This window comes from Erpetoichthys calabaricus, chromosome 6 (genome assembly GCF_900747795.2).
Source record: "Erpetoichthys calabaricus chromosome 6, fErpCal1.3, whole genome shotgun sequence".
Taxonomy (NCBI): Eukaryota; Metazoa; Chordata; class Cladistia; order Polypteriformes; family Polypteridae; genus Erpetoichthys; species Erpetoichthys calabaricus.
The window spans coordinates 201,065,203-201,641,918 of record NC_041399.2 but is presented as its reverse complement, the minus strand read 5'-3'; the positions used below and the strand labels follow the sequence as shown (position 1 = coordinate 201,641,918).

The window sequence follows — 576,716 nt, the reverse complement described above, 5'->3', positions numbered from 1 at the left end:
AGTGGTTCTGTATTGTTTTAATGTTCGTTTATTACGATTGTTATAGTTATTGTGTAGGTATTTGAGACTCACTTTTCTGTTCAGGTACCCATTTCCTTTATGTAATCCGCGGATTCTCCGCTATTTTTTGTTCGTTTATTACGATTATAGTTATTTATTGATTCCCTTCTTTAGCTGACTTCCTGTTCATATAAGGCGCTCTGCTGTTTTTTTGTGAAGCAACCTTTACACAGCTTCTCCGCTGTTTTATAAACGAACACCATATAAGGCCATCCTTTTTCCTTGCTTCGCCAAGGAAGCAGCCTTTTTATTTAATCCACGGGTTCTCCTCTGTTTTATTGTTCGTTTATTACGATTGTTATACAGTAATCCCTTGCTACTTCATGGTTCACTTTTCGCGGATTCACGACTTCGCGGATTTTATATGTAAGCATATCTAAATATATAACGCGGAATTTTCGCTGCTTCACGGGTTTCTGAGGACAATGGGTCTTTTTACTTCTGGTACTTGCTTCCTCAGTTGGTTTGCCCAGTTGATTTCATACAAGAGATGCTATTGGCGGATGGCTGAGAAGCTACCCAATCAGAGCATGCAGTTAAGTTCCTGTGTGCTGCTAATTGGCTCAGCGACGGAGTGCTGCATTAACCAGGTAGTCTCATCTCACTCATTCAGCATTAACGTGCTCCTGCTACTGCTTCAGGGGCCGTGTCCAAGCGCCAACTGAAGATGCAAATGATTGCAGAAAAGGTAAAAGTTTTGGATATGTTGAAGGAAGGGAACAGCTACACCGCTGCAGGACACCATTACAGCATCAATGAGTCCACAATTCTTTTTATTTAAAAAGGAGGAAAAGCATATAAGATCTACGGCCGCAGTGTCCTTTAACCAGGGCGCAAAACGAGTTACAAGTGGACGTGATAAGGCAGTAGTCTGGATGGAATCTGCTTTAGGAATCTTTGCAACAAGGTTGACGACGTCATGACCGCCTACAAGCTGCTCTTCGACCGGAAAAAGAAGCAGCGGCAGCAACTGCCGATCACAATATTTTTGCAGCCTCGCAAAAAAGAGCCAGTTCCTACTACTACTACTACTACTACTACGGATACACCTTCGGAAACCGTGGAGGAGGTGCCCCAGGAAATGGCACCGCCGTCTGAAGAGACGTTAAATACAGTCATCGGCTGCGCAGTAAAAGTCATCATCACCTTCATCGTCATCATTTTTACTGCGCAGCATATTCATCACCATCATCACGTCATATATAGCTACGTGTACTTCGCTATACAGTAAGTGTAAACTTATCTACCGATTTCATATTGCTTAGCAGTTGACAATATACTGTATAAAAGTTTATCAACAGATTAACAGAATTCAAAGGATTCTGAGAGCCCAAGGAAAAAGATTCTCTGGTCTGATGAGACAAAAATCACCCCCTTTACAGAGCTCCAAGCACTACTGTATATCTAGCAAGGACCCTGCACCGCTCATCCCCTACCTAATTCCATCGCTATGGTGAAGCATACTGGTGGCAGCATCATGCTATGGTGGTACTTCTTTGTGATAGGGACAAGGAGACTGGTCAGAACTGAATGAAGGATGAATGCAGCCAAGTTCACAGAGGTCTCAAGAGTTCACTCGGCACTCACACCAGGGTGATGATTCACCTTTCAGCATGAAGCAAACAGTCAAGAGTGGCTTTGGGACGAGTCTCTCACTGTCCTTGACTGTCCCCATTGAATATGTGCAAAGGCACCTGAAGATGGCAGTTTACTGACACTTCCCATCCATTTTAACGGAGCTTGAGAGGATCTGCCAGAAAGAATGAACTGCACAAATCCAGGTGTGTAAAACTTGTAGACTCAAAGCCAGAATTGCTGCCAAAATTGGCTTCTGCAAAGTACTGAATTAAGGGTCTATGAAGGAGGGGTGTCAGTTATTGATTTTGAATACATTTGCAAACCTTTCTGGAAACGTGTTCAGTTTGCCATTATGGGTTATTGTGGTTAAACTCGAGCAAAAACGGCACTTTTATCCATTTCCAAAGGAAATTATGTAATCCAGCAGACCCCCGTGACCCTGTGTTCGGATGCGGGTTGGAAAATGGATGGATGGATGGTGTTATATTACAATATTATTACAAAATAATATTACAATACTATTATAACATTATTATAATCATATTATTATTACAGTGTTATATTACAATATTATTACATAATAATATTACAGTACTATTAAAATATTATTATAATATTATTATTACAGTCTATTACACCAATATTATTATTACAGTGTTATATTAAAATATTATTACATAACAATATTACAATACTATTACAATATTATTATTATAATATTATTATTACAATGTATTACACCAATATTAAAGAAGAACAGCAGTGTATTACACCGCTATTATTACAATGTTATATTGAAATATTATTACATAATAAAATTACAGTACTATTACAATATTATTATAATATTATTATTACAGTGTATTACACCAATATAATTATTACAGTCTTATATTACTATATTACTATATTATTACATAATAATATTACAATACTATTACAATATTATTATTATAATATTATTGATACAATGTACTACACCAATATTAAAGAAGAACAGCAGTGTAATACACCAATGTTATTACAATGTTATATTGAAATATTATTTCATAATAAAATTACAGTACAATTACAATATTATTATATTATTATTATTACAGTGTATTACACCAATATCATTATTACAGTGTTATATTACAGTATTATTACATAATAATATTACAATATTATTATTATAATATTATTATTACAGTAAAGTCAACTCAATAAAGTACAGAAAGTGAAGGGGTCTGAATACTCTCTGAATCTACTGTAAATACACTTAATATCAGATATTTTCAAACTTCTTTTTGAATAGTTTCCTCACTGACAAAGAATCCAATAAAGTGTGTCTATTTTTACCCAAGTGGAGCTGTTGGGCACTTTGCATTTTGTGTAACTCTGCATTACTACAGTAGGCAGTGGAAGTCGCTGCCAAGCATGTGCTGCGTTTCACACATTTAAAGATATTCCAAGTCTCTAACACGCACCTTCTCTCGCTACAAGGCTGAATAATCTGATCAGAAACAATCAACGTATTTAAACATTTTCAAGAGAAACCCTCCTGCCTGGGTTAATGAGCAGTGCGGCGATGTGCACACTTAACTTTATGGTGAAATGGTGCGGGCGACTTCCGCAGCCGGACATTTAGCAGGCCTGGCAGGGCCTCAGTTAGCTGCTGTGTGACCTACCAAGTGCTGCTCATTTCAGTTGATGCACACATTCAAGTGCATTTATCGAGCTTTCTTGATATCCCATCCACATAGCTTGTACTGTATATAACTTTCTAGACATTTTTATGTTCTATAATTGTGGATGGTGATGGCTCCATTATGACTCAGAAAAACTTGCAAAAGTTAAGCCTCATGCAGAGTAACAAGATACAGTGGTAACGCTAATCCCCACTACAACCCCTTATGACAGTACAAACAAGATCTTTATCTCTCTTAATTATCTGCAATTTACAGCATCAGTATTTTAAAGCGTAATTAAAATGGCATTACAAAGCAGGCTTTATTGTACGTCACCATTCTGCTATGAGGGTTTGACATGTGATAATAATAATCGCCATCCCTTTGGCAGCGAATTTGCTTCCAGAGTGTTATACACAATGATCTGCAATAACAAATCTCACATTACAAGAATGAGAAACACTTGTGCTGATTTGAGCTGAAGAAAAAAAAAAGGAAGGAACGAGGAGAGGAAAGCACAGCCAGAGGGGGAAAGCGAAAAAGCCATATGTCAAAATCGGACTCCTTCCAATGAGTCATAATGGAAAACTTTTGTTTTCAAAATGCGAGTTATGCTAACATGAACTAACATCGTGTCGCAGGGAAAAAAAATAATAAGTGATACTCTCAGCAGATACTTCAAAATCTTAGCGTATCACTTATTGGCACCGACGTTGATCCTTCAACCTTCACAGATCCCCCTTGTGGGGTAAAGTTGAGAGCACAGATCTGGTGATCAAGTACAGCATCCGTTCATCTTCCTTCAAGACTCTTGTGTCTTGCTTGTGTTTTTAAAACACCCGCTATATCCAAACTACAGGGTCACGGGGGTCTGCTGGAGCCAATCTCAGCCAACACAGGGCACAAGGCAGGAAACAAACCCCGAGGTTGATCTTGCCAGCCCACCACAGGGTACACACACATACAATTTAGAATCACCAATGCACCTAACCTGCATGTCTTTGGACTGTGGGAGGAAACCGGAGAGCCCAGAAGAAAACCCACACAGACATGGAGAGAACATGCAAACTCCACACAGGATGGACCCGGGAAGTGAACCCAGGTCTCCTTACTGCGAGGCAGCAGTGCTACCACTTTGCCACCGTGCCGCCCTTAGCAGGCTCTGTGTCGACAAACCCCAACTGTTTCATTTAATGTTACAACATTAAGCAATGGACAGAAGGAATTAAAAGAGCCAAGAAAATGTTAGGTTACAGTATATCATAAAAACAGTTCAATTTAAGTCAAGGGATGTTAGGCTCAAATTATATACAGTAATGCACCGGTGTGACGACATCTGGAGTATCATTATTATCATACTAACCGTGTAAGCCCGTGCTTTTATATCTCAGGCTCCTAGAAACTATTGAAATTGTCAGAAAAAAAAACTGAAATGCAGAGCCGGCGGTTTCGTTTTGCCCCCCTGGTCTATCAGCGGCTAAGTGAGTTTCTCTCTCATTTGTGCTTCCTCGGAGTCGCTTTCTCTCAGCTTCATGCTGTAGCCTCGCACTTCTTTCTTCTTCTGACTCGTTCACTTGGGGCCACCTTGCCGGCTGTTTGAGCTTCACACTTCCGGGCCGGACAGACAGACACACTCACTCACTTCCATGCGTAGACGTTTATATGCACAAAGGCACACTTTGAAAACACATCACATCTCAATGGGAAAAAAAAAAATCCTGCTGGCTGTCTCTGCTGCTTTGGACTGATATGGTGATGTGTTAGGAACGAAAAGATGGCACATTGTTTGATGGAAATGAAAATGATCAACCTACAGAGGGATGAATTCAAAGACATCCTGAAAATCAAAGTGAGAAAATGATGTGGCAGGCGGGCAGGCTCGTTTATTTTGCCGACATTTCATCGCAGCACTCCAAACTGTACTCAGTTGTTTGTATGGCCCCCATGTGTTTGTATGCATGCCTGACAACGTCCTAATGAGACGACGAATAGTGTCCTGAGGGATCTCCTCCCAGATCTGGACCAGGGCATCACTGAGCTCCTGGACAGTCTGAGGAGTCGGATGGACCGAAACATAATGTCCCACCCAGAGGTGTTCTATTGGATTGAGGTCAGGTGAGTGAGCATGGGGGCCAGTCAATGGCATCAATTCCTTCATCCTCCAGGAACCACCTGCATCATTTCGCCACATGAGGCCGGGCATTGTTGTGCACCAGGAGGAACCCAGGAGCCACTGCACCAGCATAGAGTCTGACAATGGGTCCAAGGATTTCATCCCTATACCTAATGGCAGTCAAGGTGCTGCTGTCTAGCCTGTAGAGGTCTGTGCGTCCCTCCATGGATATGCCTCCCCAGACCATCAATGACCCACCACCAAAGCAGCAATGCTGAACGATGTTACAGGCAGCATAACGTTCTCCACGGCTTCTCCAGACCCTTTCACGGGTGAACCTGCTCTCATCTGTGAAAAGCACAGGGCGCCAGTGGTGGACCTGCAAATTCTGGTATTCTCTGGCAAATGGCAGTCGAGCTCCAACGGTGCCGGGTGGGCAGTGAGCACAAGGCCCAGTAGAGAACATTGGGCCCTCAGGCCACCCTCATGAAGTTTGTTTCTGATTGTTTGGTCATAGGCATTCACACCAGTGGCCTGCCTGCCTGCTGAAGGTCATTTTGTAGGCTCTGGTAGTGCTCATCCTGTTCCTCCTTGCCCGAAGGAGCAGATACCAGTCAATCCTGCTGATGGGTTAAGGACCTTCTACGAGGGGCCCTGTCCAGCTCTCCTAGAGTAACTGCCTGTCTCCTGGAATCTCCTCCATGCCCTTGAGATTGTGCTAGCAGACACAGCAAACCTTCTGGTAATGGGAGGCACGTATCGATGTGCCATCCTGGAGAAGTTGGACAACCTGTGCAACCAACCTCTGTAGGGTCCAGGTATGGCCTCATGCTACCAGTAGTGACAATGAATGTAGCCAAATGCAAAATGAGTGACAAAACAAATGAGGAGGGAAAAATGTCAGTTGCCTCCACCTATTGAATCATTCATTCCTGTTTTGGGGGTCGTCTCATTATTGTCCCCCTAGTGCACCAAAGCAGCTGAAACTGATGAACAAGCCCCTCTGCTACTTAACTGACCAGATCAATAGCCCACAAGTTTCATTGACTTGATGATATACTCTCATTAAAAAGTGTGCCTTTAATTTCTTTGAGCAGTGCATACAGTGGCATGCAACAGTTTGGGCCCCTTTGCTTAAGAGGTAAGTGAGCACAAGATGAACTGCTCACCAAAAGGCATAACGTTAAAGAGGACACATTTCATTTCAGAATTTTATCCAAGATTAGTGTATTGTTTGTTTAGTACAGTTGTAAAGTGAATAAAGGAAAGGAGCGCCATGCACAAGTTTGGGCCCCCCAAGATAATTGGAGGTCTCTGATAACTTTTCCCAAGGTGGTCTTAGACCCTCATTAGCTCATTATGGCTATGATTTGTTCACAGTCACCATTAGGAAACCCCAGGTGATGCAAATTACAAAACTGTATAAATTCTCAGACTCCTCAAACCTTCCCAACAATCAGCAGCCATGGGCTCCTCTAAGCAGCTGCCCTGCACTCTGAAAAATAAAAGAATTGATGTTCACAAAGAAGGTGGAGGCTACAGAAAGATAGCAAAGTGTTTTCAGGTTGCTGTTTTACCAATACGTGATGTTATTAAGAAATGGCAGTTAACAGGAATGGTGGAGGTCAAGTTGAGGTCTGGAAGACCAAGAAAAATTTCTGAAAGAACTGCTCTCCTTGGATTGCTAGAAAGGCAAATCAAGACCCCCGTTGGACTGCAAAAGACCCTCAGGGAGATTCAGCAGACTCTGGAGAGGTGGTGCTCTGTTCTTCTGTGCAGTGACACCTCAACAAATGTGACCTTCAGGGTCGAGTCAGCAGAAGAAAACCTTTCCTGTGTCCTCACCACAAAATTCAGCACCTGAAGTTGAACATCTAAACAAGTCTGACACATTCTGGAAACAAGTCCTGTGGATTGATGAAGTCAAAATAGAATTTTTTGGCCACAATGTGCAAAGGTATGTTTGGAGAAACAAGGGGACCGAATGGCAGGACAAGAACAGGTCTCCATCTATTAAGCATGGCGGTGGACTGATCAGACTTTGGGTTTGTGCTGCAATACCAGGAGGACAGCCTTTACCACCAGCCTGGAGAAGTTCATCCCAGATACCTCAAATCCCTGCAGCCTTCCCTAACCGCTCAGCTCTTTCACCACTTGTGCAATCTCAGTGACACTGAAGAAGGGGCCTGAGTTGCTTTAATAGCTTGCACATTGTAATCTTTTGAGTTAGCCAATAAAAGATGTTATTTTGCTTGACTTCTCACTATGGCCAACTAGACCTTAAAGTAAGCAGGCTGTTAACATCCACAGCACACAGTGAACGGTTATTCGCTTAAATATTAATAGTCACTGCTCTGCTGCTACAAAGTTCATGTAGGTTCAGCGTCTTGAGACAGAGAAGAAAAGGGACTGATCAGACAATAACGGTCAGGCAAATCAATGACTAATGGAACATTAGGAGGCCATGTCGTCAAGTGGCAAGTCAAGTCAAGTCAAGTTGTGGAGCATGCACTGGTACAGCACGTTGCCACACCCACTACACGACGAAACAGCTTGGGATTCCGGTTGGAAACCCCCCAAGCAGACACGAGGTCCAGTCCCACCATCCGGAAATGACCCTCTATCTGCCACAGCCAGGTGTTACGTAGGCGACCCCCTGGCCTGGTCCAGCCACTCAGGTCCCCAACAATGAGGATCTTATGAGCCGGATCACCCTCGGGGAAACGCACCACATGGCCGTAGTGCCGTAACTGACGCTCCCTCACAATGCAGGTAATGTGCCTCATTCGGGACTCCATGAGCAACACAAAGTCAAACCAGTGGTACCCAAGGAGTCCAGTGTTCATCTCAGGTCACAGGATAGCGTCCATGTCTTGCAACCATATAGCAAGACAGGGAGCACCAGGACTCTAAAGACTTGGACCTTAGTCCTTTTGCATTGATATCGGGAGCGCCATACACCCCTTTCCAGTGACCTCATGCCCCCCCCCCCCCATGCTCCCCCAATCCGTCTACTGACTTCATAGGAAGAGTCTCCTATGTCCTGTCACTACCAAGGTAAGTAAACCTCTCCACATGGTCGACACTCTCTCCACAAACAGACACACTACTTATGGCTGTGTCCACATCGGTTAATTAAAGAATTCTGCTTTAGATGATCAGGATGAGGTTGCTACATGAGGAGCTGCAGGATGGTGTCATAAGATATAAATCCTGTCACAGCTGCAACAAAGGCTGGTCAGAATTGAAGAAAAGACGAATGTGGTGAAAAACCGAGAGGTCCTTGAAGACAACCTGCTCCAGTGGGCACAACTCCTCTGACTTGGGTGACGGCTCACCTTTCAGCACGACAATGACTTGAAGCATACAGCCAAGACAACGCCGGAGGGGCTTCAGAAGACATCTCTGAGTGTCCTTGAGTGGCCCAGACTTGCCCTCCATCGAACATACGTGGAGAGACCTGACGATGGCAGCTTGCAGACGCATCTCATTCAGCCTACTGGAGCTGGCGAGGATCTGAATGGGATAAACTGCTCAAATCCAGGTGTGCCAAGCTTGTGGAGACTTACTTAAGAAGACTCGAAGATGGAATTTCTGCCAAATGGGTTCCTCCAAAATATTGAATTAAGGGTCTGGATATTTATATAAATGAGAGATTTCAGCTTTTGATTAAAATAAAAAATTCTGAAAACGCATTATGGGTTATTGAGTGTAGACTGAGAAGCAAAAATGGAAAATTTATCCTTTCTAAATTTAAATTGTGGACATCGGGGGTGTGCTTCAACTCTGCAAACACCTGATACAAACAGGCATGGGCACAAGTTTAAAAGACACAAAGAGTCTTTAATTGTGGGAAACTCTCCCAAGTAAGCATTTCCCACCACCCCAGCCACAAGTACAATTAAGCACAATAAGAACACACTCTTTGTCTTACTTTCTCTCTGAGTCTTTCACTGGTCGCTGCCTCCTCCACCTTCCACCCGACTCTGGCTTGATCATCTGAGGCGGGCAGTTCCTTTAATATGCCACCTGGAAGTTCAGTACGCGTGGTCCAAAAGCACTTCCGGGTGAGGCATTAGCCCCATGCAGTAGTGTAGCAGTGCTACTGGGGATTGAAACTTCAAGTCCCAGCAGTCCCTGCAATGGATGTTATTGGTCATCTTCTGAGGGAGTAGGGGCTGTTGGGTACAAGGAAGCCAGTGATACCAAAAAGAGAAAGTCTTTTGTGTTTTGTGTCTAGCGTGGCCTGTCTGTCTGCCTTCCATTTTGATACCTGTGGATTCTTGTTTTGTCCTGGATCGTCTCTTGTTTTGGGCTATGGTCTGCCTGTTGTCTTCCTGCACATGAGGACTGTCTGAGGGTTTGTTGTCATCCTGTGAAGAAAGGAGCGCTCCTGATTCCATTTATCTGTCTTCATTTCATCAGGAAATACCAGTAGGACTATCTTTACTATCTTTATCTATCTCTGGACTGTCCACCTCCATTTTTGCATTCCAACCGTTGGTGTTTTCCATGGACTTTATAGTGAGTGTATGTTGTTGTGCTTCGTTTTCGTGTTCATTGTACATCGCCGTAAAGGGACCGAGGTGGGATTATTTAGCGTATAGTTATATTTCATTTGTTAGTGTTTAATATATTCTTTAATTGTTTTATCACCTGTTGTGAGTGTCTTGTGAATCTTAGTGGCACCAGACCACTACAGTAGGGCTCCCCAGTCCCTGCAGCACACCCAACAGTGTTGAGCCAACAAACTCCAATTCCCATGATGCCCTGTGGAAATCCGTGACGCTGCTGCAACCCAGCGGGGGGCTGCCATCTAATGTTCTGGGGGAAACAATGTCCTGTGCATGCTGTCTCCCCCTGTCCTTCCATCTTCAGAGTGTCCCTCACAAAATCTTCAGAACAATAAAGTATACAGAAAGTGAAAGGGGGACTTTTGAATCCTTTGTAAAGGTTAAAAAAACAAAGAAGAGAAGAATGTAATTGAGTGCACTGCAACTAATTCATCATCCATTTTGTGACTCTTTTTATTTCAATTGCATGGGCGGGCCTGAAGGAGGACACCTTGGATGAGTCTCTGGCCCCGCATGCATAGGCTCAATATCCACACCAGCATCCTTAGCTGACCACCATAACAGACAGCATGCAGGGACTGACATCCCAGCCAGGGGTGACCAAGAAGCCTTGCCTTCTTGGTGGGGCGTGAGGATTGCTGATTATTCTCTCCCCCAATACACTAGGTGTCAGCCTCCCTGATTTAGGATTCCCTCATGGATGCCTGCAGGGCATGCTGGGACCTGTAGTCCCCCAGGACAGCCCTGTTGGGTTCCATGGGGGCCACCAGGGGGAGCTGAAGGGATTCACAACCTCTACAATTAACCCCTTGTAGACGATTGTTGCAAAATCATTTCAAACCGCTTCTGGCCTGAATGCAGCTGAGGTGGCCTATGTATCCCTCCAATGCCAGTTGATGCGTATTTGATACGTACCAAGGATCGTATTGGAAGCACAGGTCATGCCATCTAGCAGTCGTGGTGGAAACTACACCCGCTTGATGGAAGCGAAGTGTTGCCATGGCCGTGCACATGGATTTTGGCTACTAATTTTGGGAAACTGTCTAAATTTGAGGTAAGTTGTAAAAATACCAGCTTATTGTTTGCTTGTGTGCTATATTCAAATTAACAATCTCCACTTACTTTCAACAAAGTGTACTTGCAGACCGCAGCATCTATGAGGTCAGTCATTTAATGCCCCAATATCATGAAACGCCTTCAATGTCAGTCTTGTAACACCCATCACATTAGACTATGATTAGCATTAGGGCCCCGTTACGCTACGGTTAAGAGTAGGGTTGTAGGAGGGTTATCTCAGTCAAAGGGCATTTGTGACTGATATTGTGGGCATTACCTGACCTATGTCATAGGTTTTGCAGGCTGCAGCTAGACCCTTCTTCTTAATTTACCATCTGCTTGACAGCAAAAACACAAATAATTTCTTTCTTTACATACAGTTAGGTCCATAAATATTTGGACAGAGACCAACTTTTTTCTAATTTTGGGTCTGTATATTACCACAATTTTAAATGAAACAACTCAGATGCAGTTGAAGTGCAGACTTTCAGCTTTAATTCAGTGGGGTGAACAAAACGATTGCATAAAAATGTGAGGCAACTGAAGCATTTTTTGAACACAATCCCTTCATTTCAGGGGCTCAAAAGTAATTGGACAAATTAAATAACTGGAAATTAAATGTTCATTTCTAATCCTTGGTTGAAAACCCTTTGCTGGCAATGACAGTCTGAAGTCTTGAACTCCTGGACATCACCAGATGTTGGGTTTCCTCCTTTTTAATGCTCTGCCAGGCCTTTACTGCAGCGGCTTTCAGTTGCTGTTTGCTTGTGGGCCTTTCTGTCTGAAGTTTAGTCTTCAACAAGTGAAATGCCTGCTCAGTTGGGTTAAGATCAGGTGACTGACTTGGCCATTCAAGAATTTTCCACTTCTTTGCTTTAATAAACTCCTGGGTTGCTTTGGCTGTATGTTTTGGGTCATTGTCCATCTGTATCATGAAACGCCGCCCAATCAATTTGACTGCTGTATTTAGCTGGATTTGAGCAGACAGTATGTCTCTGAACACCTCAGAATTCATTTGGCTGCTTCTGTCCTGTGTCACATCATCAATAAACACTAGTGTCCCAGTGCCACTGGCAGCCATGCACGCCCAAGCCATCACACTGTCTCCACCGTGTTTTACAGATGATGTGCTATGCTTTGGATAATGAGCTGTTCCACACCTTCTCCGTACTTTTTTCTTGCCATCATTCTGGTAGAGGTTGATCTTGGTTTCATCTGTCCAAAGAATGTTTTTCCAGAACTGTGCTGGCTTTTTAGATGTTCTTTAGCAAAGTCCAATCTAGCCTTTCTATTTTTGAGGCTTATGAGTGGCTTGCACCTTGCAGTGCACCCTCTGTATTTACTTTCATGCAGTCTTCTCTTTATGGTAGACTTGGATATCGATACGCCTACCCCCTGGAGAGTGTTGTTCACTTGGTGGGCTGTTGTGAAGGGGTTTCTCTTCACCATGGAAATGATTCTGCGATCATCCACCACTGTTGTCTTCCGTGGACGTCCAGGTCTTTTTGCGTTGCTGAGTTCACCAGTGTTTGCTTTCTTTCTCAGGATGGACCAAACTGTAGATTTTGCCACTCGTAATATTGTATCTATTTCTCGGATGGGTTTTTTCTGTTTTTGCAGCTTAAGGATGGCTTCTTTCACCTGCATGGAGAGCTCCTTTGACCGCATGTTGTCTGTTCACAGCAAAATCTTCCACATGCAAGCACCACACCTCAAATCAACTCCAGGCCTTTTACCTGCTTAATTGATAATGACATAACGACGGGCTTGCCCACACCTGCCCATGAAATAGCCTTTGAGTCAATTGTCCAATTACTTTTGAGCCCCTGAAATGAAGGGATTGTGTTATAAAATGCTTTAGTTGCCTCACATTTTTATGCAATCGTTTTGTTCACCCCACTGAATTAAAGCTGAAAGTCTGCACTTCAACTACATCTGAGTTGTTTCATTGTACAGAACCAAAATTAGAAAAATGTTGTCTCTGTCCAAATATTTATGGACTTAACTGTAATTGTAAATAAATTTAGGCAACAAGGGGTTAACCTTGAAGTACTTCAATTGGGCTATGGCCTGGAATGGGAAGTACTCCTGGGTCCAAGAAAAAAGGAGCCACTCGACCTCATCCAGAGAGTCAGAACCAGGTGGAAGAGGACAAAGCTTGCCTAGAGGAGTGGAAGGAGAGAAAGAGAGAAGAACAATTGTGTCGCGTTTGGTTTATGTCCTTTTTGAAGCCTTTGTGCAAGACATTTGGAAGAAAAATCCTTTTTATTGAAACTTGTGTCTGTGAGGTTGTGTCTGGGGTTTGGGGTGCTGCAACGCCCCCTAGTGGTCACACCACCTTTATAACTCAATAGCACAACTTTACTGAAAATGTTAAAGTTAGCAGTGCTACCCCGTTAGGATGTTGTGCTTTCACAAGGAATATTTGACACCGTATGGAAAATAATAAGTAAAAAAAAAAAGTTTGCCGAGTACCACATTTCACTTGATGCATGAAAGCAATGACGTTTGGTGACTCGTATTTCCAAATGAAATGTCCTACAGTATAAATCTTGGTGTTCGAAGCTTTGACAACATCCAGATCACTCTATTAATCAAACTTTAGTTTAAAGTGCGCCTGTTATGTTGACCACCATGGCTAAATACTTAATATCATGGTAAATTAGCATGACAGTGAGCAGCCGGCCAGGCTGTTTGCAACAACAGATGGAAAAATACCGCCGAGTGACGGCAGGGCGCCTGCTTTATTTGCTGTGTTATGATTAGCGAGCTAAAACAGATGCATATTGTACAATACAATACAGCCTACACATCACAAAAGTATGAAAGCACAAATAAAGAGCATTCAATGGTCAAGCCTTAAGGATCTGATGTCTTGCCATAATCATTATGCCCACTCCTGTATTTTATTTATTTGTACAATCTATACATTTGATGGTTGAGTTCGTGTTTGCTGTATTTTGGTCTCTCTGTTAAGAAAAAAAGCAGATGAATCAAATTTTTCTTTTGGAATGGTAAACGTGAATTGAATTGAAATGAATGCAGCTGTTCTGAAGGTGAAGTTACCTCTAGGGGGCGATGTGGCTGTTGACTTCCGCTTTGGCCAATTTCTGTACCAGCTTAGAAAGAGACAGCAAGAATTTGTAATGAAAAGAGTCAGAGGATGAGACTATAATGACAGCATGGGAGCAGCAGTAGAATCAGGAGATGGAGCAGAATAGTCATAACAAGCTAAGGTCGGAACCCGAAGGATGAGATCTAAATTAATAACGGCCAGTGTCGTAAAATCAGAAACACACTCCAGATGCACATGTTCCGTTAACTCCCCCACATACATTAACATGACGTAACAAAGCCAAGGGCGGCTACGGGTACTGAGAAGTTACATTAAGAAGAGGTTAATCAAATAAAACTCATCACGCTGGCATTCATTACTTAAATGAGCGGGTACAGTGCCAGCTCCAGGGGTTCCTTTAAAAATGGCAAGTCGGCCAAAGCTGGATAGGAATTCTAGTAAGTATGGCAACAGCAAGCAGACCTGCTGAGGACACCGAGTTACCAAAAAGAGCCATGAAAACAGCAAGAGTCCATGTGGTGGGCAACTGCTGTCACACACGGTAACAACACTCCTTTCATTTAGGCAGGTTGCTGTGGCGTAGTAATGGATTGTGCAGGTTGTGCAAAGCCCAAGGGTCTACGAGCTTGGGAGTCCCACTCAGGGCTGTATAGATTTTTTTTAAAAAATCAAATAACTTAAATCACTTGCACAGTTCATTGTTAATAATTCACAGTTTTGGTGGCACCATCACCAGGCAAGTCCAATCCAATCTATGATGATACTACGTATTCGACAGGCCTACAGTTTACACGAATTTAGACTTCAGGAGTTCGGAGGCTCGGAGCCACAACATGTCCTAGTCCGCCTTACAGAGAAGTGCACTTTTCCAAAATTTGGTGACCTTGGCGTGCCAGAACGGACGTGAACGGAAGAAGTTTTGAAGGACGTCACACGAATAGTGTAAAAATACATTATTATCGTAAATAATTGTTATTTTTGTAATTTGATTTGATGTCAACAGTTTTCGAAATTCAGACTCGTAAACGGTAAATCATAGCAATTCTCTTGTTAGGTTATGGGCCCCGTTATTCGGCAAATGCTGAATATTTGAACAATTTGACGCTTTTTATACTCAGGTCAGCCAGTAGCAACTCAAATTCGAGGACTTAAGACACCATTTCTGCAATATATAAAATTTTATTAGAGTCCCTTCCTTTTAAAGATCCAAGAGGACAATGGGAAAAAGATCTCTTAATTAATATACCAGAAAAGGAGTGGAAGGTAGCAATGCAGAGAATTCACTTGAGCTCCATATGCGCACAGCATAGATTTATTCAACTAAAAATTATATATTGAGCTCATCTGTCTCACTTAAAACTGTCCAAAATGTTTCCAGGGCAAGATCCAACCTGCAAACGCTGCAATCCAGCTTCTGCCTCACTGGGTCACATGTTCTGGGCCTGCACCAAACTAACATCATTCTGGACCAAAATTTTGAAGTGCCTTTCAGACAGCCTTGGTGTCACAATCCCTCCTAACCCATTAACAGCTGTGTTCGGTGTTCTTCCAGACGGATTTGAAGTGGAGAAGGACAAGAAAACGGTGATTGCATTCACTACATTTTTGGCACGCAGACTGATTTTGTTAAATTGGAAGAATCCTAACTCTCCTCTGATAAGTCAGTGGGAAACCAATGTTTTATATTATTTGAAATTGGAAAAAATCAAATTCTCAGTTAGGGGAGCTGTACAGAATTTTTTCAAAACCTGGCAGGATTTAATCAATAATACTTTAGAATAAGAAGAAATAATTATTTCCGCATTTCTTTTCCTTCTCCATTTATCTTTTTTTGCCCTATTAAACTCAATAATTTAGGCATGTTTACAAGCCTTAAGTATTACTTCTTTGGCAATGCTCTCCTTCTCAGGGGTGGGGTTTGATTTGCTTTCAATCTTATTTTTCATAAAAATTGATCTATATGTACAGAATGATTACAATAAAATTAATAAAAAAAAATTTAAAAAATACATCATTATCATAAATAATTGTTACTTTTGTACTTTGATTTGATGTCAACAGTTTTCAAAATTTGAACTCGTAAACGGTAAATCATAGCAATTCTGTGGTTAGGTTATGGGCCCCGTTATTCGGCAAATGCTGAATATTTGAACAATTTGACGCTTTTTATACTCTCGTCAAACAACGCCAGGTCGGCCAGTAGCAAACATTATAAGAGTGGTGGTGCTAAACGTAAGGCACGCCTGCAATAGGAATTGACAAACACTAAGCTTACCAAGAATTCTAACTTTCTCAAAACTGAGCGAGGGCCAGCAGTAGGAACTGAGAATGCTGATGCTGGTGAATTGTCACAATGGTCGCAAGCAGGTTATGCAGACAGTGCAGTAAGGGAAATGATTGCAACTACCAAGTCTGGAAGTAGCGATACAACGGCTTCAGATCAGGTGCTATCTGCTGAAACCGTTAAAAATGGAGAAACTAGTAAAGACAAACAAACAATATATATGACCAAGCAATTTCCTACCAACAAAGCAAATTTCTTGGAACTATTGACACCTGACTTTATGATGTCCATTTTCTCAGAACTTGTGTGAAACAGGTTGATTGTGTAGTTGTATCCTGTCAGCCGGTGTCGTCATTTTAATTTATTACAAATTGATATGGCTTCATTTTATAGCAAAGAACAGTTTCTACTTTCTAGCTTACGTGACATTTTAATCATCTTCCTTCACAAAGTTGTCTTGGAAAAGTAAGCGAGTCCACATCTTACATAAATGTATGTACTACTACTACTACCCACACCTCCCACGTTCCATTCCCACAATTCATTTTATTTTTGCTAACTTAGAGCTGCTGTAATAAAGAGATCAAAAAAAGTTATTACAAATTCCATTTGGAGGGCCGGTTTGTTTGTCACCAGCGTGTGATCTGATAGTGACGCGGTCGCTCGCCACTGCCCAGCCAGCCCCTAGGATCTAGTTGTGAATAAATTACTAAGAGTTATGCTGGAGAGGAGGGGACCACCTGAGGACGCTGCACAGGGGCCTTCAGCAAGCTGGCTACGCCACTGGCAGCTTGTGCTCTAACCACCTCATGTCTTTTAACCAATCAAAGTATGAAATGTAGGCATTGACTGACACTGCATGTAAATACAATAGTTTATAAGATCAACCTCTATCTGACCACTCATACTGCGTAAGAATGCTCCCTGTCCAGACATTAGCTGAAGAGTAATGAATGAACAGAATGAATAGCTTCTCTCCTGCCTGATTACTGACTCAAAAAGGTTTTATCAGACTTGTCTTGTTAGAGGATAAGTTTCTTTCTTGAATTAAGATTTTGATTTCTACCACAGGGCGACACGGTGGCGCAGTGGGTAGCGCTGCTGCCTTGCAGTTGGGAGATCAGGGGACCTGGGTTCACTTCCCGGGTCCTCCCTGCGTGGAGTTTGCATGTTCTCCCCGTGTCTGCGTGGGTTTCCTCTGGGTGCTCCGGTTTCCTCCCACAGTCCAAAGACATGCAGGTTAGGTGGATTGGCGATTCTAAATTGGCCCTAGTGTGTGCTTGGTGTGTGGGTGTGTTTGTGTATGTCCTGCGGTGGGTTGGCACCCTGCCCAGGATTGGTTCCTGCCTTGTGCCCTGTGTTGGCTGGGATTGGCTCCAGCAGACCCCCGTGACCCTGTGTTCGGATTCAGCGGGTTGGAAAATGGATGGATGGATGGATTTCTACCACAACTTTAAAATTGTAGCAGAGAAGGACAGAAAACCCACACAATCCTATCGCTACTACTCTAATACACGTCACAGAGTCAGATCTCTTCCATCACTTAAACTTGGAGGCCTGGTACAAGTAAAATTGGATAAGGACAAAGGATGGCATACTACAGCAGTAGTGAAACGTCATTTCATGCCAGAGAGATCTTTGTCAACAATGAGGCGCAAGTGTCAAGTTCTGAGTCGGTCACAAACTCGCACAGTCAAGGAGTGTATGATGCTGACCTGTATACCGTATACAGTAATCCCTCGCTATATTGCGCTTCGCCTTTCGCGGCTTCACTCTATCGCGGATTTTATATGTAAGCATATTTAAATATATATCGCGGATTTTTTGCTGGTTCGCGGATTTCTGAGGACAATGGGTCTTTTAATTTCTGGTACATGCTTCCTCAGTTGGTTTGCCCAGTTGATTTCATACAAGGGACGCTATTGGCAGATGGCTGAGAAGCTACCCAACTTACTTTTCTCTCTCTCTCTCTCTTGCGCGGACTTTCTCTGATCCTGACGTAGGGGGATTGAGCAGGGGGGCTGTTCGCACACCTAGACGATACGGACGCTCGTCTAAAAATGCTGAAAGATTATCTTCACGTTGCTACCTTCTGTGTAGCTGCTTCATGAAGCGACATGCTGCACGGTGCTTCGCATACTTAAAAGCTCGAAGGGCACGTATTGATTTTTGATTGCTTGTTTTTCTCTGTCTCTCTCTTTCTCTCTTTCTCTGCTCCTGACGGAGGGGGTGTGAGCTGCCGCCTTCAACAGCTTTGTGCCGTGGTGCTTCGCATACTTAAAAGCCAAACAGCCCTATTGATTTGTTTGCTTTTCTCTATCTCTCTGACATTATCTGCTCCTGACTTGCACTCCTTTGAAGAGGAAGATATGTTTGCATTCTTTTAATTGTGAGACGGAACTGTCATCTCTGTCTTGTCATGGAGCACAGTTTAAACTTTTGAAAAAGAGACAAATGTTTGTTTGCAGTGTTTGAATAACGTTTCTGTCTCTCTACAACCTCCTGTGTTTCTGCGCAAATCTGTGACCCAAGCATGACAATATAAAAATAACCATATAAACATATGGTTTCTACTTCGCGGATTTTCTTATTTCGCGGGTGGCTCTGGAACGCAACCCCCGCGATGGAGGAGGGATTACTGTATACTCGCAGGGACGTTCTTAAGCATACGCAAACTACGCATCCGCATAGGGCCCCGACCGTGATGGGGGGCCCCAGCCCGGCCCCGACTTACAATTTTTTTTTTACCAGATCCAAAACAAAATCAATACTTTACTACTCTGCATACACACAAGCGTACATGTAGGCCTACTGGTCATCTAAGGCCTTTTCCAGACGTTTTATTAGAACACTTTCCTGAGCTCCGGGGGGGGGTCCGCCCCCCCCCAGACCCCCCCCCCCTCCCATCCAGGGCCTGCACATCCAGGGCCTGCACATTTCTGAACCGCGTAGGGCCCCCCAAACTGCTAAGATACTCGCATATAAGTTGGGTCTTGAAACCTGAAAAATCGATTATAAAATCAGACCCCGACTTGTACGCCCATTCAAAAATATGACACTTAAATTTATTTTTTTTTTTTTCATCTTCTTCGCTCCTCCAATCTCTCAGCAGTTTCTCAGACGCATCAAATTTTGTTGCAGCAGCACAGTTACCAATTCCTTTTGCCACTTCAACGACTTTTAATTTAAAACCAGCTTCATATTCATTCATTCGTCCATGCCTTTGTCTCCTCCAGGCTGGATTACTGTAATGCGCTCCTCATCGGGATTCCTGGCAAGAGTATTCAGAGACTCCAGTATATTCAGAATAGCGCTGCCAGGATCCTGATGAGGGTGCGAAAGCATGACCATATCACCCCAATCCTGAAAACCCTTCACTGGCTCCCTGTCCCACTCAGAATAGAGTACAAAGTCGTTCTCCTCACCCATCAGTGCATTTATGGACATGCCCCCCTTTACTTACAGGAACTCCTTACCCCTCATACCTCCTCACGCACCCTCCGCTCTGTACACACTAACACTCTCCAAGTCCCTAGAACCAAGCTTCGCAGTATGGTTGATAGGGCTTTTTCATCTGTGGCACCGAGACTGTGGAACGCCCTCCCTGACTACCTGAGAGCCCCACAGTCGACTGATGTTTTTAAACGGAATCTAAAAACTCATCTTTTTAGAAAGATATTTTGTTAAAGTTGTGATGGATTGCCGGCTTCATATTCTGGCCCTCACCCCCAGGCCGCCAGGAGGAGCTCTCCCAACAGCATGTGCGTGCCCCGAATTCCAGCAGGGCCTCATGGACTATGTAGTTTTTATACACAGCCCTGCTGGATACCTTGGGGACCACTGGGAGTCGCTGTCGGGAGGTCCGTGGACTCATATGTGCCCTATAACCTGGAAGGACGTCCTGGTCACATGAACAGGAGAGATGATGTACTTCCAGGTTGAAGAAAAGGACTTCTACCCTGACCCGGAAGGAATAAGGACTTGTGGGTAATGGAACAGGAACACCTCCGGGTCAGGGGATATAAAGGACTCTGGGAAAGCCCAGTACACTGAGCTGAGCTGGGAGGTAGGGTGGCTAAGTGTCTGGGAGTGGAGGATTGTGATTGAGTATTGGTTTTGTAGTTATATGAATAGTGTGGAGTGGAGGGTGCTTTATGCACGTAATTATAGTACAATAAATAATACTTGTACTTTTACCTGGTGTTTGGAGTGGTACCTGAGGGTTCAAGAGGTCGATAAATACCTCTACTGCTACAAAGTATAAATAGATTTTCTTGTTTTATTATTTTATTTTTACTCTGTAGCACTTTGAGATTGCTAAAATATAAAGCGCAATATAAATAAAATTTATTATTATTATTCATATTTTCTTCTGATCGAACGCTCCATCCTAGATAAAGGATGCTCTTACGATATCAATGTATGAAGGTGTAAGATACAAAAAACACAAAACAGTGCAAACGTCGCTTCAGAATAGTTTGGGTCTTACCTTGTGGTCACGTAGGCACAATACATAAGAAAAAAAGTCAGTAATCTCTTTGACCAATAGCGTGAGTTTTCCACATTCAACTTATATGAGCGACAATATACGGTTTAAATCAAGCCCCGTCTTATCCACAGGAGAACTTAAACACGAGTATATACAGTATGTGAGATTCCCGTATGTCTTGCCTAACAGTATCCTGCTATCTTGCATCGCACACAGCAAATAACAAGATGGCGCCTCAGAAAGATGTATTTTAAAATTAACATCTTTAAAACATGAATGCTTTTCCAACCAGACAGCCTCTCCTAAACCATTCTGCTCTTCATTACTGATAAAGGCAAAGAGCTCTTCCTCTTTCTCGGTTCTTTTTATAATCACTTGGGATTACATAAACTGAAATGGAAAATCCTCTTTCTCGTTTACCAATTTTCTTACATTTACATTTACATCATTTAGCAGACGCTCTTATCCAGAGCGACTTACAACAGTGTTTGTTAGTTTTTTCGCATACCCCTTGGGGTCAGAGCGCAGGGTCAGCCATTGCACAGCGCCCCCTGGAGCAATTACAGGTTAAGGGCCTTGCTCAAGGGCCCAGCAGAGTAGGATCTCTTTTGGCAGTGACAGGGATTCGAACCGGCAACCTTCGGGATACCAGCGCAGATCCTTAGCCTCAGAGCCACCACTCCGCCTATGTGGTGGCTAGGTTCCCAGGGACTTTCAATGGACCCTAAGGACCTGTCCACATGGACATCTGAACTGAGATAACCCACTGGTCAAATGCAGGTCATTCGTCTGTTCTTGGTGTTGGTGAGTCCTCTTGTGTTTTTCAGATTATTATTCTTAAACATTACATTACTGGATTTCTGACCTCTGTTTTATTTTTGACCCCTCTCATTGGATTCTGTATTGGGACTGTGTTTGCTGTCAGATTGTCTTCAGGCATATCCATTTGCAGTTACTGTGATCTTGAGTATTTGGGAATTTCAGAGCTTTTTGAAAATAATCCTTTTTTTATTTTTATTAAGATCCTTCGTCTTCTCCTTTCTGTATAGCCAGAGGTTTATGGTTACCCTCCCTCTGTCAGGGCATTTGCTAATGTGTTTTGTGGCCAGTTTTTGAGGGCCTGCCACGTCTGAAGCTGGCTGGTCTCCCCTGGGAATTGGCTGAGTCAAGTGTACCTCTGCTGGGTACACCAATGAAGATACTGGCTTGCTCCTCAGCCAGCATGGAGGCCCATGTGAAGATTGTGGTGAAGAAATCCCTTGCATCATAACACTGTCTCTCTCCACAATCCACTGAAGGCTACTATCCATTTAACCAATGCTTTGAGATTCTCCACCTGCCTTTTTGAGCATTCTCTGGCTTGTAAAGTGTATCGTGAATATTCCTGGTTCTTACGGAATGAAGCTGAGTGTACCTGTGTGACAGGTCAGTGTCAATCATTCATCCAGTATGTCAAAGATGTGACAATAGAGTCACACAAAGGTTTGGGGCAGCCACCCGTATAATTTTTCCCGGCTGCGAAAGAGTTAAATTGGGAGTACATTGTGTACAGACACGAGTCCAAAACAGAACTGACTTAAGGAGGCACAGATGGCGGTTTTAAGGGAGAGCAGAGGAAGTGAGGTCATCAGGGGTTCGGAGGCGGAAGTGAGGTCATCAGGGCCAGAAACAGAAGTGAGGTCATTGAACCCAGGAAGAATTTTTCGTAATCAGTCTGCAGTGGAAAGAGAGAAAGGATCAGTACACTCCGCCACCCCCTGGTCTGTCATGGAATTACCCTCATTCAGGACCTTTAGCTGCCTCCCAAACGCACGTTTGTGACAAGATTCACCCATCTTCAGGGTAAGCAGCTTGGCTATGTGACGATGCAGGTTCTGCTCCACGCTCCCACTTCCCTTTAGGGAGCCTCTTGAACCTAACACCACTGGCAATGTAACCGGATGAGCTGGACAATGAGGACACCAAAACGAAAGCAAGGGGAAAGGTGCAAAGTGCAGAAGTGCTTTTATTTAAAAACATCAAACCCAAGAACGAAGTGTTCAAATAAAATGCAGTGCTCCAAGACGTCATTAAATAAATAATCCATTAAAACCAGGATGAAACAGTGGATGTTAAAGTCCAATAAATTGTTTCATTAAAAGCGAGGTTAAAACAATAGTTGGAAGCAGCCCTTTAAAAGCAAAATCTTCTTCAACTGGTGGCTCCCCTTCTTCTCCCATCCGGGCTATGCACCAGGGGAGTCGCCCTACCTGCAGCTGACTTCTACTACTGGTCTGGTCGCCTTTTGGTCCCTGGCTCCATAGGGCTCCACCAGACCGAGACTTGGGTTCCCCAGCGACCAGGGCACTCACGCTGGGGCTTCCACCTCCCAAGCCTCTGACTCCCGCGGCCTACTACAGCAAGCCGTCCTCGATCGGCAGGAATGACCCAATCCGTCTGCCCCCGGGTGCCAACCAAACACCCCGCTAGGGCTCACTTCCCAACTGCCTTCCTTTTTACAGCAAGCCTGCACTCGCTCACTAACTCGCTTGCTCACACCCATACCAGCTGTCATCTTCCAACTTTCCTTTCTTCCTCCTCTAACCTCCGTTCTTTCGACCTTTTTTCTTCTTTCCCCTCGAGCATTCGAGCGTCTCCTATTTATAATGGGGTGGTGATCAGCAGCTCCCGGCATCAATTACGGATACGGACGATTCCTCACCTGTCCACTTAAGCGAGGAAACGCCTGCACCACTTTGCATCCAAGTACCACTCCGGCCACACTACCACACGCCCTCTTTACTTAAAAACTGGCCTTTTCTTCTAAGCAGTGGACCTGCTATACCACAGGCTACTACACTAAAGTTTAGATTTTGACAATTCAGCTTGGAATCGGCAAAAACAGACAGGAGCCTGTGACGATGCGGGTTCTGCTCCATGCTCCCATCCGCTGTTCGGGAGCCCTCGAAACCAACACCGTCGGTAATGTTACCGAGATGAGCTAGACAGTGAGGCAATAACAATGGAGCAAGGGGATGGTACAAAGGTGCAAAAGTGCTTTTATTAAAATAAATCAAAACAAAGTGTTCAAATAAAGTGCAACAGTGCAGTGTCCAAAGTTCAATAAATAATCCATAAAAGAAATGTGGAGGTTTAAAAACAATGCAAAAACAGTCCTTTAAAACCGAAGTTAAAACGTTATGCAGGAAGCAGTCTTTTAAAAAACCAATGACAAGTCTGGTGCTTCTTTTCCATTAGCGTCTCACCTGCTTCTGCCATGCGGGCCCTGCAACAGGCGAGACGCTCTCTCTGCAGCTGACCTTCTCTGTGCCTGCTTCTACTACTGTCAGTCGCCTTACCGATCCTTGGCTCCGGTCGGCCCCTTCTGACAGTGACTTGGGACTCCCCTAACGACAAAGGCTCTCACGCTGGGGACACCATATCCCAAGTCTCGACTCCCACTGCCTTCCGCGGCCTCACGCGGAGAGTCTCCCACCTTCCGGTCACTTCCGCCCTTCAAAGTAAACTCTACGGTAGCGACCACATCTACGACTCCCCCGGGTGTCGGCCAAACACCCAGGCAGCCTGCTCAGCTGCTACGAGCCTGGCTTTGTCTCTCTCCTCACTCGCTCACTGCTTCCTCCTGCCACCTCCGTTTCTTTCTCTTTTCTTTTTCTTTTGTTCTTGTTCTTTTTTTCTTAACCGTCTCGGGCTTCTCTATCTAATGGACGTGGCAGCTGTGGCAATCAACAGTTCCCAGAAACAATTACGCTGCACACTGTCCCTCACCTGTGCACTTAGGTGAGAAACGCCCGCAGCACGAATCCACCCGGAAACTGCTTCAGCCACACTACCATTTAAAATAATATATTTAAAAACTGGCCTTTGCTGAGGGAGCTGTTGGACCCACAACACCACAGAGCCAAAGAGAGATCTGTAATATCTTCCCTCGCACTTATCTTGTCACAGAGTCTTTTCTCTCGATTTCAGGCTATCATACAATAAGAGTTGAGACCAGCGGAGGCTTCATATTTTGCTGAGGTGTCTTGTTTCTTCTCGTATTTACCCCTTGGCCTTACAAGAGGCTAAATCTTTATGTTGATGTACAGGAACCAAAGGCATCCCATGGGTTCTGTCAGAAAGTTTTTTAGGCAGGGAAGTTCCGCAGCTGCCAGACATCTCCTGACTTCCTGTGCTGAAACGGCTGACTTTCCTGGAAAAGCCCCCTTGCAGAATTTGGCAGAAGACCACTTTCCAGCGTGTCTTCATGATGTCAGAGATAAGCTGCAGGCGATCCGGTCGAGATGCTGCCCTTTGTATTCAGTCACATTCAGCAACTCTCTAATCACTAATATTAAAACACGAGGGTTTAGCTAGGCAGGCAGTGTGGCCTAGTGGCTAAATCACAGGATGATGAACCACCGGGATACAAAGTCATTTGTTGATACCTTAGGAGACAGTAAAAGAAGAAATAACGTTACAATAAATCTATATTTTGTGCTCACTTTGAGGCATACCTGAATCCAAAGGATGCCAAGGAGCCACTGAAATAAATAAAACATCAATAGGCCTTGACATCAAAAGAGCTTTGGGGCAGCAGCCACCCGTATACTTGATTCAGGCTGCAAAAATGAGGTTTTGGTTGCACAGAAGTGTACAGATGGAGTCCACAACAGAACTGATTGCAAAGAGGTGGTTGGGTTTCTCTTATGGCTTGTCTGCGGAAGTGATGTCATCTGAAGCAAGAACCAGAAGTGACGTTCTTGGGGCCGAAACCGGAAGTGGTATCATCAGGGTCGGGATAGGAAGTGACGTCATCAGGTTGGTACCGGAAGTGACATCATCGAAATCAGGCAGAGTTTCCCGTGTCCAGTCCATAGAGATAAAAGAAAAAGGTTTACTGCACCCCGCCATCCCCTGGCCTGGCATGGAATTACCTTAATTCTTTTGGTCCTTTAAGCTACCTCCCATGTTCACGTGTGTGACAATTCATACTTACATAAATGAGTAAGAACAGGTTATTGGGAGGCAAGAATGAGCAAAGGAAGCCCTCCATTCATTCTTAGCCTTCCTCTCCTGGGTTCCATGCCCTGTCTATTAGGTCGGGTGGATGGCACCTTAACTGGGGTCTCCTTCTACTTTTCCCAGTCTACTTCCCCTCCACTTTCTGTCTTCTCATGCTTCAGACAATGACTTGATCATCCTCCTAATACCACACTCAGCTAGGTTCTGCCTCAAAGGGGCTTTAAAAACCTGGCTGGTAACTACCCCACAGGTGATTGTCTAAGCTAACCTAGAGGTCAGGAGTGGACTTGGGAACTCCTGTCTCTCTAGAACTATCCCTGGTAGCCCAACCTATATGCAGATCATGCACTGCACATGGGGCCCATGATTGGAGGACTGATGTGGTCAGATCCATTGGGGGTTCACAGACCTCTGTGAGTGAGGAGCTCCACTGGATAGCCAATTGGATTGCAGGTTTATGTCGCTCCTCCCACAATCTTAATCTTAACCATATACAGAATCCGGATGTATGGAGTAACATCTCTGACGTGTAATAGAAGGTAACAGCCTCCTCAACGAAGCGGAGCTCTGGAGGTCAGCAGCTTAACGCTATTGGGGTTACATGAATTGTCAAATTAACGTCATCGGCAGTCACCCGCTATGATCATTTTTATTAACGAGCAGAGAAATGGCTTCAAGTCAACACCAGTGAGGAGCACAGAAACCAAAAAACCGAAAGCGTGAAGAAGAAGCTCGTGTCGCACTTGCAGGTGTGTTTTAGAAATCTAAATAAGTCCAACTTCCAGTAAGCCAGCTAACTTTACATCAGCTGTCACTACACTAAAGTTAGCGGTTTACTGGGGTAACAATGGAGTAGCATTATGGTTGTAATAGTTTTTATATTGTGTGTTCAACAGATATTATCTAATGTTACAGTAGCCAGCTGTATTATTTATTATTATTTTTATTGGGTGGCACGGTGGCGCAGTGGGTAGCGCTGCTGCCTCGCAGTTGGGAGACCTGGGGACCTGGGTTCACTTCCTGGGTCCTCCCTGCGTCCAAAGACATGCAGGTTAGGTGGATTGGCGATTCTAAATTGGCCCTAGTGTGTGCTTGGTGTGTGGGTGTGTTTGTGTGTGTCCTGCGGTGGGTTGGCACCCTGCCCAGGATTGGTTCCTGCCTTGTGTCCTGTGTTGGCTGGGATTGGCTCCAGCAGACCCCCCGTGACCCTGTGTTTGGATTCAGCGGGTTGGAAAATGGATGGATGGATTATTTTTATTATTATTATTATCATTTCTTCTTATATAATATGCTACCGTGGCTGTCCATTTGTCTGTCCAGGATTTTAAATCGCCTGTAGCTCGCAAACCGTTTAACCGATTGACCTGAAATTTGGCACACAAATACTACGTGACATCTACTATCTGTTTTCATGGTGATGATTGACCTCCAAGATTATTTCTCTTTTAATTTTAATTTTATTTTATTGTAGAATCAACTCTCGGCAGTGGCCAGTAGGGCAGTTGTGCGGTGCAAGCATACGGGCGCCGTTCTCATTCCCTACCACCTTTGCCGTCACTTCCACTACCTCTTCATATCTTAAATCATTCTTGAGGCTGATTGAAGACTTAAGTGCCAGCTTATGTGAAAAATTAAAAAAAAACGTACTAAGTAATTGAAGCACAAACACTGACTTAATCAGTTTTAACGCGAAAAGATGCCAACGAAAGAAGAGAAGAAGCAGGCCGCTAGGGTGGAGAAAAGAAGATCTGCTCAGGAAGCAGCAAGAACATCAACCTCTGAGCAAACGAATGGTAAACGTACAGAGAAAGAGGATGAGAAATGTAAGTCAAGTGTATTCACTGCATGTTATCGTGCAGTACGCCATTACTGTTATTATATATTATCGCCATGTAGACTTCAGGATCTCTACACGTTGTTAAAAGCTGCTGACATTAGTCAACATATGGGGTGCCCCAAGTTTTGCCCCATGTACTGAGGAGATGTTTGTTAATGTCACCAACACACAAGTGGCTCTCCTGTTTGCTCGTCAGTTACCAGCTGAAATGTGGAAAAGCATCAGACAAGCAACTTTGACGTCATGGTTCAAAGCGGCAATGAGAATACTGGCAGAGCCTTCATCCATTCATCTTGTTTGAGCAGGTGTTGAGTCAGGGACGGGTGACAGTGTGGCCTCCTCGTTCAGTGAGAAAACATAATTTTCTGCAAGTGCACTGCATTCTAAATGAGGATTGTTGAAATAGTGTGTTAATATATAAATATTCCAAATTATGTAAAGAAATTATTTTAAAATAAGAATAGATTATGTAACTATACCCTGAAGTGACATTGCCTTTCAAAACGTATTTCTTTAAATCTAGTGTGTAATAGTGCACATATGAGAAAACTGTGAAAATTCGAGAGTGTAAATGTAAACTACTTCAAATTAAAACAGTTATTTAAATACCAGTGTAAGAATAAATCACAGAAACAGATAAAGAGTTGGGGGCGCCATGGTGAACCCCATATAACTGGCAGATTTGAAAGTGAAAACAAAAAACAATAAACTGTCTTTTCAGACACAAGTCTCCATTTGACTGACTCCAAGATGGCAGTGGAGCCGGTTTTCACTCTGAAGGACAGGGACAAGGGGCGGGTCCAGTTGTTTGGGATCCGGAAATGACATCATTGGTCTCGAGACTGTCAATCACTGCATCTGCAGTGGGAGGAAGAGGAAAGTCATTACGCAACAGCGCCATCCTCTGGTTGGGAGTCTATTCACATTTATAGGAATGCACGTGTGTGACAACACAAAGGATTGAAAAATCAAAAAAGAGATCTCCTTAATATATTAATATATTTGCTTTTTCAGTCCTATAGGTTGTCACACACGTGCGCTTGGGGGACAACTTCAAGGCTCATATAAATGTGATTACACTCCCAACCAGGGGAGGGCGCTGTTGCCTAATGCCTTTTCTCTTCCTCCACTCTGCAGATGCAGTGATTGACAGCCTCCAGACCAATGACGTCATTTGCAGTTCCCAAACACCTGAACCCGCCTCTTCCTGCCCTCCAGAGTGAAAACCTGCTCCACCGCCATCTTGGAGTCAGAGATCTCTTTTTGGATTTTTTTTATTTTTTTATTTTATTGATTTAATTGTAATCATTCCATACAAATAGAAGAAGTTTTACAAAAAAATAGGATTGAAAACAAATCAACCCCCACCCCTGAGAAAGAGAGCATGGCCAACAGAGTAAAACTTAAAGCTAGTAAAAATAAGTAAATTGATGAGTTTAATAAGCGGTGTCACACACGTGCGCATGGGAGGCAGCTAAAGGGCTCGAGGGAAGGAAGTTCTGAGGCATGCCGGGATGTGGCAGAGTGCACTGATTCTTTTTTTCCCTTGCCTGTAGACCATTCCCGGGAGATCTCACCTGGCTCTCATGACGTCACTTCCGGGACCGAGCCAATGGAAGAAGACCTTACCGGCTCCAGCCCCTGTGATGTCACCTCCGGGCTTGAACCAATGACCGATGATCCTGAGCCAGACCCATACGACCTCACTTCCTGTCTTCCCCTTTAAAAGTCTAACCGTTTCCCCTATGTGTCAGTCTTGTTTTGGACTCTGTATTATGCACAACTGTGTTCTTTATTTGAAGAAACAACTTAGCAGCCAGGATACCATATTATACGGGTGGCTGCCCCAACCCTTTATCAGTGTGATGTCTCATTATCGTGACAGCGGCTAAAGATAAATGGAGAAGAAAAAGAAATGGGAAGAGAATCTGCTTCCTCAGTGCTTTAAGAGTTTCATCTAAGATGTTATTGATTAGATCCTGCCAGGTTTTGAAAAAGTTCTGCTCAGATCCTCTAAGTGAGAATTTGTTTTTTTCCAATTTCAAATAGTATACAACATCAGTTACCCACTGACTTAAAAGAGGAGAGTTAGGATTCTTCCAGTTGAGCAAGATAAGTCTATGTGCCAATAGTATAGTGAAGGCAATTACAGTTTGTTTGTCCTTCTCCACTTCAAGCCCATCTGGGAGCCCACCAAACACAGCTGTTAATGGGTTAGAAGAGATTGGAACACCAAGGCTATCTGAAAGGCATTTAAAGATTTTGGTCCAGAATGATGTTAATTTGGTGCAGGCCCAAAACATGTGGCCCAGTGAGGCTGGAGCTCGATTGCAGCGTTCGCAGGTTGGATCTTGCCCTGTAAACATTTTGGACAATTTTAAACGAGACGGATGTGCTCAATATATAATTTTAAGTTGAATAATTGCATGCTTTGCGTATATGGAGCTCGAGTGAATTCTCTGCATTGCTACCTTCCACTCCTTTTCTGATATATTGAGTGAGAGATCCTTTTCCAACTGTCCTCTTGGATTTTTGAAAGGAAGGGACTGTAAAATGGTTTTATATATTGGAGAAATGCTGTCTGAGTCCTCAAAACTGGGCAATATTTTTTCCAGCATAGAGGAAGGTGGGAGATGAGGAAAATCGGGCAGGTTCTGTTTAACTAAAGTTTCTAATTTGAAGATAGTGAAAGAAATGTGTTGCTGGAAAGTTACATTTGGAATGTAATTGTTCATAGGATGTATAGACGTTGTCGATGTAAAGATGGATTTTTCATTCCTGGGGGTCACCAGTGTGTTCTGAAGCTTGAGTGTATCCTCCTTTGACTTGCACTCTGGTTACTTTTTGATTGGGTTTTCTTCAGGACTCTTACCACGTCATGTTAAATTCATTCTTTTCTCTAAGCTGGTCGAGGGTGCCCTGTGTTCAACTCGCTTTCTGCTCTCAGTTTGCTCCTGCTGGCACAGGTTCCAGTCCCTTCACAATCATGTCATGGAAAAAGCCAGATGTGTGGTTGATGTCTTTATTGGCTGATGGCTTTGTGCTCAGTTGACCGTGCAGCATTTCTGAGTCAATCCTCTGTGATGGGAACTGCTTAAAAAAATAGAATGTTTGCTGCCTTGATGCCTGCACACCATTTTTGATTCTCTTTGTGTTTTGAAACATTTATCCCCAGAGGACATGACAAATGCATCGTTCAACCATTTACAGTAATAAAACGTGAAAAGTGATATACACAGCATGTGCTTGCTGGGGAGAAATTCTTTTCTATAACTAAGCACATATTTGCCATTGTAGCTTTTTGAGTCTTCTAACAGAAAATTGTTTAATGTAGAACAAACAAACTGGCCGTTTTTCCAGTAAACAGATGTCTATCACTGGTTAAAACACTTTTAGGTGGTTTTAGAGGCCTGGCAGTGCAGAGAGCACTCCGTCTTTTGAGGAAAGAAACATGAAGACCCAAGGAAGACTTTGCCACAGGGCCTTTCAGTTTATATTGGAATATCTGGTGAGAGGTTACGGCGTCTCCCAGCGCCACACCTCGGGCGGCGGGGCTAAGTGGCGTAAGCGTTTTCTCTGATTTCCTGTTTTTGATAATTACATATTGTCGTCATGCTGCCCTCTCACTGAGTGTTGTTGTGGTACAGTGGTTAGTGTTCTTGTATCAAATTTTCCTTTTATAGTAAACTCCTAGTATAACAATTACTGATGTGCAAAATCATTCTTTTTAGAGATACGATTCATGTCGTTCAGTTCCCCAAAATGGTTTGAAAATTTGAGTCACTGATTCGTTCCCTTCAAAAGCAACAACAAGCTATATTCTAGTTTAAAATCTAGAACAGTATCATAACCGTGTAACAACTTTAACCACCAAACAATATCAAAATCCATCCATCCATCCATTTCCCAACCCGCTGAATCCGAACACAGGGTCACGGGGGTCTGCTGGAGCCAATCCCAGCCAACACAGGGCACAAGGCAGGAACCAATCCTGGGCAGGGTGCCAACCCACCGCAGAATATCAAAATCAAGCAACAAAATAATTAATTCACATATAATAATAATCATAATAATCTTATATATAAACGTCAACGTGTGGAAATATGTGTGTCTGTCTGTCCAGCCCAGGTGGTGGCAAGGTGCTCCCAAGTTAATGAGTCGGAAGAAGAAAGAAGGACGAGGCTACAGCATGACGCTGAAAGAAAGCGAGTCTGTCGCCAAAGTGAAACCGCAGAGGAAAAAGAAACTCGCTTAGCTGCTAATACACAAGCAAGGCGAGCACATCGGCAAAACGAAACCTCTGAGGAGAAAGAAACTCGCTTAGCCGCTGATAGACAAGCGAGCCGTGCACATCGACAAAACGAAACCTCTGAGGAGAGAGAAACTCGCTTAGCCGCTGATAGACAAGCGAGGCGAGCGCATCAGCAAAACGAAATCTCTGAGGAGAGAGAAACTCGCTTAGCCGCTGATAGACAAGTGAGCTGTGCACATCGTCAAAACGAAACCTCTGAGGAGAGAGAAACTTGCTTAGCCACTGGTAGACAAGTGAGCCGTGCACATCGGCAAAACGAAACATCTGAGGAGAGAGAAACTCGCTTAGCCACTGGTAGACAAGTTAGCCGTGCACATCGGCAAAACGAAACCTCTGAGGAGAGAGAAACTCGCTTAGCCGCTGATAGACAAGTGAGCCGTGCACATCGGCAAAACGAAACCTCTGAGGAGAGAGAAACTCGCTTAGCCACTGGTAGACAAGTGAACTGTGCACATCGGCAAAACGAAACCTCTGAGGAGAGAGAAACTCGCTTAGCCGCTGGTAGACAAGTGAACTGTGCACATCGGCAAAACGAAACCTCTGAGGAGAGAGAAACTCGCTTAGCCGCTGATAGACAAGCGAGCCATGCACATCGGCAAAACTAAACCTCTGAGGAGAGAGAAACTCGCTTAGCCGCTGATAGACAAGTGAGCCGTGCACATCGGCAAAACAAAACCTCTGAGGAGAGAGAAACTTGCTTAGCTGCTGATAAACAAAGAGGCGAGCGCATCGGCAAAACGAAACCTCTGAGGAGAGAGAAACTCGCTTAGCCACTGGTAGACAAGTGAACCGTGCACATCGGCAAAACGAAACCTCTGAGGAGAGAGAAACTCGCTTAGCCGCTGATAGACAAGTGAGCTGTGCACATCGGCAAAACTAAACCTCTGAGGAGAGAGAAACTCGCTTAGCCGCTGATAGACAAGCGAGCCATGCACATCGGCAAAACTAAACCTCTGAGGAGAGAGAAACTCGCTTAGCCGCTGATAGACAAGCGAGGCGAGCGCATCGGCAAAACGAAACCTCTGAGGAGAGAGAAACTCGCTTAGCCGCTGATAGACAAGCGAGGCGAGCACATCGGCAAAACGAAACCTCTGAGAAGAGAGAAACTCGCTTAGTCGCTGATAGACAAGCGAGGCAAGCGCATCGGCAAAACGAAACCTCTGAGGAGAGAGAAACTCGCTTAGCCGCTGATAGACAAGCGAGCCGTGCACATCGGCAAAACAAAACCTCTGAGGAGAGAGAAACTTGCTTAGCCGCTGATAGACAAGCGAGGCAAGCGCATTGGCAAAACGAAACCTCTGAGGAGAGAGAAACTCGCTTAGCCGCTGATAGACAAGTGAGGCGAGCGCATCGGCAAAACGAAACCTCTGATGAGAGAGAAACTCGCTTAGCCACTGATAGAAAAGGGGGGGCAAGCACATCCACAAAACGAAAATGGCGACTCTGCATTTCAAGTTTTTTCCTGACAATTTCAATAGTTTGGACAGCTAATAATAACAATAATGATAACAATAATAACACTGGTCTACAAAAAATATTTTTTGTTTGTTACTAGGAACATCAGACCGGCTCTTTATTAAGTTCTTTACGTTGATTTCATATATGAATTAAGCTGGCACGTTAGGTTTTTGAGATACACATCATTGACATTTTTAATATAATGTATCAACACAATAATTGGAGTTTGAACTACGTCCCACCAAAATTGTTTTGGCTGAAAATAAACTATGAGGCAATACCAGAGATACGTGAAAATATGTTTATGTCAATTTACCTCGATATAAAAGCGAGGTCCATATGCTCCAAAACATTTTGAGACCCTTGCTTTTGTGCTTGTACTGCACATCCGTCTCTCTTTGCAAGAACCAACAGTAGTCACCCATCATACTCAGAGAACTGATATCAGTTCTCCATCACCTTTATATCTTGTTGAAATTTTTCCCACTGGTCATTGCTGACATCGCCCGGATTTGGTGGAAAAAAGTCGAGATGAGAATGTAAAAAAGTGAATCGTCAGTGACATTCTTGCTCCCATGAGCTGATATGCTTTCAGCAAGTTCTCCACAAACTCAACATCATTCTCTGCTCTGTGACTGCCAAGAAATTTCTGGACAACCTGCACGAATGCTTCCCATCCTGCTGATTCAGTTGGCTGCTTCAGTTTCCTTTTGAACTCGTCATCAAACATCAGTTTGTGGTTTTCAGGAACAACAAAAACAAGTCAAGTCAAGTCAAGTTGGGGAGCATGCACTGGTACAGTGCGTTGCCACACCCACTACATTACGAAACAACAAGTGAGACCAGCTATGTTATATGGGTTGGAGACGGTGGCACTGACCAGAAAGCAGGAGACAGAGCTAGAGGTGGCAGAAGATTTTAAGATTTGCATTGTGTGTGACGAGGATGGACAGGATTACAAATGAGGACATTAGAGGGTCAGCACAGGTTGGACGGTTGGGAGACAAAGTCAGAGAGGTGAGATTGCGTTGGTTTGGACATGTGCAGAGGAGAGATGCTGGGTATATTGGGAGAAGGATGCTAAGGATAGAGCTTCCAGGCAAGAGAAAAAGAGGAAGGCCTAAGAGAAGGTTTACTGATGTGGTGAGAGAGGACATGGAGGTGATGGGTGTGACAGAGCAAGATGCAGAGGACAGAAAGATATGGAAGAAGATGATCAGCTTTGGCAACCCCTAATGAGAGCAGCCAAAAGAAGAAAAACAAGAAGACAAATAGAACCTTAGAATAGTGCACACATCTCGATAAAATTGTGAGAACATGGAAATACAGTATGACTAAATAAAATTATTTTCAATATATGATTAATGTCTCAAAATTTCCTTCTTCTATATCCCGTCCTTTCTGATGCAATCTGCCATACATACAGTTAGGTCCATAAAAATTTGGACAGAGACAACTTTTTTCTAATTTTGGTTCTGTACATTACCACAATGAATTTTAAATAGAAACAACTCCGATGCAGTTGAAGTGCAGACTTTCAGTTTTAATTCAGTGGGGTGAACAAAACGATTGCATAAAAATGTGAGGCAACTAAAGCATTTTTTGAACACAATCCCTTCATTTCAGGGGCTCAAAAGTAATCGGACAATTGACTCAAAGGCTATTTCATGGGCAGGTGTGTTCAAGTCCGTCGTTATGTCATTATCAATTAAGCAGATAAAAGGCCTGGAGTTGATTTGAGGTGTGGTGCTTGCATGTGGAAGATTTTGCTGTGAACAGACAACATGCGGTCAGAGGAGCTCTCCATGCAGGTGAAAGAAGCCATCTTTAAGCTGCGAAAACAGAAAAAACCCATCTCACAGGAGACTTGGGTTCGCTTCCCGGGTCCTCCCTGTGTGGAGTTTGCATGTTCTCCCCATGTCTGCTTGGGTTTCCTCCTGGTGCTCTGGTGTCCTCCCACAGTCCAAAGACATGCAGGTTAGGTGCATTGGCGATTCAAAATTGTCCCTAGTGTGTGCTTGGTGTGTGGGTGTGTTTGTGTGTGTCCTGCGGTGGGTTGGCGCCCTGCCCGGGGTTTGTTTCCTGCCTTGCGCCCTGTGTTGGCTGGAATTGGCTCCAGCAGACCCCCATTACCCCTGTAGTTAGAATATAGCGGGTTCGATAATGGATGGATGGATGAATCATCCTCAAAATACTCTTCCTGAGATGCAATACTCTTGTCCCAACGCTTTTTCCATTGTTCAAAACTGTTCTGAAACTCTTACAAACTGCCTCTGTCGTTTGCTTCTTGACCTCCTCTTCATCCTGAAAACGCTGTCCTTTAAGGTCCCTCTTCATTCTAGGAAATAAGAAAGAAATCACAGGGTGCAAGCGTTGTTGTGATGCAGAAGCCACTCGCCTGATTGCCACAATTTGGGTCACTTTCTCCACACAGCAGCACACAATTGCTTTAACACTTTAAGGACACCGCTTGGCCAAATGATGCAGAGGGCAGTCTAGTACACGCACCTAACGTCCCTCCAGCCTCCAGAAAAATATTCTCATTGTTTTTGGGTTCCCCCTCCCCACCCATACACATTTCAGTGCACCATAATGTTTAGGGCGTCCCAGATGTTTGTGATTACTCCGGTGGGTTTCATGGCTTCGTCAGATACCTCAGCTTATTTCTACCCTTTGGAATCTGTAGTTGTAATTGTTCAACATGAGGGCAAGAGCTGTGCCAATGAAAGTCTAAAACGCCATTATGAGAATGAAGAACAACAAAAAAACAATTTGAGACATCGACAAAACCTTTGGATGACCAAAATCAACTGTCTGGAATATCATGAAGAAGAAAGAACACACTGGTGGGCTCAGTAATCACAAAGGGACTGGTAGGCCAAGGAAGACCTCCACTATTGATGACTGACAATTCCTCACTCTAGTAAAGCAAAAGCCCCCAACGCCTGTCTGACAGATCAGAAACAGTCTTCAGGAGTCACACGTGTTGCTAAATAAGATATACAGATTGAGATGGCAGCCAGGAGAAACTGGCAGAAGGAAGGTCTAGTGGCAGAGCTCCAGGCTGTTTATAACAGGAAACCAAAAAAGGGAAAATAAAATTATATACTGTACACAAATCTATCTCGACTGAGTCACAGCTGGTGAATTTTGAACGGCTCTTCCTTGTCAGTGTAGCTCTTCTCTGGGTGCCGAGTGTGAAGATTATGCTTCTGGCTGACTCTAAGTCAGCTCACTTTAGTTGTGATTCAGCAGGCCCTGGCATCCCATTCACAATTGGCGCCTGCTTTGCACCCAGTGCTGCCAACACTGGTTGTGGTTCCAAATAATTCTTTGAGCTTCCAAAAATGAATACCTTCTGCCATTGGAAGTGTTCCTGAGCCCATGCAGCGATTTCCATGACAGAATCAGGCCTGTGTTTAATGCAGTGCCCCCTGAGGGCCTGAAGATCACGGGCATCCAATATTGATTTTCGGCCTTGTCCCTTGTGCAAAGATTTCTCCAGATTATCGAATATTTTGATAAAATTATGTACTGTAGATGATGAGATTTTCAAAGTCTTCGCCATTTTACATTCAGGAACATTATTCTGAAATTGTTCCACAATTTGTAGATGCAGTTTCTTTGCAGATTGGTGAACCTCTGCCTAACCTTTACTTCTGAGAGACTCTAAGATGCTCTTTTTATACCCAATCGTGTGTTGCCAATTGTTCCTCCAGCTGTTTCTTGTTACTACCACTTACCTTCTCAACCTTTTGTTGCCCCCATCTCAACTTCTTGGAAACGTGTTACTGCCATCAAGTTCAAAATGAGCTAAAATTGTTTTAAACGTTTTTTAAAACATCTCACTTTCAACATTTGATATGTTTTCTGTGTTCTATTGTGAGTAAAACCCGGGTTTATGAGATCTGCAAATCATTGTATTCTGTTTTTATTTCCATTTTACATGGCCTTTTTGGAATTAGGGTTGTATAATACAGTGGTTCTCAATCTCTGGGGTGGGCCCCCCTAGGGGGGCATGAAGTAACAAAAAGGGGGCCACGAAGATGTGAAAAAAAGAAAACAAGAATCAAAAATATGAAAAATCTGTTGAAACCAAAACAAATTAACTTAAACTACATTCTGATACTAGAAAAATAAATATAGAGTTAGATAAATGTTGATAAAAGTTCAGTAGGTATAATAAAATATGCATCTATGATACAGTGCATCCAGAAAGTATTCACAGCTCATCACTTTTTCCACATTTTGTTATGTTACAGCCTTATTTCAAAATGGGTTAAATTCATTTTTTTCCTCAGAATTCTACCTACAACACCCCATAATGACAACGTGAAGGTTTTTGCAAATTTATTAAAAATAAAACAACTGAGAAATCCCATGTACATAAGTATTCACAGCCTTTGCTCAATACTTTGTTGATGCACCTTTGGCAGCAATTACAGCTTCAAGTCTTTTTGAATACGATGCCACAAGCTTGGCACATCTATCCTTGGCCAGTTTTGACCATTCCTCTTGGCAGCACCTCTCAAGCTCCATCAGGTTGGATGGGAAGCGTCGGTGCACAGCCATTTTAAGATCTCTCCAGAGATGTTCAATCAGATTCAAGTCTGGGCTCTGGCTGGGCCACTCAAGGACATTCACAGAGTTGTCCTGATGCCACTCCTTTGATATCTTGGCTGTGTGCTTAGGGTCGTTGTCCTGCTGAAAGATGAACTGTCACCCCAGTCTGAGGTCAAGAGCGCTCTGGAGCAGGTTTTCATCCAGGATGTCTCTGTACATTGCTGCAGTCATCTTTCCCTTTATCCTGACATCTCCCAGTTCCTGCCGCTGAAAAACATCCCCACAGCATGATGCTGCCACCACCATGCTTCACTGTAGGGATGGTGCCAGGTTTCCTCCAAACGTGATGCCTGGCATTCACACCAAAGAGTTCAATCTGTCTCATCAGACCAGAGAATTTTCTTTCTCATGGTCTGAGAGTCCTTCAGGTGCCTTTTGGCAAACTCCAGGTGGGCTGCCATGTGCCTTTTACTAAGGAGTGGCTTCTGTCTGGCCACTCTACCATACAGACCTGATTGGTGGATTGCTGCAGAGATGGTTGTCCTTCTGGAAGGTTCTCCTCTCTCCACAGAGGACCTCTGGAGCTCTGAAAGAGTGACCATCGGGTTCTTGGTCACCTCCCTGACTAAGGCCCTTCTCCCCCAATCTCTCAGTTTAGATGCCAGCCAGCTCTAGGAAGAGTCCTGGTGGTTTCGAACTTCTTCCACTTATGAATGATGGAGGCCACTGTGCTCATTGGGACCTTCAAAGCAGCAGAAATTTTTCTGTAACCTTCCCCAGATTTGTGCCTCAAGACAATCCTGCCTCGGAGGTCTACAGACAATTCCTTTGACTTCATGCTTGGTTTGTGCTCTGACATGAACTGTCAACTGTGGAACCTTCTATAGACAGGTGTGTGCCTTTCCAAATCATGTCCAGTCAACTGAATTTACCACAGGTGGACTCCAATGAAGCTGCGGAAACATCTCAAGGATGATCAGGGGAAACAGGATGCACCTGAGCTCAATTCTGAGCTTCATGGCAAAGGCTGTGAATACTTATGTACATGTGCTTTCTCAATTTTTTTATTTTTAATAAATTTGCAAAAATCTCAAGTAAACGTTTTTCACGTTGTCATTATGGGGTGTTGTGTGTAGAATTCTGAGGGAAAAAAATGAATTTAATCCATTTTGGAATAAGGCTGTAACATAACAAAATGTGGAAAAAGTGATGCGCTGTGAATACTTTCCGGATGCACTGTAAACCATATTAAGAAACTTTCTTACTTCCACCTGTGTCACATTTCTTATGTTTGCTCATTCCTCTCCTTTTCTAATGCTGAGAAACTTGTCCCTGCTTTTATCACATCCCACACTGATTATTGTAAGTCACTACTACTTCACTGCTCCCTGTGTCTTATAGGATTGAATATCAAATTCTGTTCTTGACCTGCCCACTAAGGTCCTCTCATTCTGTGCCCCCCACTAACCTGCACTCTGTAGGTGACAGCAGGGCATTCAGCTGTATAGCGCCCTGACTGTGGAATGACGTCCCAAAATTAATGACATCAGCTGACACCATTCATTTGTTTTAACTCATTTGTTTAGGATGACATTAAACAGACCTAAAATTCTGCCCCTTCTTTCAGTTTACCCCCTCTATCTGTCCAGGTACTCAGGGTATTGAATTTTTATCACAATTTGTTATTCGTTCAAGATTTTTTTGTAGTATTATATGTTGTATTTTAGTCTGCATTATTGTCTTTTATTCTATTTGAATGTTTTGTATATCCTGTATTTATCTTTATTTAGTGAAGATATTATTTGTAGCCAATGTTATATAGGTCCTGTTGTTGTTTTTGAATTTTGGGCAGGGTGCTATATAAATAAATTGTGTTCTAATTAGTATTTTTATTTTTTTTCTTTTGATGGCCCATTGTTTATAATAATAAGTGACAAAAACTAGAGCAGTTCTATATAAGGCAATTAATATATTGCATATTTCAGTGTAGAATATTAGATTGGCTTAAATGTTTATTCTAAATTGGTTTAGAACAATATTGCACAAATGCATAGTACATTTTAAAAAATGTAATCACTTTTATTATTAACATTTTACTAAACTCTGAAGTGGTGTAAACATTATAATTATATTGTATAGTTCGTTTCATGAATGTAAACGAAAAACTATTTTCAATTAACACAGATCTTGATGATTTTCATTTTGTCGACATGTTAAATGGTTCCCACAGACCCGAACACAATGTAAATGTTAATAGTGTATTTCACAGAAACAATCCGTATTGTTTAGTTTGATGTATGACGCGACGTGATGACAGAAACCCTCTGAACTTCACAATGATGAGTATTATTTGGTTTCTAAATGGGTTTTTGACCCGACGTTACTTTCCGGGTTTTGCTGAGACCTGACGAAACCTTCCAAAAGTAATTTTACGAAGTCAGTCCTGAAACGACTGAAACGTCACTTCCGGGTCTATAACTGCGGGTCTACAACTGCGGGTTTGAAACTGCGGTGACATATGGTGCTTGCAGCCAGACCCTTTTGCTGCAGGTGGATACTATTGGCTTCTCTGGGAGTGAATGGAGCAGTGGGCGGGCCAGGACGCTGGGCTGCTGCATGATGATTGGAGGAGCTGTTTAAAGGGCGGAACCCCTTTTTTGATTGACAGCATTTGAAAGTGTGCTGAAAAGTTATGGCCATTTCTTTGACTCAGGGAGACTGAGATCTGAACTTCAAGTACTATATTCAGATCATGACTTACAGGGGAGCAGGGGTAAGCTGTGTGATTTCTTGGTGTTTTTTAAAGACATGGAGTTGGATAGTGCAATGCCTCAGCTATACAAGCTGTTGTCGTTAGTGGCAACAATTGGCGCTACATCAGCAGGTGTGGAGAGGAGCTTCTCCTGTTTAAAACAGGTCAATTCATACACCCGCAACACGATGGGCCAAGATCGTTTGAGCAACCTTGCCCTCCTGGCCATTGAGAGGAAATTGGTTAAGTCCCTGGAAAAGACGGCCAATTGGTACGACAGGGTCACAGACCATTTTCTGCAAAAGGAACGGAGGGCAGAATTTACGTACAAATAACATAATGAATTTTATGATGAAGGCCTAATATGAGCTTCCCCTGTTTCAAAAGCTAGCAGCCGCCACTGATTGGCACGATGTAATTCTAAACATGGAATTAAAATTGAATGTGATATTGATGAAAAGGTAAAAGCGAAAAGAGATTGAATATATGGACACAGGTGATATGACTGAAGTGTGCCGTACAGGATGCAGATGCAGCTGATCGAGCAAATAGAAGGTAAAAAATATGTACATTTGTTTCCCACTGTATCACCGTTTAAGAAGGTGTTTCAGTGGAGTGACCGCCTCTCCTTGGGGTGTGTTCAGACCCCAAGGCAGAGACGGGGGGTTGGCGAACAAAGGCAAGCAGGGGGCAGAGCTCCCTAGTTATTAATAAAAATAAGAAAAGGTCACGATGACACACATTCTTTGTTAAGGACAAGTCTCTTGAATCAGTGCTTTCTCTGGGTTGCACGTTCTTTATTTTATCTCTCTCTTATCATTTGCCATCACGGTCAGGTCTGAAATGAGACGCCACCTTCCGGGAGTGTCTGTTTTGTACCGAGCAGGCCAGAAGGCGTGGGGCTTCTATGGCTTTGTTGCCCTCAAGGGTTGATTTCCCAAGGCTGTGAGGGACAAGGGAGACTATTAGTGACAGCGCCCCCTCTCGTCCCAGGGTGGTAACACATACCTCAGGTGAGCCTAAAAGGCCCTGTTTGGTGTGCATGTGTGACAGCAGGTTACAGAAATGTATTAAAAAGGCTGCTTGCCTTTGATCCGAGTGGTCTGCTGCCTCTACCGCTTTTAGGAGGGGAGAGTCTTTAATCCATCATCCTGTTTTTAACAACAAAGATTATCAAGAACAGGGTAAAATGCAAAAGATAAAAATATCCAACAGCTCACCCTGCTGCTCAGTACTCCATCCAGACGGTGCAGGCAGGCCTCCTCTCTGACTGACTGACTGACTGACCAACTGGCTCGTAATCCTTACGCCGTTTCTTTTCGCCCTCATCCCGACAAGCATACGTGACAGTAATGACTCTTTATTACACCTTAGTGCTGAAGTCACCAAAGCCATAATGGCCTTCTTTAAGTTTGTCAAGACCAATTAATTCTCTCTTATTCTTCTCTCATTCTCTCTTATTCTTCTCTCATTCTGTGCCCCCCACTAACCTGCACTCTGTAGGTGACAGCAGGGCATTCAGCTGTATAGCGCCCTGACTGTGGAATGACGTCCCAAAATTAATGACATCAGCTGACACCATTCATTTGTTTTAACTCATTTGTTAAGCCAGGTTCTGTTAATGACATTAATGAATCAAGTCTCTGGAATTTGAACAAGCGATTGTTTTGGCTTTGTGCCTGACTTGCCAAAGAGTTTGATGGATTTCTTAAGTTTGCCAAATCTAATTAAAATTCCTGTGTACAGTAAAATTGTGCTTCTCAAAAAGTGATTTAGGGCCTCCTTTGCTCTTAGCCTGCCTTCACCTGAAAGATTAAAGAGTGGGTTAAAGGAATACCCCGCCCAAAAATATTGTTTTTTTTATGTTACTTACCCTATGTGTTTTGTATTGGTGCCGGAGAAACATTTTTAACATCACATTGTAACAGAGGATGAAGGCTAAAAATGTTTATAAGATATAATACAAGTCAATGGTGATCAATGATGTAAAATTAAAATCTCATGTTACTTGTGTTGCACAATCCAAATGTCAGTTTTTGACATGTGCGCAGGGTGGACCCTTAAAGTGATGGACAGCTGGCCATACCCCTTGGGATCCACCCACACAATACAAGAATTGAAAGAGAACTTCAAAACACACATAGATACTGCATAATAACTAAACAGAATAAAATGAACAGTTAAAACATAATCAGACAAATGATACATGAACACAATAATATAATACAAAAGGGAAAATAACAATGAACATCCATCCATTTTCCAACCCGCTGAAGCCGAACACAGGGTCACAGGGGTCTGCTGGAGCCAATCCCAGCCAACACAGGGCACAAAGCAGGAACCAATCCCGGGCAGGGTGCCAACCCACCACAGGACACACCAAGCACACACTAGGGCCAATTTAGAATCACCTAACCTGCATGTCTTTGGACTGTGGGAGGAAACCCACGCAGACACGGGGAGAACAAGCAAACTCCACACAGGGAGGACCCGGGAAGCAAACCCAGGTCTCCTAACTGCGAGGCAGCAGTGCTACCACTGTGCCACCCTTTGTTGGAATTATACAGAGTTTTTTGTCTTGTTGGCACCAAAAGTGTTTGGCGTTTGTCCTTCTTCTTCATCATTCACCCCGTTACACTGCAACAATCACAACAGAGATCAGGATAGGAAATAAAAAAGCCTGACTTGCTTTTGGAGCCTTATTCTGATGCCATTTCCAGCGGAAGTGCAATATCATTAATTTTTTTATAGTTTTCTTGATATAAAAATTGCTTTCTTAAGATTTTATTGTTTCCTGAGAACAAAATAATTTTTATTGTTTTTTTTGAGAAATTTTCTGGAGTTCTTGAGAAAACAAAACTTAACCTCCTGGCGAACCTGCTAACACATTACACCAACTGATAACTCAAGGGATAGGTACAGAGATATCAGCCTATCTGCATCCTGCATTTCTGCTAATCATGTGTGATCATTTGTTGCACGTCTACTTTGCATTGCTTTGTGTCAAACTGCAATGGCCAACGTAGGCACGGTTTCTGAGATCCGATCGGATTATTTTTGGGCAAACCCATTGTGAGTTTCTCATAGCTGTCCATGTGCCAGAAGTAATTTGGTTCCCTTTGTTTGGAGTCTCCTGCTGTGTCTTTGCAGAACACCTTCTTGGTCCAAACATGATCTTTAGTGACCTAAAACCCAGTCCTCCTACGTTATCCAATAAGCTAAATGTTAAGATATGTGCTTTGGGAAACTGCCTCGCAGTAAGGAGACCTGGGTTCGCTCCCTGCGTGGAGTTTGCATGTTCTCCCCATGTCTGTGTAGGTTTCCTCCCACAGTCCAAAGACATGCAGGTTAGGTGGATTGGCGATTCTAAATTTGTCCCTAGTGTGTGGGTGTGCTTGTGTGTGCGCGCGCTGCAGTGGGCTGGCGCCCTTCCTGGGGTTTGTTCCTGCCTTGCACCCTGTGTTGGCTGGAATTGGCTCCAGCAGACCCCCATGACCCTGTGTTAGGATATAGCAGGTTGGACAATGACTGATGACTGGCTTTGGGAAACATTTCATTTTCTTAAGTTCACAAGAAAATCATTCTCTCTCAGGAAACCAAAGTTATATTTTTTTGAGATCTCGAGAAAATGATTCTGTTATCTCGAGAAAACAAAAAAAAAATTGGATGTGGGCGTCAGAACCAAGTTACCCAAACTATTCTCTAACATCTGTGTAATTGTTTGCCACTCTGATGCTGGTTATTGTGATAATAAAATAGGTCATAAAATTGACGAGAAGAATTCCTAATTAATTGCAGAATTACGGTACTTGAGGGTTCCTCTAGAGCGCCTCTTTCTCTTGCACGATTTCGCTCAAAGACTAGTCAGCACATCGTCTCATAACAGGCTTACATTTCGAGTTTGGTATTTTCCCATCCAGCCATTTTAGCTCTAGACCGTCCTCAATAAACTGTGACACACAGACAGACAGACACACACAGACATCGAGGTATCAATGGTTTCAGTATCAGGGACCGTAAAACGTCGAGATCCGTTAAAAACTGAAGATTGAAATTTTTGACGAATCTAAAGCTTTCGTTCCTCCTCCATAGATGACAGGTTATGGTGAGGGAGGGCGCAAAGCAAAAAGACTAATGATATTGTACTTCATTGATAAAATCATTCTGATCTCGAGAAAACAGTTTTGTTTACTTAAGATCTCAAGAAAATTATTTTGTTATCTAGAGAAAACCATAAGAATGCAAATTATTTTGCACTTTCTCAAGGAAATGATTCTGTTATCTCGAGAAAATGGTAAGAAAAGACTAATGGTATTGCACTTAATCAAGAAAATCATTCTGTTATTTTGAGAAAACAAAGTTAAATTAAATTTTAATACAATTTTAAAGCCTCAGGAAAGACCCAAAAAATAAATATAAACATGAACTGAAACAGACAAGAAAGAAGTGAAGAAAAAGCATAAGTTAGAAGAGGAGCAAGAAAAATAGGTTGATGGTGTCATCTTAGGTAGAAAAGAAAGGCATGCAGGGAAAACAGTGTCATGTTGATACAAATCTGATTGATTCAGAGGACAAGAAGAATCCACAGCTTTCCCATTACGGTAAATTGATGGATGAAGTGAAGAAAACAAAGACTCCTTTAGAGTACTGATCTTGGGCTACGGCTGATGACTATGAGTTTTGGTTTCTGTTTGTACTTAAGTGAAAGACAGGACCGACTCTGGTTTTGAATTTTGGCTTGAATTATTGATTACAGTTCATCTTTTGGTTCCTGTACAATCCCACCTGCCTTCCGGCTGTTTCTAGGCTGGACATCAAGAAAACCCAGAAAATAATAAGCTCAGAATAAAAAAAAGGTGTGTTGTGGGTGGAGCTCCAAGAGGTGGGGCTATGCTGACCTCACTCATTTTGAGCCGGCCCCCTGGCTATTTAAGGTCAGAGCTGAGAAAGCTAATATCAGGAGAGCATTCTGCTGTGAAGGAGTTTTTGTGAGTATTGCTGTCTCTTTGTTATTGATGGTTCTTCAGTCTTTTTGCTCTGGTTATTCGATTCAGTTTTCCAGATTTGCGGATTGGGATTTGCTTGCCTTGGATCGTCCTTTTGACTGTTTCCACTCTTTTGAGCATTTTTTTTGTATTTTTCTAAATAATCAAATCAGATTGCATTTGTCACATACAAATTAAGCATGCAATACAATATGCAGTGAAATGCATAGTTGGTCAACTACCGTGACTGTGCCTTGTGTTGAACATAAAGGAACAATAATAATACATAACCTTATAAATTCAAAAATCATTAATAGAATTATAAATATGTTATCTTCTTATATAATACGTTACCGTGACTGTCTGTTTGTCTGTCCAGGATTTTAAATCACTTGTAGCTCACAAACCGTTTGACCTGTTGACCTGAAATTTGGTACCCATATATTACGTGACCTCTACTGCCAACTTTCAGGGTCCTCTTCCACTTATCCGAGATCGGGTGGCGGGGGCAGCAGCCTGAGCAGAGATGCCCAGACTTCCCTCTTCCCGGCCACTTCTTCTAGGTCTTCCGGGAGAATCCCGAGGCGTTCACAGGCCAGCCGGGAGACATGGTCCCTCCAGCGTGTCCTGGGTCTTCCCCGGGGCCTCCTCCCAGTTAGACGTGCCCGGAACACCTCACCAGGGAGGCGTCCAGGAGGCATCCTGATCAGATGCCCCAGCCACCTCATCTGACTCCTCTCGATGCGGAGGAGCAGCGGCTCTACTCTGAGCCCCTCCCGGATGACTGAGCTTCTCACCCTGTCTTTAAGGGAGAGCCCAGACACCCTGCGGAGGAAACCCATTTCATTGGGAGTTCCTCCCAATCACGGCCTTCCAGGTCTCACTGTCATTGCCCACGTGAGCATTGAAGTCTCCCAGCAGAACGAGAGAGTGCCCAGAAGGTATGCCCTCTAGCACCCCCTCCAGGGACTCCAAAAAGGATGGGTGGGTACTCCAGACTGCTGTTTGGTGCATACGTACAATCAACGGTTAGGACCCGTCCCCCCCCACCTAAAGCCGGAGGGAGGGGTCAATAAGTATGCCCACACCCGCTCTGCGCCTCTCACCGGGGGCAACTCCAGAGTGGTAGAGAGTCCAGCCCCTCTCAAGGAGATTGGTTCCAGAGTCCAAGCTGTGCGTCGAGGTGAGCCCGACTATATCTAGCCGGAACATCTCGACCTCGTGCACTAGCTCAGGCTCCTTCCCCTTCAGAGAGGTGACACTCCACGTCCCAAGAGCCAGCTTCTGTAGCCGAGGATCAGACCGCCAAGGTCCAGAGTGATGATTTTTATTCCTCTTATTATTTTTATTTTATTTTATTGTAGAATCAACTACCTGTATAGGCAGCGGGCAGCAGGGTGGCTGTGAAGCACATGCGTACGGGCGCCGTTCTCATTCCCTACCACCATCGCCATCACTTCCTCTACCTCTTCATATCTTAAATCATTCTTGAGGCAGATTGAAGACTTAAGTGCCAGCTTAAGTGAAAAATTAAGGAAAACGTACTAAGTAATTGCAACACAAACACTGACTTAATCAGTTTTAATGACAAAAGATGCCGGCGAAAGAAGAGAAGAAGCGGGCTACTAGGGTGGAGAAAAGAAGAACTGCTCAGGAAGCAGCAAGCGGATCAACCTCTGAGCAAACGAATGGTAAACGTACAGAGAAAGAAGATGAAAACTGTAAGTCGAGTGTATTCACTGCACATTATTGTGCAGTCCGCTGTTACTGGCAAATAATAATAACACAAAATATTACATGGTGACTAGATGACTTAAATAACTTAATGTGAGAGAGTTAACAACGGAGTATAATTATAGACACTTTTTTTCATACAGATGGACTGTAGGAAAAAGTTCCTTCTCAATTTCTATATTTATAAAGATTTCTTCTGCGGTGGGTTGGCACCCTGCCCAGGATTGGTTCCCTGCCTTGTGCCCTGTGTTGGCTGGGATTGGCTCCAGCAGACCCCCGTGACCCTGTGTTCGGATTCAGCGGGTTGGAAAATGGATGGATGGATAAAGATTTCTTGTTTGCCCTGTTCATACCATTAGAACATCAGAACAATCAAGGCGAGAACAGACCATTCAGCCCAACAAAGCTCGCCAGTCCTGTCCACTTAATTCTTCCAAAAAAACATCAAGTCGAGTTTTAAAAGTCTTTACAGTCTTACTGTCCACCACACTACTTGATCACTTATTCCAAGTGTCTGTGGTTCTTTGTGTGAAGAAAAACTTCCTAATATTTGTGTGAAATTTCCCCTTAACAAGTTTCCAACTGTGTCCCCGTGTTCTTGATGAACTCATTTTAAAGTCACCGTCTCGATCCACTGGACTAATTCCCTTCATAAGTTTAAACACTTCAGTCAGGACTTCTCTGAATCTTCTTTTGTTTAAACTGTAAAGGCTCAGCTCTTTTAATCTTTCCTCACAGCTCATCCCCTGTAGACCCACAATCACCCTAGTTGCTTTTCTCTGGACTTTTTCCAGTGCTTCTATTTTCCTTTTCATAGCCTGGAGACCAAAAAACTACCAGTTGAAGGTTTGCGTTTATCCTTTTTCTGGAGGGACTATTGCTATATTTAGGGACATTTCTAATTATTTTGCCAGCTCCCCATTTCCTCAGTTAGCAGTTTTGAGGATCACTGGATTTGGGGTGAATCTCCTTGGGCACACTGGTTAAGTTAAGGCCCTGCCTTTATGGTCCTGTTTGGAAGCTTTGCACCCATTTTGGTGTGTTTGGGACTCCTAATCACAAACACGAATGTATTGTTAATTCAAGAAAGAATCTGTGATAAAATGTAGAACTTCCAGGTGTGAGCATGGGTCCGCACACCATCAGACAGACACCAACACTTTATAAAACACACGTTTATTTTGAATAAAGTCCTCCCAACACACAGTGCTCCCACACCAATCACCCTCCACAGGCCTCTCTTCTTGTGCTCGTGGGCCACCTTTCCTCTCCTCATGGGAGCTTCGTCCTGCTCCCACTCCCGGCTCTAGCTCCCTGATTGTAGGAAGGTGGCCCCTTTTATTTCCACCCGGATGTGCTCCACGTGCCTGATGACACTCTTCCGGCAGCACTTCCTGGTGTGACGGAAGTGCTGCCCTTGCACCTTCAAGGTCCTTCCTCCATCTTCCCAGTCGTGGCGGAAGTGTCGATCTCCCGGACTCCATGACGCATGGGGGCGCCCCATGGCTGTGGCCATGGGCCCCCAGTGGGTTTGAGCATCCTTGCTCCTTCCTCGTGGTTAGCTCAACATCCAGGGCGGTTGCCCCATCGTGGTCCGGGGATGTATAAACCACCTCCCGGTCCTTCCAGGCGTCCCAGCTGCGTCTGGCTCTCAGCCTCCTGTAACACAGGTTATTCTGGTTGTCACAAGCATGTCTCAGAAATGCCGAAAGCACTTTTTCCAAAAACAAAACCTGCTGCTTCAAGGTGATAAGTTAAGTATTGTCAAGAGGTTTACTTACCTTGGCAGTGACATTCATGTGTCTGGTGAATCTTCCTATGAAGTCAGTGGACGGATTGGGAGAGCATGGGAGGTCATGAGGTCGCTGGAAAGGGGTGTGTGGCACTCCTGATATCTATGCAAAAGGACGAAGGTCCAAGTCTTTAGAGTCCTGGTGCTTCCTGATTTGCTATATGGTTGCGAGACATGGGTGCCATCAAGTGACCTGAGACAACGACTGGACGCCTTCAGTACTGTGTCTCTCCGGAAAATCCTTGGGTACCATTGGTTTGACTTTGTGTCAAATGAGCGGTTGCTCATGGAGTCCCAAATGAGGCACATGACCTGCATTGTGAGGGAGCGTCAGTTACGGCACTACGGCCATGTGGCGCATTTCCATTGAGAGTGATCCGGATCACAGGAGGGGACCTTAGTGGCTGAACCAGGCTAAGGCATTGCCCACATAACGCCTAGCTGCGGCAGATAGATGGTCATTTTCGGATGGTGGGACTGGGCCGCGTGTCTGCCTGGGGGGTTGCCAACCAGGATCCCGAGCTGTTGCGTCGTGTGGTGGGTGCAGCAACTCACTGTACCAGTGCATGCTCCCCAACTTGACTGACTTGACTTGTATTGATTTTCACGTCAGAAACTGGTACCCGTCACCTTCATTATAAAGCACAGAAACAGGCTAGATTTTTTTTAATTTATTAAAGATGCTTCAATTTATAACACAATTTCACATGGAAAATTAACCCTTTTGGGGTCGATTTTGACTTTTGTCGACACACGTGGTAGAGGGAAGATATCAACTAATGTCGACACCCAGAGGCAGAGGGCGATAAATCTGTAAATGTCGATAAAACTCACCGCTACATTATAGGTAGACCCTCTTTGCTAGGAAGACTGTTAGACTTGTTGACTTGACGTTGAATCCCTGCATGTGTGTGAGTAGCACAGAGTGAACAATGTCTAGAATGGCATCGACATCAGGCCAGAGAACAAAGTGAATGCGCAAAGCAAAATACTCCGTGCACTTTATTTATTTATTTATTTAGTATTCTTGCTGAAACAGACTCTTACTTATCAAACTCTGATTTGGATGTAACTGATCTGGAGATCGAAAAACAAAAATCAGGTAGCTGCATCAGCTGATCGGTCCCCAGCTGTTCGCGGCAGTGTTCACTTAAGAGGACTCCTCAGACACTTAATGAATTCCGATTTCATTGTAGATGATCTGGACATTGAAAACAAAAGTCAGGTACCTGCGTCAACTGAATGGTCCCCAGCTGATCATAGTGCTGAACACGCTCATGTACAGTTAGGTCCATAAATATTTGGACAGAGACAACTTTTTTCTCATTTTGGTTCTGTTCATTACCACAATGAGTTTTAAATGAAACAACTCCGATGCAGTTGAAGTGCAGACTTTCAGCTTTAATTCAGTGGGGTGAACAAAACGATTGCATAAAAATGTGAGGCAACTAAAGCATTTTTTGAACACAATCCCTTCATTTCAGGGGCTCAAAAGTAATTGGACAAATTAAATAACTGGAAATAAAATGTTAATTTCTAATACTTGGTTGAAAACCCTTTGCTGGCAATGACAGCCTGAAGTCTTGAACTCCTGGACATCACCAGATGCTGGGTTTCCTCCTTTTTAATGCTCTGCCAGGCCTTAACTGCAGCGACTTTCAGTTGCTGTTTGTTTGTGGGCCTTTCTGTCTGAAGTTTAGTCTTCAACAAGTGAAATGCCTGCTCAATTGGGTTAAGATCAGGTGACTGACTTGGCTATTCAAGAATTTTCCACTTCTTTGCTTTAATAAACTCCTGGGTTGCTTTGGCTGTATGTTTTGGGTCATTGTCCATCTATATCATGAAATGCCACCTAGTGCTGGGCGGTATACTGGTTCATACCGAAAACCGTTTTTTATTTTTGTTATGATATGGATTTTTCTTATACCGCAACACCGGTTTAAATTGCCTAAACGACGTTCGGAACGTGACACAGCGGGAAACTGTTCACGTGGGGACCTTTTTCACTGCTACACCACTAATCACAGAGGTGTTGCACGGGGGCTCTTTTTTACTGCTACACTGCTAAATAGGTAGTGGTAGTGTAGGTATTGCACTCTGAAATGGACAGAGAACATTCCGAAACTGAAACTGTAGCAGACGATAAAGTTGAACATGATGACACAGAATAACTTTTGCCGAAAAAAAGGAGTCGCGTCCGTTATCTGGAGATACTTTGGTTTTAAAAGGTCAGATGTGGACCATTATGTTCAAATGTGTAAATACTGTTTCTATACTACTGGATAATACTGCAAGCCAAGTTGTACTTGTTTTATTTGTTTTCAATACTGTGTAATGTACCTGGGTACTGTGTAATAGTGTGACGACATGTTGACTTTATTCTCGACATTTCTACTTTATTCTCGCCGTTTATGTCAAGATTAAAGTCGACATGTTGACTTTATTCTCGTAATTTGCCATTAAAGTAGAACATCGTAAAATGAATATTTAATTTACTAGATTTTCTCAAACCCAGTCATAAGTTATATAGCACATTAAATGCTTTGTGTTAAGTGTTCCCCGAGCGATGTTAAATCGGTACATGCTTCTTAAACTGACTTCCTCTTGTACTGAGGAGGCACCCGCAGCGATCGCCGCACAGAATACATTCACTTCATGATATTCCTGCTCTCAGAACATTTAGAATGCTAAGATAAATACTTGATATCATTTTCATGATGAAATGCATTAAAGCATGTATTAATCATGTGGGGGCACGGCGGCGTGGAGGTTGCACTGCTGCCTTGCATCAAGGGTGTCTCGGGTGTACCCTGCCTTGAATTTGCATGTTTATCTGGTGGGTTTACTCGGCGTGCTTCAGTTTCCTTTCAAAGTCATGTAGGATGTGGGGTTTTGTTCTGCTATATTGACCCTGCTAGTGTATGTGTTGCTCGTATTCACCCTGCGATGTGCTGGCGACTCGTTCAGGATTTTCTCCTGCCTTGCACAGAATGCTTCCTGGGATGGGTGCAACCCTGAATAGTTGGCATAATTAAACATGTATAACGAAGATATTTTTAAAGTTCTGAACACTCCGTCGGCTAAGTTTATAACTAGTTTTAATTTCACAAAGACGTTTATCGTGTGCTGATTGGTTATGTGGAGAAAGTAAAAGGAAGGATAGGAACTGAGGTTTTGGTACGTCAGGCAGACAGCACGCGTGCAATAAAGAAAGCCCGCCCAGAAGAACATCCTTTGAATTCTGTGTTCGTGTCTCCGACCACCAGATCACAAACCTAACATTTACACAATATTTAAGTTAATCCTGTGCGATACCCATTCATACATCCAGTTTTTTGGAGCCTCGTAACACCTGCCATAAAGGTCTCTACACTGAACATACACCTGTGGACCCCTTACTGCCAGGGAGCAGCACTACCGCCTCACTACCGTGCTTGTTTAATACCTGCTTTAATGCATTTCATCATGAAAATGATATCAAGTATTTATCTTAGCATTCTAAATTTTTAGAGAGCAGGAATATCATAAAGTGAATGGATTCTGTGCGGTGATTGCTGCCTCCTTTTAGTGCGGAGGAAGTCCGTTTAAGAAGCGTAGTGATTAACAACTGGGTCGGGGAACACAACACAAAGCATTTAATGTGCTACATTAATTTATGACGGGGTTTGAGAAAATCTAGTAAATTAAACATTGATTTTAGGATGAAGTTTAGTTTACGACATTCTACTTTAATTATAAAATAAACTATGAGAATAAAGTGGAAATGTTGACTTTAATCTTGACATATACCGGTAGTTTGTTTTTTTTCTTCCCTGTGTCTGTATTTTTTTTTCTTCACCGTGGCCCTAATGCACTTCCGTAGGGCTATACCACAAATAGCATTATATAGTAAATGCAAGTTGCAGTTTAATTATTTATGTATATAGCTTAGCTTGAAGCAAGGTCCATATTAATACAGTTTGCCTAAATGATGGTATAGTTGGTAAGGATGTCATCACAAAGTTGCACTTGTTTTATTTTATTTTATTTTATTTTAATTTGGTGAATACTGTGTAATGCACCTGGGCTTGAAGTCTTGAAGTAATAGTGCAGCTATCAGTAATGATACTATTATTTATTTTATTGTTATTATTTATTAGTTTAAATATTATGCAGTTTATTGATGGTAAAGTTGTTGAAATAGTCACTTTAACGTGTTAGTGGACAGAGATGGTTAACATTAACAGAAAGTGTAGTTGGTTCACAAAAAATATTTAACTATTTATTCCTTTTCTAAGACATGTTCAGTGCAATACAACTTTTGAAAAGCACCTCTGGATATTTTACTAAGTCTAAATGCCTCTTTGGATGGTTGAAAATATGTTGTCAAAATCATAGTTTAAGTTTTTGCAAAATTTGTTCAATGAAAAGGTTCTATATTTTGACTGCAACTGTCATGCAATGTGATACCTTCTCTTTAGTGCCACCCCCTTGAAAACTATCACTTTGTGGGGCCATACAAACCTGGATTAATACTTGTGTGCACATTAAAATGTTTTTTGTACAATGTACAATTCTCATAACAGTGGAATAGGTTATTCTTAGCCAGTCTACTGCAGTAATTGCAGTGGAAAATGTGGTTAACATCCACTCATGCATGGGAAAAAAAATACAGTTGAATACCGCGAAACCGGGATAATTTAGAAAAATACCGTGATATAGAATTTTTATCATACTGCCCAGCCCTAAATTGCCACCCAATCAATCTGACTGCATTTAGCTGGATTTGAGCAGACAGTATGTCTCTGAACACCTCAGAATTCATTCGGCTGCTTCTGTCCTGTGTCACATCATCAATAAACACGAGTGTCCCAGTGCCACTGGCAGCTATGCACGCCCAAGCCATCACACTGCCTCCACCGTGTTTTACAGATGATGTGGTATGCTTTGGATAATGAGCTGTTCCACGCCTGCTCCATACTTTTTTCTTGCCATCATTCTGGTAGAGGTTGATCTTGGTTTCATCTGTCCAAAGAATGTTTTTCCAGAACTGTGCTGGCTTTTTTAGATGTTCTTTAGCAAAGTCCAATCTAGCCTTTCTGTTCTTGAGGCTTATGAGTGGCTTGCACCTTGCAGTGCACCCTCTGTATTTACTTTCATGCAGTCTTCTCTTTATGGTAGACTTGGATATCGATACGCCTACCCCCTGGAGAGTGTTGTTCACTTGGTTGGCTGTTGTGAAGGGGTTTCTCTTCACCATGGAAAGGATTCTGAGATCATCCACCACTGTTGTCTTCCGTGGACGTCCAGGTCTTTTTGCGTTGTTGAGTTCACCAGTGCTTGCTTTCTTTCTCAGGATGGACCAAACTGTAGATTTTGCCACTCGTAATATTGTAGCAATTTCTCGGATGGGTTTTTTCTGTTTTCGCAGCTTAAGGATGGCTTCTTTCACCTGCATGGAGAGCTCCTTTGACCACATGTTGTCTGTTCACAGCAAAATCTTCCACATGCAAGCACCACACCTCAAATCAACTCCAGACCTTTTATCTACTTAATTGATAAGGACATAACGATGGACTTGCCCACACCTGCTCATGAAATAGCCTTTGGGTCAATTTGTCCAATTACTTTTGAGCCCCTGAAATGAAGGGATTGTGTTCAAAAAATGCTTTAGTTGCCTCACATTTTTATGCAATCATTTTGTTCACCCCACTGAATTAAAGCTGAAAGTCTGCACTTCAACTGCATCGGAGTTGTTTCATTTAAAATTCATTGTGGTAATGTACAGAACCAAAATTAGAAAAAAGTTGTCTCTGTCCAAATAGTTATGGACCTAACTGTAGCTGACACACATACAGCAGCGTTTGTCATGGGAGGACTACACAGACATAGATCTGTGAGAGGCAAACTGGCAACTGGACATCATCAAATGACACAACGCTCCAGTGAACACTACAGATTACCAGCCACTCAACTCCTTCAAGCTGTTTTTTATTTTTCCAGAAAGTGCCTTTCACCTTATGAGTGATGAGACAAATGGCTATGTAGTAAGTGTGTGAATTTACACGCTGTAGAGGCTTGTGGAACATAAATCAGATTGATAATGGTCATAAATAAGTATTTTATGTTGATTTATGTAGGAAACCATTGCTTTGTGTGCTTTTCAGGAAACTGAATTTTTTGGAAAAATGTTCAGCCCTGGGACAAAAGGGGAAAAAAATAATCAGCCGTAAAAGAACTATGATTGCAAATAAATATTTTTGACATGAAATATCCTTTAATTCATGAGTTTTCCAAATAAACTAACTTGGACTTCACCATTCTTCCAGTTAAAATGGCCAAGAAAATGTTACCGTTGAATGTATGCTTCGGTTTTCATTTGCCCCATGAACAGAGAAGCATCAACCCCTGCTACCTTTAACTTTGCACATTTCGAGAGTTCTTAATATTTTTATGGAGTCTGCGTTCTCATAGTTTAATGAAGCTAAATGTACTGTAGACATGTGTATCTTTACCTTCACAACCACCGCAGACATCACAGCGTGGATTTCAGCATTTTCCATGGTTCACAGGGTCGTTTCTGAGTATCTGGAGCTGAAAGCAGAGAATCATGCAAGCTTTACAGCTGACACGGTGTTAAGATTGATCCCTCAGTCCCACCATTGGCATTTATTGCGATGTCTGAGGAACAGGCTGTCCACATAGCTCATTCTCATGTTTCCTGCCTTTGGATCCTCTTTAAGCTATCATTGTTTCTGGCACTCACAGTAAGTTCAGACACCCATAAAGTAACCTGAGGCTCAACTGACGGCGAGGCATGCTGGGGGTTTGATGAGGACAGGACACCATTACCTCGTCATCGCACTGTGTGATAATCACCTTTGAATGAAAGTGCACTTACTTCAGTTCAGTTTATTTTTAATTAATCATCATGGTGGAGTAGTGCTGAGCACTGTTGCATCATCACTCCTGGAAAATGAACCCTGAGCTGGCGATTTTATGTGTAGAATGTGTTTGTTCTGCATGTGCTGAATGTGCTGAGTTTTCAACCAAATCCCAAAAGACCATTAAGTTAATTGACAGCACTAACTGGTTTTGTATGAGTACATGTGTGTGTGACCTGCAGTAGACTAGTGCTGTCTAAATGACTAATTCCTGCCTTGTACCTGATGCTACTGGAGTAGGCTCCAGCCTTTTTTATCCAATACTTAGCACAGATGATTTCTTAATTCAATTTTTAGTACTTCTGAGCATTCTGAACAATATACAGTGCATTGACAAAATATTCAGACCCCTTCACGTTTTTCACATTTTCTTATGTTTCAGCCTTGTCCACCTTAATGAAAACATAAGTGTCTGTATGTCTGTCTGTGTGTCTGCCCGGTTGCTACATCTCTGTCATTCCCAAAGATGGCATATCACAAACATTTGTAGTACTTAAATGCATTGCATTTTCATTCCAACAAATGGTGCAGCACAACACTGCTTTTACAAATCCCATTCCAAATAGCTTATAACTGAGACACATGATCTGCATGGTGCACTGCAAACATTAAATTTGAGGACTGTGTTGACTACTTAGACTTCAACCTATCTGAGACGGCTGTACAGATGATATGCAGTAATAAAATGCATTGCATTTTTCATTTCAACAGATGTCATAAATATTAACACTGCTTGTACAAATCCAATACCAAATGGTATATAACAGAGACATATGCATTGCATGGTGCACTGCAGAAGTTAATGCTGAAGTCGATGCTGATTAATTAGATTTCAGCCCATCTTAGATGGGTAGCACAGCTAGTTTGCAGTAATGAAGTTCGTTGTATTTGTTATTCCAACACATGGCACACCACAAACATTAACATGAATCCCATGCCAAATGCCATTTAACAGGAGGGGTAGGATGGGATAGCAGGCTGCTTGCTGCTTGTGCTGATCGACACATTTACAAAACAAAAGACGCTGATGGAGAGGTGCGAAGGAATTTAAGGTGGGTTGAGATTATGAGTTTTTTCATAGGCTTCAGGGATTCTAGTGTTAAATGAAGAAAATAACATTTGCCCCCTGCTCGCTTCACTCGCCAACCCCTGTGCTTGTGCTGCACACTAGCCTCTTTGCGGTAGCCGCTCGCGTATACATATGCATAATAGAACTACTGTAAATATTTTTCATTACAGCGAATAATTAACCATATTTAAAAAATATTAAAATGTAATAATTTGAATGTAAATTATATTTCATAGATAGATAGATACTTTATTAATCCCAGGGGGAAATTCACATACTCCAGCAGCAAAAAATATTAAATTAAAGAGTAATAAAAAATGCAGGTAAAAAAACAGACAATAACTTGAATAATGTTCAACGTTTACCCCCTCTGGTGGAATTGAAGAGTCGCATAGTTTGGGGGAGGAATGATCTTCTCAGTCTGTCAGTGGAGCAGGACAGTGACAGCAGTCTGTCGCTGAAACTGCTCCTCTGTCTGGAGATGACACTGTTTAATGGATGTAGTGGATTCTCCATAATTGATAGGAGCCTGCTGAGTGCCCGTTGCTCTGCTACGGATGTCAAACCGTCCAGCTCTATGCCAACAATAGAGCCTGCCTTCCTCACCAGTTTGTCCAGGCATGAGGCATCCTTCTTCTTAATGCTGCCTCCCCAGCACACCACTGCGTAGAAGAGGGCACTCGCCACAACCATCTGATTGAACATCTGCAGCATCTTACTGCAAATGTTGAAGGATGCCAGTCTTCTAAGGAAGTACAGGCGGCTCTGTCCTTTCTTGCACAGCGCATCAGTATTGGCAGTCCAGTCCAATTTATCGTCCAGCTGTACTCCCAGGTATTTATAGGTCTGCACCCTCTGCACACAGTCACCTCTGATGATCACGGGGTCCATGAGGGGCCTGGGCCTCCTAAAATCCACCACCAGTTCCTTGGTTTTGCTGGTGTTCAGTTGTAGGTGGTTTAAGTCGCACCATTTAACAAAGTCATTGATTAGTTCCCTATACTCCTCCTCCTGCCCACTCCTGATGCAGCCCACGATAGCAGTGTCGTCAGCAAACTTTTGCACGTGGCAGGACTCCGAGTTGTATTGGAAGTCCGATGTATATAGGCTGAACAGGACCGGAGAAAGTACAGTCCCCTGCGGCGCTCCTGTGTTGCTGACCACAATGTCAGATCTGCAATTCCCGAGACGCACATACTGAGGTCTGTTTGTAAGATAGTCCACGATCCATGCCACCAGGTATGAATCTATTCCCATCTCTGTCAGCTTGTCCCTAAGGAGCAGAGGTTGGATGGTGTTGAAGGCGCTAGAGAAGTCTAGAAACATAATTCTTACAGCGCCACTGCCTCTGTCCAATTGGGAGAGGGATCGGTGTAGCATATAGATGATGGCATCTTCCGCTCCCACCTTCTCCTGGTATGCGAACTGCAGAGGGCCGAGGGCGTGTTGGACCTGTGGCCTCAGGTGGTGAAGCAGCAGCCGCTCCATGGTCTTCATCACATGTGATGTTAGAGCGACAGGCCGGAAGTCATTCAGCTCACCAGGACGTGATACCTTTGGGACTGGGGTGATACAAGATGTTTTCCAAAGCCTCGGGACTTTCCCCTGTTCCAGGCTCAGGTTGAAGATGCGCTGTAGAGGACCCCCCAGCTCTGATGCACAGACCTTCAGCAGTCGTGGCGATACTCCATCTGGACCTGCTGCTTTGCTGGCACGAAGTTTCCTCAGCTCTCTGCTCACTTGCGCTGCTGTAATTGTGGGTGGGGATGTCTCTCCTATGTTGGTATCAGCAGAAGGATGTGTAGAGAGTGCAGTACTCCGAGGTGAGAGTGGGTTAGGGTGGTCAAACCTGTTAAAGAAGATGTTCATTTGGTTTGCTCTCTTCACGTCTCTCTCGATGGTGGTACCCCGCTTCGAGCTGCAGCCAGTGATGATCTTCATCCCATCCCACACTTCCTTCATGCTGCTGTTCTGCAACTTCTGCTCCAGCTTTCCCCTGTACTGCTCTTTCGCCGCCCTGAGTTGGACTCGGAGTTCCTTCTGCACGCACTTGAGCTCATGCTGATCACCATCTTTAAAGGCCCTTTTCTTCTGGTTCAAAAGGCCCTTGATGTCACTTGTAATCCATGGCTTGTTGTTAGCATAGCAGCGTACAGTTCTTACTGGAACTACAATGTCCATACAGAAGTTGATGTAGTCAGTAGTGCAGTCAACAACCTCCTCAATGTTCTCACTATGTGATCCCTGCAGGATATCCCAGTCTGTAGTTCCAAAACATTCTTTCAGAGTATTCTCAGCCTCCGGAGTCCACTTCCTGAATGATCGTGTGGTTGTAGGTAGGACTCTCACTTTTGGTTTGTAGTGAGGCTGAAGCAGAACCAGGTTATGATCTCCTTTCCCAAGCGCAGGCAGCGGGGTGGCGCTGTATGCGTCTTTAACGTTTGCATACAGTAAATCAATAGTCTTATTTCCCCGGGTGTTGCAGTCCACATACTGGGAGAATGCAGGTAATGTTTTGTCCAGCGTCACATGGTTAAAGTCTCCAGCGATTAGCACAAGTGCCTCGGGGTGCTGCGTTTGTAACTTAGCAACAGCAGAATGGATGATGTCACTTGCTATCTCCACGTCCGCCCGAGGAGGAATATACACGATGACAACAATGACGTGTCCAAAACTCTCTGGGCAAGTAATAGGGACGTAAACTTACGGCCAACAGCTCGATGTCCCTGCAGCAAGTGGAGATTTTGACTTTAACATGTCCAGAGTTACACCACCGTGTATTAACATAGAGAGCGAGTCCTCCTCCTTTGTGCTTACCACAGGTACTTGCGTCTCTGTCCGCTCTAACTGTGCTAAACCCGGGTAGCTCCACATTAGCATCTGGGATGGTGTTAGTTAGCCACGTTTCGCAGAAACACAACAAACTGCATTCTCTGTAGGTTCATGTTGTGTTAAGAGTTATTTGTTGCATAATACGATTTCGTTTTGTTTGGCTTTGAAATTAACATGCAAAAAACTTTTTATACGTACACTTTTACCATAATACTTCAGTAAAAACAATTTTTTGAATTACATTTTCGTCAATATCACATTGAATTGTGATTCTGTGTTTGGACTTTTACCGTGACAACGCATCGTATAACTGCCCGTGAGTGAATACCGTTTCTTTCTCTGTAATAAATAAAACAACTTTTTTGAAAGTTTGGCTCTGAGATTTGTTAATTGTCTTTGCAAAAGCTATTCTAGGGGGAAACTGTTAACATTTTAATATGAATGGCATATCAAGATATCCTTTGTTGTGTAATGTTATCCCCTGAAGATGTACTACATTAACTTTCTTGGATACATCCTACTTTCTATGGTAATTCATTTGGAGGAAGACCAGACGGTGTTAATAGTTGTAGATATTCTTCGGAATATTGTAAGTTGATGTTCTCATCTTCTGCACGATCACCACCAACTGTTTCAGCATAGTCTTTTGATACGCATTTAACCAATTTGATGTGTAACTGAGCATCATTTTTGCCATTAATTCATTTGACTTCATCGTTTCTCGGTGCTAGGATTGCAGTGTACTCATCTTTACTGTTGATAACCCTTCGTGATGAAATAGTTCTTGCTCCGATGAGACAAAACGTGTCTGTCAAAAGCATTCACATGAACGAGAGGTGAGAGTGCCATGTGTGTGTGGTTTTCTATGGTTGAGAGGAGGATGTGACTTGAAAACATCTCATGGCCAAAGTCACCACTCGCGGGACTTGAATAAAGCTTCCAAAAAGTCTCATCTTCTAAAAAATCTTGTCTCAAGGCAGGACTTTTTTACTATAATAGAAATATATATATATATATATATATATATATATATATATATATATATACAGTATATCTGCGGTGGGCTGGCACCCTGCCCAGGGTTTGTTCCTGCCTTGCGCCCGGTGTTGGCTGGGATTGGCTCCAGCAGACGCCGTAGTTAGGATATAGCAGGTTGGATAATGGATGGATATATATTGTATATCTTATATATAAACGTCTATGTGTGGAAGTGTGTATGTCTGCCTGTAAGGCTACAGCATGAAGCTGAAAGAAAGAGACTCCATCGCCAAAGTGAAACTGCTGAGGAAAGACAAACGAGAGAGAAACTCACTTAGCCGCTGCAGGGAGGCTCAAGGACTTATACGTGCCCTATAACCTGGAAGCACGTCATAATAATATGACCAGAGGGAACAACGTGTTTCCGGGTTGAAAAGAAGAACTTTTTATCTGACCCGGAAGGGATAAGAAATCACATGGACTGTAAGATGGGAAACCCTTCCGGGTCAGGGAATATAAAAGGACAATGGGAAATCCCAGACGTTGAGCTGAGCTGGGTGGAAGGGTGGCAACGCGTCTGGGAGTGGAGGATTGGTTATTGTTTATTGGAATTATTATTGGAGTATTGTGGAGTGGAGGGTGCTTTGTGCACCTTTATTATTATTATTATTAATAATAAACTATTATTTGGACTTTTATCTGGTGTCTGACGTCTAGTCTGAGGGTTCAAGAGGTCACGGAGACCTTAAATCTGTCACAATATATATATATATATATATATATATATATTGTCACACGTGCGCTTTGGAGACAGTTTATGGGCTCAAATAGATGCAGTTACCCGCCGAACTGGGGGTTGGCACTGCCCTCTAACTCTTTCCTCTCTCCCAGCAGAACTGAAGAAACCACCCAATACCATCACTTCTGCTTCCAACCCTCGAGGTCACACCTCTTCCTACACATCACTTCCTGCAGACCCACCTATATGTAATACCCTCATTTTCTTTTGTGCCAGTTCCTTTTTTGAACTGTCTGTAAAGACGTCATTTATTTTCTGTGCGACAGTATATGGGGAATTCCCTTTGACAGTGTTTCTGTGCTTATTTTACTATACATATACAGTATATATATATATATATATATATATATATATATATATATATATATATATATATATATACAATAATAAATAGTAATAATGCAGGTTAATGATATATATTAATCTTGGGAATACAACACAATGAGAATCTGGTAACTTCCACACGGTCCACTGAGGCTCCCGTGAATGTTCTTGTCTCGGTCATGTCGGCTGTCACGTTCAGTTGCCCATTGAGAGTGAGTCCAGCTCATATATTTGGGGGCACCAACATCTTTTAAGTGCTTAGGGCCTCTAAAGGTCTTAATTCAGCCCTGATTGAAAAAAAAACACAGAATAGCATAAAGAGTTAAGGCACCTGCAGGCAAATCCCATATAACTGAAAATAAATGCGGTGTATAAACACGTTGAAAAATGGAAAAAAGACATTTTCATAGATGCAAGTCTCAAAGTGACTGCTCCAAGACGGCGACACTTCTGACATCTTTTGTGCTGTCTTTTTTTTTTTTTTGCAACTTCACAACAGCAACATAATGTACAGCGCTGTATTAAATTAAATTAAGGACATGATGAAAACGTGTATTTTGTGATTAAAGTGGAAATTTCGGTTCCACTTAACCTCGTAGTTTACTTTATCATTAAAGCAGACCGTCATAAACGTCATCCCAGTTTTTAATTGCTACGAGCTTCTTGGACTTGACAGCAGTGGCAAGCAGCAATAGATCACCACACAGAGCACATTAAATGTATGATATTCCAACTCTCTGCACATTTAGAATCTTTAGATTTATACTTGATATCACTTTCATGATGAAATGCATTAAAGTATGTATGTTACATTTTACATTAATTTCGTTTAAATAATGAATACTCTTAATAATTACACACATGGGGGTGACACGGTGGTGGAGTGGTAGGACTTCTGTCTCGCAGGGAGTCACATTGCTGGTATTCCCTGCCTGGAGTTTACATGTTTTCCTGCTGGGTTTCCACAGTTTGCTCTGGTTTCCTTCCAAAGATACGCAGATTTGGGGATTTGGTGCTGCTAAAATGACTCCAGTGTATGTGTGTGCTTGTATTCACCTTGCGTTGAGCTGATGCCCCGTATAGGGACTGTTTCTGCCTCGTGCCCAATGTGTGCTGGAATGGACACATCCCTGGATTGATGGATTTAATCTAGAGTTTCTCAACCTTTAAGTATTTGCGACCCGAGTTTTCATAACAGTTTTAATCACACCCCCCTAATGTTTTTTGAAACCATAAAAAATTTATTCCTATATTATGTACCGCTACAAGTTTTAAATTTCCCTACAAATAGCGAAATTACGCCACATATGGCAACATTCACGCCCCCTTTTGTGTTACTTGCCCCACAGTTTGAGAACCGCTGATGTAATCATTAAACATCCTTTTCAGAGATATTGCGGTACGGTGTCATCAGAATTTAATGGGTGTTCCAGTAGCACTAGGGTGTTGTACCATGTTAGCCATTATGAATGTACTGTAGTGAAAAGTCGAGCAAAATGACCCCTTTTATTGGCTAACTAAACAGATTACAATATGCAAACTTTCGAGGCAACTCAAGCCCCTTCTTCAGGCGAGATGGCAATGGGTGTTCCAGGCAATTCATAACAGTGATGGGTCGTTCTTGAACGATTCGTTCATTTTGAACGAATCTTTAATGTGACTCAGGATAAACGAGTCGTCTCGTGGGAGTGATCCTCAAGAAACAGTAACAAAATCATAGTGACAGAAATTGACAGACCTTTTTTATTTATAAGAAAATGCGTTTTAGATATTTTTGATAATTTTATGATAATTTGTAAATATGATCCAACATACAACAAATGGAATTTTACGTTAGTATTTGATTGAGGTACTGAGCCGGTAAGTGGCCACGTGACAAAAGAACGAACGACTCGAAAGACTCGAGGAATGAACTACAGTAATCAATTCTCTTTCCGGCTCAGACTGCATTGGTTAAGCTTATGGGGCTGTCACGTGATGAACGAACGACTCGAACCCGAAGACTCGAGAGATGAACTAATCAATTCTTTTTCCGGCTCAGACTGCCTTGGTTAGCTAATTGGGCTGTCACGTGATGAACGAACGACTCAAACCCGAAAACTTGTCAGATAAGAGGCGAGGTGAGCAAATCATAGACTAAAGACCCAGGTAAACAATGAATTAATATTTTCTGTTTCTTATAGCATTATAGTTTTGTCTTGTTTGTAGTGTGATCAACATTTGTGTAAGCAGTAGATGTGTTAGGGAGGTAACAGGTAACATTTTAATTATATTTTGCTGAAATGAACGAAATGACTCGAAAAAGGATTTGTTCATTTTGCTGAACGAGACTCAAAGGTCCGAGTCAGTAAAATGATCTGAACTTCCCATCACTAATTCATAACACAGAGAAGCCGAACCTGTTCTCACCGTGATAATATCTCGCACTGCCACCTGCTGGATTCCTCCAGATTTATGCGCGCAAGTATAAACAGTAAAACGCTTGCGTAGAAGGAGCATCCACTGCAGCATTCGTTGTGTCGCGTGAACCCGGCCTTAGAGCAGGGGTGTTGAACTCCGGTCCTGGAGGGCCACAATGGCTGCAGGTTTTCATTCTAATCACCTTCTTAATTAGTGACCTGTTTTTTGCTGCTAATTAACTTCTTTTGCCTTCGTTTTAATGAACTCGACTCAGACCCCTTGGTTCTTTCTTTTTCCTTAATTAGCAGCCAAACAATAATGAGACACAAAACAAGCAAACAGGTGACCAGCTAACCACATTATCTGAACATAAAGAAAGGTGAGGGTCTCAGTAAGGTTATTATTACGCATTATCCAACCCGCTATATCCTAACAACAGGGTCACGGGGGTCTGCTGGAGCCAATCCCAGCCAACACAGGGCACAAGGAAAGGTTGATCTCTCAGGTCAATAATGAGAAACAGAAAATCAAAATGTTCAGCCTATATACATCGGACTTCCAACACAACTCGGAGTCCTGCCACATGCAAAAGTTCGCTGATGACACTGCTATCGTGGGCTGGAGGAGGAGTATAGGGACCTAATCAAGGACTTTGTTAAATGGTGCGACTCAAACCACCTACACCTGAACACCAGCAAAACCAAGGAGCTGGTGGTGGATTTTAGGAGGCCCAGACCCCTCATAGACCCAGTGATCATCAGAGGTGACTGTGTGCAGAGGGTGCAGACCTATAAATACCTGGGAGTGCAGCTGGACGATAAATTAGACTGGACTGCCAATACTGATGCTCTGTGTAAGAAAGGACAGAGCCGATTATACTTCCTTAGAAGGCTGGCATCCTTCAACATCTGCAATAAGATGCTGCAGATGTTCTATCAGATGGTTGTGGCGAGCGCCCTCTTCTACGCAGTGGTGTGCTGGGGTGACAGCATTAAGAAGAAAGACGCCTCACGCCTGGACAAACTGGTGAGGAAGGCAGGCTCTATTGTAGGCATGGAGCTGGACAGTTTAACATCTGTGGCAGAGCGACGGGCGCTGAGCAGACTCCTATCAATCATAGAGAATCCACTGCATCCACTAAACAGGATCATCTCCAGGCAGAGGAGCAGCTTCAGCGACAGACTGCTGTCACCGTCCTGCTCCACTGACAGACTGAGGAGATCGTTCCTCCCCCAAACTACGCGACTCTTCAATTCCACCCAGGGGGGTAAACGTTAACATTATATAAAGTTATTGTCTGTTTTTACCTGCATTATTATCAATCTTTAATTTAATATTGTTTTTTGTATCAGTAAGGTGCTGCTGGAGTATGTGAATTTCCCCCTGGGATTAATAAAGTATCTATCTATCTATCTATCTATCTATCTATCTATCTATCTATCTATCTATCTATCTATCTATCTATCTATCTATCTATCTATCTATCTATCTATCTATCTATCTATCTATCTATCTGTCTGTCTGTCTGTCTGTCTGTCTGTCTGTCTGTCTGGGAAATGTCTGCTGTAGCAGAATGAGAGCAGCAGCAAGCTATGGAATTACGAAACGGGTTTAATTAACAACAAGATTTGGCTTCTCATTAAGGAACTGGTTGGAGTTTGAAGCCCCAGTTTAGCTGGTCATCTGTCGGCTCGTTTGACGTCTCATTTCTGTTTGGCTGCCATTTAATGAAGTAAAGAATCGATTCAGATGAGTGAAGCTTAAAAACAGGGCTATTAAAATGAAGGGAAAAGGAGTTCATTAGCAGTGAAAACTGATCACTGATTAGGAAAAGGGTTAGAATGAAGACCTACAGCCACTGCGGACCACCAGGACTGGAGTTCGACACCCGTGTCTAAGAGAGCGAAGCCTTGTCAAAAACATTAAAGCCCATTGGCACATTCATTGTGTGATTTTGGGTAATACAAAAATAAAATGGTTGTGGTTCTTGTTACAAGTTCCGCGATAAGGGAAGAAGTCCCAGGGTAAGAAGTTCTGGGGGTAAGTCCTCTGATTTATTAGGGAGGCGGAGGCAAGAACGTGGAAAGTTTGAACAAAGCAGCTTCTATCGGGAATCACATAAGTCTGCTTGTATTCTTATGACAATTCTCTGGAAGGGAAAGAAGGTGCGGCCCCCTGATTGAAGTCCTCTGACAGCTCTGAGAACAGAGGTAGAGTGGTGAACTGGCGGCGTGACGTGAGCTACTGTAGTCTTAACCTGAGGAGGAGCTCACTGAAGTCTGTTTGCCTGGAGCAGTAACTGCACTTTACGTTTTTCTTCGTGTCGATCCCAACTTGCAGGGAAATCTCAGGGGTTGGGGGCAGCATTGGCACTCCAGCCACCATAAAAAAAACTTCACACTGTTCAGTGTGCTGCTGAAGTGCCACCCATTGCACGACTGCCCTTGGATCTCAATCCGGGTGGTTTGCCATTTGGTGGGTGCAGCAGCGCACTGTAATCAGCGCATGCTCCCAACAACAATACACAAATACTGGTTTTATTAAAAATGCATTGCATGGCACAAGACTGTGACTCACCATTCGTAGGATAAACAGCTTTAGTATTTTTTCTAAAGACGCTAGTGTGTGTGTCTCTCTGTCTTCTCTATCTGCGACCACAGTTGCCCAAAGTCCGATCTCTCCTGTGTCTAAGGTGCCGCTGCGCAGGGCTTCACTCTCCCGTCCTGTGCGTCCAGTGCTACTGAAATTAAAAAGAAGGGAGTTCAGGAATTTGTTTCCTCCCACAGTCCAAAGACATGCAGGTTCGGTGCATTGACGATTCTAAATTATCCCTAGTGTGTGCTTGGTGTGTAGGTGTGTGTGTGCGCGCCCTGCGGTGGGCTGGCGCGCTGCCCGGGGTTTGTTTCCTGCCTTGCGCCCTGTGTTGGCTGGGATTGGCTCCAGCAGACCCCCGTGACCCTGTAGTTAGGATAATGGATGGATGGAGTTCAGGAACTTGATGTATGGCTGGACAACGGTAATAAAGACCGAGATCCAATCAGCTCAAGGATGTTAGTAGCGAGTGTGATCTTCTGCTGTAATGTGCTTTAAAGGTTATCAGTGCGCTTTGATCATTGGGTGCGGTGACTCCATCTCCTGTGACTGGTGTGCTGGTATTTCTAGTGACCTTTCAGCTCAACAGGAAATCTGTTGGGTCAGTAATTGAAAAGTCATCAGCCGTGGATGCTACAGCAACTCATTCTCATTCCTGTGACATTTCTTTGTGCTGCACGGTCTCTTCATATGATCCAGCAATGGCGATATCATTAATGCAAATGTTCTATCAGGGAGTGACGCACTGGCGGTGTATGCGGTATATTGTCGTTACGAAATAAAAAGCGCATGACAAACTTTGCAAAGAGAAATGTTCCCAGTTCATTCAACATGCTAACTAGATAAAAGATGAAAAATGGCTAATTTACTAGAACAAAATGCAATAATATTATTATTGTTATTGTATTAGAGAAAACTATATTGTGTATATTTCTAAAGATACTGAGATGATAATTGAATACAAAGTCTAGTAGCTTCCTGTAAACTGCACTGCACATAAGAATAAATCCAATTTAGAAACAGTAAAAATTAATTATCAATGTATATTACAGTTTATATAAAGAGGGACTTTGTCCTTCTTCTAATGTGGATTGTGAAAGGCGCTAAATAAGTTTCACTTATTCACTTTTGCCAAGCCTTTGCTTTTCAGTATGGTATCATTTGCCAAGCATGACCATACTTTTCCATGATTTCAGTGTTTAAATTATAAGTATGTATCACAACCTCGAGCCATTTTCTGAAAATATTTATAAAAGAAGTCTCTCAAAACAAGAATTCACCTTAATAAAAGGATAAGTGGCCAAGTGTCCATCTGGTTGCAGTGTCTCTGTCATTCCAAAGACAGTGCATCACAAACATTTTTAGTACTATAATGCATTGCATTTGTCATTCCAACAGATGGCGCATTGCAAACATTAACACTGCTTTTACAAATCCCATTACAAATATGGCCTATACAGAAACGTACTGTATCCATTGCGTTTGTTATTCCAACAGATGGTGCATCGCAAGCATTTACACTGCTTTTACAAATCCCATTACAAACATGGCATATGCAGGAACGTACTGTGTGCATTGCATTTGTTATTCCAACAGATGGTGCATTGCAAACATTAACACTGCTTTTACAAATCACATTACAAGCATGGCATATGCAGAGACGTACTGTGTGCATTGCATTTGTTATTCCAACAGATGGTGCATTGCAAACATTAACACTGCTTTTACAAATCCCATTACAAATATGGCCTATACAGAAACGTACTGTATCCATTGCGTTTGTTATTCCAACAGATGGTGCATCGCAAGCATTTACACTGCTTTTACAAATCCCATTACAAACACGTACTGTGTGCATTGCATTTGTTATTCCAACAGATGGTGCATCGCAAGCATTTACACTGCTTTTACAAATCCCATTACAAACATGGCATATGCAGGAACGTACTGTGTGCATTGCATTTGTTATTCCAACAGATGGTGCATTGCAAACATTAACACTGCTTTTACAAATCACATTACAAGCATGGCATATGCAGAGACGTACTGTGTGCATTGCATTTGTTATTCCAACAGATGGTGCATTGCAAACATTAACACTGCTTTTACAAATCACATTACAAGCATGGCATATGCAGTACAGAAACATATTGTGTGCATTCCATTTGCTATTCTAACAGATGGCGCATCGCAAACATTAACACTGCTTTTACAAATCCCATTACAAACATGGCATGTACAGAAACATACTGTGTGCATTGCATTTGTTATTCCAACAGTTGGCGCATCGCAAACAGTAACACTGCATTTACAAATCACATTACAAGCATGGCATATGCAGAAACGTACTGTGTGCATTGCATTTGTTATTCCAGCAGATGGTGCATCGCAAGCATTTACACTGCTTTTACAAATCCCATTACAAGCATGGCATATGCAGAAACATTGTGTGCATTGCATTTATTATTCCAACAGATGGTGCATTGCAAGTATTTACACTGCTTTTACAAATCCCATTACAAGCATGGCATATGCAGAAACATACTGTGTGCATTGCATTTGCTATTCTAACAGATGGCGCATCGCAAACATTAACACTGCTTTTACAAATCACATTACAAGCATGGCATATGCAGAAACATACTGTGTGCATTGCATTTGTTATTCCAACAGATGGTGCATCGCAAGCATTTACACTGCTTTTACAAATCCTATTACAAACATGGCGTATACTGTACAGAAACATATTATGTGCATTTCATTTGTTATTCCAACAGATGGAGCACTGCAAACATTAACACTGCTTTGTGCATATTCTTTAATGGCCAAGTCAATCAATTGATCTCAACCAAACTGGACATGCATCTCACTTACTGAAGACAAAACTGAAGGCAGAAAGTCCAACGATCAAGCAGCATCTGAATTTATCTGAGTAGAGGCCTGGAAAAGCATCAGTAGGGTGGAATCCCAGCACTTGGAGATGGCCGTGGGTTCAGACTGCAAGGGACTTTCAACCAAGTACTGAAAATGATCATTATATATATGATTATATTAGTTTGTCCAAATACTTTTGAGCCCTTTAAAATGGGGGGGGGGGCATGTATAACAATGTCTGTCTTTTCTAAACCCCCTCCTACAATGTTTTTGTTAAACCCCTAAAGATGCAAGTCTACATCTCAACCACATCCTAATTTCTTCATTTCAAATCCATTGGGGTGGCACACAGAGCCAAAATTGTGACAATTGTGTGTGTGTCCAAATACTTATAGACCTAACTGTAAATAAATAAAGGTTCTTTCTAGAATCGCATTTGTCAACCTATGGGCCACAGCAGCATTGCAGGTGGGCTGTGGCCAAACCTGGACAAAAATCCTCCCCCCCTATAACTCCACCAATCGTGCTGGAGTCAGAGCTGCAGGCTGGATCTCAGCTGATCCTGGACGACCTCTTGAACCCCTGCTCTGACAATTGTACTCTTATTCACCGAGGAGAAAGCGACTGACAATCTCATTTGATTCATCTGACGCTCTGGTGATCGCGCGGGATACAAACCTGCTTTGACAATCGGGCACCGAGGTAAACCAGCCAAACACACTGGCATGTGAAAAAGTGGGCCATGACATCCCAAAGGTTGGGAAACATTGTCCTAGAACCTTCTTGTGGCGGGTTCTTTTGGTTACCAAAACTGGCTGTCCTATGGCATTGCTCTGAAGAACCACTTTAGCACTTTTATTGTTAACAGTGCGGGTGCAAACATGACAATATAACATCTCACTGAGAAAGGAAATCATTTACAGGGAGGACTTTAACTCTGATTAAGAGAATCGACTCCATCAAATCCTGCATCCTTTCCATAATTCAGCCTGTACTCAATTGCTTTTATTTACTTCCAAAAGATAGCGCATCACAAACATTTTTAGTAATACAATGCATTGCATTTGTCATTCCAACAGATGGCGCATCACAAACATTGTTTGTATGTTGAGTCATTTTGAAGTCAGAATACCACAATGGAAAAGAAATGCCACTAAAACACTGAATCAGTGAGAGGGTCTTGTGTGGCACACTTGCCAGCTTTGGATGTCTTCCATAACTGTGAACCACTCTGGTAACTGCGCCTGCTGGCCATTCCTTGGCACTTCAGGGACCGCTGGGCAGAGGCTGTTAGAATACTCTGCATGCCACATTAAAAATACACCCAGGATGATGAAACACGCAAAGGCACTCTGGAAGAGGACCAGTGTGGCGCTCCTTCATAGCACGAACTCTGCGTCTCTGAGGACCACTAAGTATGTGTGTGGCTGCAGCACCACCACAGAGTCCAGTTTAACCCTTAAAAAGTGTCAGCTGTTTATGCGAAGCCCCCCATAACCCTGTAATAATAAATAGCTCAACAGGGGAGGCACAGCACATACCCTTTAGAGAGATGGAAACTTTTGTATTATTTTAACCTCCTTAGTGTTATGATTACCACTGCAAAAATGAACCAGAAACGTAAAATTTTTTTCAACAAGAAAACCTTTTTTTATGTGTAACAGAAACGCTTAAGCACTAAAACGTCAATACAAATACAGTAGGAAAGGTATGCTTGGGGTCCACTGCTGTATAGGTGCAGATTAAGCACACGTCGTTTGCGCATGACACGTTTTGAAACCGTCACCAACGTCACAATCGGGGTGTCTTTCTTTACACACTTTTCTCGTAATGTGTTTTCTGTTGCTTGCACATGAGAGGGTAGAATGCCAAAGCCTGGCTCACCCGATCGACGTGCCCCCTTTGTGTTATTGTAGGCTGCCACAGCACAAGGCGTAGTGACTTCCACATGTCCCTGAACACACATATTGACAGCTGCTGCATTAAAAAAACACTGCTTAGGGGGACAGCATCTTCTTTGTCCTTCTACTTGATTGCAATCGTTTCTCCTTTATCGCCAGGAAGCTTCATGGGAGTGAATTCACCAGGCATGTCATGGCAGTTCATTCGCACAGTGCCATAGGCAGCAGTTTCACTATCTGTGTGAAGGAGCAGAACAGGCGTCCCAGCTAGCAAGGAAGACAGTGTCTTACCCGGGTGGGAGGCCAAAACAGAAGGACAGATGGATTGGCCAGCTGAACGAAGTAATAACTTTGTGCCCGGCCAGACTAATAGGTGGCCTGGACCAGCGGAAGCTGGAAGTTGGGAGCAATTCCTTTCCCCATACAATTGGTGACAGTGGTCCTCTTGTGGCAGCCCAGTCGGGACTGGGGCACCATTATGGTGAATTAGGCATTCACCCAGGGTGCAGATCATAAGGGGGTAGCTGCACAGGTTAGCGACTGAACAGACGGTTGGCACACTAACAAGTGCACAAAATATCCCAGCACTGGCACTGCCTGAAGGGGTAGTTGGGAGATGAAGTCTGGAAGTACAACCCTGTTGGGGTCCCTGGGTGCCTATACAAGGCGCTGTTGGGGGGTTGGGAGTGGGGGATGCCCAGCTGCATGGGTTAGCGACTGAACAAACGGTGGGCACACTAAAAAGCTTGGTCTAGGGTGCATAATATCCCAGCACTGGCACTGCCTGCAGGGGTAGCTGGGAGATGGAGTCTGGAAGTACAATCCTGTTGGGGTCCCTGGGTGCCTATACAAGGAGCTGTTGGGGGGTTGGGAGAGGGGGATGCCCAGCTGCATGGGTTAGCGACTGAACAGATGGTGGGCACACTAACAAGCTTGGTCTAGGGCGCAAAATATCCCAGCACTGGCACTGTCTGCAGGGGTAGCTGGGAGATGGAGTCTGGAAGTACAACCCTGTTGGGGTCCCTGGGTGCCTATAGAAGGTGCTGTTGAGGGTTGTGGGGGGCTCCTTACTTTCTATATGACCCGGAAGTACTTCCAGGAAAACACGCCTTGGCGCTGGAAGCACGCCAGGATCCAGCCTGAAAAACTGACTCACATCAGTTGAGTCAGAGTCACAAGGAAAGGGGCCAACACTCAATGGGAGGAAGGAAGGAGGAAGACCTTGTTTGATTTGGTGTATATTAAGACTGGTCTTGGGAAGAGTGATTTTTGGAATGGTGTTTGATGTAACAACTATCTTTTATTTAACCTACAAGTATGCTGGACTTTACTGTGTCTGAGCTTTGGGGCTCAGTGGCGCCCCCTACTGCAAAAAATGCATCTGCAAATTTACTTGCCAAGATTTCTTAAAGTAAGCTAAATACTCATTTTTTGATAAGGTCATAATTCAAGTGCAAGATTTATTATCGAGATGTAAACACTTTTCACTTGTTTAGATTTCATTTTTTGCAGGGCCTGGGGGGGTTACAGTGCCCATTTCTGTTGACCAACACGCATTAGTCAACAGAATTACTCAATTCAACTAATGGCTCAGTTTCAGTTTGTTTTAAAATTGACTTTTACAGCTGCTCATTTGACGGCCCCACCCCCCTCATGAATATTGATGAGTTACCATCCAATGACAAAACACACCGAGCGATTCAGGATTTCTTTGCAGCATGAGGCTGTTTCATCCACTAGATGGCGGTAGAACACTGTCCTGAGACTTGCTTGGGCTTTGCACTGTAAAGCGGTTCATTACACGTCACCTCGAGTCTGACTCGGGCTTCACCGTAATTATACATAGTCGCACTCAGAGTTAAAGAAACTGTTCTTTACAATTAAATAACATGCAAGAAATATTTTCTCACATGGAAACAATTACTGGCATTTCTACAAAGGCTTTCCCATTTCAAATACAAAACCTGAAACATCTTTAATTCTCCTTGAAATTCATTATTATTTTATAAGTAAAGTCCACCGTTAGTTTGTTATGAATAAGAACTTTAGACAATAACAAAGTTTAGTGCCTTAGTGCTTAGTGCCTCCTACAAAATCTTCAGCAGAAAGTTACCAACTAGACACTTTGTTTTATTTTTTTCTAGAGATGTCTATCCTAAAAAGAGCTGTGATTCCTGAAAATACAATCTCAAGTTTCCAAAACCATACATGAATAGCACTGTGCAATGTAGAGAATCATGAAAATCTGCTCGTTCGCATCTGAGCTCGTTCCTGTACTGTCTCGAAAGAAGCAGAGGAAATGTTTTACGTAAAGAGATGTGGTCAAAGGTTAGTGCCAAGGCCATTATGTCGCTATCTAAACATCAAAGTCTGAGCTCAGGTCAGAATAACCAGAAAAGCATCAAAACAAAATGAGTCACACGTAAGCTATTTTAAACTAAACAGTTTTAGCTCCATCGTACTGATAATGTCAGACACCGTACACTCGCCGAGGATTATGGGAACATTGCTGCAGCATGTGCTAGGGACATTGTGAGCACCTGACTGGATGACTTCATGTGTGGATTATGCATAACAATTACAACCAGAAGGGGCATAGCAGCACCCCAAACCAACAGACACACTACACAACACAGCCCTGGGACCAATCAAAAGGTATTTTTTTTATTTTACAATACTCCCTAATCCTTTCCACAACAATATAATATGAAATACTCTTTCCACACCTTCCACTTAGTCTCATCCGCTCTCCTCCCGACTCTGACTACTCACGCAGGAAACTTGGCTTCTGATGCCACAGCACTGCACACTGGAAGCACTTTGGGGTCAGGAGGAAGCCCTTCAAAGAGGGTATAATGATCTCCTGCAGCTCCCCTGGTGACACCCAAGATCCCAAAAAAGGGCTTTTCCATAGGACTACAATTCCCAGCCTGCAGGTATCCATGTGGGAGTATCAGCAGTGGGATGCTACCTTCCAGGGTAAAACATAACTCCTAGTATGCAGTCACCTTCTGTCCTTCCAATACAGCCTCCCACCCTGGAAAGGAACCTGCCTCCATCCTGGTCAGGATGCCAGTCCATCCGAAATAGAGCTTGTGAGATTTTTTATACATGTTACTTATATTGCTTCTCGTTGTCCTATGTCAGTCAGCATGGAACTTTCTTATATCAGAAACTTTGTTATCTCTGGCCTAGGAAGGTAAATAGATAATGAAAGGCACCATATAATAGATAGATAGATAGATATGTGAAAGGCACTATATAACAGATAGATAGATAGATATGTGAAAGGCACTATATAATAGATAGATAGATAGATATGTGAAAGGCACTATATAATAGATAGATAGATATGTGAAAGGCACTATATGATAGATAGATAAATAGATATGTGAAAGGCACTATATAACAGATAGATAGATAGATAGATATGTGAAAGGCACTATATAATAGATAGATAGATATGTGAAAGGCACTATATGATAGATAAATAGATATGTGAAAGGCACTATATAACAGATAAATAGATAGATATGTGAAAGGCACTATATAATAGATAGATAGATATGTGAAAGGCACTATATAATAGATAGATAGATAGATATGTGAAAGGCACTATATAACAGATAGATAGATATATATGTGAAAGGCACTATATAATAGATAGATATGTGAAAGGCACTATATGATAGATAGATAAATAGATAGATATGTGAAAGGCACTATATAATAGATAGATAGATAGATAGATAGATAGATAGATAGATAGATAGATAGATAGATAGATAGATAGATATGTGAAAGGCACTATATAATAGATAGATAGATAGATATGTGAAAGGCACTATATAATAGATAGATAGATAAATAGATAGATATGTGAAAGGCACTATATGATAGATATAGATATGTGAAAGGCACTATATGATAGATAGATAAATATATATGTGAAAGGCACTATATAATAGATAGATATGTGAAAGGCACTATATGATAGATAGATAAATAGATAGATATGTGAAAGGCACTATATAACAGATAGATAGATAGATAGATAGATAGATAGATAGATAGATATGTGAAAGGCACTATATAATAGATAGATAGATATGTGAAAGGCACTATATACAGTGGTGTGAAAAACTATTTGCCCCCTTCCTGATTTCTTATTCTTTTGCATGTTTGTCACACAAAATGTTTCTGATCATCAAACACATTTAACCATTAGTCAAATATAACACAAGTAAACACAAAATGCAGTTTGTAAATGGTGGTTTTAATTATTTAGGGAGAAAAAAAATCCAAACCTACATGGCCCTGTGTGAAAAAGTAATTGCCCCCTGAACCTAATAACTGGTTGGGCCACCCTTAGCAGCAATAATTGCAATCAAGCGTTTGCGATAACTTGCAATGAGTCTTTTAAAGCGCTCTGGAGGAATTTTGGCCCACTCATCTTTGCAAAATTGTTGTAATTCAGCTTTATTTGAGGGTTTTCTAGCATGAACCTCCTTTTTAAGGTCATGCCATAGCATCTCAATTGGATTCAGGTCAGGACTTTGACTAGGCCACTCCAAAGTCTTCATTTTGTTTTTCTTCAGCCATTCAGAGGTGGATTTGCTGGTGTGTTTTGGGTCATTGTCCTGTTGCAGCACCCAAGATCGCTTCAGCTTGAGTTGACGAACAGATGGTCGGACATTCTCCTTCAGGATTTTTTGGTAGACAGTAGAATTCATGGTTCCATCTATCACAGCAAGCCTTCCAGGTCCTGAAGCAGCAAAACAACCCCAGACCATCACACTACCACCACCATATTTTACTGTTGGTATGATGTTCTTTTTCTGAAATGCTGTGTTCCTTTTACGCCAGATGTAACGGGACATTTGCCTTCCAAAAAGTTCAACTTTTGACTCATCAGTCCACAAGGTATTTTCCCAAAAGTCTTGGCAATCATTGAGATGTTTCTTAGCAAAATTGAGACGAGCCCTAATGTTCTTTTTGCTTAACAGTGGTTTGCGTCTTGGAAATCTGCCATGCAGGCCGTTTTTGCCCAGTCTCTTTCTTATGGTGGAGTCGTGAACACTGACCTTAATTGAGGTAAGTGAGGCCTGCAGTTCTTTAGACGTTGTCCTGGGGTCTTTTGTGACCTCTCGGATGAGTCGTCTCTGCGCTCTTGGGATAATTTTGGTCGGCCGGCCACTCCTGGGAAGGTTCACCACTGTTCCATGTTTTTGCCATTTGTGGATAATGGCTCTCACTGTGGTTCGCTGGAGTCCCAAAGCTTTAGAAATGGCTTTATAACCTTTACCAGACTGATAGATCTCAATTACTTCTGTTCTCATTTGGATTTCTTTGGATCTTGGCATGACGTCTAGCTTTTGAGGTGCTTTTGGCCTACTTCTCTGTGTCAGGCAGCTCCTATTTAAGTGATTTCTTGATTGAAACAGGTGTGGCAGTAATCAGGCCTGGGGGTGGCTACGGAAATTGAACTCAGGTGTGATACACCACAGTTAGGTTATTTTTTAACAAGGGGGCAATTACTTTTTCACACAGGGCCATGTAGGTTTGGATTTTTTTTCTCCCTAAATAATAAAAACCATCATTTAAAAACTGCATTTTGTGTTTACTTGTGTTATATTTGACTAATGGTTAAATGTGTTTGATGATCAGAAACATTTTGTGTGACAAACATGCAAAAGAATAAGAAATCAGGAAGGGGGCAAATAGTTTTTCACACCACTGTAATAGATAGATAGATATGTGAAAGGCACTATATAACAGATAGATAGATAGATATGTGAAAGGCACTATATAATAGATAGATAGATAGAAACTGTAGATAGAAGTCTGTGTCTCCAGGAGGAATTTGGCTTTATACAGAAGCTCTTTAAATAAATAAATACATAAATAGATAAAAAGATGAGTAAATATACACGCACTATGGTATGAACACACAGCAGAATGACTGAAAAGGAAGAAAAAAAGTCTGACTTGCCAGTCCTAGTGAGGCATTATGCAGACATACGGCTGCTGCTATAAAGCAGCCCCCATAGCGTTTCCTGACGCACTTTTGTTGGCTGAAAGTCCTCAGTGTTGTTGTGTCAGAGAGAGGATGTGCACTGTTGTTCATAATGGCACTCAGTTTTGTTTTCATTCTCTACTCCTCTGCTACCTCCAGTGGGTCCAGAGTGTATCCTATTACTGTGCCAATCCTTTTAATTAGCTTACTGATTCGGTGGGCCTCTCCTGAAGTGATGTTAACAGATCAGAACAACACAACGTAGATTATCCCACTGACCATCACAGAGGTGTATAAGATGTGAAGGATGTCACTTCTCACATTAAAGGCACACAGTCACCTAAGCAAAAAAGAGCCCACTCTGTCCTTTGTCCTCTAGCTCCTCTGTGTTCTGAGACTAGTCCTGTATATTGATTTGGCAAAATTTTACACCAGATGCCCTTCCAGACGTAACCCTCCCAATTTATCCAGGCTTGGGACCGGCACGAAGAAACACACTGGTTTGTGCATCCCCTGTGGCTGAGTTTTTTTTTGAGACTAGTCCAACGCGTCATTATACCCAAGTACTCGTAGACATGGACTACCTTTGCATCCACTCCTTAACAAAGAGGCTCTTTGGTGCATTGAAAGTCAAGAGTCAGTTTTTGCTGATGTTAAGTTGCAGACAATTCTCAAAGTCCTTCAGCTGACTCCTCTCCTTTGTCTCATCCCCTTTATCAATACGTCCCCCATAAGTGCAGAATTATCTGAGAATTTCTGCCAGTGACATGAGCTGGAGGGGTGGTACGGTGATGCACTGGTAACACTGCTGTCTCACAGTACTGTAAAGAGGCTAGGGTTCACATCCTGGGTCCTCCATGTGTGGAGTTTGCATGTTCTCCCCATGTCTGTCTGTGTTTCCTCCTTTCATCCAAAGACATGCAGGTTAGGTAGATGGACAATCCTAAATTGGCCCTTAATGTGTGTTTGGGATGTGTGTGCATGTGTATTATGGACTGGTGCCCTGTCCGGGGTGTCTTGTCCTGCCTGGCGCCTTATGCTAGCTGGGATAGGCTCCAGCACCCCCCATGGCACTGTTCAGTAATAAGTGGCTTGGAAAATGACATGAGCTGCTCGTATATTTACAGTCAGAGGCGTAAAACACACAGGCCTGTTCCTTGGGCATGCCCAGTAGGGGCCGGGTGGTCTCGTGGCCTTTGAACCCCTGCAGATTTTGTTTTATTCTCCAGCCCTCTGGAGTTTTTTATTTTGTTTTTTTTTTTCAGTCCTCACGGCCATCGGACCTTACTTTATTCTTTGTTAATTAGAATTGCCTAATTTTATTTTTATATTTTTTCTATCTTCATCTTGTAAAGCACTTTGAGCTACATCATTTATATGAAAATATGCTATAGAAATAAATGTTGTTGTTGTTGTACCCTGGGGTGCTGCAGTGTTGCTCACATCCTTATCAGAAAAGCAGTCTTTGAGTCTCACAGAGTTTCACCAATGCCTTCAAATTAGGGTGCAGTACACAGAGAAGGGTCTTCATCCCCTGCCCCGAGTAATTCTTTACAAGTGTCTGACTCCTCTGCAATGCACAACTCTAGAATAAGCACGGATTATTAACTGGCGACTGTATCCTGGAACACGGAGAACTACGATCATCCTTGAGTCCCCTCACCTGGCGTTCATCATCTTCATAAAATGTGAGGTCAGGAGAGTTTGCCAGAGCCGCATGCACAGTGCAGGATGGATCTGGACAGGTGGGGGATACTAGAAGAGGACCCAGAGGACCTGGCAGCTCCTGCCCTAATGTTTGTTGTGGTTCCCTTGTAGCAAAGCAAACACAGCTGATGCAGTCTGCAATTAAATTCAAGCCCACGTGTCCGTCTCTTCCAGGAACGGCAGCAGAGTGCACTGGAGTGCGTCCCAAATGGCGACCTGCCTTCCCATCGAGTGCTGCTTTCTTGATTTGTGCCAGGATTGGGTTCTTTACAGACACAGAGTGCCCCGGCCATACTTAAAGAACTGTGGACCATTTCTTTGCCCTGTTTAGTACAGTTTTAATGAAGGCGGATTTCTTTAACGGGAAGAAAGTGCTCCATGCGGTTTTTAGGGGGTGACGGGGGTCATCCTTCTCAATTTTCAACTGATACCTTATTTTTATGGGCACCTCAGCAAATGATCTTTGGAGAACAGACTGCCAATGGCCACATGTTCACACCAGAAAGCAAAGACAAGTGAAATATGTTGGAGTCTCATCAACTATCTTACTGTCTGGAAGCCTAAGAGGTTCAAATCCACCGCGGCCCTGAACATTTATAGTGCCTGGAACAAGTGTTCACCCAAGCCCCCACCTCACCTCATCTTGGAAGTTTTCATAATTTAGGATCTTACAACATGGAATCCCAGTGGATTTAATTTGGCTTTTTTGACACACTGATTAACAGAAAAGACTTTAATAGATAGATAGATAGATAGATAGATAGATAGATAGATAGATAGATAGATAGATAGATAGATAGATAGATAGATAGATAGATAGATAGATAGATAGATAGATAGATAGATAGATAGATAGATAGATAGATAGATAGATAGATAGATAGATAGATAGATAGATAGATAGATAGATACTTTATTAATCCCAAGGGGAAATTCACATACTAATAGAGAAAATATTAAATTAAAGAGTGATAACAATGCAGGTATACAGACAGACAATAACTTTGTATAATGTTAACGTTTACTCCCCCCCCCATGATGGAATTGAAGAGTCGCATAGTGTGGAGGAGGAACGATCTCCTCAGTCTGTCAGTGGAGCAGGACGGTGACAGCAGTCTGTCACTGAAGCTGCTCCTCTGTCTGGAGATGATCCTGTTTAGTGGATGCAGTGGATTCTCCATAATTGATAGGAGCCTGCTCAGCGCCCGTCGCTCTGCCACAGATGTCAAACTGTCCAGCTCCATGCCAACAATACAGCCTGCCTTCCTCACCAGTTTGTCCAGGCGTGAGGTGTCCCTCTTCTTAATGCTGCCTCCCCAGCACACCACCGCGTAGAAGAGGGCACTCACTACAACCGTCTGATAGAACATCTGCAGCATCTTATTGCAGATGTTGAAGGACGCCAGTCTTCTAAGGAAGTATAGTATCATGCCTAATCTGGAGACCTTTTTACACCACCTGCTCATATCTTTTTATCTAAAATTAAGAGCTCTTTTAATTTTGACAAACATTTATATTCTTATGCACATTAATATTAATCATCTCATCCTTTCAAACAACACCACATGTTTCGACACAAACACTCTTAAACCTGTTTAACATTCACTCACAGGGATCCCTTTAATACACTATATAACATACATAAAATCACCCAAACCATTTTAACACACTCAACCTTACCCCAGTATTTATTACTTAATATTTATTATTGCAAGCTATATTTGGAAACAGAAAGAAATGGACTGTGAAGAAGAGCAAGTTCCACTCTCACTTAATGTTTCTAATCAGGACAAACAAACATAAAACAGCCTCTCGTGACGCTAGCTGGTTGTTAAACCTAGGAAACACAACACAATCCTACTCAGCTGTAACCGGCGCTGGTTTCTAGATCAAGGAAACTCCGTTGGCGAAATGAGTCCGCGACAACAAGGAAAAGCTTCCGTGGCGATCCATTCCTGCAACAACAAGGACAAATCCAACTATCGAGAAATTACGCGGTACTATACCATAGTAAGACAGCAATCCCAGAAAAGGCTACACAGTCACAGAGAATATTAACTCAAAACAAATAACATGTAAGCTTGAATCTTAGCATGCATGCTAACCACTGCGCCACCACACACTCCACGGTAATAACCCCCATAATGCACAACCTCACATGCACACATCACAAGACAAAAGAAAAGGACAGAAGAAATTGAAAGAAATTGTCTCCCTTGTATGTTAAAGTTAGCAAAAGAACATTTTTCCTTAAGACTTGATCAGATAGATAGATAGATACTTTATTAATCCCAAGGAGAAATTCACATACTCCAGCAGCAGCATACTGATAAAGAACAATATTAAATTAAAGAGTGATAACAATGCCAATAACAATACAGGTATACAGACAGACAATAACTTTGTATAATTTTAACGTTTACCCCCCCGGATGGAATTGAAGAGTCACATAGTGTGTCCTCAGTCTGTCAGTGGAGCAGGATGGTGACAGCAGTCTGTCGCTGAAGCTGCTCTTCTGTCTGGAGATGATCCTGTTTAGTGGATGCAGTGGATTCTCCATAATTGATAAGAGTCTGCTCAGCACCCGTCGCTCTGCCACAGATGTCAAACTGTCCAGCTCCATGCTTACAATAGAGCCTGCCTTCCTCACCAGTTTGTCCAGGTGTGAGGCGTCCCTCTTCTTTATGCTGCCTCCCCAGCACACCACCGCATAGAAGAGGGCGCTCGCCACAACCGTCTGATAGAACATCTGCAGCATCTTATTGCAGATGTTGAAGGACGCCAGCCTTCTTAGAAAGTATAGTCGGCTCTGTCCTCTCTTGCACAAAGCATCAGTATTGGCAGTCCAGTCCAGTTTATCATCCAGCTGCACTCCCAGGTATTTATAGGTCTGCATCATCTGCACACAGTCACCTCCGATAATCACAGGGTCCGTGAGGGGCCTGGTCCTCCTAAAATCCACCACCAGCTCCTTGGTTTTGCTGGTGTTCAGGTGTAGGTGGTTTGAGTCGCACCATTTAACAAAGTCCTTGATTAGGTCCCTATACTCCTCCTCCTGCCCACTCCTGATGCAGCCCACGATAGCAGTGTCGTCAGCGAACTTTTGCACGTGGCAGGACTCCGAGTTGTATTGGAAGTCCGATGTATATAGGCTGAACAGGACCGGAGAAAGTACAGTCCCCTGCGGCGCTCCTGTGTTGCTGACCACAATGTCAGACCTGCAGTTCTATGCGTGAGAGATTTCAGTTTTTCTTTTTTAATACATTTTAAGACCTTTCTGAAAACATATTTCTGCTTTGTCGCTAGGTGTTATTGCATGTAAATGCAAAAAATAGCAAACGTATCCATTTAAAATGAAATCAGCAACACGATAAAGTGTGCAGAAAGTGAAGGCGTCTGAAGACTTTCTCAAGCCGCTACCCTAAATCAGGCGGACTGTATGGTAAACTGGTGCGATACGAACTATCTCACTCTGAATGTCGAATAAAAATTATAAAAACAGGATTCTTAAGTGGATGGCACGGTGGCGCAGTGGGTAGCGCTGCTGCCTCGCAGTTAGGAGGCCTGGGGACCTGGGTTCGCCTCCCAGGTGCTCCCTGCGTGGAGTTTGCATGTTCTCCCCGTGTCTGCGTGGGTTTCCTCCGGGTGCTCCGGTTTCCTCCCACAGTCCAAAGACATGCAGGTTAGGTGGATTGGCGACTCTAAATTGGCCCTAGTGTGTGCTTGGTGTGTGGGTGTGTTTGTGTGTGCCCTGCGGTGGGTTGGTGCCCTGCCCGGGATTGGTTCCTGCCTTGTGCCCTGTGTTGGCTGGGATTGGCTCCAGCAGACCCCCGTGACCCTGTGTTTGGATTGAGCGGGTTGGAAAATGGATGGATTTTTAAGTGACATGATTTTATTCAAGAATGCACTAAAAAGTAATAAATACATTTTTTTTCTTATATTAAGATTTTGTTTTCATTTGTGACTGAAAAGAAAATCAAAAGAATTAATTTAATTCAATTAAAATGCAGTCAATCAGCAGCTACACCAGTCACAATAAACAATAATAATAATAATAATAATAATAATAATAAATTAGTAATAATATAGGTTAATGATATATATTGTGACCACATGGGGGCGCCAAAGAGCCCCAAACCACAGACACAGTAAAGTGCCACGCAGGCTTTTATTCTTCCAAAGCACCTCTTCCTAATCTTCCCAATAATAATCCACAGTTATACAACAGATGAGCCCAATAAACAGCCAATTCTTCCTCTTTTCGCTGTCCTCCTCCTAACTGAGGAAGCATGCTTCTTTTAAGGTGAACCCAGGAGTGACATTACATGTCCAATTGGAAGTACTTCCGGACTACAAGTAAGCCAGGGAGATCCTCCCCTGGCAGCGCCCTCTACTGTCCCCCCAGAAACCCTACAGGGCTGCACTTCCGGACTCCAACTCCCATGCAACCCTGTGGGTATCCAGACTGGGATCCTACCTGAGGGACACTGCCACCTAAAATGGTGGGGGATGAATTGCTCCCCTGCTGGTTCCTGACGTCTTTAGGCATCCCAATCAGGACGGGAATCCTAAGGTATCCAAGCTTGGTATATCCCCCACTTATTCCATCGTTCCATTATGGCATCTCAGCTGGGTTATGGAATTCGTCTCCACCCGCTCGTCCTTGGTGCATCTTATATATAAACGTTGTAAGAAAGACGCTATATAGCGCCCGACCCGACACAGATTGAACACAGGAGGCACGTGTAAAATAAACAAACTTTTATTTTTTCTTCGTCTGTGGGCTACGCCTTCCCTAAACCCACAGACACAACACAGTCCTAAGCAATAAGCACACAAGTAAAGCAAAGCACTTCTCTTTCCTCTCTGTTACCACCACTCCTCTCAAGCAACCTTGTCCTCCTCCACCCGACTCTGTCCGCTGAGTGGTGGTCGCTGGCTCCTTTTATAGTTCACCCTTAAGTGTTTCAGGTGCTTGATCACCGAGTTCCAGCTGCACTTCCGGGTGTGATATATATGCTGCCCACACGGGCTCAGGAGTCCCAAAACACAGCACCCCATGGCAGTGCCTGTGGAACCCAACAGGGCTGCACCCAACTCCAATTCCCATGGAGCCCTGTGGGCAACCGAGGGACTGCTCCAACCCAGGGGGGGCGACCGTCTAGCGTCCAGGGGGAGGTATTGCACTGTCCAGGGCTGCTCCCCCATCAGGCTCAGCGGCACGTCCCCTGCCACGTGGAAGTTTGTGTGTCTGTCCGGGAGTGAGAGGTGGAGTCGGAGTAAGGGCTCCACCTCAACGGAAACAAAAAACTTGCTCAGCCGCTAATAACACAAGCGAGACGAGCACGTCGGGAAAACAAAACCTCAGAAGAAAGACAAAGTCGCTTAGCCACTAACATCAGCAAAACGGTATCCCACCGCTAAGGCACAAGCGAGGCGAGCACCTCGGCAAAATGAAACCTCCTAGGAGAGAGACGTCCAGAGTGGTTCTTTTCAATTACCTGACATCTCTACATTTCAATTTTTTTTCCTGACAATTTCAATAGTTTCTAGGACCCCGGGTTTTTTACAGTACGGGCTTACACAGCTAGTCTATAATATTAATCTTGGGAATTACAAAAAAATTAGAATCTGGTAAGTGCCACACAGTCCACCGAGGCTCACGTGATCATTCTTGTCTTGGTCATGACATATTGGCTGTCCTGTTCAGTGGTCCACTGAGAGTGAGTGCAGCACATATAATATGGGGGCACCACCAAAAAGGGCCTCTAAAGGTCTTAATCTGACCCTGCTTGTCACTGTGGGATCACCAGCCACAATGTAGCCCCGGTGGGCTGGCATTTCCTGGCACGTGAGTCAATAACGGGACACACCCCATCTAATTCAAACTGGGTCATTTTAACTAAATCCAATACGTACATCTTTAAGATAGAAGAATGGCTGAAGGAAATCGACACAGACAGAGCCCAGAGACAGTGCCTGAGCTGAGAGACAACAGGACTTTAACAATACGGTAATTCTTGAAAATCAGTAATCCACAAATGGCCGTAACTCATAAGTGGAGTTTGATTTAATTGATTTCAGTGCTGCATGCTTCCTGTGCTGCAGCCATTATGTCGGAGTTTATTTCCAGCAACATTAATATCATGTTGGTCCACTTCCTAGGGAGCTAAAATTGGTGAGGTCATTTATTTTATCTTCTACTCTGAACAGCTCATTATGATCCTGAAATAATAAGAATTCAGCTTCTTGCCATACAATACCTTTAAAAAATATCTAATGAAGAAACATGCGGTTTAGAAAACACGTCACGAGGATCTGAAAGCCTGCTCTGGAAATGGGGGGGGGGCACACCGTGGGGTCTGTTGTCTTTTTAATAGCCAGCTGAATGTTCACTTTAAATAGCCGGACCATTAAAAGCAAACAACAAATGAAACAACCACAAGGCAGGAAAGAGCCTGAGGGTGACGTGCGACACGAAGTGAAGGACGTCATTCAGTCGATGCACCTGTGGTGTGCTGCTTAAAACACAAAAGGCACAGTCAGGAGGGCAAAGGGACACTGCGGTGACACTGATTCTGACAGTTACTTCTCTTATGTATGGAGAATAAATAAAGAATCAGAATAAATATAAGAAACCTGTTTAGTATGTTAATGTTTTTAACAACTTCCTCTTTCTAAAGGTGTTCTTTTTGATACTGGCTTTAGTAAATACAGATATTGGGCTGTATAATGTCTCCCTCCATACATGGACAGAGTTTGACATAATAATATAATAATAATAATCTACTCTATATATATAAAATCCTAAGCCTAAAAGCGCAACGATTTTATGTGTCGTTTTTATGTCACACTTTAAATCTGGCTTATTTTAAATCCTGCATATATACAGTGCATCAGAAAGTATTCCCAGCACATCACATTTTCCACATTTTGTTATGTTACAGCCTTATTCCAAAATGGTTTAAATTCATTTTTTTCCTCAGAATTCTACACACAACACCCCATAATGACAACGTGAAAAAAGTTTACTTGAGGTTTTTGCAAATTTATTAAAAATAAAAAAATTGAGAAAGCCATATAGTACATAAGTATTCACAGCTTTTGCCGTGAAGCTCAAAATTGAGCTCAGGTGCATCCTGTTTCCCCTGATCATCCTTGAGATGTTTCTGCAGCTTCATTGGAGTCCACCTGTGGTAAATTCAGTTGACTGGACATGATTTGGAAAGGCACACACCTGTCTATATAAGGTCCCACAGTTGAGAGTTCATGTCCGAGCACAAACCAAGCATGAAGTCAAAGGAATTATTGTCTGTAGACCTCCGAGACAGGATTGTCTCGAGGCACAAATCTGGGGAAGGTTACAGAAAAATTTCTGCTGCTTTGAAGGTCCCAATGAGCACAGTGGCCTCCATCATCCGTAAGTGGAAGAAGTTCGAAACCACCAGGGCTCTTCCTAGAGCTGGCCGGCCATCTAAACTGAGCGATCTGGGGAGAAGGGCCTTAGTCAGGGAGGTGACCAAGAACCCAATGGTCACTCTGTCAGAGCTCCAGAGGTCCTCTGTGGAGAGAGGAGAACCTTCCAGAAGGACAACCATCTCTGCAGCAATCCACCAATCAGGCCTGTATGGTAGAGTGGCCAGACGGAAGTCACTCCTTAGTAAAAGGCACATGGCAGCCCGCCTGGAGTTTGCCAAAAGGCACCTGAAGGACTCTCAGACCATGAGAAAGAAAATTCTCTGGTCTGATGAGACAAAGATTGAACTCTTTGGTGTGAATGCCAGGCGTCACGTTTGGAGGAAACCAGGCACCGCTCATCACCAGGCCAATACCATCCCTACAGTGAAGCATGGTGGTGGCAGCATCATGCTGTGGGGATGTTTTTCAGTGGCAGGGACTGGGAGACTAGTCAGGATAAAGAGAAAGATGACTGCAGCAATGTACAGAGACATCCTGGATGAAAACCTGCTCCAGAGCGCTCTTGACCTCAGACTGGGGCGACGGTTCATCTTTCAGCAGGACAAAGACCCTAAGCACACAGCCAAGATATCAAAGGAGTGGCTTCAGGACAACTCTATGAATGTCCTCGAGTGGCCCAGCCAGAGCCCAGACTTGAATCCGATTGAACATCTCTGGAGAGATCTTAAAATGGCTGTGCACCGACGCTTCCCATCCAACCTGATGGAGCTTGAGACGTGCTGTAAAGAGGAATGGGCGAAACTGGCCAAGGATAGGTGTGCCAAGCTTGTGGCATCATATTCAACAAGACTTGAGACTGTAATTGCTGCCAAAGGTGCATCGACAAAGTATTGAGCAAAGGCTGTGAATACTTATGTACATGGGATTTCTCAGTTTTTTTTATTTTTAATAAATTTGCAAAAATCTCAAGTAAACTTTTTTCACGTTGTCATTATGGGGTGTTGTGTGTAGAATTCTGAGGAAAAAAATGAATTTAATCCATTTTGGAATAAGGCTGTAACATAACAAAATGTGGAAAAAGTGATGCACTGTGAATACTTTCCAGATGCACTGTATGTTTGGTATCATTCCTTGCAGAATTTATCGAACTTTAGTGTGATGTTGTTAGATTTTCAGATTCTTATTCTGTTTTTAAGTTATAAACTAAAAAATATCAGGAACTCATGTCCCACAAGACTTTATGCCAACAGATTTAACCACGCCCGGGACCGGAAATAAAAGACAAAGAGTAGGAAAGCTGTTGTACAGGCTGTTAAATGTTCGATGCGCCACGTGAGATGTAGATCACACGGCACGGCAGCAGCAGCAAGCCAGCAATTGATCGAGCAAAGAGGAGGTAAAACAAAAACTATTTGTTCACGATTGTATCACCGTTTTAAGAGGGGGTTTCAGAGGAGCAACCACATCTCCTGGGAGTGGGAGAGATGCAAAGTGGCTGATGCATAACGCAGGCCGGGGGGGGGGGGTTGGCGAGCAAAGCGAGCAGGGGGGAACCCCCTAGTAACATGTAATAATAATAATAATAATAATACTAATGGGCAGTTGACCCATTAAACATACAGTCCCCTCCAAAATGGTTGGGACAAAGACACATTTCTCCTCGATTTACCCCTCCGCTCCACAGTTTCAAATTACAAATCAGACATGTCAGACATTGTGATTAAAGTTCACATCACAGACTTTCATTTAAGGTAATTTGCATGTGTTTTGGTTGCTCCATTTAGAAATCCATCCATTCATCCATTATCCAACCCGCTATATCCGAACTACTGGGTCACGGGGGTCTGCTGGAGCCAATCCCAGCCAACACAGAGTGCAAGGCAGGAACAAATCCCGGGCAGACACACACACACCGAGGACAATTTAGGATCACCAATGCACCTATCCTGCATGTCTTTGGACTGTGGGAGGAAACCAGAGCACCCAGAGGAAACCCACTCAGACAAGGGGAGAACATGCAAACTCCACGCAGGGAGGACGAGCATGCACGCGGGAAGTGAACCCAGGTCTCCTAACTGCGAGGCAGTTTCCCAAAGCACATATCTTAATATTTATCTTATTGGATAACGTATGAGGACTGGGTTGTAGGTCACTAAAGATCATGTTTGTGTTCTGCAACGATTATTTGCAATGGTGACGGACAGGTTGACAGACGAGATTAGACAAGAGTTTACGTGGACTGTGATGTTTGCTGATGACATTGTGATCTGTAGGGTGCAGGGTGAGGAGACCCTGGAGAGGTAGAGATATGCTCTAGAGAGGAGAGGAATGAAGATCAGTAGGAACAAGACAGAATACATGGGTGAATGGTGAGGATGGAAGGAGTAGAGCTGGCAAAGGTGGATGAGTTTAAATACTTGGGATCAACAGTACAGAGTAATGGGGATTGTGGAAGAGAGGTGAAGAAGAGAGTGCAGGCATTGTGGAATGGGTGGAGAAGAGTGTCAGGAGTGATTTGTGACAGACGGATATCAGCAAGAGTGAACGGGAAGGTCTACAGGACGGTAGTGAGACCAGCTATGTTATATGGGTTGGAAACGGTGGCACTGACCAGAAAGCAGGAGACAGAGCTGGAGATGGCAGAGTTAAAGATGACAAGATTTGCATTGGGTGTGACGAGGATGGACAGGATTAGAAATGAGGACATTAGAGGGTCAGCTCAAGTTGGACGGTTGGGAGACAAAGTCAGAGAGGCGAGAATGCGTTGGTTTGGACATGTGCAATGGAGAGATGCTGGGTATATTGGGAGAAGGATGTTAAGGATAGAGCTGCCAGGGAAGAGGAAAAGAGGAAGGCCTAAGAGAAGGTTTATGGATGTGGTGAAAGAGGACATAATAATAATAATAATAATAATAATAATAATAATAATACATTTTATTTATACAAGGCGCCTTTCAGGGAACTCAAGGACACCGAACAACAATAAATAAATAAATAGATAAATAATTAAATAAAAGACACAATTATAAAAAACTTAAAACATCAGAAAATCTAGAAATTAAAACCAAACAAAACCATTATAATCAGGAGGAAAAGAAAAAGCCATTTTAAACAGATGCGTTTTAAGTTTACATTTGAAGGATGAATATGATTTGATATTTCGGAGATCCGCAGGCAATGAATTCCAGAGCTTGGGAGCAGAACGGCTGAAAGCTCTGCTCCCCATGGTGGTTAGACGGGCGGGAGGAACAGTCAGATGGGTGGAGGAAGAGGATCTAAGGTTACGGGATGGAATGGCAACATGAAGAAGGTCAGACAGATATGGAGGGGCGAGGTTATGGATGGCCTTAAATGTTAATAGTTGAATCTTAAAATCAATACGAAACTTAATCGGGAGCCAATGAAGCTGCTGCAAGACCGGAGTAATATGGTGAATAGATGGGATTTGAGTGATGATACGTGCTGCAGGTGATGAGTGTGACAGAGCAAGATGACGAGGACAGAAAGATATGGAAGAAGATGATCCGCTGTGGCAACCCATAACGGGACACGGACTACTTGTTTCCTGTTTTCTGTGTTGTATTTACCCCATTTTTTGACACCCCTTGCATGGCCAACCTAACCGGAGAGTTTTTTTTTTCTTGTCTTCTTGGGGAGTCAAGGCTGTGGGGGGGGAGTGTCTGTCAAAAAATAGGGCCTTATAATACCCATTGTGACATTCCTTGTGTGATTTTGAGGCTATACAAGAAATCAATTGTAGTTGCTGTTGAATCATGATATACACCCACCCTTACACCACAAAAAACTTCTTTTTCTTTGCTTTCAATACAATATGGTAGTAAATGTTAAAATTCTGTGAAAGGTGTCATCAACCCCAAATCCAAACTAAATGAGTGCTTCTTATTCTTTCATTATTTGTGTTGATATGTCATAAATGGCTCTTTGAGTGTTTATTACACCCAATTCTTTCATTTGTTTTGCTGCTATTGAAGTAATCTATGGGTTAACTAATTAAATTTCATCATGTTCCAATAAAAGACATTAAATATATTTAGTGAGCACATCATACTATTCTAACAAAAATTGACTTAATTTATTTAAATGGAGAACCGAGACATCCATCCATCAATCCATCCATTTTCCAACCCGCTGAATCCGAACACAGGGTCACGGGGGTCTGCTGGAGCCAATCCCAGCCAACACAGGGCACAAGGAAGGAACCAATCCTGGGCAGGGTGCCAGCCCACCGCAGGAACTGAGACATAAAAAATATAATTAAATCCCAGAATGTATTTTACTGAGTGAGTTGCAAAACTCGGAAAACTCGGATAATTGAGCCGATAGTACTGTTACGCCAACTGGCAATTATAAATTTGTGGGTTTGCATGAAAAAAAAAATGTGCAACCACTTACCTGAAAAATAATTAATCTGCAATGTCAAGGGTCTGTTTTGCTGATAGGGGAGGTAGCTGACACGTAAAAGAGGAAAATATTACAAGGTAAAGTGACCTCTGTCAAGCTAAATTTGAATCAGTAAGTTGTAAGATTTCTAAACTCTTTTGGGACTCCCCCCAACGGGACGACATGCCGATGAGGGTCCCGAAGCGTCCTGAAGCACGATCGTCGTGCCTGTTGAAGACATCTTAGCAGTTGCCAGGGCAACCATAGGCTCACAGCGCTGCAGCGGCTTGTCGCGAAAGCAAATTCGAGCCGATCGCGGTCACGCTATAAGCGCCTGTCGTTAATGGGTGATGCAAGGAACCTTATAAATGCAGGGAACAGGATTAGTTGGCCCCGACCCTGCTTGACTGCGCTGTCTGTATATAGAAGAGTGGTAGATCCCACTGCAATAAATAACCGTGCTGTTCCTGTTTCAAGCTCAATAAAAGCTGGTTTTGCTAAAGTGCTGAGACAGTCTAATCTAAGTTGTCTACAGCTCTGGGTCTTGCCTTTATTTAACACCTCTATCCTGCTCCAGAGTGCCCATGACCTCCCACCTTTCAGTACGACAATAACAATGACGCATACAGCCAAGACAGTTCTGGAGTGGCTTTGGGACAAGTTGTGACAGTCCTTGAGTAGCCCAGTCAAAGACCTGATTTCACCCTGAAGATGGCAGTTTGCTGACACTTCCCATCCAGTCTAATGGAGCTTGAAGGGGATCTGTCAGGAAGAATAGGAGAAACTGCCCAAACCCAGGGGTGCAAAGCTTATAAGTGTGCTTTAGATAAAAGCATCTACTAAATAAATGTGAATGTAATGTAGTGCTTGACATCTGTCTGTCTGTAATATAGTGCCTTTCACATGTTATCTATCACCCTATCTACAGTGGATACAGAAAGTATTTGAACGCCTTCATTTTCTGCACACTTTACTGTGTTGTAGGTTCGATTTAAAGTGGATACATTTGACATTTTTGCCCATCCATCTTCACTCAGTAACCCATAATGACAAAGTGAAAACACGTGTTCAGAAAGGTTTGCAAATTCATTAAAAATCAAAACTGAAATCTCTCATTCAAAGAAGTATTCAGACCTTTAATTCAGTACTTTGTAGAAGCCTCTCTGGCAGCAGTCCCAGCTTTGAATCTTCTTGGGTTAAGTCTCTACAAGCTTTGCCCACCTGGATCTGGACAATTTATCCTACTCACTACTTTGAAACTGCAGCCCTGTTTTAGAAGGTTTTTATTCTACTAACCAGAGGAATTTAAAGAGGGAACAGAAGAAGAAATAAAAAACCGTCAAAACAATGAGCCAAATTCATAACCGAAGAATCACTTTGCTCTTTTGCCAAACCCAAAACCCTAAGCTGTAGTTGCAATTCAAGCCAATGATTCTTTATACTGTGCGAGCAAACCAAAAACAAAACACACTTGTTATTATCACAAAGTTTCCCTAAATCTCAGCTACCCTGGTAATATGCGAGACTGAACTGAACTGGCCACTGGTACATGGACATCACATGCTATGTGTCACCAATCAAATCCCTGCACACAAAGCAGGGGTGTCACACATGCAGGCCTGCAGTACCACCCCGGGACAAGAGTGGGCACTGATGCTAATAGATATGATAGATAGATAGGAAAAGCACTATATGATAGATAGATAGATAGATAGATAGATAGATAGATAGATAGATAGATAGATAGATAGATAGATAGATAGATAGATAGATAGATAGATAGATAGATAGATAGATAGATAGATAGATAAGGCACTATATGATAGATAGATAGATAGATAGATAGATAGATAGATAGATAGATAGATAGATAGATAGATAGATAGATAGATAGATAGATAGATAGATAGATAGATAAGGCACTATATGATAGATAGATAGGAAAGGCACTATACAATAGACAGATAGATAGATAGATAGATAGATAGATAGATAGATAGATAGATAGATAGATAGATAGATAGATAGATAGATAGATAGATAGATAGATATGTGAAAGGCACTATATGATAGATAGATAGATAGTTTACTTCACATTATCTATCTATCTATCTATCTATCTATCTATTGTATACTGTAGTGCCTTTCCTATCTATCTATCTATCTATCTATCTATCTATCTATCTATCTATTTATCTATCTATCTATCTATCTATCTATCTATCTATTGTATAGTGCCTTTCCTATCTATCTATCTATCTATCTATCTATCTATCTATCTATTGTATAGTGCCTTTCCTATCTATCTATCTATCTATCTATCTATCTATCTATCTATCTATCTATTGTATAGTGCCTTTCCTATGTATCTATCTGTCTATCTATCTATTGTATAGTGCCTTTCCTATGTATCTATCTATCTATTGTATAGTGCCTTTCCTATCTATCTATCTATCTATTATATAGTGCCTTATCTATCTATCTATCTATCTATCTATCTATCTATCTATCTATCTATCTATCTATCTATCTATCTATTGTATACTGTAGTGCCTTTCCTATCTATCTATCTATCTATCTATCTATCTATCTATCTATCTATCTATCTATCTATTGTATAGTGCCTTTCCTATCTATCTATCTATCTATCTATCTATCTATCTATCTATCTATCTATCTATCTATCTATCTATCTATCTATTGTATAGTGCCTTTCCTATGTATCTATCTATCTATCTATTGTATAGTGCCTTTCCTATGTATCTATCTATCTATCTATTGTATAGTGCCTTTCCTATCTATCTATCTATCTATCTATCTATTATATAGTGCCTTATCTATCTATCTATCTATCTATCTATCTATCTATCTATTGTATAGTGCCTTTCCTATCTATCTATCTATCTATCTATCTATCTATCTATCTATCTATCTATCTATCTATCTATCTATTGTATAGTGCCTTTCCTCTGTATCTATCTATCTATCTATTGTATAGTGCCTTTCCTATCTATCTATCTATCTATCTATCTATCTATCTATCTATCTATCTATCTATCTATCTATCTATCTATCTATTGTATAGTGCCTTTCCTATCTATCTATCTATCTATCTATCTATCTATCTATCTATCTATCTATCTATCTATCTATCTATCTATCTATCTATCTATTGTATAGTGCCTTTCCTATCTATCTATCTATCTATCTATCTATCTATCTATCTATCTATCTATCTATCTATCTATCTATCTATCTTTCAGTAGATTGTACCATTTATTTTGTATTTTCCTGGATATTTACTTGTTTACAGAGAATAATAGCTCCATAATATCGTCATGCATTTTGTAGAAAAGACAATCCCGCCAGGTTGGATGGTCAGATTATAATGTGTCTCAAGGACCACCCTACATGTAAACATGCGTGCTGAGATTCTTAAGTGTGAGGGGGCATGCACCTGTGGCCCCTTCACCATTTTAAACACAACTGGTACTCTCAGGTGAAGCGCACAGGTATCTTATGGTATAGTAAGTAGGATGCAGCCATTGTTCTTGTATCTTTTCTCTTTTGAGCCTTTAACAAAGCTGCTGTCTTTTTTGTTCAAGTGAATGGAGGTTAAGCAGACAACTCTCTTATTTTCCGCTCCTTGATCTCTCTCTGAAGTGACCAGGACAAAGTGAAAGCCTTCCTTTCAGTAGCGTCTCTCAGAGGTTATATTTATGTGTGAAGTCATGACAGGCCACTGTTTTAGACAGCTGCTATTTTACTGAGGCACTCTGATAATGGAAGTGGTTTGTTTGCCCCCCCAACCGAGAGGCCCCCTAGCAACAGGCATCTGCTCCCATTCCAGCCTTGACCAAGATTAGAGACATTATTCGTTAGTTAGCAGTGGATTTCTCTGTCTATAATACCCTCGAGAGCAATGTCTGATTTATCTGCGGCAGGTGTTTGTGTCGGACATTCCGGCAGCCTGTAGGAGTGAAAGAGTGTGGTGGCGACAGTAAATGCTAGTGATTCCAAAAGGCCAGTGTGGTCCTGAAATGTTTATTCATCGATTATAAAAGATTAATAAGTCCTCGGACCGCACGCTTGGCAAATGGCTATTAAAATGACAGCAACAAAAGAAAACAAAAACTACAGGGGGTACAATTAAAATGAGTTCATACCCAGGCATCATGCCATGAAGTTGTGTCCATCTATCAGCAGTGTTGTTCTTGGACTCATTTATTCAACAAGCTCATTGTTCTAACAATGGTGATCTTAACGTAACGTATTTGCAAGTGAAGAACTTGAACGTGAATGAGCTAGTTGAGTTTTTCGTGACATTCTGGATCTGGTTTAGGTCCAGATTAAACGTTTTACCTTTACCCTATAATGTAGGGGTGGAGCCGAATCCAAATACGGTGTTCAGATAAGCACAAATAGTGGATTTTTTACGTATACTAGGGGGCTCTACCCCCTACTCGCTTCAACTCGCCAATTCCCGGGTGGGCGCTATGCGCTAGCCACTTTGCTGGTCTGCCACTCGCGTATGGGGAAGCGGATTGCAGATTGTTATTTTCATGGGAATTGTTACCTATGCATAATAGAATTAACTATTTTTACATTACAGCGAGTAATTAACCATAGTAAAAAATAGTAAAACGTAATAAATTGAATGAAAATTATGTTTCATGTTGCGTTAGGGGTATCGTTGCGTTATACGTTTTCTTTCTTTTTGGCTTTGAAATTAACACGCAAGTACTTTTTAAACTTACACTTTTACTGTAAAACTTCAGTAAAAACTGTTTTTTAATTAACTTTTCATCAATATCGCATTGAATTTTGATTCTGTGTTTGGACTTACATCGTGACAGTGCAACATATAACTGGCCGTGAGTGGATTTCGTTTCTTTCTCTGTAATAAATAAAACGACTTTTTCAAATGTTTATCCCTGTGATTTGTTAATTGTCTTTGCAAAAGCTGTTCTAACGGGAAACTAAATGTTTTAATACCAATGGCATATCAAGATCTCCTTTGGTGTCTAATGTTATCCATGGAAGATGTGCTACATTACCTTTCTTGTCACCTGTTAAAATTTTACATGTCATTGCAATGTAACCGATCGACAATTCGCACATTAATTTGTTTGACTTCATCGTTTCTCTGTGCTAGGATTGCCCGTGTACTCATTTCTTCTGTTGATAACCCCTCAGGATGAAATTCATCAATAAGATTTGGACATAATAAGTCTTTTTTTATTGGGAGCTTAAAGTGAGGAAAACGTAAAAATGTATAAGAGCTAAGAGTGCAGGAAGCGTGTCTGACAAAAGCATTCACACGAATGAGAGGTGAGTGGCCCGTAAAGCGTGGTTTTAAATGGTTGAGAGGAGGGCGGAATTTCACAAAATCTCACGGAAAAAGTCTTGTCTCAAGATTTTCTTTGATAATAGAGAGATTTATTTCGGACAAATATTTTGCCATTCGGAAAAAATAACGTAAAATTAAATCGGCACTGCCTGTGTCTGCCTGCTTGTGCTTAAGTTGCACCCTCGCTGACACGAGCAGGCGGTGAAGCTCCGCTTTCGCTTTTAGGTAAACGTTGTACTTCGTGAGGCCACTTTATATTTTTCCCCGTTGGACATGCAATATGTGACACAAATTTTGACCGGCAGCGTAATTTGTTAGTTCACCTACACAGTCACCATTTGTGTCACATGGTTGGAACTGAAGCGGTAATTTATATGTATACTTCCATCCATCCATTATCCAACCCGCTATATCCTAATTACAGGGTTACGGGGGTCTGCTGGAGCCAATCCCAGCCAACACAGGGTGCAAGGCAGGAAACAAACCCTGGGCAGGGTGCCAGCCCACCGCAGGGTGCACACACACACACAGACACACACACCAGGCACACACTAGGGACAATTTAGAATCGCCAATGCACCTAACCTGCATGTCTTGCATCTATTTAATTTCTTTTTGACCGGGAGGATATTAGCATATATGGTGTGGGGAACAGCCCGGACACAGACAGGTAGACATGATTTAAGCACCACAACACGTTTATTTACACTATTTACAGAGACACAACCCAGTGCCGCAGCACCAATCACCCCAAAGTCCAGGCCCTCAATACAATGCCTTTCTCTTCTGGTCCGCCTTCACTCCTCTCCTCTCCTCTGAGCTCTGTCCTCTTCCACCCGACTCCAGCCATCGAATGGAGGGAGGCGGCCCCTTTTATTCCCACCTGGATGTGCTCCAGGTGCCTCCCGATTGGCTTCCGCCGGCACTCCGGGTGTCCCTGATCTTCTTTCCCCCAGCATTTCCGGGTGTGGAGGAAGAGCTTAGGGCCAGGGCTCCTCAGGCATTGGGGCGCCCCCTGGTGGTGACCATGGGCCTCTATAGGGTTGAGCTTCCAAGCTCAGTTCCCGTGGTCCCAAAGCAACCAGGGCGGTTGCCCACTCATGGTATGGAGGAGCCGTAAGCCCTCCTCCAGTCCTTCCGGGCATCCCGGCTGGGTGCCACAATGGTTATACATGTTTGTTTCTCGGTATGACTCAATAAAGTGTATTTAAATAAAAAACAACAACAACATTTATTTATATAGCACATGTTCATACAAAAAGTAGCTCAAAGTGCTTTTCATAATGAAGAAAAGAAAAATAAAGGACAAAATAAGAAATTAAAATTAAAATAAGACAACATTAGTTAACATAGAAAAGGAGTAAGGTCCGATGGCCATGGTGGACAGACAAAAAAGTCTTCATAATTATTGTATTTTATTCAAGAACACTGCAATACCCTAATATAAGGCATACAAAATTGGAAAAAGTAAATGGGTCATTTATTCTCACTCCTTAAAAAATACACAACAAACTGAACATGAACGAGTTCAAAACTGAAATGGTGAACTATGAACGTGAATTTATTCATTTTAATCTGCGTGAACTGAACTTTGAGCTTGTTCTTGTGAGGTGTGAACTTGCACAACATTGTCTATCAGTCTATTCAAACCACTTATTTCATTTCAAGGATGTGAGTAGCCAGGATCTACAGCAGCAGAATGAGGAACTAATCCTGGATGGGAAACCCGTAGCTTAGACAATTTAAAGTCGACATTACAACATTAGAAAACTTTTAATGAGAAATTCCCAACAGACCTCGCCAATCCTATTCACCGAATTTCTGCAAAATAACATCAAGTCGGGTTTTGAAGGTTCCTAAAGTCCTACTCCCCACCATACTACTTGGTAAATAATCCCACATCTCTATGGTTCTTTGTGTGAAGAAAAAACTTTCTAACGTTTGGGCAGAGTCTGTCCTGAATAAGTTTCCACCCATGTCACCATGTTCTTATTGCTGAAGTTACAGCCCGGATCCACTGCTCTGTTTCCTTTCATACTTTAAACACTTCGATCATGTCCCTTCTTAATCTTCATTTCAGCTGTGGTAGAAATTAAATTGGAAAATATATTAATAGAAGGAAAGACTAGGACTTCTTTGAGTCAGGATCCAGGCAGGAGGAAGCTTGTCCATTGTGTTCTTTATTACTCTTCAGCAAATGCTTGAAGAGGGAGCGTCCCTGTTACAGCAGGCTTAAGGGACAATGCCCGGGGCAGGTGATCCAATAATAAGAGCAGAGGTTAATATTTATAAACAACTGAATTTGCATAGACGTGCTGAATTAATGTGTACACATCACCAGACATTTACTGTGATTAGGTCGTTGGCTTACACGCCCATCATCTGATTGTTTGGTTTGCTTACATGCCCAAATAACATATCTAAACAAAAGTCTCATTTCCTCTATATTCTTGATCTTCTCATTATCTCTCAGGTTCAGCTCTTATTCTTGTTTTCTGTGTACGTGACAACTCTCCAGTATTGCTGGGTGCAGGACGTCTGATTTCTTAATCCTTCTAGAACATCCTGCATATGACATCAACCATCTCCTAGCACATTCTTGTTGTTCACTTGACCTTTATCTGGTTTCCTGATATTCTTCAACAGGTTTCTGACATCTTTTAACCCTTTAATACTCCTTCTAAGATAGATACTGTATTATAGAGTGGAATGCATACACAATACCTATACTACCCCTAAATGACTATGTGACCCCCTAAGTCTCATTTTTCTTCCACACAACTGTAAACATTCAACTCCTTCAGAGTTCACACCCCTCAGTCCTGGAACCATCCTACTCTCTACCAGTACAGTCGATCAGTGAAGATGGAATACCAGTATTGCCCGACTCATTTTTTTTAAAAAAGAGATGTACTCTTGTGTTTTTTAATTCTCCACTTTGCCATAGGTTGACAGTTCTAATCCCATAAATGTCAGAAGTGACTGAACCATGTTGGGCCCTTGAGCGAGGCTCTTAACCTGCAATGGCTCCATTCTGGGTATTACGTTAATCTGCATCCAGCCCTGCAAGCAGGTCCTCCAATTTACAGGAAAAATTTTGGAGTTAGTGATGGATTGCAACTCCACCCACCATAAAAATAACCTCACACTCTCCCATTGTGGTGCCGAGGTGCCCCCTGCTGCACTCGAGTCCCAATCCAGATGGTTCATCGTGTGGTAGGTGTGTGGCAACGCGCTATCAGCACATGCTCCCAACCTCCTTCTCCTCCTCCTCCTCCTACTCCAGCTTGCCATCAACAATTGAATGGATCTTTCCACCTAGACCTTCCAAACCTTCCACTTTCTTATTTTAATCAACTTATTTGCAATGGTGATGAACAGGTTGACAGACAGGAGTCCCCGTGGACTATGATGTTTGCTGATGACACTGTGACCTGTAGCAATAGTAGAGAGCAGGTTGAGGAGACCCTGGAGAGATGGAGATATGCTCTGGAGAGGAATGAAGGTCAGTAGGAACAACAGAATACATGTGTGTGAATGAGAGGGAGGTAGAGGAATGGTGAGGATGCATGGAGTAGAGTTGGTGAAGGTGGATGAGCTTAAATAATTGGGATCAACAGTACAAAGTAACGGAGATTATGGAAGAGACGTGAAGAAGAGAGTTCAGGCAGGGTGGAGTGGTTGGAGAAGAGTGTCAGGAGTGATTTGTGACAGAGTGAAAGGGAAGGTCTACAGGATGGTAGTGACACCAACTATGTTAGACAGAGCTGAAGGTGGCAAAGTTAAAGATGTTAAAGTTTGCATTGAGTGTGATGAGGATGGACAGGATTAGGAATGAGGACATTAGAGGGTCAGCTCCACTTGGACGGTTTGGAGACAAAGCTAGAGAGGCGAGATTGCGTTGGTTTGTACATGTGCAGAGGAGAGATGCTGAGTATATTGGGAGAAGGATTTTAAGGATAGAGCTGCCAGGCAAGAGGAAAAGAGGAAGGCCTAAGAGAAGGTTTATGGATGTGGTGAGAGAGGACATGCAGGTGATGGGTGTGACAGAGCAAGATGACGAGGACATGAAGATGTGGAAGAAGATGATCCACTGTGGCAACACCTAATGGGAGGAGACAAAAGAAGAAGAAGATGAAGAATATGCACAGTTTTCTCCAGAAGCATCTCCCCGTGTAGGCACAACCATCCAGCATGTCGGCATAAAACATTCATCAGGATAGAAGCTTCAGCCACCGTTGAAAGAACCACAGGGCTCCTTAGTAGTCCCTTAGATTAGCATTTGAAAGTTGACTTGGTGAGGCAGCTCAGATTTCCAGAATCCATTATAATGGTCACAGTGAGACCAGGCAGGTGGTGACAATGGATTGGACAGACCATTGGTGGAAAACTGCCACAGTAAGGCATGCCAGGCATACTGCCAGCTTCATGAAGTGGCCTAAAGATGGGTTGCTGAGGAGTACCTCTGTATTAAGCCGCCAGGGCATTACTGGTGCATACAAAAGGAAAACCATCAGAGTAATGGCAGGAGTAAGGCAGCAGAGAGGGCCTAATGGTGGTGATGGATTAAGAGGACAATATGAGCTACAAAGATTCATGTCAGGGCGTGATCAACCCAGACTGGGTGAGAGTATCTGATGATGAAAGTACCAAAGCTTCCACTGACCCCAGGTAGCATCTGTGATTTAGTGATGAGCAAACCCCACGGTGTCGGCTTTAATTTGAGTTTGGCAGAATCTCTGAAATGTCCGAGAGCTTCTCTGAACTCCACCAAATGTACTGAAGTTAATGGAGAAGGAGGAAATGAACTAGTTTTGAGTGAATTATAATGGTGCAACTGTCTTTTAAGTGTCCCAGAGGTCCATGGAAGCGTTTGCCAACTATGCTGGATTTATTATTTTTGCCAAAAATGTGATCAGTGCTGTGAGGCAGCAGTGCTAACCACTGAGCCTCAAACAAAAAGAAGATGCAGATGGAATGATCACCACAAAGAAAATATAACAAATAGTCATAAACTAGAAATAAGTAAAAAAAATTTGGACGTGAGCATCAGTAAGCTTTGCATTCTAAGAGAGAAGTTACCCGAACTATTCTAGAACATTTCAGTAATTATATTTACTGCTCTGATGCTGATCTTTCTGATCATAAAATAGGTCATTATTTTAGCAATTGACGAGAAGAATTCATAATCCATCCATCCATCCATTATCCAACCCACTATATCCTAACTATAGGGTCAAGGGGGTCTGCTGGAGCCAATCTCAGCCAACACAGGGCACAAGGCAGGAAACCAACCATGGGCAGGGCGCCAGCCCACTGCAGAGAATTCATAATTCATTGCAGATTTACTGTATTTGACAGTTCCCCTAGAGTGTTTCTTTCTGTTGCTCAATTTGGCTCAAAAACTAATTGGCATATCGTCATCTCATAACAGGATTAAGTTTCGAGTTTGGTATTTCTCCGTCCAGCCATTTTAGTTCGAGACCATCCTCAACAAACTGTGTCACACAGTCACACACCCATCATCGAGATATTGTTTTCAGGGGACCCTAAAACGTCGAGATCCGTCCAAAATAGGAGATGGAAATTTTTGATGAGCTTTCCCTCCTCCTGTGTCTCTTGTGGATGTGGGAAGGAAATCAGAGAATTTGGAGAAAAACCTCATGCAAGTAAAAGGGAGAACATTCAAACTCAGCACAGTTATCTGGCCAGGATGGGCACCCAGGACCCTGTAGCTGTGAGAGGGCCGTGATCAGCCATTAGGGCATTCAGTATAGAATAAGCCTAAGTATAAAGCAGTATGTGATTCAGGCCTATCCAGAATGCCACAGCTTGTCGTGACCTTCGGTCTGAGTAGCCCATCACTCTTACAGACGCTCTGTCAGTAATCTGCTCCAAATTTCTTCACTGGCTTTGTATCATCACTGGCACCTCACATCTCCTAAGTGCCTTTCAACAACGTTCCTCTCTCCAACGTCTTCTGCTTGAGTGCTCCAATCTCCACCTTTCCTGTAAACAGAGATCCACACAGACCGAAAATAAACTCTGTGGCTTCTCTTGTGCCTGCTTGTTCTCCTCCTACTTCTATTGCTTTGTCTACCATTTTCTTTCAGTTTAGAGTGACTGGAGCCTCAAATTTGGTATGGTGTCTGTAAGGATGCACTGCCCTGGGCTGACATCCCATCAAATTCTTGATCTCTGATTTGCACTTCTTGCTTCCATAATTTCCTGCATCTTTATACTTTTTAAGTTACTCAGATGGTCAGGGATTTTCAGAGGCACGGCATCATCATAATAGCACAGTGCAGAGGACATTCTTCACTTTAAATTTGTTAGCAGGGTCTTTTTTCTTTGGTGTTTCTCTGTCCTGTGTCAATTAACAAAAATGGAAGTAGCCACAGTTTAAGTAATTGCCACCTTAAATTAATACCTTGTGGGAATATGGAATATGACCCTTGAACCTGCAGACAACATGCCCAAACACCAGGTAAAAGTCCCAATATTAAATTTATTATAATAATAATGTGCACAAAGCACCTCCACTTCCACAATACTCAATAATAAATCAATACAATCAGTTATAAACACAATCCTCCACTCCACCCAGCAGCTCTGTCGCACTCCCTCCCAACTCCGGCTCTCCCTGCTGGGGTTTCCCATAATCCTTTTATATTCCTTGACCCGGAAGTGCTTCTGTCCCTCAGTCCATGTGATTTCATAGCACTTCTGGGTCAGATGAAAACTTCTTCTTTTCTTCATCCCGGAAGTACTTCATTCCTTCCATCTCAGTCATTACGGAGTACTTCTGGGTTATAATAAAAACCATTGTGCCTCCCTGCAGCGTCCCCTGGCGGCCCCCACGGTATCCAGCAGGGCTGTGCAGTAAAACTCCATTGTCCATGATACCCTGCTGGAATTCGGGGGCACCTCCATGTTTCAGGGAGGACTCCATCTAGCGGTGTGGGGGTATTGGCTGGGATAAACTGCCGACCATATATCACAACCTAATAATAATCTATATATATAATTCACTAAGCCGCCGACAAGTAGCCACCCATGGAAAGCACGCAAGACAGCCATGCCCACCAACTCTAAGACCATTGGATACGACAACAACTCGCAGAGCCACGCCCCACCAACTCGGACGCGACGCCTCAGAAAACACGCCGTCATTTCTGTTCATCTGTGCTACAGTCCACATGCACCTCTGAGCCATGTTGACTTTTCGGTTACGACGCACGACCACGTGCACCATCGCAAACTGTTTTACACGTTACATACAGCAATTCGCATCCGTGACAAACATGCGTCTTCTTAGATGGTCCTGCAGGAAGACGGAAAACGTTTCCCCGCCCACCAACACTCCTTATTCCCCGGCCCGCGTCCACCCTTGCTCTCTAGGCATTCACACTGCCTGCTCATGTGCCCGGATGCTACAACTCACCGACCATCCCGTAAGTCGCTTTCGTCTGTGCTGGGAGTCCACATGCACCTCTGAGTCACGTTAACTTTTCATTATTCTTTTCGGTTACAACACCCGACCGCGTCCATCATCAAAAACCATGGGAAGGGAACAACGAAGCCTCGCCCAGAAACTCTACCCCTCCTCCCACATGATAGGGAACGCACCTCAGAGCACTGCCCGCCAACTCGAACAGCTCATCAAACACGTACTCACTCGCTTTGGTCTGTGCTGCGGTCCAAATCCAGCTGTGAGCCACGTTGACTGTTCATTAGCCCTCCATGGCTACCGCTTCAAATGTTTTTCATGGAAACAACACTTCTTTCAATGTTATACAGATTCCTGCATCAGGTAACTGCACGCGCGCTACACTGAATGGATCAACGTGTGCCTACCTGGCGCAGAGAGGCGTGAGTAAGCCGTTGAACCCCATTCGTGCTGGAAACCGGGGCTTGCAATTGTTCCCCACGAAAGAGGAATTCCCAGTAAGTGCGGGTCAAACGCTCGCACTGATTATGTCTCTGCCCTTTGTACACCCCCCCCCAAAACCCCCTCGCTACTACCATGGTCAGGTGACTTGGTGGATTATATATAGAAAAGCAGCCAGAACCGCAAAGAACAATGAAAAGTCTACGTGGCGCAGAGGTGCATTTGGACTGTACCAGAGACAAAAGCGACTGAGGCGGTGTTTGGAAAATGAACAGTCAACGTGACTCACAGGTGCATGTAGACTGTGCAAAGACGAAAACGACTCAGGTGACGAGTTGGGGGTGGGCACATGAGCAGGCAGTGCATACTGAACGAGAAATCAGCAGACTAGCATGACGGAGGGGGCGGAATGGGCGTCCTTCCCCTCTCCTCCCGTTCCGTCCTCCGTGCCCTATGAGCCCGAGTGGGAGGAGAAGTCGTGACGGCGGTCCTCCAGTTTTCAGTCACGGACAATTGTATGTTGGTTTGTAGCGTGCATTGTTACAATGTTACTTTTCTTGGTGGTTTATTAAATTACGGATTTTTCAAATGTTAATTTTTTTCCTGTGCTTAAAAATCATTACAAAAGCGGCGTGATTATGCGGCGTGGCTAGTAATTATAATAATTTATTTTATTTATAGGCGCCTTTCAAGGCACACAAGGACACCTTACAGAGCACATTAATAACAACAGTCACAACATAAAATTAATAAAATATTACAGTACAATAAAACCAGGATAAATACAATAATAAAACTGAATTTAAATGTATCAGCTAAAATGATCAGACAGACTAAGCCATCTTAAAAAGATGTGTTTTAAAATGAGATATAAAGGTATGAAGAGAGTCGATATTAAGAATGTCTTGTGGGACAGAGTTCCAGAGGCAAGGAGCCACTCGACTGAAAGCAGTTATGTAGCCTTGTTACATCTTGATAAACAACAAGCACATATGAAGGCGGCACGTAAATCGCTTTCTACTTCACCTGCTTTATACGCACGTGTTCAGCTCGCTCTGTCACCGCAAATGCTGTGTGAACACCCGGCCCTCAATCACCAGCTGCGGTTCACTGGAGGAATATATGGGGGGAGCTCGTGGTGGAGTACTTTCTGTTTTAAAGTTAAAAGTTACAAGGATTAAAGACTAATGGCAAAAAATATTCATTCAAAAATTAAAACTAAAAATATGTTTAGTATATTATTATTTTATTTCATTTAGTCTTTCCAGCTACTTTAATAGTTTAGTTTAGTTTTAGTTTTTCATTTTGGTTTTGTTAATTATTTTATTTCAGATTATGAAAATGTTTTTTTAAAAATAGCTTTGGTTTTGATTTTAGTTTTCGTTAACTATAATAACCTTGATACAGTGTAATTAAGTTTATTATATTTTCTACTGGGCGGCACGGTGGCGCAGTGGTAGCGCTGCTGCCTCGCAGTTAGGAGACCTGGGTTCACTTCCCGGGTCCTCCCTGTGTGGAGTTTGCATGTTCTCCCCGTGTCTGCGTGGGTTTCCTCCGAGCGCTCCAGTTTCCTCCCAAAGACATGCAGGTTAGGTGGATTGGTGATTCTAAGTTGGCCCTAGTGTGTGCTTGGTGTGTGGGTGTGTTTGTGTGTGTCCTGCGGTGGGTTGGCACCCTGCCCGGGATTGGTTCCTGCCTTGTGCCCTGTGTTGGCTGGGATTGGCTCCAGCAGACTCCTGTGTTCGGATTCAGCATGTTGGAAAATGGATGGATGGATATTTTCTACTTTCCTGGTCGGTGAAGATTTTCTTTTCTACCAGTCTTCAAGTCAAAAAGTTCAATAAATCGCTGTAATAAACTATAAACAAACATAAAAAATATTAAAACATTACATAATAACCCACACAAATCGCTCCAGAAACTCCTTTCTTCCTAGTGCCATACGACTTTTGAATAAGAAATATCGGAGATAATGTTTAAGGTTTTGATATATATCCTGTTACCTTTTTTTTTTGGTATAAATATGTTTTATCTAACTGCCTTACCTTAACCTTTCTTATTTCTATTTGTCTGTTTTATTTCATTCTGTCTGTTACCTGTTATTAGATGCAACTGAGAAGGCAAATTTCATGTTTTCCTGTGTAAATATGACTAAATAGAGAAACCTAACCTAACCTAACCTAACCTAATAACAAAACTCCATGACCTGAAATAATTCAGCACCCTAGGAGCCGAGCAGGGCTACATATTGAAACTACAACTCCCATAAAGCCCTGTTGGTGTCCATGAGGGAGTTACACTAGAGAGCCTATCAGGGAGCGCATGGCCCCAGGAGACAGTCCTCCACTGTCCTTCCCTTAATAATAATAATAAATAATAACATTTATTTGTATAGCACATTTTCATACAAAAAAGTAGCTCAAAGTGCTTTACATAATGAAGAACAGTGAATAAAAAAAATATAACAACATAAGAAATTAAAAATAAGACAATATTAGTTAACATAAAAAAAAGAATATGGTCCGATGGCCAGGGTGGACAGAAAAAAAAAAAAAAAACTCCAGATGGCTGGAAGAAAAAAATAAAATGTGCAGGGGTCTCAGGCCACGAGACGGCCCAGTCCCCTCTGGGCATTCTACCTAACATAAATGAAATAGTCCTCTTGTGTCTAGGGTTCTCACGGAAGGACTTGATGATTATGGTCATGCAGACTTCTGGCTTTTAATTCTTCACTGTTGGAACATCACGGTGCTTTGAGTAGATGGTGGTGGCAAAAGACACCACCAAAAGGACACCGGAAAAAGAAACAGAAGAGAGAATAGGGGTTAGTTATTCTGTCTTTCAAACAGGAAAGGGAACACCGATGATCCCCATGCCAGGACACCCCTCCATCCACATCCATTCATTAGGAGGGCCTCCCAATCGGGTATTAAGCACCAACCTTCCCTGCCAGGATGCCAGCCCATCCATGTCTTCCCAGTTCTTTCTGTTAATACTCTACATTTGCACACTGTGAGCCTCTCCTCAGAGACAAGCGCTTATTTTCCCAATAAAAAGAGTAATGGACAGAGGACTTGGTTATTCTAAGGAATTATAACAAATACATGTAAGCACGAATGTCAGCTCTGCTCGTCCTCCAGGAGCATCTTGGTGTAAAAGTGATATCTCGACCAGCCAGGGCATTTCTGTCAAAGCTGTTAGGCTGCAAGTCTGTTTCAGAAAAGAAAAAGAAAACAGAAAAGTTACTTGGTGTTCGAGAGAAGGGGTCAAGCTGCAGAACGTCTTTCTTTTTTTCACTTTAAATTAACTGGAACTTCTCTGTTTAAACACAATGTTGCTGCTCTGTTTATTTTCATAAGGCAAAGAATGCCAGAAGAAACCAAGAGCATTTCATCACTTAAATAATTATATCTGGGGAATGTAAAAAAGTAATTCTTTGGCAATATCTGAATAAATTACTGAAAGGTCATGTGCCACATTGATTGAATCCTGCTCAAGGCTTTCAGGCTTGGCACCTTCCATGGGAATTCTCAAAATATTAAAACAAGGCACCTTTCAAAAATGGGATGTCCTCAAATGGCTTTGTCACCGCAGCTTTGTTTTGAGTGTGCCTGGTAAAGTGACTGTGTCTTGAACTTTTACAAAAATAAAAAACAAAACAATGCAATGCTGAGCATCTTAGGTGTTGAATGTGACTATCAATCCATCAGAAAGCAGGCCTGTTCTGTAATGCACTGGAGCCTTCTCACATTTCCGCAGTCATTCATGTGATAATTGATAGTCACTCATACACAGACATTTCATCCATGTCATCTTAGACTTGGACCAGGAGCAGTGACAATTAAATGTTATGCAGAAGTTACGCCTTTCTAGGTCCCTGTGTGCCATCCTGTACAGTTAAAAAAAATAGAATAGATAGATATGAAAGGCACTATTAGATAGATAGATAGATAGATAGATAGATAGATAGATAGATAGATAGATAGATAGATAGATAGATAGATAGATAGATAGATAGATAGATAGATAGATAGATAGATAGATAGATAGATAGATAGATAGATAGATAGATAGATAGATAGATGGATGGCTGGGACCTTTGCCCAGCCAGGACGCCTCCACGCTGGAAGGACAGGGAGAGCCAACCTATCCAGAATGTTACCTTCCCCAGACCAGTAGATGGCAGCTCCCATGGGTTGCAGTGGTGTCTCGGACTCCCGCAGGGCTTCATGGGAGTTGGAGTTGGTTACAGTCCTGTTGGGATCCAGGGGTGCCGCCAGGGGGTGCTGTAACAGCTGCTCGGCCTTCTTGGGTGGTTCTTCCGGCACACCTGGAAGTGCTGCCAGAAGTAGGTCAACGAGCACCTGGAGCACTTTGGGGCACGTTATAAAAGGAGCCAGAGTTGTGAAGCAGAGAACAGAGCTTGTGAGGGGAGGAGTGGAGGCGGTGGAAGAGTAAGAAGAACAAGAAGAACGAGAGAAAGAAATATAGGACTGAGTTTGTTGGTTTGTTTGGGATTGTGCATTGTGTGCTGTGAAGAAGGAAGAGCAAAATAAACGTGTGTGATTTTGGACTTCTGTGGTCTGTCTGTCTGTAGCTGGGCTGATCTCCACAAAATAATTTTTATTCCCCTGCCTGTTAGAGACCAGGAAGGCCCATCTGGGATGCCATTGTGGAGATCAGCCATGATAGACATGAAAGGCACTATATAATAGATAGATAGATAGATGTGAAAGGCACTATATGATAGATAGATAGATAGATAGATAGATAGATAGATAGATAGATAGATAGATAGATAGATAGATAGATAGATAGATAGATAGATAGATAGAAGTGAAAGGCACTATATGATAGATAGATAGATAGATAGATAGATAGATAGATAGATAGATAGATAGATAGATAGATAGATAGATAGATAGATAGATAGATAGATAGATAGATGTGAAAGGCACTATATGATAGATAGATAGATAGATAGATAGATAGATAGATAGATAGATAGATAGATAGATAGATAGATAGATAGATAGATAGATAGATAGATAGATAGATGTGAAAGGCACTATATGATAGATAGATAGATAGATAGATAGATAGATAGATAGATAGATAGATAGATAGATAGATAGATAGATAGATAGATAGATAGATAGATAGATAGATAGATAGATAGATAGATAGATAGATGTGAAAGGCACTATATAATAGATAGACTGACTGTGCTCATTTTCTCTTCTTCTTTTTCTCTGCAGCACTGAGAAGACGCCCAATGAGGGCACTTGACTCCATCCCTTCCGGCCTCCTGCCTTTACAACCTGCTCCTGCTAGAAGGAGGCAGTCAGTTCTGAACCGTTTGTCAGTAAAACCATCATTTGAGTGAATTGGACTTAAATAAAAGAGGTTCTTCAGTAAAAATTACTTTAACCAGAAGCAGAAGTGGAAATAAAAAAACCCACTGTTACTCCTGGCTGTGCAAGCTGAATAAAGGGGAATAGGGTATTTCCTTGGAGGGCCAAAGGCACACTAATAGTTACAATCCATATTACTAACCGAGAATGCTAAACCGGATGATGGACGCAGGCACATCCGGCAATGGGCCGTAGCTGCAAAAAGACGTACTGCGCAGGCGCAAAAAGAGTCCGCGAGAGTCGGCTAAGGAGCCGAGAAAGGCGGACAAAAGAGGGCGAGAGAGGCGGATGAGGGGCCGCGAGAGGCGGACAAGACCACAGAAAAAAGGAGTGAGCACAGGAAAAATGGAGAAATGAGGCGCAACGAGCACCGAAAAAAGGAAAAGGCACATAAAAAAGTAGTCAAATGCAGGCAAAGCACGAAACACATTGCACACGAAACTAGTCCCAAAAAAAAAAAAAAAAGAGGCTCGCGCACAACAGCAAGGCACCCTAACCCCCCCCCCCCCCCCCCCCCTACAGGCACCGGACGGGACACACACCAAGAGGGGGATTCAACAAGCCCATGGAACACAAAAAAAAGAACACAAAACCACCCCACAGACCCTACAAGCAAGGGACGGGACACACACAAAGAGGGAGATTCAACAAGACACAGGAACACAAAAAGAAAGAAGACGCTCGCGCGACAACAATCCTCATCCCCCCCCCCCCCACACACACACACACACACACATCCATAAGAAGTGACACCCAAAGCCACATATTCTAAAGTGAACATCAACACCTTCACACTAGACAGCATAGGTGTCAGCATTGGTGGATCTCCTTACAATAAAGCACTATTAACCGTTCAACTGCAGAAAAGGAAATATATTAACAGTGACTGCGATCCTCCTTATTACTTATCCATATTTCGCATGCTGAGAAAGAAACAAGTCATGAATACACGGTCACGGGTACAAAACGAAAAGGAAAGGATAACAGGAACAAACACACGAACACGAAAGAAACAACAAAATAGACGGCTATACAGCATAGGTGGATCTCATTACAATAAGGCACTATTAACCGTTCAACCGCAGAAAAGGCTCCATATTAACAGTGAGTGCAATACTCCTTATTACTTATCCATATTTCTAAAAGAAAAAATGTCTGGACTCCAAAAACGCAAAGCTCAACTGAAGCTTCTAACTAACGATGTACCTAAAAGTGAAAACTTTATGAACTGCATTAGATCCTACAATAGTTCATTTGCTTTTGCATATACCAGAGTAAATATCAGGCCACCAAAAGGCAATGGCCCATACTGCTTTCGCATATGTGCACAAATACTGCATCGCATTGGAACAGTGCACCCTGAAACAAATCAACAACGCAAATATGCACAAATCTACATCCTAGATCCACATGATGCAAACTATCAATCAAAGTGCTGCATCGCAACAGGCACGGATTCAAAACGAAACACCTCCCGTCTCAGACATACGTTAATGGCAGCGATGCACACCGTAAACTACAACGGGCTTCTCACACAGCACAGGCAAATCGATTACAGCTCCATAACAACACGTCCCAAATACTACACATGCAACAACGCGCCTCTCAAACGGCACAAGGAAAACATACACCAGGAAAATTCATTCGGATTAATGAATGTCATTTGCAATCATTGTCATTCAGTTCACTTCCCTGAAGAAACAACTGGCAATACAAGTTATACATTTACACGTTGTTGTCAAAAGGGTCAAATTAGACTGCCTTCTTTACATTCATATACTGAATATCTACAGAAGCTTATAACTGACGATGTACCTGAAAATGAAATCTTTATCAACTGCATTAGATCCTACAAATCGGTATCCACTATGAACATTAACGGTGGCACTGCACGTGACATCCGTCTTGAAAAAATGTTGTTTATTGATGAATGTTCAATGGCATGAAGTCACTTACTCAACACCATTCATAAACTTCTACAAACGTTTATGAATAATAATATTCGATTTGGAGGAAAGGTACTTTTATGAGGAGGAGATTTTAGACAGTACTTAGCTATTCTTCCAGATGACATGCACTCAGCTATTGTTCAGTGCACCTTAAAATACGCAGACAATTGGCATTGCTTTCAAAAGATACAGTTAGTAAAAAAGATACGATGTCCAGAACCAGATCATAACAATTGCTTATTACAACTGAGAGATGGTACACTCACCAATACAGATGGACTTCAGCCACATATTATTACAATTCCTCAAGCCTTTATCTGCGCCGACTTAGTTACAGACAGATTTGGAACAGCAATCTCATTAGACCAAATGCCCCTTTTAACACAACGCACTATATTATGTCCAAAAAATATTAATGTGGAAAACATAAATACCCAAGTCATTCCATTACTTCCTGGAGAGACACAACTCTTTCTAATCTCTGACAAACTTGACTCTGATCACAACAATAACCATCTTAAATGACCTTACAAGTTCTGAGCTGGAATTACCTTTTACACTTAAACGGCGTGTACAAAGAAATTTTCCAATAAACCTTTACACTGTGCCACACACTTTATTGTTTGCTTTCTATTTGCATCATCTACACTGTCACACTATTCTATATCTCATTCATACATCACCCTCTTTGTCATTCACAACACCAGGGGTTGGCGAGCGAAGCGAGCAGGGGGCGGAGCCCCCTAGTATATATCTAAACACATGGGGATTTTCCTTGGAGGTGCAAATGGACATTGTAAGAGAAAAGAGATGACAATGATAAAGAGCTGGGGTACCAGCCTGGTAACCCTGTGTAACTAAATTGCAAAACAAAAGAAAGAAACACACAATAATTGCGGAGACATCTTTTCAGACACAAATTCAAGATAAACTGGCAAAGGTGTCAGAGCTTCTGGTTTTAAGTCTTTCCGACAGGAAAGGCAGGTCCAGGTGGAAGGACACCAGAAGTGACGTTAGAGGTGTTATAGCCATCAATCATCTGGTCTGCAGAGGCAGGACAAGAAAAAGGCATTAGGACACAGCGCCAGCCCCTGGAGCAGCGGCAGAATTACAGTCACTAGAGCACTTCAGCCAATGCACATGAAAAACATATCATTGATAAAAACCAGTGTTGCTAATGTGATGGTATGAACTGGTATGCACACATTAACTACTGGTACTCATAAGGTAAGACTAGGGAAGTGCTGGTACGAAGTACCAGTGCATGCCAGCCAAACGTCAGGCACTGACTTTACCCCACCACCTGGTATAAAACTAACCCCATTCAAATAGGGCTTTGGTCCATGTAATTGTTGTTTTTGGGGCCAAGATTTTTCTTCCTGGGTAATTTATTTAGTGACAGCACCTGCATTTATTCTGTCCTGGGCAGCACCAGGTACATCTGCTAGATTCAAATATAAAATAGCTGGGCAATACCAGTATACTCATCGGGGCTCATGGCACTAGGCCCCCACAAAGTAATGAAACCCAAATGCCATACTGCTTCAGTGTCTAACTTGTCCTATAATGAACCTTAGACCTAAGGGTGCCATCGAAGTACTAAAGAAAGGAAACAACAGCGAGAAATAGTAATGTACATCTATCACTGAAGGAGCACACAGTTCTTGCTTCACTTACCAGCCATTTTGGAGAATGGCCACTTTCTGAGAAATTATATCATTATTTAAAAAAGAGTTCTCTGATTTTTCCACAGTTTCTTTATTCTTGTCTCTTGTCTTCATTCCTCCTAAGTTCTCCAAGACTTATCGCACATGAAACATCAATCACGTCTTGAAGAGGTCTTCTCAAATCCTGTTTTGTTGCTTTGCGACAACTCACTCGCGCTTCACCGATTTTTATTTACCAGCTCATTAAATTCCCATTGAGCCAATTCAGAGATGTAAATTTATTGGAGCCTTTGAAAAGGCCCCTATGAGTCAAAGCCTGTGTTCTGATTGAAAGGCTATTGCTTGTTAATTTGAGCCGCATTATTTGGTGTCATTTGTCTTCAAAGCCTTGCCTGCGGTTTCGATTTATTATCCAACAAAAATGCCCACCGTGATGACGTGGCACAAAAGCACAGAGGTTAACCCTGCTGTCTCATGGATCCCTGGCTTGGAATGCTCTGCTCAGTTGTTGTATGTGTGGAATATGCCCGTCAGCATTGTGATGTTACAGCCAGGGTTGTCGCCCTGCATTGTACTGTTGCTTTTGTTAACGATGAATTATTATTTTCCATGTTTTGATGTTTTTTCTATTAAATGTGAACATTATTTTTCATTTGTATTCTCTCCCTTTAAATGTGAATCCATTACCTGCACTTTGTGGGTGGTGCCCCAGGAGGCGGGGCCACCGTGACATCACTGTTGCTGACTGCTCCTTCTGGTTTTGTTTTCCCAGGCAGACTCAGCAGTGGTGCATTGAGTTTGATCATTTGTTTTGTAATTCTTGAATATCATTTGGATTTGCTACTTTTCTGATTTATTTTGCCTACTGACTTTGGTTTTGCTTGTGAATTATAGAATTTGGAATTGTGTGACAAATTCTTTTTTTTTTTTTGCTTTGTTGAGAATTTGCTGTATATTTTTCAGGTGCGTTCGCATATAACGTGCAAAGCTCCAATTGTGAAAGGTCATGTCTGACTTTCTCTCTGTCTGTCTGTCTGTATTTCCGCACGAAACAACATACAGCATGGAGGACTGACAGTGGGGGTATGATTGACGCTGAAAGGGGGGCCGGGGGTGGGGAGGGCAGACCCGGACCTGGAAGCAGTGTTGGGGCTCTCGAGAGGGAGAGTGTTCAAGAAAGGAAGGTGTTGTTGCTTTATGAATTTGACGGGTTTTTTTTGGTTTTCTTTAATGGCACCTCACCGGGCCAGAACAATGAGAAATTTATAGGCAATTATAAATAGTTCAAGTTCAGAGACGTTCATTTTTGCTGTTACAATCCTGTGGGTTTTTTTTTTTACTGTTCCAGTAAACTGTTCTATGATCCCTACATTGTCCTTCTTTTCAAACCTAACGTGGAGTTCGCTACACTATTAATAAACTAGCTCTCCCCCTTTGGTTCCACCCACGGAGTAGTGAAACAGGACAAACTTTAAAAATCAATCAAAAAATTAAAAAAAATGCAATTTGTATAGAGAAGAATTTATATTGATAGCTTTCGTATCCGAGGGCTTCTTAATATACAATATTATTGGTTTTGCTATCAGGGGCGAGGACATATAGGTTTCTTAGGGAATCAACGTGGGAGAAAGCTGACCATGCGAGAAGCCTGGTGAGCTGAGATTAACGCCTGCCAACTCGAGTGTCTGTCCCTGGTTCTTGTTAACTGACATTGCAAAGCAAAGCTTCACCAGGAACTGTAATCTCTTGAATTGAAAGGGCATGTCTGTCACGATTAGAGGAATGCGAGGAATTAAAACCGTCTCGCCAATGCCACATCAGACCGACACGAACGGAGGCTGGCGCATGAGTGAGGAAGGCTCCGCCCATTACCCCCTCCCCTCCCCTCGGCCAGCAGCCTCTGTCTTGGATTCATGTGAATAAATCGCTGCCACAAGCGAACTATGAGTGAAGTCGCAAAATCAACTGGAATGTTCAAGCAAGTTATAGAAAAAAACCCCAATCTAAATACGAAAAGTGGACAGACACATACACAGACAGACAGATGTCGGATTTCTATATTATAAATAATAATCTATATATATAATTCACTAAAGCAGCTGACCATGGGCAGGCAAGACGCAAGACAGAGCCCCGCCCGCCAACTCACCGAGCCCTGCCCACCAACAATTCACTAAGCAACCGACCATGGGATACGCACGACAGAGCCACACCCATGGCAGGCAAGATGCAAGACAGAGCCACGCCCATAATTCACTAAGGCAGCCCAATCAGCCGACCATGGGCAGGCAGAGAGAGAGAGACACACACACAGGAGCGCGAGAGAGAGACACACACACGCACGAGAGAGAGACGCATATGGCAGAGAAGGCAGTTAAAGAATGCACCAGGCTTGATTTTGTTTTCACTTCTGTTTACAGCAATCAGTTCGTAGTGTGCATTGTTGCAATGTTACTTTTCTTGGTGGTTTATTAAATTACGGATTTTTCAAATGTTCATTTTTCCCTGTGCTTAAAACTCATTTAAAAAGTGTTTGCTATAGCGTGAACTCTTGCAGTGTTAAGTTTTCTCTGTTGTTCAAGGTTTTCTCAGTGTTATTCAATGTTTTTACATTTAGTTTACTATTACGCTGTGCATTCTATGGCATACTCTTCTATCTATATACAGTATATAATTCACTAAGGCAGCCGACCATGGCAGGCAAGACGCAAGACAGAGCCAGTTTTCAGTCACCGACAATTGTATGTTGCTCTCTCCAGAGTTCCATCCTTTCATTCACTCACAGTCGTATCCTCAAACCCACCCCATTTGGACAACTGTGTCTTTCAGGAAGTCTTCACACATCAATACATAATTATGCGGTGTATGCTACACCGCGGGTTGGCTAGTATATATTATTTATATATTGCTTGATATATATAGTTCAAGCAAATTACAGAAAAAAACCTCTGATCTACATCCGTTAAGTAACTCTCTCGTTCACTAGCAAAGCAGATGTAAGGTGCGCCCCGAGGCTGGAGCGTGAGTGAGGAGTGGCCCTGTATATTTTTTAATGTCTAAGTGTTGTGACCAGTAGGGGGCATTGCAGCACCCCAAACACAACTACACAGACACAAGTTCCGGGTGCAAACAAACATATTCATTATACAAAAATACCTTAAAAAGGCTTTCACAAAGGCACAACAGTAACGGAGTTCTTCTCTCCCTTTCTCCACATCTCCCAGGTGGGCTTTGTCTTCTTTGCACCTGATTCCAGCTTGCCTGGATGAGGTCGAGGGGCTTCTTTTATGCCAGACCTGGGAGTACTTGTGGTGTTAGGGCATGGCCCGATGGCAGATTGACTTCTGGGTCAATTGGAAGTCCCAACAAGTCGGGCTTGTGAATCCCTTCTGCTCCCTCGGGCAACCCCCTGCAGAACCCAACAGGGCTACCTCATGGGGCTACAGGTTCCAGCATGCATCCATGTGAGGCACTATAAGGTCGATAGATAGATAGATAGATAGATAGATAGATAGATAGATAGATAGATAGATAGATAGATAGATAGATAGATAGATAGATAGATAGATAGATAGATAGATAGATAGATAGATAGATAGATAGATAGATAGATAGATAGGAAAGGCATTATATGATAGATACTGTAGTGTAGAAAGACACAAGGCACAGATAAAGGGTCTGGGACACCTGAAGGCTAACCCTGTATATTAAAGAATGCAGAAGGCGTGAAATAAAATCTGTGGTGCTACGCCAAGGTTGAGTATTTGTTTTTCTCAGGATGTTCTGTCCCCTGCAATAGGAATCCTGGGAGGAAGGAGTGGGTCCAGGTGGTCTGATGTCAGAGTTGGAGCATTGTCAATCTTCCTTTGTGCAGAGGGAGAGGGAGAATAGAGAGTGTAATTAGACAATGTCCCCTCGTGTCTCAGCAGTAAATCACACTGGCAGGCGGGCAGGCAGATAGATAGATAGATAGATAGATAGATAGATAGATAGATAGATAGATAGATAGATAGATAGATAGATAGATAGATAGATAGATAGATAGATAGATAGATAGATAGGCAGGCAGGCAGGCAGGCAGGCAGGCAGGCAGGCAGACAGACAGACAGACAGACAGACAGACAGACAGACAGACAGACAGACAGACAGACAGACAGACAGATAGATAGATAGATAGATAGATAGATAGATAGATAGATAGATAGATAGATAGATAGATAGATAGATAGATAGATAGATAATTCCATCGGTACTGTACTTTAGGCCAAGGTTTAACTTGTACCCTTTTTGAGGGACGTCTCTTGCCATTTGTTCTAGGTGGCTTTCACCAGACTGAGAGCTGCAGTTTCCAATCACCATTCCGTTACCTTCAGGTGTCTAACGTTTATTTATAGACGTTTTCATTGGATGACACTGCCATCCTGAAATATAAAACCTTGACCTATTTGCTGTGTTTCAAAAATAAGGAGAAATTTATTACAATGATCATTCTGGAAGGATGCATCAGATTCCTCCTAAAGACCTAACTGACTAATATAATTTACTTCTGTCTATATGTGCTTAATATCTGTCATAGCCCCTGCAACCACAAGGGGGTGCCACTGAGCCCCAAACCACAGACACAAGAAATCCAGTAAAGGATTTTATTTAACAGAAGCCCCTTCTTCATAAGAACACCAGCAAAATACATCAATTCACAAATCTCTTTCCACCTCCAAGAGAGAACTCACCCCTGCCTCCCAACACTGACTCATTTAAGTGAGGCGGTGGGCTCTCTCTTAACATCAGCCCATGAACTTTTGGCTTGTGTAGAAACCAGGGAAGTCCTCCCCCCGGCAGACACCCTCTGGTGGATCCCAAGGGCCCCAACAGGGGCTGCAATTCTGGACTCCAACTCCCATGCCACCCTGTGGGTGTCCTAATCGGGTTCAGCCCTGAGGAACATTGCCACCTGTCGTGTGGTGGAATAAACTGCTCCTGGTAAGCCCATTCGCCCAGTTCATCCATTATTGCCTCCAGGCTGGGCAAGAATCCTTCCTTTATTCCGGCCAGGATGCCTATCCTTCATTCCTGATACCTACATATTAATAATAATCACTCATATAAATAATAATAATAATAATAAATATCAACAACAATAATAATAATATCAATAATAATTATATCAACAATAATAATAATGATATCAATAATAATAATAATTCTTTATATTATTATATAGCGCTTTTCTCACTACTCAAAGCTTTCTCCACACAGGGAGGACCCTGGAAGCGACTCATAATCTCCATATTGCAAAGCAGCACCAGCTACCAATTTTCAATCTAAAAGTTAAATTATAAAGCATACGTACAAATCAGCCTTTTTCATCCTTGGTGCTTGCGACTAAGGTGGGCACATAGGGTGAAAGTGACACACACACACTATAAAGCAGAGCAAGTATTAGAAAAAATGAAAGAATATTCACCTCGCCGCCTGGGGATACCCGTCACACGGTAGGGAAGTCCATCTTCTGGAGCTTGGAGTTCACTTGGCCTACTTATCTCAGTGAGCACAAAGTGTTTTCTCTTCTTTACATGTGTCTTTAGGTGTTGGATATTTTATTTTTGTGTGTTTCATCCATATGTTTAGCCTCAAGCTGGGAGATCAGTGATGCAGACATCAGGCTGCTTATAATCCAGGGGGTCTTTTTCTCAACCTGACACAATAATAATCCTGAATTACCTACACCTCGATTACCCATTGTCATAGTGTTTATTCAATATTAAGACTGGTATTAACAAATAAAGTAATTTATATGTTGCCTCCCCTACAGCCCTAAATTGGATTGCATGGGTTCAAGAACTCACATTTATATGATGTTTTACCCGCCTAGAAAATCCGTTGATCAGGAGCGCAGAATAAACAATGTCCGCAGTCTATTTGTATTGTACGGTTTGAGTTTTTACTGTTAGAAGGCTGTAACGTGACGGAGGTACCCCACCCACAGCCAGTCACAGTGTGCCTGCCATCCATGGCTTTACCACTCGGCTTCCCCCACACTACCAGAATGAATGTCACTGCTGTGCTACTCATGAAAAATTCAGCAGCCATTCTTTACTTTCTGGAATGAAACACGAAACTTCAGAGTGGCATTGTTTAACGCAGCTTTGGGAATTCTGCAAAGTCCTGCTTTGGTGCTTGCTGCCGCTTTTATATTTTTAGCAGCAAACATTGTTTCCTATTTGCGATATACGCAGCACTGCGACATTGATTATTATTTAGTGCTAATACAGGCTCTGGGGTATCTTAATAATAATTCTTTGCATTTATGTAGCACTTTTCTCACTACTCAAAGCGCTTAGCAATTGCAGGTTAAGGGCCCAACAGAGCAGAGTCCCTTTTGGCATTTTACGGGATTCGAACCTGCAACCTTCCGATTGCCAGTGCAGATCCCTAACCAACAGAGCCACCACTCCGCCCAGTTTGCACGCTTTGTTTTAAATGTTTCTTGTCTAAAGACCTCTGCTGTACTCTGGTGTATAGCGATTTCAATCAGCACTGTGGGTGTTACCCTGCAATAGACTGGCACTTCAACTGGCATCCCTGATATCACCTGAAGGCTCCCCTGGAGTGTTCTGCCAGGACGTGAACTAAAGCCACTCTAGCCATGAAACTCTGACGGGTGAAGCTCTCGGGTTACTGATGTTGTCTTTCACAGTCTCTCCAATTTAAACCACTGTAGCTTGTAACTCCTTTAGAGCTCTCAGGGGTCTCTTAGTGGTCTCCCTCAATGGTCGTCTTGTGGCACGATCACTCAATTCTTGCAGATTTCCAGGTGCGCATTTACCCCTGCTGTTTCTTCATGGTTGATTTAATGGGATATTCAGTGACTTGGATATTTTCTCGTCTCTGTTTGCTGACTTGTGCTTTTCAATCACCTGTTCATGGCTCGGGGTGTTCCTGTGTCTTCATTGTGTAGGTTAGCCCACCATATTGACTCACCACACATTGGCCCTTCCACATCCAGGGGTATTTATACTGCAATTAAGGGAAACAACAGACTGGTGGTCTCTACTGAACTAACTCTGTGACTTTTTAAAGCCAGTTGGCTGCACCAGTGATGGTTTAGGGATGTCATATTAATACTTATGAATACTTATGCAAACAGTTTTATTTTTGTACTTAATTTAGGCAACTCTGCAAAGATCTATTTACAGTTTGACATTATAGAGTCATCATTTGTTGATCAGTGGAAAAAAGAGCCAAATTAAATTCTCTGTAATTCAATGTTACATAATAATAAAATGTGAAAACTTCCAGGCATTGTATACGGTGTAATAATGATGAGACACAGACATCATAAAGATTTGGGGCAGCCACCCGTATATTATTCCATGGCTGCAAAATAGGTTCTAAATTGAACAGAGATGTACACTGTTTTGAGTACAAGACAGAACTGACTATGAGGAGGTAAGATGGCAGCTTTAAAGGCTGGTGGAGGAAGTGATGTCATTGATGCCGGATCCGGAAATGGCATCTTCAGAGGGCCCGGGACCGGAAGTGACGTCATCACACACGACAGTACTGGAAGTAACAACTTCAGAGGCACCGGAACCCGGTGGGATTTCCCAAGAATGGTCTGCAAGGACCTGAAAAAGAGAGACAGTCAGCGCACCTCGCCACCCCCTGGTCTGGTATAGAATTACAATTACTCAAGCCCTTTATCTGCCTCTTACGCACATGTGTGTGACAACAGCAAGCAAGGGTCATGACCAAAGCGCTAAATAAAAAGCATAGACAAAGGAATTATTTCAAAAGGTCCAAACACCACAAAGCTGTCACTAACACACACCAACGCTTTCTAAGAAATTATCCTCAATATTGGACAACCTGTCGTCCATGACACCATCCCTTATATGGCTGAAATGTTAATGTCACTTGACTTGCCTTGTGGTGCCACGCCCCTACCAATAGAACATTACTACATGGCAGGGGTTCCCAAAAATTGTGCTGTTTAAAATAACAGTTGCAAAATGGCACAATAGGTGACCAGGTCTCAAAAAAATGAGCAAAAACCTCAAGTAGGACCCCACTACTGTGCCCTAGAAATGAAATGACCACCGCAAGAAATGACAGGCTGCAAGGCCTACACAGGCCCAAAATGAGGCTCAGGTCTTTTTTTTTTTTTTTTACAGAATACTCAAAAAATGTCCAGTAAGGGAAAGGATAACAATAAACCCCTGGCTGAAGGACAAAAAAACAAGACAATGTTCTTTAAATTCTAAACGGTCCACGTTAATCAAAGGATATATGTCTGTTGCGTGTCTGTCCAGTTGCTATGTCCCTCTTATTCCAAAAGATGGCGCATCTGTTGGGGCTCTTGAGCAAAGCCCTTAACCTGACAACTGCTCCAAAAGTGTTGTCCCCAAAAGGTCATGTGAAAAGACAATTTCCCCTTGTGGATTAATAAAATATATGAAACCAAATCAAAGCACAACATTTTTTAATAATAAAATGCATTGTATGTGTCATTCCAGTAGGTGGTGCATAACCAGAATTTGTAGTAATGCATTTTATTACTACACCAGTAACGGCGCACTGCACGATAACGTGACGTGAATACACCTGACTTGAGCATTCCTAGTTTTTATCCTCTTCCTCCGTACGTTTATCACTGAGAGGTTGATGCACTTGCTGTTTCCTGAGCAGCTCTTCTTTTCTCCATCCTAGCGGCCCGCTTCTTCTCTTCTTTTGTCGGCATCTTTTCTCGTTAAAACTGATTAAGTCAGTGTTTGTGTTGCAATTACTTAGTACGTTTTCCTTAATTTTTCACTTAAGCCTTCAATCTTCCTCAAGAATGATTTAAGATGAGAAGTGTTAGGGGAAGTGACGGCGAAGGTGGTAGGGAATGAGAACGGCAACCCGCCGTACAACCGCCCTGCTGGCCGCTCCTGAGAGTTGATTTTACAATAAAATTAGATAAAAATAAAAAGAGGAATATCCTTGGAGGTCAATCATCACCCAGAAAGCGGATAGCAGAGGTCACGTAGTATATGTGTACCAAATTTCAGGTCAATAGTTCAAATGGTTTGCGAGCTACAGGTGATTAGACAGACAAACGGACAGCCTATAAGCCTAGCTTATTAGAGAAGAAGATGCATTGCAAAAACATTCAAATAGATGGTGCACTGCAAACCTTAATGCTGAGGTCCACATCTTACATGGGTAGCGCAACTAGGGTCAGGCAGGACTTCCAGCCTGTAGTGTGGTAACACTGGAAAGGGGCTGGGATATTAAAAAAAGCCACGCAACCTCATGGGAGAGTGGAAGGAGAGAAAGAAACAATGAAAGGAAGAGAGAATAGTGTGGCACAATGGTTAGGGTTTGTACCTTAAACCCTGAGGTTGCTACTTTTACCCAGAGGGGCTGGGCGGTCTCATGGTCTGGTACCCATCCATCCATCCATTATCCAACCCGCTGAATCCGAACACAGGGTCACGGGGGTCTGCTGGAGCCAATCCCAGCCAACACAGGGCACAAGGCAGGAACTAATCCCGGGCAGGGTGCCAGCCCACTGCAGGACACACACCCACACACCAAGCACACACTAGGGCCAATATAGAATCCTCAATCCACCTAACCTGCATGTCTTTGGACTGTGGGAGGAAACCCACGCAGACACGGGGAGAACATGCAAACTCCACGCAGAGAGGACCCGGGAAGTGAACCCAGGTCTCCTAACTGCAAGGCAGCAGCGCTACCACTGCGCCACCGTGCCGCCCAGTAGAAAATATAATAAACTTAATTACACTGTATCAAGGTTATTATAGTTAACGAAAACTAAAATCAAAAGCAAAGCTATTGTTAAAAAAACATTTTTATACTTGCAGATTTTTTTTTTCTCCAGCTGTCTGGAGTTTTTTTGTTTTTTCTGTCCTCCCTGGCCATCGGACTTTACTCTTATTCTATGTTAATTAGTGTTGTCTTATTTTAATTCTTACTTTGTCTTTTTTTTCTCTTTTCTTCATCATGTAAAGCACTTTGAGCTACATTATTTGTATGAAAATGTGCTCTAGAAATAAATGTTGTTGTTGTTGTTACTTCAATTCCCACTACTGAAACTGTGTGACCACGAGCACGTCACTTGACCTGTCTGGCTTCCAATTGGAAAAACAAAAAGAAATCTAACCAATGATAAGTCACCTTGGAGGAAGGTGTCAGCCATATGAGTAAATGTAAAGCTAGTCAGTGTATTAAATCAACAAAAAAGGCACAACAATGGCAAGGAAAAATCTTATTTGCCTAAAAAAGCAAACAGATCCAAGCGAGTGAGGGAAGAATGGAGCAGGAGGTCGACAGACGGATCGGTGCAGCATCCGCAGTAATGAGGGCTCTGCAACGGTCCATCGTGGTGAAGAGAGAGCTGAGCCAAGAGGTAAGGTGACCATCCGTCCCCGTTTTCCAGGGAAAGTCCCCTTTTTTGGACAACTGTCCCCACTCAGAAACATGTCCCCGTTTTGTCCCCGGTTTAAGATTTCATCCCCGGTTTCAGCTGGTTCACTTTTTTGAATGTATCTCATCACCACGATAATTTGAACTCGGCACGCGTACGCGGTGTTTTGACGGAGGTTATGCTTTACCGCATCCGGTGAGAAATCAAAGTTTCCTTGGCCCCGGATTGGCCCAAAAAATTCTGGTCACCTGACAAAAGGCAAGGTTGCCGATTTACCAATCGATCTACATTACTACCCTCACCTATGGCCACGAACTTTGGGTAGTGACCGAAAGAGCAAGATTGCGGATACAAGCGGCCGAAATGAGTTTTCTCCGCAGGGTGGCTGGACTTTCCCTTAGAGATAGGGTGAGGAGTTCAGTTATCCGGGAGAGACTCAGAGTAAAGTCGCTGCTCCTCCGCATTGAGAGGAGTCAGTTGAGGTGGTTCGGGCATCTGGTTAGGGTGCCCCCTGGATGCCTCCCCGGTTTGGGTTTGAGAAGGCCACGGGGCAGACCCAGGACACGCTGGAGGGATTATATCCTTGGAACGCCTCGGGGAGATGGAGGAGGTGACCGGGGAGAGGGAGGTCTGGGCTTCCTTGCTTAGGCTGCTGCCCCCGTGACCTGACCTCAGATAAGCGGTGGATAATGGATGGATGCATGGATCCAAGCCACAATTCATCCATCCATTATCCAACGCTCTAAATCCTAACACAGGGTCACAGGGCGCAAGGCAGGAACAAATCCCAGGCAGACACACACACACACACATACCAAGGACAATTTAGGATCGCCAATGCACCTAACCTGCATGTCTTTGGACTGTGGGAGGAAGCCCACACAGACATGGGGAGAACATGCAAACTCCACACAGGGAGGACCTGGGAAGCGAAGCCTGGTCTCCTTACTGTGAGGCAGCAGCACTACCACTGCGCCACTGTACTGCCTCTCCAATCTGCAGTCAAAACCCACCAAAAAGTAGCAAAAAAACTATTAAAGAACTTGACACCAAAACAGTGGAGTGACACTCTGAGGGACCCAACCTCTCAGCCTGAATATAAATGTGGAGGGTGGTGCCTCAGCAGTGACATCACAGTGGCCCCGCCTCTTGGGGTTTCACTCAAACAACTTAAAACAAGGATCATAGTCAAAAGCATAAATTCATACTAATTAGTATTTAAATTTAAATGATACAATTACAAACAAAACAATTCAATTGAATTTATAAATGAAGGAGGAAGCCAGAGGTCCTTACTGCACCATCAGTCCCTACTTCCATTTCCCTACTGCCTTTATCACACTATACAGTTATGAGCAGCCTGGGCTTATTCTGGAGCCTTCCCTGCCTGAGAGGCCAGTCCATTGCAGAGCTCATTCACTTAAACACCTAGAGGTTCTCAAACTGCTTGGCCAAACTGGTTAGACTTTGAGATGCAGAAGGAAAGCACAATATCCGGAAAACTGGAATGTGAACACAAGGAGAACATGCAAACTCCACAGAGCTCCCATTAGCTACTTCATCATCTGTGCTGCCTGCTTTATACTAAAATATACTGAAAAAAAAACAGTGCTTTGGTTTGTATATGTTGTGACCTGTAGGGGGCATTGCAGCACGTTAAACTCCAAACACAGCTGCACAGTGTAACCAATTGGGGGTGCCACTGAGCCCCCAAACTGCAGAGAGATCCAATGAGACCCAACACAGTTACAGGTTCAAATAATGGATTTTTGTTCATCCAACAAGTAACAAAATAATGAAACACGGCCCAAAAGCCAGACAAACAATAAAGTTTTCTCCTCTCCTTCTGCCTCCTGTTGAGTGTTGTCCGCTGCTTCCTGACTCTGACTCCCCGAGGGAAGGCAGAGGGCTCCTTTTATACTGAACCCAGAAGAGCTCCTGGTGACCTGGCATGACTTGTGGGGAGTACTTCCAGGTTATTTGAGAGCGAGGGTGGTCTTACCCCAACATGGTTGCACTTCCGGACTCCAGTTCCCATGAAGCCCTGCGGGAGTCCAAGCTGGGATGCCACCAGTGGACCACGGTCACCTAACATATAAGGGATGGAAAAGCTCCTGGAACTCCTCCAGCTTCTGCTTGTCCATCCCCAGAACCTCCCATCTCATCCCAAAGTCATGCCGTCGTCCAGCTGGGATGCCTGCCTGTCCCCCTGTGGCACTCACAACAGGCAGTCCCGGGTTCAAATCAAAGGTTTATTATAATAAATTAGCTTAACCAAGGCTTCTTTTTAGTATAATGATATTCAGACAAGCACAATCACAATCCTTTTTTCTTCGTCCTTCCTCCTCCACACCTCCCAGGTGAGCTTTGTTCTTCTTCCACCCGACTTCAAGGTGAGGCAGAGCAACTCCTTTAATCCAAGACCTGGAAGTCCTTCCAGGTCAAGCAGAATTCCCGGAAAGTAGAGAGCATAAATCCACACAGCACTCCCCCTGGTGGCACCCATGGAAACCCACAGGGTTGATCTGTGGCATTACAATTCCCAGCATGCCCTGTGAGTATCTGTTTTAGGTACTGAGATCCAGGGATGCTGCCATCTCAGGAATGGAGTTCTTTCTGATTGCTCGAGATGAGTCCTGCTGCAGACCTCCACAGCTCTGCGATTCGGTAGCTTCTCAGGACAGCCAATTGGATTGCAGGTTTTTGTCACCTGGTTTACTCGACTTGAGTCAGATAGGAGGAAGAGGTTGTGGGGGCATGCGCTGATTAGGGCGTGCTGCCACACGCACCAAACAACGAACCACCCAGATTGAGAGCCATGCAATGGGTGTACTGAACAGTGTGAGCTTTTTGACAGTGGCTGGAATGCCACAAGTTTTCCCTTTAAGTAGGAGGACCTGTTTGCAGGGCTGGATGCAGATTAACATCATACCCAAGCTGAAGCAATTGTAGGTTAAGGGCCTTGCTCAGGGGCTCAACAGAGTAGAGTCACTTCTGGGATTCGAACTGTCAACCTTCCAATTGCCAGCGCAGATCCCTAGCCTTGGAGCAACCACTCCGCCCATTGAGTCAGATCACTGTCCCAAAACTCTAACCAGGTGTTATCACTGTCGTATAATATGAAGCGACAAACCTCCTCAATGGAGTGGAGCTCTGGGGGTCCGTAGACAGAGTCTGTTTCATTGCACCATGATGTTGTCCATTCCGGCCAGGTAAGTGTCCTTTGTCCACCCCTGCCGTGATGATGACACACTCACTCCACAAATTGTTGGCACCTCCTGCCAATTTCATGGCAAAGACAGGGCATCTCCTACCTTTTCTTTCTCCTGGCCTCTCAGTCAGGTAATGGACCAGAACCCATCCTAGCAGGGATGCCAGACCAGGCGTGCCCTCCATGACAGTGTTACACAAATAACCCAATGGCTATTGTCCCAGTCCCTGTGATCCTTAATTGGATTAAGCCGGTCTGAAAATGGATGAATGGCTGTTGTTACTTTTTAAGTAGGTACTGCATTTTCTGTATGGCACAATTGAGATGAAACACCTTGACCTCAGTACCAAGGCTTCTCAGTCAGCTGTTTGAAGAAGATACTTAATTACATGTTTTGTGGCTGAATCTAAATTAAATAAAAACAAACACAAAGACAACAGACGGATAAAATTAATTACCCCTCACAACTCAAGAAACGAATGGATGGCTTAATGCTATCATCAGACTGTTTTTGAGCAGTCTAGACACCCGTTCAGTAATTAAAACGCATCACTTTTAACTTTCTGAAATCAAGTAAACAGTAGGCATGTACTGTACAACCAGAGAAGGTGACAATTTGTTGGATAGATTATGAAAGAGTTAAGAAAAAATTGGAAAGAGTTCATGTGAATAATGAAGCACGTCAAGAATAAAAATGATCAAAGATGTCTTCTTGGTAAACACCAGTTCAAAGAAAAGAGGAAAGAAGAAGGAAGAAGAGTGTTTGTACCTGGAATGTGACAAGTCCGTCTCAATTTTATCAAATGCGTAGATGAAAAGATCTCAGAAGCTACAAGCAGGGAAATAAATATGGAGAGGGGTTAGATTTAGCCGAGTCTCCGAGAAACAATTGATTTAGAAGTGAAAAGGTGAGGTGCCCGAAAAACAACTGCCTGATCATTTGGGCCAAATATAAATGGGTGCTTTCACAATTTGTTTTCCTTCTAACACCCATCTGCCTACCCCTGAGCGTGCTCAGTCCGGTTCAAATCAGGGGGAGGTGGAGCTTAGCCCTGTGGCATTGGGTGCCAGGCAGAGAACACCTTTAGATGGGGTGCCAGTCCATGGCAGGGCCCATGCAAACTCTGGCAAGGAGGGTAAATTGAGAGTCACCAATTCACAAAAGCAGGGCATCTTTGGGAGGTGGTGTTGACAGTCCAGGTTGGCTCCACGCTCCCTGGCTATCCAACCTGAAACCATCGACAGGTCATAGATCGAGATGAGCTGGGCAGATGAGGATGCACACTTCCAGCAAGGGGTAGGTGTAAAGGGTCAAGTGCTTTTATTAAAATCAATACAAAAAAGCAGTGTTCAAAAGTGTAAGATTAATAAATGATCCAATAAAAACGAGTGAAGTGGAGGTTAAAACAGTTCAAAAATTATTCAATAAAATTGCAGATAGGACACTGTCCCATAACTATAACTCAGTCCCCAGTGCATCCTTTCTAAAACTGACATCTTCTCTGCTTACCCCAGTATGGGTTCTTACAGCAGAGGAGATGCCCAACCGACAGGCACAGCCAACGTTTCCTCACAGGCTCGGGCCCCCTGCTGCCATCATAGGCACCACACTGAGCCAAGCCGAGCTCCTTCGTCTCCCACTGCCATTCTTCAGTCTTATACAGGAGCCGCCTATGAGACTCGGGACACTCCAGCTACCCTAAAAAATGCTCAGCTGGAGTGACCCTCTACAGCCCCCAAGTATCGGCTCCTTCTCCCGGCTGCCTGCCTCCTGTCCTTCGCACCCTGGCGTCTCCCAATCCTATTTTACTTTCATTTTCTATTTTAACCTCCATCTTTGCTCTGGGGCTGCCAGGTCAAAGTTCGCTCTTTCAGTCTATTTGGGCAGAAATGCCCAGTCGTGGTTTAGATTGACATATTTGTGTGCTCTTGTCGTTGTCCAGACATCAATACAATACAATACAGTTTACTTTTAATCACTGCTGCAATGGACTTTAACAGTCCTTTTGACAGCCCCCCCTAACAAGACAAGGAAAAACTCCCAATAAACCCTTATTGGGGAAAAAAATGGAAGAAACCTCAGGAAAGGCAGTTCAAAGAGAGACCCCTTTCCACGTAGGTTGGGCGTGCAGTGGGTGTCAGAAAGGGGGTTAATACAATACAATAAGTAATCCTCACTACGATATAGAAATATTACAAGTACACAGCAGAATTTAACGGTAGATGATATCACGTAATATGGTTTGGATTTGTTCAGAGTCCTGGAGACCTCGGCCATCAAGCTGCCTTCCCCCTGTTGGCCATTCCACAGCTGAATCAGTGCCGGGCCAGCCAATCCAATGAAATGATCCCTCTACCCGATGATTCCTGCGATCCTCATCTAACATGATGCGAACATCACTAACCTGGATGAAGAACGCTGACCCTGACAGAGGTATATGATTATTAAAGAACCACCTGTTCATTTGTATTGATATTCTCAAACTGGATGCACACAACTGTGTGACCTGTGGGATATCTGGATAGTGTAACAGTCACCACTGGCAGTTTTTATCCTCATAATATTCCAACTGGAATATCTTACAGACAGGAAAGTCAAAACAGCAAATATCTTGCCAAAACAGTACTTTTAATATATAATGAATTCCATCCATCCATCCATTATCCAACCCGCTATCTCCTAACTACAGGGTCACAGGGGTCTGCTGGAGCCAATCCCAGCCAACATAGGGTGCAAGGCAGAAAACAAACCCCTGGGCAGGGCGCCAGCCCACCGCAGGACACACACATGCCAAGCACACACTAGGGACAATTTTGAATCGCCAATGCACCTAACCTGCATGCCTTTGGACTGTGGGAGGAAACCCACGCAGACACGGGGAGAACCTGCAAACTCCATTCAGGGAGGACCCGGGAAGCAAACCCGGGTCTCCTAACTGCAAGGCAGCAGTGCTACCCACTGCGCCACCATGCCGCCCTCATAATGAATTCGTTATATCAATGATTCCTGCCTTACACCCTGTGTTGGTCAAAACTCAAAATCCATAAACAGCAAAATTTTAACCAAGCAAACAGGTAAACTGAAATTAACTATAAAAAAATACGAGAGAAATCAATGCCAAAACAATAAGCCACCAATATAAATATCAAATATTCAACAGAAAGGTAAGTTCAAAAGGAGGCCTAAGCCATCTAATGCCACAGCAAAGTGGCTCTGACAGCAAGTGTCTGTAAAGAGCTCTCAGATAACTAATGGCTGCAGCAGCCAAGGGCTGTAAATTAAATTAGAGGCTCTGCCCCTGTAATCAAGGAACAAAACAAAGGGCAAGTGGGAAGGGGGGGCACAAAATAAAACATAAAAAAGAAGAACGACAAGAACGGGAAGAGAAAAGAACAAAAACACAAAGAAAAACGTAAAGAGGGATGAGGCACTGCAGCATTCTTTTCAATGATTATGTGGTTTTATTTTTTGGATTTTGTGTCTTTGTTCATGTTCTGATTTTTTTGGAGGTTTCTAAACATTTCTGTTTGTTTTCACAAAGTTTATATTGTAATTCACCTCGTTCCGTTCTTTTGTTTATGGAGCACGGGAGACATGACACGTGACCACAATCGGCCCATTTGTGATGTGAGCGGTAGTTACGCTCTAAATATGGTGGCAGTTCTGCGTTTCGGTATGCCTCAGGTGGTTATTGTGTCACACAAGTCTGTCTAGTGCTAGGTTTTGTTTTCAGTCCGGGATCTCCTTTTCGACTTTCGTTTTGCCCCTGTGCTGTGTTACTTTTCGATTTTCCAGTTTTGACTTGACCCGGCCCGGCCCGTACTACGATTCTCTGTTCTCGTGTTGTTATCACTCGACCGTTCCATGTGCCTCACAATAATCCCTTGAGACACTGTCTCATAGCATTATTAAATAAGTCCAATTTCTGCTAATTTAATAATATGTATTATAATAGACATCCTACTTTTTGATATATTATGACTTCCTAGGATTTAACATTCTGGGAATTCTGTTCTCATAATTTGTTTCATTCCATTCTTTTGTTTATGGGGCACGGGAGACATGACACGTGACCACAATCGGCCCATTTGTGATGTGAGCGGCAGTTACACTCTAAATATGGTGGCAGTTCTGCGTTTCAGTATGCCTCAGGTGGTTATTGTGTCACACAAGTCTGTCTAGTGCTAGGTTTTGTTTTCAGTCCGGGATCTCCTTTTCGACTTTCGTCTTGCCCCTGTGCTGTGTTTCTTTTCGATTTTCCAGTTTTGACTTGACCTGGCCCGGCCCGTACTACGATTCTCTGTTCTCGTTGTTATCACTCGACCGTTCCATGTCTCTCACAATAATCCCTTGAGACACTGTCTCATAGCATTATTAAATAAGTCCAATTTCTGCTAATTTAATAATATGCATTATAATAGACACCCTACTTTTGATATATTATGACATCCTAGGATTTAACATTATGGGAATTCTGTTCTCGTAATTCGTTTCATTTCATTCTTTTGTTTATGGGGCATGGGAGACATGACACATGACCACAATCGGCCCATTTGTGATGTGAGCGGTAGTTACGCTCTAAATATGGTGGCAGTTCTGCTTTTTGGTATCTCCCTTGGCTGGGAAAGTGATGGTTATTGTGTCACACAAGTCCACCTAGTGCTAGGTTTCATTTCCATCTGTGATCTCCTTTTCGACTTTGATTTTCATCTTGCCCCTGTGCTGTGTTTCTTTGATTTTCCAGTTTTGACTTGACCTGGCCCGGCCCATACTACGATTCTCTGTTCTCGTGTTGTTATCACTCGACTGTTCCATGTCTCTCACAATAATCCCTTGAGACACTGTCTCATAGCATTATTAAATAAGTCCAATTTCTGCTAATTTAATTATATGTATTATAATAGACCCCCTACTTTTTGATATATTATGACTTCCTAGGATTTAACATTCTATTCTCGTCTTGCAGTGTAACAGAACTGGCCGAGCGGGTTTCCTGGAATAATTCTACAGAGGCAGTCTGACCCTAACAGCAGATAGATGTCTGTGAACTGTCCTCCCTTAGTGCTGATTTGAATTTTTACATCCCTAGACTCATATGATCAGCAAGGGCTGACTTCTTCTTTTCCTTCCGGTCATATGGAGTCAGGCCATTTCTTTGGGTCATCTGGTGGTCTTCCGCTTGCACTCCTGGGCTCCTCCAGAAAAAAATAAAAGGATGTTTAAGAACCTGGAGTGCTTGGTGTCTTTTCTAGTGGCCATCCCTGGACTCATTTTACAAGGTGAGGTGAATTGTGGGAAATGTATAATGGTATCCTGTTTAGACAGCCTGCCCCTCTCCCGTCCAGGGTGGGCTTATACCTTACATCCGATCCTGCTGGGAGGATAGGCAGCAGCTCTTGCAACCCTCAAATGGATTAGAGAACATGTTAAGTTATGTAACAGATACAGTGTTGTCTGAAAGTACTCGGACCCTTTCACATTTTTCACATGTTGTTACGTCGCACTTATATTCTAAAATGATTTTAATTCATTTTTTTCCCACATCAACCAACATCCAAAACCCCAATATGACAAAGCGAAAACTGGATTTTTAGAAAACTACTTAAAAACAAATAGAAACAACACATTGAGACCAGTATTGAGACCCTTTACTCAGTACTTCGCTGAAGCCCCTTTGGCAGCAGTACCAGCCTGGAGTATTCCTGGGACTGCTTTTCAAGCTTTACATGCCAGGATTTAGGGAACATTCTGCTGTTCTTCTCTTCAGATCCTCTCAAGCTCAGTCAGGGTGGATGAAGACCATCAGTAGAAAGATATGCTGAAGTCTCCTCAGAGATGTTTGATTTGGGATCAAGTCTGGGACTCCGGCTGGGCCATTCAAGAACATTCCCAGAGCTGACCCTAAGCCACATCTGTGTTGTGTTTGCTTTGTGCCAGGGCCGTCTTAATGTATGGGCACAATAGGCACTGGATAGCATAGCACAGGGACCCATGATGTTTCTGATGCCGATGTATGTTTCTGTTTTCCTTTCAAAACTGGGGTCCCAGCACACTGCTTTGCCCAGGGGTCTGTGGTGCTGTTAAGGTAGCTCTGCAGTTTGTGTTTAGGGCCATTGTCCCGTTGGAAATTGAACCTCGGGTCAGTTTGAGGTCTACAGCATGGTGGAGCAGATTTTCATTATGGATATCTCTGTACTTTGCTGCATTCGGCTTTTCCTCAATCCCATTTAGCCTCCCAGTCCCTGCCAGTGAAACCCAACCCCATAACACGGTGCTGGCACCATCATGCTTCTTCCCCACAGGAATGCAAAGGTGATGAGCAGTGCCTAGTTTCTTCCAGACACGATGCTTCTCTTGGTTTCATCAGACCAGAGAGTCTTATTTTTCACAGTCTGAGAATCCTTTAGGTGGCTTTTTCCAAACGCCAAGTGGGTTTTCATGTGTCTTTGAGTGAGAGAAGTCTTTTTCTAGTAAAGTAAAATTCTAGAGAAGGCAGTCATTATGCAGTTAAATGAGCACCTCAATAAACATGCTATTCTTGATAAATTTCAGTCAGGTTTTAGAACAAATCACAGCACAGAAACTGCACTCGTTAAAGTAGTAAATGACTTGCGGGTAAATGCAGACAGAGGCCATTTATCTGTTCTCATCCTCTTAGATTTGAGTGCCGCATTTGACACTATTGATCATAATATTCTTAAGAATCGCCTTAGTCAATGGGTGGGCCTCTCTGGCAGTGTCTTAAACTGGTTTGAATCCTACCTGGCAGGGAGAAAATTCTTTGTTAGTTGTGGTAATTATAACTCAAAGACACATGATATTCTATATGGTGTTCCACAAGGCTCTATCCTGGGTCCGCTGCTCTTCTCAATCTACATTCTTCCATTAGGTCAGATTATCTCGGGACATAACGTGAGCTACCACAGCTATGCTGATGACACACAGCTGTATTTATCAATAGCACCTGATGACCCCAAATCTCTTGATTCGCTAACACAATGTCTAACCTGTATCTCAGAATGGATGAATAGTAACTTTCTCAAATTAAATAAAGAAAAAACCGAAATCTTAGTGATTGGCAATAATGGATACAATGAGGCTATTAGAAATAAACTGGATGCATTAGGATTAAAAGTCAAATCGGAGGTAAAAAGCTTAGGGGTAACCGTTGATTGTAATCTGAATTTTAAATCGCATATTAATAAAATCACTAGGACAGCATTTTTTCACCTAAGGAACATAGCAAAAGTTAGACCTCTTATATCATCGAAAGATGCAGAGAAATTAGTTCATGCGTTTGTCTTTAGTCGGCTAGATTACTGTAATGCACTCCTCTCAGGACTACCCAAAAAAGACATCAATCGTTTGCAGTTAGTGCAGAATGCAGCTGCTAGAATCCTTACCAGGAAAAGAAAATCCGAACACATTTCTCCAGTTTTGATGTCACTACACTGGTTACCTGTGTCATTCAGAATTGACTTTAAAATTCTGCTTATGGTTTATAAAGCTTTAAATAATCTCGCCCCGTCTTATATATCGGAATGTCTGACACCTTATATTCCAAATCGCAACCTCAGATCCTCAACTGAGTGTCTCCTTAGAATTCCAAGAGCAAAACTTAAAAGAAGTGGTGAGGCGGCTTTCTGCTGTTATGCACCTAAAATCTGGAATAGCCTGCCAGTAGGAATTCGCCAGGCTAATACAGTGGAGCACTTTAAAAAACTACTGAAAACACATTACTTTAACATGGCCTTCTCATAACTTCACTGTAATTTAATCCTGACACTCTGTATATCCAATTCATTATAATAACTATTCATTCAAAATTTGTACTAACCCCTACTCTCTCTTCTGTTTCCTTTTCCGGTGTCCTATTGGTGGTGGCTTGTGCCACCACCATCTACCCAAAGCACCATGATGTTCCAACAATGATGGATGGATTAAAAGCCAGAAGTCTGTATAACCATCAGCATCAAGTGACTCCGTGAGAACCCTAACTACAAAGAGGACTATTTCATTTATGTTAGGTAGAATGCCCAGAGGGGACTGGGCGGTCTCGTGGCCTGGAACCCCTACAGATTTTATTTTTTTCTCCAGCCTTCTGGAGTTTTTTTTTGTTTTTTCTGTCCACCCTGGCCATCGGACCTTACTCCTTTTTATGTTAACTAAGGTTGTCTTATTTTAATTTCTTATTTGTCTTTTATTCTTCTTTTCTTCATTATGTAAAGCACTTTGAGCTACTTTTTGTATGAAAATGTGCTATATAAATAAATGTTGTTGTTGTTGTTGTTTTCTGGTTACTCTTCCATAAAGCCCTGATTAGAGGAGTGTTGCAGTAGTTGTTATCTTTCTAGAACTTTCTACCATTACCACACAGATTCTCTGTAGCTCTAGAATGTCCATCGGCCTCTTACCAAGGCCTTTCCCACCTGATTTCTCAGTTTGTCTGGGTGGCCAGCTCTAAGAAGAGTCGTGGCTGTTCCAAACTTGTTGCATTTATGACTTATGGAGACCACCATGCTCTTGGGAACCTTCAGTTCTGAAGAACAATCCTGGCTCTAAGCACTGAAGACAATGCCTTTGACCACATGGCTTGGTTTTGGCTCAACTGTGGGACCTTCTCCAGACAGGTGTGTGTGTGCGAGGAGTTCCTGATCCTGTCTAGTCAATTGAATTGACTCCAAATAAGGTGTAGAAACATCTCAATCATTATCAAAAGACTAGGACGAGTCCTGAGCCGAACTTTAAGTGTCATACAGTAGCAAAGGATCCGAATACTTTTATCTATGTGATTTTTCCCTTTTGTTATATTTTAATAAAATTGCTAAACTCCTAAAATCTTCCTTTTGCTTTGTCAATCGGGGTTATTGAGGGTTATATGATGAGTGGAAAAAAAGAATTTAAACGATTTAAACATAAGGTTGCAACATAGCAAAATGTGAAAAAGTGAAAGTGTCTGAAAAGTTTCTGAAGGCCCCGTATCATCAGATATCAGCGCCCTCACTACCCTTACTGCACGTATCCTCCTTCAGCTCTTCTTGTTATGTCTCTTGTTTGTCTGTACATATCGGGCACAAGATAAGATGGCAAATAACCTTTGGTGGGACATTGACCCATGGCCCACTCTCTGGCTCCCCCTGACTTCATCCCAAGGCCCCTGATAGCAGGACTTACAATATGTATTTGATGGATGGATAGATTTGGTCCTGAAAAGGTTAAAGACCAATTTCACTTTCTCTTCCAGTCAAACTGATCTCCAGGAGGGGAGATGATAAGATGGTTCACTTTAGCAAAGATTAGAGCCCAGCAAAATTCTGATTGAATGTTTTACTTTGTTAGACTGCCAACAAGCGTGTGGGCTCAGGGCCAAAACCTGGCAACTCGTTCTTTGGTTAGAATGTGACCGAGTGGCAGATGGATAGATAGCATTTGTGTGTGCAACATATTGTTTTGTTTTGGACTAAAGCTGCTCTGGGTTCATTTTTATTAGTCAGATTAATGAATGCCATATGGAATTTCACTCTGCATGCATCGATCCATTTCCTGAGCTTGAATTTGCCAATGCAGGGCTTCATGGACAAGATGACAGTCTTTCACAAACCAGTGTATTGTTACTTGTTATGTCATATATTTATGCATCATTAATGTGTTTATTTGGAACAGATACTTAGTTATTTATTGCTTAGTAATTTCTGTAATGTGCTGTTCTGCCCTGTACTGCGTTGTCACTGCATGTTCCTGCGACTTCCTACACTGTGGTGTGCTGGGCTGGTAACGTCACTTCAAGAGTGGCTAGGCAGGCTCAGCTATGGGACGCATTCTGGACCCCCTGGAGGTCTTAGAGAAGGAGAGAATTAAAACACAACTGAGTGCCATTAAGGACAAAGATCTCTATCCTCTTTTATATCTACTGTATATACTGTATCTATCTATCATATAGTGCCTTTCATATCTATCTATCTATCTATCTATCTATCTATCTATCTATCTATCTATCTATCTATCTATCTATCTATCAATCATATAGTGCCTTTCATATCTATCTATCTATCTATCTATCTATCTATCTATCTATCTATCTATCTATCTATCTATCTATCTATTATATAGTGCCTTTCACATCTATCTATCTATCTATTATATAGTGCCTTTCACATCTATCTATCTATCTATCTATCTATCTATCTATCTATCTATCTATCTATCTATCTATCTATCTATCTATCTATCTATCATATAGTGCCTTTCATATCTATCTATCTAACTATCTATCTATTATATAGTGCCTTTCACATCTATCTATCTATCTATCTATCTATCTATCTATCTATCTATCTATCTATCTATCTATCTATTATATAGTGCCTTTCCTATCTATCTATCTATCTATCTATCTATCTATCTATCTATCTATCTATCATATAGTGCCTTTCATATCTATCTATCTATCTATCTATCTATCTATCTATCTATCTATCTATCTATCTATCTATTATATAGTGCCTTTCACATCTATCTATCAATCTATCTATCATATAGTGCCTTTCATATCTATCTATCTATCTATCTATCTATCTATCTATCTATCTATCTATCTATCTATCTATCTATCTATCTATCTATCATATAGTGCCTTTCATATCTATCTATCTATCTATCTATCTATCTATCTATCTATCTATCTATCTATCTATCTATCTATCTATCATATAGTGCCTTTCATATCTATCTATCTATCTATCTATCTATCTATCTATCTATCTATCTATCTATCTATCTATCTATCATATAGTGCCTTTCACATCTATCTATCTATCTATCTATCTATCTATCTATCTATCTATCTATCTATCTATCTATCTATCTATCTATCTATCTATTATATAGTGCCTTTCACATCTATCTATCTATCTATCTATCTATCTATCTATCTATCTATCTATCTATCTATCTATCTATCTATCTATTATATAGTGCCTTTCACATCTATCTATCTATCTATCTATCTATCTATCTATCTATCTATCTATCTATCTATCTATCTATCTATCTATCTATCTATCTATCATATAGTGCCTTTCATATCTATCTATCTATCTATCTATCTATCTATCTATCTATCTATCTATCTATTATATAGTGCCTTTCACATCTATCTATCAATCTATCTATCATATAGTGCCTTTCATATCTATCTATCTATCTATCTATCTATCTATCTATCTATCTATCTATCTATCTATCTATCATATAGTGCCTTTCATATCTATCTATCTATCTATCTATCTATCTATCTATCTATCTATCTATCTATCTATCTATCTATCTATCTATCTATCTATCTATCATATAGTGCCTTTCATATCTATCTATCTATCTATCTATCTATCTATCTATCTATCTATCTATCTATCTATCTATCTATCATATAGTGCCTTTCACATCTATCTATCTATCTATCTATCTATCTATCTATCTATCATATAGTGCCTTTCATATCTATCTATCTATCTATCTATCTATCTATCTATCTATCTATCTATCTATCTATTATATAGTGCCTTTCACATCTATCTATCAATCTATCTATCATATAGTGCCTTTCATATATATCTATCTATCTATCTATCTATCTATCTATCTATCTATCTATCTATCTATCTATCTATCTATCATATAGTGCCTTTCATATCTATCTATCTATCTATCTATCTATCTATCTATCTATCTATCTATCTATCATATAGTGCCTTTCATATCTATCTATCTATCTATCTATCTATCTATCTATCTATCTATCTATCTATCTATCTATCTCTCTTGCTGTCTGTGTGTTGCTCGATTAGTGCTGTCTGGGGTGGGCGTGTTCGAGTCGTGGGAAGCCGACGGGCGTCGAGGTCTCTGTGTAAGTCTTTTACTTTTTCTCCTTTTTTCTTTCTCTTAGTTGTTTTTTCTGTTTTTTGTTTTGTCTTAGAATTGTTTTTTTTTGTTAGCTTTTACTGTTTAAGACGCGGCTTTGGCGGGTATCGCCATGGCCGTGTCCAAAGGCAGGGCTCCTGGTTTGTTACCAAAGGCATTTGAAAATCTTTCACGCCGTCATGGCGCAAAGGTCCTGGTGGACCCCCAGGTTTCTGCCGAAGCATGTGTGGTGGGAGTAGGAAAAGTTGTCGGTTATAAAAATGTCCTATCCGCCTCCAGAATGAACAAGGCTGTGGTTGTTTTTTTAAACGACGAGTCTCTTGTAAATACACTCGTTGAAGAAGGGGTTGTTATCAATGGCGCATTAGTTCCTGTCCTGCCGTTATCAGCACCTGCGAAGAAAGTTATTGTTTCTAATGTTCCACCTTTCTTAAAAAATGATATTTTACTAAGGGAATTGAAACGTTATGGGCAGATAATGTCTGATATAGTATTGATCCCACTTGGCTGCAAGATGCAGGAATTAAAACATGTGGTCTCCTTTCAGAGACAAGTTTATATGATTTTAAATAACATGAATGAGGAAATAAACGTGGCCCTCAGGTTTAAGGTAGAGGGCGATGATTATGTAGTATTTGTCACTTCAGATACAATGAAATGCTTTAACTGTGGCAGAGCTGGACACAAGGCGGCACAGTGCAAACATGAACCTGGGGTGCTGCCGGGCGGCTCCGCTCCGATTAAGGAGAACAATGACGGGGTTAACGATGAAAACTGTGAGTCTGAGTATGAAAGTGAGGTGGACAATATGGAGGATGATGGGTCTGTGTGTAATGATCGGTTGGAGGGTGCGGGTGTTGTGTGTGATCGGCCTGCAAGCTTTCTGTCTGTAGACGCTCCAGAGAAGAGCGCGCTTCTTGTTGCCAATGAAATGCCGGCTGAAGCCGACAGTGCAGTGTGTAAAGTAAGCACAGAGCCTGAGACCAGTAGCAGTGAGGGGACGACATTGAACGCTCTTTCCGAAGGAGTTGCGCCAGTCGCCACTGCTGTGAACGAGTCTCAGGTAACCGATGAAACTGCACAAGTTCAGGCCGCTGAGAACGCACTGCTGACGAAGCAGAGCTCGGCGCAAGTCGTGGAAAGGCAGCTGAGTGAGAGGCCGATGGACGAGGTGTGTGGGAGTGCAAGTGTGAGCGAGAGGGATGAGAGTTTCAAAGTGCCCCGTCATAAGCGAAAGAATAAATCGGAGAATACGAAGTCTGCAAAGAAAAGCCTCGTGTCCAGCGAGCCATCCAGTGAACGCAGCCACTTGTTTAAAAGTTACAGTGACTGTGATGTGGGTGACAGGGAGGATGAGGGCAGTGACACTGACGCCTCCGTGTGAAGCGAGTCCTCATCAAGGTATACACTCGGAGGCGGATACAGCACCGCAAGTATTCGGTATTTCTTGGAATTTATTGAGGGCAAGAGAGGAGTTAAAGTGGAGGAGCACTTCCCAGATGTTCAGCTCTTCCTGGTGTCAGCACAGAGGGTGATGCGCAATGCCGTACAGCTTGGTATGGACCAGAAAGAGTCCGTGAGATTAAAGAATCTGATCAGTAGGGTTAGGAAATCACTGCTTTAATCATGATGGAGGTAGTTCTACGTTGCTTTTATTCGTTTGTGTTGTGTAATTTATTGGTCACTCCCTTGTGTTTTGTATTAATGGATTCTTTACATATTGGGAGTCTAAATGTGAATGGGTGTAGGGGAGACGCAAAAAGGGCTGCGGTTTTTGATTATTTAGGGCAAAAAGGCCTTCACATCGCACTACTTCAGGAAACACACACCGATATTAGGAATCAGTCGGACTGGCTACGTGAATGGGGGGGTCAGGCTGTGCTTAGTCACGGATCCCATGTCAGTGCTGGGGTTGCTGTGCTGATTTCCAAAACTGTAAATTTACAGATCACTAATATTAGTGAGGTGGTGGCTGGGCGCCTGCTGGTGGTGCAGATTAAAGATGGCGATCAGGACCTCGTGTTCATTAATTCCTATGCACCAACAAATGGTCGAGAGAGGATCTGTTTCTTTGATTCATTGAGAAAGGTGGTGGAATCGTATATTAATGGGGAAATTCTTCTACTAGGAGGGGATTTTAATTGTACAGAAAATGCTCAACTGGATCGAAATGGTACTGAGCCTCATCCAGCTTCTGTCAGAGTATTACATACTTTATTACAGCAATCAGATCTGGTGGATGTATGGCGGAATAATTTTCCTACAGATAGACAATACACCTGGGTAAAAGGGGGGGGTGGCCGCATTTCAATGGCACGATTAGACAGGTTTTACTGTTCAAGGCATCTTCTGAATACAATCACCACTACTTATATCTGTCCTTTCGGTCTTTCTGATCACTCGCTAGTAGCATTAAAGCTCACCTTTTCTAAAAAACTTTTATTCAAGTCTTTCTGGCAATTCAATGTTTCCCTGTTGGATGATTCGAACTTCCTTCAGTGCTTTGAATTTTTCTGGCAGCAATGGACCCTCACTAAATCCAAATTCACTTCCCTCAAACAATGGTGGGATGTCTCAAAAGTACAGATCAAAGCTTTTTGCCAACAATACACCAAGCAAGTGACGAAGAGGAGTGTGGATCATATGAAAAGCCTGGAGGAGGACATCACTGAACTACAGGCTACTCTTCAAAAAACTTTTGATAAGGATACCTTTGAAATTTTAACAGCAAAAAAACATTCACTGTCTCAGCTTCTGGAGTTGCAGGCTCAGGGAGCTTTAGTGAGGTCTCGCTTCCAGAATCTGAATCACCTGGACGCACCCACAAGGTTTTTTTTTAGTCTTGAAAAGAAGGAAGCACAGAGCAAGACAATCCATATGCTCCGTGACACCAACGGTCAAGAACTGTGTACTATAGGGGAGATAAGAGACTTTGCTGTATCATTTTACAAGAATTTATTCAAGGAGGAAAGCATCGATGAGGCTGCAATGTCTGAGTTTTTGGATGGTGTGCCAACAATTTCGGAAAAGTTAAAATTACATCTGGACACCGAGATTACTCTGCAGGAACTCTCCGACTCGCTGTCTAATTTAAATGTTGGAAAGACTCCGGGGATTGACGGGATTCCAACAGAATTCTATAAGCAGTTTTGGCATCTGTTGGGACCAGACATGATTACAGTGTTTCTGGAGAGTATTAAGGTTGGTGAATTACCACTGAGCTGCAGAAGAGCTGTCATAGTTCTGCTACCAAAAACAGGGGACTTGTGTCAAATCAAAAACTGGCGTCCTGTGAGCCTATTGTGTACAGACTACAAAATCTTTTCAAGGGCCTTGGCCAACCGCCTGAGGAATGTAATGGACTCTATAATTCACCCGTGTCAATCATACTGTGTGCCAGACCGGTCAATACGTGACAATATTTTTGTATTGCGGGATGTTATCTCAGCATGTAATCTGTGTGGGGTTGATTTGGGGATTCTGTCCCTAGACCAGGAAAAGGCTTTCAATCGAGTAGATCACCGATATTTGTTTAATACATTGAAAAGTTTTGGTTTTGGGGACAGTTTTATAAATATGATAAGGCTATTATATACTAATATTTTTGGAGTTTTAAAAGTCAACGGTTCGTTGAGTGCCCCATTCTCAGTAAACAGAGGAATTCGACAGGGCTGTGCTTTATCTGGAATGCTATATGCTTTATCAATTGAACCATTTTTACGTCAGATAAGTCGCAGACTGCAGGGTGTGGGTTTTCCTATGTGCCCAACTGTTAATTTTAAATATTTGGCCTATGCTGATGATGTTGTCATCTTTGTCACATCAAACGATGACATTAAAATGTTAATTTCATGTCAACAAGTATTTGAGAAAATATCGTCAGCAAGAATCAACTGGGCCAAAAGTACCGCTTTTTTGATTGGCTCCTGGACAGCATGTTCACCACCAGATCTGCCCTTAGAAATGAGGTGGGACAGAAGGTGTTTTCGATATCTCGGGGTGGTGATGGGTGCTGAGGGGGTGGACAACAGTAATTGGGAAGGATTTTTAGATAAAGTAACTATGAGACTGAACAAATGGAAGTGGATTGTGTCTAAGCTGTCTTACAGGGGACGTGTGATTGTAATTAACAATTTGATAGCCTCTATGCTCTGGCACAAACTTGTGAGTGGGGACCCTCCTCCTGGGCTTTTACACAGAATCCAGAAAGTTCTGGTTGATTTTTTTTGGGTGGGCCTACACTGGATTAAACAAAGTGTACTGTTTTTACCTTTGGAAGAGGGTGGTCAGGGGCTCATTGATGTTGTCTCTAAAGTTGCACAATTTCGACTTCAGGTTCTGCAGAAGGTTTTTTTTGTTTCTCACCTTCTGAGTTGGAGAGAGATGGCGATGGGTTTCTTCCGCCGAGTGGGAGGCTTCGGTTTTGATAAACAACTTCTGGTGATGAACATTCACAAAATGGACCTGTCCAGCCTACCCCATTTTTACAAGGGAGTCTTATTAACGTGGCACTTTGTCTTTAAAAGAAACTTTGCTACATCTGGTTGGTTGGCTGATGAGCCTTTCGTTTTCAACTCTGTTTTTTCATGTCCTCTGTTGTTAAGTGATAGTTTTGTTAAAACACTCATCACACATCAAATACTTACACTGTCCCAAATTTATGATGACAGCAAGAAGTCCTTTATTGACCCAGCAGTGCTATCTTCAATACTGGGGGTCAAGTCAGTCAGAATGCTTCAGAGTTTTTTATCATTCATGGCCAAAGATTATCATCGGCTGAACAACTCGATCAGAGCAGCGAACACGGAGATGGAGGTCTGCCCTGCTGTTGATCTGTCCTCACTCACCGATAATACGATCATGACATTCCATAAAGGGGAAGTCGTGAGTTTTAAGTCTCTGTCAAAGGGGGACCTTTATAAATATTGTGTAAAAACTGTACACTTTGCAGCACTAAAAACAGCATCTGACACACCATGGAGAGAATATCTGGGGGTGGAAGGTGGGAGTGCACCTGCTTGGAGGGAGATATATAAGCCCCCGAATAAGAAAAGAACAGCAGACTTACAATGGAGAATTCTGCATGGGATTGTTGCTACCAATTCCTTTTTAAAAATAATTGAGCAGAAAGAGGATGATACTTGTGTATTTTGTGGACAAAAAGAAACTATATTCCACTTATTCTTGCAATGTATGAGACTTAGTTTTTTTTTTCATTTTTTTTAGTGAAATATGTAGAAGGTTAATGGGGAAATTTAACAATATCATGTTCATTTATGGAACAAAATATAATAAGGAAAATCGTCAAAAAGTTCAGCTATTAAACTATTTATTGGGTGAAGCAAAATTAGCAATTTTAAAGAGTAGAAATAATAAACAATCTGGGACAGGGGCTACTGATGCTGTGATGATTTTCAAGATAAATGTACGCTCCAGAATAATAATGGAATATACGTATTATAAATTGATGAATACATTAGATTTGTTTAAAAATGTGTGGGGGATTAAAGGGTTGCTTTGCTCAATTGATGATGGAGAACTAAAAATGAATGTATAAGACATTATTGAAGTTCTCCTTTTTGTGTTTTCTTATAATGATGTAAAATAGATGAGCTAATCGAATGGTGTAACATCATAATGTTTCTGTTGAAGTTTTGATTTGGGACTTTTAAGTGCTTGTTTGATACGGGCTCAGGGGGTTTAAATTGTAAATTAGAAGAATGGAAAAGTTTTTTTGGGTCATTTCAAATTAATATAAGAAATAGTATATCAAATACGGACTGCAAGGGAATTGATTCTCATTTGATGCAGCAGCCTGTAAAATTTGGTTATATGTTACCTGTTATATATTAATTTGATTTATTGCTATTTGATCAATAAAGGTCTTTTAAAAATAAAAAAAAAATATCTATCTATCTATCTATCTATCTATCATATAGTGCCTTTCACATCTATCTATCTATCTATCTATCTATCTATCTATCTATCTATCTATCTATCTATCTATCATATAGTGCCTTTCATATCTATCTATCTATCTATCTATCTATCTATCTATCTATCTATCTATCTATCTATCATATAGTGCCTTTCACATCCATCTATCTATCTATCTATCTATCTATCTATCTATCTATCTATCTATCTATCTATCATATAGTGCCTTTCATATCTATCTATCTATCTATCTATCTATCTATCTATCTATCTATCTATCTATCTATCTATCTATTATATAGTGCCTTTCATATCTATCTATCCTATCTATCTATCTATCTATCTATCTATCATATAGTGCCTTTCATATCTATCTATCTATCTATCTATCTATCTATCTATCTATCTATCTATCTATCTATCTATCTATCTATCATATAGTGCCTTTCATATCTATCTATCTATCTATCTATCTATCTATCTATCTATCTATCTATCTATCTATCTATCTATCTATCTATTATATAGTGCCTTTCATATCTATCTATCTATCTATCTATCTATCTATCTATCTATCTATCTATCTATCTATCTATCTATCTATCTATCATATAGTGCCTTTCATATCTATCTATCTATCTATCTATCTATCTATCTATCTATCTATCTATCTATCTATCTATCTATTATATAGTGCCTTTCATATCTATCTATCTATCTATCTATCTATCTATCTATCTATCTATCTATCTATCTATCTATCTATCTATCTATCTATCTATCTATCTATCTATCATGGAGGTCAGCCATCACTCTGCTGTTTGGTATCATTGTGTGTCCCACACTGAACATGGACCAGAGAAAACAAAGCGGAGAGTTTTCTGAGGAGATCAGAAAGAAAATGATAGACAAGCATGTTAAAGTCAAAAGTTAAAATGCCATCTCCAAGCAGCTTCAAATTGACACCACTGGAGCAGTTCACTTAAGAAAAGTGGGCCAAACAACCTGTGGACAGGAGCACAAGTCTAATGGAGAGCTCCAGAAACTGCTTGTGTGCAGTGATGGCAGGCTCTAAAGGTTGTGCCACCAAATATTAGAGTTAAGGGTCCCATCATTTTTGTCCATGACATTTTCATTGATGTTCTTATTTGAAATATTCTGTTAAATCAAAACTCTAAAGCAATGTCTGATTTTTTGTTAAATATGGAATAAATAATGATGGGTGCCAAGATACATTTATAGGCTCTTCTCTTTTCAAGGAGTGGAATCAACAAATTTGTCCATGTCTGTGTCTAATGAGTTTCTGTAAAAAGCCAATTTTCCTCCGGGGGACAAATAAAGTCCTATGTATCTAACAGTAGGACAGGCAGCAATTGTAATGTCAGTTATGTACTGTATATCTCAGGTGTCCATCACCTGATTTTCGAGAGCCCCCCCAGCCCCATCACATGATCTTAACTGTCCAGCACCTGATATTTGACAGCCCCCCCCCACCCCACCCTGTGTGATAATCTGAGGCATCCAGCATCTGATGTTTAACCCCTTCATCCCCCATCCCATGATCTCAAGTGTCCAGTCCCTGAACATTGAGAGTCCAGCCCCACCTGCTTCCCATTCTGCATTCTGACATACATGGGCGACTACACAAAAACCCATGGACCCATTCCACCTTCTTGATAAAATTCGGGGTCCCCCCCCCCGCTCTTTGACTGTGGTAACCCCTCCCTTTGCTTTTCCATCTAATAACATACTTGTAGGACTTATGGCTTTATCAGATGGGGGACTAAGCTCCTAATAAGTACTAAAGCTATCAATGGCCTTGTTCCAGGTAATAGCAGATTGGGATGATAAATAATGATCTGTTACTGTCAAATACTGGATGGAGTTTGATTTGTTTTCAATTTTTCTTTTTTTTTTGTTATAAATTGGTCTATTTGTATGGAATGATTACAATAAAATTAATAAATAAAATTTAAAAAAAAAATGCTGCATGGAGGTCGTCAGTTAACATATTTTACTTACATTTCTAGAATTTATTATATATTTCTGTAGTTCTTAGATACTTAGTAAGTAATTTAGGTTATTTTTCTTTTTCAGGATAATGACAGACTGGGATGATAGGTAATGTGATACATTACTGACAACTATTGGATGGAGGTTCTAAGTTTGTTAACCTATTTTACTTTATTCTTCTACACATTATCATACATTGCTGTATCTTTTAGAAACCTAGCAACTCAATAAGGTTCTTCTTCCAGATAATGGCCGGCTGGGGTCATAAATAATCATCCATTACTGGCGACTATTTGAATGGAGGTTCAAAGTCTGTTAACCTATTTTACTTTTAATTACTTACTCTTCCAGAATGCATTACACATTTCTGTATTTCATGTACAGTACATACTTAGTATATTCAATGAGGTTCCTTCCCTTTGCAGGTGTCTTTTATACCGAAAGTGGAAAATTCCAGGTTTGCGGAACTCGCACACTTCATTTGCATATAATGCAGCGTTTGTGATCATTTTCACTTTTCAATGGCTTGTCCTTCCTGCAACTCTCAGACCAATATTTTTATAATAATATTGCAAAAGTTTATGTACAGAATGATTGTCAAAATGGATAGACCGACGATTTTAGCCAGCAGAGTATTGTCACTTATCGATCCAGCGGGATCAGGTGGTGAAGTGGATTTTTGGGACTTGGGGGATCATCAGTTTGAATAGACAGGATAGATGGTGTCAATAAAGAGCGACAGCTGAGTGCAAGGGCATCAGTGCCCTTTGGAGACGCTGCCCCTTTAAGAGGTGGCCGGAGAGTCCCGGAAGCTCCAGATCTGTTCGCGGGGTAACCGCCGAGAAGTTTGAGGGCAGCAGACTAGTGACTGGCGGCCACGTACGTGGGGTGGATTGCAGTCATGCGGCTGCGTTCACTTTAAATTCACCAACAGCCCCCTAGTATGTTTTTTTTTTTTTTTTTAATTTCTCCTCCACCTTCTTCTGCTGCTGCTGCTGCTTTGATGACTCGCCTCACCAGGAGTAACTCGCGCACCTAATTAGCTGCCCTGCAAGCAATCAAGAAAGGGAGCGAAGCAGCAAGAAAGACCCAAAAGAGAGAGAGAGAGAGAGTGTGGAGTGGGAGGGACGGACGGACGGACAGTCACTCACTCACTCACAGGGGGCTTCTTTGTGCGCACGGAGCCGGACTCTGTTCTTCTACTACATTGAGGAGCTGCTTTCGGAAATTGCATTTGCAGCGTTTACTAATTTCTTTGTCAAGTCCATCTGCCAGTCTAACTGGCGCTCGAAAAAGAGGTGAATACCCTGACTAGAGGATTTGTTTTTTCTCCTACGGATCCTTCGCACCAGTTTAAGGTACGCTTATTTAGAAAATGTGAACTTTTTTTTTTTTTTTTTTTTTTTTTTACCCCCCCCTTCGAATGTCATTGCCTGCCTGCCTGCCTTCCTTCCTTCCTTGCTTGCTTGCAGTCGTATCGTTTCTGTCCTTCCCAGTTTTCTCAAAATATAATTTCAACCTAATAATTTTGGTTTCTTGTTCCGTTATATAGAAGAAACGGACATCACGCCTCCAGTATAATTATTTTTTTTTCCTTTTTCGTTTAATTGTCTTTGGAGGTGTTCGCAAACTTTGTATGTGACGGGGTCGAATCAGGTGCGTTGCGGCTGTGGGGGGTCTGGGGTCTCCCCGCCCGCTACTTTCTTAAAGTCGTCTTCCTTTTTGGTGTTGTGTAATTTGTTTATTTTGCTCCAATGTTTCGTTTTAAATAGCACAGTGGAGTGGGTGGGCTTGTGTTCCGCTCGGTAACTTGTATTCCGAAGCTGTCGGGGAGAGAGCAGCTGTGCGGCAATCGCGGACACGCCCCTCTGTATTCAACTGGGGGGGTCTATGGTGGGTTAATTTTAACTGTAATCATTAGGATGACAATGAAACGCCTGTCCCAGGTGCTAGGATGCTCCAGATCTAGCCGCCTTTTAGTTCACCGTATTTTCAGATACTCGTTCACTCTCCGTGAGGAGCGCTTCCCGTTTCAGGCATATGCAGGCACGGAGCTGTGTGGTGTTCTCGTGGGTTCCGCTTATTTAAAAAGTTTATTTATGCTTCGTTTTGAAATTGGGTGCTCGATTTTTTTTTTTTTTCACGTGCGTTACTGTAAGGTCAAGTCTATACGACAAGCTTTTATAAGGGGGCGCCTAGAAAGGCAGATCTTCCATTCGTGTTCTGAGCTTGCTTTAACCAGCAGGGTAGCGCTTACAGTACATACGCTGACCCAATTTAATGTGGGCAGGCAAGCTAAACCTACTTAAGTTATTCCTTTATCGTTTTGACGATATTGTGCTGCGTTATGTTTTCACGTACGTGGCTAGAAACGTTTTTAAAATGTCGTTCTTCTCTTTTTGCGTGACTTCAACTTTTAGTCTTAAAAGCACGAAAAGGTAGTTGGAAATCGGGACCTCATTTTAATTTAAATTCTTAGTTTTTCACTTGTGCCGAGTTCTGATCAAAACTCTGACCCAAAGAAGTCTTTTGTGGAGTTCCCTTAGTCCTACAGCAGCACCAGACGGGCGAACTCCAGTCTCTCCTACGCTCAGCAGGCACTTCACGTAACTTCTTTCTAATAGATGCCTTATGAGCGCACCATAAATTTAACAACATATATGGTGAAGTTCTTTTTTTCTTTCCAAATCTCCCCGAGCAATAAAACTCTTTAAAAAGATACCTACTGGTTATAAGTTACTATTGCATGATACAGGCCAGCCTCCAGGGGCTCATTGTATTGCACTGTTGAATATTCCAGGCTTTCTCAAACTTTTTGGTGTTCCACCTTTTCATATACGATTGCCTTTACTGTCCACCAGTTCCCCCCCCCCGGTTCATTCGAGTGCAATCATCGGAACAAATGGAGGTTCGCCTTCCTTAATTTTGTGCGATCATCACAGCAGTGCAGGAGTAATTGGGTTCCCCCCCTTAGTTAGGGTTACCAGATACCCAAAAGAGGACACCAAAGGTCATAAAGGAGAATGAGTAATTTGCTGGTAACGTCTTTCTAAATCAGTGGTGCACTTGTTTGCAATGGACATGTAAGAATCGCAAACCAAACACCTTTCTATGTTAATTAATGTTATCTTATTTTAATTTCTTATTTTGTCTTTTATTTTTTTCTCTTCATTATGTAAAGCACTTTGAGCTACTTTTTGTATGAAAATGTGCTATATAAATAAATGTTGTTGTTGTTGTTTATGGCGCGTCCTTCACCAAAGCACAGATGCTTCGTTTTCGTGTTGTCCGAGAATTTGGATTTTCCTCTTGTTAGTTTGCTTGCTGCCTGTCCTGGGTAAGATGTTTATCTGCAGCCAGCCCTGCAAGCAGGTCCTCCAACTTATAGGGAAAACTTGGGGGTTGGTGTCAAGATTGGCACTCCAGCCACTGTGAAAACCTCCCACTGTTCCCAATCCAGGTAGTGCATTCCCAAACCATCGGTGCATGCTCTCAACCCCTCTCCTCCTCTTCCCCTCTTGTTAGCGTTACTGCCGGACGACATTTTTAGGTAAGACTACTGCATATTCGTATAGCAAGTACGGACAACACAAAATGGCGAAGTGGGTGTAGCCGTGTTTTGTTTTCGATCAAACCGATGATTTTATGTAAAACACAGATATGATCGCGTGCGGTTTCATCCAATAACACGGTCAAGTCAGTGATTGATTGAGAGCCAGACATTCACCTTTTCTGGTACTGCCTGCCGGATGAGGGACACAACGCTGAAAAGGAGGACATGTCTTCCTTCAGCCTGACATCTGGTAACCCTGCCCTCAGTGGATTTTGTGTGACCATCAGTGCAGGTGTTACCCTTGTTGAATTTTTGCGTGATTGATCATTGTAGTGGGGTCTCATTCTGTTTGGTCAATCGAGTGGTTATCCGAGTTTCCTCTTTTGTTGTCAGTTAAGTTGTTAAATGGGCACAGTCCTCCAGAGTGGGTTGGGCAAGCGAATCGCCAGTGTCAACCCACCACAAATTACCATTATAAAGAACAGCAACTCGTGACTCGCCAGCAGCAGCAGCCTGTGGTAGAGAAACCTTGGGGTGGTCGGTTACTTCTTGGATTTTTGGGAGTTTGTCATATCCTGGCCCACCTTGTATTTCAGATGCCACCTTTTACCATTTTGCTCGGGCTGTTGGAATGCATAAAAGATGGCCTCTTATGTTTTGGGGGTGTATGGAGAGGTAAAGGTTACTGCACTGCTGAAAAGTAAAGATTAAAAAAATGCAACGTTACGGTCGTGTAGCCCTCATTAGGCGTGTAATTGAACAGAGAGAGAGCAGATGATAACGTGGAGGAGGGAAGAGAGCCAGTGTAGATGAAGTGAGAAGAGGTGACGGTTGAGGAGGAGAAGCTGATGTTTGACAAGTAGAATGGAGGGCTCAAAGATAGTAAGTCGATCATTAAGACCTGGAGAAATATGAGATTCCCAAACTGAGAATGAGCCAAGCGTCTTCTGATTTGTTTTAAAAGTGTCTTTGAATGTCTGTGAAAGAACACAGTCGGAGAGATCAGTGTGGCTGCGATCAAAGGATGTGACGTGTTCCACAACAGGCTCATATCTTTATACGAAAAACATTTTATATGTTACTTATATAAGAGCCACACTGAATTTTATTATCTTCCTACAGCATAAAGTCACAAGTAGACCGCAGGGCATCCACAACAGGCTATGTGAGGTCTTTGATTTTTGGCAGCTCAGATGTGGCTCCTGAAACGTTCTGCTAGTTGTCTCCCTGTTTTAGTTCTGTAAATGGCTGGACACCCCCTGCAAGAAATGCAGTAGAGGAGATTTTTAGACTGGCAGGAGGTCCGTTGGTCAATATTGAGGGACCAGAGATACAAGGGCATTGTTGGTGACACATCTGCAAGTGACACAACGGCTCCTGTTATATCTCAAAGTGTCATGGTGAGAAATGTGGTTCTCCTCTGTGAAGTGCGCCGTGGATGATGTTTCCATAAGTTAGGTTAGTCTGCAAAATGGAGACATTGTGGGAGAAATGGAGTGTTCATTTACAATGGAAGGAGCAGCAGGATGTGGGTTTCACTATTGGGCTGCTTCTTAAAGTGGATGTCACAAGGTCAGCTCATGACTTGATTGAGGACCCCATCCACAATGTGTAAAGGGCATCCTCTGTCAAAGAAGAAACTTCACATTCTTAGGTCGTCATTAGAGGTATGGTCTTCATCACTGCAGCGGTCCAGGTCTATTGTGAGTTTATAAAAAGTAGTGGTGGGACGTGTTTCAAATGTGTGAGAGAAGTCCTAGGGTAAGATGCTAGGCCCACCCGTTTTCATGGTAATTACGAAAGGTGCATCACCAGTACGTCAATGTGAGCGAATGTATGTTTTACTTTATTCACTTTTGGTAATGCATGGTGTAATTCTGTATAAGTAAACTAGAATAAAGAGTTGGGGGACCTACTGGAGAACATGTCCTTATCGTTGGTGCCCCCCAACCGTTCATTAAACATCTCTGGTTCTTGCAAGCTTCATTTCCCATTAGGCTGCTCAGTTGCAGAGTTCTTAACATTAAGAAGATCCAGTGCCTTTACTGTTTAACCTCCTTAGTGTTCGGGCTGTAAAAACGGTGCTAAAAGCGTTAGCCCCGAGTGTCACTCATCCATCGGTGTAGACGCGTCTCATGTAAGTGTTAAGGATTACTCGGACCTTAAAAGTGCCAACCACATTGAAGCCGAGGTTTTTGCTCTGGAAGTGATACATGTGTGTCTTGCGTTAAGTATCGGGCCCGAGTGTTACCCATGCCGCATCTCCTAGCCTCATAATGGTGTCTCAGATAAAATGCAGCCCAGGTGTGGCCCGATCTTGACAGTGATATGAGCAGTGATGACGAGGTGAATGTCAAATTGAAAGGGATTCCGATGAATCCGAAAGGGATGCTCGTGTTAATCGCACATGTGCAATGTCCTTTTCAAAAACTGGAATCACGCTACTATTGTCCTGACTGTGACGTTGGATTGTGTATTTCACCGTGCGTCAGGATATACCACACAGATGACACGTTGACTGTATACAGTTAGGTCCATAAATATTTGGACAGAGACAACTTTTTACTAATTTTGGTTCTGTACATTACCACAATGAATTTTAAATGAAACGACTCCGATGCAGTTGAAGTGCAGACTTTCAGCTTTTAATTCAGTGGGGTGAATAGATAGATACTTTATTAATCCCAAGGGGAAATTCACAAAACGATTGCATAAAAATGTGAGGTAACTAAAGCATTTTTTTTAACACAATCCCTTCATTTCAGGGGCTCAAAAGTAATTGGACAAATTAAATAACTGGAAATAAAATGTTCATTTCTAATACTTGGTTGAAAACCCTTTGCTGGCAATGACAGCCTGAAGTCTTGAACTCCTGGACATCACCAGATGCTGGGTTTCCTCCTTTTTAATGCTCTGCCAGGCCTTTACTGCAGCGACTTTCAGTTGCTGTTTGTTTGTGGGCCTTTCTGTCTGAAGTTTAGTCTTCAACAAGTGAAGTGCCTGCTCAGTTGAGTTAAGATCAGGTGACTGACTTGGCCATTGAAGAATTTTCCACTTCTTTGCTTTAATAAACTCCAGGGTTGCTTTGGCTGAATGTTTTGGGTCATTGTCCATCTGTATCATGAAACGCCACCCAATCAATTTGAAGTCATTTAGCTGGATTTGATCAGACAGTATGTCTCTGAACAGCTCAGAATTCATTCGGCTGCTTCTGTCCTGTGTCACATCAGCAATAAACACTAGTGTCCCAGTGCCACTGGCAGCCATGCACGCCCAAGCCATCACACTGCCTCCACCGTGTTTTACAGATGATGTGCTATGCTTTGGATAATGAGCTGTTCCACGCCTGCTCCATACTTTTTTCTTGCCATCATTCTGGTAGAGGTTGATCTTGGTTTCATCTGTCCAAAGAATGTTTTTCCAGAACTGTGCTGGCTTTTTTAGATGTTCTTTAGCAAAGTCCAATCGAGCCTTTCTATTCTTGAGGCTTATGAGTGTCTTGCACCTTGCAGTGCACCCTCTGTATTTACTTTCATGCAGTCTTCTCTTTATGGTAGACTTGGATATCGATACGCCTACCCCCTGGAGAGTGTTGTTCACTTGGTTGGCTGTTGTGAAGGGGTTTCTCTTCACCATGGAAATGATTCTGCGATCATCCACCACTGTTGTCTTCTGTGGATGTCCAGGTCTTTTTGCGTTGCTGAGTTCACCAGTGTTTGTTTTCTTTCTCAGGATGGACCAAACTGTAGATTTTGCCACACGTAATATTGTAGCAATTTCTCTGATGGGTTTTTCTGTTTTCGCAGCTTAAGGATGGCTTCTTTCACCTGCATGGAGAGCTCCTTTGACCGCATGTTGTCTGTTCACAGCAAAATCTTCCACATGCAAGCACCACACCTCAAATCAACTCCAGGCCTTTTACCTGCTTAATTGATAATGACATAACGACGGACTTGCCCACACCTGCCCATGAAATAGCCTTTGAGTCAATTGTCCAATTACTTTTGAGCCCCTGAAATGAAGGGATTGTTGGCACAGTACCCATTGGGCAAGAATGTCACGTTTTGACGATGAGATGCTCCGAGAGGGCTTGAGCTGTTAAAGGTGATGTTCTGAGGTGGTGAACTGCTAAGGGTCTCCTACTGCATTTGGATGTTTCAGAAAATTGAAGAGGCTTGTAATCAAACTTGATGTTGTTTTTGGTGAAGGATGAACTTGTTGGTTTGAATGGCCTGTTCTTGTTGTGTTGCTTTCAGAACAATTGTGCGTTCAAAGCTTAGGTCTGTAGATTGCACAACTAGCTCAAGAACAGTGTTTTGGTGTGAGGAACCTTGTCGGAATTAGGTGGTGTTTAAATATGGTGTCCCCCGGGGCTCCGTGCCTAGGCCATGTGTGTACATGTACAACATTTGAAAATCATTGTGGTAAAAATACAAATAAGCTAGTTAAGATTGCAGGTAATGGTATACGGGGTGTAATGGCAGACATTCTCAAATCAATCCATGCAGAAGATAGACCTGGACACAATTTAGATCTGATCAAATAAAATTTAATGTACTGTATATACTTGCTGTAAAAGAGGAATGTCAGGGACCTCTGGAAATGCGCTAACTCGCAGGGTTTAGCTAACAGAAAGCCAAGTGCAGGAGTCACAGTCAGATGACTGCCGATATGAGACTGTTGAATTCCAGTATTTTATATTTATTTAATGTAAAAAAACAACTGATACAATAAACAAACAAACATGCTGAAGATAAACCAATATGGCGGAAATGAAAGTCTGTCATGAACAGGCAACCACATCCGGTTGAGGGCGTGACCTCATTAAACTTTACACTCGCGTATAAGTCGGGTCTTGAAACCTGAAAAATTGATCGTAACATCAGACCCCGACTTATATGCCTATTCAAAAATACGACAATTTATTTTTGTAACATCTTCTTGCTTCCTCCAATCCAGTTTCTCAGACTCATCGAATTTTCTTGCAGCAGCGCAGTTACCAGTTTTTTTCGCTACTTCAACGACATTTAATTTAAAACCAGCTTCATATTTTCTTCTGATTGAATGCTCCATCGTAGATAAGGGATGCTCTTACAATAAAGGGGTATGAGGGTGTGAGATACACAAATCAGTTCAAACGTCGCTTTGGAATAGTTCAGGTATTACCGTGTGGTCACGTAGGCACAATACGTAGAAAAGAAAAAGGCCATGGGCTCCGTGGTTAACGTTCTCAGGTGGGCGTTAGCATATCATAATCTCTTGGACCAATAGCGTGAGTTTTCCGCATTCGACTTCAACGACCGACATTATAAAATACCAGACATTATACGGTAAAATCAAGTCCCGACTTATCCGCGGGAGAAGTTAAACGCGAGTATATACGGTAAATAAGTGGGGTTCCCCCTGTGATGGAGTAACGCTCTGTCCATTATTCCTGCCTGCTGGAATAGGGTCCAGGTACCCCATGACCCTTCTCAGGATAAGAGTTTGAAAAATGGGCAGATGGATGGATGCATAAGTGAAATATTGTATATTACACAAGAAGTAAACATTTTAGATTTGACTGCACAATGAGGCGAGTCTGAAAGCAGGTCTTTATGAGAAGGACCTAGGAGCCATAGTGGACTCCTCGCCGTTTTCATCTGGTCAGCGTACATGAGAGCTTAAGAAGGCTAATAGGATGTTGGGTTCCATAGCACGATGTGTGGAGTACAAGTCTAGACTGGCTATGCTTCATTTGGATCTCTGTGTGCTAGAAGGCTCGACCAGGGGAGGGCAACGTCGGTCCTGGAGGGCTACAGGTTTTAGTTAATTAGAAGCCAATCCTTGCCAGTCTCGGATCCTCCTTTCATTTTTGTTTTAGTCTGCAATGTTGGGTTCGTATATCGTAGATTTTTGTTTCTAAGGATATCATCCAAATGATTTGAAGCCTAAAACGGATGATTTTTCAGTCTCATTCTTCTCAAATATTTTATTAAACCAAATGGTGCATGATGAACAAGAGAATCACACACTCGATCAATGCAGCATGATGCTACTCGGTGAACTTATTAACAAGACTGTAAGCATACAATACCCACTGTAGCAGCATAGCCGCTGCAATGGGCCATTAGGACCCACACACGCACTCCCAGATGGTGTCACCAACAACTCTGCCAGCAGCAACTCCCAAGCTTTTCCCTAGGTCACGGGTGGGCAACGTCGGTCCTGCAGGGCTGCAGGTTTTCATTAATTAGAAGCCAATCCTTGCCAGTCTTGGATCTTCTTTAATTTTATGGCTTGTTAGTCTGCAATGTCAGGTTCCTCTATTGTAGATTTTTGGTACTCATGTGTTATAACCCTGACACTCAACCCAGATAGTGCTTCGCTCAACGGCGATAGCCCTTTCGATGTGATACTTAACGACATTAGAAACTTTGTGACAGAAGTGATGTTTCAAAAGTAATTAAAAATCAAATTTTATGTATTCATGTTTTTGTTTTGTAAATAAACGAATGTAAAAAAGATGTTTTTCTGCTGCGTGCGGCGGGGTTCTAACACGAGTACCATTTTTTCCCCCCTTTTCCAAGGAAATCCTCCAAGTGATTTGAACCGTATAACGGATAATTTTCAATCTCACATTTTTGTGTTATTAAACCAGATAGTACCTGACGAATCTACACAGAGGTATAAATGGAGACAAGTGAGATGAAGACCTGCTGGCTCCTTTGTCATTTCCATCTTATTGCTAACAAGGAGCCATTAAAACGGTGCATGCAGCTGTTTTAAGACTGAAATAAGCACAGAAGGGTGGGAACCTTAACAAGTGAGACCACCAGAATGTCACTTGAGCAATAAGTGCTTCATCCACAAGAATTGACTTCTCATTAACCTTTTTCTGAAAGGCGCACAGAGCGGTGGTTTCACATACAAGACGCCTGCTGCATGCTGTGGTTGGTGTCCGTGCCTGTTCATCTCTGGCAGGGGAGGCTTGATGGCCAGCAGGAATGCATGGCGGGCCAGCTGCCTGCCTGTCTTCGGCGCAAATGGCAACGTGACACAATCTGGTTTGTACCTCATCATCGTTCTTGGTGGTCCTCCAAGGTGAATGTTGCCATAGGCACATCACCTACGTGTTCAGCACCACGAATCAGCTGAGCCTGGTACCTCACTTTTTTTTGTTTTCGATCTCCATCTTCAAATCACTTGCGTCAAAATCCGAGTCTTATAAGTGAGAGTCTGATTCAGCCGTAATACGCAAAGTGTCGTCCGCAGAGTATTTCACTTTGGTCTCTCGCCAGACGTCTGCCATTTTAGAGGTTGTTTGCTCTTTGCTACTCACGCACGCTCAGGTAATCGAGGTCTAACCAACTACGCTAACTTTCCTTCTCGCAAAGAGAGTCGAACTAAAACGTAACGGTGATTTTTGTCAATTTTTGTCTGTCCTCTACCCCTGACTTTTGACAAAAATCTACATCTGCCCTGAAAGAGTTAAACTGGGTGGGATCAAAAACCTGCAGCCACTGCAACCCCCCATCAAGACCCACTCTGCCCACCCCTGGTCTGGACCGATTTCCAGTACTGCACTATATGAGCCGTCATGAAAGCTTGAAAGAGTTGAAGCTTCTCGATTTTAAGCAAATAGAAATTAAGGGGAGACCTGGCGGAATGCTTTAAAGCTGGGGTGCACAACATTGGTCCTGGGGGGCCACGGTAGCTGCAGTTTTTTGTTCCAATCCAATTTCTTAATTAGAATCCAGTCCTTCCCAATAACAGATTTTATTTAATTTCGTGGCTTATTAGTGTTTTAATTCTGCAATGTCAGGTCAGAATGTTTTCAAGGATATCATCCAAATAATTTAAAGCCTAAAGCAGACGATTCATTCTCGTTCCTTCATCTTTTTCTTTTCAGTTTCCTTTTTAGATATTTTTATTAAACAGATCTTCACAATGAACAGCCACAGGGATGAAGGGAAACCAGTTAGATGGAGAGCTGCTGGCTCCTTTGTCACTTGTGTCTTATGGCTGATCAGGAGCTATTAAAATAGTGAATGCAGTTGTTCTAAAATAATCGGTTAAGGGTGGGGAAGTTTTAACAAGTGAGACCACTTGAGCAATAAGTGCTTCATCGGCAAGAATTGACTTCTCATTAAGAAATTGGGTTGGTACTAAAAAACCTTGAGGCCCTTCACAGCTACACTGGAGACTGGTTGGAGTGAAAACGCTGGACAGTTTGAGACCCCTGAATTAGCGGGGCCTCTATCAGCTCAGTTTGTAGCTCTTTATTGTTAAGGACGAACACAGTTAAGTAAGGCATAAGTGGCAGCTTTAACTGGTTAGTCATTAAGAAGGTGGAAGCCACTGCAGACCCCTAGGGTTGGAGTTGGACACCCCTGATTCAAAAGAATGAAGGGAATGGTGACAGTGGCTACTGGCTTAGATAGAGAGAGTGTGGCGGCTGGCAGGGACGCCCCTTCTACATATGTTCTGGAGGAGCAACCATGGGGGTCTTGGTACCTCCCCCAGGATGCTTGGTGACAGCCTTCCTGGCTGACGATGGTGCCTCAGTTTCCCGCAGGGCTTCATGGGAGATGGAGTTCTCCACAGCCGTGTTAGGATCTGGGGTGGCCGCCAGGGGGTGCTGCATGGGTCCCTGAGCCGGCGTGGATGACTCTGCAGCCCCGCCCGGAAGTGCAATCGGAAACGGGTGATCAAGCACCTGGAGCACTTCCGGGTGGGCTATAAAAGGGGCCAGCAACCACCACTCGGGAGCCAGAGATGGGCGGAGTGGTGGTGCCAGGAGGAAAGGGTTGTGATTTGTGTGCTTGCTTGGACTGTGTTGTGCCTGTGGGGTTCACGGGGAAGACGTGCCCCACAGATGAAGAAAAATAAAGTCTTTGTTGTGCATTACACGTGCCTCAGTGTGAGTCTGTGCCGGGTCGGGTGCAATATAGCGCCTTGTATCATGATATATACTGTATATATTCTGGTTGAGGAACTCCTTGGAGAGAACAGAGAGACGGATGGAAACTTAAGGTCAAGATTTCAGACAAGTGTTGAGGTTTTTCTTCACACAGACACCTGGAATAAATTAGCAAGTAGCATTTGCAGAGAACAGGACTGTGGGGAGCTTCAGACTTGGCTCGATGTTGGAGGAATTAGGGGGAGTATGGCTGGTGTGCGATGCCGGGCCAAGTGGCCTGTACTCGTCCAAACTGTTAAATTGTAATGAACGGGAATCTTCTGTTAGCCGGGGAAGTCACGTGGGCATCTGACGTCATGACTGGCATCGTTACAACCCTATCAGGCCTGATTTTTTTTTTTTTTTTTTTTTTTTGCCCCCCCACATCAGTTGCAAGTCTGTTTCTATGAATATTTATATGTCTATTACTGGAGTGTTGTACCATGTTAGCCATTGTGAATGTAGTGAGTAGTCAAGCAAAATGACCCCCTTTAATTGGCTAACAAGAGATTACAATTTGCAAGCTTTTAAGGCAACTCAGGCCCCTTTTTTTTACCTGCTTCGACCATAACTGTGTGTGTTTATTTTTATATATATATATATATATATATATATATATATATATATATATATATATATATATATATATATATATATATATATATATATATATAATATATATATATAAAAAATCATGTGAAAATGTAAGTGCACCCTATGGAAATTATTGACCTCTTCAATATATTCGAACATGCAAGCAGTGCCTACAGATTAAAGGTGATATAGTTGAATAGAAACACAAAAGATGCCTTTTCAATCATTTTGTTCAAGAAAAATATATAAATAAATTTAAGGGTCTACTGGAGAAAAATTCGGATATGAGCGTCTGTAGGCTTTTTCACCCTAGGGATCAAGTTACCCAAACTGTGCTGTCTTAACATTTCAGTAATTATTTACCTCTCTGATGCTGATCTTTCTGATCATAAAATAAATAGGTCATTACGAGAGCAACTGACGAGAAGAATTCATAATTTAATTGCAGTATTATGGTATTTGAGGTTTCTTCTGGAGTGCCTCTCTTTCTCTTGTACAGATTTGGCCCAAAAACTAATTGGCACATCATCGATCATAACAGGCTTAAGTTTTGAGTTTTAGCTTTAGATCAGTGGTCTCAAACTCCAGTCCTGGAAGGCCGCAGTGGCTGCAGGTTTTCATTCTAACCCGTTTCTTAATTGGTGACCTGTTTTTGCTGCTAATTATTTTCATTGATTTGCTCTTAAAGACTCGGACCCCTTAATTGTTGTTTTCCTTAATTAGCAGCCAAACAATAATGAGACACAAAATGAGCCAAAACGGGACCAGCAAACTGTGACCGTCATACAATATCTGAAAATAAAGAAAGGCGAAGGTCTCAGGAATGTTCTACTCAGGTCCCCAAAACATCTTAACGGAGCTTTTAGAAAAGAGAAAATCAGAAATTTCAGAAATGTCTGCTATTGCATAAAGAGAGCAGCAACAAGCCATGGAATTAAAGAACGAGTTTAATTAACGACAAGATTCTGCGCCTGATGAAGCAACTGGTTGGAGTTTGAGGCCCCGAGTTAGTTGGTCTTCTGTTGGCTCACTCACTTCACATTTAATTTCTGTTTAAGGAAAGAAATGAAGAAATTCAGGGGAACAAATGTTAAGTCAATGAAAATCAATTTAAAAGAAGTTAATTATCACAATTCTTCCAAGCCATTTGTTACAGTAAGTGAAACCTGTAGTTGTGTGTGTGGCCTGCAATGGACTACCATCCCATCCAGGTTTGTTTCCTACTTTGTGCCCAAAATAGATATTATAACTTAAATTAAGATAAATGAAATTTCAACATAACGCAGCTGAAGAATGGCTGTTTGCATGGTCCCGAAGTTTGTCGCACCTTCAAACGATATCAGAGTGAAATTTAAACTTTCTGACTACAATGGCCCCATTTTTGGCACATGTGCCTCTTTTGACATGTTGTTTCCTTCTCTGTGGCCACCGTGTGTGTGTGTGTGTGTGTGTGTGTGTGTGTGTATACTGTGTGCATTTTTACTTCACTCTCCATGTACTTGAGTCTCGCAGTGCTGCTGCTTTGCATTGTGTTAACAACGGTGAGGATGAGGAGCCCCGCTGAGGACATCCAATGACATTCTTTGCCCATTTTAATGTAAATTGGGGTTGCCTAAGGTAGGGAGCAACTCTGGACTCGGTGCCAGTATATTAGAGCCCCTTGTGGTGCTGATACAGAATGATGATAATTCTTTTAGTTTTTAGTATGTTTTTAAAATGAATTCTTGTGTACCCCCCAGGTCTAGAAGCATTGCTTGAGTGACTCCTGGGTGCTTGCATTCTGAGTAATGGGGGACTGATTCTCCAACCCTGTGTGCTACGGTTCTGTGTCTTTAAACACATTACTCCACACTGTCGGCACACCCATAGCGGTCTCTTGATAAGCATTTTGTAACGTCGCGGTTGTGATAATGCAGTGTTTGAGGGTGATGTCAGCCTCGGCGGGGATTGCTTCACAGATGCGATTTCTTTTAGATTCAGGAATATATAAAGTGATAATAGGATTTGCTTGACTTTTAATAATCTGAATCTCTGACCTGCCTAACTCAGTTTGGCTTGCTGGAGCCAATGCCTGCAACCCTGGACCCAAGGCAGGACTTGGCCCTGGCTAGTAGAGCAGCACATCGTGGAGCTCATTCATACTCCGTCCATGTGCGTCTGTAGCCTCCTTAGCAGGGCTGTGGAGTCGGAGTCTGGTGCTCTTATTGGGCTGCGGGCATCGGTAAAAATGTACCGACTGAGTAATATGTTTAAAATTTCCAATTTTACTTATACCGATTTTAAACTTTTTTTTTTCCTTTCTCTAACCCCCAGGACTTTTTAAAATCAAAAGTTTTAAGTTCTGTATGTTTACACTCTTATGTTTAGTTTTACATCTGTAAGCTGCAGCAGCATTGCTACAGCCTTTAACATGTTCGGGTGCTGAAAAGTAGCCTGATTGGCAGCCGTGTGTCTTGTGTGCTTTCAATCGGTGTAGTACAGGTGTGTCGAACTCCCGTCCTGGAGGGCCACAGTGGCTGCAGGTTTTCATTCTAACCATCTCCTTAATTAGTGATCAGTTTTTGCTGCTAATTCACTTTTTGTCTTTGTTTTAATTGACGTGACTCGGACCCCTTAGTTCTTTCTTTTGTCCTTAATTAGCAGCCAAACAATAATGAGACACAAAACAAGCAGCCACATGACCAGCTCCCCTGTGCCCATCACACAATAGCTGAAAATAAAGAAAGGTTGACGGTCTTAGTAAAACAGACAATTGACAGTTTTGGAAATGTCTGCTGTGGCAGAACGAGAGCAGCAACAAGCCATGGAATTAAATGACGGGTTCAATTAACAGCAAGAATCAGCATCTCATTAAGAAACTGGTTGGAGTTTGAATCCCCAGTTTAATTGATAATCTGTTGGCTCCTTTCACATCTAATTTTTGTTTGGCTGTCATTTAATAAAGAAAATCAATTCAGGGAACTGAATCTTTAAAACAGGGCTAAAGAAAAGAAGTTAATTGGCAGTGAAAACCGGTCGCTTATTATGAAAAAGGTTAGAATGAAAACCTGCAGCCACTGTGGCCCACCAGGCCTGGAGTTTGACACCAGTGGTGTAGTAAATATACACTTTATTAGGTACACTTTTTTCCAGTACTGGGTTGGACCCCCTTTTTGCTTGCACTACTATAATTCTTCGTGGCACAGACTCAACAAGGTGCTGGAAACACGTCTCGTGGATTTTGGTCCATGTTGACATGAGCACATCATGCAGTTGCTGCAGATTTGTCGGCTACACATCCATGATATGAATCTCCTGTTCTACCTCCTCCTGAAGTTGCTCTACTGGATTGAGATCTGGTGACTGTGGAGGCCATTTGAGTCCAGTGAGCTCATCGTCATCATGTTCAAGACACCAGTTTGGGATGATTGGAGCTTTGTGACATGCTGGAAGTAGCCAGCAGAAGATGGGGACACTGTGGTCATTAAGGGATGGACATGGTCCGCAACAATACTCGGGTAGGCAGTGGCATTGAAACGATGCTCAGTTGGTATGAAGGGGCCCAAAGTGTGCCAAGAAAATATCCCCCACACTATTACACCACCAGCCTGTTGATACAAGGCAGGATTTCATGTCATTGATGACAAATTCTGATCCTACCATGTGAATGTTACAGCTTAAATCAGACCCGGCAACATTTTTCCAGTCTTTCATTGTTCAATTTTGTTGGGTCTCCTGCTGCTGTAGCCCACCTTCTTCAAGGTGTGACGTGTTGTGTGCTCAGAGATGCTCTTCTGCACACCTCGGTTGTAACATGTGCTTTTTTGAGTTGCTGTTCCCTTTGTCAGCTCAGACCAGTCTGGCCATTCTCCTCTGACCTTTAAGAACTGCCGCTCACTGATATTTTCCCTTTTTCAGACCATTCTCTGTAAACCTTACAGATGGCTGTGTGTGAAAATCCCAGTAGATCAGCAGTTTCTGAAATATTCACACCAGCCCATCTGGCACCAACCACCATGCCACGTTCAAAGTCACTTCAGTTCCCTTTCTTCCCCATTCTGATTCTCAGTTTGAACTTCGGCAGGTCGTCTTGACAATGTCTGCAGGCCAAAATGCTTCAAGTTGCTGCCGTGTGATTGGCTGATGTAGGTATTTACATGAACAAGCAGTTGAACAGCTGTACCTAATAATAAAGTGGCCGGTGAGTGTATGAGGTGAATTACAAATTGAGGAGCTGCAGGTTTTGTGTCCCGACTCCATAGCCCTGCTCCATCGTGTTACTGCATTCTTACCACTGGGAAAATGAGCACATTTTTTCAACTTAATGTTGTTTAACTATATACAGTGCATCTGGAAAGTATTCACAGCGCATCACTTTTTCCACATTTTGTTATGTTACGGCCTTATTCCAAAATGGATTAAATTCATTTTTTTCCTCAGAATTCTACACACAACACCCCATAATGACAACGTTAAAAAAGTTTACTTGAGATTTTTACAAATTTATTAAAAATAAAAATAAATTGAGAAAGCACATGTACATAAGTTCACAGCCTTTGCCATGAAGCTCAAAATTGAGCTCAGGTGCATCCTGTTTCCCCTGATCTTCCTTGAGATGTTTCTGCAGCTTCATTGGAGTCCACCTGTGGTAAATTCAGTTCTCTGGACATGATTTGGAAAGGCACACACCTGTGTATATAAGGTCCCACAGCTGACAGTTCATGTCAGAGCACAAACCAAGCATGAAGTCAGAGGAATTGTCTGTAGACCTCCGAGACAGGATTGTCTCGAGGCACAAATCTGGGGAAGGTTACAGAAAAATTTCTGATACTTTGAAGGTCCCAATGAGCACAGTGGCCTCCATCATCCATAAGTGGAAGAAGTTCAAAGCCACCAGGACTCTTCCTAGAGCTGGCCGGACATCTAAACTGAGCGATCAGGAGAGAAGGGCCTTAGTCAGGGAGCTGACCAAGAACCCGATGGTCATTCTGTCAGAGCTCCAGAGTTCCTCTGTGGAGAGAGGAGAACCTTCCAGAAGGGCAACCATCTCTGCAGCAATCCACCAATCAGGCCTGTATGGTAGAGTGGCCAGACGGAAGCCACTCTTAGTAAAAGGCACATGGCAGCCCACCTGGAGTTTGCCAAAAGGCACCTGAAGGACTCTGACCATGAGAAAGAAAATTCTCTGGTCTGATGAGACAAAGATTGAACTCTTTGGTGTGATTGCCAGGTGTCCCGTTTGGAGGAAACCTGGCACCATCCCTACAGTGAAGCATGGTGGTGGCAGCATCAAGCTGTGGGGATGTTTTTCAGCAGCAGGAACTGGGAGACTAGTCAGGATAAAGGGAAAGATGACTGCAGCAATGTACAGAGACATCCTGGATGAAAACCTGCTCCAGAGCGCTCTTGACCTCAGACTGGGGCGACGGTTCATCTTTCAGCAGGACAACGACCCTAAGCACACAGCCAAGATATCAAAGGAGTGGCTTCAGGACAACTCTGTGAATGTCCTCGAGTGGCCCAGCCAGAGCCCAGACTTGAATCCGATTGAACATCTCTGGAGAGATCTTAAAATGGCTGTGCACCGACGCTTCCCATCCAACCTGATGGAGCTTGAGAGGTGCTGCAAAGAGGAATGGGCGAAACTGGCCAAGGATAGGTGTGCCAAGCTTGTGGCATCATATTCAAAAAGACTTGAGGCTGGAATTGCTGCCAAAGGTGCATCGACAAAGTATTGAGCAAAGGCTGTGAATGCTTATGTACATGGGATTTCTCAGTTTTTTTATTTTTAATAAATTTGCAAAAACCTCAAACTTTTTTCACGTTGTCATTATGGGGTGTTGTGTGCAGAATTCTGAGGGGAAAAAAATGAATTTAATCCATTTTGGAATAAGGCTGTAACATAACAAAATGTGGAGAAAGTGATGTGCTGTGAATACTTTCCAGATGCACTGTATATCTTGGCTGTGTCTGTGTATAGGAGAGCGGTAGATCCCGCTACAATAAATTACCGTGCTGTTCCTGTTTCAAGCTGAATGAAGTTGGCTTCGCTAAAGTACGGAGCCTCAGCTTCGTGTGGTGTTTTTTTTTTTCTTTTCTTTTCGTGGTGCAAGACAGGCACTCGCGCGTCATAAGCTTGGTCCCTGGATCTGTGAAGCAGAACTGCCAGCCGCTGTGCCACCACTCCTAAAATGCCCAGCTTTTCCTTCTTATCGTAACGGCTTACCAGTGCAAAGTCATGGCTGTAGGGTCTACAGCTTGAGGAGTACGTTTCTAATGGACTCTTTGTCATGAAGGAAGGAGGGTTTAGTCCCCCAATGTTTAGGATTTGAGGAGTGCTGTTGCCGCTTGTCTTCCCAGGACCTCCGTTCATTTGCAGTACCCGCATTGCTTGTGTTACTTTACCTCAATCTTTCTGTGCAAGTTTAATTCAGTTACTTTGGTTATTTTTGGGGGGGGGGGGGGTGGTAGTGTCACCTGATGTGCAGTTGGGAACTTTACTGGACATATAGCTGCACTTACTCTAAGGGCTCGTTTATACTTAAAGCTCAGAACGCTCAGGCGTTCCCAGCGTTCATTTGATGTGTCCTCTGAGCAGGTCCTCAGCAATTAACGCGAAGCGTGCGCGAGTTGCAGTCCCAGCAAATAGTCGAGTTGGCGCATGTCCAAAATAACATCAAGTTGAATGTTGGAGGTCCCTAAAGTGCTACTGTCCACCACACTATTTGCTCGCTTATTCCAAGTGTCTATCGTTCTTTGTGTAAAGAAAAACTTCCTAATGTTTGAGCGTAATTTTACCCTTAAGTTCCCAACTGTGTCCCCGTGTTCTTGATGAACTCATTTTAAAGTCACCGTCTCCATCCACTGGACTAATTCCCTTCATAATTTTAAACTCTTCAGTCCGGTCTCCTCTAAATCCCCTTCTCCTTAAACTGTAAAGGCTCAGCTCTTTTAATCTTTCCTCATAACTCGTTTTTGCCCGACGAGAGCTCCATAGGTGGACTCGCTCATGTAAATGGAGGTGTTACTGGAACTGGTTTTGTGTGTGCACATGCATGTCCGTGTGCCCTGTGACAGACTGGCACCATGCCCAGCATTGATCTTGTCTTAACAGAAGCGAGCATTACAAGAGGACAGATTTATTTTTTGGGGTGGGGGGGGGGTTTGGTGGTATGAAGATCGGCGTTGCTGCTTTAGTGGTTTTTTGGTTTCACTATCTCCACAGCGTCTTGTTTTGGTGTCTGTGGTTACGCAATGTCCCTGTAACTTAGTCAGGGAACCAATGTGCCTTAATTGGCTCTGCTTATCTTCTCGTAAGCGATAAGATTAGAAATTCACCTTCTACAGCGCAGTAAGTTTTTATAACGCTTGAAGCTGCCTGATGGTGTGCGTGCCTGGAGTTTTTGAAAGCCATTTTTTGTTTGACTGGTTGTTAGAGTGACACGCTTCAAGCCATATGGCAGCTTGCTGTTGTATGTGCATGTGTTAAATATTAGCAGCTGTTAGTATGTGGCGCTGCTGTAATCTGATATCCTAAAGAAAGGTGATTGGGACTCGACACTCTAAGTCTTGGTAACAGCTGCTACTACAATGGTCCCGGAGTAAAGGCTCGGCTGAAAGACTGCACAGACCTTACTTGTTTGTCCCGCCGCTGATGAGCAGCTGCTGCTGCCATTAATGCCCTGTGCTTGAATTGACAGTTTCAGTTTTTCAGATCAAGACTGCAATTGTTGCAATGGACTGGCCTTCTGCCCAGGGCTCTGTTACTGCCGTGTGACAAGTGCTTTAGGTGTAGGCTCCGGCCCACCATGACCCTCAATTGCATTAAGTGTATTTGAGAATGTGGTCACGTGTGTGTGTTGTCACAATAAGACACAGGAAACATCAAAGGTTTGGGGCAGACACCCGTGTAATATCCCTGGCTGTAAAATGGGTAATTTTTGATGAGTTGTGAATGGTACAATATCCAAAACAGAACTGATTTGATAGCGAGAACATGGCAGCTTTAAAGGCCAGTACAGGAAGTGACGTCATCGGGTCTGGGACTGGAAGTGGAGTCTAATGGCGCCAGGACCGGATGTGATGTCATCAATGGAGCTGGAACCTAATGGGATTTTCTATGGATGGTCTGCAGAGGAGAGAGAGAGAGAGTGTGTGTGTGTGTGTGTGTGTTAGTGTGGCTCACCACCCCTTGGTCTGGTGTGGTACTAAGATTATTCAGGGCCTCTAGCCACCTCCTATTCGTGTGTGTATATATCTCTATCCAATTAAAAAATACTAGCCATCCCCCATGGCTCCACCCACCCACAGGACGGTGAGGAGGCCCCGCCCCGCTCTCTACTCCTGACTTCCCCTCAGCAGCCTCTCTCTCGGATTAGCGCGAATATATCGCTCCTGCAAGCGAACTATGATTCTTAGAGCGTTGAGCAAAGTTGCAAAATCAACCAGAAACCAGATTTCAATCCGAAAAGTAGTTCTCTCATGAAAAGCAGACAGACATACAAACGGGTCTAAAAAAACTATAAGGAATTTTGCACTTGGACCATGAAATTTTTTTAAACCATTTCTTAGCAAGCACCTATGGGCCAAGGGTCACCTCCATTCCAAATTTCAAGTCCCAAGTCCTCATGGGTCAGGAGATTTTGTGATGAGTGAGTCAGTGGTATTTGGCTTACTGTGTGTCTGTCTGTCTGTCTGTAATATAAATAATATATAAATACTCATACAGTGCCTTGATAAAGTATTCAGACCCATAATTTTTTTCACACTTTGCTTCCTTTTTGTGTAACCCCCCCCCCCCCCCCCCCCCCCCCCCCCCCCCCCAAACCTCGCTCAAGCAACACTCAAAACTCCTAAGATGACAAAGTGAAAACAGTCAGTCATCCAACCCTCTGCATCCTAACACAGGGTCACGGGGGTCCGCTGCAGCCAATCCAAGCCAGCACAGGGCGCACGACAGGAAACAGACCCTGAGCGGGGTGCCAACCCACCGCAGGGCACGCACACACACTAGGGACAATTTAGGATCACCAATCCACCTAACCTGCATGTCTTTGGACTGTGGGAGGAAACCCACGCAGACATGGGGAGAAAATGCAAACTCCATGTAGGGAGGGCCTGGGAAGCAAACCCGGGTCTCCTTACTGTGAGGCAGCAGCACTACCCACTGCACCACCATGCCACCCAAAGTGAAAACAGAATTTAAAAAATTTTTGCAAATATTTAAAAAATAAACTGAATATGCCATTGACACCATTACTCCGATTCTTTGCTCAGTACTTTGTTTGACAGCAGTTCCAGCCTGACAAGCTTGACGCTCCTGGATTTGGGGATTTTTCTGCCGTTCTTCTGAGCAGATCCTCTCAGGCTCTGTTGTGCTGGATGGTGACTGTTTATCAGACGGCTGTTTTTCAGGTCTCGCCAGAACTTTTTTTTAATTGGGTTCAGTAATGGTGATTGAAAGTTTATGCAAGGACAAGTTTGACATTTTAACAGGCAAAAAGTTTTCCATCCTTCCAGAATGAATGCTTGTATAATAATAAGCTTCACTTGGCAGGCCTCAGTGTCTGAGGTGCGTGGATCTGTCTAAGGCTAAAAACTGCCCTTGCTTCAGCTGTGTACTTCTCAGGAAGGTGGGCACTGTGCACAGTTCATGATATTTCTTTTCACCTGTTTATTTCTGTTCATTGCTTCAAACATCCAATAACTTGCATGGGCCCCTTGAAGGTGCAGCCTGTAAACCTCATTTCTGTTAGTAAATAAGTGGAAGTGAAACTCAATTCAGTGTTGGAATGCAGCTGTCAAGTTGGGTCTTTCGGTTTAAAGCCATATTTCAAAATAATTAATGCTACAAGCACTGCTAACCAGTGTGCCAGGTGAACATACAGACAGGCATCAAGTAAAGCACAGCTGGGCTACTATTGAAGTTAACACTAGGGGTCACTCTAAGATGAGAAAATCCTGCGATGCTGCGTGGAAACCAAAAGTACCTGTGGAAGGGCTTGAAAGCTCACCGGGAGTTTCCTTGTTTCGGATTTTGCAGAGCTGCAGACTACAAGCGAGTCCTATTAATTCATGCTCTTTCATTTTATCTATTCTCCAAGCACCACAAAGCTTAAAATAAAATAAGACCAGAAGTTTTTAATGTTTCTGAAAGTTCTGTTTTTACTTTCGTCATAAAGACCACATTCCAATAAGCACCATAGTCCATTTAAAAATACAATGAATACATTTCCAAAAATGAGACATTAAATCCTCATCAAAACTTCTATCCACTTCAGTTAGCCAAAGCCCTCTTAGAAACTAACGTGTTTTCAGGAAGTATTTGAATCCCCTTCACTTTCTGCACATTTTTTTTTATTGTGGTGTTTAAAATTAAATCTACAAAATTTGAAACTTTTGCTCATCAATCTGCACTCAATAACCAATTAGGTGTCTAAAATTTATTAATCAAAAACTGAGCTCTCATTTGTTTAATTATGTGGAAGCCCTTTGGGCAGCAATTCCAGATTTGAGTCTCCTTGGGCAAGTCTCTCTACAAGTTTTGCACACCTGAATTTGTGCAGTCTCTCCCATTCTTTCCTGGCAGATCATCTCAGGCTCTGTTAGATTGGATGGGAAGTGTCTGTAAACTGCCATCTTTGGGTCTCTCCTGATGTTCTGTGGGGTTTGGGCTTTGTCTGGGCAGCTCATGGACACTCTGCTTGTCCTGAAGCCACTCATGCTTTGGGTCATTGTTGTCACCCCAGTCTGAAATTGCATGCACTCTGCAGCAGGTCCCCTCTGCATTTTTATTCATTCATCCCTCCCTTAGTTCTTACTAGTCTCCCACTCCCTACCACTGAAAAGCATTTGCATGATGTTGGCACCGCCATGCTTCACTGTAGGGATGGTATTAGGCAGTGGTGAGCAGTGCCTGTTCTTGACTGCACATGGTGCTTGGAGCTCTGCCCAAGAGTTCTGTTTTTGTCCCATCAGACCAGAGAATTCAAACCTGCCGACTCTCGACGTTTTAGACCTCCACTTTTTGGAATTGTGTGCGTGTGTAAACACGATAACTTGAGTACGCTTTCACTTGGGTCAACCAAATTTTGCATACAAGTATTAGGTACAAAACTTTAGATTTCTATCAACTTCATTTTGTGCTATTTCTGCTAACCGGAAATGGTACTTTACCTTTTGTTCATGTAGCTGCACAATCCAATTTATTCAACTTTACTTTTATAATGTTCAATGTATTATTAATTGGATTTGTTATGTACATTAAAGAATCATCATTGTCTTGTAGTTTACTCCTCAAATATCCATCCCCATACCCGAGTATATGAGAAAGTCAATGGGAGATCACTCCCTATTTATTTATTTTTCTTTAATTCTCTTCTTGTCTCTCCTCCTGGCAAGCTTCATAGTCTTCCTCCCAACTCTGGCTTCCCGAATGGAGTGAGGCGTCTCCTTCTATAGTCTACAAGACACCTGGAGCACTTCCAGGTAATCTGCTTCTGGCAAAGTGCTGCAATAAAGGGTTCAGCCATTCCTGCAGCACCCCCTGGTGGTGTCTACAGAACCCAACAGGGCTGTGCCAAACGCCAACTCCAATGTTGCCCCGTGGGGAGTCTGAGGCACCACTGCAACCTGGGGAGCTGCCATCTAGCGCTCTGTGCATGTCGCCTCCCACCGGTTCTTGCATTATTTATATACACTGTGTGTGTGTGTATGTATATATATGTGTATATATATGTATATGTATATATATATGTATGTATATGTATATGTACATATACACAAAGATATATATATATATATATATTTAATATGTCATATGAAAAAGTTTGGGAACCCCTCTTAATTCTTTGGATTTTGTTTATCATTGGCTGAGCTTTCAAAGTAGCAACTTCCTTTTAATATCTGACATGCCTTATAGAAACGGTAGCATTTCAGCAGTGACATTAAGTTTATTGGATTAACAGAAAATATGCAATATGCATCATAACAAAATTAGATAGGTGCATAAATGTGGGCACCCCAACAGAGATATGACATCAATACTCAGTTGAGCCTCCTTTTGCTAATCTAACAGCCTCTAGACGCCTCCTATAGCCTTTGATTAGTGTCTGGATTCTGGATGGAGGTATTGTTGACCATTCTTCCATACAAAATCTCTCCAGTTCAGTTCAATTTGATGGTTGCCAAGCATGGACAGCCTGCTTCAAATCATCCCATAGATTTTCGATGATATTCAAGTCAGGGGACTGTGACGGCCATTCCAGAACATTGTACTTCTCCCTCTCATGAATGCCTTTGTAGATTTCAAACTGTGTTTGGGGTCATTGTCTCGTTGGAATATCCAACCCCTGCGTAACTTCAACTTTGTGACTGATGCTTGAACATTATCCTGAGGAATTTGCTGATATTGGGTTGAATTCATCCGACCCTCGACTTTAACAAGGGCCCCAGTCCCTGAACTGGCCACACAGCCCCACAGCATGATGGAACCTCCACTAAATTTGACAGTAGGTAGCAGGTGTTTTTCTTGGGATGCGGTGTTCTTGTTCTGCCATGCAAAGCGCTTTTTGTTATGACCAAAAAATTCAATTTTTGTCACATCAGTCCAAAGCACTTTGTACCAGAATGAATCTGGCTTGTCTAAATGAGCATTGGCATACAACCAGCGATTCTGTTTGTGGCGTGAGTGCAGAAAGGGCTTCTTTCTCGTCACCCTGCCATACAGATGTTCTTTGTGCAAATTGTGCTGAATTGTAGAACGATGTACAGATACACCATCTGCAGTAAGATGTTCTTGCAGGTCTTTGGAGGTGATCTGTGGGTTGTCTGTAACCATTCTCACAATCCTGTGCATATGCCGCTCCTGTATTTTTCTTGGCCTGCCAGACCTGCTGGGTTTAACAGTAACTGTGCCTGTGGCCTTCCATTTCCTGATTCCATTCCTTACAGTTGAAACTGACAGTTTAAACCTCTGAGAGAGCTTTTTGTAGCCTTCCCCTAAACCAGGAGACTGAACAATCTTTGTTTTCAGATTTTTTGAGTGTTGCTTTGAGGATCCCATGCTGTGCTTCCCTTTGACTCTCCTCTGAAGGGAAGCACAACTTGCAGTTGACCACCTTAAATACCTTTATATCTCATGACTGGACACACCTGTCTATGAAGTTCAAGACTTAACGCGCTCATCCAACCAATTTGGTGTTGTAAGTAATCAGCAAAATTACAAGGGGACCCACTTTTGTGCACAGCCAGTTTTTTTTCACATTTGATTTAATTTCATACAACTAAATTCTGCTTCACTAAAAATCTTTGTTTGGAAAACACGGCAGTACTCGGATGATTCTAGAAAATGAAAGACATACCACTGTTATCTTTTTCGTTGAAAGGAGAGTCAATTATTACACAGGCTGAGAGGAGTTCACAAACTTTTTCATATGACTGCATATATAGGCCTCCCAGCCCTGCCCATCCGCCATTGCCTTTCTAAATCAAGTCTGGTCAATTCAGTTTGTCACAGTTGGATTCCAAGTTCTAGAAACATCTTGGGAGTAATTAAAGCAAATGGGGAGGACCTGAGCACAATTTGGAGTGCCACAACAAAGGGTCTGAGCATTTATATGGATGACAGATTTCAGTTTTTGCTTTTTAATAATTTTTTGCAGGCCTTGCTGAAAGCCTGTTTTCACTTTTTCGTTTTGGGCTGTCTAGTGTGGATTGTCAAGCAGAAATGCCCAATTTATCCATTTTTAAAATTAAAATCGACAACCCAATATGAGCAGAAACTGCTGGGGTTTGACTTTACCACGTCGTTTCTGGAATCTGTTACTGGACTTTCTCTGGTGTGGTGGTTGGTGTTTGTCGTGTAACGCTGGACACCCAGAGATCCATTGCAGTGACCTCCCTTGACTTGTATTAGACACAGTAATGGATGCCATATAACCCAGCAGTAATCTTATTAGCAGCTTCTGGATGTGGTCGGCGAGTCCAGCGTGACTCAGTTTGAAACCCCACTCTAACCGTATCTAATTTTTTAAAAACTCCTTATTTTTTAATGAAAATATGACAATCGCCTTCCCCTTCTGAAGTTTGGCATTTTGCAATCGGATTTAGGATGTGGAGTGACGCTGATACAGGTGCATCTCAGATGATTAGATGATATTCTAATTTATTATCAAGTTAATTTATTTCGGTAATTCAATTCAAAAAGTGAAACACTTTTTTTTTTTTTTTTTTTTATATAGATTCATTACACACAGTGATATTTCAAGTATTTATTTCTTTTTTCATTTTGCCGATTTATGGTGCTTAGTTAATGAAAACCCAAAATTCAGTATCTCAGAAAATTAGAATATTGTGAAAAGCTGCATATTGTAGACTCCTGGTGTCCCACCCCACTTAGCTAATTAACCCAAAACACCTGCAAAGGGGTCCTGAGCCTCTCAGTGGTCTCTGTCTGGTTCAGTAGGCCACACAATCAGACTGCTGACGTGACAGTTGTCCAGAGGATGGTCATTGGCACTGTCCCTCCACAAGGAGGCTAAGCCACAAAAGGTCATTGCTGAAGAAGCTGGCTGTTCAGAGTGCCGTATCCAAGCGCATTAATGGAAGGTTGAGTGGAAGGAAAAAATTTTGACAGCAGAAAATGGTGCACAAGCAACGGGGATAACCGCAGCCTTGAGAGGATTGTGAAGCGCAGCCATTCAAGAATTTTGGGGATTCCCAAGGGGTGGACTGCGGCTAGAGTCGGTGCTTCAAGAGCCGCCACACACAGACATGTGTATCGGAGACCTGGGCTACAACTGTCACAGCATTCCTTGTGCCAAGCCACTCCTGAACCAGAGAGAACCTCGGAAGTGTCTTACCTGGGCTAAGGAGAAAACGGACTGGACTGTTACCAGCTCAGTGGTCCAAAGTCCCCTTTTTTCCAGAGGAAATTTCATTTGGAAATCAAGGTCCCAGAGTCTGGAGGAAGAGTGGAGAGGCACAGAATCCCAAGTTGCTTGAGGCCCAGTGTGACGTTTCTACAGTCTGGGGAGTCATCTGCTGGTGTTGGTCCACTGTGTTCTATCAAGTCCAAAGTCAGCGTAGTAGTGTCTACCAGGAGATTTTCAAGCACTTCGTTTCCCTCTGCTGATGAGCTTTACGGAGATGCTGATTTCATTTTCCAGCAGGACTTGGCACCTGCCCACAATGCCAAAAGTACCAGTACCTGGTTTGATGACCCTGGTGTCACTGTGCTTGGTTGGCCAGCAAACTCGCCTGACCTAAACCCCATAGAGAATCTATGGAAGATGAGATACCAGAGCCAGCAGTGCAAACGAGCTGAAGGCCGCGAACAAAACATCCTGGGCGTCCATAACACCTCAGCAGTACCACAGGCCGGTCGCCTTCATGCCACCCACATTTAATGCAGTCATTCATGCAAAAGGAGCCCCAACCAAGTATTGAGTGCGTTCATGGACATACTTTTCATTAGGCCAACGTTTCTGGATTAAAAATTTTTTTTTTTGTTTTTTATGTAATATTCAAATTTTATGAGATACTTAATTTGGAGTTTTCATTACCTGTAGGCCATCCATCCATCCATCCATTTTCCAACCCGCTGAATCCGAACACAGGGTCACGGGGGGTCTGCTGGAGCCAATCCCAGCCAACACAGGGCACAAGGCAGGAACCAATCCTGGGCAGGGTGCCAACCCACTGCAGGACACACACCCACACACCAAGCATACACTAGGACCAATTTAGAATCGCCAGTCCACCTTACCTGCATGTCTTTGGACTGTGGGAGGAAACCCACGCAGACACGGGGAGAACATGCAAACTCCACGCAGGGAGGACCCAGGAAGCGAACCCAGGTCCCCAGATCTCTCAACTGCGAGGCAGCAGCGCTACCCACTGCGCCACCGTGCCGCCCGCCCTGTAGGCCATAATCTGCAAAATGAAAAGAAATGAACGGTTGAAATATCACTGTGTGTAATGAATCGGTATAATATAGGAGTTTCACTTTCTGATTTGAATTACTGAAATAAACTAAATTTTATTCTGCGTTGGGCTGGCGACCTGTCCGGGGTTTGTTTCCTGCCTTGTGCCCTGTGTTGGCTGCGATTGGCTCCAGCAGACCCCCTGTGACCCTGTAAGGTTATAACGGGATGGATGGATGGAACTAACTTTTTTGATGGCATTCTAATTTTATTGAGATGTACCCGTCTATTAACTCCATTTAGAAATTTTAGTTATGCTGTGAATAGATAAGCAAACGTGTAAATAAGCAGCGAGGGCGTTCTCTCGGTCGGCCCAAGCTTCGTTTCTGAACTTGTCGCATGGTTACCACCAAGGAAATCTTCTTCTGCATTCCTGTTATCAATTCCAGAAGGAATAAACCTTGTAAAGGTGGACTTATTTAAGATGGTCTCCTTTTAGGTAGGATGGTGGGGTGTATTAAATGTCCTCTTTTTTTAGTTTCTGGACGCCCTCTGAGTGAAAGAAGCACATCTACGGTGATCTTTTACCTGGTGGCCCTCACTTCAAAGGTGATGTACCAATAATTAGGCGTCTGCGGGGTGTGTTTGTGTGCTTATCTGGGTCACGCTGACGCTTCCTTTAATGCTGTTGATACTGTGAGGCTTAGAATAGAAGACTAAGCTGCTTTTGAAGTTGCAGTTTTATTTTTTTTCAGTGACTGCCCCGTATGGAGCTGCAGTTTGACTTGCTTGTGTCTTAAAGTATTTTCTTTTAGTTATGCACTTTGCAACAGGTATGATATAAAAATAGGTTTTAAATGTTCATTGTGTTGCTCATGGAGTCCCGAATGAGGCACATTACCTGCATTGTGAGGGAGCGTCATGGCCATGTGGCACAATTACCCGAGGGTGATCCAGCTCACGGGATCCTTCTTGTTGAGGCCAAGGGGACAACCCAAGTAACACCTGGCTGTGGCAGATAGAGGGTCATTTCTGGGAATGGTGGGACTGGACCACATGTCTGCCTGAGGGGTGGCCAACTAGGATTCTGAGCTGTTTCATCGTGTGGTGGGTGCGGCAGCACGCTGTACCAGTGCATGCCCCATTTGACCTGACCTGTAGGTAGTCAGCAGAGCTGTCCCTTCCTATGTGCAGATCATGCAGTGTGTGGGCCTGTGATCAGAGTAGCGATGTACGGGTGTTCTGCTCCGGTTCGTTTCTTGCTCCCTGTCACGTTCGAGAGCCTCCTGAACCCAAACCATCGATTTTTAAGTTGGTCCAAGAAGAGCCGGGCAAATGAGGATACACACTTGGAGAAAGGGGTACATGTAGAAAGCATTTTATTACAAATAATCCCACAAATTAGTGTTTGGAAAGTGCACTGCATCAAAATCTTCAATAAATAAATCTATAGAACTGTGGAACAATCCATAAATATCCTTAAAATCCACGGCAGGGAACTGTTCTTTAAAAATGGTATAATATAAGCCCTGGTGCCTCCTTCTAAAAACCGACGTCTCCCTGGCTTACCCTGTTTGGATTCAGCAGCGTGAGGGGACATCCTGCTGACAGACACGGCCAAACCTCTTAATCCAGGCTTGGTTATCTGCTGCCATTTTTTTAAGGCCCCCAGCAAGGTGTCACGCAAAGCTCCCCTGCTGCAACTCCTGCCACTGTTATTCCGCCTCATGTGGCAGTCCAGTTTGAGTAACTGGTCACCCCAACTCCCTAAAGACACTCCGCCGGAATGCCCCTCTTCAGCCTTCTTGAGCGTCGGCTGTACGTTCCTCCATCTCTGGGCTCTTCACCCGACTGCCTGCCTCTGCTCTACTGCATACTGGCTTTTCCACCTCCTGTCTCTCCTTCTCTGTCCCCTTCTCTTCTGTGCAGGCTCCTCTTTTATATGGGCTTGTCTAATTGGGCCCAGATGTGACCCACCGCCCACTCGGATGTGTGAATGCAGCACCTGACTGACCCACTCACTTTTGCACATGAGTGTGCGATCAGCTGAGCACCGTAATTAACCCTGGAGCAGCACCATGGGGGGCAAAACTGTGCCCGTGCTGAGCCTGCACACTCTCTGGACCGGGTTTTAAAATCTGCTCAGTGCCATGGACCGCTTGGCACAGAGGCCTGTTGGGAGTTCTCCAACCTCTGCAGTTGATAGTGAGGAAAGGCATCACTTCATATATAGTCAGATCCTGCAGCATTCATGGGCCTTTGATCAGAGGACTGATGTGGTGGGTCATGTTGGAGCTCCTGAACGGCAGAGTTCTGCAAAACTCCATCAGTAGTGAGCAGAGCCATCCCTTTCTATACGCAGATCATGCAGCGTTCATTGGGCCATCATTAGCGGGCCAATGTGGGTGGAGCCTGTTGGGTGTTGGCAGACCTCTGTGGTTTCAGAGCTCCACTGGTAGTGAGGAGGGCCATCCCTTCCTATTGGCTAATCGCACACTGTCTAGGGAGGGGCCCGTGATCGGAGGACTGATGTGGGGCGGGTCATGTTGGAGATTTGCAGACCTCTGCTGTTCAGGAGCTCCACTGGTAGTGAGGAGCACCATCACTTCCTATACGCAGGTCCTTCAGTGTGCATGGGGCTATGATTAGAGGTCCAATGGGGGCGGAGCCTGTTGTGAGTTGGCAGACCTCTATGGTTCAGGAGCTCCGCTGGTAGTGAGCAGAGCTTTCCCTTCCTATTGGCTGATCAAGTACTGTGTAGGGAGGGGCCTGTGATCAGAGGACCAATGTGGTGGTTCCCATTGGAGATTTGCAGACCTCTGCGGTTCAGGAGCTGTATCAGTAGCGAGCAGAGCCGTCCCTTCCTATACGCAGATCATGCAACGTTCATGGGGCCATGATTAGAGGGCCAATGTGGGTGGAGACTGTTGGGGGACAGCAGACTTCTGTGGTTTAGGAGCTCCGCTGGTAGTGAGCAGAGTCGTCCCTTCCTATTGGCTGATCACACACTGTGTGGGGAGGTGCCGTGATCAGAGGACTGATGTGGTGGGTTCTGTTGGAGGTTTGCAAACCTCCATGGTTCAGGAGCTCCTGCTGGACGGCCAATTGGATTGCACTTTTTTGTCGCTTGGTTTACTTGAGTTGGATGACTCCTCTCACAACCCTAATCTTAGCCATCGTATAACCGGGTGTCTTTCATAGCATCACTGAAGTATAAAGTACAGTCGACCTTTGATATACGACCGGCCTGACATGTGAACAACTTGGTTTACGACCAAAATTTTTGTTTTGAATTACGACCAACATCTTGCGTTACGACCCGAATGCGGTCACGTGTATCCACTTGTGCGATTGTAAACAAACAGCCGAGAGCGTTTGTAAGCGTCAGTCGGAGCCCAAATACATGCGTGTGTTGACGTAATTTCGGTCAGTGCAGTGATTTTATATAATTCGATAATTGCAAAGGAAGGAAGAGAAGGTAACGAAGGTAAAGAAAGCGATCACAATCAACGAAGAAGGAAATTGTGTGGAAACATGAGTGGCGTTCGTGTGACCGATCTCGCTAATATGTACAGCATGTCGAAATCCACCATCTTGAAAATTTTACAAAGGGAAGATTTGTATAAGGAAACTCCTTCCAAACAATAACCACCTTCCATTTCATTCTCCTTCCTTCCTTCCTTCCTGCAAACCAAAAATGTCAACTTAAATGGTGAGTACAGTATGAAATTGTTGTTTCTGGTAGGCTAGGCACTTTTTATAACTTTTTGGTTAGTACGTTAAAAAAATTATTGGTGTTTTTGGTAAATTATACACACTATACAACCCATTAAAAAAAGTTAAGTGTTGCTGTAGGAGGTTCGGAACACATTAAGGGCATTTCCATTATTTCTTATGGGGAAAAATAGTCTTGACTTACAACCAACTTGAGTTACAACCTGCCCTCGCGAACGAATGGAGTTCGTAAGTCAAGGGTCCACTGTAAAGCGAAAACCTCCTCAATGCAGCAGAGCTCTAGAGGTCCACAACTTGACTGTTCTGGTAAGCGCAGTTTTATGAATCGTCAAATTTAACATCGTTGACCGTCACTAGCGGAGAGGTGGCTACAAGTCAACACTAGTCAGAAATGCAGAAAAGGCAAAAAGAAGCCAGCAACAAAACCACAAAGAAGCTCGTGCTGCACTTGCAGGCATTATTAGAAATCTAAATTTGTCCAGTTTCCAGTAAGCTGATGTGGTGGTCGAGAGAAGGGTCGACAAAGTCAGGAATCGTTTGCGGTGTCAACACAGCCCTTCCTGTTTTAGTTCTTGACCAAGCACGATGCTCGATGGCGTGAAAACGATAACCAAAACAAATGCCACCTGGCCAAGTGGACTCGATTTTGTTACGTTCTTCCATTGAGTTCTTCTCTAGCAAGGAGCTCCTCTCACAAGATTGTCTCCTTGGTCAATGATGCCTCCTTCTGGGCGGCTGTCCTTTGGAGCCTCGGGGCAGGGTCGGTTGCTCTCATTGGGTGGTTTCTACAGGTTGTGGAGGAAGAACAGTTCAAGGCTGTTAGTTGCAGCGCCACCTCTTGGCTTGGGGTGGTACTGCATACCTTGGAAGAGCTTGAATGGTGAACCTCAGACATGAGACACCAGCTAACGTTTGCTAAAGCAAGTGGAGTAATGGAGTTTCAATGTGTGTAACAGTTTTGATAGCGAGTGTTTAACAGATGTTATCTGATGCTACAGTACCAAGTCGATATGTGGTTAAGAGTTATTACCGCCATGTGGACCTCAGGACCTGCACATTGTTAAAGGCTATTAACGTTGGTCCCCATTTGAAATTTCTGCCCCAATTTGGTTTGGGGTGACACTGGTAGTGAGTGAAAACTCATTAGCTATATTTTAGTCTACTGTGGCTTCAGCAGTATCACCTAGTAGTAGTTAAAATAAAAAAATTGAGCAAACTGGGCTGGGGTCTGTTAGTGAGTGGGGCATCATGGTAGAGAAGGTGGGGGATAAGGCAGAAATGACGAGGTTTGGAGCTTGGAGGTGATAGTGGGTGACACACGGTGAACAGGTAGTGCCCCATATTATCAACCAGCCAGCATTCGTAAAAAACCAAGAAAATGCCTTTGTGTCGGTGAAACTTTCGGTGGACTGGCGTCTTCTTCCCCAGTGGTTTTCAGCGATCGACAATGAGGACCTGGATAAGCAGGTTATAAAAGGGATGGCAGAATATTTTAGTGTGATTTTTATTTTGGATGTTAATGCAAACTGAAAGCAGATTCCATCCAGACTACTGCCTTATCATGTCCACTTGTAACTCGTTTTGCGCCCTGGTTAAAGGACACTGCGGCCGTAGATATTATATGCTTTTCCTCCTTTTTAAATAAAAAGAATCGTGGACTCATTGATGCTGTGATGGTGTCTTGCAGCGGTGTAGCTGTTCCCTTCCTTCAACATACCTTTTCTGCAATCATTTGCATCTTCTGTTGGCGCTTGGACATGGCCCCTGAAGCAGTAGCACGTTAATGCTGAATGAGTGAGATGAGACTTCCTGGTTAATGTAGCACTCCGTCGCTGAGCCAATCAGCAGCACACAGGAACTTAACTGCGTGCTCTGATTGGGTAGCTTCTCAGCCATCCGCCAATAGCATCACTTGTATGAAATCAACTGGGCAAACCAACTTAGGAAGCAAGTACCAGAAGTAAAAAGACCCATTGTCCGCAGAAACCCGCGAAGCAGCGAAAAATCCGCGTTAAGCACAGGGGAAAAAAAGGAACATTTGAACAAGTCCGAACTTTATTTAAAAGCCAACCAAGAAAGTAACATTACAGGAGTTCAAACTAATAGCATTACAACCCGATCGCTCCAAACACACTTTTTAAAGGAGTTTTAATTTTAAGCACAGGGAAAAAATGAACATTTGAAAAAAGAGAAAAGTAACATTGCAACACTTCCCATAATTAAGTCTCAATAATTCTTACCACTCCTCACTTGCTTAGAAGCCATGGTTAACTGCAAAAGCACACGAAATACTGTAGAACACAGAGTTCACAGGTAAAGCACGCATGTCTGATTGAGAACAATGAACAGGGAGAGGCTGAACACGTGCTTAAATACAGTAATTGGCGCGTATGAACCGGAAGGGAAATGAAATGGAGCACAAAGAGTTCACAGCAGAAAGCAGGCATGCACGGAGAACAATGCAACACGTGCGGCGCACAAACCGAAAGGGAAACTGGCTTGTTCGTATACCGAGTGTGTGGTCGTGAACCGAGGCAAAAGTTTGGCGTACTTTTTGGTCGTAAACCGAGTTGTACGTGTACCGAGACGTTTGTGAACCGAGGTTCCACTGTACTGGCTGGGCTCGGATATGGATGGGCTCTTCTGAAGTACGGGTGGTATGGCCCACTAATGGGTAATGGGTCTAGAAAATTTTTTTTAGTTGCAGGACTGCTTCTAAACTGTCAATCTTATTTGATTTTCCTTTTGTATTAAAGTTTTCTTACTGAAGGCTGTTCAGGTTGTCCACTTTCATGTTGCTCTGTTCATCCCTTTTTGCCCTCTCTCTGCTGTCTTTAAGCTTACTGCTGATTTCCTCTCTTGATACCATAATTTACGTTGTATTCTTGCCAATAAAAGGAGATTCTGGTTTGTGAAACCTTGCAGACAAATCCTCACTTGTATGAAGTTACTTGAATTCTGCTCTGCCAGAGCGATGCGTCTGAGTGGGGTGGGGTGGGGTGGGGGGGGGGGGGGGAGAGAGACAGAGGATGTCGGAGATAGGAAACGCTGATATTGGAGCCAGATGACGGCCGTCCCTCCTGGCGGGCACGAGCTGAGCTCATGTTAAAATGATCCCATGAGTAACATCACAGGACACACACAAACACGCTCTGAAAAGACACTGATGGGGGGGGTCTCTTGGCGCGGCTGAATGTGTGTTTAAATGAGAGAAACAGTGGCAGGAGGAACCGAACCCCGAGAAAGAAAAAGGGGTAGGGGAGCGTCTTATCGAGTGGGTGAAGTGAGTGCTGTGGAAGTCTCTGGAAAGACTGGAGGCATTGAAAACTTGTCGGTCACTTCACATGCTGCTGACTTTTTCTTTCACCCTTTTATTAAATGGGTGGCCGATTCCTGCGTGAAGGTCCTAAATTGTGGTTATGACTGCTTAGTGTCGGTGTGGTAGCTCGGAATGACGCAAGTTGGTTTCTGTAGAAATATTTTTATGAAGGATACTTAATGCTTGTTAATGAAGGCTCTTAATGATAAGCACACATGCAAAAGGCACGGAACTATTCTGGCTGCCTCTGATGCTCCCTGCATACCATGACCGAATTTCGAGTGTGTTCCTCATCCAGGTCTCGTCCCTGTGTTCCACCGAAGTCTGCTGTTTCCTAGCAGACTTATGAATCTGGCTGGCACAAAAACTTGAAGCCACAGTGACCCCTCAGGACTGAGTTGTGCCTACCCACAACTCTCAAACTAGATGGACAGATACGTAAATACTTTATCCACCCCTTCTGAGAAAACTGGGCGTCCAGCAGCTGAAACTGGTCAGGTCAGGTTGGGGAAGCAGGCACTGGTACAGTGCATTGCATCACCCACCACACAACGAAACACCTCTGGATCCCGGTTGGCAACCTCCCCAAGGTAGACACGCAGTCCAGTCCCACCCTTCGGAAATGATCCTCTATCTGCCACAGCCAGGTGTCCCCTTTGCCTTAACAATGAGGATCCCGTGAGCCTCTACCTTGGGGAATCGCGCCACATAACTATAGTGCCGCAACTGACGCTCCCTCACAATGCAGGTCATGTGCCTCATTTGGGACTCTGTGAGCAACACAAAGTCAAACCAGCAGGTACCGAAGGATTCTGTGAAGACACAGTACTGAAGGAGTCCAGTCATCATCTCCGGTCACTGGGTAGCATCCATGTCTCGCAACCGTATAGCAAAACACGTCAGTAAAATTGTTATAAAAGCAAGGAGAACAAAGTATGTACAAATGGGCCATTTTGTTACAGTATTGGAGGGTAGAGGGATGACCACAGCATGTAATAGGTAGTCGGACCCTTCTAAAGCAGGGGTTCTCAAAGTCCGTCTTGGGGGTCCACTGTGGCTTCAGGTTTTTTGTTCCAACCAGATTCATAATCGGCTACAATAACTGGTAACACTGATGTCCATTAATTACTGCTATTTTTTTTCTCTACTGTTGTTCTACATTCAGAAAAGCACAGCAGCAGGATTTTTACATTGATAAGACATTTAAAAGCTATAGATTTAAATGCTTAAGTTTCGTTTGTTGGTTTCATTCTATTTTGCCCTTTTCTCTGCAGTTTTCTCCCTTCATTGTATTCAATATTATTGACCCCCTTTTTCTTTTTGACACCCACTGCACACCCAACCTACCTGGACAGGGGTCTCTCTCTGAACTGCCTTTCCTGAGGTTTCTTCCATTTTTTCCCTACAAGGGTTTTTTTGGGAGTTTTTCCTTGTCGTCTTTGAGAGTCAGGGCTGTCAAGAGGCAGGGCCCGTTAAAGCCCATTTCGGCACTTCTTGTGTGATTTTTTTTTTTTTTTTTTGGGCCATACAAAAATACAATTAACAATACACTTTTTATCTTAATAATGACAATTAAAAACGAGCAGACCCCCAGGCAAACATGGAATCATGAAAGACACCAATTTAGTAAATAATGAATCAATTAAACAATTAGAACACCTGGAAAAAAAGAATGAAAAATCAAGATGAAAATGTTGTTACAAAAAAAAAAAAAAAAAAAAAAGATTCCCATATATTGCTTTATTTTATATTTATTTTACCAAACTTAGTTTTCTAATTTTGTTCCCAAAACACAAAATCTGGGAAATAACAGTTTACTTAATTAGCCCAGGAGTCTATTTTAAAACCAGAAGCTGGTTATTACAAAAACCTGCAGCCACAGGGGGTCCCCAGGACCGACTTTGAGAACCCCTGGTCTAAAGCGTTCTGTTCCACAGTGCAGTGAGAGAAGACGCCTGCTGCGTTTTTACTTCACTGAGCTGCCATAATGTTATGGAGAGGGTGACTGCTGTTGTCCAAGACGGCTGGCCTGTACCTTCCTCCCCATACACCTTTTCCACCCCAATTCCCAGTGAGTCCACAGACAGAGCCGGCCTTCTTTACATGCGGATAAATGTGCTCGGGCACGGAGCATTTTGCTGGTGTGAGTGCACCCTTACTGCCTTGAGAGATAATGCTGGAGTGGATCTAACCAGGATAAAGAGGGGGGTGGGGTGGGGGTGGGGGAAGAGCCAGATGAACAGTTTGCATAAGAGGAATGGGTTTGGAGAAAATAATGCCGAGATTGTGGATGAACTTGTCATACCTGCACCTTATTGGCTGTCTGAAATTGGCTTTCATCAGTGAAATCAATTTTCATTATAACTAGTTTTCTATTTACAAGCGACTTGAGCATGGAAAAGTCACTATATAAAATAACATTTATTATTTTTATTATTACAATTGGATCACCGAACGGTTAGGTGACTTGCTCAGGGACAGAGGTGGGCTCTGAGCAGACCTCCCTATGCTTTGAAGCTCTAGTTTCTTTACCATCGCACCACCAGCTCAGTCATCAGCATTTTATATTCTAATTTGTTTTCTTGATATTTCTTAGGCACTTTTTTTCTCGTTTTCATATGTATGTGTATAAATATGACTGTGTGTGTGTGTGTGTGTGTGTGTGTTTGTGTATATATATATATATAATATATATATATAATAATATAAAAATGAAAATATACAGCGCATCACTTTTTCCATTTTGATATATTACAGCCTTATTCCAAAATGGATTAAATTCATTTTTTTTCCTCAGAATTCTACACACAACACCCCATAATGACAACGTGAAAAAAGTTTACTTGAGGTTTTTGCATATTTATTAAAAATAAAAAAAGTGAGAAAGCACATATATATAATATACTGTATAATATATTTTGAGAAAAATAGTAAACTTTTTAAAAATTAACAAACCATGAAGACTCGCTAATATGCTTGTATTGTTTACTGAAGTGCGGTCTATACTTTACCTTCGATTTTGATAACATTTTTTTTTTTTTTTTTTTATTTTATATATAAGCGTTACCTGGTAGGTAACCACCCATACAATCAGATTGTGACACAGACTATGAATGCCGTGAATATAATTACCCCGATCTACATGCTGTCAAATAAACGAACCACACGCCGTGGCGCAACGTTAGGGGCATCGCCTCTGGCGCTGACGTCCGAGGTTCGATTCCCGAGAGGGAGTGCAGTGGAGTGTGTACACCTGATGAGCCCAGAATGAGGGCGAAACACGTGTCGAGTACTCTTTGCATTTATTTGACAGTAAACTATTTCAACCATATATATATATATATAATATATATATAATTAATATAAATCTTCCTATTAACACCAACACGTTACCTATGGTGCTGCGAAACAAATGACATTTCTTTCATTAATGAATAAACAAAAAATCGCAAAGAGACGCTGAATCAACAAAAATCTGTTTATGGTAGATAAATAAAAAAAAAAAAATTGCTTGCTTTTATTATAATGTATAATTATAAAATGCTCATCACTAATTCTCCCACTTTCCATATAGGTGGGAACCTGAAATTTCACGTGTTCATTCCTTGCAGTGTACTTACAAAAGTTAGGTATGTTTCATGTCCTATTGCAACACCCAAGGGGGGGGGGGGGAGGAAAACGGGTGTATCCCCTAAACTGTATATATAGATAGGGGAAACCCCTCCTCACTATTTCTGCGACTTCCAATTTACACAGGAAGCCCAAATTTCCCATGCTCATCCTTTACACTGTACTTACAAACGTTAAGTATGTTTCTTTTCACGCTGTGCCCCGTAACCAAATTTTTGAAAATAACGTTGTCTTTTTGGCGGTTCTCACCGTTATGCCGTAAGGAACTTTCAGAACTGACCTCTACTTTTGGCGGTTTCATTCCTTATTTATTTCACAGCAGAGACGCACAGAGGCTGCCCCCTGGTCCCCCTTCCTTTTTCCGCACGGCCGCTGTCCGCACATCTACCATGTGGTTGGCTCCCTACCTAAAAATGTACATTTCTCATACACAACATTTACAATCCTAAATTAAACTTTTTACAATCCTCAAATTCACTCTCAATACTAAAATAATTCTACGACAATTACATTGACAATCATCCATCCATCCATTGTCCAACTCGCTGAATCCGAACACAGGGTTGCGGGGGTCTGCTGGAGCCAATCCCAGCCAACACAGGGCACAAGGCAGGAACCAATCCCGGGCAGAGTGCCAACCCACCGCAGGATACACACAAACACACCCACACACACCAAGCACGCACTAGGGCCAATTTAGAATCGCCAATCCACCTAACCTGCATGTCTTTGGACTGTGGGAGGAAACCGGAGCACCCGGAGGAAACCCACGCAGACACGGGGAGAACATGCAAACTCCACGCAGGGAGGACCCGGGAAGCGAACCCAGGTCCCCAGCTCTCCCAACTCCGAGGCAGCAGCGCTACCCACTGCGCCACCATGCCGCCCATTGACAATCATGTTAAGTTATTTTTAAAATGTTACCAGATAGACATTCTGGCACTCATATGACTTGTCGTTCAAAAAAATACTCCACACTCCTAATGTCTTTGTTTTTAAAGATTTTGGTGAAATTTTAAAAGAAACTCTTCTCTATTTTTTGTGTGAACTAGGGTTGATTTAATACACACAAGAAAAGGAAAAAAAGGGAAACTTGGGAAACCTTAAGGAATGTATCCTAGGTATTTAAGCAGAATATCTTGTTTTCTTTGCAGTGGACGGTCATAAAACTAGATGTGCTTAATGTGTCAGTCTGTCTGACCGCACGTCTACCTGTCTAACTTCAATCTATGGGCTGTTCTACTGTCACACAGAGGTAAGGTTATGAACATGTCATTTTTCTCAAATTTGGTATAACACAGCTTAACCTAGATAATGGAATATTCAGTTTAATTCTTAAAGTTCAAGCTAAGCAGACTAAGGAAAGTTTACCATTTAATGTTAACCTAAAGGATTTGGCTCTTGCATCTGGTTTTCACTTTGTTGTTTTGGAGTGTTGAGTGGTGTTTGGTGGGGGGGGGGGGGTGAATTTTTAAATGATTTTAGCATCAGGCTGCAATATAATAGAACATTGATAAATTAAGGGGTCTGAATATGCTGTGTGTTTGCAGTATACCCCTCGTACGGACTGTTCAGTCCAGTAAAGTGCCAGTGCAGTTTAGGTTAACTGATTAATCGGTCCACCAAGCCAACTATTTTCAGAATCAGAATCAGCTTTATTGGCCAAGTATATGTACACATACAAGGAATTGGACTCCGGTATACCTAGTATTGTCCCTGATGCTGTGAGATTGACTTAAGTGTTCATGAGAGTTATGGCCTGAGGAAAGAAACTGTTCACATGTCTGGTAGTTTTGGCGTACAGTGCTCTGTAGCGCCTACCAGAGGGAAGAAGTTGAAAAAGGTTGTAACCAGGGTGTGATGGGTCTGCAATGATGTTTTCTGCCCGTTTCCTGACTCGAGATCTGTAAAAGTCTTGAATGGAGGGCAGATCAACACCAATGATTTTTTCTGCAATCCTGACTGTCCGTTGAAGTCTGTTCCTGTCCTGTTTTGTGGCTGAGCCAAACCAGACTGTGATAGATGAACAGAGAACAGACTGGATTACTGCAGAGTAAAATTGGATGAGCAGCTCCTGAGGCAGGTTGAACTTCCTGAGCTGGCACAGGAAGTACAACCTCTGCTGGGCCTTTTTAACAATTGTGTTTGTTTAGTTCCCATTTTAGGTCCTGGGAAATTGTGGATCCCAGAAACCTAAAGTTTTCCACAGCAGACACAATGCTGTTGAGTAGTGTGAGAGGGGGCAGCACTGGGGGGCTCCTCCTGAAGTCCACTGTCATCTCCACAGTTTTAAGCTTGTTCAGCTCCAGGTTGTTTTGACCGTACCAGAGGGCCAGCTGTTCGACCTCTCGTCTGTATACAGACTCGTCACTGTCCTTGATGAGGCCAATGACTGTCATATCATCTGCGAACTTCAGGATTTTAACAGATGGGTCTCTTGAGGTGCAGTCATTTGTGTAGAGGGAGAAGAGCAGAGGAGAGAGGACACATCCCTGGGGGGCGCCAGTGCTGACTGTTCGTGTGCTGGATGTGATTTTTCCCAGTCTCACTTGCTGCTTCCTATCTGTCAGGAAGTTTTTGATCCACTGGGAGATGGGAGCTGGTACAGTGAGCCAAGTGAGTTTGGTGTGGAGGACTTCTGGAATGATAGTGTTGAACGCCGAGCTGAAGTCCACAAACAGGATCCTAGCATATGTCCTTGGAGAGTCGAGATGTTGCAGGATGTAGTGCAGTCCCATGTTGATTGCATTATCCACTGACCTGTTTGCTCGGTAAGCAAACTGTAGGGGGTCAAGCAGGGGGTCTGTAATGTCCTTAAGGTAGGTCAACACCAGTCTTTCAAAGGATTTCATGACCACAGACGTCAGGGCGACTGGCCTGTAGTCATTTAACCCTGCGATGGAGGTTTTCTTTGGAACCGGGATAATTGTGGAACGCTTAAGGCAGGAGGGAACTTCACATAGCTCCAGGGATCTGTTGAAGATCTGTGTAAATATGGGGGCCAGCTGATCAGCACAGACTTTAAGACAGGAGGGTGACACACCATCTGGACCTGGTGCCTTCCTGATCTTCTGTCTACTGAAGAGCTGACTCGCGTCCCCTTCACAGATCCTGAGTGCAGGTTTGGTGTCAGTGGGGAGGGGCAGGGGCTTGGTAGTGAGTGCTGGGACTGTATTTAGATTGGCGTGGGTGAGAGGTGTGAAAGAGGGATTATCAAACCTGCAGTAGAACAAATTCAGCTCGTTGGCCAGTTGATGGTTCTCTTCAGTATGGGGGGATGGTTTCCTGTAGTTGGTGATGTCTTTCAAACCTCTCCACACTGATGCAGGGTCGTTGGGTGTAAACCTATTTTCCAGCTTTTCAGTGTAGCACCTCTTTGCTACTCTGATCTCCTTTGTCAATGTGTTTCTGGCCTGATTATACAGGATTCTGTCCCCACTTCTGTAGGCCTTCTCCTTAGCCTTACGAAGCTGCCTGAGTTTTGTAGTAAACCAGGGTGTGTTGTTGTTGTATGTGCGAAAAGTTTTCATGGGCACACACACATCCTCACAAAAACTGACGAAGGATGTCACAGTGTCAGTAAGCTCATCCAGGTCTGTCGCTGCAGACTCAAAAACACTCCAATCAGTACAGTCAAAGCAGGCTTGTAGTTCCAGCTTTGCCTCGTTGGTCCATCTCTTCACCGTTTTCACCACAGGCTTTGCAGATCTTAAGTTCTGCCTGTAAGTTGGGAGAAGATGACCCAAACAGTGGTCAGAGAGTCCCAGGGCAGCACGAGGGACAGAGCGATAAGCATCCTTTAATGTAGTGTAGCAGTGGTCCAGTGTGTTTTTGTCCCTGGTAGGACACTTAATATGCTGACTGAATTTTGGCAGATCTTGCCTGAGGTTTGCTCTGTTAAAATCACCAAGAACAATGAGCAGGGAGTCCGGGTGTTTGTGCTCCATGTTAGTTATCTGGTCAGCCAGGTGTTGTAATGCTTCACTAACACAGGCCTGAGGTGGGATGTAAACACCAACCAGAATAAACGAGGAAAACTCCCGCGGTGAATAGAACGGTTTACAGTCAATGAAAAAAGACTCTAAGTGAGGGCTGCATGTTTTGATAAGTACTGTAACATCTGTACACCAACCTTCGTTTATATAGAAACAGATTCCGCCTCCTTTCGTTTTCCCCGAGAGCTCCATGACGCGGTCCGCACGGAGAAGTTGGAAGCTCGGCAGGTATAATGCGCTATCGGGGATGTGCTCACCAAGCCAGGTTTCAGTGAAGCACAGGACGTCAGATCTGGAAAAGTCTGTGTTTGTTCTGTTTAACGGTAGCAGTTCATCCATCTTGTTGGCCAAAGAGCGGACGTTCGCCAGGTGAATTGAAGGGAGCGCAGTTCGAAATCCCCGGTTGCGCAGTTTAACAAGCGCTCCGGCTCGCTTCCCTCGTCGGCGTCTCCTGCTAATTCCGTAAAGGGCGGCTGCTCCTCCGACTAAAAGTTCTGTAAAGTATTCTGTTTGAGTGAAAGACGGTGAAAAAATTTCACCAGCGAATTCACCGATGTGTAAGAGTTCCTCTCTGCTGTATGTGATCAGAGGGGGACCGCTTATCACGGAACAAACAAACAAAAACAGAGAAAGCACCAAGGAACGAGGCACCGAGGCTGCCATCTGCGGCGCCATGATGATCCAAACAAAACACAAATCCACTTCATTCAATTCAAGGTTGTGATTTCATTATCAAGTAGTCTCCTGTAATGGACTGCAATCTGATCCAGGTCTGGTTCCTGCGTTGCCGTCAATGCTATGGTGGACAAGTCCTAGCCCTCCCTTACCATAAACTAAGGCAGGGGTGGGCGAGTCTGAAAGTACACCTTTAATGAGAAGGACCTGGGAGTCATAGTGGGCTCCTCGCCATCTTCGTCTGGTCGGCATACACAAGAGCTTAAAAAGGCTAATAGGATGTTGGGTTCCATAGCAGGGTGTGTGGAGTACAAGACAAGGCTGGTTATGCTTGTCGCACACTAGTGAGACTTCATTGGGATCTCCGTGTGCTAGAAGGCTCGGAGAAGACAAGTCTCGACCAGGGTTGGGCAACGTCAGTCCTGGAGGTTCTCGGTGGCTGTGGGTTTTTGTTAAGTAAAAGCCAATCCTTACCAGTCTCAGACTTTAATTTTTATTGTTTGATAGTCTGCAAGGTTAGGCTCTTTATATCGTAGATTTTTTTTTCCTTTCCAAGGATATCATCCAAATGATTTGAAACCTAAAATGGAGAATTTCCAGTCTGTCACATTTTTCTCTTAAGTGTTTGATTAAACCAAATGGTGCAGGATGAACACATACGGGTGTAAATGGAATCAAGTTGGGAAAGACCTGCTGGCCCCTTTGTCATTCGCATCTTATTTTCATTAAAAACCGTAAATGCAGCTGTTTAAGACTGAAATAAGCAAATGGTGACATCACCAAAATGAAGCATCAATGTGTCACTTGAGCAATAAGTGCTTCATCTGCAAGAATTGACTTCTCATTAAGAAACTGGGTTGGAATAAAAACCTGCAGCCACTGCGGCCCTCCAGGACTGACGCTGCCCACCCCTGAATTAAGGGGACTTTCTTTCATCTTATGGATGGAACGTTAGAACAGTCGTGATGAAAACAGACCAGCAGTCCTATCCACTTAACTCCATCAATATAACGACAAGTCGCGTTTTGAAAGGCGCTAACGTCCTACTGTCTACCACACTACTTCATCGCTTATTCCAAGTGTCTATCGTTCTTTATGTAAAGAAAAACTTCCTAATGTTTGTATGAAATTTACCCTTCACACGTCTCCAACTTTGTCCCTGTGTTCTTGATGAACTCATTTTGTAATAACAGTCTCGATCCACTGGACTAATTCCCTTCATAATTCGAACACTTCAGTCCTGTCACCTCTTAAACTGTAAAAGCTCAGCTCTTTTAATCTTTCCTCATAACTCATCCCCTGTAGCCCTGGAATCAGCCCAGTCTTTCTTCTCTGAACCTTCTCTAGTGCTGCTATGATTGGAGCCTGGAGACCAAAACTGCACACAGGACTCCAGATGAGGCCACACTAGGCCCTTACAGTCCACCACACTGCTTGGTTGCTTAATCCAAGTGACTGTGGTTCTCTTTGGGAAGAAAAACTTCCTAATGTTTGTGCACAATTTACCCTTAAGTTTCCAGCTGTGTCCCTGTGTTGTTGTCACTCATTTTAAAGTCAATCTCGATCCACTGGACTAATTCCCTTAATTTTTAAACCCTTTATTCATGGATCCTCTTAAATTTCTTTCAGATTGATTTTAAAATTTGCCTTACAGTCCACATCACAAAGGTTCCAAATGCTGTCATGACTCGTATGTGCTGTTTAAACGACATATTGGAAGAAAAATGTGTTCCCATTTGTTTCGGTCATTTTGTTCTTGTAAACACGAAAAGCCTTTGAACGCGACACGTGCGTCTGTGTTAGACGGCTTATGATTGTGGAGCTGAAGAAGTAAAGCGGCAGCCTGAGATTGTTGTTATAACAGCTGATTTGATCCCTCGCAGTTTCAGAAGCTATTTATGGCAGATTAGCTGGTATCAAAGCTCCACAGTTCAGTCCATAAATGGTTGGTCCTGTGGAAGACAGCAGTTGGCCTGCAGTCCTCGGAGGATTTTTTTTTTTTTCCTCTCCCTCAGCCCCCTGCCAATCCCCCCCCAACCACCAAAAACACACACACTTTTTCAGTGTAACAGGTCACTTGGTGATGGATGTGAAAACTCTTCACTGGAAAGTTGTTGTATGTTTTAGGAGACGCTCACTCAGGTCTGGAAATCTAACTGTGCGTCTCTGGAAACTCTCAAGGAACACCTGGAATACAACTCCTCCAACCCCTCCTCTCCCATTTGCCAAATTCATTCCGCTACGCAGTCATGTCGGAAAGCACCGTTCTAAATTTGTAAGGCCCTGAATCATCTTGATTGCACATGAGAGGCGGCTGAGCCACGGCTTCTGGAATTGCAACTTGTTTGGCGTCTGCATTCTGAGCCATAGGTCACTAGCGCCTTTCATAATCTGTCAAAGGCCCGGGTGTGGATTGGGAGAGCTCTCTCTGAGTTGGGACATTTAATTTTTTTTTTTTTTGGTGACGTACCAAAACGCTTTGAAGATCTGAAGAGGATTACACAGCAATCTGAAAGTAAGTAGCTGTTTTAATGGAGGTGGTGGTGGTTTGGTTGGAGTTTATGAAAGTGGCATGCGTCTTGAAAATGACTCTGAAGTGGTTCTGTTGTAACTCTTGGTATACCATTTTGTTGTAAGCCGACTTTGGTTTTTAAAATTCGGAAACTTCAGGGACCAGAGTTTCATAATAGAGATGGAATTCAGATTTTTAGCCTGTCGTGTATCTGGTGGTGTCTTTTCATGATGGATCCACCTGCATGTTGGTGTGTCTATAATGTGCATTTTCATTATACACCTAATATGACTAATATGTACTGAACAGTCAAGCTCTGCTGATTCAGTTCTGGGAGACTGGGATCAAATCTCTGCCTGGTCACTCTATGAAGCTGTCCATGCAGGCTCCATTTTATATTCCGGTGTGTTCTAGATTTTCTCCCACATGCCAAAGATGTTCATGTAAGGGAAACTGGGGACTTAAAGTTGGCTCTGCTAATATGAAAATGTCTTGTGGATGGGCATGTTGACCGATGTTAAGTTCCAGCTTTGGGCCCGATAGTGATGGGAAAGGCTAGAGCTCCTCCGGACCTTGACCTGGACTAAATGTAATTATGAAAGGATGGGCACACACACTGTATGTTCATAAATGTTTAATTATAGTGAGTTAAGGAGTAGGTATAGTGAGTGTACAGTATGTGTGTATAGAAATTATATGTGCCCCCCCCAGACTATTGGCATATACTCCGTGTTTATTTGGGCTCTCTAGCTTTCTCCCCACATCCCAAGGGCATGCAGGTTGGATTTTAAATTGTCCCAATATAATTGAATTCCAGTGTGTGAATACTTTACCAGTCGAAAGTCTGTATACACCCAGATCTTTTTCATATTTTTGATAGAAATTGATGCTGATATAGGGAGATATCTATTTAGATCAAGAGAGACAGATTTAGATTAGAGAGATGTATGTATGTATGTATGTATGTATGTATGTATGTATTCATTCTTAATTTCGCCTTATACAATTTCTCGTATTAGGAATTTTGTTAGTTTTCGCATACCCCTTGGGGTCAGAGCGCAGGGTCAGCCATTGTACAGCGCCCCTGGAGCAATTACAGGTTAAGGGTCTTGCTCAAGGACCCAGCAGAGTAGGATCTCTTTTGGCAGTGATGGGGATTCGAACCGGCAACCTTCGGGATACCAGCACAGATCCTTAGCCTCAGAACCACCACTCCGCCATGTATGTATGTAGAGGGAGAGAGAATGTGTATATATGAGGGGGAGAGAAACAAATTGATTTAAAAATACAGCTGAGATATTGCTAGTGTTGCTAATGGTTATTACTCTTGAAATGACTTTCTTTTAATTTGACATAAGACTACAACGTCCCATTTTCAGCAGCCCTTCTTTCAGTGTCCTAATGGTCAAATGCTGCTAATTGGTTATTAGAGAAACCTTTGCAACCCAATTGAGCAGAATGACAGGCTTCAGCAGTGCTAATGCAATTACAAAGTACTGGCATTCCTAAAGTTCACTTCTGTGTTCAAAAATGAGTGGTGACTATTGCATTTTTCTATCAAAAACATGAAAAATTGTGTATCCAGACATTTGACTGGTTTTGTGTGTGTGTGAATACGTGGGAGGAAAGCCAGAGGGAAATCCTATACCGACATGGGGAGAATATGCTCATGTCTGGGACACATGCATTATAATATTTATGCAGAGCTTTTCTTGCTACTTAAAAGCACTTTATATAGACAAAGGGGAACCACTTCAACCACCACCAATGTATAGCACTTAACACGATGACACTATGGCAGCCATTATTGTGCCAGTCTGCTCACCGCACATTAGCTATTAGGTGCTGAAGGGATCCTCTTCAATCGCCTCTAATGTGTAGTATCCACCTGGATGGTGCAACAGCAGCCATTGTTGCATAAGTATGCGTGGGAGTATGGATCCCAGCGCAGTGATGGGGATACTGTGCTATAAAAATGGCACCATCCTTCAAATGGGACATAAAACTGAGGTCCTGGCTTTTTTTTATCATCTTTTAGAAAAAGAGTAGGGCTGTTTTGTGATGTCCTGTCTCTATTATTAATCTATTATTCTGCCCCCCCTAATCATCTACAGCCTCTAATTGGCTCATCTCTCTGATCCCTTCAGCACCTAATAGCTAATGTGCGGTGAGCAGACTGGCACAATAATGGCTGCCATAGTGTCATCGTGTTAAGTGCTATACATTGGTGGTGGTTGAAGTGGTTCCCCTTTGTCTATATAAAGTGCTTTTAAGTAGCAAGAAAAGCTCTGCATAAATATTATAATGCATGTGTCCCAGACATGGGCATATTCTCCCCATGTCAGCATTGGATATTCCTTTGGCTTTCCTCCCACATCCTAAGGGCGTGCTGGGTAGGATAAATGCCAGCTCTAAATTGGCCCAATAGATGTAATTGCAAGGGTGTGCAGATGTCTGCCCTGCAGCAAACTGGAGGCCTGTCCAGGGTCAGTTCCTACCTTGCACCTCACTGCTGCCAGGATATGCCCCAGCATCTCACATCCCCAAACTGTATAAGTAGGACAAATACAATACAATTTATTTTTGTATAGCCCAAAATCACACAAGAAGTGCCGCAATGGGCTTTAACAGGCCCCCTGCCTCTTGACAGCCCCCCCAGCCTTGACTCTCAAAGAAGAAAAGGAAAAACTCCCAAAAAAAACTCTTGTAGGGAAAAAGTGGAAGAAACCTCTGGAAAGGCAGTTCAAAGAGAGACCCCTTTTCCAAGTAGGTTGGGCGTGCAGTGGGTGTCAAAAAGAGGGGGGTCAATACAATACACAGAACAGAACAAATCCTCAGTACAGTATAAAAATAGAAAATTTTACAAATACCGACCAGAATTTAACAGTAGATGATATCACATAATATGATTTGGATTTGTTCAGAGTCCTGGAGACCTCGGCCATCAAGCTGCCTCCCCTTATTGGCCATTCCACAGCTGAGTTAGCGCTGGGCCAGCCAATCCGATGAAAGGACCCCTCTAACCCTCGATTCCTGTGATCCTCTATCAGAGATGACTTTACCTTAGGCAGGCAAAACAACTTGGCAGGTGGGCAGTGGCACCAAGTGCCACATTTGAGTACCGAGAAGAGAAACAGAATAAGTGAGGGTTAGTATCCAATTATAACTATCATGTTACTTATGTTTAAGTGCTAATGACTAACAACAGAGATGCAGTCTGTACAGTTTATCAGCAGCTCTAGTCAGAGTGTGCTAAACTGAAGTAGTGAGTCTTCAGCCGGGATTTGAAAGCTGAGACCGAAGGGGCATCTCTTATAGTAGCAGGCAGACCACTCCACAGTTTAGGGTCCCCCTGTAACTAAAAGCCCAACCTCCCATTGTTATTTTATTAATCCTTGGAATCAGAAGCAGACCGGCATCTTGATCTTAATGTGCGCTCTGGTTTGTAAGTCATGATAAGTTCAGACAAGTAAGCCGGACCTCGGCCATTTAATACTTTATATGTTTAGGGCAGATTTCAAAATCCTCCTTTTTAACTTTAACCGGGAGCCAGTGTAAGGATTTAAGAACTGAAGTTGTGTGTTCGTATTTTCTTGTTCTTGTAATAATTCTTGCAGCAGCATTTTGGATTAACTGGAGGCTGTATAAAGAACAGTTTGAAATCTAGTGAACATGGCATTGCAGTAGTCAATCCTACTAGAAATAATGAAGGGAGGGACAATTTATGTATGTTTTTCATAAGAATCGGTTTTGGACTACTACAATTAAAATGTGTGTGTGTTTATGTATGTATTTTATTTTTTAAATTTGTCTGTAGAACTGGAAAACGTGAGTGGAAGTATAGTCTTGGAGTGTGAGGATTAAAGTAAAATCGTGGCTTGAGTGTGGACTCAGTGCTGCACCTCTCACATCTATAATTTTTATTTATTTAACCAAATTCTAACCTCATGGTTTTGGTTCCACGAATATAAGATTTTTCCCCATGAACCTATTTGATACTGGTTGACCACCTTAACCTGCAGTACTGATGAACCTAAGTTTTAGAATTGTTTAGGATGTAACCAATAAATGCCATTTTGGTGTGGAGTAAAATTAATTTAAGTAGACAGTATGTTTTGTCCCAATGGGACATTTTAGCCTTCAGAATCTCAAGAAATGTAGAAATATGGTGGGTCAATATTGACTCAGAGGACATGGCAGTGTTCACAATGTTAGATTTGGAAACTTTACTTTTTGTAAAGTTAGGCTACTTTTTTTAAAAGTCGTAACATCTCTGAGTTAAAGATGACATTTAGGGTAGTTTATGCATAACACATAAAAAAATTATGTAAGTGTAGTGGAAAATCCTTTATAGTCAGTGGTGGACATTGCTGGGTTCCAGATTTGTAGCTGCTGTACAAATGTGTGACTTTTGGAATTTCTGTAGTTGGGGTGCCTTACTAAAAGCCTTCACGATCCTGAACAATAAAGGAGACATCAATTTGTTCACAACTCATAAGAACATCCTAAAACTACTAGTGCTGGATCATTTACCATAATGTTGGCATCGGTACTGATATCCTCTTTTGCACCTTGGTACCCAAACAATACCAAATCAAGTAACAATTGAACCCAAAGGTTCCCCCAGCCTGCACACACTTGCGCCTCCCTGCTTAGCCCCGCTCTTGCATTGATTTTGTGTGTTGGTCCCTTTCTCCCTGGTGTTGCGAATTCGCTGATTTTGAAAACTTAAGCCTGAGGTGCTTGACAGCAACCCATTACTACGTCTGGTACTGATATTCGTGTAATGCCAGTACTGTACTGTTTCAGTTGAGAGTTGGGGACCCCTGCTTCTGGGTATTTTGATAAAGCGCTTCATGCTGGTCAGCATTTTTGCAGATGATGCCACCACCATTTGTTCATAGGCTGTGCCTCCATCTTGCTATTTCCACTTGAAAACCGTTTTACAATGTGAACACATAATAAAATGCATTGTCCAAACTATTTCCATACTTCAGTAGTTCTTTTGCTCCAGGATTCTTGCAAATGATAGGGGGAGATGTTTCGTATTTACGAGCTCCAAGACACTAGAATTTTCAATTTTCGAATGTGAAGTAGCACTAAACCGGAGTCCTGGCATGCCTTTTAAACTAGGATGGTTGATAATTGAAGTACTGTGTAGGATTTGTTCATTTAATGTTTATAGAGATTATGGCTTCCACCTCTCTGGTTTGTTAGTTTTTTTTTCAACTTTATTGCCTCAAGTTTAAGCCAATTTGTTTTAACCTGCACCTCTGGGACAGCCACACTGCATAGAGTACAGTAATCCCTCACTTATCGCGGGAGATAGGTTCCAAGGCCGACCGCGATAACTGAATTTCCGCGAAGTAGGGACACTATATTTATTTAATTATTTAACGTGTATTTGGACGTTTTTAAACCCTCCCTGTATTGTTTACAACCCACCATTTACTCTATTAAAAACAGGGACAACTGCTAAGCAATATGAAATCGGTAGATAAGTTTACAGTTACTGTATAGCGAAGTACACGTAGCAGCTTGTAGGCAGTCATGACGTCGTCGACCTTGTTGCAAAGATTCCTAAAGCAGATTCCATCCAGACTACTGCCTTATCACGTCCACTTGCAACTCGTTTTGCACCCTGGTTAAAGGACACTGCGGCCGTAGATCTTATATGCTTTTCCTCCTTTTTAAATAAAAAGAATCGATGTCCTGCAGCGGTGTAGCTGTTCCCTTCCTTCAACATATCCAAAACTTTTACCTTTTCTGCAATCATTTGCATCTTCTGTTGGCGTTTGGACACGGCCCCTGAAGCATTAGCACGTTAATGATGAATGAGTGAGATGAGACTTCCTGGTTAATGCAACACTCCGTCGCTGAGCCAATCAGCAGCACACAGGAACTTAATTGCGTGCTCTGATTGGGTAGCTTCTCAGCCATCCGCCAATAGCATCTCTTGTATGAAATCAACTGGGCAAACCAACTGAGGATGCAAGTAAAAAGACCCATTGTCCGCAGAAACCCGCGAAGCAGTGAAAAATCCGCGTTATGTATTTAGATATGCTTACATATAAATACTGTACATAGGCAAAGGTTTGTGGACACTTGACCAGTACACCTTTGTGTGCTTATTGGACATCCCATTTCAAAACCATAGACGTTAATTTGGACTGGTGATGACGAGGGTAAGTGCTCCGCCTTCTGGGAAGGCTTTATGAATTCTTTTGGACGGTCATCACTGTGGGAATTTGAGCGCAGCCCAAAGAGCATTTTATGAGGTCATGTGGTGATGTTGGATGAGAATATCCGACTCCATTGACAATTCGCAGATTCATCCCAATGCTGTTCAGTAGGGTTGAGTTTTTATCTTTGTGCAGGGCATTACAGTTCCTCCATGTCTTTTTGTGTATAGGGACAGCCGTGGTGGGATAGAAAAGGGCCTTCAACAAACTGTTGACACAAAGCTGGAAGCTCAGTGGGTTGATCCCTTCTGTAAAGCTATCCATCTTACATCATTACAACCTATAAAAATCACAAATGCAGAGTATCACCATGAACTTTTCTCTGTGTACTTATTTTTGAAACATTTGGAGCTTGGTGAACTAAACAAATGTAAATTGACAGTCATGTTGTGAAAAATGCTGTTGAATAAGTAAAGGACCCCTTCACGTGACACCCAGTCAATACTTGGTAGCAGCACCCTTTTCTTGCAAATGGCTTTGGATAGCCCGTCAACAAGCTTAGCACATCTGCATGGAGGCCATTTTTCCCATTCTTTCTTGCAGAACTGCTCCATCTGGGCAATGTTTTGAAGGCTTTCGTTTGTGAACTGCAATTTTGAGATCACGCCACAAATTTTCAATTGGATTCAGATCCAGACTCTGGCTTGGCCACTGTAAAACCTGGATGTTTTTGTCAAACCATGCTTTGGTTCCTTTCGCACAGTGTTTCAGGTCATTGTCCTGCTGAAAGTGGTCGCGTCATCGGAGTCCCAATTTCATGGCTGATGTTTTGAAGGTTTTCTTCCAAAATCTCGAAATACTTCTTACTATTACCTTCTTCCTTCAATATGGACAAGGGACCCAGTGTCTGCCCTGGAGAAGCAGCCCCAAAGCAGTATCCTTGACCCCCGAACCATGCTTGATGGTAGGTATGGCAGTCCCTTCCATCCGCCAGATAAACGCCTTTTGTGTTAAGGCCAAAAGGTTCAATTTTGGTCTCATCAGACCAAAGTACATGACTCCAGAATGCAGGACCCTTGCCAAGATGTCTGTTAGTGAATTCTAATCAAGCTTTCAGATGCCATTTTTTTTAGTAGTGGCTTTTTTTACTGGCCATACAGCCCCTCTCTGTGCAAAACCTTGGATGATGTTGTCTTGTGCGCATCCACTCCAGCTGCAGATAGTCACTGAGAGTCCCCTCCAACTAGTTTTCTTGACATTTTCTTTGTTATTTTAACAGGGCGGCCTGACCTTGGCTGCTTCCCTAGACTTCCAGTTGTCTTCCACTTTGCTATGATGGGCCTTCACAGTGGACACACTGAGGTTAAGGAGCTTGCCAATCTTCTTGGCACCATTGCCATCTTTAAACTTCTTAATCACAGTGCGTCTCAAGTCAATAGAAAGTTCCCTTGTCTTCATTTTTGTCAGTTTTTGAGGTTTCACCAAATAAGCCACTTGTACTGATTTCTCAGTTGTAAGTTCCTAAGAACTGGCCGGAATAATCACTTGGAGACCAGTCGACACGCTGGAGGATGAATTGCTTGATTGTTTACTCCTGTTTTCATTCCCCTTATTGCATTGTTCACAATCGCACACTCTCAAAGCTGTTCGCGGTCAAATACTTATTCAACAGAACATTTCACTGATCAGTTCTTTATTGTTGCAGCAAGATTTGATTTTCAGGATTTTTTTTTTTTTTTTTTTTGTGAAAATGTATTGTCCCAGAGGCCCTCATTTATATGTAGCAGTATGAAACTAAAGGTATTATAGGAGATTTAAACTTTTATCTAGGGAGTCGAATACTTTTTCAATCCTCTGTATCTAAAATATCTGTTACGTAACATTAACAGTATCCTTCAATGGAAACCCTGAAAACCAGCCCCAGACCATTAACCCTCCTCCATCACACTTTGCAGTGGGCTCTATGCAGTCTAGAAGGTCGCGTTCTCCTGGCATCCACCAAAGTGAGATGTGTCCATCAGACTGTGAGAGATCAAAGCGTGACTCCTCACTCCACGTTTCTACTCCTCCAGAGTGCAGTGGCGGTGTGCTTTACTTCACTCCAGCCGACACTTGGCATTGCATATGCTGCTTAGCTTGGGAAATCCATTTCATGAAGCTCTTGACTCACAGTTCTTGTGCTTCAGGAGACAGTTTGCCATATCACAGTATCCCAGATTTCCAAAGCTTGAACAATATTACATGCCAAGAAAAAAAATGAATCGTACTTGCAACAGAATGCAAAATGGTACAGATTTGAACATGTAACGTTTAGCCCATTAAACCCACAGTCCAATGGACTAGCTGATAAAGGGGGTACATCAGAGGATAGGCCATTTTTTAACTTGCTTCATCCCTCAGCAACTCCTCTGTGAATTTGCAGGATCTGCCACGTCATGGCTGATCTGCTGTTGCACCTCCAGTTCTTCCTCTTCCAGTTGACCAAAGAAGACCTAGCTGAGCAGAAATTGTGGCAAAGGTGGCTTCCAGTGACAATGCCACATTAAGTCACTGATGTTTTCAGTACGACCCATTCTACTGCCAACATTTGTCAATAAAGATTGCATGACGATGTGCGGCTGAAACGGCTTGACTCAACAATTTAGAGGGGTGTCCGCATACCTTTGGCGCGATAGTGTATTTTACCAAACTCTTTATGATCCTGCACCCGTGCAAAACTCCTGCTACAAACTTAAAAGTGCAATAGGTGTGTGCACATGGCGCCTTTCCAGATGGGTGGAGAATAAAATATAGAATAAGAGCTTTAAATGTGCATGTTCAGTATTGTGCTTCTGGCCGCCAGGGGGCGCAATAGCTCCCCAAACCCGACACACACACACACTAGTCACAATTCAACCATCACACACATTTTATGTTTTCCACTGGGGGAAACCCTTTCCTTTGTTCCCGAGATGCACAGTACGCAAGCACCAAGCCCATTGAAGCACAACAATGGCACTTTTTCTTTTGTCGTTCCTGTGCCAGCAATCTTCTTCATCCTCATCCTCCTCCTCCTCGAGTGAAGAGAGTTGGGCCCTTTTATTGCACCTGGGAGCACTTCAGGTGGCCCGTCAGCATTATCTGGAAGACTCCCAGATGTGGTGGAAGCCCAAAGTAGGGCTCCACAGCTCCCTCAGGTGGCCTCCACTGAACCCAACAGGCCTGTGCCAAACTCCACCTCCCATGGAGCCCTGTGGGAATCCAAGGTGCTGCTACAACCCAGAGGGGCTGCCCTCTAGTGCCCTGGGTGATGCAGTGCCCTGTGTACATTTTGCTCCCCCTGTCCTTCCTTAATGCCAGCTGGCAAAGGGCCCTGGCACAGCTGTAAAAAGTCTACTTTTATTGGCTGGCTCTAGGGATCAAATTATTTGCAATGATCATATGTGGATTGGATTTTCACTGTAATTTTGCTTCACTTTTTTTCTAGTTTTATTTATAAATGCATCACTAGAGATGGAAAATCATTAGATCATAAAGCCGTGATTTGAATTAATTCAGCTGGAATTACTGTATTTGTGTGCCTTCAATGAATGATTTTTTTTCTTTTTGCATATTGAGGTCTCCTCTAATAATATTTAACTAATTAGCTTTGTCATTTATCTTATGTCCAGCAGTATAAATTACTGGGGGACGGTGTGCCAGTCTGGCATGTGCAGCTTGGGACTTTTTAAGAGACGAGGCCAATTGTGTTGACATTTTGTCAATTTTAATGTCGTTGCTGTGACCTTGGAAGCTGTAAAGAGTTCAGAACTGTCGCTGCTTTAGTGGAGTACATCAGAGCCACGGTGAAGCAAGAGAGATGTTTGTCGCCTCTATTTATACCACGGGGGAGCTTTTGAACGGCGCCCTATTGCGTCATTGTAAAAGTTACACAGCGTTTTGCTTGTGATGGACCTGCTCAGACCCAACGTAAAACTGTTTATAGTCTTTTGGATTTTTTTATGCATGCTCACTTACTGTATGTAATTTTACCCTCTCTTACCTTATTATCTTTCCAGTCTAGTGTTGGAAGTCAAATGTAAAATCAAAATAGCAACATTTTATATTAAATAAGCATTGTACATTTAAATAAATACTGTCACATGTGCGCAGGTTGAACCTGCTCTCATCTGTGAAAAGCACAGGGCGCCAGTGGTGGACCTGCCAATTCTGGTATCCTATGGCAAATGCCAGTCGCGCTCCATGGTGCCAGGTGAGCAGTAAGCACAGGGCCCACTAGAGGAAGTGAGGACCTCAGGCCACCCTCATGAAGTCTGTTTCTGATTGTCTGGTCAGAGACATTCACACCAGTGGCTTGCCTGCTGGAGGTCATTTTGTAGGCTCTGCCAGTTCTCATCCTTTTCCTCTTTGCCCAAAGGAGCAGATACTGTAGGGTCCTACTGGTGGGTTAAGGACCTTCTACGAGGGGCCCTGTCCAGCTCTCCTAGAGTAACTGTCTGTCTCCTGGAATCTCCTCTATGCCCTTGAGACTGTGCTGGGAGACACAGCAAACCTTCTGGCAATGGGAGGCACGTATTGATATGCCATCGTGGAGAAGTTGGACTACCTGTGCCACCTCTGTAGGGTCCAGGTATGGCCTCATGCTACCAGTAGTGAGACTGACCGTAGCCAAATACAAAATGAGTGACAAAACAGATGAGGAGGGAAAAATGTCAATGGCCTCCACCTGTTAAACCATTCATTCCTGTTTTTGGGGTCGTCTCATTGTTGCCCCTCTAGTGCACCAAAGCAGCTGAAACTTATGAACAAGCCCTTCTGCTACTTAACTGACCAGATCAATAGCTCACAAGTTTCATTGACGTGATGCTGTACTCTCATTAAAAAGTGTGCCTTTAATTTTTTGAGCAGTGCACACAGTGCTGAATTACAGGTTTTCTCTCGATCCACTTGTTTTGATGATCAGATTTTCTGTTTAGCCCAACTTGTGTTTATTGCAAATCCAATTTTATTTTAACCTCCTTAGCATTACATTTATTATTCTCCAAAAAAAAAAAAATAAAGCCACAGGTTTTAATTAAATTGCATCTTTCTTCTGTAAAACGTCCACTGATTGATTCGGTAGATCTCTTTGTTACTGGCCTGGCACACCACTGGCCATCAGAGTTGTAGATCATGTAAAGGATGTCCCTACTAACAGTAAAAGGGTACAATTTCCCAAGAGGCTGTTTTGGCTCTTTCTTCATTAGCTCCTCTGTATTACTAGACTAGTCTAGCCTGTCATTGGACCCCCCGCCCCAAGCACTTGTAGCAATGCGCCACCTCCCTGAATTGTGACCAGGCGTAGAGGCTCTTAGTTTTGCTGATGTCAATTTTGCAGAAATTTCTCCAAGCACTCCACCCGACTCCTATACTCTGTCCTTATCAAAAGTGTAAGTGTAGAATCCTTTTGAGAATTTTGCCTGTGACGTGACCTGGTGTTATATTTCTAGTCCGAGGTGCACAGAGTGAACCACAGAGGAGACGGCACGGTTTCTTGTGGTGTTCCAGTGTTGCCTGCAGAGTACTTCAATGGCAGCCTGTTCGTGGGCATACAGTCCGTTATCCATCGACCTGCATATTTTTAAAATCGCTTCTGTAACCCCCATGTTAAAGTCTGGTCTTGATGGTGACGATCTTAACAATTTTCGGCCAATTTCCCACTTACCTTTTCTGTTAAAAGTTCTTGAGCGTGTTGTAGCCTCCCAGCTCACCAATTACTTATCCTCTAATAATTTGACAGAACCCTTTCAGTCTGGTTTCAGGGTGCAGCACAGCTGTGAAACTGCTCTGCTCCAGGTAATCAATGATTTGCTTATGGCAGCGGACTCTGGACAAACCAGCATATTAATTCTGTCAGACTTCAGTGCAGCATTTGACACTCGGGTCAGACATGACAGTCTACTGTCCAGAATGGAGAACATGCTGGGCATCTCTGGCACTGCCCTCCAGTGGTTCAAGTCCTATCTGACTGATAGGCAAGAGTTTGTTAGTCTCAGCAACAGCAGATCCAGCTCGGCGCCAGTCACACAAGGGGTTCCTCAGGGCTCTGTCCTCGGCCCTCTTCTCTTCTGTATTTATATGCTTCCCCTTGGCCATATTATTCGTAGCTATGGACTGGGTCAGCATTTTTATGCAGATGACACTCAACTCTATTTCAATGTCAAAAGTGCAACTTCATCAGAGTTTTCTCAGCTCACAACTTGCCTCCGTGAAATTAAAACCTTCATGGAACAGAAATCTTTAAAATTAAATTGCAACAAAACTGAACTCCTGCAAATTGGCACTAAAGCGCTACTTAATAAAATGAGCTCCTTTTCAGTCACTATTGACAGTGATCTCATCAGACCTTCTTCTGATGCAAGGAATCTTGGCATCATTTTTTTTATTCCTCTCTTTCTTATTCCACCCACATAAACCACATTTAAGAAACTTTCTTACTTTCACCTCCATAATGTATCCCGTGTTTGCTCCTTCCTCTCCTTTTCTAATGCTGAGAAACTTGTCCCTGCTTTTATCACATCCCGCATTGATTAATTTAACTCGCTGCTGGCAGGTGCCCCTTCATATATCACAGCTCCAGTTGATTCAAAAGTCTGCTGCAAGAATCCTTACATTGACCAGCAGCAGCAAGCACATCACATCCATCCTGCTTCACCTTCACTGGCTCCCTGTGTCTTACAGGATTGAATATAAAATTCTATTAATAACCTACAAAGATTTAAATGGCCTTGAACCGGACTACATCAGTGACCTTCTAAATCACTAGGCTCCTGCTTGCCTACTAAGGTCCACTGATTCTGGTAATCTTGGTGTGCCTCACACTAACCTGCACTCTATGGCCTTCAGCTCCATAGCACCCAGACTTTGGAATGACATCCCGAAATGAATTCGATCAGCTGACTCCATTCATTCTTTTAAAAAACAACTTCAAACTCCTCTATTTAGGAAGGCTTTTAACTTAACTTGACATTCTGCCCTTTCTTTCAGTTTACCTCTCTGTCCAGGTGCTCAGGATAATTTGTGTGTCTGTTATATCACAAATGAGGTTATTTGTTAGGTTATTCTTTTAGTATTGAATTTAGTATCTTACTCTGGTTTATTGTTCTTTATTCTATTTAATGCTTTATCATCTGTTTCATTGTTCAATTCAGGAAAACATTTGTGTCCAATGTTACATATTCCTTGCTGTTTTTTCTAAGACTCTGCGAAGCGCCTTGAGCATGGGAAAGGCGCTATATAAATAAAATGTATTATTTTATTATCATACTAGTCATTTAGCCCATTACAATAATGGCCGCTAGAACAGCAGTGCATAAACATTAGTAGGAACAGTCTATATTAAATGGCAAGGGACTTTGACCTCATTCTTTTTGTTGGTCGTATTTTTCTTTCTTTCAGCCTTTCTTTTTTTGATGTTTACTTGCTGAGTTGACCGTTCTTCATGGGCTGCCGCCGTGTATTGTGTGTCTTTAATTTTCTGTGACAGTAATACTGTCTTGTACATCCGCTGGCTTGTACGTCCGTAATATACCTTAAATTTTCTCTGGTGGTAATACAGGCGTGTGCGTCGATAATATGCCGTTAATCTCCTCTGACAGTAATACTGGCTTGTATGTGGCTGTAATATGCGTCACTGTATTGTGTACCTTTAATTTCCTCTCGCAGTAATACTGGTTTGTATTTCCGTAAAACACCTCTAACTTTCTCTGACAATAATATCGCACATCACACCGTGCCCCGCGCGTGCGCACTTCCCCAGAAGACACACACACACACGGACTCCTGAACGCACACAGGGCTTTTATTAAAGAGGATTTAGGAGTTTGTCCCACAGCGGCCGTGGCTGGCTGCTATTGAACATGTTGGAGAAATATAATACCATTTATCCATATTACTAAACGAGAATGGTAAACCGGATGGACGCAGGGACATCCGCACATGGGCCGTGGGCGCAAAAGACGTACTGCGCAGGCGCCCCACAAATCTCTCCCCCCCCCCCCCCCCCCCCCAAAGCAACGGAAACCGGATGGAATGCAACGTAAAATAAGAAATGAGGCGCCGCGCCCATAGCACACAGAAAAAAGGAGTCAGACACCGCGCCGCACGAAGCCCATTGCACACGAAACGGGACACACACAAAGAAGAGGATTGAGACCCACGACACACAAAGCCCCCCTCCAGTAACTGAAATAAGAAATGAGGCGACGCGCCCCTAGAACGCCACAAACAAAGGAGTCACACGCAAGCGCCACATAGCACACGAAACGGTTCGCACACAAAAAAGACAATTCAGACCCACGACACACAAACACCCCCTCCACTAACAGAAATAAAAAGTCAGGCAACAAGCCCCTAGCACACAAAAAAAAAAAGAAGACGCGAGCGCCACACAAAGCCCATTGGACATGAAACGGGACAGACTACGGACATGGCACACGAAACGTACACAAAAAGGACGATTCAGACCCACGACCACACTAACATAAATAAGAAATGACACACACAGCCCCATTTCTGCACGAACCGTCTGTATTAAACATACGTCATCTCAACACATTCACACTATGCAGCATAGGTGGATCTCATTACAATGAGGCACTATTAACCATTCAACTGCAGAAAAGGCTCCATATTAACAGTGAGTGCGATCCTCCTTATTACTTATCCATATTTCTAACGCTGAAGAACAAACAAGTCATGAATTCACGATCACGGGTACAAAACGATACGGCTCGGGTAATGGGAACAAACACACGAACCCGTATGGAAAAAAAACAATACACGTCGAAACTCCGGAAGAAAAAATGTCTCGGCTCAAAAAACGCAAAGCTCAACTAACACAGTTACAGAAACGAACCCAGATGGACAGACACAATGAACGTAGACGCATGCAGCGCGCGTCTCAAATGTGCTGCATCGAAACAGGAACGGGTTCAAAACGAAACACCTCCCGTCTCAGACATACAGAAACGGCAACGAAGGGACAAAATAAATAAACGCAGACGTCTACAACGCGCATCTGAAATGCCGGAAAACAAGCAGGCAAGGCTCCAGAAAGAGAAAGCTCAACTGACCGACATACAAAAACGGGCAAGGCTCAATACAAACAATGCACACCGTAAACTACAACGGGCTTCTCACACAGCACAGGCAAATCGATTACAGCTCCAAAACAACACGTCCCAAATACTGGACATACGACGCGCCTCTCAAACGGCACAAGCAAAAGATACACGTCACGGACGTCAACGACAGACACCTGCTAAACACTTGCGCCAGTTAGCTGACAACGCGTTCAATAATGAGTCCACTATTCAGGAAAATTCATTAGGATTAATGAATGTCATTTGCAATCGTTGTCATTCACTTCCCTGAAGAAACAACTGACAATACAAGTAATGAATTTACACGTTATTGTCAAAAGGGTCACATTAGACTGCCTCCTTTACATTCATATCCTGAATATCTACAGAAGCTTCTAACTAACGATGTACCTGAAAGTAAACACTTTATGAACTGCATTAGATCCTACAAATCGGTATCCACTATGAACATGAACAGTAGAAATGCACGTGACATCCGTCTTGCAAAACTGTTAATTATTGATGAATGTACAATAACATCCAGTCACTTACTCAACACCATTGATAAACTTCTACAAACGTTGATGAATAATAATAATCCCTTTGGAGGAAAGGTACTTTTATTAGGAGATGATTTTACACAGTGCTTAGCTATTGTTCCACATGCCATGCACTCAGCTATTGTTCAGTCCACCTTAAAATACGCAGACAATTGGCATTGCTTTCAAAAGATAGTTAGTACAAAACATGCGATGTCCACATCCAGATTATAACAATTGGTTATTACAACTGGGAGATGGTACACTCACCAATACAGATGGACTTCACCCAGATATTATTACAATTCCTCAAGCCTTTATCTGTGACGACTTAGAGATATTTCGAACAGCAATCTCATTAGACCAAATACCCCTTTTAACACAACGCACTATATTATGTCCAAAAAATATTAATGTGGATCACATAGATAACCAAGTCATTGCATTACTTCCTGGAAAGACACAACTCTTTCTAAGCTCTGACAAAGTTGACTCTGATGACGACAATGACCATCTTCATTTCCCCTTAGAATATTTAAACACTATTAACCCAGCCGGATTACCACAACACAATCTTAGCCTTACAAACGGAGAAATAATCATGCTATTAAGAAACCTTAACACTAAACAGGGTTTATGCAATATCACATGTTTGGTCATCAACACCATGACACACACTGTTATTCAAGCGACAGTTCTTATAGGATCACATGCTAACAATACTGTTCTGATTCCTAGAATTGACCTTACAAGTTCTGACCTGGAATTACTTTTTACACTTAAACGGCGACAGTTCCCCATTAAACCTGCATTTGCCATGACCATGGACAAACCATGGACAAGGTTGGCATCTACCTCTCTGAACCCGTTTTTGGACATGGACAACTTTATGTGGCCTTCTCACGAGTTCGACATTCATCTGACGTTAAAGTTAAGGTTATAATTTTCTATATGCATCATCTACACCTTCACACTATGCTATATCTCATTCATACATCACACTCTTTGTCATTTCCCAACACCAGGGGTTGGCGAGCAGGGGGCGGAGCCCCCTAGTTTTTGTATAGCCCAAAATCACATCATGAGTGCCGCATTGGGCTTAACAGGCCCTGCCATTTTGACAGCCCCCCAGCCTTGACTCTCTAAGAAGTCAAGGAAAATCTCCCAAAACATGGAAGAAACTCTGGGAAAGGTAGTTCAAAGTGAGACCCCTTTCCAGGTAGGTTGAGCGTGCAGTGGGTGTCAAAAAGAAAAAGGGGGTCAATACAATACACAGAACACAAGTCATCCTTAATGCAATATAATAGAGCAATAGAAATATTACAAGTACAGAGCAGAATTCAACAGTAGATGATATCACAAGAGGATTTGAATTTGTTCAGATTCCTGGAGACCTCAGCCATCAAGCTGCCTTCCCCTTATTGGCCATTCCACAGCTGAGACAGCTCTGGGCCAGCCAATCCGATGAAAGGACCCCTCTACCCGAGGATTCCTGTAATCCTTCATCAGAGATGACTTTACCTTAGGCAGGCAAAACAGCTTGGCGGGTGGGCAGTGGAGCCGAAATGCAGTCGTGCTGCTGTAGTGTAGCCACCCTTTTCACTGCCCCTCAGTGTCTGGTTGGTTTTTATCAAAGGTTTACTTTATTTAGAGGGGGTTTTTAGAAGTGCCTTCTTGAGCTTTCCTTTATTTCCAACAGATAATCCTTGGCAGCTCTTTTCCATTTATCAGCTCGTCTCTTATCTTGTTTCAGAGGTCAAAGTAAGGTGAGCGATTTGAAAAATGTTGTTCTCCTTCCATTCTGAAAATGCCTTCGTTTTTAGAATTTTTAAATGGCAAAACAACTAAACTCTGATCTAATCCGTTTTATATTTGTCTTGCTGTGTTACACGACTTTGCTCGGGAAGCTTCCTAAGGTTAAAAGCTTGCAGATTAAAATCGAAATGTATCGGTGCGTGTCTGAAAGGATCATTTTGAAATTAAAATGGTTCCAATTTTCAGAGAGGTCACTTGACGAATTCTAGGATTTTAAACTTTTTATAAGCGGCAAAGTGCGCCGATACGTAGACATTTCTCTTGTCCGTATCCAAATTTTAATGGAGCAGTTGGCCCTGAAATTGAAATTTTTATTGAATTTATTAAAAGCACATAACATTCCATACAATCAAGTAGTATTAGGGTGTTGTACCATGTTAGCCATTATGGATGTAGTGAGAAGTCAAGCAAAATGACACCTTTTATTGGCCAACTAAAAAAAAAAAAGTTAGCCAATAAAAGGTGTCATCTTGCTTGACTTCTCACTACAGGTAGTCCCCAGGTTATGGACACCCGACCTACAACATACGAACGGGGCCGCAGCTGCAACGCATGCGCCTCAGTAACTGCCACTCCATCATCTTTGGTCCGGGAACGCTGCAAGCGGTGGCTGGACGGTGGCTGGAGGGGGTCGATTTCGCTGCTCATGCAGTGTAGTGTCCGTCGGGTGGCTCCCGGTGGCAAGCAGTGTCGAAGGATAAGAACTTAACATTGCAGATTAATAAGCCGTAATACTGAATAAGGACTGAGATTGGCAAGGTTTGGTTACCAACTAAGCAACTGGGTTGGAACAAAAACCTGAAGCCATTGCTGCTCTCCAGGACTGATGCTGCCCACCCCCGTTAGATGTTGCTATTTCTGGAGGTCATGTCATCATGCCTGGTCCAGCTAGCATAGGGTGTAAATCAGGAGCACACACTACAGTGTGCCAGTCCATCACAGGGCACACACACCACCACAAACACACAGTAGCATCACCAATTCACCAAATATGCATGTGTTTGGACGGTGGGAGCAAACCAGAGCAAACCCACACAGACGAGGAGAAAACCTACAAGGACCTGGGACGCAATCCCTGGTCTATCGCTGTGCCACCCCATTCCTTGAGGTGGTGTTATAAATCCAGGTTACCATTTTGAAATTGGACAAGTGGTGTGTTGATGCAAATATTGACCAATTTATAGATTACTCCACTTACCTGCACTACTTGTTTCTTACCAGAGCTTATTCTGCATGACATATACAAACAAATATTAATTAATCCAGTACAAAACTTTTAAAAAGCCACAAAGCAAATGTTCATAAGATGTTTATCAAGCAGATTCAAGGCTAATGTGCTTAACAAGTTGACAAGTAAAAACAAATTTTGCTGTTAAGCTAACAAGCCTTAGTGTCTACTAAGCAGCACTTTCACATTCGTCTCTTTTCTTTTTCTAATTGTAAATGTGAGCTGCTGTGCTAAACACAAGCTCTCCCACCATACAAACCTGGACAAAACTAAAAGGCCCAAATTCACTAAAGTAGATTTTCTTGCTGTTTGTCTAATTGTTCAGGACGATGACTCGGTCAACCCGGCCCCCCTACCCAGTTGTTTATTCCATTTTCTTTAATACTTCAATCTGCTCTCTCTGTCTCTCTCTGGTATGTGTCTCTGTATCCAGGAGCTGCATGTTGAGTAGGAGGGGATAGACGCCCAGTGCTTGCCCAATTACACTATGGTTAAGATTAGGGTGGTGGGAGGGGTCAGATGTTAACGCCCTATAAGCCCCTCCTACTCAACACTAGTCCCTCCCACTTGGCTGCAGTGATACCCTTCTTGTTAGGCCTGCTTTGCTGCTCTGTTTACCAGAGGCATCACAGCAGAAAGATGCCTGCATGAGCTCATCTTCCATAATGCCTCACGTAGAGGAGCACCACAACCGAATTACTGTAAAGCTTAGAAAAGCAGATGCTGGAAAAACAGATTTTTGTGATTAGCCAATTTACCAATCACCGATTTTTAAAAAAAAATGTGTGAAAAATCATCCAATTTAGATCAGCAGTTGATGGATCGGAGCATCACTAGTGTTCAGCCGTATTGATGCCCTAACCAATTTAATTTGAATTCATGATGTTCCACTTTTTATGATGTCCAGTAAAATGTGAATTCATCTGATGATCAGAACCTCAATATATGAGCAAAATGTTCATCTATTGTCTTGAGCATGACAACATCCCTTTACTTAAATTCAAGTTTTTATGATATAACCTGTATTACTAGGGTGTTGTACTGTGTTAACCATTATGAATGTAGAGAAAAGCCAAGCAAAATGACTCCTTTTATTGGCTAACCAAAAAGATTACAATATGCAGGCTTTCGAGGCAACTCTGGCCCCTTCAGGCAAGAAGAACGGTGCCCGGACGCATGCACCGCACGACTGCCTAGAGTTGATTCTACAATAAAATAAAAAGAGGAACAACCAAGGAGGTCAATCATCACCCCGAAAGCGAATAGTAGACGTCACGTAGATGGTGCCAAATTTCAGGTCAATAGTTCAGTTTGCGAGCTACAGGTGATTTAAAATCCTGGACAGACAAATGAACAGCCACAATAGCTTATTATATAATATACAGGGTAGGATTCAAAAGTAATGAGCCTTTGTTCAAAAAGACAAATTTATTGAGCAAATCGGTACAACTAATTAATAGTCTTCAAAATAGGCACCTCCTGCATCAATACACTTTTGTAGGCGGCTTTTTCATGACTTGAAGGCGTCCACGTAGGCCTGTTCCGGGATGGCTGCAAGGGCTGCCTTGACATTTGCTTGGATGTCCTCGATCGAGTCGAAGCGTTTTCCTTTCAGCGCTGATTTTAAGCGCGGAAACGAAGTCAGAAGGTGACACATCCGGACTATAGGGAGGCTGGGGGACCACCGGAACGTTCACCCGGGCCAGGTAGGCGCTCACGATGAAGGCGGTGTGGCTGGGCGCGTTATCGTGGTGAAGCTTCCAGCTGTCCTTGATGTCCCTTCGCTTGCGTGCGACGCTTCTTTTCAGCCTTTTCAGGACTTCCAAGTAGTAAGTAGCATTCACGGTCTGTCCTTGCGGGACAAACTCATAGTGGATGATCCCCTTCACTCCGAAGAAGGCAATGAGCATGGTCTTCGTCTTCAACGCGTACCGTTGCTCTAACAAACTTTCCATTCCGCCGTGTAACACACTACCACACAGGGGTTCCCGTCAAGCCAACACCCGCCGTGGCTGGCAAGTGGGGCGCGCGGCGAGGTACGTTCGCGTCCGAACAAAATGAGGCTCATTACTTTTGAATCCTACCCTATATATATATATATATATATATATATATATATATATATATATATATATAATAATAATAATAAAAGGCAAAGCCCTCACTGACTGACTCACTCATCACTAATTGTCCAACTTCCCGTGTAGGTGGAAGGCTGAAATTTGGCAGGCTCATTCCTTACAGCTTACTTACAAAAGTTAGGCAGGTTTCATTTCAAAATTATACGCGTAATGGTCATAACTGGAACCTCTTTTTTGTCCATATACTGTAATGGAAGGCAGCAAGATGGCCGTAGGAGACTGAGTTGCGTGTCGCGTCATCACGCCTCCCACGTAATCACGTGAACTGACTGTGAACTCAGTACGTAGAAAAGAAGGAGGAGCCCCAAAGAGCGCTGAAGAAAACATTCATTACACAATTGACAAGGCAGCGAAACAATAAGAAGCGAGTGAGTGACCCATACAAGCATCTTCATAAGACACGAGGTATAAAAAAGCACGGTGTAAACCGTAAGTCTAAATTAACTTTATAGAAACGCTCCCGCTGCCGTTTGCAATACCATATTCGCGAGATACAAGTTTAATGAGAAGACACGAGGTATAAAAAAGCACGGTGTAAACCGTAACCTTAAATTAACTTTATAGAAACGCTCCTGCTTCCGTTTGCAATGCCATATTCGCGAGATACAAGTTTAATGAGAAGACACGAGGTATAAACGAGAGTTTGCATCACTTTGTAACAGAGTTAAAATTGCTGTAGCGAGAAACTTTTAACTGCCAGGTCTTAGCTAACATTAAATAAACCCGTGGACATCGCAACATCACACAAGAGAGCGGCTCACGTGAAGTGACTGAACGCAGCAGGAGTGATCACTTCCATGAATCAAACCTGTTCAAAAAACACATTACACAATTGATAAGGTAGGAAAAGAATATGAAACAAGGCACGGTATAAACCGTAAATTAAGTTTATAGAAACGCTGCCGTTTGCAATACCATATTCGCCCCTGCGAAGCGCGGTGATTTTGCTATATATATTAAACTATTTCAACCATTGTATGATCTGCTTCTCGCAACTGAAAGAGGGCACCGTGGCAGAAGTTAGCCGACTTGCTCACCAACCACAAGCGTTACCTGGTAGGTAACCACCCATACAATCAGATTGTGAATCAGACTACGAATGCCTGCAATGTAATTACCCCGATCTACATGCTGTCAAATGAACGAACCACACGCCGTGGCACAACGTTAGGGGCTTCGCCTCTACGTCCGAGGATCGATTCCCGTAAGGGAGTGCAGTGACTGTGTACTCCTGATGAGCCCACAATTACGGCGAAACACGTGTCGCATACTATGCATCTTCAAAGCACGATGTAAACAGTAAGTTTAAATTGAGTTTATAGAAACGCTCCCGCTACCGTTTGCAATACCATATTAGATGACTTTGTAACAGAGTTAAAATTGCTGGAGCGATAAATTTTTAACTGCCGGGTCATGTCGCGTGTTCTTGGGTAGGTACACCAAAAAATGTATACATTTATGCATGTAATGGGCAAACAAAAAATGTACTATACCCGAAAGCACTACAGTAGTACTCAATATATCTTTACTTCTTAAATGTTAATGTTTTACTGTTTAATAATTTATACGCTTCTTATGTTATTCAGATTCTTTTATCAAAATACCAGTAACAGCGCACTGCACAATAACGTGGAGTGAATACACTTGACATGACCATTCATAGTATTTATCCTCTTTCTCTGTACGTTTACCATTCGTTTGCTCAGAGGTTGATGTGCTTGCTGCTTAATGAGCAGCTCTTCACCCTAGCGTCCCGCTGCTTCTCTCCTTTCGTCGGCATCTTTTCCCGTTAAAACTGATTTTTTTTAAAACTTAGTATGTTTTCTTTAATTTTTCAGTTAAGCTGGCACTTAAGTCTTCAATCTGCCTCAAGAATGATTAGCGAAGGTGGTAGACAATGAAAACGTCAGCCGTACGCATCCGCCATGCACGCACTGGTGCGCGCAGCTGTGAGTTGATTCTACAATAAAATAAAATAAAGATAAAAAGAGTAATAACTTGCAGCACCGCTATTCAATTACACTTGCCTAACGCCTCTCCTAAGGGGAAATACTGTGGGATCTGGGCATCCGTCAAAGCAGCAATCACAAGCCCTCCTATGTATATCTACATACAGTGATCCCTCGCTATATCGCGCTTCGCCTTTCGCGGCTTCACTCCATCGCGGATTTTATATGTAAGCATATTTAAATATATATCGCGGATTTTTCGCTGCTTCGCGGGTTTCTGCGGACAATAGGTCTTTTAATTTCTGGTACATGCTTCCTCAGTTGGTTTGCCCAGTTGATTTCATACAAGGGACGCTATTGGCAGATGGCTGAAAAGCTATCCAGCTAACTTTCTCTCTCTCTCTCTCTCTCTCTCTCTCTCTCTCTCTCTCTCTCTCTCGCCGCGCTGACGTAGGGGGGTGTGAGCAGGGGGGCTGTGTGCAGCTGCTTCCTGAAGGACAGGCTGCACGGAGCTTCGCATACTTAAAAGCTCAAAGGGCACGTATTGATTTTTTTTATCTGTCTCTCGCTCTCTCTCTCTCTCTCTCTCTCTCTCTCTCTCTCTTTCTCTTCCTGCTCCTGACAGAGGGGGTGTGAGCTGCCGCCTTCAACAGCTTTGTACCGGCGGTGCTTCGCATACTTAAAAGCCGTATTGATTTTTTTTTTGACTGCTTGCTTTGCACTCCTTTGAAAAGGAAGATATGTTTGCATTCTTTTAATTGTGAGACAGAACTGTCATCTCTGTCTTGTCATGGAGCACAGTTTAAACTTTTGAAAAAGAGACAAATGTTTGTTTGCAGTGTTTGAATAACGTTCCTGTCTCTCTACAACCTCCTGTGTTTCTGCGCAAATCTGTGACCCAAGCATGACATTCTAAAAATAACCATATAAACGTATGGTTTCTACTTCGCGGATTTTCCTACTTCGCGGGTGGCTCTGGAACGCAACCCCCGCGATGGAGGAGGGATTACTGTACATACACATATATCTATCTATCTATATATATATATATATATATATATATATATATATATATATATATATATATATAGATAGATATATATATATATATATATAGATAGATATAGATATATATATATATATATATATATATATATATATATATATATATATACATATATATATATATATATATAGATATAGATATATATATATATATATATATATAGATATATATATATATATATATATATATAGATAGATATAGATATATATATATATATATATATATATATATAGATAGATAGATATATATATATATATATATATATATATAGATAGATAGATAGATAGATAGATAGATATATATATATATATATATATATATATATATATATATATATATATATATATATATATATATATATATATATATATATATATATATATATATATATATATATATACATATATATATATATATATAGATAGATATAGATATATATATATATATATACATATATATATATATATATAGATAGATATATATAGATATATATAGATAGATATATATAGATAGATATATATAGATATATATAGATAGATATATATATAATGTGTATATCTATGTAGATATACAAATATGTATATATATGTATATATGTGTATATATATGTAGATATAAATATGTATATGTGTCTGCATGTGTGTGTGTGTGTGTGTGTGTATAATATATATATATAATAATGTATGTGTGTATATATATATGTTGATATATGTATATATATGTGGATGTGTATATGTATATATATATATGTATATATGTTTATGTATATATATGTTTACATAACCTTTTTAACACACTACTTCTCCGCTGCGAAGTGCGGGTATTTTGCTAGTATATATATATAATATAAAATAGGGCTGCACGAGTAATCTTTTTTTTCTCATGATAACAATATTTATGACTCACGATCAGTTAATAAATATCGTCGCGATTTTACAGTATAAAGACCAAACTGTTTTTTATGGGCTGAGTTTACAGATTGGACTGCGTCACTATGACGTTACTGCGTCTAGATTGCAAGCGCTTTCTGAAGCAGAAGAAGTCAATAGCAGCAATAACAGTCAGTCAGAATAAACATATGATGGCGGAGCAACGTGAGGAAGGTGCAGAAGTGCGATCGTTAGTTCCTAAAAAGGGGTCATACTCAGTTGTCTGGAACTATTTCGATTTCGAGGAATGTGATGTTGATCAGGTACGAGTCTTGTGCAAACTTTGCTCCTGTTCCGTCCAAACGTCCCAAGGTAACGCAACAAACCTCATCAACCACCTTAAAAGCCACCACAAAGTACACTATCAAGAATTTCAACGACTGAAGGCACAAACAGCAACAACAAAAAATTACCAGCCATCCACAACACAGACAACAATATCAGGGACATTGTTCAACGCAATACCATATCTGCCTAGCTCGCAAAGACACCGGGAAATAACAGAGGCGATCACGTACCATATAGCCAAGGATATGTGTCCAATAACCACCGTGAGCAGTGAGGGGTTTAACAAAATGATCGCAACACTTGATAAAAGATATAGCATTCCCTCACGCAACCATTTTTCCAATGTTGCGCTGCCCTCGCTGTATGCGAAATGCCGAAAAGAAATAGAAATAGAAATTCTCAGGCTCAGCCTTGAATATTTTGCTGCCACGACCGACTTATGGTCAAGCAGAACTGCGGAACCGTATTTGAGCTTGACAGTTCATTTTATTGACAGCGAGTTTGAGATGAAAAGCAAGCTTTTGCAAACTTCGTTTTTCCCACAAGACCATACAGCGGAGTTTATTGCAGTGGGCCTCAAAGAAGCGATGTCCGCTTGGGGCTTGGTGGAAGAAAGACTTGTGTGCATCACAACGGACAACGCAGCTAATATGATTAGGGCAGCATCTGTGAATAACTGGCCGAGGCTACACTGCTTTGGTCACAGACTTCATTTACCAAAGGAATAGATAGATAGATAGATAGATAGATACTTTATTAATCCCAGGGGGAAATTCACATACTCCAGCAGCAAAAAATATTAAAGAGTAATAAAAAATGCAGGTAAAAAACAGACAATAACTTGAATAATGTTCAACGTTTACCCCCTCTGGTGGAATTGAAGAGTCGCATAGTTTGGGGGAGGAATGATCTTCTCAGTCTGTCAGTGGAGCAGGACAGTGACAGCAGTCTGTCGCTGAAACTGCTCCTCTGTCTGGAGATAACACTGTTTAATGGATGTAGTGGATTCTCCATAATTGATAGGAGCCTGCTGAGTGCCCGTTGCTCTGCTACGGATGTCAAACCGTCCAGCTCTATGCCAACAATAGAGCCTGCCTTCCTCACCAGTTTGTCCAGGCGTGAGGCCTCCTTCTTCTTAATGCTGCCTCCCCAGCACACCACTGCGTAGAAGAGGGCACTCGCCACAACCATCTGATAGAACATCTGCAGCATCTTACTGCAGATGTTGAAGGATGCCAGTCTTTTTTTGAGCAAAATAATCGTGATAATCATTTTTTCTGTTATCGTGCAGCCCTAATATATATATAATATATAGTAATAACTACAGACTTCATTGTTAACTGATACTTGTTTTAACAGACTTTTGTTGCTGTGATGCCACTTGTGTGGCTGTTTTACCATTTGAAATATACCCACTGCCTCGGTGGGGTTGTAATGGGCTACGGAGAGTGTTGCCAAGAACTTTTTTTGATAATGATTTCAATAACCTTTATTGTCAAAATTCAAATATTAATCGTAATATATATCATCTAGTAACATGTTTTTATAAATTTTTATTTCAGTGTGGGATTGCATATAAGGTACTTTATCATTGATGAAGGGCCCGATTTGGTAGAACAAAATTATTAGTTTGAAATCTGTGAGGCTGCCGTGCTGTTTATTTAGAGTTTAGTTTGTGTTGTCGTTTATGTAGTGTTCAACTGGATTTCAACACACGAAAACCATTTTCAGAGTCCTTGTCTCATATTTGTTTTATGTTTAATCAGTCCATTTTTCACTGCAACTCTCAATTTTCCTATTTGAACTTGAACTGCTTTTTAAACAAAATTGGAATGACAGTTTTTTAATTCATATTTTAATTATGTGCTTATGTCAGTAAAGATATACAGTCTGCTTTAACGACATTAAATCCCATTCCAGTGGAGGCAAGTACTGTATAGTGTGATTTGCAACTGATGGGCCCATTTTGCTACAAGTGTGCAGTCCTAATTATCTGTACAATTTTGAAATCAATAAGGCTGCTGTGCTGTTTCTTTGCATGTCTTAGTAATATGTTGTACTTTTATAGACAAGTACATACTGAACTGGGTTGAAATGTAATTGACGTCTAAATTCTGCTTATGCTTTACAACACGGAGTATGGATATTTGAGGATATTTACTGTTCATGATACTTTTTATTGCGCAGACAAAAATTTACTTTAGCAGATTTTAAAAAAACAAAATGAAATTGGGAGCAAAGTAATGTGAAAGAGAAAAGTAAACTCCTAGTATAATTTCAGTGCGTTAAGCTATGTGATTTGGCTCTTGGTTAATCCAAACAAGTTATCCATGATAGCTGCTGCTGCTTCTTTCGGCTGCTCCCGTTAGGGGTTGCCACAGCAGATCATCATTTTCCATATCTTTCTGTCCTCTCCATCTTGTTCTGTCGCACCCATCACCTGCATGTCCTCTCTCACCACATCCATGAACCTTCTCTTAGGCCTTCCACTTTACCTCTTCCCTGGCAGCTCTATCCTAAGCATCCTCTTCCCAATAAACCCAGCATCTCTCCTCTGCACATGTCCAAACCAACGCAATCTCATAGCACATAATTGACCTGAGAAAGAGAACCCTTTGGGGTGTTGTAGGCTACCACAGCACAAGGCTTGATGAAAGCGACTTTCACATTTCATCTGACATAAACACATTGTCACCAGTGCTTAATGGACTAATACCTCACTTGTCCTTGTACTCGATCCCAATTTTGCATTTTTTTTTTTGCCATGTAGGTAGTGTCGCACCACGCTAAAGCTTCCTGCGACCAAATTCACTGGACATATCACAGCAGTTTGGTCATACAGTGCTGTATCATGCACCAGTTTCACTTTCCGTGTCAATGTTTGATGACCACTTCACATCGTCTGACTATCGCTCAATTGGAGTTCACTTTTGGTTCATTCTGAAACGGCCTTTACAACTTTGCTATTGCGTTTTTCAATTGGAGGCTCTGACTCAGTCATGAATATCATTGAGTGGCAAAATGCATATTACCCTAGGTTCTTGTCTATAAGCCGGACTCGTGTATAAGCCGGAGACCAAAAATCATACGAATTTTTAAAATAAAATCTTATAGATAAGCCGGACTCATGGATAAGCCGAACGTACTATAACCTATAACTAATAGAAGGGAGGGAGGTCAGTGGTCTCACTCGCACCCATTTAATTTCTTTAAGGGGGGAGAGAGTGTGAGATATTGGCGTCTCTCTCACTCCCCGCATGGCGCGGCCGGAGCGCGTTCTTTCTGCTCTGGGCGTGGCCGAGTCAACACGCGCGCGCAGCGATCATTTAAACTGTGATTTTATATGGAAGCATATTTAAATATATATCACGGATTTTTTGCTGGTTCGCGTATTTCTGCGGACAATGGGTCTTTTAATTTCTGGTACATGCTTCCTCAGTTGGTTTGCCCAGTTGATTTCATACAAGGGACGCTACTGGCAGATGGCTGAGAAGCTAGATTGCTTACTTTTCTCTCTCTCTTGCGCTGACTATCTGTGATCCTGACGTATGGGGATTGAGCAGGGGGGCTGTTCGCACACCTAGACGATACGGACGCTCGTCTAAAAATGCTGAAAGATTATCTTCACGTTGCTATCTTTTGTGCAGCTACTTCCTGAAGCGACATGCTGCACAGTGCTTCGCATACTTAAAAGCTCGAAGGGCACGTATTGATTTTTAATTGAAAAACAAACTCTGTCTCTCTCTCTCTATCTCTGTCTCTCTCTCTCTCTCTCTCTCTTTGTCTGCTCCTGACGGAGGTGGTGTGAGCTGCCGCCTTCAACAGCTTTGTGCTGCGGTGCTTCGCATACTTTAAAAGCAAGCAGCCCTATTGATTTGTTTGCTTTCCTCTGTCTTTGACAGACTCTGCTCCTGACGCACACTCCTTTGAAGAGGAAGATATGTTTGCATTCTTTTAATTGTGAGACTGAACTGTCATCTCTGTCTTGTCACGAAGCACAGTTTAAACTTTTGAAAAAGAGACAAATGTTTGTTTGCAGTGTTTGAATAACGTTCCTGTCTCTCTACAACCTCCTGTGTTTCTGCGCAAATCTGTGACCCAAGCATGACAATATAAAAATAACCATATAAACATATGGTTTCTACTTCGCGGATTTTCTTATTTCGCGGGTGGCTCTGGAACGCAACCCCCGCGATGGAGGAGGGATTACTGTATAAGCCGGACTTATGTATAAGCCGATATTCTATTTTTTCATTTTCACAACTTTTTTCCTTAGATAAGCCGCGGCTTATAGACAAGAACTTAGGGTAATACTTTTTTTTGTTTGGCAGCATGACATTATTTCATCCACTAGATGGCAGCAGAATATTGTCATAAGGATTATTCTAGCTTAAAAATGTTCAGTGGATTGTTACACGTCACCCCGAGTCTGACTTGTGGTTACCCATAATTGCTTAGTGTTCTGAGCCCGAGTCATGCTGGAGGTTAATGAACAAATTGAATTAATACAAATTTCAAATGTCATATATTCCTAATGCTTTAAGTTTCCATTTTCCGTCTTTTCCTCTTTCTTTTTAATTAGTCCCATCATGAAGGCTGTCTTTGTAAAATCAGTCCTGTTAATTTTTTTCAGAATTGAACAGCTGCTTTTGGTCTCTATTTTATTTTTCCAAACTTCCTTACATAAGAGATCAGATGTTGTTATTGCTTATGCCTGTGTATTAAGAATTAACAACTGAATTGAACGACAATAATTACCCCTAACTGGAGACTGCATCCAATTCACTACTGTAAAATTCCAATGTGTGACGTTTTGTACTTTCCTCACATTTTAATTTGTTATACAAATGTTACTTTGGTTTAAAAAAACAAATGAGACCTATTTTACTGTTTACTGATATGTTTCCAGAAATGTGGTGTTCTGATTTAGCAGTCTTGCTCGCTGCACGTCTCTGCAAATTATGGCTCTGTTAATGCATTACATGATTCATATCAGTAGAGTTTTGACTCCTACATCTGTTTTGAGCTGAGCCACACACATCTCCCGCCCAAAGTGAAAGGTTTGAAACACTGTGAAATTTACTTTGTAATAAATGTATGGAGACACTTGATTTTTGTCACCATTTCTGACAGGTACGCGTGAGGCTGGTGCAGCGGAGTCACACATCCGCTCCCAGTGTCCCTGCACTGGACAATCGAGTTGTAAAATAGTTGGATGTACAACTGTAGTCGGGTTCATTGCGATCAAGGGGTGAAGGTGAAGTCTCTAAGTTATTGGGGCCATGGAGATAAATTGCCTTTTGATAGAGCACTATACAAGTCTTCGATTCCTTAATTTAAATGTGTAACTCGCAGCTAAAATGACTGCAACCAACATTATTATTGTACTCTCAAGGCATGTATGAGTAGGATATTTCTTTTATTCTCAAACCAATTCAGTAAATGGCTAAACTTTCAATAACTACATTTTTTTTTTTTTGGCCTTGAAAATGCAGGTGAGTTTTTTTTTTTTTTCCCCCCCGTAATTTATTACATAAACATGCTATCCCAGAATGAAATCCAAGCCCTGCTTTTGTATATTCTGTATGCCAGTGGGTCCCATTTTGGCTTCTGGTTTTTGTTCAATCCAACATCTGGTTTTATTTGGATTCCTAGCTGAACTAATGGAGCTGGTATTTTGCAGTGTCTGTGTTTTGGGGTCAAATTGCAAAACTAAGTGTGGTCAGTTTTATTAAAATGTATTAAACTGTTACAATGTTTTTGTGTAATCTTTGTAATTATAATTCAATCCCGATTTCCATTCTGCTTTTTCAGGTGTTCTGGTTTAGTTGGTTATTTATTAATTAGTGGGTCTAACGCTGAAGTAGTTGCAGCCTTTCATTATTGCACGTTTGCCTGGGTGTCTGCTCTGCTTGTGGTGTGTGTGTGGTTTTTTTTTTGGGGGGGGGGGTCATCATTAGGATAAAATGAAAGGAGTAAACTACACAGAAAAGGGCAAAATGATGGAAGAATGGCAAAAGAATTGAGCACTAAAAGCTGTAGCAAAATTAGAAATTTCTAAATGTTTTGTAAATGTGAAAATTTAGGGATGTTCTGATCAGGTCGTCTTAAGGAAAAAGTTCCGTAGCTCTTTTAGGGCGGATGTCGACTTTTGTCGACAGGAGGGGTTGAGGGCGAATGTCGACAAAAGTCGACATAGAGGGATAGAGGGCGACAATCAGCTGTTAATGGCGACAAAACTCACTGTCACGTCGCAGACATTCCCTCTGTGCTTGGAGGAATGCTAGACTCGTTGACTCGGCAACTAATCCTTGCGTGTGCGTGAGTTGCGAAATGTAAACAAAGGCAAGATGGCATCGACATGTCACAAGGGAGCGAAGCGAGTGCAGAAAAGAAAACACTCGGCAGACCATGTTTTGCGCATTATCGCGGAGTCGGACTCTGATTTTTCAGAATTGGATTTTATTGACAGTGATCAGGAGATCGAACAAGAGAGTGAGAAGCCGGCATCAGCTGATCGGACACCAGCCGATGCCACGCCAGCTGATCCGCTGCCAGCTGAACAATTCGTGCAGCCGATGCATCTACGGCAAAGTTCGCGTGGGAGGAATACAGAGACATTGATCCGTGGGCTACCGGACTTCACAAGACGGCATGGCTTGCTGTTGGACACGACAGATCACCAGCTGCTGAACTACTTCAGGCTGCTCTCTCCTGATGCTGCTTTTCAGCTACTGTCAGATGAGACAAACAGGTAGGCAGAGAAATTTTTTGAATCGCGGGCTGCGCTTGCATCGCATTCTCATTTTTCAAAGTGGAAACCCACAACAAAAGACAAGATGAAGCGCGCTGTGGCATTACAAATAGAGATGGGACAGAACTGGTGATATAACTTCAGAGAACATTGGTCCAAACGTGCTTTGTCCCCTGGTGGCTTTGGACAGGTTATGCCGCGTGATGATAGGTACATGCTGCTGCAAAGTTTTATTCAGAAAACTTGGTGGCAGTGGCATGGCACGATGGCAAACGGGTGACTTGTCTCTCTACAGTACACACTAACAATATATGTGAGAAAGTACAGCAACAGACAATTGAAAAGTAGGCACCAAAGCAACACATATTGTAAGCAGTGCAATGTGGCAATGACTGAAATTGGCTGCTTTGAGCGAGATCAGGCTTTGCAGGACTTTGCTGTGTAAAATGTATGTGATATGTATGTGAAATCATAGAGTATGCAGGCTCATACAACATGCAAGACAGTAACATTTGTCAAAAGTAAATATTTTTTGTTGATTTCAATTGCTTTGTGTTTTTTTTTTTAAAAAAAGTTAATTTTTGGAAAAATATTCAGCCCTGGGAGAAAAGAAACAAAAAAAAATTAGCCCTAAAAGAGTTAAAATATATGCATTAACTAATAAAATATGTACGAGAGAAAGATGAAAGGCACTATATAATAATAGAGAGATATTGAGAGAGGGAGAGAGCATACATTCTCTCCATAAATTGATATTGGTGGTTAAACACTGCTTAAATGTAAATATACATGCACTTAGAGGTTTTAATCATTGCACAACAGCTTTTTAGCTGTTAGAATGAAAGGCAAAAAAAGAAAATGTATATTTTATCAGACTAATTCTTGAGGTGTATTTATAAATAATGGGTTAGTCTTAATAATGCAGTACTTATTTCTTACCAAAACTTACTGACACTCTTGTTAAAAAGCAGCATATCTGCCAAATGTTCATAAGAGATGTTTATCAAGAAGATACAAGGCTAACATTCTTAACAAGTTTACCCGCTTACGATGCAGCAATTTCAAATTTTTTTTTCCCCAATTAAAAATTTCTGTACTTAATACAAGCCCACAGTGTGATTTTTAAAAAATAAATTTGAAGCTATACAGTATTAACACTAGAATTCCTGAAGCCTATGGGAAAAAAAACCTCATAATTCCAGCCCACCTTAAATCCCTTCGCACCTCTCCATCAGCGTCTTTTGTTTTGTAAATGTGCTGATCAGCACAAGCAGCCTGCTGTCCCATCACCCGCCTTGACAGAGCTCAGCTCTCCCAGCTCAAGCCAAGGCTCCTTCTCTGCGTGTGAGGTTCCTGGAGTTGTACAGGGTAAATAATACAGTATATCGTTATTTGGAATACATGCATTTCATGTTTGTTGCGTGTCTGCAAAGATCTGGGTAAGTGTAGGATGAAAAGAAGTAATTGTGAGGCAAGAAATGCTGAACACTTACCTAAAGCAGAAACTTTTTCCACGTTATACTAATAATGACGTGAAGTGTATAATGTGTGAAGACTTTAGTCCAAATATCAAATAAACAAGTGCGCTTTTATTCAGTAATGTAACTAAAGGGGGGGGGGGGGGGGGGGGGGGTGGGGGAGGAGCATTTGATTTTACATAGGGCTTAAAAACTCAAGCTCTAATGTCAATCGACAGGGAGTTCATAAGTGTTCTTGAATGGTGTAGAGGTAAGAGCTGCTGCCTTATAACCCGAAGGTCCCAGGTTCGAGACCGGACGCTTGGTTTTGAGTAGTGAGATGCTGCTGTTTGTACAATTTAATAAAAATATACATTTGATTTGAGTCTAACACCCGGTGTAAATTTTGGTTACTTGTAAAAGTTGGCGCTTGTTTTTTTTTTATTATTCAGTTTTATTCTCTCAGTGACGTTCAGAGATTTTGTGTAGCTGTTGATATTAAGATGAGCCAAAACAACTGTCACCCTTAATGGCCTTAAGTACAAACGCAAGGGGCTGCACTGCTTTTATGCAGCTTTTATAGTTTGAGTAGAAAATTTTAATGCATGAGATGAAGTTAAAATACAGTGTAAATAATGAAAATGGGAACAAATCCAGGCTCAGGAATTTAAGTAAAACAATGAAAATGGCCCAAAATCATTAAGCCAGGAAATGAACACTGCTGTGGAAATCCATTAAATGTGCAGTCCATCCTTTTACTGACCCCACTTAATTTTAATCTGTCTCCTAGGAGCCAGCCCTGGACGTGGGGCCAGTCCATCGCAGCGGTCACCCACAGACCATCTGACTCATGACTATAGAGTCAAACGCAACACTTGGCTGGTTTTACTTTGTCATTATTTATTCATCAGAAACATAAGGCAACGGGCTGAAGTCACTTGTGGAGGAAAAGTATGTTTTGTGGTTCAGTAGCTAGGAGAATCAACCTTTTGTGTGTGTGCGCACCTATCCCAAGGATGTCCATCTTTGATCCTGTGGCTGCAAGTTTCCCTTCTAATCATTTTAATTAGTGATCAGTTTTTCTGCTTATTCGCTTTTTATTTGCCTTTATTGTAATTGACTTGCTATTCGAGATTCATACCTTTTTACATGGTTCTTTTTTGCTTTATGACCTCCCTCACCATAACTTATCGCCTAGGGTGGCTTTAGACTCGTGAAAAATTTAAATTTCTGGTTTATGGTGGATCATGCTGTTTTATGGTCCCCCTGATACCAAAAAACATTGATATCTCAATGAGTGGGTGTGTGTCTGTCAGAGTTTCTTGAGGACGGTCTACAGCTAAAACAACTGGATGGAAAAACTCTAAACTTAAGCCTGTTATGAGAGGACGATGTGCTGATTAATTTTTGAGCCAAATCGTGCAACAAAGAGGCACTCGAGAGGAATGCTTAAATACCGTAATTCTGCAATTATGAATTCTTCTTGTCAATTACTATCGTAATGAACTATTTATATGATCAGAAAGATCAGCATCAGAGCGATTTAAATAATTGTGTTATAGAATAGCTCGGGTAACTTGGTTCTTAGGGCACAAAGCCTACTGACGCTCGCATCCAAATTTTTCCTGAATTAGGAGCCAACCAATGAGGTAAAGAGAAAATGAGCCAATGAATGACTGTCTAACCAGTGTCCATCAGACAGTATCTGAAAATAAAGAGGAATGAAGGTCTCTGTAATGCTCTGGTCCATCAAACATTTTGACGATGTCCTTAGAAAATCGACAGTTTTGGAAATGTCTGCTGTGGCAGAATGAGTGAGCAAGAATTTAATAGCAGGTTTAATTAACAACAACAATTTGGCTTCTAATGAAATTGGTTGGAGTTTGAAGCCCCGGCTTAGCTCATTTTTCTTTGGCTGCCATTTTTAAGGAAAAAAGCAATTCAGAGGACGGAGTCTAAAAAAACAATGCAATTAATTGACTTTTTGTCCTTCATTTTGATATTAGAACTTGGACACAGAGTAGCCTCCTTTAGTGTTCTGTTTATTTCCCCAACTTTCAACAAGAAAAAAATGTGAACCTCATCTCACACACACCTACACACACACCCCATACCAACTGCACTTCAGAACTGGTCATCCTCCTGAAGCTAAGCTTGTTCAAGACTGGTCAGTACTTGGATGGATGACCACTTAGGAAAAGCTTGAGGTGCTGCTGGAAGTGGTGTCATTGAGGCCTGCAGGGTTAAGGTTAGGTTAGGGACCCCAATGCCCCAGCGCAATGATGACACTGGGGCTGTAAAAGTAGCGCCGTCCCTTGGATGAGACGTAAAACTGAGGTCCTGTCTCTCTGTGGTCATAAAAGATCCCTGGGCAACCCTGCACTCTTTCTTGGTTATCTCTGCATCTAAGTTTCCATCTTGGGCTACCACTGATGTTCGATATTTAAACGTACCCACTGACATCTGAATCGTAATCATCATTAAACCTCATACGTTCTGTCATCTTTTTCCTGTTTATCTTCCTAAGCCCTTCTCCATTCTTCCAACTTCCTCTCCCCTTCCTCCTTTCTGGTGGCAGACAACACTGTGTACCAGGGGGATTGGTCTTTTATCCCATACGTCAGCACCTCCATAACCAGATCAAAGAGGTAAGGAAGTTGAAGAATATCTCGTTAGTGCTCTTGTGGAGAATTTTTAAAATGAACCATAAAAATCACAAAACTCAATGCTCCAAGATGTCAAGTTGTACTCCTTAGCAAGTCTATTGTGGCTCTCTCTCTTTCTGTGGTCGCCGTCACCGTACTCCTTTCCTGTCTGCCCTCTTCGGCTGACTGCCGGCCTGCAGTCTTCACATATGCTACATCATGCTTCCTAGTTCCATGGGAGGCTCAATCCAAGTCTCACTCCTACAAAACTAATCAGTGTGGGACTTATAGGGGCCTGACCACACTGCCGTACGTACTTGCGCTATCGAAATGGCCTTGCTGTTTCATTTTGGCTTTGTCCTCCCAACCGTTCTTCTCTCCACATAATGCTTGGTCTCTCCTTTTTAACTCTTGGCGGACGTAGGCGCATAACTCCGCACCCTGGAGTGTTAATGTGGCAATCGCTCAAACCATGTGCATCTGGACGTGAATTCAAGACCTGCTGATCCACTCTGCCAGACTTCCGCACAGCCGCACCCCGAGCCTGATTGCCCTGTATAGCAAACAGCTTGAACTGCAGCAGACCTCGTGGCATGATGGGAATGTTTTCACAAGCAAATAGACTTGCTGCCCAGATAGCGAGCCTTAAGTCATTTTCTGTGGTGGTCTAAGACTCAAAACCACTCACAGCCGGGGTCATAGCACTGTGCAATAAGTTATCTGGTGGAAGAAGGGTTTATCAGACATTTTATATTTCTAACCATTTGCAATATCCAATTGTATTTCAAAGACAGGTGGTGCCTTTGAATTTTAGAAGGTTCTGCCTCTCTAAAACCTTTGCAATTCCTTTTTTAATTTTTTTTGTGAATTTCAACCAGACATTTCTCCCCACATCCAGACCCTTTAGGTTTTTGAAATTCACAGTAGCAGCCACATGCTGGAGAATCCTCGCTCTCATGGTGCCTGTAAGAAAACATTACAGAGGCACCTCGTGTCTGCCAAGAGGTGGCTCATCAGGAGCGCGATGTACATTGCAGAGATTAAACAGTGCCAGTCTGACCCAGCCACTCGGCTGACACATTGCCTTTTTAGGGTAAGCAGCTGAGAGAGGAGGCCGAGGACAAAATAAGACCGCGAACAGCCAAAAGAGTCTGAGCGCATGCTGGAGCTCCTAGGCAGGTGCTCTGTTTGGCCGAGATCACCTCGGTCGCTCTTTTGTCTTGTGAGTAATCGCTTAAAATAAGCCCCCTGTAGATCATGCGTGAGCTCGGGTGGGGCGCTGCTGGCAGATTATTGTCATCTAATGTCACTGTTTAGTTATTGCATATGAAATATTTGGAAGCAGCTTTTTTTTTTTTTTTTTTTTTTTTTTAAACAAACCCGGTTTAATTTATGTATGTATCTGCTTCAGGGCTGTTAAATTAGAGAACATTAAAGCTGCAGAAGATGTGGCCTGTGGAGATTAATTCTTCTGAGTGATTTGTCTGTCTGTCTATAATATAGTGCCTATCACGTCTGTCTATAGTATAGTGTCTGTCTGTCTTTCTCAAACTCGGTCCTGGGGACCCACAGTGGCTAGAAGTTTTTGTTCCAACCAGATTCATAATCAGTGACAGCACATGATCACGCTGATCTCATTTAATTAGCTGGTATTTTTTTTTCTTTCTTTTATTCGACATTCAGAAAAGCACAGCAGCATGATTTTTACATTTCCAAGACATTTATAACTATTTCTGCTTTTGCTGTATATTTAAATGCTTAACTCTCTTTTGTTGATTTCATTATACTTTGCCCTTTCTCTGTTCAGTTTTTTCTCCCTTTGTTGTATCTTAATAATGACAATTTAAAACGAGCAGATCAGACACCCTGGCAAACAACATGGAACCATGAAAGCCTGCAACTACTTTAGTCAGACCCACTAATTAGTAAATAATGGATCAATTAAACAATTAGAATGCCTTAAAGTAGAATGAAAATCGAGATGAAAATACTGTTAAAAAGTATTCCTATAGAACTGCTTGCTACATTTTAATATACTGTATATATAATTTTTTTTTTTTTTTAAGCAAACTTAGTTTTTTAATTTCTATATTGTTCCCTAAACACAGAACTTGGGAAATAACACACCACTTAATTACCCCAGGAGTTCAATTAAAAACAGAAGCTGGTTGGAACAAAAACTTGCAGCCACAGTGTGCCCCCAGGACCGAGTTTGGGAAACACTGATCTATAGTATAGTGCCTATCAGGTGGGTCTGTCTATAGTATAGTGCCTGACAGACATGATAGGCAATATGCTATAGACACAGACACCCACTATATGACCGAGCGACCGACCTGATAGGCACCATATATGACCGACCGACCGACAGACAGGCACTAGATAGGCACTAGTCGGTCGGTCTGTCTGTCGCATAGTGTGTGTTTGTCTGTCTGTCTCGTATAGTGCCTATCATGTCTGTCCTAGCACTGTACTATACTACAGACAGACCGACCGACCGACCTGATAGGCACCATATATGACCGACCGACAGACAGACATGTCTGTCTGTAGTATAGTGCCTATCAGGTCGGTCTGTCTATAGTATAGTACAGTGCTAGTCAGACATGATAGGCACTATATACAGTAATCCCTTGCTATATCGCGCTTCGCCTTTCGCGGCTTCACTCCATCGCGGATTTTATATGTAAGCATATTTAAATATATATCGCGGATTTTTCGCTGCTTCGCGGGTTTCTGCGGACAATGGGTCTTTTAATTTCTAGCACATGCTTCCTCAGTTGGTTTGCCCAGTTGATTTCATACAAGGGACGCTATTGGCAGATGGCTGAGAAGCTACCCAGCTTACTTTTCTCTTTCTCTGATCCTGACGTAGGGGGTGTGAGCAGGGGGGCTGTTCGCACACCTAGACGATACGGACGCTCGTCTAAAAATGCTGAAAGATTATCTTCACGTTGCTATCTTTTGTGCAGCTGCTTCCTGAAACGACATGCTGCCCGGTGCTTCGCATACTTAAAAGCTCGAAGGGCACGTATTGATTTGTGATTGAAAAACAAACTCTCTCTCTCTTTGTCTGCTCTTGACGGAGGGGGTGTGAGCTGCCGCCTTCAACAGCTTTGTGCCGCGGTGCTTCGCGTACTTAAAAGCAGCCCTATTGATTTGTTTGCTTTTCTCTCTATCTCTGTGACAGCCTGTGCTCCTGACACGCACTCCTTTGAAGAGGAAGATATGTTTGCATTCTTTTAATTGTGAGATGGAACTGTCATCTCTGTCTTGTAATGGAGCACAGTTTAAACTTTTGAAAAAGAGACAAATGTTTGTTTGCAGTGGTTGAATAACGTTCTTGTCTCTCTACAACCTCCTGTGTTTCTGCGCAAATCTGTGACCCAAGCATGACAATATAAAAATAACTATATAAACATATGGTTTCTACTTCGCGGATTTTCTTATTTCGCGGGTGGCTCTGGAACGCAACCCCCGCGATGGAGGAGGGATTACTGTACTACAGACAGACAGACAGACAGACACACACTATACGACCGACCGACCGACCGACCTGATAGGCACTATATGACAGACAGACACACACCATATCCGACCGACCGACCTGATAGGCACCATATATGACAGACCGACAGACAGACATGTCTGTCTGTCTATAGTATAGTACAGTGCTAGACAGACATGATAGGCACTATACTATAGACAGAGACAGACAGACAGACACACACACCATATCCAACCGACCGACCTGATAGGCACCATATATGACCGACCGACTGTCTGTCTGTCTATAGTATAGTGCCTATCAGGTCTGTCTGTCTGGTGCCCTCTAATGTTTGAGACAAAGACAAGTTTCTGTTGATGTACCCCTCTGCTCCACAGTTTAATCACAATGTCTGAATTGTTTGATTTGTAATTTTAAAGTGCACATTGCAGATTTTCATTTTAAGGGGATTAAAAATGTGCTACACTGTATATAAATAAATGTTCTTGTATTTACATACATTTTGGTCTCCGCCTGTAGAAATGACAACACTTTTCCTCCATGGTCCCCAAAGCCCAATCCAACCCTCCCCCACCCCCCCATATTTCAGGGCATTGCAATTGGCATCACAGGTGTTTGATTCCATAGGTGGGTTTCATGGCTTCATCAGATATCTCGGCTTGCTTCTACACTTTGGAGTCTGTAGGTGCAATTGTTCAACATGAGGGCAAGAGCTGAAAAAATTGAGGCTGATAAACCAAAATGAAACCGAAACCATTGGAGATGTCAGGAAAATGTAGAATGATCGAAATCAAGTGTCTGGAATATCATGAAGAAGAAAACGCACTGGTGAGCTTAACAATCGCAAAGGAATGAGTAGGCCAAGGAAGACCTCCACTGCTGATGACAGAAGAATCCTCACTATGGGACAGAAAAACCTCCAAACGCCTGTCGGGCAGATCAGTAACCATCTTCAGGGGGCCGATGTGGACGTATCGGAGACGACTATCTGCAGAAGGCTTTATGATCAGAAATACAGAGGAGATACTGTTTTTGTGGCTAACTAGTGGTCTTGCATCTTGCAGAGTGGCCAGATTACAGTTTGTGAAAAGGACTTTAAAAGACTCTGCAGAATTCTGGAAAAAGGTCTTGTGGATAGACGAGACAAAAATGAACCTGATCAGAGTGATGGGAAGAGCAAAGTGTGGATATCAAAAGGAACTGCCCAAGATCCAAAGCAGACCACCTGATTTGTTAAACATGGTGCCACAGGTCCTGGCACACTTCTCTTCATTGATGATGGAACTGCTGACGGCAGATGCACAATGAATTCCGAGGTGCAGATAAACATTCTGATCAAGTTCCAATAAATGCCTCTGAACTCTCTGAAAGTTGCTTTATCCTACAACAAGATGATGATCCAGACACACTGCTGAGGCAGCACAGGAATTTTCAAAGCTAAAAAATGAAAAATTCTGGAATGTCCAAGCCAGTCACTCAATTTAAATCCAACTGAGCAGCATCTTACATTTTCTCTTCAGCATATGGAAGGGGACAAGCCCCCAGAAACCAGCAGGAGCTGAAGTTGGCCACGTTAGAGGCTTGGCAGAGCATCACCAGAGAAGCTGGTGATGTCAAGGAATCCTGGATGTCAAGCGGTCATTGCACGTGAGGGATATGCAACAAAGTCCTAAATATGATTTGACTACTTTTAAAATACCCACCATTGCTGTGTCCCAAACACTGTGATGCCCTGAATTGGGGGACCGTGTAGAACAAGTGTTGTCATTTCCACATGGTGCGACTGAAATGTGTGCAAATCCCCTTAAGTGTAAGACTGTAATGTGCACTTTAATCATGATGTCTAAATTATTTGATTAGTAATTTTTAAATTGTGGAGCAGTTGAGGGGTACATCAACAGAAAACGTGTCTTTGTCCCAAACATTGTGTGTGTGTGTGTGCGTGTGTGTGTGTGTGCATACACACACATTTTACTTATAATTATGTGTATATGTTTGTGTGTGTTTATGCATAAAACATTTTTATTTTTGCTTTTGAACTCGATAATCTGTTTACGTTCAGTGAGTTGAGGAGATTGGTTATCACTGCCTTGGCAGACACTACTCTTGTGTTTTAATATTTTCCACTTTAAAGCAAGCCTTAACAGAACCGTCTTCATAACTTGGCAGGCAGGCCGTCATGATGATGTGAGATTATATTGGATGTCTAATTTACTTTTTTGCTGACTCCCTATGTAGTGTATATTAAAATTCAGATTAAGTGGAAGTTCTGTTGGCTAATAAGGTAGACCAACATCACTGTGGATCTGGGCTCCAGTCTATCCCTGGTAACTTTACCCTGACTGAGCAAGTTAATAGGTGCCCCATACTAACACTGGCCTTAGGGCCTTATCAGGCCCGGTCTTAGGTATTTATGGGGCCCTAGGCAAAAGGGGTGTCCAGGGGCCCCCTGAGGGGGGCGGAGCCCCCCTGGAAGTTCTGTGAAATGCGTGAAAATTAGACCAAGGAGTCGATCCGGGGCCCCCCGGACGCCGGGGCCCTAGGCGGTCGCCTACTTCGCCTATGCCTAAGGCCGGGCCTGATTGGGACAAATAATGCTGTAGTATATTTAAGTATATATGACAATTGCTCACTCGGACAATTTGTTTTGGTGGCCCCCAAGAAGGCGGGGGCCCTAAGCTATAGCTTGTGTAGCTTATACGTAAATCCTGCACTGGGCCTTATGTTGCTCTCAAAACATCTTCAGTACTTCATGGCATGGATTCCCAAAGATGTTGGATTCAGTTCCATGTTGACATGATTGTATCTCCGTTTCTGTAGATTTGTGTCTTGCACGTTCACGCTGCTCATTCTTGTACATTCTACCACATTCCAAAAGTATTGCTGGATTCAGATCCGGTGACTGGGAAGGCCACTGAAGAACAATGAACTGGTCATGTTCATGAAACCAGTTTGAGATGACTTTAGCTTTGTGATGTGGTGCATTATTGTAGTAGAAGTAACCATTAGAAGTTTTGGTAAGTTGACTGTGTGCATCTCTTCGTGACCACAAATAGGCCACGGCATTCAAGCGATAACCGATTTTGGTATTAGTGGACTCAGTGTGACATGAAAAACCAACCTCGCTATCACCAGCCTGGACTGTTGACACAAGGCAGTTTGGGTGCCTGGGCTCATACTGTTGGTGCCATATTCTTACCCTACAATCTGTGTGCCTCAGCGGCTGTTGAGTCTTTGGACCACCCTGTGTTTTTTTCCAGTCATCAGCTGTCAGGTTTTGGTAAACCTGTGCCCACTATAGCCTCGAATTTCTGATAGCTGACAGGAGTTGACGCCAACGTGGTCTTCTGCTGTTGTAGCCCATCCACGTCAAGGTTTAATGTGTTGTGCTTTGTGACACGACTTTCTGCTTACCACAGCTGTACTGGGTGGTAATCCAAGTTACCATAGCCTTTCGAATCAGTCTGGCCCTTCTCCACTGACCTTACTGAACAAGACGTTACCTTCTGTAGAACTGTTGCTTACTGGATATTCTTGTATATTGCACCATTCTGACTACACTATAGGGACTGGTGTGTGTGAGTGAAAATCCCAGGAGATGAGCAATTCCAGAAATGCTTAAACCAGCCCATCTGGCACTGACAATCATGTCCTGGTCAAAATTGCCAAGATCGCCTACCTGTCCCCCCCCCCCCCCACTACCAGCCCACTATTCTTGTGTAAGATGTGAATATTAACTGAAGCTCCTGACCTGTATCTGCAGGATTTTATGCATTGCGCTGCTGCCACGTGATTGGCTGATTAGATAATTGCAGGGTTTGGACATGTGGGGCTTTTACCTCATCTTAAAATGAAGTAGGTGTGTAATAAACACCCCCTTTTAACGCGAGAACAAACTATCTAGAAAGCCCAAACTGTCCTGTTATAATGTGGTGATGAGATCAATGAGAAAACCGGTAAGACACCCCTGCTAATGTAGTGACGTTTAGAATAATAGAAGAATCGACATGTATACCAACTTACTGGGTGGCTGTAGTTGATTGGTTAAGATAATAGAATTTTGCATATTTGGAATCGGATGACATGATGGATTAGATAAGGTAATGGTAATCTCGTATATAAACGTTTCCATGTGGAAGTGTGTCTGTCTGTCTGTCCGGCCCGGAAGTGAGAGGTGGAGTCGGGGAAACACAATCGAGATGAGCACATCAGCAAAATGAAACCTCCGAAGAAAGTCGGTCGCTTAGATACTAATATAGAAGAGCGGCGAGCACATCGGCAAAACGGTATCCCTTTTACCGTTCCTCCCGCCGCTAATACACAAGCAAGGCGTGCACATCGGCAAAACGAAACCACAGTAGAAAGACCGTCGCTTAGCCGCTAATGCACAAACGATGCGAGCACATCGGCAAAACAAAACCTCCTAGGAGAGAGATGCCCAGAGTAGTTCCTTTCAATTACCTGACATCTGTACATTTCAGTTTTGTTTCTGACGATTTCAATAGTTTCTAGGACCCCGGACTTTTTACAGCACAGGATTACACAGCTAGTAGACTATAAAAGGGAATGAATTGTTTTCTTGATTGCTCACTTCCTGGATTGAGACATTTGTGCCTATGTCTGTGCAGATAATCATTCTGAATTTTTCTCTGGACTCTGAGAATTATATCTTTGAAAATAGAGGGAAGTTTATTCCACAAAAATATCTACCGTGTTCTACCTATGCATGTGTGTGTTTTCTCCTAGCTATTCTGCTTTCCTTTCACATCCTAAAGACATGCTAGTGGGGTCACTCAAGTTGTCTTAGTTTCCATGAGTTAATAGATTAATTTAATATACAGAGTTTGTGTAGGACGGAGTCAATGTGCATTTGCAAAGGAAAAAAGTCTAAGGTTATTTCAATGCTGAAAACAAAAAGAGGCAAAGTTTAGGCATTGTAGCCTTCAACAGGTGTGCATCTAAAAAGAAAAGGTGACCACGCGTATAGGAGTTGGAACAAAGCCAAGGCAGACCAAAGGAGAAGGTGCGAGTAGGTGTGAGGAAGATGAAAGGAAAGATTTAAAGAGTTAGTTGATCGATTTTAGGCCCGGAGAAATATGGGATTCCAGACTGAGTATGCTTCACTTGTTTTTCTTTGGAATGTGTCTTTGAAGCCCTGTGAAAGAACACAGAGATCAGTGTGTGGCTGTGATCAAGGGATGTGAAGTGTGCTATGGGAAGCTTTGTAAGGTCTTCGATCGTAATGCCTTAAATGTGCCCCCCCTAAGACGGTCTGCTAGGTGTCTCCGTGTTTCAACTCTGCAGATTGCTGGACACTTCCTACAAGTAATACAGGTAAGATTTTTAGATTGGGCAGTGGGACCAGATATAAAGGTACTTGCTGTGCTACCTGTCTAAGCGGGTTTGAAATCTAAGTTATTGGCGTAGACCTCAGCATTAACATTTGCAATTCCCCATCTATTGGAATGTATTTTATGTATATAGTAATACACAATGCATTAGTTATTCCAATAGATGGCACCACCTCAAATGTTTATGGTGCACCATCTGTTGGAATGATAAATGCAATGCATATGGCTCTTGTATGCCATTTGGTATGAGAGAGTGTGTGGTTAGGAGCAGGTGCTGATACAGTGCATTGCCACACCCACCACATGACAAACCTCCTCAGGCTCCCAGCTTAGGACCCGAGTGCAGCCATGCAACGGGTGACACCTCAGCACCTCACTAGTTCAGATGGACTGGCACAGCGGGCGGGTTTTTTTTATTTATTTTTTTTTAATGGGATTTGTAAAAAAAAAAAAAGTGTTAATGTTGGCGATGCACCATCTATTGGAATGACTAAGAATGTTTGATGTGCCATCTTTGGAATGACAGACATAGCAACTGAACAAACACAAACGGACACACAGACACTTTAAGGTGGATATGTACATTTTACCGTCAATGTATGAAATGAGGTATTGTATAGAATGCCCAGGAAATCTATAGAATTCCGAAAAGTGTGATGTCAAAATGTGAAACGATTTAAAATTTCAAACATTTCCTAGGCATTCTATGCAATGCCAAAAGGCAAACAGGTAAAGTATAAAATACTTCCAACTAGTGACCAATGTTTCCTCTAATTACTTTCATGGGTGTGCTGTATAATTATGCAATTTTGCAAAATATTTTTGTGACAAAATTAAATATATGCAATATCTGTTCTATCAGTAGTTATTTATCAGCGGAGTGCATGGTAAATACAATGCACAATTTCATATAAAATAGTGCATGACTTGGTCTCGTTTAAGTTTTATTTTGTACTTTTTTCATTTTCATATACGTCTTCTCAATAAAGTCCTTTCCATGACTCTCACTTTTGTATTTGAGTTGTATACAATGCCAAGAGAAAGTATATGGCATATTAAAGTAACCGACATTTTCATGCTTTGCCTTAAAATGTCGCACATTCTATGCAATACCTGCTTTTCACACATTGCCGCTAATATACAAGTATATTTTCGTCAGGGCAATGGCATTCGTTTTCCTTGATTTGAAAAAACGGCTTGCTTTTAGGTAAACTTAACACAATTTCACGATGTAACTTCCTCCAACCCACTAGTTCAGTTCATGCTCTCTGTGGTCCTGGGCCAGTCCAAGCAGCATGAAGTGCTGGCTGAAATCCGCTTAGTCTCGCACCCACACTCACCAGTACAGTTTTTAAATTCACCAGTTTAATGCACACACATTTGAGTTGCATCAAAGTTAAATTTTATGTTCTGCCAGTCAGAGGGCGCGCCAAGAGAAGAGGGTGTTTTACACTGCAGACAAAGACTGTAATACACCGTCAGATATTCACATTGGGAATGCACCGGAGACTCCGATTCCATGCAGAAAACATATAAACTGCACACAGACAATGACCAAACTAGGATCCTAAACCAGGGACATTATATAGAATTTCTCATTAGGTGGTGGCACTAACTACTGCACCACCTCTCTAGTTCTAACCAAGCCAGTACTGTGTAACCGTATTAAACCCGATTTAATTAAGCGTAGGGACGTGTCAAGTTGGAACTAACCCTGGATAGAGCGACGTTCTTTTAGATGTTACTTTTTGTCCCCATTGGGGAAATTAGAACTTTACAGAAGCTTGAGAGAGAGAATTATATAATTCTTTTCGCGTTTGAAATGGAAATTACGTATGACCACAGAATACAGGAACGAATCACTTCGTTTCTGGATGCCATTTTTATATCGTCTTTACGAATTATTATTTGTGTGAGTTATTTTACTGATATTAAAAGAAGTAAACGCACACGCCGATCTATCCCATAGAAGTACGCCCCGCGTTGCCCTCTCCCAGCCCTCCTCTCTGGACTACAGCACTGAGCCGTCTGCCGCAAGGCGCGTTCTGACAAAATTTTATTTATTCGTCCACGTGACTGTCTCGGAAACTGCCACATTGTAACTTTTTTTTAGTTGTCAGTACTTGATAGTAGAAAAGATGAGGAAAACCGCTTTGCACCTTTCTACCTTTTAACTGCGCCAAGCTGTAAACAATGTGAAGACGAGACCGCCTTCAGCGGCGAGGGGTCGTGAGAGCAAAGTGGACGCTGGGAGGCGCGCAGTGTCGGGCTGCTCCGCCGGGTCGAGAGCTTCTCAGTTTTTGGCAGCGTCCTCTCCTCTCGCACCGTTTGTGACACTTCAAGTGCCCCGTTGGCTCCTGGGAGAGTGGAAATCTTTGTGAATGAGTGTAATCGGCGCCATCGAAGCAGGACTCTGTTTGTGAATTGCCCTGCACGACTACTTACTGTCCCTTAAGGTGAGTTCGGGTCACTAAAACCTCGCAACATTCAAGGTTGCTTTTGTGATCAATTGTTTTAAGAAGATGGAGAGTTTACATCTAACAAGATGTACAGACTTCTTCATGTAAAGTGTTGGACTTAGGAATTGTTTGGACCTTCTGCCCATTAAGCACTTAAGGGCAGCATCCACATTTATCAGAATTATTTTTTTCTTAAATCACAGGCACATAGTGCAAGGTTGTCAGGCACAAATTTGAACGTTCACATACAAAATGTAATTTCTATACCACAGCGGTCGTGTAGCGCCTTTCAAAAGTGATCTACTACGGAGAGATGATCCAAATACATTTTAGCTGCTGTTAGTACTGTTTACCTGTTGTGTTATAGTGCCTTTTAAAATGTAGTTTACCCAAAACCACTCCAGTAGTGCTCAATGTACCTTTACTTCTTAAAATGTTAATGTTTTACTGTTTAATAACTTAGACTACATTTTATTTTTTTCCCTTGCACTCAGTGAGCAAAGCCAAATAATAAAATGAGCAACAACCCCCTGAACACCAGACTTAGGGCTTGGATACTAGAGATCGATCAATAACAGGGCTATAGGTGGCAGTAAGATGATCAGACCTGTCTAGATGTTCGTTTGAAGGTGTTAACATTGGAATAAAACCCGTCCAGCTTGCTGTGTCCGAAAAAGGACCCTGCTATTTTGAGGTTGGTTCAGTATTCCTCATTGGTCTGTTGCCAGGTTTAAAAATAAACATCAACTGGATGATGCAACTGCTCCTAGGCATTAAATGGCCAAGTTTACATATGTGGCTTTCAATGTCTTAGCTTGGAATCGGCAATCAACCAGTAAACAACCTATAGACCAGGGGTCGCCAAGTCCGGTCCTGGAGGGCCGCAGTAGCTGCAGGTTTTCATTCTAACCCTTTTCTTAATGAGTGTCCTGTTTTTGCTGCTAATTAACTTCTTTTGAACTCATGTTAATTGACCTGCTCTTGAAGACTCAAACCCCTTAATTAGCAGCCAAACAATAATGAGATACAAAATGAGCCAAAACAACTGGTGTCCATCATACAATATCTGAAAATTAAAGATGAAGGTCTCAGGAATGTTGATCTGCTCAGGCCCACAAAAATTTTAACAGAGCTCTTAGAAAAGAGAAAATCAACAATTTCAGAAATGTCTGCTAATGCACCAGGAGAGCAGCAACAAGCCATGGAATTAAAGAACAAGTTTAATTGACGACAAGACTCGGCACCTCATGAAGCAGCTGGTTGGAGTGAAGTTGGATGGAGTTTGAGGCCCCGACTTAGTTGGTCTTCAGTTGGCTCACTCACTTCACAATTCATTTGTTTGAGTGCCATTTAAGGAAAGAAATGAAGCAATTCAAAGGAATGATGAAGAAATTCAGGGGAACAATTCTTAAAGAAGCAATTCAATTAAAATTAATTCACAAGCAGCACAAACAGGGCACTTAAAAGGGTTAGAATGAAAACCTGCAGCCACGGTGGTCCTCCAGGACTGGACTTGGCGACCCCTGCTATAGACCATTCCTTGAATTGGAACTGAGATCCACACTTACTGGAATGTACTGCACATATGAGTGTGGCCTGCAAGTAGGCACTTTTGTGTTAGAACCCATACCCCCTGAATGATTCCACAATCAGCCATCCATCCATTTTCCAACCCGCTGAATCTGAACACAGGGTCACGGGGGGGTCTGCTGGAGCCAATCCCAGCCAACACGGCACAAGGCAGGAACCAATCCCGGGCAGGGTGCCAACCCACCGCAGGACACACACAAACACACCCACACACCAAGCACACACTAGGGCCAATTTAGAATCGCCAATCCACCTAACCTGCATGTCTCTGGACTGTGGGAGGAAACCCAGGCAGACACGGGGAGAACATGCAAACTCCACGCAGAGGAGCGAACCCAGGTCTCCCAACTGCGAGGCAGCAGCGCTACCCACTGTTCCACCGTGCTGCCTGATTCCACAATCACTTAATCCTAAAATGAATGATGAATATCAAAGAGTAAACTCTGCTGAATTTGCCTCGCCTCAAGTTCAGCCAAATCCTGGAAATACTAGGGAACTTTCCCGAACTTTGCAAAATTCATTAAAGTGAATGAGAAAAGAGAAACTGAACTAGTTTTGAGTGGATTATATAATGGTGCAGTGGTCTTAAGTATCCCTAGGGTCCCAACTATGCTGGCCAATTACTGTGGCCAAACACGTGAGCTGTAAGGCTGCCGTACTAACCCTCCCCAAGATGATAAAATTAATACAATTTATGCATGAGAACCGTAAAGTTTTTTGCAGATAATGGCAGACCTAAAGCATGAATTTTTTAAGGCTGTGGTTTACTTTTTTTTGCTTTTTCTTGTGACCCAATTTTGCGTATTCCTTGTCTTAAAATATAACTGCTGCAGAATGAAAGGTATAAATTAACCTCTTGCATTCTTTTCTTATAAGGGGATAGGAAGAAATGTTAAATTCCGCAATACAACTCTTCAACCTCTCATCTGCATCACATTTCTCAATGTTAGGGACTGCTAATGACAGGCTGCACACCACCAAACCCTTAGAGAATCTCGGCCAGTCGTCATGCATAGGGTGCTTTCCCCCTTCTGGAGAATCTCTCCTGAACGTTGCCAGGGAATGGGTGGTGGGTTTCATCTTGAAGATTTGCCCTCAAATTGTGTCCGGAAGAAGGATGGATTGGGGGGTGGTATTTCAGCCATGCAAGATGCAGCGACCCATCGTGGGGCTTTCCACAAACTGTTCATGACCCTTTCTCAGTCACTTGAATTGTAATTACCAAGTCGGTGCAACCCATAATTTAGATAACGTTGTCCTCGGTGGGGCCTCCCCAAAAAACGCATTCGATAGCAGGTATTTGCCTCTTTCTAATGAATACAGACGTCTCTAGTCTTTCTCTGTGGCACCTTTGCAGCCCCAGGGTTATGAATGCACCTTGGAAAGTCATCACTGAGCACTGTTCTTGTTCTTGACATTGAATGTTGATGCGTAGATTCAAATTGCTGTCTGTTCTACAGACATCTAGACAATGATAACTGTGAAACGGCCAGATTTGCGATCATCTACGTTTGCACGTTTTTACAAGATTGCTTGCTACCATTAGACAGATAATACACCTTTACATGCATATTTATATTGAGTGTGTGGTTTTCTTTTATATTAACGCACACTGCAAAGGATATAAACCAGAGGTCTCCAACTCTGGTCTTGGAGGGCTGCTGTGGGTGCAGGTTTTCATTCTAACCCTTTTCTTAATTAGTGATCTGTTTTTGCTGCTAATTAACTCCTTTTCCATTCATTTTAATTGACTTTTTTTAAGATTCGTACCCCTGAGTTTCTTCATTCCTCTGAATTGCTTCATTTCTTTCCTTAAACAGAAATGAAGCGTGATGTGAGTGAGCCAAGAGAAGACCAACTAAGTCAGGGCATCAAACTCCAACCAGTTGCTTCATTAGATGCCGAGTCTTGTCGTTAATTAAACCCGTTCTTTAATTCCGTGGCTTGTTGCTGCTCTCATTGTTCAATAGCAGACATTTCTGAAATTGTTGATTTTTCTCTTTTCTAAGAGCTCTGGTCAAATGTTTTCTGGACCTGAGCAGATCAACATTCCTGAGACGTTCACCTTTCTTTATTTCTCAGATATTGTATGATGGGCTCAGTTTGCTGGTCCTGTCTTGGCTCATTTTGTGTGCCAAGTAAAATGAAACTACGGTGTGTGCTTTTCACTATGCTGCCATGTAGGCTGTGAACAGTAACCTAGGATGTAATGGGCTGTGTTTGGCATTGGGCTCTCATAAGTCCATCCATGATGGCTGCTGCAAGCAGATATACCAATAGACTCCAGCTGCAGACCTCCAGAGCTCCACTCCATTGAAGAGGATGTCACTTTATATGTCAGTGATAAAACCTGGCTGCGCTATGGTTAAGATTAGGGTCAGGGGATGGTTATCTGACTCAAGTCAAGTAAACCCATCCATCCATCCATCCATTTTCCAACCCACTGAATCCGAACAAAGGGTCACGGGGGGGTCTGCTGGAGCCAATCCCAGCCAACACAGGGCACAAGGCAGGAACCAATCCCGGGCAGGGTGCCAACCCACCGCAGGACACACACAAACACACCCACCCACACACCAAGCATATACTAGGGCCAATTTAGAATCACCTGTCCACCTAACCTGCATGTCTTTGGACTGTGGGAGGAAACCGGAGTGCCCAGAGGAAACCCACGCAGACACGGGGAGAACATGCAAACTCCACGCAGGGAGGACCCAGGAAGCGAACACAGGTCTCCCAACTGCGAGGCAGCAGCGCTACCCACTGCACCACCATGCCACCCGTCAAGCAAACCAAATGACAAAATCCTGCAATTCAATTGGCTGTCGAGTGGAGCTACTGAATCACGGAGCTGTGGAGGTCTGCAGCTGGACCCACCTTAGATAAACAGAATTGTATTCTGACCTTGAGAAAACTGGACATTGAATCGCTAATAAAATGTATTTTCAGCTGTCGCAAGCATGCTTCTCAAACGAGGAAGGCACATTTTCTTAAAATGAAAGCTCTGCTACTTCAGTGTGGACATATTGGTCAAGTTTTAAGGCTTTTCTTTATCGAAGTACTGTGGTGTTATTGTAATTTATAAAATACAAGTGTGCATTCTAAAAGAGAAGCACAAGTCCAAACTTTATAACACACTGGTGAGGCCTCATCTGGAGTCCTGTGTGCAGTTTTGGTCTCCAGGGTACAAAAAGGACATAGCAGCACTAGAGAAGGTCCAGAGAAGAGCGACTGGGCTGATTCCAGGGCTACAGGGGATGAGTTATGAGGAAAGATGAAGAGAGCTGAACCTTTACAGTTTAAGTGAAGGGAGATTAAGAGGAGACCTGACTGAAGTGTTTTTAAAATGATGAAGGGAATTTAGTCCAGTGGATCGACACTGTGACTTTTAAAATGAGTTTATCAAGAACACAAGCACAGTTGGAAACGTAAGGGTCAATTTTGCACAAACGTTAGTTTTTTTTTTTTTTTCTTTACACCAAGTAGTGTGGTAGACAGTAAGACTTTAGGGACCTTCAAAACTCAACTTGATATTTTTTGAAGAATGAAGTGGATAGGACTGGTGACCTTTTGATGGGATCGAATGGCCTGTTCTCTCATCTAGATTGTTCTAATATACACCATAGTTGTAAAGAAGTAACCTCGACTTGAAAAATATCAAACTTCTCCTTTAGCAGCACATAGTTTCTCATTCCCGAACATTTTCAAATCTGCTTAATGCAGTTAAGGGTTGCGGTGGGTCAGTTTCTCTCATGACCACATTAGAGGCCATCCTAGAAATGAACATTGCATTGGGGTTATCACATGCACCCAGTTATGTGGGGCTGATGTAGACTGGGCACTTTTACCCAATGCGTATTTCTTTTGGGGAAATAGAGGAGAAGCTGGATTCCATTGAGAATAGCCCATGTAGACCTGGGTGCAGGATTGAAACGCGCCATTGGTTTGATGAGATCTGATGACTGTAATACAGTATATACCTCTTGGTGGTGGTTTGCGTGGTTTTGGCATACCATGGAGCCATCACTTCAAACTGTAGTAAATGTTTTCTTATCGTGACATTGACCATTTCTGCAAAGAGTCTAAATGTTAAATGACTCCTATGATTTGTATCTTCATTTCTGGGTGTATGTAGACATAAATTACTGTATATACTCGCGTATAAATCGGGTCTTGAAATCTGAAAAATTGATTATAAAATCAGACCCCGACTTATACACCCGTTCAGAAACACAACACGTAATTTTTTTCTTTACATCTTCTTGTTTCCTCCAATCTCACATCAGTTTCTCAGACACTTCGAATTTTGTTGCAGCAGCAGCGAAATTACCAATTTCTTTCGCCACTTGAAAATATGAAGCTGATTTTAAATGAAAAGTCGTTCTTCTGATCCAATACTCCATCGTAGATAAGGGATGCTATTATGATAAAGGTGTATGATGGTGTGAGATACAATAGACACACATCAGTGCAAATGTCGCTTCAGAATAGTTTGTGCATTACCGTGTGGTCACGTAGGTACAGTGTATAGGAGAAAAAAAAAAAGGCTGTGTGCTCCGTGATTACTCTCTCAGATGGTCGTTAGCATATCATAATCTCTTGAACCAATAGCGTGAGTTTTCTGCATTAGATTAGATGACTGGCATTCTAAAATACCGGAAATTAGACTATGAAATCAAACCCCGACTTATACGTAGGAGAACTTAAATACGAGTATATACGGTGTTTTCCACATTCAACTTATACGGCCATAATGATAAAATACCTGAAATTTAAACGCTAAAATCAAGCCCCGAGTATATACGTTGTTTTCCACATTCAACTTATATGACTGAAATTCTAAAATACTGGAAATTAGACTGTAAAATCAAGCCCCGACTTATACGAGGGAGAACTTGAACACGAGTATATATGCTGTTTTCCACATTCAACTTGTATGACTGAAATTCTAAAATACCTGAAATTAAATGGTAAAATCAAGCCCCGACTTATACACGGGAGAACTTCAACACGAGTATATATGGTGTTTTCCACATTCAGCTTATATGACTGAAATTCTAAAATACCGGAAATCAGACCGTAAAATCAATCCCCGACTTGTACGTAGGAGAACTTAAACATGAGTATATACGGTGTTTTCCACATTCGACTTATACGGCCAAAATGATAAAATACCTGAAATTTAAACGGTAAAATCAAGCCCCGACGTATACTCGTGTTTAAGTTCTCTCACGTATATGTGGTAGTCTGAGCCTTCTCGTCTTGTATAATTATGATTTATTGACCACTTTGAATGCTAGGGTAGTATGCAGACCGCATATTTGGTTTTATCTGCTTTAGTTTGAACCTTTTTTTAAGTATGTCATGATTATGTGAAGTTCAGTTCAGTTCCCAATTGAAATAGTTAACTTTTTTTTGTTTTAAAGCAATAAAATAAATGTGAAGGGGGAAAAAAAAAATCTCTGAAAGATCTGTGCGCCGTATAATTTTTAAGCAAAAAAAAATTCCCCTTAAGATGATTTGTAAAACAAGCTGTAACACAAGGACCGCATTGCGTGCCGCGTACAAATATAAGGGGCCGTTTCTTTGACTGCCTTCACCTTGGTTTTCAGTCCTCCGTGCCTCTTAGCTTTGCTCATTCAGCCCATAAATCTTGACCTGTAAAATATCATTTGGCTGCGCTTTAAGGTACTGTAATTATTTAACACAATGATATGATCTGGCAGCGCTTCTTCTTTGGCAGCACAGCAGCTGATTTTGCATTCTCCCCCAGCACTCCTTGCACTTTCCCCGATTACGTCAAGATGAGCAGAGTTTCTTGTCCATTAGAGAAGATTATTTTTTTTTTTTTCCTTACTAAAGGATTTCTAAAGAATTTTTTTTTTGTACTTGCACAGCCAAAGTATTTCTGTAGAAGAGAAAGGATTAAGCAAACATTGTGGTTCGGCTTGCCTGTTATGCCAGAGACGTTCAGACACTTTTTTTGTGATTCCATCTTCCTAACACCCTCATCCAATCTGTTTGAGCATTTTATTGTGCCTAATTTTTGCCTGTAATCTGATTAGCGCTCTGAGCTGCTTTATCCCTGTAGCCTATTGTGATGCGTCTTCTGTACTCCCCGAGACACTCTGTTGCTTGACGGCTTTGCTCTGTGCCGTGAACGGAGCTGGAATTTCCACAGTTTGCTGTGTACGTCGACCCTGTGCTGTGCCTACTTTTTTCCAGTGGCCACCGTCTGTCTTTTTTTTTTTTTCCTTTGGAAGGATACTATTTTTTTCCCCCCCTCTGCAATCATGTTTAGGAATCCGTGGATTTCTAGTTATATGGGTGCTGTGAAATATTATGGACAAGGTAAGAGAATTACGCAGCTTAAGAGACTGGGTTTTTTTTTTGTCCTTGCTTGGGACTGCCTGATTCCAAGGGCATTAGTCACACACACACACACACACACACAAACACACACGTATTGTGAAGTACATCTGTTGCCGTGTGTGCTGGTGGGCTCTTTTTTTGAGGTGGGCTTCCATTTTAAAATAAAAAAAATATTGTCTGGTTAATCTGTTTTGTTTATATGAATACATAAAGCCATATTAGACTCTCCCATAACTCGCACCCCTTACCCCCACAATCCTCTAAGTGTAATGCAGAACAGGTGGGTAACTTTTTATGGCAAAAGCAGAAACCGTTTCTTTTAAACTTGGAAGTGTGAGAAGCACATCTTAGTGATTTTTTTTTTTTTCTTTTGGTTATGGAAAATATCTGCTGGAAATAATAAAATGTGTCCAGTGTGTGGGGTAAAGCTGACTTGGATTGCTAAAATGTACTTTTAAAGATTAGCAGTTTTAAGGATTTTTTTTTTATATTTCTAGTTATCTGCAAATACATTATGTACAGTAATCCCTCGCTATATCGCGCTTCACCTTTCACGGCTTCACTCTATTGCGGATTTTATATGCAAGCATATTTAAATATATATCGCAGATTTTTTGCTGGTTCGCGGATTTCTGCGGACAATGGGTCTTTTAATTTCTGGTACATGCTTCCTCAGTTGGTTTGCCCAGTTGATTTCATACAAGAGACGCTATTGGCAGATGGCTGAGAAGCTACCCAACTTGCTTTTCTCTCTCTCTCTCTTGCGCCGACTTTCTCTGATCCTGACGAAGGGGGATTGAGCAGGGGGGCTGTTCGCACACCTAGACGATACGGACGCTCGTCTAAAAATGCTGAAAGATTATCTTCACATTGCTACCTTCTGTGCAGCTGCTTCGTGAAACGACATGCTGCACGGTGCTTCGCATACTTAAAAGCTCGAAGGGCACGTATTAATTTTTGATGTTTGTTTTTCTCTGTCTCTCTCTCTCTCTCTCTCTCTCTGCTCCTGACGGAGGGGGTGTGAGCTGCTGCCTTCAACAGCTTTGTACCGGCGGTGCTTCGCATACTTAAAAGCCAAACAGCCCTATTGATTTGTTTGCTTTTCTCTCTCTCTCTGACATTATCTGCTCCTGATGCGCACTCCTTTGAAGAGGAAGATATGTTTGCATTCTTTTAATTGTGAGACGGAACTGTCATCTCTGTCTTGTCATGGAGCACAGTTTAAACTTTTGAGAAAGAGACAAATGTTTGTTTGCAGTGTTTGAATAACGTTCCTGTCTCTCTACAATCTCCTGTTTCTGCGCAAATCTGTGACCCAAGCATGACAATATAAAAATAACCATATAAACATATGGTTTCTACTTCGCGGGTGGCTCTGGAACGCAACCCCCGTGATGGAGGAGGGATTACTGTATACTTAAATTCAATCCAATCTACTTTAGAGAAATTGCATAATATTTTTTAAATGCTGCTCCTATGTGTAGTTTATAATATTTCTATAGTAATTCAGTCTTTTTTTTTTTTTTTTACTAGTTTGTGTCCCAGATCCATCCATCCTGTGTAGAGTTTGCATGTTCTCCCCTTGTCTGTGTAGGTTTCCTCCCACAGTCCAAAGACATGCAGGTTAGGTGGAATGGCGAAGCTAAATTGGCCCCCTGTATGTTCGCCTTGCGATGGACTGGTGCCCTGTCCAGGGTTTGTTCCTGCCTTGCACCCTTTGCTAGTCGGGGTAGGCTCCGGCACCCCGTGTGACCCTGTTCACGACAAAACCGGTTAGAAAATGACTGACTGATACAACAGTTCAGATGTGCAGTTCAGGAGTGTTTAGTAGGTGGTGTTCTTCAAGAGCCCTTTTGAAAACAGTTTGCATTTTGCAATTAGAGATAATTAAACCCTATGCAGAGTGTATTTACGTATACACCACATGTATAAAAAGATCTATTGCTCTGCGTGCTTCAGTATTCAGACGTGCACAGTTGAATTCAGGGTCACAGAAGTCTACTACAACAGTGGGTGCAGGTTGGCCGCCATACTTGGATGATGCACCAGCCCTTTGCAGAGCACACTAATGCACAGACCCTTACAGCATGGACAGTTTAGAATACTTCCAAATCAGTTTTTTTTTGTAATGACAGCATTATCAAAACATATATTCAATAATTAACAATAGGGTGTCTTGTAACTCTCGGTTCTATCCCTTTATGCCTTTGGGATGAGTTGAGGAAAGTGTGCGAGCTGGAAGAAAATCTGTGTAGACACAGGCAGAACATGCAAGGTTCACACAGACTGTCATAGTACAAATGTGTCGTGGACTGGCACAACTCCCAGAACATGGCAGTATGGCGTAGTGGTTAGGAACTAGGACTTCACACCTTGAGGTTGTGGGTTCAAATCCTGCTACTAATGAAGTACATCAGATACAAGTCTGAACAGAGCAATAGTTATACTAGGTGTGTGTGGACATGTGTGTATATATACGTGTATGTATATGATAAGTGCGTACACCCAATAAGGGCAAAACGTGTGTCGCATACTCTTTGTATTGTTTGGCAGATACTGTATCACATACTGTGTGGGTGTGTGTGTGTGTTCACAATCACTGGCCACTTTATTAATAAGGTACACAAAAATATCTAATTGACCAATCACAATGCAGCCACTCCATGCCTTTAGGCCTGTAGACATTGTCACGACCACCTACTGAAGTTCAAACTGAGCATCAGAATGGAGAAGAAAGCTGATTGAAGTGACTTTGAACATGTCATGGTTGTTGGTGCCAGACAGGCTGGTCGGAGTATTTCACAAACTGCTGATCTACTGGGATTTTTTCACGCACGGCCATCTCTAGGATTTATACAGAATGGTACAAAAAAAGGGAAAAATATCCAGTGAGTGGCCGTTCTCTGGGTGAAAATGCCTTGTTGAAGTCAGAGGAGAATGGCCAGACTGGTTTAAAATGGTAGAAAGGCAACAGCAACTCTGTTTTGTCTTGGTAGAGTAATATATTGTACCACTTTCCCCTTTTGTATTGTTAATAAAGTAGCCTTTGTCAGAATGCCTCCGATCTCACAGACTTACCACTGTTTATAAGGTATTATAGTATATAACTTCTCCCCACCTTCCCTTCTACATCTATAACCTCACGCAATTAGGTGTAGTAAGAGACAAGCAGGAGTTGTCACAATGTAAACAATGTATTATTGATAATAATCATAAATAACAATATGCAAAGTACATTTGAATATTGGCAACCATACAACCTGATAAATGGTGATGTGTAGTTTCAGGCGGCACACAGACTTGTTTAGTTACTTAAAAATGTCTCTAGTTAAGGCATCATTGGTGGTCAGCTTTCTTCAGAACAGGCCGCATGCCTGTCTCAATATGGCTGCCGAGCTTTGCTCTTCATTGTGTTGTGTCTTTCAGTTCATCAGTTTGGTGAGAGAGAGAGAGTGAGTGAGGGAGTGAACAAACCAATGTATAGATTCTCTGTCCAACCACTACAGCCAATAGGGCGTCATATTTCTTAAAACCTTCTGATACAAGCCAATTCCAAATAGCCATACTTCAGACCAATGTGGCAAAGAACATCTGTAGGCCGGAGTTATACTTCACGCGACGCATGCTGCAGCGGACGCTCCTGCTACAGAAGCGTTGAAGTGTTTATACTTGCGCACGTACTTTACGTAAATCTGGAGGAATCCACCAGGTGGCAGTGCGAGATATTATCACGGTGAGAATATGTTCGGCTTCTCTGTATTGTGAATTGCCTAGAACACCCATTAAATTCCGATGCCACCTTACTGCAATATCTCTGAAAAGGATGTTTATTGATTAAATCCAGGAATGTGTCCATTCCAGCAAGCCATTGGGCACGAGTGAGAAACGATCCCTGGATGATGCCTCTGCTCATCACAAGGTGAATACAAGCACACACGTACACTGGCGTCATTTTAGGGGCACCAAATCCCCAAATCTGCATATCTTTGGAAGGAAACTGGAGCACACTGAGGAAACCCAGCAGGAAAACGTGAAAACTCCAGGCAGGGAATATCGGCGATGTGACTCCCTGCAAGACAGCAGCGCTAACACTCCACCACTGTGTCACCCCATGTGTGTAATTACTAACAGTATTCATTAGTTAAACGAAATTAGATTTGTAAAATGTAATATACATACTTTAATGCTTTTCATCATGAAAGTGATATGAAGTATAAATCTAAGGATTCTAAGTGTACAGAGAGTTGGAATATCATACGTTTAATGTGCTCAGTGTGGCGATCTATTGCTGGCGATTCGCTGCTGTCAGTACCGGAGGAAGTCCTAGAAAAAAAGATGGCACAGAAGACGGTATGTGAGAATTTTAAAATGTATCGTGTCATTACGATCGGAATTATGCGACGCTTGAATATAAAAGCACCATGAATACATCTGTATGTTGGCATTTTGCTTCACCACATCGAACCATTCATCAAACATTGAAGCACGCACACTGATCTCGCAAAGCTTTGTCACATGTAGATAGTAACCAGAGACTCTTTCATCACATTCCAACTTTTAGCACACTGCGCCCCCCGACTTTTTGCTGGTACTGCAACTCGCGCACACGTCGTGTTAATTTCTGAGGACCTGCTCAGAGGACGCATCAAATGAACGCTCAGAACACGTGGCGGCCATGATGCGGGCATGTACGCATTCGGAGTGTGAAGTATAAATGAGCCCTAACACCTGCCATCCCCCAAAACCATATGTTAAGGTAAAGTTTGGCAGTTAGGCTGCCTGGCTTTGTGTGGGAGTTAAGACTTCAGAGAAACATTTACCAAACTTGTTTCAGGCACTTCTCCCAAATCCTACCATAAAATTCGAAGAGACTCAGTCCAGTGGGGGGGGGGGGTTTGTAAGCATGAATGCTTTTCACTAATATTACATTGCTCTACCTAAGTTACAAATAGACATACAAAATATTTATCAACTTGTATGCAAAATCTCACATCACAACAAACTCCAATAAGCACTCGTTACAACGAAGGTATGCAGAAGAGCATCTCTGAACGCACAACACGTCAAACCTCGAAGCAGGTGGGCTACAGCAGCAGGAGACCACACTGAATATGACTCCTGTCAGCTAAGAACAGGCAACAATTCACACGGGCTCATCAAAATTGAACAACAGAAGATTGCAAAAACGTTGCCTGGTCTGATGAGTCTCATTTTCTGCCTCCACATTCAGATGGTAGGGTCGGAATTTGGCATCAACAACATGAAAATGTACATCCAATCCTGCCTTGTATCAACAGTTCAGGCTGGTGGTGGTGTAACGGTATGGGGGATATTTTCTTGGCATACTTTGGACCCTGTAGTATCAACTGAGCATCGTTTCAATGCCATAGCCTACCGGAGTATTTTTGCTGATCATGTCCATCCCTTTATGACCGCGGTGTACTCCTCTTCTGATGGCTCCTTCCAGCAGGATAACGCGCCATGTCATAAAACTCGGATCATCTCAAACTGGTGTCTTGAACACTGGATTCAAATGGCCTCCAAGGTCTCCAGATCTCAATCCAACAGGCCACCTTTAGGGATGTCGTGGAATGGGAGATTCACATCATGGATGTGCAGCTGACAAATCTGCAGCAACTGTGTGATGTTACCCTGTCAATGTGGACCAAAATCCCTGAGGAATGTTTCCAGAACCTTGTTGAATCTATGCCACGAAAAATTATGGCAGCTCTGACTGCAAAAGAGGGTCCAACCCAGCACCTAATAAAGTGGCCAGTCAGTTTGTGTTTGTATGTATGTGTATGTAAACAGATCAAATTCAGAACACATTGTATTGATTTACTTTACAGATATATCTATATTTGATGTAACTGCAGAGGATTCTACAGGAGGACTGGTTGGACTGCTGTATCTCTGCCTCGAGTGTGTAAATCTGTTTTTGCAGTAGAGTATGGGAAGCGGTTTATTTTTATATTTATTAGATTTGTCTTCATCTTATTAAAGTGTGCTCGAGTCCAGCAATCATAACCTGCATGTCTTTTTCCATACGGCCAACTGTAAACTTCCTTTTGCCCACCTCTGTATACTAAAATAGTCCAATTCAGTGGAGTGATCACAGGCTACATTTGTCAGAAATTAAAAGGTGATCTACTTTTAGTTGCTTATACAGTATAAATTTGAGAAATTGTTGAGAGACAGACCGGAAATGAAGTACCCAATTATTAACTTGTAGCATTTTGGGGTTGGTGTATGCGTTGGTTTCCATCTCGGTTTAAAATGAATCCTATAGCTCTTCTAAACAGATGTTGCTTCCCTCATGGCAGCATTGTTTGCATACCAGACGCTGCATTTTGCACAGGCCTGTTTCTGCTTAGCTGTCTTCCTGCAATTCCTTCACACACCCCCCACAAGATTAAGCTGCATAATCTTTAGTCGTATTCTCTTTGGAAATTGAACTCTCTTCCTGAAAACCATTTTTAAATGGGTTGCAACATCTCTGAGCTTTGGAGGGTCACAGTAGCCTGAGGTTCTGAATATTGACGTGTGCGGTCCTTTTAATGTGGTCGTGTTTAACAACTCATCAGTTTATTTAGGTCTTCATCGCTTGTGCAGATATGTGCAGCTGAAAACCAGAGTATGATGCTTTACATCAGTGGTGTCAAACTCCAGGCCTGGTGGGCCGCAGTGGCTGCAGGTTTTCTTTCTAACCTTTTTCATAACAAGTCACCAGTTTTCACTGCTAATTAACTTTTCTTTAGCCCTGTTTTAAGGATTCAGTCCCCTGAATTGATTCTTTTCTTCATTAAATGACAGCCAAACAGAAATTAGATGTGAAACGAGCCAACAGATTATCAATTACACTGGGGATTCAAACTCCAACCAGTTTCTTAATGAGATGCTGATTCTTGCTGCTTAATTAAACCCGTCATTTAATTCCATGGCTTGTTGCTGCTTTCATTCTGCCACAGCAGACATTTCCAAAACTGTCTGTTTTACTAAGACCTTCACCCTTCTTTATTTTCAGCTATTGTGTGATGGGCACAGGGGAGCTGGTCATGTGGCTGCTTGTTTTGTCTCATTATTGTTTGGCTGCTAATTAAGGACAAAAACAACTAAGGGGTCTGAGTCACGTCAATTAAAACAAAGACAAATAGTTAATTAGCAGCAAACACCGATCACTAGTTAAGGAGATGGTTAGAATGAACACCTGCACCCACTGCAGCTCTCCAGGACCGGAATTCGCCACCCCTGCTTTGTGTGATCAAATGAACCACCATCACCGTCTGCAAAACAAAGAAATCCACAATTAAATATCAGATTTCATTATTTAAGGTCTGATCAAAGCCCACTGGGCATAAAGTACATGATTTAGTGTTTTCCTGCATCTTCTTTTCTCATTACCTGTAATCATTCCAGAATAACTCTGAGGAATCTCATATGACAAGCTATCGTGTAACCATAAGGCATGCCAAAAAAATGAGCACAAGGGTTTCAGTGGTGGTGATAGATTTGCCATTTTTCTATTATGCTTGCTAGGGCTGTTTGGATACTTCTATTAAAAACAAGTGAAATATATGAATATATTCAAACATAGATTGAAAGTTCTAAGTGGTGATCCATAGATTTTTACCTAATGTACCTTGGTATGCTTCATTATTAACTATTAACTTACCTGTCAAAGACTGGTAAAAGAATACATTTAAAAATATTTAGGGATGCACCGATACCACTTTTTTGGAAAACAAGTACGAGTACTTGCATTTCAGTACTCGCCGATACCGAGTACTTAATAAAAACATGATTAGGTATACCCCATGTCTGGAGCATTTCCTCAAACACATGCGCTATAGCCTAGCTGGTGTTTCGCATGTAATATGGCTCGTTGCGGCGTGAAACTCTCGTCTATCCACTGGGAGGTTAGGCTAATTAGCGACACGGGGCTAACACTGCTTGTTCAAATATCCGTGGTGAAACTAAATGCAGAGGAGGCTTGCAGTAGGCTGTGGATATGTTTTTTCACGGAGTCGTGTAGTTTAGGCAGCTCCGTGTCAGTCATGTAGCGACGGCTTGGGACATCATATCTGGGCTCCAGAACATGGAGGAGACGCAGGAATCCCACATTTTCTACCTCCGAGAGTGGCTGGTCACTCAATGCAATGTACTCGATAATTGCCTGTGTTATTTTCACAGCACGTGGATTGTCTCTGGACATTTTCTCTCGTCTTGCAAGAGTTTGCTGCAGCGTGGATTGTGTTGGTTTAGAAGCGTGGGTAAACTCTTTGTACTCGTTGTCGTGTTGGGATTTTAGGTGCTTGATTAAATTACTTGTGTTAAATGCGCTACCTTTTGAGCCTCCTCTGGACAATTTCGCTGAGCACAATTTGCAGTCCGCCTTTGTTTTGTCGTCTTCATTCACTTTGAAATAGTTCCACACGGCTAGGGTTACCACTTTTAATACAAAAAAATAAGGGACGCATACTGCAGCGGGGGCCACATCCTGTATTACCCAATCAAAAGCAGGAAAGGAGGCATCTTCATAAAATGCGTGTGGGATGATTTGCACGAGACGCTGCTTTAAAAAAAATACGGGACAAAACCCGTCCCGTATTGATTCAAAACGGGACGCGCAATTTCATTCTCAAATACGGGACGATTCCGTATTTTAAAGGACGGGTGGCAACCCTACACATGGCTGACATGTCTCACCTCGCCTTCTCCCAGCTCTGAGCTGCAGCCGGGGCCTGGGGGCGGGCACTCGGCGCCTGTGATTAACCCCTTACATGCCGCTCAAACATAGATATTTCTCAGACCGTGGTATCGGTCCCCGGTATCGGGGGACTTTTAACGAGTACAAGTACTTTAGAAAATGTGGTATCGAGGCCGATACTGGTATCGGGATCGGTGCATCCCTAAAAATATTTGATTTCTTGCTTTATGTTCCTTCAGTATTGCTCCTAGATAGATAGCCAGTAATGTTTCTTGACACACTTCTGCTGAATAATTAACTGGCTAAACACGGAAACTCCTCTGTGTTGGTGTGTCACAGAGAGGATGTGCAGCATTGATCATAATGGCACTCGGTTTTGTTTCAGCGTGTGTCTCAGCCTTTTTCTTCCTCTCGTGCTCACTTTCCTCTAAAGCACGGGTGTCGAACTCTGGGCCTGGTGGGCCGCAGTGCCTGCAGGTTTTCTTTCTAACCCTTTTCTTAATCAGTGACCAGTTTTCACTGCTAATTTTTTTTTTTCCCTTCATTTTAATAGCCCTGTTTTTCAGGATTCGGTCCTCTGAATTGATTCTTTTCTTCATTAAATGGCAGCCAAACAAATGAGATGTGAGATGAGCCAACAGATGACCAGCTAAACTGGGATTTCAAACTCCAACCAATCTGTTAATGAGAAGCCAATTCTTGCTGTTAATTAAACTCGTTATTTAATTCCATGGCTTATTGCTACTCTCATTCTGTAACAGCAGACATTTCTAAAAATGATTTTTTCTGTTTTTTTCTCAGAACACGGTCATAATGTATGGGTGACCTGAGAGATCAACCTTACTGAGTCCTTCACCTTTCTTTATGTTCAAATAATGTGGTTACCTGGTGATGTGGCAGCTTGTTTTGTGTCTCATTATTGTTTGCTTGCTAAGTAGCTCTTTTAGGGCGAATGTCGACTTTTGTCGACAGGAGGTGTTGAGGGCGAATGTCGACAAAAGTCGACATCCAGGGATAGAGGGCGACGATCAGCTGTTAATGGCGACAAAACTCACTGTCACGTCGCAGGCATTCCCTCTGTGCTTGGAAGAATGCTAGACTTGTTGACTCGGCAACTAATCCTTACGTGTGCGTGAGTTGGGAAATGTAAACAATGGCAAGATGGCATCGACATGTCACAAGGGAGCGAAGCGAGTGCAGAAAAGAAAACACTCGGCAGACAATGTGTTGCGCATTATCGCGGAGTTGGACTCTGATTTTTCAGAATCGGATTTTATTGACAGTGATCAGGAGATCGAACAAGAGAGTGAGAAGCCGGCATCAGCTGATCAGACACCAGCCGATGCTGCGCCAGCTGATCCGCTGCCAGCTGAGCGCATTCGCGCAGCCAATGCATCTACGGCAAGGTTCACGTGGGAGGAATACACAGACATTGATCCGTGGGAGCCGAACTGGCTACTGTACTTCACAAGACGGCATGGCTTGCTTTTGGACATGACAGATCACCAGCTGCTGAACTACTTCAGGCTGCTCTCTCCTGATGCTGCTTTTCAGCTACTGACAGACATGACAAACAGGTAGGCAAAGAAATTTTTTGAATCGCGGGCTGTGCTTGCATCGCATTCTCATTTTTCAAAGTGGAAACCCACAACAAAAGACGAGATGAAGCGCGCTGTGGCATTACAAATCGAGATGGGACAGAACTGGTGATATAACTTCAGGGAGCGTTGGTCCAAACGTGCTTTGTCCCCTGGTGGCTTTGGACAGGTTATGCAGCGTGATGATAGGTATGTGATGCTGCAAAGTTTTATTCACTTCTGTAATAAACAGAAGCAAATCCCATGGGGTGAGCCAAGCTATAACACCATGCATAAAGTTCAGCCCCTGCTTGACATTGTGGAACCAACATAGAAACAATTTTATCAGCCTGGCTGTGATTTGTCTGTGCATGAATCTATGATAAAATAAAAGGGACACCTTTTTTCTGCAAATATATGCCAGACAAGCCCACAAAGTATGGCATAAGGGATTTTGTACTGGCAGAAGCAAACACTGGTTTCTGCCTGAAAGTAATTACATATACAGGAAAGTATTTCTTTCAAAGAGAGAACTGTCCCTTGACAAGTCAGGTTGTGCTGGAGCTGCTTCAGGGCTGTGAACATTTGGGTCATGTTGTGTACATTTGGACAATTTTTATACATCACCTGAATTGTTCATGGAGCTACAGAGCAGAGGAATTGGAGCTTGTGGCACAGTGAGGGTGAACAGGAGATACATGGCCTCAAAGTTGAAGCCAGACAGGCTGAAGATGAAAAGAGGTGACAATACAGTTTTCATGCGGGCAGTGGCATGGCACGATGGCAAACGGGTGACTTGTCTCTCTACAGTACACACTCTCAATATATATGAGCGAGTGCAGCAACAGACAATTGAAAAGTAGGCACCAAAGCAACACATATTGTAAGCAGTGCAATGTGGCAATGACTGAAATTGGCTGCTTTGAGTGAGATCAGACTTTGCAGGACTTTGCTGTGTAAAATGTATGTGATATGTATGTGAAATCATAGAGTGTGCAGGCTCATACAACATGCAAGACAGTAACATTTGTCAAAAGGAAATATTTTTTGTTGATTTCAATTGCTTTGTGTTCTTTTTTTAAAAAAAGTTAGTTTTTGGAAAAATATTCAGCCCTGGGAGAAAAGAAACAAAAAAAAAATAGCTCTAAAAGAGTTAAGGAAAAAAAGAACTAAGGGGTCTGATTCAAGTTAATTTAAAACAAAGACAAAAGTTAATTAGCAGCAAACACTGGTCACTAATGAAGAAGATGGTTAGAATGAAAACCTGCGGCCCACCAGGACTGGAGTTCAAGACCCCTGCTCTGCTTCTCAGACTGATTTTGAGGCGCCTTGCTCCCCTCCGTGTCCACTGTTTGACTACTGCCAATAATAGACGGGCTCACATTTACTGTGAAGACCTCATTCGTGTTCTTGTTGATATACTTTTCATCTTTGAAGGCGCCTCTGATTGCTTCTGATTAGTATTTAGTGACCCAATGTTGCTAAGTGCGTTGACTTCCTTATGTAAAGTTTAAAACGTTTATATAAAAAAAAAAAAAAATAATCAAGTACTTAACTTTGGTCTCCTAAAGTATTGTGTTGCAAGCCCCTGCTGGCTGAACGGTCAGGTTACTGTAAGGGACCCGAGACACACACACATAGGTAATAGTGTTTTATAATATGGTAGTTTTTTTCTCGGAGCACGTAGCACTTATGACTCGTGCGCTGATGCTCCTTCACTTGGAGAACACTGCCCTTTACAAAATTGGGGTGTTCTGTGCACAGAAAGTGACACGATTGAAAAGTACAACTTGGACACTTCCCATGCCTGTAATGCATATATGAAAGCCATTCAGAATCGCTCCTGATTACTTCTTAAACACCATTAAAGGCATTCGATAAGCTAATCCCCTGGACCCCCTCCTGCCCTGCTGTCCACTGTGTCTTTTTGGTCCAAAAAAGATGTGCCCATCTGTGTTTTATGTTTGTTCGAGCCATGGTGAGTCTAGTCATGTTTCACAAAAGATATCACTGAATATACTACAGGGAGATTCACTCAAAAGAGGCTCCGAATATTCTGTTGTAACTCCCGTTAGGATGAAGTAATCTGAACCAAAAAAAAAAAAGTCCTATACCTTCATGTATGTGTAATCGATTGCATTAGATGCTGGACGTGATTTCCGTTTTCTGCCAGACACATTTCGACGTGGCGCTCAGTGTTCCTGAACGTATCAGCAAGCATCTTATAGCAGCAATTTCATGTTGGATGTATTCCTTCAAATCTTGCACAGTGTGAGGTTTGTTCCAGTAGACTTTTCCTTTGAGCATATCCAGTCAAGTTGGGGAGCATGCACTGGTACAGTGCTTTGCCGCACCCGCTACACAATGAAACAACTGTGTTTGAGCATATCCCAAAGGAAGGAGTCTGGTGGTGTCAGATCCAGTGACTGTGGTGGCCAAAGCCCCTTTGAAATTACCCTGTTGTCAAAGAAGGACTCAGTTTCTGCCATGCTCCTTGCCAATATGTGACATGTTGCTCTATCTTGCTGGAAGTAACCTTTTGTTAACTCCCAAACATCCGGTTGATTCTGACATCGCTTATCTATGACCGGACAGGTTTGCACCATGAAGACGCGCTGCTTAATACTGTACACCACCATCCTGATAAGCAGTCAAGTAACTGAGTGAAGGGGTATGGGTGGTATGCACCCAGAAGTTGCAAACGGAGGTTAAATGTCACGACAGCTGTCCGGCGCCTACCTCATCGCTTCGACTCGGGGGGGCATCCCGGCTTGTTCAAATCTCCATATGATGAGGAGCACATTGCTTGTTTCGTTCAGATTGCGTCATCCTAGCGAGAGTTAACAATTGAAAATTCAGGGCCTCTTTCAAGTGAATCTCCCTGTATATGTTGCACTGTAATTCTTAACTATGTCCTCAAACTCTTTTTTTAAATAACTTAGTAGCAAAATTAATTTTAAATCCTTAGAAGCATAGTGTGTTTATTTAGTGTTGGCTCAAGTGTGGTGATCAGCCTGAATTGGTCGGTTGGGAGACGAGCGAGTGCTGTGGTGGGTGTCCAGTAGTCAAAAAACCAACATACAGAAATCAACTAAATGGGATTCTTCCCTTTACAGCCTCTGCATACACATGTAACGTTAATACTTTTCACAATGTCTGAGGATTTGTTGAGCCAGCCGCCTCCAAAAGACGCACATAGGGTTAAGGTCACTAAGAATGCTTTCCTGACACTTAAAATGATGAAGCTGTAAAAGGAAAAATTGGCATTATGGTAATGTTTATGAAATGTTTGTTCAAACTTTTGCTTGCTATGATTAATGTTTAAAGGTTTTAAGCATAAAACAGTAAATCTAGGATTTCTGGATCAAGAGGTTCAGGAGTGAAATGGTGCTTTTTAGGGTGTAGGAGAAAAGTATAAAATCTGTTGTTTGTAAAACCTGTTAACTAAAACGCAGGGCAGTGTGGTAGAAAAATGGGTCATTTGTATAAATGACAATACAAATAACTAAAAAATGGTACAAGTGCTGATTGCGTAAAAGTATCGAAGTGTGGTATGTCTGGAGTAACAGGATGTTGGTTTATTGTGAGGTAGAATAAAAGACTGTTCATTTATACAAATGCTGACATTCGATCGTAAATTTTTTTTTTTTGTTGTTGTTGTTGTTTTTCTCCAATAAAATCGAATGATACTTAGAGGGGATATTCAGTCTGATGGTGCTTACTGTATTCAGCTATCAGATTACACAGTTAGTACAGATTATATTGGTACACTCGATCAGCCGACTTCATGTTGTCTTTTTTCCTTTTCTGGTTGCTTCTATGGGTTCATTCAGGAGGTGGGGAGTTTTATTTCTGTTTTGAGACCCTGTATAGTACTAAGCAGGTGTGCTGCATATTTTATAAAGAGAAGAATAATGCAAAACTGCTGCATTATTGTTGCATGATTTTTGGTACACTGAATAGTATGGGCCTTCTACTGATGTATAATTTAACACAAACTTCAAAATTTTGTTCAGTTATTAATGATTAAGAAAAAAAAAATCTTCAAGCAGAACGCTAAACATTGCATTCTATAACCTTTCCTTGGGGAACTGCTAATCTTTACAAATATCCCGTAATATTTAAACACCTTTTTATTAAAAAGACAAGAACTGAAGATGGGATTGAGGAGGTCTTCGAAGTACTCCCCCCACCGACCCACAACGTCCCGAGTCGAGGTCAGCAGCGCACCATCCCCACCATATACAGTGTTGACACTGCACTGCTTCCCCTTCCTGAGACGCCGGATGGTGGACCAGAATCCCCTTGAAGCCGTCCGAAAGTCGTTCTCCATGACCTCCCCAAACTCCTCCCACGCCCGAGTTTTTGCCTCAGCAACCACCAAAGCCGCATTCCGCTTGGCCTGCCGGTACCTATCAGCTGCCTCCAGGGTCCCACAGGACAAAAGGGTCCTGTAGGACTCCTTCTTCAGCTTGACGGCATCCTTCACCGCCGGTGTCCACCAACGGGTTCGGGGATTGCCGCCACGACAGGCACCGACCACCTTACGGCCACAGCTCCGGTCAGCTGCCTCAACAATAGAGGCACGGAACATGGCCCATTCGGACTCAATGTCCCCCACCTCCCTCGGGATGTGGTCGAAGTTCTGCCGGAGGTGGGAGTTGAAGCTACTTCTGACAGGGGGCTCTGCCAGACGTTCCCAGCAGACCCTCACAACACGTTTGGGCCTACCACGCCTGACCGGCATCCTCCCCCACCATCGAAGCCAACTCACCACCAGGTGGTGATCAGTTGACAGCTCCGCCCCTCTCTTCACCCGAGTGTCCAAGACATGTGGCCGCAAGTCCGACCACAAAGTCGATCATCGAACTGAGGCCTAGGGTGTCCTGGTGCCAAGTGCACATATGAACACCCCTATGCTTGAACATGGTGTTCGTTATGGACAATCCGTGACGAGCACAGAAGTTCAATAACAAAACACCGCTCGAGTTCAGATCGGGGGGGCCGTTCCTCCCAATCACGCCCTTCCAGGTCTCACTGTCATTGCCCACGTGAGCATTGAAGTCTCCCAGCAGAATGAGGGAGTCCCCAGAAGGTGTGCCCTCTAGCACCCCCTCCAGGGACTCCAAAAAGGGTGGGTACTCCGAACTGCTGTTCGGCGCATACGCACAAACAACAGTTAGGACCCGTCCCCCCACCCGAAGGCGAAGGGAGGCTACCCTCTCGTCCACCGGGGTAAACCCCAATGTACAGGCTCCAAGTTGGGGGGCAATAAGTATACCCACACCCGCTCGGCACCTCTCACCGGGGGCAACTCCAGAGTGGTATAGAGTCCAGCCCCTCTCAAGGAGATTGGTTCCAGAGTCCAAGCTGTGCGTCGAGGCGAGTCCGACTATATCTAGCCGGAACCTCTCAACTTCGCGTACTGAAGATCTCATATTGACCTTTAAGTATTTTGACACTCTTGATATCCTTCTGCTGTGAAACATTCTGACATGTCATCGTTTACACGTCTTACACTAATTTCTGTATTATCTATAATAGTTTATGATATCTATTATTTTTTATTATATTACATATCTTACACATCAATATTGCTGCTACTTCTTTGTCTTGTCTTTGCACAGTGTCTATTTGTGTTTTAATTTTAATTTTAATTCTAATTATTTGCATGTCATATTGTTACACTGAGGACCCTGAGCTTCACAATTTTGTCTATCTGTATACTTGTATATAGTTGAGATGACAATGAAGTTCACTTTGACTTTGATTTAATTTGCACATTGTTATGGTGTCTTCGTGTGTTGTTTCTTTCTTAATCCTTCACTATGGTTTTATTTTGAGTTTGCAAACAAGCCAGATCTCCTCTGGTAATCCAAGGAGCCTGAAGCCACCAGCGTATATCCCATTAATGATCCACATGAACATGACCTCCATTACATGGATTGGGGCCAGATCTTAAACAGAGAGAAGTTGTCAAAGTAAATTCACGTCTAATTGCTCGGAGCAGAGAATATTGATCAATCTCAAGCTGCAAACCCTTTTTTTGTTTGTTCTCAAGATTCAAGTCAAGTTGGGGAGTATGCACTGGTACAGTGCGTTGCTGCACCCACTACATGACGAAACAACTCTGCCCCGCCAGGCAGACACGCGGTCCAGTCCCACCCTCCAGAAATGACCATCTATCTGCCACAGCTGGGTGTTACGTGGGCGACCCCTTGGCCTGGTCCAGTCACTCGGGTCCTCAACACTGAGGATCTTACGAGCCGAACCACCCTCTGGGAAACGCGCCACATGGCTGTAGTGCCGTAACTGACGCTCCCTCACAATGCAGGTCATGTACCTCATTCAGGACTCCCTGAGGAACACAAAGTCAAACCAACGGTACCCAAGGATTCTCTGGAGAGACACAGTACTGAAGGAGTCCAGTCTTTGTCTCCGGTCTCTAGATAGCGTCCCATGTCTCGCAACCATATAGCAAGACAGGAAGCACCAGAAAGATGCAAGACATAAAATAATTTATGAACCTAGAGTCATATGATAGAATAGGGCTTCCCAAACCTTTTCTTATAAGCTCAAACTCTTGTCGTACCTCCTGGTTAGCCCTAACCCCATGTTATAAACCATCCATCCATCCATCCATTAGCCAACCCGCTATATCCTAACTACAGGGTTACGGGGGTCTGCTGGAGCCAATCCCAGCCAACACAGGGCACAAGGCAGGAAACAAACCCCGGGCAGGGAGCTAGCCCACCACAGGGCGCACACACCCACACTCCAAGCACACACTAGGGACAATTTAGAATCACCAATGCACCTAACCTGCATGTCTTTGGACTGTGGGAGGAAACCCACGCAGACACGGGGAGAACATGCAAACTCCATGCAGGGAGGACCCGGGAAGCGAACCCGGGTGGTCTTACTGCGAGGCAGCAGCGCTACCCACTGAGCCACCGTGCCGCCCTGTTAGAAACCAAATGCTATGAAACTAGACATGATCTTCGATTTTGGTTTGGATTTTGGTCCCACTGCATGGTTTTGCACAATACCAATCTGCCACAACTAGCTGACTGTTAACAAGTTTGTGATCAAATGTCACGTGTGTGTTTAGATCAGGGGTCTCCAACTCCGGTCCTGGAGGGCCCCAGTGGCTGCAGGTTTTCATTCTAGCTCTTTTTTCTTAATTAGTGACCAGATTTTGCTGCTAATTAACTCTTTGCCTTAATTTTAATTGATGCACAACTTAAGACTCAGGCCCCTGAATTATTTATTTTTTCCTTAATTAGCAACCAAACAATATTAAGACACAAAATGTACCAACACATAAACAACAACCTGCGTCCATCACACAATAACTGAAAATAAAGAAATGTGAAGGCCTCAGTAATGTTGATCTGCTCGGGTCCACAAAACATTTTGACAGTGCTCTTAAAAAAAGAAAATCATTTTTTGAAATGTCTGCCATGGCAGAATGAGAGCCATGGACTTAAATAACGGATTTAATTAGCAATGAGAATTAGTTTCAAATGAAGAAGCTGAATGAAGTGAAGTTGGTTTGGAGTTTGAGGCCCCAACTTAGTTGGTCATCTGTTGGCTCACTTCACATCAAATTTATGTTTAGGTGCCGTTTCAGGAAAAAAGAATCAATTCAAATGTCAGTCTCAAGAAAAGTCAATTATAATAAAGGGAAATAGTTAATTAGCAGCAGAATCTGGTGACTAATGAGAGTTAAAATGAAAACTTGCAGCCACAGTAGTTCTCCAGGACTGGAGTTGGAGACCCCTGGTTTAGATGTACACAGATCTCGATGCATGAAATACTCAAGTGGAAAATCCTTACTGAGTAATACCGTGTAAAGATTTGTAATCCGTTGAGAACAAAATGATGTAACAATGATCAATAGAAACCAAAATCCCCAACCCATTGAGGTCTGATTCAACATCACACCAATAATCAAAGATTGAAACCACAGGTTGATCCAGTTTGCGTGAATTTCATCACAGCAACTCCTGATGTGACTCAGTAGTGCGAGTGTGTGTGTGTGGCCCCTGTGTTCCTGTATCCACTCCACTCTACATCTGGGCCTGCTCCCGATGAGATGGCGGATGGTGTCCTGGGGGATCTCCTCCTAGGTCTGGATCAGGGCATCGGTGAGCTCCTAGACAGTTTGCGTGCTACTAGGCAGCGTTGGCTTCACTGATGCATAACGTCTCAGTTGAATTCAGGTCTGGGGAACATGTGGGCCAGTCAATGGCTTCAATGTCTTCGTCATCCAGGAACTGTCTACACACTCTGGTCACAATAGGCCAGGGCATTGTCCTGCCCCAGGAGGAACCCTGGGTCCACTGCGGTAGGTCTGACAATGGCTCGGAGGATTTCATTCCCGTACCAAACAGCAGTCAGGGTACTGTAGCCAAGCGTTTGGTGGTGGTGCAACCCTCTAAAGATACGCCTCTCCAGACCATCACTAATCACTTACAAAGTTATTGTCTGTTTTTCTCCTCCATTATTATCAATCTTTAATATTTATTGTATCAGTATGCTGCTGCTGGAGAATGTGAATTTCCCATTGGGATTAATAAAGTCTATCTGTCTGTCTGTCTGTCTGTCTCTGTCTCTCTCTGTACCAGTCATGCTGGATGACATTCACCACGGCGTCTCCAGACTCGTTCACGTCTGTCACATTTGCTCACTGTGCTCTCATCTGTGAAGATGGCGGACCTGCCAATTGTGCTGCACAGTGATGGCCTGTGAGCACAGGTCCTACTAGAAGATGTTGGTTGGGCCCTCATTTCACCATCCGTTTGTTTGTGACAGTTTGGCCAGAAACCAGCAGGCCAGTAGTCAGCTGGAGTTCATTTTGTGGGGCTCTGGCTGTGCTCCTCCTGTTCCTCCTCACACAAACATGCAGATGCCAGTCCTGCTGCTGGGTTGATGCCATTCTATGGCCCTGTTCAGCTATCCTCAAGTAATGGTCTGACTCTTGGTATCTCCTCCATGCTCTTGTGACTATACTGGGTCAACCTTCTTGTGACAGCACATATGGATGTGCCATCCTATAGGAGCTAGACTACCTGTGCAACCAAAATCGGCTGCAGGTACCACTTCATGCTACCAGTAGTGATGAGGACACTAGCAAAACACCAAACTGGAGAAGAATCCGTCAGGAAGGATAAGGAGAGAGCAACCGTCTGTGTTCTTCCCTAAAAACTGATGTCCATCTGGTTACTGGTGTACATTTTTCTGACCAAACTGTCACAATCTGACTCCATGAAGGACTGATGTCCTCTAGTGAGACTTGTGTTCACAGCCCATTACTATGCAGCTCGATGGATATTTGCCAGGGAATGCCATAATTGGCAGCTTCGTAATTGGTGCCCTGCAAAGCCATTCCTTTTTTTGCTAGGGGGGTTGTTATCTCTCCAGGTCCCTTACATTGGTATCAATGCAGGTGAAATTGGTTCACAGTCGCTTCTGCTTCCTAACTGGTCAGATTGATATCCCTGAAGCTTCTTTGCCTTGGCGTTAGACTGGGATGATTAGATGTTCCCTTTGTTTAATTCTAATGTGGAATAAAAAGCTTTTTTTACAAAAAAAGTTTACAGTTACATATATGGTAGAATTGCATGGTATAACCGTACTGAAAACACCCTTTCTAAAACAGTACAGTGCCAGCACTATTCATTTCGCCCTCAGTCGTTTATTAGCGAGACCACAACTCCCAAACTGATCTTGTAAATGTACATATTACAAGTAACGCAGTTCACCATGGGGGGGGGGGACCTTCCCTGATATTTAAAGGTTTTTATTAATAAAAAACTTCTGAACACTCCAGTGACAGAATGGGGGGGGGGGGGATCGAGATATTTCTGAACTCTCCAAACCTGTGCAGAGTTTATGGGAGTAGGTGCCATCCTTTGGGGGGAGAGGCGATTCACATTTCCAGAGTAAGTGTTTGTGCCAGCAACTCCTCATGCAGTCCTGGGATTTGACACACCTTGTGATTTCTAGTCTCGTAGACTGACCTGCGGCGACAACAGCAGCAACTGCAGTCATCGAGTTTGACATCCCCTCCGACTAGACGTCACGTAATGTGACATCGGCTTTAGAGGATCCTCCAGATTCCGTACCTACTGAGATCAGATCTAACTCCTCAGACCAGTGGTTGAAGTGGGGAAAGTTTTTCAGGGGGAACTTGAAATTTTTATAGTCAGACTGGGTGTCTTTTTCAACAATTCATATTGCCGCTGTGATTTGAGGACTGTAGTTTACTTTACACAGCTGTGGTGTTGCAACTGTGCTTGTAATCACACATTCATCTGCACTCCCTTCCAACTTAATTCAGTAAACCTGTTGCTTCAGTTGCTAAAAGTAATATTATGGTCTTAATTTAATCTGTAATACCGACATTTCTGTGTTTGTGCACATATGTGCTGACTCGCATTGTTTTGCCGCTGCCACTCAGCAGCTCTGCTCCTTTGGCTTTGCCAAAAAAAGTGTGTTGGTAATAAGTTTAACTTTTTTTTTTATGCCTGTGCTAAAGGAATGATTACCAGAAAATTCTAAAAACTGAGGTATGTGCTAATGAAATGATCATAAGCCTAAAATTTTAAAAACTTGTAATTGACCGACTACCTGAGTGCCCAGTCGGGGTGATTCTGAAGCTTTTCCACATTGTAATCCTATTTAGACTTGTGTTAAATCGTGGGATTGGTTTTGGCTGGAAAAGGTAGCCCCTCTTAGTGGAGAGACCCATCCAACCCGCTATACCCTAACTACAGGGTCACGGGGGTCTGAGTGGAGAGACCCATCCCACAAAAAAAAAAAGAGGAACCTAGCGTGCCCTCTGATGGTCTGCGTTCTGTCCATGAATGGCCTCGGACTTGTGCCCGAGGGAGGGTGACTGTCTATCCCCAGTTCTCCTGGACTGCACTCTGAGGGTTCAGTATGGGATACTCGGCATGGGATACTCAATGGGTTGCTCATTTTGTGTTTGTCAATGTCATCTTCGTTTTGCAAAATCCAAACATTATTTATTGTCCTGAAATGGGTGGCATGGTGGCGCAGTGGGTAGTGCTGCTGCCTCGCAGTTAGGAGACATGGGTTCACTTCCCGGGTCCTCCCTGCATGGAGTTTGCATGTTCTCCTTGTGTCTGCGTGGGTTTCCTCCCACAGTCCAAAGAAATGCTGGTTAGGTGCATTGGTGATTCTAAATTGTCCCGTGTGTGTGTGCCCTGCGGTGGGCTAGCGCCCTGCCCGGGGTTTGTTTCCTGCCTTGTACCCTGTGTTAGCTGGGATTGGCTCCAGCACCCTGTAGTTAGGATATAGCGGGTTGGATAATGGATGGATATTGTCCTGAAATAGTTTTGCCCATTAGTAGGGCCAAACATCTTTGTTCCTCCAATTTTATTTTTGACATAACCATCTATCTTTTTTTCTTAATTGCAGTTTTTGTATTAATCTTAATACCATGGCGTTGTTTTTGTTTATAATATAGGTGTGAATTAATTTCTGTTTTATAAAGTTATTTCTATATTCTCTTTCTAGGATTTGCAAGTGAATCTTCAATAAGATTTGGAAACTCAAGAATATTAAAACATCGAGCCTTCAGGTAAATATGCAACTTTACAGCAAATTGTTACTATTTTATATGTGAGGAATAATTATTCTAATTTCAATATTTTACTTGACTTTCTAACACCCTAACCACCATGTCTGCCTGGGTTTCCTCCCACAATCCATAGACTTGCAGGTTAGGAGAACTGGTGTTTCTAAATTGGCATGTGTGGGTGTGTGCTTTGTTCCTGTGTTGCGCCCTATGCTAGCTGGAATAGGCTCCAGAATACCCCCCACAACCTTGTTCAGGACATAGCATGTTCCTAAATGAGTGGCTGACTGACTTGACTTTTTATAACTTTCCCTTTTTTAAAATGTAATTTTTTTGGTACAGCAGTTAGATTTTAGTTTGTCAATTGATAAAAATTCAGAATTTGTCTTTAATCATGTAACCAGAAGATGTGTGTTTCTGAATTACGCTAAAAATGTGAGACCAGTCTGGTTTCCTTTTCTAAGATCATTCATTTTCTGCCTCTTACCAAAGTCTGGGTCAGACTTTGTGAGGACAAATCTCATAAAATTTACAGAAATGTCATATGAGCCACCGGACTGCTGCCAGACAAAACACACCTTATTTTCTTATTGTTTTTATTATTATTATTAATTTTTTTCCCTATCTAGCTTGATATATAGGGGGCAACCAAACATTCCATAGTGTGTTCAGACTTTTAAACAATAATCAAAGGAATCCACCCGTGGCCTGTTGACTGGGGTTGAAAGCTACAAATAAGTAAATCTGAATGAATGGGCAAATCATGAGCTAAACCTGCCCCCTCTGCAACTGTCCATTTCTCTCCCCTGTGCCGCCTCTTTGTTTTGTTTCTAGAGACAAGGGTGTTAAAATGATCCAAAACCACTTACAATTTCAACAGTTCATGACAAGGTGCAGACCAGTTCAGTTCCGCATCCACTGAACAGGATCATCTCCAGACAGAGGAGCAGCTTCAGCGACAGACTGCTGTCACCGTCCTGCTCCACTGACAGACTGAGGAGATTGTTCCTCCCCCAAACCATGAGACTCTTCAATTCTACTTGGGGGGTAAACATTAACATTATTCAAAGTTAGTCTGTTATACCTGCATTTTTATCACTCTTTAATAGTTTTTTTTATCAGTATGCTGCTGCTGAATTTCCCCTTGGGATTAATAGATGATAGATACTTTATCATCTATCTATCATTTATCTATCTTCTATCTATTATATAGTGCCTTTTCTATCTATCTATACATACTATAGTGCCTTTTCTATCTGTCTGTCTATACATACATACTATAGTGCCTTTTCTATCTATCTGTCTATCTATCTATACATACTATAGTGCCTTTTCTATGTATCTGTCTATCTATACATACTATAGTGCCTTCTCTATCTATCTAGATAGATAGATAGATAGATAGAAAAGGCACTATAGTATGTATAGATAGACAGATAGATAGAAAAGGCACTATAGTATGTATAGATAGATAGATAGAAAAGGCACTATAGTATGTATGTATAGATATATAGATAGATAGAAAAGGCACTATAGTATGTATAGATAGATAGATAGATAGATATACATACTATAGTGCCTTTTCTATCTATCTATATATCTATACATACATACTATAGTGCCTTTTCTATCTATCTATCTATACATACTATAGTGCCTTTTCTATCTATCTGTCTATCTATACATACTATAGTGCCTTTTCTATCTATCTATCTATCTATCTATCTATCTATCTATCTATCTATCTATCTATACATACTATAGTGCCTTTTCTATCTATCTATACATACTATAGTGCCTTTTCTATCTATCTATACATACTATAGTGCCTTTTCTATCTATCTATCTGTCTATCTATACATACTATAGTGCCTTTTCTATCTATTATATAGTGCCTTTTCTATCTATCTGTTTATCTAGTGTTAAATTCACACGCAAGTGTTACTAAATGCACGCTTTACATGCAGTATATACACATTCATCCATTTTCCAACCCGCTGAATCCGAACACAGGGTCACGGGGGTCTGCTGGAGCCAATCCCAGCCAACACAGGGCTCAAGGCAGGAACCAATCCCGGGCAGGGTGCCAACCCACCGCAGGACACACACAAACACACCCACACACCAAGCACACACACGGGCCAATTTAGAATCGCCAATCCACCTAACCTGCATGTCTTTGGACTGTGGGAGGAAACTGGAGCGCCCGGAGGAAACCCACACAGACACGGGGAGAACATGCAAACTCCACGCAGGGAGGACCCAGGAAGCGAACCCAGGTCTCCAGGTCTCTCAACTGCGAGGCAGCAGCGCTGGTATATACACATCTAAATGCTAATTCATCATTGAGGTTAATTTAACTATTTCTTTTACTGTATTTCAAAAGTAGACCCTCATTGGCTAATTGCCCTTCTAGAATCATCCTGGGTGGAACAACCACCCTCCAGGATTACTGTACTGTAACTCACTGGCTTTTGTCACGCTGCGAGGTTGCCAGCTAATCTGGTTTAAGAAGAGGATTCCCCATGTGACCCTCCTTCACGTTCGTTCAAGTTAATTGGAAGCAATTAAGTTAATTCAATGATGGGGTCAGTCGGGTTATAGCCTGCCTTAGATAAAGGACTTTTTTTGGCCACAGAGCAATCTTAGATTTTTTTTTTAGGGTTGACTTTTTTTTTTTTTCTTGCATTGACCTAATGTAACTTCCTGTCTAAAATAATCTAAAACATGCTGTAATTAACACTTGGAATAGGCTATAAAGGCTGTTTTGGCATGAAAATTCTTTTGATATTAAAGGATAACTTTTTTTGTATTTTTTTAATATATGTATTTGCCACACAAAATTGTATAATTTTTTCAGAAAAAATTTAAGTGTTGCATTTTTTAGCTTGAAAATTGACATTTTTATTAAATCTCGTCTTTCCACTGTAAAAACGTGCAAAGCACTAAAGCTGTAAAGTCGGAAGAAATATTAGAAATGAGAATATGAAATGAAGGATGATGATGCTAATAAGATTTCAGCAGCACCTACTATTTCCCATCTGTAGGAATGGGAAAACTGCTTAGTTGTATGGTCATTTACCTGACATTGTTCAGCATAACAGTTTATCTTAACAGTTCTTTCAGTCACGTCCTCACCAAGAAATAAGTTCAAGTAAGTAAAGTGGATCTTGCCTGTCAACGTTCACTTTTATTCCTGGCTGCCCCACAAAATCAAATTGAGGTGGTGCTGGCTTATTTGAAGCAGCAGGGTCAACAGAGTCACTTTCAGTTTCACTGCCTGTAGACCGATTCACTTTGTCATCATTGCTGATGAGACTCCTCAGCATCACTGCTCACATCAATGTTAAGAGCTTGCAACACCTGGGTGGCTGAAAAATGTTTCCTGTGAGACGCCATTATGCGTGTCTACACCGTTGCCCGGCTAACATTTTAGGAGAGACGTATCTATACAGTTGACGGAGTGTCACTCTGGTCTAACGCTTTTAGCATTGTTTTTGCAGCCCGAGTGATGATCGGGAGGTTAATCTTTCTATAAATTTAAATATTTTACCAACATCGGTGCTTTACATTGCTGTTTTATGGGGCGTGGGCGGGGGAAAAAAAAACTTAAATTCTCACCGAATGCATCCATTTTTTTAAGCCAAGACAGTTATTGAAAAGTCAAGTGACTTTGTCATGCCATCCAAAGAACACATTGCAGCATATAATGGTGTGAAGTAACGTTCTCCATAATTGCAGTGCGAAATATACATAAACACAGAAGTGCAATACAGGTAAAGATCTATACTATAATAGATGGATAAAAATGTAAAATAGACAGTAATTTAAAATAGATTGTAATATATAAATAGTAAAACTAATAAACAACCGTAATGACAAATGTAACATATGCACTGTATTTACAGTAAATTCACTTTGCGGCCTGGCTTTGGCAATTTCTCAAACATTACTCTGTTGTACTTCTGCCCAAGAGCTATAGTAAAAGTGGCCTCAATGTGATCAACTGTAAATCGGCACATTTTATTTAGCCAACAAAAGCCCCCCAACCCCAAATGAGTTTTCCCTCATCCATAGAGAAGTCGAGCAAAATGTAAATTCTGCAGACGCGCTGACCAGGCCAGGGCTCAAACTCAGGATTTGGGAGCTGTGAGATCTCTGTGTGCCGCTCAGCTATTCTGCAGGTTAAACCAAACATTTTTCCACTAACTAATGCGTTGCTGGAATTAAAGATTCCAGAGTGAACATAAAATATTATGAGGTTTTCAAAAGGATTTATGGCAGTAAGACGCCAACAGCTGGTGTCTTGCTGATGTGTAAGCTGAAAATTGGCTCCCAAGGTGAAACTATTGTCATAAAAAAAAATATTCCTGAAAACTACACTGCTAAAAGAAGAATAATAAATGACTAATGTAGAAATCTGGTTCAATTTGGTATTAAGAATAACGGAATATAATTGTTCTGGAAAGTTCATTTAGTAGGTATGGCGGAGGTGCAATAAACAGATGAGGTCTGTGTGATATCCGACCAGTAAGCATTACTGACCCATCTGTACAGTAGTGTTTAGTTAAAGTGTACATCCAGTCTATTTTCTTATCTAGTACGTATTTAAATTATTTATGTATAGATATTTTGGAAAGTAGTGTGGCTGAGTGGGAAATTCCAAGGCCTTGCGTCTCGAAGTTTCCAGCTGGCCACCTTCTTGACTCTCGCTTATTAATAAGTTTTCTCTCCTATTCCAAAGATGACATTGACTACTCCAGACTGCCCCAGTTTTTGGGATTGGGATTATCTGTGGTGATCCAATGGCATGTAATCCATCAGCACTGTTGGTTTAGTCTCCATTCTGGGACTACATAAAGTAGAAAAGCAAGTTCATAAAATAGACGATTATGCAAATAAATTGAAGAGTAGCTGCTGTAGTGTAGTGCTGAGTAGATTTTAACACATTTACCATTAGTCCTCTTCCATCTGTCTTGTGTTCTTGTTGATTTTTAAAGAAACGGGTGGCTTCTGTCCTACCAGATCCCCAACACTTCTTCTAACCTGTCACCTTCAGATCATTTGATCTTTTCTCGTAGCTCATAACAATGTCTTGTCATCTTTACACCTTCTTTAGTGCTGTTATTGCTTTGTAATACAGCATATCAGATGGTGCTTCACAACTGTGTTGTTAAAAGTAAGCCAATGTCGCATTACACAACTTCTAGTCAGAGGGGTTGACAAACTTGGTGACTGCTATTGCTTATCTGGTTGCCTGTCGATTTTACAGAACTAGGAGTCACAAGGCATGTCCGATTTAAGTGACTTCCTAACAAATTACCAGCAAAGCTTTGCATTTCCAAAGTATTGTGAGGTCATCTGCCTTTTTCTGACCACCTATAACATGCTGCCCGACCGAGCCACTCTCATGCAGAAGGTTTTCAGGTGCAGCGAGTTCAGCCACAATCCTCTGTCCTTCCATAGCGGTATGAAATAAAGAACGATACATCAGAGTGAAGAGCCTTACTTCTGCTGGTGAAGACGAAAACACCTTCGCTCCATATTCCTAGTAGCTGCATTTTATTTATCGTACTTCCAGCAGCATGCTCATTGGTCGTCACCAATCACATGCATACAAGACTGCCGTCACGACTTAAAACAAATCAAGCTTGTTTGATTTTTCTCTGGGTGAGTTGCCTGGTGGTCAAGGGAGCATGCAATGACTGCCCCCAACTTTTTGATTATGTAAATTGTTAATTCATTCATGCGTTGTTATTTAGTTAAGTGAAATGTACAAATGGAAATTGCAGGAGAAGTCATGTGATGTGATCTGGGGCCACATTTATAAAGTTTACATCTGCATAAGAAGAGGCTTGAAATGTGTGTGTGTGTGTGTGTGTGTGTGTGTGTGTGTGTGTGTGTGTGTGCGCCAATTCCCGCACAAACATCAGGATTTATAAAAGAGAACTTGACTGGGGAACTTGCATATACTGTACAGTGGTGCCTCATACTTCGAATTTAATTTGTTTCAGGAGGCCATTCAAACTCTAAATTTTCCCCATTTGAAATAATAGAAAGTAAATCCATTCCCCGACCCTAAACACCCATTTTAATAAAAAAGAATAAACGGCAAATACACAATTTAAGGTAAAAATAACACAATTGCATGCCTTAATTAAAACATAAAAGCAAATACATAAATACTGTATAATAAAATAAAAACTGCATGCACTTTACCTTAGTGAGGAGTGCCGATGTCCTGTGGGACTGGTGTAAAGGCAAAGAGAGGCTTCTGTTTGGAAAGGGATTCATCTTCAGTATCTTAAACACGGCCCCCAGATTTGCCACATGTGAACCACTTTCATGCTTCGCGATAAGTTTATTAACCTCACCCATCGATACTACTAAGTTACTTTTAGGCTTTGTTTCTTCCACACTCTTCGTTGGATGCCATGGCTAATAGATAGATAGGGGAGATATGGATCTCAGTCTGGGAGGTTCGTCGTGTTGTGGCTGTGGCAACATTAGAACACATTAGAACAGGCCATTCAGCTCAACAAAGCTCGCCAGTCCTGTCCACTTATTTCTTCCAAAATAACATCAAGTTGAGTTTTGAAAGTCCCTAACGTCTTACTGTCTACCACACTACTTGGTCGCTTATTCCAAGTGTCTATCGTTTTTTATGTAAAGAAAAACTCCTAATGTTTGTGCGAAATTTACCCTTAAGTTTCCAACTGTGTCCCCGTGTTCTTGACGAACTCATTTTAAAGTAACAGTCTTGATCCACTGGACAAATTCCCTTCATAATTTTAAACTGTTCAATCAGGTCTCCTCTTAGTCTTCTTTTGCTTAAACTGTAAAGGCTCAGCTCTTTTAATCTTTCCTCATAACTCAACCCTTGTAGTCCTGCAGTCAGCCCTGTTGCTCTTCTCTGGACCTTCTCTAGTGCTGCTGTGTCCTTTTTGTAGCCTGGAGACCAAAACTGCACACACGACTCCAGATGAGGCCTCGCCAGTGCGTTATCAAGCTTTGAGCATAGACTCCTTGGACTTGTACTCCACACATCAAGGCGCTATATAACCTGACAGTCTGTTAGCTTTCTTAATGGCTTCTGAACACTTTCTGGAAGTCGATAGCTTAGAGTCCACTATGACTTCTAAATCCTTCTCATAAGGTGGACTCTCAATTTTCCGGCCTTCCATTGTGTATTCAAACCTAACATTTTTTCTTCCTATGTGTAATTCTTTACATTTACTGACATTAAATTTCATCTGCCACAAATCTGCCCAAGCCTATATGCTATCCAAGTCCTTCTGTAATGATTCCAAATTATCTGCTAATCCACCTATCTTGGTATCATCTGCAAACTTGACCAGCTTGTTCCTTATATTCCTATCTAAATCATTTATATTTATTAAAAATCGCAGCGGCCCTAGCACTGACCCCTGCTGGTCACCACTCTTAACATCAGACAGTTCTGATGGGGTCTCTCACACCATCACCCTCTGCTTCCTGTGTCTGAGCCAATTCTGCACCCATCTAAAAACATCACCCTGAACTCCCACTTCTTTTAATTTGATGCCCAACCTCTCAGGTGGTATCTTATCAAATGCTTTCTGAAAGTCAAGATAAATAATATCGTATCCTCCACTTTGATCGTATCCAACGCACTGTAGTCAGTGCATGCTTCCAACCTATACTTGTGGACATGTGGAGGTTTATCACATCTCGACTTTTGCTTATTTCCAGGTTTCTCAAGGTGTGGTGTGACTTTGTTCAGCACATTTATTAACCTGAGGATTACCCATCAGTCAGCATTCTGACTACTTTAGCTTCCCTTGTGTTTATCCTACTTAAACAGTTTTCTACATGTTTTTCCATAAATTCAATAAGATTTTACCCTTTGAACACCTGCACTCTGTACTGTTTTTTTTAAATAAGCTACATTTGAATGAGTCTTTGCTGCATGTATAAAATTGCAAGCAAAAATTTCAATGTGACCTTCATTTCCTTGAACCTTTTATCAGGAAGGTAGGGAATCATAACTCACAAAAACAGACGGCAGACAGAGAGAGGGAGAGATCGTCAATCCATTAGATTAGGCGATCTTAACGGAAGTTAAGTGTTATGGACGCCAAGGAGTACTATATACGCAACTCAAGTGGCATGTGCTCTGCATGGACACCATGGGGGACCCCCCTCCCAGTCCTTGATGTAATATGGACACAGGGGTGTGCCGTCTGTAGCAGAGTTTCAATTGCAGTTATGTGCAAAATAGACGCGATAATTCTGAAATGTCGACAAAGCACTAATGCAAATTGTTAACATTTCCATTGAGTGATTTTATGCAAATAAGTTTGTTTTATCACCTGAAATTGAAAATTGCACCCAATATGATGGTTGTGTTATTTCAATTGCATCTATAATCGGCGTATTTGTTTTTAATCAGAGGTGATGAGAGAGTGAATACGATAGAGAAGGCGAACTCCCTATACTTGGCAGAGGCCACATATTAGGGATTGAAGTCATCTGTAGTGTTTTTAACTCTGGAGCTGTGGGTAACAATTTTAGGATGAGCAGCTCAACATTCATGGAATTGTGCACCACAATAGGCCCTCTTGTGTCCCCTGCTGTAGCATACATGAGGAGGGAGCCAGTCCTGACCGAGGAGCGCAAAGCCATCATGCTTTATAAACTGGCTACCTGTGCGCAGTACAGGGTTGCTGCCGAGGCCTTTGGTGTGAGCAAAACTACTGTTCACAGGTGTGTCGGGCCATATGCTCCAAAATGATGAGATAATACTTTAACTGATGTAGAAGAGGCATGTCATTTTTCACAGTGCAATTACAATTCAAGTGTATGGTGCAATTGACGGCTCGCATTCCCTATTCGTGAACCAAGTGACGGGTATCGGGATTACGTTAACAGGAAAGGCCGGACATCTGTTGTTCAGCAGGTGGTCGTTGATGACAGATTAATGATCAGAGACATTTGTGTTGGGTCACCTGGTAGTGCTCTAATTTACGTCATGTCATGTGACCTAAACGCAACAAAAGTGTTTGTATTACAGCTTTAGTATTAGGGTGTTGTGCCATGTTAGCCATTATGAATGTAGGGAGAAGTCTAGCAAAATGACCCCTTTTATTGGCTAACTAACAAGATTACAATATGCAAGCTGTCTAGGCAACTTGTCTGAAGAAGGGGCCTGAGTGGCTTGACTTCCCACTACATTGCAGCTTTGCAAATTATTGCTTTGTCAAATCGCCTGAAAAACCGTCTCAAGTGAGCATGTAAACTTTTTTTTGTGAATTTTCAGTTTTTTCTTTTTCAAAATTCATGTGTTTCTGTTAAGTTTTTTTTGTTTTTGGTAATTTCAAAATGTGCATTAAGGAGGTTAATGGAATCATACCTTGTGTAACTAAAGCAATTTACAGATAAAGCTGGAACTTCTTACTGCCATTGATGCTAGAGTGAAAGATAAATTAACTGCTTGCAAGCCTACTTAGGGTTAATAGCTGACAAAGCCGTTTTGCTATTACGGCAGGTTATTCATACAGGCGTCTGTCATAAGACAGGGTGCAGTAAGCTGACTGAGGACAATTTCCAGTTTCTTAGGAACACGTCTATTTGACACGAGAACTAACCTTTCCTTACAGCATGGGCTCCTCTACTTCTATCGTGGACCAAGCCTGTGTATGTTCATTTATTTGTGTCCAGGTTTTTATGGCGTGTATGTTTGCTGCCCAGTAATAAAACTGAAAATTAGGTAAAGCCATGCCACCTTCTGCCTGAGGTCTTTGTAGGGTCGCTCTTCGGATACGTGGGTGTTTTGAGTTCCAAATGAATGAGGTTATGGTTGAATCTAACTGTTTAAAAAACGATTTATTGATATATATTGGAATGTTTTGAAATAAAAAGAGAAGTTTAGGAAGGATATTCATCTTAACAATGTTAATTCTTCCGGCTAGAGTGAGATGAAGGGTTGACCATCTATGCAAGTCTTGCTTAATTTTTTCCATACAGACGGCAAAATTTTGTTGATAAAGAACTTTGTTTACTTGTGATATTTACCCCTAGGTATTTAAACTGATCTGCTATGGTAGAAGGTAGGGTGTCTAATCTAATATTATATGCTTGTGAATTCACTAGAAAGAGTATACTTTTATTCAGATTAATTCTAAGACCAGATATCTTTTGAAATTCTGTTAGTGCTGTTAAAACAGCAGGGACAGTGTTAGCATGGGCTCCTCAAAGCAACTCTCCAAAGATCTGAAAACAAAGATTGTTCAGTCTCATGGTTTAGGGGAAGGCTACAAAAAGCCATCTCAGAGGTTTAAACTGTTGGTTACAACTGTAAGGAATGTAATCAGGAAATGGAAGGCCACAGGCACAGTTGCTGTTACACCCAGCAGCTCTGGCAGGCAAAGAAAAATACAGGAGTGGCATATGCGCTGGATTGTGATAATGGTTACAGACAACCCATAGATCACCTCCAAAGACCTGCAAGAACATCTTGCTGCAGATGGCGTATCTGTACATCGTTCTACAATTCCGCGCAATTTGCACAAAGAACATCTGTATGGCAGGGTGATGAGAAAGAAGCCCTTTCTGCACTCACGCCACAAACAGTCGCTTGTTGTATGCCAATGCTCATTTAGACAAGCCAGATTCATTCTGGAACAAAGTGCTTTGGACTGATGAGACACAAATGGAGTTATTTTGTCATAACAAAAAGTGTATTGCATGGCGGAAGAACACCGTATTCCAAGAAATACACCTGCTACTTCCTGTCAAATTTGGTGGAGGTTCCATCATGCTGCGTGGCTAGTTCAGGGACTGGGGCCCTTGTTAAAGTCGAGGGTTGGATGAATTCAACCCAATATCAGCAAATTCTTCAGGATAGTGTTCAAGCATCAGTCACAAAGTTGAAGATACGCAGGGGTTGGATATTCCAACAAGACAATGACCCAAAACACAGTTCGAAATCTACAAAGGCATTCATGCAGAGGGAGAAGTACAATGTTCTGGAATGGTCGCCACAGTCCCCTGACTTGAATATCATCGAAAATCTATGGGATGATTTGAAGGAGGCTGTCCATGCTCGGCAGCCATCAAATTGAACTGAACTGGAGAGATTTTGTATGAAGAATGGTCAAAAATACCTCCATCCAGAGTCCAGACACTCCTCAAAGGCTATAGGAGGACAGCGTCTAGAGGCTGTTAGGTTAGCAAAAGGAGGCTCAACTAAGTATTGATGTAATATCTCTCTCTGTTGGGGTGCCCAAATGTATGCACCTGTCTAATTTTGTTATGATGCATATTGCATATTTTCTGTTAATCCATTAAACTTAATGTCACTGCTGAAATGCTACTGTTTCCATAAGGCATGTCAGATATTAAAAGGAAGTTGCTACTTTGAAAGCTCAACCAATGAGAAACTAAAATCCAAATAGTTAAGAGGGGTTCCCACACTTTTTCATACGACTGTACTAGACGTCATGTAGTATATGTGTACCAAATTTCAGGTCAATAGATCAAATGGTTTGTGAGCTACAAGTGATTTTAAAATCATGGACAAACGGACAGCCACGGTAGTGTGTTTTTTTTGTGTGTGTGTGTGTTTTTATACAAAGTCTTCCCTATCAAAACACTTACAATCCAGCAGTCATAACGCAGTGGTTCAAAGTCAAGTGTTCTCCACCCCGAAATTGATGCTAATATTAGAGGTGGGGGTTCTCAATTACGGTCGTGGAGGTCCACAGTAGCTGCAGGTTTTAATTCCAACCAATTTCACAATTAGAAACCCGGCCTAGCAGAAAATGACACTTGGTATTTAATTCTGTGGCTTCTTAGTCCTTTCATTCTTCAAAGACAAATCTTTATCACATTGTAGAATTTTCATTTGCCGAGCATGTTATTCATATGTTTGGTGGTCCTGAACAAATGTATACCTCCTTGGTCTTTCCGTTCTCTCATGTTTATTTCAAACCATTTTCTTAACACAGATATGTCATGTTGCATAGGCACAGGCTTAAATGGAAGCACGTTGGTAGGAGAGCTTCTGGTTCCTTTGTCATTTGTGACTCATTGATGGCTGGTTAAGATAACAGGCAACCATTAAAACCTCAGTGTAGCTGTTTAAAGCAAAAATAGGCAATTAAGGATTCTGAGTCATAAGAAACTTAACTAAAACTAACCACAAAAATATTGACTTAGTAGTAAGTAAATGGGTTCTATTTAAGACTTTAGTTGAAGCAAAAATCTGCAGACCTCCAGTACTGAAGTCAAGTAACCCTGAATTCCTTTTACAACTTTTTGTGACCTGTGGGTACATAAGGCAGAAATATGAAGACGCCAAGATTTGTCAAGTGCCAATGAATGTGCTTCTGCCCAATTCATACCCAATATGTGATCGGTAATACCCCATAGGTCATACCCATTCATATTCCTGCATTTGAGTACATTTGTCGGAGTGAATCCATAATGTTCTTAAAAACAAACTATTAAATATCCTAGAGGGAAGGAGCTGGCTTCATGAGTAAGAACAGTTTGAATTGTCATTTACAGTACATCTATCAACTCTAAGTATAAATTCTGATTTTATTTTTTTATTTTTATTATAAGATTCTTTCTCCAAAAAAAAATGTATTCTAATGTATGTTTATTTTGTTTTTAGCTTCCAGAAAGAATTTTCATTTGACAATGAAGATTTAACAAAGGTTACCAAGGAAATTGATGCTAATCTTTTGGCTGTGCTTCCTAAAGGTTTGTACAATCCACTTTTTAATAATTTTAAGGATTTATTTAAGTAAGTGACTACTAATGCATGTTTTTTTTGACTGAAGAAGCACAAATACAAACTAATCTGTAGGCCTTTTTACAAGTAGAATGGCTTTAAAATATACCTCAAAGTTTTATCCCGATGGATGGGAAAGTTGCACACACGTTGTCTTTGCAAAATATGAAGATTGAAATTTGAGCTTTATTTAATGTTGCTGTCACACAGTTTCATTAAAACAATCTGGAATAAGCAAGTCATGTTTTGAAGGTCCCTAAAGTCTTACTGTCTGCCACACTACTTGGTCACTCATTCCATGTCTCTATTGTTCACTGTGTGAAGAAAAAAAACTTCCTAATGTTTGTGTGAAATTTACCCTTAAGTTTCCAGCTGTGCCCCCATGTTCTTGATGAACTCATTTTATAATAACAGTCTCGATCCACTGGACTAATTCACTTCATAATTTTAAACACTTCAGTCAGGTCTCCTCTTAATCTTTTGCTTAAACTATAAAGGCTCCGCTCTTTTTATATTCATAACTCATCCCCTGTAGCCCTGCAATCAGCCCAGTCGCTCTTCTCTGGACCTTCTCTAGTGCTGCTATGTCCTTTTTGTAGCCTGGAGACCAAAACTGCACACAGGACTCCAGATGAGGCCTCACCAGTGTGTTAAGCTTCAGCATAACCTCCTGGGACTTGTACTCAAGTTTTGATCCGTCCTTCCGTGAGAACCCTAAATACAAAGAGGACTATTTCATTTATGTTAGGTAGAATGCCCAGAGGGGACTGGGTGGTCTCGTGGCCTGGAACCCCTGCAGATTTGATTTTTTTTTTTTTTTTTTTTCTGCAGCCATCTGGAGTTTTTTTGTTTTTTCTGTCCTCCCTGGCCATCGGATCTTACTCTTAATTCTATGTTAATTAATGTTATTTTAATTTCTGACTTTCTCTCTTATTTTTTTCTTCATTATGTAAAGCACTTTGAGCTACTTTTTTGTATGAAAATGTGCTATATAAATGTTGTTGTTGTACTCCACACATCAGGGCGCTATGTAACCTGACAGTCTGTTGGCCTTCTTCATGGCATCTGAAAGCCATGTGGTAGTTGATAGCGTTGAGTTCACTATGACTCCTAAATCCTTCTCATGTGGTGTACTTTTGATTTTCAGACCTCCCGTTGTGTACTCAAACCTCACATTTGTATTTCCTAAATGTAATCCTTTATATTTACTGCCCAGTTGCTCTTCTCTGGAACTTCTCTAGTGCTGCTATGTCCTTTTTGTAGCCTGGAGACCCAAACTGCACACAGGACTCCAGATGTTATAAAGGAGTTATAAAGCCTGACCAGAACCTCCTGTGACTTGTACTGCACACATCAAGGCGCTATATAACCTGATATTCTGTTGGCCGTCTTTAATGGCTTCTGAACACTGTCTGGCTGTTGATCGTGTCGAGTCCACTATATGGAGTATTTTCAGTTTTTCAGACCTCCTATTGTGTATTCAAACCTAACATTTTTTACTTCCTAAATTGCCAGCAGGTTAATCAGTATTAACCCACACAGTTCACATTTTGACTTTCATTCGGTCTAAGGTCCTGTTTTATATATTGGTTTAATTCATAGTTCAGTATGGCGAGTTTTGATCATTTATTCTTCATCTGGTATTTCTGTACCCATACAGACCCTTACCAGGACCAGGAGTTGACCACCATGCTGGCTTGGGAAATTTTAATTTTGCTTTCCGCAATACTCCACTCCCACAATTAAGTTTTGTGTTTTAAAAATCTGTTTCAGACATCAATCCTAGTTACACCTACAGCAGTATATTTTATAATAAGACTTGTTGTCCTGAATGTTTGGCTGGCAATTTCAGCGGTAGGGCAGGGTCCTGAGATGCTCTTGTGAAAGTCCAGAGCTATTTGCCACCCATCTGCGGAGTAGCTAAAGTTTTATTTCAGTATTAGCTGGAGCTTCTGTATGTCAAGGTAGGTGGGGTGGGGTGGGTTTAGCGGGGGGCCTCCACTATTTAGAGTTTATGCACAGCGCCCTGCAAGGCCAGTTTCTTGGTTCTAGGCTGCTGTGTCCTCACGTGTAAGTAAATCACTATTTTTTGTCCTTGTCTTTGCATTTAATTACTCTTTATTGTGGTTAAGGTTGCTTCCGTTTCATGACGATTTATTCAGCAAGGCCAGCAATGCGATATGGTATTTATTTTTTTTTCTTAGAGGCCATTTCACTGACTGCTTAGATTGTTGTCATCTAATTTTTGAAGATGGCCACATTGCTTTCTTTTGCTTATTAATTGATTAGCTGTGTGTACATATCCAAATGAGGACTTCTGCTATTTCCGTTCATTCTCAAAGATTTGTTTCTGACAGATGACATAAAATGGACTTCAGTTGCGCATGTTGCAGAAAAGTCAGTTTCTTAAATGTACACATTTATTTTTTTGGTGCAGTCTAAACTTTTGTAATATTCAGTAATTTGTTTGTTTGCTTTGCACAAAAGCACATATCTGCAGTGCATTTCCATGTTTCCAAAGATGGAGGTCTGAAATGAAGGGACACGTTTAGGGTGACAAGTGGCTTTGATGACTGAACTGGGAAACTTGTGCAAACTATCTAAAGTGCAAAAAAAAAAAAATGTAAATGTATGATAAAAATTCAATTAATAGTCAAAAAAGTTTGATAAAATTACCCCTTTGTCCTAACAAGTAGCTGAGACAACAGCCAATAGTGCACTTATAAATATTAGAGCTGCTGTTCGATTTAAAACAAAATGAATTGGGATTAATGGAACAATTGAAGTTTTTAACCTCCTTAGCGTTAGACACGAGCGCCACTCTGGCGGTAAAACCAGTGCTAAAAGGGTTAATCCCGAGTGTCACTTGGGCCACTAATATAGATGCGTCTCACGTAAGGCCCGGGGGATTACTCGGGCTGTGAAAGGGACAACATCTTTAGTGCCGAACGGTACTCTGGCAATGGTGTAGACTCATCTTCTGGCCTCATAATGACGTCTCGCAAGAAAGTCAACTGTGGTCAGTGAAACCGAAAGGGATTCTGGGAATCTGAAAGTGACGCTCGTGTGATGCAGTGTGCTGTTCATATTCGTATTACTCATCATTATTTTTATTATTGTAGTTTGTACACTTCTGATTTTATACTTTGTGTTTTATAGGAGAAAGATGAGGTTTAATAAAAATGTCGTTTTTAAGCCAAAAAATGCAACATTTTTGTGTTTTTGAGAAAAAAATTAAACACTAGGGAGGCTATTATCCATTTAAAAACTGTCCTTTTCGATCTGAGCTGTGGACCCAGTATACCACAGGAACTGATCGATTCTTCCGTGTGTCCTCTGCTGTTTAGCTGCTCAGACATGAGTAGCACCTGCACCGTGCTGTTCCAGGTCAGATATCCCTCCATGGGCAACCCAAAAAGCTCCGCGGCAAATATACTCGTGGCCAGGGACCAGTCAGACCCACTGACTTTGTCTTGCACTCAAACCTATACCTTGACAGACTCTTGCATCGTTTCACTGGTACATTTGCATTAGCAGACATCACCGCTCATCTTTTTTTTTTTTTTTTTGTTTACAGTCAAGGTGTGAATGCAGCGTAATGGCAAGGGGCGCGTGTCAATCTGCAACGTTAATGCGACACTGAACTGAAACTCATTCACTCTGTTTGTGTATCGGGTTTGCTTTGAATTGTTCTCCTGTTATTCTCCACTCCATGAAGATCTAGTGTACATACAAAACACTGTGTACGGTAATACGGCTCAAATCATGTCCATTTCTGATTCAATAAAGTACGCTGTACTTTTTGTTCCAGTACAGGCCAATCCCGTATTACAAGGGACGAGGGGCGACTCCACTGGTGTGTGTAGATGGAAAAAAACACTGTAAACAATCTTGTGCCCTTAATAGACTAGGATTCATTTGGCGATGTTTCAATAAGTGTGAAGTGTAATGAAGTTTGACTAGACTGAATGAACATATTTAGAAGTTGTCAAAAATGTGTTAATCATATCCTTTACGTGATTAATCGGGAGCTTTAACAAATATATAAAGCCCCAAAAAATTGAAGCTTAACTGTATTTTTCACTCTTGAAACTTTCCAACTGTACATAAAAAAAACTTTTCACTTGGATTTTAAACATGCATTTGTGCCCGTGTGTGTGTGCAGGTTTTTAATTCATTTAACAATTGCCAATTGTTTTTGCTACTGAAATGACAGTTTGTTTTTGTTCTTCTTCTAAACCAGTGGTCTCAAACTCCGGTCCTGGAGGGCTCCAGTTGCTGCAGGTTTTCATTCTAACCTTTCGCTCAAAGCAGCCAATTTCAGTCATTGCCACATTGCACTGCTTACAATACGTGTTGCTTTGGTGCCTACTTTTCAATTGTCTGTTGCTGCACTTTCTCACATATATTATTAGTGTGTACTGTAGAGAGACAAGTCACCCGTTTGCCATCGTGCCATGCCACTGCCACCAAATTTTCTGCCCGCATGAAAACTGTATTGTCGCCTCTTTTCATCTTCAGCCTGTCTGGCTTCAACTTTGAGGCCATGTGTCTCCTGTTCACCCTCACTGTGCCACAAGCTCCAATTCCCCTGCTCTGTAGCTCCATGAACAATTCAGGTGATGTATAAAAATGGTCCATGTACACAACATGACCCAAATGTTCATAGCCCTGAAGCAGCTCCAGCACAACCTGACTTGTCAAGGGACCGTTCTCTCTTTGAAAGAAATACATTCCTGTATATGTAATTACTTTCAGGCAGAAACCAGTGTTTGCTTCTGCCAGTACAAAATCCTTTATGCCATACTTTGTGGGCTTGTCTGGCATATATTTGCAGAAAAAAGGTGTCCCTTTTATTTTGTCATAGATTCATGCACAGACAAATCGCAGCCAGGCTGATAAAATTGTTTCTATGTTGGTTCCACAATGTCAAGCAGGGGCTGAACTTTATGCATGGCGTTATAGCCTGGCTCACCCCTTGGGATTTGCTTCTGTTTATTACAGAAGTGAATAAAACTTTGCAGCATCACATACCTATCATCACGCTGCATAACCTGTCCAAAGCCACCAGGGGACAAAGCACGTTTGGACCAACGCTCCCTGAAGTTATATCACCAGTTCTGTCCCATCTCTATTTGTAATGCCACAGCGCGCTTCATCTCGTCTTTTGTTGTGGGTTTACACTTTGAAAAATGAGAATGCGATGGAAGCGCAGCCCGCGATTCAAAAAATTTCTTTGCCTACCTGTTTGTCTCGTCTGACAGTAGCTGAAAAGCAGCATCAGGAGAGAGCAGCCTGAGGTAGTTCAGCAGCTGGTGATCTGTCGTGTCCAACAGCAAGCCATGCCATCTTGTGAAGTCCGGTAGCCAGTTCGGCTCCCACGGATCAATGTCTGGGTAATCCTCCCACACGAACCTTGCCATAGATGCATCGGATGCGCAAATTCGCTCAGCTGGCAGCGGATCAGCTGGCGCGGCATCGGCTGGTGTCCGATCAGCTGATGCCGGCTTCTCACTCTCTTGTTCGATCTCCTGATCACTGTCAATAAAATCCGATTCTGAAAAGTCCGACGCCGCGATAATGCGCAACACATTGTCTGCCGAGTGTTTTCTTTTCTGCACTCGCTTCGCTCCCTTGTGACATGTCGATGCCATCTTGCCATTGTTTACATTTCGCAACTCACGCAAACGCAAGGATTAGTTGCCGAGTCAACGAGTCTAGCATTCCTCCAAGCACAGAGGGAATGCCTGCGACGTGACAGTGAGTTTTGTCGCCATTAACAGCTGATTGTCGCCCTCTATCCCTGGATGTCGACTTTTGTTGACATTCGCCCTCAACACCTCCTGTCAACAAAAGTCGACATCCTCCCTAAAAGAGTTAAATGGCAACCAAACAGAAATGAAATGTGAAGTGAGGGAGCCAAGAGAAGACCAACTAAGTTGGGGCCTCAAACTCCAACCAGCTGCTTCATGAGGTGCCGGGTCTTGTCGTCAATTAAACTTTAATTCTTTCTTTAATTCCATTTCTTGTTGTTTCTCTCCTGGTGCATTAGCAGGCATTTCTGAAATTGTTGATTTTCTCTTTTCTAAGAGCTCTGTTAAAATTTTTGTGGACCTGAGCAGATCAACATTCCTGAGACCTTCATCTTTATTTTCAGATATTGTATGATGGACACCAGTTGTTTTGGCTCATTTCGTATCTCATTATTGTTTGGCTGCTAATTAAGGGGTTTGAGTCTTCAAGAGCAGGTCAATTAAAATGAGTTCAAAAGAAGTTAATTAGCAGCAAAAACGGGTCACTCAGTAAGTAAAGGATTAGAATGAAAACTTGCAGCCACTGCGAGCCTCCAGGACCGGACTTGGCGACCCCTGTTCTATAGGTTGTTTACTGGTTGATTGCCGATTCCAAGCTAAAACATAGAAAGCCATATATATAATTGTTTCATTAGGTGCCGATTCTTGTTAATTAAACCTGTTCATTAATTCCATGTCTTGTACAATGAGAGGAGCAACAATAGCAGACATTTATGAAACGGCGCTGTTAAAATGATTTGTGGACCTGAGCAGATCAACCTTCCTGAGACCTTCATCTTTCTTTTTCAGATATTGTGTGATGGTCACAGCTTGCTGGTCCTGTTTTGGCTCATTTTATATCTCGTTATTGTTTGGCTGCTAATTAAGGAAAAAGTAACCATTCAGGGGTTTGAGTCTTCAAAAACAAGTCAATTAAAATGAATTCAAAAGAGGTTATTTAGCAGCAAAAACTGGTCACTAGTTAGAATGAAAACCTGCAGCCACTGCGGCCCTCCAGGACTGGAGTTTGAGACCACTGATCTAAACTATTTAGGGCCCAAAGTTATTTTCTTCATTGGCCGCTAATTAAAGTAAATGCAATTAACAAGGAGCTGTTGATAATAAAGGAATCAAAAATGGACCTGTGTCTCCATCATTAAAATACTGTTTCAGTAGGGGAGGGCAAACCAGAAAATGTCCTAAACATTTTATGTGTCCGAGTAGCATAGCTGATCTCAGATAAGGAAACTTTTACTTACGTGCCATAGAATTAATTGTTACTGACAGGAAATATTGAGTTCTACTTAATTAAAATGAAAACCGGCAGCCATCCGGGACTCCCACAGCTTAGACTTTAAAAGAGGCAGACATAATTTGGATTTATTGAAAGGAAATGAAGCATTAAGAGCCAAAGACCTTCCTATGTCCTTTTTCTCTTGATAGTATTAGTCAGATTATGGATGACTGAGTATGCTCTATTAGAAAATGAGCGCCTTATCTGTCTTGCTGAAATTTCCATGTGGCTCAAGGTTTTGGTGATTGGCACAGTCTGTCCTGATCTCTGCGTATGGAATGGAGTGATAATCGGTGCAGTGCGCTCATATTTCAGCCTGTCCTGCAAGAAATGTTTTCTATATTATACACTGATCGGCCCCAACGTTAAAACCACTGAGCGGTGAAGTGAATCACATTGGCTGTCTCGTTACAATGGCGCCTGTCAAAGAGTGATAGAAAGCAAACGGTCCATTCTGGAAGGTGACGGTTTGGAAACCGGAAAAATGGCCAAGCGCAAGGATGCGAGTGCCTTTGACAATGCCAAATTGTGATGGCTAGACAGCTGGGTCGGAGCAACTTCAAAATAGCAGGTCTTGTGGGGGTATTCCTGCTATGCAATGCTTAGTACTTACAAAAAGTGGTCCAAGGAAGGACAACTGATGACGGGGTCATGGGTACCCAAGTCTCACTGATGCGAGTGGGCAGCGAAGGCTAGCCCGTCTAGTCCGATCCCACAGAAGAGCTCCCGTAGCACATAATGTAGTTATTACATTATTATTATTGTATTGTGTCTGAACACACAGGGCGTCCATGCTTACTGCTTATGGGGCTGCGTAGCCACAGACCAGTCAAAGTGCCCATGTTGACCCCTATCCACCACTGAAAGCACCTACAATAATGGAAATGTGCACGTCAGAACTGAATCATGGAGTCATGGAAGAAGGTGGCCTGGCCTTAGGAATCTCATTTTCTTTCAGATCATGTGGACGACTGGAAATGGTGTGTGTCGTTTTACCTTGGGGGAGAGATGGCTACAGGATGGCAGCAACAACAACATGTATTTCTATAGCAGGTTTTCATACAAATGATGTAGCTCAAAGTGCTTTACAAGATGAAGAAAAAATAGAAAAATTAGCCAATACTAATTAACAAAGAATAAGGTCTAATGGCCAGGAGGACAGAAAAAACAAAATCTGCAGGGGTTCCAAAGCCATGAGACCATCCAACGTCCACTGGGCATTCTACCGAACATAAATAATGATCTCAATCAGTCCCCAGGGATTCAGGCTTCATGTGGAAGAATTAGATGATGATGATGATGGTCATGTGGACCTCAGGCCTTCAATCCGTCAATGTATGTACTGTACGGTGCTTTGATCATGTGGTGGCGGCGGTGCAGATCACCACCACCACAGAAAACCGGAAAAAGAAGAGCAGAGAAAGTAGGGGTTAATACAGAATGTGGACCCATGGGTAAAAAAAATTCAATACATATACAGAATATTAGGGTTATACTAAAATGAAGCTATGAGAAAGCCAAGTTAAAGTAATGTGCTTTTAGCAGTTTATTAAAGTGCTCCACCGCATTGGCCTATCGGTCAGCTATTTCAGACTTTAGGTGCATAACTGCAGAAGTCCGCCTCACCACTTCTTTTAAGTTTAGCTCTTGGAATTCTAATCGGACACTCATTTGAAGATCTATGGGTACAATTTGGAGTGTAAGGTGAGAGGCATTTCGAGATTTAGAATGGAGTGAGATTATTGAAGGCTTTAAAAACCATAAGCAGTAATTTTAAAGTCGGTTCTAAATGGCACGGGTAACCAATGTAATGACGCCAAACAGGGCTGTGGAGTTGGAGTTGGAGACAATTTTGGGTACCTGGAGTTGGGGTCGGAGTCGGCAAAAATCTACCGACTCCTAATAAATTTAAATGAAAAAAAAAAAAATACAGCAAGTTCAAATGTCCCATTTTACAAACAACAGTCCTAATTCCATACTTCTCTGTTGTAAGAATAAAGCCCAGTGCATAGTTGTGTTACTACAAGTGTGAAGTTCAGCTGAGCTATTCTACAACCTGACATTCACATATTATAATCTGAATTATGGTACATTACAAAAAGTGTTTTCATTTTATTTGACTAGGGGGCTCTGCCCGCTTCGCTCGCCCACCCCCAGGTTTGGTTTACTGGATAAACAATTTAAAGAGATTATTTTCATGGGAATTGTTTCATATGGCAAGGCAAAGCTCTCAATTTACCAGTCGATCTATGTTCCTACCCTCACCTATGGTCATGATCTATGGGTAGTGACCGAAAGAACGAGATCGCGAATACAAGCGGCTGAAATGAGTTTCCTCCGCAGGGTGTCTGGGCTCTCCCTTAAAGATGGGGTGAGAAGCTCAGTCATCCGGGAGGGGCTCAGAGTAGAGCCGCTGCTCCTCCGCATCGAGAGGAGTCAGATGAGGTGGCTCGGACATCTGATCAGGACACCTCCCTGGTGATGGTGTTCCGGGCACATCTAACTGGGCGGAGGCTCCAGGGAAGACCCAGGACACGCTGGAGGGACTATGTCTCTCGACTGGCCTGGGAACGCCTTGGGATTCTCCCGAAGAGCTAGAAGAAGTGGCCGGGGAGAGTTAAGTCTGGGTATCTCTGCTCAAGCTGCTGCCCCGCGACCCGATCTCGGATAAGCAGAAGAGGATGGATGGATGGATGGATTGTTTCATATGCATTGTTTTTCACTTTTGTAAACACAAAATTTGTCCTTTATTTCCTGCCCCGGGCGTGGTTAAATCTTTCTCGCAGGATGTTAATGCTGCTCGCGTTGTGAAATGGGGGGGGGGGGGGGCTGAACGCATGCTAAGGAGATGCGGTCAGATCAGCTGTTTTGGGGGGGAAAAAAAAAGCTACTCACTAAGATTGGCAAGTCAGAGGAGGCAGTGTGATTCTCTGGGCAATGCTCTGTCAGGAACACTTGGGTCCTAGCATCCATGTGGATGTTACTTTGGACAAGTACCATCTACCTAAAGATTGTTGCTGACCACATGCAGTCCATCATGGCATTTGTATTCCCTGATGGCAGTGGCCACTTTGAGCATGATAAAGGCACCCTTGCCACAATATACAAATTGTTCATGAATGGTTTGAAGAACATGAGCAAGAGTTCAAAATTCTCCAGATCGCGGTCTGATCCGAGCACCTGTGGGATGTGCTGGAAAAACAAATCTGATCCTTAGAGGCCTCACCTCACAACTTACAGGACTTAAAGGATCTGCTGCTAACGTCTTGGTGCAGATACCACAGGACACCTTCCGAGGTCTTGTGGAGACCATGACTAGACAGGTCTGCCGTTTTGGTGGAGTGAAGGGGACCTACACAGTATTGGGCAGGTGATTTTAATGATGTCGCTGATTGGTGTATTCTGAAGACTTGGATGGCGCAGTGAAGTGTAGTCTTTAAAAACTAAATTTAAATAGGAGTGATTTCAAATATCTTACTTTTGTTTAATCTTCGGTAGAGACATTTTTATTACCTAATAGTATGCTTTGTGGAAAACATGGTGCTGTAACTATTTTTGTTTTTCTTTCTCTTAGTATCTGAACTAAGGAAACGATTTGAACCTGTAAGCCAAGGAACTTTGGAAATGAACAGGTATACCTGTAAAACTTAATTTCCTCTTTAAATATATTACGTTTTTTTTTTCCCCACATGGTGTGTCCTATAAAACTAGTGCCATCAATTCGTTATCAGATCCACGTTATCCATTTTTTGGTGATGGGAGCTGAAACCTATCCCAGCACCATTGAAGGCAAGGCTGGAACCAATATTAGTGGTGCCAGTCTGTCATAGGGACACACACACACTTGTTGCCTCACTTTTACATGGTCAGTTTGAAGTTGCCATTACTAAGACACACACTCGCATTCAAACTCGGCCCAGAGTAAGAGCTTTGCAGCTGTGAGGCAATAGTGCTATCCTCTGTCTCATCATGTCGCATATAACATGAATAAATATGGTCAGTTGGTACAATTTAAAATTTGAATTCTCTCCATAAATGATTAGGTACAGCAATACCATGAAATACAGAACAGATTTCTGGGTTAAATTAATAACTCTCCATATTTCTTGTCTTTAATAATTCTTCAATCTCATTAATAGCATTGGCTGACAAAATTCGGCAAATATGCTATGTCTGCTGGTAGTCTTGTTTGCTGAATATTTTTCTGGAATTTGCTTAACAGCTGGCTTAGACAAATATTTTGTCCAAGTTCCCCATTATGCATTGTGAAGCCAGCGTGACATCACAGAGCTATAGCAGCCATGTGCAGAGCTTTCACGCATGCTTAATGGAAGATTGCTGCCTGATGTGCTTCAGGCATGTGTGATGTTAAGACCCAATCCCACCAGATTTGTGTCCACATGTGTACAAAAAAAACCCCAAAAACTTGCACTATTTTAATTTAAGGGGTGCATTAGCTGATCATTTCTAACTTCTTTATGGTGGGGAGTGTCTGCATAAATAGATCGAAAACAATAAAAGACTTTATAGCTGCACCCAGTGACCCAACTTCATACAATGGAATGAGCCAGTCCTATGCCACCATATAATATATACAATAGAAAAGGGATCACTATTTTGTACTTGTGGTTATTCTTCTACCCGTGTCTGTTTGAGGTATGGTGGCTCAGTGGTTAGCACTAAGCCTCACAGCTCAGGTAGCATTTTCTGGCCGCAGTAATTGATCCAGTATTGGTGACAGATGCTTCCCAAGTCCACTGGGATACCTAAAAGACCACTACACCGTGTTAATTCACTCTAAATCAGTCCAGTTCCTCCTCCTCCTCCTCTTCCATTGACTTCAATGCAGTTTGCGGAATTTGGCAAAGTTCACCAACACTTCCGTGATTTTGCTAAAATTGCAGTAAAGTGAATTCTGCTGTGTTTGCTCATCACTACTCATTAATAAAGTATCTACAGCTCTACAGTTTGAAGTTGTGATCAGTGGTGTTGATTGAGGATAGTGTGGATTTAAGGGTTACCATACTCAGTTTCATGCTGTGAAACACTTTCAATGGAATAGCAGCTTAGACCTACTTTTGTTCAGTGTACATAAGATCTTGGACAGATTAAGATTCACAAGCATTTCCACCATATTGACATCTTTCATACTAAAATGTTAGAGTGTCAACTGAATTTTGTTCAACAGTTGACACGTTTTCAGTGCTGAAGTAAAGGTAAGCCATATTAATTGGAATGGTGTATTTCAAATGTAAACTGCTGTACATTTGTACAGGCTCCCTCAAGTTGATACGTGAGGGATTCATGGAATTGAATTCTCTCTCTTTCAGTTCTCACTCTTTCTCTCATATAGTGCCTTTTAGTTTGTGTCTCTCTTCTATAGTGTCTTTTAGTTCTCTCTCTCTCTCTCTCTCTCTCTCTCTCTCATATAGTGCCTTTTAGTTCAGTTTCTCTTGTATAGTGCCTTTCAGTTTTCTCTCTCTCTCTCTCATATAGTGCCTTTCAGTTCTCTCTCTCTCTCTCTCTCTCTCTCTCTCTCTCTCTTATAGTGCCTTTCAGTTCTCTCTCTCTCTCTCTCTCTCTCTCTCTCTCTCTCTCTCATATAGTGCCTTTCAGTTCTCTCTCTCTCTCTCTCTCTCTCATATAGTGCCTTTCAGTTCTCTCTCTCTCTTTCTCTCTCTCTCTCTCTCTCTCTCTCTCTCATATAGTGCCTTTCAGTTTTCTCTCTCTCTCTCTCTCATATAGTGCCTTTCAGTGTTCTCTCTCTCTCTCTCATATAGTGCCTTTCAGTTCTCTCTCTCTCTCTCTCTCTCCCTCTCTCATATAGTGCCTTTCAGTTCTCTCTCTCTCTCTCTCATATAGTGCCTTTCAGTTCTCTCTCTCTCTCTCTCTCTCTCATATAGTGCCTTTCAGTGTTCTCTCTCTCTCTCTCTCTCTCATATAGTGCCTTTCAGTTCTCTCTCTCTCTTTCTCATATAGTGCCTTTCAGTTCTCTCATACTTACAGTGCATCACTTTTTCCACATTTTGTTATGTTACAGCCTTATTCCAAAATGGATTAAATTCATTTTTTTCCTCAGAATTCTACACACAACACCCCATAATGACAATGTGAAAAAAGTTTACTTGAGGTTTTTGCAAATTTATTAAAAATAAAAAAATTGAGAAAGCACATGTACATAAGTATTCACAGCCTTTGCTGTTAACCTCAAAATTGAGCTCAGGTGTCATCCTGTTTCCCCCGATCATCCTTGAGATGTTTCTGCAGCTTCATTGGAGTCCACCTGTGGTAAATTCAGTTGACTGGACATGATTTGGAAAGGCACACACCTGTCTATATAAGGTCCAACAGTTGACAGTTCATGTCAGAGTGCCTTTTGTCTCCCTCTCTCTCACTCATATAGTGGGTTTCAGTTCTCTCTCTCTTCTATAGTGCCTTTCAGTGTGTTCTCTCTGTCTCTCTCTCTCTCTCTCTCTCTCACTCACTCACTCACACATATAGTGCCTTTCATTGTCTGTCTGTTTAATGTAGTGTAGAAAATCCCCATTTATGCTGAACAAAATGGAAGTAGTTGTTGTGCAGATGGATGTGTTGCAGACCAGTATCTTTGAACTGGATTGGAGAGAGAAAGACGGAAACAACACGGAGATGTAATTGCATTGGAATGAGAGATCCTTTAGAATGGTGGGCAGGTAATTGGACTCTGTTGCTCAGGCGATGTCATCTTCCAGACTCTGAGAAAATTTCATGGCCTTTGGCCAAATCCCACTTCAAGGCTACCATTCCAGTTCAAAATTTGAGTGTTCCCGCACTCCATCTGGAAACTTCCGTCTCATTTACAAATGTTGGGAAGTAAGGGAATTTTGTTTAATTCCTTGTATGCTTTAAATCTGTACAGAAAGGAGAGAATTGCCAGGCGTTTGGAAGGTATTGATAATGAAACCCAGCCCGTTCTACTACAAAGCTGTGCTGGTCTGGTCACCCATCGCCTGCTAGAAGAAGACGACACTCCGAGGTACACCCGGGCCTCTGACCCTTGCAGCCCTTGCACAGGTAGGATGCAATCACTTGTTTTCTTTTGCTTTCTTTTGTAGTTAGAAACACAATGTTTTTATATTTAGTAATAAATGTTGTCCCTGCTAATTTTAATTTTATACTGTACTAATGTTTATTCATATTCAGATTTTTGGTGCTAAGAGGAGGTGATTTATAGGAACAATACTGCGTTTTGTATACACACTCAAAATTGTGACAAGGAGAATAGAATAACTCGGCTAAGGCAGAAATCTGATTTCTTAAAAGCCTCCGTTTACATGTGAGGGTCCAATTATGGTGTTAAAAAAACGTGCTAAAAAACAAATTAATCCTCATCAATGGCTACTGTGAATCTGGAAACAAGCATGGAGCCTGTGTCTCCGGAGCAGTGTGGGGAAAGTTGCTTTCAAAAGTAATTTAGTTGCTTACAAAAATGAAAATTAATGTTACATAGTTAGTTACTATAAAATGTAATACATTACAGTCTGTGCATTTTTTCTTTTGTATGAAAAACACATTTGACTGGCCAGCATTTTTTATTAAATGTTATGCACAAATGTGAACCTTCATCAAACTGACCAGTAATGCAGCCAAATCCATGATCCTCTTCTTGTATTTTCAAAATGTTTAGTCCTTCATGCGTTATGAAGTTAATAACCTGGATCCCCTTTTTAAATCTTCAACCTAAGCCCCTAAAGATGTGTAGTATGAACGCTGCACCGTCCATCGCGCTGTATTTCAACACGCTTCTCACCTGAAGAAGGGGCCTGATTTGCCTGAAAAGCCTGCGTATTGTAATCTTTCTAGTTAGCCAATAAAAGTTGTCATTTTGCTCGACTTGTCACTACATTCGTAGTGGCTAACACGGTACAACACCCTAGTACTAAACACATCTCTAGAAAAAGCTGAATTAAAATTAAACTAACACTTTATTAATTGGTTTCTGTTATCGGATTGCATGCGGCACACTTTTCTGATTGCATATGTGATTGTGCCCTGCCAAGGAGTGGCATGCTGGTACATTTGCTTCTTGACTGGTTATCTAAGTTTCGCTACTTTTATTTCAATAAAATAAGTAGTACTTCATTACTCGTTACTTTAAAAAGTAGTCGGACTATGTCACGCATTTTTAATTTTAACGTGTTAATTCCAGCACTGCTCCTAGTGATTTGTGCTCTTGTGCTTAGCACCGTATGTTCAGCACATCAATATCACTTAAGTGATTTCTCAAATGTTGTGAAAATATTTCAATTGGGAGTCGTCGTCCTGTTATGGTCCGCATATTTCAGGATATTTATCTTTATTGTTGAAAAGGCAATATATTATTTATGTGTTGTATCCCTTCAATTAGTTGTCTTCCACCTTGATTTATTAGTTATTGTGATTGGCCTGTGCTGAGTGGGAACTTGGCCAATCACAGGGCTTCGCTTTGAACATTATAGATTAGTTTGGTGGCGTCTGAGCAGTAGAGTAGGAGCCTTGTTTAAAAGTATAAGTTTGGAAGAAATTAATAAAAAGAATTTGGACATCTTCATCCATCCCTGATTGGATGTGTGCAGTGGTTGTAATTTAAACCCGAACCATCTTAATACTTCACTACGTTTATGAATGCTTCCACTGTTTGCTACCGGATGTGTGTGTGAACAGATTTGTCCAGACTGTGAAACCCGTAATGTAACTCGATTAAAGGTTTATTTAGCTAAGTAAGAGTTACTTGATAATAATAATTCTTTACATTTATATAGCGCTTTTCTCTCAACTTGAAGCACTCTCCACACAGGGAGGACGCGGGAAGCGAACCCACAATCTCCTTACTGCAACTTGCACAGAAATCCATGTACAGTATGTTTTACCGATTTTTTTCTCAATGACCAGTATCCCGGTATCTCTAACCAGAATTAGGGTATACGTGACATTTTAGAAACCATTTTTCTCTGCATAGCCAGGTTATTAAAGTGCATGTAAACTTATTCAGTGGGATGCGGTGAAAGTATTAAAGGCAGCTTGACATCTAGGAGTTCAGGCTTGTGGTGCTTGGCCAGTTAAGTGATTAAAAATATTAGTTGGATTGACGTAGGCTTTCAGTATTCAAAGATCAGGAAGATTGATTGTAGTGCAGTTAATAACAAGTAGAGTTAAGGTTTAATTGAAAGCCGTAAGTATAGTCTAGAGAGCATTGGAATGTTGATCTGGTAAAAGGATGTGACATACGATTTGGGCTCATAGTCAAGATGAGGACAACAGAAGTGATGAGTACCAGGCAAGTGAAAAGGCTGTCAGGTGAAGCAAAAGTATGTTATGAAAGTGTGCATTGAGAAAGTTCTTTAAGGGTAAATAGGTGGTCTTCAGGGAAGTGAATCGTATGAAGTAGAATGAGTGATAAATGGGGAGAGTGGACCTTTTGAGGTGGATTTGGATCTCTATGGAGACTTTTTCTAAGATCTTTGCTGTTCATAATGGCAATGAAGGTTGGCAAGTAGAAGAGCCCCATGGAGGATCTCCCCATTTCTTATTTTTTTTTTTGGTCTTGTAGGGTATATGTTTTAAATCTGATGGTCTGAGATACGTGTGGAGGTTTGTAGAGGCAAAAAGGATCGGTGTGATAAGAAGAGATTTGCCTGGCTATGGTGAGGAGTTACATGAGAATGGGTCTTCATTGAAGTCCTCCTATAAATGTAAAAAATGGAGGAAGAATAGCTGGCAATGGGGACTTCATTTTGTTCTATATACTCATGGACTTTTTAATGTATTTTGCTTACCTGGCAAGGAATGTGTGTTTCAGTGTTTTTGTTGACACATTTATAAAAAAAAAAATATCAGTTCTACAAAGGCTATCGTATTGATGTGTCATATCCACAATTACCTCTGGACTTTCATTACCGATTCATAATGAATGAATATGCCCTCCTTAAAGAACAGATGTAAAAGAAATTACAACTCTACTCTGATCATTTAATGTTGTGGTTAGAATCTTAAACACAGGTTTGATATTTCTACACAACCAGAAGTGAAAAATCATTTAAGTATAGAACATTAGAACACTCTAGACAACAACAGGTCATTGAGGCCAACAAAGCTCACCAGTCCTATCCACTTATTTCTTCCAAAAAAACATCAAGTCGAGTTTTGAAAGTCCCTAACGTCTTACTGTCTACCACACTACTTGGTCACTTATTCTCAGTGTCTATCGTTCTTTGTGTAAAGAAAAACTTCCTAATATTTGTGCGAAATTTACCCTTAACAAGTTTCCAACTGTGTCCCCGTGTTCTTGATGAATTCATTTTAAAGTAACAGTCTCGATCCACTGGACTAATTCCCTTCATCATTTTAAACACTTCAATCAGGTCACCTCTTAATCTACTTTTACTTAAACTGTAAAGGCTCAGCTTTTAATCTTTCCTCATAACTCATCCCCTGTAGCCCTGCAATCAGCCCAGTCGCTCTTCTCTGGACCTTCTCTAGTGCTGCTATGTCCCTTTTGTAGCCTGGAGACCAAAACTGCACACAGGACTCCAGATGAGGCCTCACCAGTGTGTTATAAAGACTGAGCAGAACCTTCTGTGACTTGTACTCCACACATCAAGGCGCTATATAACCTGACAGTCTGTTAGCCTTCTTAATGGCTTCTGAACACTGTCGGGAATTTGATAGCTTAGAGTCCACTATGACTTGTAAATCCTTCTCATAAGGTGGACTCTCGATTTTTCCGACCACCCATTGTGTATTCAAACCAAACATTTTTATTTCCTATGTGTAATTGTTTACATTTACTGACATTAAATTTCATCTGCCACAAATCTGCCCAAGCCTGTATGCTGTCCAAGTCCTTCTGTAATGATATAACGGATTCCAAATTCTGCTAATCCACCTATCTTGGTATCCTCTGCAAACTTAACCAACTTGTTACTTGTATTCCTATCTAAATCATTTATATTTATTAAAAATGGCAGCGGCCCCAGCACTGCCCCCTACTGGTCACCACTCTTCGGCCAGTTCTGATGAGGTTCCTCACACCATCGCCCTCTGCTTCCTGTGTCTGAGCCAATTCTGTACTCATCTACAAACATCACCCTGAACTCCCACTTCTTTTAATTTGATGCCCAGCCTCTCATGTGGCACCTTATCAAATGCTTTCTGAAAGTCAAGATAAATAATATCATCTGCTCCACTCTGCTCATATTCTTTTGTTGCCTCCTCATAGAATTCCAGTATGTTAGTAAAACACGACCTCCCTCTTCTGATCCCATGCTGACTGTTCCTAATACCTTCTGTCCTTGCCAGGTGTTGCTCCATCTTATCCTTAATAATTCCTTCCATTCATTTTCCTGTGATCAATATTAAGCTTACTGGCCTATAGTTGCTTGGATCTGCCCTGTCACCCTTTTTATGTAATAGGATGATATTTGCCATTTTCCAGTCCTTCGGAATCTCTCCAGTGCGCTCTCCAGAGGATCAGTGATGACAAATAGCACCTAAAGCAGCAATTTAATTGTGATGACAACTGGCACAGCAGGTTACATACAAATTACTGCAAAATCCTGAGCATATGGACGCATTTCACTACAGCTGGACATCTTGACATTGGGTCAGATCCCCATGCATGATGAATAAAGTGGATACAAGTGGAATTTGTAAAATGCCAAATAGTGTTTCATGACACGTCTAACTGCAACCCTGGTGAGGCAGTGATCTGTAATTGACAGGAAGCAGACTATACAGGGCTACTCAAAATGAAAGAGCAGATTTCAAAAATTTATTTCAAACAGACTGTGCAAGACAGAAAAACATTCCGCACATCACTGGATATAGGAAAGTTCAAAATTTGGTCCTTGAGGTTGCATGCACTCAACATGGTCTCTGAAAGATGTTTGTCGCGCTACACATGGTGTTCATTTCTTGCCCCACAGAAATCAACTGGTTCCTAGTTACTGAATTTACAGCTTCCTCAATTTGATGTCGCAAATCTTGAAGGTTAGTGAGCATAGATGGAACAAACACTCTTTTTCTTTAATGTACCCCCATGGATTAAAATTGCAGGGGGTAGGGTCTGGAGACCTGGGAGGCCATAGACGATGAGCAAAATCCTGTTGTCCACCTCTTCCAATCCATCGTCCTGGAATGGTGTCGTTGAGGTAACGCTGGACCTCCCAAGTTGAAATGAGGTGGGGCACCATCTTACATGAAAATGAAGTCATTCCAATCTTCCTGATGTTGGGCAGACCACCAGTTTTGTAGCTGTGTTATGGTCTGTTTACCCCTTACAGTTATCAAGTTTGTCGTTGGATTGGTCTACTCCCCACCAAATAACACACACATACATAGATATACATACACACTCAGACCCTAACCACAACAGTGCCCTATGAATGACACACACAGCTGGTTAACTTCTAACACTTTAAACCACACAAGTGCTAGAAGAATAACACAGCCTGTCACAATATGCCAGATTGCTTATAGATCAAGTAGATTCACCGAAGACGCCATCAGTGCAGCCGTCCATACAGTGATGAGCCATCTGGAACACTCAATGACCTATATAAGATGTTATTTGTCGATTTATAGCTATCATAAATGCTTGTTCATTATAATTGTCAATGTTTCCAATTTTCAAGTATTGGATCAAAAGTGTCTTGAGAGAAACGTTTTCTAGGCAACCCGTGCTAAAGTGTCAGTGTATTAAAATGAATTCATGTATTTATTAAATGTTGGGTTTTATATTTTTATTCTTACAGCTAGAAGGTTCAGTAAAGAAGAAATGGAGATCCAGGAAACTCAAGATGTTTCAGCCGTAAGGCAGTATCCACCCAGAAGCTGTCAAGATCCTCCGTGCGTACTTACAGAATCGACTCCAAACTCCGCCTCCACAGACACGACCACGGTGGACACAAAGGCAGATCGCATTGCCAGATATAAAGCGGAACGCAGACGCCAGCTCGCCGAAAAATATGGCATCTCTTTGGACCACGAGCCAGATACCGATTATTTGCCCAAGTATTCTCGAATGCGTAAGCTGGATGCTTCAGAAAAATGTTCAATGGCACTTCCCAAATCTGAAGAAGAAAGTAAAGATGTAAATTTGAGATACAGTACCAAAGGAGATGGCGGTGTCATCAGGGACCCACAGAGTGGGCTCATCGAAACTAAGGTGTCCGGCTATCAAGAGAAGTCCGTCGACCCTGCGGAAAGAGAGCGGATAATGAATCTGGAGAACTATAGGAGGGCACAGGACGCCAAAGCAATGTTGCATGAGCAGCTCTCCTCGCGGAATGTCACTGGTGAGGTTCACAGTAAAGGCTTCTCATTCTCAGAAGTGCCGGATTCTCCTAGTCAAGGTCGTAGGTCATCTTTGCCCACTCCAAAGCAGTTCATTTCACCGGGGGACCTCTTTATTGAGCAGCAGGCTCACAACATTCTCAACAGGCAAAGGTAAACAATGCATTGAAATAATTGATACAGTTCCTCGAATTTAATTTCAGTGTTTCATTGCCTTATTGTATACATTTTTTAAGAAAGGATAAGTAGTGAAACCTCACATCTGAAGTAATTCTTCGGCTTTATATTTACAGTTTGAAGCAAGACCTCACTTTATCAATCACATGGAGACACCTTTGCATTTAAGGGTCTGTTTCGATTTCATGATTAATGAAGTCGCACCATTTTACAATCTTACTGTACCATTTTTGTTTCATCTCTGACAGCCGAGAAAGTGGATTTTAATGAATATTTGACTCGATTAAAATATAGCAAATGTTTTAGCTTCTTTGATGGGCTAATGAACGACGGTAAAGCACTGAGGTCGTGAGGTTTAGAAGAACATGAAGGGATCTGTTGGGAATAATGAATGGTTTGCCTATTGGGAAGGGATGTTAGAACATTTCAACTGTAATATTTGGCTGTTCTTGCCAGATTTGCTTTTTAAATACTATATTGTTATATGGAAGCTAGGTTGCTTAAGTGTAAATACCATTTTGGAGAAGATTTCTTTTTCAAACCCCTTTAGTTAAGGGCTGCAGGTGATTTCAGCAGCATTGGTACAAGATAAGAACTTACCCAAGATAGCATGCCAGGCCACACTGACTCACCCACCCAGTTAATGAACTAGTTTAATCTTCAGTGGACTCCTTTAGAATGTGTAAAGAATACCCATATGGGGATAGGGAGAACATCATTTATATTTAGGTTAGGTTTCTTTATTTAGTCATGTTTACACAGGAAAGCATGAAATTGTATATTTGAATTACAATAGAACATGGCTGGCGTGCTGAGGCAGTGGCACTGCTGCTAACGGCTCCAGACATAATCTGTGTGAATCCTGGCCTGGTCTTTGTCAGTCTGGGGTTTGCATCTTCTGCCTCCATTTCTTCCCCACATACTCTGGTTTTGTTTCCCACTTCCTAAAATATACAGAGTAGATGAATTTGGAGACCATCTTAACCAGTTGTGATGACTGTTTAGATTGACTAATCCAGCTTGGATTCCTAGTAGTGATGATCTGATTGATCAGCCGACGATGTAAATTCCCAGATTTTCACACCAAATGACTCGATCAGTAAATTGGCTTTTCTAAGCTTAATAGTAATTTTCTTTTAGTGCTACAGCTTGCTTGAAGAAGGGACCTGAGTTGCCCTGAAAGCTTGCATATTGTAATCTGTTTAGTTAAGCCAATAAAAGATATCATTTTGCTTCACTTTTCATTGCACCCATAATGGCTAACACGGTACATCACTCTACTACGGTGCTCCATTATGCAAAGTAACAGTACGCTCCAGCAACAAAAATTAAATGTGCGCTTTCTTAACAGAGAGCAGATCCTACGATTTTAGGAGAGAGAGAAGATCAAAGTATTGGCTTTTAGATTTAAGAAAGTGGAGTAATAAGCTGAGATAAAGGAGTCTGAAGAGTTGTCCTGTGTGTGGAGAGGAAGAGCAGCAAGTTTTTTGGTGTCCAGCTCTTTCTGGATGGGAAGAAAAGAGGCACACGGCAGAAGTGAAGAGAAGCTCCTTTAATGAGATCAAACCTTTTTTTTTTTTTTTTTTGTCCGCCTTGTCTGACCGTGAATAGTGAATGGTTTTGTTTTTAGTATAGCCAATCTTATTTTTAATTAGAAAAAGAATAAATAGATAAGTTTGGCTCTTAAGTCAACATATCAATCATTTACTAAGCAGCAAGTCCAAATTCATCTGTTTAACATGTAAACTTGTTAAGCTTACTAGCCTTCCTGATAAACACGTATTGAACATTTTATTAGAGTTGTGGCTTGTAATTATGGTATAACAGTAAATAAAGTGGTTGTCAGATGTATTATGGGTAAAGGTTTTTTTTGTATGTTGTTTAAAGTGTGTATTTCAAGGAGGTTTTTATTCTGTACGAGCTGTATATACCCGGCGTTGCCCGGGGCAGAAGTAACCTAATCGGTCAAACACTTACATATATACCAAAGTAAACCTAATCGGTTAAACAGCTTCATATATACAGAAGCGAACCTAATTGGTCAAACAGTTATGAATGTGCAGAATGATTTTACAAACATTATGCGTGTTAACAATCATTAAAAAGAAAAGATTGAGGAACTGTTCTTCTATATGTGATGAAGCCACTAATAAGACAGATTTTTTTCAGGACCCAGCTGTTTCATAACTAAACTACTGCCACCCCAAAGTAATGCCTAATACTGGTTTTTGGGGTAGCTGTGGAATAAAAAGGGTGTTTTTTAGTCAGTAACAATCTGACAGTACCCTTCAGTACGGGCTGAAGGGTGCCTATGTAAGGTTTTACATCCTTCCCGTATGGAAAAAAAAACATACTAAACTTTTTTTTCATCATTACAGATAATCTCAGTCAAATCGAAGTACGCATTCTCAATTTATTTTTATCTAATTTTTACTTTTTCACAAAGCCATCCCATGCCAATTTGTATGAATAAACTTTTGCTAGAGAGTTACCAAAAGTTTATTCATGCACATATTTTAATACAGATAATCTATCTGTAATCAAGGTTCTCATTTTCATTCTAATTTAAAATAATAATAGATACTCATTTTTTTCTTCTGTTTTAGAAAAACCAATCTATGCCACCTACGTCTTCGTCAAGTCAGCTTCATCCAGCTTCATCACATATAGAAGAAGAGTTCCTGAATCTTTTCTTTTTAATGATTGTTAACACGCATAATCTTTGTAAAATTATTCTGCACATGCATAACTGTTTGACCAATTAGGTTCGCTTCTGTATATATGAAGCTGTTTCATCGATTAGGTTTGCTTTTGTATTTATGTAACTGTTTGACCAATTAGGTTTGCTTATGTATATAGATTAGCTGTTTGTCCGATTAGGTTCGCTTCTGTATATATGAAGCTGTTTAACCGATTAGGTTTACTTTGGTATGTATGTAACTGTTTGACCGATTAGGTTACTTCTGCCCCGGGCAACGCCGGGTATATACAGCTCGTTATATATACATATACACATATATTTTTATATATATATAATATATATATATATAATATATATATATATATATATATATACACATACATACATACATACATACATACATACATACATATACACACATAGATGCACTTACAATAACATAGAAATCGATATAAACAACATTAACATCATTATCATATGAGAATATGAAGTAATATATAAGAAGCACATTTCATATAAATATAAATTATTAAACAGTAAAATCTTCTTCTATAATTTGCTACCGTGGCTTTTCGTTGGTCTGTCCAGGATTTGAAATCACATGTAGCTTGCAAACCGTTTGACGTATTGACTTCAAATGTGGTACACATATAATACGTCACGTCTGCTATCAGCTTTATGGGTGATGAATGTATTACTCTTTTTATGTTTATTTTATTTTAGAATCAACTCCTATCTGCGCACACCAGGGTGGCCGTGGGCGGATGCGTATGGTGTATTCACTCCATGTTATCGTGCATTGCGCTGTCACTGGTATTTTGATAAAAGAATTTGAACAATATATAAGAAGCGTATAAATTATTAAACAGTAAAACATTAACATTTAAGAAGTAAAGTTACATTGAGTACTACTGCAGTGCCTTCGGGTATACCTCATTTTTTCTTTGCCCATTACATGCTTAAATGTATACATTTTTTGGTGTACCTACCCGAGAACACGCGACATATAACCGACCGTGGGAGAAGCATGGATTTTAAACACGCGTTGAGTTCATCTGCTGGTCTCCCTCGTGGAATAACTGGTAATGTTTGAGTAAAATGTACAGCGAGTAAAACGACATTACCTCCTTTTTTTTTTTACGATCTGTGAGATCTTGCTTTTTTCGGTTCAAGGCTTCATAAGCTCTTTTATGTTCAATGTTGTACTTAATAAGTAGTAATTATCCCAAACCATGATCTTTGAATGTTGCAAGACTTTCGCCTTGTATGTAGATCGGGGTAATTACATTCATTGCATTCCTAGTCTGAATCACAATCTGATTGTATGGGTGGTTACCTGGCACTGTAGGGTTGCCACCCGTCCTTTAAAATACGGAATCGTGCCGCGTTTGAGAATGAAATTGCGCGTCCCATTTTCAATCAATACTGGATGGGATTTATCCCGTATTTTTTGTATCATTTTTTTTTTAAAGCAGCGTCTCATGCAAATCATCCCACACGCATTTTATGCCTCCTTTCCTACTTTTGATTGGGTAATACTTGATGTCATCGTTAGTTTGATTGGTGTTTTTAACTGTCCAGTGAGTAGGGCGTGTCTTTCAACCATAAGCAGTTTTTTTGCAGTGGTATGACTGACCTCGACGACGGCGACGTTATACGTCAAAAATAAATTACAATAAATGACGATTTTAGCGATACTTTATTACGACGGCGGCTACATAGACACGATCAAATAAAAACAAAAAAATCAAATAATCATTCTACATTTTCAAAACGTCGAAAAAACGACGGAATGAAAAAAAGGCCCACCCAACGACCCACCCATTCCATTTTTATATATATAGATTTATGTTCATTTACAGAACTGTATTTTGTTAAGAAATGAGTAGGTAATGGTTGGAGTTGCAAGCAGTCATTCAGTTAAGAGTCTGAGTCAGTAAAAATGTGCCAACTGACTTAATGTTCATTGTAATATAATTTAAGTTCCAATTTTAAATACTCAGTGGTAACAGAAATTGAGGACGCCAGAGTTGCAGTCGAAGTGTTTGTGTACCGACGCCACAGCCCTGTGCCAGTGATCTGCAGCCTAACTTAAAAATACCAATTTACTATAAAGCATACTTCTCTGTTACATTTGAAATGGGAAGTCAGGATTTCCAAGCTCCAAGTAGGAAGTTTCAACTGGAATGCTCCCAGAGATTGAGTTACCTACTTGTAAAGTCAGGAGAGTCTCGCCAACCCTGACCTCAAAATCCAACGTTGCTGCACAGCAGAAAATGAAAAGCTGTAGCATTATTAGCACTTCTGTCAATTTGTGTCTCATTAAGTCAGTTGTTCACACAGTACTGCCCAACTTCTATCTGTGGACATTTTACTACGACATTTGAAATGCGCAAAATACTGTGTAATGCGTTGTTCAGTAGTTGGCTGTATTCTGAAAGAGCAAGCACAACAAAGGCTTTCCTAGGGGCTTCCATTTTTGTTTTCCGAATGTTTTACTTGAACACAGTTAACTCTGGTGTGATTTCATTCCCAGTTCTAACATCAGACTTGTGAGGTAAATGGAGCGCAGCAAAAAGGCTTCTACACAGCTTATGGGGGACCTTAATGTTAGGGGGGGTCGTCTGAACTGGCCAGTTCTAGTAACATGAAATCAGTGATTAATATCAGCCCAGAAATAACCCGATCAAAACATTCCTAATTCCTACCGTACCTTCCTTCAACATTGCTAGGATAGGTGCAGGATTAGTCTTAAGTTGAAATAGACCTGATATGTTCATTAAATTGATAGGCCATTTTCAGAATTTCTTTCTATTAAAACTCCCTTAACCTCCTTAGCGTTGGACCAGAGTGTCACTCAGGCTGTAAAAAGGGGTCTAAAAGCGTTGGTCCCAACTCTCACCCCGGCGATTGTATAGACACGTCTCACGTAAGACCAGAGATTTACTTTACTTTTTATATATAAAAAAAAAAAGAAAAAAATCAATACCAATTAATGAGAAGTTTAACGCACATGCATGCGCCTAGAGCCCCACCCCGACTCCTCCCCAAATTTCACCTATTTGAATATGCAAATCAATGTAAATAACCCCTTCCATTCAGTGTTTTGTTAAAAGAAAATGGCAGAAAGAAAAGAATTTTAGCAAATGCGAAATGGAGGTCCTGTTCAGTGAAGTGGAGGCATGGATAAACCTACTATTTGGTAGCTTAAGCAGTGGTGTAAGCAGCAAAAGGAAATTGATGGAGTGCTACAGAGTGGCGGAGGCACTCAAAAGTTCAAGTTCAGAAAGTTGCACAGTGATTGAAATAAAAAAAGTAGTCGGATATCAAAGTCGACGTGAAAAGACGCGTCCCGGACCACCATCTGAATGTCATAAGGAAGCGTATTAGTGCCACAGAGAAGAAAAAAAGGTCTATGTCGAAATTAAAGCCGAAATGTCCACTTTAATCCTGAAATTTTCGACTTATTCTTGTTTATTTTGTCATTAAGGTAGAACATTGTAAACATTTTAAAATCGAGAGTTTCTCAAACCTCATCGTAACTAACGTAGCATGTTAAATGCTTTGTATTGTGTTCCCTGACCCAGTCGTTAATCGTTATGTGCTTCGTAAACAGATTCTCTTACACTGACAGGAGCGCATAGGCAGTGATCACCACACAATACATTACATTCATGATATTACAGCTCTCTGAACATTTTGGAGTACTAAGATGTATATTTGATATCATTGTCATGATGAAATGCATTAATGTATTAAACATGTGGGGGTATGGTAGCACTGCTGCTTTGTGTGGGTGTCACGTCCCGGGTGTACCCTGCGTGGAGTTTGTATGTCTTATATTTTAAGGAACATTGGAAAATATCCGCTATATATTTTTAATTATTCCATCCAGAGTCGCACCCATCTCAGCAAGTATTGTGCATGAGGCAGGATCCCTGGATGCAAGATGAATACAAACACACACACACTCACACTCTAGTAGCGTCGATTTAGCATCCTCAGATCCCCTAACCTGCATTCTTTTGGAAGGAAACCAAAGCACAAAGAAAAAACCCACCAGGAAAACTTACAAACTCAATTATTAAATTATCTGTAAAATGTAATCTACATGTATTTCATCACGAAAATGATTTCAGCCATACATTCTGGTGTTCTAACAGCACACAGCTCAAAGAGGATAGCTCTTGGAAATCTAAATCAACTTAGACGTCAGTCATCATCATGGGACAGGAACTCGGTATGATCTGTAAATCTGCACTCTCTTCTAATTCTTCGATTTGCCATGGTAGTTGGAATATTTTGGCCATTCCGTGCACCATTATATTGTTAGATTGGTTTCAATCAAGTGCCTTAAATTTGTAAATGATATGCAATTAATTTTGGTTTATTTGCTAAAGCCCGCATCATGGATGCGATCTAAAAAAGAATGAGAAACCACACAAAAACAGTGGTATTGGTTTAACGCCGGATGCCACCCACTTGCAAAACTGAGCAGAAACGTGCATACACATTGTCTGAGGTTGTCATGAAAATGTTTGTACCATTATTCCAAGTGTAGTTTTTATACATCACGAAGTGAGCATAGACATGGGCATACACAACATTTTTGTGCGTACGCACCATTTATTCATTAGGCCCCAAGTCTTTACCAAGTTCTAAAATTATTTAAATCACACCTCGAGTGTAAAACAACACACAACAGACTCCACCGTGTCATTATTTAACAGTAATGCATGCCAAGTTAAAGAAGCAATGTGTGGAAAAACGAAGTATACCGCATGACTAAGTAGCTTGTTGAACCACCTTTAGCGGAAATAACCTGCAGGAATCGTTTTCTGTCTGACTTTATCAGTCTCATATTGTTGTGGAGGAATTTTGGCCAACACTTCTTTATAGCGTTGCTTCTGTTCATTGAGGATTGCGGGCGTTCGTTTCTGCACAGCTCTCTTAATGTCCTGCCACAACATTTTAATTGGGTTGAGTTCTGGACTTTGACTGGGCCATTGCAACACTTTGATTCTTTTTCGGCCATTCCGTTGTAGATTTGCTGGTGTGTATGGGATCATCATCCTGTTGCTTGACCCTATTTTGGTCAAGAATTAGCTGTCGGACAGATGACCTCGCATTCAGGGCTGTCTTACTGCAAGGGCACGCTGGGCAGTCGCCCGGGGGCCCCATGTTAATCTATGTATGTTGTGACTTGCTCACATTTGACTCCAGTATACAGAGGAGTTTGTGGTTGACTCAATGACTGCTAGGTGCCCAGGTCCTGTGACAGCAGATCATCAGCCCTCCACAGTGAGGTTTTTGTGCTCATATGCTGTGTTTGGTTTTTGCCAAACGTACCACTGTGCATCGTGGCCAAACATCTCCACTTTGGTCTCATCCATCCAAAAGACAATGGTCCAGAAATCTTGTAGTTTGTTCAGATGCAACTTTGTAAGCCAAAGCCATGCTGTCGTGCTCTTTTTAGAGAGAAGAGGCTTTCTCCTGGCAACCCTTCCAAACTAGCCATACTTCTTCAGTCTTCTTCTAATTGTATTGTCATAAACTTAATATGCTAACTGAGGCCTGTTGAGTCTGATATGTAGCTCTTGGGGTGTTTTGGAATTTCTGTGTTTGCTGCGACGTCCATTCCTGGGAAGATTGGCAACTGTCTTGAATGTTTTCCACTTGTCAATAGTCTTTCTCACTGTAGAATAATGGACTTCAAATTGTTTGGAAATGGACGTATTACCCTTCCCAGATCGATTGACGGCAACAGTTGCTTCTCTGAGATCATCGCTGATGTCTTTTCCTCCTTGGCATTGCGTTCACACAACACCTGAATGGTCCAGACCAGCAAACTGCCAAAACGTCTGCTTTTGAGGTGGTCATGATGAGCAGCACCTGACTGCTACTGTACTTACACTCTTACTGCTTTCATAGGAATTAAGTGGGTATTTAGTTTTTCACACACTGCTTCTGAATCTTGGCTTATTTTTTGTTAAATAAGCAATGCCACGGTGTGATATGTCGTGTTGTCGTTTATCTGATGATGCTTTTACTTAATTTTAGGACCTGCTAAGGACCAGCTGATTTTTTTTTTTTTTTTTTTTTTTAAATGTCCTGATACGTAAAACCTTAAAATTGAAATAGGGTGTACTTTCTTTTTCACGCGACTATCTAGGTTCTCATTCCCTCCACCGCTGTTATTTCCAGACTTACCCCACTGGATGTGTCCATTGAATATAAAGAGCAGAAACATGTGCAGAGTCTGCTTATCTGCAGTGGGATAATCAGGGAGTCAGGATGGGTGGAGGGTTTATCAGAAGTTTGCATTCTGGTCGTCTGTATCTTCTACCGTAAGGCGTAGCAGCTTTTTTTTTTTTTTTTTTTTTGTGTTGTTACTAGCCAATCAGCATCTTATTGTGAGTTTTTCTTAACTTGTCTTCATAATACTGAGCTAGATTAAAACGGTTTGTCAATCCGTCAATGCACCGATGGTATTTTGAGAGGCCCTGGTTCAATCTACAGACAGATGAAGGGATTTTTTCTTAAACGGTAATGTAATTTGTTATTTGCATGTTTCTTTTCATTTAAAAAAAAAAATGTGTAGCCATAGTAGGCAGGCCTTATCTTAGAACTTGTAAAGTTTTTAGGCTTTTTGAACTTGTAATTTCTGGCTTGCCTCCACCTGCGCAGTCTCATAATTCAAAGGTAGTCCATCCAGCCTTTCATTCTCCCAATGTGTTTAATTCAAACTACAAGGTCTTTTGGGTCTGAGCCCATTCCAGCAGCATTACACGTGAGGGACTGCTCTATTCAAGAGTTCTTGAGAATTGAGTAACTTGCACTTGCTGAACAAATTATTACAAGCACTATACTAGTACTAGGCTGGGCCTGGATTCCACAAGATGTCTGAAAGTTCTGGTCCATGGTGATAGGATTGTGTTATGTCGTATCTGCATATTTGTCAGCCACACATTCATGCTGCAAATCTCCCAGGTTTACCACATCCCAAAGGTGTTCGGTTGGATCCAGATCTGGTGATTGGGAAGGCCACTAAAGAACAATGAGCAAGGGGAACAATAACCCCCCCCCCCCCCCTTTTTTTTTATATGCACACCCAACCTTGTCTTCTTAGAGAGTCAAGGCTGGGGGGGCTGTCAAAAGACAGGGACTGTTAAAGCCCATTGTGGCACTCCTTGTGTGATTTTTTTTTTTTTTTTTTTTTTTTTTGGGCTATACAAAAATATATTGTATTGAACTCTTTGTCATCTTCATGAAACCAGTTTGAGATGACTTCTGCTTTGTGACATGGTACATTATCCATGCTGGAAGTACCAGCAGCCATACCACCTGCACATCAGAACAGGTCATCCACCTGAAGCTGAGAGTGTTCAGACCTGGCCTGTGCATGGATGGCAGACCATCTAGGAAAAGCTTGGGCTGCTGCTGGAAGAGGTGTTGGTGAGGCCAGCAGGTGGCGCTTACCCTGTGGTCTGTGTGAGGATCCCAATGCCCCCAGCGCAGTGACGGGGACACTGTGTTGTAAAAATGTCGATGTCCTTCAGATGAGGCATAAAATTGAAGTTCTGACTGTCTGTGGTCATAAAAGATTAATGGTAGTTGAAATGACTCAGTGTGTATTTATTATTATTATTATTATAAAAGATAGGTTAAATGTGGCCACATAGAGATGTATGTGGTTAGAAACAATACTCGCGCAGGCCGTGGCACTTAAGTGATGATTGATTGGTATTAATGGGGCCTAATATATGTCAAGCAAACCTTCCCCATGCCATTACACCTCCATCACCAGCCTGGACTGTTGACACAAGGCAAGTTAGGTGCATGGATTTATGCTTTTGGTGACAAATTCTCACCCTACCATCTGTGTACCGAAAAATTGAGATTTCAGCAGACCAGGCCGAGGTTTTATTCCCAAAACCCCCCCGTAGTCTTCCACTGTCCAGATTTGTCGAGCCTGTGCCCACTGCTGCCTTCACTTTCTGTTCTTGGCTGACAGGAGTGGAACCCAATGTGGTGGTCTACTCTTTTCTATCCTTGAGGTGGTTGGGGCTGCATGTTATGTACTCTGAGATGCTTTTCTGCCCACCGCGGTTGTACAGAGTGGTTATCTGAGAAACCGTAGTGTTTTCTGTTGGCTCGAACCAGTCTGGGCGTTCTCCTCTGACTTCTCTCATCAAATTAGGGCTTTCTCCATCTAAAGAGCTGCTTCTCACTGGAGGTTTTTTTTTGTTTCCCTCACCGTTCTGAATAAAATCTGGAGGCTGTTGTGTTTGAAGATCTCAGGGGATGAGCAGTTGCAGAAATACTCAAACCAGCCTGTCTGACACCAGCAATCAGGCCACGGTCAATCACATTTTTATCTCCTCCTAGTGCAGTGGTGGCAAACTCCAGTTATGGGGGGCCGCAGTGGCTGCAGGTTTTCATTCTAACCATCTTCATTAGTTTTTGCCGCTAATTAACTTCTTTTGCCTTAATTTTAAGTAACTTGATTCAGGCCCCTTAGTCGTTTCTTTTTCTTTAATTAGCTGCCAAACAGTAATGAGACACAAAACCAGCTCACCCGTGGCCATCACACAATATCTGAAAATAAAGGAAGGTGAAGGTCTCGGTAAGGTTGATCTCTCAGGTCCCCCAAAACATTTTGACGGTGTTCTTAGAAAAAACAGAAAATCAACAGTTATGGAAATGTCTGCTGTGTCAAAATGAGAGCAGCAACGAGCCATGGAATTAAATAACAAGTTTAATTAACAGCAAGAATTGGCTTCTCATTAAGAAACTGGTTGGAGTTTGAAGCCCCAGTTTAGCTGGTCAGCTGTTGACTTGTTTCACATTTGGTTTCTGTTTGGCTGTCATTTTAATGAAGAAAATAATTCAGAGCACTGAATCCTTAAAAACAGGGCTTATTAAAATGAAGGGAAAAAGACGTTAATCAGCAGGGAAAATTGGTCACTGATTAGGAAAAGGGCTAGAATGAAAACCTGCAGCAACTGCGGCACTCCAGGACTGGAGTTGGGGACCCTTGTCCTAGTGTTTGATTTTGACCATCAACTGAAGCGCCTAACCAGTATCTGCAGGGGTTTTTTTTTTTGCATTGTGCTGCTGCCATGTGATTGGCTGGTTAGGTTATTGTATGGATAAGCAGCTGTTCAGGTGGTTCCTAATGTGGCCAGTATAGGGCACACTGGCTGCCCACCTCCGTCACAGACACACAACTCTGGTCACACAGCACACCTTTATTATAGTGGGGAGGAGCCTTTTTTTTTTTTTTTTGCCCCCCACAGTCCCCACAATACAACAGTCCTTTCTTTTCTTCCTTATTTTGCCTCAACCCCTCCTCTGACAAGCTTTGTCCTCTTCCTCCTGACTCCAGCTCCCCGAGTGAAGTGAGGCGGCTCCTTTGATGCTGGGAGTGCTTCAGGTGGCTCATTAGCCAGATCTGGGGTCACTCCCAGGTGTGTGGTGAAAGCCCAAAGTGGCAGAACTCTGCCACTCCACAGCTCTCCCTGGTGGCATCCACGGAACTAAGGAGGGTTGCAGAAAACTCTCATGAAGCCCTGCAGAAATCTGAGGTGCCACTGTAACCCAGGGGGCTGCCATCTAGAGCTCCCGGGGAAGCAGTGACCCGTGCACGACTGCTCCCCTGGTTCCTTCCATTATATTGGCCTCCCGGTTGGGAAAGGGCCACAGCCGTCTGTCGCACTTATTTTTTCAGTGAGTGTACTTTCAGAAACATGCTTATTGTTTTGACATGTTTAAGTTTTAGGGCAAAATTCTGCATTTCTTGCTTTGTTAGTTCATCCTCTCTTAAGATTGAGTTAATCCCCCCCCTTACGGAATTTCATATTTAATATATGAGCTCATTAGAACACTTAGCAGGGCCAACGTCAATACCTCATTCTATTTTCCTATCTGTTGTATGTACTTCACCTGAAGCTAAAACTGCACCTCATTTAAACACCTCAATCCCAAAATTCATCTTGTATAGCTTGTAAGTGCAAGGTGGTCTTTATGTTCAAAGCAGCTTTTGTAAATCAAGTGCTAGCATGATTTCACCAATTGTTTTCCTAGTTCAATTTAAAGTCATTTTTTTAATTTGCAGGAGACGGAGCTGGAGGTGGCCGAGTTAAAGATGTTAAGATTTGCATTGGGTGTGATGAGGATAGACAGGATTAGAAATGAGGACATTAGAGGGTCGGCTCAAGTTGGATGGATGGGAGACAAAGTCAGAGAGGCGAGATTGCGTTGGTTTGGACATGTGCAGAGGAGAGATGCTGAGTATATTTGGTGACAGATGCTAAGGATAGAGCTGCCATGGAAGAGGAGAAGAGGAAGGCCTAAGAGAAGGTTTATGGATGTGGTGAGAGAGGACATGCAGGTGATGAGTGTAACAGAACAAGATGCACAGGACAGAAAGATATGGAAGAAGATGATCCGCTGGGTATCCTTCAATAAGGGCGCGCACAAAAAGGCGAGCTTCAAAAGGGCGACCTCAATTGAGCGCGGCGAATAAAGGCGTTTGTAGATAATTTAGTTCAAATGGCTCTGGAATATGTGAAGAGCAACAAAGGTGCAGATCTACTCGTAGTCGAAGGTTACACATTCAGAAAGGAGAAAACTATCAATGGGAAACCCATCTGGAAATGCACTAAATATAGGATTGGAAAATGTTCGTCTCGCTGTCATACTAAAAATGGATTATTCGTCAAGAGACCATCTACTCACAACCATGTTCCAGATGTGGCGAAGATCGAAACAAGGAAAGCAATAGTGGACATCAAACAACAAGCAACTTCTACTGACGGACTGCAGGAACTCGTTGCTACAGCAACGCAAGGTCTGTCATCAGTGGTCGTTGGACAACTTCCTGTTTTTCATCACCTTAAACAAACTGTCCGTCGCGTTCGGCGTGTCAACGAGGCACCAATGTCAAACCCAACTAGTCTGGACGACTTGACTACACCTGTTGAATATTCTATGACTACTGGAGGTGAGCAATTTCTTCAGTATGATGGTGGACCAGGAAACCAACGATTCTTAGTCTTTTCAACACAGGGGAATCTGCAGGTCCTTGCCGAATGTGAAGCCTGGTTATGCGACGGAACTTTCAAATCTACACCTCATTTGTTCCAGAAAATCTACACGATTCATGGGATAAAGTACGAAACGACGTTTCCTCTTGTTTACATGCTCATGAGTGACAAGAGTTCAAGTAGTTACATTCGAGTACTTACTGAACTGAAAAACATCTGTCAACGGTTGGATCCTGGGAGAATTGTTACAGATTTCGAGCAGGCCAGTATTCAGGCGTTCAACACGATGTTCCCACGTGCAACTCATCAAGGATTTTTCTTCCACTTCAGTCAGTGGCATCAGATGCAGCAGACACCAGACATCGTTCAGCAATATATGACTGATGCTGGGTTCGCTCTAGGTTTTCGTCATTTGGCTGCACTGGCTTTCGTTGCCCTGGATGATGATGTCGACGTCTTTGAAGAGCTGATGGACGTGCCTTTCTTTGTCAACGTTCAATCGTTGCCTTTATCTAATAAATTGTTCTGTAATAATTTTGTTGCGTTTGCCTTTATTCGCTGCGCCCAATTCAGGTCGCCCTTTTGAAGTTCTCCTTTATTCCCCGCGCCCAATTCAGGTCGCCCTTTTGAAGCTCGCCTTTTTGTGTGCGCCCTTATTGAATAGACCCGATCCGCTGTGGCAACCCCTAATGGGAGCAGCCGAAAGAAGAATATATTTTAAAATGCAGGAATTAATTAAATATCAGAGGGCAGTTTCCATTGACGGTGTGTCACCTCTAGGGAAGGTAAGCCTGTCAGATTGTGCTCAGACAACACCTCATTTTGACTTGCCCTGTAAACACTAATGGTACTGCTATGTATATACTTGTATTCAATATATGTGCTGAATGTGATGGCGAACAGGTTGAGATATTCCTGTAAATCATCTTTCACATATGAAGTATGTTTTGTGAATAAATCGTTTCCACCATTCAAATGTTAACAATATTTTGAATCCCCCTGTATGCTTCTTTTGTTTTATGCCGGTCATTGTAAAAAGGCTTCATCCTTCCTCTTTTAAGGTCAAACAATACCAACCTCTTCTAAGTACGTCTGTATCTATAAGATTCCACAAAATTTTATGTTGACCATCTTTGTGACGGTGCAGGTCCTGCTCCCTCTTCTCTTTTGGGAGCCTCTCGAACCCAACACCATCAGCAACGTAACTGAATGAGCTGGCAGAGGAAGACAAATCACACATGGAGCAAGGGGAAAGTGGAAAGTGTGCAAAAAACAAAATAGTCAAAACTAAACAGTTTCCAAAGTGCAGTGCTTCAAAGTTAATGAAATAATCCATAAAAATGAAGCCAAGCACAACTCCTTCCATGTCTCCCCCGCTCACTCGTGGCTAACTCAACTAGCGTAGACCTCACCGGTCATGATCCTCTCACTCCCGACCCCTCGTCTTGGCTGCCTCCATAGGTGTCTGCCAGACCGCTCAGCGTCGGTAGTCCTTTTGTCATCCTTCACACCCTCGAAGTAGTCTCTCGGATCCCTGGAGAGGACGCCACCTCAATCGCACCTACTCCTCAACACATTCAGTGGGTACAATCCATCCCTTGAGCGCCGATCCCTCCCTCCGACATAGGACCCCTGACTGCGCTGTCTTCTCCCCCTTCAGCCGGCTGGCTCGTCCTCTTTCATTACCCCAATGCTGCACTCTCGTTCTGCAAGCCCTCTCTTTCGTTTTCCTCTTTCGCTCCTCTTCCGTTTCTTCTCCTTTTTCCTGTGCCGGCCTGTGGTTCCGTGGGCAGAGCGTCTCAATCCTGCACTGCAGGAAGCCGATGAAGCAGTTCAGAACGATCGCCCCCTCACGTGCAGGTGTGACTCACCCCAATTACCTCATCAGCTCCCCCAGCATGCCCATGGACACTGACACAGCCAAACAGATTATTTATTAAAACTGGTCATTCGTTTGAAGCCGCGGACCCGCTATGTCATAGATAGATACTTTATTAATCCCAATGGGAAATTCACATTCTTCAGCAGCAGCATACTGATACAATAAATAATAAAGTATAATGCAGGTGAAAAACAGACAATAACTATGTATAATGTTAAATGTTAACGTTTACCCCCCCCCCCCCCCCCCGATGGAATTAAACAGTCGCATAGTTTGGGGGAGGAACGATCTCCTCAATCTGTCAGTGGAGCAGGACAGTGACAGCAGTCTGTCGCTGAAGCTGCTCCTCTGTCTGGAGATGATCCTGTTTAGTGGATGCAGTGGATTCTCCATAATTGATAGGAGCCTGCTGAGCGCCCTTCGCTCTGCCACAGATGTTAAACTGTCCAGCTCCATGCCAACAATAGAGCTTGCCTTCCTCACCAGTTTGTCCAGACGTGAGGCGTCTTTCCTCTTAATGCTGCCTCCCCAGCACACCACTGCGTAGAAGAGGGCACTTTCCACAACTGTTTGATAGAACATCTGCAGCATCTTATTGCAGATGTTGAAGGACGCCAGCCTTCTAAGGTAGTATAACCGGCTCTGTCCTTTCTTGCACAGCGCATCAGTATTGGCAGTCCAGTCTAATTTATCATCCAGCTGCACTCCCAGATATTTATAGGTCTGCACCATCTGCACACAGTCACCTTTGATGATCACTGGGTCTATGAGGGGTCTGGGCCTCCTAAAATCCACCACCAGCTCCTTGGTTTTGCTGGTGTTCAGGTGTAGGTGGTTTGAGTCGCACCATTTAACAAAGTCATTGATTAGGTCCCTATACTCCTCCTCCAGCCCATTCCTGATGCAGCCCACGATAGCAGTGTCATTAGCGAACTTTTGCACATGGCAGGACTCCGAGTTGTATTGGAAGTCCGATGTATATAGGCTGAACAGGACCGGAGAAAGTACAGTCCCCTGTTGCGCTCCTGTGTTGCTGACCACAATGTCAGACGTGCAGTTCCCAAGACGCACATACTGAGGTCTGTCTTTAAGATCGTCCACGATCCATGCCACTAGGTCATGTCATATCATAATCGCCCCATCCATTTTAAAGCCAATTCCAATTCAAGCGCATTATGATCACCTTTTTTTTTTTTTTTTTTTACATGTTTATCGCCTGTGAGAAATCGTTCGGGACCCCACACCTGTATCTCACACAGAGGGGCAGGCTGTAAACTTGGCACCACCTGATCAGTAACCAAAAGAATTGAGCAGGTTTGACCTTCATGGAGAGTTGCCGCCTGGTACACAGGCGGTCCCATTTTAAAGTTGTCAAATGTGTGCCTCTTAAATACAGGGCCCTCCATCATGTTTAGGACAAAGACCCATTTTTCTTTGATTTCCTCCTCTGCACCACAGTTTAAAATTACTGATCAAACAATTCAGACATTGTGATTAAAGTGCAGGGTGCAGACTTTCGTTTAAGGGGATTTGCATTAATTTTGGCCACAGCCTGTAGAAATGACAGTAAAATGTTATTGCATCTGAAAGGGACAAAAAAGTAGATTGTGCAGACCCTGGCCTGATTCTGTGAAAATCCGAGTTTTTCGGGATCCACTGGTGCCAACTGTCCCTTTTTTTTCTGAATAGCATTACCTATGATTAGTAGTACCCTGTGCAGCCCACTGGACACCTCCAAAAAAAAAAAAAAAAGCCCTACTTCTGCCTTCCTTCCTCTTGCCTGCTCTTCTACTTGGCTCGCTGTTCTCACAATGTCCTGGTCTTACTAACTGACCCATGTTCCTTATCAGGACAGCAAGCCGAAAAAGAAGCTCCAGAAAGGAGCTGAAATCTGTCTGGCGGTGTTTCAGAACTACAGTGCCTGCCCTGTTTAAGTTGCATGTTCACAGTTTACTTCATAGCTCCGACTTTATCTTTTAGTACCCTTCTCAAATTTTATAACTTGGCAGTAAACCTGTATTTTTTTTTCAGCAAATGGTCAGGTTTCACTTCAGACTATATAAGATATCACTTGGGTTGATTTGGAGTTACTTGAGTGATATATTTTTAAAGGTCTCCATGAGACTGTCCTTTCCATGATGATTAGGCTTCCTTGTGTTTTGACTTTCATTTTGGTGGCATAATGTTCATGTTAGGTCAAATCTCCCAGTTCCTTTGTACTAACTGCTTATTCTGTAAAAAGGCAGCCTCTCCAGCTTATTTTGTTTCTAAAACCAAGTGATCAGTTCTAAACCATTTCTTACTAATATAACTAGGATGTGAAGAAGTTATGTCAGTGACTATTTTTATGCCTGTGTTATTGTCTGTCTACCCCTTACACTTATTGGATTGGTCTACTCCCGCACCCTAATAACACACACACACATACATAGATACACACACACACACAAACTCGGACCCTAACCACAACAGTGCCCTATGAATGATACACACACAGCTGGTTAACCTCTAGCACTTTAAACCACACAACTGCTATAAGAATAACGCAACTTGTCACTCTCCTAGCACTTCGGGAGACTTACTTATTATTGGCACGAACAACATACTATATACTGTATATCTATAGATATATCTCTCTATCTACACTCAACATCTTTGCATATACACCATTTATCAACCAAAGATGTCTTGCTTTACATACTGTTCCCTACGATTGGGCAGAGCTCTGACCCTCAGCCTTAATAAACCTCACAGTACAGAGTGTATGGCAAACATCTGGCTGCTCCAAGTGCTCAAAAAAACTACTTCAATCATTCTGCATATAAAGACAAAGTATAGAATGATGCAAAAAAAGTTAATATTAAAAAACAATAAGTAATAGAAAATAAGATCTGGATAAAATAAAGTTTCCTAGAAGGAATTAGTGATGTCAAGGATAAATGTCCCAGGACAGTGTTGATTTAGCAATCGATGTACACGAAATGCCATTAACTGACGATCGGATGAAAACTGGTCACACATGTCTTTCTCTTATGCATCGTCTGAAAGCAACGTCAGATTTATTATAAAATTACATGCCGGGGGTTTCACAACACATGATTGTTGCATGCACCTGATTGGCTGGCTGTCAATATGATGTCAAACTCTTTAATCTATCTTTTCCCAAATAGTTTTTTGATGTTGCCTGAGGTATCGGCAGGTCTTCCTTTCCCAGGCTGTAAACCAATTTTGTAATATGCTGTGAACAACAGTTATAAAAGTGAGGTATAATGGAAGAGGATGTGCTTTTGATGTTATAATGCCTATACAAGTGTCCTGCATCTGAATTCATCTTGTTGGGATTGAGCAATGCTCTCTTATTCCATTTGTTAATTGCTGTTTTCTTGCTACTATCACTGGACTATCGTCCAAGTAGTACTTCAGATGGTGTAGTAACAAAGTCTGCTTTAAGACCAGTAATCAACACAAGTTGAGACACCTGTGCAAATTGTTTGCTTCAACTTGCAAGGCTTCATTTACTTTAATTTTTGCAGAACATTTGTATTTTTTTTTTTGTTAACCTAAAACTTATATTTAAACCTCTGGCAGCTTACTGCTTTTCACCATTTTAGGTCATTCATTGCATTTCGACTGATTACATTTGTAGAAAAACCTGAGGTGTACTAAAACATTTGGCCAGCCATGTATAAGCAGCAGCATTGGCACCACAGCAAAACAACAATGGAGGGAGGCGAGCTACTGCTGTGACAACAGTTACTGTCCCACCATTGCTGGCTTCTTTCTTGTAATCGCTCATCTCTTGGTGCATCAGTAGCTGCGATAACAGCAAAAGCGAGTTGTCTGGCTTTTTATCATCTTCTCGACCTAATCACATACATTTGACTGTTTGCCGTCCTCCAGAGGGAATTGTGATACAGGCACTAGTTTCTAGCATGTCCATTTTGTCAGCTTTTAATATCACGAGTTGTCTTGCAAATATTTGCTGTTGGTGGTGACACAGATGACTCATGCACAATCATCATTGTTTCTTGAAAATCCACAATGGTGACTTTGGGTGGGAATTGGCGAAGTTATGTGAACAATTGTAGCGTAAGCTCTGGAAATAAGCAGCCTATCGGGTCTGCACGATGCCACTTGGCAGACTGATTAACCAGACTTGTGGACACTTGATACTTAGCGCTATATTCGATAACTACCCTCTTCTATTGTGTGGGGGAACAAGTTCTGGGAGTTTTTGGGTCCTGTAGCTGGACACAGGTAAGGATACGTTGGAGATCACTGAGCAGTTTACCCTTGTCAGCATGTGTCCTTCCTGAACTTGCCATCTTTATTCTTGATTCACAATGATTGTGTTTTGCCACCTTTTGTGTAGCCTCGTGGTAAAACCAAAGAGCGACTGGTGTCTCCAGAAAGATTCAGAAGGCGAGACCCCTTCTCTTATCAGCTGGCCCTCCAGGTATTCAATGGTGTTACTGTGTCTAATACTTGGACCATTCCTAACAATACTGATGCTAACTCATTTCAATGTGTTCACCACAGAATTTGACGTTTGTAGTTTTGCATTTTTAATACTACAAACTAATTTAGGAAAAAAAAATACCTAGTTGGTGTTTAATTTTAATTACATTAAATCGACCCATTTAACAAATATTCACTTTTTTGCCCTAATGTTACTAATGTAGCAGTCTACCAACATTCTGTAAATCTGTTGTCTACCATATTGCACTTCTTCCACAGTAGTGTATTACTCTAACACAATTTATTAACAGGAGATACAACTAGAGGTGGAACTTATTTATTTTACTATATAATTTTGCTTGTTTTTTCCTCAGGTGGTACCTTTTGTGGTAGGACAAGTCATCGGAAATAATGCATTTACGATCATACAGCAGCAGCAGCACTGTACTATGGAAAATCGAAGCATTCTGTTGGGGTTTTTATTTGATTTTCTTTTTTTTTTTTTTGTGATGGCCCTTTGTCCAGAAGAATTGCAGCTATGAACTCGGGCACACACCACACCCTTTTTAGATCAGTTATACGGTTTTACTTCAGTAATTTTTAAACTCTAAATGGAATTTAGATTCCATATTTATTTGGCATTGAACTCTGCCTATCGTCATGGGAAAAACCCATGAAACTCTTATCACTTGGACTTACCGATTATAAAAACACGGGGGAAAAGTGGACTATATAGAGCAGCAGTACATATGGTGGATTAGCCTGTGGAAGGCCGAATATGTCTGTTACTATTTATTTCATCGTACGTTTTCACAGAGAGCATCTTTCTTGCATGTGTAGAGAATATGCAACACAGCACCACTCTCTGACACCATCGTGAGGAGACATTGCTACCTTATCTCAAAATTTCTGTGTTTATTTTTGACAATACACATGAAAATACTTACGTTTTCAATCTTCTATTATTTAACTAGGGGGTTCTCTGCTACTCGCATCGCTCGCCAACCCCCCGGCCTGCACCACACACCAGTCACTTCTCGTCTCTGCCACTCGCGTTGTGAAGAGGGGAGCTGAATGCACCCCAAGGAGATGCAGTTGCTCCTCTGAAACCCCTCTTAACTCTTGGGCTACATTATTGGGCTGAATATTTTTTCCAAAAACTTTTTTTTTTAAAAAGAACACAAAGCAATTGTTTAACACATCAAATCAGCAAAAAAATATTTACTTTTGACAAATGTTACTGTCTTGCATGTTGTATGAGTCTGCATACTATAGGATTTCACATACATATTACGCAGCAAAGTCTGATATATCGCTCAAAGCAGCCAATTGCATGCATTGCTACATTGCACTGCTTACAATATGTGTTGCACTGGTGCTTCCTATTCAATTGTCTGCACTTTCTCTCATATATTCTCGCAACCCACGATTCAAAAAATTGCTCTGCGTACCTGTTTGTCTCATCTGACAGTACCTGAAAGGCAGCCTCCGGAAAGAATAGCCTGCAGGAGTCCAGCGGCTGGTAATCTGTCATGTCCAACAGCAACCCATGCTGTCTTGTGAAGTCCAGTAGCCAGTTTGGCTCCCACGGATCAATATCTGGGTATCCTCCCATGCCGTAGGTGTGTCGGCTGCGCGAATGCACTCAGCTGGCAGCCAATCGGCTGGTGTTCGATCAGCTGATGCCAGTTCCTCACTCTCTTGCTCGATTTCCTGATCACTGTCAACAAAATCAGATTCTGAAAAATCAGAGTTCGACTCGGCGATAATGCACAAAACATCGTCTGCGAAGTATTTTCTTTGCTGCACTCGCTTCGCTCCCTCGTGAGATGTTGATCCAATCTTGCCTTTGTTTACATTTGTTTACATTTTGTAACTCGCACACACACAAGGATTAGATGCCGAGTCAATGAGTCTAACATTCCTCCAAGCAGAGAGGGAATGCCTGTGACGCAACAGTGAGTTTTGTCGCCATTAACAGCTGATTGTCGCCCTCTACCCCAGGATGTCGACTTTTGTCGACATGCACCCTCAACCCCTCCTGTCAACAAAAGTCAACATCCGTCTTTAAAAGAGTTAAATGGTGATACAATGGGCAACAAATTTTTTTTTTTGTTGTTTTTATACCTCCTCTTTGCTCGATCAGCTGCTGGCTTGTTGCTGCTCCCGTGCCGTGTGATCTGCATTTCGCATGGTGCTTCAAACATTTAAAAGCCTGTACAGCAGCTGTCCTACTCTGTGTTTTATTTCCGGCCCCGGGCGTGGTTAAATCTTTTGACACAAAGTCTTGTCTCGCAGGAAGTGAGTTCTTGATATTTTTTAGTTTATAATTTAAAAACAGAATAAGAATCTGAAACTCTAACAACATCACATTAAAGTTTGATGAATTCTGAAATGAATGAAACCAAACCTATGTATGTATGTGTGTGTGTATATATATATATATATATATATATATATATATATAAGAATTCCAACCGTATGCATGATCACTTAATACTTTTCAGCATCTGCCGTCATTCTGGTTCAAGGATGTTAATGATGGAACAGGTAAGGGAAAATGCAAGCTCTGAACAAGACCTCAAATACTTGTAAGAGTTCAGCCATGTTCCTTAAAGTCAAATGGTTAGTCATGAGTGACAGCAGTGATTGTTTCAATTTTCAGTCTGTTTGTAAATTTCAAATGCCTTACCAGCACTTGTAACGTGAATGCTCTGTGCTAAAGAAATTTCTTTACCTTAGATTAAATTATACTTTATTTGGTCCCAAGAGGAAATTTAAAGTTTTTCAGAATACTCCACCCCCAATAAATTAAATTTAATAAAACATAAACAGACACACCTAAAAACATCTGTCATGGACACCAGAGAGCTGCTGCTGTCAGCGAGTGGCTCATAGGTGGCAGTCAGACCTGCTGTGACTGTGCCACAGGTTTATATTTAACTTTATTAATCTTTGGATAGAGCAGCTCCAGCTTGTAGTGTCCATGAATGGAACGTGCCAAACAGACACCTGATGCCTTGTTTGAAGTCACCAGAATGACTCACCATTAAGTCCAGAGTGAATCATTTTAATTGCTGAGTCCGCCAGGATGATGTAACTTATTTTGCCGGCAGTGCCCTGGACGGATTTAGTCCGCGTTTCAATGTCTTGATTGCACATTTTAGCTTTAATTGTACAGTGCTCCCTTTTTTTCACCATTGCACATCGATAAAAATCTCCAGTCCATCTTCCTCGTTTTTCCACTCTGTCTGATGAAAAGCCGTCCATTAAACATTAAACTAGCGTCTGAAATATGAGGTGTTAGCCGGCTATCTGCGGTTCCCAAAATATATCACGGGTACCTGAATTGGCCATAACTTGCTATGAGACGTAGCAGCTCAAACAACTTCTATGAAAGTGGATAAGTCGGGGATTGATTTTATAATTTCCAGTATTTTATAGTGTCGAATGTGGGAAAACTCACAGTATTGGTCCAAGAGATTATGATATGCTAACACTCACCTGAGGGAGTAACCCTGGAGCACACGGCCTTTTTATTACTATGTACTGTACCTACGTGACCACACGGTAAGACCCAAACTATTCGGAAGTGACATTTGCACTATTTTGTGTTTTTTGTATCTCACACCCTCCTACACCTTTATCATAAGAGCATCCCATATCTACGATGCAGCATTCGATCAGAAGAAAATATGATGCTGGTTTTAAATTAAACGTTGAAGTGGCGAAAGAAATTAGTAACTGCACTGCTGCAACAAAATTCAATGTGTCTGAGAAACTGATGTGAGATTGGAGGAGGCAAGAAGATGTTTAAAAAAAAAAACAAATTGTCTCGTTTTTGAACGGGCGTTTTTTATTTTCTGATTTTATGATCAATTTTTTCAGGTTTCAAGACCCAACTTTAATTTATTGATTTTATTAAAATTGAAAACATTCCATAGTACTAGGGTGTTGTACCGTGTTAGCCATTATGAATGTAGAGAAAAGCCAAGCAAAACGATACCTAAGAAGGGGCCTGAGTTGCCTCGAAAGGTTGCCTATTATAATCTTTTTAGTTAGCCAATAAAAGGTGTCATTTTGCTTGGCTCTTCTCTAAAAGCATTCCATACAAATAGATCAATTTTACAAGAATAGGATTGAAGACAAATCAACCCCCAGCCCTGAGAAAGAGAGCATGGGCAGTAGAATAAAACTTAAACCTAGTAAAAATAAGCAAACAGATAAATTAATAAGTGAATATAGATAAATGGAGATGAAAAAGAGAGAATCTGCTTCCTCAGTGCTTTAAAAGCTTATTCTAAAATGTTATTGATTAGATTCTGCCAGGTTTGGAAAAATTTCTCTCTCTAAGTGAGAATTTTATTTTTTCCAATTTCAAATAGTATATAACATCAGTTACCCACTGACTTAAAAGGGGAGAGTTAGGATTCTTCCAGTTGAGCAAGATAAGTCTACGTGCCAATAGTGTAGTGAAGGCGATCAGTTTTTGTCGTCCTCCACTTTATGCCCATCTGGAAATACACCAAACACAGCTGTTAGTGGATTAGGAGGGATTGTTACACCAAGGCTGTCTGAAAGGCACTTAATCTTTTTCCAAAATGATGTTAATTTGGAGCAGGCCCAAAACATGTGGCCCAGTGAATCTGGAACTTGATTGCAGCGTTCGCAGGTTGGATCTTGCCCTGGAAACATTTTGAACAATTTTAAGCGAGACAGATGTGGTCGATTATATAATTTTTAGTTGAATTTTTGTATGCTTTGCACATATGGAGCTCGAGTGAATTCTCTGCATTGCTACCTTCCACTCCTTTTCTGATGTGTTGAGGGAGAGATCCTTTTCCAACTGTCCTCTTGGATCTTTGAAAGGGAGGGACTGTAAAATGGTTTTATATATTGCAGAGGTGCTGTCTAAGTCCTCGAAACTGAGCAATATACAGTCAGTACAGTACAGTTTCCAGCATAGAGGGAGGTGGGAGATGGGGAAAATCGGGCGGGTTCTGTTTAACAAAGTTTCTAATTTGGAGATAGTGAAAGAAATGTGTTGCTGGAAAGTTAAATGTAGAATGTAATTGTTCGTAGGATGCAAAGATGTTGTCTGTGTACAGATCTCCAAGTGATTTAATCCCAGATGTTTTCCAGACATTAAAAACTGCATCTGTTTGCGAGGGTTGAAAAAGGTGGTTCTTGTGCAGAGGTGCAACCGATAAAAGATCCTCTGCGAGACTGGAGGAGGCAAGATGATGATTTAAAAAAAAAAAAAAACTCATGTTTTTGAACGGGCGTATAAGTCGGGGTCTGATTTTTATGATTTTTTTCAGGTTTCAAGACCGACTCTTATATGAGAGTGTATGCAGTACATCAATGTTTTCAGGCTGGTGCCCCTTTTTATCCTAATTGCCTTTGGCTTATCAACAAAGATAGTTTTGCACATTCCAAAGGAAGTTCACCAAGAGATAAAGATTCAAAGTGAACTTTGTCATCTCAGCCATATACAAGTATACAGATAGACGAAATTGCGAAGCTCAGGGTCCACAGTGTAACAACATGACGTGCAAAAAATAATTTAAAAATAGAATTAAAATTTAAATTAAAAATGTAATTAAAATTAAAACCCAAACAAGACAAGACATTGCGCAAAGACAAAGAAGTAGCAGCAATATTGATGTGTAAGATATGTAATATAATAATTTCTGTATTATCTATATTATTTATTTATCAGTGTATGATAATCGTTGTTTAAGACGTGTAAACAATGACAGGTCAGAATGTTTCACAGCAGAAGGATATCAGGGGTGTCAAAATCCTTAAAGGTCAGTATGAGATCTTCAGTTCTTCTCTACCTGCACACTCGTCTTTGCAGGGCAGGGGCTCGCATGTATAAAAGTTCTGTTTTTAGAGGTGGTTGAGGTCGTGTGAAAGATCCCAGGGGGCGGCATAGTGTTAAGGAGTCTTGACAGCTTGGGCGTAAAAGCTATCCTGCAGCCTGGCAGATCTGGCTCTGATGCTGCAGTATCTTCTCTTGGATGGCAGAATTGTGAAAAGTCCATGTGAGGGGTGTAAGGGGTCCTGCACAATGCTGCAGGCCTTGCGGACACTGCGTTTGTAAAATACTTCCTGTAGTGAAGAGAGAGGCACCCCAATAATGTTCTCTGCTGTCTTCACTATCCTTTGCAGGCGCTTGCAGTCGGATATGTTGCAGTTACCATAACAGACAGTGATGCAGCTGGTCAGAACACTCTCAATGGTGCCTTTGTAGAACATGGTGAGGATGGAAGGGGGAAGACTTCGCTTCAGTCGCCTCAGGAAGTGTAGTCTCTGCTGGGCTTTCTTGTTTAGTGATGAGTAAAAATTCAGTAAAGATTCAAAGTTCAAGTCAAATACCAAGCAGTTTAAAGATGCAAAATATCAGTTTTCGACAGGTAAGACTACGACTTGTTTGAGCATTGTGGTATGTCAGAGTCCAACAGTCTGCAGAGCAATATGGCATTTTAGTTTATGGCACTTTGTTTGAGAAAACATTAGTTTTCAAGTCCGGAGTTCTGCCTGTTGTATCAGAGTTGGCTTTCTTAGCAAGGGTGTGAAGCTCAGACATCTGAGAAAGGCTCGGAGTAGAGCTGCTGACCTGCCATATCGAGAGGAGCAAACTGAAGTGGTTCTGGGGTTTTAGGGGTACAACTAGCTTGGAGGAGACCCCAGGGAAGGGCCCAGAGCTCATTGGTAGGATTGTATCTGCCAGATGGCCTGGGGGATGGCTTTTGGGGACCACACAGTATGAGTTGGCAAGTGTGGCTGGGGAATGGGATGTGTGGGTGTCAGTGCTTAGGCTGTAAATTTATAATTTATTAAATTACAAATTTATATAAATGTATAATTTACAGATGTAAAATTGATTGTATATTAGTAGTTATATCCTTTCACTTGTGGCAATCAACTTTTGTTACCTGTCCTACCACACTTACTGAGCAAACGGTCCCAGGCCAAATGTTGCTCGACGAGGTTTACCTCTTTTGTAAGTCGCTTTGGATAAAAGCGTCTGCCAAGCAAATAAATTTAAATGGAAGACTGTCGCCTCCGTGACCCAGTCTCGGATAAGCCGTGTCGAATGAATGAACATTAAATCTGAGCCACACGGTTGGATTCTGAATTACTTGCAATCTTTGTAACTGGTTTTATTTGAGATAGATTTAATCAAAGTTCATAATTGCAAGTGTGAACATTTATTCTTCAAATGGTGTTTCCCAATCGCCATTACAAAATGGTGGTACATTGAAAACTGATTATTCAGCGTGTCTAGATGCAAGCCAAGTGCAAGATATTGTTAGGCCCAGGTGAGGACTTTTATGGTGGCGCTGAAGCACCATATTCTGTGTCCACTGCCACACTCAAAGAATTAACATTCACTGTCCAGCGGTGAAGATCAAGTATAATTCACATATTGTGAACAGACTTGGTTTTTGCTAGAGATAAAAATGTTTAATCCACATATGCAGGCATGTTGCACTCGATATTAATGCCTTTATTTTAATTGAATTTATTAAAAGTAAGTAACATTCCATACAAACAAGTTAAACTTAACAAAACCAAATTCAATGCGGCATCCACTGTAGAGAAAAAGTGGAGGGCCAACTGCCAGAGAAAAACTTAAGAGTAGAAAAGATGGAGGAAAATCCTTTTCCCCCAATATAAAAAGCTTATTCTAAAATGTCATTGATTAGATTCTACCAGAATTTTAAGTGTTTTGAACAGATCCACTAAGTTGGAATTTAATTTTTTCCAGTTTCAAATAGCTTTCAACCTCAGTTACCCACTGACTTAACAGAGGTGGGCTAGAATTCTTCCGTTTGAGCAAGATAAGCCTATGTGCCAATAGTGTAGTAAAGGCCATTACAGTTTGTCCTTCTCCCCTTTAAGCCCCTCTGTGAGCCCACCAAACACAGCGGTTAGCGGATTAGGAGGGATTGGGACACCCAGGGTGTCTGAAAGGCATTTAAAGATTTTGGTCCAGAATGATGTTAATTTAAAGCAGGCCCAAAACATGTGACCCAGTGAGGCTGGAGCTCGATTGCAGCGTTTGCAGGTTGGATCTTGCCCTGGAAACATTTTTTGATAATTTTAAATGAGACAGATACGCTTGATAAAAGATTTTAAGTTGAATAATTGTATGCTTTGCGATATTAATGCTTTTTATATTCTGCACACCTGTAGACATGCACACACCTTTTTTAAGCTCTTTTGCTTTGTCACTTTCACTGCTGTCTTATGGATGCTTTGCGATTGATTTACACAAAACGCTGCTGAATTCACGCCCAGTGGCTTTTTATTTGTTTATGATCAGTTACTCTAGCATTTTGCTGTTTATAGGAGAACAAAATTGATGGCAGACTCTCAGAATGTGGTGTGTTTTTAGGTTTAGGTTTGTGGCGTTATTTTAGGTTTAGGGCCTTTTAAGGCATGCTTAGTGAATTTGAGTAAGGCCCTTAATCTGCAATTGCTCCATCCTGGGTGTGACATTAATCTGCATCCAGCCCTGTAAGCAGGTCCTCCAACTGGCAGGATAAACTCAGGCTTTAGTAGCAGGATTGGCACTCCAGCCACTGTAAAACAAAACCTCACAGTGTGGTGCTAAGGTGTCACCCATTGCCAGGCTGCCCTCAGTTCCCAATAATCCGGGTGTTTCGTCATGTGGTGGGTGCAGCAACGAGCTGTAGTCGCCTATGCCTTTGAACGTGGAACCTTTGCCAAACAATTTTTATTTTTTCTCCTCATTTAAGGGTAAGGTTTGTGCCTCCATTCTCCATTTTTTTTTGAGTGCATGTCTCTTTGGGCCATAGGGTTATGTTCTGTGCCTTTTTTTACTTTCAGCAGTGTTTTTCAAATTAAATTACCTCACATTACAAATTGAACACATTCAAACATTATAATCACCTTGTGTGTTTTCATGCAGCCTTTAATCAACCAGTTTAAGGGGATAGAAACATTAGTTGAATTGTTTGCCTTTTTGTTCTGAGAACTGTATGCCCATCTGTCGACGACAACAAAAAGGCTAATCTGGGTTTTTCAGTCTTTTGGCTAACATTTCCAGGTCCTAATCTTGAACTAGCCAGACTAAAGCACTGCTTATCTTGAGGTGGTGTATATTCAGAAGCCCTGCTTATACTGACCTTAAAGACACTAAAAGGAAAAATGCAGACGTGTCTCCATCCCCAGTCATTGGCCCTGCTGCTTTTAGATAGATAGATAGATTTTAATTACAGTGTAATGAGGCTCAGTTGTATGGACGCAGAGAGAAAACGTGCAATATCGTTATTTTTTTTAAATTGTTTCCTCGAGATAATGGACTAATTGTATCGAGATCTCGAGAAAAGGAACTTTGTTTTCTCGAGATAACAATAATTTTATCGAGATCTCGATATAACAAGATCTTGCTTTTTCGGGAATTATGAAATAATTGTATCTAACGTTTAATGTTTAGCTTATTGAAGCCACGTCCTGTTTGAAATGGCAGAAGAGCAGAGCTGTATTGATCAGCACGTCACATTTTTGTTCAATCAAGGGCTCACGCAGGCTGAAACATGTCTACGCCTTAGTTTAGAAAATAATGTTTGTGTCCGTCATTTAAGAAGACGGTTAGCAAGGCTTCAGCTGTATAGGCGTCGCAATCTAAGCGAGCCTGAGGCCAGGAGCAAAGGTTACGTTTTGTTTTCTCAATCGCGATAAAATTATTCCGTTATCTCGGAGACAATTTAAAAAAAAATAACAATATTGCATGTACTCTCTCAGCTTCCATACAGTTGTACTATTGTGTTCATACTTGTTTGTGTTTTTAGCATGTGTGTGTATTTATGGACAAAAATAAATACACACAAACACGGGTTGTGCGTGATAATGATACTGAAAAAGTATAGAAAAAACCCTATTTTATAACGGTATGTACCAGTATTTCGTTAATTTTGGCACTGGAAGTCTCTCTCTCGCTTTCGCTCTCGCTCTCTTCTAAGCGCGTTTGAACTCCAAGGTGTGCTGTTTGATTTAAATATACATATTAAATAGATATAGTACAAATCATCAAGTGGTTCAAGTCAGTGTTCAAACATACCGTATATACTTGTCTTGATTTCTAGTTATGCAAGACATCAAACTTTTTGTGGTTCCCCTTTTTTTTTGTTCCTCCATCCATAAAAACTTTTCCTGCACAGAATATGCTCCAACATGGCCTAAAAAATTGCACCCTTATGATAAAGGTGTCTTCCGCAAAGATGATCAGAAGGTAATTCACAGGGTCGGGTCCCCTGTGAAGTGCCATGAAGTTAGGACACACGATCAACGACAGGGATTGGGGTCCCCCCCCCCGAAGTGCCATGAAGTTAGGACACAGGTTCAATGACGGGGATTGGGGTCCCCCGTGAAATACCATGAAGTTAGGACACCGGTTCAATGATGGGGATTGTGGTCCCCCGTGAAATACTATGAAGTTAGGACACATGATCAACAACAGGGATTGGGGTGCCCCGTGAAATACCATGAAGTTAGGACACACGATCAACAAAAGGGATTGGGGTCCCCCCCTGAAGTGCCATGAAGTTAGGACACAGGTTCAGTGACGGGGATTGGGGTCCCCCGTGAAATACCATGAAGTTAGGACACAGGTTCAATGATGGGGATTGGGGTCCCCCTTAAATACCATGAAGTTAGGACACACGATCAACAACAGGGATTGGGGTCCCCCCATCCCCCCCCCCGAAGTGCCATGAAGTTAGGGCACAGGTTCAACGACGGGGATTGGGATCCCCCGTGAAATACCATGAAGTTAGGACACACGATCAACAATGGGGATTGGGGTCCCCCGTGAAGTGCCGTGAAGTTAGGACAGAGGTTCAACGACAGGGATTGGGGTCCTCCTTAAATACCGTGAAGTTAGGACACACGATTAGCGACAGGGATTGGGGTCCCCCGTGAAGCAGCAAGCAAGCTCCCTTAAGCACCATTCCTTGATTGACAATCATTCTTTCAGGGTTGGTTCCCACGTGAAGTGGTGCAGTATGGGACACAAGCTGCGCGGCAGTTTCTGTATGCTGCACATGGTAGTTAAATAACACCTGTGCGGCAGTTCAAAAGTGCTGTCCAAAAGAGAGAGGGTGCCACAAGTGAAAAATTCTACACCCGATGCCCCCCTTAAAAGGAACCTAAAATATTCTTTTCGTCCTATTTATCACTTCTGAGGTTTACTGTTTGTCACATCTGGGTCTGTGATATGAATTATTATACGTGTGTGTTGTCATTTAGTGGTTTTGTCTGCATTTCCCTATACAAGCAACGGTGTCCCCAAGAGAGATCTTTTTATGTCTATTCAAATATTCCAAAATCTGAAAATATCCAAAGTACTTCTGGACCCAAACATTTCAGATAGTGATGGTCGGTCTGTACATTTTATATAGTAATTCGGATACATCCGAGTAACCGTCGGCACTATAACTGAGGCCTGTTATCTTAGGGAAGTTCCAGGGCAAAGCTGGATACCATCTTTAGTTATTTAATAATCTCAATATACTGTACAGTGTTGGCGGACGTTACTTTTATAAGTAACTTAGTGGCATTACTCGTTATTTACACGAAGCAAATACGGTATTTAGTTACCTATTAAAAAATGTAACATTTTACACATTTTACTAGCCAGCATCGGTTATATAACCCTAAGCCCAGAGCCAGCTTGTGGCGATATTTTGATGTGTGCGAAAAGAAAATTGCACCTTTTTATATGCTAAAAGAAGGAAACGTTGTTCTTTTTTTTAATTTGTCAAAGAATGAGTCCGACGTGTTATTAACTGGCGTTCCAACATGCAAATAAGCAGCTTCACCGTAAATTAAAATTGCCGCCTACCTGGAATTCTTTTATGACTTTGAAGTTTGGCGAAGACGAACGATCGTGCTACCTAAAAAAAAAAAATAATTAAAAATGATGTAGAAGAGCAATAATAATCCACTGGCACTTGTGGGTGCAGCAGCGGCCCGCTACAATAAGAAATAAAACAATTGTAATGACTGTGCCTTTGTGGTGATGCTTTAAAGCAGCATGCTATAAGACAATTTCTGAACAATTTAACAGTCATGCTGCAAATTTTAAATGTGTAGTTTGACAACATAAAGAATGTAATGAAATAGTGGATCTTGTACATTTTGTGGATGTGTAGAAGACCCTTCATGGCCCAATGTCTGGAAATCAGTGACTAATAACACACATACGTTATTACCCAACCACCCGACCCCCTGTTAAAGTCCACCCATGACTGCACACCATGTTTTACGACTATTGGTCTCATACTTTGATATAACGCACAGCCAGAGATGTGCAGAAATATTAAAAAAGCTCATTTTTGAAGTTGCCATCTTTGGTGCATCCTACACATCCATTACAAGCCAACCCTACCTAAGCCCATTTTATTATGCAGCTTTTAGTGCTCCTTATTACAGTATATGCCAAAATAATGTGAATATTTCCAACCTGTTAAAAGCAGTGTTTTGAGCCATGCTGCATTAACCCTACAAGGTGCCAGCATGGTTCTTCAGAGCGATGTCGTAGTGGAACCATTTTTGGTTCCCTAAAGACCTATCTATGTGAAGTTTTCAAAAAGAATCTTTATATATTTAGATCAGCAACAGGTTTCATAAATCATGAATAGTTAATAACAGGTTTGTGAAATACATGTGGCTTGCGATTTTAAAAAGACTCTCACTGTACATAATAACACGGGCCAAGTTCGGGTTTTCTTCATCTGTTAGTGTCCTGCTAGGTAGCCCTCCATACATTAAAGATTTCATTTGTTTCTACTTCTTAGAAAGGTTTTCAAAGCAGAAAGAACCAACTTCATATGCCAAGGAACCCTTCCCAGAATGAAATGGTGCTCGATCAAGCAAACGTTCAGTGAGGAACCACACAACCTTGTGAAGAACCATAAAGTGTCATTAAAGAATCAGTCACTTCAAGCAAATGCAGAATTATGGAAACCCGGAGATGTGCATAAAGTAAAGAGTAATGCAACACAAAGCTTTAATTTATTAAAGCAAAAATGCGCTACTTTATTTAAAAAAAAAAAAAAAAACAAACTCCATCCATCCATTTTCCAACCCACTGAATCTGAACACAGGGTTACGGGGGTCTGCTGGAGCCAATCCCAGCCAACACAGGGCACAAGGCAGGAACCAATAAAAAAACAAACTCTGAAATGCAAATCTTTTTTTCAAATAGTGACGTGCATTTGCTTTAATATATGAAGTATTGTCTTGCATTACTCTTTACTTTAAAAAGTAATCTGACTACGTAGTACACATCACTTTAAATGCGTTACCTCAACAATGTCGATAGTGCGTCGTTGGCTCACAGCACTGTTGACTGTTTCAGTTGCAAGTTGTAATCCTTATCTGTTGCTTCAGAGTCCCAATGTTCCTCACAAACACACCAAGTAAGCAGACACTAAGTGTGCTTTATTAAATTTAACATAACACATCAACACTTGTTTTAAATGTACATACAAAATTTATATTTTTTATACAAGAAGTAGACAATATAGATCCACTAGGAACAGATGTTTTATCATAGTCCACAAGTAATATATCTGACTCAATAAACAAGCAATTAAACATGTAACATATCCTAAAACAACCAAGGACATGTACAGTCCAGTATAGAAAAATCATTTTTTTTTTTTTTTTATAATACTAGCTGAAATACCCAGCATTGCCGAGGAGAAAAATAGTTTTGTTTTTTTTTCTTTTTTTTTTTTTTGAGAAAAATTTTAAAAAACCAAACAACTTTAAAAATAAAAATAAATTGACAAGCAATGAAGACTCACTAATGTGCTTGTCTTGCAGTCTCATATTTTATATTATCCAGTTGATGCTCAGAACTGGCCAACTCTATTTAATTTCAAGGCGCTCAAACATAAAGAATGCTGGCAGTCCCCTCCTGCTTGCCCTCTGGTGGTCATTCCGAGTGTCAACCGGATGATATCATGCATACAAGACCGCAAGATCACCCTACCCAGAAGGGAGTGGGTTAGGGTTGATTTCAGCCTACAGTATTTTTAGTCGACCAATGAGAAACGCGTAATAAGTTTCATGAAAATTGCTCCAGCCATTTGGAAGTGATGCTGAAACACACACACATATATATTGACTTTTATTTATATATAGATAGAAAGATAGATAGATATATATTATATATATATATATATATATATATATATATATATATATATATATATCTATCTCTCTCTATCTCTCTATGTCTACAGTAATCCCTCCTCCACCGCGGGGGTTGCGTTCCAGAGCCACCCACGAAATAAGAAAATCCGCGAAGTAGAAACCATATGTTTATATGGTTATTTTTATATTGTCATGCTTGGGTCACAGATTTGCGCAGAAACACAGGAGGTTGTAGAGAGACAGGAACGTTATTCAAACACTGCAAACAAACATTTGTCTCTTTTTTCAAAAGTTTAAACTGTGCTCCATGACAAGACAGAGATGACAGTTCAGTCTCACAATTAAAAGAATGCAAACATATCTTCCTCTTCAAAGGAGCAAACAAATCAATAGGGCTGTTTGGCTTTTAAGTATGCGAAGCACCGCGGCACAAAGCTGTTGAAGGCGGCAGCTCACACCCCCTCCATCAAGAGCACAGAAAGAGAGAGAGAGAGAGAGAGAGAGAAAAACAAGCAAGCAAAAATCAATACGTGCCCTTCGAGCTTTTAAGTATGCGAAGCACCGTGCAGCATGTCGCTTCATGAAGCAGCTGCACAAAAGACAGCAACGTGAAGATAATCTTTCAGCATTTTTAGACTAGCGCATCGTCTAGGTGTGCGAACAGCCCCCCTGCTCAATCTCCATACGTCAGGATCAGAGAAAGTCGGCGCAAGAGAGAGAGAGAAGAGTAAGCAATCTAGCTTCTCAGCCATCTGCCAATAGCGTCCCTTGTATAAAATCAACTGGGCAAACCAACTGAGGAAGCACGTACCAGAAATTAAAAGACCCATTGTCCGCAGAAACCCGCGAAGCAGCGAAAAATACGCGATATATATTTAAATATGCTTACATATAAAATCCGCGATGGAGTGAAGCCGCGAAAGGCGAAGCGTGATATAGCGAGGGATTACTGTATATATCTATATCTCTCTCTCTCTATATATCTATATCTCTCTCTCTATATATATCTATATCTCTCTCTCTATATATATCTATATCTCTCTCTCTATATATCTATATCTCTCTCTCTCTATATATCTATATCTCTCTCTATATATCTATATCTCTCTCTATATCTATATCTCTATCTCTATATCTATATCTCTATCTCTATCTCTCTCTGTCTCTATATATATATATATATATCTATCTATATCTCTCTCTGTCTCTATATATCTATCTCTATATCTCTATATATGAGATAGAGATCCATCTATACATCACATCACATCGAGTTTCTCAAAGCTAAAAAATGGAAACTTCTTCAATGGCCGAGCCAGTTACCCAGTTTAAATCCAATTGAGCAGGCCTTCCATATGCTGAAGAGAGAACTTAAGGGGACAAGCCCACCAAAACAAGCAAATGTGACCAAAAAGATCACCTAGGCAACTAATGAGAGTCCCGTTGTGAGCCACACATGGATCTACTAAATAATAAAGATGTACAGATATGGCCAGCATGCTTCGAGGAAATCCTCTTTTCATCAGGGCCCAGAAACCAAATAGAAAACTATTACACATTAACAGGTGCTTACTGGTGGAGGTCCACAGTAACTTAATTTCCCCAAAGTAATTCATCCGTGTTCAAAATAAGAGTTGAAACACTCTTGTCATAAATCCTTATAAACTGCTCAGATAAGACTTAACCCGTCATGTAGCTCAAAAAGCCCAGCGGCTGTCTAAATATTGGTGGGCAGCAAAGAACACATCTCACCAGATATTGATGGAGTTTCTTCCAGTGGTAAAAGGCCAATGTGGTGTCTAGGGGTGGTAGCAGAATAGTTTCCCGGATGATATGATATGGCAGCCGCTTTTACTAAAACTACGTCATATGGGAAACGGTTTTTAGCAGCCCTTCAGGAAATGCACCACCTCAAGCTGTATTCTTTTAAATGTTTTGTTTACTTCTTTTTATGAATTATGTCAATGTGTTCCTTCTAATCAAAACAAATGACTGACCTACCAATGTGAAGCATCTTGATCTGGTATTAAGAGATTTAATCCTTTTTCTTTCCTAAAGAATTAAAGTTAGAGAGAGACTGCTGAAACAGGAAGGATTTCCAGAAAGTTCCGCCTTGCGATATGATCTCGTTCCACTCAGGAGGTCTCCACAGGTGTCTGTGCCTGTTCATTCGGAACCTTCAGCCATTGATAGGGTAGCAGCGGTATATTCAAGCGCAGCTGCTCTCCCATCTTATGGTTATATTGACTGCTCCAGCAATTCCCGTGGTGCCCAGTTTGCAAGAGTGGGAGGGTTGGAGAACAGCGTCATTCAAGAGAAGGCAAAAGTTATGGACATTGTGGAGAAAGAGTCGGTGCAGCCCATTTCCGGCTGCAGCTATGGAACGGTGAAAGACGACACCTCGCCAGTTAAAACGGAATGCCTCCTAAAGAGCAGAAAGGCCGTTTTGCCTTCTGAAATTCGCCGGAGGGAGAGAACTCAGGAGGAGCTTCCAAGGGAGATGGAACACGTTTCCAAGACTGCAGATTTGGAAGTCAAGCAAGACCTCCTTGAGAGAAGACACTCAAAGACTAAAGAGCCTCTCTCAATATCCCACAGACACGACTTGATGGACGGCTCGGTGGAAACCCCTGCAAAGATGGACCCTCAGAAAAGCTCAGTGCTACCTCAGGAGAAACCAAATCGACAAGGTCGAGAAGGGTCCTCCTCGAGACCCAAAATTCTGACGCGATCCATGTCCGATTTTGGGATTGCCCCAAGGGTGGCAGTCTTCAGAAGATTGGAAATGGCTTCCAAGAAGCAGCCTTCCCTTCAGAATACCGTGGGTCGAACAGCCAGTGTTGACCTAGGAGTAGACACAAGAGTTTCTGTTGCTCAGCTCCGACATGCGTACCTGGAAACTGCTAGTTCCAGCAAGAAACAAGATGTGTAGGTGACATTTTGCAATGCTGCTAATCGTTTTCTAATTCCCATCTGCACGGTCCGTAGCTAGTGTGTAGTCAAGTCATTAATAAACTGTTTGTCTGCACAAGAGCTGCCTTGATCTCGTCCATCACCTTGAAGCTTAGCTCACCACCTTCTCTGTGTGTCTGTCAAGTTTTCTTGTGAAAGTTGAAAAGGCGTTCTTTCTAATCATACTGGCTTCCTGCCTTCCGTCCTACTAAATTAAAACCTGGTAGTTTTGGATTGCTGTGTTTAGCCATGCATGGTGTTGGCATGTAGTACGATCTCCTGCATAATGTGCTGAAGACGTAACAAGAACAAAGAGGGGAAAGGGGGGTTCTTGTTAATGTTTGCTTCATCATAGTCCTCTTTTTCTCTTTCGTCATTTCCTTTTCCTTTTCATACGCTTCAAGGGAAGCTGAGGTAGAGCTGGCAACCACAGGTCTTGATTTGGCTACCACAGTCGAACAGGAAAAAGGGGCTCGGCGACCAAGACGCTATATTTCTCCAGGGGAAAATAGAAAGACTTCTGAAAGGTTTAGGACCCAGCCTATTACTTCGGCAGAGCGCCTGGAAACGGATAGGTAGGCTGGCGTTTTGTCCACAACAGAATTTGGTTGGAAAGAGGGTTCTCCCTACACTTGCCCCTTCATTCCCATCCATTTTCTCCTTGTCACATTTTTTATTTTTTTAAAATGCATCAAGTCCGGTCTATGTTCTGGGGTGAAACCCATGCTGTGGCTCATTTTCATACCAACCAATTTCTTAGTTTTGTGCACGGCCCCAGCTAAGTTGCAGTAGATGTCTTGCCCCCAACTCCAGATTCTACAGCATAAGTAGTTTCCAATATTTGTGACATCTTTCATTTTCGCCGTTCAGATTGAAACTCACTGATGTCGGTCCTTTAGATATATAGGAATGTATTCAATGTCCGTGTCCTATTGTTTGCTTCTTTTCTTGGTTCAGTAGCTTGGTTGAGTTTGCAAATGTCATCTTTTAGACGTCAAGCTCTAGAAGGATTTCCTGGTTCTACCAAGCTTCTTGGGATTTACTTGGACTTTCCAAGATGTGTCAACAAGCAATTTCCCAGGTTGATAGCATTTAGAAAAAGTACTAGATAAGGAGGTGGAAACTGTGAAAGGCATACGAAAGGTAGTTGACCACCCATTTGATAAGGTGCCACATGAGAGGCTGGGTATCATACTGAAAGAAGTGGGAGTTCAGGGTGTTTGTAGATGGACTCAAACTTTGCTCAGACACAGGAAGCAGAGGGTTGTGGTGCAAAGCACCCAATCTGAATTGGCTGTTGAGAGTGGTGTCCAGCAGGGGGGTCAGTACTAGGGCCGCTGCTACTTTTAATATAAATAAATGATTTGGATAGGAATATAAATAGCAAGCTGGTTACGTTTGCAGATGATACCAAGATAGGTGGACTGACGGGTAATCTGGAATCTGTTGGATTATCATAGAAGGACTTGGACAGCATACACCTTGGGCAGATGTGTCTCAGATGTAATGCTTTACATTTACTTGCATTAAATTTCATGTGGGAAATAAAACTGTTAGGTTTGAATACACAACAGGAGGTCTGAAAATTGAAAGTACACCTTAGAAGAAGGATTTAGGAGTTGTGGTGGACTCGACACTATCAACTGACAGTGTTCAGAAGCCTTTGAGAAGGCTAACAGAATGTTTGCACCTTGATGTGTGGAGTGCAGGACCAAGGAGGTGACGCTGAAGCTTTATAACACACTGGTGAGGCCTCATCTGGAGTCCTGTGTGCAGTTTTGGTCTCCAAGAAACAAAAAGGACATAGCAGCACTAGAAAAGGTCCAGAGAAGAGCAACTAGGCTGATTCCAGGGCTACAAGAGACGAGTTATGAGGAAAGTTGAAAAGAACCGAGCCTTCTCAGTTTAAGCAAAAGAAGATTAAGAGGAGACATGACTGAAGTGTTTAAAATTATGAAGGGAATTAGTTCAGTGGATGAAGACTTTGACTGTGAAGGAGTTCATGAAGAACACAGGGACACAGCTGGAAACTTGTTAAGGGTAAATTTCACACAAACATTAGGAAGTGTTTTTTTACACAGAGAGCCACAGATGCGTGGAATGAGTGACTCAAGTAGCGTGGTAGACAGTGGGACTATAGGGACTTTCAAAATTAGACTTGGAAGTATTATGTGGATAGGACTGGCAAGCTGCTTTGGACTGAATGGCCTGTTCTCGTCTCGATTGTTCTAATGACTTAAAATATTTTGGTGAGCAGCGGCAGCAATCCAGTGGAACATTTTCTCCACTTTTATCAAGATACTTGAATCATCCATCCATTATCCAACCCGCTATATTCTAACTACAGGGTCACGGGGGGGGGGGGGGGGGGGGGGGTGCAAGGCAGGAAACCAACCCTAGGCAAGGGCGCCAGCCCACCACAGGGCACACACCAAACACACACTAGGGGCAATTTAGGATCGCCAATGCACCTAACCTGCATGTCTTTGGACTGTGGGAGGAAACCAGAACACCTGGAGGAAACCCACGCAGACACGGGGAGAACATGCAAACTCCACGCAGGGAGGACCCAGGAAGTGAACCCAGGTCTCCTTACTCTGCCACTGTGCCGCCCTACTTGAATCATGAAAGGCTTATTCAAGACCCCAGTGTGGATGCCATGGACTAGAGAGAGCCAGATTAAGGGTTAAATCTGTAGAATTTCCAAGATACGCGCTATTGTATTTTTAATGTGCCTGAAATGTGATTTCACCCCTTTGCCAGTAGAAAAATCCAGAGTTGTGGAGCAGACTGCAGTGGTAATTTTCTTCTTGGTTGGTTTTGAAGAGAACCTTCTTTGTTTTAGAATTTGGCTAATTTCCTGATGGTTTTTCAAACAGCTAGGCCTAAGCAGTTAAGCCTACTATAAACATTTAGGCTCAATCATTCAGTGTCTCTTATTTTGATAGTAGCCATCTCAGTATGGATTTTGTGTTTTCTTTTAACCCTACAATTATCTGGCATCATTCATCCCAAATTCATGGGAATTATACTAGATGTTAACCTAGGAGATTGCATGGTTTGAAATTCCTGGGATACTTGACTCTGGGTTTGTTCACACGTGCCCTCAACTTGGGAATGTACCAGGAAATGTCTGGGACGGACTCCATGTGTGAAAGGAATTACGACTCTCTGTGATCAGAAGGTAGTTGTTTGAGTCAAAGAAGTTTAGGGGCAAAAGAGTTGCGCTTTTTAGATTGAGACTAATTCATTTCTATCCAGAAGAGGAGTACAGTATGATCCATTTGAAGCAGAAACCTTGACAACCTTTAAGAAGAACCTGGATGAGATATTGGGACAGCTTAGCTATCAGCTAAACAAATGGGTTTAATGGACTCAATGGACTCCTTTCATTAGTCAAATTTCTTACATCCAATTAGGAGAACGGGAGTCAAATGCTATCTCATTCATGACATGCACTACTAGCAGTAAGGAATTGGTTGGAACAAAAAAGCAGAAGACACAAATGTCCCCAGGACAAATTTTGAGAACCATTGTCATGTTTTGGTGGGATTTCCAAACATTGTTTTGCCCCATTGAGAAGAACACTTGCACGTTTTTAACCTCTTCAGTCACCCAATTCCTCACCCATTCAGTGTGTAGCAAACCAAGATTACTGCTTTCAGCATTGCTTCCCTTACCATCTAAGAACGCAAAGGACTTCATTTTTCAATCTGCCACATGTGATTTCATGAATCGCTCCTTGTTTGACCCCCCCCCCCACCCCATGTTAGTCCCATTTCATTTTAAAATGTTGTAAAGTCTTAGTGTTAATAGGTTTAGCAGCTGATTAAAGGGTGCTGTTTCCTTCTCTTAATCTTCTGCCACATGTTAACACTCTTGAGAAATCTGTTGGCATTTCATTCCTCCTAAGTCACAGCAGTTCACTGTCAGTAGACCTGTTGTAATATTTGAATCCCTTTTATTATTATTATTTTATTCAAGAGTCTAACTTTTTTTTTCTTTAACTTCTAGATCATGCCTGAGTCCTGAAATGCAGAGCAATGAAGGCAAGTACTTTCTTGATAAGTTTGGAGATATTGGCTCATGCTTTTATATCTTAAGACGCTCTGACTAAAGCTGAAGTGTGTTTAATTCACAATGTATATATTTGTGTGTATGCCTATATAAAATGTGAGAGATTTAGTATGCGTGCATGTAATTTAGGCTGTACAGAAATAAAATAGGTAAAGATGTTGTTTTATATATAGAGAGCATAAAACAGATAGATAGATAGATACGTTATTAATCCCAAGGGGAAATTCACATACTCCAGCAGCACCTTACTGATACAAAAAAACAATATTAAATTAAAGATTGATAATAATGCAGGTAAAAACAGACAATAACTTTATATAATGTTAACGTTTACCCCCCCGGGTGGAATTGAAGAGTTGCATAGTTTGGGGGAGGAACGATCTCCTCAGTCTGTCAGTGGAGCAGGACGGTGACAGCAGTCTGACGCTGAAGCTGCTCCTCTGTCTGGAGATGACACTGTTTAGTGGATGCAGTGGATTCTCCATAATTGATAGGAGCCTGCTCAGTGCCCATCGCTCTGCCACAGATGTCAAACTGTCTAGCTTAATGCCAACAATAGAGCCTGCCTTCCTCACCAGTTTGTCCAGGCATGAGGCGTCTTTCTTCTTAATGCTGCCTCCCCAGCACACCACCGTGTAGAAGAGGGCACTCGCCACAACCGTCTGATAGAACATCTGCAGCATCTTATTGCAGATGTTGAAGGACGCCAACCTTCTAAGGAAGTATAACCGGCTCTGTCCTTCCTTGCACAGAGCATCAGTATTGGCAGTCCAGTCCAATTTATCATCCAGCTGCACTCCCAGGTATTTATAGGTCTGCACCCTCTGCACACAGTCACCTCTGATGATCACAGGGTCCATGAGGGGTCTGGGCCTCCTAAAATCCACCACCAGTTCCTTGGTTTTGCTGGTGTTCAGTTGTAGGTGGTTTGAGTCGCACAATTTAACAAAGTCATTGATTAGGTTCCTATACTCCTCCTCCTGCCCACTCCTGATGCAGCCCACGATAGCAGTGTCATCAGCGAACTTTTGCACGTGGCAGGACTCCAAGTTGTGTTGGAAGTCCAATGTATATAGGCTGAACAGGACCGGAGAAAGTACAGTCCCTTGTGGCGCTCCTGTGTTGCTGACCACAATGTCAGACATGCAGTTCCCAAGACGCACATACTGAGGTCTGTCTGTAAGATAGTCCACGATCCATGACACCAGGTATGAATCTAATCCCATCTCTGTCAGCTTGTCCCTAAGGAGCAGAGGTTGGATTGTGTTGAAGGCGCTTGTGAAGTCTAGAAACATAATTCTTACAGCACCACTGCCTCTGTCCAAGTGAGAGAGGGATCGATGTAGCATATAGATGAATATACACAGAGCATAAAACATAGTGTATGTACTAATGTTAGATTGATACCAATACCAGCTTTCATACCTCAGTACCAATACCAAAAAATACTGAAGCAAGTAATGGAAAGGTTTGTATTTTTCTCAAAACAGAATGCAAGCTTCATGTTTTATCCAAAAAAGAAAAACCCGAACCCTGACTGTAGTGGTGCATCTTCTGTGCCCATGTGGGGGTAGCCCGCAGCCAAGCCGAGCCCATGTATAAAATAAAAACATACTAAGGGTTGTTTGTTTGTCATGTAAAACTCGCACACCACTGGGCCTTAATAATTGATTTTGGCTTCAATCGAGAACTTGTCGAGCTGTGTTATGCATAACGTAATCCATGAATTAGTCATGTGGGCTTCCTCAGCCATGAAATTGGGCCTTGGGTCCTTCTAATGGCTCACAGAGGTGTGCTTTGGCTGACAGGAAAGCAACCGCACTGCTGACAGTGCAGCAGGCAGTGAAGCACATTGCACAGGCTGACTGCTTTTGTCACAGATGCCAGTCACACACTTATGACCTACTGATACACTCTATGTGACTAAAGAATTGAAGGTGCAGGCTTCCTCTGCCACATTATTGGGCTTTGGGTCCTTTGCCTAGCTAGTGCACCAGCTTGCAGCATGTCTGTCAGGAAAAGGGCCGTGGCAACGTCGGATGGTAATGAAGGATGTTGCAGCAACCTCAATGGAGTGCTGTGTTTCGTGAAAGGTGTTACTTCAGGGACTAGAGGTCCGAGTGTTGCTAGTTTTATTTATTTTAAATATTGTACCAGCAACAACCTGGCAGGGATGAACACCACAGGGTACATGTGCTGGGGGCTGAACTCACTGGTGACTCGATTTTCTGCTAGTCACACAGTCACAGCGTCTCTTCCGGAGAATCAGCACGCCTATTCCGTACTCACTGTACTTTTTTATATTTAAAAAGAGAACAAATTTGCATAATGCTGGTGTAGGACTGCCATGGGTTTGCAGTCTCTTCTGTTACAATGCCATCACGAGTCATCATCCTTAACGATGAACTCGCATTCTGTCCTCGGTGATGCCATCTCATTCCATCCTCTCACCCTGAGTGTTTAAAAGCTTTGGTTTTTACTAAGGCAACGCAGTTTCCTTCCAGCTGTCTATACTGAACCTTCAGAACGCACGGCTTGTAAGTATTTTGATAGCATTCTTCTCATTAATATTTGAACATTGTTATAATATAGCTGTCTCTGCATATATTTTTTGTGTTAAAATAGCACAGCCAAATTGATACTTTGTGTATCGGTTTCACTCGTTTCACCCTCAGTTGGTGTTCTGCATGGTCTAACTGGTTAAAGAAACAGATGTGATTGATTCGTCTTTATTTGATACATTTAAATACATGTTAATTCGTCTGTGGTGACTGTGCTTCGTTTGTAATATTTGATTTTGTTTGATTTTATTCAAGTTTTCACAGTTTCACAATATCGGTGATTTAATACGGCACAAGACTTTTCAAGTAAAGTTTGTTCGGTTTGCTTCAGTGCTTGACTCTTCACTTGTCACCTTGTTTAGCTCTCTGTTGAACTCTGCAAGCTGCTCAATAGCGGAGGCAGAATAAGTGCAGCATTAAAAAAAATCTGGTAGCTGCACTTGGGTCCGAATCCAGGTGGTTTATCGTGTGGTGGGTGCGACAACGCGCCATCAGCACGTTCTCTCTTAGTGTAGCGCGGTATACCTATAATAAAGTACCATCGCATACATACACACCTTTATGCCATGGTATACATACTAGTATAATGGAATGCCAGTTTGTTGAAATGGACATACAATGGTATGTCAGTCTGTTTCTATCATAGTATAGTATGTCTTATTGCCTTTGTTCATTGGACATTCCTGCCCTCTTGTGGACACCAGATAGCATAACGTCTGGGCATGAATGGCAAATGTTTTCTCATCTTAATACATAATTCGCCTGCTTCGTCACTCACTCACTCACTCACGTCTGTCCGAAGCCGAATGCGCAGTCGCCTTCTGCGCCACTGCCCGAAAAACCTTACGAGACCGACATCCAACCCCAACATCACGGCAGGCGGCGGATTTACGGCCGCAAAAATTCAAAGAGAAAGGCGAGTTCGATTAAAGCTCTAGAGGCCTGAAAGGCGATTTCGACTACAGCTCGAGGCCTAAATTACGCATTCTGATTCAATTCCGCATTCATTCGATACACCTATATCAGGTTTGTGGTGCTTATACTTATTACTATTCTATATTGTACTGGAACGTTCATCATTCAATATTATACTATAGGCCTGGAAAATTCATCAACTAACAGTACAAGCCTGTACAGTAATGAGTAGAGCGGACTACAATCATTACAAAACAACTTCTTTGTGACTTATCATTTGTTCTTCATACACTCCAGACACAAACTCGTGCCCGTTTCATGTTACGTTGTCGAAACGGGCTCTTTGTCTAGTTTTATATATGTATATGTTACAGGTGAAGCCTGAAATTTGGATAAGCCTAGCATTACCTGAGTAAACCTTGCACTGTCCAAAGAGATTACCTGGGTAAAGTTGGAATAAAATAGGAGTTTCTAACTTTAATTTCTTTGTATAATGTGACTTTTACTTGGGTAATGGACTGACTAACCGAGCTAGGTCAAAGGTGGGCAAAACAAGGGACAACCTATTTAGATGGGGCCTCACAACAAGCGCTGAATGTCCCTGTGGTGAGCCCACCCAAACAATGGACCACATTCTCCATGAATGTTTCCGAGGCCCTACATGTACCGATGAAGATCTTAAGGATGCTAATGACGCCACTCTTACCTGGATATGGCAGTGGCGTGATAAGATATGATGATGACTTGGGTAATGCTAGGTTTATCTGGCCCTACCTGTATTTTGTGTGTGTGTGTGTGTGTATGTGTGTATATATATATATATATATAATATGGAAGAGAAGGTCTGTGATACGGTTTGCATATTTGCAGTTGGAGATCCACAAAGGGATAAAAAACGAATCACGTATCATAAAATAGTTTTATTCCTGAGCTTTCAACCCCTATCAGGGGTCTTCATCAGAGGATAATGTTTAGACTTACAAGAATCAAAGGCAATATATAGCAACACATTCAGTATGGGAGGGGGGGTGGAGGTGACTAAGTCAGTATGATCAAGGGGGGGGGGGGGGGGGGTTGTATAGTTTAATTATTGTGTACATGTCCTTCTTAAGTTGGCATATGCTGGGTTTATGTCCAAGTGTCTGTTGATGGCATTTTCATCTGATAGCCAAGACTCGGCCAACTCTCTGGCGCTTTTTGTACTGGCCTTAAATTTTACTTTTACGTTGTCCCAGTTGAATGTGTCCCCTGTCGATTTAGTATGTGCATATATCAAAGAGAGTGCGTCCTTTCTTCTGACGGCGTTGCGATGTTCCTGTACACACACACACACATATATATATATATATATATATATATATATATATATAATAATATATGCAGTCTGTCAAAGACGGGTAATTGAATAATTTAAAAAAAATATTTGCCAGCTCTTGCCCTCTGTGGTTTTTCGGCTACTTTCCTCAGTGTGGGTGAAGATTTCTTCAGCAGCTCTCCCTTCCTCAATCGCATTTCCGTAAATTATTTTTGTGGCAACTTTTTCGGATCCTGTCCACTTGTATACTTGCTGTCTTTGAAGGTGGCTCTTCATATGCCTCCTATGCCATTTCTCCCCCTCCTTGTGTGTGTGTGTATGTCATATTCGCACTTCTTCTTATGTTGCGTTACCAAAGCCAAACTGACCAATCAAATTGCTCGGCGGGACTGGACACACAGACTTTAGTGTTTTACTCTATAGTAGATTGTAGAAAATGAGTGAGTCTGCAGAGTCCCAAAAGTAGTTGGGGTGCCAGCCAGGCCACCCCATTTTTAATCTTTTTCTAAATGGCACAAAAATAGAGGCACTCAGGGGCATTTGAACACATGTACTCTGAAGTGGTGTTTGATCCATCTAAATGGAATCTCCATCCTACTGTGAGTTTGCGCTGCAAATGAGACTCCACCTTCCTGGGATGGGCCCTTTTTTATATACCGCGTATAAGTCGCGTCTTGAAACCCGAAAAATCGATCATAAAATCAGACCCTGACTTATACGGCCATTCAAAAATGCGACACTTAAATTTTTAACATCATCTTGCCTCCTCCAATCTCGCATCAGTTTCTCAGACACCTCGAATTTTGTTGTAGCAGCGCAGTTACCAGTTTCTTTCGCCACTTCAACAACTTTTAATTTAAAACCAGCTGAATATTCTGATCGAACGCTCCATTGTAGATAAGGGATGCTCTTACGATAAAGGTGTATGAGGGTATGAGATGCACAAAACATAAAATGGTGCAAATGTCGCTTCGGAATAGTTTGGGTATTAGTGTGTGGTCACGTAGGCACAATACATAGAAAAAAAGAAAAGGCAGTGTGCCCCGTGGTTGCTCTCTCAGGTGGGCATTATCATGTCATAATCCCTTGGACCAATAGCGTGAGTTTTCTGTTATTCGACTTATACGGCCGACATTATAAGATACCAGAAATTATACGGTGAAATCAAGGCTCGACTTATCTGCGAGTGTATGCAGTACTTCAGGGTGGAAGTGATGGGGGTGTGGTCCACTGGCTTCCTGGGCTGTTTTTAAGACCATTAGAAACTGCGCCTCCTCTCATCCAAGAGTGGTACTGCAGAACTGATCAGAGCTGGCGTGGTCATCCTCAGATGCATATGCGTGACAATATATGGAGGTACATTTGCGTGTGTTAGGTGTGTATACATCTACACAAATGTGTATGTACCAAGCTAGGTGGATTGGCAGATAATCTCGAACCCATTGAATAGTTATATAGGGACTTGGAGAGCATGCAGGCTTGGGCAGATTTGTGGCAGATGAAATTCAATGTTAGTCAATGTAAAATATTAGACATAGGAAGTAAAAATGTTGGATGGGAATACACTGAAAACTGAAAGTACCCCTTATGAGAAGGATTTAGGAGTCGTGGTAGACTCGATACAATCAACTGTCAGACAGAAGCTATTAAGAAGGCTAACAGAATGTCAGGTTATATAGCGCCTTGATGTGTTGAGTACAAGTCACAGGAGGTTCTGCTGAAGCTTTATCACACACTGATGAGGCCTCATCTGGAGTCCTGTGTGCAGTTTTGGTCTTCAGGCTACAAAAAAGGACATAGCAGCACTAGAGAAGGTCCAGAGGAGAGCAACTGGGCTGATTGCAGGACTACAAGGGATGAGTTTGGAGGAAATTAAAAGAGCTGAGCCTTTACAGTTTAAGCAAAAGAAGGTTTAAGAAGAGACCTGACTGAAGAGTTTTAAAATTATGAAGGGAATTAGTCCAGTGATGAGTTTAAAATGAGTTCATAAAGAACATGGGGACACAGTTAGAAACTTGTTAAAGGTAAACTTCTCACAAACATTAGGAAGTTTTTCGTTATCCAGAGAACGACAGACACATGGAATGAGTGATCAAGTAGTGTGGTGGACAGAAGAAGAATTTTTAGAAGAATTAAGTGGATAGGACTGGCCAACCTTGTTGGACAGAATGGCCTGTTCTCATCTGAATTGTTCTAATGTATAAAAAATATGAAACATTCTAAAAAAATTTGGGTCAGGCTTAGTGTCTGACTGAACTTATTATTCATTTGTGATGAAAGCCCAGGATTTGCAATCCCAAATTTGCTGCAGTGCAGAGACACATACAGCTTGACCAGATAAGCCACACAAGTGTTTACTTACCAAGATGTCCAGCAGAATGGTTTGCCTTTTTTGGTGCACTTTGGGCCGCGTTACACTTTCTATCTCTTAATTTTGGCAGTATTTCAAACTTGGAAGTGCTTTGAGCCTTTACTCCCGTAACAGTGCCATTCAAATAAAAAATAAATGCAGTGAACTGGAGATCAACACACATGCTTAGGAGACACCATTGTAATGAAAATGTGTGACTAGTTTTTAGAAGGGTCACTGCTAAGTTTGGCCCCCTTTAGTTAAGATTATCAATTTCTACTTGGAACACAACAGGAAGTGGTGTGGTTTGATGCTAATATTGGTGACCTTGTAACTTTCACGAATGATTACATTTTTTTTTTCATATCTTCAGTTTCTCTTCTGTTCCTGCTGGTATTAAAATTCACCCCATGATTTTTCAGTAGTGTTTTTACATGTAGTAGTTGAATAGAACTAGAACATGCAAACTCCACGCAGGGAGGACCCGGGAAGCGAACCCAGGTCTCCTAACTGAGGCAGCAGCGCTACCATGCCGCCCAAAAAAAATTCTCATCCCAAGTTTTTTTTTTTTTTTTTTTTTATATTAGAGAGATGTACTCTGTGGTGTAAATCTACTCAGTGAGGGAAGGAAGGAAGGCTGGCCGCTTGCTGTGCATTGTCTGTCCGTGTAGAGCTAGAATGGTGCTGCCCAGCTAATGTCAATAAATGGCTGGTCTAAGTCATTTATCGAGCTCTTAGCTCCATTTTTTATTTCTGTTCTCCCAAAGTTTGAGAGAACCTTCGCACACGGTCTGTCCAAAATGTATATAGTGTGAGGCAGATCCAGAATGCCTTTGTTTTTTTTTTTTTTTTGTTTTTTTTTATTGATTTTATTAAAATCACATAACATTCCATACAAATGTATCAAGTTTTATAAAAATAGGATCGAAAACAAATCAACCCCCACCCATGAGAAAGAGAGCTAGTCCAGAAGAGTAAAACGTTAAGCTAGTAAAAAATAAGTAAATGGATTAAATAAATGAACAAAGATAAATTGAGTAAAATAGGGGAGAGAACCTGCTTCCTCAATTTAAATGTTTAGTTTAAAATGTTATTGATGAGATCCTGCCAGGTTTTGAAAAAGTTCTGCACAGATCCTCTAAGTGCGAATTTGATTTTTTCCAGTTTCAAATAGTATAAAACATCAGTTACCCACTGACTTAAAAGAGGAGAGTTAGGATTTTTCCAGTTGAGCAAGATAAGTTTACATGCTAATAGTGTAGTAAAGGTAATCAGTTTGTTTGTCCTTCTCCCCTTTAAGCCCCTCTGTGAGCCCACCAAACACAGCTGTTAGCAGATTAGGAAGGATTGGGACACCCAGGTGCTCTGAAGAGGCATTTAAAGATTTTGGTCCAGAATGATGTTAATTTGGCGTAGGCCCAAAACATGTGGCCCAGTAAGGCTGGAGCTCGATTGCAGCACTCACAGGTTGGATCTTACCCTGGAAACATTTTGGACAATTTTAAGCGAGACAGATGTGCTCGATTTTATATAATTTTAAGTTGAATTAATTGTATGTTTTGTTCATATGGAGCTCGAGTGAATTCTGTGCATTGCTACCTTCCACTCCTTTTCTGAGATGTTGAGTGAGAGATCCATTTCTCACTGTACACTGGAATCTTTGAAAGAGGGAGACTGTAAAATGGTTTTATGTATTACAGGAATGCTGTCTGGGTCCTCGAGACTGAGCAGTATTTTTTCCGGCATAGAAGTAGGTGTGGGAGCGGAGGGAAATTGGGCAGGTTCTGCTTAACAAAGTTTCTGATTTGAAGGTAGTGAAAGAAATGTGTTGCTGGAAAGTTTAAATTTGGAGTGTAATTGTTTGTAGGATACAAAGACGTTGTCTATGTAAGATCTCTAAGTGATTTAATCCTGAATGTTTTCCAGACATTAAAAACTGCATATGTTTGAGAGGGTAGGAAAAGGTGGGTCTCGTGCAGAGGTGCCACAGATAAAAGCTTCCCTATCTTGAAGTGCTTCCTACATTGGTTCCATATTCTGAGTGAGTGACGCACAATTGGGTTGTTAATATATTGGCGATAACTTGTATTTATAGAATGCCTTTGTTTTTTATTTATTTATTTTTTTCTTCTTTTGGGCACCTTACAACTATATAAGTTAAGCTTGCTAAAAAAAATTAGGAAAAGATGGCTACTTTGGCCAAACAGAGACCTCTACAAATCATCATGTGTGCTGTGTAGAAGCCTGCACTTGTCAGTTGTAATGGTGCATTGTGTTTACATTCTACTTGTTACTTAAAAAAAAGAGTAAGGAAAGAATGTTATGCTGTATGAGAGAATTCACTTTTCTAACCTAGGAAATTAATTCTACTATAACATGAAAATGGCGATGGCATACAGGAGAATGTTTAAAAGCGGTTATCTCCGTCTAGGTTGCACTGTAAAGCTATGCCTTACTTTTTTCTGTCAGTTGTTGAGTATTTTAGCTCAGAATTGGAAAACTATATTAATCACAAAGGAAATTACTTAACTTTCAAAATCCAGTGCGTGTCTATGTTGGGGAGCAAAACCTTTTACAGCGCTTTGCTGCACCCACCATACAACGAACCACCTGGGATTGCGACCCGAGTGCAGCGGGTGACACCTCAGCACCACACTGGGACAGTGTGAGGTTTTTAATGGTGGCTGGAGTGCCAATCCTGCCACCAACACCCATGTTTTCCATGCAAGTTGGAGAACCTGCCTGCGAGGGGTGGTGCAGATTAACGTCATACCCAGGATAAAGCAACTGCAGGTTAAGGGCCTTGATCAAGGTGTTTCTGTGACTGTATAAAATTTACTCTGATTGAACACTAAGGTCTGTGTATTCAACTCCCTGTTACCTACCTGATTGGTCAGTTTTGCTTTGCTGTGATTGGTCAATTTTGCTTTGGTGTGGTTGGTCAGTTTTGCTTTGGTGACAAAAGTGGGAGTGCGAGTGGGAGATACGCAAGAAGGAGTAAAGGCTCATGCTGAGAGACAGGAGGTGAGAGACAAGCACATCGAAAATAACGACAAGAGTCTGAAAAGCAAGCTTCACGGGAATGTGCTTGAGAGATGGAGGGCCGGTTAGAGAGACGTTCACACACACATACAGCGGAAAGATGCAGAGGGTCCACATAGGGCAAGAGATAGCAAATTATTCTGTAATTCTATTTCTTAATTATATTTAGTGAAGTGAAGGTAACATGACAGCTATTTAGTTAGTTAGTTATTTATTTTTGCAGATCTGGCATCATTTAAAATGTATCCTCTGGTGTTTAATGTTTAGACAATGGCTCCTTTCCAGGTTAGTTTGTCCATTTGTTGCTGATTTTCATCTTCCTTTATGTCATTTCAGGTGATGAAGAAAAACTGGATGAAAGGGCCAAGCTGAGTGTAGCAGCCAAAAGGTCCCTTTTTCGGGTAATCATTTTGTGTTTAACTTCTGCTTTTACCAGTAAACCTCTGATTCTCTAAAGAATCGCAAATCCAAGAATGGCAGTTACTTTCTGTTCCCTCCGATCTTTGTTGGGATGAAAAATCATGGAGGGTGGGAGCGTCCTGGGAAAGTTTATTTAATTAAATAAATATATTTGTACTAAAGCTGTTTCTTTTTTGGAGCCGTGACTCCTTTGGTTCTGGTGTTTGAGAAGCGCATTGTAGGTGCCTTCATTCATTGTTTTTATCCATGCAGTCTCGTTTTTGTTTTTCTATGGGTGTGTTGTTAGCTGGAAGTCGTTTGCTGTTAGGAATCATAATTGAACTTACTTTTAACACTGAATTACCTTAATGTGATTCAAATAAGCCACACTGAGTGCTGGCACAGTGGATTAGAGCACACTGACTGCTGGCACTGTGTACTGTGTTAACTAATGTTGTTTTATTTTAATTTCTTATTTTGTCTTTTGTTTTTCTTCATTATGTAAAGCACTTTGAGCTACTTTTTGTATGAAAATGTGCTATATAAATAAATGTTGTTGTCGTGTAGTGGAGTAGCTGCTGGCACTTTGGCGTGGAGAACACTGACCACTGGCACTGTGGAGTAGCTGACTGCCGGCACTGTCAGTAGTCACCACTACCTCAAGTTTAAATACATAGACATATATAGATAGATGTCGCATTCGCTGTTTCCCAGTCGACACGATACGTCAGAGCATCAGCCTTATTGCGAGGGGCAAAAGTGTCATTTAAACTAATACAGGTAGACGTGGACACCGGGTTTTCTGATGAAAAAACAATAACGTTTAAAACAGTATCGTTTACATACAACAGATTTTGTCGATTCGTTTAAATGCAATTATTTACATCCATTTATACACTAATAATGGCAATTATTAAATAATAATTATTATTATTAAATAATTCCTCCCATATCAGTAACATTTCGCGGACTGCCTTCTTCTATCTTCAAAACGTTTCTAGACTTTGTCCTGTTCTTACGCAACACAGTACTGAAGTATTGGTTAATGCCCGAGTCACCTCATGTATAGATTACTGTAATGCTATTCTATCTGGCATCCCACAAAAACGTATCCATCGCTTACAACTTCTTCAAACTTCTGCTGCCAGGATAATAACCTGCTGTTCTAAATCCACTGAACATATCACACCTTTTCTCTCTCAACTTCACTGGCTCCCTGTTCACTACAAAATACCGCACTTAACATTTAAAGCTCTCCACAACCTCGCTGATCTCCTCCAGACTTACACTCCTCTCGCTCACTCAGATCTTGTAATTTGAGAGTATTCAGTCTGGCAATGTGGTGCAGCCTTAGTTTGTGGAAGACTGACACATCTCAAGACATAAGCATAAAATGATGGTTGTCAATTTCAAACTGTGTTTCCTCGATGTGCTTCTTGAGAAAAAACATCATCAAGTTTGAGAAATGTTAACCGCTAACAACAATCTATATAGGTAGTGACTAAATACGTTTAGCCAAAACGTTGTTTGGAGGCTCACTTGAGCACATAAATGCATAGTTTAGCTAGCTTAGCCTGGCGTAGCTAAAGTTAAGATTATAAAACGGGATTTTCTAATGGCCAAATATAACCAAAACAATTGTTCAGCCTTACCTATGAAATGTAATCCCTGTGATCTGGTTTGGAGCGTACAGCGGTCTGTACAATTCCAAGCAGCACATTATTCATTACTTCACTCCACAGCAGTGCCACTCACAATATGGCGGCGGCGTTGATGTACGATTCTGCTGGTCATGAGGCGCCTAGTTATTCTATGTCTATGTTTAAATATGTCACCATGGCAACTTGTTGGCGCGCACGCTTTACCTCAAGTTTAGTTTACAGGTTGTGTTGTGTTGTGTTGTTTGGGCGCCACCTACTGAGTCTGGGAAGCCGCTGGGTTTGACTCTAGGGCGCTGAGGTGCAGTGCGCGTGCGCTTTTGTCACGGGATGCGTCTGGCATCCGTGCATATATACAACCATCGTAAACATTACTAAACGAAGGTTGTATATGCGGTGGTGTGCATGTTCGGGCGGCAGTTGTATTGTGACCTGAAGTTTAATTTACAGGTTGTGTTGTTGTTTGGGCGCCACCTACTGAGTCTGGGAAGCCGCTGGGTTTGACTCTGGGGCTCTGAGGTGCAGTGCACGTGCATGTGCACTTCGGTGCGTCTGGCATCTGTGCATATATACAACCTTTGTAAACATTACTAAACGAAGGTTGTATATGCAGTGGTGTGCGCGTTTGCGTTTGCATTCGGGCGGCAGTTGTATTGTGACCTGAAGTTTAATTTACAGGTTGTGTTGTTTGGGCGCCACCTACTGAGTCTGGGAAGCCACTGGGTTTGACTCCGGGGTGCTGAGGCGCAGTGCACGTGCTCTTTTGGTGCGTCTGGCATCCGTGCATATATACAACCTTTGTTTAGTAATATAGATAGCTTTTTAACAAGCAGGTGAGGTGTTTTTTTTTTTTTTTTAATTTTGAATATTTTATACATACAATGCAGGTTGTTACTTTCTTTAAGATGTAGTTATGGTATGGGCCGAAAACGCAATGCAATCTAAAGTTCTTAAATGTGTTTTTTTTTAATATGTCACATTTTATAATGCATATTATAATAATCTGAGGCTAGGGATGTGCACTGGCAATCAGAAGGTTGCCGGTTTGAATCCCGTAAAATGCCAAAAAAGGGACTCTGCTCTGTTGGGCCCTTAACCTACAATTGCTGAGCGCTTTGAGTAGTGAGAAAAGTGCTATACAAATATAAAGAATTATTATTATTATTGTCGCAAATTAGCTTTAAAGATTCTCTGGCCTGACCCTCTATTGATAAAGCCCATCATGACGGTGGCAAGGATTATCTCTGTAAAATACAGAAGGAAGAACCCTTTGAGGGGCAACCAAGGCTCAAATGGAGGGGTGTTTTGTGCTCTTGACAGCACTCGCCTTATTAATTTATGGAAAATGTCTTAGTTGTTTTGCATGCTAGGTGGAGAAAAGTATATACTGTATGTAGCTGTGTTTACCCCAAATTATCAAAGTTCTCTAGCTCCAGCTTGTAAATGGGATTCAGCAAAAGCCTAATGCGTCGATGATTCCTCAGACAAAATTTTTCTTTTTAAAAGTTTTAGTTAAAATGCAAAATAACACAAAAATGAGAGAACTGAAAGAGCAAAAAATGTGAAAAATTCTTGTTTAAGAGAAGTTCTGTTCAAAGCTTATAAATCTTGTTTAGTAGTGATTTTGTAACGATTAGAAATTAAACGTTTTGGAATCAGAAAACTGTCTTATCTCATTTCTATGCTGTAAATGGGTCTTTTTAAGTCCCTGTGCACTGGCACCTGTTCTAAACAACAACTGTCTCAATTATCGCACTGTATCTTAATTTTAGCAAGAAAGTTCTATCTCATACTAACTTACAGAGGGGGAAAAAGACTATACTATCGTCTATGGCTATGAAAGAAATTTATATTCTGTTCAAATTAAGCACGCACTAATGTGGGTTTAACTCAAAGCTTTAACTTTCTAAGATTGGCTCTTACACTGTATATAGCAATAGTCATTTTATTTAAGTTCCATAAGGTAACTAATATCCAACAGAGCCTGAAACGTTTTCCATTAATTGTGATTTAAACTGGGAAGTAATATTAGGGTGTGGGAGTTGGAGTGCGTACCGCAGGATCAGTTGAGCTGGTGGCCATGCAAGGAAGAAGTCTGGCAGGTGAGCAGGACTTGCAGAGGTAGACAGGGATCTTGTAGAGCAGGGGTAGGCAACGTCGGTCCTGAAGTGCCACAGTATGTGCAGGTTTTTGTTCCAACCCAGTTCCTTAACGAGAACTCAATTATTGCTGATGAAGCACATATTGCTTAAGTGACATTTTGATGCTTCATTTTAGTGGTCTCGCTTGTTAAGGTTCTCCAACCTTAATTGCTTATTTCAATCTTAAACTGCTGCATTCAGTGTTTTAATTGCTCCTTATTAGCAATAAGATGTAAAAGACAAAGCAGCCAGCAGTTCTCCAGCTAGCTTTTTTCCAATTACATCTGTGTGTGTTCATCATGCACTGTATGATTTAATAAAACACTTAATAGAAAAATGTGACAGACTGAAAATGATCTGTTTTAGGCTTCAAATCATTTGGATGATATCCTTGGAAAGGAAAAAAAAATCTACGATATAAGAGCCTTACATTGCACAGACTAACAAGCCATAAAATTAAATAAGGTCTGAGATTGGCAATGATTGGTTTCTAATTAAGCAATTGGGTTGAATGAAAACCTGTAGCCACTGCGGCTCACCAGGACCGACATTGCCTACCCCTGTTTTACATCTTATTGCTAATAAGGAGCAATTAAAACACTGAATGCAGCAGTTTAAGATTGAAATAAGCAATTAAGGTTGGAGAACCTTAACAAGCGAGACCACTAAAATGAAGCATTAAAATGTCACTTAAGCAATATGTGCTTCATCAGCAATAATTGAGTTCTCATTAAGGAACTGGGTTGGAACAAAAACCTGCACATACTGTGGCACTCCAGGACCGACGTTGCCTACCCCTGTTGTAGAGGATAAGTTGTCGACTTCAAAAAGAGCTGAAGGCTTCGTGCATTAAATCATTTCTAGTTCTTAGATGTTCATTTTTTCCTTTTTTCTTCCTCCAATATGTACGTTTTCAGGAATTGGAAAAAAGTATGGATGCCTCATCGGCGCCTAAGCCCAGGTCTCGTAATGCTGCTGTGGAGAGACGTTTGCGGCGTGCACAAGATCGTTCTCGTACGCAGCCTGTAACTACGGAAGAAGTTGTTATTGCTGCCACGTAAGTGTTGGTTTTTTGTTGTTTTGTTTAAAAACAAGCAGATAAATTTTAACCCGAGGTAAAATTATTATGTAGAACTTGACAAGAATATGCAGAAATGTGTAAATGCTTTAAGACTTAAAATTTGATAACACCATTTATTTTTGTGTGTGTGTTTGCTTAATAAACCCTATTTTATAATTAGGACAATATATGGTGAAGAAAATGTAACTATTTCATTCAAAATGGATTTATTCCAACACTGTTGGATAGCCATTGGTAACAGATATATTTCTTTACATAAGAAATCTGACAAACAAGATTGTTAGTATAGTGAATAGCTAAGCTGTCCCAATGTCTCATCTAGAGGCTTCCTAAAGGTTGTCAGGCTTTTCTACTTCAACTCCAAGGCTCGATAGTTTGTTTCAGATTCCTACAACTCTTTGACTAAGGACGTGCTTCCTGGCTTCATTCCTCTTAATATCTCTGCTGGTGTCCTCGAGTATAGGATTCACTGATAAGTTGAATTTTGCTGGATCATCTTTATCAGTGCCTTTGAGGATTTTTAAATACTTGGATGAGGTCCCCACACAATAAAAACACGTTACATTCACAGTAGGACATGTCCTTAAGTCCCATGATGCACTTGGTGGTTCTCCTCTGCACAGCTGCAAGTGCTGCTATGTTTTCCTTATAGCGTGGTGACCAGAACTGCACACAGCACTCCAGATGTGGTCTTACTGGTGCATCTCATAGTCTGAGCATAACGTCCCTTGATTTATTTTCAGCGGTTTTTACAATATAAGCTAACATTGTGTCAACATAAACCCCTCAATCCTTTACGTCCGTATATCTCTTCTTGTATTTATGCAGTAATTGGCGTTCCTGTTGTCCACGTGCAGCATTTTTCAATTTTAAAGTGAATTTTCCAGATGTTTGCCAGTTCTGAAGCTTTTCCAGGTCTCTTTGAAATTTGTTACACTACAGTACAATTTAAATAGTTTTTTAGACCTCAGATCTGACAGCTATAGTTAAATTTCCATCCAGTGCGTGCTAATTTTCATTCTGAAATGACTTAACAGGATCTTGAATGAGGAGTCTTTGTTAGTATTGCAGTGTTAAGAAGGCAGATAGTCAGGATTGTGGAAACTATAGAGTGCTAAAGCTGATGTCACACACATTGAAAATTTGGGAAAGGGTTATTAAGAGAATGCTAAGAGGAGAAGACCACCAATCGGGGAGGTGCAGTTTGGTTTTATGCCAGGGAGAGGAGCAACTGATGCAGTCTTCGCATTGAGAAGCTCATAGAGTAGCATTGAGAAAAACAGAAAGGATTGCATGTGGTGTTGAGTGATTTGGAGAAAACAGTGTGCCATGTCAAGAGGTCTCTGGTCCTCCTTTCTCTCTCATGCACCTCCAGAAGTGTAAGGATTGTCCATGATTATCAATAAGGGAGTGAAGACTTGGGGTCAGGGGTAACAGACAAGATCCCAGTTTGAGGAGGTCTGCACCAGTGGTGGTCCTGAAGTCCGTACCTCTTTGCTCTGGTTATAGATATGTTGAGTCGTGGGACAAAAGACCCCCCCCCCCCCCCCCCCCCCAAGGCTGGCTTTTTGCTGCTGACACTGGAAAAGAGGAAGGGAAGAAGTTAGAAAATGGAGAATGGCTTTGAGGATTGAATATAAATCGGAAGAAGACACAATAATATAAAGTTTAATGATGATCAGAATTCAGAAGTTAGCATCCAGGGGGAGCTATTGAAGAAATCTTGTTTTTCATTTTGAATACATTTGCAAATCTTTCTGAAAACCTGTTTTTCTTTTGTCTTTATGGATTACCAAGTGTAGATTGATGGGCCAAAATGGCAAATTTATCTACCGTAGATACTCGCGTATAAGTCGAAAAATTTATGTCTTAAAATTCATTCAAAAACACAGTCGACTTATCCACGGGACAACACTAATTTCATTAAATAATTCTTTAAACTGTGAAATACCGTACTTGAATTTGAGCATTAACTTTTGCAGGTTTTGGATAACAAAAATACCGTTAGCTGCCAGTAGATGGCGGTAACCGGCAACATACACTCAACATTCATTTGGCGCAACGTTTTGCAGCTCTTTATTAAATTTGCATTGAATTGTTTCTGGAAGAAGCTTGAAGACCCCACATGCTCTGCATGATTAGCCTACGTTTATTTAATTGCAGTTTATTAGTAAAATATATCAATATATTAAGTTAAACATCTTACCGGTACGATCATTGATTCTGAAAAGAAGACAAGAGCATCGTATCCCGCATCGTTCAAACTGAAAGTTATTCAGCGTGCTGAGGAAACCAATAATTGTGTGGCTGGCAGAGAGTTTTGCGTTCGCGAAAAACTTGTAAGAGATTGGATAAGAAATAAGTCTTCTCCACAAGCAATGCCAAAGTCTAAGAAAGCATTGCGTTTTGGACTTTCGCCTTTCAGTGGACTGGAAAAGGACTTGAATGACTGGATTGTGGGATGCAGGCAAAATGGATATATTGTGACTCGTTCGAGCATTCGGTTACGGGCACTTCAATTGGCAAAAGAAGGAAAGTATTTAACAATCGATGGTAAGCCTTTGTTGAAATTTCAAGCATCGGCTGGCTGGTGTACGCGATTTATGAACAGATATGGGCTGCGCCTTCGTCAGCGAACAAAAATCGCGCAGAAGCTGCCGAAAGATCTAGAAGAAAAGGTCAGTTCCTTTCATAAATTTATTATCAAGCAAAGACAAAGGCATGACTTTGATCTCAGTAACATTGGTAACATGGATGAAACGCCAATGACATTTGATATGCCGGGGAATCGAACTGTAGCAGGTATTGGTGAGAAGACCGTACTTAAGTCAACGAGCCATGAAAAAACCCTTTTCACCGTTGTCCTCTCTTGCTTGGCAGATGGTACAAAGCTACGCCCAACGATAATATTCAAGAGGAAGTCGTTCCCAAAGAACATAAAATTTCCTGCAGGCATTACTGTTCGTGTACACCCCAAAGGCTGGATGGATGAGGCTGGAACGAAATTGTGGCTTCAAGATGTGTGGGCTAGGCGATGAAGAGCAGGGCAAAGTAAACACCCGTCACTTTTGGTGTGGGACATGTTCCGCGCTCATACATCAGAGGATATAAAGGATGAAGCCAGGAAAATGGCTACTACGTTAGCTGTTATTCCCGGCGGATTGACATCGATGCTCCAGCCATTAGATGTTTGTTTGAACGAGCCATTCAAGGACAGAGTACGCAGCATGTGGCAGCAGTGGATGTGTTCTGGAGAAGTAAAATTAACAAAAGGAGGGAATTTGATGAAACCAGACATTGATTTAGTAGCTAAATGGGTAAAGGAAGCTTGGGACTCAATTCCACCAGAAATGATCAAAAAGTCGTTCTTGAAATGCGGCATCAGTAATGCTATGGATGGACCAGAAGATGATGCCATCTATGAAGACAAAGAATCAGCAGCAGATGATTCAACAGATGGCGACAGCGAAGAGGAGGATGTTTATGCTGACGACGTCACGGAAGAAGACTTTCACATTTTATTCGGACATTCTGATGACAAAGAATCGGACTTTGAAGGATTTGAAGAAGACACTTAGGGCCACTTTATTATATGCGAGGGACTTGAATACAAATTTATTTGAAATATTCTAACTAAGTAAATAAATAAAAATGTTTTGGAGTTTTAATTTATGCTTTCTAAAATTCTTCAAAGATTAAAATGTTGAAAGCCTGGGCCCAGGTACATTGGGTATAATTATGAAATTCAAAGAATTTGATAGGCTGTCAAGTTTTACCCTCGACTTATACGCGGATCATAACAAATTTCATAATTTTCGGCTTAAACAATACACTCGACTTATCTGCAAAGTCGACTAATAGGCGAGTATCTACGGTATTTAAAATGGAATCAAACTGTGCAGAAAGCGAAGGGATCTGAATGCTTCCAGAATCCACTGTAGATATTGCATTTAGTATTAAATATTTTTTGAACGCGACCATGCATGTTTAAAGAAAACCTGTTTTTCTTTTGTCTTTACGGATTACTGAGTGTAGATTGATGGGCCAAAATGGCAAAATTATCTATTTAAAATGGAATCAAACTGTGCAGAAAGCGAAGGGATCTGAATGCATTCTGAATCCACTGTAGATATTGCATTTAGTATTCAATATTTTTAAACGCGACCATGTATGTTTAAAGAGAAAATGTCTGTATTATAGCTGAGATAAATAGCTTGTTGGATTTTCAGTAACTTTTTTTGTGCATTCTTTGAAACAATCTGTAGATCCTTCAAAAGTTTTTTTCCCTCTTCATTCACTGCTGCTTTTCTCTCCACTTCTTTGTACGTGTAATCCTTTGAGTAGTGTGCCATCTGCTGCGTCTCATACCGTGACTGTCCTCACAACAGTGGCAAGAATCCCCAGCCCTACTGTAGTAAGCTCCTGCGCCACTCAAATCAGGTACACCGCGACAGGCACGCATGCCTTTGAGCCTCAGACTAACTGCACTAAATGAAGTCATTTGTGTCCATTGAAGTGAAATAAATAATACTATACACTTGAACTAAATAACTTACCCTTTTCTTTAAAATAACATGAATGCTTTTTATCATGACTTTTTGAACTTGAATGTTCCCTGAAACAGACAGCTCTTTTTATGGAAGCGCCATCTCCCATTAAAGGAGGACTGGAATCCTTGGGTAGAAGGGTCCTTTCATCTGATTGGCTGGCCCAGCACTGACTCATCTGCAGAACAGCCAATAGTATGCTACTATCGTGGCTGCAGATGACTCAATGAGTCATCTTGGCATTTTTTATTTTTATTTTTTTTTACATTCTGGGTTCCTTTATCTTTTGTTAGAATTTGGATGAATATCTAATAACATTTCACTTTTTTTTTTTTGGTTGCTTATATTTGTGTTGTAATTGTGCGGCTTACTAGTGTATAGAGCATGTTCTTATTAATCGTGAATTGATATGAAAAATAGGGAGGTTGGATCTGCTGCTGATGATATCAGGGCATCACAAAATCCAAATTTCCTAAAGAAACTAAGAGTTGAGAACTGCAAATTCTATATACAAACCCCATTTTCGGTAGCAGTGAGTCGCATACAGTCGTAGCATTTTTGGTGTGTATGGGTGCTGTGATTTTCTCCACTTGGGAAAGGAAAAAAAATATTACTACATTATCCATGATTACTACTGAAAGTTACTAAATTAGTCTTTCCTTTTATGCACACTTTACGTGTTTTTGCAGTTTCCGTTTGCATGGCTTGGTTTATAGTTTTTTAATTATATGCATGGTTTAGATGTGCTTTTTCTTTTATTGCATGATGTTTGTGACTTTAATTCTGTGAGGAGCTTTTATATACTTTGTAAAAAATGAGTTACAGTGGCGTGCAAAAGCATTCAAAAGTCATAAATAGTTCAGATAATCCTGATTAACAGACATCTTTTTAGACCGTGGTTACCTGTAAATGGGCAACGAAGAGGTGCAGGAATGTCGGCCGCAGTATGAAGCCGAAACAAAACGTGAATGTTACTGCATTTTGGCTGGTTGGAGTCTAACAAGCATGTGTCAGTTTCACTGTCGGTGTCCGCGTCTGATGACCAATTCATATTGTTATCACTATTGCTTAATTTGAGCAATGGTTCGGTTAGTTTGTTCTAAAACTGTCTCTACAGCTTTTCATTTTCATGCCATTGTGTTTTGGGTTGAAGGCTCCATGCCATTCATGAATATCAATGAGTTAACAAAGTGGCAGAATGCATAAAAATATTTGACTTTTTTTTTGGCTGCATGTGATTTCTTCCACTAGATGGCAGCAGAATATTGTGCCTGAGTTATTTGGCATTAACACTGTAAAGCAGATCATTACACATGACTCCGAGTCTGACTCGGGCTTCACCGTATTTACATAGAATCATGCTTGGGTGTTAATGCCAAGATTACCATACCAGAGTACATTTGGGATTGATTGTACTTCATACCTGTGATTTCTAAGTCACTTTTGATTGCCCACCAAACAAATGTTGACCACGTCAGTTTCACTTGTGAAATGTGTTTGTGTCGGTTTTGCTCTTTTACGATTAAAGTAAACCTACATAAAAGGTATATTCAATTGAATTCGCTTTAGGATTCCCAGATGCCAAAACCAACCCTTGAGTAGGTGCCATTTTATCTTTATTATTTAATGAAAATATGAAAGGAATACAGATATCAACATGTAGAAAGTCATTTAACAGAGTTCTGGTTTCTAAACACATACATGCAACTCTTACTCCGGGCAAAGAATAGTACCATTGAAAGGAGGTTCATTCCCCACTACATCAAGTCATGATACCTACTGAAGTATAAAAACAGACATTACAGGTGCTGGTCATAAAATTAGAATATCGTGACAAAGTTGATTTATTTCAGTAATTCCATTCAAAAAGTGAAACTTGTATATTAGATTCATTCATTACACACAGACTGATGTATTTCAAATGTTTATTTCTTTTAATTTTGATGATTATAACTGACAACTAATGAAAAGTCCCAAATTCAGTATCTCGGAAAATTAGAATATCAATTAAGACCAATGCAAAAAAAGGATTTTTAGAAATGTTGGCCAACTGAAAAGGTATGAACATGAAAAGTATGAGCATGTACAGCACTCAATATTTAGTTGGGGCTCCTTTGGCCTGGATTACTGCAGCAATGCGGCGTGGCATGGAGTCGATCAGTCTCTGTGGCACTGCTCAGGTGGTATGAGAGCCCATGTTGCTCTGATAGTGGCCTTCAGCTGTTCTGAATTTTTGGGTCTGGCGTATTGCATCTTCCTCTTCACAATACCCCCATAGATTTTCTATGGGGTTATGGTCAGGTGAGTTTGCTGGCCAATCAAGAACAGGGATACCATGGTCCTTAAACCAGGTACTGGTAGCTTTTGGCACTGTGTGCAGGTGCCAAGTCCTGTTGGAAAATGAAATCTGCATCTCCATAAAGTTCGTCAGCAGCAGGAAGCATGAAGTGCTCTAAAACTTCCTGGTAGACGGCTGCGTTGACTTGGACCTCAGAAAACACAATGGACCAACACCAGCAGATGACATGGCACCCCAAACCATCACTGACTGTGGAAACTTTACACTGGACCTCACGCAACGTGGATTCTGTGCCTCTCCTCTCTTCCTCCAGACTCTGGGACCTTGATTTCAAAGGAAATGCAAAATTTACTTTCATCAAAGAACATAACTTTGGACCACTCAGCAGCAGTCCAAAGGCGAGACGCTTCTGACGCTGTCTCTTGTTCAAGAGTGGCTTGACACAAGGAATGCGACAGCTGAAACCATGTCTTGCATACGTCTGTGCGTGGTGGTTCTTGAAGCACTGACTCCAGCTGCAGTCCACTCTTTGTGAATCTCCCCCACATTTTTGAATGGGTTTTGTTTCACAATCCTCTCCAGGGTGCGGTTATCTCTACTGCTTGTACACTTTTTCTACCCCATCTTGTCCTTCCCTTCGCCTCTCTATTAATGTGCTTGGACACAGAGCTCTGTGAACAGCCAGCCTCTTTAGCAATGACCTTTTGTGTCTCGCCCTCCTTGTGCAAGGTGTCAATGGTCGTCTTTTGGACAACTGTCAAGTCAGCAGTCTTCCCCATGATTGTGTAGCCTACAGAACTCGACTGAGAGACCATTTAAAAGGCTTTTGCAGGTGTTTTGAGTTAATTAGCTGATTAGAGTGTGGCACCAGGTGTCTTCAATATTGAGCCTTTTCACAATATTCTAATTTTCCGAGATACTGAATTTGGGACTTTCATTAGTTGTCAGTTATAATCATCAACATTAAAAGAAATAAACATTTGATTAAACATCAGTCTGTGTGTAATGAATGAATCTAATATACAAGTTTCACTTTTTGAATGGAATTACTGAAATAAATCAACTTTGTCATGATATTCTAATTTTATGACCAGCACCTGTATGTTAAAAAGAAATGCTGAAGACAACAAATGGGTTTTGAGAACTGCATCTCCAGCTGGCCCACGGTATCATGCAGGAGTAAATCACACAATGTCTGAGCGATGAAATACAACATTTCAGTAAGTCGACCTGTTTAGTCCTGAACAAAGTCGTGGGGTGGGGGGGTCTGCTGGAGTCTGCCCCAGCTATTACCGGGTGCAGGGTGGGAACAAACCCTGGACAGGGTGCCGGTTCATCGCAGAGTCTACTACACACACACTGGCCAGTTTAGGATCACCAATTCACCTAACCTGCATTTCTGGACTGTGGGAGGAAACTCTCGCAGACCTGAGGAGAACATGCAAACTCCACTCAGGAAGGGCACCATTCTTGGTATCTTTACTGCAAAACACCCACTCTACCACTGCGACAGCCATACTGCCAGAATTTATTAATTTTAAGAAAACTGTTAGAAACGATCAACATTTACATTTGATTTTCTTCGGCTCCACAAATATTGAGAAACACGGCCATTTTTTTATGACTTTAGATCCATTTCTTGGCTCGCTTGAATTCACTTAATATTTTAAGCAAATGCAATTTCTTCATCTCTGAGTGTAACATACACCGTTTTGCAGTACTGTTTGAGTCAATTTGTTCACAGCAGCTATTTTTTTTTTTCCTTTTTATTTTACAGTTTACAGGCCTCACAGCAGAGTGCTTTGCCAAGAGATAAACCGGCGGCCAACAACTCCAAACCATCGAGAGATGACCCGGAGTCTGAAGAGCCAGACTTATCAACCCTTAGCCTGGCAGAAAAGATGGCACTTTTTAACCGTTTGTCTCAACCTGCCACAAAGATAGTTTCCAGGACTCGAAGTGATTTACGGCAGAGAAGGACAAATGCCCGATACCAGACTCAGCCTATAACACTTGGAGAAGTTGAACAGGTAAAGTGTGTATTTTAAGTTAAGGGCTGTAGTTTGAAACCTACCTACTAGAAATGCAATTTGCTAACTCACGAGCACTATAAGTAGAGATGCTACAGTATATTAGGAAAGTATTCACAGCGCATCAGTTTTTCCACATTTTGTTATGTTACAGCCTTATTCCAAAATGGATAAAATTCATTTTCTTCCCTCAGTACTAGGGTGTTGTACCGTGTTAGCCATTATGAATGTAGAGAAAAAGCCAAGCAAAATGCCACCTTTTATTGGCTAACTAAAAAAGATGACAATATGCAAGCTTTCAAGGCAACTCGGGCCCCTTCTTCAGGCAAGATGTAATCAGAATTCTACACACAACAACCCATAATGACAACGTGAAAAAAGTTTACTTGAGGTTTTTGCAAATTTATCAAAATAAAAAAACTGAGAAATCCCATGTATATAAGTATTCACAGCCTTTGCTCAATACTTTGTCGATGCACGTTTGGCAGCAATTACAGCCTCAAGTCTTGTTGAATATGATGCCACAAGCTTGGCACACCTATCCTTGGCCAGTTTCGCCCATTCCTCTTTGCAGCACCTCTCAAGCTCCATCAGGTTGGATGGGAAGCGTCGGTGCACAGCCATTTTAAGATCTCTCCAGAGATGTTCAATCGGATTCAAGTCTGGGCTCTGGCTGGGCCACTCAAGGACATTCACAGAGTTGTCCTGAAGCCACTCCTTTGATATCTTGGCTGTGCGCTTAGGGTCGTTGTCCTGCTGAAAGATGAACCGTCGCCCCCAGTCTGAGGTCAAGAGCGCTCTGGAGCAGGTTTTCATCCAGGATGTCTCTGTACATTGCTGCAGTCATCTTTCCCTTTATCCTGACTAGTCTCCCAGTCCCTGCCACTGAAAAACATCCCCACAGCATGATGCTGCCACCACCATGCTTCACTGTAGGGATGGTATTGGCCTGGTGATGAGCGGTGCCTTGTTTCCTCCAAACATGACGCCTGGTATTCACACCAAAGAGTTCAATCTTTGTCTCATCAGACCAGAGAATTTTCTTTCTCATGGTCTGAGAGTCCGTCTGGTGCCTTTTGGCAAACTCCAGGCGGGCTGCCATGTGCCTTTTACTAAGGAGTGGCTTCCGTCTGGCCACTCTACCATACAGGCCTGATTGGTGGATTGCTGCAGAGATGATTGTCCTTCTGGAAGGTTCTCCTCTCTCCACAGAGGACCTCTGGAGCTCTGACAGAGTGACCATCGGGTTCTTGGTCACCTCCCTGACTAAGACCCTTCTCCTCCGATCGCTCAGTTTTTAGATGGCCGGCCAGCTCTAGGAAGAGTCCTTGTGGTTTCAAATTTCTACCACTTACGGATGATGGAGGCCACTGTGCTCACTGGGACCTTCAAAGCAGCAGAAATTTATCTGTAACCTTCCCCAGATTTGTGCCTCGAGACAATCCTGTCTCGGAGGTCTACAGACAATTCCTTTGACTTCATGCTTGGTTTGTGCTCTGACATGAACTGTCAATTGTGGGACCTTTATATAGACAGGTGTGTGCCTTTCCAAATCATGTCCAGTCAACTGAATTTACCACAGGTGGACTCCAATGAAGCTGCAGAAACATCTCAAGGATGATCAGGGGAAACAGGATGCACCTGAGCTCAGTTTTGAGCTTCACGGCAAAGGCTGTGAATACTTATGTACATGTGCTTTCTCAATTTTTTTATTTTTAATAAATTTGCAAAAACCTCAAGTAAACCTTTTTCATGTTGTCATTATGGGGTGTTGTGTGTAGAATTCTGAGGAAAAAAAATGAATTTAATCCATTTTGGAATAAGGCTGTAACATAACAAAATGTGGAAAAAGTGATGTGCTGTGAATACTTTCCGATGCACTGTATATAATGGCATAGGTCTGAAAAATGTACATTAGTAAGAAATAATTGGATCTTGTTTGGTATACAGGAATGTTTGAATGGACTGTTCTTTGTGACACGGTTTTCAGAATTTGTTTGTATATGATTTGTTTTTCACTTTAACTTTTGTAAAATCTGTAACAGACGGTCACATTTCCGTAGCTCTTTTTGAAGATGTGCTGTTGATTTATTTCTGTGTGTTATACCAGGAGTTCTAGTTGATTTGTGAAAAGACTGTGCAGTCAGTCCTGATGTTCTGCACTGTCCAAATGACCGCTCCATTCTTGCCATATGTTACGGAGGGGTTGAGTAATTAGACTCAACTTGGGACCTCACCGATTCTTTAGGTGAAGTTCCTTATAGTAAGTACAATCGCCACAAGTACAAGAACAGTCGGAAAGACGAGATGTCCAAATTATTATTAAAATACTACCTGTGTAAGTCCGTGCTGTAAAAAGCACAGGGTCCTAGAAAGTATTGAAATCAGGAAAAAAATGAAATGTTGAGATGTCAGGTAATTGAAAGTTTCTTTGTAGGTTTCGTTTTGCAGATGTGCTCACCTCGCTTCTGAATTAGCTGCTAAGTGAGTGACTGTTTCTTCTGAGGTTTTGTTTTACCGATTTCCTGGCGTCGCTTGTGTATCCTCGGAAGTGGAGCCCTTACCCCAACTCCACCTCTCACTTCCGGGCCAGACAGACACACACACACACTTCCACGAGTAGACCTTTATATATAAGACAGATCCATGCTGCTCATTTCTTCAAGAAGTTGTTCACACCGGAGTTAGAAAATGATTAATATAAGTGATATACTGTATATGTGTGAATGTTTGTGTGGTTTCCGTTAACAAAACGGTAGAAAAAACAAATGTTAATTTAAAGCTGTGATACTAAATGCAAATAACTTGACTGAACTAAATACTGCATGATGCTAATATATAGAACAAACTGCAATAAACTCTGATACTGTAAAGGATAATTATTAGGATAAATATTTGGTGCTTAAAATGTTATGCACAATTAAACAAGCTTGAAAGCTTGATGCAGTTTAAATAACGTTGAGAAGTACTGTCCATTAAAGCCTCGTATAAATACGTTTTTAAACTACAACTATCTGAACAATATATAATTAACAAATATTAAATAACATTCAGTAAAATTGCTTAACAATTGCCATACATATCTATACAGACATTAATTTCACATGACTATGAAGACGTGTTATACAGACAATTATAATTATGGATGCACACTGATCAAGTTTTGGAGACGTTCTTGAAATGGAATCGACTGAATGAGTTCTGCTGTAGATGAGAATTTGTTGGAGATTAACTGGAGACAACTTCACAGAAAATGCTACCAGTCGGGCGTTTCTCCGATAATGGCTGACGGAATAACTCTCTCGGGCAGGGCAAATGTTCTTGTGCTAAACCCCTCAGGACTTTACAGACTGACAGGTTATACAAAGACATTATTGGCTGCACATTGAATAGCAAACTGTAAAATGCCTCTTCAGGGCTGAAAATGGGAAATGACGGCAGCTGAATAACAAATAAACAGATCTCCATCATGAACCAAAGTTCTTTATAGGATTAATGACAAACAAAAAGGAGTTCAGAAAACTGAATGTCTTTTGATGTGTTAATGTCAGAAACGGGCAAACCACATCTGATGAAAATTTTCAAAGGAGTACGACATCGACTGCGAGACGTGCTGCCCTTTTGAGATTTGCTCCATTTGTCTTTGTCACAATTAAACCTTTAACGAGATGTTAAAAGCCAATACGATACAACTGGTAGACTCGAGAAACCTACAGAAGAGGACAACATCTACACGGTGCGCTCAGGTGTGTCATTACAGTCCTGCTACCCTGCACTTCACGTTCCATTGCACAATACATTTCAGACCTCTTTGTGACAGTTAGATTTGAATTTTCATTTGAGAATCACATCTGGGTACACCTTGTTAAAAAATTTAGGTTGAACTTTATTTGTGCCTGGGGGGAAATTGTCTTTTTACAGAAGCTGTTTAAATAAATGCATAAATAGATTGATAAATAGACACCTACAAAACACTATGGTCTGAACACCCACTAGAATGACTAAAAAAAGTAAAGATTCTATAAACGGATTGCTGTTGCTATAAAGGAGCCCCGTAGCATTTCCTGATACAGGCAGTCCCCGGGTTACGTACGAGATAGGGACTGTAGGTTTGTACTTAAGTTGAATTTGTATGTAAGTCGGAACGGGTACATTACAGGTACATTAATAAATGTTATTGTTGACCGACTGTAACCAAGTGCTCTGCCAATGAATGATGGAGTTTCACCTCTCTCTGTCCTTTTTATTATTTCTACTTTATTTTCAATGGTGATGGTTTTTCTCTTCTTTACTGTAGCAACAGCACTTACATCAGATTTGTGTTTCAGAGACATTCTTTTTTTTAAATTTTATTTATTAATTTTATTGTAATCATTCCATACAAATAGATCAATTTATACAAAAAAGAATTGAAGACAAATCAAACCCTACCCTTGAGAAGGAGAGCATGGCCAAAGGAGAATTGCTTAGGGCTTTTTAATAGGGCAAAAATAAACAAAAGAGAGGAAAAAATATATATAGGTAAATAAAAAATGGAGAAGGGAAAGAAATGCAGAAATAATAATTTCTTGTTATTCTAAAATATTATTGATTAGATCTTGCCAGGTTTTGAAAAAATTCTGTACAGATCCTCTAACTGAGAATTTGATTTTTTCCAATTTCAAATAATATAAAACATCGGTTTCCCACTGACTTATCAGAGGAGAGTTAGGATTCTTTCAATTTAACAAAATCAGTCTGCGTGCCAAAAGTGTAGTGAATGCAATCACCGTTTGCTTGTCCTTCTCCACTTTAAGTCCATCTGGAAGAACACCGAACACAGCTGTTAATGGGTTAGGAGGGATTGTGACCCCAAGGCTGTCTGAAAGGCACTTAAAAATTTTGGTCCAAAATGATGTTAGTTTGGTGCAGGCCCAAAACATGTGACCCAGTGAGGCAGGAGCTTGATTGCAGTGTTCGCAGGTTGGATCTTGCCCTGGAAACATTTTGGACAGTTTTAAGCGAGACAGATGAGCTCGATATATAATTTTTAGTTAAATAATTGTATGCTTTGCGCATATGGAGCTCGAGTGAATTCTCTTCAATGCTACCTTCCACTCCTATGTTTCAGAGACATTCTTGAAGGGTGAAGACAAAAGGTTAAGATGAGCTCTTCTGTACAGCTATCACAGCAGATTAGGCACCAGTCGTCAACACGCCTGTATAGGGTGATCAGATCTAATTATGCACTTTTCATTGCGCTATAACTTATTCAGTTTATTACATAGAAAATCGCCCGGAAAATCCCGGACCATCGAAAAGTGTGTGAACTGACAACACGAAGAATCGTCTTCGCGCCGAACTGGAATCGTCCCTGCAAAAATCAGTCATCCAGACAATCTAGATCTGGACCATCCTGTACTGACAAGAGACCACTTCCTGCTATGTGTGTAACAGTACAAGCAGGCTTGCTATTGAGAATGAATGGGGGCAGCGAGGGGCGGTTCATTACCAGCCCACATCGCAGTCCCCTCCACTACAATATGCTGCCTGCAGTGTCCCGCCGCACCACCGCCCCCCATTCAACATGCAGCCATCCGAAACATACTACAATGCTACCCCCCATCTCCCCATTCACCCTCAATGGTCTCCGTTCAGCCACAACAGCATCCCAGGGCCGAAGATGACGGACCAGCAGTTACTGAGGCGAATGCGTTGCAGCTGCAGCACCGTTCGTATGTTGTAGGTCAGGTGTCCGTAACCTGGGGACTACCTGTACTTCTGCTGAATAATTTGTTGGCTAAAAGTTCTCAGTGTTGGTGTGTCAGAAAGAGGACGCACCGCATTATTCATAATGGTACTCGGCTTTGTTTTAATTCTCTCCTCCTCTACTATCTCCCATAATTGCATCTTCCCTTTTAATTAACTTGTTGATTCAGTAGGCCTCCCTTAAAGTGACTCGCATCACAAAGTAGAAAATGTTAGCTTGTTAATTCAGTGGGCTTCTCTTAAAGTCATATTACCGGCCCAGCACACTCCAGCATAGAAGACTGCACTGGCCATCACAGAGTTGTGAGGGATGTCACTTCCCTCTTAAAGTAGAAGAGTCTGCTCTACCCATTCTTGTATGGTTCCACTGTGTTCGAAGACCAGTCCAACCTGTCATTGATGTGGACCCCCAAGTACTTGTAGGAGTTGACCACCTCTACATCCACTCCCTGAAAGGCGACTGGACACAGAGGCTCTTTCGTCTGACAGAAGTCAGTAAGCAGTTCCTAGGGTTGTAGTAAACAGCAGCAAAATCTGCACTGAAAAAGCTCCGTCCACAAACCTGCACCCAAGTTTCCCCATTCTTTGCACTTTAAACATATAGGGTTACAGGGGTCAACAATCAAATAATTATACTGTGTGTTAGACAAATACGTAGGGTGAATGCAAAAATGGGGAGAAAGCAAAAGAAACAAAGACTTGATGATGAGAGAAAATAAAAAAGCTAAAATTGTTATCCATTGAGGAGCTCAGTAGCAAAAGGTAACGGGAGCTTAATGATTCATTTGTATAGGGTGGTCCAGATCTAACTATGCAACTTTTAATGCAATGCAGGAGAACAATGCAAGACAAAAAGAATTGTTCGAAATATCTTGCAATAAACGAATGCAGGCCAGGTGCTGCCATCTGTCGACAACAAAAATAATTTTTTGTGAATTCTCTATGTAATAAACTTAAGTTGTAGCGTAATGAAAATTGCATAATTAGATCTGGACCACCCTGTAATTATTAATAAGCGTGGCAAGAGAAGATACAGACACACACACACACACACACACAGACCACTGCAGCTACTTGGCTCCATGCGTTTGTGAAGGGCTTCTGTCTCCTATAGTATCTTCGGCCATTTTGACTCCGTGCTTCACAATGTGGATTCTGTGCGGCCTTGTCTGTGGTTCTGCTGGAGTCATGTTAGTGGTGTTAGTCACATTTACTGATTCGGTTGTTTTGAGTACTGATGTCTGTATCTCCTGTGGCTTTTGGCTATGAACTCTTTTAATGTCAATTCTTTTGACAGGGTGTGACGCAGTTTCCTTCAAATTCCTATTTAGCAATTGATATTTTCATGAACACCGCTGCCAGTCCTTTTGAACATTTATATTGACGCCAATACTGTAATCGTAACGGAACAACAAAGAGCACACACATCACCTGCGACAACGTATCGTTCACTTGTCCCATTAGTCCTTTGATGTCCTTGAACAGCACAGTATAGTGTAATCTGATTTTACAGAGCGGCTTTTTCCTGTATATTTTTAACACATGAAATGTGCGCCGTACACACACACCACGTGTGTGTTTCTCTCTTTCGAGAGACTGTCCAGCTGTAGACAGTTTATCGTAAACAGAAGTTTGCTGTCTGTCAGACGAGGTTAACGAGAGCACCTCTGATACTTTCAGTTCAAAACCACCGCCTCTGCTTTGAGCTCCGCCTTCATGAAGCGTTGGATTGGTTTAGAAATGTGAGCCATTTAATTGGCCCCACCCACTTCATGGATGGCTCCAGACATATGTATTATTCTGAGACTAGAGTTTCCTACACAATTCATCTGCAAGTGGTGGTTTATACTTCACGCTCAGAACGTGTACTCGCACACATCATGGCTGCCCACACACGTCCTCTGAACACGCCCCCAGAAATGAATGCAATGCATGCCGAAGTTGCACCACCAGCAAAAAATTGGATGGGGCGCAGTGTGTTCAAGTTGGACCGCGACATCGGAGGCTCTGTTTACTGTCTACTTGTGACAGCGAGCCGATTTGCAGATGGATCAATGTGTGTGCTTCGATGTTTGATGAATGGCTCAATGTGGTTAAGCAAATCATCGGTCTTAAATGCTGACATACAAATGGATTTGTGTTGCTGCTCTTTATTAATTTCATGCCTAGGCAATGACGCAATACTATTTAAAGGTCTCGCATACCATCTTCTGTGACGTCCTTGTTTTTTTTTTTGTTGGTGCCCCTTTGCAACAGCATCAGAATGTATGGAGGCAGATTTGAGCCACAAAGAAAAATAATTAGGGACATGGTGATTGAAAAAAAGGTCCATTATGTGATTAAATTAGAATATTGTAAAAATCATCTTAAAACCGACTCGGTTATTAATTGCTATGTGCTTCTGGCAACCCAGCTCAGCAGCAGGCAGCGGTTGCCACACAGAAGACATTAAATGTATAATAATCCAGCTCTCTGCACATTTTAGAATCCTTAGATTTATGATGAAATGTATTAAAGCACGTGTTTTACATTTTACAGATAAATCGTTAACTTCATTTAAAACAATGAATACTGTTAACCCTTAAACTGCCACATGCTTAATTTTAATTGAATTGCTTCTTTAAGAGTTGTTTCCCTGAATTTCTTCATCGTTCCTCTGAATTGCTTCATTTCTTTCCTTAAATGGCACCCAAACAGAAATGAAATGTGAGGTGAGGGAGCCAAAAGAAGACCAACTAAGTCAGGGCCTCAAACTCCAACAAATTTCACTCCAACCAGCTGCTTAATGAGGCCCCGAGTCTTGTCATTAATTAAACTTGTTCTTTAATTCCGTGGCTTGTTGCTGCTGTTGTGGTGCATTAACAGACATTTCTGAAATTGTTGACTTTCTCTTTTCTAACAGCACTGGTGAAGTGTTTTGGGGACCTGAGCAAATCGACATTCCCGAGAGCTTCATCTTTTTTTATTTTCAGATATTGTATGATGGACACCAGTTGTTTTGGCTCATTTTGTATCTCTTTATTGTTTGGCTGCTAATTAAGCTTCAAGAGCAAGTCAATGAAAATGAAATCAAAAGAAGTTAATTAGCAGCAAAAACAGGCCACTAATTAAGAAAAGGGTTGGAATGAAAACCTGCAGCCACTGGTGGTCCTCCAGGACCGGAGTTGGCGTGACCCCTGTCTTAGATTATAGAAATTTTTGAATGTTTAATAGCTTCACAGTGGAAGCTCAGTTTGCTGGTTTATCAGAAACCTCACAGCAAGTCTCAGAGCTGTTGATGTGCGATGCCAAGGCTAGAGGGTTTTCTGGGTAAGGTCAATTCCTTCTGTTTCCTTACAGGGTGGGCAATAAGAGAATTGCCCTGCAGTATGCAATGCATGAAGCTTTGATTTCTTATAAACTGCTGCAGCTTGGTTTTAGTTCTGATTTCTTAATTAATTAGAATGTAATTCTAGCAGCACTGTGTGTTTTTCTTCCTAAATCTGCTCATTTACTGCTTAATTGTTTTATTACCGGTATAATGTTTCCTGCAAGACATTTTGGTATAGATTCTCAACTTCTTTATCTATGTGTGTGTTAATCTTGAATGTAGTCATAATTTGTATGCATTTGTTGTTCTTTGTTTGGAATGCTAAGAACAAATGGCATTTCTCCAAAATAATAACTGGACTGTTTCTGGCACAGGGACAAGTGCCCAGTGATCCACACTCTGTGGCTAGTGGCTCTTCAGTGACTGTGAACAGGTGTACCGCTCAAGTAAGGTTAATCCTCATTGGTGGGATTGTGCATGAGAATGTGTTATGGCCGCTGCACATGTGCTCTGTAATACACTGGGTGTGTGTGTCCGTGGAGTCATTTTGGGAGCAGCAGTTGTGAGCAGCTTGCACTCGAAAGGTGAAAAAAAGGAATAAAAAGGAGCTGCAGGTTTGACCTTGGCTTCATGCAAAAACTGATTTTATTATTTTTTTTTATTTTTTATGAAGCATGATTTAGGTAGAATTTAGAATGTTTGAGCATTGCATGCGTCCGTTGCAGGTCAGAAATTTTTTTAGTGTTGTGCTTTTAAGCTGTCGTGGAAAAGGCAATGAGCATGTGACTGAGTGTCAGGTAATTGTGCTGTTTAAGACTGTTGCTCGGTTTGCTTCTCTAAGAGGAGGTGCATTTGAACAACTGTTTGGTGGTTACGCTTTGCACTGAGGCACCAGCGGTAGTGTGTCTGTCAACTTGCAGGACATGATGCCCTTCGTAAGTATAACATTTCTTACCTCCGATATTTTTATACGGTGTTTTCTGTACCCATGCCTACAGACATTTGACTCTGGTTGATTGGTGGTTCTGAGTTGGCGGTACATGAGTGCGAGTGGTGTCTGAGGAGGGCCGTGAATGCCGGCAAGTGTTGAGATGGAGAGAAAGTGAAAGGGCAAGTTGAAAAGTTCAATCTTGGGCTCAATTGGCAAGGTGTGTGGATGATAGCGGACAATGAAAGCAACTACTCCCAGCACTGAGAGTGCTGACACCCCTCTGTTAGACCAGCTTAATAATTTGTTGTGAACGATGGCCACATCTGCGGCAGGAGGAGCTGCACAGTGAGGATTACGGCGCTCACTTTGTCAGAACACGACGTCACGTCAGGAGAGCTTTTAAGAAAGTGAACAACAAGAAGGCAGCTGGTCCAGACAGGATTCTGGGATATGGTTTTTAAGATCTGTGGCAGTCGGCTTGCACCAGTTTTCACGGTAATGTTAAATTTCTCCTTAACCTGGCCTACTGTACCAAAGTGCTTTAAAAGGTCCACCATTGCCTCTGTACCGAAGAAATCACTTTCAACCTGCCTGCATGTCTAGCATCCTGTCACACTAACTACAAACAGCAGTGAAGCGCTTTGAGAGGCTAGTCACAAACTGCACATGATCATCTCTGCCAAAAGAACTAGATCCATTACGGTTCATATACCACTCTACAGAGAATGCCATCATCTTGATCCTGGAAAGCAAGGGAGGGAACTCTGTGCAAATGCTATTGATAGAATACAATAAACCCCTCTAAGCTCATAACCAAGCTTCGAGACCTGTGGCTGAAAACTTCATTGTGCAGCTGGAGATGGAACTTCCCAACAGACAGACCCCGGGTGTGTTGAGTGGGTGGCCACAGCTCAACATCCCTCACTCTCAACACAGGCGCTCCACAGGGCTGTGTGCCGAGTCCTCTGCTGTACTCCCTCTACACATATGACTGCAAAGCTGTACATGACTCTTAACATTGTCAGGTGTCCTCATGGCACAGCTGTGGGTTGACCTGATCTCTTACCTGGATGAAGTGAAGAGTCTGTCACAAACGTGTCAGGACAACAGTCTTCTACTGAATGTCAGCAAGACAAAGGAAGCTGAATGTGGACTTTGGGTGAAAACGGCAAAGGCACTACCACCCTCTCTGTATTAACAACACTCTGGTAGAGAGGGTGGACAATTTTTAGGTGTCCACATCATGGAGTACCTGATATGGCCCAGGCACACAGACACCTCGCTGAAGAAGGCACGGCAACATCTGTCACCTCAAACACCTCAGGCATTTTAAGCTGCCCTTCCAGATATTGGAGAATTTCTACACGTCCATTGTGACCGCTGCTGCAGGGGAACGCAGCCACCCTTCAGAAACCCCCTCTTAAACAGTTTTTCAATGGAAAAACAAACACTCTCTTTGCAGGATCATGCTGGCTTGCCACGCGAGGAGTTTCGAACATTTAAAAGACCGAGCCGTAGCCATCCTGAGATCTCTCTCCTGTGTCTCTTCCCCAGACTCCCTCTGCTCCTGCCGCTGCTTCCGAGCTGCTGTACCCTCTTGATGATAAAGACTTTGTGTTCTTTTGAGCAGGAGTCAGGGCCAATGTGTCAAGTTTGACTGCTGTTGCTTGTGAGGCTGGATCACCTCTGAAAGAGACTTGTGTTTGTACCTGCCAGAACAGCAATAAAGCTTCTATACTCTCCTGTGCAACTTTGTGACCCAAGCTTGACACCATCATCATAAGTATTCTGATGGCAAGTTTCGCCTTCTGGTTTGGGAACAACAGAATTACAAGTCTCAACAGAGGAGTGTGGTCAGCTGAACGCATCACAGGGTGTTGTGCACTCACTAACCTGCAGGAGATCCTCACCAGGCAATGACAAATTGGGGCAAGGATAATTCTATGTGACATCAGCCACTCCAGCAACGGCCTCCTGTCTGTGCTACGGTCAGGTAAATGCTACCAATGCCTAAAGTCCAGTTCAGAGAGATGGAGGAGTGGAGCTTCTGTCCAGTGTAATCCGCATGTTAAATAAGGAAAGTGTCAAGATCTTAATGTGAGAGAGTTAACGATGGGGCATCATGAACTTATTTCATTTTAGTTATTAGTTTTCAATAAAATGTTTGTTGCATATTTATAATTGTTAGATTTTTGAATTAATAGTTACTGTATGTATTGTTGTCCTTTTATATTCTTAAGGTACAGTTATAGAAGGTGACCAACTAGGCATTTCACTATATATTGTACTGTATGAAAAATGTTTATGTGACAAATAAATTTTGATTTGTTTAGTGAGCCCTGCAGTGGGCTAGCATTCTGTCCAGGGCAGTTTCTTATCCTGTGGCCAGTGCTGCTGGCATGTGTGCTTCACTGTGTTATTAGATCACCTGGGACTTCCACCAAACTCAAAACCAGCTCTCTCCCATTAAGAACATAAGAGGCTCTATTGGTGCGTTTTTGACATTTCTTCCTTTGTAACTGTTACCTGTACCATCTTACCTGTCTCACTGTCCTTCTTGTACCCCCACATATTCATTCCTAGGGGACCTCTCATGGCAGTTTGCTGACTGGGAGATTCTTTTATTTTCAGATCCTTCCTTCATCCCAGTTTACCACCAACGGAGGACTTCACACAGTGTCCTTTGGTTTTTATCGTTAAGGGACAGCAGATAGACAAGTCATGACAATTCAGAATTGTGCACCACTAGTAATCAGTAATTAAAGATCTTGAGTTTAAGTTTTCACTGAAAAATTATATTTGCAAATATAAGCAATGCAAAGAACTATACAATCATGGTATGTGTATGCAGTCTTCATTTCGTCCCAAATGATATCACCCAGGTAGTCCATTTGTGATAAATGGTGTAATATGCCATTGGTTGTTTTGTTTTTTTTAAAGTCTCCTATAAATGTATCATCTCTAAACTAAGATACTTTTCTGCTAAGAATAACCCTTTTTTCAACTGTTTTGCTTGCCTTTGTTTTTATTATGTTGGACAGAACAAGAAAAGCAAATTTAATTGTTGCATTTTAGAGAAATGTGATCTGAAGACGTACATTCTTGTTCAGTCAGTGCCTGGCAGCACATGTCTGTTTTTAGCAATTCACATACCATGATAGTGTGGTTGGTACTTATTTTAATACCAGGATATCTGTTAGGAAATTGATAAAGCAGGTTTCCGTCTTCCAATTTAGGATCACTTTTTGTGAGAGCTTGGTGCAAAAGTTAGATGGACTGATGCATTTGTAGTTTGAGAACACTGAGAACAGGCCACTCAGCACTTAATTCCTCCCAAATAACATTGTCGGGTTTTGAAAGCCCCCAAAGTCCTACTGTCTGCCACACTACTTGGTCACTTATTCCATGTGTGTGTGTGGTTCTCTGTGTAAAGAAAAACTTCCTAATGTTTGTGTGAAATTTACCCTTCACAAGTTTCTAGTTGTGTCCCCGTGTTCTTGATGAACTCATTTTAAAGTCACAGTTTTGATCCACTGGACTAATTCTCTTCATAATTTTATGAATTATTTTATGAAATGTGCCTTTTTGACACACCCACAGGGTACTTATTCTTATTTCTAGGTCACTTGAAAGTTTCACTTTTTGAAATGCAACCAAACAAACTGAAGATAAGGACAAAGTAATAAATAATAATAATTATCAATTATATTTATATAGAGCTTTTCTTGCTACTCAAAGCACTTCGACAGGAGAACCACTTCAACCACCAGCAATGTGTAGTATCCACCTGGATGATATGACAGCAGCCGTCATTATGCCAGTGCGTTCACCACACATTAGCCATTAGGTAGTGAAGAAGTGAGAGATTAAAGGACCAGAATAGACCGTCGTGTTGGGCAATTTAGCCAGGACATCGAGATAAACCTTAGTCTTTTCGAAATATGCCCAGGGATCTTTAATGACCACAGAGAGTCAGGACTTCAGTTTTATGTCTCATCCGAAGGGCGGTGTATCCAACGGGGCATTAGCTCCCTTGTTGGAATGAGTTCTTTCATAATTGCGGAGTGTTGCATAACCCAAATCTATATAGATATAAAAAGGCGATACCCCTGCCTTAGTGATGCGGCAGTATGAAATCACATAGCAGAAATAGCTTAGCTTTGTTTAATGACGCCTTACGCTGCATAACAGACTAAGAAAACCAATTACAAGAGCCCAGTTCAGGAGGGGGGGCCCGATGTGTAGAGTCTGACATTTTCGCCGTTGCAGAGGAAGGATTTTCAGGATCAGATGACGTTATCTTCTGTCCAACCGTCGGCTTCAAAGGTGTGCCGGGCAACGTTCCAAGGCTTTATACTCTTTCTTCACGTGCAGGCCCCCACTTAGGTGAATTATGCCATTCCAAACATGCAAAAGAGAATACACTTTCATGCTGATTTTTACACACAGAAATAGTATACAATGGTCATCAGTCTGACTGCCCATTTCCCAGTTGTCCCTAACTATCTTGTCTTATAATGCTTGCCTAGCAGTTCTTATATGGTGAACCCCTGTGCTAAGTCTGGCTCTGTGTCAACTGTGCATGTTAGTAGAAAAAGGCAGATTTATAAGATGTATTGGCACAGTGACATATTAAATGTATTACAGGTGGTGCCATTTATATATATATATATATATATATATATATAATATACAGTAGTGTGCAAAAGTTTTAGTCAGGTGTGAAAAAATGCTGTAAACAAAATGCTTTCAGAAATATGATTGATTATTGTTATCAATTTACAAAATGCAAAGTGAGCGAACAAAAGGAAAATCTAAATCAAATCAATATTTTGTGTTCCTTCCTTTTGCCTTCAAACCAGCATCAATTCTTATAGGTCCACTTGCACAAAGTCAGGGATTTTGTAGGATTCTAGTCAGGTGTGTGATCAACCAATTCTACCAGACAGGTGCTAATGATCATCAGTGTCACACGTAGGTTGAAACACAGTCATTAACTGAAACAGAAACAGCTGTGTAGGAGGCTTCAAACTGGATGAGGAACAGCCAAACTCTGCTACCAAGGTGAGGTTGTGGAAGATAGTTTCATGTCATGGCAAGATTGAGCACAGCAACAAGACACAAGGTAGTTCTACTGCATCAGCAAGGTCTCTCCCACACAAAGTTTTCAAAGCAGACTGGGGTTTCAAGACGTGCTGTTCAAGCTCTTTTGAAGAAGCACAAAGAAACGGGCAACGTTGAAGATCGTAGATGCAGTGGTCGGCCAATGAAACTTAGTGCAGCAGATGAAACACACATCAAGCTTATTACCCTTCGAAATCAGAAGATGTCCATCAGTGTCATCAGCTCAGAACTGGCAGAAACCAGTGGGACCCAGGTACACCCATCTACTGTCCGGACAAGTCTGGCCAGAAGTGGTCTTCATGGAAGAGTTGCAGCCAAAAAGCCATACCTCCGACGTGGAAACAAGGCCAAGCGACTCAAGTCTGCACGAAAACATAAGAACTGGGGTGCAGAAAAATGGCAGCAGGTGCTCTGGACTGATGACTCAAAATTTGAAATATTTGGCTGTAGCAGAAGGCAGTTTTTTCGTCGAAGGGCTGGAGAGCGTTACAATAATGAGTGTCTGCAGGCAACAGTGAAGCATGGTGGTGGTTCCTTGAACGTTTGTGCTGCATTTATGCAAATGGAGTTGGAGATTTGGTCAGGATTAACGGTGTTCTCAATGCTGAGAAATACAGGCAGATACTTATCCATCATGCAATACCATCAGGGAGGCGTATGATTGGCCCCAAATTTATTCTGCAGCAGGACAACGACCCCAAATATACAGCCAAAGTCATTAAGAACTATCTTCAGCGTAAAGAAGTAGTCCTGGAAGTGATGGTGTGGCCCCCATAGAGCCCTGATCTCAACATCATCGAGTGTGTCTGGGATTACAGGAAGAGACAGAAGGATGTGAGGAAGCCTACATCCACAGAAGATCTGTGGTTAGTTCTCCAAGATGTTTGGAACAACCTACCGGCCGAGTTACTTCAAAAACTGTGTGCAAGTGTACCTAGAAAAATTGATGCAGTTTTGAATTCAAAGGGTGGTCACACCAAATATTGATTTGATTTAGATTTCTCTTTTGTTCATTCACTGCATTTCGTTGATTGATGAAAATAAATGATTAACACTTCCATTTTTGAAAGCGTTCTTTGTTTACAGCATTTTTTCACACCTAACACTTTTGCACAGTACTGTGTGTGTATGTATATATAATATACACACACAACATAGTGCCACCGTCACTGTACTGGGCCATTGAGATCTACATTCAGATCACAGGGTTAGCACCCCCTGCTGGCTTCGCCAACACCTCTTCCAGCAGCAACCCAAGCTTTGCCTGGTTGGTCTCCCATCCAAGTACTGGCTGGGCCTGAACAGGCTTAGCTTCAGGTGGATGGGACATGGCAGCTGACAAATAAAGCTAATCCTCTCCTGAACCTGATTATGAATGTGGAAACCCCTTAAGATACTTGCAAATGAGCCAAATGTCTACTGAATTTTCCTTTTTCATTCCAGATATGGACGTTTAAAGTTTAATTTACAGCTGGTGACATTGCTACACTTCTTTATAGAGACGTCAGATGTGATCAGCTTGATACAATATGGTAGACTCTGCTTCTGCTCCTTATGTAGATTTTTTTAAATGATCATAACATTGTATTCATTACGTCATGTAGTTTTATTTTTCTGGCCCATTTATGAACCTGCTTTTCTGGTGACGTGATGCCATCCACATAGCATCAGATACACAAGAGCAGGACTCTACCTTGGGATTTTTGCCACATTTTTACTGTTCATAATGTAAAAAAAATCCACTTTGGGGTGTAAGTCCTTCACCTTGTGGGGTAGCCTTAGTTGTGTCACCCTTTGGCGGTTGAGCTAATCGCCACCCATTTTCTGTGAAACACTGATGTGCTCAACAGGATATAAAAAAAAAAATGAGTCACTCTGATTCTGCGTTGACAGCTCAAAGTGAGTAACTGGTATTTCTGTTTTGTTCCCAGCAACAAATAATGAAGCTGCATTGTTTGCTCTGCAATGTGCCTTTGTGATGGTGAATGCTGTTAATGGCGCTCCAAAATAAAGACTGCTTAGTAGAAAGAAACAATTGAGCAACTTTTTGAAGTGAGTAAGAAAGTAAAGTGTTTTTTTGTTCTTGTTTTTAATGCAGTTACAAAATGGGGAAGGGAAGATTGCCCCCCTCTCTCCGTCTGTTGTAAAGTCTGTGGCAGCAGTAGCTCAGGCGGCATCGGTGTCTACAAGTGCAGCTGGTGAGCTACACTTTGGGAAGTGCGCACAATCAACAGAGGATTCATTTTTCTCTTCTCATGGGCCAAAATACCCGAGCACTGCAGCCAGTGTTGACACATTCACGAAGAACATAACTCCAGAGCTTGACCCATCACCTTTGAACTTGGAGCAGCAGCCTCTGCTAGAGATCAAAGAGCCGTTTCAAAGCCGCTCAGTTTCTGAGCTGCAGGAAGAAGACCTCCAAGCAGGAAAACAGGAAAGCGGTACCATCAACGACAGAAGACAGCTTGGCTCCCCCCAAAGTCATGGGCGTCAGCAGACCCCTGTGGAGTCGGCTGGAGGTGACCTGGGCAGTGTGGATCTGAGGCACAGCGTCCCGAGCAGATGTAGCCGGGAGCAGCTCAGCCCAGAGATCTGGCAAACGGCTGAGCTGCGGAGTTTTTACAAGGAGGACAACGCCTTGGTGCAGGAGACGAGGGGAATTGTAAAAGAGAAGCGTCCTTCGCTAGACTTGTATGGCTCGGAGAATATTTTACCATCTTATGCCGCTGGATCAGGTAAGAAAAAGAGTATGATGATTATGCATTAAAAAGCACTTTTATCTGTTGAACCTTTGGTTTAACTCATTACGTTAGTGTTTGTGTATGTTATATATATAGTGGGGGGAAAGAAGTATTTGGTCCCCTGCTGAATTTGTAAGTTTGCTCACTTACAAAGAAACAGTCTGTAATTTTTAGGGTAGTTTAGTTTTAATGGAGAGAAACAGACTATCAACCAAAAATCCAAAAAAAGACATATTGCATTAAAGTTTTATAAATTGATTTGCATGTCGTTGAGTGAAATTTAAGTATTTGATCCCCTACAACACAGCCAGAATTCTGGCACTCACAGATTACAATCATTCACAGATACTCCTGATCTCCACTCATTATGTGTATAAAGCACACCTGTCCACAGAATCAATTTCTTCCATTCCAACCTCACCACCACCATGGGCAACACCAAAGAGCTGTCAAAGGACGTCCGGGACAAGACTGTAAATCTGCACAAGGCTGGAATGGGCTACAAGACCACCAGCAAGAAGCTTGGTGAGAAGATGACATATGTTGGTGCGATTATTCGGAAATGGAAGAAATATAAAATGACCATCAGTCACCCTTGGTCTGGAGCTCCATGCAAGATCTTGCCTCATGGGGTGAGGATGGTCATGAGAAAGGTGAGGGATCAGCCCAAAACTACACGGGAAGAGCATTGTTAATGATCTGAAGGAAGTTGGGATCACCACAGTCACCAAGAACACCATTGGTAACGCACTATGCTGTAATGGATTGAAATCATGTAGTGCCCGCAGGGTCCCCCTGGTCAAGAAGCTACATGTACAGGCCCGGATGTTCTCTGGAAAAATTGAGATGGGCCTGTACATGTACAGGTCTACAGTCTTGTCCATGACAGCTCTTTGGTGGTGGAGAGGTTGGAATGGAAGAAATTGATTCTGTGGATGGGTGTGCTTTATACACATGAGTTGAGATCAGTAGTACCTGTATACAGTGGAACCTCGAGATACGAACAGCTCTGTATACAAGAAATTCAAGATACGAGGAAAGTATGAGCGAAAAATTCGGATCTAAATTCGAGCATTGGCTCGCGTAACGAGCCACGAGCCAGGCTGTGGGTATGTGTGACGCATTTCCCGATCCACCTCGACTCGGGGACTCACCCAAGCTGACACTGCCCACCCGTCAGCTCACTCAGTGTTCCTTGTTCTCCCGTAGCGTGAGGATCTACGCGTTTGTGCGCTTGTGATTTCATTGTTTTTTTTGCATTTAACGTGAAAATAATTATTCCACAATGCCTCTCAGTAACCCGTTTCCTCCTCCCCACCTCCCTATCATCTCCCTCAAGCCAGCCAGGACTCTTCATAAAGGTAAACTACAGTTATATTATTTACCAGTGTTATTTATTAAAGGTAAACTACAGTATATATTATTTTTCAGTGTTATTTGTTAGGAAAATTGATTTTTATGTTGATATTTTTGGGGGTGCGGAACGGATTAACTGGATTTCCATTATTTTCAATGGGGAAGTTTGTTCTAGATACGAGAAATTCGCTATACGAGCTCAGTGCTGGAAGGAATTAAACTCGTATCTCGAGGTTCCTTTGTATATAAATAATTAGCCATCCCCCATGGCTTCACCCACGTATTAGTAAAACAGGACAGTGAGGAGGGCCCACCCAGCTCTCTACTCCTGACGTCACGGTTTCCCCTCCCCTCGGCCTACAGCCTCTGTCTCAGATTAGCGTGAATATATCCCTTCTGCAAGCGAACTATGATTCTTATTGCAATGAGAGAAGTCGCAAAATCAACCGAAATGTTCAAGCAAAATCTAAATCCATTCAGTAGTTCTCTCGTTCGCTAACAAAGCAGAGTTAAGGTTACGCCCCAAGGTAGACGTGTGAGTGAAGAGCCACTCTTTTTACTGGTGGTCCTAGCCCACTAAGAGCCAAAAGTTAATTTTGTAATTGAAGTAATTAATTAAATATAAGTGTAATTACAGTGGGTACAGAAAGTATTCAGACCCCCTTCAATTTTTCACTCTTCGTCATATTGCAGCCATTTGCTAAAATCATTTAAATTAATACCGCATACCGCTTAGAATTAAGGCCAAAAAGTTCTATCTTGGTCTCATCAGACCAGAGAATCTTATTTCTCACCATCTCCGAGTCCTTCAGGTGTCTTTTTGCAAACTCCATGCGGGCTGTCATGTGTCTTGCACTGAGGTATGTGTGGAGACAACTAGGCACTGCTCATCACTTGTCTAATACAGCCCCCACAGTGAAGCATGGCGGTAGCAGCATCATGCTGTGGGGGTGTTTTTCAGCTGCAGGGACAGGACGACTGGTTGCAATCGAAGGAAAGATGAATGCGGCCAAGTACAGGGATATCCTGGACAAAAACCTTCTCCAGAGTGCTAAGGACCTCAGACTGGGCCGAAGGTTTACCTTCCAACAAGACAATGACCCTAAGCACACAGCTAAAATGAAGGAGTGACTTCACAACAACTCTGTGACTGTTCTTGAATGGCCCAGCCAGAGCCCTGACTTAAACCCAATTGAGCATCTCTGGAGAGACCTAAAAATGGCTGTCCACCAACGTTTACCATCCAACCTGACAGAACTGGAGAGGATCTGCAAGGAGGAATGGCAGAGGATCCCCAAATCCAGGTGTGAAAAACTTGTTGCATCTTTCCCAAGAAGACTCATGGCTGTATTAGCTCAAAAGGGTGCTTCTACTAAATACTGAGCAAAGGGTCTGAATACTTAGGACCATGTGATATTTCAGTTTTTCTTTTTTAATAAATCTGTAACAATTTCAAAAATTCTTTTTTTTGTCTGTCAATATGGGGTGCTGTGTGTACATTAATGAGGGAAAAAATTAATTTAAATGATTTTAGCAAATGGCTGCAATATGACAAAGTGAAAAATTGAAGGGGGTCTGAATACTTTCCGTACCCACTGTACATTACATGTACTTTATTACCTCTTGCCTGAAGAAGGGGCCTGAGTTTGCCTCGAAAGCTTACATATTGTAATTTTGTTAGTTAGCCAATAAAAGGTGTCATTTTGCTTCACTTCTCATTGCATCCATAATGGCTAACACAGTGCATCACTCTACTACTATAAACCCTGTGCTGAAAACCCACCAAGATTATAATATCCCCACCACTTGTCGCTTGTGAAATCTCCATGCCCATTCAAGCCCTGCATTGTATTTTGATATTTACAATTGCCAATACTAGTTCACTTAAATATGTCTATTTGACGGACATACCATTGTTGTAAATCTATTACTATTAGCATTTGTATATTTTGGGTTTGGCCCTGTTTTGTTCACTTGAATGATGGACGTATTTTAAATAAAACAAGTGGGATTTCATATTTTTGCCATGGTATTAAATAGGTGTGTGGAGTATTGTGAAATTTCACAGGTATTGGTATCGAATAGGTGGCACAGTGGTAGTGCTGCTTCCTCGCAGTTAGGAGACCTGGGTTCACTTCCCGGTCCTCCCTGCGTGGAGTTTGCATGTTCTCCCCGTGTCTGCGTGGGTTTCCTCCCACAGTCCAAAGACATGCAGGTTAGGTGGATTGGTGATTCTAAATTGTCCCTAGTGCATGCTTGGTGTGTGTGTGTGTGTGTGTGCGCGCGCGCCCTGCCCAGGGTTTTTCCTGCCTTGCGCCCTGTGTTGGCAGGGATTGGCTCCAGCAGACCCCTGTGTTAGGATATAGCAGGTTGGATAATGGATGGATGGATGGTATCGAATACAAACATTCTGCTATTGCGTCACCCCCAATTTAAAGTACAAACCTGCACCGTGGATGCACGCATTCTCCTGCATTTTCGGTTGGATCTTACTTCTGTGGAAGAAAAGGCCGTATAGTGTGTGTGTGTTCTATTTATATAGAAATATTCAATAATTGGTATCACTTTAGGTGTCCTTAAGTATGTTGTCCTTGCCATGCAATTACCTGTTGTCACAAAAGCAGACCACAGACATAAAAAGGTTTGGGGCAGCCACCCGTATATTGTACCTGAGAAGATCACAAGTTCGAGTCCACAATAGAACTGAATAAAACGGGAAAAGATGGTGGCTTTAAAGCCCGGGACTGGAAGTGACGTCTTCTGGACTGGAAGTGATGTCATCACTGGCGCCAGGACCTGGCAAGATTTCCCGTGGATGAGTTAGTGCAGCTCACCACCCCCTGGTCTGGCGTGGTAGTACTATTCTTAAGGCCTTTCAGATGTCTCCCAATCGCACGTGTGTGACTCTGTATAGTAACACCTTGCACTTACTGTGTAATACAGTGCGACGCTCCGATTAAGTACTCAGTTGTAATTGTTGGTCCACAATTTTTATAAGTGCATATGTATGTAAATTGTAGAATAACAATTAGAATTGACTAATTGTTAGCGTCGCACTGTATTACACAGTAAGTACAAGGTAATAATGCCTAGTTACTATGCGAATAATGACAAAATAAGTATATTGTAATTAGGGACACCTAATCTAAAGTGATGCCCAATAATTATTGCGTCGTCTTCTCTTTTTTAATCTTAGTTTAACAACTGATTAAACTTGGGCTGCTGTACTGAATATGTCCAGGAAATTGCAAAACATGCCCTGTGTTCAAATTTTGTTTTCCTTTAGTAACCATTACGTGCGGCCATTTGTTTGGGAGGGAAGAAGTTGCAATTTCATACTATGCTGCTTCTTATTTTAATTCTGAGTCAATAAGACTGTAATTCATCGTACTGCAAGCATAGGAAAAAGAATTTCTTCCAGCCTGTTGGATGCAACTGACCGCTTGTGACTCGACAACTTGCTCTTTCTGCAGTTGAGCCGCATGGTTTTCCTGTTTAGGTTTCTTTATCAGCAGCTGATGAACTTTTTTTGGTTGCAGGGAGGAGGATGATTTGGTGGTGGGGGACAGGGGGGGGGGGGGGGGGGGGGTTGCTCTCTATGGCATGAAAGGAAAGTAAATAGTTGAGTCAGTGTGATTTAAAGTCAAGAAGGCTCCTCGTCTTGTTTTGTGTTCAGCCTGAGATCTTGCTGCAGGTTGCTTCAAGGGAACCTTATAAGGACCCGTTATTTTTTGTGTTGCTTGTGCCAAAAGTCCAGCCCCTTAATTAGGAAAGGTTAGCCAGACATTCTGAAGAATACCATACATTTTTAAAACGACTTTGTAAGTTGATTTTGTGCGGCCTCAGTTATGACTGATTTTGGTGGTGTTCTGGTTCAGCTCCTCCAAAACCCAAAGGGGAAAATTAAAAAAATGTTTGGATTTTATCTTGCAGAGTGCTTGGAATCGAACCTTATATCCAGTGTGGCTCCTGCAGCTGGGAGGAGTATCTGCGTTGCGTCAACAGCACAAAACATTACGCTGACTGAAGATTTGGACAACGGCAACCCAAAAGAGCTCATCACTGCCAAAGAGAGCCAAGTGGAGAAGAGTGACGACCTGTCGGATATCATGTCCACTAAACAGCTGTCCATCAAAGAAAGGTAACGCTGCGACTGCAGCTGCGTGTGTGGGGCACGTGTTACATTCACAGGCCTCTTTTTAAGCAATCTGTTAGTAAGTTCAAATATACATTGCAGTATGATCAAGTGGAGGGCAAACTTAATGGACTCTTATGATCTAAGGGCTACAGCTTAAATAAACTTTTTAAAAGAAAGTTTATGCTGGAATCGGTCTTAGAATATACAGGCAGCTCACTTCATATACAGTGAACCCTCGTTTATCACGGTTAATCCATTCCAGACTCTACCGCGATAAACGAATTTTCGTGAAGTAGGATTCTTTATTTATGAATCAAATATTTTCGCAGTTATAGTATAGAAAACCTGTTTGCGACCTTCTAAATATGTTTTTTAACATTAGAGCCCTCTAGACATGAAATAACACCCTTTAGTCACCATTACACTCGTATTACCCAATATATTAGACAAAATAAGAGAACATATTAGACGTTACAAAAATCATATCATTATTATTGTACTGTACATTTAATTACACACACACGCAGTTCTTACACACAACCACTAACCTATTAAGGCACGAGCTCAGTAGGAGAGTCTTCAGGTGGTGCAGTATCTTCAGCAGGTGCGTCGTTGTCTTCTTCCGCTGAAGGAGTACTAGGAGTAGACAGTGGGTGTCCGTGTGCGCGGCTGAAGAACATCTTGATAGGCAGTTGCTGGTGCTGAGGAGGCTTTTGTAGGGTATTGCCATCTTTGATCATATCCAAGAGTTTCACCTTCTCCTGGATGGTAAGCATCTTCCTCTGGCGCTTAGTTTCATTGTCAGAAGGCTTAGAAAAAGCAGCACGTTTAGGAGCCATCGTGGGGCTTAGATAAAAGTTCTCAGAAAGTGCATGCGTAGTGACGTAAGCATGTATGAGAAAAAATCGCGATAGAGTGAAGCCGTGAAAGTCGAAGCGTGATATACCGAGGGATCACTGTATACAGTATATAGAGAGACTGACCGACCGGGGCGGACACAGAGAGAGAGAGACTGACCGACTGGGGTGGACACACAGAGAGAGAGAGAGACTGACCGACCGGGGCGGACACACAGAGAGAGAGAGAGAGAGAGAGAGACTGACCGACCGGGGCGGACACAGAGAGAGAGAGAGACTGACCGACCGGGGCGGACACAGAGAGAGAGAGAGACTGACCGACCGGGGCGGACACAGAGAGAGAGAGAGAGAGACTGACCGACTGGGGCGGACACAGAGAGAGAGAGAGAGAGACTGACCGACTGGGGCGGACACAGAGAGAGAGAGACTGACCGACTGGGGCGGACACAGAGAGAGAGAGAGACTGACCGACTGGGGCGGACACAGAGAGAGAGAGAGAGACTGACCGACTGGGGCGGACACAGAGAGAGAGAGAGAGAGACTGACTGACCGGGGCGGACACACAGAGAGAGAGAGAGACTGACTGACCGGGGCGGACACACAGAGAGAGAGAGAGACTGACCGACCGGGGCGGACACACAGAGAGAGAGAGAGAGACTGACCGACCGGGGCGGACACAGAGATATAGATAGACATAATATGTATGTGTGTGTATGTGTGTATATATGTATGTATGTGTGTGTATACAATACATGATGATTGCCTGAAAATTGTAGCAGTGTGCCTGAGGGTCTTTAAAGTTAAACATTCTTTTTCTTTAGGTTGGCCTTGCTTAAAAAGAGCGGAGAAGAAGACTGGAGAAACAGAATCAACAAGAAACAGCAAGATATGAAAGTGTCGATTTCTGAGCGCCATTCACAGATGTGGGAGGTAGAGCAGAACTTCAAAAAAAAGGTAAAATGTTTATAGTTGTGAATTTGATGCATTTTTTTATCCTTTTTACCTTGATGTTTCTTTCCTTGGATTATTTCCAATTTTTTCTTTGCTTTTAATGACTGTTCACATTGATTTTTGACATAATACATAAACCTGTGTGTTTACTATAATGCAGGAATGTTACTCTTTAACATCTCTCTGGTTTCCTATTTGTAGTGCATAGCAGCATCTTTATAAGCACCTAGCCATGTTACCTGTCGCAGACAAGTTAAAGAAAAAAAATTAAAAATATTTGATACCTCTTGCCATATATTTACCTTCAGTGCCTGTCCTCTGGGCCTCTTTCTCTCGGTTCTCCCTCTCACGACCGCGTTCCCAGAAAGCCTGCTTCTCAGATTCTATCATTTTAAAGCACGTTGCACGCCTCCTGTCCACTTTTATACTTCCCGTCTTTGTAGACGAGACTCTGCGTAACTCCTAGCCTTCACACCTCTTCGCGTGGCTCACACTTACCAAAGCCAAACTGACCAGTCACACCAGAGATAAACTGACCAATTAGATTGCACACACAGACTTTAGCGTTTTATTATATAGTAGATAGACTAGGCAGTCTACAAGGGCAGTGGAGCTCTGAACATGCTGAGCTGCATTTGGAGTATTTCAGGGGTTTGTCCTTTCATATTTGATTTTTATTATAATAGAAGTTTAGCGGAGAGATTTTCTGGTGGATGGGAATTATGACCTGTGTGTCGCTAAAGAAGAATTATGTTGTACGTGGTGGGTCTAGCAGACCCTTTTTCTCTCTGCCCACTCCCCTGACATTCATCTATTTACAGCAGGGGTCGCCAACTCTGGCCCTGGTGTCCGACTGTGGCTGCTGGTTTTCATTCTGTCCCTTTTCTTAATTAATGACCAGTTTTTGCTGCTGATTAACTTCTTTTCCCTACATTTTAATTGTGGTGTTTGCTTCGCATTCTGACTTGCTTACTCTTCTCTTTGGGCTTTGTTTAAGAAAAAATGAGATGTGAAGCGAGCACATCGTCATCATGGGCAAAGTCGGTCCTGGAGGGCCATAGTAGCTGCCTGTTTTTGTTCCAACTGATTACTTTAGAAACCAATCCTTGACAGTGACAGGTCTTTATTTAACTTTATGGTTTCCTGGTCTATTTATGGTACCACGTCCAGTCATTGTTGAACATTTTTTTCCTTTCCAAGCGATGATTTGTAGCCTAAAGTGGATTAGACTTTGTTTTTCTCTTCAGTTTCCTTCCAAATATTTTATTAAACCACAATGAATCCACACAGGTGTAAGTGGAAACAAGTTAGATGGAGAAACTGCTGGTTCCTTTGCATCGTACTACTAATAAGGAGCAATTAAACCAAGTAAGTGAAGCTACTTTGGACTAAAACAAGCCACGAAAATGAAGCCTAAAAATGTTGCTTGAGCAAGAAGTGCATTATCAAGCAATAATTGACTTCACATTAAGAAACTTGGTTGGAACAAAAAAACCTGCAGCCATTATGGCCTCCCAGGACCAACTTTGCCCACCCTTGAACAGATGATCAGCAAGTCAGAGACTCGAACTCCAACCAGTTTCTTCTTTAGAAGTCAGTTCTTGTTAATTAAACCCATTCTGAAATTCCATGACATTTCCAAAATCGTTTTCTTTTTCTTCTCTAAGAACCCCAATCAAAATGTTTGGTGGAACTGAGCAGATCACCATTACTGAGCCTGTCACCTTTCTTTATTTTCAGATACTCTGATAGACACAGTTTAGCTGGTTTTCTGTTGGCTCATTTGGTATCTCATTATTGAAGGATTAAAGAAATAAGGGGTCTGAATCTTAAATAGTATGTCAGTTACAATTAAGGCAAAGCAAAAGTGGCAGCCTAAGCTGGTCACTAATTAAGGAAAGGGTTAGAGTGAAATCTTGTGGAGCACCAGGAGCTGAAGACCCCTGGTTGTCTGTTTGATGCTAAAGAATTATAAGTGTGATGGCACTGGACTTGACATTTTATTTTGTATTGAAGTATTGGGCCACATACAGAATACACAAAGTAGTGGATAGTCCAGGGACACAGTTTAATGTCGCTGCTTGACAGTTGTAATGTTCATGGTTTGAATTATGGATCCAGTCTCTGTCTGTCTGTTTGGCTTTTTCTCCCATATCTCAAAGACAGGCATGCATGCTTGTTATGTGCAAATTCAGAAGTGTGTATACCTGCAGTTAGAGAGAGAAAGAAATACAATATGCAGGTAAGAATGCTGGTCTACTTACCAGCTGTCCTCACTATTGACAGCTCATGCATAACCCATTTCGGCAAGGAAGAGTGCATTACTTTATGACAGGGGTGGGCAAAGTCGGTCCTGGAGGGCCGCAGCGGCTGCAGGTTTTATTCTAACCATCTTCTTCATTAGTGACCAGTTTTTGCTGCTAATTATCTTCTTTTGCCTTAGTTTTATAGTTTTTTTCTTTTTCCTTAATTAGCAGCCAAACAATAATGAGACACAAAACAAGCCACCACATGACCAGCTCATATGTGCCCACCACACAATATGTGACAATAAAGAAAGGTGAAGGTCTCAGTAAGGTTGATCTCTGAGGTCACCAAAACTTTTTGACGAAAAAAACAAGAGTTTTGGAAATGTCTGCTGTGGCAGAATGAGGGCAGCAACAGGCTATGGCATTAAATAACGAGTTTAATTACCAGCAAGAATCGGCTTCTCATTAAGAGATTGGTTGGAGTTTGAAATCCCAATTTAGCTGGTCATCTGTCTGCTCGTTTCACATCTCATTTCTGTTTGGCTGCCTTTTAATGAAGAAACGAATAAATTCAGAGGACCAAACCCTTATAAACGGGGCTATTAAAATGAAGGGAAAATGAGTTAATTAGCAGTGAAAACTGGTCACTGATTAGGAAAAGGGTTAGAATGAAAACCTACAGCCACTGCGACCCACCAGGACTGGGGTTTGACACCCCTACTCTAGGGGAACCCTCAAATAACGTAATTCTGCAATTAATTAGGAATTCTTCTCGTCAATTGCTATTGTAAGGACCTATTTTATGATCAGAAAGATCGGCATCAGAGCGGTAAATTACTGAAATTTTCTAGAATAGCAGCATCTCCTCAGTTTAAAAATTCATTCATATGGTAACAAGGTAGAGGTCAAATCTTAACATTACTAATTATTAACATTTTACATTGAAAGCAATAATTCTAAAGAAATAGAGCACTTCTGGAAGGAAGTAGTGATACGGTTTGGTATTAAGGTTTTTACACGTTTTCAGGTAAATTATCTCACTTCATTAACTATGCAGGCTCAGGTTCTTTGAAACAGGGAGGTTCAGAAAGTATTTTCAGGGCTATTTCCATGATGTATCCTACAGGAAGTTTTTAAGGAAAGAATTGCCACTTAGTGAAATGAGTCAAGGCTTGTTGTCCTTAAAAGAATTGTGTGATAGTATGAATCTATTGACTGTTGTACAGACAGCATATTATGAATTGTGATGAAATCTTCTGAGCTAATAACAAAATAGCATTTAGAAGTTTGAACTATTAGTTTGGGTCAGGAAGATCACCCTAATCATGTTGCATTTCCTGGCCTGGTTTAACTTAGTCTTTGCTTTAAAAGCAGTGAACGAGGGTTGCGATGGTGATTTTTAAAAAGTGTCTTAATTTAGTCAAATTTTAATATTCTTCAGGTGTGTGTTGATGACCTCTTTGTGCTACAAGGCCATGCCCTGCTAGGGGCTTGCCCTTCGAGCACAGCAGGTATGTGTGTAATAATAATTTATTTAACCTCCTTATCATTTGACCCAAGCGTCACTCAGTCTGTAACACCAGTGCTAAAAGTGTTAGTCCCGAGCGTCGCTTAGGCAGCTGTATAGACACATCTCCCATAAGCGTTAGACCTGAGGATTACTCGGGCTATAAAAGTGCCAACAGCATTATGCCGAGTATTGCTCAGGAAAAGATATAGATGTGTCTTGCATAAGCGACAGGCCAGAGCGTTACCCAGGGCGCCGTGCAGACATGTCTTCCCCTAATCTCATAATGGTATCTCATGAGAAGTTTTTCAGCAGCCCAGATGTTACACGCTCTTGACAGTGATACCAGCAATGATGGCGAAATGAATCTGTCTTCAGACAGTGAAATCGAAAGGGATTCTGATGAATCTGAAAGTGACGCTGGTGTCAATCGCACATGTGCAGTGTGCTGTTCAACAGCTAAAAAAAGCTAACCCTAATCACGCTACAGTTGTCCTGAAGGTGACGTTGGATTGTGTAATTTCACCGTGCTTGAAGATATACCACACAAACGACACATTTTGACAGTATATATGGTATTAGCATTATTATTTTTATTATTCCTTATTATTTGTATCATTATTATACTTCTGACTTTGTTGTGCACATTTTACAGAAGATCAGATTTAATAAATATGTAATTTTTCAAGAAAATGCAACGCTTTTTATGTTTATGTAACGCTAAGGAGGTTAAATGCAAGCCGCTACACCATCATTGTCGAAACTCCCTTTCAAAGGGATACCCCCACAATTCACCTTGAGGAAACTCGTTTCTCTGGTAGTCTCTGAGGCGCTTTTTCCTCAACCTGTACACATCTCCATTTTGTTTCTTTCTAATCTTGTTGTTGAGCAGAAACCAAAAAAGATATATTAAGGAGACTTCCCAAACCCCAAATTTCTATGGGGTTTCTCCATTAAAGACGTCCGCCTCACATTTTCAGTCCTTTTTGGACTGATCCAATTGGTCAACTCGTGGAATGCTGGCAGTGAGGCATTGTGGTTAAGGCTTTCATCTTCAAATCTTAAGCTTGTGGATTTCAAATCTTGCAACTGTGACACTGTGTGCCCACGAGCAAGGCACTTCACTTGCCTGGGTTCCAACTGGAAAAACAAAAGAAATGGAGCTGATTGCATCTCGGGTGTTGCAAGTCTAAAATCTAAATATATTTTTAGGAGGAAAAAAACTATTCACTTTAAACTCCTTTGAATGCTTTAGCTTAGTGTTGTACTGGGTTATATAATCGTCGCTGCTACTTTGGCAGATTCTCTCGTTCAGTGCCTGCATGATTCCTTCACGTGTATTCATCTATGTATGGACACACTTTGTTGGTGCGGCTTGGCTCCATGCTCCCCCTTCCATTTTGGGAGCCTCTTGAACCCGACACCCTCGATGGTCATGACCTGGATGAGCTGAGCAGATGAGGACAAACATATACTAAGCAAAAAGATGGCGTAAAAGTGAACGGTGCTTTAATTAAAACAATCAAACAAAAAACAAGTGTCCAAAAAGTGCAGTGTAAAAAGTTCACTAAGTAAATAATCCATAAAAACAGGTGAGATATGGAGGTTAACTCTTTGAGTGCTGAATATTTTTTCCTGAAAAGCACACACAGCAATAGTTTCACACATGAAACAACATAAAACGACTTTTGCTGCGTGCAGTGGCCGCTGTCGGCACCCGTTTGGCGTCTGTGGCAGCTGCACGGGGGCAGCTCAATGACCAGAAGGAATACGTGATGGGCCGGCTGCCTGGCTGTCTTCACGCAGCAGTAGCAGTCGCAGTGTGACGCAATCTGGTTTGTACCTCTTACCATCGTAAGTGGCGGTCCTCGAAGGTGAACACTGACGTAGGCGCATCAGCTACACGAACATGTTCAGCACCATCGATCGCCTGATGCTGGTCCCCAGAAATCCGACAACTCGGAGTCTGATTCAGCGATACGATACGCAAAACGTCACCCATGGAGTATTTTGCTTTCGCAAGATGCCGATGCCTTTTTAGAGGTTGTTTTGCTCTTTGCTACTCAAGCGAATGCAGGAAATCTCGGTCAAATCAACGAAGCTAACTTTAACAAGAGCTGAACTAAAACATAACGGTGAGTTTACGCCTGATTACTGTCCTCTACCCCTGAACTTCGACAAAAGTCAACATCCGCCCTGAATGACTTAAAATGATCAAATAAATAAAGAATCCATAAAAACGAGGTTAAAACAACTGGCAGGACACGGTGTTCTATTACATGCCTGGTGCCTCCTGTTTAACTGACACTTCCTCTCTTCATCCTCGCAACTGAGGAGACGTGCTACTGGCAAATGCAGCCAACCGTCCACTACGAGTCTGGGTCCCAACTGGTCCGTGGCTCCACAGTAGGGCTCAGGTTCTCCCTGGACCATGGCTTCAGAGGGACTCTCCATCTGAACCTTTAGCTCCCGCTAACTCACGGGCGAGTCACTACTACCAGTGGCCCTCTGGCTCCAGGAAATGACTTGGCCAGAGTGACCCACTTCACCAACCCCTGAATTCCCGCCGTACGCACGATTAATTCCAGGGAATCTCATCCAGGCTGCCTGCCTTCTCTCTTTCTATCGAGCTCACTCACCCTAGCACCGGTTCACTCGCTCGCTCCTGCCTTTTCTCTCCATCCTTTCATTTTCCTGTCCTCTTCTTTTTGATTCTCTCCTTTCCTGCTCAAACTTATTTCTTTTGTTTTTCTCGTGTCTGCTCGGTCTTATAAGGCTCCGTGAGTACATCATCTTAATCGCGCACCACAGGAAGCTGATGAAACAATTGAGAAAGACGGCATTTTTTGACATGCAGGTACGTCTCACCCCAGTTACTCCACCAACTCCCTACAACCGCATGAGTGCACATCCACGGAGGAGGAGCCGGGAAAATTGATTACACTGGTCTACAAAAAAAAATGTTGTTTTTGGTTTGCTACTGGGAACTTCAGACCAGGGTGGCATGGTGGCGCAGTGGGTAGCGCTGTTGCCTCGCAGTTTGGAGACCCGGGTTCATTTCCCGGGTCCTCCCTGCGTGGCGTTTGCATGTTCTCCCCGTGTCTGCATGGGTTTCCTCCCACAGTCCAAGACATGCAGGTTAGGTGCATTGGTGATCCTAAATTGTCCCTAGTGTGTGGTTGGTGTGTGTGTGCGTGTGCCCTGCGGTGGGCTGATGCCGACCCAGGGTTTGTTTCCTACCTTGCTCCCTATGTTAGCTGGGATTGGCTCCAGCAGACCCCTGTGACCCTATGTTAGGATATAGTGGGTTGGATAATGGATGGATGCAACTTCAGACCAGCTCTCTAGTTTTTTTACACTGATTTCATGTATGAAATCGGAATTAAACTAGTACATCAGATTTTTGTGATACACCTTGCCGTTTTGACACTTTTGAATATCAATAGAATATATCAGCACAATATCTAGAGTTTCAACTCTGTCCCACCAAAATTGTTTAAATGTGTTTATTCTGAAAACAAACCTGAAGACAATACCAGAGACACTTTAAAACCTCCATCCATCCATTTTCCAACCCGCTGAATCCGAACACAGGGTCACGGGGGGTCTGCTGGAGCCAATCCCAGCCAACACAAGGCAGGGAACAATCCTGGGCAGGGTGCCAACCCACCACAGGACACACACAAACACACCCACACACCAAGCACACACTAAGGCCAATTTAGGATCGCCAATCCACCTAACCTGCATAACTTTGGACTGTGGGAGGAAACCGGAGTGCCCGGAGGAAACCCACTCAGACACAGGGAGAACATGCAAACTCCACGCAGGGAGGACCTGGGAAGCGAACCCAAGTCTCCTAACTGCGAGGCAGCAGCGCTACCCACTGCCCCACCGTGCCGCCCTACTTTAAAACATGTTTATGTCAATTTACCTCAATATAAAAGCGAGGTCGGTGTGCTCAAAGTTGTTTAAGGTAATTGCTTTTGCGCTTGTACTGCACATCCGTCTCTCTGCAAGAACCAACAGTAGTCACCCATCATGCTTGAAGTAAATTTTCCCCGATATCGGTTTTCCATCACCTTTGTATCTTGATGAAATCTTTCCCCGTGCTCATCTCTGACATTGCTTAGATTTGGTGGAAAAAAAGTCGAGATGAGAATGTAAAAACATGCGTCTTCAGTGACATTCGGGCTCCCATAAGCTGAAACGCTTTCAGCAGGGTCTCCACAAGCTCAGCATAATTCTCTGCTCTGTGACTGTCAAGAAAATTCTGGACAACCCGCACGAATGAGGGTGCTGATACAGTGGGCTTCAGTTTCCTTTTGAACTCCTGGTCAAGCATCATTTCACAGATGTCAAGTCAAGCTGGAGGAACAGGCACTGGTATAGCACGTCGCTGCACCCACTACACGACGAAACAACTCGGGATCCCGTTTTGCAACCCCCCAGGCAGACACGCGGTCCAGTCCCACCCTCCGGAAATGACCTATCTGCTGCAGCCAGGTATTACGTGGGCGAACCCTTGGCCTGGTGCAGCCACTCGGGTCCCCAATAATGAGGATCTTACGAGCCGGATCACCCTTGGGGAAACGCACCAAATGGCCGCAGTGTTGTAACTGACGCTGGTAATGTGCCTCATTCGGAACTCCATGAGCAACACGAAGTCAAACCAACGGTACCCAAGGATTCTCTGAAGAGACCCGGTAACAAAGGAGTCCAGTCTTTGTCTCAGGTCGCTGGATAGCGTCCATGTCTCGTAGCCATATAGCAAGACAGGAAGACGGATTTCAGGGCCAATAAAAACACCTTCCTTAATTTTGGCTTCACTTTTCTCAAGACCAAGCTTCTTTCTTAAATGCTGAAATGCATCACATCGTCCTCGTAAATGGCGCTGTGGTAGTGCTGCTGCTTTGCTGTAAGGAGACTGTGGAAGATTGTGGGTTCGCTTCCCAGTTCCTCCCTGTGTGGATAGCGCTTTGAGTACTGAGAAAAGCGCTATATAAATGAATTATTATTATTATTACTGTCCAGTCACCCTAGTTGTCCAAGACCTGGAACATCATAACTAAAAAAACGGGACGTGCTAGACGAAAACGGTTTTCAGATTTGGAGTCGGCAAGTGAAATTTGTTAAAGTACAGGTGAAAGAATCTCAGTAGCAAAATGCTTGTTGACCAGTGTTATTTATTTATTAAAATGGCCAGTTCTTCCTGAGCTGCCAATGTGCTATATCACACATATGCACACACACTTGTGCGATAAGTGTAATGTAAAGTAAAAAACTGAAAATTTATTAACACAGCAGGTAACGTTTAACAGCAATATTGCTTACAAGCATGTCATTTGCTTCAGGGATTATAAAATTACCAGACAGATGATCCACACACGCCTAAGTGAGATTAGACTTAATGTTAGATAAACCCTTTGCTAAGCCACCGAGTCATTCCTTTAAGTTTGTGGTTATATGAGATATTCAAAAGTAAAGTAAATATCCCGGCCCTGCTCGTAGTCGTCTTGCACTTCACCAATGCAACATTTCATTGTTTGTTTCAACTTGTAGGATGACGGAGTGATTATTGATGGCGGTGCATTTTCTAATCAGCTCTGGGTAAGCTTTGAATGTGTCCTTCCTCCCTGGTAGCAAATTAGAATCGTGAGCTTGTGTTTACCTGCATTGCAGTTTCAGTGTTTTAGTTTGTTTTAGATTGTGGTGTTATGGGTTGTGTGTCTTGTTGTTTTATGGTTTGGGTGATTTGTGAATATACGCAAGCTTTTTTGGGGAGGCTGAAGTCTTTTTAAATGGTATTGTGCACCATTACCTGATTATGGGCTCTAAGACTGGAAGATCGGTCAGTTCTGACTGTCAAGTCAGCTGTTCCTTGCGTGTGTTTTTTGGTTTTTTTTTTTGCATCACTGTTGAACTGACTTTTTTTTAACTGACTTGTTACTGATGAACTATAACTAGTGTTACACCTGCATGACAATGTCTTCCTTCAGTACTGTATATGCACACGTTTCACAACTGTGTGCGAGTTAAGAAAAATCAAAGCCCATGTACATAAGCATACATGAAATTTGATTTGGAATGCCCAGTCTGTTTCTGTCCTCTCAGATCCTCTTTTTGTCTCTAATTCTTGCTTTCTTTGCTTGTCTGTCTCTACATCTCTCCCTCCTTTTTGCTCTGCTTTTGCTTTTTGACCGTAGGAACCTGTCTATGCTACCACTTTCTCTCCTGCTATTCCTTTTGGCAATAAGTGGCACTATGTTGTACCTTATAACCAGGTGAGGAACAACTCGTTTGCATGATCCTGTCACTGATCTGATTGCGAGCTGACTTTGCACAAATTAACCTTGTAGATGTGAATTGTGTTAGCCGATAATCTTCTTACTGAGGTCATTGTAACAGATGTGAAGTACAAGCCATGGTAAACCTCAAGTTGAGAAAGGAAAACTAGATTCAAAACTGACAACATTTCAAGATAACTCCTTAAAAATGTGGAAGGGGTCAATCGAGAAGTGACGAGTTTTCTGATGTTTTAAATTGCTAGTGGTAACTTCTATAAAATCTGTATCAACCCAATGTCGTCTTCACATCAATTATGTGTTATCATTTGCTTTTTTTTTTTTTTATCTGAAAAACTGTGTTTAAGGTTTATTAAAGTGCAACCAGCAGAGAATTTATGCAATAATTTGAAGCATTAAGGGGTCTTCTTTCGGCTGCTCCCATTAGGGGTTGCCACAGTGGATCATCATGTTCCATATTGTCCTGTCGTCTTCATCTTGCTCTGTCACACCCATCACCTGCATGTCCTCTCTCACCACATCCATAAACCTTCTCTTAGGCCTTCCTCTTTTCCTTTTCCCTGGCAGCTCTATCCTTAGCATCCTTCTCCCAATATACTCATCATCTCTCCTCTGCACATGTCCAAACCAATGCAATCTCGCCTCTCTGACTTTGTCTCCCAACCGTCCAGCGTGAGCTGACCCTCTAATATCCTCATTTCTAATCCTATCCATCCTCGTCACACCCAATGCAAATCTTAGAGCTGGAGGTGGCAGAGTTAAAGATGCTATCTCCTGCTTTCTGGTCAGTGCCACCATCTCCAACCCATATAACATAGCTGCTCTCACTACCATCCTGTAGACCATCCCTTTCACTCTTGCTGATACCCATCTGTCACAAATCACTCCTGACACTCTTCTCCACCCTGCCTGCACTCTTTTCTTCACTTCTTTTCCATAATCCCCATTACTCTGTTCTGTTGATCCCAAGTATTTAAACTCCTCCACCTTCGCCAACTCTACTCCTTGCATCCTCACCATTCCACTGACCTCCCTCTCATTTACACACGTATTCTGTCGTGGTGGTCCTACTGACCTTCATTCCTCTCCTCTCTAGAGCATATCTCCACCTCTCCATGGTCTCCTCAACCTGCTCCCTACTATTTGAAGCATTAAGGGGTGATTTGCAAAATTCCTTTCCTCTGTATCCTCGTGTGCCTGAACCTCTCTTGTCTGGCACTTCCTCTGTTGAGTGTGTTACACGTAACACTTGCTTCTCAGACTCTGTGATTTATGAGAAGCTTTGCTTACTTCTTGTCTTTGAACTTCAAAGTCTGAAGGTGACTCTCGGTGTGCCTCCTACGGTGTGTGTGTGTGTCTCACACACTCATACTTCCTCTGTCGTTTACATCTCCAAAGCCAAATTGACCAATCAGATTGCTCTGACGGACCAGACACACACACAGGCCTTCACCTTTTATTATATAGTAAGTGATGTAACCTGAATCATAGGTCAGTGCAAAGGTACTGTCAAGTATCATGTAGCCTGGAGGATGCACTGCACATTAAATGTAACACACTTAGATATCATTTTTACTTCACATTTTGGACATTGAACTATGAAGGGTTTTTTAATGGCACAGTTTGCTTCCTAGTGGTATCTGCTACAAACGTATTAGAGATCACTTGGCTTATTTTGTAATTCATTAAGGTTCTTTGTCTAAAGCATATAAATACTATTTCATTGAAGATTACCAAAAAGGAAAATTATTAAAAGGTTAACTCTAGCTTTGAATACATTGCTCAAACACTCTGTAGATAGGTGATAAAGTGCTCGATGTATTCCTCTAATTTTTTAAGGGGTGTAATCACTGGAAGTCCACTGTGTGTGTGTGTTGTTGGAGATTTCGTCATACTGCAGGAAATTACTTCAGAATTTTTTGCATTGTAATCTTTAAGGTGGTTGTTTTTAAAAAAATTTTCCAGTATCACAAAGTTAAATTTGCAAAACCACATTAAGGCTATCGATCATTTAAAGGTTACCATTGTACTGTTGATCTCTACTTGGTTATTGACATATTTTGTATTGAAATCTTACACCAGCAGTCACTAAACAATGTTTGTTATATATATAATATATATATATATATATATATATATATATATATAATATATCCATTCATCCATCCATTCTCCAACCCGCTGAATCCAAACACAGGGTCACGGGGGTCTGCTGGATCCAATCCCAGCCAACACAGGGCACAAGGCAGGAACCAGTCTTGGGCAGGATGCCAACCCACCGCAGGACACACACAAACACACCCACACACCAAGCACACACTAGGGCCAATTTAGAATCTCCAGTCCACCTAACCTGCATGTCTTTGGACTGTGGGAGGAAACCGGAGCGCCCGGAAGAAACCCACGCAGACACGGGGAGAACATGCAAACTCTACGCAGGGAGGACCCGGGAAGCGAACCTGGATCTCCTAACTGTGAGGCAGCAGCGCTACCACTGCGCCACCGTGCCGCCATATATATATATATATATATATATATATATAAAAAAAATATTATTAATTGGCACTGTGGTCTGCAGAGTTGGTGTCAGTTGCCCTTAATGGTTGCTTCTTCTGCCCACTTGTGTGATGTGCTTTGTGCCTGTCCTGTTTTATTGATTTGATTACACATATTACTGATAGACAAGGTTTTTCCATCTATTTTGAAAAAGTCTCACTCTTTTTAAATTTTTAAAACTTCAGAATGCTGTGGCATACTGACAAGAATTACAGCTTATTGCAGAAAATGACAGAAATATGCCATTCTTGAGCAAAACTCTTAATGCTGGCTGTTTAAAATATTCAAAGAAAGATAAATTATATTTATTCAATAGAAAAATGGATCTATTAATTTGAGAATTCTAAATTTTGGAGTTTCTTGTTTGTTTGTTTTGCTTATTTTTAAACACATCGTTGTGGGTGCTATGTTGCCTCAGGAGTTACTGCTGCCGCCATCTTAAACTCCTAGACGCTTAGTTCAAATTCAGGCTGATTTGCTACATTTCTGGTGTTCACAAATTCTGCCTTTGACTTCAGGTACCTTTTGGTGTTCCTTCCACTTCCTAAAGACATGCTGGTGAGGTTCAGATGCCAATTTTAAATTGACCAGCTGTGCATAAATGTGGTTGTACGTATTTGGGTGATGCCCTTCTCTGGGGTTCATTCCTACCTTTTGACCTAATGCTGCTTAAATAGGCTCAGGACCTCCATGATCTGAGGTGGATTAAGCAGGAGTGAGACTAGATGAATGCTTGCTTCATTTGAGCTCTTTCTCAAAGGCCATATATTAGCTAAAGTTAGATTCGATTCAGCCCTAATTTGTAAAAGGTGTTTTGCACAGTTCCAGCTATGTTGGTGCCTTTCCAAATGATGTCAGTTATTCTGTATTTGTATATTTTTCAGTTGTTAACGGGTTATTTGAAACACAAAAACAGCAGTTACAGGAATACTCGTAAATGTTTTTTTGTTACTTACTCCAAGTAGTTTTTTAATGATGGATGAGAGAAATTTAGTTTGTGCTCTTGATTAACAGAGATCAAAGTTTTTAACTTTATAGGTATCTGGTGACCAATGCTAAACAGCAGCAAACAGTATTAAAAAGGTCCATAAAAAAATATTGCATTACTCTTGTCACATAATTGACACGTTAAGTCGTTGTCCATCATAAGCAAAATGTGGTTCGATAAACAAGTTTGGGAAAACACTCTCGTGAGTGAACATGGAACATGCAGAGATCCAAATAAGTATCTAAAGGAAAGTTGCATCCGAGTGTGTTCCATGTTCGTTCATGAAATCGTTTTCCCAAACTTGTTTATCAAACAATATTTTAGCCAAAATGCATCTGTTTTGGAATGTTGTGAGCCTACAGTTGGATGAGATGTGTGGATTCCGTGTGGCTTTGGTGCTGTCAAACAGGAACAAGTACAACAACTTGAAAGTACCAGCAAAGTTGCAAATCGGGTCAGTCTACAAATAAAGTCGAAGCAAATGCTAATAAATCCCGATTTTTGGCCCACAGCTCTTGCTAACACTGACTGGAGGAATTTAGTGTTTGTAGACTTTAAAAACTTCGAATCAATAGTTGCCAACGTAGTTAACTATATGAAAGTTTGAAAAACCCTCTGGAAGCTCAGATGCCTCTGTCAAGTCAAGCCAAGCATATATGAAGTCTGGATTTTTAAACACCTCATATCTGAGCATCCTTCTATATGGCAGCAAAACATACACTCAATAATCAAATCCTAGGCAGTTACACAACAAATTGCTACAGAATCCTGTTTGGATTTGAAGTACGATGGATGTACTTTATTCCAGATATCTGCAAGAACTTGTCTCAAAAACCATCACCTAATAACATTATGGCAGCACATCACTAACACAGTCAATAAAGAAGTACAGCTCTGCCCTTGTGAGATCAAAAAGGTGGCACAGGATCAGGAGACCTGGAGGAAACTTGTCTGAATTCACAAAATATACCAACAGTTTAATGAAACACTCAGCCGACTGATGATATCTGTATTATCGTGATATTTCCCTCTACTTACCCATTACCTAGGGGTAAGTGTACTCGTCAAGTTGGTTACCAGGTTGGTCTACTGTTGCACTTTAAGATTAACACCCACATACATAGATATACAGATACACACAGACCCTAACCACAAAAGTACCGAATGAAAGACGTATACACATGCACGTTATTCTGTAGCACTTTAACCCACATAAGTACAATATGAATAACACATGCACAGACCGCTTTCCTTAGTACTCCAAGAGACTAGCTTATCATAGACTTGAACAACGTGCAATGTCTTATATATATATATATCAGACCTAAATATTACCTTTGGTCTCCAAGGATATATTAAAACATACAAAGACTCAACATCCCTGGCTATAGGCCATTTATCAACCAGTGGATGTTTTACTTTAACGCACTGTTACTGGACAGAGCTCTTTGTCCACAGCTCGATAAACCTCGCAGCACAGAGGTAATGGCAAACCTCCGGTTGCACCAGGTGCTCAAAGAAATTTACCTTATTACTTCAATCACTCTAAATATGAACACAAAGTATAGAAAGTTAAGATCAGCGTGGTATTTATTACATGAATAATAATACCAGTAGAGAAAAGCATAAAAGAAAATAGGCATAGCAAAGTCTGGATAGACATAGTCTTTAGAAAAAACTTACGAAAAGTTAAGATGTCTCGGGCGGCTTGTGACCTAGCACTCGTAGATGTTCATTAGATGCTTTTCTGACGATCAGATGGAAACGACTGCACGTTGGCGTCGCTCTGTTCTCTCCTCCTGGTGTCGCTCTGTTCTCTTCTGCTGGCGTCGCTTTAAAGTCTGGATATACATAGTCTTGAGAAAAAAACTTACGAAAAGTTAAAAGATGTCTCGGCGGCTTGTGACCTAGCACTCGTAGATGTTCATTAGATGCTTTTCTGACGATCAGATGGAAACGACCGCACGTTGCCGTCGCTCTGTTCTCTCCTCCTGGCGTCGCTCTGTTCTCTCCTCCTGGCGTCGCTCTGTTCTCTCCTCCTGGAGTCGCTCTGTTCTCTCCTCCTGGCGTCTTCATCTGCTTCTTCAGACAAGGCATATTTATTATTGAATTCTGTGCAGTTAGATGCACCTGATTGGCTGGCTGTCAATATGATGAATGGATTCGCTCAGATTCTTTAATCTTAAGTACATCCATTTTTTCCAAACAATAAAACTTTTGATATTGCTTAGTACTACTGGCATGTCTTCCTTTCCCATGCTGTAAAAACCCATTTAGCAACTTGTTGTCCCAGATACCTCAGGCTATTGATTACTTTAAAACCTGGGTATCTCCTGAATTGCTGGTCAGTTCAAACAAATGGAACTGTGATTTAGGAAAACAGATTGTCTTTGATCTTAACTGTCAATGCAAGTTTTAGGTTCATCTGTTTTATCCATAACAAAATATAATGAAAATATAGACCAAAATTTACAGATTTTGTACCCCACAATAATGTCGTTCAGCGTTTTGTCATCATACTCTTATTATATTAGAAACTTTTCTCTCCGAGATCACTACAAACTACATGGAGCAAGTAACATCTAAAATTATTTTTAGGTGGAGAATTTTCATGAGAGGCTGTAAAAACAATGAAGACAATTGCTTGGCTGGATGTGTGTGGGTTAATGATGGACATTGTCCTCCTTTCCTTTACACTTCTCCTTCTATTCCCTTTTTTCCTCTTCCTGAAGGTTAGCCCTCCTAATGTTAGAGTGTCCAGTCCCATATCTGTTGATGAGCGTCATCCTTGGCGTTGGAAGGTGACCAGAGAAGTACAGTACAGATTTTTGTCTAAAATTGTGCAGAAAATGTTCTAATCATTGACAGATAACTAATATTAAATAATAACCTGATTCTGCTGTCAAAGTAGTTGAATAACCAGCGAGTGTGCTTGATTCTTTAAAGGCTGCCTGCCTGTATGATCGCTTCAGGAATGCTCTTGCCTTGCCTTTCTCTAGTCTGATGAAATTCATGATGCGACAACAGTGTCACAAAAAAGTAATCTGGAAATAAAGCCCGTGGACATTATTTCTTATTTATAAATGAAATAATTTAACCTGTTAAATAATTTTTTTGCTTATTTTGTTGTTCTGCTCAGTTTGAGTGATGTGTTACCCGATTTGTGTGTGTTTTCCCCATTTTAATATTTTAACCACTGTTTTGCTTCAAGGTATCACATGTCATATACTTTTTTTTTATTTATTTTGTTCCGTTTACCAAAGAAGCACTTAAATGTATAAGGAACGAAAAACACCTTTAAGCAAAGGGTTCTGTCAAAATGTTTGACATGACTTGGATGGCCTTAAGCAGTCTTGGTAAGATCTGCTTTGAGTTTGCAAAAGGGTTGTGCCAAGAGTAACAAGCACATTGTAATTACCACAAAATGCCTGACGCTACTTAAATATGCCATATTGTAACTTTTGGATCCAGCTATCATCTCGCTTTTGACCGTCACACAGCTTCAGTTGTCTAATGAGATGTTTGCATGGGTGCTAGCAGTGTCAGAACATTATATCGGAACCTGTGTCTGTGATCTGCCTCTACCAAGAACAACAACGAGAAGAGAATAGAATGGATGCACGATGTGAAAGAAATGGAAACAAATTTAAACTTTGAATGAAATAACAAAAGAAATTTGTTTCCCCTTAGGTTCTCTGAGTCAGAAACCAGGCAGGAGGAAACTTGTTCGTGCATCAAAAGAACAAATTAATAAGCCTTCTCCTACCAGTACAGGTTTGTTCCTCAGTTGGGACAGTCCTATCCCCCAGAGTCTTGAGTCCCATGCAGATGGGAACGGGCCGGTCCTAACTTCTGTCGGATGCAACCACCTCGTCGGCTTTGCTTCTGTTGAGATTCCCAATCCGCTGGGTGTCCCTCACCAGCAGAAGTCAGACCACCCCACATTGGGTACCAAAAACTGTGTAAGAAATTCAAATTGTTAAACTATAAATAAAATTAAACTGTAAGTAAAAACTATAAACCATCAGACAGGATGAAGCTTGTTCATGTCTCTATTCGTGAAAAGGAAAGCACCCTGTAACAGCAGTCTACTAAGGGATAGTTTCCCTGAGCAGAGGTGTCCACAAACGGTCACAGAACATGACAGTCATTCTTATGCAAATTCATTTATCTATAACAGTGCTGAATTGTTGCTTGAACACCATCTTGACGTTTACTCTGATTGGTTCATTGGCTTACACACCCAAATAACATATCCAATTAAAAGTCTCATTCTACTATGTTGTTCTTCTCAATATCTAAGTTCAGCTGTTAGTTTTCCATAAAAGAGTATGTGACGACTGGCAAGTCTGAGTAGGTACATGTGAGAACATGACATCAGCCAATTTCTTCAACTATCTTCTATTTGTTTACTTGACCATTTCATTAGTCTCTTCATGCTATTTCTAAGACAAATGTTATATTTTTCTTTTTTAATGTACACTACACACCAAAACACTTAATTCACAAACCATGTTACCCCTAAATAGCTATTATTCGCTCATACGGACGACTGAAAAAATGGCTTTGGAGATTGGAATGGTATAGTTACAGTTAGGGAATCCATTCTGTATGAGATGAGATGCTGTAATTCCCGGGAAAACGAGAATGGCCAAGCTCGCATATATAGTGTGTAAATATCGATCAAGAAATAACAGTTATAGTTGAAAATAATTAAGGGGGTGCCATTGCTGCAGCTTGCACTTCATCAGACAACAGCTTTGAACAGCAACTTGAAATTGCAATGTGTCAGTCTGTTGCATCCGCATTATCTGTGCCAAGAAACTTGCCATTACAGAATGATAAGAAACTGGATGCATCAGTAAAAGCTGAAATGGTGGTGTTTCAGAGCCCAAGGCAAGCGCGGGCGTTGTTTAGAACAAGTGTATCGGTATCTGATGACTGTGCCACCTACTTCAGTGGAGGAAGAGCGTGCTTTCTCAGCAGTTGGCGTACTTCTGCACGAAGGTGCACTCTCGCATGGACGACCGCACGCTGGACACGTTAATAATAATAAATTACATTTATATAGTGCTTTTCTCAGTACTCAAAGCGCTATCCACACCGGGAAGAACCGGGAAGCGAACCCACAATCTTCCACAGTCTCCTTACTGCAAAGCAGTAGCACTACCACTGCACCACCTGTGAGGACGTTGTGCTTTCTATGCTCTTATTACCACAACTAAAGATACATGTACTTCTATGACAGCATGAACTGCTTGTAGATAAGGTTAGTCTTTTATTTATGTCAACATATTGCAATAGTTTTATTACAAATATGTGTCGGTCGTTCTAAAACCGTTCATATGTGAGATGCCCGTGCACTGTCATTCCCGGGAATGACATGCGGGATTCCAGAATTCCCGGGAATGGATAAACACGTCTGGGAATGGATTCCCTAGTTATAGTTTGACATTCTGGTTTTTAGTTTGTACCCACTTGGTACTGTCATGTTTATCAAAAAATCACAAGTTTGTTACAAAGTGTCAAGTGCTGCTATTCTGTCAAAATAAATGACTTTCCTCCCAGCATTCAGTGCCGTTTACATGCACTTCAATAACCCGGTTATTCACAGAAAACTGATTTCTGAAATGCCAAGTAAATAAACCGTGTAGAGAAGTCAGATTATTGGCCTCTTGAGAAACCTGATTTAACAGAGCAGAGGTAGCTTTCTCTCCAGATATCCCAATTATGTGGCCATGCAAACCCATAACTGAGCTACTGTTAAGGTCTTTGTAGTCTGCACCAGTCCGTTGCACTTTTGTCAGCTCACGCATGAATTTGTTTCTGTGGCGTTTTCAGCAGCCACAGGAGGAATCATCCACAAAACTTCCCATTGCAACTATTTGGCCGATCGTATTATTCCTTCTCCTGGCTGAAATAATCCATCTCATCCATATTACTAACCGAGAATAAACCGGATATAGACGCAGGTACACGGCGATGGGACCATGAGACGTACTGCGCAGGCGCGCGTCTCATACACCGCAAGCAAAGTCTTATCCACCGCGAACAAAGGAGTCACGGCCCAAGAATGAAAGAGCTCAACTAACGTGAATGAGAAATGAAGCAACAACGCGCCCATAGCTAACGACTAACAACACAGCCACACACAAAAGAGGATTCTGCGCTGCACCCCAGAGTCAACCATGAGAGGCTACGGAGGCCCCACAGGTCCACAAAGAGAGTACGGAAGGTGCAGGCGTCACCGCCATAATGTGAGTGGCACTACTGCGGAGTGAAGTTAGGAATAATGTGCTGCTTGGGATTGTACAAATCGCTGAACGCTTTATACCAAATTCAAACCCAATACAGCTCAACGATACAAACACGAGCCCGCCTGGATAAGATCAATGAATGCAGGCGCCTACAACGCGCGTCTGACACTGCGGAAGCAAAGCAGGCACGGGTTCAAAACGAACGACCTCGACTGATGGATATACAAACACGAGCCCGCCTGGATAAAATCAATAAACGCAGGTGCCTACAACGCGCATCTGAAATGCCGCGGGCAAAGCGGGCACGGCTCCAAAACGAACGAGCTCAGTACGGAAGGCGCAGGAAAGTAAGAAAGGCGCAGGCATCCAAAACGCGCTTCTGAATAGGACATGAAGCAACAACGCGCCACAAACTCTCCGTATTAAACGTGCGGCATCCTCACACATCCAAACCATATAGCATATGTGAATCACATTACAGTGATGCATTATTAACGGTACAACCACAGAACACGCTCCGTATTAACAGTAAGTGCAATTATCCATATTACTAACGGTAGACAACGGATAACTAATGGAGTCACGGTCACGGCTCCAAAACAATCCAGCTCAACTACAAAAGCGAGCCCACATGGATAAAAACAATAGACGTAGGCACCTACAACGTGCGTCTGAAACCGCGGAAGCAAAACTGTCTTGGCTCCAAAACCAAACAGCTCCGCATGAACAAATACAATGTACATAGACGCCTACAACGTGCGTCAGAAACTACGGAAGCAAAGCAGGCACGGGTTCAAAACGAAAGACCACAACTGACGGAGACACAAACACAAGCCGCCTGGATATAATCAATGAACGCAGGCGCCTACAGCGCGCGTCTGAAATGCCACAAGCAATGCAGGCACATATCGCATACATTCATCAATGTATATCAGGTTGCACCGACAATAATCTTTCAAATCTATTTCGGGTTACCCAAGACCAGGGGTTGGCGAGCGAAGCCCCCTAGTTATTTCAGAAATCGTTAATTTTGTGGTGTTGAGCTGAACGTACAGTGCTAAACTCCACAGCACAATCTCAAGACCAGTAGGGTAACACAGTAAAAGTAACAGGCATTACGTAGTCAGATTTAAATTTTTTTTTAAAATAACAAGTAATCTAACACAATACTTATTGCAGTAAAAATACCTGCGTTGCTGTTCCAACAGCACTGGGTGTAAGGCAAGAAGCACACATATGGTTACGTCAGCCCTTTGTAGGGATCAGTCACACAGCCTAGCAGAAAAGAGTTTACAGTGTGCTATCTGGTAACAGGAACCTATAAATAAGGCACCAGTTTGACTAGAAATATTTTATAAAACAAAAGATGATCACAGGTGTCATGCTTATTCTCTGATTCCTGGTGGCCAATGACGTTTAACTGTTTCTTGGACCGTTTAATAGCGTTCAAGCTTTTTGCCAAAGGAGAACACCAGAAGAGTACCTGTGCATTTTTAAGAATCCAGGTGTCTGACAACTACACATACAGTAGTGTTTACAGTACATGCACACATGAGATAAGTTAAGGGGAATAATCCGGTTAAGGCAAAGTCCTGCAACAGTGAGATCTTGAAACCACTAGAATAACAGCAAAGATCCATACAACAGGACGAGCATTTTATAGAGAAGGAAACAAAGGTGCACCGATTTCATTGACTTTTAGTAGTTCCCTGATCTTATTTTCATTTATTCAAAAAGTCAATATGCTTATTGCTCTGTTACGACCCTCTTACTTTGCTTTATAACATTCCCTCGTGGCATGTGGCGTGGCTGTGTCAGTACCAAGTTGATTTCCATGATATTGTAAACCTAATAAGGATATTTTTTTTTATATAGAAAATGGGAGAAGACCTTGACTCTCAGATATCGATCGAAGAAAGGAAGCAGCAAATCTCTGCAAGAGAGGAAGCCTGGAAAATTCGTGGCAAAGGAGCAGCAAATGACTCCGTACAGTTTACAGTGGCCGGGAGAATGGTTAAAAAAGGTAAGTAAACCTTTATTAAAATGTGATTTTGCAATCTTTTTTTCCTGTCGGCTACTCCTGTTAGGGGTCCCAACAGCAGATTGTCATTTTCCATATCGTCCTGTCCTCTTCATTTTGCTCAGTTACACACACCATAAACCTCCTCCTAGGCCTTCCTCTTTTCCTCTTACCTGGCAGCTCCTTAAATATGTGGACCACATTTTTACAATGTTTTACTGTGTCAGATTCATACTGGATGTAATCTGTAACATAGTAATATTCAGTTGCAATTTATTATTTGGACATCTGTTTCATAACAACAACAACAACGTTTATTTATATAGCACATTTTCATACAAAAAGTAGCTCAAAGTGCTTTACATAATGAAGAGAAGAAAAATAAAAGACAAAATAAATTAAAATAAGACAACATTAGTTAACGTAGAAAGGAGTAAGGTCCGATGGCCAGGGTGGACAGAAAAAACAAAAAAAAAAACTCCAGAAGGCTGGAGAAAAAAATAAAATCTGTAGGGGTTCCAAGCCACGAGACCACCCAGTCCCCTCTGGGCATTCTACCTAACATAAATGAAATAGTCCTCTTTGTAGTTCGGGTTTTTCACGGAGTCACTTGATGCTGATGGTCATACAGACTTCTGGCTTTTAATCCATCCATCATTGTTGGGACATCATGGTGCTTTGGGTAGATGGTGGTGGCGCACGCCACCACCAACAGGACACCGGAAAAGGAAACAGAAGAGAGAGTAGGGGTTAGTACAGTTTTTGAATGGTTATTATAATGAATTGGATATACAGAGTATCAGGATTAAATTACAGTGAAGTTATGAGAAGGCCATGTTAAAGTAATGTGTTTTCAGCAGTTTTTTAAAGTGCTCCACTGTATTAGCCTGGCGAATTCCTACTGGCAGGCTATTCCAGATTTTAGGTGCATAACAGCAGAAGGCCGCCTCACCACTTCTTTTAAGTTTTGCTCTTGGAATTCTAAGGAGACACTCAGTTGAGGATCTGAGGTTACGATTTGGAATATAAGGTGTCAGACATTCCGATATATAAGCCGGGGCGAGATTATTTAAAGCTTTATAAACCATAAGCAGAATTTTAAAGTCAATCCTGAATGACACAGGTAACCAGTGTAGTGACATCAAAACTGGAGAAATGTGTTCGGATTTTCTTTTCCTGGTTAGGAGTCTAGCAGCTGCATTCTGCACTAGCTGCAAACGATTGATGTCTTTTTTGGGTAGTCCTGAGAGGAGTGCGTTACAGTAATCTAGCCGACTGAAAACAAACGCATGAACTAATTTCTCTGCATCTTTCGATGATATAAGAGGTCTAACTTTTGCTATGTTTCTTAGGTGAAAAAATGCTGTCCTAGTGATCTGATTAATATGCGATTTAAAATTCAGATTACAATCAACGGTTACCCCTAAGCTTTTTACCTCCGATTTGACTTTTAATCCTAATGCATCCAGTTTATTTCTAATAGCCTCATTGTATCCATTATTGCCAATCACTAAGATTTCGGTTTTTTCTTTATTTAATTTGAGAAAGTTACTATTCATCCATTCTGAGATACAAGGTAGACATTGTGTTAGCGAATCAAGAGATTTAGGGTCATCAGGTGCCATTGATACATACAGCTGTGTGTCATCAGCATAGTTGTGGTAGCTCACGTTGTGCCCTGAGATAATCTGACCTAATGGAAGCGTGTAGATTGAGAAGAGAAGTGGACCCAGGATAGAGCCTTGTGGAACACCATATAGAATATCATGTGTCTTTGAGTTATAATTACCACAACTAACAAAGAATTTTTTCCCTGCCAGGTAGGATTCAAACCAATTCACGCGGACACTTACATTCATGATATTCACATTTATTATATACTAGCTGTGTAAGCTCGTGCTGTAAAAAGCCCGGGGTCCTAGAAACTATTGAAACTGTCAGGGGAAAAAAAAAATTGAAATGTAGAGATGTCAGGTAATTGAAAGGGACTACTCTGGGCATCTCTCTCCTAGCAGGATTCGTTTTGCCGACGTGCTCACTTGTGTATTAGCAGCAGGAGGAAAAGTAAAAGGGATACCGCTTTGCAGAAGTTAGCAGCTAAGCAACTTTCTTTCTTCTGAGGTTTTATTTTGCTGACGTGCTGGCCTCACTTGTGTTATTAGCGGCTAAGTGAGTTTTTTCTGTTTCCTCGGAGGAGGAGCCCTTACCCCGACTCCACCTCACTACCGGGCCAGACACACACACTTCCACACGTAGATGTTTATATATAAGATTAGCTGTCCACCGCGGCTTCACCCATGTAGTAGTGAAGCAGGACAAACTAAAAATCAAAAAAAAAATTTTTTTAATTCTAGCAAGTGGAAGGTCGGTGTACTCAAAAACGTCGCCACTGTACCTGATCGTGTTCAGCTCTGACGGGAAAGTGCCCCCCGCATGGCTGTGATATCTTTGCCAGTGAGCAGCTACCCTCTAAAACACACTTAGCTCTGATCTCTCTCAAAAACGTCAAACGTTACTCCTTAACAATCTCTAGATCGGTGTTTCCCAACCTCGGTCCTGGGGGTCCAGTGTGGCTGCAAGTTTTTGTTCCAACCAGATTCATAATCAGTGACAACACCTGATAGCACTGACCTCATTTAATTAGCTGGTATTATTTTTCTTTTATTCTACATTCAGAAAAGCACAGCAACATAATTTTTACATTTTTAAGACATTTAGAAATATTTCTGCTTTTTCTATAGATTTAAATGCTTAAGTCTTTTGTTGATTTCATTACATTTTGCCCTTTTCTCTGTGCAGTTTTTCCCCTTTGTTGTATCTTATTAATGACAGTTAAAAATGAGCACAGCAGACACGCTGGCAAACAACACTAAATAATCAAAGGCTACAAATACTTCAGCATCAGACCCACTAATTAGTAAATAATGGATTAAACAATTAGAACTCCTAGAAAAGTAGAATGAAAATCAAGATGAAAATATTGTTATATACATTATATATTTTATCCATCCATCCATTTTCCAACCCGCTGAATCCGAACACAGGGTCACGGGGGTCTGCTGGAGCCAATCCCAGCCAACACAGGGCACAAGGCAGGAACCAATCCTGGGCAGGGTGCCAACCCACCGCAGTATATATTTTATATATATATATAATATAATATAATATAATTTAGTCATCTCCCTTTCCAATTTCGGTTAGAATAGCGTGTGGATGACGTGACAGTGTTGCCCCATTTATCACAACATTGAAATATAATTTTTTTTTCCCCGAATTAAATCAGAATTTACTGTTTTAGGGTTTTCCTTAATTTTTCTAATCATGTTTGCACATTTACATTTTTTTTATCAATCCCCAAAACTGTAGCTTTTAGATATTTACTTTTCCTCTCACTTGGAGATTGCATTGTGATGAACATCGGGACAGGTAAGCTTTCTGGCTTATTTATTAGATATGTGTCTGTCTGTTTATATAAAAGGCAGTTGCATTTAGGGCCTAAGCAATATTAAAATATTTCAAAAAATTATATCTTGTGGGAATGTCTTTTTAAAAATGTATGCCTTGAACCAGTTTATTAATTCAACTAAAGATGTGCAATATGGCAGCCATAATGTGGGTTGTATTTATGATGTTTAAACTTTCATGAGAATAGTACCAGACCCACTCTGTGCCCCCAAGTCAATGACTTAACCTGGCAGCATTTGTGTTCTCTTTTAATGTAATTCATCGCACACTCGTACAACAGCCGGAGTTCAAAGTGCCCTGACATGATGTTCATTATAGAAATACTGTATCTAGTAAAGACTTGCTTGTTTTCTTTTACAGGGTTGGCCTCTCCATCTTTGATCAGTCCTGTCATATCCCCTGTCTCCTCGAGGATAAAAACCACCACACCTGCAGTTTCTAAACCTCAGGAAGGTACTGAAAAACAGAACTTTACTAGCTTACCTATATAGTGCTAATATGCATGTGTGTGTACGTATGTACAGTATATGAAGATTGAATGTACTGTATGGTACCGTTCCTATCCTTTTTTTATATAATATGTATATATATGTGTGTGTGTGTATGCATGTATGTATGTGTGTGTATATATGTGTGTGTATATATAATATTATATATACGTGTGTGTATTATATATATATATATATATATATATATATATATATATATATATATATACACAAGTGTTTGCTGCATAACATAATTGCAAAGCAAAATTCTAAGTATTCTTTATTTGCTGAGTCACATCTTTGTCTAGTATCTTAAGTTTTATGACCAAGTGGGGCACAGTTTATTAACATAGCCTTAAGTCTGCCATTGGTTTAATGGCATTGTTTTGTCTTGCTAGGCCATGAGCTCAAATCTCCAGCAGTGTGAGTTTCTGCATGTGCACACTACTAAAAGTTGCACTTTCTAATGCACTTAACTTGTAAAGTGGTCTCCACCATGCAAATATCTATAAGGGTCTTTGGAATTGCATATTGATGATTTTGATTCAATACACTATATTAATCCCCGAGAGGAAAGCGTCTGTTCACGTGATCTTCTTGGAGGATCAGAGCACAGGGTCAGTCATTGTACAGCACCCCTGGAGCACTTTTCAGCTTCGGGGCAAAACGGAGTTAGTATCCTATCTGGCACTAATGGGATTTGAACCAGTGCAGATAGTTTACCTCAGAGCCGCCACTCTGCCTGCGAGTTAAATTACATTGGACTAGTTTCATGTAAGAAGACAAAGACTGAGTTTTTAAAATTCTGATGCAATAAACGTCTTTTAGTCCTTGCTGAAATATTTCACCCAGACTCTGACATGTGTACATGTCTGTGTGCATATGTATGTATATAATGTGTGTGTGTGTATATTTATGTATTTATATAAATATACTGGGGGGCAAGCCCCCTGCTCACTTCACTCGGGCAGGCACTACGCACTAGCCATTTTGCAGATCTGCCGCTCGCGTATGGGGAATTGGATGTACAATTTAAACAGATTATTTTCATGGGAAATATTAAATATGCATAATAGAACTATTTTGCATTACAACAAGTAATTAAACTGAGTAAAAATTGGTAAAACGTAATAATCTGAAAGAAAATAGTTTCATGTTGCAATAGAGGTATTCGTTGCGTTATATGTTTTTGTTCCGTTTGACTTTCAAATTAACTTGCAAATACTTTTTAAACTTTCACTTTTACTGTAAAACTTCAGTAAAATAGTTTTTTTTTTTTTTTTTTTTTTTTTACTGTTCGTCAATATCTCATTGAAATTTGATTCCGTGTTCGGACTTGTATCGTGACAACTGCCTGTAAGTGAATATCGTTTCTTGCTCTCCAATAAACTGACTTTTTCGAATGTTTGTCCCTGTGATTTGTTAATTGTCTTTGCAAAAGCTATTCTAACAGGAAACTAAAAACGTTTTAATATGAATGGCATATCGAGATCTCCTTTGGTGTCTGTTATCCGCGGAAGATGTGCTACATTACCTTTCTTTTTGCCTGTGAAAATTTTACATGTCAGAATTGTTCGACCAATTTGGAATACAGTTAATCTTGTCCTATTGCATAGCCCATCACTCAGACATAAATTATGCAATAACATTACGATACGTTCTTCTTTCAACAGTAATTCGGCCGGTGGAAGACCGGAATGGTGTTAATGATTGTAGATATTCTACGGAATATTGTAAGTTGACGTTTTCATCTTCCGCACCATCGCCACCAACTGTTTTAGCATGGTCTATTGATACACACTTAACCAATGTGCTGTGTAACCGATAGACAATTTTCACGTTAATTCATTTGACTTCATTGTTTCTCGCTGCTAGGATTGCCCATGTACTCATTTCTTCTGTTGATAACTCTTTGGGATGAAATTCTTCAATAAGATTTGGACATAATAATAAGTCTTCCTTTATTGGGAACTTAAAGTGCGGAAAACGTAAACATTTATAAGAGCTAAGAGCGCAGGAACTGTGTCTGACAAAAGCATTCACACGAATGAGAGGTGAGTGGACCATGGGCGTGATTGAAAATGGTTGAGAGGAGGTTGGGACTTGAAAAAATCTCTCGGTAATAGTCTTGTCTCAAGATTTTCTTTTATACTAGAGAGATATTATATATACACATATATATCTATCTATGTTGGAATCGGGGACAAACTACCGAGAAATGGAGTTAAAACAGAAACCTTCACATCCTTTAAGAAGTTTCTGGATGAGATGTTGAAAAACTTAGCTAAACAAACAAGCTTGATGCACTGAATGGTGTCCTCTCGTTTGTCACGTTTCTTGTGTTCTAAATTGAGTTGCCTCAGTCATGAGATCTGAGATTTAATCATCATCAATGCATGGTGCTCTCATAAGAAGGATGGTCACAGTCCAAGTTGGTTGAAAGTTTTGATATTTTGGAAATGTATTAAATCAGAGTCAAGTTGTCATTCCTTTTCTAACAAGACTTCATAATTAGTTGAATATATTTAATAACAATACAATTCCGAGCCCTGGGTTCAAACCCTGAATCTAAGCACTACCTGTAAAGATCCTTGTTTAATTGTGGGTCTCCTCTGAGAGAAGCACATGCCACATGGTTACCAGGTCCTGGCTTTCCTCCCACCTTTCAAAAATGTGCAGATTGTATGCCCTGGGGTTTCACTACCACCTCATCCAGGGTTGGTTCTTTGTGCCCAGTATGGCTTAAGAAAACAGCCACCCATGTTTGACACTGGTCTGTTAAAGCACATTAGAAAATGAATGGACGGAAGGTTCTTTTTGTATAAAATTAAAATGATTAACACAATTTGCTGCCAGAAGCGATCCTATTCTGTTGGGCACTTGAACAAGAAAAATTTTCCAGGAGCGCTATACAATGGTTGACCCCCAAAGGTCATGTGAGAAGCCCATTTCCCCTCCGGGATTAACAAAGTATATTAAAAATCAAATACAATAAATTTGTTTTATTACCTAACAATTATTTTTTTCCTTTTTCTCTTAAATTCCCAGACATTGAAGCCAGACCAGATATGCCGTTAGAAAGTGACCAAAAACTTGATAAACTTGAGTCTTTCTTGGGGAGATTAAACAGCAAAGGTAAGTAATTCTCAATTGAAGTATTCATTTTCTGCAGCAAAAATGGTCCTTGGTAGACTGATTTGGATCCGTAGAGCTACTTTGTGAATTTGAAAGAAATGAATGTCCATTGTCAGTTGACCCCCTACCTCCCAGTAGATCGTAAACCAAGGATGGACCAGCAGCAATTTGAGAGAAACAACAACAGGGGTCAATGTGTCCAAATGTACAGAGTACATATTTATTGCTACAGGCAAGTGTCAGAGTGCAGTTATAATTGTCTTCAATAAATGGAGAATTTCGTAAAAAAAAAAATACAATAAATTGTGGTTGAAATTTAACATTTTATTAAAGAAACATCCTCTAACAGGACAAATTAGTTATCAGGCAGGAGAAAAGCTGTACATTGTATCTTTTTAATTACTCCTCAGCAAAATGCCTTGGAGGGAGCAGTCAGTTACAGCCTGGTCAGAGAAGCAAACGATAAAAGTTAATTTTATAAACTTGAATTTACATACAGTGTCAGTCAAGGCATATATTTTACTCTGGTTGGTTCATTAGTTTACACCCAAATGATTTATATAAAATAAAAGTCTTTGTTTTTATGAACTTCTTATGAGATGAACTACCACCCTTGAAATTTCTGTGCATCCAACAGTTGTCCATTCTCGTTTGCAGTAGGACATCTGCTGATTTCTTAGTCATCCTTCAGTACATTTTGTATATTACATCAACCTTTTCTTCTGGTACATTATTTACTTGACCATCTGAGTATTTTTCCTAATCCAATTCTTATATTTCAGTGTACATTTTGTTGTTCATTTGACCTTTATCTGGTTTCCTGGTGTGCTTGAACAGGTTTCTGACATTTATTAACTCTTTATGCTATTTCTTTAAGATGAATATTGTTACCCTAAAATTATTCTTCCACAAAATCTACCCATTCAGAAAATAGCACTCCATTAGCATTTGCTTAACACTCCATACACTAGCAGAGGGGTGTCCAGCTCTTGTCCTGAGGGGCCGCAGTGGCAACAGGTTTTCATTCTAACCATCTTCTCAATTCGTGAGCCAATTTTGCTGCTGATCAGCTTGTTTTGCCTTACATCTTAACGGTGGTCTTACAAAAAACAGAATTTCAACAGTCTGCTGTGGCAGACTGAGAGCAGCAACAAGTCCTGATATTCAATAATGACTTTAATTAACAGCAAGAATTGGCTTCTAATTAAGAAACTGGTTGGAGTGAAATTGGCTGGAGTTTGACGTTCCAATTTAGCAGCTCATCTGTTGGCTCATTTCACATCTCATTTCTGATTGGCTGCCATTTAATAAAGAAACGAATCAATTTGGAGGACTGAATCCTTCAAAACAGGGCTGTTAAAATGAAGGGGAAAGTTATTGGCTGCCATTTAATAAAGAAACGAATCAATTCGGAGGACTGAATCCTTCAAAACAGGGCTGTTAAAATGAAGGGAAAAGTTAATTAGCAGTGAAAATTGGTCACTGATTAGGAAAAGGGTTAGAATGAAAACCTGCAGCCACTGTGGCCCACCAGTGCCAGAGTTGGACACCCCTGCACTAGCAGAACCCTGTCGCATACCCCGGCCTTTCACTGAAGACGACTCCTAACAGCTCTTTTTATCTCCCTGTCAACTCCACCTTTGCACTGACACTTGCATGTAACTCTGCAGCTTCCCCTCTGATGTCCACCATGTCTATCCTACTCCCTGTCAGCAGGCACGTCTGTCTATTGGGAACTCCTGACCCTTGGACTGTCCTTCTGCCACCTCACTTTGGTACCCACGCAAAGATCTCAAAGTCCAAAATATCTCCCCTAAACAGGATCGTCCCTGCTTTCTATGAAGACACTGGAGTATGTGAATTTCCCCTTGGGATTAATAAAGTATCTCTCTATCTCTAAGTGTAATCTCCAGAGTTGTCCAAGTTAGGTGGCCTTGATAGTCTGCACTGAGACCCTTGTGTTTTCTCAGCTTTATCATTTTAGCCTGCCTGCGTGTTTGTGCCCAGTGCTGTGTAAAATAAAAGGTTTTGTGTTTAGACTTTGAAAGATTAATAATTTTTTCTATTTTAATCTCACTTCAGTGGCGGGAATGCAAGAGACCGTTTTAACAGTAACAGAAAAGAAGGTGAAGGAGGTGATGAAGTTGGACGATGAAGAAACATTTGCAAAGTTCTATCGTCACATACAGCATTTTCCACACCTGCCTGGTGTAGAGATTCAGAGAGATGACTTTGACGCCATTTTTGATCCTTCATCTCCAAGGTAAGCTTTCAGCATTTTATTTAATAATTATATCGTACAAGAATATCTGGTGTTTGGCCACTGGTTTTCTCATTAGTCTCTGAATAGACAGGAAATTCCAATGTGGAGGCTTCCTCTTCTGTATCTTTGAGTGTAAATATCACGATTGTTCTCATTTGATGGTCTAAGCTCTGTCGTTGTGATTATTTTTCTTCTAGTTTCAACAACAAGTATGTAGCCGTCAGCCATTGGCAGCCTTTACGATATTCATTTTTACTTTCTCGTATACGAAGTATAGGGAAAGTATTGTAATCGCCTGAAGATTCAATGTTGAGGTTTTGATGAATCTCGACGTTTTGGACCTTCCTGACTTTCTCTTATACGAAGTGTAGGGAAAGTATTGGAATCCTCCAAAAGTTTCATTTTGAGATATTGATGAATCTCGTCGTTTTAGACCTCCCGGAGTCCGAAAATACCATTTTTGGAATTGTGTGTGTGTGTTTGTGTATGTAAACATGGTAACTTGAGTACGCTTTCACCTAAGTCAACCAAGTAGTCAGGAAGTCATCGTCCAACCCACTATATCCTAACACAGGGTCACCGGGGTCAAAACATAGATTTGTGTCAACTTTTGGGCTATTTCTGCTAACCGGAAGTGGTACTTTTATTCACGCAGCTGCGGAGTCCGATTTATTCAACTTTACTTTTATAATACTAACTGGCTGTGTAAGCCCGTGCTATAAAAAGCACAGGGTCCTAGAAACTATTGAAATCGTCAGAAAAAAATTGAAATGTCAGGTAATAAATTGAAAGTTTCTTCTGAGGTTTCGTTTTGCCGGCGTGCTCGCCTCTCGAGTGTTAGCAGCGGGAGGAAAAGTAAGAGATACCGTTTTGCCGATGTGCTCGCCTTGCTCCTGTATTAGCCGCTAAGCTAGTGACTCATTCTTCGGAGGTTTCGCTTTGCCGACGTCCTGGCCTCACTTGCGTATCCTCGGAGGTGGAGCCCTTACCCCGACTCCACCTCTCGCTTCCGGGCCGGATACACACACACTTTCACGCGTAGATGTTTATAATAATAATTGTTCAATATATTATTCATTTGATTTGATTTGTTGTTGATGGTTCTTTAATGTACATAATGTAAAAATCATTGTCTTGCAGGTTACTCCTTAAAAATCCATCCCTGTACACTGCAAAAAATGCATACGCAAAAACTAGACAAAAAAACTTTGAACGGGAGCGGTTTTGCTTTTATTTAGCAAACAAATCTGCCAATGGGGTAAACAAAATTTACTTGACAAGACTTATTAAAGTAAGCTAAATAATCGTAAATACAAATTTTTCGATAAGTCAACAATTCTCAAATAAGGAAGATGAGATTTAATCTCATGAAATAAATACTTTTCGACTTGGTTAGATTTCATTTTTTGTAGTGTATCTGAGTATATGAGAAAGTCTAGGGGAGAGCACTCCCGATTTTCAATAAGCATTTGCAAGCATAATTTAGTTTATTAACATGGTTTGATGTGTCGCTCTTTTAGGGTAATTGGTCCTCCTTGAGGTTTTGTGACAATTCACTGCATTTTCTTAAGCTGTCGAGATCATCACTAGGTGTGTGCCACTTTAGATGCCTGGTTGAGTTAACAGCCCTATGATGATTTTGTTATCTAATTGATTTTGGTTTATTTTCATTGCACCATGCTGTTTAACAATAAGTATTAGGTACTTCTATTCCAGCAGCCATATCACCTGCACTTCACTTCCAACTTGTTCTGTTGGATTCAGATCTGGTGATTGGGAAGACCGCCAAAGAACAATGAACTCCTTATCATGTCCATGAGACCAGTTTGAGATGACTTTTGCTTTGAGACATGATGATCAGCCATGCCACATGCACTTCAGAAGCTGAGCAAGTTTGGGCCTTCCCATTACTTGGATGGGAGACCAACCTGGAAACTTGGGTTGCTGCTGGAAGAGGTGTTGGTGAAGCCAGCAGGGGGCGCTTACTCTGTGCTCTGTGCGGGGATCCCTTTGCCCCAGTGCGGTGACGGGGACACTGCTAAAAATTTGTGCTGCCCTTTGGATGCGGCGAAAGCCAATAACCAGTTCTTTGGTTTTGCTGATGTAAAGATGCAGACAGTTCTCAAATTTTTCCACCTGACTCCTCTCTTCTGTCTCATCCCCCCTCCTTATCAATACACCGCATTAGTACATAGTCATCTGGGAATTTCTGCAGGTGACATGAGCTGCAGTTATATTTACAGTCGGAGGTGTACAGAGTGAAGCGAGAAAAGCAGACAGGCCTGTTCCTTGTGGTGTTCCCGTGTTGCTCTCACAATCCTTGAGTCTCTCAAACGGCCTGACAGATACTCAGTTATCCAGGACACCATAAGCTCCACCACCTGCAAATCTCGGAGTTTCCCCCTTTAACAGGGATTACTTGATGGTACTGAAGGCACTGGAGAAATCAAAAAACATAATCCTCACTGCTTTGTCCAGGACGGTGAGAATAAGACTTGCGAATCAGACAGATAGTTGCATCCTCCGCTCCAATCTTTGTCCGATAGGCAAACTGCAGTGGGTCCAGGTGGTCTACCACAAGAGGACTCCTCTATTCCACTCATGATGTGAGACGTTGAGTGCCACTGGTCTATAGTCATTAGGTGAAGAATTTCCTGTCTTTGGATCAGGAGTAATATAGGATGTATTCCACAGCAGTGGCACTTTCTGAAGCCTTAGGGACACTGGATAGGTGACAGAGGACATCACCAAGTCCTCACCATGACGCTGGTTTCTTTCTCTTTCACGGTCTACCAGGCTCATTTCTGCTGTAACGGAACATAAAAGAGCAGTGAGGCCTACTCGAAACGTTCAGTCATCTAAGAACCCTCTGAAGCTGCTAGCTGCGAGAGAAGATATCCGTCACGAATACACTGAGCAGAGATTAAACATCGCCTTTATGGAGTCGAAAAGAATGAAAGCGGAAAAATGTGAGTGGGGTGTTTTTTGTTTTACAATTCTTTAGTTTCACTCTCTGAGACTTTAGTGGCTGTTGGGACTTTTAAGATTTTCTGTTTTTTAATTTTTTTTTCTCTAATCATTAGACTTGATGAGTGTAGAACTTTATTTGATGGGTGTTTATTTAAGATCCTACGCTACTGGGCCCTGGAGCAAGACCCTTAACCCGAAAAACACCCCCGGGTCGCTGTACAATGGCTGACCCTGTGCTGTGACCTCCAAAGGTCATATCAAAAAGACAAATTAAAATATCAAAATTCCTGTCTGTAGTATAGGAAATTCTTGTTTTTGTTGCTCTGTTAGAAATATCAGTTAATGTTAAATGTTGTAACAGGACTGCTATTGAAAAAGTGGCCAATAATATAGGATACAGTAGATAGAAAAAGTCTACACACCCCCTACCAAATCACAGATTTTGTCTAATAAAACAATGAAACCAAGAGAAATCCTGTTGGCGTGTATTCCACGTTTTATTGCAATCTATACACAGGAGATGTTAACAAATCAGAAAATTATATTTAATGAAAAAAGGGGGGAAAAATCCTATAAAACCCTGGAGTCATTAGTGTGCAGACCCTTTAATAATCAAGGACGTGGCTTCATTCAGAATCAGCCAATCACAAGTCCCATCTTAAATAGTTGTTGGTAAACACCTGACACTAATTACAGTGGCTCTGATTGAGCTCAGATAACATTTAGCTGTTCCTGTAGGATTATTCCGATAGCCTCTTGGTTACCACATGCTCTGAAAGCCAGGGTCTGCAAAGAATTTACAAACATGAACAGCATCTCATCATTGAAAGGTATCAGTCAGGACAAGGGTACAGAAAAGTACCTAAAGCATCAACGAGTGGAGAAAATATGGCTCAACAGTGACTCTACCAAGATCAGGACTGATGAGAAGACAAGGAGAAAACTGCTCAGGGAGTCCACCAAGAGGCCTACAGCAACATTTAATGAGTTGGAAGGATTTCCTGACAAGTACTGGTTGCTCCTTACATGTGACAGCAATCAGTCGTATTCTTCATATGTCTGTTTCATGTGGTAGGGTAGTAAGATGAAAGCCTTTCCTCACAAAGAAAAACATCCAAGTCCAGCTAAACTTTGCAAAAAGGTCTACCCGGGTCTCCCACAACCATGTGGACAAACGTATTCTGGTCTGCAGAGACCAAGGTTGAACTATTTGGCCATAATTCCAAAAGGTGGGTTTAATGCAAACATATCACGGCAGGACATCATCAAAAGAACAGCAAACCCACAGTGAAGCATGATGGAGGCCGCAGTGTGCTTTGGGTCTGTGTTACTTCAGCAGGAACAGCTTTAGTCGAGGTGGACTGAATCCTGAAGAGCTGCAAGTATCAGTCTATTTTGGCACAAAACCTTCAAGCATCTGCTAGAAAGCTGAAGAGGAACTTCACCTTTCAGCATGACAACGTCCCAAAGCATAACTCAAAATTAACAAAGCAATGACTTCATCAGAGGAAGATCAAAGTTCTGGAATGGTCCAGCCAGGGCCCACCCAGACCTGTGGGGTGACCTGAAGTGAGCTGTGCGCACAAGATGCCCACAGAATTTGACAGATCTGGAAATTTTTTTGCAAGGGGAGAGGGCAAAAATCACCAAGTCGAGATGTGCCAAACTGATAGCCTCTTAACAAAAAGACTGAGTGCTGTAATAAAATCAAAAGGGGCTTCAACTAAGTTTTAGTTTAGGGGGTCTGCACAGTAACGCAACAAGAGATTTTTTTCATTAATCAGTTTTTCACCTTCTGTGTACAGATTGAAATTTTGCCATTAAGGTGGAGTAAGTTCTGACAGGATTTCTCTTGGTTTCATTTTATTATCACACAAAATGTGTGATTTTGGTAGGGGTGAGGTAGACTTTTTATTACCACCGTATATAGGATTGCACAATGGGTAAAAAATAATCTTAATGTTACATTGTTTAATCACTCAGAGTATAATGGAGATTCCCCCCCCCCCCCACCCCCCCATGTTATAAATTGCTGCGTTTTTATAATTCACTTTTTTTCCCTTTCAGTGGCCAAAAATTCTGGTTTCTCTGATGTAGCATTAGCTGGCCTAGCGAGTAAAGAGAATTTCAGCAGCGTCAGCTTGAGAAGTGTAAACATGACTGAACAAATGTCAAACAACAGTGCGGTGCCATATAAAAAACTAATGCTGCTTCAAGTTAAAGGTAACTTTTTTATCTCTAATTTTGATGGCCTGTTACTCATAAAAATCTTAATTTGCTTTGATTTGGAGTGCCCATAAGAAATGTGCTGATTTGCTTCATGAGGTCGAAGTGCATAATAAACAAGAACAGTTGCATCAAATATTTGAAATTTGAAAATTTCAAATATTTGAAATTTTAAGTGTGTTGTTCACTTTAAATTTTTAAAGTCTAAATATTCAAATTGTAATAAAGATTTGTCATTTTTCACACTCTGATAGAGGTCCATTGAGGGGTTAGATGTCTTGAAAAATTACATCATTCATAATTCGCTGGCCTTGAAATAGTCTAAAGCACGGGTGGGCAGATTCAGTCCTGGAGGGCCACAGTGGTTGCAGGTTTTTGTTCCAACCCAGTTGCTTAATTAAAAAACAATCCTTGTCAATTATTTAATTTCATGGCTGGTTGGTGCTTTAACTCTGCCATGTCATTCTTATATCCTCCAAATGATTAGAAGTCTAAAACAGACAAGTTATTCTCAGTGCTTCACTTTTTTCTCTTCACTTTCCTCCCAGGTATTTAATTAAACCCAATAGTGCACGATAAATACACACAGAGGTGTAAATGGAAACAAGCTAAATGGAGAAATGCTGGTTTCTTTTATTGTTTGCATCTTATTGCTAATAAGGAGTACAGTACTCCCTCGCTATCGCGCTTCGCCTTTCACGGCTTCACTCCATCGCGGATTTTATATGTAAGCAAATTTAAATATATATCACGGATTTTTCGCTGCTTCGCGGGTTTCTGCGGACAATGGGTCTTTTAATTTCTGGTACATGCTTCCTCAGTTGGTTTGCCCAGTTGATTTCATACAAGGGACGCTATTGGCAGATGGCTGAGAAGCTACCCAACTTACTTTTCTCTCTCTCTTGCGCTTACTTTCTCTGATCCTGACGTAGGGGGTGTGAGCAGGGGGGCTGTTCGTACACCTAGACAATACGGACGCTCGTCTAAAAATGCTGAAAGATTATCTTCACGTTGCTACCTTCTTTGTGCAGCTGCTTCCTGAAGCGACATGCTGCACGGTGCTTCGCATACTTAAAAGCTCGAAGGGCACGTATTGATTTTTGATTGAAAAACAAACTCTGTCTTTCTCTCTCTCTCTCTCTTTGTCTGCTCCTGACGGAGGGGGTGTGAGCTACCGCCTTCAACAGCTTTGTGCCGCAGTGCTTCGCATACTTAAAAGCAAACAGCCCTATTGATTTGTTTGCTTTTCTCTCTATCTCTGACATGCTCTGCTCCTGACGCGCACTCCTTTGAAGAGGAAGATATGTTTGCATTCTTTTAATTGTGAGACAGAACTGTCATCTCTGTCTTGTCATGGAGCACAGTTTAAACGTTTGAAAAAGAGACAAATGTTTGTTTGCAGTGTTTGAATAACGTTCCTGTCTCTCTACATCCTCCTGTGTTTCTGCGCAAATCTGTGACCCAAGCATGACAATATAAAAATAACCATATAAACATATGGTTTCTACTTCGGGGATTTTCTTATTTCGCGGGTGGCTCTGGAACGCAACCCCCGCGATGGAGGATGGATTACTGTAATTAAAAACCAAGACTACAGCTGTTTAAGACTAAAAAGCAGTAAGAGTTCAAAATCTTAACGAGCGAGACAACTAAAGTAAAGCAGAAGTGTTACTTGAGCAATAAGTACTTCTTATTAAGCAGCTGGATTGGAGCAAAAACCTGCAGCCACTGCGGTCCTCCAGGACTGAATCTGCCCACCCCTGGTCTAAAGTGTAGTTTCTTAAAGTAATTTTGGGTCGCACAGGGTGATGACTCACCATTGTATTCAATGGGAAAGGGTCCCACATGGTCTGAAGTGTCTTGTAATGGGCAGTTTAAGCATCAACGTTGCTGTACTGTGACTGTTGTTGCCGATTCTCCAAGGTGGGGGGGCATCTGAGGGTCGTCATGGACTTGGGTTTTGAAGACACTAAGGAGGGCAAGATTGTGGTGTGCGAACAAGTTTAAGAAACATTGGTCTAAAATGATCACAAACATAAGCATGTGAGTTATTTATTTTTAACCTGCTGGGAGTGGTTCTTGTAGGGCTACGACTGACTACTCAAAGTGATATCAAGCGACACTCCACTGACCCGTATTACTGGTCTGGTCAGGTTTGGGAGCATGTGCTTGTACAGCGCTCATTGTTGCAACCACCACTCAGTGAAACGGCTTGAGATCCCTGTTGTCAACCCCTAAGGCAAACATGCGGTCCTATCCCACCACCCCAGCAATCCCCAACAGCCAGGTGTTATGTGGGCATCCCCTTGGCCTGGTCCAGCTGCTAGGATCCTCAGCAATATGAGGGTCCTGTGAGTCAGATCACCCTCTGGGCTGCAACCGATGCTCCCTCATAATGTAGGTAACATCCCTCATTCGGGACTCTGTGAGCAACACAAAGTCAAGCCAGCGGTACCCAAGGATTCTCCAAAGAGAGACAGTACTGAAGGAGTCCAGTCGTCGTCGTCTTGTTTTACTGATCCCCATTTTTTCAAAGTTTTTTGAAAAGAAGTAACTGTGACCCCTTGTACCCCATTAGGTTGTGAGCCCCTGGGGTTCATTGATGTGGCATGTGCAACAAGTTCTGATTGTTTTTTACTGAAGACCTCTATTGGTTTACTCTTCATCATAAGTGTGTAATCTCCTTCCCAAAATATGGTGCAACAATAACCTAAAAATGAAGGAATTTTTCAGGTCAAGAGGGACAAAATTCGTCTCGTCCAAAAAACTCAGTGTCTTGCATAAAAAGACAGCAAGTCAAACAGTATGTAATTTGTGGGGTCTTGCTTGTACCAGTTAGGAGGCGCTGGACAAAAAAAATTAACAGATTTTAAATGTAAGTAATTCTTCAGAGCACGATATATGAATGAGTGCAGATGTCTGCGATGAGTGGGTAACAATGGCCTTACAAAAGAGATACGATCGCTACACTTCACTGCCTGTAAGACAAGTGGACGATGTCTGAAAGAGAGATACTAGCATTAAGAATATTTGGTCTTTGACCCCTCTACTCGCCCACTCTCGCCAATAGTCAAAAGAAACCCTGATGATAAGTAAAATTAATTAAATATGAAAGTGTATTACAGTCAAGAAACCAGGGTTTACACATGTCCATTAAAAGGTGACAGGGTGCTCATTTTGTGATCCCGTTTCTCACGGACCGGTCCGATGTACACACGCAGAAAACAGTACAAACGGAAAATAAGAAAATGATTAAGCAGAGTCCGGGTGAAATGACGACCAATCCTGTCTTGCAGTTCTTGCTGGATGTTGCAAAAAAAAAACAGACAGCAGGTGTATATGGCAGCTTCCTCGCTATCCTGAGGAATTAAGAGCGAGTCCGACTCGCCAGCAGGAGCACTCGGAAAACCATCTGGCCATATAAAGAAACCCATACATTCATCCTCGCTCGTTCTTTTCTTCTGGGTAGTCACCCCACAAGTGGCGAACGTCCCTGGGTGAAGTTCACCCTCACCATCTTCCTAGGCTTAGATGGACGAGCCCTTGGCTTTGCTGCTTCCTTTCTCTCTCCTCCCCCTTCTTGGTTAGCAGTCTTCCTTAAAAAAAATTCCCGCTAAAATGTCCCATTTCCTGCCTCAGTAGTCATAGAAACATGACACCTCCCCTAGGCAGCTGAAATTCCTACCAAGCAGGATCCTCCCAAACTTGGCTGTCGACTACAATACCTGACTGGATATTCCTTCTTCATCATCAAGTACCTATAATATAGTGATGGCAGTCAAGAAAGCAAACCTGATTTTAGCTTTGTGTACTCTTGCTACAGTCCTGGGATGATTCCTGCCTTGAACCCAATGTTGTCTGATAATAATAATTCTTTACATTTTATATAGCGCGTTTCTCACTACTCAAAGCGCTCAGCAATTGCAGGTTAAGGGCTTTGCTCAAGGGCCCAACAGAGCAGAGTCACTATTGGCATTTATGGGATTCGAACCGGCAACCTTCCGATTGCCAGTGCAGATCCCTTGCCTCAGAGCCACCACTCCGTCTAGATCATGTTCAGCTCCCTTGATCCATAAACTAAGTATGGCAGGCTTGATGACGGATATCGAGATGGCTTATACTGTTCCAAGATCCTTCGCCTTCACAATACTCTGTACAATAGTGTATACTGACACAACTCAAGGTTCTTTGAGTTAAGGTTTCTGGAGTAGAATTATACATTTATAGAAGTCTAAATTGGTCCACAGTTTATTTTTTTTTTTTGGGTAGTAGGAATGAAAATACCTGAATCTTATTTTTTTTGTGCTGAATCCAAAAATTAGAGTTTTAGAGTATCGGGTAAGGACTTTCAGTAATGTACAACTTCAGTTTAAAAGTACAGTGGAACCTCGGGTCACGACCATAACTCTTTCCAAAACACTGGTCGCAACCCGATTTGGTCATGACCCGAACTAATTTCCCCCATAGGATTGTATGTAAATACAATTAATCCATTCCAGACCGTACGAACTGTATGTAAATATATATTTTTTTTTTTTTTAAAGATTTTTAAGCACAAAAATAGTTAATTATACCATAGAATGCACAGTGTAATAGTAAACTAAATGTAAAAACATTGAATAACACTGAGAAAACCTTGAACAACAGAGAAAACTAACTTTGCAAGAGTTTGCGCTGTAGCCTTACGAACCACTTACTGTAAACACTTTTTTTTTTTTTTAATGAGTTTTAAGCACGGGGGGAAAAAATGAAAATTTGAAAAATCCTTAATTTATACAAAAACTAACCATAAACAACCAAGAAAACTAACCTTGCATGAGTTGAGTTCTGCCATGAAAGAACTAGCCAGGATAGTTTTGTAGCAAGTCACTGTGAATCTTCCTGGCTTTCTCACATAACATCGCCTCGCTTACGCTCTCCCCTGCAAGTTTCTTCTCGTTCAGCCACACTAGCAACAGTTTTTCCACCTCTTCCAGCACTTGAGGCCTCTGCTTGGTTAGCACTGTAACCCCTTTTGCAACATCAGCTGCTTTAATGGCCTCTTTCTGCTTTAGAATAGTCGAAATCGTAGATTTTGACTTCTTGTTCTCGGCAGCAAGATCCATAACACGAACGCCACGCTCATACTTTTCAATAATTTCTTTAATTCGATTTCAGTTTTCTTCGAACCTTTCTTCTCACCAACACTACCACTCTTCACTTGCTTAGAGGCCATGGTTAATTGCAAAATTAATGCAAAAGCACATGAAACAAAGCCCAAAGAGTTCACAGCGAATGCATGCACGTCTGACAGAGAACAATATACAGGGAGAGACTGAACACATGCGGAAATCATCGGCACATATGAACCAGAAGGGAAACTGATTTGTTTGTCACCCGAGTGTGTGGTCGTGAACAGATGCAAAAGTTTGGCGAACATTTTGGTCGTAACCCGATTTGTACGTGGTCCGAGACGTTCGTGACCCGTGGTTCCACTGTATTGTATACTATCATGCTTATTAAAATGAGAAAGGTGTAATCTAAACCTTATCCATTTTGATTTTCTGCTCTACTTTCCTGCTATAAAATGAGACATGTAATTAAAAGAATGCCCTTCTTTTAATGTACTTAAAATGTTCAGCCAATACCCAAATAATAGTGTGGTACTCTCTTCTAATGTCAGTTGCTATTACAAACTGGTTTCATGGGTCTGTTTTATAACTCTTGCTTTTGTTAAGGGCGCAGGCACATACAGACAAGACTGGTTGAACCTAGAGCGTCGTCTTTGAACAGTGGGGATTGTTTCTTGCTGGTAACGCCACATCACTGCTTTATATGGGTAGGAGAATTTGCCAACGTCATTGAAAAAGCAAAGGTAAGACACTCGATTCACAAAATATTTGAGCAGCATAAAGTTGACTTTGAAAAAATGTACTAGCAATGCCCTGGAGTCGCTGCGTACACGTGGTTGATATCCCCAGATAATTCCTGGGTTTTCCTTTCACATCTGCAGGGCTGTGGAGTCGGTAACTGGAGTGTGAGTCGGTAAAAATGTACCCACTTTGACAAAATGTAAATTGTTATATAATGTGTTAATTTCCAATTTTGCATATACTAATTCAATTAAGTTATTTTTTATTCTTGCCTTTTGATAAAAATAGTCTGATTATGGGATAAATGTTTTCAATCAACAATCTGATTACAAATTGGGGCGCCGTCTGAATCAGTAGTGTGATAAATCTTGGGAAAGGGGGGAGTCCATTGTGTTGTGTAGTTCTGCAGATCTTAAAGACCACCTGTTAGGATTATTCAGCAACTGTAAATTATAACAAAGTAAAAAATAATGTACCCTTTGGTTCAAGCCTTTAATTCCCTTTTAACTTTGTTATATGTCTGACGCACTATACACCATTACATATTTTGAAGGTGGATTTTTTTTTTTTTAAACTTTTATTGAATTTATTTATCTACTATCTCTATATGTAAAATCCTAAGCCTAAAAGTGCAACGATTTTCTGCTACGTTATTTGTCACGCTTTAAATCAGGCTTTTTTTAAAACCTACATATATGTGTTTGGTATCATTCTTTTCAGAATTTATCGAACTTTTAATGTGATGTTGGTAGATTTTCAGATTCTTATTCCGTTTTTAAATTATAAACTAAAAAATATCAAGAACTCGCGTCCCACGAGATGAGACTTTGTGCCAAGAGACTTAACCACGCCCGGGGCTGGGAATAAAAGACAAAGAGTAGGACAGCTGCTGTACAGGCCTTTAAACATTTGAAGCACCGTGCGAGATACAGATGACGTGGCACAGCAACAGCAACAAGCCAGGAACTGATCGAGCAAAGAGGAGGAAAAAAAAAAAAAAAAACAACTATTTGTTTCCCATTGTATCCCCGCTTAAGAGGGGGTTTCAGAGGAGCGACTGCGTCTCCTTGAGGTGCATTCAGCCCCCATCTTGACGACGCAAAGTGGGCTGGCGTGTAGCGCAGGCAGAGGGGTTGGCAAGTGAAGTGAGCGGGGGGAACCCCCTAGTACCGTGTAACACTCCACACAATCAAGTCAAACTTAACAAAACTAAATTCAATTCAGTCCCCACCATGAGAAAGAGAGAGGCCAACAGCCAAAGTAAACTTTTGAGAGTAGGTGGTAGGTGGATTTTGCTTTTTTTATTGTATATTTCAAAGCATTACAAATTCTGGTCTATTCCTAGATTAATAATACATTTTATTTATGTAGTGCCTTTCCCATTCTGAAAGTGCTTAGATGAAAGCCTTGCACATGTACATGAGCTTGTAATTAAATAATCAATATTTGATTTAAGCTTCTTAGTAAATCAAACATTTTGGTTTATTCATTTATATGTTTGTTTTCTAAACTTGTTTGTTCTCATGCAGAGGCAAGTGGGTGAAACTAATATTTAGTTTTTATTGCATCTTCCCATTAAAGTTGCCCATTTTGATGACTTGTGTCTTCACACATCCGTAATTTGTATTGTAAATGCTGGATGCATTTGATATTTTATTTTCCTTTACAGCTTGCCCTTTGTTGATGCCAAAATGTACAGTAGACCCACTGTTCAACGTTCATTCTGTTGTAATCATGGTTACTCGTTCTCGGAATATATTTATTTCTTTATTTATTTATTTGTTTGTTTGTCCTGCCTGCTTTCACAGGCTTCTGAACTGGCAACATTCATCCAGACTAAAAGGGATTTGGGATGTCGATCCCCTTACATACAGACCATCGAGGAAGGGATTAATACACACAGTCACGCAGCCAGAGAGTTCTGGAAGCTGCTTGGTGGACAGTCCAATTACCAAGGTTAGTTTAAAGGATAAGGCAATATCGTAATACTTTTTTTTGTAATACACATGAATGCATTGTATTAATGAGTTTTTCTTTTATAGTATATGTGTTTAACTCTTTTAAAACCTTTCTTCTGTCATGTATGGTAAGAACAGGAAAGCGGCAGCAGCTACCCTTGGGCCTAACTAGGATTAAGCAGGTTTGAGAATGAATGAAGGAAGCAGGTTAGAAAATGTCTGCATGGTGTAACATTCAGGTGCATTCGGGGACTTGGTTAACTGAATTGAATGTTGGCTAGCATTTATGTATTTATGTCATTGAAGAGTTGCCGCATTTTTGTTAAATATTTTACAACAGTGAGTCTTGTTACATGCATTAAGAGACTACATTAATTACACACTTTTTTTTAAACAGGGCTTTACAGTGCCATGTAGTTTAAAGAAGAGCCCAAACTGTCTTGTGGTAGCTCAGTTACTTTCACAGATGGCAAATTCCAGTTTATGTCAGGTCAGGCTGGGGAGCATTCGCCATTACAGCGAGTTGCCGCACCCACCACATGATGAAACCGTTCAGAATCTCAGTTGGCATCACCCCAGGCAGACATGCAGTTCAGTCCCACCCTCTGGAAATTACCATCCATTTGCCATGGCCAGATGTTATGTGGGCGTCCCCTTGGCCTGGTCCAGCCACTCCGGTCCTCAACTATCCTGTGAGCTGGATCACCCTTGGGAATCACGCCACAGGGCCATAGTTCCATAACTGACGCTCCCTCACAATGCAGGTAATGTGCCTCATTTGGGACTCTGTGAGCAACACAAAGTCAAACCAGCAGTGCCCAAGGATTCTCTGAAGAGACACAGCACTGAAGGAGTCCAGTCTTCATCTCAGCTCACTGGATAGTGTCCGTGTCTCACAAACAGGAAGCACCAGGACTCTAAAGACTTGGACCATCGTCCTTTTGCATAGATATCAGGAGCGCCACACATCTTTTTCCAGTGACCTCATGACCCCCCCCACCCCATGCTCTCCCAATCCGCCTACTGTTTTCACGTGAATGTCACTGCCAAGGTAAGTAAACCTCTCAGTGCAGCGGACATTCTCTCTGCAGACTGACACACTGCTGATGGCTGTGCCCAAGAGGTCATTAAAGTTCATTACATGTTTAGAGTATCCCCCAGCCACACTACCATCTACCAGTAAGTGTCTAGATAGTAATTACGGAAGCTAGTTTCTGTCGTCACTAGTGCCATAATATGCTCCACCATGCTTGTAAGATCCAAATTGAAGAAGTGACACTTGTTTGTCAGGAGTTGGTTATTGACTTTCACCGCACCAAAGAGACTTACTGTATGTCCAGTTCCGATTCTGGCAGTGGATGCAGAAGTGGTCCACCCCTACATGTACTTGGGGATCCACATTAATTACAGGCTGGGCAGGTCTTGGAACACAGAGGAACTACGTCAGTAAGGGTAAAGCAGGCTCTTTTTCCTTAGAAGACACTGCATTCCTTCAATGTGGGAAGTGGCGTCCTTCACATCTCCAACAACTCTGTGATGGACAGTGCGATTTTTGTATGCTATGTTTTTTGTAAGCCCAGCGAATCAACAAGCTGATTAAAAGACCACATTCTGGACCCCATGGAGGTAGTAACAATGAGAGAGGATGAAAACAAAAATGAGTGCCATTATGAACATTGATTGATAGATAGATAGATACTTTATTGATCCCAAGGGGAAATTCCCATACTCCAGCAGCAGCATATTGATAAAAAACAATATTAAATTAAAGAGTGATAAAAATTGCAGGTATAACGGACAATAACTTTGAATAATGTTAACGTTTACCCCCACCCCCCGAGTGGAATTGAAGAGTCGCATAGGGTGGGGGAGGAACGATCTCCTCAGTCTGTCAGTGGAGCAGGACAGTGACAGCAGTCTGTCGCTGAAGCTGCTCCTCTGCCTGGAGATGATCCTGTTTAGTGGATGCAGTGGATTCTCCATGATTGACAGGAGCCTGCTCAGCGCCCATCGCTCTGCCACGGATGTCAAACTGTCCAGCTCCATGCCTACAATAGAGCCTGCCTTCCTCACCAGTTTGTCCAGACGTGAGGCGTCCCTCTTCTTTATGCTGCCTCCCCAGCACACCACCGCATAGAAGGGGGTGCTCGCCAAAACCATCTGATAGAACATCTGTAGTATCTTATTGGAGATGTTGAAAGATGTCAGCCTTCTAAGGAAGTATAGTCGGCTCTGTCCTCTCTTGCACAGAGCATCAGTATTGACAGTCCAGTCCAGTTTATCATCCAGCTGCACTCCCAGGTATTTATAGGTCTGCACCCTCTGCACACAGTCACCTCTGATGATCATGGGGTCCATGAGGGGCCTGGGCTTCCTAAAATCCACCACCAGCTCCTTGGTTTTGCTGGTGTTCAGGTGTAGGTGGTTTGAGTCGCACCGTTTAACAAAGTCATTGATTAGGTCCCTATACTCCTCCTCCTGCCCACTCCTGATGCAGCCCACGATAGCAGTGTCATCAGCGAACGTTTGCACGTGGCAGGACTCCGAGTTGTATTGGAAGTCTGATGTATATACAGTGCATCCGGAAAGTATTCACAGCGCATCACTTTTTCCACATTTTGTTATGTTACAGCCTTATTCCAAAATGGATTAAATTCATTTTTTTCCTCCGAATTCTACACACAACACCCCATAATGACAACGTGAAAAAAGTTTACTTGAGGTTTTTGCAAATTTATTAAAAATAAAAAAAGTGAGAAAACACGTGTACATAAGTATTCACAGCCTTTGCCATGAAGCTCAAAATTGAGCTCAGGTGCATCCTGTTTCCCCTGATCATCCTTGAGATGTTTCTGCAGCTTAATTGGAGTCCACTTGTGGTAAATTCAGTAGACTGGACATGATTTGGAAAGGCACACACCTGTCTATATAAGGTCCCACAGTTGACAGTTCATGTCAGAGCACAAACCAAGCATGAAGTCAAAGGAATTGTCTGTAGACCTCCGAGACAGGATTGTCTCGAGGCACAAATCTGGGGAAGGTTACAGAAAATTTCTGCTGCTTTGAAGGTCCCAATGAGCACAGTGGCCTCCATCATCCATAAGTGGAAGAAGTTCGAAACCACCAGGACTCTTCCTAGAGCTGGCCGGCCATTTAAACTGAGCGATCGGGGGAGAAGGGCCTTAGTCAGGGAGGTGACCAAGAACCCGATGGTCACTCTGTCAGAGGTCCTCTGTGGAGAGAGGAGAACCTTCCAGAAGGACAACCATCTCTGCAGCAATCCACCAATCAGGCCTATATGGTAGAGTGGCCAGACGGAAGCCACACCTTAGTAAAAGGCACATGGCAGCCCGCCTGGAGTTTGGCAAAAAGGCACCTGAAGGACTGTCAGACCATGAGAAAGAAAATTCTGTGGTCTGATGAGACATAGATTGAGCTCTTTGGTGTGAATGCCAGGCATCACATTTGAAGGAAACCTGGCACCATCCCTACAGTGAAGCATGGTGGTGGCAGCATCATGCTGTGGGGATGTTTTTCAGCGGCAGGGACTGGGAGACTAGTCAGGATAAAGGGAAAGATGACTGCAGCAATGTACAGACACATCCTGGATGAAAACCTGCTCTTGACCTCAGACTGGGGCGACGGTTCATCTTTCAGCAGGACAACGACCCTAAGCACACAGCCAAGATATCAAAGGAGTGGCTTCAGAACAACTCTGTGAATGTCCTTGAGTGGCCCAGCCAGAGCCCAGACTTGAATCCGATTGAACATCTCTGGAGAGATCTTAAAATGGCTGTGCACCGACGCTTCCCATCCAACCTGATGGAGCCTGAGAGGTGCTGCCAAGAGGAATGGGCGAAATTGGCCATGGATAGGTGTGCCAAGCTTGTGGCATCACATTCAAAAAGACTTGAGGCTGTAATCGCTACCAAAGGTGTATCGACAAAGTATTGAGCAAAGGCTGTGAATACTTATGTACATGGGATTTCTCATTTTTTTTTATTTTTAATACATTTGCAAAAACCTCAAGTAAACTTTTTTCACGTTGTCATTATGGGTTGTTGTGTGCAGAATTCTGAGGGAAAAAAATGAATTTAATCCATATTGGAATAAGGCTGTAACATAACAAAAAGTGATGCGCTGTGAATACTTTCCGGATGCACTGTACGCTGAACAGGACCGGAGAAAGTGCAGTCCCCTGCGGCGCTCCTGTGTTGCTGACCATAATGTCAGACCTGCAGTTCCTGAGACGCACATACTGAGGTCTGTCTGTAAGACAGTCCACAATCCATGCCACCAGGTATGAATCTACTCCCATTCCCATCTCTGTCAGCTTGTCCCTAAGGAGCAGAGGTTGGATGGTGTTGAAGGTGCTAGAGAAGTCCAGAAACATAATTCTTACAGCACCACTGCCTCTGTCCAAGTGGGAGAGGGGTCGGTGTAGCATGTAGATGATGGCATCATCTGCTCCCACCTTCTCCTGGTATGTGAACTGCAGAGGGTCGAGGGCGTGGCGGACCTGTAGCCTCAGGTGGTGAAGCAGCAGCCGCTCCATGGTCTTCATCACAATGCTGCACATCCTCGCTTTGACACTCCCAACACAGAGGACTTTCAGACAATGAAGTATTCAGCAAAAGTATCTCAAGAAACATGACTGGGGATTCTTTATACCAACAGCAACATGTCTGCATAGCACCCCACCTGGATTCTGACTGCCAAGTCAGGCATTTTTCTTTGATTTTTAAATTATCTATCTTACTAGTCATTATGGTGTGTGTTCAGAATATATTGTATATATGTATATTTTTCTGTCTATTTTTGTATTTATTTAAAGAGCTTTTGTTAAAAGCCAAATTTCACCCTGGGGACAAATAAGGTTCCATCTGTCTATTAGGGCAAAGTGGTGGCTCTGAGGCTAGGGCTCTGTGCCAGCAATTGAAAGGTTGCCAGTTTGAATCCCATAAACTCCAGCAGTGACTCCACTCCATTGGGCCTTTAACCTGCAATTGTTCTGTCCTGGGTAGGACATTAATCTGCATCCAACCCCGCAAGCAGGTCCTCCAACGTGCAGGGACAACTTAAGGGTTGGTGGCAGGATTGGCACTCCAGCCCACTGCTCAGGAGAACGTTTTCTAATTCTTTTCACAGCGGCTGGAACCCCTGAAGAAGATGAGCTCTATGAAACTGCAATAGTAGAAACCAACTGTATCTACCGCCTTGTAGATGATAAGCTTGTCCCTGATGATGATTTCTGGGGAAAAATTCCACGGTGCTTATTGTTGGATTCCAAAGAAGTAAGTATTTTTGGAGGGTATGCCTGTTCTTAAATGTTTATGTTCATATAACTAAAGAAAAACAGCCTTGGGCCCCTGACCTCTCCATCTATGCGTTGCAGTAAGCGCCATACGATTTCTTTTATTTGCAAACATTCCTCCATGTTCTTTTCCATGTCTCCTTTTTTACACTGCATAGTTTCACATTTACTTACTGTTATCTGAAGTGAGGGGGGAAAACAACAACAACATTTATTTGTATAGCACATTTTCAGACAAATAATGCTGTACATGATGAAGGGACCTGTACAAACATAGAGCTTCTGGCGTCATGGTTGAATCTGTGAGAAGCAGTAATTTGTAAAGGGTTTCTTTCATCGTAATAATAATACATTTTATTTATATAGCACCTTTCCCATGCTCAAACAGTCCATCTCTTATTTACAAGTATCCATCCATCCTCTTCCGCTTATCCGAGATCGGGTCACGGGGGCAGCAGCTTGAGCAGAGATGCCCAGACTTCCATCTCCCCAGCCACTTCTTCTACCTCTTCCAGAAGAATCCTGAGGTGTTCCCAGGCCAGCCGGGAGACACAGTCCCTCCAGTGTGTCCTGGGTCTTCCCCAGGGCCTCCTCCCAATTAGACATGCCCGGAACACCTCACCAGGGAGGTGTCCTGATCAGATCCCTGAGCCACCTCATCTGACTCCTCTCGATGCGGAGGAGCAGCGGCTCTACTCTGAGCCCCTCCCGGATGACTGAGCTTCTCACCCTATCTTTAAGGGAAAGCCCAGACACCCTGCGGAGAAATCTCATTTCAGCCGCTTGTATTCGCGATCTCGTTCTTTCGGTCACTACCCATAGCTCGTGACCATAGGTGAGGGTAGGAGCATAGATTGACTGGTAAATTGAGAGCTTTGTCTTACGGCTTAGCTCCTTTTTCACCACGACAGACCGATGCAGAGCCCTCATCACTGCGGACGCTGCACTGATCCGCCTGTCGATCTCATGCTCCATTCTTCTCTCACTCATGAACAAGATCCTGAGATACTTGAACTTCTCCACTTGGGGCAGGATCTTGCTCCCAACCCTGAGAGGGCACTCCACCCTTTTCCAGCTGAGGACCATGGTTTCGGATTTGGAGGTGCTGATTCCCATCCCAGCCGCTTCACACTCAGCTGCGAACCGATCCAGAGAGAGCTGAAGATCACGGCCTGATGAAGCAAACAGGACAACATCATCTGCAAAAAGCAGTGACCCAATCCTGAGCCCACCAAACCGGACCCCCTCAACGCCCTGGCTGCGCCTAGAAATTCTGTCCATAAAAGTTATGAACAGAATCGGTGACAAAGGGCAGCCTTGGTGGAGTCCAACTCTCACTGGAAACGGGTTCGACTTACTACCGGCAATGCAGATCAAGCTCTGACACCGGTTGTACAGGGACCGAACAGCCCTTATCAGGGGGTCCGGTACCCCATACTATCGGAGTACCCCCCCACAGGATTCCCCGAGGGACACGGTCGAATGCCTTTTCCAAGTCCACAAAACACATGTAGACTGGTTGGGCGAACTCCCATGCACCCTCCAGGACTCTGCTAAGGGTGTAGAGCTGGTCCACTGTTCTGCGACCAGGACGAAGACCACACTCTTCCTCCTGAATCCGAGGTTCGACTATCCGATGGACCCCCCTCTCCAGGACTTCCGAATAGACTTTTCCAGGGAGGCTGAGGAGTGTGATCCCTCTTTAATTACAAGTGGAGGGTAATAAATATGTATTACTGAACTAAGTATATCATTCATTTGAATTGAAATTATTCTTGTACAGCACACTTTATTTTGTTTGTGGCTTTCTGTTTACAATCTAATTCTGGATGAGCTCGCAGTTTGCTTTTATATTCCATTTCATGAACCTAAGTTATAGTCTAATACTTTGAAGTGCCCATTGACCTCTTTCTAAATAGTCTTAAAGCTCATTTTCTAAAAGTTCACACGGTAGCAAATAATGAACCCTGCAGTGTAACTGTGTATTCATTTACATTCATTCGCGGTTTGTAGTCTAGTGAAAGAATTAGCCTTTCATTAATGGAGCAGCTACAGGGAACACCTGTGCCTACTGTGGCCCTTCATAGATTGGTTCAGCAGTAGTCGGTCTATACGCTCCTCCCGAATCACATCAGACTCGGAAGAAAGTCATCAAAAGAAGTGACAAACTCAATAAGAGATGCAAAATTGGCTTTGATTAAGCGGCAAGAAATAATCAAAACCTTTAGGCATTGCTGTCCTGCATGGATTGTATTGACGAGCCCCAAACCATAAAATCATTCAGAGTCCTCGATCCGACTTTGAAAAAAAGAAGTCATCCAGTTAATTCAATAAAACTCACAAACTGGACTCTGAATAATAGACTGCATATAACGAAAGCCTACAGCCTCTCGGAGTTCAGAATAGATTATTGTGGATGAGCTAATCGTTTAACGATGTTCTACTCAATCCATGGAAGCCCAATTTGGGAATGAAGGCCAGTGAAACGAGTTCATTGAGAAATGCAAATGAGTCTCTGATTGAGAGACTGGCAATAATGAACGTCTGTATCCAGTGTGGCCATTCCTAGACTCCTGTGTTCGCTAGTTTGTGAACCATACAGTCTTTCAGTGGTCTCTGTCTAAACTAAAACTTGAGAACAAAGTAAAAATAAAAGTTGAGTAATAGATATAATGAAAACCTTTGTGGCCTTCACAGCTCAGTGATCCTCTTCTTAATTGATGAAGTTTTTCAGAATCCGCAGATTGGGTACGAATATTTGAGATGCACAGGTCAGCCTCGGGTTAAAACGACAATTAGTAGTCGTCCTGTTCAGTCCTATGCCTGAATCAAGTTGTCTTCAATTCCATCTGGAAAGTAAGAAGATGAATTAAACAACAAGGTCAATAAATCCTACAGATTGGCTTCAGGCTAAGGCTGTGTCCGCAGTTTTACGTTTTCATTTATTATTAAATGAACATGATCTCTGAACACAGTACCGTTTTTTTGTATCTTTTTACAAAAAAATCTCCATCCACACCAACATAACTGAAAACACACATGACACTGACATTCACTTACTCTGGGCATGTATGCATCTGCGGAAAAATCCTTAAAGGGATTTGCTGTAATCTGAAAACTGTAGCACCCAGTATATTTGCCTTTTACGCATGCAGGCAGAATTTAAACTATACAAAACTCCATTTAGATGCATATTGTAAGCATCGCAACAAGCACCTTGGAAATCAACTCCTCTGTCTGCTCTGGCAGAATATGCTTTTCCTACATGAAGGGTGACCAATCGGAGAATGAGTCATTTTAATAAGCAGGATCCAATCAGGAAAGGACTGTTATAAGCACTAACAAATCCGAGCATGATTTTTAAACTTTCTCATTTTCACCCATCTGTATTACAACGCAGTGCTGACATTTTAAGAGTGTATTAGACGCTGGAGGGCATTTTCAAACGTCCCAGTTTTCAGGGGTTAAAAACACAGGGGCAGTATGGACAAAAGGCAAAAACAGAGGCTAATATCTACTGTCAAGCTTGGGTTACAAAGTTGCACAGGAGAATACAGGTTTTCCAAGCAGTAGAAACTTTATTGCTGTTCTGGCAGATGTAAACACAAGTCTCTTTCTGAGGTGATCCAGCCTCACAAGGGACAGCCGTCAAACTTCACGCATCGGCCCGACTCCTGCTCAAAAGAACACAAAGTCGTCTTCAAGAGGGTACATCGGCTTGGAAGCAGCGGCCGGAGCCGAGGGAGTTTGGGGGAATAGAGACAGGAGAGTGCGACCTAAGGATGGCTGCGGCTCGATCTTTTAAATGTCCAAAGCCCCTCGCGTGGCAATCCTGCAGCTGATCCCGCAAAGAGGAGCTGTAAGAGTGTTTCCCCCATTGGAAAAACTGTTTAAGAGGGGGTTTCTGAAGAGCTGCCACATCCCCCTGTAGCAGCGGTTACACTATGTATTTCAACAAAAACGGACTGGTGTGGACAACAGCCTAAGGGACTAGATATAATGAAATATCTGTTGCCTCTGTGAGAGGCCAATTGATGGAGCGAAATGAAAAAAATCAGGTTCTTCAGAACGTGCAGTTTGAGATCAAACTTGAAAAAGTCCAAGAAAATGGAGTTTAATGAGAAATGCAAATTATTACAGCATCAACATGTATTTCTGTAGCACATTTTCATCAGAACAGTGTAGCTCAGAGTGTTTTACAAGATGTCAAAGAGAAAGTTACAAGAAATTAAGAAACAAATGAGTAGGTAAAAATATTAGTGAATAAGTAACAAGGAAAAAATAAATCTATACAATCTTATAAAACCTAGATATATAATTAGTAGAAGGGTGGCGTCCTTGTATACAGTATCATAATGCTAGTCTCTAATGATAAGGTCAGTTGATCAGGAGGACAGCTTCCATGGCCAAAAGACCACCCAGCCCCTACCAGGCATTCTACCTAACACAGATGTCCTCTCGAGTCATTCCTCGTTGTTTCCAGGCTTCGTCTGAAAGGATTTGATGCGGTGGGTCTCATGGCTTCATTCCAGCATCACAGGGGAGGCTGCACAGGACTTTGATCGGGTGGTGATGGCACAAAATGCCACCACAGAAAAATTAGAAAGGAAAGCAGTGAAGAGTGGAGATTAGTAAAAATTGCAAGACCCTGTAGGATCTGATTGTTCTTTGCCTATATAGTCTTTTTAAGAGTACATTTAAAACGTAACTATGAAACACCTCATTTAAATGTGAGTTTTTAGCAGTTTTTTTATAATGTCACCACAGTACTAGCGTGGTGTATCTCTGTTGGTACAGTATTCAAGATTTTAGGTGCATAACGGTAAAGGGCCACCTCCCCACTTTTAAGTTTGTCGTTTTATAGGCCCCCCAATAAGAGAATCACTACAGTGTAAACCTGTGTGAAGGGTCTTCAATGAGCTGAGATGAGTAGCCAGGTTAGAAGTGGTCTTAGAAGGGCTAGTCAAAAGTGTAAATGCAAGAAACCCTTTAAGTAACCGTGAATTAACTGTCGTGCCCATCCAATTACTCAAAAATAGACCTCACATTTGTGACAGTTTAAGCTGAATTGTATAAGATGTTTAAATGCAGTATTCACAACAAGATAATCTGAAGTGGTTGTTTGTTTTATTCCTTTATAAAAACTCAGAGAACCATCAGTTTTTATTATAAGGCCCTTGTACCGTTCAGAGGGTTACAGCTATGAAGTGGCAAGGGATACATTTTCCAGCCCCATAGAAGAGATTAGCGGGTTTAAACACCGTGCAGAAAAGTGGCCGGCCAGAATGATGGGACTTTTCCTTCAGATGCACAGTCATCCACTGAAATAAGGTGCTACTGGCCAAATTCTGTGATGTGCACGAGAAACTCCAATTAAAACGATGGCAATCCTTGCCAGTTTAATCAACGATGTTTTTAGGTTGATTTTTGTGAGAGCTTACCCGCAGGCTGATTCAAATTTTAACTGAACTTTGTCCCACCTTTTGTTCCCCCACCCCTAGGTCATGGTTTTTGATTTTGGCAGTGAAGTGTATGTGTGGCATGGAAAGGAAGTCACCCTGTCGCAAAGGAAGATTGCATTTCAGCTAGCGAAGCATTTGTGGAATGGAACCTTTGACTACACCAACTGTGACATCAATCCGCTTGATCCTGGAGAATGCAACACACTTATACCAAGGCAGGAACCTTTTTTGTTCAGTTTTATGTAATTTTACCTTTTTAACATTGCATAATGGTTACCAAATGTTTCTTTAACTATGGATCATAACCCAAACTTGGACTGTTGACATCAACAACAACATTTTATTTCATACAAAGGATGCAGCTCAGAGTGCTTTACAACATGTTAAAGACATAGTTACATGCATACAAAACAATTTAGATAAGAAGAATAATGAATTAATAGTATAATACAAAAGAAATAGATATACTGTATAATTAAGAGAAGCAAAGTCATTAAAATATATAAATAACCGTTCAATGATGAGGTCAGATGGCAAAGGTGGACAGAAAAATGTAAAACTCATTTAAGCTGGAAAAAGACCCCCAGCCCCCACTGGACAGTCTACTTAACATAATTATTCTTAAGTAGTTCTTTATTGGTTCTTTTTAGAGGATTCAACACAAGTTGGGGTGTCCACTTTCATTCAGACATCACAGGCTGCTGCTCAGAACTTTGATCAGGTGGTGATGGTGCTGCCGAGTGTCCCAACAGAAAAAACGAAAAGTAAAGATTTCAAATTCACTGAAGAGCATGATAATGTTATGTATATCTAGGGAATATTAAGAGTAGAGCTTTTGGTACAGTAGAAGTTGAAGCTACGAAAAAACAAAATTAAAGTGGGGATTTAGGAGTTTCTTAAAATTCTCCACAGTATTATCCTGGCATACCTCTTTTGGTACTTTTTGGTGCAAAACGGCAAAGGCCGCTTCACCACTTTTTATGCTAAGTGGCAGACAGCTAAGCACCTTGAGCATGCGAAACAAGCTATATAAATGTATTATTATAATATCTAAGGTTATGACTTAGAATGTAAGGGGACAGGCACTTCAAGATACAGGAAGGAGGAGCCAAATTATTTACAGCTTTAGTAGTAGTTTAAAATCGAGTACATCTTGCCTGAAGAAGGGGCCTGAGTTGCCTCAAAAGCGTGCATATTGTAATCTTTTTAGTTAGCCAATAAAAGGGATCATTTAGCTTGACTTTTCACTACATTCATAATGGCTAACATGGTACAACACCCTAGTACTAAAGTCAATTCTAAAAGACGCGGGTAACCAATGTAACGATGCTAAGACTGGTGTGATGTGCTCAGGTTTTCTTTTCTCACTGCTGCATTCTGCACCAACTGCGCCCAATTGATGTCTGTCTTAAGTAGTCCTGTTCTGAGTCCATTTCAGTAATCTAGCCGACTAAAAGCAAAAGCATGAATCCATTTCCCGGCATCTTCTAATGTCATAAGATGTCTAACTTTTGCAATGTTCCTTAAATGGAAAACTGCCTTCCTTGTAATATGGTTAATATGTGATTTAAAGGGCGGCACGGTGGCGCAGTGGTAGCGCTGCTGCCTCGCAGTTAGGAGACCCGGGTTCGCTTCCCGGGTCCACCCTGCGTGGAGTTTGCATGTTCTCCCCGTGTCTGCGTGGGTTTCCTCCGGGCGCTCCGGTTTCCTCCCACAGCCCAAAGACATGCAGGTTAGGTGGATTGGTGATTCTAAATTGGCCCTAGTGTGTGCTTGGTGTGTGGGTGTGTTTGTGTGTGTCCTGCGGTGGGTTGGCACCCTGCCCGGGATTGGTTCCCTGCCTTGTGCCCTGTGTTGGCTGGGATTGGCTCCAGCAGACCCCCATGACCCTGTGTTCGGATTCAGCGGGTTGGAAAATGAATGAATGTGATTTAAAGTTTAGGTCAAAATCCAAGATAATGCCTAAATTCTTTACCTCTGCTTTGACTTTTAATACAAAGGGGTCAAATTTATTTTTAATACCCAGATTAAATTTAATTTTAATTTTTTAATTTAATTTTTATTAATGACGACACAGATTTCAGTTTTTGACGATTCTAAATTGGCCCTAGTGTGTGCTTGGTGTGTTTGTGTGTGTCCTGCGGTGGGTTGGCACCCTGCCCGGGATTGGTTCCTGCCTTGTGCCCTGTGTTGGCTGGGATTGGCTCCAGCAGACCCCTGTGATCCTGTGTTCGGATTCAGCGGGTTGGAAAATGGATGGATGGATGGATTTCAGTTTTTTCCTTTTTTTACTTTGAGGGTATGTTTGTGATGGGATGTTTTTGTGTAATAAAATGAGTTAAGTGTGAACTCTGTGGTAAGTAAAATAGCACTTCTACATTTTTTTACTTTTTATTACTGAGTTAGATGCAGCCTATAAACATCCAAGTTGATTCATCACACTAAGCTTCCATTTCTGTGGCATGAAAATATAATTACTAATCTCTGTAACACCAACCTGTGAAACAGTCAGACTAACACTAATAAGAAAGGAGGAATGTGAGGTAAAAGGATCGCCGCCTTTAGTTTGAAATGTCGAAAGAAAAAATTGGTAAGGCACAGGGATGGGATTATTTTCAGAGTGTTGGTGTGGGGGGGTTAGTCAATAGGGTGGGACTACTGTGTATATTATGCCGTGGAAGTGTTTTATACTAAATGCAATTCCAGTGCTCATGTACAACTGCTCAGTGCCACATCGCGTGTTCGCCTTTATGGCATGCATTAACTCTACAGTAAATGTGTAACAGATGTGCAAAGATCAGTTTAAATTTAGTTGAACAACTCTTGGCAAGGGCAAATTCTTTCTTTTAACAATATTTATAATTGATTTGCAAACTTTCAATCAACTGATAGAGTGAAGGACAGGTTTGTTGTACCACTGATAGCTAACTGTAAGAATATCAGAAAAGATCAAAAGGGTGAGACAGGCTGAAAAGTGGACTTGTGCATTCTGTCAGTTGGCACTATTAACACATTGACCACTGGACATTTTATTACCCTATCACTGCAGTACAAATCTATGAACACTATCAAAGCTCATGAAAAATTGTAACAACATGTATTGGAAAGCAACAGTTTTATTGTCAACAGTAACAGTCAAAAATTTAAAACTTTTGAATCCTTCATTTTCACCAGCTTCATCTCTAAAAGCATTTGACTGATTGCCCTTGAAGCATGGCACCACACAGAGTCCAGTTTTAGAAGCACATGCCATAAATAGAACACGTTTCTTTGTGTTGTCCACCTTTGTTGTACACAACACCTTTGTTAGTTGGTGACTGTTTGTGCTCAGTGGGCTGCTAAATGTCCTTCTGTCCAGACAGTCGTGGCAAGTCGAACGCCTTGTGGTTAAGAAGTGCCTTCAGGGCAGCATCGGTGTTGGAGCCTACAGGTTCCGCATCATCCAGTTGGTTGTCCCCATCTCAGTCACTATCATTAGCAAAATTTTCATCTTGCAGCAAATCTAATTAATAATTCTTTGCATTTATATAGCGCTTTTCTCACTACTCAAAGTGCTCAGTGATTACAGGTTAAGGGCCCAACAGAGCAGAGTCCCTTTTTGGCATTTACGGGATTCGAACCGGCAACCTTCCGATTGCCAGTGCAGTTCCCTAGCCTCAGAGCCACCAAATCCGCCTTTATAAAATGTTCACATGGTGTCAGTGGCGGGATTCAAGCCCACATCCTCGGGGTTTGAAGTCCAGCGCTTTAACCACTACACCACACTGTAGTTGTTTCAGAACATCTCCAGATTTATACTTTTTCACGATGATATAATTATAGTCTTTTTAAAACACTATTTTCCACAGTCTTCCATGACTCCCCACTAGATGGCAGCACTGTAATAGATAAATGAGTCTCCACTTTGTCAAGTGTCTGTATGCTGAGGTATGAGTCAGTCAGTCATTACTCAACCTGCTATATCCTAATACAGGGTTGCGGGGGTCCGTTGGAGCCAATCCCAGCCAGCATAGGGCGCAAGGAAGGAACAAATCCCGGGCAGGGTGCCAGCCTACCACATTGAGATAAGAGTTCTCCGGTATATTGCGTTTTGATGGGCTCAGTGAGGTTTGACTTGAGTTATCTTGCGTTCAACGTGTCAAATTAGCCAAATTCTTCAAGATTAATCCTACCGCCTGTATAAAGTGCAAATAGCACATACATTTTTTTTTAGGAATAATTCAGCTATGCGACTTCTTTAGTACTCAATTTATCCATCCATCCATTATCCAACCTGCTATATCCCAGCCAACACAGGGCGCAAGGCAGGAAGACAAACCCCCGGGCAGGGTGACATGGGGAGAACATGCAAACTCCACGCAGAGAGGACCCGGGAAGCGAACCCAGGTCTCCTAACTGTGAAGCAGCAGTGGGCCACTGCACCACCATGCCGCCCTAGTACTCAATTTATTGCATTGTTAAATGGTAAAACAGGACATGCTGAACAATTTGCAAATCATAGTGGAACTCATTTGAAATAGGAGATTATTCAACACAAGGTAAATGAACAGTGTTGATCGATTTGTTTTTAACTGCTTATTTCTTATCTGGCGCCATGAGTCAAGTAACTAATTTGAGCAACCATTTGTACTATCCTTTGAAACATTTTATAATCCTCACACCACACACCCTTATAAAGATGCTTTTATTTCTCATAGCTTTATGAAATCTTACACTAAGCATTTAAATGGGCAGTTAATGCACCCCAGAAATTTGTATTCTGTTTTGTTTGTTTGACAGTATGGCTTGCTTATTGTTTTATTAATATTTATGTGATAAATATGCTTTGCTGGAATCAAAAATGTGTACTGCTTTTATCATTTGGCCATTGGTACTTGTCTGTGTTTGGCTCAGCTGCCATTATGGCAATAATCCTCTTCTTGGGCTCCAGTATATTAATTTTCATACAAATCCTCAGATTAAAAAGTTTAAGACCACCTGCCAAAAAGCATGAAAAGAACCTTAATTTGCATTTTTTATTATCAGTTGCAGAATGTTAGAGTTTAATTTTGAGTCAAAGACTATTTAACAATCAGGAACACTAATGACTTTGGTTTTCACTTGCGACTAATTGCTTAATCTCAGGATGGCCGCTGCCTTCTGGGGCTAAATTTGTAATTTCATTAGCTGGATTGTTCCTATTCTTATCCTGCTGTCAAAAGTGCAAATTGGCGTGTGTTTAACTGTTGTAACAAATGATGATGGTGTTGGGGGCATCCAGTGAAATTCCTCGTCATTTTTGTTTCTGCAGGGTTTTGATGTGTTTGTGTTTTTATTTACAGTAACAAAGAAAAAACATGGTAGTTGGGTTAAAGTTTATAAGGTTGTCTACATGATCAAGAATCTGTAAATAAAAGAAATCGCCTTAATCTGATTTGTTAGACATTTAAGTATGAAGGTAAAATTTTGTTAAACACATTTGACAATAGTGCTGTTGTATAAATAAATTCATTGCTGTGTTCAAGAGGAACACTTACCATTGATATGTACTGTATATACAATATGTGTGTGTGTGTATATATGTATATGTATATAATGTGTGTGTATTTATATTAATATAATATAAGTTTATATTTAAAGCATTGGATTTGATGGTCATTCTTAAGATAAATATCTACCTAAAACTCCTTGGCCATCATTTTAAATTTACCTGTACACTTCTAAATCAGTAATCCACATTATTTTCTAAATTCAGAAAATGAAAACAAATTAGCTGAATGTAGTTTCGTTCTGAGGAGGTATGTATTTGTATTCACTAGCAGGTAAGCAGCGTGTTTTAACAAGTGCTCACCACAACCCACAGAAACACAGGGACAGCAAGCAAAACTCCACAGCCAAGGACCCTGGGCCAAGAACTGACACTGTAATATAAAGTCCTCACCCATCATGTCTCTACTGTATGCTGATCTCACCCCAGTCTCTTTTATACAAATGCCCAAATATGTTTACTGTAATGTTTTATGTATGGTAATATCTCCTCTTTTTTTTTTTTTTTTCTTCTCCTTTCCACTTCTTGTAAATTAAACAGAAAAGGTCAAGGACGTCCGGATTGGGCGATCTTCGGCAGACTAACAGAACACAATGAAACGACGTTGTTTAAGGAGAAGTTCCTGGACTGGACGGAATCAAAGAAGTCTGTTCAAAAGAATGGAAGTGACCACCACACTGAGCAGAAAGTAGGACTTTAACAATGCATGCCTTTATACAAGTGATTGCTTTTGTTCTTTCTGTTCCCTAAAGCTAAGTTTTAAAAACTTTATAAATAATAAGAAAGCTTTCTTTGTGCATATGAAGTACAACCTCCTGCTGATGGCTTGTTTTGCTTGACTGTCGCAGTAACATTCACAACTTCAGCAAACTACTCATGGGTGACATGAGAGATACATATATATATATACATATAGAGATGCATATAGATAGATATATAGATATATATAGATATAGATATATAGAGATAGATATACCGTATATAGATATATATATATATATATATATATATATATAGAAATAGATAGATAGATACTTTATTAATCCCAAGGGGAAATTCACTATATATGATAATAATAATAATTCATTACATATATATATATATATATATATATATATATATATATATATATATATAATAGAGAGAGAGTGATCTAGATAGAAATATAGATATATACAGATATAGAGAGAAAAAAGGTTTCGTGGTTCCACCCCGTATATTCTCAATAGTATGCAAAAAAGCAAATATATATGACTGAGGAGTCCCTTGAGGTGGAGTCCAAGACAACTTAACAAGTGATTGGCTTTATAGTTGTAGAGGAGGAAGAGGTGTGTTGAAGGGTCTATTGGCGGAAGTAAGGTCAGAAGCAGGGTGGGAACTAGAACCAGAAGTAGTCTGAGTACTGGGATTACAATTAAGGAAAACCAACAAGGGATTACAACAAGAGGGAAAAAAAAGTAATAGTGCACTATTAGTGTTAACACAACCCAAATGCCTGTGTGTCTCAGATAGATAGTGCAGTTCACATTATCTATCTATCATATAGTGCCTTATCTATCTATCTATCTATCTCATATATACACACACACACACACTTTCTTTACTGGTGAGAACTTTTAGGACATTACACTTTTTTGTTTGTATTGAAATTTCGGCAGTTCATCTATCCTATTAACTTATCCTTTCATATCTTTCTAGCTCTCTAATATAGCACATTCACAAAGCATTCAAACCCCCTCACTTTTTCCACATTTTGCTATGTTCCAGCCTTATGGTTAAAATAATTTAAATTCATTTTTTCCCCTCATCAAGCAACACGATACCCCAGAATGACCAAGCAAAAACAGGATTTTAAAATTTTTATTTTATTAAAAATGTAAGCTCTTGCAAGTATCCAGTCCCTTTTACTTAGTACCCTAAGTTCTTGTCTATAAGCCGGACTCATGTATTAGCCGGAGACCAAAAATCATACGAATTTTTAAAATAAAATCGTATCATAGATAAGCCGGACTCATGGATAAGCCGAACGTACTATAACCTATAACTAATAGAAGGGAGGGAGGTCAGTGGTCTCACTCGCGCCCATTTAATTTCTTTAAGGGGGGAGAGAGTGTGAGATATTGCCGTCTCTCTCACTCCCCGCATGGCGCGGTTGGAGCGGCCGGAGCGCGTTCTTTCTGCTCTGGGCGTCGCCGAGTCAACAGGAGCGCGTAGCGGTCATTTAAATTGTGATTTTATATGTAAGCATATTTAAATATATATCGCGGATTTCTGCGGACAATGGGTCTTTTAATTTCTGGTACATGCTTCCTCAGTTGGTTTGCCCAGTTGATTTCATACAAGGGACGCTATTGGCAGATGGCTGAGAAGCTAGATTGCTTACTTTTCTGTCAATCTTGCGCTGACTATCTGTGATCCTGACGTATGGGGATTGAGCAGGGGGGCTGTTTGCACACCTAGACGATACAGACGCTCGTCTAAAAATGCTGAAAGATTATCTTCACGTTGCTATCTTTTGTAAAGCTGATTCCTGAAAAGACATGCTGCACAGTGCTTCGCATACTTAAAAGCTCGAAGGGCACGTATTGATTTTTGACTGAAAAACAAACTCTCCCTCTCTCTCTCTTTGTCTGCTCATGACGGAGGGGGTGTGAGCTGCCGCCTTCAACAGCTTTGTGCCGCGGTGCTTCGCATACTTAAAAGCCAAACAGACATATTGATTTGTTTGCTTCACTCCTTTGAAGAGGAAGATATGTTTGCATTCTTTTAATTGTGAGACGGAACTGTCATCTCTGTCTTGTCATGGAGCACAGTTTAAACTTTTGAAAAAGAGACAAATGTTTGTTTGCAGTGTTTGAATAACGTTCCTGTCTCTCTACAACCTCCTGTGTTTCTGCGCAAATCTGTGACCCAAGCATGACAATATAAAAATAACCATATAAACATATGGTTTCTACTTCGCGGATATTCTTATTTCGCGGGTGGCTCTGGAACGCAACCCCCGCGATGGATGTATAAGCCGGACTTATGTATAAGCCGATATTCTATTTTTTCATTTTCACAACTTTTTTCCTTAGATAAGCCGCGGCTTATTGACAAGAACTTAGGGTACTTAGTAGTTGAAGCCCCTTTGGCAGCAGTTCCAGCCTGGAGTCCTCTCCACTGACAGACTGAGGAGATTGTTCCTCCACCACACTATGCGACTCTTCAATTCCACCCGGGGGGGTGGGGGGGGGGGTAAACATTAACATTATACAAAGATATTGTCTGTCTGTATACCTGCATTGTTATCACTCTTTAATTTAATATTGTTTCTTTATTAATCCCAAGGGGAAATTCAAATACTCCAGCAGTAGCATACTAATAAAGTATCTATCTATCGATCGATCGTATGACATGACTTTCTTAGCACACTTGGATTTGGGGATTTTCTGTCGTTCTTGCCTACAGATTCTCTCAAGCTTTGTCAGGTTGGATGGAGACTGCCGGTGGACGGCTATTCTTGGGTTTATCCAGAGGTTTTAGATTCTGTTCATCGGAGCACTGGCTTTGTCACTCAAGAACATGCACAGTTGTTCCTAAGCCACACCTGTGTTGTCTTTGCTTTTTACTTACAGTCCTGTTGAAAGGCAAACCTTCAGCCCAGTTTAAGGTTCAAAACATTCTGGTGGCGGTTTTCTTTAAGGATATCTCTGTGCTTTGTTCTGTTCAGCTTGACCTTGACTAGTCTCCCATTCCCATCCCCACAGCATGATGTGCGGTGCCTGTTTCCCCCCAGAAGATATGATCATGTTGGTTTCATCAGACCAAAAAATCTTGAGAGGCCTTTAGATGCCTTTTTTGTAAACTTCCATGTTTTTTTTTACTGAGGAGAGGCTTCTGTCTGGCCATAATGTCATGAAGCCCAGTTTGGCAGAGTGCTGCAATGGTGGTTCTCCCTCCCTAGTTTCTGCCATCTTCACTCAGGTTTATTTGGAGCTCGTCCAGAGTGACAAATGCATATTTGGTTGCCTCTTACTAAGTCCCTTCTCCCACAATTGTTCTGGTTGGCTGGGTATCCAGCTTTCTAGGATGAATTTTTTTTTTTTTTTTTTTTTTTTTGTAACCTTCTCCAGATCTTTGCCTCAATACAGTCCCGTCTCTAGGCTCTGCAGGCAGTTCCTTTGACCTCATAGCTTGGTTTTTACTCAACTGTGGTACCGTCTATTAACAGGCGTGTGCCTTTCCTAACTGTGTGCAATCAATCAAATTCACCTCATGTTTACTCCAAACAAGGTATAGAAACATCTCAGTGACGATCAATAGGATACATCTGAGCCACATTTCAGGTGTTATAGAAAAGGGTCTGAATATCTTGCTCATTGTAATATACAAGTTCCATCCATCCTCTTCCGCTTATCCGAGGTCGGGTCACGGGGGGCAGCAGCTTGAGCAGAGATGCCCAGACTTCCCTCTCCCCGGCCACTTCTTCTAGCTCTTCCGGGAGAATCCTTATACGTTCCCAGGCCAGCCGGGAGACATAGTCCCTCCAGCGTGTCCTGGGTCTTCCCCGGGGCCTCCTCCCGGTTGGACGTGCCCAGAACACCTCACCAGGGAGGCGTCCAGGAGGCATCCTGATCAGATGCCCGAGCCAACTCATCTGACTCCTCTCGATGCGGAGGAGCAGCGGCTCTACTCTGAGCCCCTCCCGGATGACTGAGCTTCTCACCCTACCTTTAAGGGAGAGCCCAGACACCCTGCGGAGGAAACTCATTTCAGCCGCTTGTATTCGCGATCTCGTTCTTTCGGTCACTACCCATAGCTCATGACCATAGGTGAGGGTAGGAACATAGATCGACCGGTAAATTGAGAGCTTTGCCTTATGGCTCAGCTCCTTTTTCACCACGACAGACCGATGCAGAGCCCGCATCACTGCGGACGCCGCACCGATCCGCCTGTCGATCTCACGCTCCATTCTTCCCTCACTTGTGAACAAGACCCCAAGATACTTGAACTCCTCCACTTGAGGCAGGATCTCGCTCCCAACCCTGAGAGGGCACTCCACCCTTTTCCGGCTGAGGACCATGGTCTCGGATTTGGAGGTGCTGATTCCCATCCCAGCCGCTTCACACTCCGCTGCAAACCGATCCAGAGAGAGCTGAAGATCACGGCCTGATGAAGCAAACAGGACAACATCATCTGCAAAAAGCAGTGACCCAATCCTGAGCCCACCAAACCGGACCCCCTCAACACCCTGGCTGCGCCTAGAAATTCTGTCCATAAAAGTTATGAACAGAATCGGTGACAATGGACAGCCCTGGCGAAGTCCAACTCTCACTGGAAACGGGTTCGACTTACTGCCGGCAATGCGGACCAGGCTCTGGCAACGATCGTACAGGGACCGAACAGCCCTTATCAGGGGGTCTGGTACCCCATACTCTCGGAGTACCCCCCACAGGATTCCCCGAGGGACACGGTCGAACGCCTTTTCCAAGTCCACAAAACACATGTAGACTGGTTGGGCGAACTCCCATGCACCCTCCAGGACCCTGCTAAGGGTATAGAGCTGGTCCACTGTTCCATGACCAGGACGAAAACCACACTGGTCCTCCTGAATCCGAGGCTCGACTATCCGACGGACTCTCCTCTCCAGAACCCCCGAATAGACTTTTCCAGGGAGGTTTGAGGAGTGTGATCCCTCTGTAGTTGGAACACACCCTCCGGTCCCCCTTCTTAAAGAGGGGGACCACCACCCCGGTCTGCCAATCCAGAGGCGCACTGTCCCTGATGTCCATGCGATGTTGTAGAAACGTGTCAACCAAGACAGTCCTACAACATCCAGAGCCTTGAGGAACTCCGGGCGTACCTCATCCACCCCCGCGACCCTGCCACCAAGGAGTTTTTTGACCACCTCGGTGACCTCAGTCCCAGAGATGGGGGGAGCCCACCTCCGAGTCCCCAGGCTCTGCTTCCTCATTGGAAGGCATGCTGTTGGGATTGAGGAGGTCTTCAAAGTACTCCCCACAACGTCCCGAGTCGAGGTCAGCAGCGCACCATCCCCACCATATACAGGGTTGACACTGCACTGCTTCCCCCTCCTGAGACGCCGGACGGTGGACCAGAATGTCCTCGAAGCTGTCCGAAAGTCGTTCTCCATGGCCTCCCCAAACTCCTCCCATGCCCGAGTTTTTGCCTCAGCAACCACCGAAGCCGCATTCCGCTTGGCCTGCCGGTACCTATCAGCTGCCTCCAGGGTCCCACAGGACAAAAGGGACCGATAGGACTCCTTCTTCAGCTTGACGGCATCCCTCACTGCCGGTGTCCACCAACGGGTTCGGGGATTGCCTCCACGACAGGCACCGACCACCTTACGGCCACAGCTCCGGTCAGCCGCCTCAACAATAGAGGCACGGAACATGGCCCATTCGGACTCAATGTCCCCCACCGACCACATCCCGAGGGAGAAGTTCTGCCGGAGGTGGGAGTTGAAGCTACTTCTGACAGGGTGCTCTGCCAGACGTTCCCAGCAGACCCTCACAACACGTTTGGGCCTACCACGCCTGACCGGCATCCTCCCCCACCATCGAAGCCAACTCACCACCAGGTGGTGATCAGTTGACAGCTCCGCCCCTCTCTTCACCCGAGTGTCCAAGACATGTGGCCGCAAGTCCGACGACACGACCACAAAGTCGATCATCGAACTGAGGCCTAGGGTGTCCTGGTGCCAAGTGCACATATGAACACCCCTATGCTTGAACATGGTGTTCGTTATGGACAATCCGTGACGAGCACAGAAGTCCAATAACAAAACACCACTCGGGTTCAGATTAGGGGGGCCATTCCTCCCAATCACGCCCTTCCAGGTCTCACTGTCATTGCCCACGTGAGCATTGAAGTCTCCCAGCAGTACGAGGGAGTCCCCAGAAGGTATGCCCTCTAGCATCTCCTTCAGGGACTCCAAAAAGGGTGGGTACTCCGAACTGCTGTTCGGCGCCTACGCACAAACAACAGTGAGGACCCGTCCCCCCCACCTGAAGGCGGAGGGAGGCTACCCTCTCGTCTACTGGGGTAAACCCCAATGTACAGGCTCCAAGTCGGGGGGCAATGAGTATACCCACACCCGCTCGGCGCCTCTCACCAGGGGCAACTCCAGAGTGGTACAGAGTCCAGCCCCTCTCAAGGAGATTGGTTCCAGAGTCCAAGCTGTGCGTCGAGGTGAGCCCGACTATATCTAGCCGGAACCTCTCAATCTCACGCACTAGCTCAGGCTCCTTCCCCTTCAGAGAGGTGACATTCCACGTCCCAAGAGCCAGCTTCTATAGCCGAGGATCGGACCGCCAAGGTCCCCGCCTTCGGCCACCACCCAACTCACACTGCACCCGACCTCCTTGGCTCCTCCCATAGGTGGTGAGCCCATGGGAAGGGGGACCCACGTTGCCTCTTCGGGCTGTGCCCGGCCGAGCCCCATGGGTGCAGGCCCGGCCACCAGGCGCTCGCCATCGAGCCCCACCTCCAGGCCTGGCTCCAGAGTGGGGCCCCGGTGACCCGCGTCCGGGCAAGGGAAAACGCCGTCCAAATTTTTTATTCGTCATAGGAGGTTTGTATAACCGCTGTTTGTCTCATCCCTCACCTAGGACCAGTTTGCCTTGGGTGGCCCTACCAGGGGCATAAAGCCCCAGACAACAGAGCTCCTAGGATCATTGGGACACGCAAACCCCTCCACCACGGTAAGGTGGCGGTTCGAGGAGGGGGTATACAAGTTCTTTTAATACATTTGCAAAAAGTTCCCAAATCCTTTTTTCACTTTGTCGTTTGTATTGAGTGTTGCTTGATGTGAGGAAAAACGCATTTAAATGATTTTAGCACATTTTGAAGTGGTGGGAAACTAAAAAGGAAATTTACATTTAAGGAAAAAACAGTCACAAAGGGCAACCAGAGCATTTTAATCAAGCAATGGCCTCTTTAGCAGGTGCTCACTTGCTTGTGTGTGTTAGGAATATTTTGAAAGGGTAAACCGTGGAAAAATAATTATGCATAATTCCAGTAATAATAAAAAAAAAAAATCTTTATATAGCACCTTTCCCATGCATAAGGTGCTTGAGTCTCATAAAGAAATAGCAGGTATACAGTATGTAACATTGGATGCAGGTATTTCCTGAATTGAAAATTTAAAATAGATACATATCATCTGTAGGTATTAAATAAATAGAATAAAAGACAAAAAAAAAAGATTAAAATACTAAATTCATTTCTAAAATAAAGCCTAACAAATAACATCATTTGTGATGTGTCACACACACACACACACACACATTATTATACTGACCATCTGGACAGTGAGGAAGACTGAAAGAGGAGGCAGAATGTCGGGTTAAGTTAAAAGCCTCCCTAAATGGATGAGTTTTAAGTTGTTTCTTAAAACAATGAATGGAATCAAATTTAATTCATTAATTAATCAATCAGTGACTGGTCATTCCAGAGTCTGGGCGCTATACAGCTGAAGGCCCTGTTACTCATAGAGTGCAGGTTAATGTGGGGCACAACAAGATGGACAGAATCGGAGGACCTTAGTGGGCGAACAGGAGCCTATGAATGGAGAAGGTCACTAATGTGCGAGGCAGAATTCATTTACGTTTACTTATTTGGCTGACGCCTTTATCCAAGGACACTTACAACATTTCCGATAAGATTTGGTTCCATTTCTTTAGATTTTTTCAATTGGAGCACAAGCAGGTCAAGTGACTTGCTCAGGGTCACAGAGTGTCATTGCAGGATGTGAACCCACGACATCAGGGGTTGAAATCCAAAGCCTTTACAACATCCCGGGCGGGCTCTCAAAGCATGCATCAATGAGCTGGCTGATGTTCTCTGCTCCGTCTTCAACCTTTCCCTCAGTCAGCGCATCGTTCTGTCCTGCTTTAAGACTATGATCATCATCCCCCTTGCTAAAAAAAAAAAAAAAAAAAGCCCACCTGCCTGCCTGAATGATTACAGGCCGGTAGCACTCACTCCAATCATCATGAAGTGTTTTGAGAGAGTGGTGTTGGCCCACATTCAGAACAGCATACCGGACACTCTGGACCCCCTGCAGTATGCCTACTGGCCCAACAGGTCCACCTCAGATGCTATCGCAGCTGTACTACATCATTCCCCATCCCAGCTGGAGAACAAAGACTCCTACATCAGGATGCTCTTTGTTGACTACAGCTCCACCTGTAGCACGGTTATCCCCCATAAAGTCGCCCGTAAACTGTCTGCACTCCACCCTCTGTGACTGGCTCCTAGACTTTCTGACTGGCAGGCCCCAGTCTGTCAGGATTGGTAATAGGATTTCAGCCACCATTATCACAAACACAGGGATGCGTCCTTAGCCCCATCCTCTACACCCTGTTCACCCGCGACTGTGTCGCCTCCCACAAAGATAACATCATCCCTAAAGTTTGCAGATGACACCGCAGTGATAGAATGCATCACTGGTGGGGATGAGGCGGCCTACAGGAGGGTGGTGGACAGTCTGGCGTCATGGTGTGAGGACAACAACCTCACCCTCAGCACAGACAAGACAAAGGAAATGATAGTGGACATGAGGAAGGAGAGGAGACCTCACCGGCCACTGTTCATCCGAGGGCTTGAAGTGGAGAGGGTGAGCAGCATTAAATACCTGGGCCCTCACTTGGATGCTTAACACCACACAGCTAGTCAAGACTTTCTGAGGAGGGTGAGGAAGTTTGGTATGTCAACTAAGATCCTCGGCAACTTTTACAGCTGCATTGTTGAGAGCATCTTGACCAGCTGCATCACCATGTGGTGCGGCAACACTACTGTTACGGACCGCAAACGCCTGCAGAGAGTGGTAAAGACTGCTGAGAAGATCACCAGGACCCCACTGCCCTCTCTGCAGAGCATCTACAACTGCAGAGTCCGCAGGAGAACTGCCTCGATCCTCAGGGACCCCACCACACCCCCAACACGAACTGTTCACACTTCTACCATCAGGCAGGAGGTACAGAAGTATGAGATGCAGGACTTCCAGGCTAAAGAACTCTTTATTTCCCAAGGTCATTAGACTCCTAAATAACTGAGTGGAGTTTATAACCGTGGGGCACCTCATTCTATCAACCTCACACCAACTGTATTTGACTTGTCCATCACACACCTACCTGCTCATTACACTTTATACTTCTGTTTTTATACTTTATGCTGCCTTTGTTACTTATTATCTACCTGCAACTTATTATTTATGTTTATCTTTATATGTTGGTTTTGTCATTTGGTGATGACAGCAAAGAGAGAATTTCATTGTACAGGGAAACGTGTTTCCTTACTGTGCACATAACAATAAACCTTGAACTTGAACTTTACCACCACACCACAGCAGTCCTCCACTCTACTGTACAGCAGCAAGAAATGTGTGTCTTTAAATCCACATTGGATTTTTCAGATCCGTTTCTTTCCTTACATGAATACAACACTTGTTTTCTGAACAGGAAAAGAGAACCCTCTTTCTTTAGTTCAGTTCGAAGTTGCCATAACAGTGAAGCTGGTTTGGTTTGTTCTGACTGCGTGCCAATGTGGGCTTATTCTCCCTGTTAAATGAAGCTCTAGCACTATTTTAAATGGAGATGCGTTGATATTGATCAATAGAGGGATTGAATGGGACTGGGCAAGTCTGAATAGTCTGTTAATAGGAAACTCCACTCCGGCACAGTTACTTTTGATAAATGCCATCACCCATAACTGCAAGCATCTGCCCACTGTGATGTTAATTAAGCACTGAGAGGTAAACAAATGAACATTTTGGGTAAAGTTAGTTTGCTAAATCCTGTCCATTTCTAAATCAAATGTCAAGCCCTCCCAGTTGAACATGGCCATATAGTTTCTTCTGCACTACAAATCCCCGTTTAACCACCTGGCCTACCTCCTATTGTAAATTGTGTATCCACACATCTCTAAAACCGTTCATTGACGTTTGTCTTCCAGTTGTTGTCTGATATGAGACGTGGCTGTTTTTATAGCCAGAATACTTTTTTTTATGATGAAAGCCTTTCTTAATATTTATGCAGACTTGCTCATTTACAGGAAAATCTTGTTTTTGTATCTTTGTACAGCAGCTCGAGCATCACGGACATGAATTTAAGCCGTATGATGCTGCTTTAATGCTCCGCGTGGCCGACACTTCCACAGGCACGGTGTTGGATGGTATGGATGTCGGACGTGGATATGGCTTTGTCGAAGGTGAAGACAGAAGACAGTTTGAGATTGGCACACACTCTGTGGATGTGTGGCACATCCTAGAGTTTGATTACAGCCGCTTACCAAAGCAGAGTATCGGCCAGTTTCACGAAGGAGATACGTATGTGGTGAAATGGAAGTATATGATCAGCACTGCAGGTCAGTCATGGAGCAGGTGCTATGGGGGAGTCAAGCCAAAGTTAGGAAATGGAACAAACGTTAACAAAACTGACAATGTCATTTCTCAATGTAGTCTCCACCCTTCTCAACGCACTGGTGCCACCTGCCTGGAAGTGCCAGCAGAATTGAAGGTTTTGTCCCGTCCTCGCCACCACTTGTGCACCGCTTTCTTCATGTCGTCAGCTGTCTTGAATTGACGACCACCCAGATGTTTTTATAGCGGTCCAACAAGGTGCCAAATTTGACAAATAAGGAGGATGTGGCAATACCTCGAACTTCAGTTTCTCCAGACAAGCCTTGGTGTTCTTGGCAGTGTCTTGCAGCAAAAGGACCGTTTGAGACAGCAGTCCCCACCGTTTGGATTAAAATAGCAGGCTTTGCATTGGTCTCCAGCAAGTCACAGTAACTTGCACTAGTGACTGTACTACCCCTCGGCATGTCGTGTTCGACAGCAACTCGGGGGCACGAGTGGTGGTGAGGACAAGACAAAACCTTTTATTCTGCTGGAATCCAGGCAGGTGGCACAAGTGCATTGAGAAGGGTGGAGACCTTTGTTTAGGTTGGCTCCATTTTCTAACTCTAGCTTGACTCCCCCTCATACATTTCTTGGTTTATATTGTGTCTCAAATAACTAATTTTTGTTTCATGTACTGGGCGGGGTGTTGGGGGGGTTAAAAAATATTGTCTTTAATGTTTAGACCTTTAGAACAGTTGTGACGGGAACAGACCATTCTGCCCAACAAGTTCATCCATCCTGCGGTCTTCCAGGATCGGCGTTGGCCACCCCTGCTCTAGAGACTGTTGTGTGTGAGAAAATCCCAGGAGATCAGTGGTTAGAGAAATACTCAAACCGGCCCGTCTGGCACCAACAGTCACGTCACTGTCCCACTTTTTGCCCCATTCTGGGGCAAAAAGATGTTAACCATAATTGAATCACCTGATCAGCAGGTAAAGAAATACTCGAAGCAGACTGTCTGGCACCAACAATTGCGCCACAGTCTATACCACGGAGATCACATTAACCCCTTTCTAGTGTTTCATGTGAACATTAGCTGAAGCTCCTGACCCGTATCTGCAGGATTTTTGATTGGCTGATTAGATAGCTGCATGGATAAGCAGGTGTGCCTAATGTTCTCAGTCAGTGTATGTATGTGTAGTGACAATGTTACTCCTAGTATATATAAAATCCTTTTTTTAGCTACCTTTTCATATCTCATAATTTAAACTTATTATAAAAGAAATTGCCCACAAGTACAAATTTGTAAACAATGATGCAGGATTGTATAAACTGTCCTTTTATAATAACAAACAGCTCATTTTCTGTAGCACAATTTTTTCAGGTCTGATTTCAAACCTTGGCTTTTCTGTGTTTCTAATGATATTTTTGTATTTCCTGTATTTCTTTTTATGCTAAAGTCACAGTTTCTTTTGTTTGTTTTTTTTGGGATTCTGAAGTGGGCAGAAGGCAGAAGTCTGAACAGATTCGGAGCAGTGGTGCCGGGAAGGAGAAGTGTGCCTACTTCTTCTGGCAGGGCCGCAACTCAACTGTGAGCGAGAAAGGGACCTCTGCACTCATGACTGTAGAGTTGGACGAAGAGAGGGGAGCCCAGGTAAATGTCTGATTGTGTGTGTAGGTATTGTAAGAGATGCCCAGACACAGACGGACATTGCAGCATTGAGCAGGACCCCTTACACCCCTCACATTGACTTTTCACACTTCTGCCATCCAAAAGAAGATACTGCAGTATCAGAGCCAGATCTGTCAGGCTGCAGGAGAGTTTTTACCCCCAAGCTGTCAGACTCCTTAACACCATGCTGCCCTCTGGGATCTTCCACACGGCCTCAACCTCCTGTAAAAACAGAACTTTTATACATGTGAGCCACTGCCCTGCAAAGACGAGTGTGCATGTAGAGAAGAACTGAAGATCTCATACTGACCTTTAAGTATTTTGACACTCTTGATATCCTTCTGCTGTGAAACATTCTGACCTGTCATTGTTTACACACGTCTTAAACAACTATTATCATACACTGATAATTTCTGTATGATCTATATTTATTATTACATATCTTACACATCAATATTGCTGCTACTTCTTTGTCTTGTCTTTGCACAATGTCTTGTCTCGTTTGTGTTTTAATTTTAAATTTAAATTTTAATTCTATTTTTAATTTATTATTTGCACGTCATGTTGTTACACTGTGGACCCTGACCTTCGCAATTTCGTCTATCAGTATACTTGTATATGGTTGAGATGACAATAAAGTTCACTTTGACACACAGAACAACAATGTCCCAAAACACACACATTTATTGCTGCCTCCTGTACACAGCACCTAACACTGCACAGATCCGCACACAGTCCTCTCCTTTCTCTCTTTCCTGCTTCTTCTCTATCGCCCACACTCCTCCTCTCACAAGCTCCGTCTTCTTCCTCCCAACTCCGGCTCATCTGCTGGAATGAGGCTGCCCCTTTTATAACACCCCGGATGTGCTCCAGGTGCTTCGTATTGATGTTCCGACAGCACTTCCTGGTGTGTCAGTAGTGTCGCATTAGCACCCCGAAGTACTCTGGGTGTGCCTGGAAATTCTTCTGGCAGCCAGAAGTACTGCAGTCCAGGGCTCCATAATACTCCGGGCACCCCCTATTGGTGGCCACGGGCCCCAACTGGGTTGAGCTTCTAAGCTCTGATCCCATGGACGCAATGCAGACTAGGGGGGCTACCTTCTCGTGGTCCAGGAGAGGTATTGTCCCTCTCCTGGTCCTTCTAGGCGTCCGCCACAGTATAGATGTATGTATTGTGGACTACCGCGGTGCATACAGCCACCTTATGCCCAACACAGACAGGCAGGCAGTACACAAATTGCCACACAGCATCCCTTTATTTATAGGTGAGGAAGAGCTTTCTTCACTCCCCACAAGAGCACAATGTCCACAATACAAAGCAAAGTCTTTCTTTCTCTCTCCGCCTCCACTCCCTCTCTGTTAAGCTTCGTCAACTTCCTCCCGACTGGCTCTCCAAATGGAGTGAGGCAGCTCCTTTTTATTGAGCTCCTGGGAGAGTTTCAGGTGGCTCATCACCATTACCTGGAATCAGTCCCAGGCGTGGTGGAAGTCCACTGAAGGGCTCTGCAGCTTCCCCTGGCAGCCCCCACAGAACCCAACAGGGTTGTACCAAACTCCAACACCCAGCATGCCATATAGGAATCCATGGTGCCACAGCAACCCAGGAGGGCTGCCCTCTAGCGTCCCAGGGGAGGCAGTGACTTCGCAGATGCTCTGTTTCCAGCCTGTTAATGGCCGAGGCCGCCCATCATATTTATATATTTATATATATTTGCAGCTGGAGATCCACGAAGGGAGAAAAAATGAAATGAATCTTTATCCCAGATTACACCCAAAATTTGGATACGCTATGTAGACGACACATTCGTCATACTAAGAAAGAACCAGCTGAATGAGTTCTACAATCACATCAACACAATATTCCCTGCAATCCAGTTCACAATGGAAAAAGAAATGAACCGACACATCAGCTTCCTGGACATTTACATCAAAAGAAATAGTGACGCCACCCTGACCACAAGTGTTTACTGCAAAGAATGCTACGCAGACAAGATTCTACACTTCTCCAGCAACAACCCGGTATCTCATAAACGGAGCTGTGTGAAAACCCTATTCAAACGAGTCCACACTCATTGTAATACTAAGGAAACAAAAATTGAGACGCGCTATCTCTTCCACCTTTTCACCTCGAACGGATACTCAAAAACATTCATTAATCGGAGCCTACACAGCAGACGCCAAATGAACCAGCAAACAATCGACTTAAATCAGAACCCCCACCCCACCTGGCACTCACTCCCTTATCACCACAATGTGTCAGAAGGCACAGCACGCATCCTGACCAAGTGGGGCATCAGAATAGCACACAAACCCACCAACAATCTGCATACGGTCCTGTTTAATGCTAAAAACAAGAAATCGACAGCAGAAACACGAAACACAGTTTATAGTATCCCATGCAATTCTTGCTCAGCGGTATACGTAGGACAAATGTCAAGAAGAATCTCAACACGTGAACAGGAACATCGCAACGCCGTCAGAAGAAAGGATGCACTATCTTTGATCTATGCACATACTAAATCGACAGGACACACATTCAACTGGGACAACGTAAAGTAAAATTTAAGGCCAGTACTAAAAGTGCCAGAGAGTTGGCCGAGTCCTGGCTATCAGATGAAAACGCCATCAACAGACACTTGGACATAAATCCAGCATATGCCAACTTCAGACGGACATATAAACAATGATTAAACTATACAACCCCCCCTTGATCATACTGACTTAGTCACCTCCACCCACCATATTATAAATAATATAAAATACACATACATGCACACACCCTACACCACACCAAATGTGATCAAAAAATGAATGAATGTTTAAATTAAAAAAAAAAAAGAATTGCCATTAATTCCCCTCAAAATACTCCCCTTGCTTCAAACACATTTACCCCATTGTTCTTGCCACTTCTAGAAGTCCTCTTTCATGAGTGCCTTTTAATTGCGCTGTCATGGCTGCCTTGAATCCGGAATTGATTCAAAACGTTTACCTTTCATGGTCATTTTGACTTCGGGGAAGAGCCAGAAGTCGCACTGTGCCAGATCCAGTGAATAAGGTGGATGAGGACACACCGTAATATTTTTGACAGAAATTGTGTTCCAGAAGCTGTGTGTGACACGGAACGTTGTCATGATGGAGGATGAAACGGTTTGCCCGTTTCTCAGGTCGTTTTCTACACACATTGGTCCTTAAACACTCTCATAAGCCCTTATATTTAGAGTTCACCATAGTGTTCCTGGGTAAAAACTTGGCTCACACGATTCGATAAATGTCAAAAAACACAATCATCATCACCTTGATGTTGGATCTTGACTGACATGCAGGAGTTTTCTCCGCAACATGGCTGGACTTTCCCTTAGAGTTCAGTCATCCGGGAGAGACTCGGAGTAGAGTTGCTGCTCCTCTGCATTGAGAGGAGTCAGTTGAGGTGTTTCAGGCATCTGTTTAGGATGCCCCCTAAAAGCCTCCGGGAGGGGGGGTGTTCTGGGCATGTCCCATTAGGAGACACACTAGAGGGGGTCCCCCTGGAGGAGGTGGCTGGGGAGTGGGAGGTCTGGGCTTCCCTGCTTAGGCTGCTGCCCCCGCGACCCGACATCGGATAAGCGGTGGACAATGGATGGATGCAGGACATTGAAGCAGCCACAACAGCGCAACTAAAGACACTCGCAAAAGAGGACTTCCAGAACTGCTTCTGGAAGTGGGAAGAATGATGGGATTAGTGTGTTCGAAGCGAGGGGGTGTGCTTTGAGGGGGATTAATGGCAATGTGTCTCTTACTGTAATACATTTTCTTTCATTTAAACATTCACTGTATTTTTTTTGATCACACTTTGTAATATGCGTGCCTGGATGTTCTTGGCGTGCAGTCCCAGTCCTCCTTCGTTCTCACAGTTGACGCTGCTGTTCAACCTGTGCTGTAGGTCAGTGAAACTGTTGTGTGTGTTTCTCATGTCATCTTACATTATCTTGAGCATTATAGCTTCAATAAAGATAATGAGATTTGAGAAAGCTCAAGAAAGACCCAAAGGCCATTTCTTTGAATATGAAACTTAAAGCAGTAAAGCATAGGCAAACGACCGTAATAAGTAGTATTAAATGAAGGGAAAATTAGTACTTGTGTTTTGTTTTGATGACTAATTTTATAATTACTCTATTTTGCCCTTTTTACACAGTGTGTATACTGTATTTATAAATGTTTCTGTATTTGTACCTTTTATATATACGTTTTTCACCATTTAAGATGCATCTGATGAAGGTCCAACAGCTTAAATTGTGTTGTATTTTTATATTCTATTGTACGTCATGTACTGCACAAGTGCTGGCAGGCATCATAGTAAAGTCACAATTGAAGGGCATTTCATGCATTGTGTGATTGTAAAGTAAATTAAATTTGGGATTCTATTTCTCCAGGTTCAGGTCCAGCAGGGGAAGGAGCCCCCTTGTTTTCTGCAGTGTTTTAATGGAGGGTTGATTGTACATTCTGGTAAAAGGGAAGAGGAAGAAGAAAATACACAAAGTAAGTGTGAGATTTTTTCAAACATTTTTCAATGCCTTTACCAAACCTGCCTAATCTAACGTAGTTGCAAGGAGTGTCTGAGTGTCCGAGTCGGCGTGAGAAGCGTCTGTAGTTGGCGGGATTGGATTGGGGAAGCACAAGCAGTTTACCTCAACAGACCTGGCGAGTTTGTGTAAAATCAACACAGATAGTGGCCCACCTGGAATTAAGCCTCTAGAGCTGTAGGGTCAGAGACATAGATAGATAGATCTTCATTGTCATTGTCACTTTTACAAAGGAACAACGAAATTGAAGGTGCAATCAACTCAGTGTGAGGAATAAGAGTTAAAAAGACAAAAAGACAAGAAGAGAGAAAATAATAACAAACCGAATAGTAATAAATATACAAATTGCACTTGTTGACTTAAGGTCTATATTGCACATTGGTAGAATAATATGTAGCAGTTTTTTTCGGAGTTCAGGGCCATGATTGCTTTCGGATAAAAGCTGTTTTTAAGGTGGTTTGTCCTAGTTTTCATAGCTCTGTATCTCTTGCCCGATGGCAAAAGCTGGAAGAGGCAATGACCGGGATGTGATGAATCCTGTGAAATGTCAATTGTATTTTTGCGGCATCGGGACGTGTAGATTTGTTCCAGAGTGGGGAGGGTACAACCAATTGTTCTCATAATGACAGGATAGGCAATTGCCTGGGGTTTTGTGGGGAGGGTCCCCAAGGGCAGTCCCTTAAAGCATAGCATTGAGACACTATCTTATTTAATACGCTACCGTGGCTTCCCGTTTGTCTGTCTAGGATTTTAAATCACTTGTAGCTTGCAAACCGTTTGAACTATTGACCTGAAATTTGGTACACATATACTACGTGACCTCTACTATCCGCTTTCAGGGTGGTGATTGACCCCCAAGGGGGTTCCTCTTTTTATTTTTATTTTATTTTATTGTAGAATCCACTCTCGGCAGTAGGGAGGTCATGCGGCACATGCGTACAGGCTCCGTTCTCATCCCTACCACCTTCACCGTCACTTCCTCTACCTGTTCATATCTTAAGTCTTCAATCTGCATCAAGAATGATTTAAGTGCCAGCCTAAGTGAAAAATTAGTATTTGCAACACAAACACTGACTTAATCAGTTTTAATTAATGCGAAAAGATGCCGACGAAAGAAGAGAAGCTGCAGGCCGCTAGGGTGGAGAAAAGAAGAGGAGCTGCTCAGGAAGCAGCAAGCGTATCCACCTCTGAGCAAATGAATGGTAAACGTACAGAGAAAGAGGATGAAAACTAGGAATGAAAACTCAAGTCAAGGGTATTCACATTGGCACACTCCCTTATAGCTTAGCACCAACACACTTTAATAACATAATCGAAAGTGAGACGCTAACAGAGTTGAGAGTGTTAGTGACAAACTTTTTTTAGTAACGTTAAATGTAACCACAGCCGATCTTCATAAATTATGAAGAGAATTTACATGTCTGGAGGCATAAATTTAACTGACTGGATTTCTTTAAACAAATCGGCCATTTCTGATTTGGATTCAGTCTGATTCTCTTCAGGCCTCACTGTAGTCGGTTTGTGGCCAGGATCGGCAGCACCAAATCAGCCACAGCTTGAGTGGGTATACCGTGGGTTGGGGGTCTAGGAAGTCCCCCTTTTCAGCAGTCCTGACTCTTCCTATCACTGTTGCCTCTGGAGAGTGACATTTTTCATGTTTATGGCTGATTAAATCTCAGGGCTTTCAGCCGTTTAGTTCTGTTGTAATGTTTGAAGGCCTTTGAACCCAAATAACATCACAGCTGCATTGGCTGGAGCCAAAACCTACAAGTAGTTATTTTGAAACTTTCAGTAATGTCTTTACAAACCATTTTTTGTTTAAATTTCTATTATGTGCACTTTTTATTTATTTTCCAATATTACAGTCTGCAACTTGTGTTTTTTTTTTTTTTTTTATTATTATTATTGCATCTTTCACCCATTGACACAGTGGTAGTGGTGCTGTCTTGCAGTAAGGAGACTAGGGTTCACATCCTGGTCCTTCCTACATGTAGTTTGAATGTTCTCCCCATGACTGCATGCTTTTTATTTATTTGCTAGCAAAATACCCGTGCTTCGCAGCGGCAAAGTACTGCCTTAAAATTATTAAGAAAAGTAAGATGTTTAAGAGGCATTGGTGGTTGTCCAAAGGTGTAAAATATTTGGCCATTTCAGTACACTTGAAAGCGACAACCAAACAATTCAGCGGCAGCCATCAACTCACATGCAGAACCATAGGTGAAGGGCTTAAGCATTTCACTCTTCTAGTGCTCCTGTGTAGTATAATTATCTCCTGTACCGTCATCAGTCCACACCTTGAACCTGTCCCAGTCATTCAATACATAAGACACAATGTTCTTCCGGATATCAAGAGTGAGCCTGATATATAACACAAAGAATGGAAAAGGCAGTCGCAATCTCCGAGCATGAAAACCACTCGGTAAGTGACAGTTCTTTGATCGATGGTGATCACCTCGATAGACATGTTAATGGGGGTACGGTTGGAACGATAAAGGAAATGGGTATCTGAACAATATAAACTAAGTCTAAAATACCTACACAATAACTATAATCGTAATAAACAAAAAATAAAACAACGGAGAAGCCGTGGATTAAATAAAAATGCTGCAGTTATCAGCAGGGAGACGTGAATACCGTGGCGAAGCAAGGAAGGGAATGAAGAGACCAGAGCGACGGACAGCCTTATATAGGCAGGCAGCCAACTACGTGGGAGGCGTGGGGATGGGGGACCCAACGCCGCCTCACACGGCAACCGAGCTGCAGGCTATGGATGTATATATGTACGTAAGTAGGATTCAGTTAGCGTTGGGAACCCGTGTACCAAATTTCTTGAAGATGGGGCCATAAATAAGAAAGTTTAACATGGCAGACGTTGTCGACCGTTATGACCGTTACGCGTAGAATTTCAAAATGAAACCTGCTTAACTTTTGTAAGTAAGCTGTAAGGAATGAGCCTGCCAAATTTCAGCCTTCTACCTACACGGGAAGTTGGAGAATTAACCTTAAATATAAACCAACACTAAAGCTAATCTACGTTCCTGTTAGCATGCGCTAAATGACTCTCTTGAGGGTCATCAGATTGTTTATACCAGGCCTCTGCCAACTGATCACCTTCTCACTCCCCAGAATTCTATAATTTCATACACGCGGAAGTCCACAAGTGTGTAAACCTGACATGTGTTAATAGTTGGAGTTTTAGATTGGCAGAGGGAACAAGAACCCATCTTTAGGCAAAAGACAAGGTCACAATGGTACAAAGTGCTGCAGCAAGCTCCCCAAGAAGAGAATTAAAAAAGTAAAAGGTCACTAACCGGTAGAAATTAATGCTAAGTTTTTATTGTTCAAGCATATAGCAAATATAATTACCAAATACACCCATTGGCCACTTTATTAGGACCTTGCTAGTACCTGGTTGGACTTCCTTTTGCCTTCAGAACTGCTGTAATTCTTAATGCTGTAGACTCAACAAAGCGCTGGAAACATTCCTCGGGGATTTTGGTCCATATTGACATGAGAGCATCACACAGTTGCTGCAGATTTGTTGGCTGCATATCCATGATGCAAATTTCCCGTCCCACCACATCCCAAATGTGCTCCATTGGATTGAGATCTGGTGTCTGTGGAGGCCATTTGAGTCCAGTGAAGTCCTCGTCATGTTCAAGACACCAGTTTCAGATGATTTGAGCGTGGTGCGTTATCCTGCTGGAAGGGGCCATCAGAAGATGGGGACACTGCGGTCATAAAGGGATGGACATGGTCCGCAACAATACTCGGGTAGCCTGTGGCATTGAAACGATGCTCAGTTGGTACTAAGGGGCCCAAAGTGTGCCAAGAAAATATCACCACGTCATTACACCACCAGCCTGAACCGTTGATACAAGGCAGGATGGATCCTTGCTTTCATGTTGTTGCCAAATTCTGACCGTACCATCTGACTGTGGCAGCAGAAATCGAGACTTATCAGACCAGGCAACGTTTTTACAATCTTCTATTGTCCAATTTTGCTGAGCCAGTGTGAACTGTTGCCTCAGTTGCCTGTTCTTAGCTGACAGGAGTCGTACTCGGTGTGGTCTCCTGCTACTGTAGCCCATCTGCTTCAAGGTTTGAGGTGTTGTGTGTTCAGAGATGCTCTTCTGCACACCTCAATTGTAACGAGTGCTTATTTAAGTTACTGTTGCCTTTCTATCACCTCAGACCAGTCTGGCCATTCTGCTCTGACCTCTGGTATCCACAAGGCATTTTGGCCCAGACAACTGTCACTCACAGGATATATTTTCTTTTTTCAGACCATTCTCTGTAAACCCTACAGATGGTTGTGTGAGAAAGTCCCAGTAGATAAGCAGTTTCTGAAATACTCTGACCAGCCCGCCTGCAACAACAACCATGACATGTTCAAAGTCACTTCGATGTCCTTTCTTGCCCATTCTGATGCTCGGTTTGAACTTCAGTAGGTCATCCTGACAATGCCTACGGGCCGAAATGCATTGAGCTTCTGCCATGTGATTGGCTGATTAGATATTTGCGTTAACAAGTGTACCTAATAAAGTGGCCTGTGACTGTAAACAGTAATGCAATATTTAGATACAGTATATAATCAAGTCTGCATTCATTTTGTGATGTTAAGAATTTTGAAATTGATTTTTCTTTCTCCCCACCTCTGGGTTGGATGTGTAAAAACTGATATTCTGAATTACTAAAATACATAATTTTTCACTTTCCGTCATTTGCAGGTGATTGGAGACTCTACTGTGTGCGTGGAGAGGTTCCAGTTGAAGGGAACTTGCTGGAGGTAGCCTGCCACTGTAGTAGTCTGCGGTCCAGAACGTCCATGATTCTTCTCAACGTGAACAAGGCTATCATCTATTTGTGGCACGGCTGCAAGGCACAATCGCACACAAAGGATGTTGGGCGAACAGCAGCCAACAAGATAAAAGAACAGTAAGGACATTCCTGACCTAACGATTAGTTGAACATTGTAGAATTCTCCAGGATGGGACGTGGTTCACTTGCTGAAATGTTAAGTGTGCATGTTACATAAAAAAAAAGCATTAGAGGGGTACACTTCTACTTGAGGGCTTTGCCATTAGTGATGAAAGAGACATAATTTTCTTCCTATTGCTGTATGCTTGTAAAATACATTTCTCAAAATGAAAAGGATACAGGTCTGTATGGACATTAACCAGTAGTGAGTTGTTTGAACTTTCAGACATGGACTTCAATGGCAGTGTATTATGGATGCGCTGATCATGTGGCTTTATTTTTATTCTGACACCAGTCACTAATTTCATGTTACAAGACCTGTCGGAGTCTGATCTTCAAGTGTCTGAGCATCTGTGCGTCACTCTAGTTGCTGTCTCACTTTCTTTCCAACAAATGGTGCATCGCAGACATTTATAGTAATAAACTGCATTGCATTTGTCATCCCAACTATTCATGCTCTGCTTTTACGAATCCCATACAAAATGACATATAACAAACTGGCATTGCATTTGACATTCCAACAAATGGTGCACAAAATACATTGGTACAAATGCTTATGTGGCGCCATCTGTTAGAATTTATATGTCTCTGTTTTGTGCTACAATGTAAGAACACTCACAGCAGGCTTTTCAGTCTCCAATATGATTAAGCAGATAACAAGGGTGAACACTGGTTGCAAGTTGCCTGCTGTTATTACCTGCTACTTTTATTTATTTATTTTTTAAGATTGATATATTAGCTGTCTATGTGTTTAATCTCTTAAAGAAGCAACCAGTAAGCATCTGTGGGATCTTATAACTCTAAGATAATGTTGATTTGGTAGAAGAAGCCAATCAGTTTTTACCTAGGAACTCAACCCCTTTTGCTAGAAATTTCTGGAAATGATGAACTTTGTCAGCGTTTCTCCTGTAGAGCCCACGGAATATTTGCTCACAGGCTGATGCAGCATAAACACAAAGTAATAATAAATAAATAATTTATAAACGTTATTACTTCCTGCTTCTTTTTATTTATAATAACAATTAGAATGCAAAACTTGTAGAAGAGTTGTCTCTTCTTATAATGCTTTTCTGGTGGGCAGTTCTAATTTTTTTTACTACACACACAAAAAAAAAATAGATGGGGGTCCCCCAGCAGGTTAAGTGACTTCTTCAGTGTCACACTTTGACTTTGCTTGATCCTTGAGGTTTAAAGTTCAGTGCCGTGAAATCTGATTACAGCATACCTGGAGTTTATAACTGGTGTTGTTAATAAGGATGAAAATCCTCAAGCACAATAATAATAATAAAAATTGTGTGAGTGTCCATCATGTAAAGACACAATGGTAACTGTACAGTTTTGTGTGATTTTCAGATGTCCTCTAGAAGCGGGTTTGCACAGTAGCAGCAAGGTGACGATACACGAATGTGATGAAGGATCCGAGCCAATTGGCTTCTGGGAAGCTTTGGGGAGGAGAGACCGAAAAGCGTACGACTGCATGTTACAAGGTAAGATGGATTTATTTAAACAATAAACATGCTAAAAAATGAGTCCTCTTTTTAAGGAGGAAAAAAAATTACACCCTGAATTTTAAATGAATGAAGAATTAGTCCAGGTGGCTAACAGGCTGGTGCAGAATGGATGAGAATGGAAGTTCTGCTTGCATTATTTTTTCTTTCTCGATATTAAAAAGCAACAGTGTACTGAAAGGAATACTCTGCATAAAATGGCTGAAATGAGATCTAGATGTATATAATTCTGATATGTTCCTTACCCCGTGTAGTTTGTAGTGATGCCCAAGAAAAAATTTAAATCTTATGTTTTTCTGGAGAAAAGATCTGAAGTTTCTGATGTGCAAGGGTGGTCAATAGGATCAAGTTCTAACACGCATGAAAACATTCATTGGAAAAACAAAAAATAAGTTACTCGCGTTCATTTGCTTTGCCTAATGAGACACTTTTGTGTTTTCTTTTTCAGATCCGGGAAAATTCAACTTCACCCCAAGGCTCTTCCGTTTCAGCAGCTGTTCGGGCGAGTTCCTCGCTGCAGAGTATCTCTATCACTCTCGAGTGCCAGAGCTTGTCAACTCTTTGCCGTTTTTACAGGAAGATCTCTATTCTGCCCCACAACCAGGTGAACATTTGGGTTAACCGTCGCCCTTGTAACATCACACCAGTAAATTGACTCCTCCATACCCTGGTAATACAAGCAATCCCTCTTATGTCCCTGCGGCTGTCCTTCCAGCTCTTGGTCTTTAGTTTTTTACTCTGGTTTATTGTCTCTTATTCTGTTTAATGCTTTGTATATCCTGTATTTATCTGTTCTTGGTGTCCAGTATTACATATACCTTGTTCTTTCTGAGACTCAAGTGTCTTGAGCATGAAAAAAAGCACTATTTAAATGTAATGTATTTATTATTAATATTTAAAAACACTGTCGTCTGTCATTCCTGTCTTTTCACGTATGGACTCGGCCAATATTTTAGACACTGGCATTGCTATACAGTTGTCTGAGGTTTCATATGAAAGGTACTGGAATGCAGTAAACTCCGAAGCTACCCAACTAGATAGATAGGTACTTTATTAATCCCAGGGGGAAATTCACATACTACAGCAGCAAAAAATATTAAATTAAAGAGTAATAAAAAATGCAGGTAAAAAACAGACAATAACTTGAATACGGATGTCAAACCGTCCAGCTCTATGCCAACAATAGAGCCTGCCTTCCTCACCAGTTTGTCCAGGCGTATCCACAATCTGTCAAAGTTCTCACTACTAGTCATGTAGTTATCGTATCAAAGCCAGGTGGTATCCTTCACTTTCAGCTAGCCAACATTTTTCACTCCTTCGTCCACCTAAACGTTTCCACTTACTGCCCTCTAATGTTCCAGCGCCGTTAACACTAACTCAGTCCAATCAGAACAAATTTTATTTGACACATGGTTATAGGTGGCATGGTGGCACAGTGGTAGTGCCACTGCCTCACAGTAAGGAGACCAGGATTTACATCCCAGGTCTGCGTTGAGTTTGCATGTTGTTCTAGCGTCTGTGTGGGTTTTCTCCGTGTGTTCTGGTCCCAAAGACATGCAGGTTAAGTGAATTGGCAATGCTAAATTGGCCTGTGTGTGTGTAGTCGCCCCGTGATAGATTGGGGCTCTGTCAAGAGTTTGTCCCTGCCTTATGCCCTGTGCTAGCTGGGACAGTCTCCAGCACAAACCCCAACCTCCAAACCCCCCCGAACTCCCTCTCATTGACACTAATCTGGACTTAAGCGAGTGAGAAAATGAAAGAACAACGTTATACACACAGTACAATATGTAGTGAAATGCCGAGTTACTAAACTCCAAGACCGTGCATTAAGTAGAACATGAAAAGACAATAAACAGCAATATGTAACTATCAATAAAAATCTTTGTTAAATGACAGCAATATTATTCATTAAATTAAAATTATAAAAATATGCAATAAATAAGTAGTAAATATAGGAGAATTAACATCATATTATGTGTAAAAAATTTTATTCAAATTTTTGACTCGTCAAAGTAGCCTGCACCTTTTGCTGATAGGACAGCCCCCTGGTCTGGCATGGAATTACCCTTATTTTGAGCCCTTTAGTTGCTACCCATGTGCACGTGTGTGACAGCCTATATTTAATGTGTTGTGTTATCTAGTTCAACTTATGAGCACAGTGCACCATACAATACATTAAAAATATAGAACAAAAAAGTAATGCAGTACAAAAAACAAAACAACATTGAAACATAATGAGGGGGGAATAGCGTGTACTACAGGGAAAAAAAGCATACATCTAAGTAATGTGGTTCTGTGTCCAAATTTCATGTTATAAAACTTCTACATAGTTGATCTGCCTAAGCTGGCTTGACAACGTTGTCACGTTAGAAAATTAAGCAGAGTAGAGAATGTTCTGTAGTGTTAATTGAACTCATTGTTATAAAGAGTGGGTTCAGCTACAGCCATCATACTCCCCATGAACCAGAGATGCAAGTGAATGTGTGCCTGCCTGTGATCCGAGCAGAAGTGCTGTCCATGCAACATAACGAATCTTCCTAAGCCCACTCTTTAGGAGAACGCCATCATAGTTCACAAAACAAACAATTTTTTTTTTAAATTAGTCATTCAGTTTTATATGAACAGATGTTTGACCCGTCCACCTTTATGCAAGATTTTTTATCTGTGGCAATCTGTATTTTAGGAAAAAAAAATATAATTAAAATGGTTGGCAATAAAATACATACAGGGTTTTTTTTTTTTTTTTCTTTTTTTTTTTTTTCACCCATTTTTGAACAGTGGAACGTGTCAGATCACTGACATTCCTGCTAGGAGATCTTTTCATATCCAGTCCCCCTGTGGTTTTGTGAATTGAGCTGTGATGGTTTGTGGTTTCAAAATTTGAACTACTGATCATTCATATTGGCAGAAACTCAATGTCCTACATAGGAGAAAAACTGAGTGGTCCTGGGCCAGATATTTTCTTTAATTTAAACAACCAACAGACAGGTGAGGTAAAGGAGCACTAGAATCATCAGGTAGGAGTGTCCTTTCATCTAATTGGCCGGCTCAGCACTGACTGTGGATTGGCCAGTAGGGGGGAGGCAGCTTGTTGGCCGAGGTCTCCAGGACTCTGAACAAATGTGTATCCTCATATGTGAAATCATCTACTCTTGAATTTTGCTTTGTAGATTGTTGACTTACTATTGTGGTATATTTCTGAGGTGGCCTTGATACGTTGGCCATCAAACTCCGTGAAAAGGATTACTTGTGTTCTGTTTTGTGTGCCGTAGTTACTCCATTTTTGACACCCATTGCACACCCAACATACCTGAAAAGGTGTGTGTGGGTGTCTCTCTCTCTCTCTCATTTGCCTTTCCCAAGATTTCTTCCTTCAACCACGAGGGTGATTTGGGAGTGAGTTTGTTTTTTTTCTTGTCGTATGGAGTCAAGACAGGGAGGCTGTCAAAAAAAGGGGCCAGTTAAAGCCCATTGCAGAACTCCTTGCATGATTTTGGGCAATACAAGAAATAACTTGTTGTTGTATGAGTGTTGGTGGTTTTTTTTTTTTTTTTTTTTTGAATTAATGATTTAAAAAAAAAAAAAAAATCGGTGCAATTGTTACTTTCGGACAATGCTAATATATCCGTCATGTACTGGGCAAACACAACTTTAACCTTCTTCTTCTTCTTCTCCAATCGCCTTTCTTTTTAATTCCGTACTCCCCTTTTGTGTTTAGCGCTGTTTCTCGTGGACAATCATCACGAAGTTTACCTCTGGCAGGGGTGGTGGCCTTCAGATACTGACAATGCTGGCTCGGCTCGAATGCGATGGGATGCAGACAGAAAGTGTGCCATGGAGACAGTTTTACAGTACTGCAAAGGTAATGCTCGTATTTTTTTTTGTAATAAGCTCTCTTTAAAGAACATGCCTATAGTCAAAGTAATTTGTCAGGGTGTGCTTATATAGATTGTATTTTATTCATTATCTAACAATAAGTGAGATATCTTAGATGTATAATGTTACCTCAGTCTGTTTCGACATTCCCTAATCATCTACAGTTAAGAGTAAAGAATATGAAGTTCTCACTCGGAGGTACTGAGGCACCTTAGATGTTAGAATCTGGTAGACAAGTTGATTGATAGATATGAAAGGCACTCTTATAGCTAGATAAGGCGCTGTAGTAGGTAGAGAGATTGAACGAACAAATGAACATACTCCTCCTAAAAATATAAGCCATTTTAACAAGGATTAAATTGAAACCTAATGCTCTGCATACTTACACACCACACCCCATAATACAACCCAGACCTGCTTACATTCAGACGGAGAAAAACTGCAAAGAGAGCAAAAGAGCCATGAGGACCCACAAGCAAGGGACTAGCACAGCACCAGCCTATTCGGATTATGGTCAGGTCAAGGGGGCATTGGTATTCAGACCAGCTGTAGTGGATCAGTCTTTTTTTTTACCAATATAAGAGCCAAATGCCTCATTCAGAAATTTAGAATTTTTTGATGGGGTGACTTTTTACAGTCTTCAGTCTCCATTTATGGTGATCAAATGCCCACTGTAGTGGTCTCCTCATTCTGACGCTATAACTGATCCGCATCACGGTTTGATGTCTCTGCACTCCAAGATTAACCCAGAAGGCCTGTATTTAAATATATGTAAGGCCTTTTGGCCTAGCCTGGCTCTTCTCCTCTGACCTTTCACTGGATGGTCTTTTCCCCACTATTCTCTGTAAATTCTAGACACCGTCAGCAGACCTTTCATCTTTCTAATGTTTGGTCGATCAAGACGTTGATCTCTTGACTGTATCTGCATGCTATGTTGACTGATTTCCAGCCACGTGATTCTGTTTTGAAGAAGCAGGTTGCTTGTTTTATCAAGCAGTCGGAGCTTATAAAGTGGCCACTGAGCGTATCTCCATGGTGTACACGTGTATAACTGTGTATGTGTTTATACAAAATGTGTATACAGTATGGCTAATTATATACAGATGTGGACAAATTTGTTGGCACCCTTATTATAACTCTTTAAGAAGATGCTGTAAGGCTCCTGAAAAATTATGAAATGAAAAGCAATTGTCCCCGGTATACCTGCATGCCTTTTGAGATGTCATTGAGTCTGACAACACCAAGTAGCTTTAATTTTACAAAGATAATCTAAAACGGCCTGCACACATTTTGTTAGTACCCCTTCAAAAGATCCTAAATAACTGGACTATCAGTTCTCCAATCATGCAGTCAGCCATTTAGCCAATTTAAATGAAGAAAAGTCTTCTTCACCCTGCTGTTTGGTGTCATCGTGTGTTCCACACTGAACGTGGACCAGAGAAAGTCGAGCAGAGAAGTTGTCTGAGGTGATCAGAAAGAAAATTATAGAGAAGCACGTGAGAGGCAAAGCCTAGAAGACCATCTCCAAAAAGCTTGACATTCCTGCGACAACAGTTGTAAATATTATGAAGAAGTTTAAGGTCCATGGGACGGAGGCCAACCTCCCTGGACGCAACCGCAAGTCTAAAATCAACCTCAGAATGGGCACAAGGATAGTGAGAATGGCAGACAAAAAGCCAAGGACAACTTCCAAAGAGATACAAGCAGAACTCTGAGGTCCATCAGTGTCTGATCGCACCATCTGCTTCTCTGTGAGTGACAGTGGGCTCGATGGATGAAGACCCTAGAGGACCCCACTGTGAAAGAAAAACATAAGAAAAAGCCAGACTGGAATTTGCTCCAATGCATATTGACACATCATAAGGCTTCTGGGAGAATGTCCTTTGGACAGAGGAGACAAAACTGGAGCTTTGGCAAGTCTCATCTGCTCCATGTCCACAGAGGATAAAATGAAGCTACTGTGAAACATGGAGGAGGCCCGGTTATGTTTTGGGGCTGCTTTGCTGCATTTACCATGGGGTCTGTCCAGAGAATAGTGAAATCTCAAGGCTATCAAGACATTCTGGAGAGAAATGTCCTGCCCATTGTCAGAAAGCTCTGACTCAGTCACAGCCCATGGATCCTTCAACAGGATAAGGATCTAAAACACCCAGCTAGAAGCACGCAAGAATGGCGAAGAACAAAACCTTGGACTATTCTGATGTGGCCTACTAGGAGCCCTGATTTGAACTTCTATGGATAGAAGTGAACCATGCAGTCTGGAGAAGACCCCATTCACACCTGACACCGTTGGAGCAGTTTGCTCAGGATGAGTGGGCCAAACAACCCGTAGACAGGAGCAGAAGTCTCATGGAGAGCTCCAGGAATCACTTGTGTGCAGGGACTACAAACTCTAAAGGTTGTTCAACCAAATATTAGGTTAAGAGTCCCATCATTTTTGCTCATGGCATTTTCATTTGTTGTTTGAAATATTTTGTTCGATCGAAACTCTAAAGCAAAGTGAGATTTTTGTTAAATACAAAATAAACAGTCCTGGGTGCCAATTACTTTTTCAGTTTTAAGTTTTTTCAGAGACAATTATGGGTTCTTCTTTTTTTGGTGGAGGGTTACCTTACCTCGTACCTTTACCTCAGCAGCGACATTCATGTCTCTGGTGATTCTTCCCATGAAGTCAGTAGATGGGTTGGGAGAGCATGGAGGGTCATAAGGTCGCTGGAAAGGTATGTGTGGCGCTCCTGATATCTCTGCAAAAGGACGAAGGTCTAAGTCTTTAGAGTCCTGGTGCCTCCTGCATGTGAGACATGGACGCTATCCATTGACCTGAAATGGACTGGACTCCTTCAGTACTGTGACTCTTCAGAGAATCCCTGGGTTTGACTTTGTTGCTCATGGAGTACCAAATGAGGTGCATTACCTGCATTGTGAGGGAGCGTCAGTTACGTCACCACAGCCATGTGGTACGACTCCCCGAGGGTGATCCAGCTCATAAGATCCTCATTGTTGAGGACCCAAGTGGCTGGACCAGGCCAAGGGGATGCCCACGTAACACGTGGCTGAAGCAGATAGTCATTTCTGGAGGGTGGGACTGGACTGCATGTCTGTGCCTTGGGAGTTACCAACTAAGCGGTTTCGTTGTGTGGTGGGTGCGGTAACGCGCTGTACCAGTGCATACTCCCCGACCTGACCTGTACCTACAAATTTGTCCACGTCTGTCCATGCATACATCATGCACGTCTAATTATGGTTTTCTTTCTTTTAGCAAAGAACTCGAAGAAACCACCAAAATCCTATTTAATTCATGCCGGATTGGAGCCGCTGACATTCACCAATATGTTTCCCAGCTGGGAGCACAGGGAAGACATTGCGGAAATCACCGAGAGAGTGATGGTACGTATGGTACAGTAAAGCTGACAAGTGGCAGCAATTTAAAGTCTGTCATTAAATGGAGTGGGATGACATTGATTTCAGTGTGTGTTTCACTTTTGACTTAAGGACTCAAATTATAGAATTAATTCTCAAGTATTTTTTTCATGCAGAAATAAGCAACTTGAATCGAGAAAGTAGTTTTACTCAATTACAGAATGTACTCCACTATTTTTGTAAGCTTTTCAGCTCTGTAAAATAGTTCAAGGTATCTCTCAAGTGTGTATGTGTTCATAACTTGTTCTGACTTATTGAGTTGTGCCTTTTTATCATACGTTTGTATTTTTTTGCACTGATTTCTGAAAGGGTGTTTAAAATTTTGGTATATTAAGAGCCTTGGTGTCAACTGTGAAGTTCTGTTTTTGGTTTACCACTTTGACTACTAGGTGGCATTGCAGCACCCCAAACACCAGACATGACATAGCACAGACACAAGTCCCTGTATAATTAAAAGGTTTATTTACTCTAAGATCTTGCACTAAGGTTCCATAAATGGCATAAACACAACACAATTCTTCTTTCTCTTTCTTTTTTCTTCTCCACACCCGGCTCCATCTCATTGAGTGAAGAGGAGGGTCTTCTTTTATTCCGGACCCAAGAGTGCTTCCAGTGACACGACATTGCATGCAGGAAGCACTTCTGGGTCAGGTGGAACCCACCAGCCAGTTCCCCCCCCACCCCACAAAAAGAAAGGAGCAAACCTACTCCCCTTAGTTTCCTCTGGTGGCTCCCATGAGACCCAACCAGGCAGCCCATTGGAAGTCCAATCCCGATGAAGCCCTGCCAGTGTGTGTATATGAGGGACCCACCAGAGATCTGCTGCCACCTGTCAGACTGGGGGAGTCCATGGCGCCCCAGGTGGCATTCTCCTTCCATTCCTTCCAGTATCAAGGTGCCTTGGCCGTGTAGGGGAAACATCCTTTCCAGGTGGGATGCCAGCCAGCCCTTGCATTCTATGACACTACATGTTTATTCATATCCTCCTTTCTTGTTAATTGTCTCCCACATTTTTTTCTAGGAGGCAGACGTGTGCAGCCAAATCATCCTGGTGGAAGATGTCTTGGCTCGGCTGTGTAAGAGAATTTACCCACTGGAGGAGCTGCTGGCCAGGCCTCTCCCAGAAGGGGTTGATCCACTGAATCTGGAGCTGTACCTGTCAGATGAAGACTTTGAGGTACGAAACGTGAATTCAAGGACACTTTTTTTTTTTTTTTTCTTAATTTCATGATTACTGTATATACTTGGGGCAGCATGGTGGCGCAGTGGGTAGCGCTGCTGCCTCGCAGTTGGGTGATCTGGGGACCTGGGTTCGCTTCCCAGGTCCTCCCTGCATGGAGTTTGGATGTTCTCCCCGTGTCTGCGTGGGTTTCCTCCGGGCGCTCCGGTTTCCTCCCATAGTCCAAAGACATGCAGGTTAGGTGGATTGGTGATTCTAAATTGTCCCTAGTGTGTGCTTGGTGTGTGGGTGTGTTTGTGTGTGTCCTGCGGTGGGTTGGCACCCTGCCCAGGATTGTTTCCTGCCTTGTGCCCTCTGTTGGCTGGGATTGGCTCCAGCAGACCTCCGTGACCCTGTGTTCGGATTCAGCGGGTTGGAAAATGGATGGATGGATGGATATACTTGTGTATAAGTCGGCTCTTGAAACCTGAAAAATCGATCATCAAATCAGACCCCGACTTATATACCCGTTCAAAAATACGACACTTATTTTTTTTTTATTTTATTTATTTTTTTATTTTTACATCTTCTTGCTTCCTCCAATCTCGCACCAGTTTCTCAGACACACCAAATTTTGTTGCAACAGCGCAGTAACCAATTTCTTTCGCCACTTCAACAACTTTTAATTTAAAACCTGCTTCATGTTTTCTCCTGCTTGACGCTCCCTCGTAGTAAGGGAGGCTCTTACGATAAAGGTGTATGAGGGTGTGAGATACACAAAAAAGTGCAAACATCGGTTCGAGAATAGTTCAGGTATTACTGTGTGGTCACGTAGGCGCAATACATAGAAAATAAAGGCCGTGTGCTCGGTGGTTACTCTCTCAGGTGGGCATTAGCGTATCATAATCTCTTGGACAAATAGTGCGAGTTTTCCACATTCGATTTATATGACCAATATTATAAAATACCGAACATTATATAGTAAAATCAAGCCTCGACTTATCTGCTGGAGAACTTAAATGCGAATATATACGGTAGTCTCGTTGTGTTATGCTGGTCTGTTCAGTCACTATTTTAGCATGCTGATGTTTCGCCCGCTGCCATTGTTAAGTGTTAATTTGTCCTTCAGTTTAATGATTGATAGATACTTTATTAATCCCAAGGGGAAATTCACATACTCCAGCATACTGATAAAAAACAATATTAAATTAGAGTGATAGAAATGCAGGTATAACAGTCAACTTTGAATAATGTTAACGTTTACCCCCCCCAGTGGAATTGAAGAGTCGCATAGTGTGGTGGAGGAACGATCTCCTCAGTCTGTCAGTGGAGCAGGACGGTGACAGCAGTCTGTCGCTGAAGCTGCTCCTCTGTCTGGAGATGATCCTGTTCAGTGGATGCAGTGGATTCTCCATGACTGACAGGAGCCTGCTCAGCGCCCGTCGCTCTGCCAGTGATGTCAAACTGTCCAGCTCCGTGCCTACAATAGAGCCTGCCTTCCTCACCAGTTTGTCCAGGTGTGAGGCGTCTTTCCTCTTAATGCTGCCTCCCCAGCACACCACCGCATAGAAGAGGGCGGTCACCACAACTGTCTGATAGAACATCTGCAGCATCTTATTGCAGATGTTGAAGGACGCCAGCCTTCTAAGGAAGTATAGTCGGCTCCGTCCTCTCTTGCACAGAGCATCAGTATTGGCAGTCCAGTCCAGTTTATCATCCAGCTGCACTCCCAGGTATTTATAGGTCTGTACCCTCCACACACAGTCACCTCTGATGATCACGGGGTGATGCGCTGTGAATACTTTCCGGATGCACTGTAGGAGACCTTGTGAAATAACAATGGAAGGTTTATTACCACGGCTGGTTTTGGCAGTTTCTAGAACACTATTACCCTACTAGCTGTGTAAGCCTGTGCTGTAAAAAACCTGGGGTCCTAGAAACTATTGAAATCGTCAGGGAAAAAAAATTGAAATGTAGAGATGTCAGGTAATTGAAAGGGTCTACTCGGGTCATCTCTGTCCTAGGAGGATTCATTTTGCCGACGTGCTCGCCTTGCTTGTGTATTAGCGGTGAGAGGAAAAGTAAAAGGGATACCATTTTGCTGATATTATTAGCTAAGCGACGTCTGTCTTCTGAGGTTTTGTTTTGCTGATGTGCTCACCTTGCTTGTGTTATTAGCGTCTAAGCGAGTTTTCTGTTTCCTCGGAGGCAGAGCCCATTCCCCGACTCCAGCTCTCACTTCCCTACAGACACACACACACGTCCACGCATAGATGTTTATATAGTAGATTGTTTCCCTACGGCCCTCAGCCATAAATGCGAATTGCCTTAAATCGGTGCATGACTCTACGAATACAAGTAGATTTTAAACTGAAAAAGCCTTTTGAAATCCATCCATCCATTTTCCAACCCGCTGAATCCAAACACAGGGTCACGGGGGTCTGCTGGAGCCAATCCCAGCCAACACAGGGCACAAGGCAGGAACCAATCCTGGGCAGGGTGCCAACCCATCGCAGGACGCCTTTTGAAATGCACATAGTTTTTGAGCTGTGCTTTAGTGCAGTGCGTAGTGCTGCTGTCTCCTGGCCCCAGATGCCTCAGTTCAATTGCTCCAATCTGTGGTATGCATGTTAGGTTAATCGGTGTCTCAAAATTGGCTGACATCAGGCTTCACATGAGTGTGTTCAGCCCTGGATTGACATCCCATCTTGTGTGTAGTTACTGCCTTGATCCAGATGCTTCAGGGCTCTCCAGGCCTTTTATAACCCAGCACTGGACTGAGCAGGTTGAGAAGATGGATGAGTGTAATTAGTCTTTCTCCTGCTACGCTACCACGGCCTTCTGACAGTGTGATTTGTTCAAGGGGAAAGCTGCCTGGTACTCCAGACTGGTGACAGGAATCCCATCCAGCATGGAGAAAAGCAACAAAGGGATAAAGTTTTTGTGTCGTGGCATCTGCCGGGTAGTCTCTATAAGAGCAGGCTGTCTGCAGTCATAAAGTAGGGGTATCTATTAAAAAAATAAAGTGGCCACTGAGTGCACACTACCAGTCAAAAGTTTTAGAAATGCAACGAATGGTCTAAAATGGTGAAAAGCAGTGGACTTTGTCCAGTCTGCAGTAGTCCACAGCTGGTATTTCAAGGCCCCATTTTGTCCTTAAAGGATGGGCTTTCTTCCTGCCACTCGCCCTGTCAGACCTGCAGCACAACGTCTCCTCTTCACAGTACAAGCTGATATTTGTTTTTGTCGACCAGCACTGTTAAGCTGCTGTGCCCATTTTCATAGTTGTCCCTGTCTTGTCTTCTAATGCTTGCTTAGCAGTTCTAAACGATGAGCCCCTTTGTGCTAAATCTGGCCTTGTGTTAGCTGTACATGTGAGAAGAAGCAGGTTTATAAAATATTTTTTGTACAGAGCACAGTGACATAATAAACAAACTTATTACAGAGAGATTTTAATTTATAGAAAACACTGAACTGCCATGTATAATTATATGTTACAGGACAAACTAGTTTAGGCTTAATCCATTTGGATTAGGATGAACCTAGTCCGAAGTAGATTATCAACAAATCAATATAGCGCTCCAAGGACAAACTGATTTGTACTAGTCTAAACTAGTTTGGCCTGCAATCGCAGTTCCATCCATCCATCCATCCATCCATTATCCAACCCGCTGAATCCAAACACAGGGTCACGGGGGTCTGCTGGAGCCAATCCCAGCCAACACAGGGCACAAGGCAGGAACCAATCCCGGGCAGGGTGCCAACACACCACAGGACACACACAAACACACCCACACACCAAGCACACACTAGGGCCAATTCAGAATCGCCAATCCACCTAACCTGCATGTCTTTGGACTGTGGGAGGAAACCGGAGCACCCGGAGGAAACCCACGCAGACACGGGGAGAACATGCAAACTCCACGCAGGGAGAACCCAGGTCCCCAGATCTCCCAACTGTGAGGCAGCAGCGCTACCCACTGCGCCACCGTGCCGCCCGCAATCGCAGTTTCCTTGGCTAAACAGATTTATCCCATCATACTTCATACAAACCGGCTTGGCCTAGTCTAAACTCTAAAATCAGATTTGGCCGGTAACGTATATATATATATATATATTTCTATGTATATGTGTATGTTTATGTGTATATGTGTATGTTTATATGTATATGTGTGTATGTGTATATGTATATGTCATGTTTCTGAAAAAATTGAGTTCAAAAAATACCAAACATATCCATTAATATAGAACATAAGTCTTCTGCATGGCTGGTTCGCCAGAAGCTTAGATTCGGTTAGATTATACTTTATTTGTCCCCAAGGGGAAACTGAAATTTTACAGAATCTCCAAAAAAATAAATATATATAAACAAACAACTGCCAACCTACCCCAAACCCCCCACCCCCCCCCATACACACCCACCCACCCCACCCCCTCCTGAGTCACAGAGTGCTGCTGCTATCCATACAGGCTTGTAGGTGGCAGAAAGATGAGAATCAGACCAGCTTGGATTGTGCCATAGGTTTGTATTTAAAGGCATTAATATTTCGATAGAGCAGGGTCCACAAAAGGAGCAGGCCTAATAGGCCTTGATTTCTTCTTTAAAGTCAGCTTAGTATTTAAAAATAATAATAATTTAAAAGGATGAAGAAAAAAAAATCTAATCATTATTGGAATCTGACCATACTAACATACAGTAAGTTGGCTAGCGCTATCAGCCATCAAATAGATCGATAGATACTTTATTTATCCCAAGGGGAAATTCACATACTCCAGCAACATACTGATAATAACACTATTAAATTAAAGAGTGATAATGCAGGTATAACAGACAATAACTTTGTATAATGTTAACGTTTACTCCCTCGGGTGGAATTGAAGAGTCGCATAGTGTAGGGGAGGAATGATCTCCTCAGTCTGTCCGTGGAGCAGGACGGTGACAGCAGTCTGTCGCTGAAGCTGCTCCTCTGTCTGGAGATGATACTATTTAGTGGATGCGGTGGATTCTCCATGATTGACAGGAGCCTGCTCAGCGCCCGTCGCTCTGCCACAGATGTCAGTGTCCAGCTCCATGCCTACAATAGAGCTTGCCTTCCTCACCAGTTTGTCCAGGTGTGTGGCGTCCTTCTTCTTTATGCTGCCTCCCCAGCACACCACTGCGTAGAAGAGGGCGCTCGCCACAACCGTTTGATAGAACATCTGCATCATCTTATTGCAGATGTTGAAGGACGGCAACCTTCTAAGGAAGTATAGTCGGCTCTGTCCTTTCTTGCACAGAGCATGAGTATTGGCAGTCCAGTCTAATTTATCATCCAGCTGCACTCCCAGGTATTTATAGGTCTGCACCCTCTACACACAGTAACTTCTGATGATCACGGGGTCCTTGAGGGGCTTGGGTCTCCTAAAATCCACCACTAGCTCCTTGGTTTTGCTGGTGTTCAGTTGTAGGTGGTTTGAGTCCGATAACCAGCCCTGCTAGTTACATTCTTGGCTGTTAAGTCCGCATGGCTGCTGTTTTTTGACTTGAGTTTACACCCGAGGCTTTTTCTTTTCCCACCTCTTGGCCTTGCCCTTTACTCGTCTGGTGTCCCCTTCAGGTTTTGTTCCTCTCTTGAGTCCACTGCTGTTCTCCACTCCTTAAAAAAAAAAAAAAAAAATCTGAGTACAGATAATGGAAGAATTTGAAGATTCAAATCCAAAAATTGAAAATGGCAAAAGTGTAAATAAGTTTACCAGAATGCTGAAGTCCGGCGAGTGCTGAAGGGATTGAGGCCTGATATTGAATGGTTGTTTAACTCTTTTAGGGCTAATTATTTTTACTTCCTTTTGTCCCCAGGGCTGAATATTTTTCCAAAAAACAACTTTTCTAAAAAGTACACAAAGCAAAGGTTTCACACTTAGATCGACATAAAATACTTGTCACTCTGTTTTGCCCCTAAAGTAGTCGTATTCACATACGTCACTCATAAGCTGAAATGGCACTTTTTTTAAAAAACGGCTTGAAGTAGTCAAGTGGCTGCTAATCCGTTGTGTCCACCAGAAATCCACGTCCTTTGGTGAAGTCCAGCCGCCAGCTTGTCTCCCACAGATCGATGTCTCTGTAGTCCTCCCAAGGCGAATGTTTTCATAGGTGCGTCAACTGCACTAGCATGTCCAGCACTACGATCAGCCAGGGACCGGTCAGCTGATGCAAGTACCTGACTTTTGTTTTCAATCTCCAGATCGCTTGTATCAAAATCTGAGTTCGATAAATCAGTCTGATTTCGGCTATAATACGTAAAAAAATAAATAATACACAGAGTAATTTGCTTTGTGCATTTGCTTTGCGCTCTCGCCCGATGTTGATGCTATTCTAGACGTTGCTTACTCTATGCTACTCTCACACACGCAGCGTTTCAATGTCAAGTCAAAGAGTCTAATAGTCCTCCAAGCAAGAGGGTCGCCCTCTGCCTCTGATAGCCATTCTCAACCCCTTGTGTCGACATCCGCCCTTAAGAGTTAATTTGCAAGACTGCCGGTTACAGTAAGTCCTCACCTTAGACTGCCGGTCAGTCTGTCTGCACTCCATTTCTTTAAAATAAAGTATAAGCAATTGTAATGTATGCCAGTATAAGTCACCTTGTTGAAAGGGTGTCTGCCAAATATACAAGAATTTAAAAAAAATTGTTACCTGGAAGGAATCTAAGGAAACCATGGTAAATTGTTGACTTCACGTTCTAGGGGCAGCTCCTTGGGAAGGTGAGTTCAGGAAGCTTCTTTACCTCTGACTGGCACAGCACTGGCACCGGCCCTAAGCCCACCACACACTTTTTTTTTTTTTCTTGTATAGTAAATAAAAGCGTTGGTGGTCACTTTCCTTCTCTTTCCTTGTTTTGTGCAAATGGGAATGTAGCATGTGGATGGAATAAAGTCACACTTGCATGTATGCGCACTGCCATGTTGCACCACACAGTGTGTATTTTCTCAAATGATGGACTGATTTATTTATTTATTTTATTTTATTTTATTTTTCTTCCTGCAGTCATTTTCCTGTGTAGATTTTATTCACACATTGTTTTTTTTTCCTTATGCATGAGCACTTGAGTTATTGTGGCTCTTTAAGTTGTGAGTTTTCTCCATGTGTTTTCCCTTTTGACTGGGTGTCAGTTAACTGGTTGAAAATGTGATGATGATGATGGTGTGTGTTTTTTTTTTTTTTTTTTTTTCTTTTTTGGTATTTATACTAACAAACGTTGAGAAATTTCAAAAAAGATGAATGCCAAGAAGTTAATTCCTCAAATTAGCAGTGTAAGAACATGATGAAAGTACTCCCAACGAATGTTAAATTTTGACACATTTCTTATTTATAAAGTTGAACTGTGAGACTTGGTAAGATGGATGCCCAGTAAGCTTAGCATATCCAACCTGTTGCCACTTTGATGTCTGCAACCTTTTTTGGCGATAGGGATTTTTCAGACCTCCTCATGAGAACCGATAACAAATAAAGCCCTATTCCGACGGGGTTAGTTTCCTACTAGGAGGTGGGATAAAGTCACTACACCGGGAGGACCTCTAATTCGAGTCTGATACGAATCACTCATGTAACTTTTCATAGTCTTTCAGGGGTCTGTCCTTGGACCCTCATTACTTTTTCTGATTTATCTTAATGACATTGATTCTGATATAGTTAGTTAATTTGTGAAATTCATAGTTGATGCTAACATTAGAGGGATGGTAGACACTGAGGAGGCAGCAAAAAGAATTCAAAATGACCTGGACAAGCTTCACAACTGGGCGCAGACCTGGAAAATGAAGTATAATGTAGAAATGTGCAAAGTGGTACACGTCTGTCCTCATCACACGTCCATATACTTTCCTATACTTTCTTTGATATCCCTATAACTTGATTCTGATTTCTTATTCTGCCCCCCTCACATTCTCATTTTTGCCACATCCAACTTCTTCTCCTGCACTCCCATTACTGCCCATGTCTCGGCTCTATACATCATTGCTGTTCTTACTACTGTCTTAAAAAACGTGACCTTTAATTTTCACTTTAATTCTTCAATCCCAGAATAATACTGCTACCTTCTTCCTTCCAAACTACACTCTATGGGTTATCTCTGCATTTAGTTTTCCATCTTGGGCTGCCACTGATCCTTAGATCTTTAGACCCTCCCTGCAGGCTAACTTCTGACCATCTCAACAACATATCAAATTTTATTACCATCAGATTCAAATCTTCAACCCCAATTCCCCAAAGAGTTGGCACGGTAAAATACTTTTGATGCTCTTTACCCCACCTCTTGATGCTGATTGGTCATTTGACTGCTTTCACTTTTGTCCTGATGCCTCTTGCCCCGCCTCTTGATGCTGATTGGTCATTTGACTGCATTCTTTTCTCCTGATGAATCCTCTTGCCCCGCCTCTTGATGCTGATTGGTCATTTGACTGCATTTTTGTCCTGATGCCTCTTGCCCCGCCTCTTGATGCTGATTGGTCATTTGACTGCATTCACTTTTCTCCTGATGAATCCTCTTGCCCCGCCTCTTGATGCTGATTGGTCATTTGACTGCATTCACTTTTCTCCTGGTGCCTCTTGCCCCGCCTCTTGATGCCAATTGGTTATTTGACTGCATTCACTTTTCTCCTGATGAATCCTCTGACCCCGCCTCTTGATGACAATTGGTTATTTGACTGCATTCACTTTTCTCCTGATGAATCCTCTGACCCCGCCTCTTGATGCTGATTGGTCATTTGACTGCATTCACTTTTGTCCTGATTTTGAATCAAAATGCAGCACACTTGGAGCAGCCGCTAGGTGAAACGCAATACATTTCCATGTAATTGTGAGGCGTGGACATGAATTAAAATGCAGTACACTTTTGTATTTCATTTTTAATCTGGCACAAAAATCATGTGCCGAAATGAAAAGCAATTGATAATTTATGTTTTTAATTATAACCCAATAAGGAACGTGACGAAATTAAATTCACCACAAGCATATGTATTGCGATGTAGTTAACCCACTGGATTGCATTTCATTTTGCACAATTCTTGCATACTGTTCAGTCTGACTGAAAGCGAATGATCTTCAGGTTCCATAACGTTGCATTGGTTGGGTTTGTTACACAACGTCAAGCGTGTCATTCTTTAACGAGTCTCCTTTGTTTTGGACGCCATCATCCTTAAATTAACTGTAACATCCATAAAAATTCAGAATTGGTTTTGTCCACTGTGTCCTCAAGATTATGTCCCGGTTAAAGTTTGGTAATTGGACATTTAGCCGAGAGCCAACAGATTTTTTTTTGTATTACCCAGAATTTCCTTTTTAATATATGAATATTACTTCTTGGAGAATATGCTACCTGTGCTTAGATGATTTCTCTTGAAATGTGTCCCATTTTTCTTTTCTTTGTGTGTCTTTAGAAAGCGTTAGAAATGACGAGAGAGGAATTTGAAGGGCTTCCCTCCTGGAAACAGGGGAACCTGAAGAAAGCCAAAGGCCTTTTCTGAAGCTCAACAGCTGCCTGAGAAAATTGGACTCTTGCTTTGACAGATTTCGGGGGACCCCTTGCGAGACATCTGGACGAGTGGTCTTGTGGGTTGAGTGCCAGTCTACCCAAGTAAAAGGAAGCCCTTGGAACTTTTCCGGTCTCCATGTTTGCGTCTCCTGACTGTCTACGAGACCCAGCATATTCTGAGTGTGTGATGATTTTTATTTTTTAATTGCCCCCCCCACCCCAACCCTTTCATTTTCAAGTTCAGAAATTCGGATGCACTTACCGGTAGCGGTTGTCCTTCATGCTGCTGCTATAATACAGTACCTGGTCACATAACTGCCAATCAATTTTGATATGGTTCTCTTTGTAAAGTGTTATTTTTGTGTGTTAGTGCATAATAAAGAATTTATATTTATATAAACACATTATAGTAATCATACTGTACAATCCTATATAGTCACTTTAAATGGTTTGTGTCATAAAGCTATATTGATAATTGTAGAAAATCGAAATGCTTCAAATAAGAATTGAAACCTGCCATGGACGACGGCTCACGCGCATTCTGAACTCTCTCAGATGTCCGAGCTCACTTTGTTTCTACAATGGCGTCAGTTCAACGGGAGGAAACTACTTTCTATAAAAACTAAAATAATGTATAGTGCCTTGTTTTTTTTTGTGTACAGTTTATATACAGAGAGATAATAGTCTGCATTTTGATGACAGAATGTCAGCAGTTTAATATACTTTAATAAATTTAGAAGAGAGAAGAAGCCATCATGGTTGAGATGCTGTATAACAACTTTTGTGATAAAGGAGTTAGAAAAATAAAGATGCAAATTGAAATGGATCATGTGGGATGTACATTTTTTTTTTTGGGGGGGGGGGGGGGGTGCATTTTACACCCCAGGCCTTTATAATGCTGTGAGCCCTCCTGATGACTGTCCTCCTCACTAATAGAAGTGCCATGAATTGGGAAGGTTTATGCTCTCTCCTCCTCTGCCTCACCGATGTACTGTGCCCCGCTCTCCCACCCTATTCCATGGGTCCACAGTCATCCCCTTGGTTAAACTGATTTAACTCAGGATTTGTGGGGCTGGTGTCTGTCCTGACAGCAGTGACCCTAGGCACGATGCAAGTCCACCGCAGCACACACATTCACTCGGACATAGTGCCAGTTTGGTGTTGCCAGTTAACCTAATGGCCATGGCTTTGAGGGTGTTGGAGGGTCCCGAGATCAGGGTTGCCAGGTACTGAAAATACACTGTATCACCAAAAGTATTGGGACGCCTGCCTTTACACACACACATGAACTTGAATGACATCCAGTTCTTAATACTTAGGCTTTAATATGGAGTCGGCCCACCCTTTGCAGCTCTAACAGCTTCAACTCTTCTGGGAAGGCTTTCCACAAGGTGTAGGAGTGTGTTGATGGGGATTTGTGAGGTCAGGCACTGATGTTGGATGTGAAGGCCTTTACTCGCTCACAGTCTCCGCTCTCATTCATCCCAAAGGTGTTGCGGTCAGGACTCTGTGCAGGCCAGTCCAGTTCTTTAACACCAAACTTGCTCCTCCATTTCTTTATAGACCTTGCTTTGTGCACTGGTGCGTGCACAGTCATGTTGGAACAGGAAGGGGCCATCCCCAAACTGAAATTGTCCAAAATGGCTTTGTATACCTGAAGCATTAAGAGTTCCTTTCCCTGGAACTAAGGGGCCAAGCCCACCCCCTGAAAAACAACCCGACACCATAGTCCCACTTCACACTTGGCACAATGCAGTCAGGTGAGGACCGCCAAGCCCATTGGATTGCGTGACTCATCACTCCAGAGGACACGTCTGCACTGCTCTAGAGCCACGGTTTTCAAACTTCTTTGAACAAGTACCACTCGGTGAGGACCAGTAAACTGAAGTACCACTGTCAATGAATCGTTAATTTACGCCCATGTTGTTTGGAAGAAAAAGTCCCTATAATGACTATAATTATGACGTTAAAGTGATATTAAACTAATTAAGGAAATGGGTGCCCGCGCTAATAAAAGCCGGCTTGGAGTCTTCCACGCATTTACAGCAGTATACTTATATATGGTTATATGCAACATATTGGCATTCTAGCAACATCGATTCGTGGAAAATAAACGACCACACGAGTACCACTTGGCATGACTTGAAGTATCACCAGTGGTACGCATACCACAGTTTGAAAACCGTGGCTCTAGAGTCCAGCGGCGGTGGGCTTTACACCACTGCATCCGACGCTTTGCATTGCACTTGGTGGTGTCAGGCTGCTCGGCCATGGAAACCCTAATTCCATGAAGCTCTCTATCTACGCTGCACAGTTAATTGAGCTAATCTGGAGGTCTGTAGCTATGGACTCTGCAGAAAGTTGGTGACTTCTGCACACCTCAGCATGTGCTGTCCCCGCTCTGTGGCCTACCACTTTGTGGCCGAGTTGCTGCTGTTCCCATTTGCTTCCACTTTGTTATAATACCACTGACAGTTGACCGTGGAATATTTAGTAGCGAGGAAATTTCACGAATGGACTTATTGCATCCTATCACGGTACCACGCTTGAATTCCCGGAGAGCAACCCATTCATTCACAAATGTTTCTAGAAGCCGTCTGCGTGTCTAGGGGGTTGAGTTTATACACCTGTGGCCATGGATGTGATTGGAACACCTGAATTCAATGAATTGGAGGGGGGGGGGGTCCCAATACATTTGGCAATATATAGAGACACGCACACACACGCACCAGGGTGAGTCATAAATTATCTGCACTCCAGCTGTAGAATTGATTTTAATCATCTCTCATTTCATTTTCATCAACTATTTTTAATCAACTTTGCTTGACTTCTCACTATAATCAACTCTCAGAAACGACAAATACATCATTTTTCGACATCATCTTCCTGCTTTTCAATATACTTTGCCCATCAGTCAGCAAGCTTTCATATTTCTTCATTAAAAAATGTTTTAGGTTGAACCATCCACCTCACCTCACACACAAACCAATCTTTTTTCCAGCTTTACTTACTCAGTGTAATCTATAACATCTAAGTGAAAGATATCACAGCTACAGTTCAGAAGAATTTTAAAAGATCAACAACAAGAAATCCTGAGATGAATAAAGGACCCCAGGGTGTGAGTGCCCACCATTTCCATTGCGGTCCCTGGTTACTGGCTGTGATTAACTGTAATCCATGTGATTAGTGAAGCTGTTCCTGGACCATTCATTCCCTTGCTTGGTAGTGCAACTGACTGTGGGTGGCAAGCCCCTTTCAAAAGATCTCCGTGATAGAGCTGTGGACAGACGTAAGGCAGGAGATGGAGACAAAAAAGTCTCAAAGGAGCCCAGTAAAGTCCATCATAAAGAAATGGCGAGTGTTTGGTACTACTAGGACCCTCTCTGGATCTGGCCAAAGTGGATGGAAGAGTAAGGAGGAAACTGGTAAGAGAGGCTACCAAGAGGCCAATGGCCACTTTGAAGGAGCTACAGGATTTGATGGCAAAGAGTGGTCATTGTGTGCATGTGACAACAATTTCACAAGAGCTCCACCATTGTGGTTTGTTCGGGAGGGTCGCACTTCTCAAGAAAGGCCACATGAAGGCTCGTCTGAGCTTTGCCAGAATGCACCTTGAAGATTCTGATGCCAAGTGGAAAAAGGTCTTATGGTCAGATGAGACCACAATCAAACTCTTTGGCCTCGATACCAAACGGTACACCAATGTAGCTCATCATCCACAACTCACCATACCAACAAAGTATGGAGGGGGGCAGCATCCTGTTGTGGGGGGCCTGGGGCTCTCGTTAGGGTAGAAGGAGAAATGGATGGGGCAAAATACTGTCAGATTCTTGAGGAAAACCTGCTACCCTCTGCCAGAAGGTTGAAGACGGGCAGAATGTTCACCTTTCAACACAACAACGACCTGAAGCACACAGCAAAACTGACCACACAGTGGCTGAAGGAGAAGAAAGTGAATGTCCTCATGTGACCAGTCAGAGCCCAGAGCTAAATCACACTGAAAATCTGTGGAAAGACTTGAAGATAGCAGACCACCAGCACTCACCATCTAATCTGACCAAACTCAAACAGTTCTGTAAAGAAGAGTGGGGGGCAAATATTGAGTGGGCTCAATCTAGATGAGCAAAGCTGATAGAGAAGAATCCCAACAGACTCAAGGCTGTCATTAAAGCAAAAGGGGGTCAACAAAATGACATTGAATTGGGGGGGGGGGGGGGGGGGGGGTGATGCTTTATTAATATCAGTATGTCATGTTTTTGATTTTTTTTATAATTTTTCTGAACTGTAGCTGTGATGTCTTTCACTTGGATGTTATAGATTGCATTGAGTAAGTAAAGCTGGGAAGAAATATTTTTTGTGTGAGTTTTCATTTAAGGCTGTAAAGCAAAAAAAAAATGGGAATATTTCAAAGGGGGGATTATTTTCAATACCCACTGTGTGTGTATATATATATATGTATGTATGTATGTATGTATGTATGTATGTATATGTATATATATATATATATATATATATATATATATATGTGTATATGTAAATACAGGTGCTGGTCATAAAATTAGAATATCATGACAAAGTTGATTTATTTCAGTAATTCCATTCAAAAAGTGAAACTTGTATATTATATTCATTCATTACACACAGACTGATGTATTTCAAATGTTTATTTCTTTTAATGTTGATGATTATAACTGACAACTAATGAAAGTCCCAAATTCAGTATCTTGGAAAATTAGAATATCAATTAAGACCAATGCAAAAAAAGGATTTTTAGAAATGTTGGCCAACTGAAAAGGTATGAACATGAAAAGTATGAGCCTGTACAGCACTCAATATTTAGTTGGGGCTCCTTTGGCCTGGATTACTGCAGCAATGCGTGGCATGGAGTCCATCAGTCTGTGGCACTGCTCAGGTGTTATGAGAGCCCATGTTGCTCTAATAGTGGCCTTCAGCTCTTCTGAATTGCTGGGTCTGGCGTATTGCATCTTCCTCTTCACAATACCCCATAGATTTTCTATGGGGTTAAGGTCAGGCGAGTTTGCTGGCCAATCAAGAACAGGGACACCATGGTCCTTAAACCAGGTACTGGTAGCTTTGGCACTGTGTGCAGGTGCCAGGTCCTGTTGGAAAATGAAATCTGCATCTCCATAAAGTTCGTCAGCAGCAGGAAGCATGAAGTGCTCTAAAACTTCCTGGTAGACGGCTGCGTTGACCTTGGACCTCAGAAAACACAATGGACCAACACCAGCAGATGACATGGCACCCCAAACCATCACTGACTGTGGAAACTTTACACTGGACCTCACGCAACGTGGATTCTGTGCCTCTCCTCTCTTCCTCCAGACTCTGGGACCTTGATTTGCAAAGGAAACACAAAATTTACTTTCATCAGAGAACATAACTTTGGACCACTCAGCATCAGTCCAAAGGCGAGACGCTTCTGACGCTGTCTCTTGTTCAAGAGTGGCTTGACACAAGGAATGCGACAGCTGAAACCCATGTCTTGCATACGTCTGTGCCTGGTGGTTCTTGAAGCACTGACTCCAGCTGCAGTCCACTCTTTGTGAATCTCCCCCACATTTTTGAATGGGTTTTGTTTCACAATCCTCTCCAGGGTGCGGTTATCCCTATTGCTTGTACACTTTTCTCTACCACATCTTGTCCTTCCCTTCGCCTCTCTATTAATGTGCTTGGACACAGAGCTCTGTGAACAGCCAGCCTCTTTAGCAATGACCTTTTGTGTCTTGCCCTCCTTGTGCAAGGTGTCAATGGTCGTCTTTTGGACAACTGTCCAGTCAGCAGTCTTCCCCATGATTGTGTAGCCTACAGAACTCGACTGAGAGACCATTTAAAGGCTTTTGAGTTAATTAGCTGATTAGAGTGTGGCACCAGGTGTCTTCAATATTGAACCTTTTCACAATATTCTAATTTTCCGAGATACTGAATTTGGGACTTTCATTAGTTGTCAGTTATAATCATCAACATTAAAAGAAATAAACATTTGAAATACATCAGTCTGTGTGTAATGAATGAATCTAATATACAAGTTTCACTTTTTGAATGGAATTACTGAAATAAATCAACTTTGTCATGATATTCTAATTTTATGACCAGCACCTGTATGTGTGGGTGTGGGTGTATTCACATGAATACATAATTATGTAAACCATAATACAAAGTTTAAAGTGCCCACTGGCCATTTAGTGGCAGGAAATGTGTCCTCCATTTTTCCAAAGTCCACTCCTCCACCCCTCTCCGCAGTTCAGTCCATAGAATTGAGAAGCCTTTGACATAAATAACGTGCCGTTTACCTCCTCAGACAGCGGCGGTGTTGTACTCCTCAGAACCAGAAAACGGACAAAAAAAACCCCCTGCAATTTCCAAAGCGGCCACAGGGTGGCGCCTAAAGCCTGCACATCAGATCGGTGAGCTGCACTTTCCTTTCGAATTGACGACAGAAGTTGCAGCCTGTTGAGCTGAGCAGCCGCTGCCCCCTTAACAGGCTTGAAAATGACTCATGGAATGTAATGGAAAACTTGAGTGAAAGGGGGGAGAAAAAAAATAAAAAAGCAAAGTGAAGAAAACCCCAAAATCATGTTCAGTGGCAGCAACATAAAAGGAGAGGTTTAGGAAGATGTAGTCATTATTTTATTTAAAATGGACATTATGTGCTTCTTGTTGATGCAATCAACTTCCACTCCCCCCACCCCAATATCTCAGATTGTGGTTTAATCGAAATTATAAAATGGATGGGTGAGCATCGCATTGATTATTTTACCTGTTAACAAGTAATATCTTCCAAACCAGAGTTGAACCCCCCCCCCCCCCCCTTGACCCTGGTGGTCCTGTGTGACTGAATTATAACTGAGATGAGAAACTGAATGGATCATCATCATCATCATACAATGTACTTTATTCAAAAGGCCTACAATCTGCAGAGACTACTTTTATGGTTGTCTTCTCTGCATGGCTGCCTCCCTACTGCCAGCGTCTCTCCCAGGTCTAGGTGGTCTCACCGGAAATTTTCAAGCCATAAATGTCATTTCCTATTATTATTTTTGTGGCAGTGGAAAAGCAAGAGATTCCAGGGGGCTGGAGTTCTGGAAATAACTGGGTTGGCAAGGCATAAGTCGTACTTGTTTTCTTAAACTTTATGTGGACTGGAGGTGAGTTCCTGGCCACCCACCCTTGAAGTTTACCATGGCTCGATTCAGTAATTATGCCAAAGACTGGGGCAGAGGGGTCCACATTGATGTTTTGACTGCAGATGATATAGCAAAGATTGATTGTGTTTGGGGTCCCTTTGGTGTTGTACTGAGTGCCATTGTTTGTTTAGTGGAGTTTATGTGGGTCGATACAATGCTGCCCATCACCTTGTCCACCCTAGTCCTAATCGTGCATCTTCTAGTCTCTTCACTCAATGGTACCTTTTGCCTAACCTTCATGTCTATGAAAGCCAAGTATTGTGAGCATCCATTAAGGGCATAATTGATAAAAAGAGTTTGCTATCCTCTGGATTCCAGTGTTGCCGGCCTAGGGATCCAAACTATAAAAGGGGGAGAGTGTGAGAGAGACCACCATGGCTGCATATTCAGCTGTCTTCTGTTCACGACTGTATGGCTACGCACAGCTCAAATGCAATCATTAAGTCTGCGGATGACCCAGCGGTGGTGAGTCAGCCTACAAAATGGCGACACGATTGGTGGAGGTGTACAAGTGCAGCCATTTGTCTCTTAATATGGAGAAGGGGAACGAGATGATTGTTGACTTCAGGATGGCCCATGCAGTCCACACATGACTGCATAATAAGTTGCATTTATAGAGCGCCTTTCACAAACCCAAGGTCGCTTTACATACCGAGGAAAAAAAATAATCACACAGATGACAAAAGTTCATCGAAGTGGAAAGTGTCGAGTTGAGATTTAAAGGTGGAGAAAGAGGAGCAAACTCGGAGAGACTGAGGAAGAGAGTTCCAGAGTTCAGGTGCCATAACACTGAAGGACCTGCTTCCCAGGGTGGAGAGTCTGGTGCATGGGATGTGGGGGACCCTGTGATGGAACTGGTCAAGACCACCCAATTCCTGGTAAATGACCTCACTTGGTCAAATAACACCACCTCCTTAGCCAAGAAGGTGCAGGAGGACCATCTCCACATCCTTCAGTGGCAGAACAAGGCGACTTTACCACTTCCCCATTTTTGCCACATTCACCAGGGCAGGGGTCTCCAACTCCAGTCCTGGAAGGCTGCAGTGGCTGCAGGTTTTCATCCCAACTCTTTTCCTAATTAGTGACCAGTTTTTGCTGCTGATTTCCCTTTATTTGAATTGACTGCTCTTGAGACTCTGACCACTGAATTGATTCTTTTTCCTGAAACGGCACCTAAACAGAAATTTGATGTGAAGAGAGCCAACAGATGAGCAACGAAGTTGGGGCCTCAAACTCCAACCAACTTCACTTCATTTACAGTGCATCCAGAAAGTATTCACAGCACATCACTTCTTACACATTTTGTTATGTTACAGCCTTATTCCAAAATGGATTAAATTCATTTTTTTCCTCAGAATTCTACACACAACACCCCATAATAACAACGTGAAAAAAGTGTACTTGAGGTTTTTGCAAATTTATTAAAAATAAAAAAATTGAGAAAGCACATGTACATAAGTATTCACAGCCTTTGCCGTGAAGCTCAAAATTGAGCTCAGGTTCATCCTGTTTCCCCTGATCATCCTTGAGATGTTTCTGCAGCTTCATTGGAGTCCACCTGTGGTAAATTCAGTTGACTGGACATGATTTGGAAAGGCACACACCTGTCTATAGAAGGTCCCACAGTTGACAGTTCATGTCAGAGCACAAACCAAGCATGAAGTCAAAGGAATTGTCTGTAGACCTCTGAGACAGGATTGTCTCGAGGCACAAATCTGGGGAAGGTTACAGAAAAATTTCTCCTGCTTTCAAGGTCCCAATGAGCACAGTGGCCTCCATCATCCGTAAGTGGAAGAAGTTCGAAACCACCAGGACTCTTCCTAGAGCTGGCCGGCCATCTAAACTGAGTGATCAGGGGGAGAAGGGCCTTAGTCAGGGAGGTGACCAAGAACCCGATGGTCACTCTGTCAGAGCTCCAGAGGTCCTCTGTGGAGAGAGGAGAACCTTCCAGAAGGACAACCATCTCTGCAGCAAACCACCAATCAGGCCTGTATGGTAGAGTCACCAGACGGAAGCCACTCCTTAGTAAAAGGCACATGGCAGCCCGTCTGGAGTTTGCCAAAAGGCACCTGAAGGACTCTCAGACCATGAGAAAGAAAATTCTCTGGTCTGATGAGACAAAGATTGAACTCTTTGGTGTGAATGCCAGGCGTCATGTTTGGAGGAAACCTGGCACCATCCATACAGTGAAGTATGGTGGTGGCAGCGTCATTCAGCGGCAGGAATTGGGAAACTAGTCAGGATAAAGGGAAAGATGACCGCAGCAATGTACAGAGACATCCTGGATGAAAACCTGCTCCAGAGCGCTCTTGACCTCAGACTGGGGCGACGGTTCATCTTTCAGCAGGACAACGACCCTAAGCACACAGCCAAGATATCAAAGGAGTGGCTTCAGGACAACTCTGTGAATGTCCTTGAGTGGCCCAGCCAGAGCCCAGACTTGAATCTGATTGAACATCTCTGGAGAGATCTTAAAATGGCTGTGCACCGACGCTTCCCATCCAACCTGATGGAGCTTGAGAGGTGCTGCAAAGAGGAATGGGCGAAACTGGCCAAGGATAGGTGTGCCAAGCTTGTGGCATCATATTCAAAAAGACTTGAGGCTGTAATTGCTGCCAAAGTATTGAGCAAAGGCTGTGAATACTTATGTACATGGGATTTCTCAGTTTTTTTTATTTTTAATAAATTTGCAAGAACCTCAAGTAAACTTTTTTCACGTTGTCATTATGGGGTGTTGTGTGTAGAATTCTGAGGAAAAAAAATGAATTGAATCCATTGTGGAATAAGGCTGTAACATAACAAAATGTGGAAAAAGTGATGCGCTGTGAATACTTTCCAGATGCACTGTCGATTCTTCATTTGAAGCCAATTCTCATTGCTAATTAAACCCGTTATTAATTAATTCCATGGCACTCATTCTGCCATGGCAGACATTTCCAAAACTGTTGATTTTCTTTTTTAAGAGCGCTGGCTGTCAAAATGTTTTGTGGACCCGAGCAGATCAACATTACTGAGGAGGCCTTCACCTTTCTTTATTTTCATTTATTGTGTGATGGACGCAGGTTGTTGTTGATGTGTCATTTCATTTTGTGTCTTAATATTGTCTGTTTGCTAATTAAGGAAAAAATAAATAATTCAGGGGCCTGAGTCTTAAGTTGTGCATCAATTAAAATTAAGGCAAAGAGTTAATTAGCAGCAACAATTGGGTCACTAATTGAGAAAAGGGTTGGAATGAAAACCTGCAGGCACTGCGGTCCTCCAGGAGTGGAGTTGGAGACTAAAAAGCTAAAAAAAAAATTTTTTTCTTTAGCCACAATTTTCGTGGTTATATGTGACTAAATTAAAGTACAGTATATTAATTCATTCAATCAATTAATAGAATAGCTACTTTCATCATAAAATATAAAAAACGACAACATTGTAGTCCCCCACCATGCTAAACAAGTTTCAAAAATTGTTTGAATCAATTCATTTATGTGTGCCCCACGATTTTATTTAGTCACATATAACCACGAAAACTATGGTTAAGGGAAAATTTATTTTTTGCTTTTTAGTACATTTATGGGCGGCACGGTGGCGCAGTGGTAGCGCTGCTGCCTCGCAGTAAGGAGACTTGGGTTCACTTCCTGGGTCCTCCCTGCATGGAGTTTGCATGTTCTCCCCGTGTCTGCGTGGGTTTCCTCCCACAGTCCAAAGACATGCAGGTTAGGTGGATTGGCGATCCTAAATTGTCCCTAGTGTGTGTGCCCTGCGGTGGGCTGGCCTGCGTTGTGTCCTGGGATTGGCTCCAGCAGACCTCCATGACCCTGTGTTAGGATATAGCAGGATTGGATAATGGATGGATGGATAGTGCATTTATGACTAAAATAAATTAAATTGTTTTACTTAAAAAAATAGATTATATTTGAAATATAATCACATATGTATTTCCCTTAATGTACTGTACTGTAACAAACATATTTGTAAATGATAGATAGATAGATAGATAGATAGATAGATAGATAAGGTACTATATAATAGATAGATAGATAGATAAGGTACTATATAATAGATAGATAGATAGATAGATAGATAGATAAGGTACTATATAATAGATAGATAGATAGATAGATAGATAGATAGATAGATAGATAGATAGATAGATAGATAGATAGATAAGGTACTATATAATAGATAGATAGATAGATAGATAGATAGATAGATAGATAGATAGATAGATAGATACTTTATTAATCCATCCATCCATCCATTTTCCAACCCGCTGAATCCGAACACAGGGTCACGGGGGTCTGCTGGAGCCAATCCCAGCCAACACAGGGCACAAGGCAAGAACCAATCCCGGGCAGGGTGCCAACCCACCACAGGACACACACAAACACACACACCCACACACCAAGCACACACGAGGGCCAATTTAGAATCGCCAATCCTCCTAACCTGCATGTCTTTGGACTGTGGGAGGAAACCGGAGCGCCCGGAGGAAACCCACGCAGACACGAGGAGAACATGCAAACTCCACACAGGGAGGACCCGGGAAGCGAACTCAGGTCTCCAGGTCTCCCAACTGTGAGGCAGCAGCGCTACCCACTGCGCCACTGTGCTGCCCTACTTTATTAATCCCAAGGGGAAATTCACATACTCCAGCAGCAGCATACTGATACAAAAAAAAATATTAAATTAAAGAGTAATAAAAATGTAGGTAAAAACAGACAATAACTTTGTGTAATGTCAACGTTTACCCCCCCCCCCCCCCCCCCCCCCCCCCGGGTGGAATTGAAGAGTCGCATAGTGTAGGGGAGGAACGATCTCCTCAATCTGTCATATTTGAAGTTTCTGAAAGGTCATTCATGGCTTATGTTTTAAGCTGGAAAAAAAAAATGAAAACACAGGCGTCCTGGTGAATCCAGCGTATCGCTGTCAGCACATGTAGGATGTGATGTTTAACACTCCAAAGCGTGTGTAATGTAAGCTTGATAATTTTTGACAATTTTTTAAATGATAGTTTCTAGAGATGAATAATCTACTGTCAGGCTAGCAGTTTTCTATAGCAGGGTGTCCCCCAACTCCAGTCCTGGAGGGTTGCAGTGGCTGCAGGTTTTCATTCTAACCCTTTTCTTAATTAGTGACCTGTTTTTGTTGCTAATTAACTTCTTTTGAATTCATTTTAATTGACTTGTTTTTAAAGTTTTGTTCCCCTGAATGTCTTCATCGTTCCTCTGAATTACTTCGTTTCTTTGCTTAAACAGAAATGAAACATGAAGTGAGGGGGCCAACAGAAGACCAACTAAGTCAGGGCCTCAAACTCCAACCAGTTGCTTCATCAGGCGCCGATTCTTGTTGTTAATTAAACTCGTCCTTTAATTCCATGGCTTGTTGTTGCTCTCCTTGTGCAATAGCAGACATTTCTGTAATTGTTGATTTTCTCCTTTCTAAGAGCTCTGGTCAAATGTTTTGTGGACTGAGCGGATCAATATTCCTGAGACCTTCATCTTTCTTTATTTTCAGATATTGTATGATGGACACCAGTTGTTTTGGCTCATTTTGTATCTCGTTATTGTTTGGCTGCTAATTAAGGAAAAAGAAACAGTTAAGGGGTCTGAGTCTTCAAGAGCAAGTCAATGAAAATGAATGGAAAAGAAGTTAATTAGCAGCAAAAACAGGTCACTGATTAAGAAAAGGGTTAGAATGAAAACCTGCAGCCACTGTGGCCCACCAGGACTGGAGTTGGAGACCCTGATCTATAATATTAGAGCATGTGTTCTAATGAATTTAGGTTAATTTCCCCTTGGGATTAATAAAGTATCTATCTATCTATCTATCTATCTATCTATCTATCTATCTATCTATCTATCTATCTATCTATCTATCTATCTATCTAGAAAAATTACTAATAATGGAAAGTTAAAATACATAAAAGATCAATATATATTAAAATATAATGAAACTTCTATATACTCTAAATGTATTGTAAAATAAAACTAGAATTTACAGTATATTTAACAGCATGATAAAAGTATTTTGTCCCCCTGGAGTTTCCGTACCTGAGAGGGGAGACGCTCTTCTGGTTTTTGTTTTTTGTTTGAATAACTGCGCTTAAGGGAGATTTGCCTGTGGTGTTATCTTTGGATTAATTTTACTTGAAGTCGGAATATTCTCCACACCAACCTGCTCCGCTTCTTTATTTTATGAACAAGGAGCATGTAAGTGAACACAGAAATGTTTGGTTATGCATGTGTAAGATAAGGATGACTTCAATCATATTTTGCTCTTTGTTAATGTTCAGCTTATTTAAGCCATTGTATGCAAGTGGACAACACTGAAGTGGACAACACTGCTGCTGCTCTTTAAGCATTCGTTCATTTGCACCCGTGGTCACTTTGTTGACTATTAATTGAGAGTTAATGTTGCATTTTGTTTCTTGAAAAATTCCAAGTTATCAGTAATTTGCTTTTGTATTGGTTTTGGTATTGGTGCCGAGGTCAAAAGTTTGACATCAATCCTACACGACTCCATAATCAAAGCATTGTCTTACAGCATCAAAGTCAAAGGCCTGTGTCTGTGTATCTCTCACTGGAGAAAGTCATTCAGGGTGTTGACCCAAAACACAATGCAATCCCCTGTCAGGCGTGTGTGTGCCTCAGGACCGTCTTCCTGGCTCAGCTAAGGTAAGCGCTACCACTCCAGAACAACATGGGGCGCTGTCACTAACTGGCCCCACTCTCTCTCTCTCTCTCCTGTAGCTCAGAGAAGACGCCCACTAAGAGCACATAACCCCGCCCACAATGCCCAGAGCAGGCTCCACCCCTTCCAGTTAAAACAGACAGCCCCAGAATGTGGAGTCTCATTCCTGACTCAGATCCTGAAAATGACAAGACTGTGTAAAGAAACTCTTAGCAACACACTCCAGATGGAGGTTCTTTTTAATTGTCCTGGTTTCTGTTTGGCCATCTTTTATGCTGTGCCGCAGTGCATCTTTTTTGCTTTCTGTCAGTAATAGGGTGACCCACTTGGTCCCCAGTACTCTTCACTACATCTTCGAGGACTGTCCACTCAGTCACACCCCATACTTGGGTACATACGCGCTGATCATCACCCAGTTATGAAATCAGCACTGTAGAAAGCTGAAAGTGTGTGTGTTTGTGTGCCATACCCATACTGTGTTAGAGAATTTGTGCTGCTGGTGGAGTTACAATTACCAATTTGTTCTAAGGTGATAGTTCTCAAACTCCATCCTGGGGACCACACGTGGCTGTAAGGTTTGTCCCAGCTACAGTAACTTCTGGTTCAATTGGACTCCTATCTGTTTCAGTCATATGAAAAAGTTTGGGAACCCCTCTTAATTCTTTGGATTTTTGTTTCTCATTGGCTGAGCTTTCAAAGTATCAACTTCCTTTTAATATCTGACATGCCTTATGGAAACAGTAGCATTTCAGCAGTGACATTAACTTTATTGGATTAACAGAAAATATGCAATATGCATCATAACAAAATTAGACAGGTGCATAAATTTGGGCACCACAACAGAGATATGACATCAATACTTAGCTGAGCCTCCTTTTGCTAATCTAACAGCCACTAGACGCTGTCCTCCTATAGCCTTTGATGAGTGTCTGGATTCTGGATGGAGGTATTTGTGACCATTCTTCATATCAAGTCTCTCCAGTTCAGTTCAATTTGATGGACAGCCTGCTTCAAATCATCCCATAGATTTTCGATGATATTCAAGTCAGGGGACTGTGACGGCCATTCCAGAACATTGTACTTCTCCCTCTGCATGAATGCCTTTGTAGATTTCCAACTGTGTTTTGGGTCATTGTCTTGTTGGAATATCCAACCCCTGCGTAGCTTCAACTTTGTGACTGATGCTTGAACATTATCCTGAAGCATTTTTGATATTGGGTTGAATTCATCCGACCCTCGACTTTAGCAAGGGCCCCAGTCCCTGAACTAGCCCCACAGCATGATGGAACCTCCACCAAATTTGACAGTAGGCAGCAGGTGTTTTTCTTGGAATGCGGTGTTCTTCTTCCGCCATGCAAAGCGCTTTTTGTTCTGACCAAATCACTCCATTTTTGTCTCATCAGTCCAAAGCACTTTGTTCCACAATGAATCTGGCTTGTCTAAATGAGCATTGGCATACAACAAGTGACTCTGTTTGTGGCGTGAGTGCAGAAAGGGCTTCTTTCACATCACCCTGCCATACAGATGTTCTTTGTGCAAATTGAGCTGAATTGTAGAACGATGTACAGATACACCATCTGTAGCAAGATGTTCTTGCAGGTCTTTGGATTTGATCTGTGGCTTGTTTGTAACCATTCTCACAATCCTGCTCATATGCCGCTCCTGTATTTTTCTTGGCCTGCTGGGTTTAACAGCAACTGTGCCTGTGGCCTTCCATTTCCTGATGACGTTCCTTACAGTTGAAACTGACAGTTTAAACCTCTGAGATGGCTTTTTGTAGCCTTCCCCTAAACCAGGAGACTCAACAATCTTTGTTTTCAGATCTTTGGAGAGCTGCTTTGAGGATCCCATGCTGTCACTCTTCAGAGGAGAGTCAAAGGGAAGAACAACTTGCAATTGACCACCTTAAATACCTTTATATCTCATGATTGGACACACCTGTCTATGAAGTTCAAGGCTTACCGAGCTCATCCAACCAATTTGGTGTCGTAAGTAATCAGCACTGAGCAGTGACAGGCATTCAAATCAGCACAATGACAAGGGGACCCACATTTGTGCACAGCCAGATTTTCACATTTGATTTAATTTCATACAACTAAATACGGCATCACTAAAAATCTTTGTTCAGAAAACACCGCAGTACTCAGATGTTCCTAGGAAATGAAAGACAGACCACTGTTATCTTTTTGTTGAAAGGAGAGTCAATTATTATACAGGCTGAGAGGGGGTCCCAAACTTTTTCATATGACTGTATATTTCAGTCAGGGTTCCTCCCCTGGCTGGGGTTCAAAACTTTGTTTAATGTCTTTTTTTGTTTATGTTTGATTATTTTGTTCTATTATGCTAGAAATTTGATAAATACTTTAATATTTTATTAGTTTGGGCATTGTTTGCTTTCTTTGTGTATAAGCTGCCTTTGTTGTGTGCCTTGTGAGTGTTTCCCCCAAGGAGTGGGGCCACCTGTCTATCACCACCTGGCACTGCCCACGACTCTATAAAGGCGAGAGTCTCCCTCAGTTCCTGGCTGTTCATTTTGAATGCGTTTGTGGTGTGGTGAGTTTACTTGTTCTCATGGTTTACAGAAGCAGCGTCATTCTCGCTAGGTGCTCTTATTGCAATACGAGTGCAGTGATTTGCTCCAATTATGTTAGAAGAAACGGGCACGGTTGCAAATGACCTTTTTATGTTGGCAAAATCCTGTTATATTTTATGTATGTGCACCCACAGTCAATGAAAAATGGATGTAGTGCCTCGTCGATCAGTTCATGGCCTCCAGCACATGATGGAGTGAAGCTTGGCTGAGATATTCCTGACCTGACGGCCAGTTCCCTGAGAAGTGATAACTGGTAGCCGAAATAAACTGACGGAAAAAAAAAAAAAAACTTCTTCCTTGTAAATACGCAGCATACAATCCGTGCATCATATTAATCACTTTTCAGGTTTAATATATTTGTCACGTCAGCACACATTATAATAACGGCTCAGTGATATGACTTATAATGAGTGTGAGTCGTCATTTAGCTGGTTTGGCTGCTTTTCCCTATTTTATTATGGGTGCCGTCATTTCCCAGTTTCTCTGAAATGTTGTGTATGCAGGGATCAGAGCTACTGCAAATATACATACATTTGCATTCACACATTTCGGGCCTCTTCATGTGCATACGCAAGTTTATCAATGGATTCTAGGTTTGGTAATAAATTAAATATCTGTGCATTGCACACACAGTGCATTGTAATCTACTCTATATATAAAATCCTAAGCCTAAATGTGCAACGATCTTGTGCAACGATTTTATGTCTCGTTTTTTTGTCACGATTTAAATTGGGCTTATTTTAAAACCTACATATATATATTTGGTATCATTCTTTTCAGAATTTATCGAACTTTAATGTGATGTTGTTAGATTGTCATATTTTTATTCCGTTTTTAAATTATAAACTAAAAAATATCAAGAACTCACGTCCCGTGAGACGAGACTTTGTGCCACGAGATTTAACCACGCCCGGGGCTGGAAATAAAAGACAAAGAGTAGATAACAAAGTGGAATGTCATAGAGACAAGGCAGTGAGACAAAAGGACAGCTGCTGTATAGGCTTCGAAATGTTCGAAGTGCCACGCAAGATGCAGATCACGCAGTAGCGGCAATGGCAACGTGAAGTGGCTGGCGAGCGAAGTGAGCAGGGTGGCCACCCCCTAGTCTTAATATACACTGCAAAGAATTAAAGCATCCCACTAATGAAATACTAACAAACATCCTGATCATGAGAGCTTTTCATCCATCATACTTTAAAATTTTCATATTACCCTCAGGACGGGTCAGGTCAGGTTAGGTTGGGGAGCGAGCACTGGCACAGCATGTTGCCACACACACACCACACGATGTAACAGCCCCCCAGGCAGACACGCGGTCCAGTCCCACCCTCTGGAAATGACCCTCTATCTGCCACAGCCAGGTGTTACGTGGGCATCCCCTTGGCCTGGTCCAGGCAACAATGAGGGTCCTGTGAGCCGGATCACCCTCAGGGAATCACACCACATGGCTGTAGTGCCGTAACTGACGCTCCCTCACAACGATGACAATGTGCCTCATTTGGGACTCTGTGAGCAACACAAAGTCAAACCAGCGGTACCCAGAGACACAGTACTGAAGGAGTCCAGTCTTCATCTCAGGTCACTGGAGAGCGTCCATGATTCACAAGACAGGAAGCACCAGGACTCTAAAGACTTGGACTTTTGTCCTTTTGCAGATATCAGGAGCGCCACACACCCTTTTCCAGCGACCTCATCATCCCCCCATGCTGTCCCAATCCGTCTACTGACTTCATAGGACGAGTCACCAGAGACATGAATGTGTTATCTAAGCCCCTCAATGAGGTTCGGCGCTCTCTCCACAGACAGACATACAGCTGATGGTCGTGCCCATTAAAAGCCTGGATCTAATTACCCTCACTTTTTGAAATATTGTGCTAACAAGGCAAGGCGCTATATAGACAGAAGATTATTTGACATCTCTGCTGGCCCACCGTGCTTACCAAAGTTTGCAGGATGCTCTGGACTGTCAATTCAATTGTCAATCCTGACGTGGAATCCCATCTTTGTGTCACTTGTTTTATTATCTCACACCTCCCAGCTGAGAGCTCCGAGGGGCTTTAACTTAATCAGCACACAATGACTTGACGACAAGATAGCATCTGAAGGAAAATATTAGACAATCCACTGACCTGCGATTCACCCTGATTTAAAAAAGAAAAAAAAAGAAAGGCAGCCAGGCAAAAGTGAAAATCTCACATCTTTCGAGGGAGCCACGCTGAGGGCAGCGCAGGTCTCAGCTGTTGTGTTGTTACAGATGGGAAACATTTACAGTTTAATAACGGAGCCCTGCTTTATATCAGCTATTATCAGCCACCTTAATTACACGCAGGTATGCTCATCAGCATCCAAATTGTAATCAGAGTGAAATATGGCTTCGACGATATCTGATCTGGGAATTTATTTTCAAGTTCGCTTTTCCATGGTGCTTTCATTTCCTGTAATTTAGAGCTGGAAGCATTTGCGGAATATCACATGGTTCTGGTTTACGTTAAAAAATTTTAAAAAAAGGCAGTGGCAGATAGGAGCTGATTGAAGAGAAATACGTTCTCAAAATCGATTTTATGGATCTTCAATGCCTTTTGGTTTTTTATTTCCCTTATAGGTGTCCGTGGTGGCCAGAGAGCATTAATGGCTGCTAATTAGCAGTTGAATTGGGTGCAAATAATGAGCCACGAAATTGTACTTTGTAATGGCATGCCCCTCACGTTGTCATAGCAGGTGACTTCTTTATATGCAGAATGGTAAGTCAGATAGGGTGCTGGGGGTTTAAGGGGGAGTCCCAATGGACTGGTGGGGGTTTAGTGGTTGAGTTGCAGTATCTGGCAGGGTCTGGCGCTGGTCAGCACTCCAAATTGAGTAAACTCTCCTCATCCAGATAGCTCACAAACCTTATATGATGTCAAGCTGGGGTCAAATTATCAGAGTTTTGTTTAAAGTTAAGTCTCCACCACGTTCACCTGTCATTCCACTTGTCCACACCCAACAGGGCTACCAAACAGGACTACAATTCCCAGATTGCCTTGCAGGTGTGCACATGGGTGATCCAGCCAAGGGATGTCGCCACCTAGTGCATAGGGGCCATGATCGGCAGCCTCCACCTGTCCTTCCACTGTACTGTCAGCAGCCAAACCAGCTGCACTTCAGAAGAGCTCCTCCACCTGAAGCTAAGCGTGTTCAGGTCCGGCCAGCACTTGGATGGGAGTCCAACCAGGAAAAGCTTGAGTTGCTACTGGTGGAGATGTAGGTGAGACCACCGAGCAGGGGGTGCTTACCCTGTGGTCTGAACGTGGATCCCAATGCTGCGGTGCAGTGACGGGGACACTGTGATGCAAAAATGGCATCGTCCTTCGGATGAGACATAAAATCGAGGTGCTGACTCTCTGGGGTCTTAAAAGATCCCTGGGCATCCCTCGTAAAGAGTAGGGTTTATCCTGATGTCCTGGCTAAACTGCCCACCATGGCCTAGTCATTCTGGCCCCCTAATCATCCCCTGTCTCTAATTGGCTGTCTCTCTCTCTCTCTCTCACCACTTCACCACCTAACAGCTAATGTGTGGTGAACAGACTGGCACACACCATCCAGGTGGGTGCTGCACATTAGTGGTGGTTGAAGTGGCTCCCCACTCACTGAAGCACTAAATGTAAAGAATTATTATCATTAAAATTATTATTATTGTGCACGAAAGGGAACCCCATTTAATGATCTATAATGCCCTTTGTCCGCTAAATGGGTCCTTCAGCCAGGTAAGGAATCATCCATCCCAGTCAGAAAGCCAGCACATTCCTGCCATCTTTTATAATATTCTGAAAATATGTACAGTATGTATGTGTATATGTGCACAAAAGATGAAGGCTGCACAGGGCAGCTGAAATGTTGTGTGTTTTACATTCTTTTCAGCATGGAAATACCCTTTAACCTCTGACCCCACCTTTATAACCCCACCTACTCTCCCCTTCCTCATCTGCTATGTACTGCCTTTCATTCCTGTATGGCTAATCATTTTCCTCTGATGATGACACCTGATAGGCGTTGAAAGCTCAGGAATAAAAAACTGTTTGAAGATTTGTGATTCATTTTCACCCTTTCAATCTATAAATGTGCAAACCACAGATATTTGCTTCTATATACAAATATATGTGTGTGTGTATAGACAGACCTTTATCTGTCCTTAGGGGGACATTGGGATTTAACAGGAGCTCGTTAAATTAATAAACAAATAGAAGGATAGATAAATACACACTCTCACATCACATCACACACCAGAATGACAAAAAGGGAAGAAAATTAAAAAGAAAGAAAACTTCTGACTTGGCAGTCCCAGTCCCAGGGAGGCACTACACAGGCGTATTACTGGTGCTGTAAAGGAGCCCCCGTCGTGTTTCTTGATACACTTCCACTAATTCATTGGCTGAAAGTCTTCAGTGTTGGGGTGTCACAGAGAGGATGTGCAGCATTGTTCATAATGGCACTCAGTTTTGTTTTAATTCTCTCTTCTTCCAAGTGGTCCAGAGTACACCCCATAACTGAGCCTGCCCTTTTAGTTAGCTTGTTGATTCGGTGGGCGTCTCTTGAAGTGATGTGACCAGCGCAGCACACCACAGTGTAGAAAATCGTACTGGCCATTAAAGAGTTCTAAAAGATGTGAAGGACATCACTTCCAACATTAAAGGAATGCTGTCTCCTAAAGAAAAAGAGCCTGCTGTGCCCACACTGCAGAAGGGAGAAGGTGCCCTTCTACCCATCCGCAATATCTATCTATCTATCTATCTATCTATCTATCTATCTATCTATCTATCTATCATACAGTGCCTTTCACATCTATCTATCTATCTATCTATCTATCTATCTATCTATCTATCTATCTATCTATCTATCTATCTATCTATCTATCTATCTATCTCTTATATAGTGCCTTTCACATCTATCTATCTATTCTTCCATTTCTTATATAGTGCCTTTCTATCTATCTATCTATCTATCTATCTATCTATCTATCTATCTATCTATCTATCTATCTATCTATCTATCTCTTATATAGTGCCTTTCACATCTATCTATCTATTCTTCCATTTCTTATATAGTGCCTTTCTATCTATCTATCTATCTATCTATCTATCTATCTATCTATCTATCTATTTCTTATATAGTGCCTTTCACACTATCTATCTATCTATCTATCTATCTATCTATCTATCTATCTATCTATCTATCCTTCCATTTCTTATATAGTGCCTTTCTATCTATCTATCCTTCCATTTCTTATATAGTGCCTTTCTATCTATCTATCTATCTATCTATCTATCTATCTATCTATCTATCTATCTATCTATCTATCTATTTCTTATATAGTGCCTTTCACATTATCTATCTATCTATCTATCTATCTATCTATCTATCTATCTATCTATCTATCTATTTATTTCTTATATAGTGCCTTTCACATCTATCTATCTATCTATCTATCTATCTATTTCTTATATAGTGCCTTTCACATTATCTATCTATCTATCTATCCTTCCATTTCTTATATAGTGCCTATCTATCTATCTATCTATCTATCTATCTATCTATCTATCTATCTATCTATCTATCTATCTATCCTTCCATTTCTTATATAGTGCCTTTCTATCTATCTATCTATCTATCTATCTATCTATCTATCTATCTATCTATCTATTTCTTATATAGTGCCTTTCACATTATCTATCTATCTATCTATCTATCTATCTATCTATCTATCTATCTATCTATCTATCTATCTATTTCTTATATAGTGCCTTTCACATCTATCTATCTATTTCTTATATAGTGCCTTTCACACTATCTATCTATCTATCCTTCCATTTCTTATATAGTGCCTTTCTATCTATCTATCTATCTATCTATCTATCTATCTATCTATCTATCTATCTATCTATCTATCTATCTATTTCTTATATAGTGCCTTTTGCATCTATCTATCTATCTATCTATCTATCTATCTATCTATCTATCTATCTATCTATCTATCTATCTATCTATTTCTTATATAGTGCCTTTCACATCTATCTATCTATCTATCTATCTATCTATCTATCTATCTATCTATCTATTTCTTATATAGTGCCTTTCACATCTATCTATCTATCTATCTATCTATCTATCTATCTATCTATCTATCTATCTATCTATCTATCCTTCCATTTCTTATATAGTGCCTTTCTATCTATCTATCCTTCCATTTCTTATATAGTGCCTTTCTATCTATCTATCTATCTATCTATCTATCTATCTATCTATCTATCTATCTATTTCTTATATAGTGCCTTTCACATTATCTATCTATCTATCTATCTATCTATCTATCTATCTATCTATCTATCTATCTATCTATTTATTTCTTATATAGTGCCTTTCACATCTATCTATCTATCTATCTATCTATCTATTTCTTATATAGTGCCTTTCACATTATCTATCTATCTATCTATCCTTCCATTTCTTATATAGTGCCTATCTATCTATCTATCTATCTATCTATCTATCTATCTATCTATCTATCTATCTATCTATCTATCTATCCTTCCATTTCTTATATAGTGCCTTTCTATCTATCTATCTATCTATCTATCTATCTATCTATCTATCTATCTATTTCTTATATAGTGCCTTTCACATTATCTATCTATCTATCTATCTATCTATCTATCTATCTATCTATCTATCTATCTATCTATTTCTTATATAGTGCCTTTCACATCTATCTATCTATTTCTTATATAGTGCCTTTCACACTATCTATCTATCTATCCTTCCATTTCTTATATAGTGCCTTTCTATCTATCTATCTATCTATCTATCTATCTATCTATCTATTTCTTATATAGTGCCTTTTGCATCTATCTATCTATCTATCTATCTATCTATCTATCTATCTATCTATCTATCTATCTATCTATCTATTTCTTATATAGTGCCTTTCACATCTATCTATCTATCTATCTATCTATCTATCTATCTATCTATCTATCTATCTATCTATTTCTTATATAGTGCCTTTCACATCTATCTATCTATCTATCTATCTATCTATCTATCTATTTCTTATATAGTGCCTTTCACATTATCTATCTATCTATCTATCTATCTATCTATCTATCTATCTATCTATCTATCTATCTATCTATCTCTTATATAGTGCCTTTCACATCTATCTATCTATTTCTTATATAGTGCCTTTCACACTATCTATCTATCTATCCTTCCATTTCTTATATAGTGCCTTTCTATCTATCTATCTATCTATCTATCTATCTATCTATCTATCTATCTATCTATCTATCTATTTCTTATATAGTGCCTTTTGCATCTATCTATCTATCTATCCATTTCTTATATAGTGCCTTTTACACTATCTATCTATCTATCTATCTATCTATCTATCTATCTATCTATCTATCTATCTATCTATCTATCTATCTATTTCTTATATAGTGCCTTTTACACTATCTATCTATCTATCTATCTATCTATCTATCTATCTATCTATCTATCTATCTATCTATTTCTTATATAGTGCCTTTTACACTATCTATCTATCTATCTATCTATCTATCTATCTATCTATTTCTTATATAGTGCCTTTTACACTATCTATCTATCTATCTATCTATCTATCTATCTATCTATCTATCTATCTATCTATCTATCTATCTATCTATCTATCTATTTCTTATATAGTGCCTTTTACACTATCTATCTATCTATCTATCTATCTATCTATCTATCTATCTATCTATCTATCTATCTATCTATCTATCTATCTATCTATCTATCATATAGTTCCTTTCACTCTGTCTTTCTATCTATATACATATACTATATAAACACACATTGACATTTCTAATATACTGTAATACCAGACTGAACTGTGCCAGTTTCTGAGTTCCATTCCCGCTCCCAGTGGTTGTCTGTATGGAGTCGGCTCTTTCTCCTTTCCAGTCCGTGTGGCTTTTCCTGCCACATGCCCATAGACGTGACTGGCCATTCTCTACCAGCCTTTTATGAGTAGTGACTGCTTCAATGTGCCATCCTAAACAAATTATAAGATAAACCAAATAGCAGCTCCTCTAAATCTGGCACCTGATTTTCAGTAAATCACACTGGAGAGGTCTGAGTGAATGCCAGTCCAGAAAAGACAAGAAAGGGTTAGGCCTGACTGGCAGCAATCACCTGTATTCACGAAACTGGGTCACTGAGGCCTACAGGCTCGAAAAAAAAAACAATCTGATGGGCTTTCTCATCGCAGTAATGTTTCCAGCTGTGATGTTTACTGAAATTGCTATGATTTTTAAATTACCTTCCTTAACAAAATAAATCAAATTTCCTCTCCACCTGCAGCTCTGGCATTTTCTCCTGTTTGGTCGCTTTACAGTATGCCAATGCATAATAGATGAAATATTCAGTAAGAGATTTGAATCGATTGTCTGTGATGAGCTGCTCCGCGACCTAAATATCAAGGCATGCAACTCCAACTCGCCGCTGCTGACTCGGCCCGCAGGTTCAAACCCAGGTGTGCATTTGCAGGACTGCCCGACTCCACGCGGATCTTTCCTGAGGGGCGTTTCATTTTAATGACAGATAGCGGGTGAACGCTGGATATTTTCCAGGACGTGTCATTTAGTTAAGCTTGTGTATCGCAGGATGTTATGGTTATGCATGTTGGCAATTTGTGTACACTTGTTTAAACCTTTTCTCCTAATGGTTATTCCCCAATTGTGGATTTGTGAATATGAATTTTGCATTTCTTTTCTTTCCATTATTAAAAATTTTTCGCATCAATTTTCTTCGCCATGTTCTTTGTCCCCGAGGCACTGCCATTATGTGTGTGCCACGGTCTTCACATTTTTGTTGCTCAGGGAGATAAGTTACATTATCCTTATTAAAGTTTTTATTCCTCCCTCTGCCAATGGGGACTCAGCAACAAAAATGATTCACTCCATCACCATATGTGGTGACTGCAACCATGTCACTTTTTAAGGAACTATGACAAACGTCCATTGGATTGTGTCACGGAAATAAAATGAGCTGGACCTGCTCTAATCAAAAGTGTGAACTTCTGACCACAACCTGCTTCATCGTATTCCCAGTGTGAGTGCCATGAAGGACAGACGGGGAAATGGGAAAATGACTGGCCGGAGGTTTATAAAGAATGGGCCAGTGGAAGCCGGAGGCCAGCAGCCCTCATATGACAGGTGGCAGAGGTCCTCCTGAAGCATCCCAGTTTAGACACCTGCAGGGGTACATGGGAGTTGAAGTGCAGGCCTGAGATGGTGCTGTCGTGGGGAAGAGCCTTCTGATTCCCATACAACTCTGAAATGCTTCCAAGAGGAATAAGGAAAAGGAATATATGGCATGGGGCGGCACGGTGGCGCAGTGGGTAGCGCTGCTGCCTCGCAGTTAGGAGACCTGGGTTCGCTTCCCAGATTCTCCCTGCGTGGAGTTTGCATGTTCTCCCCGTGTCTGTGTGGGTTTCCTCCGGGCGCTCCGGTTTCCTCCCACAGTCCAAAGACATGCAGGTTAGGTGGACTGGCGATTCTAAATTGGCCCTGGTGTGTGCTTGGTGTGTGGGTGTGTTTGTGTGTGTCCTGCGGTGGGTTGGCACCCTGCCCAGGATTGGTTCCTGCCTTGTGCCCTGTGTTGGCTGGGATTGGCTCCAGCAGACCCCCGTGACCCTGTGTTTGGATTCAGCGGGTTGGAAAATGGATGGATGGATGGATATTTAGAATTTGATACTAACCCTCGCCTATTCTGTTTCTCTTCTACGGTACTCAAATGTGGCACTTGGTGCCCCTGCCCACCTGCCAAGTTGTTTTGCCTCCCTAAGGTAAAGTCATCTCTGCTGGAGGATCGCAGGAATCGTGGGGTAGAGGGGTCCTTTCATCGGATTGGCTGACCTCAGTTTGGGATGGCCAATAGGGGGAGGCAGCTTGATGGCCGAGGTCTCCAGGACTCTGAACAAATCCAAATCGTATTACGTCATATCATCTACTGTTGAATTCTGCTCCATACTTGGCAGATTTCTATTGTACTCTTACACTGTATTGACGATTACTTGTGTTCTGTTCTGTGTATCGTGTCGTATTGACCCCCTTTTTTTGACACCAACCTACCTGGATAGGGGTCTCTCCCTCTCTCTTTGAACTGCCTTTCCCGAGGTTTCTTCCATTTTTTTCCCTACAAGGTTTTTTTTGGGAGTGTTTCTTGTCTTCTTAGAGAGTCAAGGCCAGGGGGGGCTGTCCAAAGACAGGGGGCCTGTTAAAGCCCATTGCGGCACTTCTTGTGTGATTTTGGGCCATACAAAAATAAATTGTATTGTATTGACTTCATAGTCTCTAGTGACTCTTCCTATGAAGTCAGTAGACGGATTGGGGAGTCATGAGGTCACTGGAAAGGGGTGTGTGGCGCTCCTGATATCAATGGAAAAGGACGAAGGTCCAAGTGTTTAGAGTCCTGGTGCTTCCTGTCTTGTGAATCATGGACGCTCTCCAGTGACCTGAGATGAAGACTGGACTCCTTCAGTACTGTGTCTCTGGGTACCGCTGGTTTGACTTTGTGTTGCTCATGGAGTCCCAAATGAGGCACATGACCTGCATTGTGAGGGAGCGTCAGTTACGGCACTACGGCCATGTGGCGTGATTCCCCAAGGATGATCCAGCTCACAGGACCCTCATTGTTGCCTGGACCAGGCCAAGGGGACGCCCACTGGAAAGGGGTGTGTGGCGCTCCTGATATCAATGCAAAAGGACGAAGGTCCAAGTCTTTAGAGTCCTAGTGCTCTCTGTCATGCTATATGGTTGCGAGTCATGGACGCTATCCAGTGACCTGAGATGAACACTGGACTCCTTCAGTACTGTGTTTCTCCGGAGAATCCTTGTGTCCCGCTGGTCTGACTTTGTGTTGCTCATGGAGTCCCGAATGAGGCACATGACCTGCATTGTGAGGGAGCGTCAGTTACGGCACTACAGCCATGTGGCGCGTTTCCCTGAGGGTGATCCGGCTCGTAAGATCCTCATTGTTGGGGACCCGAGTGGCTGGACCAGGCCAAGGGTTCACCCACGTAACACCTGGCTGTGGCAGATAGAAGTGGGACTGGACCGTGTGTCTGCCTGGGAGGTTGCAAACTGGGATCCCAAGTTGCTTTGTTGTGTATTGGGTGTGGCAAACGCACTGTACCAGTGCCTGCTCGCCAACTTGACTTGACTTGTGTTGATCCCATGATGGTGTTGGGTGATACTGTGTCTGAGATTTGGGGCTCAGTGGTGCCCACTTGTGGTCACATCAGCTCTGAGCCTGTTATTAGACAGCAATCTGTTAACACCAGGATAGTGAGGAAGTGGAGCCTGTAGGCCGAAATGGGCCTTTATGATGGTTTCCAAATGACTGACTGGGAAATGTTGTGTGTGTGACGCGGTGACGATATTGAGGGTCTCAGCCACCGCATCAAAGACTACAGTAACTTCTGTGTCGCCACTGAGGTAGCCTCAAAGACCAACAACAACAGCATTTATTTCTATGGCACGTTTTCATACAAATGATGTAGCTGAAAGTGCTTTACAAGATGAAGAAAGAAAAATATATATATTTAGGAATTAGTCAATACTAATTATCAAAGAATAAATTTAGGTCCGACAGCCAGGGAAGACAGAAAAAAACAAAACAAAAGTCCAGAGGGCTGGAGAAAAAAAAAAAAAAAATCTGCAGGGGTTCCAATGCCACGAGACCACCCAGCCCTCACTAGGCCCTGCTTTCCCAACAACAAGCCCTGGATTACTGAATGGAAAAAAATAAGAGCATTGAAATCTGGCAACTCTGAGAGTGCGGAAGAACAAGCGACGCTAACAAAGCTACAATCGAAAACAAACCCGCTCCAAATAACATGAAAGACGTCTGGAAAGGACTGGACATAATTACTGGACTTAAGAAGCTGAACACCAGGGTTCAGGTGCCAGTAGAGGAAATGTGGATAACGTGAACATCCTAACGACATCAAGAACATCTGCCGCTTCAAGTGGAATGGCCAATGGTGTGTCTGACCTTCAGTATGGGATGTCAGTAACTGAAGAGCAAATGAGGAGACAACTCAGGATGCTATACACAGGAAACGCTGCAGGACCAGGGGGAGTCAGTCCCTCAGTTCTTAAGGCCCGTGTTGACCAACTCTGTGGTGTCCTCTGTCACCTGTTCAGTGTCCCTAAGGCTCCAGAAAACACCCAGTACTGTTCTTGTTCCAAAAAAGAGGCAGGCGCCTCTTCATCTAATGACTACAGACCTGTGTCACTTACGTCTCACATTATGAAGACCTCAGAGAGGCTGGTCCTGAACTAGAATAGTCCTCTTGTGGTACAACAACTTGGACCACAAGATTATCTGTCTGCTCCACAAGGCTTATTATCCTTACCTGGACAAAGCTGGCCACACTATGAGGGTCATGTTTTTTGAATTCTACAGTGTCTCAATACCATCTAGCCATCCCTGTTAAAGGGCAGACTCAGAGATATGCAAGTGGATGAGCTTATGGTGTCCTGGATGATGGAGTATCAGTCAGTGTGGGAGACTCAAGAACTGTGTGAGTAACAACACCGGAGCGCCACAAGGAACACGCCGGTCTGCTTTACTCCTCACTCTGTACACCTCTGACTGTAAATATAACAGCAGGTCAGGTCACTGGCAGAAATTCTCAAGATGATTCGGCACTTACGGGGATGAGACAGAGGAGAGGAGTCAGAAGGGGAGAACCTTGAGAACTGTCTGCTACACAACATCAGCAAAACCAAGGAGCTGCTTATTGACTTTCACTGCACCAAAGAGCCGCTATGCCCAGTCACTATTCAAGGAGTGGGTCTAGAGGTGGTCCACTCCTACAAGTACTTGGGGGCCCACATCAATGACAGGTTGGACTGGTCTCAGAACACAGAGAATCTTTATAAGATAGGACAGAGCAGGCTCTTCTTCCATAGGAGACTACAGTGCTGCTGGGGCTTCCTCCTGAACTGACAGCAACGGCAAGCAGCAATCGCCACACAGAACACATTAAATGTATGATATTTCAGCTCTTTGCACATTTAGAATCCTTAGATTTAATCTCGATACAGTGGAACCTCGGTTCACGAACGTCTCGGTACACGTACAAATCGGTTTACGACCAAAACGTTTGCCAAACTTTTGCCTCGGTTCACGACCACACACTTGGTATACAAACAAGCCAGTTTCCCTTTTGGTTTGTACATGTTCAGTCTCTCCCTGTGCAACAAGCAAGAGAGAGCGCGACACACACACACACACACACAGAGGCAGTGCGAGAGACACACACACACACACACACACACAGGCAGTACGAGAGAGAGACACACACACACACAGGCAGTGCGAGACAGAGAGCTGGACTCATAAGGTAGGAAGGCAGTTAAAGAATGCACTGGGCTTGATTTTGTTTTCAGTTCTGTTTACAGCGATCAGTTCGTAGCGTGCATTGTTGCAATGTTACTTTTCTTGGTGGTTTATTAAATTACGGATTTTTCAAATCTTCATTTTTTTCCCTGTGCTTAAAACTCATTAAAAAAATGTGTTTTTAGCGAGCGGTTGGTAGCGCTATAGCGTGAACTATTGCAGTGTTAGTTTTCTCTGTTGTTCAAGGTTTTCTCAGTGTTATTCAATGTTTTTACATTTAGTTTACTATTACGCTGTGCATTCTATGGTATAATTAACTATATTTGTGCTTAAAAACTTAAAAAAATATATATATTTACATACAGTTCATATGGTCTGGAACGGATTAATTGTATTTACATACAATCCTATGGGGTTTATTGCTTCGGTTCACGACCAAATCGGTTTACAACCAGAGTTTTGGAATGAATTATGGTCGTGAACCGAGGTTCCACTGTATCACTTTCTTGATGAAATGTGTTAAAGCACAGGTGTTGAACTCCAGGCCTGGAGGGCCGCAGTGGCTGCAGGTTTTCATTCTAACCTTTTCCTAATCAGTGACCAGTTTTCACTGCTAATTAACTCCTTTTCCCTTCCTTTTCATGGCCCTGTTTTTAAGGATTCCTTCCTCTGAATTGATTTGTTTCTTCATTAACTCTTTCAGGGCTGATGTTGACTTTTGTCGGAATTCAAGGGTAGAGGACAGTAATCGGATGTAAACTGCAATAAAACTCGTCCTTACTTTTTAGTTCGACTCTCTTTGCTTAAAGGAAACTTATGGAGTTTTGTTGATTTGATCTCGATTCACTGCGCATACATGAGTAGTGAAGAGCAAACATCCTCTGAAATGTCAACATCTGGCGAGACTAAAACAAATGTGCAGAGCAAAATACTCCATGGATGTTTTATGTATTATCGCTGAATCAGACTCTGAGTTTGATGCAAGTGATCTGGAGATATCGGAAAACGAAAATGAGGTACCAGCATAAGCCTATCGGTCCCCAGATGATCATGGTGCTGAACATGTTTGAGTAGCTGATATGCTTACAGCAGTGTTCACCTAGGATGACCACAAATTTTGATGACAAGAAGTACAAACTAGGGATGCACCGATACCGAAACGGGTATCTGGTATCGGCCTCGATACCACATTTTCTAAAGTACTCGTACTCGTTAAAAGTCCCCCGATACCGGGAACCGATACCACGGTCTGAGAAATGTCTATGTTTGAGCGACGTGTAAGGGGTTAATCATAGGCGCCGAGTGCCCGCCCCCAGACCCCGGCTGCAGCTCAGAGCTGGGAGAAGGTGAGGCGAGACATGTCAGCCGTGTGGAACTATTTCAAAGTGAATCAAGACGACAAAACAAAGGCGGACTGCAAATTGTGCTCGGCGAAATTGTCCAGAGGAGGCTCAAAAGGTAGCGCATTTAACACAAGTAATTTAATCAAGCACCTAAAATCCCAACACGACAACGAGTACAAAGAGTTTACCCACGCTTCTAAACCAACACAACCCACGCTGTAGCAAACTCTTGCAAGACGAGAGAAAATGTCCAGAGACAATCCACGTGCTGTGAAAATAACACAGGCAATTATTGAGTACATTGCATTGAGTGACCAGCCACTCTCGGAGGTAGAAAATGTGGGATTCCTGCGTCTCCTCCATGTTCTGGAGCCCAGATATGATGTCCCAAGCCGCCACTACATGACTGACACGGAGCTGCCTAAACTACACGACTCCGTGAAAAAACATATCAACAGCCTACTGCAAGCCTCCTCTGCGTTTAGTTTCACCACGGATATTTGGACAAGCAGTGTTAGTGGATAGACGAGAGTTTCACGCCGCAACGAGCCATATTACATGCGAAACAATTCCGCGGCTCGCACACCAGCCAGGCTATAGCGCATGTGTTTGAGGACCATGTTGTCCAAAGCGGCAGAGTTTACACCAAACTGTTAAAAAAAAATTTTTATAATTATTTATTCTGTAATATGTTGCATACAAAATGCTTTTCATTTTAAATAAATGTTCTTAATTCCAAACTAGTCCCTTGTTTTTTTTGTTAAATTATATGACTAAAGCTGTTACCTGTAAATTTAAATCATGTTTTTATTAAGTACTCGGTATCGGCGAGTACTGAAATGCAAGGACTCGTACTCGTTTTCCAAAAAAGTGGTATCGGTGCATCCCTAATACAAACCATATTGCATCACACTGTGACTGCCACTGCTACTGTCGTCGCCCACCTGCTATGCCAAGACAGAGAGGTAGCCGGCCCGCCGTGTATTCCTGCTGGCCATCAAGCCGGCCCTGTGCAGTCACTGCTGCCAGAGATGCCAAACAGGCACCAACAGTAGCCACGGCACATAGCAAACCAATGCATTGTGTGCTTTTCAGAAAACTGAGTTTTTTTGGAAAAAATATTCAGCCCTCAAAGAGTTAAATAGCAGCCAAACAGAAGCGAGACGTGAAACGAGCTGACAGATGACCAGCTAAACTGGAACATCAAACTCCAACCGGTTTCTTAATGAGAAGCCAATTCTTGCTGTTAATTAAACCCGTTACTTAATCCCATCGCTTGCTGCTGCTCTCTTTCTGATACAGCAGACATTTCCCAAAGTGTTGATTTTCTGTTTCTGATTATTGACCTGAGAAATCAACCTTGCGAGACCCTCACCTTTCTTTATGTTCAGATAATGTGGTTAGCTGGTCACCTGTTTTCTCATTTTGTGTCTCATTATTGTTTGGCTGCTAATTAAGGAAATAGAAAGAACTAAGGGGAATGAGTCGAGTTCATTAAATCTAAGGCAAAAGAAGTTAATTAGCAGGAAAGACAGGTCACTAATTAAGAAGGTGGTTAGAATGAAAACCTGCAGTCATTGCGGCCCTCCAGGACTGGAGTTCGACACCCCTGTCTTAAAGCATATATCGTGTTTCCCCAAAAATAAGCCCTAGCGTGATTTTTCAGGATGCTCATAATATAAGCCCTACTCCGAAAATAGGCCCTAGTTATGATCTGGCGCAGGCACCTTTGGATGAGCGATAAACCGCTACCATATGTGCACAGATGAACAGGAAATAATACCGGTATTTTGACCCCCCCAACAAGATAAGTGTAAAAAGAAAGAGCTATTCTGTTGAGTACAAGAAAGGAGTTGTGGAGGAGTCCCAGGGCAAAAATCTTACTGCTTTCTGCAAAGAGAAGAAGTTGGATACCCGAATGCACTACGAGCAGGCTACATGGCCAAGAGGTGCTCATTTGAGGACAGCTCTATTGCTAGACATGAGGGATGGGGGCCAATTGTTCTAAAGGAAATGGAGTTGCAAGAAATTCATAATGGAATTCGGGGTTTGGAGAGTTATGATGGTGTTCCAGAAGATGATGACATGACTGTATTTGAAGAAATGTAGATTTTTGCTTCACTCACCCACCCCCTGGGGCGCGCCAGCCACTTTACGTCTCTCCCACTCGCGTTGTTAAGGGGGAGCTGAACGCACGCTAAGGAGACGCGGTCGGATCAGCCGCTGTCTTACTGCTGCCGCGCTGCGTGTCCATCATTTAAAAGCCTGCGCAGCAGCTGTCCTTTTGTCTCACTGCCTTGTCTTGCGGGTCGTTAAAGTGTCTCCGAGAAAATCGCGTATCGTCTCCTTCCAAGCCTTCCAAGATTTTTTTTTTATAATAATAGAGAGAAATGTGGATTTTTGTTCATGGAAAAACAAGACAGCCCCTGAAAATAAGACCTTAGCATGTCTTTTGGAGGAAAAATTAATATAAAACCCTGTCTTATTTTCGGGGAAACACAGTATGTCACATTTTACAACTTCATTTAAATGAATACTGTTAATGATTACACACGTGGTGGCGGAGCGGTAGTGCGGCTGCCTCGCTGGAAGTCATGTTGCTGGTGTTCCCTCTGCCCGCAGTTTGCATGTTTTCCTGGTGGGATTTCCACAGTGGGCTCCGGTTTCCTTCCGCAGACATGAAGGTTTGGGGAAAATGATGCCAATGTGTATGTGTGTGCTCGTGTTCACCTTGCGATGAGCTGATGCCCCGTCCAGGGGTTTTGTTTCTTTCTCGTCCCCAGTGCTTGCTGGAATGGGCACACCCCTGGATTGATGGATGGAATCATTAGACATCCTTTTCAGGGATATTGCGGCAAGAGTGTCCTCAGAATTTAATGGATGTTTCTGGCAATTCACAACACAGGGAAGCCGAACTTGTTCTCAACGTGATGATATCTTGCACTGCCACCTAGTGGAATCTTCCAGATTTACGTAAAAGTATGAACAGCACAATGCTCGTGTAACATAGTGCCCACTGGAGCACGTGTCGCGTGAAGTATAAACCCGGCCTAAGGGTGGAAGAAGAGGCGTTAGTACACCTGATCACCCTCTGTCCCAGCATTTCAGTCTTACCTAGAACACCCACCCCGCTGCCTGCCTGGCACACGTGAGTGACCACAGATAGTTCAGCACAAAGTGGTGAGCCACGACCCACCTTTGGTGGAGGCTCCTTTTCATACCCAGTCTTGATACCCAAGTACAAGACTCCACTCCGTTGGGCCCTTGAGGAAGGCCCTTAACCTGCCATTGCTTCATCCTGGGTATGACGTTAATCTGCATGTAGGGCCTCCAACCTGCAGGGACAACTTCAGGCATAGTGGCAAAATTGGCACTCCAGACACCATAAAAAACCTCCCAGTGTTCCATTCCTTCTGAACTGGTGTGGTGCTGAGGTGTCACCCGCTGCATGGCTGCACTCTGGGATCCTGAGGTGGTTTGTCAGGTGGCGGGTGCAGAAATGCTCTGTGCTCCTAACCCCTCTTTCGATCCCCACACCAGTTCACCTGCTGCTTGAGGAACCTTCCAGAATGTTACTCGGGTAACCTTTACAGTCGTACTTTGCCTCTGTCCCAACTTTTTTAGAGCGTGTTGCAGGCGTCAATTTCTAAACGTGTGAATGTTTAACACACAGAATTAATTTTGTCGGTGAGAACACTGAAAATCGTTTCTTTGTCCTTTTGCCCGTTACGTAACGGTTCAAGTCCTGCGGTGGGTTGGCACCCTGCCCTGGATTGTTTCCTGCCTTGTGCCCTGTGTTGGCTAGGATTGGCTCCAGCAGACCCCCGTGACCCTGTGTTCGGATTCAGCGGGTTGGAAAATGGATGGATGGATGGATAACGGTTCAAGTCAATTACCAAATGACAGACTTTATTGCATTTTTAGAAAGCGTCCCCAACATTTTTAGAAATGGGGTTTGCAGATTGACAGGTGAAAAATGGCAAATGTATCCGTAACACCTCAATGAAATGTGCGGAAAGTGAAGGGGTCTCAATACTTGCTCAAGCCACGCTAATCTTATAGGTTTAGGAAGCAGAATTAGTCGTCGTGTCTGTTAACGGCGTAAGTCGGAGGGACTTCAGCTTTTATTCCAGGTGTGCAGACAGACCAGAATCGAGCGTTTTAAGATAACAGTGCGGATTTGCATTTAGACCTGCTTATTAATATTGCATCTGTGTTTTTACTGTTTAAAGGGCAGGGTAAGTCAATGTTTTGCAGCAAATGGAAAAATCCACTCCTGCCATAACGTCGGGAAATTCACTCCTGAATCAAAGCGTACCCGAGCTCTTCCTCCGACGTGGGCTCCATCCATAATTTAAATTGCCTTCTGCATATTAATTGCTAAGTAACAGAATTGCAAACCGGGAAACATTACATTAATATTTCATTCAACGGTTATTCCAAATGTAAAATTCATTAGCATCGTAGAAAACATTTGTTTGCTGGAGTTTACTCAAATGAATGACATTTCAGTCGGGGTGTTGGCTTCGTTCGCATTTTCTGCCAGAATCACAGCCTTGATTTTTTTTTTTTAATGAATAAAACATGCCTCCATTTTGACATTACTTGCAGTTTGCCAGGTTTCTCTATGAAAGCTGTGCCGCCTTCATACAGCAGCAGGGCTGAGCATGTGACTTGAACTGCCCAATCGCGGGCCAGGACCGTCCAGGCCATCTGATCATTTGGATCAGCTTGAGTTTCACCGTTCAGATGGCGTGGGCTCAAGAGGATAGCAGACGGTCCAGCGAGCACCCGCTTGGTAACATAAGCCATATCAGCTGGCAGGGCAATCTCATCTTTAATTGGTTTGTTTTCAAATAGGTTAACAGTGCCATCCTGTCACTATTGGGAGGGGGTTAGTTTGGTGGTCTATCTGAGTTAGGGGTCACGTCTGACCGGGTATTGTTGGGGAAGTGATGTGGTTATTTACAGCATGGAGACATCACCCCTCATATCTCTCAACCTCCCTGGCGTCAACCCCCAGAATTCTTTGTAAATACCGTGTCACACACGTGTGCATGGCAGACAGTTTAAGGGCTCGAAGGATTGTGTTTCTCCACCGGACCAGGAGTTGGCGCTGCACTCTAAATCTTTCTCCTCTTTCCCTCTGAAGAACTCGCCTCTTAGAGACATCACCTCCGCTTTGAGTTTTGTCGACCGAGCCTCCTAATGACGTTACTTCCACTTCCGGTCCCTGGGTACCCACCTCTTCCACGGCCATGTTTTCATTATGTATCCCAGTTCTGTTTTGGACACACGTCTGTGAAGACCTTTGGTATTGATTGTTTAGATTTACTCTTACTGCCCCAAACCTTTCTGCTGTGTTTGTTCTGCTTATTTTACAACAGTTAAGTTCGAGTCAGACTCGGAGTGACACGCAACGATCCGCTTTATAGTGTTAAGCCCAAAGGACTCTCAGAACAGTGTCCTGCTGCCACCTAGTGGGTGAATTAGCCTCATGCTGCATTCTGTCGTTTTAAAGCCCTCTGTCTTTTCCTTGTGACCCTCCTCATAATGAGAAATAACAGAAACAATGGACAAGCTTACTCCTGCCTGGTTCTTCAAGTGGATTGTTAATATATATGTAAGGCAATGGATTTCTACCACACGACTGGAGTCAGGATTTGAACCCAAGTCATTGGAGCTGTGAGGCTCTACCATACCCCAAGCTAAACCTTTTTCTAAAAATCTGTATACTGGGGTCTGAGGGGGCACTGTCTCACAGTGTCCTACAACCTAACGCAGTCCGGTCCTGGAGGGCTGCAGGTTTTCATTCTAACTCGTTTTCTTAATTGGTGAGCAGCGTTTTGGCTGCTGATTAACTCCTTTACCTTTCATTTTGATTGGCTTGGTTTTTCAGATTTGTTCCCCTGAATTTCTTCATCGTTCCTCTTCTTTCCTTAAATGGCAAACAGAAATGAAATGTGAAGTGAGGGAGCCAACAGAAGACCAACTCACTCAGGGCCTTAAACTCCAATTTTACTCCAACCAGTTGCTTCATTAGGCGCCGATTCTTGTTGTTAATTACACTCGTTCTTTAATTCCATGGCTTGTTGCTGCTCTCATTGTGCAATAGTAGACATTTCTGTAATTGTTGATTTTCTCTTTTCTAAGAGTTCTGTGAGAAGCCAACCCCGACACAGTTTTGCACTCAGCACATGGTTTATTTAGGGGTGTGCGGGGCCTTGGGCTGACCAACAGCACGCGGGGCCGGTTACGTCAAGCGCTGTCACCGGTATGTGTGGACTGTATAAACTTAATAAAAATAATGTTAACATAACATAGTATTCAGCTAGAGTTTTGTAAGATAACACGTGGACTTTATCAAAATATAACTGGAGAATATGAACATTTGAAAAAGTATGGGAACCCCTCTTAATTCTTTGGATTTTAGTTTCTCATTGGCTGAGCTTTCAAAGTAGCAACTTCCTTTTAATATCTGACATGCCTTATGGGCACAGTAGTATTTCAGCAGTGACATTAAGTTTATTGGATTAACAGAAAATATACAATATGCATCATAACAAAATTAGGCAGGTGCATAAATTTGGGCACCCCAACAGAGATATGACATCAATACTTAGTTGAGCCTCCTTTTGTCCTCTAGACGCTGTCCTCCTATAGCCTTTGATGAGTGTCTGGATTCTGGATGGAGGTATTGTTGACCATTCTTCCATACAAAATCTCTCCAGTTCAGTTACATTTGTTGGCTACTGAGCATGGACAGCCTGCTTCAAATCATCTCATAGATTTTCGATGATATTCAAGTCAGGGGACTGTGATGGCCATTCCAGAACATTGTACTTCTCCCTCTGCATGAATGCCTTTGTAGATTTCAAACTGTGTTTTGGGTCATTGTCTCGTTGGAATATCCAACCCCTGCGTAACTTCAACTTTGTGACTGATGTTTGAACATTATCCTGAAGCATTTTTTGATATTGGGTTGAATTCATCCGACCCTCAACTTTAACAAGGGCCCCAGTCCCTGAACTAGCCACACAGCCCCACAGCATGATGGAACCTCCACCAAATTTGACAGTAGGTAGCAGGTGTTTTTCTTAGAATGTGGTATTCTTCTTCTGCCATGGAAAGCGCTTTTTGTTATGACCAAATAACTCCAATTTTTGTCTCATCAGTCCAAAGCTCTTTGTTCCAAAATGAATCTGACTTGTCTAAATGAGCATTGGCATACAACAAGCGACTCTGTTTGTGGTGTGAGTTCAGAAAGGGCTTCTTTCTCATCACCCTGCCATACAGATGTCCTTTGTGCAAATTGCACTGAATTGTAGAACAATGTACAGATACACCATCTGTAGCAAGATGTTCTTGCAGGTCTTTGGAGGTGATCTGTGGGTTGTCTGTAACCATTCTCACAATCCTGTCCATATGCCGCTCCTGTATTTTTCTTGGCCTGCCAGACCTGCTGGGTTTAACAGCAACTGTGCCTGTGGCCTTCCATTTCCTGATTCCATTCCTTACAGTTGAAACTGACAGTTTAAACCTCTGAGATGGCTTTTTGTAGCCTTCCCCTAAACCAGGAGACTCAACAATCTTTGTTTTCAGATTTTTTGAGAGTTGCTTTGAGGATCCCATGCTGTCACTCTTCAGAGGAGAGTCAAAGGGAAGCACAACTTACAATTGACCACCTTAAATCCCTTTATATCTCATGACTGGACTCACCTGTCTAGGAAGTTCAAGGCTTAATGAGCTCATCCAACCAATTTGGTGTTGTAAGTAATCAGCATTGAGCAGTGACAGGCATTCAAATCAGCACAATGACAAGGGGACCCACATTTCTGCATAGCCAGTTTCTCACATTTGATTTAATTTCATACAACTAAATACTGCTTCACTAAAAATGTTCGGAAAATACTGCAGTACTCAGATGTTCCTAGGAAATGAAAGACAGACCACTGTTATCTTTTTTGTTGAAAGGAGAGTCAATTATTATGCAGGCTGAGAGGGGGTCCCAAACTTTTTCATATGACTGTAACTTGACGAATCTGCTCAAATGGGACATGCAGACCTCAAAAGCTGGGCCCCCTTAGGTGCAGGGCCTGGGGCAGTCACCCCACTTGCCACCCCCAAACGCCACTTTTGCAGTCCATCTGCCTTCACTCCTCCTCAGGCTTTGTCTTCTTCCTCCTGACTCGAGTGGTGGTTGCTGGCTCCTTTTTATTGGTCACCCAAAAGTGCCCAACGAGCTTCTTCTGGCCGCGCTTCCAGGTGTGGCAGAAATGTGGCCAAATAGGGCCCTGAAAGCATCCATGTGCCCCCTGGTGGCGGCCCCAGCAGGATTGAGCTCCCATTGCTAATGACCCCTAGCACCGCTTGAAACCAAGGGGGCTGCTCTCTACCTGTCTGGGTAAGAAACTCTCCTAGAAATACTGTCCCCCCCCGGTTCCTCCATACTCCAGCCGTTCGCCACAACTGTTCAAATGTTTTGTGGACCTGAGCAGATTAACATTCCCGAGACCTTCACCTTTCTTTATTTTCAGATATTGTATGATGGTCACAGCTTGCTGGTCCTGCTTTGGCTCATTTTGTATCTCATTATTGTTTGACTGCTGTAAGGGATGGCTGGCAGTTTATCCCGGCCGGGATGCCCCAGTACTGGAAAGATGGGGGAAGGCAGTTTATGAAAGACACTGCCTCCCCCCAGGACGATAGATGGCAGCTTCCCTGGACTGCAGCGGTGCCCTGGATCCCCACAGGGCACTATGGGACTTGGGTACTGTGGGTGCCAACAGGGGACGCTGTGGGAAGTTAGTGGGAAAAGAAATTGTCACCTAGCCCGAAGTACTAATGGACTATGACAACAGAAGCCCCAAAGTACTTCCAGGCGGATTAAAATCTAAATTCTCCAGCTGACTCGGAAGTGCTGGCAAGTCACGTGGGAGGAAGATCAGAAGCACTTCTGGGTCAAGGACTATATAAAGGACTGCTGGGAACCCAGCAAGCGAGCCGGAATTGGGAGGTAGTAGGACTGAGCTTGCTGGGAGGAGTGAAGGGGAGATTTGTGTAATTATTGTAGTGATTTCGTATGGATTTACTGGTGTTTATTGGTGGCTGGGGTGCTGAAGGAACACTACGTGAAGAAGAAAAATATTAAATATCTTCTTGGTAATTTAACCCTGTGTGCAGTGTGTCTGTGTGTTGGGTTGAAAGAGGCAACAGCGACCCGTAGCATCTAATTAAGGAAAGGGGGTCTGAGTCTTCAAGAGCAAGTCAATGAAAATGAATGGGAAACGGGTCACTAAATAAGAAAAGGGTTAGAATGGTAACCTGCAGCCACTGCGGCCCTCCAGGACAGGAGTTGGGGACCAAAAAGGAATAATGAAAAGTGAACAAAGGAGAGAGGAACGCTGGCTTGGTGTGATATCCCGTGTAGTGGGAAGTGGCCCCAGCCTACACTCTGGACATCTGATCGTTTATGAACCGAACGGGATCAGTGGAGCGATGAGACACAGACGAAAACTGAAGGGTGAATGGTGCAGGTTTGCTTACAAAAGTGCTGTACAACCAAAAATGCAGTAGTGTCAGGTGGGCTTTGAGACACAGTCCTTCAACAATGACACTTCTTCAAAAATAAATAAAAACAAAAAAAAGGGAAAAATATGGTGTATTTACAAAAACTACACACACACTCCAATAATAAAAGTTGTCTTCTTTTATCTCTGGCTCAAGAAGCTCCTCCAATAGGAAAGAACAAAAACAATTGCACCAAACCCAAAATCAAAATGATCCCAGCACCAAATAAGTACATATACCTCCACCAAAATGATCACTAGGAGATATACAGTATAACTCTATATACGAAAGAAAGCCACCAAAATCACAACTGCTTCTCCAATAGCTCAGCAGTGCTTACTCCTACTTCGCCTTTAGGTCCACTGACGACCCTGTTGGCCGGAAACTTCTTAAATTTAACCAGCAAGCCAATCTGCCACCCCGTCTACCTCACGCATCTATCCAGGTAGACGCTCGTGCGTTCACGCCACGCCCCAAGCAACTATGTATTTAAAATCAAACCCCTGCGGGTCGCGTGCGTATAAACCCCTCAGGACGGCCAACGGCTATGCTGAGCTCAAGCACACCCGTTGCCGAACCACCAGTAAGTAAAATCATTTCCTTGCAATATGGGATCCCTACGGAAATGTATTAGGGCCACGGTGGAAAAAAAAATACGGACACAGTGAAGAAAAAAAACTAAATGTCGAGATTAAAGTCGACATGTTGACTTTATTCTCGACGTTTCCACAAGTTGACATGTTGACTTTATTCTCGACGTTTCCACTTTATTCTCGCCATTTACGTCAATATTAAAGTCGACATGTTGACTTTATTCTCGTCATTTCCACTTTATTCTCGCCATTTACGTCAGGATTAAATCAATGTTTCCACTTTATTCTCGCCATTTACATCGGGATTAAAGTTGACATGTTGACTTTATTCTCGACGTTTCCACTTTATTCTCGCCATTTACGTCAATATTAAAGTCGACATGTTGACTTTATTCTCGACGTTTCCACTTTATTCTCGCCATTTACGTCAGGATTAAATCGATGTTTCCACTTTATTCTCGCCATTTACGTCGGGATTAAAGTTGACATGTTGACTTTATTCTCGACGTTTCCACTTTATTCTCGCCATTTACGTCAATATTAAAGTCGACATGTTGACTTTATTCTCGACGTTTCCACTTTATTCTCGCCATTTACGTCAGGATTAAATCGATGTTTCCACTTTATTCTCGCCATTTACGTCTGGATTAAAGTTGACATGTTGACTTTATTCTCGACGTTTCCACTTTATTCTCGCCATTTACGTCAATATTAAAGTCGACATGTTGACTTTATTCTCGACGTTTCCACTTTATTCTCGCCATTTACGTCGGGATTAAAGATGACATGTTGACTTTATTCCTCCCACAGTCCAAAGACATGCAGGTTAGGTGGATTGACGATTCTAAATTGGCCTTAGTGTGTGCTTGGTGTGTGGCTGTGTCTGTGTGTGTGTCCTGCGGTGGGTTGGCACCCTGCCCAGGATTGTTTCCTGCCTTGTGCCCTGTGTTGGCTGGGATTGGCTCCAGCAGACCCCCATGACCCTGTGTTCGGATTCAGCGGGTTGGAAAATGGATGGATGGATTTACGTCAATATTAAAGTTGACATGTTGACTTTATTCTCGACGTTTCCACTTTATTCTCGCCATTTACGTCAATATTAAAGACGACATGTTGACTTTATTCTCGACGTTTCCACTTTATTCTCGCCATTTACGTCAATATTAAAGTTGACATGTTGACTTTATTCTCGACGTTTCCACTTTATTCTCGCCATTTACGTCAATATTAAAGACGACATGTTGACTTTATTCTCGACGTTTCCACTTTATTCTCGCCATTTACGTCAATATTAAAGTTGACATGTTGACTTTATTCTCGACGTTTCCACTTTATTCTCGTCATTTACGTCAATATTAAAGACGACATGTTGACTTTATTCTCGACGTTTCCACTTTATTCTCGCCATTTACGTCAATATTAAAGTTGACATGTTGACTTTATTCTCGACGTTTCCCACTTTATTCTCGTCATTTACGTCAATATTAAAGACGACATGTTGACTTTATTCTCGACGTTTCCACTTTATTCTCGCCATTTACGTCAATATTAAAGTTGACATGTTGACTTTATTCTCGACGTTTCCACTTTATTCTCGCCATTTACGTCAATATTAAAGTTGACATGTTGACTTTATTCTCGACATTTCCACTTTATTCTCGCCATTTACGTCAATATTAAAGTTGACATGTTGACTTTATTCTCGACGTTTCCACTTTATTCTCGTCATTTACGTCAATATTAAAGACGACATGTTGACTTTATTCTCGACGTTTCCACTTTATTCTCGCCATTTACGTCAATATTAAAGTTGACATGTTGACTTTATTCTCGACGTTTCCACTTTATTCTCGCCATTTACGTCAATATTAAAGTTGACATGTTGACTTTATTCTCGACATTTCCACTTTATTCTCGCCATTTACGTCAATATTAAAGACGACATGTTGACTTTATTCTCGACGTTTCCACTTTATTCTCGCCATTTACGTCAATATTAAAGTTGACATGTTGACTTTATTCTCGACGTTTCCACTTTATTCTCGCCATTTACGTCAATATTAAAGTTGACATGTTGACTTTATTCTCGACATTTCCACTTTATTCTCGCCATTTACGTCAATATTAAAGATGACATGTTGACTTTATTCTCGACGTTTCCACTTTATTCTCGCCATTTACGTCAATATTAAAGTTGACATGTTGACTTTATTCTCGACGTTTCCACTTTATTCTCGCCATTTACGTCAATATTAAAGTTGACATGTTGACTTTATTCTCGACGTTTCCACTTTATTCTCGCCATTTACGTCAATATTAAAGTTGACATGTTGACTTTATTCTCGACGTTTCCACTTTATTCTCGCCATTTACGTCAATATTAAAGTTGACATGTTGACTTTATTCTCGACGTTTCCACTTTATTCTCGCCATTTACGTCAATATTAAAGTTGACATGTTGACTTTATTCTCGACATTTCCACTTTATTCTCGCCATTTACGTCAATATTAAAGACGACATGTTGACTTTATTCTCGACGTTTCCACTTTATTCTCGCCATTTACGTCAATATTAAAGTTGACATGTTGACTTTATTCTCGACATTTCCACTTTATTCTCGCCATTTACGTCAATATTAAAGACGACATGTTGACTTTATTCTCGACGTTTCCACTTTATTCTCGCCATTTACGTCAATATTAAAGATGACATGTTGACTTTATTCTCAACATTTCCACTTTATTCTCGTAGTTTATTTTGTCAGTAGAATGTCGCAAACTAAACTTCATCTTAAAATGAATGTTTAATTTAGTAGATTTTCTCAAACCCCGTCATAAGTTAATGTAGCACATTAAATGCTTTATATTAAGTGTTACCCGACCCAGTTGTTAATCTCTACACACTTCTTAAACTGACTTCCCCTTGCACTGAGGAGGCGCCGGCAGCTATCGCTGCACATTGACTTCATGATATTCCTGCTCTATGAACATTCAGAATCACAACTGCTTCTCCAATAGCTCAGCAGTGCTTACTCCTACCTCAGCTTTAGGTCCACTGACAACCCTGTTGGCCGGTAACTCCTCAAATATAACCGGCAAGCCAATCTGCTACCCCGTCTACCCCACGCACCTATCCAGGTAGACGCTAGCGCATTCATGCCACACCCCGAGCAACTATGTATTTAAAATCGAACCCCTGCGGGTCATGTGTGTATAAACCCCCCGGGACGGCCAACGGCTATTCTGTGCACACCCGTTGCCATAACACACTGGCAACCGAAATGAACCGCCAACTGGGCCTCCCGCACCAGAGAACAACAATAACAATTTATTTCTAGAGCACATTTTCATACAAATGATGTGCTTTACAGGATGAAGAAAGAGAAAAATGACAACATAAATAAGAAAATAGAATCAGGGAACACTAATTAACACGGCCAGGGAGGACAGAAAAACCAAAGAAACTCCAGACGGCTGGAGAAAATAATAAAATCTGCAGGGGTTCCAAGGCCACGAGACCACCCAGCCCCTTCTAGGCATTCTACTGAACATAAATGACCTCTCAATCAGTCCTCATGGTATTCAGGATTCTCATGGAAGAACTTGATGATGACGGTCATGTGGACTTTAATCCATCAATGGCTTTGATGGGGTGGTGGTGGCGCAGATCAACACCACAGCAAACAAAAACAAGAACAGTTGCAGTTGCAGTCCCCCATGGGCCCCCTTTCCCAATATATGACATCATCATCTACTGGATTTGTGATCTTGAAATGATTTGCGTTCCTGTTAGAGGTCCTTACAGGGTGGACACACACACTGGATCACACGCTTAGTGATTTGCGGCCTTTCTATCCCCACATCAGAGACGATCACAGATTCATTAGAAGGTTTTGTTTTTTTCCCACAAAGGATTTCTTATCAAATCTCAAGCTAAGATAACAAACCCTCCGAGGCAAATGCCATATGCATGGCAGCACATTCGCCACGTCCACGCGCCTCTGTCATTTAACCTTGTGAACAGCACAATGTATAATTAATGGCTCCAGCAAAACAGACGAATCCCCAATGAGCTCATCAGTATTCTCATCAACAAAGTGATATTTAGAGAGGACTCAGCCTATTTTAATTAATAAAGTTCTGCCTGCTTTAAATCAGATCCTAATCTTTCTGCCGAAACCCGGTGGCTAATCATGCATTTCATCGGCACAAAAAAAAAAAAAAACAATTATTAACAACAAGTACTCCTTCACCACGCTTTTTAAAAATAATTACGCTGTATTAAGGTGAATTAAGACCCTGGAAACATAGCAAAGCATCATGGGGGCAGGCTGGCAGGCGGAGTGGTGGCTCTGAGGCAAGAGATCTGCACTGGCAATCGGGAAGTTGCAGGTTCGAATCCCGTAAATGCCAATAGGGACTCTGCTCTGTTGGGCCCTTAACCTGAAATTGCTGAGCGCTTTGAGTAGCGAGAAAAGCGTGATACAAATGCAAAGAATTATTATTATTAGACAGGATAAGAGCTGCGCTTCCTGCCCATTTGGAACCCCTTTTTCTAAATAGATAGATAGATAGATAGATAGATAGATAGACATGAAAGGCACTATATAATAGATAGATAGATAGATAGATAGATAGATAGATAGATAGATAGATAGATAGATAGATAGATAGATAGATAGATAGATAGATAGATAGACATGAAAGGCACTATATAATAGATAGATAGATAGATAGATAGATAGATAGATAGATAGATAGATAGATAGATAGATAGATAGATAGATAGACATAAAAGGCACTATATGATAGATAGATAGATAGATAGATAGATAGATAGATAGATAGATAGATAGATAGATAGATAGATAGATAGATAGATAGATAGACATGAAAGGCACTATATAATAGATAGATAGATAGATAGATAGATAGATAGATAGATAGATAGATAGATAGATAGATAGATAGATAGATAGACATAAAAGGCACTATATAATAGATAGATAGATAGATAGATAGATAGATAGATAGATAGATAGATAGATAGATAGATAGATAGATAGATAGATAGATAGATAGATAGACATGAAAGGCACTATATAATAGATAGATAGATAGATAGATAGATAGATAGATAGATAGATAGATAGATAGATAGATAGATAGATAGATAGATAGATAGACATGAAAGGCACAATATAATAGATAGATAGATAGATAGATAGATAGATAGATAGATAGATAGATAGATAGATAGATAGATAGACATGAAAGGCACTATATAATAGATAGATAGATAGATAGATAGATAGATAGATAGATAGATAGATAGATAGATAGATAGATAGATAGATAGACATGAAAGGCACTATATAATAGATAGATAGATAGATAGATAGATAGATAGATAGATAGATAGATAGATAGATAGATAGACATGAAAGGCACTATATAATAGATAGATAGATAGATAGATAGATAGATAGATAGATAGATAGATAGATAGATAGATAGATAGATAGACAGACATGAAAGGCACTATATAATAGATAGATAGATAGATAGATAGATAGATAGATAGATAGATAGATAGATAGATAGACATAAAAGGCACTATATGATAGATAGATAGATAGATAGATAGATAGATAGATAGATAGATAGATAGATAGATAGATAGATAGACATAAAAGGCACTATATAATAGATAGATAGATAGATAGATAGATAGATAGATAGATAGATAGATAGATAGATAGATAGATAGATAGATAGATAGATAGACATGAAAGGCACTATATAATAGATAGATAGATAGATAGATAGATAGATAGATAGATAGATAGATAGATAGATAGATAGACATGAAAGGCACTATATAATAGATAGATAGATAGATAGATAGATAGATAGATAGATAGATAGACATAAAAGGCACTATATAATAGATAGATAGATAGATAGATAGATAGATAGATAGATAGATAGATAGATAGACATGAAAGGCACTATATAATAGATAGATAGATAGATAGATAGATAGATAGATAGATAGATAGATAGACAGACAGACATGAAAGGCACTATATAATAGATAGATAGATAGATAGATAGATAGATAGATAGATAGATAGATAGATAGATAGACAGACATGAAAGGCACTATATAATAGATAGATAGATAGATAGATAGATAGATAGATAGATAGATAGATAGATAGATAGATAGATATGAAAGGCACTATATGATAGATAGATAGATAGATAGATAGATAGATAGATAGATAGATAGATAGATAGATAGATAGATAGATAGATAGACATAAAAGGCACTATATAATAGATAGATAGATAGATAGATAGATAGATAGATAGATAGATAGATAGATAGATAGATAGATAGATAGATATGAAAGGCACTATATAATAGATAGATAGATAGATAGATAGATAGATAGATAGATAGATAGATAGATAGATAGATAGATAGATAGATAGATAGACATGAAAGGCACTATATAATAGATAGATAGATAGATAGATAGATAGATAGATAGATAGATAGATAGATAGATAGATAGATAGATAGATAGATAGATAGATCTGAAAGGCACTATATAATAGATAGATAGATAGATAGATAGATAGATAGATAGATAGATAGATAGATAGATAGATAGATAGATAGATAGATAGATAGATACTTTATTAATCCCAATGGGAAATTCACATTATCCAGCAGCAGTATATTGATACAATAAAAAATATTAAATTAAAGAATGATAATAATGCAGGTGAAAAACAGACAATAACTTTGTATAATGTTAAATGTTAACGTTTACCCCCCCGGGTGGAATTGAAGAGTCGCATAGTTTGGGGGAGGAACGATCTCCTCAATCTGTCAGTGGAGCAGGACGGTGACAGCAGTCTGTCACTGAAGCTGCTCCTCTGTCTGGAGATGACACTGTTCAGTGGATTCTCCATGATTGACAGGAGTCTGCTCAGCACCCATCGCTCTGTCACAGATGTCAAACTGTCCAGCTCCATGCTAACAATAGAGCCTGCCTTCCTCACCAGTTTGTCAAGGCGTGAGGCGTCTTTCTTCTTTATGCTGCCTCCCCAGCACACCACCATGTAGAAGAGGGCGCTCGCCACAACTGTCTGATAGAACATCTGCAGCATCTTATTGCAGATGTTGAAGGACGCCAGCCTTCTAAGGAAGTATAGTCGGCTCTGTCCTTTCTTGCACAGCGCATCAGTATTGGCAGTATATAAATACACAGGACCTCCGGGTTCAAATCAGCTCTGAAAGGTGTGTGAGGTGGGCGACTCTACATTCCGTGTCCTTGAGGGTGGGTTGGCACTCAGTCCGGCACTGGTTCCCATCTGACACCAGCTTTAAGTGCGTTAAGAAAAGGATGAAATTGCTGGCGCCAATTCCCACCATAGGGTTTTGACCCCTTTGTACCCACCAATCTAGAGCTGAATTATTGAGTGGATGAATATTCATGGGCAGCATACCCACCATCAAATTTGCCTCTTGTTGCAGTCAGGGCCGGCTCTACTATTCAGGTGAACTAAGTGGTCGCTGTGAGGGGCATTTTTTTAAAGAACACAGACCTACGAACACTCTGAGTCGACACAGCTGTACAATTACTCAAAGCCTTATATTATTTTCACATAACTAGTAATGTTTGGTCTTAATGTCCAACAACCTACACAATTAAAAACAACACTGATAGTGATCATAATCATCATCATCATCATCATCATCAAACTGTAGCACAGAAGACACAACGTGACAAAATAAAATTAAACAATCAAAATAGCAACAGGACTACGGCTCTTGAACGCATTGCAAAAGGCTGATTTAATTCAAACTATAATCATGGGGGGGGGTTGCAGGAACTGTCAGGTAGGGGGTCCTTTCATCGGATTGGCTGGCCCAGCACTGTGGAATGGCCAATAGGGGGAAGGCAGCTTGATGGTCGAGGTCTCCAGGACTCTCAACAAATCTAAATCCTCTTATGTGATATCATCTACTGTTAAATTCTGCTCTGTTCTTGTAATATTTCTATTGTTCTATTACAGTATATTGTATTGAGGATTTGTTCTGTAGACCCCCGTGACCCTGCGTTCGGATTCAGCGGGTTGGAAAATGGATGGATGGATGGATGGATGGATTTGTTCTGTGTATTGTGTTGTTATTGACCCCTTTTTTCTCTTTGACACTCACTGCATGCCCACCCTACCTGGAAAGGGGTCTCTCTTTGAACTGCCTTTCCGGAGGTTTCTTCTATTTTTTCCCCCCCTTTACAAGGGTTTGTTTTTTGTCTTCTTAGAGAGTCAAGGCTGGGGGGCTGTCAAGAGGCAGGGCCTGTTAAAGCCCACTGCGGTACTTCTTGTGTGATTTTGGGCCATACAAAAATAAATTGTATTGTATTTCCCCAAACTTGTGTAAAAATGCTGGCAAAATCATTCTCGTCTAATGCCAGGTGCTGCCAGGATAAACCCCATCTTCAGTGCCATTATGAAGGAAAGTAGGGTCGCCAGCGAACCCCATACCCCTAAACACAATCACACTAAGTCCCGAGTTCATTAAACAATTCCTCCCCAAAGTACCAAAAGCACAAATACTGTAACAAGTTTTCTCTCACCACCACACTGCCCTCCTCCAGCTGAGTGTTGCCCCACGTATTCCCAGCTCCACCTCACCTGGGTAAGGGAGTGTGGTCCCTTTTATTAAGGACCCAGGACTACTTCTGGTGCCAGGGCCACTGCCCAAAGGAAGCACTTCCAGGTCATGTGAAAGTCCATTATACCAGAGAGCTTGTCTCCCTGCAGCGCCCCCTTGCGGCACTCCAGTGACCCCAGCAGGGCTGCTCTGCCAGACTACATTTCATGGCATGCCCTACTGGCTTCCCACTGGGCACTGATATCTGGGGCCAATGCCATTTAGCGTGGTCGGGGTGTAAAAAGTCCCCAGCGACATCTTTCCTTTCCAGTGGGCTGTCTGTCCATTTCTTCTGGTCCTTCCTTCCAGGTCTGATCCCCTTCTTCTCCCAAGCCAGGATGCGTATCTGCCTATTAGGAGCCTCCCGTTCTCCTCTTCTGGCCGGGATGCCCATCCTGCCCAAGTGGCATCTACACCATCTACGACATCTACGCTCATTAAAACAACAGAATCTGAGAAGCAGGCTTTACTTGATTGGAGGGCAACTCAAAGAAGACAGTCAGACATTAGGAGAGCTCTGGTCTCTTGGCAGCTCTGGTCCACAATGTGATGGCACTTTGTGGGGACATCTGCCCTTATATCATCTGAACCAGAAGGGGTTAGGGGCTTCTCTGGCTCAGTTGCCCTCATTGGGACTGTGAGGAAAAAAAGGAGACAAGACTGTGAGTGGCAGCACCCTCTGTCATAATGGAGTGGCACTGCATACCTCAGGAGAGCCTGGAAGGTGACATTCTGGTGCACATACATGACAATTGTGGCACGCGGCTGCGGGTAATACCTAGCCGGGATGCCCAGGAGGACCAGAGGAGGGCTTGCGCCCTGTAAGGGGCCCGTGATCACCGCCAGGGGGTGCCCCGATGCCCACGGAGCCCTGAAGATTGTCGGGAGGCACCTGGAGCACATCTTGGTGGGGATAAAAGGGGCCGCCTCCCTCAATTCGATGGCTGGAGTGAGAGAGGCCGGGACTTTGGGGAAGTATGTGGGTTGTGTGGCACTTTAATTGTAAATAGTAGTGTAAAATAAATGTGTGGTGGTGCTTTTAAACATGTCTGCCTGTCTGGGTCCGGGGCTCGTTCCACATTATATATATACAGTACTCTATATTGTCACATACGTGCGCATGGGAGGCAGCTAAAGGGCTTAAAAGAGGGTAATTCCATGCCGGACCAGGGGGCGGCAGAGTGTACTGACCCTTTCTCTCTTTCTTCTGCAGACGCAACCATGGGAAATTCCACTTGGGCCTGATGACATCACTTCCGGTTGCAGACCAGATGACATCACTTCTGGTTCCGGACCAGATGACATATCTTCTAGTTCTGAGCCTGATGATGTCACTTCCGGTTTCCTGACCAGATGACATCACTTCTGTTTCTGAACCCAATGATGTCACTACCAGTTTCTTGACTCGATGACATCACTTCTGGTTCCAGACCAGATGACATCACTTCTGATTCTGGGCCCAATGATGTCACTTCCAGTTCCTGACCCTATGACATCACTTCTGGTTCCGGACAAGATGATATCATGCCCGGTTTCCTGACCTGATGACATCACTTTCCTGTTTCCTGACCTGATGGCTCACTTCTGGTTTCTTGACTCAATGACATCACTTCTGGTTCCGGACCAGATGACATCACCTCTGGTTCCAGACCAGATGATATCACTTCTGTTTCTGGGCCCGATGATGTCACTTCCAGTTCCTGACCCTATGACATCACTTCTGGTTCCGGACCAGATAACATCACTTCTGGTTCTAGACCAGATGACATCACCTCTGGTTCCAGACCAGATGATATCACTTCTGTTTCTGGGCCCGATGATGTCACTTCCAGTTCCTGACCCTATGACATCACTTCTGGTTCCGGACCAGATAACATCACTTCTGGTTCTAGACCAGATGACATCACTTCTGGTTCCAGACCAGATAGATAGATAGATAGATAGATAGATAGATAGATAGATAGATAGATAGATAGATACTTTATTAATCCCAATGGGAAATTCACAATTCACCAGATGATATCACTTCTGTTTCTGGGCCCGATGATGTCACTTCCAGTTCCTGACCCTATGACATCACTTTTGGTTCTGGACCAGATAACATCACTTCTGGTTCCAGACCAGATAACATCACTTCTGGTTCCAGACCAGATGACATCACTTCTGGTTCCAGACCAGATGGCATTACTTCTGATTCTGGGCCCGATGATGTCACTTCCAGTTCCTGACCCTATGACATCACTTCTGGTTCCAGACCTAATGACATCACTTTTGGTTCCGGACCGGATGATGTCACCTCCTCCACCTGGCTTTAAAAGTGCCATTTTGTTTGTCACACATCAGTTCTGCTCTCGACTCAACTCTGTAAAGAGATATCGTTGCTTTTTCTTTGATTTTGAACCCAATCTTCAGGTATACAGGGTTGCTACCCCAAACCTTTTTGTAGTGTTTCTTGTTTCATCTGACAATATATTTATATCTAATGCTGTGCGGATTATTCCCACTGCACTCTCGCCTGCGCCGGTCCATCACAGGACACACTCACATAAACACTCATAGCTGATTAAACAAAGAGAAATGTTCACTTCCAGGAAGAGCCACAAATTATCGTAAGAGTCAAACAGCTGCTGCGCTTATAGATTTGGTTATAACTCTGGAAAACAATAGCCAGAGGATGAATATGATTTATTGTCAGCTGTCATTTCTCATAGTTTTTCAAAATACAACATGAGCCACGCTGAGCTTGTTATTAATTATGGAGTAAGGGTGACATCATTGCCCAAACAGCGTAGCACTCGGCCCCCCTGGCTCAGCCTCTCGTAGTATCACAATACGATGTCATCAGCCGAGATCAATGCTGCAGCTGACAAGAGCCATTATCCCCGTTAATGAGAGGAGAGGTTGCCCCTCTGGGTGTAACAAAAAGACAAAGCAGATGCTTAGGGCTGCCTTTCTGCTTCTCAGTTTCCCCAGCTCAAGATGTCAGACTGATATAAATCAGAGCTGTATGGATCCAGAGGGGCGCCCTAAAAACAAGCCGGTTAGGAAGACTTCATTGCAATGGGGGGATCCTGTGCAGAACACTGACTTTCTTTCATTACATACAGCGGATTCAGAAAGGATCGAGACCCCTACACACTTTATTATGTGGCAGGTTTCATTTTAAATGCTATTTTTGAGCATCAATCTACACTCGATAACCCATAATGACAAAGTGAACAGACAATTTCAGAAAGGCCTGCAAACGTATTAACAATCAAAACACGGAAATCTCTCCTTCCTAGAAGCATTCGGCCCCTTTACTGTGAATCTCCAAAACTGTGTGTCCTGTTTGCTTGAATTATCCTTGAGATCTGTCAAGAACCTGATTGGAGACCCCCCTGGTGGTGAACCGAATTGTCTGGGCGTCATTTGGAAAGACCCAAGTGTCCCCATGTGTAGAAAGTCCAACAATTCACACTGCAAGTCAGGGCCGAAAATCAAGCCATGAAGTCCAAAGAACTCTCTCTGTAAGACCTCCAGGCTCAAACTGTGGTGAAGCACAGCTCAAGTCGAGGAGATCAGACCATTTCTAAAGCTTTGCATGGTGGTCTCAATAATTATGAAATGGAGTCAGGACTCTTCCTAGAGTCAAGAAGGGCTTCGGTCCGGGGTCTTACCAAGAACGCAATGGTCACTCTGACAGATGGGAGAACATGTCAGAAGGAAAACCATCTCAGCAGCGCTTCATCAATCAAGCATTTACAACAGAGTGGTCAACTCCTGCATGAGTTTTGCTAATTAAGATTTAAAGGACTATGATCTGATTGGAGGGCGGTAAGGTGGCGCAGTGGGTAACACTGCTGCCTCGCAGTTAGGAGACCTGGGTTCACTTTGCATGTTCTTCCCGTGTCTGCGTGGGTTTCCTCCCACAGTCCATAGACATGCAGGTTCGGTGGACTGGCGATTCTAAATTGTCCCTAGTGTGTGTGCTGGGTGTGTGTGCACGCCCTGCGGTGGGCTGGCACCCTGCCCAGGTTTGTTTCCTGCCTTGCGCCCTGTGTTGGCTGGGATTGGCTCCAGCGGACCCTCGTGATCGTGTAGTTAGGATATAACGGGTTGGATAATGGATGGATGGATGATCTGATTGGACAAAAACTGAACAGAACTCCAAGCACAATGTCTGGTGAAGACCTGGCCTTGCTCATCACCTGCCTAATGCCTGGTGGTACCATCATGATATGGGGGTTGCTTCTCAGTGGCAGGGACTGGGTAGGGGGGTCTGGTCAGAATTGAGGGAAGAATGTCAGTCAATCAGTCATTTTCCAACCCGCTATATCCTAAACACAGGGTCATGGGGGTCTACTGGAGCCAATCCCAGCCTGTACAGGGTGCAAGGCAGGAACAAACCCACACACCCACACACACTAGGGACAATTTAGGATCGCCAACGCACCTAACCTGCACGTCTTTGGACTGTGGGAGGAAACCCACGCCAGACATGGGGAGAACATGCAAACTCCACGCAGGGAAGACCCGGGAAGTGAAGCCTGGTCTTCTTACTGCGAGGCAGCAGCGCTACCAATCTATACACCATCTATACAGAGAGTACCTTGAAGAAAACCTTCTCCAGAGTACAAGCGACCTCAGACCTGAAGCATACAGTGAAGACAACACTAGAAAGGCTGCAGGCCAGGTCTCTGACTGTCATTTAATTGCCTCGTCAAGGCCTAGACTTCAACAACAACAATATTTACTTCAACTGCAGGTTTTCATACAAATGATGTGCTATACAAGAAAAAAGAAAAATATAAAAATAATAAGATTAGGCAATACTAAATAACAAAGAATAAAGTTCCAATGGCCAGGAGGACCGAAGAAACAAACAAAAAAAAAACTCCAGAGGGCTCAAGAAAAAAACAACATCTGCAGGGGTCCCGTAGGCCATAAGACCACCCAGCAGCCACTGGGCATTCTACCTCACATAAATGATCTCCATCAGTCCTCATGGTTTGCAGGCTTCACGTGGAACAATTTGATGATGATGATGGTCATGTGGACCTCTGGCCTTCAATCCTCAATGTAAGGACAGCATGGCGCCCTGATCAGGTGGTGGGGGGCGCTGATTGCCACCACAGAAAACCATAAAGAGAACAGCAGAGAAAGTAGGGCTTAGTACGGATTGCGGAGCCATGAGAAAAATGATAATTAAATGCACATGCAGAATATCGGGGTTACACTAAAATGTTAAAAGCCATGTTAAAGTAACGGGTCTTTAGCAGTTTTTTAAAGTGCTCCACCTGATTTCTATCCATCCATCCATCCATTATCCAACCCACTATATCCTAACTACAGGGTCACGGGGGTCTGCTGGAGCCAATCCCAGCCAACACAGGGCGCAAGGCAGGAAACAAACCCCGGGCAGGGCGCCAGCCCACCGCAGACCTAATTTCTATTGGTCAGATATTCCAGATTTTAGGTGCATAACAGAAGATGGCCTCCTCACCACTTCTTTTAAGTGTAGCTCTTGGAATTCTAAGCCGACAATCATTTGAAGATCTAAAGTTACGATTTGCTCATGGAGTCCCGAATGAGGCGCATTACCTGTATTGTGAGGGAGCGTCATGTGGCGCGACTCCCTGAGGGTGATCCGGCTCGCAGGACCCTCATTGTTGGGGACCCGAGTTGCTGGACCAGGCCAAGGGGCCACCACATAACACCTGGCTGTGGCAGATAGATGGTAATTTCTGAAGGGGGTCTACCTGACGGGATGCCAACAGGGATCCCAAGCTGTTTCATCGTGTGGTGGGTGCAGTAACGCTTTGTACCAGTAACTGCTCCCCAACCTTACCTGACCTTACTGTATGCAACGAGAGTTCTTTTAACATCACGACCAATTGCTATTTCACAGATCTGATTCATCTACTCATAGTTAGTCACATTATGAAGCCTGTTATAGATAGATAGATAGATAGATAGATAGATAGATAGATAGATAGATAGATAGATAGATAGATAGATAGATAGATAGATAGATAGATAGATAGATAGATATGAAAGGCACTATATGATAGATAGATAGATAGATAGATAGATAGATAGATAGATAGATAGATAGATAGATAGATAGATAGATAGATAGATATGAAAGGCACTATATGATAGATAGATAGATAGATAGATAGATAGATAGATAGATAGATAGATAGATAGATAGATAGATAGATAGATAGATAGATAGATAGATAGATAGATAGATAGATAGATACTTTATTAATCCCAAGGGGAAATTCACAATCTACAATGACAGAAAATTATGAATCTACATTGAATGAATGAATGAATCTAATTATGAATCTACAATAACAGAAAATTTCTATCTGGAACCTTCATGTGAATGGGAACCACTAATGGATTCTCTAAGGTATCGCTCTGAAGAACCTTCTCTGGCACCTTTCGTTCTGAGTGTACAGGGAGCCGGTATGGTGATCTGAAAAGAGGAGTGACGCATGCAGACCCTGACTTGTCAACCACCAGACGTGCCACTGAATTCTGAATCAACTGCATTGACTTATTGCAGAAGTCTAGACATGACAAGACCAAAGCCTGGACCAGAACTTCATCGCTTCATTGCTCTGTCACATCTTGTGAAGAGTAATTCTTGCATAAATGAGAAACCATTGCAATGTCATCATTGAAGGACTGGCTGGCCAGCAATCATCACCTCAAGGTTGGGTACTGACATAGTAGGTGTTAGTGTTAATGGGACAAGCTTTCTAGAAGTAAGGTGTGTGATGGGCAGCCATGGCCATTACCTGGCTGGGACGCCAATGGAATGGAAGGACCAGGGGAGAGAGCACCCGTGTGGCACTGCCTTCCCCTGGATGCTAAAGGGCAGCCCTCTTGGGCAGCTGTGGCCCCACGGATTCCCGCAGGGCACATCCTGGGAGTTGGAGTTTGGCACAGCCCTGTTGGGTTCCATGGAGGGCCACCAGGGGAGGATGCAGAGTCCTACATTGGACTGGAGCGCTCCCAGGACCACCTTAAAAGGAGCCGCCTTGTTTCACTGAGGGAGCCAGAGTCAGGAGGAAGAGGGACGAAGCTTGCCATGGAGGAGTGGAGGTGGAAAGGGAACTGCGTATTTGGTGCTGCTTTGTGTAGTATGGCTGTGGGGAGCAAGACAAGAGCACTACTTGTAAATAAATGTGTGTCGTGTGGGAATCGTGACTGTGTCTGTGTCGGGGTTGGGGCAGCTGGAGAGCCCCCTGGTTTCCACAGGCATTAAATTACATGGGCTGGCAGGGAAAACATGAGCTCTGACTTTGCCGAGTTTTGGTCCACCACAATGGGATGTGTAGTAGTTAGTGCTGCTTCTTCACAGATCCACCATCCAGTGTTGGAATCTCATGCCTGCTGGTTGTCTGCATGAAGGACAGGTGGGCTTCTGCCTCCCAACCCCCTGCAGATGAAGCTGTTGTGCAAAAATGGAATAGTCAATAAGTAAGTAAACTCACCTTAATAATTTAATCCATTCCATCCATCCATCCATTTCCTACCACTTATCTGAGTCCAGGTCACAAGGACGGCAGTTTAAGCAGAGGGTCCCAGACATCCCTATTCCCAGCCACCTCCTCCGGTGGAGACACCAAGGTGTTCCTATGCCAGCTAGGAAATATAATCTCTCCAGCATGTCCTAAGGCCTGCCTCGAGGTCTCCTCCTAGTTGGACATCTCCACATGGAGGCTTCCAGAAGGCATCCTAATCAGATGCCTGCACCACCTCAACTGACTGCTTACAAAGTGGAGGAGCATCGGCTCTAATTTGGGCTCCTCCCGAATGTCTGAGCTCCTCTCCCCATTTCCAAGGCTGAGACCACACACCCTGTGAAGGAAGCTCATGTCCATCGCTTGTCTCTGTGATCGAGTTCTTTCGGCAACTACTACCCAAAGCTGATGAGCACAGGTGAGGACAGGGACGTTGATCAACTGGTAACTCAAGGGCTTTGCCTTTCAGCTCGGCTCCTTTCACCGTGGCTGACTGGTACAACGTCCGACACTCTCTGATCCAACCTGTTGATCTCCTGCACCCTTCTTCCCTTACTCGTGAACAAGAATTTGAGATACTTAAACTTCGTGGAGATGAATGTTTAGTAATTTGATAGGATTTCATTCAGGGACGTGTGGTCAGGGGAGGCAGGTGAGGCATCATGAAAAGTAAAAAAAACTAATGGTGATAACACAAAATAAATGTGTCTACCGGTCTGTGCAATCAATTTGTTTTCTGTATGACTCCCATAATTTTGATCATTTTTACAGTCAAAATTGCTGAATTGGCGCCTTTCCTGTTCAAATACAGGAGAGAAACTCGAGGCGTAGCAGCGACGAGCCTCCCCTCACCTCGCACTGCGCTCTCCCTCACACACTGATGGGGTTGATGCCTGTAACTGGCGCGTGCCTGTCGCCGTCTCTCTGTATGTCGTCAATATAAGGTTTGCAGACACGTTTATTATATACCCTGACTTTCCACAGTCTGGCTAATATTTTGAATGAATGTGTGTGACATATTTAGTCTTGCTGATCGGATATTAAACCGCAGTGAAAAGGCACAGGGTGAGGCAGACAGTACCATGCCGCCCTGAAGGGGGCGCATGTGAGCCCAACGGCTGCTCGCTGCTGCTGTTCTTCTACGCTGAGGTGCCTGTGAGTTAGCGACATCAGAAAGTCAAGTGCACTGCAGCGGGCCGTTTATTTTTATTTTTTGTTCCGGCTGACTGCCAAAATAGAAGATTAAGATTTTTAAAACTAAAGGAAAATAAGGAGGACTTTTACAAGAAAGCGATGGAGGTTTTCATGAAGAAGGACAGGCACATGGACTTCATTTACAAATAAAGGTAACACTATAAACGGTTTTCAGTTTAATAAAAAATGGGACCAGTCTAAGAAAAAAAAAAATCCAATATTTAAAAACGACAAATTAAAAAGCTTAAAAAAAAAAACCTAAATATTTTAATTAAGGTCAAAATTGAAATCCATTTTTTATATATCACTCAATACTTTCATATGTAGTTAAGGAGTATGAATTGTGGAATTCATACTTTAGAACACATGGAGGGTGCAGAGTGAATGCGCTCTCTCCCATCGCTACAAATGTGACGTTCTTTCTTAGTCAAATTTACAGTGGGTACGGAAAGTATTCAGACCCCCTTCAATTTTTCACTCTTTGTTATATTGCAGCCATTTGCTAAAATCATTTCAATTAATTTTTTCCCTCATTAATGTACACACAGCACCCCATATTGACAGACAAAAAAAAGAATTTTTGAAGTTGTTGCAGATTTATTAAAAAAGAAAAACTGAAATATCACATGGTCCTAAGTATTCAGACCCTTTGCTCAGTATTTAGTAGAAGCACCCTTTTGAGCTAATACAGCCATGAGTCTTCTTGGGAAAGATGCAACAAGTTTTTCACACCTGGATTTGGGGATCCTCTGCCATTCCTCCTTGCAGATCCTCTCCAGTTCTGTCAGGTTGGATGGTAAACGTTGGTGGACAGCCATTTTTAGGTCTCTCCAGAGATGCTCAATTGGGTTTAAGTCAGGGCTCTGGCTGGGCCATTCAAGGACAGTCACAGAGTTGTTGTGAAGCCACTCCTTCGTTATTTTAGCTGTGTGCTTAGGGTCATTGTCTTGTTGGAAGGTAAACCTTCGGCCCAGTCTGAGGTCCTTAGCACTCTGGAGAAGGTTTTTGTCCAGGATATCCCTGTACTTGGCCGCATTCATCTTTCCCTCGATTGCAACCAGTCGTCCTGTCCCTGCCGCTGAGAAACACCCCCACAGCATGATGCTGCCACCGCCATGCTTCACTGTGGGGACTGTATTGGACAAGTGATGAGCAGTGCCTGGTTGTCTCCACACATACCGCTTAGAATTTAGGCCAAAAAGTTCTATCTTGGTCTCATCAGACCAGAGAATCTTATTTCTCACCATCTCAGAGTCCTTCAGGTGTCTTTTAGCAAACTCCATGTGGGCTGTCATGTGTCTTGCACTGAGGAGAGGCTTCCGACAGGCCACTCTGCCATAAAGCCCTGACTGGTGGAGGGCTGCAGTGATGGTTGACTTTCTATAACTTTCTCCCATCTCCTGACTGCATCTCTGGAGCTCAGCCAAAATGATCTTTGGGTTCTTCTTTACCTCTCTCACCAAGGCTCTTCTCCCCCGGTAGCTCAGCTTGGCCGGACGGCCAGCTCTAGGAAGGGTTCTGGTCGTCCCAAACGTCTTCCATTTAAGGATTATGGAGGCCACTGTGCTCTTGGGAACCTTAAGTGCAGCAGAAATTTTTGTGTAACCTTGGCCAGATCTGTGCCTTGCCACAATTCTGTCTCCTGAGCTCTTCAGGCAGTTCCTTTGACCTCATGATTCTCATTTGCTCTGACATGCATTGTGAGCTTTAAGGTCTTATATAGACAGGTGTGTGGCTTTCCTAATCAAGTCCAATCAGTATCATCAAACACAGCTGGACTCAAATGAAGGTGATCTCAAGGATGATCAGAAGAAATGGAAAGCACCGGAGTTAAATATATGAGTGTCACAGCAAAGGGTCTGAATACTTAGGACCATATGATATTTCAGTTTTTCTATTTTAATAAATCTGCAACAATTTCAAAAATTCTTTTTTTTGTCTGTCAATATGGGGTGCTGTGTGTACATTAATGAGGAAAAAAAATTAATTTAAATGATTTTAGCAAATGGCTGCAATATAACAAAGAGTGAAAAATTGAAGGGGGTCTGAATACTTTCCGTACCCACTGTATGCCTTACTTATGTGTGTGTAAAGAATCCTGATGAGATATGAAACATAACCAATGTACATGCTGCCAATTGATTAGTGAATAAGCTACTCTTTTGGTTCATATATTTGTAAATCTGACTCTAAAGGAGTCCATGCCTCACCAGCCATGAATCTCACCTTAGAGCAAAGAGAATCACAGGCATGAGCACGGGAGGCTCGAATCGTTGTAAATACCTGCCAGACCAGGGGGTGGCAGTGTTCTCTGACCTTTTCTCTCTTTCCTGTGCAGACCAACCAAACTTAATCCCCCCTGAGTCTAAGGACGTCACTTCCGGTGCCAGCCCCATTGACGTCACTTCCTCAAATCCTCCTACAGAGGGGAAAACAAGTATTGAACGCATCAACGTTTTTCTCAGTAAATATATTTCTAATGGGGCTACTGATATGATATTTACACCATATGTCGGTAACAACCCAAGTAATCCACATGTAACATATATAAAATAATAAGTTCAGTTGTTAATCCTGATAACATTCATTGTGTTGTATGTTTTTCTGTTGTGGTCCTGTTATATTTCTATGCTCCGTTTATGGTGTTATGTTACGTCATCAGTGTGGGCCTCTCCCAGTATTCGTTGTGTTACTGTGAGAAGAGCGTAAGCACGCTGTTATTTTCTGTATGGTGAAATGAATTAAATTCTTTTAAATTGCTTGAGTTCATTTTTTTTGTGTGTGACAGTAATTGTAATATGATTTTTGTACTATAAAGTTGTTGTGTTAAAATGTTTTGAATGCTTTTCTATTAACTTTGGTTTTGTGTTAATGTGAGCGTTCAATAGCCTTTCCACATGTTTTTTGTCAATAGGAGGAATCACAGAGCTTGAATAGTCACTTTTTATGTTCTCTGTTTTCAAATTTCAGGTACCGTATATACAGTACTTGCAGATAAGTTCTCCCGCAGATAAGTCGGTGCTTGATTTTACCGTATAATTTCTGGTGTTTTATAATGTTGTTCGTATAAGTCAAATGCGGAAAACTCACGCTATTGGTGAGTGCGGCATGCAGGCTCGTCAATTTTGCCAAAATTTCATTGCAGCAACTCCAAATCGTACTCAGTAGTTTGTATGGCCCCCATGTGCTTGTATGCATGCCTGACAACGTCCTAATGAGGCGACGGATGGTGTCCTGGGGGATCTCCTCCCAGATCTGGACCAGGGCATCATTGAGCTCCTGGACAGTCTGAGGCATCAGATGGACCGAAATATAATGTCCCACCCAGAGGTGTTCTATTGGATTGAGGTCAGGCGAGTGAGCGTGGGGGCCAGTCAATGGGATCAATTCCTTCATCCTCCAGGAACTGCCTGCATTCTCTCGCCACATGAGGCCGGGCATTGTCATCCACCAGGAGGAACCCAGGAGCCACTGCACCAGCATAGGGTCTGACAATGGGTCCAAGGATTTCATCCCAATATCTCATGGCAGTCAAGGTGCTGTTGTCTAACCTGTAGAGGTCTGTGTACCCCTCCATGGATATGCCTCCCCAAACTGACTATCACTGACCACCCACCAAACCGGTCATGCTGAACGATGTTACAGGCAGCATAACATTCTCCACAGCTTCTCCAGACCCTTTCATGTCTGTCACATGTGCGCAGGGTGAACCTGCTCTCATCTGTGAGAAGAACAGGGCACCAGTGCTTGACCTGCCAATTCTGGTATTCTATGGCAAATGCCAATCAAGCTCCACAGTGCAATGTGGGGAGTGAGCACAGGGCCCAGTTTAGGACATCAGGCCCTCAGGCCACCCTCATGAAGTCTGTTTCTGATTGTTTGGTCAGAGACATTCACACCAGTGGCCTGCCTGCTGGAGGTTATTTTGTAGGCTCTGGCAGTGCTCATCCTGTTCCTCTTTGCCCTAAGGAGCAGATAGCGGTGGGTCCTGCTGATGGGTTAAGGACCTTCAGACTTTCCAGCTCTCCTACAGTAACTGAGTCTCCTGGAATCTCCTCCATACCCTTGAGACTGTGCTGGGAGACACAGCAAACCTTCTGGCAATGCCACGTATTGATGTGCCATCCTGGAGAAGTTGGATAATCTGTGCCACTTCTGTAGGGTCCAGGTATGGCCTCATGCTACCAGTAGTGACATGAACCGTAGCCAAATGCAAAATGAGTGACAAAACAAATGAGGAGAGAAAAATGTCAGTGGCCTCCATCTGTTGAATCATTCATTCCTGTTTTGGGGGTCGTCTCATTGTTGCCCCCCTAGTGCACCAAAGCAGCTGAAACTGATGAACAAGCCCCTCTGCTACTTAACTGACCAGATCAATAGCCCACAAGTTTCATTGACTTGATGCTCTACTCTCATTAAAAAGTGTGCCTTTAATTTTTTTGAGCAGTATATTTACTGAGAAAATCGTTGACGTGTTCAATACTTATTTTCCCCGCTGTATATAAGTGCCATCTTACTTGCTCACTTCGGCTCTGATGTGGACTCCAGTCTGTAAGGACATGTGATTTGTTCAATTTCTTGCTTTTCTTCAAGTATATGGGGTGGAGTCCCCAAATCTTTTTCTGTTTCTCTGCCTTTTTTCCCCACACAGGCTCACCCCAAACTTCACAGGCTGGCTTTGACCTAAACAGGCCTAAAAAGGGCCCTGACATTTCACAGTTCAAAATATCTCTTTAAAATACCAATAAATACACATACATCTTCTTCAAGTCCAAAATTTCACAAAATGGGAGAGAAACTGTTAAAAGTCTGGCTGGTAACCAAAAGAACAAAGAAAATCTTCATAAAAGAAGGCAACAATAGAACATATTGATATGAAATGCTCAATAAGGCAGAAAGGAGTTTCCAGGAAGGTAAATCAAAGCTGACGGGTCCCAAAATGCTTCATGAAAAGCAGAAAAATAGAAAATCCAAATGAAGGGCCAAGCATATAGTAAATGCCTAACAAACTCAATGAACCGCTGCTGAATCCTTCTCTTATAAAGCACATACTGTATAAACCAAGAAAGTGAGGCCAGCATAGCGTGGGGGACCACCCACCAAGGGCACAGAATGGCTGTAGATTTGAAAAGATAAAATGCAAATTACAAATAATCAGCGAAACTGGCAGAGATAACATAAAACTCAGAAAAAATATAACGCAGCATTAACTAAAATAACAATTAAACAGAAAATACATACAAGCCTAGGAGAAAACGCTGGCTGTGACGTGACCCCCACAGCATGTACACGGGGTCCTGGTGTGCAGCCCTCAGATGCGCGACTCCTCTTTTCCTTTTGAGATACAAATGCAGAATGAGAAAAGGTAAAAGGGGCCTAACTATGGCAGCTCGGCTACAGGATCGTCTTACATGGATGGCAAATTAATGTCAATTCCCAATGTGCAGGCCAGCTTTCATGAGGAGAATATCAAGATTACAGAAGCCCCCGTGCAGACATTACGAGTTTGTTTAATTTATTATTGATGAAGGCCAGACTTTCAGCTTCTGCACTTATTCACAGATTATTCAAAGATGGTGTGGCCTGTAGGGGGCCCACCAGCTCCCCAAACCCGACACAGACAGACATGAGGCACAAGTCCAGCACCACATAGGCCTTTTATTTTGCTGTGGGAAACTCTTCCCTCACAAGTGTTTACCACCACAGCCAACACGGTGCACTAATAAAGCACAATTAAGTTCTCCTCCCAGCAAGCTTTGTACTTCTTCTTCCCGACTCTGGCTCCTGGAATGAATTCAGTGGGCTTCTTTTATGCTGCGCCCGGGAGTACTTCAGGTGGCCTGTTAAGTGTGTTTCAGAAGCACTTCCAGGTGAGGCGGAAGCCCAACAAAGTAGGCCTCCACAGTCAATGCAGCACCCCCTGACAGAGCTCAACAGAGATGAGTGGCAGAATTCCATGCCCCATGGTGCCCTGTGGGAATCCAAAGGTACCGCTGCACCCTGGGAGGGCTGCCAACTAGCATTCTCGGGAAGATAATGCCCTATGCGCACGCTCTACCCCAGTCCTTCCAGTATGGAGGCGTCCAGGCTGGGTAAGGGCGTTGGTGGTCCACCACAATGGAATGTGTAGTAGTTAGTGCTGCTTCTTCACAGATCCACCATCCTGGGGTAGAATCTCATGCCTGGTGGTTGTCTGCATGAAGGACAGGTGGGCTACTGCCTCCCATCCCCCTGTAGATAAATGGAATAGTCTAGAAGTAAGTAAACTCACCTCAGTAATTTAATCCATTCCATTCATCCATTTTCTACCACTTATCTGAGTCCAGGTCACAGGGGACGGCAGTCTAAGCAGAGATTCCCAGATGTCCGTATTCCCAGCCACCTCCTCCGGGGCAGACACCAAGGCGTTCCCATGCCAGCTAGGAGATATAATCTCTCCAGCATGTGCTAGGTCTGCCTCGAGGCAATATTCTTAGACAAAGAGTGATGTCCTCCTTCTTGGACATCTGCACATGGAAGGTTCCAGAAGGCATCCCAATCAGACGCCTGCACCACCTCAACTGTCTGCTTACAAAGTGGAGGAGCATCAGCTCTAATTTGGACTCGTCCCGAATGTCTGAGCTCCTCAACCTGTGAAGGAAGCTCATTTCTGTCTCTTATCTCTGTGATCAAGTTCTTTCGGGCACTACTACCCTAAGCTGATGTCCACAAATGAGGACAGGGACGTTGGTCAACTGGTAACTCGAGGGCTTTGCCTTTCAGCTCGGCTGTTTTCCCCGTGGCTGACCGGTACAATGTCCACCTTTCTGATCCACCTGTTGATCTCCTACTGCCTTCTTCCCTCACTCGTGAACAAGACCTTGAGATACTTAAACTCCTCCACTTGAGGGAGTCTTTTCTGTTTATACCACAAGGAGTCGAACTCCCGTCCTGGTGGGCCGCAGTGGCTGCAGGTTTTCATTCTGACCCTTTTCCTAATCGCTGCCCAGTTTTCACTGCTAATGAACTCCTTTTCTCTTCGTTTTCATAGCCCTGTTTGTAAAGATTCGGTCCTCTTAGTTGATTCGTTTCTTCATTAAATGGCAGCCAATCACAAATGAGACGTGAAACGAGACAACAGATGAGCAGCTAAACTGGAACGTCAAGCTCCAGCCAATTTCACTCCAACCAGTTCCTTAATGAGAAGCCGATTCTTGAATATCAGGACTTGTTGCTGCTCTCACAGTTGATTTTCTGTTTTTTCTAAGACCAACGTCAAGATGTTTTGATGACCTGAGCAGACCAACATGACTGAGACCTTCACCTTTCTATATTTTCAGGTATTGTGTGATGGTCACAGTTTGCTGGTCCTGTTTTTGGTTCATTTTATATCTCATTATTGTTTGGCTGCTAATTAAGGAAATAGAAACAATTAAGGGGTCTGAGTCTTCAAAAGTAAGTCAATTAAAATGAATTCAAAAGAAGTTAATTAGCAGTAAAAACCGGTCACTCATTAAGAAAAGGGTTGGAATGAAAACCTGCAGCCACTGGGGCCCTCCAGGACCGGAGCTGGGGACCCCTGATAATAAACAGAATGTAGCACTTGTGGCCTCGAAGTCCCCGTCCTGCGGATCACTCTGGTCGTCATTCCTCCCGAGGTGCCTGAGCTTTACAGAACTCCGACCAGAGGGGGCGGAGTCGGTTACCCTTAATGGGCACCCAGAGCTCACCCTCGCCCAGGAGGCCGCCACGCTACTGGATGTACACTCAAGTGCTCCTTTGTCCAGCAGTCAGCCTCCATGGGCTGCACCACTCCCTGGAAGCTCAGCTCTTCTTTCGTTATAGTGGTCAACAGAGCCACGGCTGCCCATCCCCTTTTACACAGAATACTCGCTTCACTAGGGGTGACCACTGTATAGCGGGCACAGCGTGTTGTAAGTAGTGTAGACGCAGTCCTACTGGTATTCCTGGTTTGGTGAGAGGCGGTGAGATTTGGGAGCTGCTCCCTCCAGCAAAAAAAAACCACGAGAAATCAAAATCGCTGCTCACACAAAAGGCGGGCACAAGACAGTCCATACATCCATACAGGAGCGAGGATCCACAGGTGATGACAAGACGGACAAGTGGACTCAGACACAAACAGCAGGCCTCCCTACTGATTGGCTGGCTTCTCTTTTTAAAGCTCCCACTGGCCAAACTTGTCCCGAGACTTGTCTGCGTTCTTCTCAGATGGCACAATCAGAGCCACAGCAGGGTCTGCTGGGAGTTGAAGTTCTTAAGTCACATAGCGCTGCTACAGTTGGCTCTCGTTCCGCTTCATTTCTCCTTTGCCCTCTGTGTTAACCCTTTCATCCATGTTGTTGTAACGCTCAGCTGCGCAGACTGATGAGCAGAACTTTGAAATGGTAATTCACTCCATTAGACCGTCGCATGCATCCACATGTACCCCTTGTACCAGTGTGAACGAAAAACAGGCTGCACTAAAAACCATAAAGTCATTGACAGTTATACAGTAAAACAACACGCAACACACCCCTGACTCGCAGCACAACGGCTGAAACACAAAACACTTCATTATGCTACGACGGGTGGGACTGGTGAACAAAATGCTCATCTGTTAAGAAACAGCAGGAGGAGAAAATGAAGTGAAGCTTTTAAAAGTAAAATGCAGACTGACAACTGCCCACCTATCGCCCGCCTATCTCCCACCTACCACCTTCCTACTGCTCGCCTACCTACCTCCTATGTACCACCTTCCTGCCGCCCGCCTACCTCCCATCTACTACCTTCCTACCACCAGCCTACTTGCCACCCACATCCCACCCGCCTACCACCTTCCTACTGCCTACAAAACCTGCCATCTTCCTACCTCACCTACCTCTTTCTGGCAGCCTGCCTACAGCCAGCCCACCTCCCACCTTCCTATCACCTGCCTACTTCCCACCTACCACCAGTTTACTTGCCACCCACATCCCATCTACCACCCGCCTATCTCCCACCTTCCTACTGCCAACCCACATACTGCCAAAACTACCACCTTCCCACTGCCCAATTACCAAACCTACCACCTTCCTACCTCTCACCTACTACCCACCCACCACTTTCTGGCAGCCTGTCTACCTCCTGCCCACCTCCTGCCTACCTCCTTTCTACTGCCCGCCTACCTCCCATCCGCCTATCACCCGCCTGCCACCTTCCTGCCTTCTACCTACTGCCTGCCTACCTACCTCCCATGTACCACCTTCCTGCCGCCCACCTACTACCTTCCTACCACCAGCCTACTTACCGCCCACCACCTTCCTACTGCCTACCCACCACCCGCCTACCAAACCTGCCACCTTCCTACCTCTCGCCTACTACCCACCTACCACTTTCTGGCAGCCTGCCTACCTCCTGCCCACCTCCTGCCTACCTCCTTTCTACTGCCCGCCTACCTCCCATCCGCCTATCACCCGCCTGCCACCTTCCTGCCATCTGCCTACTGCCTCCCTACCTACCTCCCATGTACCACCTTCCTGCTGCCCACCTACCTCCCATCTACTACTTTCCTACCGCCAGCCTACTTACTGCCCACATCCCACCTGCCTACCACCTTCCTACTGCCTACCCACCACCTGCCTACAAAACCTGCCATCTTCCTACCTCTCGCCTACTACCCACCTACCACTTTCTGGCAGCCTGCCTACAGCCAGCCCACCTCCCATCTTCCTATCACCTGCCTACTTCCCACCTACCACCAGCCTATTTGCCACCCACATCCCATCTACCACCCGCCTATCTCCCACCTTCCTACTGCCAAAACTACCACCTTCCCACTGCCCAATTACCAAACCTGCCACCCTCCTACCTCTCGCCTACTACCCACCTACCACTTTCTGGCAGTCTGCCTACCTCCTGCCCACCTCCCGCCTACCTCCTTTCTACTGCCCGCCTACCTCCCATCTGCCTATCACCCACCTACCACCTTCCTGCCATCTGCCTACTGCCTGCCTACCTACCTCCCATGTACCACCTTCCTGCCGCCCACCTACTACCTTCCTACCAACAGCCTACTTATCGCCCACCACCTTCCTACTGCCTACCCACCACCCGCCTACCAAACCTGCCACCTTCCTACCTCTCGCCTACTACCCACCTACCACTTTCTGGCAGCCTGTCTACAGCCAGCCCACCTCCCATCTTCCTATCACCTGCCTACTTCCCATCTACCACCTGCCTATCTCCCACCTTCCTACTGCCAAAACTACCACCTTCCCACTGCCCAATTACCAAACCTGCCACCTTCCTACCTCTCGCCTACTACCCACCTACCACCTTCCTGCCATCTGCCTACTGCCTGCCTACCTACCTCCCATGTACCACCTTCCTGCCACCCACCTACTACCTTCCTACCAACAGCCTACTTATCGCCCACCACCTTCCTACTGCCTACCCACCACCCGCCTACCAAACCTGCCACCCTCCTACCTCTCGCCTACTACCCACCTACCACCTTCTGGCAGCCTGCCCACCTCCTTTCTACTGCCCGCCTATCCTCCCCTCCCACTCACGTCATGTGACAACAGTCTAATTATCCTTCCATTCCTCCTTATTTCTCTTACAATATTATTAGGAAATCAATAAAACTTCTGATGCTGATAAATGTCTGATAAAAAGAGTGACCCCCTTGTTCTGAAACTGTTTGACCAAACAGAGGGGGCATTTTTTTTGGGCTAAACTCATTCAAACTACAGTACTTATAATAAATTGGTTGCCACGTGTTGACTTACTTCAGGTTACACGTAAATAAGATGAAAAAGTTTCACTCGAGTGTTTCTCGTTTTGGAAGGAGAGCGGCGGCCGCTGCCAGAACAAATGAAATGTGACTTTTGAAACATCCCTTCATTCCAACATTCCCCGGTCCAAATGTGCGCATGCAGAATAATCCTAACATTAAAAAGTGTGGCTTCATAAACTCCCAAACACCGGCCATGTGTGTCTCATTACTCCTTCATCCAAGGTGCAGATGGAAAAAACAGGCTGTGCAAGTTGGCCGCATCTTGGCTTCCTCTCAGGCCCGCAGAGTCGAGTCTTGTTTTATTGAGCCGCTTAGTCAACCATTGATGAATCCAAGAAATAAAACGTAGTGTGTGAAAGAGCGAGGAAAGCGACCAAAGAATAAAGGGCCAGAAATTAAAAAAATACAAACAAATCAAAAACACATCCGCAAATATGAAAGGGATTTGGGCTCTGCTTAATGACTTGGGGAACACTAAAGAGCGGCCAGCTGACCCAAGGGTGGGCAGCGACGTGAAGAACATCCAAGGGACGACATGGACCTCTGGAGTCTCTCAGCACAGTCACATTCTGAAATACGAGTTGAAGTGACACTCGTAAATGTGTAACGTATGCTTGGAATACAGTGCTTTGTGAAAGTATTCACCCCCCCCCCCATGGTGGTCTGTCCAGTTTTGTCAGATTACAAATTGATCTGGAGGGGGGTTTAGCACCATTTGATTTACACAACACGTCTGCCACATCAAACAATAATTAAGATTTAAAAAACCAGAAATCCCGAATGTGCGTAAGTATTCACCCCCCTTTTGAACGTCTCCGATAGCTTAGCACACCTCGCCACTCTGTTTTTTTTGTCCATGTTTGGTGGGTTACATTGCTCTCCACCCATCAGATGCCACCGATTCTCCATTGGATTGAGGTCTGGGCTTTGACTCTGCCTCTCCAAGACATTTCAATGTTTTCCTTTAAGCCCTCCAGTATGTTTAGGGTCACTCATTGTCCTGCTGGAAGGTGAACCTTCATCCCCAAGTCGCAAACCTCTGGCAGACACAAACAGGTTTTCCTCAAGACTTACCCTCGTATTTAGTGCCATCCATCTTTCCATTAATCCTGACCGGTTTTCCTGTCCCTACAGCATGACGCTGCCACCACCATACTTCACTGTGGCAATGGTGGTCTTGAGATGATGGGAAACGTTGGGCTTATACCACACAAGGTGTTTCCCAATGATGGCCAAAATGATGAAGTTTAGTCTCATCTGACCAGAGAACCTTCTTCCATGTGTTCGGGGAGTCCACCACAAGCTATTGGGAAAACTCCTCGTGTGTTTTCTTATTTGTTCTTTGGCATTCAATAGGCAAACTCTACCATAAACCCCCACTCTATGGAACGTACAGCTTCAAGTGGTCCTCCAGACTGACACTCCCGTCTCCGCTGTGGGCCTTTGCGGCTCCTTCAGTGTTACCCTTGGTGTCTTTGGTGCATCTCTGGTTAATGCCCTCCATGGCCGCTCTGTGAGTTTTGGTGGGTGGTCTTCTCTTGTCAGGTTGGCACGGGTGTCACATTCGTTCCATTTTGTTATAATGGACTTAACTGGCAACTGCAAAAGTGAAACAGCTACAACAAATGGCAACAACTGGAAGTAAACAGAGATAAATATAAACCATTTAAAAATAAAGAGTATGCACACGGACTGACCGCTTCAACCCCGTCTAGTCTCCCAGGCCCTGACCAGTGGACCACTGGAATGAAGTCGCACAGGGCCAGGATTCCTCCGGACATGACGCTTAGAATTGAGGCAGGCCAAGCAAGAGAAGCAGAAAATCTCATTTCTCACAGTCTGAGGGTCCTTCAGGTGCCTTTCTGCAAACTCCAAGTTGGGCTTCCATGTGTCGTCTGGCCACTCTGCCTAAAAAGCCCAGATCAGTGGAGTGGCTGATCTTCTGTAAGTTTCTCCCATCGCCACACGGGTTCTTCGGAGCTCAACCAGAGAGACCATCAGGTTCTTGGTCACCTCTCTTACCATGGCCTCTCCCCCCCCCAGATTGGCCAGATGAGTCATGCTTGGTCCATTTAAGAATTAATGGAGGCTTCTTGGGGATCATCAATGCTGAAGGTATTTTTTGTAGCCTTGCCCAGATCTGTGCTGACACCGTCCTGTTGCGAAGTTCCTCAGGCAACTCCTTCGACCTCATGGCTTGTTTTGGCTCAAATGTGGGACCTTCTCTAGACGGGCCAGTGATTTTCCTAATCCTGTCCAGTCAACTGAACTGACCGCAGGTGGTCTCTGAACACAAAGTAGAAACATCTCAATGATGATCAGTAGAACGGGAAGGTCACAGAGGGTCTGAACGCTCACGTCACAGTGACATTTCATCCATCCCATCCAACCCGCTATATCCTAACTACAGGTTCACGGGGGTCTGCTGGAGCCAATCCCAGCCAACACAGGGCACAAGGCAGGAGACAAACCCTGGGCAGGATGCCAGCCCACCGCAGGGCAGTGACATTTCAGATCTTTTAATTTTAATGTATTTGTAAAATTTCTAAAATTCCGTTATCACTTTGTCATTCTGGGGTATCAAGCGTGCTGGTCATTCTCAGGTTTCATTTTCATGATTTTAGAATCGGGTTACAACAAAATGTGAAGAAAAGGGAAGGGGGTCTGAATACATTTTGAATCTGTCAGGATGCCTGGGCTGCCCCCTAGTGGCCTGGAGACATTTTAGATGGCCGATTCTTTTAGTACTTTTTGAAAAATCACTTCAGAGAAAAAGTCACCCACCGCCCCTCCACCCCAAAGCTGTCACATTTGTCACCCTTGATAGCCATTTCTCCGTTTTGTCACTGTGGCTCATATCTAATTGGGGTTACTAGTCCATTGAAGTGGGCATCAAGAAAAGAATGAAATGATTATAGGTGAAGAGCATGATAGCCATGAGTGCTACAGCTGTACAGCCCCCCCCCCACCGACATATTGCTTGATGTGTGCCCCCCATATCCCTTTTTAGACACACAATATGCACATTGTTGGCTCTGCCTTTCACATTTAATGCCTCCCATTAAAGCACTCATGCATGGCAAAGCGATTTTTTTGATAAGCTGACGCGGGCATGACTTGACTTTCCAAAGCGAGCGGATGGCTGAGGTGACCCAGATTTGCTGGCATAGTCAGCAGGACGGTGAGGAATATTTAATATTACACAGAGAGAGAGAAGACATCAAAATTCTGAAAATAATGACAGCAAAAAATAAAGAACGAAAGAGGAAGAAAGCGAGTGGAGAAGCGGACGGCAGTAAGATGAACGGTCATTGGGCGGCTTCTCAAAAGCGCCATTGTGCCTCAGACAATGTTTGACTTATCTTGGCATCAGGGTGAGTAGGCACAGCAGCTGTGGCATCCAAGGAACTGCAAGTTGGCACAGAGGAGTCTTTACAGCAGCTGCACATTACCATTTGGCCGTGTTGTTACTGACCCTCGCTGGTGGCAGAGGAAACTCACCATCACTGCCTCACGGTGCCAGCCAGTGCCTGAACCCTTTAATGGCTCCACCAAAGATTAAACTTCATGTCTCTAAATGTCTTTTAAACTTTCTAGCATGAGAATGACTTCTTCTCTTTTTTTCAGATCATTATTTTTAAATGGCACCTGACATTGTAAATATTAACCAAACCTGCAATACAGTTGTACTCAAGTCGTGAGAAGTCAAGCAAAATGACAGTAAAAAGATTACAATGTACTCACGTAAAGGTTTCTCATAAATTTCTATATTGTAAGCACTGCCAGGTAAAATGGCCTCCTGCGGTCACACAGTGTGTCAGTAGTGAAGGCCAAACATATCGGCCTGACGTTTACCATCTTGATACAATGCAGACATTTCAGGTAACTTCTCAATAAAATGTCAAGAGTGTCCTTCCAGTTGTTATGTCTCTGTCACTCCAACAGATGGTGCATCACAAATATCTACCTTAATAAAAGGATACGTGTCTGTGTGTCTGTCTGTGTGTCCTTCTGGTTTCTGTGTCTCTGTCACTCCAACAGATGGTTCATCACAGATATCTACCTTAATAAAAAGATACGTGTCTGTGTGTCTGTCTGTGTGTCCTTTTGGTTTCTGTGTCTCTGTCACTCCAACAGATGGTGCATCACAAATATCTACCTTAATAAAAGGATACGTGTCTGTGTGTCTGTCTGTGTGTCCTTTTGGTTTCTGTGTCTCTGTCACTCCAACAGATGGTGCATCACAAATATCTACCTTAATAAAAGGATACGTGTCTGTGTGTCTGTCTGTGTGTCCTTTTGGTTTCTGTGTCTCTGTCACTCCAACAGATGGTGCATCACAAATATCTACCTTAATAAAAGGATACGTGTCTGTGTGTCTGTCTGTGTGTCCTTCTGGTTTCTGTGTCTCTGTCACTCCAACAGATGGTTCATCACAGATATCTACCTTAATAAAAAGATACGTGTCTGTGTGTCCTTTTGGTTTCTGTGTCTCTGTCACTCCAACAGATGGTGCATCACAAATATCTACCTTAATAAAAGGATACGTGTCTGTGTGTCTGTCTGTGTGTCCTTCTGGTTTCTGTGTCTCTGTCACTCCAACAGATGGTGCATCACAAATATCTACCTTAATAAAAGGATACGTGTCTGTGTGTCTGTCTGTGTGTCCTTCTGGTTTCTGTGTCTCTGTCATTCCAACAGATGGCGCATCACAAATATTAACTTTAATAAAAGCGTCCTGGATAAAAACCAAAGAGCCAGGCCTTTAATGACCTCTTGGGCACGGCCATCAGCAGTGTGTCTGTCTGCAGAGAGAGTGGCGACCTCATCGAGGGGTTTACTTACCTTGGCAGTGACATTCATGTCTCTGGTGACTGTTCCTATGAAGTCAGTAGACGGATTGGGAGAGCATGGGGGGTCATGAGGTCGCTGGAAAGGGGTCTGTGGCGCTCCCTGCAAAAGGACGAAGGTCCAAGTCTTTAGAGTCCTGGTGCTTCCTGTCTTGCTATATGGTTGTGAGACATGGACGCTATCCAGTGACCTGAGATGAAGACTGGACTCCTTTGGTACTGCGTCTCTTCAGATAATCCTTGTATCCTGCTGGTTTGACTTTGTGTTGCTCATGGAGTCCTGAATGAGGCACATAATCTGCATTGTGAGGGAGCATCAGTTACGGCACTACGGCCATGTGGCGCGATTCCCCGAGGGTGATCCAGCTTTTATGACCGTCATGGTTGACCAGGCCAAGGGGTCGCCCACGTAACACCTGGCTGAGGCAGATGGATGGTCATATCTGGAGGGTGGGTCTGAAGTGCATGTCTGTCTGGGGTTTGGTAACCAGGATCCCAAGCTGTTTCGTCATGTGGTGGGGGCGGCAAGGCATTGTAACAGTGCCTGCTCCCCAACCTGACCTGACCTGACCTAATAAAAGGATAAGTATTTGTGTGTCTGTCTGTGTGTCCGTCCAGTTGCTTTGCCTCTATCATTCCAAAAGATGGAGCATCACAGACATTTTTAGTAATAAAATGTTTTGAATTTATCATTCCAACAGATGGTATATCAAAAACATTAACACTTATTTGACAAATCCCATACCAAATGACATATAGCATAGGCAAACACTGCATGGTGCATTGCAAATGTCAACGCTGAGGTGTATGTAGATCATTTAGATTTCAACCCATCTTAGATAGGTAGCACTGTTATTTTGTAGTAATAAAATTCATTGCTTTTGTCATTCCAACAGGTAGCACATCACGAACATTTGTAGTAATTTTTGCTAATGCTAATATTTTGTAGCATTTTATTGCTACAAATATTTGTGATGTGCCATCTGTTGGAATGATAAAAAAGCACAAAAAAAAGCGATGCTATATCTCTCTATTATAATAAAAAAAAATCCAGCGATGAGACGTGATCTTTTGAAGAGAGACACTTTCACGTCCTGCGAGACAAAACTTTGTGCCAAGAGATTTAAACACACCCGGGGCTGGAAATAAAAGACAAAGAGTAGAAGACAAAGTAGAACGTTGTAAAGAATTCAAAAACATTGGTGCGATACACATGCAGAGCAGGTTAGAGATAATGAAAGTACAAAATTTGAAAGTCTCAAAAAAAATGATAGTAAAGATCGCATTACGCAAACAAACAGAAATTATTACTTGGTGAAATAACAGAACAGTGAAAAGAGATGGAATATACTGTTCGATTTAAACTTTAAGTTGGAGACTTGTAGATCGTCTAATTCGTGTTGACATCAAGGAAAAGTAGTGTTTCTAACCAATGAAGAGGTGTATCCGTGAGAATTAAAAGATTTGTTATTTGGTGAAAGTGAAATCCACAAACACGAGCGGCAGAGACGTGATGTGACTGGGGCATAGTGCAGACCAGGGGGGTTGGCGAGCGAAGTGAGGAGGGGGCAAAGCTCCTTAGTATACAGTCATATGAAAAAGTTTGGGAACCCCTCTTAATCCATTATCCAACCCGCTATATCCTAACTACAGGGTCATGGGGGTCTGCTGGAGCCACCTCTCTTAATTCTTTGGATTTTTGTTTCTCATTGGCTGAGCTTTCAAAGTATCAACTTCCTTTTAATATCTGACATACCTTATGGAAACAGTTGCATTTCAGCAGTGACATTAAGTTTATCAGATTAACAGAAAATATGCAATATGCATCATAACAAAATTAGACAGGTGCATAAATTTGGGCACCACAACAGAGATATGACATCAGTACTTAGTTGAGCCTCCTTTTGCTAATCTAACAGCCTCTAGACGCTGTCCTCCTATAGCCTTTGATGAGTGTCTGGATTCTGGATGGAGGTATTTGTGACCATTCTTCATACAAAATCTCTCCAGTTCAGTTCAATTTGATGGACAGCCTGCTTCAAATCATCCCATAGATTTTCGATGATATTCAAGTCAGGGGACTGTGACGGCCATTCCAGAACATTGTACTTCTCCCTCTGCATAAATGCCTTTGTAGATTTCAAACTGTGTTTTGGGTCATTGTCTTGTTGGAATATCCAACCCCTGCGTAACTTCAACTTTGTGACTGATGCTTGAACATTATCCTGAAGAATTTGTTGATATTGATTTGAATTCATCCGACCTCGACTTTAACAAGGGCCCCAGTCCCTGAACTTGCCACACAGCCTCACAGCATGATGGAACCTCCACCAAATTTGACAGTAGGTAGCAGGTGTTTTATTGGAATGTGGTGTTCTTCTTCCGCCATGCAAAGTGCTTTTTGTTATGACCAAATAACTCCATTTTTGTCTCATCAGTCCAAAGCACTTTGTTCCAAAATGAATCTGGCTTGTCTAAATGAGCATTGGCATACAACAAGCGACTCTGTTTGTGGCGTGAGTGCAGAAAGGGCTTCTTTCTCATCACTCTGCCATACAGATGTTCTTTGTGCAAATTGTTCTGAATTGTAGAACGATGTACAGATACGCCATCTGCAGCAAGATGTTCTTGCAGGTCTTTGGAGGTGATCTGTGGGTTGTCTGTAACCATTCCCACAATCCTGTGCATATGCCGCTCCTGTATTTTTCTTGGCCTGCCAGACCTGCTGGGTTTAACAGCAACTGTGCCTGTGGCCTTCCATTTCCTGATTCCATTCCTTACAGTTGAAACTGACAGTTTAAACCTCTGAGGTGGCTTTTTGTAGTCTTCCCTTAAACCAGGAGACTCAACAATCTTTGTTTTCAGATCTTTGGAGAGTTGCTTTGAGGATCCCATGCTGTCACTCTTCTGAAGAGAGTCAAAGGGAAGCACAACTTGCGATTGACCACCTTAAATACCTTTATATCTCATGACTGGACTCACCTGTCTATGAAGTTCAAGGCTTAATGCGCTCATCCAACCAATTTGGTGTTGTAAGTAATCAGCATTCAGAAGTGACAGGCATTCAAATCAGCAAAATGACAAGGGGACCCACATTTGTGCACAGCCAGTTTTTCACATTTGATTTAATTTCATACAACTAAATACTGCTCCACTAAAAATCTTTGTTCAGAAAACACCGCAGTACTCAGATGTTCTTAGGAAATGAAAGACAGACCACTGTTATCTTTATTGTTGAAAGGAGAGTCAATTATTATGCAGGCTGAGAAGAGTTCACAAACTTTTTCATACGACTGTATGTATATATATATATTGTGGCACGCAGCTGGGGGTGGTACCCAGCCGGGACGCCCAAGAGGACCGGAGGAGGGCTTGCGCCTCCTCCAGACCACAAGGGGGCAACCACCCTGGTTGCTTTGGGGACCACAGGTACAGAGCTTTGAAGCTCAGCCCTGTAGGGGCCCGTGGTCACCGCCAGGGGGCGTCCCAATGCCTTTGGAGCCCTGGACCTCAGCACTTCCGCCACACCCGGAAGTGCTGGGGGGAAGAAGACCAGGGACACCCGGAGTGCTTCCGGGTACGCAGCCGGCACTTCTGCCACACTGGGGAGGGCTGGCGGAAGATTGTCGGCAGGCACCTGGAGCACATCCAGGTGGCTTTAAAAGGGGCCGCCTCCCTCCATTTGAGAGCTACAGTCGGGAGTGGGAGCAGGACGAAGCTCCTGTGGAGAGAGGAAAAGGCGTCCCACAGACAGTGTGAGAAAGGCCCGGATAAAGGGTGATTGGTGCTGGGAGCACTGTGTGCTGTGCGGGACTGTGCATTTTGGAGTGAATAAACGTGTGTACTTTTATAAAGATGTGGTGTCAGTCTGGTGGTGTTTGGGCATGTCTCACAATATATATATATATATATATATATATATAGTGGCCTACGGAGGGCACTCCTGCTGCCCATACCCTACACAGACAGACACAAGTTCAACACACACATTTCTTATTTTTTTCCCTGTGGGAATCGCCTTCCCCCGTTTCCC

The 576,716-nt window shown here is 42.3% G+C and overlaps 1 protein-coding gene across 1 annotated transcript; it reads left to right on the top strand.

Moving 5' to 3' along the window:
• The first annotated feature begins 249,522 nt into the window (after window positions 1–249,522).
• On the top strand, window positions 249,523–499,036 carry svila (supervillin a). Its single transcript, XM_051929021.1, has 40 exons — window positions 249,523–249,565; window positions 271,418–271,481; window positions 284,137–284,225; window positions 294,917–294,974; window positions 298,241–298,395; window positions 304,113–304,806; window positions 345,993–346,005; window positions 346,710–346,731; window positions 356,670–356,734; window positions 361,449–361,588; window positions 370,236–370,488; window positions 379,921–379,992; window positions 387,700–388,336; window positions 393,632–393,839; window positions 395,515–395,647; window positions 404,963–405,010; window positions 405,607–405,684; window positions 411,982–412,062; window positions 417,382–417,529; window positions 421,352–421,444; window positions 424,528–424,614; window positions 426,697–426,877; window positions 429,674–429,846; window positions 431,915–432,070; window positions 437,791–437,927; window positions 439,734–439,881; window positions 445,032–445,177; window positions 450,699–450,874; window positions 456,727–456,874; window positions 467,277–467,556; window positions 469,033–469,187; window positions 473,615–473,720; window positions 478,495–478,702; window positions 480,098–480,231; window positions 480,701–480,856; window positions 483,971–484,114; window positions 487,388–487,515; window positions 488,570–488,725; window positions 495,428–495,445; window positions 498,116–499,036. Exons 1-40 carry the CDS (start codon window positions 249,538–249,540, stop codon window positions 498,200–498,202), a joined length of 6,003 nt encoding a protein of 2,000 aa, XP_051784981.1. The 5' UTR covers window positions 249,523–249,537; the 3' UTR covers window positions 498,203–499,036.
• The last annotated feature ends 77,680 nt before the right edge of the window (window positions 499,037–576,716 follow it).

Excerpts from the sequence above, each read along its gene's own strand:
- svila (XM_051929021.1), top strand. The coding sequence starts at position 249,538 with ATGGGTGCTGTGAAATATTATGGACAAG. Across the intron at positions 356,735-361,448 it reads CCAAAAGGTCCCTTTTTCGG|GAATTGGAAAAAAGTATGGA; the intron begins GTAATCATTTTG and ends GTACGTTTTCAG. Across the intron at positions 395,648-404,962 it reads AGCAGAACTTCAAAAAAAAG|GATGACGGAGTGATTATTGA; the intron begins GTAAAATGTTTA and ends TTCAACTTGTAG.